Source organism: Neovison vison, chromosome 13 (assembly GCF_020171115.1).
Source record: "Neovison vison isolate M4711 chromosome 13, ASM_NN_V1, whole genome shotgun sequence".
NCBI lineage: Eukaryota > Metazoa > Chordata > Mammalia > Carnivora > Mustelidae > Neogale > Neogale vison.
In genome coordinates this window covers 115,432,224-116,008,939 of record NC_058103.1, presented here as the reverse complement: position 1 = coordinate 116,008,939, position 576,716 = coordinate 115,432,224, and the positions used below count along the sequence as shown (strand labels likewise).

Here is a 576,716-nt window from a genome sequence, read left to right as displayed (position 1 = left end):
CTACTTATGATTTCTCTCTGTCAAATAAATAAATAAAATCTTTAAAAAAAAAACAAACATTTTAAGAAATGAAAAGCACTGCCAGGTAGGTAGATATTTTGTGTTCTTTCTATTGGTTGAAAAGTAGTTGACTATTGTAGAGGCAATGAAGAGACAATGAGGCACACTTAAATAATTGTATTATCCATTGAGGAGGTTTTCTGTTTATGGCTTTGTTTCTCCTGTCTCTTATGTATTTTTTTAGATCTCTAAACCTTTCCATTATAGTTGAACAAGGCAATCTAAGTATTACCAGAATTAAATCTGAGGAAGTTCCTGGGTTTATTGTCCTTAGAAATAGTGTGTTCAAGTCTCAGTTTATAAGTTTGTTTCTTATACGTCTTTGTATTTATTTTTTAAGTAGACCCGTTTCCTTGTTTTCTTTTTTACATTTTTGTTAGAATTTCAAACATATAAAAAGTAGACTCAATAATGTAATAAACTCCCATATACTCATCATCTAGTTTCAAGAGTTATAAATACATCCTTGCTGCTTATTAATTTAAAAATAACATGAAAAGTAAACATTACAAACTAAAATTTTCTAGATACTGAAATGCATTTAGTAGGGATTAGCTCATTAATAAAATAGTAATAATTTCATTCACAATTATGTTGAAATTATTCTAAAAATATAAAAGCTGTTTAGAAAAAGGCTTTCACACTTTTGTTTGTGATCCAGAAGTACAGATTTTGTGACAAAGTATATGCATAAGTATGTAACATTTTGTACAATATCTGCATTCTTATGCATATGAAGAAAACTATTGTGACCTACCTCGATTTCATAATTCATTAATGGATAGTGAGACTCAACAGCATTTTCTCATATAGAGTAGTTTTGGGTTGTTGTTTTATTTTTTTATGTGCTGTGGTTGTCTGGAATAATATGATTATAAACACAATAAGGATTTTCATGGGGCATTTGCCTATAATGTTGACTTTTTTCCCCTATCTGAACTTGGGACATAGGGGAAGCTATAGTACTTTGAATATTATAATCAAAGCATAAGTTTTCTAGTATGTTTAATTGTCCTTTTATTTACTTTTTTTTTTTTTTTTTTAAGACTTATTTTAGAGAGATAGAGTGCATGGTGGGGCAGGGTGGAGAGACAGATGGGGAGAGAGAATAGAATCTCAAGCAGACTCCCTGCTGAAGCCAGGGCCCAACACAGGGCTTGGTCTCAGGACTCTGAGATCATGACCTGAGCCACTCAGGTGCCCCTTTAGTTGTCCTTTTAAATGAGAACTTCTGTTGCTTATTATGGCCTCTGCCTTTGAGTTATGGTTTGAGTACAGGACTGGGAGCACTGCCTGTTTATTCAGAACTGAATGCTTCCTCTGATGCCATTGTCAGAGGCACTTTGCTGGTGAATACAGAATGACTTGAGTACTGGCCACAGGGAAGGAGGGAAAAATAAAACAGAAGCATCACTGAAGCATTAGGCTTTCATGTTTAAGATCCTAGAGTAGCAGGTTTACTCATTTTTAGACACTGTGTGGAGTTTTGGACATTGTGGAACAACTGGAAAAGTAATATAGCCGCTCCAGCATTGAAATTATATTAGTTAATGCTGAATATCAAATCATTCACCAAGGAAGATGAAATAAATGGCCTTAATGCAAACCAAGAAACTGCTACCTAGAAAAGAGCAACTATAACGAGGTTTCAAATAACTTCCAGGGAACTGTCACTGAATTACCCCTAGACAAATAACCTAGTGATCTGGTACTGCTAAGTGTTACTGTTTTATTAGTAGGCTAAAAATCCAAATAATTATGAACAATTTTCAACCACATTTAAGATAACATGCAGATAATTCTACATTGATGGTAGCGTAAGCCTTAGGAGAAAAGCCTGAAGGAGCTAAATTAAGGAAAAGGGAGCACTAGGGAGATATGATTATCTATTAATATCTTCAAGCTAGCAGTGTAAATGAAGTAAGGGAATTAGGCAGTCTCCAGAGATGGATGGGCTGTATCATAGAGCAGTGGCCTAGAGCACGAGGAGGAAAAGTATAGATTTAGTATGAAGATGATGATATTAATGAAACTAGCAGAGGAATAGTTATTTGCACTCTGTCATTGTCAGAGCTGTTTATAAGTAGGGCAAGAGGTTGAGAGGAGAGAGGGGTCTCATAAAACAAAAGGGAGGCTCTCTGTTATATCTAGTACTTGCTTAAGAGCTCAGTAATAGAAAAAAAACCTTTTATGGAAATGAGTATGAAGTGAAGTGGGACTTCCAGAAGTTTCTAAAGGGTCAGAAATTAGTTTCCAACACCAAAGTTCTGTGATTGTGAATTTTAAAAAAAAATGGCAGATGAACTTTGGAATCCATTAAAGTAGCTTTTAGTATCTGCTTGTAATGCTGAAAATAGGATTCTGCTTATTATAGTCTTTATGAACAACTTTTTTTAGTTACAAAAAACCTACATTACGAATCTTTTCAGATTTGGGTTTTACACATAGAAATATTAAACAACTTAAGAGTTCATATTGCATGGAACCTAGTAAAAGTCTAAACTTTGGCTCTTAGGAAACAGGCATTGTTTTTTATATGGTAAATGTCAGCTCTTAAAGAAAGCCTTATCAACTGCCAGACTAACTCTTTAAGACTTCATTGGTCAAAATTCTTTTGTGATAGAAGCCTAGCTTGTTCTTTGAGTGGGAGCTGATGCTGTAATACTTTGAGAGAGGTAAGAGCTCACTTTATTCAGTTCAGAGTATAGGGTTGCCAGATAAAATGTTGGATGCTCAGTTATATTTGCACTTCAGATAAACAACAAAGTTTTTTTTTTTTTTTTTTTTTTTTTTTGCTAAATTTGACAACATTAATGTCTTTTTTTTTTTTTTTCTATTTTTCTATTTTGGTTTTCCATTTAGAACTTAAGTGACAAAGCATCTTGTAATTTGGTGAGTTTTGTGTGTTAAAAGAAATCTTTTAAAAGTAGATTTAATATGACCAAAATTGTCATATTAAAATTTGCATATTGTCATATTGCAAATTTTGTGTGAGAAAATATAGTTTAGGGGAGTTTTTTTATTTTGGTTATATCATGTTTCTATATATCTTTTCTTCAATTCTGTTACATTTGACAGATTAGGTTTTTTATTCTTTAAAAATTGAAGCTATTTTTGGGAAGGATGTCTGCACAAGCTCTTAGGTGGTTATTTTATCAACTCCCCTCTTTTCTACTTTCCTGAAATATTTTAAAATTTAGGTCACTATTGCCTGAGCATATATGATAAAGATAACTCTGTGGCCCTTCGTTCAAGGATTGTTATTTTTCAGATTTTTACTCTGGGGCTTGGAATATATTTGCATTCTTAGCATGGAAGAAGAGAAATGTATGAATGGGGGCGCCTGGGTGGCTCAGTGGGTTAAGCCGCTGCCTTCGGCTCAGGTCATGATCTCAGAGTCCTGGGATCGAGCCCCGCATCGGGCTCTCTGCTCAGCAGGGAGCCTGCTTCCCTCTCTCTCTCTGCCTGCCTCTCTGCCTACTTGTGATTTCTCTCTGTCAAATAAATAAATAAAATCTTTAAAAAAAAAAAAAAAAAAGAAATGTATGAATGAAGATGTGACTGGCCATACACCCTCACTTGCTGAATTATAACCCCCTGATTTAGCGAGTCAGAAAGTAGATGTTAGCTCTGTAGTTGAGGGATGTGATTTTTTTATAGGTAAGTTTTAATACTAAGAAAAATCATGGTTCCATGAGCTTTAGTTTTAAGGTCTTTGACCAGAGTTGTGTCACTTTGTATTAGTAATTCCGTGTAAGAGATTTTACCTTCTGTCCTTGTGGTGTGGGCCAGGGTGAGACAGCTAAAAGAATAACAAGAATTGAACAATGTGCAGGTTTCAGGGTGGGGACACCTGGGTAGCACAGGTAGCACAATCAGTTAAGCATCTGACTCTTGGTTTTCAGCTCAGGTCATGATCTTGGGGTCTGGGATCTAGATCTGGGATCTAGCCCCCACTGAGCTCCATGCTCAGCAGAGAGTCGCCTGAGATTCTATTCTCCTCCTTCCTCTGCCCCTCCTGCTTGTGATCTCTCTCTCTCTTTCTCTCAGATAAAGAAATTTTTTAAAAAGTAGATTCCAGGATGAATGATATTAAGTAGCATAAAGCGTGATCATACTTATACTTACACATATTTATTTGAAATATATTTAAGGCAGTTTTAAGAGGTGTTCAAAATAATTCATGGTTTTTATGAAACTAGAAAATTAGTGTAGTTTAAATTTGATGTCTAAACTCCGTTGGAGACCATATTACAGATAAACTGATACTCTTTTCCCACTGTGAATGTAAAATGTAAATAAAAACTGTGTTAAAGATGTTATTTTGTGGGGCAGTGTAGTTGAATAGAAAAAGCACTGGATTTGGGAGTAGTCTTGAATTCCTATTTCCATTTTAGTTGCTATACTTTCCACTTTTAAAATTAGGTTAGTACTTAATCCATAGGGTTCTCATTAAATTAAATGATAATGTGTGGGAAAGTGCTTTATAAACTATATTGTAAAGTGGCATGTATGCATAGCTTTGAGTTATAGGGTTTTGTACTTTATAAAGTATTTACGCTTACTGCAGCTCTGGTGATTCATAGGAAATTGAAGAGGAAAATGAAATGCTAATGAGAAGGGCAATTATTTCAAGGTTGTTTTTTCTGACAAACGTTGAGTGTATCTTAGAATGTGCATTTTATTTAATTTATTTTATTTTATTCTTTTTAGAGGGCGGGGCATAGAGAGAGGGAGAGAGAGAGAATCTGAAGCGGGGCTCCACACCAAGAATGGAGCCTGATGTGGGATTTATCTCACAACCCTGAGATCATGATCTGAGCTGAAATTAAGAGTTGGACACTTAACTGACTGAGCCACCCAGGTGCTATTATGATGAAGATGAAGATGATGATGATGATGATGTGTTTCACTGAATTATCCTCCCTCTCCTGGGGGAGGCTGATACTGAATTTCTGTAATCTTTGAAATGTGCTTCCCAGTCCTGCTGTCATTTCAAGTTAAATCTGGTTGTAGGGACAACCTGTTACCTCCCTATCCCCATTCCCTCCTTGCCCTAGATAGATGACAAAGAGTAAAGTCAAGTGTATTTTGTGTCCTCTTTCTTAACACATTTTTGTAACTCTCCTGGATGAGGTTCCTAGATGTTTTATCCTCCCTACACATTAAGAAAAAAAAAATGTAGTGCCCTAAATGTAATATAAAGGAGAACATAACTAATAATAAAATAGTTTGGTCCAAATGTTCAGGCATGGCTGCACAGGAAGGCAATGAGGTAGCCTACTCTTTATATTCATATGTAGAAAACCCAAGAATGTGACAGTTACAAAGGCAGACTGACGTAGTCTTGCTGTAAAGGTGACTCAAATACCACAGGTGGCACTGCTGTTGACAATGTCATTTTCTGAGAAGTTGAGCAACTTTTGGTAAAGTTCCAAATGAAACCAAGTCCAGTCTGTTCTCACTGTACATGGTAATTACATTCCTGGAAAATTGAGTGATGATTAAAATCATGTAAGAATGCTTTATGTATATATTTATATATATATATTTAAAAAAGAGTTAGGTTCTAGGCCCAGAACAAGTTTTTCATATTGAATGCCATTTGAAAGTTGTGTAGGAAGAGGGACAATTCTTTGTTGTTTAAGATGTTTCCTGTTTTGTGGGATGTTGAGAATCCCTGGACCTGGCTCACTAGAGGCCTGTTTTGCATGCTCTTTACCAATAGAGACTATATTATGAATTTTGAAACCTAAGACATTTGGAGTCCTGATTTTTGGCAATTCTCTTTCTTTTTAAGATGTATTTATTAGAGAGAGAGAGAGTGTGCAGGAGCAGGGAGAGAGGCAGAGGGAGAAAAAAAGGGAGAAGCAGACTCTCTTCTGAGCAGGGAGCCCAATGTGGGACTTGATCCTATGCCCTTGGGATCATGACTTCCCATGTGCCCCTTGGCAGTTCTCTTAACCCCTGTTTCCTTATCTGTGAATTAGGTGAATATACACCTCATAGAGTAGTGTTAGAATGGGATTGCAAATGTAAATCACCTAGCGTTGTACCAGACACACGTGTGTGTTTGGTAACAGTTTCTTTCACTATTATTCTTTCAGTTATCTTGGTTTACTTTTTAATCTGAAAGGAAGCTGTGTGTTTGTATCGTGAAATTATTATGAAATTTGAAATCCAATATGGGAGATATTGGTCCCTTTCTATTTTTAATAGAAGCAAGGAGGTAATTAAAATGAATTTTTTTGGTTAACGCACAATCCATCAATCATTTAAGGTCTTTGGAGTGTGATGCTAACACTAAACATGCTAATTCCAAATGATCAACCTCCTTAGTCTTTCAAGTTGTTTTTCAACTTTAGCATAGCAAGGATGTTTTTAGCAATGCTGTCTTATCTATCTATCTATCTATTTATTTATTTGCAAGAGTGCATGGGATGGGGAGGAGCAGAAGGAGAGGGAGAAAGAAACCCAAGCACACACCTCACTGAGCACAGACCCCAGTTTCAGTCCCCCAATTTCGGTCCTGATTCCACAACTCTGAAATCATGACTATGTGAAAACCAAGAGTTGGATACTTAACTGACTTTGCCACCCCGATGTCCTGCAGTGCTATTTATTTTTGAAGTAATGGTAGAGTGGGTAATATTGGTAGTACTACAGTACTTTATTGCACCTTCAAAATTAGATTATGCCATAGTAGTGACATATTTTTAGAGTTGTTGCTTGAGCTAGAAATTTAGCAACATGATTGTTACCAGGAAACTCACGTGTGTGCTTTTCTTCCAGTTCAGTGAAGGTTTTAAAAGTTCCACGTTTTCTTGGTTCTTGTAAAAGGCATATATGTCTTGCTGTACATCTTGTCTTCATACGTTAGCAGTAGAAAATTCTTTTCTTTTTAACTTTAGGCATTAAGACAGGGACCTAAATGATTAAGGCAATACAAGAAAGCATGTGCTTTATTCCTTTATTCCTGTCCTCAGAATTCTGTTGTTTGTCTCTTTTCCTCCACAGTATGATTTTGAGTCCTTTTTAACAGCTTTATGGTTTAATTGTGTAGTACCATGTATATATGGTGTATATTTAATTTTTTTAAGTCCTTTTTTCCCCCCTATTTTTTTTGTCTTAATTTTGGTCTTATCTGTACCTACTTGGCCTGTCCTTTCTGGTATCTTCCATTGTTTCTAGATAAACTTTTGATACTTCTAAATTCTTTGTCCTGTTTTACTTGGATCTTTTTGAGGCAGAGGGGTAGCAAATTCTATTTTGCCTGTCATATGCAAAGTTTAGTTGACTCATGTTCTTGAGCTGGAGTGTTTGCATATTGTGTCTTCTGGGTGTTTTTGCTTTTCCTAATAGCTGTTTAATGATTTTTGTTGTATGATGGAGGTTTTCCTAACATGTTCTTAAAATGTTTTAAGGTCATAATGTCCATATTTTTCAGAAACAGCGCAGATAGTCTTTGAGGTCTAGTCACAAAGAAAATTAATTCCTTATAGAACTGAGGACATCAAGGCAGAAAGAATTCTAGGCAGGTGGCTAGTAATGAATATTGATTATGAACTATAAGGTACTTGCTGTGGACTGGTAAATTTCAGTGCATCCCTGCAAAGCTACCACTTACTGTGGAGTGCACATGAAACATTCTGAAATGTCTGCCTATGGAGCATATAATTTGCTACCCAGGGGCAGGTAGACATTAAAATTCAATTATGGGGTGGGGGTGGTGCTAGCGGTAATCAGATTTTACAGCTGTAGGATGAAAGGGTAAATTTTGATGTGTATTAAAGAAAAAAAATAACACTAGAGTATACAGAGTAATAGTTTTTACTTTAGGAACAACATTAAACTATAGTGAAAATTGCTGAGAAATTAAAAATTGCCGAAAAATTACCATTAGAAGTATGAGATGGCTAGCACTTGTATCTCAGTAACAGGTATGTGTGTTTTAGCAGCTTTAAAGTCAGAATGGGAAAGAATTTGAGTGGAATGTGTTTAAGACACATGGAGTGTCTTAGTGTCACCTTACTGTTATGAAACACTATCATTTCTGATGTAGGAAAGACGATGTTAGGGTTCGAAGCTGACAGGCAAGAAAGAATTCTTTTTCTTTTTTTAAAAAAATTTTTTTTAAAGATTTTATTTATTTATTTGACAGACGAAGATCACAAGTAGGCAGAGAAGCAGGCAGAGAGAGAGGAAGGGAAGCAGGCTCCCCGCTGAGCAGAGAGCCCTATGTGGGGGCGATGCGGGGCTTGATCCCAAGAGCCTGGGATCATAACCTGAGCTGAAGGCAGAGGCTTTAACCCACTGAGCCACCCAGGCTCCCCAAGAAAGAATTCTTGAGACGTCTTTGGTGCAAAAAGGTGATTTTATTAAAGCACGGGGACAGGACCCATGGGCAGAAAGAGCTTCACCGAGGTCATGAGGAATCCATTATATACTTTCAAGTTGGGGGTGGTGGTGGTTAGAGATAGCATAGGTCTCTAAGGAATTTTGGAAGCAAGGTTTCCAGGACCTTGAGACAGCTAGCTGTTTTTGGGAAAAGGTAATTTATTACCGTCCAGTAAAACCTTAGTCATGAGACCCTTCAGATGTATATCGGTGGGCCACATGCTTGGGGGATGATTGCCAAAACCTATCTTGGGGGGTTTAGAGATAAAGGACGTTTCCAAAGGAATTTTTATACATTGAAGTAGACTTACAGGATCCTGGTGGGGGTGGGGGTTGGGCTAGGATTGCCTTTTGCCTTTAGCAAAGTATTAACATTGAGGCAGTTGAGTCTCTAGAGGGATGTCACTCTGCCTGTTTCAAGGACTTGTCAATGGGCTATAGGTAGTAAGGAAATTGGTAATTTTTCTTCTGCCTTTGCTTCCCACATCACTTTTGTCACTGAAACAGCTCAAGAATTGTATCAAGTCTTAAATTCTCAAAATACACCATTGGAACAACTTTGGCAGGCCCAGTAGTACCAGGTGAGCCTGAAGTAACTGGATACATAAACTTGTCAGCCATATAATGAAGCCATAAAATGAAGTTTTCATCAGGTTGAATTTTCAAAGGATAGATATAACTTACTATAGGAGGGAATATTAGCAGACAGGATAAATCTTCCTGCCTGGGATAGTTTGTTAACCATTTTGACATGGAATTATTTAAGTTTTTGGAAAAAGGGGAAGTTACTGGATTAAAAAAATTATGAAAGGACTTGCTTACATGGTAGTTTCGAATAATACCTGGGTGTAAAAGGTAAAATGTTAAAGTTCCTCCTTTTATGCCATGATTCCCACTCCCCAGAAACAAGCACCGTTAGTAGTCTGTTGTGTACCCTTTCAAAGCTTGTTTTATGTAGACGTAATTTATAGACTGTAAAGCTCTAGTAGTATTAATTATGATGTAATTTATCTTGGTATTTATAGCTTTCCTTTTTTGAATATGGCAATTGGAGTGACACATATTCTCATTTATTCAAGTATATATGGAGTCTCTAGAATACATCTGTTGTTACTCAGTGTCACTGAAGGGAATTATTTTGATGATGACTGAATTCTTTATATTGAACCTGGTCTGCTGAGAGAGCCTTTCTCATTCTAAACAGGGAAAAAAGCTTTGTTAAATGAAGAGGAATGATATATTACTCTGTTTTTATCCTGAGACATATTTTTTGTCAGAAACCTTGAATGTTCACACATGTAATATTGTAGCCATGTGGATAATTCCTGAGACAACGCTGCTAATTTGTAGTGGAAGCATTCTGGATTTAATTTTGCTGTCCTTTGAAGAGAAGCAGCAATATTTTGCTGGTGTTTGGGAGACTAGGTAAGTAAATAACCTGATCTTTCACCTCATTATGGAGGTGGGGGTACTGTGTAATCATGGACTTAGGAGGTACTGAAGACCTGAAACAAGATGGTCAGAGTACAAATAAGTAATTGTGAAAGGAGGAAAAAAAACCAGATTTGGATTGTCAGCTGGATTTTGGGATTTCCTGAGCAATCAAATAGAGAGCAGATTTTAGTGGATAGAATTTTAGTGAACAGGATTCAGAATATTTGGATTGTAGTAAGGGCACTGCAACTGAAGTAGAACCTCTTTGGACCATGGTATATGTTAAGTGTCAGTCTGGGGCAAGAATTAGATTTTTCAACTCTTAGCAGCTGAAAAATTTTTTTCTTTTTATTTAAAAATTAAGTAGAATCTAAATTTGTTAATGAGATAAAAGTAGAGCTGTTTAGGAGGGGAGGGAATCTCCTCTAATTATTTCAAAAACTCCTTAGGGTTGGAAGAGTACAATTTTAAAATTGATTGATATGGGTGACCTGTTTTGTGGACCCACTACTGAAACAAAAAAAATTTTTTTTTTTTTCCCACAAGGTATCTTACCTTTGGTCCACGATCTTCTTGCTTAGTCTTGATAGTTGCCTGGGAGCAGTCCTGTGGATACTTTGCAGTCCGTGATTACTAATAGATATTTGTCCGTAGTTGACAGAAGACCAGAAGAAATGATCTCTTTAAGGTAGAATCTATAAAATAGGGCAAAGATAATCATCCTATCACTTGGTAAAATAATTTTTATTGCAAGATTTGTCAGACTCTTCATGAGAAAGACCTGCTTGTCACTTGCTTTGAGTTTTGAAATCTGAGAATATGCACAAGAATAGGAGTGCAGAGGTATGCTGTTAAGTCCCTGCCTGGTAAAGGATTGAAAGTGCTGTTAGTTTTCATCCTTCTGTGGGAGGAAGATCTTCAGGATATGTGGTTTTAGCAACCACCTTGGGGATCTGCCAGTAGGAACTAGAAATCTACTAAGTTCCAGTTTACTCGTTAGGAACATCAACTTAAAACAATAGGCTACAGTTAGTAATGCCGAATACTTCTTAAATTTATAGACCCATATAGAATTTCCATATAGTTAACTTAGATAATTGGAGATGATTGTAAATTGATAAAGGCCTGAACTGGGAACATTGACAAGGGAGAAGTAGAATACACTGTGTGGTAGTCATTCTAAGGTAAAATGTTTTTGGATTATGTAATGTATATAGAAAAATATATGTAGAAAAATAGTGTAGTGTTTTGAACTCTGGAATCTTAACTGACAAGGTATGCATCCTGCCTCTGCATATCTGTAGAATGGCAACAAGGACCTTAAGCAGTAGACTGTATTTTAATGAAGTGAGTTAGATTCTATAATATACTTTGCACCATGCTTGACACATATAAATCATCAGTAAAGGTTAGGTGCTGTTATAATGAATTTGTTTTCAGAGACATTCAGTTATCTGTTAGTAATCTTCTCAGATTTTTTTTATTTTTATTTTTTTAAAGAATAGTTAGAAAATGTCCTACTTTCTGCCCTTCCCCCCACAAAGGATTTTCTTAAAGATTATCTTTTCAAAGAAGAAATTTCTAGTCTGTTTGTTTTTGATTCAGGGAAGTTTACAGGGAAATCTGAATTTCCTTCTCTTTTGGAATGGATGAAGGGCGGCCTCATTACCTAATTTGGAAAAGAATGGGAAAGTTGCATTCCCATTGTAAAGTAAAATCTTAAATCAAAATCTGTTTTTTATTTTTTCAAATCAAAAATCTATTTAAATTCAATTTTTATTCCTTGTTTGTTAGTATTAATGAATACAGTGGCAAGAAAACAGACTGACATTAGGGATTTGATTTTTTTAAATAAAAGTAGGTTCTAGGGCATCTACCATAAATTCAAATATACCATAGTCTAGTTTTCTAGAATTTATGATTCTGTTGATATTCAGAAAGATAACACTGGTATTCTGAAAAACCACTCATCTAAGAGATATGGTCTCTTTTGTTATGCTGTTCATTATCAGACTAATTACTAGCACATTTTAAGTTGTTAATAGGTTGGATTTGATCCTTAATCCTCAGTTAATGAGAATTGTATTTCTCAACATTCTTTTAACAAATATTACTATTATATATGCAGCAAGGCATTATGGGAATACAAAATTAGAGGCCTGTTCTGGTTTCCAAACAGGTCACAATCTATGGGTGCCTGGGTGGCTCAGTTGGTAAAGCATCTGCCTTCGGCTCAGGTCATGATCCCAGGGTCCTGGGATTGAGCCCCTCATCAGCTCCCTGTGCAGCAGAGTCTGCCCTTCCCCCTGCTTGAGTTCCCTTTTTTGCTGCCTCTCTTCCTGTCAAATAAAATCTTTAAAAAAAATCGCAATCTATTAAAATATACTGTATATCACAAGCACAGTACTGCCTTATGCATCTTCATGGATTCATAGAATACTGCATTTCAGCTTATTATATGTAAATTTATGGAATATTAGCTGTTATATCACAAAAGGCCATAGAAATCCTCTATTCCAGTTATGATTGTACACACAAGGAAACTGAGGTTTCAGATTAAACCTATATATTATTAAATGGAAAAATTTCTGTACATTATTATACTTTCCTTAAAAATTACAATTTAAATTGGTATGTCTAGTGGTTTATTACCATGAAGTTTGGTATTCATTTCTGAAACACCATCAGAAATTACCTGATAATACATTTTAGAGAATTAATGCTAGCCTATATAATCTTGGCCTGTTTTGTACCAGAGTTGATAATTTTACTAGATATGATAATGCTTTCAGACTACCAAGTAGGGAATTACCTTTTGCAAATATTAGGGTTCACCGATCTTTGTATACTGTCATTTGAAACCAAGGCAGTAGGGCTTGAATATGGATGCATGCATACTTTATAGTAAGGCAAGAGATTCTGGTTAGTAGGAAATTTATCTTAGCCAAGGGTAGTATAGATACCAAATAATATTGAATATAGGAGAATAGGTTTGAGGACTTATCAGTTTTGATAGAAGAGAAAAAAAAAACACCTAGAAATTTGGAGGTGCTTTGTAGGACTGGACATATTTGAATCTGAGACAGTGTTTTAACAGTGTTTGGAAAATTATTGCTCAAGGTTCTTGGGAAAAGTTTGTAAATCACAAATATACTGTATATAGGATTGAAAGTGAATTGACCTGGAGTTTTATTCTGGGATAGCTCCATTATAAGTGCTTGATTTTACACTGTGCAACTTCGAGGTTCTCCATTAGTGGTGCCTGTTGTCCTCTCATGATTATTCACAGTATCCCTTTCACTCTTAAAAGTGTTCTGGTTTACTTGATGTTTTTTTCTCTTCTTTCTTTCTTTCTTTCTTTTTTTTTTTTTGAGTAGACTCCACACCCAGCACTGAGTCCAACGCAGGGCTTGAACTCAACGACCCTGAGATCAAGACCTGAGCTGAGATCAAGAGTCAGATGCTCTACTGACTGAGCCACCGGTCACCCCCAAAGTGTCCTGATTTTCATAATAAATTATGTGGTTGTGTTACCCATAAATGTAGTATCTGCCTTTGGGTACTTAATATGATGAAGGTATATGAAATGTCTTCCTATGTTGGATAATGTGTTTTTTCCTTCAGCTGAGAGATTTATGTTTAGTGGAGTTATGAGAGCATTGGTAAAAAGAGTCTCGTGGGAAGTGTGGGTGATCTCCAGGTTTAAGATGATTTGTAGGCTAGAAAAGAGCTCTGTGTTTTCTGTTCCTGCATCATAAACACAAGATGGGTGGATATGACTTTGCTTGTCTGGGTTAACCTAAATTCTCATTGCTGAAGGAGTTTTGCATTAATGTGTCATTTAAAAAAATATCTGCAGTCGGGCATGTGGGTGGCTCAGTAAGTTGAACATCCGACTCTTGGTTTCGACTCAGGTCATGATCTCATCATGGGTTGTGGGATTGATCTCCGCATCAGGCTCCACACTCAGTGGGGAGTCTGCTTGAAGAGTCTCTCTGCTCCTTCCCCTATTTGAGCATTTGTGTGTGTGTGTGTGTGTGTGTTCACATGTGCTTGCTCTCTCTCTCAAATCTTTAAAAAAACTATGTCTGCAGTCAGGTACTAAATGGAAAGGGCAAGTAAATCTTAGTACATGATTGTTAAGTATTTTTCAGTTGGTATATTTAATTATTTTTAATGGACTTCTTTTTTAGGGCAGTTTGGGTTCATAGCATAGCTAAGAAAAAGTACTGAGAATTAACTGTATATCCCCTGTCCCCACCCACACATACAGTCTTCTCTAGAACACCATTCCTATTGGAGTGGTACATTTGTTACAATTAGTGAACTCACAGTGACCACATTGTCACCCAAAGTCTATAGTTTGCATTAGAGTTCCTTCTCAGTGTTGTACATTCTAAGAGTCTGGGCACATGTAATGATCTGTATCCACCATTATAGTGTCATAGAGAATAGTTTCACAGCCCTAAAATCCTGTTTTCCACCTATTCATTCTTTCTTTCCCTTCCCCTTAGCTCCTGGCAGCTACTTTTTACTATCTCCATAGCTTAGCCTTTGCTAGAATGTCATGTAGTTGGATCACATAATACGTAAGCTTTTCAGATTGGCTTTTTTATTTAGTAATATGCATTTAAGTTTCCTCTGTGTCTTTTTATGGCTTGATTGCTTATTTCTTTTTAACACTGAATAATATTTCATTGTCTGGAGTCTATTTAATTTTAAGAAAGTATTCTTGATAGTCTCTTTCTGAGTAGGCTTAGTAAGTTCCACAGGTAGGATCTTCATTCTTCTAACAGCAGATTGAATGTATGTTAAATTCCCATTTAATGGAGGTGAAATTGTGTGTTGCTTTCAGAATCATTTGCCCTCTGGCTCCCCCTTTACCATTTAAACATAATATCATATTGCCTCTTTTGGAGATGCAACTGAAATTCCAGGAATGAATAGTAACTGTGTAAATTGTTGAGAATTTGGAGAGAAATACAGATCTCCATGAAGTATGTAATACCAAATATTCCTTAGATCCTGTTGTTTAATCCCACCATATAAACAATTATGCCATCATTATGACTTAAGTAGTGGGGAAGCTTGCAATTCCAGTACATGGTCAATATGGTTAATAGGTGGAGTCAAATTTATCTCCTTTCATAACTCATTTTAAGAATTCAGAATAAGGCTCATAGTTTTATTGAACATTCTCAGTTTTTAAATTGAGAGACTGTTGAAGCCTAGGTGGAGGAAGGAAATTCCCCATTCCATGCAGTTGTCAAAGTGGAGACTCTCTTAGTCATTTGCTTAAGTATTACTGTCCTTATTTTCCAAATTCATATCTGGTTAATCTTAATAGAAAGATTGAAGAGATCCGTAAGGTGAGAAAAAGAACATAACGTTTGCAGTACGTCATGGAAACAGGAGCTGCATTCCTGTTGATTTTCTACCCCCCCGCCCCCACATTTACTTCTTCTGTGGCGTACTGGTTTTATTTGTTTCCAGTACTTTGCTGCAGAATTGCAGGGTGAGAGTTGGTTTAGTCTTGGGCATTAGGCTGAGATTCCATAGTTTTTCCTTTTCAAAAATTGAGAAAATTTGGTTGGGATTAAGTATAAGCTTCTTCGCAAGAAAAAAATGTTTCCCAAAATAATCTTTGGAACCAAATGGGTGCTGTTTTTATGAAAGGTTAAGGATTTGTTGTAAAGATGAATAGTATTAGGCACTGTACTCAAAGTCTGATGCTGCTTTGGGAGCTTCTAGTATGGATTCTGGGCCTTGTATCTCAGTCATTAACAGCAAGAACATGAGAAGACCTTTCTTTTAAATCTTCTAAAGCAGAATAATAAATTATTTACCTGACCTTATTGGAAGTGTTGTCCAGATAAAGGAAGGGAATTAATTCCTGTTTTGGTGTATTTTATCCTACCAAAAGTGCATTGCATTCAGTGGTGAATCATTTGGAAAGAAGTGTAATTATGTAGAAAGTTCCATTCTCAGTTCCTTTTTCATCCTCCCTGAGTGATCTCATCTCCTCCCTTGGCTTCAACTTCCATCTAAGCTGATAATTCCCAAGTGCATATTTCCAGCCTCCACCTCTCCTGAATAACAGATCCATATTTTTAACTACCTCTGAACATATTACCAGCATAGCTTATCCTGTATGTGCCTTCAAAGAACTCTCAGTTCATCTTCCTTTATTCCATTTACAGTATCCCTCTTCACTTGTGGTCAACAATTTAAGTTGATTAATTCCCCTAAACATTTCTCAAATCCATCACCTTTTCATCATTTCTGCATCTACAGTTACTTAGTTCAGACTCATTTTTAATTTGGACTATCAGAGGAGTTTTTTAGCTCCTTTCTTCTGATCTGTCCTTCGTACTGCCACCAGTCAGATCGGTCACACTGCTTGTTCTATAGAAATAAGCCCAGGCTGCTTAGCCTGCAGGATGCTTGTCATTCTCCTTAAATTGTGAGGTCTTGAGTTTATAAAGTGTCTCTTTTTTCTGAGTAACATGAGTACTTAGCAAGTGTTTGGTATATAAAAGCACTAAAAAAATGTGGATTTTTTTTTTTTTTTTCTAGCTGTATCTAGAATCATTCTGCCACTTCTCAACCCTGTGCTCATAACTGTTTACTCTGGCCTAGAGCAAGACCGTCTCCTCTCTCCCCACCACTGACAAGGCTAAACTTAGAATTCATGCATAAGTTTTTTATGCATCTGTCAGCCACAGCGAAGTTAGCTATTTCTTACATGTTCCTGTTGTCTTTTGTATACATCTGTTGTGGAAGTAGCCATTGTCACTCGTATTGTATTTTGATTATTTTTCTGTGTCGTCTTCAAGGTTGAGCTCTCTTTTGGAGCAAAGTTATTTTAATTATCCCTGTGTACGGTTTTTAGTAAATAGGCCCTCAAAAAATGGTAAATTGAATTAAAAGCATGCTTACAACTTATAGATTGAGAACTAGAACAAAGACCAGATAAAAGCCATTACGAAGTCATAGTTTATGTGCTGCTGAAGGGAGCATAGATCCTAGTGAGTGATACAGTTTTTTAGCAACCATTTTTGCCACATTTGCTCTTTTGATTATGAATCCGACTCAACTTGTAGAGAGTATTACTTGGTTTCAGAAACATCTGTGTGGCTCTTATGCCCATATTTCCCTTCTATTTGAAAAAGCCAAAAAATTGATCAGTTTCACACTGACATTGTCAAAGTGTTGTCTGTGATCCAACAATACCAGTATCACCTGAGAACTTGTTAGAAATGCACATTCCCAGGCCCTGCTTCAGACCTATTGAATCAGAATCTTGGGATGGGGCCTAGCAGTCTGTGTTTTAACAGATGATTCTGATGCATAATAAGATTTAAGAATAGCTGCTCTAGGATTCTGCCATCTAAGAAAAGTTTTGCTTTTGACATATAATAACAAAGTTTCTAGTGTGGTTTCCACTATAAGCTATTTATGCTTTGGAAATAATTCCTCAGAAGAGAAGACTGGGACTATATTACCTAACATTCTGGGATGTGATTCAAAGATTGAATATCCCTATGTGCAGACTATTTGACTCTGGTTTCTGGGAATGGCTGTTTAAAAGGAGGCGGGTTTCCTACCTCTTTCAGTTAAAATCTCTTCTAGATTATATTCAGACTGTCAGCTTGTACTGCTTATGTTAATGGTCATTCTTATGGGGGATATATGATGATGAAGGAAAGAGATGAGGTCAACCCTCTTGGGTCCCCTCCCTCTTTGGGAGCTTTGTACTGTAGCTCAATAAACTTTGCTTTGCTGCCCACCACCAAAAGAGAGAGAGAGAGATGAATTGTATCATCTTCTAAAGAATGAGCTGAAATATGTTATGTTTAATGTTTAAATCCTGATTGGATTATTGTCAGGGACAGAAAGTGAGTTTGTTATCAAAAGTTATACTGAATCTAGGGGTGCCTAGATTCACGTGGCTCAGTCATTGAGTGTCTCTGACTCTTGGTTTCAGCTCAGGTCATGATCTTAGGGCCCTGAGATCCAGCCCTATGTTGGGCTATGTACTTGATGGGGCGTCTCCTTGAGATTCTGTCTCACCTTCCTCCTGCTTGTGTGCTCGTTCTCTCTCTCTCTCTCGAATAAATAAGTTTTTTTTAAATGTTATATTGAATCTATAGGCAAATGAATTTCACAGAAAAAGTAATTAGTGAAGGTCAGCTTTTCATTAGTAATTATCCATGGCTGTGAGATTGGTTTCTTTAATTGGAGTATTCAGCCTTTCTAGCATATTGATTTCATTTTGCCTTTTGTTGTTGTCATTGTTTTTGAAGATTTTATTTATTTATTTGACAGAAAGAGACACAGTGAGAGAGGGAACACAAGCAAAGCAGGGGGAGTGGAGAAGGGAGAAGGGAGAAGGCAGGAAGCAGCATGCAGGGCATGATCCCAGGACTCTGGGATTATGACCTGAGCCAAAGGCAGACGCTTAACAACTGAGCACCCAGGTGCCCCTATTTTGCTTTTAATAAATCCTAACTGGAGGGTCAGCTGAGGCATGCTCTGTAACTGTTTCCCTCCCAACACACACAAAAAAGTTGGTTTTGGCCTCACAGTTCCATTTGGGTGTAGTTCTAGACTGGCCCATAGCTACTTTGACCATCTACTGGAATGGCAGAATTTGTTTTAAATTTTATTTATTTATTTGACAGAGATAACAGGTAGGCAGAGAAGAGGAAGAAGGCTCCCTGCTGAGCAGAGAGCCCAATTCGGAGCTCTATCCCAGGATCCTGGGATCATGACCTGAGCTGAAGGCAGAAGCTTTAACCCACTGAGCCACCCAGGTGCCCCAGAATAGCAGAGTTTTTATGAGCATTAAATGTATAAGGGTTTTACTCTTTGAAACCAGACCTTTTATTAAGAACACCATTTGAGATATAGCTGATTTTGTATGCGTTTGTCTATTTCCTTTGGATGAGACATCCTTGGTTTTTAATGGCTAGCAAAACTAGCTCTTTTCCTTTGTGTACTAGCAGCTTGAGTACTATTTGTGGAGTTATGTAGATTTCCTAAAGCTTCCTAAAAAACTAGCTTGATAGCTGTTTGTGGCTATTTCGTTTTTTCCCCTTGGTCACATCTTAGTTTTTAAACACTAAGGTTATAGTCATTTTGATATCACAGTCAAAATGAGACCTGATCAGTTATATTCAGCCTCACTTTCTTTGTTCAAGATTAAATTAAAATGCCTCTTTCCTTCTTGGAGTGAGGAGGAAATGTTGTTTGTCTCAAGGAGTGTCTTTAATAATGAAGCTATTTATTTGATGTCTGTAAAAGACTTAAGTGGCCAGGATTTTCTAATAAATAACATGTAAGCAGAGCCTTCAATCTGTTAGAACCCTTTTGAGGACATTCAGGGTCCTAGGCTGGTGTTACTGAGCCCCCTGGAGCATGTTACATATACATGAAATGTAAGAGGGGACCAGAATTCTAAATTTTATTATTAATTGCTGGCAACTCTACCAGATTTAAGGTCACTTTCTATTTGAAACATTCTTAAATTCTTTGAGGCAGTGGTTTTCAGTGCTTTTATTCCTTTGGAATATTGAAAATTTTCCTTTGGAAAATTGAAAAATGAAGAAAAAGTGCAGTAGACAACCCCTCCCCCCATGGGTGAGTCTTAGAACACCCAGAGCTGGTTTAAGTCATCCTTTGTTACAGACTAGAATGCGCGCACAAAATGACCACCTATATTATTACGTTTATAGCTGTATAAGTTGCAAAGTAATTTTCTATACCATTGTTTATGTGAATTTCACCATGACCTTATGAAGGAGTTAGGGATTATTATCCCCAGTTTTCAGATGAGAAGATTGAGGTTGAAGAAGTTGAAGAATTCAACCTAGATGTAAACCGTGCCTCATTTCCCTGAAAGCTGGTCAGTTCTCAGCTTACAAGAAAGATCCTTATTTGTCCACTCATTCAGTAGCAATACAATTGAGACACAGATGTCTAACTTGGAGGCCTGGGACACCCCTGTATTGTAGGCAAAATTTTGTTTGTATTTTCTGGGATGAAAGAAGCCCATGGTTTCTTTTTATCATACTTCTACTTTCTTTCTTTTTTTTTTTTTGTCACTGACTTTTAGACCCATGGATCTAGATAGATGATTATTTAGCCTGTCAATGGTAATTGATAACAGGACTGAATGAAAATCCTTGTTGAAAATTAGTCACATCTGATGCATCCCTTCTTTGTCCTAAAATAATATGTGCATAGAGCTTTATAGTTTATAGAGCTTTCCCACATAAACCACGTGACCTACAACTATCCCATAAAGAAGATAGCATCTTTCCTGTTTGAAGAAACTGCTCAGTGTTAAAAGAATTTAAGGTGTGGAGGTACTGACTCAAAATCTAACACTGTTAGGAAATTAAGCTTAATCTGACATGGTCCAAAATCCTGTAACTACCATTTTATCTTACATTTTGTGAATTTATAGTTTGGCCTGGCCAGTGTTGATTATCTTCCCATATTTCATTGGTAAATAGCTTGATTTGTAATCTGTGGGGTTATTTTTATTTATTTATTTATTTTTTTTTAAGGAGAATCTTATACTGCCTCTTTTGTATTCTCATTACTCTTGGGCTTTCCACAGTGTTCATAATTATCTGATTTGATGGTTTATAACTCTAGTAACATTTCAAATTCCTTGAGTCCACACTGCTACTATCATTCTCCCCATTCTAGTTTCCCTTCTTTTTCTTTGTGTTCTACAGTCTACTTCCATTCTGGTTCTAAATTTATTTTAGAGGTTAATTTTTTGTTGTTTCTTGAAGTTGGATTCTAATTTGGAACTCATTTTGATGTAACATTTCTGCTTCCCAGCCTGTTGTGGGGCAGTGCTGAAAGCTACTGCATGTGGCCTGTTCAGCATTCCTTCTATGGAGACATGTAATAATAGGTAACATTATTGAGTGCTTACTATGTGCCAGGCACTGTTCTAAACTGTGTTATTTCATTTAATCCTTGCAATAACACTATGAGGTTGCTACTACTATTAGCCTCTTTGTACAGATTAGGAGAAGCTCAGAGAGGTTAGGTCACTTGCCTGAGGTCACATAGTTAGTGATTGCACCTCCAGACAATCTGATTTTAGAGTTTGCTGCTTTTAATCACTAAACTACATAGTTTCCTTCAAACTGAATTGTCCTATTTCTCCAAAATAGAAGACGGGCTAAAATGCTGAACAGATACCTTTAGCCATTTGAATGGTACACTTTCTAAATAAAGGGTGGGCCTTGGCATAGAAACTAGTGATGGGGACAGTCCTAAACCTTTGTCATGTCTACCTGATTGAGGTAACTGTGGAAGGAAGGGGTTTAATTTGGGTTTGTAATTGCTGCCATTTCTACCTACAGATCAGACTAATCTGTGAGTGAGATCAGACCCAGATACTTCCTGCTGCAGAAAATGAGGTTATCCCATTTTCATCCACTCCCGGGGCCTCAGGCCTGCCTTACCCTTGATGGTTACACACAGAATAAGTGCATATGGATTTATGACCTAGCTTTGTTGCTAAGGAATAGCGATAATAATTCTTAAGTTAACAGTAAGGATAGGCAAGATGTGGGGCGACTGGGTGGCTCCATCAGCTTAAGCATCGGCCTTCAGCTCAGGTCATGATTCCAGGGGTCTGGGATTGAATCCTGAGTTGGGCTCCCTGCTCAGCAGAGAATCTGCTTCTCCTTTTCTCTTTCCCTCTGTCTCTCCCCAGCTCGTGCTCACTCTCTGTCAAATAAATAAACAAAAATCTTTTTAAAAAAAGGAAAGAAAAAAGGGTAGGCAAGATGTGTACATACAACCTGTATATACAGCCTTATAGCAGTTCATAGTTGTTTAAACAGATTTGAAATACTGTGCCTATCACCACAGTTAGAGATCAGCTTGTCTTGCTCAGTCTTTCTTCTTTTTGATGTATATGATATGAGAGTGTGTTTGAGGGTAAGATGGGGGAGAGAAATGCTCTTTTCTCCTTGGCTGTCATTTTCTCTTTATTATGTGGCATGAAGGAGTCAGCGGCATGAGCTACTCACAGGGAATTAGTAGTAAACAAGGGCTTGAAGGAACAGCTGTTTAAAAAAATACATAAAAGTTGACAAAAGCAGGTTAGATTTAAAAGCCTGGCCTTGGCAGTAGTCAGCTGAGAGAGAGAGAGAGAGAGGGAGAGAAGTTAGTCTTATTACCTGTTCAGAGATTGCCCTGGAGGTAAGTGAGAATTTTAGCTGTAAAAATCAGTGGTGGTCTCAGGTCCTATGTGGGACTAGGTTAGCTTTTTTGCTTCCTTAGGGCATACGTAAAAGCAGTTTTCTTGGGATTGGGCTCAACTTGCTCTTCTGTGTTCCCTTTTTCTTCTCACCCGCTGCTACATATCTACACATCCAGTTTTTCTGCCAGAGAGCTCCTCCTTTTCTCCGGCTGCTAGCCCCAGCTGTCATCTTCGCTTCCCATCCCCCATCCCCAGTTATGCAATTTTACATTACTGCTTTCCTGGTTTTACTGTCTTCATTTTTTTATACTGTGCTTGCTGTCCTCCTCCAACCCCAGCTTCTATTCTCTCCCTTCCCCCAAACCTGTGACCACCTCTCAGCTTCCTTTATCAGTGTTGAACTGAATCCGCTTTGTTAGTCCTTCCTCAAACTTGTTTGAGATCTGAGCCCCATTATATGTTACAGTGTGAAGAGATGATGGTGGGTAAGGGGTTTTTCAGAAATTTTGGCTTTTTCCAAAATACTGGATGGGCTTTGACTTGGAGATCAAACGGATGGTTCTGCTGCCCTCCTAACTTCAGGCAGTTGTGTCCTTTAATGTTGAGCGCACATACTAGATTGAAAGCCCTTGGTGGTGAAAGGCAGGGCAGAGTGAGTCAGGCTCTGAGCTGTCTGCCTCCTCCTGCTGCTGCTGCTGCAAGCTGGTTCTTCTCTTCTCCTGAATTGGAGCTAATTTGGGATGGATAATGAGGTAGATGGTTGCTAATAACTTTCCTTTGCTAATTGTGATTTCATGATACTGTGTAGAGGTTTTTGTTTTTTTCTTTTCCCTGCTGCTAGGAGGGGAAATAGGTCTGTTTTCATGGATTTTTGATGCATGTTCAGCTATCAAGGAATCCTGTGCTTGGTTTCGTTAGAGGCAGTACAGCTTAATGGAAAGAACAGCAGACTAAGTGCTGAAGACCTATGTCTGGTCCCATCTCTGCTCAGGATTAGCTACCTAAGCAGTCATGAAATTCTCCCTGCGCCTGCCCTGTAGACCTTGTGAAACTATGTGAATGAAATGGCGATATGATGCATGTGGAAGCACTTTGTAAACTTTCAGTTCTTATAAAAACTTTAGGTACTGCCCTTTATTAATTTTCCCACTGACCACAGTATCAGAGAAATGCATCTAATGTCTTTAAACTCTTCCCTCCTATGAAGCCAGCCTTCTCAAGAGCAGGTGATGAAATCATCAGAACTAGGGGGCAGTCTTACTTCTGAACCATCTTTTCTTTTTTTTTCTCACTTTCCCCCTCTGTACCCCACTCCCCATGCCCCACACTTGCTTGGGGAACTCTGATCCTGTGCTTCTCTGTCTCCATTCTTTACTAGAATTACAATTTTAAGCAGTTAGTGATCACACTGTGCCGCACATTCCAATGGACAGGTCCTTGCTTTTTGTAGTCTGCAATTATTATTGTAATTATGTAAATTATGTAAAATTAATTATTAATTACATTTAAGTGGTGACAAAAAATATCTTTAACTTTTAAATAACTACAAAAACCTTTTTCTATTTTAGTAAGGGATATTGACCACACTTGTGGGAAGTATTAGGAGACCATGCTTTGGCTTTGGACACACCTGGATTTCAGGCCAGAGTCTTTCACTGTTAGCTTGTGACTCTGGGCAAATTACTTAACTTTTTAGGGCCTTAGTTTCCATCTTTAAGGGTGTTATGTTGGCACCTATCTTATAGGACTGTTGTGAGGATTAAATGAGGTAATATAAAGTGCTTATCACATTGTCTAACACATAACTTGTACTTAGAAAATGTTACCTGTTGGTGCACATGGCTAATAATAAATAATAACAGCTTTCAAAGAGCACATGGATAGACGTCTGTTGTTAGTGTTTTAAGGGATTTAAAATCTTGTTTTCATATAAGTTTGTTTAAATATACATCATATAGTTTACTAATTCAGAAAGTATTTTTTTTTACTTAGTCCCATTTTCCTATATGCAGGTAGAAAATTAAACTAAATCAGATTAGCATTCTTTCCTCCTTAGTAGTGAGTCTTGCCCAGCGGTGCAGTGTCAGGTTGGGTGACTTGCTTGGTTCCATGCAGTGGGAATTGTGTTCAGGCTGTTTCTCAGCTACCTTTGAATTGTGTAGTGTTGGGATTAGAGATTATACTGGAATTGGATGGGTTTTTGGGGTTCTGGACATACTTGCAGGCATTCCTTTTATATTAGCATAATCAGTAGATTGATAAAGAGGCTTAAATGTCACCCTGTGGGTTCAGAAGGGGAAAAGTACAAACCCACCAACAGATTTCTAGAGCATGATTAAGTAGATGGTCTCTGACTCACTGTGGTTCAACTTAAAACTTTTCAACTTTTTGATGGTGCAAAAGTGATACCTATTCAGTAGACACCATATTTTGAATTTTGATCTTTTCCCAGGCTAGCAGTCTGCAGTCCCTGCCTCCCTCATGGTGGTGGACAGCAGCGGCGAGCTGCAGCTCCCAGTCAGCCATGTTGTCACGAGGGTAAACAATTGATACACTTCAAACCATTCTGGACTCATACAGCCATTCTGTTTTTCATTCTCCATGCAGCATTCAATAAATTATGAGATATTCAACACTTACAAAGTGTAGATGTTTTGTTATATAATTTGCCCAACTGTAGGCCTGTGTTGTGTAAGTGTTCTGAGCACAGTTAAGGTAGGATAGACTAAGCTGTGATGTTCTGTAGGTTAGGTGTATTAAATGCATTTTCGACTTTAGAAAATTTCAACATACAATGGCTTTATCAAGATGTAACCCTATAAGTCAAGGACAGTCTGTGCATAATCAGTGTTTGAGAAGACATAAACTCCCCCAGCTCACAGAAAATGTGAGAATAAGAGCACTTGTAATTTACACTTAATGGTTGAGAGTGTGATTAAAACAGAGTACTACTCTTTACTGCTTCCTAGGGATTTATTGATAACCAGTTTTCCATGATGATTAAACCAGTGGTAAAATGAATGACCAGCTTCCTTTACCTGTCCTTCTGTGTTAGTTGGCTTTGACTTTAATGAGTGGGTGGGTGGCAGTTTGTGAAATTAAGACATGGTTCCTTTAGTACCACTTTACTTGGTATTGAGATCGCCTTTTCATTGCTGGGGATTGGTGTCTCCTTTCTAAAATTCTGGAACTTAGGGTGCCTCCTTAGCGCAGTAGGCAGCGCGTCAGTCTCACAAAATTCTGGAACTTCCCCTGCATCTGAGAGTGACATCTTGTTGCCTTCTTGGGGTCTCTGATAGGTGGTTCCTTACAAGGAACTGACCCGATCTGAAGAAGTAGTTTAGAATAGCATTTTCAAGGCAAAACTTTAATCTAAGGCTGTTAATTATAGTATTCCTATCCTCCCCAGATACTCAGTGTTTTATGAATTGAAAGATTAGTATGAATTTGGAGGTCTTGGCCTCTACTTAAGTAAGTATAGTACCTCTCTTAGAGTTCTTAGGTTTGTGGGATGGAGTTTATTTCCAAAGGCAATTACTTCTGTGGATATAAACAGAAAATTTTCCACTTAGTAACCTCCCATTTTCAGCCAGCTCCTTTACATCCTTGGCTTCTGGACTGTAGGAAAACTGTTCCATTTAATTTATACATTTCCTTTGGAATATTTTTAATCTGATGTTGATAGATCCTGGCCCCACTCTGCTCACTACAGAGGGGCCAGCTAGGTCCCCAGGGAAACTGACCAGCTCCTCTTGCCTTGTACCTTGGGATACTGCCCGAATTGGTAGAGATGCTGATGAACCCTAGGTGGAATAAATGGGTGAGAGAGAGTATGCTTGCACTGTCATTTAGTTTATTATGGACCCTACTCCCAAGTTCTTCAATTAAATCTGGATTTTCTACTCTCTTTCTGCCATTGCCACTTTGTCTTATGGGAGAGTATGCTAAAGGTTACATAAACTTTAATTCCTGAATAGTGCCTGGCAACGTTGTTGAGGCCTAGCCTTCACCATAGAATTTAATTCATCATTACATATTTCTTATTCTTTATGAGCTGGCCTCTGGGAACTAGGCAAGTAAACTATGTAGACAGAGCCTGTCAAGTACCATGGTTATTTTTAAGACTGACTTTTCAGGAGAGTTCTTCAGTTGTATGAACTTCAGGATTGTGGAAGACATAGTCCCTCTGTTGGCAATTAGTTGGATTGCTGTTACTGTTGGTTCCACCGCCGAGCTGACACCCTTAGTAATTCGCACTCTGAAGTACAGACTGTCTTGTTTTCCTGGGCCTGAAGGTCTGCATTCAGGTAGAGGTTACCTAGTCACAGCTAGCTGGGCCCTTTGTTTGCCAGAGACCCAGGGAAGAATAGGATGTGGGGGGAAGGCCATCCTGAACTCAGCATGGAGTCCTGCACAAGAGAGAAATATGCTACCTTTTCAGTTGAAATTTGGACTTTGATTCCCAGGAGAAGGTGTCATTAGGTCAGTTGGTATTTCTTGTTGAGGCCCACTAAAGACATTCCATCTCTAACAAAGTGTTCCCCCATCCAAAAGAGAGATCCTGACTTGGCATATTGAATTACTGCTGCTTGTGATTATCTTTCATCACTTGCCTGAATTTGGAAAGGTAATGGTTTGTGCTCTAAGGAAAAAGACTCTTCCCTGAGACCCGAGGCTTTCTCATTCCTACCAACTGGGCCCATTGCTAAAACGCTTTCCAGTGGGCTTGCTTCTGCCTGGCTAGCACCTGGGCCGCCCCAGCTTGTAATTAGCCTGCCTTTGCTTCATAAGCTTCCCAGGGTGGTTCTTCTTCTAAAAGCTTGTATGAAATGCTATTTACTGTCTCTTTATAGTTTAAAAATGAATCCTTTTTGTTCTTTGCAACTCATTTGCTTTTTTCTTTTCTTTTCTTTAAATTACTATTAACACCTGTTGATTCTTTTTTTTTTCTGATTGGCCTGTCACTGCATTCCTGCTCCCCCTCCCTCTAGCTGGGTTTGTCAAGTCGCCCATGTCAGAAACTAAGCTCACTGGGGACGCCTTTGAGCTGTACTGTGACGTGGTCGGGAGCCCCACGCCAGAGATCCAGTGGTGGTACGCAGAAGTCAACCGGGCAGAGTCTTTCAGACAGCTGTGGGACGGTGCTCGGAAGCGCCGTGTCACCGTAAACACCGCCTACGGGTCAAACGGCGTAAGTGTGCTGAGAATAACCCGGCTCACCTTGGAGGACTCTGGGACTTACGAGTGCAGGGCCAGCAACGACCCCAAGAGGAATGACTTGAGGCAAAACCCCTCCATAACATGGATTCGAGCCCAGGCCACCATAAGCGTCCTTCAGAGTGAGTCCAGCACCCTACAGTAGTAGTACTGTAGTCATTAGAGGTGGCCCGATGACCCTTCCCTTCTGCTTCCCTTCCCTCTTCCCCAGTATGATCGCTCACCCCACCCCTTGTCTTCGTTTTTTCAAACCCATGACCCTTCTGGTTGTAGTGTATGAAAATATCTGTGGCAACATTTTTTTTTTTTTCCCTTTGCCATTCTCTCTACCTCCCTCATCCCCCATCCCTTCTCTGTGTCTTTCTCCTCAGGAACAAAGAACTTGGGGAAATCCGTGCCTGTCCAAAATCATCTGCAATGGGAAGAGGTGGGGAGGGAGAACTGGGGGGCTCAAAAACCACTTAAACTCACAAAACCAGGCAGTTAAACCAGGGTAGTATTGAACTGTTTCTTTCCCTCCCCTTTAATTTTGTAGTAGGTTTCCTGCTATCCTTTTGCTGATTTGTTCTCTGGTGCCTTTTTATTTTTGTTTCTCTCCCCAATCTAACTACTTTTTATTTTTTCTGTTCATCTGTTTGAAGCTCTCTGAGTAGCTGCCTTCACCTCTATGGTTTTAAGTTTGTGTCTGCCCAGCTTCTTCCCTCACTGTGACTTGGTGTCATCCTGTTCTGTGATGGGAATGTCGCCATGGGTGCGGTGTGGTGGTGTGTTTTGGTTGTTGGGTGGCATGTAAGCTTGAGTATTTCCATAGTTCCAGCTCTTTCTTTTCTAAAACAGTGGCACGTGCTTCTCTGATAACAGCCCTCCACTACAGCAGTACACTCCTTTACTGGTCCTGCCCATCCAGTCTCCTGCTCTCTTAAAAGCAGCAGCCTGATATTTTTTCCATATGTCTTGCTGGTAGGCACCAGGTGACACTAAACTGCAAAGTATTTTTTTTTAAACCCCATCTTGCTTGTTTCAAAGTCAGATTTGCATCTGCTTCCTGTTCACAGATAGTTTGACTCTGATGACTGACTGTGGGCATGGTGCTCCTATCCCAGAGATTGGCAACCCCAGAACTAGCTTGGAAGCCATTCACACTGGCCTTCTCTTGTGTTTTGAAAAAAGAAGAAACTAAATTGCAACTAAGTGAGGAGGGGGAGCTAAGTGGCTGGCTCAGAGTTCTCTTCCTCTGTTGTAGCAGGTGCAAGTGAGACATTAGACACAGGAGCTCTTGTGGCCACCTCTCTTTCGGAAAAGTGTCTTGCTACTTGTACAGTGGGAAGAAGAGGGGGGAGAAGTCTCCAGTGAGCTAGTGCTCCTGGCTGGGAAGAGTTAGTTCTAGCCCCACATCTGACCTGATTATAACTGAGGGAGCATACTTTACTTAATGGAAAGATCCTTTGGGTTTTCGCCTTCTCTTCAAGAACTCAGACTTACAGCCAGTACTGGCTTAAGGAACTGATTGATTTAGAAGGAGTAAGTAAAAATAGTAAAAACACATTTATGAGGAATTTAGCAATAACACAGGAAATAATAGGACATGGGCCCTGAATCTATATACTTTATGGAAGACAGCAGGTTAGTTGTTTGTTTTTTATAGTATCTTAGAAGATGCTTATGAAGAGGAGAGAGGAGAGGCTGCTGCAGCTGGCACTGTTTAATCAGAGAACCTGCTTCTGGAAAGGGGAAAAGAAAACCTGTCTATGTGAAAATGGGGAATATTAACCCAGCAATTTTCCTTTTTATTTAACAGTTTTTCCCTTGCACGCTTCCTTCTCCTGCCCCCCTGCTCCTTTCCTTATAAAAGCAGAAATACCCAATGGCCACAAAGATCTACAGAAGTTTGTAGGCGTGGACTGGGCTGGGCATATGGTACTTGTACTTCCAGGAGCTTGACTCAAATAGACTCAGAGGTCAACGGTCATGCCTTGGGGCCAGAAGAGGATGAGTCTTTGGGGGTACTTACCTACCAATCCTGAGAATACATAACATTTCCCCAGTTTACTTGGAAATAAACTTCCTAACTTAGAAGTGTCTCATGTGGTTAAACCAAACCCTGGCCAGTTCACTCTCATCCCAGACTTCCCCATCAATTAGTTAACCCTCGTTAACTTTTGGAGAGCCAAGCTGCTGCTGCTACCTCTAAAAAACACCTGGAATTCACTCTAATTGGATTGTTTTGTGGTTTTAACATCCCAAGGACATCTGCCTCCAGGAGGAGGTTGAAGTCTTCTAAGGATGACATTTAAAAAAATTTGAGACAGACCAGGGTTGGGGGGTGGGGAGGGCCCACAAGTGGGGAGGCAGGTTGGAGAGAGAGGGAGAAGCAGACTCCCTGCTGAGCAGGGAGCCCAAGGTGGGGCTCGATTCCAGGACCCTGAGATCATGACCTGAGCTGAAGGCAGACACTAATCGACTGAGCCATCCAGGTGCCCCTAACGATGACTTCTTGACAGTACTTCCCCCAAAGCTCCTTGAGTAAGGTAAGGCAGGCAGAGAAATATGCCCAGTTTTTAGGGAATCTCCCTGGCCATAGTATGTTGTTTTATACATGAGTGATGGTGAGGGTAAGGGTCTCCCACCCACTGTTTCTAAATAGGAGTCAGTGGCAGGTAAATGTTTTTGGGCTTCTCCTAAATGTACTTCTCTCCTGGACTTTCATGTGCAATGCTAAGCCACAGGAAGAAAAGCTTCACCTTCATCCTGGTGCTGAATGCAGATGTGGCACCCTGGCCAAGGAGCTTGGTTTAGTACTGGTTTCCATATGCCGCAGTTATCAGAGGGAGGCTACCCTACTCCACAGCCCTCCTGTGATGCAGAATCCTGTGTAAACCTATTTAAATTATCCACTTGCTCCCAGCTGACTCTCTCCTGGATCTTTAACACATAATGGGAAAAGTGCTTTCCTTTGCCTTCCAAGAATTCTTGGCAGAAAGTCTGCAGGTTGCTTTCATCACCTTCTTGATCTCCCTGAGCTGCAGTGGGCATTTGCATCATCACAGGTAAGAGTAGCACTTACTTTGGCCTCCTTGTGTTGAAACATCTAGAAGCTCTTGGCCTCATCCTCCGAGTTTACCCTTTCTCAGTGCAGTCTGAGAAGAACCAGAAGGAGAATCCCGTATGGGTCAGAAAAGAAAATTGGATAATAAAAATTTAGTAAAAACCTATAAGTATGTTTGGGTTTTAATGTTGCCTTTATATTTTTAATTTCTGTGGAGTACTGGTTCTCTCTTTTGTTTTTGCTTGGTTTTGATTTTTCTTGGAATTGTGGTGCTTTCTGCTGATGGTGTGTGTGCGCCTTCCATTGCAGGGTTCGCAGCCGTTCCACTCGACTTAAGGCCCAGGGATTTGGCTTCTGTCCAGTGTGTTTTGGAAACCTTGGGACACCACTGCTCTAACGTGTTTACATGCATCTGCTTCTGTCTTAGTGGCTGCTATGCCTCCATTATCTGTACATAGAGACCCTGTTTGATGTTACCAGTAAGGACCAGTGCTGAATGGAAGATAACCACTATCCCTTTGCCAGAGTTGGAAAATAGTGAGAACCCATTTAATTAACAGACTTAAGGATTTGCTTTATTTGTCAGTTTCCTTTGATATGAGCTCTATAGTCAGAAATGTTGCATTGATTAGGAGGTCCTTGGGCATTCTATTTTTCAAGTGTCCCATGACTTCTCCATTCTGTCTGCCTCCCTGCACAGGGAACAAAGCTTAGCTCCAGTGGAGGGAGAGACCTCTGTCCTCAAGAGTTGAGTCAGAACTATATTGTATGGTGTCAGATTGATGCTACAGAGTTGCCAGGTACAGGGAAATGGGAAGTTAGTTAAGAATTTCTGAAAAACAATTGGAAAAAGAGTAAGAGAGGAAATACCTCGAATTGTGGTTGGGAAAAGTTTAGACTTGATCCGAAAATGTCCGACCAAAAGTAGAGTAACAGCTAAGCTTGGGAAAAGGTTAGAGAGAAGTAACAATAACAAAAAGACAACAAACATCTTAACTTTAATATAATGGTGGAATTCAAAGGGCTTTAAGGATGAACCTTCCAGGAATGATAGTGTGTTTCTGCTCAGTGTGTTCTAATATTTGATTCAAGTAGGTTTTAGAATAATGACCCCAGGTTATCAGCCCAGGAGATGAAGTATGTAACTTGCCATAGGGCATAAAGTGTGTTTGGGGTGGGTTGGGGTTTGGAAGTGGGGGAGGAAACAGAGATAGAGAATTCAGTCAGATGTGTGTTCTAGGCCCAGCATTGCTACTAATAATAATTATGGCCTTGCACAAGTCATTTTCCATTTCTGGCTCTTAAAGAGTGGGGATTCAGTGAACTCTAAGGGCCTTTTAGCTCTAAAATGCTAGGAAGCCATGATACCAACACATATCGCATTCTAGTTACATTATCTGCACAGTGGAATGTGTTTTACTTAGCAATTCTGAAAAAGTTTTATTTTGGGAATAAATATGGGCTGGAGAGAAGAAATATGATGGTTCCTTAAGAATTTTCCCTTGGCAAATTTTTGGAAAAATGCAACAGACTTCTGGCAGGAAATTTGCTGTTAGGATTGACACTGTCTTTTTCTGCATAATTAATGACCATGGCTGGTTTGCCATAGGTTTATAAGAATTTAATGTGGGAAAAGCCATACATGTATTATCTAATTATAGCTGTTACTGTTCCAAGGCCTAGTAACTCCATAGGGAGTTTATTAGTTACATAAATGATACTGCCTTTGTCTTCAGAACTGCAAGGTGGAGCCTGGTTTTCTAATTGAAGCTGAATTGGTTGGCGGTTCTTAAATCATAAAATGGTGGTGTTAAAAGTGTAAGTGGATTGTTCCCAGGACAAGTACCCATAATACTCCCATTCTTTTCACGTCTAGGCCAACTGGTCTTCAGGCTGTTGTCTGCGCTAGTGGTCATTTGCTTATAATCATTGTTTTTCCTTTTTTGACTTCCTCCAAAGTGGTAAAGTGAAACTCCTCATGTGGTCCTGTCTGCCCTCCCTCTTCTTCTAGTCTCCCCATCCTACCCCATCTGATTCTCAGGCCAGGGCTACAGAGAATGGAAGGCTATGGCGTCCTATCACTGTGCACTCTTATTACAGAGCCAAGGATTGTCACCAGTGAAGAGGTCATTCTTCGAGACAGCCCTGTTCTCCCCGTCACCCTGCAGTGTAACCTCACCTCCAACTCTCACACCCTTACATACAGCTACTGGACAAAGAATGGGGTTGAACTGACTGCCACTCGCAAGAATGCCAGCAACATGGAATACAGGTGAGAGGGACTACCAGCTCCTCGGAAGATGGGAGGGAGCACTGCTGAGCTTACTATGGACATGCATAATCCACAATTATGTTATGTGGGAGACATGTAAGATATAGATGGCCCTTCTCCGAGAGTCTAACCCAGTATATCTGGGGTGAGACCCAGGGATCTATTAAAGATTTCCAGAGGATTCTGATGAATAGCTAGGTTTGAGAGTCATAGATGTTCCCCTCACTGTGATAATAGAGAAACAGAGAGCGTAGGGAGCGCTTTGCCTCAGAGGAATGGTGCTAGTCAGTAAGAAAGTCATAATTAGAATGCAGATCTCTTGACTTAATCCCGTGGTTTGAGGAATCAGATTGAAATCTACTTTAGGACTCTTAAAGCAAGAGCACCCTAAGTGATTTTTCCACTGAGTAGATTTCCTAGTGAGTTACCTTTTAGGAGTAGTTAAATAGGACCAGAACCTAATCAAGACCAGTAGATACAGGGCTCTTTAATGATCTGGAATAAGGTAATTCCAGTAACCAGGAAATATCATTTAATGAAAGGGATATATTTGCTGGCTGAAGCTACCCTGGCACCCAAAGATTTGGTGCTTTTTTGGAATAGCTAGAGCACATGGCACCTCACCTTTCAGAATAGTTTGTGGTTGAAAACTAATCTGGAAAAGGATCAGCTCATCCTGTTTGTCAGCTTGATGTAGTGCAAAGAAAGAGTGCAGTGGAATGAAACCAGGAAAACCTGCGTGCCCAGGAGTAGCAAGGACATTCTGCAGTATTTTGCAAGATTGAGATCTTTTCATACTTATTTGATTGACTCACGTTAAGGATCCTCCTCCTTTTTTCAAGTAAAGAAACTGAAACTCAAAGAGTAATGACTCTTAACTGTTTTCAAGGCCAAATATTACAGCTAGTAAATTTCAGAAGCAAGGCTAGGTTTGGGCTCTTCTGACTTTTATAGAACCTAGGTCCCCCCCCCCCCGTTTTAACATACCATTTTTAGTGTCAAGTTAATCTGTCTCTACTGTAGTTTCTTCTGATATTAAGTTGGAAATACAGCCTCAGCTATATTCTCATAGTTCAGAAAAGGTTAATCACATAGAACTATTGGGTGGAATGAAAGGCATATATTCTTGATCAGTTTGTTAGTTTTACAAGTTTGTATTTTTATATTAACTCTTTGAAGGTACCAGACATCCAGTTGTGTTTCTCCTAGGTCCTGTACTATGTCACCTATAGGGCTTTGAACTGTCACTTTATAAATTTGAGCTTGACTTTATCTTCTTCCTTCTTTCTTCCTTTTTTCTGGTCAGCTTATTTGCAGCTCTCCAGGGTGTTCTGCGTTATCAGAGTTTTTCAGTGTTCTCCCACATTTTGTGAAGTAACAGCTGAGTCCCTTGAACCACCTATTAAGTCAGCTATGGAGCCGGTCTTAGACCCTGCACCTGCTCACTCGAGGGGATGTTTTCCATTTGATTCAGTTGCTTCCCAATAGCTAGTTGAAGGGAATGTTATGTAGGCAATTTTGAGCCCTAGGCATGGGCTCAAGCCTTGGAGTCATCTTTCTAAGTCTTTTCAAGGAACTTTTAAAGTTAGTCTGAGCCCTAAGGGTACAGCTGCCTTTCCTCCTTGAAACTCTGGAACATTTGTTAAAAGCAGCTGACTTGTCTGTTTTCCCTATTGGGAGCATATTGATTTAAGAAGAGCTACTTGTATCAAATTTAGAAGACTCTTGGCTGTTCCTCTTAGAATATTATGCTGCAGTGGGTATGCTGAGACAGTCCTAGGGAGAGGCTGTGTCTCTCCTCATCCATATTCTGTTAACCCCGTTTCTTTTTTGGGATTAACAGTAACATGGATACATATATTAGGCTAGTCAGTGGTCAAGGTTAGGGGTTTTTCTCAGACGTTAATTAGTGCGGTAGAGATTTGACCATCACAAGTGTCATGTTTCAACCACTGAGTCAAAAGAGGAGAAGCTATATAATGGCTATCCTCTGATGTGGATTTCTCTCTCTTTGGTAATTACGCACTAGCCTGTCTGCATATGTTTTGGGGTGTGTGTCTAGGCTATAGTGTACTGAGCTGGTGTGAAGCTGGTTGTTAGGGGCAAGAAAGCTTGTTTAGGATCACCCTGTGGAATTCAGAGGAGTGCTGTTCTAGCCATACACTCTTCCTACAGTTCTTCTTGTCACTCTGATGTACTTGATCAGGATCTCTGCATAGCTGTTTACTCTCCGTTTATATTCATTCAGTCATTTACTCCTTTATTCCTTCCCTCTGCTGTATTCCGAGTCAGATCATATGCCGCGTATAGAATTGTACACTAAATAAACAGTGCCTGTCCACATAGCACTTGGTCTTTTGGGAAACGGGACATTCATCAAGCAATCACATAAATATATAATATATATTATATATTTATATAATATATATTTATAAAATACAAAAATATGTAATATATATTATATATTTATGATACATATATAATAAGTATATAATCACATATGATGAATGCTTATGAAGAATCTGAGTGTATAATGAGCATGTCAGGGAGAGGGATGTCACTTAGATTGAGGGTAGGAGGAAGTGATGTGAGCCAAGACTGATGCAGAAAGACTTAGGTTAGGGTAAGGGTAACGGGAAGAGCATTCTCTAAAGGAATATCTCGCGTTGAGGCTTTGAGGAAGGAACAAGTGGGGCATGTTGAAAAACTGGAAAGAGCCCAGTATGGCTAAAAAGTGGCTGAGACGATGGTAGGGAGCAGATCTGTGCCAGTCCTTAGAGTTCTAGCTGTGCTTAAAAGTCTTTTCTTTTCTTTCTTTCTTTCTTTTTTTAAAGATTTTATTATTTGTCAGAGAGAGTGAGCATGCACACAAGTGCGGGGAGTGGCAGGCAGAGGGGGAAGCAGACTCCTCACTGAGCAAGGAGCCCGATGCCCGGCTGCATCCCAGGATCCTGGGATCATGACCTGAGCCAAAGGCAGACACCCCACCGACTGAGCCATCAAGGCATCCCTGTACTTAAAAGTCTTAAAAGTTTCATTGCATCTTTGTGGCTGGTGCTCTGTCAGAGATTTTTTTTCCTCCCTAATGTCCCCTGGGTCCTGTTAGTGAGTAGACTTATTGAAGGGCATGCTACTGAAATACAGTGTGGGAAGAACAAGCCCACAACAGGGTCTTTAGGGAAGCACAGAAGAAGATTTGCTTTTTTTCCTGCTCTTACTTATTTGACTAGAACCACCAGGTGAGCAAGAAGTTTTTATTGATGGCTCCATCCTCTGTATCTAAATAGAGTCTGTTTTGTACAGCCCTCTTATTTTGATTGCTTGTTTAAGGTTAGAGAGCATATATCATTCTATATTTGTATTCCAGGCACCCAGTAAGGAGTGAAGCATTAATGTTTTGTAATACATGGAGGGAGGTTTTGCTTTTAGTTAGGAGGAGGTGAGTTGCATTCAGGGACACAGTTTGGAGAGCAGGGGTCCTGGTTGCCCTTTTGATTCTTTTGTTGTGTATTTTGTTGTATATTTATTCCCAGCTTCCTCACTTGATTTTTTTTTTTCTCATCTCTGCAGGATCAATAAGCCGAGAGCTGAGGATTCAGGCGAATACCACTGTGTATATCACTTTGTCAGTGCTCCTAAAGCAAATGCCACCATTGAAGTGAAAGGTACAACCCAACAGAGGCTGCAGTGTGAGCCTCTCGCTCTCTTTCTGAGACACTACCTTGGTCTGGACTTCCAGTCTTCAAGCTGTTCTTGTTCCCATTATGGGAGGCAGTATAACATTATGGTAGGACCACAAGCTCAGAGCTCAGGCGCCCAGGTTTAACTCCAAGACCTATCATCTCTTAGCTATGTATATGACTGGCAAGTTATTAACTTCTGTGTGCTCCTGTGTCCTCATTTGTAAAACCTACCTCATGGGGATTGTAAGGAGGAATAAATAAGCTGATACAGTAGTTTGAAGCATAGGAGATTGCTGTTTCTGTGTGGTAAAAATGAATGTTGGCAGCTTCGTTATGGTTCAACCTATGTAAATCCCTTAGAACAAAGTACCTTACAAATATTATTACATAGGTCTCTCCAACAGGCCAGGAGGATTTGGAAAAATAAGCTGTGCATGGTGAACATAAACTATTTGTGGGTAATTCATTGGAATTTTATTTTATTTTTTATTTTTTATTTTTTTTAAGATTTTATTTTATTTATTTGACAGAGAGAGATCACAAGTAGGCAGAGAGGCAGGCAGAGAGAGAGAGAGGAGGAAGCAGGCTCCCCGCCGAGCAGAGAGCCCGATGCGGGACTCGATCCCAGGACCCTGAGATCATGACCTGAGCCGAAGGCAGTGGCTTAACCCACTGAGCCACCCAGGCGCCCCTTCATTGGAATTTTAATAGGAACTGGGTGCATGGCAACTTCAACATGCAGCTGTGTCTTGAACATGTAGCTGAAAGTTCGAAAAAGGAAAGGAACTCTAAGAGAAGGGACAAGTGAATTTTACAAGATTGGAGCTACCCTAACATTGTGAATCCAGCTTTCCTGTGTTATTTCAAAGAAGCAGCTGAGACCCAGAAAAGTGCAGCCATGAGCTCTGGGTCACAGAGTGGTTTGTGGCAGAGCTAGGGTTAGAACCCAGGTCTTGACTCTCAGTCCCCTGTTTTTCCATTTTATGAAATGTCCAGGGGGAAGGTGGGGCTACTGTTTGAGGTTAGACTAAAGAGATGAGGGGTTGTTTGTTTGTTTTTCCAGTCTTCTTCATTTTGCTTAGGAAAGAGACAGACTTGTTCTTTAAATCCATAGGTGATCTTTAGTGGCTGAAAGGACAAATTTAGGAAATAGAAGATCCCATAATAGCAGATACTCAGATCTTTCTTTAAACAATTAGAAGACTAGAAGTTCAGATTAAAGAAAGGCTGAGACAGATTCCAAGTTTCAGTTATATGTTGTTATTAAATTGAAACCATTGTCTTGCTGACACAGCCCTGACTTATAAGTGGACATAAGGACAGCCAGTGTCTCTTCTAGCTGCCAGATTGAATTCAGAATGCCTGAAGGGGTTGAGTCACAGTGGCATGGTTACAGTCCACGCAGGACAGAGAACCTGGGATTTGATACCTTCAGGGCTTTTCTTGGAGAGGTCTGGGCTTATCTCTGTTTCTGAAGGATGACACATTTGTTCAGCATGGGGAGGGAGGCATGAGAAGGCCTTTTCTCTAAGCCAGCCGAGTGTCTTTCCTTGGCTGGGTGAGCAGGACTACCTGGAGAGATGTTTTACTCTCCCAGGAGAGACTGGAGGCCCTGTAGTCTTCCAGGCTGAGCCTTTGGCACAGGATGTAACAGGATGGGTGAGGAGGGAGAGTGGTGTATGTAGTTAGCTGTCCTCCGCAAGCCTGAAACATAATTCCAAGCAACTGGAAGTCCTGGCTTCACTGTGATCCTGCTGACTTGGCTCTCCTGATTACTAGCAGCGCTTTCAGGAGTGGAGATGGAGGTTTCCCAGTGGGTTGGCTGCTCATGAGCTGTGCTTTTGTGACCGCCCCCCAAGACGTCTTTTCCTCACATTCCCTTTAGCAGATAGGAGGTAGTGGTCTGGAGCGGCAGAGAATAGGAGGCTGCAGGCAGGAGCATTTTCAGAGGAGGTTAAAACTTCCATGATAGCTTGTCGCTGTGACTGTGTGTGTTGTGCACTGCTGCATTTTGCTGCCCAGGAGCTCTGTGAGGAAGATTGGGCAGGTGGTGAATTCTGCTTTTAAAGGAGTAGACCTTAAGGGAATTCTCTTTCATAGAATTCTAAAGCATATTCTGTAATTAGCTTGGACTGATAGGTTAGTCTCTCAAGAAAATTTACAGGGAATTCCAGTCTCTCTCTTCCCTAACACCTGGATAGAAAACAGTTGAACATTTAATGTCTTTTAGGGGATAATTAGTTTAGTCTGATAAAGACTGAACATTTGACTTTTTTTTGTTTAACTTCAAAAAGATTTGCCATAAGCCCAGGATCATATTCTAAGCTAGGTGGTTGGGGTTGCAAACTGCCTTGCACTGAGGGGGGGTGTGCTGATTCCCAGAAATTCATATAATTCCCAGAAATTATATGAATTTCATATAAATTCTGGTTTTGTTTTCTCAGAGTCCAATATGGCAAGATAAAAGACAGTTATCCTCGTATAGTTATAAAGATTTGAAAAATATGCGGAGTACTTGAGAGAGATTCAAGAAACATTAAGTGCCCTCTGCTGAAAGGGGTCTCTGAGAATCTTCCTTTGTGTTTCAAGTATAAATTGGCATTTCAGGGCTGGCTCATTTACAGCACACAGATAGATCGCCTTAGCACCAATTCCGCAGGCTGCAGCCCTTTTCTCCCCTATTTGGCTTGTACTGCATGCATTTGGCTCCTCCTCACTGAGGTGTTGCTGGGACTTAGCACTGTGGGGAGCAAAGGGCCTAGACTAGATAAGAACTAGGCACTGGAAGAGCAGATCATCACGTCTTGCCCTGCTTACCGTGTGCAAGGGAAAAGAAGACTGAGGGAGTCAGAGGGACACGTGGCCAGGAGCAGGCCTGAGGTGGCAGTGTTTTTCCAGTCTAGCCTGTAGAGCCCCTGTCAAGAAAGGAATTTTGAGGATGGCAATGTCCACATGTAGTAGGGAAGGCCTTGCATCTGAAGTAGGGGTTTCTTCTTGTACTTTTTTTAAAGGACAAAAATGTGGCACAGTGTAAACAGGAAGATACTATTACTGTGTAAGGATTACATTTCTTAGGTGTCTGCCAGGTGACCTGAGCAGATGCTGGGGGTGAAAGATGGAGCAGGGCTGGCCAGGGGAGAGGAAATCGCCATGACTAGATCTTAGTGGGATCTTGGCCGCAAAGCCCAGCCTGTCTTGGGATCCACTTAGGTAACTGTGGGGAGGCATCTCTTTCCCCAGCATTTTGACTCTTCAGAGGTTATGTCTTCTAGACACTCCATAGCTTGCTATAGAGCATTCGTGAATAGATAGGTACTGAATTTTTTGTTTCTGTAATTCTTCAACCTTTCTAACTCTTACTGTCTTCCTCTTTCCCTTTCTTCCTTTTCTGAAATTAGAAAACAAAATGTGCTTATAACAAAGCACATTAAAAATGTCTGTAATTTACAAATAAAAGAAAATCCCTCTCCTGACTTCCAAACCCTATCCTCATCACTCCGTTATTTTGATTAGTCCAAGAAATAAGGAATTTGAATTTTATTCTGTTTTTAGAAAAGGATTCTGGTGGTCATCAAATCCTCTGCAACAAACATGCTATCGCCTCTTAGGAAAGGTACATCCCAGACCCAGGAAGGTCTGCATTGAGGGTCTAACTCATTTTATTAAGCTCACCATTATCTCTCTCTGCTCACTGGGGCATTTCAAGTGACTTTCAGTCTTGTGGGGGCTACCAGAGATGAGACCAATCTTGTTTTTCCCTCCATATTTCTCAGCTTTCTTTGTATTTTAATTTTATGGCTAAATGTTAGGATTTCTAAATGTTATAGCCTTATCCTGAATCCTCGTTTCCTACTCTGTAATATGGCCTTACAGTCGATACATTAAAGTTCAGACTGGCTGAGATGGAGTGATGACAGTATCATTAAGAGTAATAATACACATCACTTCATTTGTCTGGCACTTACAGCATACAGAGCATTTTCATGGTTATTTATTTGATAGGTAGCTACTTTGATAGGCAAGGATGCTTAGAGGTTCTGACATCCTTTAGGTCAGAACTTCTGTCAAAGCTGAATTGCCCATACTTGAGAAGTCTTTGAAAGCAAAATAATGCCTTGAAGTTGCTAGAACATTGTGAGCATCAACCTCAGCCCAAATAACCATACCTGTTCTTTCTTTTCCTCTCTTCAGGGTGCTACCCTGACCTTCCTTAATAAGAAAGGCTAACATTGCACACTAACTGTGCCAGGCTCCGTGCTAGGTGCATTACTATTCTGTCCTCCCTTAGAGTCTTCACAGCTCTTGGGTGGAAATGCCATTATTATTTCCACTTTCCAGGGGAGAACGTGGAGGATCCAGGGAATCAGATGACTGGCCCAGTGTGACAGGTAACCCATGGAACAAGGGTTCTCATCCAGGCACTCCCATGCCAGAACCTGTGCTCCTAGGCCCTAAGCCATGTTGCTGTGTTCATCATATAATAGCTAGAATGTCTTGGTCTGAGAGTCAGAAGAAGTGGGTTCTAATCCTGCCTTGCCATTAAACTTTCAATGGCCCTAACCATTCACTGTCGTTCGCTCTCTTTCCTCGGGCCTCAGCTTCCACAAGTGTGTGATGAAGCAGGGTGAGATAGATGCTCTTAAGAGTTCCTGTAAAGCTCCAGTAGGCTGTGGTTCCCTTAAATGGAAGGGGGAGAACCCAAAGGTGAGGTTGGGTTATTGAAGAAAAGGATCTCTAAGCTTCTTTTCTTCATGGTAGTTGGCTGTGTCAGCTTCTCAGCTTTGGGAGTGTCCCCTCAGTGCTCCACATACCTCCACTCACTCATCTCCCTGTCTTAAGGGACAGTTCCTCCTTCTACTGCCCGGATCTCAAACTAGTGCCAGGAAAGATATGAGAACAATGGTTCTCAAATTTGACTGAATGTGTGGGCACTGTGGCTGGATATCAGGCTTACGAAGAGCACGTTGGGTGATAAGAGTAGCCCAGGCTAGAATCACTGTCTTCGAGGAGACGTCAGATGCCACCCACTCAGTGCTCTCACACACAGAAGGGGAAGAGTCTCATCTGCAGAAGGCAGCACAAGTCCTGGGCTGCTCTAGTCATCAGATCAGTGATGCATCTACCGTGTGTGGAGGCGGCTTATTGAGCCACAAAGCCAGCATCCCTTTTGTTTCCATTGTGACCAGTCTCATATTGCTTCTTGGGCTAGCTCTTGGCTTAATAGTAAATCTTAACTCTCTCTCTCTCTCTGCCTTCAGCCAAGCCTTTAAGTTTGCTTGCAGCAAAGACGAAAAATGAGTTGTGAGGTTATGAATTTGCCTTGAAAAGTATGAAACCCCACATCATGACCCCATTCTTAGCTCTGTTGTGTTTAACTTTATTTAATGTCAGCTTCAGCTGAACATGACTCCATTGCCCAAGTGGACACTTTCTGCAGCCGCCAGTGTGACAGAGAAGCTGGATGCTTTGCTCTTAAGTGTAGGCTGGACAGACAACAGAGGGTGCTGAGAAACATGTGTTCGTCCTCAGCTGTGGGCCCAGATAATGAAATTGGGTCAGATGTTTTTGGGTAACTAAGACTCTTTTGGAACCCCTGTTGCCATTCATCAGGATACTGGAAGGATATCCATTAACTGATGTCTAATATTAGAGTATGTGGCTAACAAGGCCAGAGAGCAAGTTAATTCCTAAGTAGATCTCTGATCTCTTTTAAAGGTCCCTCTGTTACTCTCTGCCTCCCTGAGAGGGTAGGGTAAGTAAGGAGTATTTGGCTCTGTCAGATGCCTCAGACCTACCTTTAGACTGGCTGACCCTGGTTAAGTAGTTCCTTATTAATTGGCAAGCCCATAGAAGGTGAGACACCTTAATCAATATAAATAGGCCATTAATCAAAATTTGTGAGTATCTGACCTGATTAAACCTTATTAGAGTTACAAACAAAAGTCCTGTTTATATCAGTAGGGAGAGAACACATTAATCAGCATCTCTTTGACTTCTTAGAACTTCTAATGCCAGAGTCTGAGTCTAGCCTTTCCTTTCCCTGATTAATAACTAAATTTAAATGTTTTTGACCCTGAGCTCCAATCATGTGCTAGATTGGTACAGAGATGTAAGTTAATCCTCATAAGACCGCTATGAATTATTTGAGTATTACTCCCGTTTTACAAAAGTGAGTAGTGAAACTCAAAGGATTTTAAATGACCCACCTTAGGTTACTCAGTTGGTGAGTCATAGTCTCAGTGGAGCCTAAATTTCTTTGACTTAAAGTCCAAAGCTCCTTTTATTTATGTTATGGTATATACAGAGTAAAGTCCGACAGCTAAATTAGTCCACCTCAGGTCTAGAGTGTTCTGGTATCTCTACAAGCAAAGATAACCTTTAGGCAATTTTCTATGCAGTTGTAATGCATATTGCATATTTTTATTTTTTATGGACTCCATTCTAGTTTGGTTTATTTTCTCTTCTATGTGATAAAGTACAAAAAGCATGACCTCTGGAATCAGTCCTGAATTTGGTCTCTAGCTTTACCATTTATTGGCAATGTACTTTTAGAAGTTCAATAACTTCCAAACTTGAGTTTTCCAGTCTATGTAAATGGGGTAATGTTTTCTTCATTGGGTGGTTAAATTAGCACCAAACTTAGAGACTTAAAAGCAAAACAAAACAAACCCCCCTTATTACCTTGTAGGTTCTGTGGGTCAGGAATTAGGGAGCTGGTTAGTGGGGTGGCTCAGGGTCTCTCAGGCTGCATGCAGTCTTCTGAAAGCTTCATGGAGGCTAGAGGATCTGTTTGCTAGGTGGCTGTCTCACATGGCTGCTGTTGACAGAAGGCCTTAGTTCCGCACTACGTGGGCCTTTTCCATAGGCTGTTTCAGTGTCCTCCAGGTATGACAGCTAAGCTTCCCCAGAACATGTGATCTGAAAGAGAGCAAGGAGAAAGACACATGGTCATTTGTGAACTATCCCAAGTCACATACCTTTACTATTGCTTTATTTCACTCATTCATTCATTCATTGGAATATTGTCACTAGGCCACACTTGGGGAGGGAGCAGTTATGCTTCACTTCTTGAAGGGAAGAATATCAAAGACTGATAATGACTATTTAAAAACCACCATGAGGGCGCCTGGGTGGCTCAGTGGGTTAAGCCGCTGCCTTCGGCTCAGATCATGATCTCAGGGTCCTGGGATTGAGTCCCGCATCGGGCTCTTTGCTCAGCAGGGAGCCTGCGTCCCTCTACCCCTCTCTCTGCTTGCCTCTCTGTCTACTTGTGATCTCTCTCTGTCAAATAAATAAGTAAAATCTTTAAAAATAAATAAATAAATAAAATAAAAACCACTATGAGAGGACTCTGAGCCCTAAGGAACCCCCCTTGCTCTCTTCCCAGTGCTTACATGTGCTCTGAGAGTCTAGTGATCTTTCTTGCTGTGGGTCCACTGTCCTTAGTTTTTCTTTCTCCACCTCCCCCACTTTTCTCCCCCCCCCCCACTATTTGTGTATGGTTGACTCACAGTGTTACGTTAGTTTCAGGTATATAGCTCTGTCATTTGGTAAGTATGCATTACGCGATGTTCACACAGATGTGGCTGCCATCCGAAGTGCAGGCTTTCTGATTGAGCAGCTACCATAAAGAATAGAGAGAAGTGAAAAGATTTTTCTTTGACTCAAAGGCTAAGGTAGTAGTTGTTATAATCCTTCCCTTAGGGATAGAGTGATGTGGCTTGGGTTTAATTTTCTCTCTGCCCACAACACTAGTGACACTTCCACCATACCAAGGGTGACTAATCAGAGCGTCACTTGGTATTCTTTGCTAAGCTGAGGAGAAAGCAGTAACAGATCTAACCATTGAAGACTCTTTCCTATAGGTTTACACTATGTAAATATGGCCAACAAAGTGTGATGAGGGTGGCTAAGTTCCTAGATAGTCTTTGTGTATAGTAGGCTTTAAGGCCATGTTCACATGGGTAAATAGACACCTCTGTAGAATACCAAAATCAGTGAAAAAGGGAAGTGGTGGTTCCCTAAACACCACGGTAGGAGTGAAGATCATCCCTATCCTTCTCCTCAGGTCTTGGCCTTCTGGTCTGCCTCCTTCAGAATAGCAACTTCTTAGAGGCCATGGCATCATAAGCCAACTCAACTTTTAGCCTTCTTGGTGGTTCTGTTGTGCAATATTGGGATGAGTCCCCAAGGTAAAAGCTGATGGTATTAGTTAGATAACTGGGCCAGAGTGGGTATTCTCTGTGGGGCAGAGGAGAATGAAAATGGAAAAATCTGCCAAACATACGCTGATTTCTGAAGTTTCCATCTCCATCCTAGACTACTGTCCTGAGCTTCAGACTGGACATCTCAGCTGTCTACCTGACAACTTCACTCGGATATTAAAGAAGTATCTTAAGCTTAACATGTCCTAAACTTTGAACTCCTGGTTTTTACTACCAACCTTGCTCTATCCCTAAACAAAACAAAATAAAAACAACCCAACAACAACAACAACAAAACACAGCCTGAGTCTTCTATAGTTTTCCTTATCTTAGTAACTGGCAACTCCCTTTTAAAATTATTCAAGCCAGAAACTTTGGAGTCATCCCTGGCTCTTTTCTCTCGCATCCCACATCCATCTAGTCCATTGATAAACACATTAACTCAGCCTAAAAAATATATCAGAATCTCCCCAACTTTTACTGCTACTACTCTCATCCAGATCACCTTCCCCCTTGCCTGGATTACTCTTAACAGCTTCCTAAATGGTCTTGCTTCCACTGATGTCGCTCAACACAGTTGTCTACATAGGAGCCAGAGGGAGCCTGTTAAATGGGCAGATCTTTCCCTGCTTGGTATTTACCAGTGGCTTCCTAGGTGACTCCAAATAAATGCCAAAGTCACTGCAGTGGCCTGCAAAGTCCTCTTTGATCTGGGCTCCATGCACTCTGATGTCCTCTTCTACCATTGGCCTTGCTTACTGAGCTCCAACCAAACTCCTCCATGCTGTTCCTTGTCCATAACAAGTGCACCTCTGCCTTAAGGCTTTTTTGTCTTTTATTTGGAGTGTTCTTCCCATGGATATATAGAAGTGCTCTACTCCCTTATTTCATGACTTATTTCATGACTGTGCTAAAATTCACCTCAACAGAAAGGCCTTCCCCCCACCACTCTGATGGATTTGGCATATGGTAGATGCTCAGCCAATGTTGATCAAACACATGAAACACAGCTAGAAGCAAAATGGTAGCTCCTCTGTTTGTTGTGTTTTCTCCGATGGTGTTTTCGTTAGTGTATTGCCGTGGAGCTTGCTTCTTGTAGTACTTAAGATCGTCTTTACTATTTATTGACTGAAGAAAGCTCTGAGGAGGGGTGAGCAGGTGGAACAGTAGGTCTGAGCAATGATCAAGTGGCTTTGGGGGAAATCTGGTATGGTGGCAACAAGATTGACCCCGCTGGCCCACTCCCTTCTGCAGTGAGGAAGTTTGCTTGGGGGGAGAAACGATGTTTCCTTTTATAACATCCTTTTTAGAAAAGACCTCACACTGACTAGTACCTCACACTCAGTTGGGCAGGCAGTGGCTGTAGAGACATATTGGGACCTTGTTCATTCCCTTTCTGTCCAGGTGCCTCTAGAAGTGGGCTGGGAAGCACAGTCTGAGAAGTAGCAGGACTTTGGATCCTTTTTTAAGCTAAGAAAAACCAAGCTATTTAGAAGGGGAACATGGGACGAGCCCATGACATAATATAATGGTACAGGCTTTTATAGTCTCAGGGTGAATGTTTTTAATCTTACTTATCCAAGGACACTGGATGTAGATGGGGGCTAGAATTACCTCCATTTGATAGTGGATGTAGAACTGAAGCACAGAATAATTAAAGAACAAGCAAAACTGGAATTTGGACCAGGCTTATTGATTCTCTTTCCTATCTTGGCCAACAGAGTGACATCTGGCCTACTTTGAGTTTTATTGCTTTCACATTACTGTAACCGATGAGGAGGAGGTATGGTGGAAAATTTAGTTAAGATCAAAGGAGACTAAATTCAAAGAATTAGCCCCCATCTCTGACTTCTTAGATCCTTGAAACTTATCTAATTTTTAAAAAGATATTATTTATTTTTTTGACAGAGATCACAAGTAGGCAGAGAAGCAGGCAGAGAGAGAGGAGAAAGCAGTCTCCCTGCAGAGCAGAGAGTCTGATGTGGGGCTTGATCCCAGGACCCTGGGATCATGACCTGAGAGCTGAAGGCAGAGACTTTAACCCACTGAGCCACCCAGGTGCCCCGAAACTTATCTGATTTTTAAACGACAAGTTCTATTTCTTTGTAAGTGATCCCTTAAAACAGAGAATACTAGCAATGTCTAATGTATCTAGAAATTCCAAGTTGGGGTTTATTGAGATTACTGCAAATCAAGTGTACAGGTCAGATTCTGAAACTGTTAAAGTCTCTTGGGACATTGGTTGAATTTCATGTTTATTCCTTTCTTACCCTTTGTGAAGACCAGTTTGCTGGATTCCTTCTTTCCTGGGAGAACCTTGCCCATTGATGTTCATCAGATTGCTTCTCTGGGCATTCATTGTTTTTACGTATCTTTCAGTAGGACTTGATTTTAAGTGTTTGATCTTAGGGATCTCTCATTTCCTTAAAGGAGTATATGACATTTGATGTAATCTGTAATTGTTATTAGTGCAGACATTTTAAGAAAAAAACCATAACCAGAAGAGGAGATGATAATAGTTCCTGTGTGCATTTTTTTTAAGGATGTTTCATTTAGGGTAGTTGAGCCTGTGTCCCCTCTTCTAGGAGGTTAGAGAACCACCTGCATTGTTAGCAGAACTTCATGTATAGTAATCCTGGTATCTGCATGATTGCTTCAGTGGGTGAGAGGTAGGGGATGGATTGGTTCCATTGCTTTGTTCTGACCTGAAATGCGTGTTATCAAAGATGACTATGAGGACAGGCCTAGAGACTGGCTGTATTAGAAGCAGAGCTCCGAGTCCATAGGTAAGGCCTTTGTATCCTGTAGGCTCCGGTGGTAACTGTTGAACACTCTCTCACAGCTGCTCCTGACATCACTGGCCATAAACGGAGTGAGAATAAGAATGAAGGGCAAGATGCCATGATGTATTGCAAGTCAGTTGGCTACCCGCATCCTGACTGGATATGGCGCAAGAAGAAGAATGGTATGCCAATGGTGAGTAGGAGGCAGCCTTGATTCTCTCTGCCTGGGTTTCTGTGCTAGAGTTTCTCCTGGAAGGTCCAGACATCTGGAGTAGTTGCTGTAACCTGCCATACTGGCATGGCTTAGATCACCCGTTCTAGTCACAGACGGTTACATTTTGAATTTGGAGGTCACTGACAGTCTCTGTCCAGCATAGAATCCCTACAAGATTCGTTAAAGGTGGCTGTCTACGAAGGGATTTGACTGGTTTGCCTTCAAGATGGGAAATTGAAATAGCTAACCCCGATTGTTGTTTGTTTTTTTTTTTTTTAAAGATTTTGTTAATTTTGTTTATTTGACAAGGAGACAGCAAGAGAGGGAACACAAGCAGGGTGAGTGGAAGAGGGAGAAGCAGGCTTCCCACTGAGCAGAGAGCAGGGACTCCAACATGGGGCTCAGTTCCAGGACCCAGGGATCGTGACCTGGGCCAAAGGCAAACACTTAACAACTGAGCCACCCAGGCACTCAAGATAACCCCAATCTTGAACTTTTATTATTTTTCTAGTCCATTTGTCCAAAAGAAAACCCTGCTCTTGAAGTAGTCTCAGTATACCTTTCTGGTTTTGGGGGAAGACATGGCGGCCAGGGCAATTACTAGTATATTCCAGAACACAGGGAGTATTGATTAGGGATTGAAGCAACATGGTGAGGTACAAGGGCAGCACTGGACATTGGAAATATGACCGTATCTGCTCCCAAAAAGGTCAAAGAAAACATCTTTTCCAGTCGGTGGGATGATTCTTGGTAGTGCTGCGGAGGGAGTCCCAAGTTTTAGACGCTTACTCACTCTCTGATTCATGATGTTTGGCCAGTCTCTCTTTCTGTCAGAGAGGGTGTCATCCATTCCTCCTATCCCCAGGCCTTGCATGCCCAGCACTGTACTTCTCAGTCATCCTCTCTGATTATCAATAGTCAGAATCAGAAGGGACTAAGGAGATAATCTAGTTTGCTTCTTCAGAAAGATTACATATTAACCAAAGTGAATTAGTGACGGAACCAAGGAAGGGTCAAGTCCAGTTTTTTATTTCAAGTCCATGGTTCTTCCCACTCCATGACCTCTCAATAATGATATGTCAAGTGGTGAAAAGGACTCTAACATTAACTGCAATGGCTAGATTTCAGAAACCCATTAATAAGGGGGATGATGAGGAAGGGAGAGGTTGAGTATTTTTGGAGCAGGCCCTGAAAGGTCAATAAAATACTTAGTTGTGATGGCAAACAAATGCCCATTTCTCTCTCCTGGTGTCTGGGTAGAAGAGCCCTTGATTCTTCAATGGCCCTTTCCTTTTCCAGTTCCCTTCCTTTCCTGGTACCTGGGTAGCTTAGTTGTTAAGCGTCTGCCTTTGGCTCGGGTTATGTTCTTGGGGTCCTTGTGTTTTCTCTCTCGCTATCTCTCTTTTTGTCAAATAAAGTCTTTAAAAAAAAAAAAAGATTTTGTTTATTTGACAGAGCCAGAGAGCACAAGCAGGGGGAGCAGCAGAGGGAGAAGAAGCAGGCTCCCCACTGGGCAGGGAGCCCCATGCACGGCTGGAGCCCAGGACTGAAGCCACCCAGGCTCCCCATCAGTGGATATTTTGATCTCCTATTCTCATGCTCATGAACTCTTAATTATCTGTTATATTGTGAAAAACCTTTAAAATCAAGTAGTATTTCCTCTTGCTTTCAAGCTGTGAATCAATTGGGAAACAAAAGTTTAATGAAAGAAGGATAGGGAAAAGAAAAGAAATTTCTAGGTTGATGCCTTTGAAAACCAGTTTGCTGAACAGCCTAAACTTGGTTAAGGGTGAAGATAAAATGCTTTCAGTTTTTTTCTAGACATTAATTTTACAGATCCCTTTTCTAGGCAGATCCCATAGGTTTCTTAGACCTCTTTTTTGTTAAAAAGTGGAGTCCAGTCCAATCCAAAATTCCCAGTTTTACCTCCTGTCCCCTCTCCCTAGCCTGAGGGGAGTAGGGGATTGTCCTCACTCTGTCTTCTTCTTTCTTCTGTATGAGGCAGGAAGGGAGACAAATACCACTCATCTGACTTTTGCTATAGTCAAGAGTCTACTGTTGGTTTTTGCTGCTTCTGGGGCCTCTGCGTGGCAGGTATCCAGATCCTGGATCTTGAAAGAATTTGTGTTCTTTACAGTTCCAGTTCTTTATAGGACCAGTTCTCAGATATGAGAGATCTCCTCTTACTGAACCTTTCTGTTTCCTATTTAGCTCCAGCCACAGATGCTGGGGTCTGCCCACTCAGAAGGCAAACCTCTTAGGTACAGAAAACTTGAACTTCATGGCTCTTCAAATGGTGGGAGTATAGGCTCTTCTGCCTTCTCATCTCCAAATAGCCTTTATCCAAGGTTGAGAGGTATATAGCTTACCAGCCAGTCTCCTGCCTAAATGGATAACCACTGGAAAAAGATATTTTCTTCTTGCCACCCCCAATCTTTGAGTGATTTTCTTGGTGCCTGTTCCACTTAGCTGCAGGGTGGAAGGCTGTGTGCAATGCCAAGTCTCAACCTGTCTTCTCTTCTGTAGACTGGCAAGGGGTAATCTGGTAATGACTTGGGCTTAAGAGAGCTTGATGGGGCTCCCTTTTAATAAGCCCTGGAAGGACTGTCTGCCCCTGATTTGTATGAACTTTATTTTTTTAAAAGAATTCTGGGGTACTTTTTAAGTAAGCCATAATCTATGACAATAAACATAAAAATTATAGTAGTAGTAAATGCAAAGTTTTAAATATCCTCACTGAAAGGCAGAGATCTAAGAAACAATGTAACAATATGTTGCTTAAAGATGATCTGCATACAACAAAATAGTTCAGAAGTGTTGAAACAAAAATGAATAAAGATATATATGGTGAAGGTATATAAATAGAACAGTGGAAATATTAACATTATAGAAGGTTCAAATAGAAAACATGAAACCAAAAGAGTTCCTTTTTATCATGGTAAGAGGTATAATCCACATTAAAGACAAAGCTGTCATGGTCTATTATGCTACATAGTAGTTTCAAAATGAATGAAGCAAAAACTGGAAAAATAAGGAAATCTAGCAAGACACACAGTTATATGGTGGCAGACTTACATATATTATTTTTAGCCTTTGACAGATGAGATGGAGGGAAAATCAACAACAATGTGGAAGATTTGAATATATAACACAGTGTTAATACTGAAACCTAAATATCAATCACTGTTAGTTATAAATGTATGTGAACACTTCCTCAGTACAAGTTAGATTAATGGTGTTTGAAAAGCTGTCCTTCAAAAAAATGTATGTATATATTTAAAAATTTTACTGACGTATAGTTGACATGTAACGTATTCGTTTCCGGTGGATAGCACAGTGATTGGACAGTTCTGCGCATAGTGCAGTGCTTACCGTGATCAAGCGTAGTCCCGTCTGTTACTGTACAACGCTATTACAATATTATCGACCCTGTTCCCTGTGCTGTACTTCCATCCACGGGTATGGGGTACTTTTGATGCTTCTCCCTAGTCATCAATTCTGTAGCAGTAGGACAAGTCCCACTCAGTATCTTCTTATGCATTGATTGAAAAGGTTAAAGTTTCTTGCATATCATGGTATTAAAAAAAAAAAAAAACCCGTGTTGAATGTTTGTGGATCAAAGAAGACCTCACTTCTGATCATAAGTGGAAAACATGGACTGAGTGAACCAGGAGAGTAGGGGTTAGAGAAGTTGGCAGCTTTCCAAGTCCTCAAGGTGAAGCTTCATAACTTACTCTGAAGGCTGTGTTTGCCATTTTAACCTTACCCACACTCAGTTGCATGTGCCACTCTGTGCAGATATACCTCAGTCCAGGGCTATCTTCCCCTTTCTTTACTATTTCTGATTATGCTTTAGTTGCTGCCGTCTGCTGACACAAGTCCATTTTTGCCCTGCCATCACCCCAGTGCTGTAAGCCTGTCCCAGCTCCACCTTGACCCCTGCTTGTGGACTCTTGCCTCTGCCTTCCCACATGGACCCGGAGCGCTCCTATCTGCTCCATCACCTCTCCTCCCCCCGCCATCGAGTGCAAACGCTGGCTCTTCTCGGAGGCTTTACCCGACTCTTCCTGGCACTGGCCACCCACACTGTCTCCCCCCAGTACTCAGCACGTGCCGTGTGTTGGGACTTCTTGCCACATTCCTGTAACCATCCTTTTGGAGGTCTGTTCCCTCTAAAGGCCAGCCTCCTTGTTCGCTTGTGACTCGCCTTCCCCTTGGTAGGTTGTGAGACATATAACATACATTAATAAACAGATGTTGATTGACTGATTAACCTTTCCTTTAACTGTCTAATTCTTAAAGGAAAGGGAAGTTAATGAACTTCTCCATTCTGACTAGGAGCAAGTTCTTAGCATGGTTTCTAGAGGAAGTTTAAGGAGACTTCAGAACTCACCAAGTGTGAAGTAGATGTGCAGATTCTGAAGTCCTCAGACAGGCCTGAAGTTAGCATATTTGCCTGACCATGGAGGGCACACCCCTCTTTCTTCATCTTCTTCCTGTGTTACAGTTTCTTATCTGTATTTAAAGTAGCATTCTCTAGATTGAGTTGGTCTTTTCTGAGCTTACAGGGTAGGACTTCTTCCATTCACTTCAGAGAAGTTGGAGAAGTCTAGAGGACCATTGGGCAGGGGAAGCCTTAACCTGGCTCTGCCAGAAGCTTGCTGATCTGTTACTGATATTGAAAGGAAGCAAGTAATGAGCTGCTCATGAGTTACCTGGACAAAGAGGGTCCGAGACACTGCTCCCTCATCCTAGCCAGGAGTCCTACTAAGAAGGGAGAACTTTGCTGCCTTGTCTTGGACACGAATTCACCTCCACTGACCTCTGTGTGTTCTTACTTTCTCTGTCTCTGAGCAGGACATTGTCAATACCTCCGGCCGCTTCTTCATTATCAACAAGGAGAATTACACTGAGCTGAGCATCGTGGGTCTCCAGATCACAGAAGACCCTGGCGAGTATGAATGTAATGCTACCAACTCCATCGGTTCCGCCTCCGTTGTCACCATCCTCAGGGTACGGAGCCACCTGGCCCCGCTCTGGCCTTTTTTGGGAATTCTGGCTGAAATCATCATCCTTGTGGTGATCATTGTTGTGTATGAGAAGAGGAAGAGGCCAGATGAAGTTCCTGACGGTAAGAGCATCCCTACAAAATAGCTGTAATGTTGGGGTTGGATCCTTGAGATGGTTTCCAAGCACCCAAAAAGGACTATAAGGATGTTGGGGTTCAGTCCCAAAAGGAGAGAAAGAGAATTCCCATACTGGTTCCTCACACCCTGCTCTTAAGATTAGCCACCTTTGAGCTATAATTAGCTCCATCCCTGCATTTGGCTGTTCTCCAAGCCCGTCCCATCTGCCCTTCAGGCCCCATGTGGGGAACAGGCAGCTGTCAGTCTCTTTGTTCAGCTCTGTCCTCCTCCAATACAGATCATCAGGCAGATTGAGCTTGAGGGGAATCCAGGTCAAGCCTAGAAGCCACCCAAGATCGCTGGCCACCTGGCCTTTCAGGCAGATTTAAGGTATTTCATTGGTTGTCATGTGGTTGCCAGGTATAGCCCTGCAGGCGCTGCCCCAGCCCAGTCAGACTGATCTTGAGAATAAGATCAGCCTTTGGCTCCCTTGCTTGGTTCCTTTGGCAGGTTTCAAGGTTCTTGGTGAGGCAGCCACCAAGCATTTGGCTTTTCTGCTGTCTCACAGACAAGGATGGTATAGTCTGATGTATCCATCGCCCCTGGTTTTAAGACTGAGCTACTAAGCAGTAACACCTGGAGCCCAGGCCCTGAGGTGACACCCTTAGGCTGGCTTAGGCCAGAGGTGGGACTGGATAGTGGCATCAGGACAACAGTGAATTAGTAAGCATTGGAAAGAACAAGGAACTTAGATTTTTGGACATGCTTACAGTGAGGAAAGTCCTAGGGGATCTTTGGGGTTTTTTCCTTTTGTTTTGTTTTGTTTCGGTCGTGGATATTCCATTTCTAACCCCATGATTATAGTCAAGGGGCAGCTGCTGCTGGAGATGTGTATCGGTAGTACTTTTGGCTTCCTGACTAGCTCCCACCCTTCTGCCCTGTAACATCACCATCAAAGTCATTGGCCAGCCAGCGATTACCCCCACTTGCCTGTCACTGACTAGACAAGAAGGGTGTGGGCCTGAGTTCAGTGGAGACCAGCCTCGGGTGACGGTGAGGATGCCAGCTCTGCTGCGACAGTCCTGGGCCTGTGCTCATGCACCGCAGTTCTGCGCCCATCCCGCAGAGTCGTCTGTGTCCCTGTGGCTGCTGCTCCCTCAGAAGGTGTGCAGCCCTGAAGGTAGGCCCGGGGGCTTTGGATTCTCTGGAAGGCCATGTTTGAGAGGCCTTCCCCTTCTTTTCCTTCTCAGCACCTCCAAAATTTCTCTGGCTGCCCTAAGCAGAAGAGAGTATTACGGTGAGGCTGCCGGAAAGGCTCATTGTTGAATCTAACTACGCCTGTGGGAGGCGGGAAGCCGCTGGGCCTGTGGGAATAAATGAGCCAGTTCCTGCAGGGGGAACGCGCCCCAGGATTTTTACATTCCTTCTCCTAAGTCTACAGAACTGCTGTTCTATGATGTGAGCTGCCTTCTTGGGATTTTCACACATGCATACTATCTTTCCTATAATTTTTTCTCTTTCCTGCTACAAATTAGGATTCCCAAGGCAGAGTACTTACATTTAGGCCTGAGAGTCCAGGGACGCTGTCTGTATTTCCAGCGTTGGCTCCCTAGGAACACTTACGCCTCGGTTCTGCAAAGGCTTTTCATCCCCTCAGAATGCTCTTTGTTTTACAGAATAGCACCTTGCTCAGCCTTCTGTTCAGAAAGGTAGAGAAGCAAAGAGGTAGGAGAAGGCAAAGATGGGCTTCAGATCCTGAATTTTTATTTTAAGACAAGGCTGGCTGCCACTCTCTTGGCAGAGTGACGCACTGGCTCAGCACGTCCCCATCTGAGTCTTCCTCTTAGGAAGCCACTTGGTTTATTACCAGGTTGCCCCCCATCCCCCCCGCATGTGTGGAAGACATTTGGGTTAGATTTGAGAAATGGTTAGTATTGGTTTTGACAAGCACAGACACCTACATGGGGAGCAGCTGTTGTAAACACCGCCACCACCACCTAGAGCTCCATGGCTCTTGAATGCTAGTGGTGGCCAGTTGGGTGGAGGAGCCGTGTGTGGTCAGCAGATCTGAGTGGCTTCCGAAGGGAAGGTCCCTCTTTTAAGCGAAATTATTATAGACAGTGGATGAATCCTACATGAAAGACATGGGTAAGTGCAAATTAAAATCTTGCTCTGGTCTCTTAGAGGAACTATAATGCAAGCAGCATTTACTTTTCTCTTGTTGAATTGGGGTGACAGACCTGGGGTGCTGGGATTATCGCAGTGTTTGCCTCCTCTCCGCTCCCTTCCCGACAGCCAGCGCGCTCCAAGCTCCATTCTCCACATCCCTGCCTTGCTCCAGCATTTCCGCACCAGAGTTTTCTCCTTTGTCTGCTGCCTCCTCTCCAACTCCTCCCTGCTCCTATGCCCCTTCATTTCTTGTCCCCCTGGAATTAATCATTAAAGAAAAAAAAAGTCGATTGTTCTTCAATGAGTTTTCCTTATATGCTGTAGCTTTTTTCCAGCTAGTTTCCCCTCAACTCCTGTGCAGTCCCATGTACAGGCCGCCCCCTCATATGCTTTCTCCCCACACAGCCCTCCCCAAGCCTACACGTAGACAGATGCATGCACCCCTGTGTGAAATGAAGGAAGAGGGACTGCCTATCTGATACAAACTGGAGTTGTAGAGGTGACGAGTTTGTGTCAGATAACCGTCTGTGGAGCTGTTGACTTATTTATGCCATAGTGAAAATGGATTTTTTTTTAATATGCCTGACATGCTTTCTCTGCCAAAATAGGGTACTTTACTATCAGAGTAGATGTATGATTTCTGAGTCACTGAACTTTTTTTTTGTATGAGACAATTTCATGTAAAACTCACAATATTCCTATTTGGGCAGTCTGCGCTCTTAGACACTCAGCCCCTTAGCAGAAAAGCACTAAGGGAACAATTTAAACAATTTAAAACTGTACACATGCACAGATTCGAACTTAGAGAGTTTTGTCTGAGTATATTTCCCCAGAAAAGTAAATACTATTTCAGATTTCTCACATAGGAAATGCTTAGAGTTAAGGTTTAGTGGCTTTCAGCAGAAAAAAACCAAAAGATCTCTGTCTTTGTCTCTAGTAGACTCTGTCTACTAGAGTCTACCCAGGACACTTTATTTTTAAAGATTTTATCTATTTGTCAGAGAGTGTGTACAAGCAGGGGGAGCGGCAGGCAGAGAGAGAAGCAAAACTCCCCACTGGCAGGAGCCCAATGCAGGGACTTGATCCCAGGACCCTAGGTTCATGACCTGAGCCAAAGGCAGGTGCTTACCTGACTGAGCCACCCAGGTGCCTCTACTCAGGGCATTTTACAAGCAAAATGCACGCTAAGTCCCTTTAAGCCCCTGCTGTGGTGTGTTTGAGGATCGATGCCCAATAGGTTTTCTTACAGGTAGATTATCTGCATATCGCCTTTTACCTTCAGTGTTTTCAGTAACAGATGAATCATGGGGTCAAATCAGAGTCTTCGTTTTTTCACTTTACTCATTTCTTGACTACATTCTCTGAAAATGTTAAATGGTAATTATCTAAAAAGACTAGGTCGAGCCGGCATCCTCTTAGCCTTCTATCCGTCCTACAGCTCACATGCTTGGAGCACACCTTCCGTGTCGGTTCTCTGCTGACGGAACCCAGGGAGGGATTAGTGTGCGCGCGAGTATGCTTCAAGTCTGTCTTCCCCAGTCACCTGGGGAGATGTGGTGCGAGCCTGCCTCATTGTTGGGGCCTTCAGTTCTACTGGACATTTAGTGACCTCGCATGAAAACAAGAAGAGCTGATTTAAGAGAAGTGGCAGCATCAGAGAGTTTTCTGTTTTCACATTCAGGGGACAATTTTTATTAGCAGTTCAAAGGGACTCCTCCTTAAGTTACTGGTGGAGAAGATAGTTGGGGGTTTAGGGGGACCATTTTTAGTGGCTATGATACATTCAAACTCTTTTAGACACTTTACAGATAAGAGCTTTTCTTAGGTTTTGAAAAATCTGTTAGTTGGGAACATGTGAAGCTTTCCAGCCGGCTGGGAATGCTGGAAAAGAAATGTGACTTTTTAAAATCGTCTCCTAGGCTAGGGTCATCTGAGTCAGTAACACGTTACCTTGTGGAGAGCATACAGTAGGACTAAATATGAATGGCAACTAGATGTGACCGTTAATCTCTCTGGTTTAATGCTGCTCTGTGGAGATGAGGCAAGATTGAAGCAGGTTGAGAAACTAGAAAAACCCATCCTCAGTGAGAGGAAGGCAGTGAAAAAGCTTTGACTAGATATCAACTCTTGGTCACTTTGACTGAAAAGCCATCTTTTTCGAGGTGGTGCCCTATCAGGTAACGCGTTGTGTTCTGGGCATCGCAGAGCGCCTTCCAGACGGTGAGGTGATGGGATCTGGCGGAGTGAGCGCCATAGCACAGCTAGTTGGGAAGATGGCAGTTCCACCAGGAACTTCACTCTCCTCAGACGGATTCCAGAAGCATCTTGTTCCCTTTCTCCCCAATCCTCTTCCTCCCATCTAGCCAGTGGCTGTGAGTAATCCCAGGCGAAGAGGAGAGCCAGTTTAAGCCGCTATCTTTTGGCCTGAGGGTTTGGGGGTATGTTGATATTTGTCGGTTACTATGACTTCTTTTTTTTCCCCCCTCAATTGCATCAAACCCTTAAAACATGGTGGTAAGTGAGCGATATGCATGCTTTTGGAGTTTGTTTAATCTCCGCTTCAGTCTATACGATGCACAGTTCATAATGTTAACACTTTTCTTCAAGTTTACTTCATTCACTTTCACAACTAATTTGGATTTCAGTTTGCTGTTTAATCCTCATTTACTTTTTGATTTTCGTACCTTTTCTTCTGTAGTTCTGTGCTTTCTTCTCTCCTGACTTCCCTGTTAGGGTCAGGTTGTTTTTTTTTTGTTTTGTTTTGTTTTGTTTTTTGTTTTGTTTTGTTTTGTTTTGTTTTGTGTGACCCGTGAAGGGAGAGTGGTGCTGCAGACAGTGATTCAGTCCAGGACAGTAGGAGACAGGAGACCGTTTTCTGGGTTCCTTGTAAATGTGCACTGGGGGGAGAGACCATGCGAGATCCAGACACTAGTGTGAGCAGCACCTGCTCCCACCTGCAGGCATGGCAGCTGCACCAGAGCCGCTGTTGCTAAAACCCCTACATGCAGCCCTTTGCACGGTACCAGCTTGTTGGGCTGGAAGATGACGTCACTGGGCAGACAGCAGGGCCTCCCCTTCTGCCACCAAAGGAAAGCAAAGCTTGCGTGTAAAGTGCCTGGGTCAGTGCGGACAGTGTCATGCTTTGAGGAGATTAGCTTGGCTATCGCGAGTCTCCCTTCCCTGCTTTTTCTTTTCATGCTGGGTGTAGATTGGTGATATTCTAGCCAGTTATCTTGCTCTAGAATTTTCTGTTTTCCGGTGCACAGCCAAAGCACTGAAACTATTCTAAGTTTGCTCCTGGGTCTTTTCCTTTAAGTCCCTGAAGTGCTTAGTTCCTGGCATGTAGCTGAGCTGGCTTGGCCTGGATGCTGAGAGCGTAGGGCATTGTGGTGCCAGTGGACATAGGCTGGGCTTGTCTCAGTCTTGGTTTGTCCCGTATATCTCCACTGCGTACACGGCACACAGCTGTCTTGGGTGTCATTGAGTCTTAGTTTGTTCTCTGTACCTGGTCGAGAGTGTACTGTTGTTTGTAGTAGAGCCTTGTGGACACTGGTGTGTCGCTAGCCTGTTGTTCTGGCTGACAAGTCACTGGTTTGTGGTTAGTTTGTTTTCGTTTTTGTTTTTGTTTTTCAATCTTTTTTTGCTCCAGTCACTGTGTGTGCTGGCAGTGGCTTTGCCTCTCCGTTGCCTCAAAGGAACAGGTGGAGCAATGTCTCCCTGTGACAGACATTACTCCTGACGTGTGCTCCTGCAGATGCCTACACGGAGACTGTGACCTCCATAACTGCTTCATGTGCACCAAGCCCCCTTGTGGAATCCTGCTGAGAGTTTTTCTGGAAGCCTTCAGTGAAATCAAACTGTTCTGAATCATTTAGTCTACCTGACTTACATAAAACAGAAAGAAACTGAGAGCACTTACTGTTCCCTCCCGTTTGTGGGCCTCTTTAAAACAAACATTCCATGTATGTACATCCCTGCCCAAAGAGGACCAAGTTGCCCTCCGTCCACAAACAGGAAAGAAAAACTTAAAAATCACAATCGTGAAATACCAATTTAAGAAGGCTTCTAAACTCAGAGAATCTAAGTTTTTTGGTTAAAAAAAGAAAAAGAAAAAGAAAAATCTCATGGCTCATCTGGATTTCGGTTCTGGTTTTGGCCAGGGCTCAAGAGTTGAGCCTGTCTTTCTGTCTGAAGTCTTTTCTAGAGGGATGTCACCACTATTCAGCTCTCCCTGGTGTGTCACGGAACATCTGGTACCCATACACTGGTTGCGGGCATAGCCCAGCCGGGCTAACCCAGTATTAGGTTGAACTATTGTGGCTTCCTCTTCCTCAGTCTTTTCTCCAGATGAAAGACTCTCCTAAAGATTACACAAGAGCAAGAGCAGTGTCCTTTGGGGAAGTGAGGATGTGTGGCTAATGTATAGAACATACACATCCATCTACCTTGCAGGATTGAGCCAAAACTGTGCACGCATTCACCCCAAGAAAACAAACAGCAGGATTTTACAACTGAAATGTTGGTTTGTCTTCTCATCTATTTAAGAGTGAACCACTGGAACTTGGGGACAAGATGAGTATAATAATATTGCAGCCTATCTGTCCGCTACAGTTGCAGTTTTTCATGACAAGCATTCAAAGTGTTAACTAAAACCATTGAAACAACATACCTGCCATTAAAAACTTGAATCTAGAAGTAATAACTCCATGAGTGTTTTTGCACCTCCAGATGGAATGGCCTTGAATAAATGCTATGAATAGCCATGTTTGCCACTTGCCATTTGCTGTTCTGTTAGTTCTTATGTAGAGTCTCACGATTTTCTCCTTTCTTCTCCTGTCTCTCAATGGATTATTAAAAATCTGAATACCTCACAGATGATGAACCAGCTGGACCAATGTAAGTAATTTATTGGACATTGATTCAGTAGTTTATTTTGTATTTGCAGTGTGATCCAATGGAGTAGCAAAGGTTGTGGACAACCAGTGAGTGAAAGTGAGTGTCGTAGTGTAGACCTTGCTAGCCGCACGGTTGGGGCTGACCGACCATTTGATTCCCAGGACAGGCAGTATAATTTTGTTTTTTTCTAACAACATAAAGTGGAATGCCATGCAGGAATAAAGGTTTGCGCATCCTGTATGCTCAAATTGAGAATGCGGGGGGCAATCACCAGTATGTATCAGAGACTTCCAGTCTTGTTCATCTCAAGTGGAACTGTAGCACAGGAAAGCTGCCGGGCTCCCTCAACAGTTGCGTGTGTCCGAGGGAGACGGTACTGCGGGCTCTGATGTCCGAGATAAGCAGAACCTCCTAGAGTTGCGGACTAAGGAGTGACAGGCAAACTGCCCAAGCTGGTTAAGTGCCAGAGAGCACAGCACTGCCCATATGTGATCATCTTTTATTTGAGAAGAGACTGTGGTGTTCAGTAGAGAAGAAACTACAGTTTTTACCTTTATAGTAATTATAGTCCATAAATCAGAGGGAAAGGTACCTGAAAATTGTATCGTGGGAGTCAAAAGGATTACTCGAAGATCTGCAGGCACTTTATGGAGAGAGTGTTCTTATGCATTAGTGTGCAGTAAAATTTCTTCTTACACCAGGGATGGTAGTAAGTGAAAGAATCCCTGTATTTCCATGTGTTATAATTTCAAGAGTTGCTACTTTGAGTTTAACTTTTATAATGCAATTTTTCCTCCAAAGGAAAACCAACTCTACCAACAATCACAAAGATAAAAACTTGCGCCAGAGAAACACAAATTAAATACTGCTTATAATGTAAGTATGGCCTTTAGAAGTTTTAAAAATTATATTCCAATAAGTGTGCCTCTGTTGACCTTGCTACAGATTCTTCAGTAGTTGGCACCACGTTGTGGGATCTTGGTAGTTCATTTCCGAGCAGCCAATACTGATGGAACAAGTTCTTTCTCTGTCCTCCGTCCAGTGCAGCCACTGGAAAGGAACATTTTCAGCTGTGTTGTTCCACATATCTCTATAAGTGCCATTTCAGAGTATGTGTGGTGTTTTAAAAAGACTCTGCACCACTGTTTAACCATATCTTTAAAAAGGGGTAAAACTTGTCCCCTTGTGTGGATTATTCCCAGAGGCCAGTTAATTCCACTTTGCTTGTGAGGGCCAGGCAGGAGCGGTGCCGGCACAGCTGGGCTGGAGTGCCTTCCACGTAGGCACATGGAGATCAGAATTTCACACCACATCCCTGAGCATGTGTCTGAACCAAAGCTTTGTTTGATGTGGCACTTGGTATAGTCTTCAGTGGTGGTGCATATTTCCTTTTAATTTCCACATACTGTCTCTTTACAGATCTTTAGGTTCCTGAAACTGGTGGCAACATGACCTGCTAAATTTTCTGCTTGGACCTCTTTGGTTCTCTCCCCTTTCAAGTGAGCAACACCACGACGACTGTCTAAAGCATGCCTTATTTAGCCTTTCCTGTAAGGGTGAACTAGTCAGGTTCATTTTAAACAATGCTTCAGTGTAGAAGGTGTAAACTATTTTGGGCTTGATGTGCTGTGAATGTTGCTTTTTCCCCCCTTTGTTAAAATATTTAAGTAGAAGTGAAAAGGTCCTCAGGATTGGATCGTGCATGCGCCATTTTTTACTTAATGCAGCTGTTAAATTGGCAAAGCTCTAAATTGCACTGCTGCCATCTAGTGAAAACATTTTTGTAAAGTACAGCAAAACCTACAGATATATACAGTATATAAATATATATATATATATATTTATATTTTTGGGGGTGGGAGAAATCCAAAATAAAATAAATGCTTGTTTCATTTTTTAGCTGCTGATATTCATTCCTTATTGTATGTTGTCAGATGAGGAAATTGTGCAGTTCTGGTACATAAAGATGAGTAATATAAACTGAAATCTGTAGTTCTAAGGGCTTAACCTCTGACTTTGGTAAGAAGCTGGAACGCTCCACTGAATGGATATATTGAATTGCAGTATATATGTATGATTGCTTTTTAAGTGATTCTTTTTTGTTAAACCATGTAAATTCTTAAATCCTTTTGCACTGATGTGTTGAACCTTATTGTACATTCAATTAAGGCAAACTTTTATAATTTACCTTTTGTTTTCAATGACCTTGAAATGTTCTCGCATGGTATTCTATGCAACTCGTTCTCCTCCGGGGTTGACACTGTATTTTTCACATTGCTTTAACGGTTGAGTGTAGATTTTCTCGCCCGGCAGGGTTCTCATGCGGTGTGTAACCATAGATGCATGTACTTGTGTTTTGTGTTGAAGTGCAATGATGTATAAAAAAGTGGATTCACCTGTTTTTAAAAATAAAACATTGATAAAAGGTGTTCGGAATAATATTCTTTATTCTTGTATCTAATCTTAGGAGGAAGCACTTTATCAGTGCTTTCAGCTTCCTTTGTTGGAGTGTTAATTTCTCAACCCTGTCAGCTTTTTGAGTTCCTTTTCCACCTCTTCCACAAACGCGGGAAAATTCTGATCCATGAGGCACAAGCGTAGAAAGGGGCCTAACTCTTCCGCGTCCCACGCAGATTGTTCGCAGACCTGGAGCCGCTCCCCTGACATCAGGAGAGACTGTGGGGATTTCAGAAGAGTAGTTTATTAGAGAGTATAGCCAAAAGAAACAGCCTGAATAGAACACAGAAAAACTTTGCTTTAAGGAAGTATTGGGGAAACATACACCAAAAATTAGTGTTTTCTAGCTTTATAGGGTTCCTTTATATGACGTTTCTAAATATACATAGGAAGTGATATCAACTTGTATCCCTATTTCGAATGTATTAATGAAATGATTTACAAAGTTAAGATCCTGTTTCAATGAAGAATACTGTGCTGACATTTTGTGGACTGATAAAGTTGTCAATGAATGAAATGCATGAGCTTTGTTCAAAATCTTTCCCGGACCTCATAGATGAGTGGGTGTGAGCAGTTCCCCGTGTGGGAAGTGGGTTTTGAATGTAAGTCACAAACTGACCATCCAAAGGACATAATTAACTCTCATGTCTCTTTCCAGTCTTACTCATGAAGTTGGACAGGGAGAGGAACATGTAACTGTCACCACAGTCAAGAAACAAGACCTTTCCATACCACTCCCCAGCCCAGAAAATGTCTTCATACCACCTCCACTCTAGTAGTCAAACATTAACCCCTGGCAAACCACTCTTCTCTTTTCCATACCTTGTAGCTTTGCCTTTTCCAAAATGTCACAGATAAGGTTATACAGTGTCAAGCAAGTTTGTCACTTGATGGGTTACCATCTGTGTGTCTTTGGTAACTTGGACTGTTTTAAAACCAGGTGAGTAAGTTGCCACTATTTAGATAGGAGAGTTCAAATTAAAGTCTACTGGACCTGGCAGTCTGGATGGTGCGGTGACACTGGAGCCCACAGCATCATGTGAGACTGTGGGCTCCAGCTCTGCGGCGTTCCCTCTGCGCTTGCTGCTTTGACTCCTAACACTCCTCCCAGGTGAGTGGTTTTCTCACTACTAACTCAGTCATAGAACTATGATGACTTATTTATCCCTTTCTATGGGTGGCGTGGTTTGGTGTATGTGGATACAACTGATGTTTCCCTAGACACGATCTGTAATAGACATTTACTTTTCTAAATTCAAACCCAACTTCTCAGACTCTGCTTCAGGAGAGAACGTGAAAGTAACATGGAGCCCTGCTCTCCAGTGAGAGCCACTGTGAAGAGGTTAGTGTATTTCCTTCCAACTTTTGTTTGTATTCATGACAAGAAAATCAACCATGCTGCTTTGTAGCCTTTTAAAGACTTACTGTACTGCTAATATTGTTCCATGGCAATAGACAGGGATATGTGTCACTTTTATCAGCTGCATTTTTATCCCATTTATGGTTATGCCACACTTAAAACCACTTAGTGTCTTATTAGTCAACATTTATGTTGTTTCTGATCTTGTATCTGTGCTCAACACTGTGAAGGGCATCCTTGTATGCATGTTTATGTAGTTGAAATGGAATTACAGGTAACAAGACAGAACATAAAATTTGATCTATATGGCTACAACGATTTCTAAAAGTGTTACCCACTTAGACCTTCATGGAATGACTTGTCTAGAAGTTTAGAGCAAACGAATAACCTGAGTGACCAGCCTGGTGCTCTCTCTTGTTTGTACCTGCTTCCGTAGTATGTAAATATGCAAATACTTATATATATATAGTTACTATGTAAATAAATTGGGCTAAGATACACCTTTTATAGCAACTGACATTTCCTGAATTAGGGTATCACACCATGCCGTTTCCATGGTTTTTTTGGTGTGGCTCTCCTGTCCTCAGCCTCTCATTCAGTTACCCTCTAGCCACAATGCAAATAGGAGGCTATATACTGGGGCACTATGTAGCCTGATCTGCCGCTGGACAGAGGCGTTAGGTTTGTGTTTGGTTTTGATTTTGGTTTTGGTTTTGTGTCCAGGTTAGTTCTATGACTGAGTTAGTAGTGATAAGCCAGACGGAGAAAACACCAGTGTTTTCTGTTTCATACCACTGTTAGCACAGTTCAATAAATACATTTAAAAAGAAAAAGGGGCGCCTGGGTGGCTCAGTCAGGAAATGTCCGACTCTTGGTTTTGGCTCAGGTCATGATGTCAGGGTCCTGGGATCCAGCCTGACACTGCTCTGCGCTTAGCACGGAGTCTGCTTGAGATTCATTCTCTCCCTCTCCCCATCCCCTACCTCATACATGCTCTAAATTTAGAAAAAAATTATCCTTGCATACTGATGATTTCCATGCAGAATTGTATGAAAGGCAGAAGCTGTTAGCCTGACCGCATGCTGTCCAGCACAGCAGGGAAACACAGTGAGGGGACAGGTCTCCAGGAGCTTCCAGCAGAGTAGGCATCAAGTGACCCCGAATTTGAATGAACAGAGTTTGTGGGATTCTTTGGTAATAGCAAACTGCAAGGGGAGGGAGGAATGTCTGAAAGCTAGTTTGTGCGAACAAGGTTGAATCCTCCTGGGTTTCCACACATCCTTAGCTGAGATCGCAGCACCGGAAGTTTGTCCCTACAGAAACCTCCATCTGGGCGCTTGGGTGGCTCAGTGGTTTAAAGCCTCTGCCTTCGGCTCAGGTCATGATCTCAGGGTCCTGGGATCGAGGCCCGCATCGGGCTCTCTGCTCAGTAGGGAGCCTGCTTCCCCCTCTCTCTCTATCTGCCTCTCTGTCTACTTGTGATTTCTGTCTGTCAAATAAATAAATAAAATCTTGAAAAATTTAAAAAAAGAAACCTTCATCTGATTCCAAATTCATATTGATATTTGTCTTAGACTAGTTCTCAAATTTCATGTCCAAAATTAAGTGGAAGTACTTTCCTCTACTCTTCCTTTTGGGGAGGTGGTAATTAAATCTGTTATCTCCCACACTGAACCGCTAAGGCCACAGGCACAGCCCACCCTGCGGGCCTTCCCCAGAGACAGCTCTTCCATCGGCCCAAGCGCTCCCGCTCAGCACCAGCTTCCACACTAGCATCTTAGCTTGCTCTTCCACAAGGAGTGATCACTGGGAAGCAGATTCCTCAGGTTCACTGTTTTCATGACCAAGGAAAACAACAGGAAAATAGGCTCTACCTGAGCTAACCGACTCACTGAGATCCTTCCTCCGGAAACACTCGTGCTGGCCGGTCCACATGGCTGCGGCTTCTCCGGCTTCTGGGGTGGCTGCAAGGACACGGCTGCAGTTAGGGGACGAGCTGAATGTAATCACAAATGCCACCGGCCATCACAGGAGTGGCAGCACGTCTGCTTGTGTAAAAAAGTGTCAGTAAAGGGCGTAAAGTCATGACGCATGGAGTCTGCCTGCTTTAAGCTGGGCGAGGGAGTACAGAGTACAGTTTCAGTCTGAGGCTCCCTGCTCTGTGCCTGGTATGTGTTCCTCAGTGTCTACTCCTAAGCTTTTAGGACTTCCCAATGTCCAGCACCACCGTGCGCTCCAGGCTTTGGAGGCCTAGCTCGTGCCCACAAGCTCGTCCCACAGTGCAGGCGACCTGCCCAGCTTCTGGTAATGATTTGTTCCTTTCTGAGAGTTATGACTCAAGCAATACATCATCACAGCAGAAGAGCAAACTGGGCAGGGGGAGGGGGAGCAGCGCGTGCGGGGAGGGGACACCGTGTAATTCAAGATAACCATATGCTTTTAATAAGACTTAAAATCTTTTTAGATATTCTAAGAGAATGCGTTCTTCTGAGTAAAATAACAAGGTATCTTCATTCAACAATGTCTGTGCCTACTAGACACTGGGGTGAGAAAGGGAAAGGGCCACAGAGAACAGGGCAGAGGTCCAGCCCTCAAGAACCTACAGCCCAGTGAGAACCCAACAAGTGAAAACAGTGATTACAGTGCAACCCAAGCAGTGCTGGAATGGAAGCCGGTCTAAGACTTCAGGCTCTTGGTGGGGGGTGAGCTAAAGGGAGGCTCTATGCTAGGTAGGAAGTAGGAGATGCTCCAGAATCTGTGCATTTCACAAGAATCTACAATGTGAGGAGACTTGGGGTAGAACACAGGGGATGTGTTCCAGGCAAATAAAATCCACACAGGGTAGGAGACGGCCCAAGGCCCGAAAGGCCTGGAAGGCTGCTTCTACCTAAAAGCACTGTTTCCAACGCCCTGCCCCCTCCTTCCTACTCCCACACCTGCAGGTCCACCTAGGCTCAGACCACCTGTGGCTGTTGCACACAGGCGTGCCCACCTGAGGTGTGAGCTGGTGGAGCCTCTGTCATGCTATATCAGCAGTATGTTCTGGCCGCCAGAAGTCGGGGGTGCCAGATTTTGTCTCCTCCTATGTGGTAGCTGACCACCACTGGTCAGTATGTATTCAGAAAAAAGTACATCCGGAAGCATCAAAATGGAAGGTAGGGTGACAGGACGTAAGGAACAAAGAGAAAACTAGTCAAGAATACTAAAAATGACAAAAAGGTTAAGGGACTCAAATGAATCAGAAGTCCACAGGTAAAGCCCCTTTCTCTATTCAGTTTCCTCATGTGTGAAAATTAAAAAGTCAGACTCTCATGCCTGGCATGGCACGCCTGGCTCTGGTATGTGATGCTTTCTTAGGATATGTACCAGCTCAGCTCACATCATGTTCCTCAGACAACTGGGACAAACATCAACCAAATGTGTCGCATAAACACTGAACAGTAGCCAAGTGTGAGTGTAGCACCTGAGGCAAGTAGGGCGGCTCGGGTTTAGACTGTCCTCCACTCAAGTGTATAGACTTAGAAGGTTCTGCGCACACAGTACCTTGCTGTTTGCTTCTTCCAGACTTGTATTGACAAAGGAGAGTTCACCAAGCAACTACCATGCTCTCCTGTGCCCCTCTCTTCAGGGTGGACTGGGTTGGCTTAGAAACTCTCAGGTTGAGAAACAGTTAAGCCACAGTTAGCAAAATTACAAGGCTGAGGTAAAGTAAAAACAAAATCCTCTGGGAAATGGACTCAAGAGCTTGAAGTAGAAAGATATGGAATTAATCTCTATCTGCAAAGAAGATAACTATTTCAGACCCCCCAAATATATATATATGTATATGCATGTGCATATATATATACATATATACACATACACATACATATACATGTGTGTATGTAGTTCCTAGGAAGATGACACACCTGAATACAAGAGAGCAGCATGATGACTAGAACTTGGCCACAGCTTGCAACTCTTCAAGATAGATTCTGAGAAAGGGAACATGGTACCACATTTGCACAGCAGCAGCTATGGGCAAACGTGGGAATGTTTTGCTATTAGGAAGACTAGAATGTTCTAGGCAGTGCTTCATGATGTCTACACTGTGGCAAATTAACCCAGTGGTTTTATCTTGTCTTCTGCTCTGCAGCTTCAGACACTGCATTTTATTATGGCCCCTTTGGAGTTGTGATCCTGGCTAACTAACGGGCACCTGAACTTGTCCATCTGCAAGGGAACGATCTGGGTGGGTAACAGTACTGACAGTGAAGGTCATGAGTAACATTGTTTAGATGTTTGCCAGGTGTTGTACTACATCTGTGTGTGTATATATATATATACATACATAAACATAGAACATTTCCATCTTGCCGTGTTACAGATGAGGTTCAGGGACTCCTACGAGATCACACAGCAACTAATAGGGTCAAGATTCAAACCCAGTTCCATTTTGATGCCACAGCCTGTGGTCTTTGCACAACATCACATATAACACCAAACTACAGTTTGGAAAAGTCCCTGAAGACAGAATCAAGAAAATAGATGAAAAATTTCTAGCCACTTTGCGGATACTTCTACCTAGATACTCGGGACCAGCCTTCAAAATCGGAGAGGTAGAGCCTCCATCTGTTTCTGTAGTTCACAACCCTCAGCCTGTGTTTGCTACTCCATGCTATAGCCTCAGTTTATCTTCTTCTATTCAGATAATTGTGTAGCCTGGTTAGTTTCTAGCCTGATGCATCTTCAGTGCCCTTTATAAGGCATTCCAGACTACCCAAATTCTAGAAGCCTATTTGCTTCCTGTCCCATCCCACGCACTGGGTACCATAATCTGAACTGCATAATGGATCAATGAAATTTACAAGAGAAGATATTCTATTTAGGGGGCAAAGGATCATGAGCAATAAAGTACTAAGTAATAGACCACTCCATCCCATTTGGAGGGAAGGGATTCTTAATACAGCGGGATCTGATGTGGCAAAATGCCTGAAACTAGATCCAGGGTTTGCAAGAAATGGAGCTTTAGCATGAAGACATCTTCTCAAAGAAGGTCAGACAGAAACAAATGAAGGGAAAGAATTCTAATACAAAATCTTACTTGGCAAGCTAAGCGCATTCAAGAGGAAGTCAGCACTTGTTCAAAGAAAAAGACCTTATGAAAAATAATGTAAATTTATGTTCACCTCACGTAAATTCTGAACCAGAAACTTGGTGGCAAAACAGCAACAACGAACCGTCGCGGTCCAGTGGTTTAAGGGCTCTTACAGGATGAAAGAAAGTCAGTCAGGTTTGGAAAATAATTTCTCAAAGCAGAAAATTAAAAGCTCAGCTTGAAACCGGAATTTCATCTCAAGAGCACAGGTAGATGCTTATGCTAACAACATTTGGGATCAGGCCAATGAAATGCTATAAAATGTCTTTCCAGGAGAAATTCTGAAACAGTGATCCTCCAACTTATGATCCCAAGACCCCTTTACACACAGATAAATTATTGAGGCCCTCAGACAGCCTCTGTTTTGGTTATATATTTCTGATCTGTTAAAAATGGAAACAATAGGTCCAGCTTGAAAATGGCGGCGGCGGCATCTCCTCTGTTGCGGTCGTCTGGGCTGCTAGGTCGGTCCGGGGCACAGCTGGGGCGGCCCATGTCCAGTGGCGCCCACGGCGAGGAGGGCTCAGCTCGCATGTGGAAGGCTCTCACCTACTTCGTAGCGCTCCCCGGCGTGGCTATGAGCATGCTGAATGTCTTCCTGAAGTCGCAACATGGAGAGCATGAGAGACCCGAGTTCGTCGCCTACCCCCATCTCCGCATCAGGTCCAAGCCCTTTCCCTGGGGAGATGGTAATCATACTCTATTCCATAACTCTCACGTGAATCCACTTCCAACCGGCTATGAAGATGAATAGAACCTGGACCACCACCCACTGGGGACCACAGCACTGTTTTGGACCATGGCTCTGCACACGGACCAGAAAAGTCTATGGGACCATAAGCTCACCTTCCTTACTTGTATCAAATGATGACCAGTATACTAATCTTCCATCCCTTTGCTTGTGGCAGGAGATGGCTTAAATAAATAACTTAGTTTGGTCAATGAAAAAAAAAAAATGGAAACAATAATTAAAAATACTGAGTCATTTTAAAAAATGAACCCATTATATGTTCTTAGAAATATCTTTATGAAAAAAAAAAACTATTTCCTTAAACAAAAATGTCATGATTTTGCAAATCTCTGGAATGTCTTGCTTAATGGAAGACAGCTGGACTCTCCTATCTCCTTCTACATTCAATCTGTCGCTCTGGAGAGGTACATGAGGAAACTCTGGCTTCACACAGCTGTTTAGGTGGAAAAGGCAGAAGTATCCTAAAACACGCTTTTCAGATAATGGTGGATATTCTTTGATAGAACATTAAAACTCAACAAAAGATAGGTTCTTCAAAGTCAGCTGTAACAGAGAGTCTGAAATCATAGCAATGAACTTGTACACTTTCTGTTCTTAAAACCACGGGACTATTGTGTACACGTTGACCAGATCTCTATCCATGCATGATTTTGTAGTATCGTGGCTTGGTCACTTGGAAAATACTGGTTCACCAGACTATACAGGTCTTCCAAAATGTTGAAACTTTTTGTCATATAATTATAGCTAAAAAAAGAAACACACCCATGTTTACAAGTAGCACTATCAGAGAAGTCGGCTGGGTCGGGAACTGTGACAGTCCAGCAGCAGATACAAGTTTTTCCAAGATTCCAGTCTTCACTTGAGAAGCTTATTTCATCACTGTCAATAAATACTATTAGTCTTTTCCCGATAATGACAGACTCACTTCATTTGAGAAAATGCCCACCGAATACCAGGTTCACCTGGGTGGTGAACCTGGGCTGTGGCTGTCTGTCCGCCGTTTCCGGCGCTAACAGTGCTCCAGAGGCGCTCTGGAAGCGGGGCTGGTTCAGGGCGCAGAGGGGCAGCTCAGGCGCCTCCCCACCTCGCTTTCCAGTGCAAGGTGGGTGTGTGAGTTCTCACTGCCAGTGACTGCGGAGGACTGTGCTGACTCCCTGCATGGTCTGATGTCACTGCTTTGATCTGTGCTAAGGTGACAGTAGCTTTGCTCAATTCTTTTGTCAGGTAACACAAATACAACAATGAAAAGGGCAAATGATGTCATATTATAAAAACAAGGTTGACTTTATGGGCCCCTGCAAAGGGTCTCAGGGAAGAGTCCAGGGACCATATGTTGAGGACCACGGTCTACAGTGACACCTAGAACACAGCCGGGACTCCTGGCTGCTCTAATTTCTAGGATGCGAGGTAGCTACAGTGACGATCAACCTTCAATTTAAGTAAGTCACTTAACATTAGGTACCTTTTAACCTACAAACCAGACAGACTCAACAAATTCCACTGTGATTTTGCCCCCACCCCTCAAAGGAATACCTTGTCAGGTTTCTCCCAAAGCCAACACACTCGCCTACTTACCCCCTGCTGCAGGGGGACGTGCCGCACAAAGCCCCCCCGGCTTTCACCCGCCGTCAGTGGGCCAGGACTTGGCAGGAGCTCCTGGCCCACTGGGTCGGGCACCTGCACCGGCACGTACTGGGCCAGCTTCTGCACACAGCTGCAGCAGTGTTCCAGCGCCTGCTCCTTGGACCCTCCACTAAACTGCACCCGGAACATCCGGCTCTTGTTCTGTGGGACAAATCCAAAGTTAGCCTTAGTCACCCTTGTCATACACTTCCTTACTGTGCCGTCTTCTAGGGAGTGCTGCCCTTTGCTTGCAGGGGACAGGTGTGGACAAAGGATTAATTACTCTAGATTGTTCTTGTGGGTAGAGAAAAGCCAGTAATTTCCTTTCTTCCCCCTTTGGGGAGCCACTCCTACTAAATTCATCTCCTTCAGGGAACTGACATCAGCAGGAATGGAAACGCCCATATCATGAAGACCAGGAGTGTCACAACTGACTGCAGTAAAAGATCAGTGTTTTGTCTTACTTTGGAATAAAGATTTCATAGCTTCTAATTTCTTAGGTGGAAAATCAGTGATGGCTCAACAAAATTTTTCTAAACCTAAGTATATAAAAGAGCAAACCAGGGAGATGGCACATTCAACCAGTGAAGCTGACCAACAAGACAGGGGAACAGGAGACAGGCAGATGCGAAGAGTGAGTGAATTGCACAGTCGTAATCTGCAGGGCTTTAGATCCAGAACGAAGCTAGACTACACACAGATCCCATGTTGCCTTTCACTGGCTGTATGAGTTCTTCCATTCCTTGGCAGATCAGCTAATGTGGGAGAGATGCAGTTAATGTTGTAAAAGTTTGACAACTACATCAAACTTATTTGATTGTAAGTTTAAAAATAGAACTGTATTGTAATAGTAACAACAAAAAGAAACCCATTATTTTAGTAGAAGTAGCTTCCTGTTTTGGTAGTCTAGTATTCTGCCTAGTTTAGAGGGGCTGATATGTACCAGGCAGGGGTATGTATGGTGTGCCTTTGTTCAGGTCCTTCTTTAAAGTTATCCAGATGCTAACTTAGCAGAGTGACAGTACTTTCTATTAATTAAATACATGAATCACTGCTAATGGGAGAATGTTTCCAACCACAGCTAACAAAATCCTTTTGAGTTCCCACAGGCAAAAATCCCTTGGTTTGTCTGTTCCCAATTGGTACTATTTAAATTTTTTAGATAAAGCCATTAGGCAAAACCACATGATTACATTACAGAAAAGTCTGGGCATGTCTAAGTGATGAGGAGGTATCATGTTTAGAAGAATTGATATTGCTTGGGACGCCTGGGTGGCTCAGTTGGTTAAGCGGCTACCTTCGGTTCAGGTCATGATCCTGGCGACCTGGGATCGAATCCCACATCGTGCTCCTTGCTTGGCAGGGAGCCTGCTTTGCCCTCTGCCTCTGCCTGCCACTCTGTCTGCCTGTGCTTGTTCTCTCTCTGATTAATAAAAAAATAAAATCTTAAAAAAAAAAAAGAATGGACACTGCTTCCACTTGACTGCCACTGTTGGGTTCTCTTCATTTTGTAATTCATTTAATCTTTTTCCTAAGTGCAAAATAACCCATTATCACTACCCTTACAACAATGAAAAAATACAAAAAGGGAATACTCTAATATATACTTATCTTAGAACATATACACGCACTTATCCATCATGGGCTATGTATTACAGGGATATGTTGGACTATACTACTGTATAGTAATAAAGAACATAAATCTAGAAGTTTAGGGGCACCTGGGTGGCTCAGTGGGTTAAGCCTCTGCCTTCAGCTCAGGTCATGATCCCAGACTCCTGGGATGGAGCCCCACATCCCGCTCTCTGCTCAGCAGGGAACCTGCACCCCCCTACCCCCGCCTGCCTCTCTGCCTGCTTGTGACTTCTAATAAATAAATAAAATCTTAAAAAAAAAAAAAAAAGAAGTTCATTGTTCTTAATGACTGAAGAGTAGTCCTTTATTTATCTGGCCCCCTAATGACAAACATTTAAGTTATTTACAACCTTTTGTCCTATTATAAACAACAGAGCTGTGGTAGGCATTCTTCTACAACTTTGCCTGGTCAAAAGGTCTTGGTATTTTGGTACCATGCCTAACTGCTCCGGACAAGATACTATCAGTTTATGCCCACTGTGCCCTCCACACTGGAGATTCTTACTCTTTTAAACTTTTTTTACTCTACCAGGTTAAGACAGACTTTTTATTGTAGAATTTCATTTCTTTGATTACAAATAAGGTCAAATACTTCTACTTATTAGTCCCCTGTATTTTTCTTTTCTGGATTGCGTATTCATTTCCTTAGATATTTTTCTCTCGGATGAATAATCCCCAAATTGTCAAGAGAAAATAAAAGCTGATTTTCCCTGAGGAAGGAGAAAGAACTGATAAGAGACCTATACATTCCATTTTCGGTAATTCTAGGAGTCTTTTTTGTGAAATTGAGCTGCTTTCCTGTTTACAATTAATAAGCCGTTTCCAGCTTACCCTAGTTTAAACTCTATACGAAGACCTCTGTATTAGCTGTTCCCATTCCGACTCTGTAATTATCAAATCTTTGACAAGCAATCACATTAAAAATTGTACCTCGGGGCTGGACAAAAGGCTGTGTACAGAAACAGACAATTATTAAGTGCATCAGCAGGGCAACGATCTCATACCAATCACATAGGTTTAGAGCTATCTGTATGTGAGTGTGCATAAGGAGGAGTCTGGACAGTTAGGGTTTCTTTAGAATGCAGTTCCAAGAATGATGGGGTAAGCTGTACGGGTGACAGCCTAACTGAAGCCTTGCTCCAAGTTTGCTTCTGTAAAATTCTCAGAGAGAATTTGAGCTTATCATCTGAAGCCAGAAATATCACCTCAGTGCATGCAGACCCAAGATAAAACTGAGGTGCATCAGGAAAAAATGTGAGCTACAAATGAGCTACATCGTCATCCCAGTCCTCAATGCCATGGGGTGCCACGAAGGAAAAGCTGCCACCAGGTTAACAAAAAGGACTCCTGGGTTGAAAATCTTGATAAGACTTATTCTTATGCCATAATTAAAAGTGAGAAAGGGCTCCTTGTGGTGAAATGAAAAGTTTTCAAGTATATGCCAAGAGCCATGAGCTGGCCTAAATATACAGTCTATCATCTAAGAAGATTAGCGCAAAATGACTATGTTTTAAGTGATGGTTTACATGTTGGGTTGTTCTCCCCTACTTCAGAATGCTTAATTTCAAGTTACTACAATAAGCAGAAAACTCCCTTCACACAGATGCCTTAAGGAAAGAAAAGTAAAGGCTAAGGGCTTGTCTCTGGACACTGATCATGTACTCACAAGAAAATCAGGCTCTACCTTCTGGGAGGCATCGTGCCTCAGTAAATTCTGACTCACAGGTATGAAGAGCATCTGCGTTTGGCGACTGTCATACAGGCTCTCTGGCTGATGTCATACGGTACCAGCACACATGTAAGACGTGGGTCTGGTTAGCGCTACGCGGGAGGAGAGCCAAGGAGACACAAGGCCTCATCAACCTGCTGGGTTTTCCTGCTGGTTTTAGATTCCTTGCCCAGACCTGTTTGTATAAAGTTTCTCATCACCACTAGGACCTCCACCCAAAGCAGTTTTCCCCACCACTGGTAGAGAATTCCTCTGCCAGAGAAAAGGAAGGAGAGGGGAGTACACAAAAAGGACTGAATGAGTGAAGGGGCTTCAACACATTCTTTGATTTTTTACTTTGCAACCAAGATGCAATCCTCCAAAATCATGAAAACAGGATTCAGTGAGTTCCTGGGGGTAAAGAGGAGAGTGGTTTGTTCACTCCTTTAAACCAAACTCCCTGCAGATAGGTAACTAAATGTTGACTGTTAGCCGATTAACCTGGAGCATTTATATCAGAATTACTGAAAAAAAAAAAAGAAAAAAAAAAAAAAGAAGCCCAATTTGCAAATAAGCAGAACTTAATCTGCTTATTTCATCCAGAGAGAAAAGAAACACAATCTTTTATTTACCCACAGGATTTAAGCTATATTTAATTGCTGTTAACAGAATGAAAACTTTATTTTCAAAACACTTCTTCCATTTGCTAACTTAATGGTGTTCGTTACACAACACTTGGTTAACTAAAAGTTATCCAAGGCAAGAAACACCAGAGATACCCTTTTCTAGATAAGGCCAAAAAAAAGAATCTGTTGGTTCAGTATTATTATACCAAGCCAAGAGATCACAAAAAGGGGGGCGGGGGGAAAGACATGATCTTGATAAGGTATCAAAAATATTTTGATAATCAATTTAATGTGTAATCCTGATAAAAGTATTAGTAAATAAAATTTAACTGAAAGACTATCTCCCTTACATGGTAAAGAATATCTGATCAACAGCTAGAAATGTTCTTAACGTCTAAACACAACTGTCCAATCATGTCAACAAGAGGTCAAGGATGATGGTATAACCACAGAATTTGTGTTCTGAAAGGTCTAGGTAATTCAGTAAGATGAGAAAAGTAGTAAGTATAAACTATTGGGAAAAATAAAATTGTCATTGCAGATTATAAAATCACTTTCCTAGAAATTAAAAAATTAACAAATCAGAGTTAATAAAAGTTTGGTTGGAAGCCAAATTTCAACTAATTCAGAAAAAGTCTAATAAGCAGCTAGAAATATCTTTGGGATAAAGAATACCATTCACAGTAACAGTGGGCAAAAGGATCTTAACCTTAAATATTTCTAAAATCTACATCTATATGACTTATATACATATATATATAAATCACATATATGTGTGTGTGTGTGTATATATATATATACATATATACATATATATATATATATAGAGAGAGAGAGAGAGGGAGGTGATTCACAGAACAAATACAGATGGCTAACAAATTCACAAAAAAGGTTCATTCCCATTAGTTACTGAAGAAATGCAAATTAAAGGAAGATGTTCCTTTCTGCCAATCAGACTGGAAGCTAGCTTTAAAATTTAAATTATATCCCCCTATTGGAAAGAATTTGGATAAATGAGCATTCTTAAATTCACTAGTGCTATAGAAATGGGGTGACTTATAGAGAGGGCACTTTGACAAAATAAATACACATACTTCCAGGACTCCTATCTCAAGAACCCTGTAAATAAATCCTTATGAAAATCAAAACATTTTTATAATAGTGAAAACTTGGGAATTAGCTGAATCATGTTGAATGGAAACAATAAAATGCTATGTAGCCCTGAAGAATCACATTTTCAAAGACTAAGAAGGTCGTGACTCAGGATCATGTTCCTGCTGTCTTGTCATGTTCCATGACAAGACAGCAGGAACAAAGCACTCCATGTAATACAAACCCAAAGGTATAAATTATCTGTGCGGTAGACACTGTTCGCTGCCATGAGCGAGAAAGCTAAATGTCAGCAAATTGAGACTGGCCACATTACACTGTTCTGGTCCATGAGACGTAAGAAGACCTATTCTTTTGTGGAAAGTGGAAAGAAGCTGTAAAGTGGGAAAGAGAAAGAAAAAGAAAAAAGAAAAAGAAAAGAAAAAGAAGCTGTAAGTGGAAAGTTTTTGCTTTCCTTATGAAAGGGACAGAAGAAGCTGGTTTTCTTGAATAGAAATTCGGTCGAGCTACAGCAGCCATTTTGTAAATGCAAGGGAGAGGCCAGGGGAATTGCAAAGATGTTGACCTTGGAACTGTGAAATTGCTGAGCCGATGCTAGCAACTGCCTGTTTCTGGATTTGTCATCTAGTAAAAAAAAAAAATAAAATAAACCCTTCATTTTGGGGGCCATTATGCCTGGATTTTCTGTCACATGCATTTGAATGCTATCCTAACTGAAAGAATATATCATGTAAGAACTTCAAAATGTTAGTAATAATTATTTTGGAATGGCCAAGTTGCTTGGTTTTTATGTTGTTCTTCACAGTTCAAATTTTTAACAGTAAAAAACAGGAAAAAACTTAAAAACTTGGTGTAACATTTTTTTTTCAGATTTTATTTATTTATTTGACAGAGAGAGATCACAAGTAGGCAGAGAGAGAGAGAGAGGAGGAAGCAGGCTCCCTGCCGAGCAGAGAGCCCGATGCGGTACTCGATCCCAGGACCCTGAGATCATGACCCGAGCCGAAGGCAGCGGCTTAACCCACTGAGCCACCCAGGCACCATTGGTGTAACTTTTAAAAGACATATATAGTTGACTGCAGAGTGAGAGGTGAGGGGTGCTGACCCCTGCGCAGTTGAAAGCCCAAGTAAGACTTAATGACTCCCCCAAAACTTAGCTACTAGTAGCCTACTGTTAACAGGAAGCCTTATTGGTAACACGAACAGTTGATCAACCCACTTTGTATGTTACATCTATTATATACTGTATTCTTTTTTTTTTTTAAGATTTAGTTTATTTATTTGACAGAGAGATCACAAATAGGCAGAGAGGCAGGCAGAGAGAGGAGGAAGCAGGCTCCCTACCGAGCAGAGAGCCTGATGGTGGGGCTCAATCCCAGGCCCCTGGGATCATGACCTGAGCCGAAGGCAGAGGCTTTAACCCACTGAGCCACCCAGGCACACCTATATACTGTATTCTTAAAATGAAGTAAACTAGAGAAAAGAGAATGTTAAGAAAATCATTAGGAAGAGCAAATACATTTACAGTGTTGTACAGTATTTATCGGAAAAAAAAAAAAACTCTGTGTATCTGCAGACCTGTGAGTTCCCTTTGGCAGTCTGGTGAAACCAATGGACCACTTCTCAAAACATTTGCAATCACATAAAATAATTAGATTATAAAGGAAACCAATTATCCTGAAGTAGGCTACTACAATATTAAAACACTTATTTGTGAACTAACAGTATATATGCTCATTAACATAGGCAATAAAAAGATCTAACAGCAGGCCTAATTACCACCATAATTCTGCGGCAGTGCTGAGCACGGCTGACATTGAAGCTCCCAGAAACAACCACAATGTGGTGAAATTAGCTGATTTCTATTGATGCAAAGATCTAATACGACTGTGTCTGACGCCAACATTCATAATGGAAGGAAATGATAAATTCCAATTAGAGGTCAGTGAAAATCCATGGTCTCCTGAATTCTTGAGGGACCCTTTGGAGGGTCTGTGGATCCCAGGGTAAGCCCTTTCCCTTAGATGCTCTGTTAGGTGCTCTTCCAACTCTCAGTCTATGAGCCCATGAAAAATTAGGATCTTTCACCTAAATTCCAATATTAACTACTTGGTGAATGTTAACAGATTGGTTTTTTTATAGTTATTTCTAAAAGAAAATAATCCAGGTGATTGGACTGTATGTGTCTTTGATGAGAATCATTCTTGATGTTTAATGCAGTCAGGAAGCAAATAAAAGGGATTTTTTTTTACTATTAAAGAGGGAAAATGAAAAGACATTCTCAGTAAAGCATTCGAAAATAGTGAGACAAACAATGACATGTCCCGCGTCCCCCCAGCGTGTGCCTGGGGAATGGGGCCCGGCTGGGCCACCGCTGTGTCAGATGGGCACTGACAGATCAGTCAAAGCCCTGGGTCCTCAGCAACATCCTCTGACTGATGGGCTGCTGCCTTTCTGCAGCCCGGGGTTCACATTCTGCTCAGAGGGCAAGTCTTTCAACATACGTGATCTTCCCGGTTCCATTTCACCTGCAAAGAGAAGCTCCCACACTCACCCTCCCTGTGCACACTTAGATGAGAAGGGTATGATCATTCGCTTAAAACAGTTGGCCACGGGGCCTCTTGCCTTTATTGTTGTTCCAAATAACAGACAATCCATGCGTCTCACAATCTTCAACCAGTTCTTGCTACCAATGAGTGAAAACCCTTCCTGAAACAAAACAATTAAGTACAATTAGCTATAGAAGCAAAAAGGGACAGGAAGAACAGCTCTGGAGCAGCTGCCTCCTATTAGAAAGTTGTACATTCATTCCGAAAGTAAGCACAATATAGAAACGGCTCAATTTTACCCGCTGCCAAGGATGACCCTTCCAGTAAGTCCCTGAGCCCAGTGAGCTGCCTGCCTGACCCACAGTGAGAGTCTCCGCTTTCACTGCTTCACCTTTTCATATTGAAAATCAATGAAATACTAAAGCAAATGTCCACAGTCATAGCTGTTGTAAAATACATCTCTGGATTTGCCAAAATACGAGCTTATGTTCCTGAAAGCTAAGGGTTTCCAATATACTATAAGCTTGTCTGACAGATCTCAAACTACACAGTGAGAGTTCTCTTCGTGAGAATCTTATTTTCAGATTCCTATGAATGGAAAAATTGAAGCAACTTGTTTTTGGATGCTGAATGTTTCGTTCTTCACTTCAGTCTGGGGGGGAAAAAAAAGGGAGAGGGCAGTAGAGGGCACACTAGCCTCAAAAGAGAGACAGCAGTTAGAGCCTAATGGTAGAAAGATGAACTGTCTGCAGCTTATTAATAATCAAGTAAACAGAATTGGCTGTTTAACCACTGTGTACACTCATAAGCTCCAATTATGTTGTCAGTGGATTTCCTGGTTTAGGAAGCCCGTGAAGTGAGAATGTGTTCAGCACTCAGTAAAACTGATCCTGGGAACCAAACCAAACTAAAGAGATGGTAAGGCTGTATGTACGTGAATCCTGCTTGCCTCCTGCCCACCTCCCTGGTCTCCCTTATACTGTGCGCGCACTGCAGCCAGGGGAGGCTGCTGAAGGGATCTGAGGAGGAACTGGAAAAAAAACTCCAAAAATTAGAAAACAGAAGAAAATGTCATCCCTTACAAATACAAACCCTCCTGGCCTCTCTCTTCCTAAGTCTGTATACAGAGAAACCACAACTTCCAGAGAAATTTAGAGCCTGGGAAAACTGGATGTTAATTCCTCCGCATTTTCATTAAAAAAAGAAAAAGATTCACTTCTAAAATGTTGATTTTTAAGAGTTTTGTCATTGATACTGTTTTTTTTTTAAATGAAAAATGAAGTTAGGCAAACCATCTGTGATTTCTTTTTAAAACACTCAGAACTGGCAAAAAAGAAATGCATTCACTATTAGATCTCCCAAACATGTGTGTAGCGTAAAATGTCAGTATGCAAGGACCCTGGCACTTCACCCACATTACTGGCAGAAGCATAACTGCTACAACTCTTTTTTTTTTTTTAACTTTTCAAACTATTTATTGTTTTATTTTTACCTTTAACCTTAAGGCAAAGACTGATGGGATATTTCAGTTTTCATATAATGCCAGGTAAGGTTTTTCCCATTTTTTAAATTTCAAAATACATTTTTCAAAATACATTTAAGTTATTTAAAAATAATTTTCAAAATGACGGAATGTGCTGGAAAGAAGAAAATAAGGATTACAGCATGGAAAATATGGCCACCAAGACATGGAAGTCCCCAAGAAGATGACCGGATAAGAGCAACTGATTTTCACATACATCAAAAGATACAAAGTCCTGATGTTGATGTTTAAGCCATTTTGGTGGTAAACCTGTCTTCACAACAAAGCTATTTAAAAGGGTACAACTCTTTTTTTAAAGTAGGCTCCCTGTTGGGCATGAACTCACACCCAATGCAGGGCTTGAACCCACAATCCTGAGATCAAGACGTGAGTAGAGTCAGATGCTTAACCAATTGAGCCACCCAGGTGTCCCCAAACTGGTGCAATTCCTATGGAGGGTAATTTGTCAGGATCAACATTACAAATTTAATACTCTTTAACCCGGCAACTCCCATCCTGGGAATTCATTTCACAGATCCACCTGCATGTGTGTGAAGTGATGCAAGGACAAGGCTATGGATTTCCGCAGTTTTAACAGTAAAAGACTAGAAACAAGTCAAGTATACATCAACAGTGGACTGGTTAAATAAAGTATGGTACTCTTTACAGCAGTATCCAACTGTAAGAAATAATAAATGCTCTGTATCAGTGCTGTTTAGTAGAAATATAATATGAGCCACATATAATTTTTAATTAATAGCCATATTTTAAAAATAAAAGTTGGTAAAATTTAAATATTTTGTTTAACTTCTATGTCAGAAATGTTATTTCTACATGTAACTGTTATTTCAAATTTAACACTGTAAAACATTAAGGTAGTATCAAAACAGAGAATGTAAACTAAGTCTGTGACCCCCATGGTATTGTACGCATATACTGCATCTCAATTTGAAACTATTTTTGATGGTTAAAGTGGAATGTCATTCCACCAAAATAACATTTAATGGGAACATAAGTTACACTGCTTCCATTTTAAAATCCAACTTTAAACTAAATTTAAACTTCTGGCTTTCATCCCCCAGCCACATTTTGAGCGCCCAGTAGCCCTGCATGGCCAGCCTGTTGCTACCTTCTCGGGGCAGTTCTGTATTGATCTCCATAGTATTCTGTTCAGCAAAAAGCAAGCCACACAGCAATGCCCATAAGATGCCACCTTCTGTATAAGAAAGGGAGGACACATGCAATGTATATTCTTATTATTTGCTTGCATTTACATTAAAAGAAACTGGAATGATTAGTACACATGAGACTAATAAAAATAGCTATCTATAGGGAGTGGGAGGAACAGTGCAAATGAGGGCAGGGGTTAGAGGAAGATTTTTTATTTTGTCTTTATGTTGCTTTGAGTTCTGAACCACATAAGCCTGTCCCGCATATATATGGGAATCTCTGTGAAAACAAGATACCCATTCCACCATGGCAAAAACTCAAGGGAGAGGTGGAAGTGTGACCTAAAGAGATGGTAAGTCCATGGGAACTCTGTACTATCTTTACAACCCTTCTGCAAATCAAAAACTATTCTAGAATAAACAGCTGATTAAAAAAGAAAAGAAATGAGGGGCGCCTGGGTGGCTCAGGGGTTAAGTCTCTGCCTTTGGCTCAGGTCATGATCTCAGGGTCCTGGGATCGAGCCCTGCATCAGGCTCTCTGCTCAGTGGGGAGCCTCCTTCTCCCCCTTCTCTCTCTCTCTGCCTGCTTCTCTGCCTATTTGTGATCTCTATCTCTGCCAAATAAATAAATAAAATCTTCAATAAATAAATAAATAAAAATAAAAAAGAAAAGAAATGAATGGCTTTTGGCCCTGGTCAGATCTCACGTCTTCCTGTCTCTGGTCCAGTTAGAGCTCTCTAGGACATCTCCACTGGACAGCGCCACAGATCTCTCCATGTGAGCATGCCCGGCTGCATCCAGACAGCTGTCCTCCAAACACTGTCACTCCTGCATGGTGCTGCCTTGGTGAATGGTGTCACACATCCTCCCCTGACACTCAGCCTATCACCAGGCATCATGCTCACCTCCTCCTTTCCTCACTCCTCCCTCAACACCATGAAATCTTCAAGTCTCAGAGATACCATCCCCAAAGAGCTTCTCCACCTGACCATTCTCCCCATATTCACAGCCACTGCTCCAACAGACCCCCGCCAGTTGTCCCCAGAATCCCCGCACTATCCTTAGAACTAGTGCCCCTTCCTCCAGGCCTAATTTCTCCATCCATCTGTGCTACCACCAGAGCAGCCTTTATAAAACAAAAATCGGATGAAGTCACTCCCTTTCGATGCCACCATCTCATCTCTCCCTCACCCCTTGCAAGAAACACCTGCAGGATAGAGTTCAAATTCCTTGATGCGTATAAATATCTAACATTTGGCTTCTATGCCTTTTATGCCTGATTATTTCCTTCGACACTCATATAAACGCTGTATTAGAGCCATGTGAAACTCCCCGCAGTTCTGCAAATGTGCCATGCTCCTCACACCTGCATTTTGTTGTGCAGCTCATTCCTGAAATGGCTTCCTTTTTGACTGATTTTTGAAAACCCAGGTTTATCCCAAACATCCCCCGCAAGACAAAGTTGGCTGACCTCTCAGAATCTAGCTCTCACAGGATCTTGTACTTACCTCCTAACTGACTACATTTCACAGAGTGAGGAAGAACCCCTGGGCAGGCAAGGCAGGTTCTTGAATGTGTCTTATTACTCACCCAGCAACTAGCACAATGTTTAGCAAATGCTACTGGCTCTGCCCCAGCAGCCATTCCATTTAGGACTCTGTGCAGTGGCTACCTGGATAAAGGTGTGGTCTCCTTCTTGGCAACATTTTTTTTTTAAGATTTTATTTATTTATTTGACAGAAAGCAAGAGAGCACAAGCAGGGGGAGCAGCAGGGGGAGAAGTAGGCTCCCAGGGAGCCCAGTGAAGGAACTCCAGACAGGCTCCATCCCAGGCCCCTGCGATCACGACCCCAGCCAAAGGCAAATGCTTCACCAACTGAACCCCCCAGGCACACCTGACAGCATCTTATTTGAGACATGTTAGGGCTCTCTTCATCAATTTGTCCAAACCATTTTGCCTTCAAACTCTATATATCTTTTCTCTCTGTTTGCCTAATTAACCTCTAATCACTGTTCATTTCATCCCTCATCTCACTTAGGTGAGCCTATTAGACCTCCCCACCGGCATCCTTCACAGTCGTCGTGCATCCGCAGGGCTTGTTTGCTTTAAGTCTGTTTTCTCCTTGACTGGAAGCCCCATCCAGGCAGGGGCTCTGATCGTTTTGCTCACTACTGAACATATACCACCTATTACAGCGTTTGACCCTAGCAGCTGCTTCAGTAAGTTGTCAGTGAATGCAAGAATGAAGCTCTTTATTAAAATTAACAGAGTATTCAAGGCAGTACTTCTTGGGAACAATGAGGCCCATGCATTTATTACCTGTCCAATGATACAGAACATCTAACTTTTATTTGACTTATTTCAATCTTGTTGAAGATTCAAGAAGAGCTTTTTCATCCTAATACTTTGGGATTTAGTAAAGAAGTCTCTGTACCTAACCACTTGCCATTAATATATTCTGAGATTTTAATAATTCATCGCCCGGTCTCTGAAAATCCACCTCTTTGAATCTCCTCTAAGGCTTATCCATCTGGCAGATTCAGTTTAGCTCAGCTGATGGCTCCTCTCAGCAGCCTCTCCTGACTTGCTCAGAGAGACAAGCAGCCCTGTTCTGTGCACCTTCATCAACTGTACCAGCTGCTACTGAAGACTCACTCACCATCCCTAGGCTCCTACTATGGATGAGTACTGTGCTATGGGTTAAAAAAAGACACAGAAGCCACCCAAGGGCAGGTAGAATTTATTAGAGTCACCCAAGGGCTCTCCCCACCTCGTGCTCAGGACACTGTTCCCTCACCTGGTCAAAGTCACTGCTGCTGCTGAGAGTCTGCCGTATCTCTTCAAAGTGATGGGATGGAAAATGGCTGGGAATTAACAGTACAAGGTAGGAAGAGAAAGAGAGTGGAATACTCTGGAAAATACCAAATTTACCATCAACTAAAAGGACAGAAGCCAAAAAGTTATGTCTGAGAGAGAGGCATGTGGAAGCTAAGGGGAATGAGACTTTCAAGTAGTGAACAGTTGAGGGTCTTAGGTGATGGACAGGGATGGAGTGAAAATAAGACCTATAAGATGACCAGAATTCAGCAAGTGGGAGGTGCTACATGCTACCACGTCTGTGTACACGTCTGTCATTCTAACTCACTCTCCCTTCTAGATCCCACTTCACTGCAAACTCCATGAGAGCAAGAACTGTGGTGTATCCATCTTTGTATTTTGCATGTCTCTTGAATAAGAAAAGGAATGCCATGGCTAAAGACAAGGGCAACAACAGCAAAAAGGAACTTCTTGGACCTCATCAAGATAAAACGCTTTTGCACAGCAAAGGAAATAGTCAACAAAACCAAGAGGCAATCCACAGAATGGGACAAGATACATATCCAAGATCTATAAAGAACTTATCCAACTCAACACCCAAAAAACAAATAATCCAGTCAAGAAATGGGCAGATGACATGAACAGACACTTCTCCAAAGAAGAAGGCTAAAAGACACATGAAAAAATGTCACTAGCCATTAGGGAAAATCAAATCAAGACCACACTGATATACCACTTTACACCAGTAAGAATGGCCAAAATTAACAAGACAGGAAACAATAAGTATTTGCAAGGATGGGGAGAAAGGGGACCCCTCTTACACTGTTGGTGGGAATGCAAGCTGGTACAGTCACTCTGGAAAACAGTATGGACGTTCCTCAAGACATTAAAAACAGAGCTACCCTAGACCCAGCACTATTAAGTATTCACTGTAAAGATATAGACGTGAAAAGAAGGGGCAAGGGCACCCCAATATTCAGAGCAGCAATGTCTATACAGACAAACTGTGGAAGGAGCTAAGATGCCCTTCAACAGATGAATGGATAAAGATGTGGTTCATATATACACAGAATATTACTCAGCCATCAGAAAGGATGAATACCCACCATTTGCCTCGACATGGGTGGAACTGGAAGTGATTATGCTAAGTGAAATAAGTCAAGCAGAGAAAGACAATTATCATATGGTTTCACTCATATGTGGAACATAAGGAGTAGTGCAGAGGCCCACAGGGGAAGGGAGGGAAAACTGCATGGGAAGAAATCAGAGAGGGAGAAAAATCATGAGACACTCTGGACTCTGGGAAACAAACTGAGGGTTACAGAAGGAAGGGGGATAAGGGAAGGGGGTAACTGGGTGATCGGTATTTAGGAGGGCACATGTTGTGATAAGTGCTGGATGTTATAAGCAACTAATGAATCACTGAACACTACATCAAAACTAATGATGTACTATATGCTGGTTAACTGAAATAGAGTGCCAATTTCTGACCACCCCCACCCCCCGCCATGTCCTCTGATCACCCTGTGGCTCATCCCTTCCTGCTGTCCAGCTCCAGTCTCCCTGAGGTGCAGTGGCACAAATGCCATACACACAAACACACAGCCACAAGCTTTGGTTTTCAAGTAATATAAATTACAAAGTTCATTTCTAGATTTTAGTTATCCACATTCTCCATGTCCTTTGTTATTATAAATAACTAACAGTTACCAGAAAGAAAGCCATCAAAAGAAGGGGGAAAAGGACCTAAATAAATGGATGCAGAGATCAGAGGTAGACAATTTGGTATCTAAGAGTGGTGGGGGGGAGAATGTGTTATGCCCTTCTCCAAACCAAGCCATTTCCCTTGCTGTTGATTTGATCACTGAACTAGTTTCTTTAGTGCTTCAGACACCTCTCAGGTGTGAGCAGGCAAGCTAGGAGGCCATCACAGGGGTTGTTGGCGTTTAGCTAGGTAAATTAGCTTTCAAACCATGCCAGATATGATCATAAGTGAAGAAAACACAGCATTTTGCTTTTATGGAAATAACAATTAAAAAATTCTCACACCTGCTACAAACACCCTGATTCAGAGAAAAACAGCAGAGGGGAATACAAAAATAACTCAGTGACTTACCTTTAGACAACCTACCCAGTCCCCAAGCCCAGATCATTCAAAGGGCTTCTTGATGAACGTGAGGTATTCAGGTGCCAGTAATTTATTTAAAAAACTAGATCCTACCTTAAGTTTCGGGGGGGGGGGGGTGGGGTGGGGTGGTGTGGTGTGGTGTGGTGTGGTGTGGTGTGGTGTGTGTGTGTGTGTGTGTGTGTGTGTGTGTGTGTTTGTTTTTGTTTTTTTTTTTTTTTTTTTTTAAAGATCTTATTTATTTGGCAGGGAGAGAGATCACAAGTAGGCAGAGAGTGGGAAGCAGGCTCTCTGCTCAGCAGGGACCTGAGATCATGACCTGAGCTGAAGGCAGAGGCTTAACTCACTGAGTCACCCAGGCGCCCCAGCATTGTGTTTTTGACTCACTTTCCCTGGTGCTCAGGGTTCATGAGGTTCAAATTATACTGAAAATAAGGAAAAAATATCCATGATAAAAGGGTTGCTACAGACTATGAAGATAACAATGTGCACAGAAAAGAAAGCAAGCAAAAAAACTGGAATTTTTAAAAATTAACTTTTTAATCATAATCAATTGTTATTTATCAAGCTAATAAAAGGGAACAAAAAGATAAAAAACATAGCTGGTTTGAGGTGCCTGGGTGACTCAGTTGGTTAAGCAGATGACTTCAGCTCAGGTCATGATCTCCTGGGACTGAACCTCGAGTCAAGCCCCAGGGCAAACCACCCCTTCATTTGGGCTCCCTGCTCAGTAGCTTGTCTGCTTTTCTCTCTCCCTCAGCCATTCCCCGTGCTTGTGCTCTTGCTCTCTCTCTTTCATATAAATAATTAACAATCTTTTTTTTTTAAAGAGCTGGTTTGAGGATTACATTTTTTTAAGAGACTTTTTTTTTAAAGAGTTTATATATTAATTTGACACAGAAAGAGAGCTCAAGCAGGCAGAGGGGCAGACAGAGGGAGAGAGAGAGAGAGAGGCAGGCTCTCAGCTGAGCAAGGAGCCCGATGTGGGGCTTGATCACAGGACCCTGAGATCATAACCTGAGCTGAAGGCAGAGGCTTAACTGACTGAGCCACCCAGGTGCCCCAAGGATTACATTTTAAAAATTATTTTTAAATTCAAATATAATTAACACAACAGTGTTACATTAGTTTCAGGTATGCAATAAGATTCAACATTTCTAGACATTACTCAGTGCTCATCAAGATAAAGCATACTCTTAATCCCCTTAACCTATTTCACCCATCTTCCACCCACCTCTGCTCTGGTGACCTTCAGTTTCTGCTCCATACTTAAGAGTATTTTTGTCTTTTCTTTGTTTTGTTTCTTAGTTTCCACATATGAATGAAAGCATATGGTATTTGTCTTTCTCTGACTTACTTATTTCACTTAGCATTATACCCTGCAGGTCCATCCATGTTGCAAATGGCAATATCTCACTCATTCTTTTTTATGGCTGAGTAATACTCCATTGCATATACACACCCATCTTTTTATCCACTCATTATTCAACGGGCATTTGGGCTTTCGTAATTTGACTATTGTAAATCATGTTGCAATAAGCATAACATGCATTTATCTTTTCAAATTACTGTTTTCATTTCTTTGAGTAAATACCCAGTAGAGGACTTAGTGGGTTTTATATTAATTCTATTTTTAATTTTTGATAAATTTCCATACTGTTTTCCACAATGGCTGCACTAGTTTGCATTCCCACCAACAGTGCACAAGGGCTCCTTTTTCTCCACATCTTCACCAACATTCGCTGTTTCTTGTGTTTTTTATTTTAGCCATTCTGTTAAGTGTAAGGTGATATCTCATTGTGGTTTTCATTTGCCTTTCCCTCATGATGAATGATGTTGGGCATCTTTTCATGTGCCCCTTGGCCATCTGTATGTCTTCTTTGGAGAAATGTTTGTTCATGTCTCCTACCCATTTTTAATTGGCTTGGTTTTTTTGGTGTTATGTAAGTGCCCTCAATATTTTGCATACTAACCCCTTATCGTGTTATCATTGCAAATATCTTCTCCCATTCTGTAGGTTGTCTTTTAGTTTTGTTGATTGTTTCCTTCACTATGCAGAAGCTTTTTATTTTGATGTAGTCCCAATAGTTTAATTTTGTTCTGTTTCTATGGCCAAAGGAGACATATGCAGAAAAACATTGTTATGGCCAATGTCCGAGAAATTACTGCCTTTGTTATCTTTTAGGATTTTTATGGTTTTAGGTCTCACATTCAGGCCTTTAATCCATTTCGAGTTTATTGCCATGTATTGGTTCAGTTTCATACTTTTGCACATAGCTCTCCAGTTTTCCTAACACCGTTTGTTAGACAGATGGTCTTTTTCCCAACGCATATTCTTGCCTTTGTCCTAGATTAATTGACTATAAAAGCATGAGTTTATTTCTGGGCTCTCTATTCTATTCCATTGATCTATATGTCTATTTCTGTGCCAGTATCACACTGTTTTGATTACTATAGCTTTTGTAGTGTATCTTGAAATCTGAAATTGTGATACCTCCAGCTTTGTTCTTTTTCAAGACTGCTTTGGCCCTCTGGGGCCTTTTGTGGTTCCATACAAATTAGGATCATTTGTTCTAGCTCTGTGAAAAATGCTGTTGGTATTTTGATAGGGATTACATTAAATGTGTATATTGTTTGCGGTAGTATAGACATTTTAACAATATTTTTTTTCTCCCAATCCAAGCACATGAAATATCTTCCCATTTGTCTGTGTCATCTTCAATACCTTTCATCGATGTTCTATAGTTTTCAGAGTACAGGTCTCTCACCTCGTTGGTTAATTTTATTTCTAGGGAGTTTTTTATTTTTGGTGCGATTGTAAATGGAATTGTTTTCTTAGTTTTTTTTCTTTCTCCTTTCTGCTGATTCATTATTAGTGTATATAAATGCAATGGATTTCTGTATATTGATTTTTGTATCCTGCAACCTCACTGAGTTCACTCATCAGTTCTAGTAGTTTTTTGGTGGCGTCCTTAGGGTTATCTATAGTGTCATGTCATCTGTAAATAGTGATAGTTTTACTTCATACTTAGCACTGTGGATGCTTTTTATTCCTTCTTCTTGTCTAACTATTGTGGCCAGGACTTCCAGTACTATGTTGAATAAAAATGGTTGAGAGTGGACATCCCTGACTTGTTCCTGACCTTGTGGGAACAGCTGTTTTTCACCACTGAGTATGATGTTACCTGTGGGTTTTTCATAGTTGGCCTTTATATGTTGAGGTATGTTCCCTCTAAAACTACTTTGTTGAGAACTTTTGTCGTAATGGAGGTTGTACTTTGTCAAATGCCTTTATCTTGTCTTCAGAAATGATCATATGGTTTTTCTCCTTTCTCTTGCTGATATTTCCCTTGCATTCTAGGAATAAATCCCACTTTCACTTTCAATATGGAGTTATCTTTAAAGATTTCAGCCTTAAGGCTGAAATAAATCTTTTTTTTTAAGATTTTATTTATTTATTTGACACAGAGAGAGAGATATCACAAGTAGGCAGAGAGGCAGGCAGAGAGAGAGGAAGAATCAGGCTCCCTGCTGAGCAGAGAGCCTGATGCGGGGCCTGATCCCAGGACCCTGAGATCATGACCTGGGCTGAAGGCAGAGGCTTAACCCACTGAGCCACCCAGACACCCTGAAATAATTTTACAGATAGCATATAGATGGGTCGTGCTTTTTCATTTGTTCTGTTACCCTATATCTTTTGATTGGAGCATTGAATTCATTTACATTCAAAGTAATTCTTGATAGGTATATATTTATTGCAATTCTGTTACTTGTTTTGTATTTGTTTTTGTAATTTTTCTCTGTTCCTTTCTTCTTTTGCTCTCTTCTCTCACAGGTCACTGCTTTTCTTTAGTGATATATTTATATTCCTTTCTCTGTATTTTTTGCCCATTACCGGTTTTTGATTTTTGGTTACCATTAGATTTAGACATAACCTCTTATGCATACAGCAGTCTATATTAAATTGGTGGTTAAGTTTGAACCCATTCTAAAAGCACTAAATTTTCATTCCTCTCCCTCCAACCCCAACATTATAAGTATATGGTGTCACACTTTATGTCTTTTTATTTTGTGAATTCCCTAATTTTTATTGACATACTTAATTTTACTGCTTTTGTGCATCCTACTTTTCTTACTCCTGCTTATGGTCTTTCCTTTCCACTCAAAGAATCCCTGTACCATATGTTATAAGGCTATTTTAGTGGTGATGAAGTCCTCTAACTTTTATTTATCTGGGAAACTCCTGATATCTCCTATTCTAAATGACAGCATTGCTGGATAGAGATTCTTGGTTGCATTTTTTTTTTCTTTTAGCACTTTGAATCAATCATGCCACTCCCTTCTGGCCTGCAAATTTGCTGCTGAAAAATCAGCTGGTAGCTTTATGGAGTTAGCCCCTGTATGTAACTATCTTCTTTTCTCTTGCTGCTTTTAAAATTCTCTATCACTGGGCACCTGGGTGGCTCAGTGGGTCAAAGCCTCTGCCTTCGGCTCAGGTCATGATCCCAGGGTCAAGCTCTCTGCTCAGCGGGGAGCCTGCTTCCCCCCTCTCTCTCTGCCTGCCTCTCTGCCTACTTGTGATCTCTGTCAAATAAATAAAAAAATAAAAATCTTAAAAAATAATACCTCTTTAAAAAAATAGATAAAATTCTCTATCACTACTTGTTGCCATTTTAATTATCGTATGTCTTTTTTTTTTTTTAAGATTTTTTTTTTATTTTATTTATTTGAGAGAGAGAGACAGTGAGAGAGAGAATGAGCGAGGAGAAGGTCAGAGAGCAAAGCAGACTCCCCATGGAGCTGGGAGCCTGATGTGGGACTCGATCCCAGGACTCCAGGATCACGCCCTGAGCCGGAGGCAGTTGTTTAACCAACTGCGCCACCCAGGCGTCCCCTAATTATCGTATGTCTTAGTGCAGACCTCCTTCCATTGATTTTGTGCTTTCTATGTCTCCTGGATCTGGAGTTCTGTTTCCTTCTCCAGATTTGAGATGTTTTCAGCTTCTATTTCTTCAAATAAATTTTCTGCCCCATTTTCTCTCTCTTCTCCTTATGGGATCCCTATAATGTAAATGTTCTTATGCTTGATGGTGTCACTGAGTTCTCTTAATCTCTTCTTTTTTTTTTTTTTAAAGATTCTATTTATTTATTTGACAGGAAGAGATCACAAGTAGGCAGAGAGGCAGGCAGAGAGAGAGGGGAATCAGGCTCCCTGCTGAGCAGAGAGCCCAATGCAGGGCTCAATCCCAGGACCCTGAGATCATGACCTGAGCCGAAGACAGCAGCTTAACCCACTGAGCCACCCAGGTACCCATCTCTTCTTATTTTTAAATTATTTTACTTATTATATTTTTAATATATATAAATGTATATTATATAAAAATAACAATTATATTATTTTTTCTTTCTCTTGTTCAACTTCACTGCTTTCCATTACTCTATCCTGACCCATTCTGTTTCCCCTATTTATTTCCACTTGTGTAGTTTTAATTTCAGTTATTGAGTTCTTCATCTCTGATTGGTTCTTTTTTATGTTTTCTATCTCTTTGTTGTGGATCTCTCTGAGGTCCTCCACTCTTCTCTCAAGTCCAGTGAGTATGGCCATTAAATTCTCTATCAGGCATATTACTCATCTCCATTTTGTTTAGCTCTCTTGCTGTGATTTTGTCCTATTCTTTCACTTGGGACATATTCCTTTGTCTCCTCATTTTGCATAATTCTGTTTCTACGTGTTAGGAAAGTCAACTATGTTTTCTGCTCTTGAAAGTAGTGGCCCTGGGGACCTGGCTGTCTCAGCCAGTGTAGTGTGCATCCCTTAATCTTGGAGTTTGAGCCCCATGCTGGATGTGGATATTACTTAAAAATAAAAAAAAAATAATAAAGAAAAAAGTAGTGGCCTTAGGAAGAAGAGATCCTATAGTGCCCTGCAGTGCCATGTTCCCTGTTTACCAGAACCTGGCACTTCAGGGGTTTCTCCTACATGTACTGCATGTGCCCTACTGTAATGGCTGAGCTGCCGCTTTTGACTTCATTCCAATCATCTGCAATGGCCCTCTTTGCCTGTGTGGGCAGGGTTTGGTCTCTGTGTTGTTAGTGGGCCAGTCTGGAGATGTCTTGGGCTTGAGTTAGGTCAGACATTTTTCAGAGCTGTGGTTACTCCAGACTGCAGGGTGCTCTCCGTATGTTGTCCCCTAGAAGCCTTCATTGTGGGCAGACCCTGTAGTCAGACTGCATGTCTGCCCCCAGCACATTGCTTGAGCCAGAGTTAAACTGGTGTGTGTGGTTATCTCCCTCTATCCCCAAGGCAGGAGTCACTTTGGAGTGGTGTTAGCCTCTGTCAGGGCTGCTTGCACACTGCCCTGTTTATGGTACCGCTCTGGCTGGACTTCTGCCAAGGACGGGTTGGAGGAGGCAGGCCTGCAAAAGAGCAAGGTAGCAAACTACATGGACAGCGTTCATGCTGCACTGGTTCCCACATATTTCCAGGTATTTAGACTGAGGGACACAGGAGAGAAATAGCACCACCAGCTCTTTTGTTCTTAGAGAAGTCTCCTAAAGATCCTGTCCCTCCAGCACAGTTCTGAGATAAGTAAATAAATCACTCTTCCCTACACCCCAGGTGTTTTTCAAACTGCTGCTTCTATGCTATATCTCAGCAGAGCTGTTTGTTGTGCTTTCCTTTTAATGGTGGTGATTCAGTTTCTTTTTGCCCTTGGGCTCTCCAAGAGCCAATCCCGCTGATTTTTAAAGTTCCAGGTGTTAAGCCCCACCTATAGTCAGAACTCACAAATTTAAGCCCCTCTGGATTTCAAAGCCAAATGTTATGGGAATTCATCTTCCCAGTTAAGGTCCTTGTGCCTAGGGTGCCTGATCTGGGGTCCTCCTCTCCTCTCTCTGTGCCAGTGGCATTTCTTCCTCCTACAGACAGTCTTACAGGTCAGTTTTGTTCCCAACTGCATCTCCACCCTTCCTACCCTTTCCAATGTGGCCTCTTTCTCTACATTTAGTTGTGGAGAGTCTATTCTACCAATCTTTGGGTTGCTTTCTGGATTATTTACATGATATGGGTGTTATGTAAGTACAGCCATGGAATGAGGTAAGGTCAGGATCCTCCTACTCTGCCCTACACATCCTACTCCTGGAAATCCCTCTATCTTCAGTTGTTTGAGGAACCTCATACTCGTTTTCATAGTGGCTGCACCGATTCATATTCCATTATGATTAGCATTTTTATCTTAGATTTTGGGGATATTTCCCCTACATTCAGAAATACACAATATTGTGCCTGCAGAAGAAACAACTGTCTTATTTGGAAGGAACTACTCCACATTTAGCATGAAGATAAACAAACCATGTGAAGATAAACAAACAACTCAAACATGCCCATTCTATAATTTACTTTAGAGTTATATTTTTCCTGATTTATAAGAGATATAAACAGTTTCCTCTCATGCTGAAACACAGGCTGTTTGGAAGGCATACGGTAAAAATTAATGAATAATGTCAATAAAATAGGGATTACTATTGTTTGAAATCCTTAATGTCTACAAATCAGATATGCTATGAGAGTCACAATTTGTTCCAAACAAATTTATGAAAGAGCTATTACGTACCAGGTTATGTGCCAGGTCCTATGATTATTAGTATTAGGGACCAAAGTCAAATAATACATGGTCTTAGCCCTCAGGGACTCACAGTTGAGGGGAAATCAAACAATCATTTAGCAGTAACAACCAATGTAGTAAATCCCATGTTTCTGCACAAGCACAGAAAAGAGGCATTAAGATTATAAGGCTCAGAGGACATGGCCCTTGAATCAATTTTTAAAAAACTGAACACTGCATCAAAAGTTATGATATACTATATGTTGGCTAGCTAAACATAATAAAAATAAATAATTTTAAAAATAAATACTTTTATTTTTAAATATCTGATTTAAGTCTATAAATGTAGATTTTCAGACATTCACAAAAGAGGAAGAAACAGTAAAATAGTATGATGAATCATATGTACCCATCTTCCAGTTACAATTTTCATAACGTGGCCAATCTTATTATTTTTTATACCCACACCCAATAGCCCCCACTCCTCAGATTATTGAGACAACTCTGGACATTATAAATATTTCAGAATGTATCTCTAAAAGCTAAGGACTCTTCTGAAAACATAACCACAAAACCATTATCATGCCTTTTAAAATGAAAATTCTTTAATACCAAGTATCTTTGTCAATGTTCACATTTCTCTATTTTTTACATTTTTCATTTTTTAAAAGATGTTATTTTTAAGTAATCTCTATATCCAACATGGGGCTGAAACTCACAATTCCGAGATAAAGAGTTGCATGCTCTGCCAACTGAGCGAGCCAGGTGCTCCCCATTTTTTTTTGAACAGGGATTCCAATAAGATTCATGTTTACTGTGATAACTGGTATGTTTAAGTCACTTTCAAACTATTGGTTCTTCCTTTCATCTCTTTTCCCTTACATTTTTTTGTTGAGGAAACTAGGTCATTAGTCTTTTAGGTCAGGGATCAGCAGATTTTTTTCTCTGAAGGGCCACTGAGTAAATATTTTAGGCTTTGCAGATTTTATAGTCTCTGTTACAACTATTCTAGTCTGCTACTGTAGCATGAAAGCGGCCGCAGACAACATATAAAGAACATAGCCAGGTGGTGGGTATTATAGAGGGCACGGCTTGCATGGAGCACTGGGTGTGGTGAAAAAATAATGAATACTGTTTTTCTGAAAATAAATAAATTGGGAAAAAAAAGAACATAGCTGTTTTCCAACAAAACTTCAATTGTGGACACTTAAATTTGTTTACTTATTTTTTATTTTTAAAAAGGATTTTAATTTATTTATTTGTTAGAGACAGAGAAAAAGAGCACAAACAGAGAGCAGCAAGCAGAAGCAGCAGCCTCCCTGCTGAGCAAGGAGCCTGTTGGGGGACTCCTGGGATCATGACCAGAGCTGAAAGCAAAGGTTTATTAACTGACTGAGGCACACAGATGTCCCTGAAATTTGAATTTTATGTAATTTTCACATTTCATGATTTTTTTCAACCATTTAAAAATGTAAAACCTGCTCATACTTCGTAAGCCATGGAAAAACAGGCAATGGGCCAAATCTGTCCCATGGGCCAAATCTGTCCCATGGGCCAGTTTGCCAATCCCTATTCTAGAGTAAACCTCACTAAATTTTGTTATTATATCCCCATGGTGTCTTTTATTATGTACTCTCATAATTGGTAGAATGATAGATTAATATGCTTGATGAGATTCATGTTGTCACATTTTGTGAGGCTACTTCCTAAATGGGAGTATGTGATTTTATATGAGTATCTTTTCCAAAGTGAAGTTAGCAGCCACTGACCATCACTGCCCAGACCCATTATTTCATCAGTAGCTGCAAAGCGATGTGTTAGTGTTTCATTCATTCTTTATTCATTTATTTTTTTTCCCAATTTATTTATTTTCAGAAAAACAGTATTCATTATTTTTTCACCACACCCAGTGCTCCATGCAAGCCGTGCCCTCTATGAGCTGGAACCCTCAGAGAAACTTTGCCTCATCAACTACTTTGTTACTCTAGATTAAAAACAGAAAAGGAAGGATAAATGCTTGCTTCTTTTATTTGCCAGCTTTCAAAATAATGACTGTTTCCTTCATTTAATCCAATAGTAACAATGAGAGGGTTTTTTAAAGTATTATTTGAAACTTACAAATTTAAATATATTTTCTATTGAAATTAATTGTAGTTCTTAATTCCCAAACTATCTCTCTTTGGCTAGTGAGAACCTTTTCAAGTTGATTCCTGAATCCTGAATCCTCCCTGTTTCCTCCTGCCTAGATGATGGTATCACACAGACCTTCATCTCTAAGTGATTTAGCCTCCCCAACCCTCTGGAGGGTCACAGAAACATCTAGTCACCTAGATTTGTTGTAGCTGCTTAACCATGGGTCTTTGGCTTTGGAGTCCTAGTCAATCTATTTTTATGGGGTGATTTGAGGAGATTCAAAAGCTAAGATGCCATTTCTGACCAAGAAGGTATAAGAGGATCAAGACTTCTACTCCTATCATAAACAACTAGAAAACTGGACAAACTATTAGCAACAGCTATTTTTAGACAATGGGAAGAAGATAGTATAAGTACTGTGATACCTAGGTAAAAGGGTAACAATGAACTGAACCCTAAATAAATGGCAGGACATACATGTTCATAGATTGTATTATGATATTGTTAAGATTCAATTATCACCAAGCTGATCTATAGATATAATGAAAACCCAATTAAAATTTTGCAGAAATTTTTAGAAATGAGCAAGCTGATTCTACAATTCATACAGAAATGCAAAGGACCTAGCTTAGCTAAAATAAGCTTGTAAACAGACACAGTTTGAAGATTTGTATCACCAGTTTCAATAAAAGTGCCACAATAACTCAATGAAGAACATACTGGGCCAACAAAATTATCTATTTGGGGGAAAAAAATATAAACCCTGACCCTTACCCTCATTCAACACACAAAAATTAATTGAAAATAAATCAGAAGGGGCACCTGGGTGGTTCAGTGGGTTAAGCCTCTGCTTTCGGCCAGGCCACGATCCCAGGATCCTGGGATAGAGCCCCACATCGGGCTCTCTGCTCAGCAGGGAGCCTGCTTCCCTCTCTCTGCCTACTTGTGATATCTGTCAAATAAATAAATAAAATCTTTTATTAAAAAAAAAGAAAATAAAACAGAAGCCTAAATAGACTAGCTGAAACTACAAAACTTCCAAAATAAAACACAGTAGAGAATCTTTTGCAAGCTTGGGGTAAGCAAAGATTTCTTAGAAAGGACACAGAAAGTATAAATCATAGAAGAATCAACAGTTCATAAATCAGACTTTTGAAAATTTTAAATCTTTAGCTCTTTGAAAGACAATGTTAAGAAGGTGAAAAAGGAAGACCCATACTGGGAGAAAATATTCACAACACACACATCTGACAAAAAAGTTAAATCCAGAATATATATACATTATATATATATTTACATATAAACATATATGGCAGCTTTCACATATAAATATAAATATATATATATATATATCTCAACCTCTTACAGACAACTCAATAAGCAAAAGATTTGAACACATAGATTTTTTTTTTAAAGATTTTATTTATTTATTTGACAGAGAGAGATCACAAGTAGGCAGAGAGGCAGGCAGAGAGAGAGAGGAGGAAGCAGGCTCCCTGCTGAGCAGAGAGCCCGATGCGGGACTCGATCCCAGGACCCTGAGATCATGACCTGAGCCGAAGGCAGCTTAACCCACTGAGCCACCCAGGCGCCCCTGAACACATAGATTTGAACAGACACTTAGCAAAGGAAGATATAGTAATGACCAACAAATACATTAAAAGATACTCGACATCATTATCAGAGAAATGTAAATTAAAATCACAAGATACCAGTACATACCCATTAGTTTGGCTAAAGTTAAAAAGGCTGGCAAATACCGAGTGTTGCCAAGGATACGGAGCAACTGTAATACTCATGCTCTGCTGATCAACGTAAGTAGTACAACTCCGCTGGCAATAGTTTGGCAGTGTCTTATCAAGTTTTTGTATACCACTTAGCACACTATCTGGCAATTTCACTCTCAGGAATTTACCCAAGGGAAATGAAAATATATCTCTACAAAAACTCATACACTAATGTTCATAACAGCTTTAATCACAATAACCTCAAACTACAAACAACTCCCACGTCCATGAACATGCAATTGGATGAACAATTCATGGAATTTTTATGCACTGGAATACAACTCAGAAACAAGAGAGAATGAGCTACAGGTGTAAGCAATAACATGGGTGAATCTCAAAAGCATACTGAGTGAAAAAACTAAACATGTAAGACTTCATACTGTATGATTCTGATTATATGAAAATCTGGAAAATACAAATGTAATCTATACTAACAGAAAGCAGATAGCTGGAGCTCTCTAGGGTTAGACATGGGGGGATATTTATAGGGAAGCAGCATCATTTTGAGAGTAATAAATAGAGTTTACATATTGACTGTAGTGGGGGAAGTTATCCAAATGCCTTTTACTGTACATGAGGGGTGGGGAGACTGTGCTGACAAAACCTTCCCAGAATCCTAGACAGACTTCTAAGGAACAAGTTTAAGTTATTGGGGAAAGAACCAGGTGGTACAACACATGTGAAGGCAGAGAAGCAAGAAATAACAGGACATGATCCAGGAAGTACAAACTATTCCATACATGGTAGAAGAAATTTGTGCATATATGGCAGTGCAAGAGAAAATACTGGATAGAGAGGGAGATTCTTTGAAAAGGTCCTCTTCTGCTAAGCTAAAAAGTCTGTATCTATCAATACAGTCATATAATTTTTCAATATTCTGTCAACATGGTGAAATATGCTGATTTTTAAATATTAAGCTACCTTTCCATACTTGAAATAAATCTAATTTATTGTAACATACTGCTTTTTTTATGCATATAATTTGCTAATATTGTGTTAAGGACTTTTGTCCATAAATATGATCATTAAGAGAGAATAGCCTGCAATTTCTTTTCTTGCAAATTATTCTATAACTCCTTTCTTGTAAGAAGAGGTAGGGACTCTAACCCTCTTTCTCTGTTGTCTGGAGAAGTTTATTCAAGATTGGTGTTTTTCTTCCTTAAACATCTGCAAGAATTCACCAGATGAGTTCTAAAACTTGAGGTTTTCTTTGTGGGAAGGTTTTAAATAATGGACTCCATTTCCTTAATAGACAATGTATTATGTAAATTTTCTATTCCTTCTTCTGTTAGCTTTGTTAAGTTGTATTTTCTCAAGGAATTTGTGCATTTTATCCAAACAATCAAATGGCATGAAATAAAGATATTTAAAAATATCCTCGGGGTGCCTGGGTGGCTCAGTGTGTTAAGCCTCTGCCTTCGGCTCAGGTCATGATCTCAGGGTCCTGGGATCGAGCCCCGCATCGGCTCTTTTGCTTGGCGGGGAGCCTGCTTCCCCCTTCTCTCTCTGCCTGTCTCTCTGTCTACTTGTGATCTCTCTCTGTCAAATAAATAAATAAAATCTAAAAATAAAATAAAATATCCTCTTTTATCTCTTTAATGTCTGTAGGCTCTACAGTAATATCTCTCTTTTCATTCATAATATTATGTTTGTTCTATTTTTAAAAATCTGAATATAGTCGACATAAAATGTCACATTAATTTTAGGTGTTCAACATAGTGATTCAACATCTCTCTGTTATGCTTTCCTCACTAAGAGTATAGCTACTATCTGTCACCATACAACACTATTACAATATCATTCACTACATTCCTTATGCTGTGCCTTTTATTCCTGTGTCTTATTTATTCCATAACTAGTAGCCTGTATCTCAAACTCCCCTCCACCCATTTTACCCAACCCCCCACCACCTCCCCTCTGGCAACAATCAGTTTACACTCTTTATTTATAGGTCTAATACTACTTTTTCTTTGTTTACTCATTTATTCTACATTTTTAAATTCCACATATAAGTGAAATCATGGTATTTGTCTTTCTCTTTCTGAATTATTTCACTTAGCATAATAAGCTCTGGGTAAATATGTGTTGTTGCAAAGGCAGCTTTTCATCCTTTTTTATGGCTGAATAAAAAAGGTGACAAACAAATGGAAAGATATCCCATGCTCATGGATTGGAAGAATAATGTTAAAATGTTCATAATATTCAAAGCAATCTATAGATTCAATGCAATCCCTATAAAAAACTAATAGCATTTTTCACAAAACTATAAAAAATAATACTTATATTTGTATGAAACCACAGAAGACTGAATGGCCAAAGAAATCTTGAGAATGAAGAATACAGCTGGTGGTATCACAATCTCAGATTTCAAGATATACTACAAAGCTATAATAAATCAAAACAGTGTGGTACTAGCACAAAAATAGATATATAGATCAATGGAACAGAACAGAGAGCCCCAAAATAAACTCATGCTTATATGGTCAATGAATCCAATAAAAAGTAGGGAAGAATAAAAATGGGGAAAAGACAGTCTCTTCAATAAATGCTGTTGGGAAAACTGGACATCCGCATACAAAAGAATTCAACTAGAGGTTTTGGTCTAGGATGAGAACATAGGAAAACCCTAAACTCACCTCCTCCACATACACACCAAATCTATACCTATTTATAGAGCAATTCCTCCTAAGGAACTGAGAGCTGACTGAACAGCTTCTGAGATAGATCACAAGGAAAAGAGCAAGAGAGATGGAGATGTGGTAACAAAGGGGAACATACATCCACCCCGCCCGCCTCCTCCAGTGCTAAAAACTACAGTGGGAATGGACAGTATTGAGGAGCCATAAGCAGATATGTTTGCCCTGGGGCAGAGAAAAAGAGCCACAGTTTAAAAGAACAAATACATATAAAAGATCCATCCCTAGGACTCTGCCAAACAGCAGAAGAGCTGCTGGATCACTCTCTGAGTCAGAGGGGCTGGTGAGCACCATGGTTTATGCTCCCTCGTCCACCCTGAGAGCATGGACAAGAGCAAGGTCCAGGCCTAATACCTGGGTGAGATCCAGGCTCCTAGCCCACACCAGCCCCAGCTGTTCCACAAAGGTGGCCCCAGTGTAGCACATACCAGGACACACCCCTGGTCAGCACTCACTACATTTCCAGCTGATATGCCAAGGCGACACAGGCACAAACTCCAAAACACACCAGTCCACACCATGCCAGCTCCAGACAGCTTGCTAGGGCATCCTTGGAGCAGAGCACTCTGTGTCCTCCATCCACCCTGGAAGGGTGCCCTAAGAACATTCAGCCTGTGCCTGCATTGGTTTTGGCTACTCCACCAGGGCAGACCCTGTGCAGAGGGCTCTGGGACCCCTGGCCAACTTCCCCATCAGGGCACCCCCTGCACTGAGAACCCCAGGATACCTCAACTTGTCCTGTGAGGATACTCCTTGTGTGGAACACCCTGGGATCCCCTGAACCATCCTGCCCTGTCTCTAGCTGTCTTTTCAAGAAACCGTCTTATGTGGAGAACCCCAGGACACTCTAGCTTATCTACTTCAGCTGTGCTGCCAGGGTGACCTCTGCTCAAAGAACCCTAAGACCACCCCAGCCCACACCCACTTCACTTCTGGCCATCTCACCAGGGTGGCCCAACATGGAGAGCCTTAGAAGCCCAGCCCACACCAGACACAGTCCTAGCCAACCAGCCAAAGTTACCAGGCACACACAGTCTACCTGGGGGTTGACCATGCAGAAGACTGTTTCTTCAAGTTTAGAAGAAATAGCTATTTTACCTCCTTCAAAGAGAAACAAACATAGAAAGCTAAACAAAATGGGGAGACAGAGGAATATGCCCCATGTGAAAGAATGAGACAAAACCACAGAAAAATAACTAAATGAAAGAGAGCTAATATGCCTGATTAAGAGTTTAATGATCATAAAGATGCTCATAACACTGGAGAGAAGATTGGAAGAACTTGGTGAGAACTTCAACAAAGAGAAAATATCTAAAAGAACCAATCAGTTGTAGAACACAAAAACAGAAATGAAAAATATACTAGAGGGAATCAACAGATTAAAGGATACCGAAGAATGGATCAGCAATCCAGAAGGGCAACAGAAAGAATCTAAGCTAAACAGAAAATAAAAACAAAAAAAAGATAATTTTTTAAAATGAGGATAGGCTAAGGGATCTCTTGTATAACATCAAGTGAATAAACATTTGCATTATAGGGGTCCCAGAAGGAGAAGAAAGAGAGAAAAGGGGGCAAAAAACTTATTTGAAGAAATGATAGTGAAAATGTCCCTAACTAAAGGAAGAAACCAGATCTAGGTTCAGGACACACAGAGAGTTCCAAGCAAGATGAACTCAAGGAGGTCCCCACCATGACACATAAAAATCAAGACTGTTAAAGTTTAAAGATAGAGAATTTTAAGCAAGAAACAAAAAATTAAGTAGAAGGGAAACACTATAAGGTTATCAATTGATTTTTCAACAGAAATATACCAGGCCAGAAGGTAGCTGGTGTATTTATTTTTTTTAATTTTTGAAAATTACCATATAATGTATTATTTGTTTTAGGAGTACAGACCTGTGATTTATCAGTCTTATATAACACCGAGTGCGACCCTCCCCATCCTCCCCATGTCCATACCCTCCCCAATGTCCACCACCAAGTTACCCTATCCTCCCAACCCCTCCCCTCCAGCAACCCTCAGTTTGTTTCCTAATATTAAGAGTATCTTATGGTTTATCTCCCTCCCTGGTTTCATCTTGTTTCATTTTTTCCTCTCTTCTCCTATGATCCTTTACCTTGTTTCTTAAATTCTACATTTCAGTGAGCTGATATGATAATTGTCTTTCTCTGATTTATATTGCTTAGCATAGTATTTAAAGAGTTGAAAGGAAAAAACCCTACAACCAAGAATAGTCTACTTGATGAGGTTATCATTCAGAATGAAAGGAGAAATATAGAGTTTCCCAGACAAGAGTAAGAGGAATTTGTTACTATTAAACTGGCCTTACCAGGGGCGCCTGGGTGGCTCAGTGGGTTAAGCCGCTGCCTTCAGCTCAGGTCATGATCTCAGGGTCCTGGGATCGAGTCCCGCATCGGGCTCTCTGCTCAGCAGGGAGCCTGCTTCCTCCTCTCTCTCTCTCTGCCTGCCTCTCTGCCTACTTGTGATCTCTCTCTGTCAAATAAATAAATAAAATCTTTAAAAAAAAAAAAACTGGCCTTACCAGAAATGCTAAAGGGACTTCACTTAAATGGAAAAGAAAAGGCCATAATTAGAAGTAAGAAAATTATGAATTAAAAGATTAAAATATGGGCGCCTGGGTGGCTCAGTGGGTTAAGCCGCTGCCTTCGGCTCAGGTCATGATCTCGGGGTCCTGGGATCGAGTCTCTGCTGAGCAGAGAGCCTGCTTCCCTCTCTCTCTGCCTGCCTCTCTGTCTGCTTGTGAGCTCTGTCAAATAAATAAATAAAATCTTTAAAAAAATCTTTAAAATCTTTAAAAAAAAAAAAGAAAGGCTTTGGTGAATCTAAACTAGAGCTTTAAAAAAAAGATTAAAATATGACAACACAAATATAAAATGTGAAGGAGAGAGTAAAGAAGTTCTTTCAGAATATGTTCAAACTTAAATGACTGTCAACTTAATATAAATTGCTATATACTTAGGATCCTATACCTGAAACTCATGGTAACCACAAACTCAAACCTAATAGATACACAAAAGAATAAAAAGCTAAGCAGAACACTACAGAAAGCCATCAATTACAAGGCAAGAGAACAACAGAAGAAAGGAATGGAGAAGAACTACAAAAACAACCAGAAAACAATAAAATAGCAATAAGTACATACTTAGCAGTAAGTACTTTTTTCTTCTAAGATTTTATTTATTTGAGAGAGAGAAAGCAAGAAAGATCAGAGGAAGAGGATGAAGCAGACTCCCTGTTGACTGAATGGAGAGCCCAGGGCTAGATCCCAGGACCCTGAGATCATGACCTGAGCTGAAGGTAGCCCCTTACCTGACTAAGCCACCCAGGCACCCCACTAGCAGTAATTAATTTAAATGTAAATGGTCTAAATACTCTAATCAAAAGGGTAACTAAATGGCTTAAAACAAAACAAAACAAAACAAGACATCTATATGCTGCACGTAAGAGACTCACTTCAGACCTAAAGACATAGAAGAGGGGCTCCAGACTGGCTCAGTTTGTAGAGAATGCAACTTTAAAAAAACTTTTTTTTAAAGATTTTTATTTATTTGACACAGAGAGAAAGAGAGAGAGAGAGAAACACACACATAAGCAAGGGGAGAGGGAGGCAAGGAGAGGGAGAAGCAGGATCCCTGCTGAGCAAGGAGCCCAATGTGTGGTTCAATCCGAGGACCCCAAGATCATGACCTGAGCTGAAGGCATTTAACTGAATAAGCCACCTACACGTCCCAAGAATGCAAATCTTGATCTCAGGGTTGTGAGTTCAAGTCTCATGTTGGGCATGGAGCCAAAAATTTTAAAATAAATAAATAAAGACATAAACTCCAAGTGAAAGGATGGAAAAAAGATACACCATCCAAACAATAGAAGCAAAACAAAACCCAAAAACCCCAAAACACTACTGGCCAACATCCTCAATGAACAGAGATGCAAAAATCCTTAACAAAATATTAGCAAACTACACTAAAAGGATTATTCACCACAATCAAGTGGGAATAATTCTGGGGATGCAAGGATGGTTCAACATTTGCCAATCAGTCAAGATGACACACCACATCAAAATAAAAAATATTATGATCATCTCAACAGATGTGGAAAAACCATTTCACAAAATTCAACAACCATTCATGACAAAAACTCTCAGTAACATGGTTTAATGGGAACACACCTCAACATGACAAAGGCTGTATATGACAAACCCATGGCTAACTAATATAACACTCAATGGTGAAAACTGAAAATTTTTCCTCTAAGATCAGAAATAAGACAAGGAGGCCCACTCTTGCCACTTTTATTCAACACAGTACTGGAAGTCCTAGCCACATCAATCAGACAAGAAAAAAAAAAAGTCATCCAAATTGGTAAGAAAGAAGTAAACTGCTACTATTTACAGATAATATGATACTGTATGTAGAAAACCCTAAAGACTCTACCAAAAAACTACTGGAAGTAATAAAGGAATTCAGTAAAATTGCAGTATATAAAATTAGTACAAAGAAATCAGTTGCACTTCTATACACTAAAAATGAAGTAGCAGAAAGAGAAATTAAGAAAACAATCCCCTCTATAATTGTACCAAAGCCAATAAAATACCTAGCAATAAACTTAACCAAGGAGGTGAAAGACCTATATGCTGAAAACTACAGAACACCAATGAAAAAAACTGAAGATGATACAAACAATTAGAATGATATCCCATGTTCATGGACTGGAAAAAAATATTGTTAAAATGTTTATGCTACCTAGAGCAATCTACACATTCAATGCAACCCGTATCAAAATAACACAGCATTTTTCACAGAACTAGAGCAAATAACCATAAAATTTGTATGTAATGACAAAAGACCTTCAAGAGGCAAAGCAATCTTCAGAAAGAAGAACAAAAGCTGGAGGTAATACAATCCCAGATTTCAAGATATACTACAAAGCTGTGGTAATCTAAACAGTATGAAATGGGCACAAAAACAGACACACAGATAAATGGAATAGGAAAGCCCAAAAATAAACTCACGTTTTTATAGTCAATTAATCTATGATCAAAGGAGGCAAGAATATGCAATGGGAAAGGAGAGTCTCTTCAATAAATGGTGCTGGAAAAACTGGACAGCAACATGAACAAGAATGAAGCTGGACTACCTTCTTATGCCATATACAAAAATAAATTCAAAATAGATTAAAGACCTAAAAGTGAGCCCAGAATCCACAAAACTCCTAAAAGAAAACATAGGTAGTAATCTTCTGGACAACAGACTTAGAAATATTTTTCTGACTGTATCTCTGCAAGCAAGGGAAACACAAGCAAAAATAAATAATTGAGACTACATCAAACTAAAATGGTTTTGTCATTAAAAAAAATTAAATGTCAACATACCGAATAAAAGAAGATACTTGCAAATGGTATATCCAATAAGGGACTAATATCCGAAATATATAAAGAACTTATATAACTTAACACCAAAAAAACAAATAACCCAATTAAAAAATGGGCAGAGGAACTGCGTAGACATTTTTCTGAAGAAGATGGCCAATGGACAAATGAAAAGATGTTCAACATCATTCGCTATTAGGAATGCAAATCAAAACCACAATGAGATATCACCTCACATCTGTTAGAATGGCTAGAACACAAAATACAAGAAATAACAAGTGTTGGTAAGGATATGGAGAAAAAGGAACCCTTGTACAGGGTTGGTGGGATTGTAAACTGATGCAGCAACTGTGGATAACAGTAGGGAGGTTTCTTAAAAAATTAAACATAGACATGCCATATGACCCAGTAATTTTTCTACTGGTTATTTACCTAAAGAATACAAAAATAGTAATTCAAAAAGATATATTCACTTCAATGTTTAGTGCAGTATTATTTACAATAGCCAAGATGGGGAAGTAACCTAAGTATCCATCAATAGATGAATAGAGAAAGATGTGGTACATACACACGATGGAATATTACTCAGCCATAAAAAAGAATGAGATCTTGCCATTTGTGACAACATGGATAGACCTAGAGGGTATTATGTCAAGTGAAATTAGTCAATACAGAAAGATGCATACTATATGATTTTGCTTATATGGGGACTCTAAACCAACAAAACACAGAAACAACCCTATAGGTACAGAGAACAAATTGGCTGCCACAGGAGAGGAGTTTTGGGGGGTATAAACAAAATAGGTAAAGAGGATTAAAAGGTACAAACTTCCAGTTATAAAATAAATAAGTCATAGGGATGGTAAATACAACACAGGAAACATAGTCAATAACACTGTAATCACTTTGTATGGTGACAGATGGTAACTGCACTTACTGTGGTGAGCATTTCATAATGTTGAATCACTATGTTGTATATCTGATATTAACATAAGATTGTGTGCCAACTTTAATTTTAAAAAATTATATTCAATGGAGTATGTGTTTGTTGAGTGAATGAATGAAAAAAGATCCACTGGCATAAAAAAGTGTGGGTTTGTTTCTCATAAACAAATATAATGATGAATTACAAATTTCTAGAAACTAGATTAAAAGTACTTTTTTTTTTTTAACATTTCATTTATTCATGAGAGAGAGTGCGCGTGCCAGCAAGCATGCGTGCACAAGCAGGGAGGAGAGGCAGAGGGAGAAGCAGGCTCCCTGATGAGCAGGGAGCCTGGTGGGGGACTTGATTCCAGGACCCTGGGATCATGACCTGAGCCAGAGGCAGATGCTTAACCGACTGAGCCACCCAGGTGCCCCTAAAAGTACTCTTTAAAGAGTTAGGTACTGATAACACAAAACACAGGTGGATTATTTGAAAGGAGACCAGGGAAAAGAACATTAATGGATCATACAAATCTATTAATGCCACTGCCAGTAACACAGATTTCAGAGGCATATCCAGGCAGAATAAAGCAGGAGTGGTGGTAATGGTGGTGCTAGGGACAGTTTTTGTAAATTCAACCCCTAAAATCCCTTTGCCTTTGGTCAGGTGCATCAGTCTTTATTACAAAATGTAATACAAGTTACTCCTTAAGGAACATTTATAATTTGTTCATTAGTCAATGTGTCTTTTAAGAATTTTTGAAATTATAATAAAAATACTAACATAAATTTATCATCTTAGCCATTTCTAAATGTACAGTTCAGTGGTTTGAATACATTCACGTTGTTGTGCAACAGATCTCCCAGAACTTTAACATCTTGCAAAACTGAAACTCTGCAGGCATTAAACAACAATTCCTCATTCCCTGCATCCCCACCCAGCCCCTGGCAACCACCATTCTCCTTTCTGTCTCTTATCATTTTGACTATTCTACATACCTTGTAACTGGAATCATGCAGTATTGATCTTTTTCTGACTGGCTTATCTTGTTTAACATAATATCCTCAAGGTTCATCCATGCTGTCATTTACATGAGAATTTCTTCCTTTATAGGGATGGATAATATTCTATTGTATGCGTATACCATATTTTATTTATCCATCCATCAGTGATACATGAGTTCTTCCACCTTCTGCCCATTGGGAAAAATGGTGGTATGAACATGACATATAAATATCTCTTTGAGATCTTGCTTTCAAGTCCTTTGGATATATAGCCAGAAGTGGGATTGCTCGATCATATGATAGTTCTACACTTTAATTTTTTGAGGAGTCATATTGTTTTCCATAGCAGTTAACACCATTTTATAAATCAGTGCACCAATAAGACACATGGGTTCCAATTTCTCCACATCCTCATTAAAATCTGTTATTTTCTGTTTGTGGTGGTGGTATTTTATAGTAGCCATCCTGATGAGGTAATAGCTCATTGTGGTTTGATCTGCATTTCTCTAGTAATTAGTGATGTTGAGCATCTTTTCATGTGTTTGTTGGTCCCAGTGTGTCTTCAAGATTAGTTATTCAAGCTCCCCAAACCAACAGTAGCACATACAGCAAGAATAATTCCAACCTTCCTCTAGCCATAAAAATCAGGCCCAGGGGCTCCTTCTAGAAGTTACAGTAACATATAGACTCAATCATCCTTTAAGTCAAAAGATTACCTACAAAGTATATGACAAAAGCAGGTGTTCAAATATATTGGACCAAAGGCTTCTTTCACAGTTGAAATAGATGTCTGCTCTTTCTGCCTGCCTAGCATACATTTGTCCTTATTCTGGGAACATATCTTGATTTTCCTTTGGGAAATCACTCCTCCCTTATTCACAGCCCATGTGATTCAGATTAGACTACTTCTTTACCTGGCACAGATCCAGGGCTGAGCAGGTGACTCAAGCCTGGCTTGGCAGCATTTCTAATTGCTTTGACCAAAGTGATTTGTTTACGCACAAGCATGTGATACAAACTGGTAAAATCCAAGTAAGTCCTGAGATTTTTGCTAAAAATGGGAAGGAAGAACACTCTTTCCATTAGGATTGTAAGGATAAGAAAAGCCTAGGGACCAGGAGAGATCCTGTTGGGTCCCCAGTATTGGGTCCCCCAGTAATGGGTCTGTGATTAAAGGAGCAAGACTGATACAAAGCAAAAGTCAAGCAAAGCTTTATCTCGCACCAAGCATCAAGAATCAAACTGACCGTCAAACAGACCGGTCAGGGCGCCCCTTACAGAGAGGATGACCCCTCTCTGTTTCACAGACTTACTTTTATAGAGCAAAGGCCATGTGGTTGGGCCTGGCCACGCACAGGTGTGGCCAATGAAATTGTAACACACAGAGAAAGCTGCACAGCCATGCTAGGTGACCAACTGAATTATAATTTACCCTAGTGACATCTGAACCAGCCTATCACCTTGGTCAGAATTGGCGCCCAAAATGTGCCCAAAGGGCGGGATCCATACTCCTTGGTAGCTAGGAGACAGTTTGCGCCCCTTAGTGATTGAATGTCTTCACCTGACCTGACCCACCCTTGTATTTGGGCTTTTTTACCTGCGACTGGTTTCTGGGACTTGTTTTTAAGTAAGTTCCCCTGGGGGGCGGGCAGAGTCCATTTAAGTTTTACAACAAAATGGCCATTCAACCAGGGTGGGGCCGCTCTGGCTGAATAGGCCCTTACAATCCTTCCTCAAAGGAAAGCAGATCTGAGAGAGATGATAAAGACATAGCTAATGATATTGTTAGAGTGCCTGATTCACTTGTGCCAGAGGCCACTCCCATCTGGACATTTTATGAGACTGACACGCTACCTACTGTGCTAACGAGGCACCTTTTCTGGACATTTTAATTCTCTATGGCAATAAGTTATTTATTTTGTTTAAAGGAAATTGAGTTGGGGTGCTGTTATTTCCAATCCAAAGAATTTTTTTTTAAGATTTTATCTATTTATTTGACAGAGAGAGAGAGATCACAAGTAGGCAGAGAAGCAGGCAGAGACAGGGGGAAGCAGGCTCCCTCAATCCAAAAAATTTAATTAACATACAACTTAACGCAAACATAACTCACTTTTTAGCACTTCAATTATATATCCAAATTTCCCTGTCCAACTGCCATACCATTTTCAAAACCCCACATCTTCTCATTTAACAATATACTAATTAACATTAATTCTATCTTCCTCTTGCTCAGTGTCTTATCAGTATCCACCACAGCCTACCACTTTTTCCTTCATGAAACATGTCTGCCCTGGCTGCTATGACCCCAACACTCCTACCATTTTCTTCCTACCCGACAGGTCCTTCTCTGCCTCCTTTGCTAGTTTATTCTCCTCAACGTTCTCTTCTCTTGTTCATTTTGCTACCCTCCTCCCAGGCAATCTTCACCACATTCACAGTCTCAATTACTGTTTAAATACCTATGACTCCTGAATCATATCACGAGTGCAGGCCTCTATCCCACCTTCAAAGAACAAGGAGGTTAATTGTTAAACAGTAAACAACGATATGTGGAACTGTCGTTTCTGCTGGAGTATCTCAAAGACACCTCAAATTCAAACTGTCCAAAACCAAGGCCACAGCCATCTCACTCACTCTCTCTTTCTCTTTCTGTTTCTCTCTCTCTCTCTCTCTCTCTCTCACACACACACACACACACACACACCCCTCTTCTCTGAGTTCCCTAACCACAATGAGTGAGGATACCTTCAGTTGAGCTACATAAGCTAGAAACAGGGAAGTTTTCTTTCACATGTCTCTCTCCCCTACTGCCATTTCCAAATCACCACTAGTCATTGATTTTTTCACTTTCAAGTTCTCTTCTATCAATCCATTCCTGTCCGTCCTAGTTTAATCTGCCCTCTTCCTTCTTGATTTACTAAACAGCTTCCTAAAGTAGGCTTCCCGTAACCTCTAGCCCACCCTCTTCTCTGCACCACTGTGAGAGATGTCATTTTTATCTAAAAACACCACTGGTTCTGTGACTCCGCTATTTAGAATCCTTCAATAGCATCCTATTTCTCTAAGGATAAAAAACCAAATCTTTTATATGGCCTGCAAAGGAGTAAATGGGAAGGGTGTTGTATGTAAACGTCTGCATATCTACTTTGTACATAGAAGTCTATCTAAAAACTACAGAAATTGGTCTTTATATTCAGTTCCTTGTGAATAAAACAGATTGTAAGCAAAATTAAAAGGTAGCTATTATATGCCTTCGACAGTTACCATATTCACAAAGTGTTAGCCCATGTCTTAGTTCAGTTTGCTACAACAAAATACCACAGACTGAGTGGCTTAAACAAGACATTTATTTCTCCTAGCTCTGGAGACTAGGAAGCTTGAGATCAAGATACTGGCAGGTTCAGTGTCTGGTGAGAAACTGCTTCCTGGACTGTAGATAGCCACCTTCTTGCAGTGTGCTCACATCGCCTCTTCTCATCCAGAGAGAAGGTAAGAGTGTATGCTCTCTTTTTCTTGTAAGGATACTAATCCCATCATGAGCCGCCCATCCTCAGGAGCTAACCTAAATCTAATTACATCCCCAAGGCCCCACTCCAAATACCATTATACTGGGTTATAATGACTTTAACAAATGAATTTAGAAGGGAAAGAACTGAGTCAGTAACAGCCCATGTAAGTCATGGCAAAATACCCTCAGAATTCATAAACAACATCACTATGACAGTATTAATAACTACAGGAACAGGGTAAAAACACAGATCTAAGGGGCACCTGAGTGGCTCAGTTAGGCCATCTGACTTGGTTTCTGCTCCAGTCTTGATCTCTGAATGAAGCCCTAAGACCGGCTCAGTGCTCAGCACAGACTCTCTGAGATTCTCCTTGAGATTCTCTATCTCCCTCTCTCTTTGCCCCTCCCCCACCCGTGTGCAAGCACTCTCTCTCTAAAATAAGTAAAATCTGTGGGGCGCCTGGGTGGCTCAGTGGGTTGAGCCGCTGCCTTCGGCTCAGGTCATGATCTCAGGGTCCTGGGATCGAGTCCCGCATCGGGCTCTCTGCTCAGCAGGGAGCCTGCTTCCTCCTCTCTCTCTCTGGCTGCCTCTCTGCCTACTTGTGATCTCTCTCTGTCAAATAAATAAATAAAATCTTTAAAAAAAAAAACCTTTAAAAATCACATAATCATACTATAGATCTGTTGCAAAAGAAATCTCCCAGACTCACTGACTTATTATACCAAATCTCATAACTCCTAGACTTATTATACCAAAAATAATAGAATATAATACAATAAGTTGTTTGAATATATTAATGTATCTAAAGGATATAGAGTGTCAGAGGCAAATATTTATAGTTCCCATCCAACATTTTCAAGAAAGGGAGTTTTAGCCACAGTACTTAAAATTATTCTAATTACAACAAAGGTTTTCTCATTGTAAAGTATCTCCTTCTAATCTTCATATTTGGCATTATTAAGATATACTCTGAATTCTGCCTTCGTCACTTAACATTGTTATATCACAAGCATTTTTCATGCTGTTATATTTTTGTAAGGATAATTTTTACTGCCTACCATATAGATTCAACAATTTTTCTAAAATCGCTACTCAGTGTTGGCTATTATGGATACTTCCATTGTATCCCTATTATGAATAACACCATGATGAACATCTTTGGGTGCATATTTTTAAGATATATTAGATTATTAGCCTAGTACAGATTCTGAAAATGGAACTGGATAACAATTGTGCCCTATAAGGGGTGTGTTGTGGGAGGGCGGTGTCTTGATAATATTGGCAAATGATGAAAATATTTTAGAAAAACAATGTGCTATGTCACCAGGAGTATAAGGAGCATAATAGTTTCATCTTCTTTTTTTTTTTTTTAAAGATTTTTTATTTATTTATTTGTCATAGAGAGAGAAGCGAGAGCAAGCACAGGCAGACAGAGTGGCAGGCAGAGGCAGAGGAAGAAGCAGGCTCCCCGCCAAGCAAGGAGCCCAATGCGGGACTCGATCCCAGGACGCTGGGATCATGACCCGAGCTGAAGGCAGCCGCTTAACCAACTGAGCCACCCAGGCGTCCCTCATCTTCTTTTTTGTTTGTTTGTTTTTTTAAAAGATTTTATTTATTTATTTGACAGACAGAGATTCGCAAGTAGCCAGAGAGGCAGGCAGAGACAGAGGAGGAAGCAGGCTCCCTGCTGAGCAGAGCGCCCAATGTGGGGCTCCATCCCAGGACCCTGGGATCATGACCTGAGCCGAAGGCAGAGGCTTTAACCTACTGAGCCACCCAGGCGTCCCTAGTTTCATCTTCTTAATAACACACTGTATATTAAAATTTAATTTTTCCTTATTAAAGAAACGTAAACATTGTTTCAGTATCTTTATCTCTGATTACTAGCTATTTACTCAGTTCATTAATTCATTCAAGAAATAGTCCTCTGTGCCAGACACTGGCATACTCAAGGGAAAATGACAAAAAACACAATCTCTAACCTCAAAGAGCTTGCAGAAGTAGAGACAGAAAACATCATCAACACATCCATCACCTAGTAATTTCATGGATAAGAACCATGAGGCCAAGTGCCAGAAACACACAGAAATGGTGCTTACCTTAATTTTAGGGGCTTGGGAATGACTTACTGAGAGGTTATAACTAAGTTCCATTCTGACTATTACTGAGGTTGAACATATTTCTACATGTTTATTTATTCATTCTGTTTTCCTTTTTTGTGAACTGTTTGCTAATGTATGTTTGCTTACTTAATTTGATAACAGTCTTGTTTTTGTTAACATGTGTGAGCTCTTTGTTACAATAAAAATATTGTCATTTTGTGCTTTAAATATTCTTTTTAGGCTTTTAACAAAAAAATTACATGTGTGTGTTTATCCATATATGGTATCTATTTAATACGTAATAGAAAAATACTAAAAGATAAAGATTTGAAGGTAAGGAGTAATTCCTCTTCCCATCGCTGTCCTTCAGCCATCCAGTTTCCCTCCCTGTCGCAAACACTGAAACCAAGTTCTTATAAAGCCTCTTGATATACTCGATGCACATACAAGCAGATATATATATGATCATTTTTGTCCAAGTTATATACATAAACCATTTCTATTCTGCAGATATAGATACTCTGTGGATACTTCTCTTTATGTTCTTTGCCTATTTTTAATTGAGTTACAGTTTTATTAATTATAGATATTCTTCATATACCCCAGAAATGAACACTTTGTCTTGAAATGAAATTTCATCATTTTTTTAAACTTTATGGTATTTTCTCCATGTAGAAGCATTGATTTCTTTTTTATTAGCAAACTTTATCAACTTTGCTTTTTTTTTTTTTAAGATTTTATTTATTTGACAGACAAAGAACACAAGTAGGCAGAGACGCAGGCAGAGACAGGCAGGCTCCCTGCTAAGCAGAGAGCTTAATGTGGGGCTTGATCGCAGGACTCTGGGATCATGACCTGAGCCGAAGGCAGAGGCTTTAACCCACTGAGCCACCCAGGTGCCCCACTTTATCAACTTTTATAGATTCTGGGTTTTCACATCTTTAAGATGGCCTTCCTCACTCCACTTTAACATTTTTCTAGTTTGGTTATGGATTTTATTGGACATAGCAAAGTTTTCCAGTTTTATGTAGTTAGTATCTTTTGATCTTTTCCTTGGTGATTTAGAAAATCCTTTCTAAGGTCACAGAGTAATGGAATTAGTACACAAATTATTGTAATCACCTTCTTTCAGACCTATATTTCTTTTGATCTTTCAGGGGCACTCTAAGTTTGATGTGGTCTTTGGCTTCTCAGGCATGTAAGATAGGATTTATAAAACCCTTTCATTCGTTTACATTTATCCCCCCCAAATTTATAATTGTAACAATGATTCTACATTGGTTGAATTTAGTTTTGATAAAGAAATATGTATAGCTGAATTAAACTGTAATCTTTATCAAACCAAGCATATATACATCGTTCACAGTTATCACTTTCTGATCTAATTCCTGAGATACTAAATACAGCACTTCTGCTTGCATTCATTTCTAGTGGCACTTCAGCCATATTGTATCAGCACCACAGGCATTTTTTTAAACTTTTAATTTTTAGATTTCACAAGTAGTAGTAATTATAACAGTGCAGTGAACCAGCTGAGCCTAGGTATAATGCCACCTCTTGCTATTTCAGTACAACTCAAACAATACTAAGTGACATTAAAAGTACAACCAAGACAACCTGGCAAAGCTTTTTTAAAATGAGAAGGATCATAATTCAGAGTCCTATTTCTCAGCTCTCATTACCTTCCATTATTAGAAAATATGTGTGACAAAAGACCAAATGCAAAAAGCGAAGCTTTTAGCTTCTAAGAAATACCAAAGCTTTCCTTACCTTTAATTTGTGGAGCCTACTATAAGTTTTCTGCATAAGATGACCAAATCAATATGAAAACATGCATTTACAAAAAGAAAAAAGAAAGTAATGGAATGTTAATTCTCTGTCAATTCAGAAAGGATGAGCTCCAAATCACTTTTCTCAGCCATACTCTCTCTCCTCAAATGTTCCATCCATAGGAATTAAAAAAAAAAAAAAAAAAACAATCTGAGGGTTTTGAAGGGGTCGGGGATGGGAGGTTGGGGGAACCAGGTGGTGGGTATTAGAGAGGGCACGGATGGCATGGAGCACTGGGTATGGTGCAAAAAACAATGAATACTGTTACACTGAAAATTTTAAAAAAAAGCCGTTTAAAATTAAAATGGATAATGGGTATTAGGAGGGCACTTGTGATGAGCACTAGATGTAAGTGATGAATCACTAAATTCTACTCCTGAAATCAGTATTACCCTGCATGGTAATTAACTAGAATTGAAATAAAGACTTGAAACAACAAACAAAAAGTACAATGTTACCGAACAACAACAAGCAGATTTTCTATGAACAATAACCAGGTTAAGAAGGACTGGAGCTGAATGTTGGATAAGAATAGGTCCTATTTAGTACAAAGGGTGTTGTTTTTAAAAAAGTACTACTAATAAAAGGCGTCTAATTTGCTTGCACCAAACAGATGGTCAGAAAATTTAATACATAGCAATGAACAAAAAACTATTTTCATAAGCATCTTTGCGGATCTAGCAAATTTGAGACAAACAGGTTGAGTACACATGACCAATAGCAACACATATATTTAACTGATAAACTTACAACTTACCCTGACCAAATATTCAACCAAATTATAGAGAAGTTTACACACTTTGACACATGAAGAATACCACAAACATGCTGAATGGAAGCTCATGAACATTTATAGGGCTCCTACTACACTGTAGAAGCTTTGCAAGGTACAAGGGTTTAAAAGATAAATAGGGGCACCTGGGTGGCTCAGTGGGTTAAAGCCTCTCCCTTTGGCTCAAGTCATGATCTCAGGGTCCTGGGATCGAGCCCCGCATCAGGCTTTCTGCTCAGCAGGGAGTCTGCTTCCCTTCATCTCTCTCTGCCTGCCTCTCTGCTTACCTGATCTGTGTCTGTCAAATAAATAAATAAAAATTAAAAAAAAAGATAAATAGAACATAGTGACAGTCACAGGTTAGTGAGGAATATAAACATGTAGAAGTGTTCTAGGCACAAAAAGAAAAAAAAAGTAATTCTAGGAAGTGAGGAGAGCAAATACAAACAGAGGAGTAGAGGAAAATGATATGAGCAAGGAACAGAATGTAATGTGGTTTGGTTACAGAACAGGATGCAATTTTATTGTTGTAGAAATGTAGGCAACCCAAGTCCAGGGTTTTGTAATCCAAATTAAAATGGAATCCATTAGAGTCTATACTCTCTAATCCATTAAAACAAAACTCAAGAGTTCCCATGCAGCATATAATATGTATGTAACCAATGTTTTAATAAATAACAAAAAATGCTTTAATAAATAAACAAAATTAGAAAGCTCAGCCAAACTTATAAAATCATTTGATTGTTCCTCCCTGTTCTCCTCCCCCAAGTATATTCCTGAGGAAAAAATTAAAGATGATTCATATCTAAACCTGGAGGGGAGGCAAAGCCCAAGAGCATAAATCTCAAGTATCTGAAGAAACTCAAGAGGAGGGGAAACAAATGCTGGTTGTGGGCAGGAAGGAAGGGCTAGGATTCTTCTTGCCAAACAGGACCAGAGCCCAGGATGGGCAGGCAGCCCAGCGACAAACTAACTGCAGGTTCCATTCCAAATCAGTAGAAAAAGGACAGTGTTAGAATAATTGGGTATCCACATGGGAAAAAAATAATATTGATCACACTAAACACAAAGATAAATTCTAGAAGGATTGCAGACATAAATGCAAAAAAACATGAAAATATTTCTATGGAAGAATTTTTTTAAAGATTTCTTTGCTTGAGAGAGAGTGAGAGCATGCGAGGGCATGTGAATAGGGGGAAAGGTAGAGAGGGAGAGAGAGAATCCCAAGCAGGCTCTTCACTGGGCATGGAGCCTGATGTGGGCTTGACCTCATGACCCTATGATCATGACCTGGACTGAAGCCAAGAGTTGGACACTCTGACTGAGCCACTCAGGCCCCTCTATAGAAGAATTTATTAAACAAGATATAAATAAGGCACAAAACACACAAAAAAATAGATAGACCCATCTACGTAAAAATTAGAAACCTATGTACTGTAAAAGTCACTACAAATTCACCAGAAAAAGCCAATGACAGACTGGGAAAAAATATCTGCAACTTAGATACTAGTCCATGGCAAAGGACTAGCATCCAGAATATATAAAGTTCTAAAGTTGATAAGTAAGAGATAGACAAACTAATAGGAAAATAGGCATGGGGGGAAAAAAACAATTCATGCATAAGGAAACCCGAGTAACCAATAGGAAATGATGCAAAGGTTCATTAAAATCAGGAAAAACAAAATTTAAAAACATGAAATCCTATTTCATATCCACCAGATTAATATTAGAAAATTTTTATTATAATAGGCCATTTCAAGCATATATGAAAATAGATAACAGTAAAATGACATCCATGTACCCACCTCCCAATCCAACAACCATTCATTCATAGTCAATCTATACCTCAACTGCAAGATAATTTCGAAGCAAATTCTAGGTATCATAGCATTTTTTTTCTGTAAACATTTTAGCTATAGCCTTAAAAGAACAAGGAAAATTTTTAGTCAGGTTTATTGAGGTATAATTTACACACGGTAAAATCCACCCTTCTGGGTATAGAGTTCTATGGATTTAATAACCACTGTTGTGTACCCACCATGATCCAGATAAATAATATTTTCATCAACCCAAAAAACAGTCTCCTGTCTGTAGTCAAACCCAATTCCTATACCCAGCCCTTGGCAATCATTGATTTTTTTTCTGTATTTTCCAGAATATCAGGTAAATGGAATGATAAGACATATACTCTTCTGAGTAAACTTCTTTCACTTAGAAAATGCATTTAAGATTCATCCATGTTGCTGTGTGCCAGCAGTCAGGAATTTGTATTGCTGAGGCATATTACACTGATACACCATAGTTCTGTTTATACATTCACCAACTGAAAGACACTGGGCTGTTTCCAGTTTGGAGTGATAATGAATAAAGTTGCTATAAGCATTTGTGAACCAATTTTTATGTGAAAATAGGTTTTCATTTCATCGTTATTACTGGATCATATGATAAGCTTGTATTTATACAAGAAACTGCCAAACTCTTTCTCCATGTGATTGTATCATTTTGCATTTCCAACAGCAAAGTGTGAGAGCTCCATTTACTCTGCATCCTTGCAAAAAGCATTGTAGTTCTTGTTAAGTCTTGGCCATTCTAATAGTATGTAGTGGTATCTCCTTGGGGTTTTAATTTGCATTTCTTTAATCAATGCAATCAACTCAGTAAGAGTTGATACAAAGATATAAAAGACTGGCTAAAGCTGAGTGGTAGAAGCAATGGTGATTTAAAAAAAATTTTTTAATATATTTTTTAAAATTTTTTATTTTTTTAATAAACATATATTTTATCCCCAGGGATACAGGTCTGTGAATCGCCAGGTTTACACACTTCACAGCACTCACCATAGCACATACCCTCCCCAATGTCCATAACCCTACCCCCCTTCTCCCAACCCCCCCTTCCCCCAGCAACCCTCACTTTGTTTTGTGAGATTAAGAGTCATTTATGGTTTGTCTCCCTCCCAATCCCATCTTGTTTCATTTATTCTTCTCCTACCCCCTTAACCCCCCAAGTTGCATCTCCACTTCCTCATATCAGGGAGATCATATGATAGTTGTCTTTCTCCAATTGACTTATTTCGCTAAACATGATACCCTCTAGTTCCAACCATGTTGTCGCAAATGGCAAGATTTCATTTCTTTTGATGGCTGCATAGTATTCCATTGTGTATATATACCACATCTTCTTTATCCATTTATCTGTTGATGGACATCTAGGTTCTTTCCATAGTTTGGCTATTGTAGACATTGCTGCTATAAATATTCGGGTGCACGTGCCCCTTTGGATCACTACATTTGTATCTTTAGGGTAAATACCCAGTAGTGCAATTGCTGGGTCATAGGGTAGTTCTATTTTCAACATTTTGAGGAAACTCCGTGCTGTCTTCCAGAGTGGTTGCACCAGCTTGCCTTCCCACCAACAGTATAGGAGGGTTCCTCTTTCTCCACATCCTCACCAGCATCTGTCATTTCCTGACTTGTTAATTATAACCATTCTGACTGGTGTGAGGTGATATCTCATTATGGTTTTGATTTGTATTTCCCTGATGCCGAGTGACATGGAGCACTTTTTCATGTGTCTGTTGGCCATCTGGATGTCTTCTTTGCAGAAATGTCCGTTCATGTCTTCTGCCCATTTCTTGATTGGATTATTTGTTCTTTGGGTGTTGAGTTTGCTAAATTCTTTATAGATTTTGGACACTAGCCCTTTATCTGATATGTCATTTGCAAATATCTCCTCCCATTCTGTCAGTTGTCTTTTGGTTAACTGTTTCCTTTGTTGTGCAAAAGCTTTTGATCTTGATAAAATCCCAATAGTTCATTTTTGCCCTTGCTTCCCTTGCCTTTGGCGATGTTCCTAGGAAGATGTTGCTGCGGCTGAGGTCGAAGAGGTTGCTGCCTGTGTTCTCCTCAAGGATTTTGATGGATTCCTTTCTCACATTGAGGTCCTTCATCCATTTGGAGTCTATTTTTGTGTGTGGTGTAAGGAAATGGTCCAATTTCATTTTTCTGCATGTGGCTGTCCAATTTTCCCAACACCATTTATTGAAGAGGCTGTCTTTTTTCCATTGGCCATTCTTTCCTGCTTTGTCGAAGATTAGTTGACCATAGAGTTGAGGGTCTGTTTATGGGCTCTCTATTCTGTTCCATTGATCTATGTGTCTGTTTTTGTGCCAGTATCATGTTGTCTTGATGATGACAGCTTTGTAATAGAGCTTGAAGTCCTGAATTGTGATGCCACCAACTTTGGCTTTCTTTTCCAATATTCCTTTGGCTATTCGAGGTCTTTTCTGTTTCCATATAAATTTTAGAATTATTTGTTCCATTTCTTTGAAAAAGATGGATGGTACTTTGATAGGAATTGCATTAAATGTGTAGATTGTTTTAGGTAGCATAGATATTTTCACAATATTTATTCTTCCAATCCAGGAGCAGGGAACATTTTTCCATTTCTTTGTGTCTTCCTCAATTTCTTTCATGAGTACTTTATAGTTTCCTGAGTATAGATTCTTTGCCTCTTTGGCTAGGTTTATTCCTAGGTATCTTATGGTTTTGGGTGCAATTGAAAATGGGAATGACTCCTTAATTTCTCTTTCTTCTGTCTCGTTGTGGGTGTAGAGAAAAGCAACTGATTTCTGTGCACTGATTTTATATCCTGACACTTTACTGAATTCCTGTACAAGTTCGAGCAGTTTTGGAGTGGAATCTTTTGGGTTTTCCACATATAGTGCAATGGTGATTTTTAAATTCTGTTTGAAATATTTTATAAGAAAGTATCTTTAAATATCCTACACATCTTCATGATTTCTTATAAATGGCCCAAACAAAATTATTTAACTTTAGTATCACTACATACCTTGAAGAGATCATCCTTTTTGCAAATAATAGCCTACTAGCTTTTGGGGGGAGGTAATCTAAAGAATGGGCTAGAATTTCATTTTAAAAATCAACACAAGGGGCGCCTGGGTGACTCAGTTGGTTAAGCATCTGCCTTTGGCTCAGGTCAAGATCTCAGGGTCCTTGGATGGAGCCTGCATGAGGATTCCTGCTCTCCACTCTCTCTGCCCTCCCCCCATCGACACTCATGCCCTCTCACTCTCTCATTCACTAACTCAAATAAATAAAATCTTTAAAATAAAAACACAAAAGTTAATCTTTTATACCCTGACAAATGTTTAGTACCAAAATGTCCTTAAATGCAATCTAATCTTTCTCACTTAGTGTGATAGATAATGTTACCATGGAAGTTTCAGTCTTCAGCTTGATATTTTATTTTCATTATTTTTTTCCTAAGATTTATTATTTAATAGATATGGAGAACATAAATTATAAAAGTGTCACATTCTGTAGAAACCAAAATTACTTTCTCTCCTTACTAAGACCGTTTTTGGAATTGTACATTTCACAACAGAACTCTCTTAAATCATGAACATAAAGAATATGATCTTAATAAAATTCATTTCACAAGAAAATGACTTCTATTCCTGAGCTGTATATATTTAAGTATTTACTGCAATGATGATTGCACTGCATCCCTTGCACCTGCTGATGATCTGATAAACATTTATTCTGAAAAATAAAACATAAAATCATCATGCTTTAAAAGTGAATCAATTCTGGGGGCACCTGGGTGGCTCAGTGGGTTAAAGCCTCTGCCTTCAGCTCAGGTCATAATCCCAGGGTCCTGGGATCAAGCCCTGCATTGGGCTCTCTGCTCAGTGGGGAGCCTGCTTCCTCCTCTCTGCCTACTTGTGATCACTGTGTGTCAAATAAATAAATAAAATCTTTTAAAAAAATGAATCAATTCTGTCCTTCCTCAAGAATAACTGGCAAAAACCCACAGAATAAAAACTCTTCATCATTTATTCTGAACCCTCTTACAGATTTTTACTTTTTAAAAAAAAATATTTTATTTATTTGACAGAGAGAGAGAGATACAGTGAGAGAAGGAACACAAGCAGGGGGAATGGGAGAGGGAGAAGCATGCTCCCCGCTGAGTAGGGAGCCCAATGCAGGGTTCAATCCCAGGACCTAGAGATCATGACCTGAGCCCGAAGGCAGATGCTTAATGACTGAGCAACCCAGGAGCATCCAGATTTTTACTTTTACTACCCTTCCATTAACAAAGAAAAATGATAAGCAATACTTGCATAAAATGCATCTTTCCTTAAAATCTCCAACAAACTACATGTAATAAGATGTTGTTTCTTTCAATCATTACTTAACATTTATTCAACTAGACTGAATGTTATACTCTCATGGATGTGCAATAAGAAATATTCTTAGTAAAAGCAGTGTTTTGGCATCTCTTTTTTACTCCAAATATCATACCCAAATATCATACCTAGGTACTGCAAATGGCTTCATGAACATGCCTTAAATTCTCATGTAATCTGTGTTGGTGAGTGAATCACTGCCTCCCCAAACTACAACTCTGGTTAAATGCATAGTTAAGTCCAATGACTCCATCCCTCAACCCAAAGGCTTGGAAGGGGAACCTGACATAGACTGGGCCCATCTACAGCCTGGTCTGCATTCTATGAACAGAGGTGCTGAGGCTGAACAGGAGGGAAGGAGTCAAGAATTATTATTCAGAAGAAGAAGGAGGTAGTCTAGAGAAACTCCCAGATTTCCAATCAGAGTAATCAAGAAAATGGTGGTAGCAGCAAGGAAAAAATAATGAAAGAAAGCAAGTTTTTCTTTTTTCTTTTTTTTTTAAATTGGTGTAGGATTTTACATTCAACAAAATGCACAAATAATTTTAGATTGATATATTTTATACATATATATATCTAAGCATCATCTAGATCAGAAGAGAACATACCCAGGACCAAGAAGACTCCCTCATATATGATCTCTCCTGGTTAGCAATGTCCACATATCACCTGCTGCCAAAGACCACCATTATTCTGGCTTCTATTACCAAAGCCCACTTTTATCTTTCCCTTAATATACGATACTCTTTTGTATCTGGCCTCTTGGGGGGTTTGTTTGTTTTTTTAATGTACTTATTTGTGGGAAACAGGGGAGAATGGGGTAATAGCCAAATGGAAGGAAAGATATGAGGCTGATTATTACTTTCCATATTTATTAAATAACTATCATGTGTCAATCTCTACATTAGGCACAGAAAACACCAAGTAAAAAGAACTTGGTTCCTTCTCTAAAAGGACTTACAATCTAGAAGTAGAGACAAATAAATGAGTAATTACATCAACTTATAATCATTCTAAGAGAAGAATGGCCATGGTGCTAAGGACAAGAGAGGGAAGAAGCAACTCGCTTTGCCTAAAGAGGTCACAGAAAACAACAATAAAGATTGAGTTGGGGAAAAAAAACAAGTTGAAAGATCTGCTGTTAATAATCTGCATTTGGGTGATAGATGCATAGCATTCATTACATTGTTTTCTCTAGTGTATGTTTGACAATATCTGTAATAAAAAGTTTAAATTGTCCTGAAGCATGAATAGGAGCTAATTAGCAAGATGAGACAAGAGCATGCTAGCTAGAGAAATATTAAAAGCAAAAGTGGAGGGATGCCTAGGTGACTCAGTCAGTTCAGGTCTTCATTTCAGCATCATGAGTTCAAGCCCTGCATTGGGCTCCAAATTGGACATGGAGTTTACTTTAAAAAAAAAAGCAAAGATGAGAAGGTTCTCAGAGAACTTGCGGTTCTCTGTTTTCAGAGAACCACAAGTTCTTTAGGGAAGTGAGGTGATAAGGCAGTAGAGCCAGGCAAAGTCCAGATCATTAAGGTCCTTGCACCTTATGCTTTATCCTAAGGCAATGTGAGCCACTGAAGCAACCATAAGCAAGAGAATGATCTGATTAGACTTGTATTTTAAAATAACTATTCATGCATCAGTATAGACACTAAATAAGAGACAAAAAGAAAAGTGATCAGTGGGAGGTTACTGAAGTAACCCTGATAAGAGAGAAGGAGGACCCAAATCTATAATTCCTTCAGAATAAATTTTTAATTAAAAAGAAAGAAAGAAAGAAAGAAAGAAATGCAGTGTTGCCTGGGTGGCTCAGTTGGTTAAATGGCTGCTTTTGGCTCGGGTCATGATCTTAGGGTCCTAGGATCGAGCCTAGCTTCTGGCTTCCTGCTCATCAGGGAGTCTGCTTTTCCCTCTGCCTCCTGCCCCCCGCTCATGTTTCTCTCTCATGAATAAATAAAATCATGAAGAAGAAGAAGAAGAAGAAGGTCTTCTTCTTTTTCTTGGAGAGGAGGAGGAGGAGTCAAATAAATGAATAAAATCTTAAAAAAAAAGATAAAAAGTAGAACAATAATGAAGGCCTAAACTGAGGTAATGGTAATAAAGACGAAGAGAACATGACTGTTAAGGATATTTTGTTTTTAATCTGATCAATTAAAAATTAGTATATTGTAGTAAAAAGGAAAAATAAAAAATGAGAATAGAGAATAGCTTAATGGAACTTGAGCAACATCAAGTATAACATTCACATTATAGGAATCCCTAATGGGGAAGAGAGAGGGAAAGGGACAGAAGTCTTATCTGAAGAATAGCTGAAAACTTCCTTAATCTCGGGAAGGAAACAGATATCAAGGTCCAGGAAGCACAGACGGCTCCCAGCAAAATTAATTCAAGGAGGTCCATACCAAGACACATAATTAAAATGGCATGAATAAAGAGAGAATTCTAAAAGCAGCAAAAGAAAACAGTTACATACAAGGGAAACCCCAAAAGGCTATCAGCTGATTTTTCAGCAAAAACTTTGCAGAGTGACACGATATATTCCAAAATGTTGAAAGGAAAACACCTATAGCCAAAAATATTCTACCTGGCAATCATTCAGAACTGAAGGAGAGATAGTTTCCCAAAAAAAAAGTTAAAGGAATTCATCACCATTAAGCCAATACTCTACAAGAAATGTTAAAGAGACTTTTTAAAAAAGATTTTATTTATTTATTTGAGAGAACAATAGAGAGAGAGAGCATGAGTAGGCAAAACAGCAGGCGGAGGGAGAGGGAGAAGCAGGCTCTCTGCTGAGCCGGGGGCCTGACATGGGGTTCAATCCCAGGTCCTCAGGATCACAACCTGAGCCAAATGCAGCCACTTAACTGACTGAGCCACACAGTAGGCACCCCAAAGAGACTTTTTAAATGGGAAAGAAAATGCCATAACTAAAATTATAAAAAGACAGAATTTCACAGATAAAAGCAAATAGTAAAGGAAGTAGATTATTAAATAAAAATTAAAAATTAAATTTAATTTTTAAAATTAAAAATTTAAATTTAAAAAATTTTTAAATTAATTAATTTAATTAAAAATTAAGTTAATTCATTAAAAAATCCAGTAGTAAGGTGGTTAAACATAGACATAGTAAAATCCACTAAATCTACAAAAATTAGTCAAGGATACACAAAATAAAAAGAACACAAGGATACACAAAATAAAAAGACACAAAGTATGACATCATATATATCAAATGTGGAGAGGAGAGTAAAAATTTGGTGCTTTTAGAATGTGTTTAAACTTAAGTGACAATCAACTGAATATAAACTGCTATACATATAAGGTGTTATATATGAACCCAATGGTAACCACAAAACAAAAACCTATAATAGATGCACAAAAAATAAAAAGAAAGGAATCCAATAATGACACTAAAGAAAGCCAACAAAGCACAAGGGAAGAGAGGAAGAGAGAAATAAAAGAACAAAGAAAAACTAAAAAAACAACCAGAAAACAATTACCAAATGGCAACAAGTACATACATATTAATAATAACTTTAAATGGCCTAAACACTCAAACACTCAAAATACACAGGGTGACTGAATGAATAAAGAAATAGGACTCATCTATATGCTGCCCGTAAGAGGTTCACTTCAGACCTAAAGATGCTTATAGACTGAAAGTAAAGGGATGGAAAAACATACCATGCAAATAGAAGGACAGACAAAGTAGACTTTAACACAAAGAATGTAGCAAGAGACAAGAGGACTACATAACGATAATGATCAATCCAACAAGAGGACATGACAATTGTAAATATCTATGCACCCAACACAAAAGCACCTATATATCTAAAGCAAACATTAGCAGAAAAAAGGGAGAAACTGGACAGTAATACAATAATAGTAAGGGATTTTAACACTTCACTTACATCAATGGATAGCATCCAGAGAGAAAATTGCTAAGCAAATGGTGGCTTTGAACAACACATGAGACCAGATGTACCTAACAAATATATACAGAATTGTCCACCCCAAAACAGCAAAAGACACATTCTTTACAAGTACATATGGTAGGTTCTCCAGGACAGATCACATGTTAGGCCACTGACAGATGAATGGAGAAAGATGTGGTAATATATATGATGGAATATTACTCAGCTATAAAAAATACGTCAGTGATGGGAGGATGGGAGAAATAGATAAAGGGGATGAAGAGGTTATCAACTTCCAGTTATAAATAAGTCATAAAGATGAAAACTACAGCACAAGGAATAGTCAAAGGTATTACAATAACATTGTGTGATGACAGGCAGTGGCTACATTTATTGTGGTGAACATACCGTAATATATGGGTGTCTGCTTGGCTCAGTTGGAGGAGTGTGCAACCCTTGATCTCAGGTTCATGGATTTTGGTTCCACACTGCATGTGGAGATTAAATAAATAAATAGTAATAATAAAAAAAGAATTGTAGAATCTATACCTACAACTAACATAACATTGTATGTTAATTGCACTTCCATAAAAAATTTTTTTTCATTAGCCTTTTGTTCTTTCTGTACCAATCTGAAATATTTAAGCACAAAAGGCTGCATTAGATAGCAAATGGTCAAAATGAGTTCTGGTGAATACTTAATTTTTCTTTAAAAATTCTCCACACACACAAAAAAATTCTCCACACAGCCTTGCAGCAATTAAACATTCTTCCCTAATACTTTCCCCCTTCAAAATGGGTTTCACTTCAACTAAATAAAAGGAATCATATTGAGTTATAAGTACTAATACCTGGCAGGCGTTCCTTGGGAGTGCCCAATGTCTTCCCTTTGTCAGTTGGAAAATTTTAATTACTTGGTAGACCAAGCCAGAGCAGCAGTGACAAAGGGGAAAGTTCAGCTAAGTGTCGTTGTGCACGCAAGTCAAGAGCCAAAAACCAACAAAGGGTGAAATTCTAAGTTGAAATCAAATGCTAAGTTAAACCCAAAGTTTGAGGTTCAATGCATTTACTGTTGATTTTGAGGTCTCTGAATTTTATAAAACATCCATCTCCAAAATAACTGGCACAAAACATCAACCTTTGATAGCTTCAATGCCTCATGTGAGCTTTTATAAACATATACAACAATGAGGCAAGTCTATTTCTAATCTTTCACTGTATAAGAGAACACAGAAGATGCCCACTGAAATACCCCACATCCATTAATACAATCACTTACTCTGATCTCTTCTTTATTTCATTCTGATTTCATGCCTTTATTTGGCCATATCCTTTAACATGAAATAGAAAAAAATGTGCTGTAGTGTGAAGTCTTCTGTTTCCTCAGTTACAAATGTTGAACAAAGTGGAAACTCATTTATTCTTCTTTGACTATTTGCAGTTCAAGTATTGCTATTTCCCCTTGCTGTTCCCAGCACTAGTAACTGCTGAAGTCAGGAAGTCTCATTAGAATTCGCCACCTCACCATGCTCAGGCAGGTCGACCTACTTAGCAGTTTAGTCTACTATTTTTTGCCTGATTGTGATGACATGAAGAAATAAAACCTTCATCCCCAAAGACCAAAAAAAAAAAAAAAAAAAAAGGAAAAAGACAAATCTTAAGTCATAAATTGAACATTCAATGTATCTTCCAAATATCCAGAGCAAACAGGATGAAGATACAGATCCTAGGCAGGATATATACGTATTGATTCAGAAATGTAATAAGAGGAAGTCATATCAAGGACTTCCATGCACAGTTTTATCATAGGTACCAAAAAAGACTCACAAAGCAAACTGGAAAGAAAGCCAAGAGCAGTAACATCCACAACACCTTATGGTTTTGTGTGTTTCACACACCCTTAATAAAGTACAACAGAGATAATGTTTCTAAACCAAACAACAGAAAAAATTAATGTTGTTTTTATAAGCCACATTTAATTTGGCAACATATTTTTGCTACATGAAACAAGGTAGTTTTCAGAACTAACAGTCAAATACATTTACTACTGCATAATACTCTAGGGAATTCAGAAAGTATTTAATGTACACAGCAGAATGTGAGAATGTGTACTGCTCTGTATTTATATGATTTACTTTTGTCTTTCTTTTGCCTCTAATCTCATCAGCCATTTCTCTCCACATTCATTCTTGGTCCTCCCTACTGAAATAAGTGAACAGTCTAAAAGAATTAACTCTCAAGTCTACCCCTGAAAATAGCTTTTGTTCTCTGAACAGTCACAGACATTTAAAACAAAATAACGACAACGTTATAATTTGTATCACATTTTAGAGTTTGCAAATCTCTTTTATATATAGCAGAGCAGATATTCTTTCCATTTTACACTGAGCACATTGAAGGTGAAAATAGCTAAATATTCTGCCCAACATCAAATTTCATGGCACACCAGAAAGTTTAAGAATCATGATATTCAGGGGTGCCTGGGAGGCTCAATGGGTTAAAGCCTCTGCCTTCAGCTCAGGTCATGATCCCAGGGTCCTGGGATCGAGCCCCACATTGGGCTCTCTGCTCAGCATGGAGCCTGCTTCCTCCTCTCTCTGCCTGCCTCTGCCTACTTGTGATCTCTGTTTGTCAAATAAATAAATAAAATCTTAAAAAAAAGAATCATGATATTCTAACATAAAAATGGTGCTAGTACCAAAATAAATAATAATAGTTGTGGATAGTGATCTATGGAATAAAGTAAATATCCATGAGTCTCTACCTATGTAATCAAATAATTGAATAAATAAATAAACATGGGGAAAGAGACAACCCTTCCAATTAATAAATGTGCAAAGAATCATTGAAATAGAAAATCACCATTTGGCAAACACTAGAGCAATAATTGTTGCTGGCAAGAATCATCGATGGATGCTAAAATTAGTGTACAAGAGTATAATGAGAAACAGAAACTTGCATACGTCAGAATATCTCCCCAATTATAAAAAGAAAAACTAACTTTACAATGGAGAAAGCTGGCAGATACCACCTTAGGCGAGTGATCAAGATAATCATAACCAATAATGAGACATAGCAGCACAGCGTACCTCCTGAGACGACGAACTGAGAAAGGCCGAACATCTTTCTCTTCTAGGACATTCTACAAAATAACTGGCCAATACTCTTAATGCATCAAAGATGCACATAAAAAACAAAGACTGAGGAGGTGTCCCAGATTGAAGAAGCTCAAGGAGACACGACAACTAAATGCAATGTGGGATCCTAAATTAGATTCTGGCCAGCAAAAGGACAGTGAACAACTGGTAAAATAAGAATAAAATGTGCAGGGCGCCTGGGTGGCTCAGTGGGTTAAGCCGCTGCCTTCGGCTCAGGTCATGATCTCAGGGTCCTGGGATCGAGTCCCGCATCGGGCTCTCTGCTCAGCGGGGAGCCTGCTTCCCTCTCTCTCTCTGACTGCCTCTCTCTCTGTCTACTTGTGCTCTCTCTCTGTCAAATAAATAAATAAAATCTTTAAAAAAAAAAAAAAAAAAGAATAAAATGTGCAGATAAGTCGATGGTATTGTGTCAGACCAGAATTCCCGGTTTTGATCATTGCAGAAGGTGAGTGAGTGAAATGTATGTGGTAAAATGTATTCCTGTGTTATTTTTGCAAACTTTTTGGTTAAGTCTGAAATTATTTCCAAATAACAAGTTTAAAAGAAATAATGGTGTTAGTGCTTATAATCTAAACCACATCGCTTGGAATTGCACTTTCTTTGTTACAAGTATATAAATTTTGTCTCCTCAGTAAGCTCCATTGAAGAACTAAATATTCAAAAGAATTAAATTACTTTAAAGGTTTAAAAAGAAGAGTTTAGGGCGCCTGGGTGGCTCAGTGGGTTAAGCCGCTGCCTTCGGCTCAGGTCATGATCTCAGGGTCCTGGGATCGAGTCCCGCATCAGGCTCTCTGCTCAGCAGGGAGCCTGCTTCCTCCTCTCTCTCTGCCTGCCTCTCTGCCTACTTGTGATCTGTCTCTGTCAAATAAATAAATAAAATCTTTAAAAAAAAAAAAAAAGAAGAGTTTAAGGGCGCCTGGGTGGCTCAGTGGGTTAAGCTGCTGCCTTCGGCTCAGGTCATGATCTCAGGGTCCTGGGATCGAGTCCCACATCGGGCTCTCTGCTCAGTGGGGAGCCTGCTTCCTCCTCTCTGCCTGCCTCTCTGCCTGCTTGTGATCTCTCTCTGTCAAATAAATAAATAAAATCTTAAAAAAAAGAAGAGTTTAAGTAGTAAAAATAAAGCAAAATTGCTCATTTCCTCTTTGCTAATGATTAGTGATACAAAAAAGGGCTTTTCTCTAATAATAATACAAGATTTACTATTTTAAAACAACCCAAGTAAAGCTGATCCAATCAAAATTCATGCAGGCTTGAATACTGCAGGGGAAAAAAATCTTACACCAACAATGTGTTTTTAGAAAGACTCTAAATTCTGTAATCTTGTAACCAGAGAAGGAATCTAGAAGCCTGGTTGAATGCCATGTGACTGAACTCATGCCATATCATTTGATAAGACAGTAGAGAGGAATGTAAATTAAATCAAAAATTAATTTGTTGCAGTCAAAAATAGGAAGAGATGAAAATTTTTTTTATATTTGCTCTCTTTTTTTTTAAGATTTTATTTATCTATTTGACAGAGAGAGAGAGCACAAGTAGGCACAGAGGCAGGCAGAGAGAGCAGGGGAAGCAGGCTCCCCACCGGGCAGAGAGCCAATGCAGAGCTCTATCCCAGGACCCTGAGACCATAAGCCGAGCTGAAGGCAGAGGCTTCAACCCACTCAGCCACCCAGGTGCCCCTATTTGCTCTTTAGAAACATTTTAAGACTAGGGTATTAACAATGTTTTTGAGTCATGACATTGATGATAAAACATATCATCATGACATTGTGATAAGACATATCACAGATAACTGGTGAGATAACTTTCACTATACGAAATAAGAATATAAGAATCAGAATTCAGCCCCAAAGAGGCACTTTGTCTTCCAAACTACAAGTCTGATAAATTAAATGGGAACTTTAAGAATAAAGACACAATCTATAAAATCTGGCAAATATATTTGACTCTGAGATGTTTAGAAATGAAGTGGGGGGAGGCATTTGGGTTTCCAATGTCAAGTTACTCTTTGTGAGTAGCTACTATCTCTTTGCAAAATCATTATTCCAAAGTTACGACTCACTTTAAAGGGAAAAAAAGGATAAAAGAAAAAAAGGAAATGATCAGTATTATTGGCTTCATATGCCTAAGATTTTTTCAGACTAAACACAAAATAGAAGCTTTCTTACAAATTATTGTCAAGAACTGGTCCCTAAAGAAAGGACAAGAAATACATACAAAGACCCCACTGAAGTCCAACAGAACAAAAGTATAATTATAGTCTTAAAAGCAAAGCAGGCTAAATAAGCCCTTACATTCCCTATCAGAGCCATTACCTTATCATAAAGCTAGATATATACACTCACTCATCACAAAACACTTACCATAACAAAGTAGCACAGCCCTAGGTCAACAATCACCCATTTAGAGGGCCTCATTTGTCTGATCCACTATAGTCAGTAAAGTATTTTTGGATACAAAAATGTTCTTGACTTATACTTGGATATTCCAGTCCACTGATAGACTATCACCCAATTAATTGCTAACATAACTTCATCTGAGATACAATGAACAACCAAACCCGACAGAAAGCAGCAAGACTTTAACTCTATGTTTGTTACTCTAAGGTGAAAAAATGTACATCTTGGTGGAACAAGGTATTTTAGTGGGAAAAAAATTTAAAATTATCTAAAAGGTTTTTATACTTATAGATGATAACATCTTGAATAGAGACATTAAACGCAACACCTTCATGCCATCACAATTAAAATTCCAAAACAAATCTAAAATAAGACACAACTACACCAATCCTAGAAACTAGGAATGGATGCCATTCCTATGTCAAAACTGTTGAAGACTTTCTGAAAGACATGGAAAGATAAATCTGGGATGGAAGAAAGATGTCAAGAGCCAACTAGTGACTTATCTTCCTGAGAACAAGGAGTGCTGTGAGCTGGAGAGAACGCAGAGGAGATACTGGCAAAAATAGCCATTAATAAGAAGGGCAAACCTCCAACTACAGGGATGGAACTAGCAGGTGTTATGCTAAGCAAAATAAGTCAATCATTAGCATACGATCTCTCTGATATGAGGAATCTGGGGGGTTGGGAGGGGAGGGAGGGGAAAATGAAACAAGATGGGACTGGGGAGAGAGACAGACCAGAAGAGACTTTTAATCTCAAGAAACAAACTGAGGACTGCAGGAGGGGATTGGGGTGGGAGGGATAGGGTGGCTGGGTGATGGACACCAGGGAGGGTATGTGTGATGGTGAGTGCTGTTATAAGACTGATGATTCACAGACCTGTACCCCTGAAACAAATAATAAATTATATGTTAATTAAAAAAAAAGAAGAAGAAGGGCAAGAGCCAGGGGAAGAGTGCACCATAGGAAAAAAATAAGAAATCTTTCATGTGAAATACGTTTTACCACTACGAATCAAGAGCACTGGAAACAGCTGTACCGCAGGATATGCACTGAAATGTACTAAATGATGGTCTAGGAAATCTAGCAATTTCACCCAGAAACAGTGGACAGAGGTACTAGGAAGGTGGATGAATAACTATAGTTTATAACTGGCCTTGTGGCTACCAAAAGCTAGCCTCATAGCTCTGAAAGAGTCTCATTCCTCATAGAAGAAATTAGACAGAGACATCACTCCCTGCTGGAACACGCTCCGAAGCCACTCCTCTCAGGCTTCCAGGTATATGAACAGAAATGTAAATTTCTATCAACCAGGTCACTTCTGTAGTATTTGAAAGGAAAATCTATTAGTGTCCAAGGACAGTAAGGTTATTGCAAATGAATCCACACACAGGCCCCGGATGAGACTTCTCCCAGCATAAGGATGAATAAAATAGAAAAAAGGAGGAGAAAGAGGTAGAGAAGGAGGAAGAGGAAGAAGAAGAAGAGAAAAAGAATGGGAAGAGGGGAAGAGATAGAGGGAGGAGGAGGAAAAAAACATGTACGGGGCCTATGAAACCATTCTGCAGCAAAAAAGGAAAAGGAAAAAAACAACGCTCAAGATACAGAAAAGAGCATACAGTTTTGAAAAAACCCTGGAAACAGAAGTAAATTTTAATTAAAATTGCTTTGTATGAAATTTAATAAAATTTTTAAAAAAACACGTTCTTTGAAACTGAGATGACAGATTAGATATTGTGTAGCAGACTGAAGTTTGGCTAAGAGTAAAGTAGAAATAAAGCAATCTGAGGGGTTTGAAGTGGGGGGGGTGGGAGGTTGGGGGAACCAGGTGGTAGGTATTAGAGAGGGCACAGATTGCATGGAGCACTGGGTGTGGTGCAAAAACAATGAATACTGTTATGCTGAAAACAAAAAAAAACAAAAACAAAAAACAAAAAAAAGAGTAAGATAGAAATAAGTAGGGAGCTCAATGAAAAAAAATTAAGAATAAGGAGATGAACAGATGTAATAGAATAAGAACTGTAATAGCGGGGCGCCTGGGTGGCTCAATGGGTTAAGCCGCTGCCTTCGGCTCAGGTCATGATCCCAGGGTCCTGGGATCGAGTCCCACATCGGGCTCTCTGCTCAGCAGGGAGCCTGCTTCCCTCTCTCTCTGCCTGCCTCTCCGACTACTTGTGATTTCTCTCTGTCAAATAAATAAATAAAATCTTAAAAAAAAAAACTGTAATAGCATAAGGAAAAACAACATCAATGAAAACCCAGTAAAAAAACGAGATTTCAACATACAATTCACAAAAGAGGATATCCAGACCACCAATAAATATAAAGAAAAGTACATAATTTCATTACTAAGTAGAAAAATAGAAATTAAAACCACAATAAGACATTACTACGCACCTACCGAAATTGCCAAAATAAAGAGAAGATTCCAAGTATTGTCAAGAATGTGGAGCACTCTCAATACATTATTAACAAGAATATAAAATGGGCATAATCACTCTGGAAAACTCTTCGGCAGTATCTACCAAAGCTGAACACAGGCATGTCTCTCAGAGTGTGTCCAGGGATCAGTAACAACAACATCATTAGTTGCAACAGCAAACCTAAGAGTTTGTTAGAAACTTAAAATCTCAGACCACATCCAAAATCTGCTGATTCACAATCAGCAATTTACTAAGAGCCAAGGTTATAGGTACATTGGTACATATATGGTACATATAATGTAGCATAGGTACACTAATGTTTGAGAAGTGCTATCTTATAATTCACATATTCCACTCCTACCTATATGCTCAACAAAATATATACAAATGTTCACCCAAAAATATGTACTAGAATGTTCACAGCAGCACTATTTGTAATAGCTAAAATTTGGAAATTACCCAAGTATCCAACAATACAGTAAATTAAGTAAATTGTCATATATTCACAAAACAAGAATGGATAATCTGTAATTGCACACAACATGGTCAAGCCTCATAAATATAATTATGAGTGAAAGAAGCCAGGCACAGAAGAATCTTGTATTTATTCATTTTATATAAAGTGTAAAAACAAGCCAAATTAATCTATACTTTTAGGAGTCAGGATGGTGGCTAACTTTCAGGAGGGAGGTGATACATAATAGTGACTGGAGGGGAACATGAGAGGTTTTGGGGGCTTCAAAATGTTCTATTTCTTAGGCACAAATTTTCAGTTATAAGTTAATCTCAGGGATGAAAGGTACAGCATGGGAACTACAGTTAATAATACGGTATTGCATATTTGAAAGTTGCTTAAAGAGTAGATCTTACGTCCTTATAACAAGAGAAAAAAAATCTTTGTAATTCTGCATAGCAATGAATGTCAACCAGACTAATTTGGGGATTATATATTGTACAATACATACAAATATTGAATCATTTTATTCTATACCTGAAACTAATAAAGAATATAAGACAGCATGGTACTGGCATAAAAACAGACACATAGGCCAGTGGAACAGAGTAGAGAGCCCAGATATGAACCCTCAACTCTATGGTCAATTAATCTTCGACAAAACAGGAAAAAATATACAGTGGAAAAAAGACCGTCTCTTCAATAAATGGTGCTGGGAAAACTGGACAGCTATATGTAGAAGAATGAAACTCAACTATTCTCTTACACCATACACAAAGATAAACTCAAAATGGATAAAAGACCTCAACGTGAGACAGGAATCCATCAGAATCCTAGAGGAGAACATAGGCAGTAATCTCTTTGATATCAGCCACAGTAACTTCTTTCAAAATATGTCTCCAAAGGCAAAGGAAACAAAAGCGAAAATAAACTTTTGGGACTTCATCAAAATCAAAAGCTTCTGCACAGCAAAGGAAACAGTCAAAAAAACAAAGAGGCAACCCACGGAATGGGAGAAGATATTTGCAAATGACAGTACAGACAAAAGGTTGATATCCAGGATCTATAATGAACTCCTCAAACTCAACACACACGAAACAGGCAAACATATCAAAAAATGGGAAGAAGATATGAACAGACACTTCTCCAATGAAGACATACAAATGGCTATCAGACACATGAAAAAATGTTCATCATCACTAGCCCTCATGGATATTCAAATTAAAACCACATTGAGATATCACCTTACACCAGTTAGAATGGCCAAAATTAACAAAACAGGAAACAAAATGTGTTGGAGAGGATGTGGAGAAAGGGGAACCCTCTTACACTGTTGGTGGGAATGCAAGTTGGTGCAGCCTCTTTGGAGAACAGTGTGGAGATACCTCAAGAAATTAAAAATAGAACTTCCCTATGACCCTGCAATTGCACTCGTGGGTATTTACCCCAAAGATACAGATGTCGTGAAAAGAAGGGCCATCTGTACCCCAATGTTTATAGCAGCAATGGCCACGGTCGCCAAACTATGGAAAGAACCAAGATGCCCTTCAACGAACGAATGGATAAGGAAGATGTGGTCCATATACACTATGGAGTATTATGCCTCCATCAGAAAGGATGAATACCCAACTTTTGTAGCAACATGGATGGGACTGGAAGAGATTATGCTGAGTGAAATAAGTCAAGCAGAGAGAGTCAATTATCATATGGTTTCACTTATTTGTGGAGCATAACAAATAGCATGGAGGACAAGGGGTGTTAGAGAGGAGAAGGGAGTTGGGGTAAATTGGAAGGGGAAGTGAATCATGAGAGACTATGGACTCTGAAAAACAATCTGAGGGGTTTGAAGTGGCGGGGGGGTGGGAGGCTGGGGTACCAGGTTGTGGGTATTATAGAGGGCATGGATTGCATGGAGCACTGGGTGTGGTGAAAAAATAATGAATACTGTTTTTCTGAAAATAAATTAATTAATTTAAAAAATGTTTTCCTTCTTAAAAAAATATTTATTATTTTTATTTTATATATATTTTATATTTATTATATTGTATATAATTTATATATTTATATATAAATTAAAATATATTTTACATAAATTTAAATATATAAATTTAAATATATTTAATTTTTATTTTTATTTTTAAAGATTTTGTTTATTTATTTGACAGAGAGAGAGAGAGAATGAGCAGGCAGGAGGGAGAGGCAGAGGGAGAAGTAGACTCCTTGCCGAGCAGGGAGCCGGATGTGAGACCTAATCCCAGACCCCAGGATCACAACCTGAGCTGAAGGCAGACACTTAATGACTGAGCCACCCAGGTGCCTCTTCTTCTACCTACCTATCTATCTATCTATCTATCTACTTACTTATTTTAATCTCTACACCCAACATGAGACTCAAACTCACAACCCCAAGATTAAGAGTCCTGTGCTCTTCTGACTAAGCCATCCTGGTGCTCCAAAATGTTCTGTTTCTTAACCTGGACAACAAGCATATGTGCTTTATCAGTAATTTAGGAATGAGAAGTGAACTACAATGACATACCATTACACAGACACTAAAATGCCTAAAATTATTAAAAAGGCACAATACCAACGTTAGCAAGAATGTAGAGCAACATGGACTATCAAATAGAGCTGGCAGGAAAGCAAAATCATATGACTACTTTGAAAAACAGTGTAATTAATAGTTTCTTATAATCCTAAGTATTCATTTACCATGCAACCCAGCAATTCTACTCCTAGGTATTACCCAAGAGATATTAAAACATAAACAAGTATTTACATTACATTCACATAAACACCTGTATACAAATGTTCACAGCAGCTTCAGTTATAATGGACCTAGAGTAGAAATAATCCAAGTATCCATCAACAGATGAATGGGTAAGCAAATTGAGGCACATTCATAAAATGAAATTCTAATAATCAATAAAAGAGAACATGACACACACAACAACAGGGACAAGTCTTAAAAACATTAAGCTGTGTAAAAGAAATCAGACAGGAAAGAGTGCAAACTATAGAATTCCATTTATATCAGTGGTTAACAAAGGCAAAACTAATCTGCAGTGACAGAAAGCAGAGAGGAAGAGTGGTTGCCTGCGGATGGGTGGGCATGGGGGAATTTGGAGGGGTAAAAGTTCCATATCATGATTGTGATGGTGCTTTATACAGTTGTATATATTTATCAAAGATTCAATATTCTTACTCTAGAAAGATAATGCCATTACTACCAAATACAAAACACCAGTCTCCCAACAGAAAATGTGAAAGACACTGTTCTAGAATTCTGAAAAGCCTGCAGAATTAGAAACTGATACATTTTTCTGGAATGGTAAGGTTAAGTCTCACATATAAAAGGCTGTGGCTTAGCAAAAAGTGACCTTTTTTTAGAGCCTGGAAAAAACCAGTGTCATCAGACAAGAGAGAGAGGGAGGCACTACTGAGACTCACTGTATCCACTGCAGTCACGTGTGGCCACCTCACTTCTAATAAGATTCTATTCCCATTGCTAATTAAGCCAGAACTGTAACTCCACTGTGTGTGAGTATGCGTTCTCCTTCCACCCACCTGAAATGCATCCGTTGGCATAAGAAGTGAGATTGGCACAGACTCACCACTACCCTTGTTAAACGAGTTTGGAACTGGAAGGAGTGTTGGGAAGGCAAGTGAGGGAATGCTGCCTGAGGAAGTCTGGGAGGAGATGACACTGCAGCTGCTGTGTGAGTTGTTTTTTCTGGAGTAGTCATAAGAATGGAGTCCACAGACTGTTCTCTTACCTACTGACAAGTTGAGTCCGATGGATAATTTAAGAGAAGAAAGGCAAGCAAGTCCAATGCGTAAGTCATGGATGTCTTACTAATGAAGGTGGGGATGGTCATAGGTTCCTCAAGGCAGCACAGGGAGAGAGGGAAGGTATGGTGGAGGATGGCCTTCACATGCCTCTTAGATGGGTAGTCAGCATCTTTTCAAGCCAGTACTGCATAGGTGCTGAAGTTTACTTAGATATGGGAGAGTATAAAAATAGAGCAGGGAAATGCTTTAACTCTTGCTAACCCAATTCTCTTGGAGGGGAGATACAAGATCAAAAAAGTGATAGAATTGATCATAAGGTTTTTAATGTGGGAAGGGGGTGATAATATACTTACGAAGAATTCTGTCTTCTTTGCCTCTTCGTGAAAAGGTGGCCAAAGAAAAAGTCTGGTTCTAATTTAAAGAATTTAACTGGGTGAATAACTTGATTTTAAAACTCTGTGCTAAGACTTTCCTCTCAGAAGATTCTTAAGCTGAGACTGTGATTTGAACAAATATTTCTTAAACTAACAAAGTTAAAGTTAGTGTTTGCAGTTTCCAGAGTTCACTTAAATAGGAATATATTTCCACTGGTAAATCGTAAGACAATTTCTTTTTGAAGAATATTTGGGCTGGGCATGAAAAGTTAAAAGGAAAACAAAACAAAATGAACTCCATTATTTCCAGGATGTTTCCCAAGAAGACAGAATTAAAATGGTCTCAAGACCATTTAGCTCCTATGTTTCAGATATAGTTCTATTTATTTAGGTGAAGACCCTCATGCTGGATCAGAACTAAGTGAGATAAAAAGGAGAGGCTAAAGTCTTAGGAAATAATTTCCCCCATTTGGATATCTTTAGCATTTTGGTTTCTGCAACTTCTAGCTTGAGAAGGGAGATGCTGATAAAAAGTGGATTTTTATACATTTATAATTACATATAGAATTTTTTTAACTTCAGAGATAATATCTCAAAAGGAGTTATGAACTCTACATTTTAAAATGGGTTTGAGAAAGAGAAAGCAGACAATGTCTCAGTGAAGGATAAATGCACTCTGATCAGGAGCTCCAGCACCAGGAGGAGAGGAGACAAGTAGGGCTGAGCAGAGGCAGGAGCAATCTTACACTTAATGGTGATTGGGTGAGGGTACAGCAAGGTGTAGAATGCTGTCCCCCACAGAAGCCATTCTTCCATGTTCCCACTCTAAAAAGGGCTGACAGTGCTCAGTCTGTATCAGCCTATACCTACTCATGCTGAAAGAAACAAGAGAGAAAAAGGAAATCACATGAGACTTAATATAAAAGAAGCTGAATTCATCAGCTGCTGTGTGTGTGTTACATGTTTGGAGAAATGTTATACTTCAGTAACAACAACAAGCTCTCAATCCTACAGCTCAACAACAAGAAAATCTAATCAGAAAATATGCAAAGACTTGAGTAGATATTTCTCTAAGATAAATTGTCAAAAAGCACATGAAAAAATGTTCAACATCCCTAATAATTAGTGAATGCAAATTAACCCACACTGAGATATAACCTCAAAACCATTGTGATGGCTACTATGAAAAAAAAAAAAAAAAAAAAGAGGGGCGCCTGGGTGGCTCAGTGGGTTAAGCCGCTGCCTTCGGCTCAGGTCATGATCTCAGGGTCCTGGGATCGAGCCCCACATCGGGCTCTCTGCTCAGCGGGGAGCCTGCTTCCCCTGTCTCTCTGCCTGCCTCTGCCTACTTGTGATCTCTCTCTCTCTCTGTCAAATAAATAAATAAAATCTTTAAAAAAAAAAAAAAAGAAACAGAGGGTAAAATAACAGAAAAGATCAATGAAACTAAGCGTTGGTTCTTTGAAAAGTTGTACAAAATTGACAAACATTTAGCTAGATTCACCAAGAAAAAATAGAGGACTCAAATAAATAAAATCAGAAATAAAAGAGGAGACTTTATGACTGAAGCCAGAGAAATACAAAATCACAAGCCTGCTATGAACAATTATGTCACCAAATTTGACAACCTAGAAGAAATGGATAAATTTTTAGAAACATGCAACCTACTAAGACTGAATCATGAAGAAAGAGAAAACCTGAACAGATCAACTACTAGTAAAGAAACTGAATCAATACACAAGACCACCCCAAAGAGGAAAGTCCAGGAGCAGTCACCTTCCCTGGTGAATTCTACCAAACATTCAAAGAATAATTACTACCAATCCTTCTCAAGTTCTTCCAAAAAACAAAACCAAAGAACAGAAGAAGAGGGAATGCTTCTAAACTCATTTTATGAGGCCAGCATTACCCTGATACCAAAATCAGACAAGGATGCCACAAGAAAAGAAAATTATCAGCCAATAACACATCTATGATAAAAACACATGCAAAAATCTTCAACAAAATATTAGCAAACCAAATTCAACAACACATTAAAAAGATCCTATACCATGCAAATGAAAACCACAGTGAAATATCACCTTATACCTGTTAAAATGGCAATTAACAAAAAGACAAGAGATTATCAGTGTTGGCAATCATATGAAGAAAAAGGAACCTTTGTGCACTACTGGTGGGAATGTAAACTGACATAGTCTCTATGGAAAACACTGTGGAGGATCCTCAAAAAATTAAAACTAGACCTACCATGTGATCCAGCAACTCTACTTCTGGCTATTTGATCTGAGGAAAATGAAAAGATACATGCACTCATATTTACTGCATCATTATTTATAATAGCCAACATATGGAAACACCTTTAAGTGTCTATTCAGTAGATGAATGGAATCTAAAAACCAAAACCAAAAAACAAGCTCATTTGACACAGAGTGGCCAGGGTGAGGGAGGAGGAGATATGAAGACCGTAAAAGGTACAAAATTCTAGTTGCAAAATAAATAAGTCCTGGAGGGGCACCTGGGTAGCTCAGTGGGTTAAGACTCTGCCTTTGGCTCAGGTCATGATCTCAGAATCCTGGGATCAAGGCCAGCATCAGGCTCTCTGCTCAGCAGGGAGCCTGCTTCCCCCTCTCTCTGCCTACCTCTCCGCCTACTTGTGATAGCGCACTCATGCTCGCGCGCTCTCTCTCTCTCTCTCTCTCTCTGTGTCAAATAAATAAATAAATAAATATTTTAAAAATAAATACACAAATAAGTCAGAGATGTATACCATGGTAACTACAGTTAATAATACTGTATTGCATATCTGATAGTTGCTAAGAGAGTAAATCTTGTTTCTCATCACAAGAAAAAGGGTTTTTTGCAACATATATATAAGGTGACATATTTTTTTTAAAGATTTTATTTATTTATTTGACAGTGAGAGATTACAAGTAGGCAGAGAGGCAGGCAGAGAGAGAGAGAGAGAGAGAGGAGGAAGCAGGCTCCCTGCAGAGCAGAGAGCCCGATGCGGGACTCGATCCCAGGACCCTGAGATCATGACCTGAGCCGAAGGCAGCGGCTTAACCCACTGAGCCACCCAGGCACCCATAAGGTGACATATTAAGTAGATGGTTGTGATGATCATTTAGCGATGTATACAAATATCAAATGATTATGTTCTACATCTAAAACTAATATAATGTTATGTCCGTGATACCTTAACTAAAGAAACAACAACAAACTAACAAGCATTAGCGGAGAAATTGTAACCCTTGCAATGTTAGTAGTGGGAGTATAAAATAGTGCATCCACTGTGGAGAAAAGTGTACAGCAGTTCCTCAAAAAATTGAGATAGAATTATAGGATCCAATAATCCCACTTCTGGGTATATACCCCCAAAAATTGAAAGCAGGGTCATGTTCATAAGCACTATTACTCACAGTGAGCAAAAATGGGAAAAAATCCTTGTCTAGTGACAGATAAATGAATAAACAAAATGTGGTAAATACAAACAATGGACTATTATTCAGTTTAAAAAGGAAGGAAATTCTGATACCTGTTTCAATGGATAAACCTTAGGACAAATACTGTATGATTCTGCTTGAATGCAGTGCCTACAGTAGTTACATTCACAGAGACAGAAGGTAGAATTGTTGCCAGGTGCTGGGCTGGAAGTGGGGATCTACTGTTTAATGGGTATAATGGGTATAATGGGTATAGAGTTTCAGTTTTGCAAGTGAAAAGACTTTGGAGATGGATAGTAGCGTAGGCTGCACAATAAGATGAATGTACTTAATATCAGTAGACTATACACTTAAAAAGAGATAAAACGGTAAGTCTTATGGCATTTATGGCAATTAAAAACAAATTTTAAAAGCCCAGAACAAAATAAAAAAAAGTAAAAACTAAAACTAAAAATAAAAAAATAAAATAAAAAACCAAATAGACAAGGGAGACTCTGCTTAAAATGTCAAGTCCAGAAAGGGGAAACCAGCTGCCCTCAAGTACAAGGTAGACTGAGGATGGAGCAAAAGTCTCCCCACCTTCTTGCCATACTAACCTTCCACAGGAAATAGCAAGAGAATGGCCCAGTGGTGGGTACGTGTGGAGCCCTCTAGCAGTGATATCATCTCATGAGTGCACTTGCTAACTGAACAAGCAAAATGGAAACCCATGGTATTACTGGACACCAAGCTAAATTTAATCTGAAACATTAAGTTCCCATGGGCCTAAACAGGAGAAGACAATCAGAGAAATATGAAGTTTAAGAGGAATTATGTTGAAATAGCTGCGAGGTTCAAGCAAAAAGCCCAAAGCCTTGTTGACCTGTTTGGATTTCTACAAAAACATATCACAGAGGGAACTGTTACTAGGCCCTAGCCATCAATTTCTCTTAAATAAATGACTTTTTTAGGGGTTTGTGTAGCTTCCACAAAGATAGTACAAATATAGCACATTTTAATCCATGCCAACAATTGGATTCTCTTACAAAAACGGAAGTGGCTAAAACTTTCCATAGCTGTCCTTTCCCTACCTTTTATGGGAAAAATTCTAAAAATATATCACAACCCAGATTAACATGAGAGGGGAGAGTATGTAAATGTAATATCAACATAAAATTGTAATTAAAATGTGTTATGATTCCAAATGCATTTTGCTCTTCTGTATGTTGGTTCTTGTGGAACCTAGAAAATACTGTGAAAAAACTGTATGAACTGAAAAAAATTATTCTTTAATTTAGGGGGTACATTTTTTAATATGCATTCTTATTTTTAATATTTTTAATCACATGTACATCATTTTAAAAATCAAATACTCCTGCAATAAAGGTAGATTCAGTAAGAACTGAATATCTTAAAATATGTATTACATCAACATAACTGGAAATAAAAAAGGAAATTCATCTCAGTAGATGCAGAAAAAGCATTCAACAAAATTCAACTCCTATTCATAATTAAAATTCTCAGCAAACTAGAATAGAAGGGAACTTCCTCAGTCTTGTAAGGTATCTACAAAAACCTCAGTGTTAACATTATACTTTTTGGTGAAGAGACTGCTTTTCCCTAAGATCAGGATCAGGCAATGATATCAACTTTCACCATTCTTATTCAACATTGTAAAGGATGTCCTAGCCAGTGTCATCTGGGGGAAAAGAAGGAAGGGAGGCAGGGGAGAATAGATAGATTGAAAAGAATGTAAAACTGTATTCACAGACAACAGATCATCTATATGTAAAATTCTATAAAAACATCTATAAAAACTATAGAACTAATGAGTGCAGCAACATCACAGGATATAAAGTGAATGTGAAAAAAAGTCAGTTGTGTTTCTACACACTAGCAACAAACTATTAGACATTGAGATTTATAAAATTCTTTTTACAATAACATAAGAATTATGAAGTATTTGTGAATAAATTTAGTTAAATATGTGCCAGGTCTACTGTGGAAACCGCAAAACATTGCTGAGGAAAAGTATATAAGCAAATGGAATGATGAATATAATTATAACATGGTCACAGGTCAGAAGACTCAATATTAAAATGTCAATTTTTACCCAAATGATTTACAGATTTGAAGAAATCATAGTCAAAACCCCAGCAGGGTTTTTTTGGGTAGGAAAACTGATTCTAACATATATATGGAAATGCAAATAACCTAAAACAGCCAGAACATCGTTGAGAAAACAAATTTGGAGGAATTATATTACCTGCTTCAAAAATTACAACATAGCTGAAGTAATCATGACAGTCTCTTCCTGGAGTAAGGACAAATGTATAAGTCAACAGAACAGAAGAGAGAGTCCAGAAATACACCCACACATACATATCAAATTGATTTTCCCAAAGGTACCAAGGTAAATCAATGAAAAAAGGCTAGAGTTTTTAACAAATGGTGCTGGATCATTCTATCTGAAAAAAATTAACCCTGACCCTTAACTCTCACCATACATTAAAAACTAACTCAGTGGTTCCAGAAGTAGATACCTTAAGATCCATGATATTTCATAATATAGTCATTTTTCTCAATACCACATTGCCTGAATCAAAGGGAAGAAGGGGCTCTATGCAAAATAATAAATATTAGTGTTATTAAATAATACTAAAAATTCATAATGGACCATAGGCCTACATATAAGAGCTAAAACTTCAGAATTTCCAGAAGAAAACAGAAAAAATATTTTTGCAATCTTGGAGTTGACAATAATTTCTAAAACAGCATAAAAAAGCATGAATCATAAAGGAAAAAAAAGGTACTTCATCAAAATTTTAGGCTTCTGGGGGCACCTGGGTGGCTCAGTGGGTTAAGCCTCTGCCTTTGGCCCAGGTCATGATCTCAGATTCCTGGGATCCAGCCCCGCATTGGGCTCTCTGCTCAGCAGGGAGCCTGCTTCCCTCTCTCTCTCTGCTTGCCTGTCTGCCTGCTTGCGAACTCTCTCTCTGTGTGTCAAATAAATAAATAAAATCTTTAAAAAAAAAATTTTAGGCTTCTGCTCTTCAAAAGACTGATAAGAAACAAAAAGTTAAGCCACAGACTGAGAGATAAATTTGCAGAACATACTACTTATAAGAGAGTTGTAATCAGAAGAACTCTTAAAATTCAAATATAAAAAGACAACTCCAATTAAAAACATTAAAAAACATAAACAGGCACTACACTAGTAAGACATATGAAGAGTTGGGGTGCCTGGGTGGCTCAGTGGGTTAAAGCCTCTGCATTCGGCTCAGGTCATGATCTCAGGGTCCTGGGATGGAGCCCTGCATCGGGCTCTCTGCTCAGCGGGGAGCCTGCTTCCTCCTCTCTCTCTCTGCCTGCCTCTCTACCTACTTGTGATCTCTATCAAATAAATAAATAAAATCTTTAAAAAAAAAGACATATGAAGAGCAAATACAGGAAAACACAAGAATATGTCATTTTATCACACTTTGTTTTGTGTAATACTTAGCTTTTATGCTTCTCATATGCTGTTGTTTTTACAAATAGAAGTTTTGTGACAATCCTATACAAAGAAAATCTACTGGTGCCACTTTTCCAATAGCATTTGCTCACTTCATGTCTTCGTGTCATGTTTTGGTAATTCTCACAATATTTCAAATTATTTCATTATTACTGTATTTGTTAGGGCGATCTGTGATCAGTCATCTTTGATACTACTACTCTAATTGCTCCAGGGAGTCAGGAGCCACACCCATCTGAGACAGCAAACTAGTAAGTGTTGTGTAGTCTGACTACTCCGCCGACCAGCAGTTCCCCCAGCTCTCTCCCTCTCCTTGCGTCTCCCTATTCCCTGACACATAACAATATCAAAATTAGGCCAAGTAATAACCCCACAGTGAAATGGCCTCTAAGGACACCTGGGTGGCTCAGTCAGTTAAGCATCTGCCTTTGGCTCAGGTCATGAACCCAGGGTCATGGATTGAGTTCCACACCGGGCTCCTTGCTCAGCGGGGAGCCTGCTTCTCCCTCTGCCTGCTGCTCCCCCCCTGCTTGTGTGTGTTGCCAGTGCTCACTCTGTTTCTCTCTCTCTCTGACAAATAAATAAAATCTTAAAGAAAGAAAGAAAGAAATTGCCTGCAAGTGTTCAACGTGAAAGAGTCATGTCTCTCACTCTGAATCAAAAGCTAGAACTGATTAAGATTAGTGAGGAAGGCACCTTGAAAGCTGGGAGAGGCTGAAAGCTAGGTCTCTTGCACCAAACAAGTCAGCCAGGTGGTGAATGCAAAGGAAAAGTTCTTGAAAGAAATTAACAGTGTTATTCCTACTCCAGTGAACATATGAATGATTCAAAGCAAACCAGTCTTCTTGTTGATACAGAGAAAGTTTTAGCACTCTGAATAGAAGATCAAACCAACCATGACATTCCCTTTAGCCAAAGCCTAATCCAGAGCAAGGCCCTAACTCTTCAATTCTGTGAAGGCTGTGAGGTGAGGAAGCTGCTGAAGAAAAGTCTGAAGCCAGCACAGCATAGCTCAGGAGGGGTAAGAGAAGAAGCCATCTCCATAACATGAAAATGCAAAATGAAGCAGCAGGTTATAACAGACAATAATGAAGCAGATCATAATGAAGGTGGCTACATTAAACAACAGATTTTCAGGGTAGATGAAACAGCCTTATATTGATGCCATGTCAGACTTCCACAGGTAGAGAGGAGAAGTCCACACCTGGCCTCAAAGCTTCGAAGGACAGGCTGGCCTGTTAGAGGCTAATGCACCTGATGAGTTGAAGCTGAAGTCAATGCTCATTTACCATTCCAAAAATCCTAGGGCCCTTTAGAATTCTGGTAAAGCTACTTTGCCTGGTTCTATAAATGGAACAACAAAGTCTGGATGAGAGCACATCTTTTTACAACATGGTTTGCTAAATATTTTAAGCTCATTATTGAGACCTACTGCTCTGAGAGATTCCTTTCAAAATATTACTGCTCACTGACAATGCACCTGGTCACTCAAGAGCTCTGATGGAAACGTATAATGAGATGAACGTTGCTTTCATGCCTGCAAACACAACAGCCATTCTGTAGCCCATGGATCAGGAAGTCATTCTGAGTTTCAAGTTTTGTTTAAGAAATACACTGCATAAGGCCATAGCTCCCTTAGCTGGAGATTCTTCTGATGGATCTGGGCAAAGTAAATTAAAAACCTTCTGGAAAGAATTAACCATTCTAGGTACCATTCCAATGTTTCTGATTCAGGGGAAGAGATAAAACATCAGCATTAACAGGAGTTTGGAAGAAGTGGATTCCAGTCAACATGGAGGACTTTGAGGGGTTCCAGACTTGAGTGGAGGAAGTAACTGTAGCTGTGGTGGAAACAGCAAGAAAACTAGAATTAGAAGTGGAGCCTGAAGATGGGACTGAATTGCAACAATCTTGACAGCATTACCTGCTGCAGAGAAGTTGTTGGTAAAAGGAAGAGTCCATCAATGCAGCTAAGTTCACTGCTGTCTTTTTTTTTTTTAGACTTTATTTATGTATTTGACAGAGAGAGAAAGAGCACAAGTAGGCAGAGTGGCAGGCAGGGGGAGAGGGAGAAGCAGGCTCTCCACTGAGCAGGGAGCCTGATGTGGGACTCGAACCCAGGATCCTGGGATCATGACCTGAGCTGAAGGCAACCACTTAACCGACTGAACCACCCAGGTGCCCCTCACTGCTGTCTTATTTAAAGAAACTGCCACAGCCATCCCAAGCTTCAGCAATTACCACCCGGATGTGTCAGCAGGCAGCATCGTCGAGGCAAGGACCAATCCCCGCCCCCGCCCCCAACTAGCAAAAAGATGATGACTCACTGAAGACTCAGATGGTGGTAAACATTTTTTAAGCATAGAGTACTACTTAATTAAGGTATGTACACTGTTTTGTTTTGTTTTTTAAAAAAACATAATGCTATGGCACACTTGATAGACTACAATGTAGGGTAAACTTAACTTATACATACACTGGGAACCAAAACATGCATTTGATTCACCATACTGTGATATTCATTTTATTATATGGCCTAATAACATATTGCAGGTTTTAACCTGCAATACCTCTAAGGTATACCTGTCAACACACAGAAAGTTGTTCAATGTCACTAATCACTATGGGGATGCAAGTTACCATGAGATATCACTAGACATCCATTAGGAGAGTTAAACTTAAGAAGAAGGACAATACCAAGTGTTGGTAAGGACATGGAACAACTGGATCCCTCACTCCCACTGTTGGAATGCCACTTTGAAAACCAGCTGTGTAGTTTCTTATAACACCGATGTACCACGCGAATCAGTGACAGTTCCTCTCTGGGAATTTATCAAAGAAAAATGAAAACATACATTCATACAAAGGCTTTATACAAATGGTTATCCCAGCATCACTCATAGTAACAACAACAAAAAAGGAAAAACCCAAATGTCTATCAAAAGGTGAATGGATAAGCTAATGTGGTTTACACAGATAAGTGAGTACTATTCAGTAATGAAAAGGAACAAATATGGATGAATTCAAAAGCATTTTGCTAAGTGGAAAAGCCAGATACAAAAGACTACATATCCTAGGATTTCATTTACATGAAATTTTAGATAAGGAAAACAATAGCAAGAAAAAGCAGATCTCCAAGAGTAGACAGAGGAGACTGCCTACAGAGTGGTACAAGGAAACTATCAGGGTTAATTGGAACGTTCTACATCATGATTTTAGCAATGGTTACACAACTATATTCATTTATCAAAACACACCAGGGGTGCCTGGGTAGCTAGCTCAGTTGGTTAAGCATCAAACTCTTGATTCTAGCTCAGGTCATGACCTCAGGATTGTGAGACTGAGCCCTGCATCAGACTCCGTCCGTGCTGATCGTGGAGACTGCTTAAGATTCTCTCTCTCTCCCTCTGCCCCTCCCCTCCCTGCTTGAGTGCATGTGGGCACTCTCTCTCTCAAAAACAAAACACATCAAATTGAACACTAAAAATTACTGAGTTTATGTAAATTACACCTCAATAAAACTGAGTTTTAAAAAGCGCTTAAAAGTATTATCCAGTAGGGGCGCCTTGCTGGTTCAGTCAGTACAACACAGGACTCCTGATCTCCGGGTCATGAGTTTAAGCCCCATACTGGGTATGAACCCTACTTAGAATTTTTTTTAATGTATTATCCAATATATAAGGTATATATGTATATGCAACAGGCAACAAATTGTAGAGTTACCGTTGTATTTCTCAGTAGTGGGTATGGAATTTGATAAACTTAGTTTTGTAACTGCACTGCAAAAATCATTTCATGTATGATACAAAGAAACCTCTATCAGTTTGTAACAACATTTACCACTGGTAAAACAGATGAAACAGACAAAGCACAAGGTGGCTCCCTGTGTAAGGAAGCCAAATTGCCTTAATGTCATCATTCAGCAAAGACTCACAATACTGACAGAGGAGAACTAGCTTGGGCTAGGCATCCCCAGTCCACCGTCTGGAATATTCTTCATTTGAAGCTGAAGAAGATATCTTATCCTCTGCAACTAATACAAGCCCTAACTGGGCAAATAAAGCAAAAATGATACAACCATTGCTGCAGTTTTAAAAATCACAAGGAAAACAAAGAGGACCTTGCAAGTCACCCCGTGGAGAGATGAATCATCGCAATGTACAACTATGGGATGCTGCCATCCTAACAGAAAGTGTAAGGGATTCACCAAAAACTCATATCTTTTAAATATATTTGACCTATTTGTTCATGATGTCTTTCCCCACAAGAATGACATTCCACAATGATAGATTTAGATCTCTGCTGTTTACTGCTATATCCCTAGCATCTAGGATGCCTAGCACATAATAATTGTTCAATAAATATCTGTTATGTGAATAAATTATGCTTTTGTTGATATTCAGTAAATATTTGTATGAATTTGTATACAGATATCACTCACAGGCAAAGGATATAATACTCTTCCCTTCTATTTCTTTCTTTTACAATTCTTTGACTATAAGTTGCGTTGTTTTTTCATTTTGTTTCTAAATACCAATTCAAACCCAAACTTTCAAGCAAAATGACTGTTATTTTCTCCTTTATTTACTTCTTCATTTCAAAAATTTCCTACAATATGTGTGTGTATATGCTCAGATTAAAGGACAAATGGAGCTTTATAAAATTAGTTTTATAGAGGGCTATGGAAGTTAATAATAGCACGCTTCAAGTTTTCTTCTAGCTACTTCTTCAGATCTATCCCTCTGCTTATGTTCTTTACCTTCTCTGAAAAACCCTCCACACATTTCTCCATAAATTTAGCCTGTCTCAACCCAATTTCCCCAGTTAAGAATCCTTTCTAATACTGGTTAATCTCAATCCTTTGATCCACTTTGGCTCCCAAAACAGAACCATAAACCCCTTTCGGCCAGGCAATATTCAGTATATTTTTGTATTTCCCTCTGCTACAGAACATTGATAAATGCTTAATTTGTTGAACATGATGAATTTCTGCAGCCCTGAAGAAGCTTGAGGGTACAAAAATTAATGTAAAGCTACAAAGATAAATAAATATATTTCCATATAAAACTGTATGCATAAAACCTACCAGCAGTGTCTGTCCTTGGGAAATGAAGAAATGACCTGATATAACGATGGTGAGAACAAGATACCCAGATTCTTCACTGGAGTCAAAAACCTTGGAAAAGAAGAGAGTGAGAGAAATGTGGGTAAAACAATACATTTCTGTAATACTAGTAAATGTTTATCTTTTCACACTGATTTTCCTACTCAGAATGTTCCCTTTCCTTCCATTTAATCTGTAACCATCTACTTATACTTTCAAGTTTCTCCTTTATAGGGGCTAACAGCCAGCTTTTAAAAAGTATTACTAAATTAAGTATTTTGAAATGAAAAGGATACTAATTTAAAAATAAAGAATTGTGGGCCTTGAGCTAACCACTTTTCAGTAACATATTAATAAGTTATTAGTTATCTTTGAGCCTGTTTCCTTTCTTAAAATAGGGATAATGCCTTACAGGGTTGCTGTGAGACTTCAGAGTACTAGTTTCTTCAGTCATATAAATCCATTTTTACAACATCTCAAAACCTGGTGCTTTCCTTTGGATGAGCTTTAATTTGTCAATGTCACTTTTTTTTTTAAAGATTTTATTTATTTATTTGACAGAGATCACAACCAGGCAGAGAGGCAGGCAGAGAGGGAAAGAGGAGGAAGCAGGCTCGCCGCTGAGCAGAGAGCCCGATACGGGACTCGATCCCAGGACTCTGAGATCATGACATGAGCTGAAGGCAGAGGCTTTAACCCACTGAGCCACCCAGGTGTCTCTCAATGTCACTCTTAAAATATGGTGCCCCAAACTGACCGAAATGTGCTGGGTGTGGTCTATCTCCAATTACGCAGTACAGCCTACAATGACATTAACCTTTTGAGGGGGTAGTCCCATTTGAAGAATGATCTGGTATCAGAAAAACCTCTTGAAACTTTATCACTTATGTTGGTAAATCATTCCTTCACATTCTTAATCCAAACCTAAGTGTAAGATCTTGCATTTATTCTCATTATATTTTTCTTGCTAGATTTGGCCTATAGTTTCAGAGGAGAGTTGAGGCAATGAAATCAAAATATCAAAGAGGACATGATTCATAGGTATAGAAGACTGGGATTTGGGTCTTAAGTGACTACCTTGTATATATAGGTAGCTTTAATATACTGAAAGATAAACATCCTTGTATAAATAGTAAAATGAAATTATGGATTTACCTCAATGCTCAAAGCTCAAAACAATGAATACATACCTAACTGAAGTCTATCTTTATAAGGTTACTACATTCTTTTGAGAAATAATGTTTTCATAGTTTCATCTGTGGGGAATACAGCTTTAATGCTATATTTAAACTTAAGGAGTTCCTACTGAGATTTCTCTAATTCACTTTAAATTCCAACCTTTAAAAAAAATGGTATTTAAAAAAATTTTTTTTTAAAGATTCTATTAACCTATTTGACAGAGATCACAAGTAGGCAGAGAGGCAGGAGGAAAGAAAGGAGGAAGCAGACTCCCCGCTGAGCAGAGAGCCTGACCCTGGGATCATGACATGAGCCGAAGGCAGAGGCTTTAACCCACTGAGCCACCCAGGCCCCCCCCAAATGGTATTTTAGATGTCAAGGAAGGTATGCTAAACTCTGCACTTTGGTGGTTATTGCTCCGTCTCTTTTCCAGGATTAGGAACTCAGTTATTTGTATGATACTCTTCCAGCTACAGTTTAAATGGTTTATCTTGAATGCCTCATGACCACTTAAAATCACAAAGACAGCTAGGAGTCAAGTACAGCTTTCAAAACTAGAGCTTGGTCAACAAATTCTTTGAGAGGCAATTTTTCAACATGACAGCTTATTTTTTACAAATGTACTATATATGCCAAAAATATCCCCCAAAGTATCCAACAGTTAAATGTATAAATTAATGAATGATGATAAAACAAACGTATAATAATCACCACACAGGTGAAGAAACAGAAAACACTGCCAGCCTTCCAGAAGGTACCCTAGTGCTGTCTCCCAACCACTACCTGCTCCCTCCTCCCCCTAAGGTAGCCATATTTCTAACACCATAGTTTAGCCCTATTTGTATGAATGGAATCATATAGAAAGAATTATTTTCAGTCAGTCTTCATCAGTGTTGTTGCACATACCTAAGTTCATTTGTTTTCAGTACTACAGAATACCATTCTACAATAATACCACAATTTATTATTTCATTCTTTTGTTGATGAATATCGTTTTCCAGTTTAGGTTGAGCACAAATAATGCTGTTATGAACATTTTTGTCTATGTCTTTTGTTGGCTAGAAACACTCATTATGGAGACACCAATTCTTTCCAAATTATTTTGTAATTTTTTCAAGTGGTAACTAATGACTTCCATGAGAATCCCAGGAGACTTCTCCCCTGCTCGCCAAACTGCTACTTCTAATTGCCTACTTGTGATCTTCACTTAAAGGCCCAATAGTCATTTCAAAATCAACAGCCCCTAACTTGAAGTCCAAACCTTCCCATTCATACATTAATTCATTCAATATTTACAAAGTCTTGAGCAAGTGACATCTGTTGCCTATCACCAGGAGTAGAAATCCAAGCATTCCTGCCCACTGCATTTTGGTACTGGAGTCACTGTGGAAAACACAACAGTCAAGCACTGAATGGAACAGCACTCTACTCACATAGGGAAGAAACAGAGCAAGATTAATATCTGAGCCGAAGGCAGAGGCTTTAACCCACTGAGCCACTGAGGCTCCCCAAGAAATGCATTTTATTTATTTATTTTTTTAAAAGATTTTATTTATTTATTCGACAGTTAGAGATCACAGGCAGGCAGAGAGGCAGGCAGAGAGAGAGAGAGAGAGGAGGAAGCAGGCTCCCTGCTGAGAGAGAGCCTGATGTGGGGCTCGATCCCAGGACCCTGGGATCATGACCTGAGCTGAAGACAGAGGCTTTAACCCACTGAGCCACCCAGGCACCCCAAGAAATGCATTTTAAATATAAAAATATAAACAGGTTAAAAACAAAAGAGTGGGAAAAACATATACCATGAGAATACTAATCAAAGAATGTTGGAGTATGCATATTAACATTAGGCAAAAATATCAAAAAGATAAAAAGATGGTCATTTCATAGTGATAAAGGGGTAGGTTAATCAAGAGACATAACTATCCTAAACATTTATGTCCCCAAAAACAGAGCTTAAAAATACATGGCAGGGGGGTGGGAGGGTGGGGTACCAGGTGGTGGGTATTATAGAGGGCACGGCTTGCATGGAGCACTGGGTGTGGTGAAAAAATAATGAATAATATTTTTCTGAAAATAAATAAATTGAAAAAAAAAATAAAATAGAAATTATTTTAAAAAAATAATTACTAATTATAATTATACTAATTATATAAATATAATTATCAGTTACTGAAGCAGTAACTGATAGAACAGCAGGAGGAAATATATAAATCCACAATTATAGTCAGAGCTTTCAATACCCCTCTCTCAATAACTGATAGAACAAGTACATGGAAAATCAGTAAATAATAGTAGATTTGAAGAACAGTATCAACCAACATAATCTCATGGACGTTTATAAAACACTTTAACCAATACCAGCAAAATACACATTCTCCTCTAGTATATACAGAGCATTTACCAAGACACACAAAATTCTGGGCCATAAAACAAGTCTTAGTACATGTTAAGTATGTTCTATCAAAACTAACATTAAATTAGAAATCAGTAACAGACAGATCTCTGAAAAAAAAACTCTTCAAATATTTTGAAACTAAGTAACACACTTCGAAATAACCTATGGGTAAATAAGATAAAAGAGAAATTAGAAGTATTTTGAAACGAATATAATTCACTATCTTAATAAACTAAAAAGAAAAACCATATAATCACCTCAATAGTGAGAAATATATAGAAAAAGCCTTTGACACAAACCAACATCTACTCCTTATTTACAAACTCAGCAAACCAGGAATAGAAGGAAATTCCTTGAGCTGATGAAGGGCATCTATGAAAAACCTACAGTTCACAGGAAAGATGGAAAGCTTTCTAAGATAAAAAAATAAGACAATAATGTTAGCTCTCTTACCATTCCTATCAACATTATCCTGGAGGTTCTAACTTTTGTAATCAGGCAAGAAAAAGAAATAAAAGAATGAATTAAAACAGTCTTAAATTCAGACAACATGATCATTTATGTAGAAAATTTAATTGATTTTCTTAGAATAAAACTAAATTTATACAAACTAGAAAAAAACAATTAGAGTTTGAAATTTTAAAAATATCAACATTTATAACAGCATCAAAAATATGAAATATTTAGGGATATGACAAAAAAGTGAAAAAGATCTGCACACTGAAAATTGACAGAAATTTAAAAACACATAAATATATGGAGAAAGATATTTTGTTCATGGATAGGAACATTTAGTATTGGCAAGATACTGAGGCAGGCAGAATAATGGTCCCTCAAAGATTTCCATGTCCTAATCCCTGGAACACGTGGATATATCTTACATGGCAAAGGAAACTTTGCAGAGGTAATTCAGGTTAAAGATCTTGAGATGGGAGAGTAGCCTGGATTATCCAGGTAAGCCCAGTATAATCACAAGGTTCTTACAAGGGAAAGAGGGAAGCAAAAGAATCAGAAAAGGAAATCTGACTGCTTTGAAGATGATGGTATTAGTACAAGGCTAGGAATTCAAGCAGCCTCTAGAGGTTGGAACAGGCAGAAACATACTCCCCTAGAGCCTCCAGAAGGAAAGTATCCCTACTGACACCTTGATTTTAGCCTTACTAAGATGTATTTCAGGCTTCTGACTGCAGAACTATAAGCTAGTAAGTCTGAGTTGTTTTAAGCCACTAAGTTTGTAGCAATTTGTTAACAGCAGCAACAATCAAAATTCTAAATTCTACTGTAGAGATTAAAGACACCACAATCAAGCATTTCAGTCAGCTAACATTAATAAAGAACCCACTATATAGTGATTTATTTTATAAATATTTGGGAAAGGAGAAAAAAAAAAAAACATAGAAAGGAATGTCCCTGACCTTGAGCTTCATTCATTCAACAAATATTTATTAAGCACCTACTAGACTCCAAGCATTTTTTAGATGGGAAACATAACTGAACAAAATTGTTAGCTGCCCTCATGGAACTAATGGTGGATGGGATGCAGGGTAAGCATACAGTAAAGACTACAGTAAACAAATAAAATTAGTGGCATTCTAAGGGTGGGATGTTGAGAGCAGTGAACCCTGGTTCAGGCAATAAGGGAATGCTGTGTCAAGAATTTATATACAATAGTCAAACAGACTAAAAAGAAATCTGATTTTTACTACCACCATGTGCCCACAATTTTAACCAATGTCACTGATGAACTACCCCTCCCTGAAAAAGTCTTTTTTTGGTCTTAGTTCTAAACAACCACTATAGTTACTGCTAAGTTTGACTAAAACATATGTAAGCTTCAAATTATCGGACTTTTAGTATTTATTCTTTAATAAACTTTGCTTTTCACACATTCATTTGGGAAATTCCTAATTATAATGTTGGCCCACATATATTGCACACTTAACCACATACATCTTTTTCAAGAATAGCTCACAAAGATTTGACATACTTCAAGTTTGCTCAATGCAAAATTCTTGTCTCCAACCCCTTCTTAGGACGAAGTTCACTTCAACCCTGCAGTACTACATTCTACATTTCAACTAGATTCAAAACAAACAATGATAGCATAGGGATTATAAACGCAAACAGATTGGAGTTACTCCAATGCTGTCATTTGTCCAATGCTGGGACCTGTTGGTATTTATATTTGCGTTTAAAATTTTATTTATTTTTTAAAAGATTTTATTTATTTATTTGAGAGAGAGACAGAGAAAGCATAAGAGGGGAGGTCAGAGGGCAAAGCAGACTCCCCTTGGAGCTGCGATCCCAATTTGAGACTTGACTCTGGGACTCCGGGATCATGACCTAAGCCGAAGGCAGTTGCTTAACCAACTAAGCCACCCAGGTGGCCTGTGTATAAAATTTAAAATTTTAATTTTAATTTTAAAATTTAAACTTAAATGAGACAAGAATGCAAGCACAAGATGGAACATTTTTGTTTAAGTGCAAATTTTAGTTCACACTCAAAATATTTTGCTAAACTTGAACAGTATCCTTAACATTATTTTAAAATTATTTAATGTTTCAAACTAAAGAACAAAAAAAAGGAAATAAAACAGTAATTTTATCATTAGTTGCCTAAACTGTACCGTTGAGAGATTCAGGTTTTTTAATCACTTGTTAGTTTGTGGGTGATTAATTACATAAAATATCAGCCTCTAAGCAAAGAATCAAGGTTCAGAAGTTAACAAGATGTAAAAACAATTAGCTAAAGAGTTGTGCTTTTTTCCTGTCTTGTACTGTAGTGTGTATTTCCCTTTTCTTATTTATTTTACTGCCATGCTTATAATAATGAAGCTCAATAAAAGAGTTTACTATCTATATAATAAATGAACAATTTCATTTGTGGAAATTTTATGAAAATAATGTCATCATTTAGGCAGTAGAGTGCTAAAAAGTTATCCATTCTGGGTGTCAAATGCTCTAGGCACATCATTTAACATAATAATAAGTAAATAAGTAATAAGTAAACACAATTAGTAAATTATCTAGTATATAGGAAAGTACAGAAGGTAGGGAAACAATAAAGCAGGGTAAGGGGAACAGGAGTATAAAGACAAGGCATGAAAATTACAATATAAATAGGGTGGTCAGGGTAGACATACTGAGAAGGTGAGGCTTGAGCAAAGACTTGAAGGCATTAGAGAGTTAACCAGATATCTGGGAATTCAATACTTTCTATTTTTCGGGTATTTGTTGCAATCCTTCACCTAAAAGATTTTTATAGTATATTCATACACTCTGAAAATATCTAATTAGAGATTTCCAAGGAGGTTAGGGAAAATGGTAGTTTGCATCCTTGCAGTCTTCCCTTCCCAAATCCAAACAAAATACCAACTACCTCTCCTTGAGAAGTTACTAAAAATCAGCATCCAAATGGGCCAGAAGGAGGGGTTGAGGTCTTAGAATTCAGATATAAAGAGGTGGCATACTTTCTCCACCCCCAAGAGAAAGGAGGCCCTCCTGTGAGCAAAGAACCCTAGGACAAAGATAGGAATGTCCCAGTTCTTGGGAAAGAACCTTACCAGTAGAAACTGTAGACAACCCCCCCCACCCCCAGCCAACCAAGAAAAAGAGCAGTACCAGCCTGTATTCTGAAATTCCTACTGGTCTCCCAGCCTCTAAGAAGTCACAATGGAGATGGACAACTTACTGAGCTGAGTCCTTCCTACCCCTTTAGGAAGGCCCAGAAGCTAAGACTCATATACCTCCCAACATTTACCAGTTAAGATATATATTCACTGTTGAACTTGAGCCACAAGGGTAAAAAGAAGTGTAAGTTAGACAAAGGAAAATAACAATATACCTAGTAGGCTGAAGTAATGAAGAACAAACAGAAAACCCAGAATAGGTGGCTCCTAGTGGAACAAAACTGTCAAAAGAGATGGACAACAACCTCAACTACAACACATACACATATAAATATCACACATACATACATATATATACACATACATACATAATTACAATAATATATATAATTAAGAACATTTAAGCAGAGTCTTAGAGCTAAATTATGCTTCATAGAAACTAAGGACAAAACTCAATATCTTAACTGAAGAATTGGATGGACATTGTTGAAACCAAATTAATGGTCTGAAAAAGCAAGTAGAAGAAATATTAGAAACACAGAGCAAAACTACATAGAGGAAGAACTCATGTGTGTAAGATAAGGTAATGTGGAACAAAGAATCAAACGCAGAACAAGTGTTAATGATAACAGCTAAAGTGGAGGGGTAGAAAGAGACTGAGGAGACACATGATTCAACAAACAGGAATTATCCCATGATTGCAGAAAGGCATGAGATACAAGGGATTCAAGTTCCAGGCACTGATGGTGGGGGTAGGGAAACACACTAGATACAACCCAATAAAAATTTTGAATTGAAAGGATAGAAGACCTTAAAAGCTACCAGTCTTAAAAATAAAAAAGTCACTCTCCAGCACAAGAGGATTCTAAAAAAAAAACTTTTTCAGTGGTAAATGAAGGAAAATAATTAAACATATATCTTACCTCTCCTATACAAACCAACGACCATGTAAACACTAGCCGACATGAAGAACTTTTTATTCTATAAAGAATATGAAAGGGGCGCCTGGGTGGCTCAGTGGGTTAGGCCACTGCCTTCAGCTTGGGTCATGATCTCAGGGTCCTGGGACCGAGCCCCGCATCGGGCTCTCTGCTCAGCAGGGAGCCTGCTTTCTCCTCTCTCTCTGCCTGCTTGTCATCTCTCTCTGTCAAATAAATAAATAAAATCTTAAAAAAAAAGAATATGAAATATTTTTATGTTCCAAATAATAAATGAAGAAAAAAATGATAAAATTAGGATATCACCTTTTGCAACTCCTAATTAATGGCTCTAGAGTTCTAGGCTCTAGCTGCAACATCACGAAGAGAAATAAACAGGTACTACGTACTTCCAACAGGAAGAAAAACAACCCCCTTTAAGTACCCTTGCCATAAAAAACAAAATTTAAAAAACCCAACCTGAACATGACCCCACTTCTAGCTTCAACTAGCAATTCACAAGAATTAGGGAGGCACAAGGATCAGATCAACTGTACCACAAAGAAGCAGTCAGCAAAATCCACACTGTCAGAAACTCTGTAGAACCTGTTTGTTTGTTTGTTTGTTTGTTTCAACAAATTGCAAGGAAGGGAGAAAGGTGGGTCAGGGAAACAGATCAAAGAAAACGTAAAGATTAAGAGATATACCAATCATAATGGATGAAAGAGAATGATTGAAAGGGAATTATGACACTTAAGAAGTGAACACTGAATACTTGATAATATTAAGGAACTTTTTAGGACAAAAGTGGTATTATGATTTCTTTTAAAGTCCCTACCTTTTAGAGATAACTGAAATCATTGATAAAATGATATGACATCAGAGACTTCCTTCAAATTAACACAGTGGAGTGGATAGGATACAGATGAAACCAGACTAGTCATGAGCTGAGACTGTTGAAGCTGATGACACATACATGTGGACTTACTGCATTATTTTATGCATCTTTGATTATGTTTTAATTTCTTTAAAACAAAAAGTTTTACAAGAGGCTTCCATTTTCTTTGTTGACTAGGTCTAAGCTTGATTAAGTGAAAGTATTCAGCTTACTGCAAAGGACAAGGATACTACACGAAGTGCCCTAACTCTACAAATTCCAAATGTCATAATGCCTAATATAATCTAGGCATTTGAGGAAAAAAAATCACGGACTTCCGGTTCTTGGGAAATTTTTTTTTTAAGATTTTATTTATTTATTTGACAGAGAGAGATCACAAGTAGGCAGAGAGGCAGGTAGAGAGAGAGGAAGGGAAGCAGGCCCCCTGCTGAGCAGAGAGCCCCATGTGGGACTCGATCCCAGGACCCCGAGATCACGACCCGAGCCGAAGGCAGCGGCTCAACCCACTGAGCCACCCAATGAGTGATGATTTAGCATTTTACTGGAATGTTCACATTGGCACAATATGGAAAGCTCAAAGAAAAATGTTATCTCTAATGACCAAGTCATCACAGAAAAAGATATTAATTTTAAGGTGTCAGAGAAAACATTTATCATATTTGTATCTTCTCTTCTTTCCAGTTCCTAACCTAAATGTGGCTTAAGATTTAGGTCATAAAATAAAGTATGTATGGTATTGGCATAAAAACAGACACACAGACCAATGGAACAGAATAGAGAACCCAGAAATAAACCCATGCATATCTAGTCAACTAATTGACAAGGGAGCCAAGAATACTCAATGGAAAAAAGTCTCTTCAATAAACAGTGTTGGGGAGACGCCTGGGTGGCTCAGTTGGTTAAGCAGCTGCCTTCGGCTCAGGTCATGATCCCAGCGTCCTGGGATCGAGTCCCACATCAGGCTCCTTGCTTGGCAGGGAGCCTGCTTCTCCCTCTGCCTCTGCCTGCCATTCTGTCTGCCTGTGCTCACTCTCTCTCCCTCTCTCTCTCTGACAAATAAATAAAATCTTAAAAAAAAAATTTTTTTTAAATAAATAAACAGTGTTGGGAAAACTGGATATTCACATGCAAAAAAATGAAACTAGTCCCCCATCTTATATTACTCACAAGAATTAACTCAAAGGGGATTGAAGAAAAATGCAGGACCTGAAACTATAAAACTTCTAGAGGAAAACACAGGGGAAAAGCTCTTTGATACTAGTCTAGGTAATGATTTTTTTGGATATGACACTTAAGGTACAAGCAACAAAAGCAAAAATAAATAAGTGGACTCTATCAAACTAACAAGTTCCTGCACAGCAAAAGAAAGGATTAATAAAATGACAGGACAGCAACAGAATGGGAGAAAATATTTGCAAACCACATATCTAACAAGGGATTAACAACCAAAATATATAAGCAACTCATATAACTCAATAGCAAAAAAAGCAAATAATCCAATTTTTTAATGGGCAAAGGACCTGAAAAGACATTTTCCCAAAGATGCTCAAAAGGTACATATTATGGTACTCAATATCACTAATCCTCAAGGAAATATAAATGAAAATCATGAGCTTTTACCTCACATATGCTAGAATGGCTGTTATCAAAAAGACAAGAGATAACACATTCTGGCAAGGATATGAAGAAAAGGGAACACTTGTATGCTGTTGGTGAGAACATAAATTGGTACAACCACAAAGAAAAACATCATAGGCATTCCTCGAAAAACAAAAATTAAATAAATACCACATGATCCAGCAAATCCACTTCTAGGGATAGAGCTGAAGGAAATGAAATCGCTATCTTGAAGAGATACATGAACCTCCTTGATCACTGCCACACTGTTTGTAATAGCCAAGACTTGGAAATGAAAGACTAAAGATAATTTGAGATATACATACACATGATAGAGTATTATTTATCCATAAAAAGAAGGAAATCCTGCCATTTGTGACAATGTAGATGGATCTTGAGGGCATTATACTAAGTGAAATAAGCCAGACACAGAAAGACAAATACTGGATGATCTTACCTACACGTGAAACCTAAAAAAAAACCCAAAGTCACAGAAACAGAGAACGGATTGGTGGAGAACAGAGGTGGGCGGGCAAAATACCTGAACTTGATCAAAAGGTACAAGCTTCCACTTAAAAGTTCTGGGGATGTTAATATACAATATAATGACCATAGCTAACGATACTGTACTGAATATTTGGAAATTGCTGAGGATAGTTCTTTAAAGTTCTTATCACTAGAGCACCTGGGTGGTTCAGTCCACTCAGGTCTTGATCTCAGGGTCCTGGGATCCAACCTCCCCTTGCCTCTATGAAGAGCTCCATTTTCAGAGGGTGGTCTGCTTGTCCCTCTCCCTCTGCCCCCCCCCCGCTCATTCTCTCTCTCTCAAATAAATACATAAAATGTTTTTTAAAAAAAGTTCTCACCACAAGGAAAAAAATTTGTGACTATGTAAGGTTATGGATATTAACTAAACTTTCTGTGGTAATCATTTCACAAATATACATATTTGAAATCATTATGTCATACAACTAAAACTTAATCTTGTAGGTCAATTATATCACAATAAAATGGGGTGAAAAAGATTTAAATCAACCTGACCTCTATTGTGGTATTTCAACATCAATATGATAGGACACACTGAAATACAGAACTTGCCTATATTACAAGTTGGCTTTTCAGGCACAGCTTATACATGATTAAATCAGAGTCTCCTAATATTTTACTTGCATATATTTGGGCAAGACTGTACTATAACAATCTAAAGTTTAAAAAAAAAAAAAGAAAAGGGGGTGACTGTGTGGCTCAGTCAGTTAAGTGACTGATTCTTGATTTCAGCTCAGGTTATGATCTCATGGGCTGCTGTACAGAGCCCCATATTGGGGCTGGGGATGGAGACTGCTTAAGATTCTCTCTCTCCCCATCTCCCTCTGTCCCATCCTCCTGTCTCCCTTTGTCCCACCCTCCCATCTCCCTCTCTAAAAAAACTAAAATAAAAAATAAAGTTAAACAGAAAAAAGTTAAATATATGAAAATACAGAAAAGTATTTCTATTTTTTTTTTAAGATTTTATTTATTTATTTGACAGAGAGAGACCACAAGTAGACGGAGAAGCAGGCAGAGAGAAAGGGAGAGAGGGAAGCAGGCTCCCTGCTCGGCAGGGAGCCCGATGTGGGACTCGATCCCAGGACCCTGAGATCATGACCTGAGCCGAAGGCAGCGGCTTAACCCACTGAGCCACCCAGGCACCCCCAGAAAAGTATTTCAAATGTATTTCTATCTTAGATGAAAGGTTAAAATAGTGTTACTCTTCAGATGTGACAGATTATGTACTCAATTAAGGGTCCCCCCCCCCGCTTTTAAGACCCCTCAGAAAGTATCACAGCTCTATATATATTGGCCCTAAGGGATTTATGTATCACAAAATATGAAAAACATGGAAGACTGTTAATTAGGCTATCATCTGTTTCCCTCTTGGTAACTAAAGTGACTCATAAATTATTTCAACAAACTAGTAGAAGATATATACTAATGAAAGTGATTCTGCTATATACCCATTACTAAACTGTAAAATTCAGTATTTTGTTTCTGTTGTTTCATAGAAAGGCTAAATGTTAACAGCAACAATAATAAACACAATTACAAGTGCATAATACTCAGACCAAAAAAAAAGCAAAAATAAAAACCCCACAAGTAATGTATACATCTATGGTCATATTGTAGTTATGCACTAAATAACAGGATATTTTGGTTATTGGCATTGTAATTAGAAAATGCCCTTGAGAGTGCCTGGGTCTATACTTTCAGGGATCATTTCTATAGTTTGTTACTAGAGAAGTTTCTCTGAATATGTAGAGAGTGCCTGGGTGGCTCAGTTGGTTAAGCATCTGCTTTCAGCTCAGGTCATGATCCCAAGGCCCTGGGATGGACCCCTGCCTGCATCGGGCTCCCTGCTCAGAAGGGAGTCTGCTTCTCCCTCTCCCCATTCCCCTCCCCCTGCTTATGTTCTCTCACTCACTCACTCTCTCTCAAATAAATAAATGAAATCTAAAAAAAGAAAAGAAAAGAAAAGAAAGTGCCCTTGAGTTCTAGCCAGGGACCCCAGGAATAAGCCTTCATTTCTTGGCAGTCTCCAGAGTCAGAAGAAAAAAGTATGTGGCAGACTTCTAGCTGTTCTCCAATGCTAAAGCTGGACACATGATCTTGAGGAATACAGACTACATATGCCAGCTGTTTATGAAGTTAGGATGGGGCCACAGCTCTAAGTTCTGGCCACTGTGCTGTAAGGGGTAGTATCATGTGGCAGCTTATGGGAAATCTTCCGTAAGAGACAGCAGGTATATATCCTTTTGTTACTTCTTGATCCCTTCCTCCACCAGGCTGTCTAGGTATCATTTCTATCTTGGACTATTAGACCATGGCCAGGCATGGCAGAGAAAAAAACGGAAAGCTCCTCAATTCCTGACACTGTGGAGTGTCATACCAGCCCTGCACTTTTATATGGAGAATAATAAACTTTCACCTTATATAATCCGCTGTTATTTTATATTTTCTGTTACTCAGAGTCAATATCAATTGTAATTAATGCAAAATATAACCTGCTAACTCTTCAGAAAAAATAAGCTGCATGAAAAATAACTCTCAAGGAGACTCCTACATCTACAAAAGAGAAAATACCACTGTAGGAAGCGTACAGCACAGTGAGGACTGGCTTGAGGAAAACAGGGTTTTAGAATTAGTTCTACTTCCTATGTAAACCTTTGGCAAGCCAGTTAGCCTAGGCAGGCCTCAGCTTCTATAAAATGGTAGCAAGACAGATCTAAAGAGTAGTGACAATTAAATTGGAAGAGGCTGACAAAAATACAAATTGTAAGAGTATCAGTATTACTTTGTCAATTATTCCCTCTTCCCCACCTTCCCTTCAGAATTGGGGCGTGAGGATGGCCCACAGTACGTAAATATAACTAGAGTATCACCCCCAGAGATTCTAATTCAATAGGTCCAGTGCAGGAGCCATGAAACTGCATTTTCAACAAGCACCCCAGGAGACTGTTGAAAGCAGTCAGCCCATTACACCTTAAGAAACACTGCTCTGGGGCACCTGGGTGGCTCAGTGGGTTAAGCCACTGCCTTCGGCTCAGGTCATGATCTCAGGGTCCTGGGATCGAGTCCCGCATCGGGCTCTCTGCTCAGCGGGGAGCCTGCTTCCTTCTCTCTCTGCCTGCCTCTCTTCCTACTTGTGATCTCTGTCAAATAAATAAATAAAATATTAAAAAAAAAAAAAAAAGAAACACTGCTCTATGATCAGGGCCTCTACATGTTCTTACAGGGTCCTTGTGAAAGCACAAGAACAGTTCCATAGCCTCTCCAGTGCCTAACTATATGCTAAGTAGCCAGTAGACAATTTAATAACATTTTGTTGAACTGATGAACTGACATGGAAAATGACAAAGTAGAACTCAATCAAATGACCCACTATGGACTTCCATTTCTGGCCAACAAAGTAATAGGGACCAAATATACCCTCCTGCTTCAAACAACTAAAAAACAGAACAAATTAGAAGAAACAACAGTTTTCAAGACACTGGATACCAGGTAATGAAAACCATGATTCCTGAGCTATAATGGAAAACAAAGGAGGTGAGTCTTACAACTGCCCTAGATTACTTCTTGGAGAAAGTCTCCAGGCCAAAGCACTGAGAGGAGGAGCCCAGGCAGAACAAGGTGAGGCTTCCCTGAGTTAAGGGGCTAGAAATGTGAGTCCAGGGAGGACAGTGTGGCTATAGTTCACAGGACAGAATACCAGAGAGAAAACTCCCAAGCCTACAGAGATTCCTCAGCTCTTCTACATATACATATGTGAGGCAGGGCAAAGAACCACTTGGAAAGATTTAAGGGAACAATCCCAAGACCTCACATAGGGCAGGGAATAGTGCCTATTCTCATCAGCTAGGGTGAAAACCCTCATAATTTACAGAGCATTGTGTAGAACACCCTGAAGAGTTTTGCCTCAGGAGTGAGAAAAAAATTAGCCCTAGGTCAAATGCTGCTCTGGTCCCACCTGACAAAGCTTAAAAGCAAGACTTGAAAAGATCAAACTGTTTCCAGATAACTTATCCCAGAAAATTCAAGAATATTTATAGGAATACAAAAATACCCTGCATCCAACAGGGCAAAATTCACATCAGTCACCAATTAAAAATTACCAGACATGTAAAGAAGAACTACTATTTCACTATTTAAAAAAAATCATTTTCTTGGGGTTTTACTGAATCTTAAATTTTCCTTAAAAACAAACAAACAAACAAACAACCTGTCATTTTTATCATTTGCACTCTGTGTTAATCTCAAAATCCCTCATCTACATAACTAAAATGCTATTCTGTATATGAAATGTTAACACTTCAGAGGCAAACAGCATAGTGGTTAAAAGCACACCATTTAGAGGCAGTTAAACCAGACTCTGGGGGCACCTGGGTGGCTCAGTGGGTTAAGCCGCTGCCTTCGGCTCAGGTCATGATCTCAGGGTCCTGGGATCGAGTCCCGCATCGGGCTCCCTGCTCAGCAGGGAGCCTGCTTCTCTCTCTCTCTCTCTCTCTCTCTCTGCCTGCCTCTCTGTCTACTGTGATATCTCTCTGTCAAATAAATAAATAAAATCTTAAAAAAAAAAAAAAAAAAACAGACTCTGAATAAATTCTTTATTCTTAACTTATCCCAGTATTCCTGGGCAAGCCACTACACCTGAGTGTTAGTTTACCTATCTATAAAATGGTATATTTGCTCCATAGGACTTCTGTCAGAAATAAATCAAAGTGGGGCACCTGGGTGGCTCAGTGGTTTAAAGCCTCTGCCTTTGGCTCAGGTCATGATCCCAGAGTCCTGGGATAGAGCCCCGCATCAGGCTCTCTGCTCTGAGGGGAACCTGCTTCCTCCGGTGTGTCTCTCTCTCTCTCTTTCTGCCTGCCTCTCTGCCTATCTGTGATCTCTGTCTGTTGAATAAATAAATAAAATCTTAAAAAAAAAAAAGAAAGAAATCAAAGTAAACACCTTAATAAATAGTAACTATCATGCCATAATTATCACATTATCATGAGGAAAGTTTAGAAACGTTAGTACACACTCAAACATTCACTGAGGAACAAGCAATCATATGCTACATATTAAGTATTAATATGCAGGCACTAAGAATACAAGGAAGAAAAGGACACTGTTGAGAGGACCTGAAGTATATCTTATGTTGAATCTGCATTTAGAAGTTCACCTCCTTCATATTCTATTTCTTAATTTCTAAGTAGGGCAATTATTTTAAGTTCCTCCTATAAAAATTAAAGGTTGATTTTTTTCCCTTTGAAAGGAAAAAATAAGAAATTGTCAGGTTCAACCGATTAGGGCATGTCTAAGAAATCCTGGAATCTGAAAAACATGGTAAAACTTTAACTTAAGAGCAACCTACAATTTAACATCACCTTTCAAAATTATTCTCAAATTAGTAAGCTAAATTGTATTCAGATATAAGATACACAAAATGGACCAATCTGTTATTATGATAATCTTTTCAGAAAGGCTTGGGCGAAGAACAGATGTAAGGAATTAAAACCAAGTTCAAGTTTGTATTTCATTTGCTCATTCCACTTAAATGACAGATGGCTTAAATATTAACCCTATTAACAAGACATTTGCATATTCATTATGAATCTGATTGCCTTACTTCATAACTCCATGAATTCATTTTAATTTTACTGTATGGCTGCCCATTTCATGCGAGGTCTTCTAAACTCTTGCCTCTCCAAGTGTGGTCCTAGAACCAGCAGCATCAGCATCACCTGGGAACTTGCTGGAACTACAGAATTTTATTCCTCATCCTTGACCTACTGAGTCAGACTTTGCATTAAAAAAGAAACCCCATGTGATTTCTGTGCACAATGAAGTCTGAGTAGCATAGTTCTAAATGTTGATTTTTTTTCACACTTTTTTTACAGTATTATAAAAAGCTTATTTGCTTCCAAACTGTTGATTAACTTATCTCCAGAGAGTTACTTTTCATAATAATTCAATTCAGACAAATAAATCAAATAGATACACATATATTAGATGTTCTGTATATAATATTTGTCTCAGATTGGACCTCCCCTCTCAACCAGGATTTCAAGTCTTAGAAGACTTGTTGTACTATCCATATTTTCTCTTGAGTCAACATTTTTGTGGCCCCTAGCATGCGACCATTGTGACAAAGTCTCTGTAATTAAATAACTATACAGAAAAATACCAGATCAGTTCTTGCTATACCTTCAGAAAAAAATAAAAATAAAAAAACTCAAAGTAGTTTAAACCAAGGTTCAACTTGAAAGTTCCCTAGCTAAAAAACGACCAGAATGACTCAATCCTCCACAATAATATATTTTTATGCTTTACCTAACACATTTTTTTACTGCAGGTATCACATATTTTTAAAATCAGAAATTCACATGGGACTTAGTACAGTTCTTTAGATGGCTCATCTTTTATTATTACTATTGCACAATAGTCACAGTGCACATAAAATAGAACAAATCTTGTTTTCTCTTTCGTTTTTCCAAAAAGAAAAATGACAGACCTAGGCTGAAACTGATCACAGCAGGTAGGATGCTTCAGCACAGATTCAAAGGAAGGTACAAATGTTCCGTTTTCAAAAGCACTGCAAAAGCCAACTTCATCTCTTGTCACTGTAGCTGTGGCTTTATGCCAAACATTTGAAAACTGTTGAAAAGTGCCATTCCTCATAAGCAATTATGAAAAGCTTTGCAAAAAGAAGGGAAAAATAACTGTAATAACAATGAACTCCTTACAATAGCCAAATGTCCACGGCCTCTGGTTGCAGGATAAGAATCCAAGAGTTACCCATAGGCATATGAGCCAATGCACCCAATACAGAAGCCTTAGGAGAAAGGGTTTGAAGGGGTGTTAAGAGAAGGTGTGAAGGAAAGTGTTGGGCAGTCTCCGAATTTACATATTCTTCAAACTTCCCTGGTATTTTTTTTTTTGGTTTTTTTTTTTTTTATAAAACACAATAATAGATCAGTCATCCTTCAATTTAACTTTATTCATCCTTTTTTGTGTTTGCAGCCTATATAATTTCTCTGGATATACCATTCTATAAGAACATAAGGAGGCACTGAATGCTTTTTTTTATGATTCTAGATATATTGATTTCAAGCTTTAAGTGGTGCCCTACATCTAATATTTGAGGATTTGGTGAACAGTTCATTATGCCCCATATCTACTCTCATCCACAGCCAAGCCTCTCAGAAGAATTGTCTAGGCATGGTGACTCTGCTCACTCACCTACCAGTCACCCAACAGCCCATCTCATCTGGCTTCCACCATTTCACTCCACTGAAAATTCCCTTGGTAAATATTGTAAGGATCTTCATGATGCCAAATCCAATGGACACCCCTTAGCCATCATTTCTTCTCCACTCTGCAGCATCATTCAACAAAGTTCACTGTTCTCTCCCTCTTAAAATAACTTTCTGTAGCTTTGATACTTTCTCCTGGACACCCCCCCCCAAATCCCTGTCCCCTGTTAATCTTCTTTAGGGACTCTGTCCCCTCTACCTAACCTACAAATGTTGGGCCATCTTGGGACTCGGTCCTGAAATCTCATGTAATCTCACAACTATAAATTCCATCTTCATGCTGATGACACATTCATCTCCAGCCCACATCTTTCTTCTACACCAGTATACCCAACTACCTCAACATCTCTACTTGAATGCTTCAAACACATTTAAACTCAATACATCCAAAACTGAAGCCTTGGATCTTTCTTTCACTGTTCCTCCTCCAGTGCTTTCCATTCCTCAACCATCTACCCAGTTGCTCCTGCTAGAAGCTCAGAAGTCCTTTACTCCCACCACCTATATCCTATCAACCTCCATGTGCTGTCATTTTGGCCTCCAAAATATAGTTTTAATATGTCCCATTTCCTTATCCCTACTGCTATCCTCTCCAAAGCAGCCCCACTCTAGTCAAAGTCATTATCATCATTTGCCTGCAACAACAGCATTCTAAGGGATCTTCCTGAATCTTCTCATATTCCCCTTCAACTCTGTCTTCAGACTTCAGCCAGAGTGATCTTTCCAATACGAAAATTCTTCTACTTAAAACCTTCAGTGGCTTCCAACTAGCTTTAGGATAATGTTCACGAGGCACCTGTCTCTCTACCTTATGCTCTCACTCTATTTGTTCTCTAAGTACCAGCCTTATTCTTTTCCTCTATACATTACACGTGCTGAGGTTTTCCAGGTGTAAGACCTTTGCTTATGCTGCAAAGGCTATCTGAAGTATTTGTTCTAATTTACTCTTCCACCCAAATCACACTAACATATGCATGCACAGGCATAATCCAAAACTTCAGGGTCCACAACCAGCAGTGAAAGCTGACCAAAAGGAACTGAATGACTAGCAACTCCTGGCATTAAAACATACCACCACTATTATTTCAAAAAAAAAAAAAAAATACCACCACTACAACAACAACAAAAAAATAGTAACAGCAAACGCTTCTATAATTTTACGAGGACTGTTTGAAGTAACTTACATGTATTAACTTATTCACGGCTCACGAGGATGCTATGAAGGGGATACTATTATTATCTTCATTTTGAGGTAAGTTAAATAAGGTAAAAAGAGGATCGACAACTCAACCAAGGTCAGAGAAGCTCAGCGGCAAAGCAAGGATTCAAATTTAGTAGTTCTTCTGTGGGAGTGCTTGACCGCCCCTGGCATAACTTGGTCAGGGCTACTCAACCCTTCCTTCCACATAAGGGTATGGAACTGGTTTAAATAATTAGGAAGTTATTTGGCTAATATTGTGTCCCCCTAGGCTGAAAACATAATCGAGGGTAGGGACAATTACTATCTTGTTCACTGACATATCCCCAGCCCCTGAATCAAGTCTCTCACATACAACTACCGCTCGTTAATCTGTTGAACATAGGACTACTGCCTTGCATAATTATCTTGAGAATGTACTGGTTCCAATTATGAGATTACATACAGACGTTTCCCGTTAGCTCCTGGCTAGCCAGTCATGTCAGTCCCGCGGTGTCCCCTCCTCCTGCCTGGGCGGCAGACTAGGCCCAGTGTGGCTGCTGGCCCCGGTCTTCCCTCTCTTCCCAGGAGTGGAGCACGCGCGGCCTTTCCAGCCCACAGGCCTCACCTTCCATGTGGGGGAAGACGCTGCCCCAATGTCCTGACCAAGCCCAGACGGCTCTCCGGTACCCGAGGGCATGAAGCGGCCATAGCGCTGCAGAGGCCACTGGGTCGCACCTCCTCCCGGGAACGCTAGGCCTGCGGACTCTTTTCCCGCCTCCGCCATGTCTGGCTTCTGGACGTGCGCAGCGAGCGGGCCATGCCAATCCGCACAGCCAACCAATCAGGAAGCGAGATGGCCCAAGGCCCACCTTCCCCGCAAGTGGAAGCCAATGGGCAGGCCCCAAAGACACGTGCAGGGGGCTGCTGGGATTGTGGACGTCACTTGGGACCTCGTGCGCCTTCTCCTGTTGGTGGGCAAGTGGAGATAGTAACTTCCACCTGGAAGTGGGGCTGTGACGCTTGTAGATAGATGGTGGTGGGCCTCGCCTCTGCTATCCTGAGGCCCTCGGGAGCTCAAGTCACGGTCCAGCCGGTCCAAACGCTCTGACTGGGACATTTCTGAAAACTAACTTCTGCGCGCTGGGACTAGGCCGGCTCTCTGAGGCTGCATGGACAAATGTGTTTGCCTTAACAGCAGCCTTTCAAATGGCCCACCCCAAACCCATCACAACACTGTGTCAATTCCACACGCCATTCAGGAAGTAAGACTATTTTCTCCTCATCCTGTGGCCCTCCGGACATACTCCAGACTGTCAAGTTCTTGCCAAAGAGAAGAGCAGTTGGGTGGGATGCTGACGGCTATAAAAGGTGTGCCCCAGTCAAGCAGCAGGTGCAACTAAATGACAGGTCTGGGTGATTTATAGTCGACAAAGCACTTCTACATCTGTTATTTCATTTGTCCTCCCAACAACCTTGTGAATTAAAGAAGCAAAACAGATATTACTGCCCCCATTGAATAAATGGGAGGCAAAATAAGGTCCTGGGGATTGAAGTGGTTTGTCCAAGGTTACACAGCCAGAGCAAAAGTGTGGCCTCCACAGTCTCTCCAAGCGTCTGCCCCACTCACGAAGAATTTAGGTATTCATTGGGTATGTGTCAAACCAGATGCAGAGTATACGGAGGATGGAGACTATGTTAACCAAACACATAAAATAGAGTTATAATGCAAATAATTTTTAAAACTAAATGCCAAAGGGTAGTAAATGCATAGACAATGTTTAGAGAGGTGGTAGTTTATTCATTCTACAAAGCACTGATTAAATATCCATAGTGTGTAATTACACTGGTCAGTACAGGGGTTACAGAAATGGGTAAGTCATATATCTAGCCTTCTAGGAGCTCATGTGTCTAGCCTCCTAGGATCTTATAAGGATCTCCTAGGATCTTATAAGGAAGACAATGAGAGGTACCCATGATATAGTTACTGCCACGGAAAGGGCACAAACCATGTGCTCTGAGAATTCAGATGAAGAGTGGTGGTGGCATTTTAGTGCGAACTTGAAGGGTGAGAAAAAGTTCTCCAAGGGAACATAGAAGAAACCGATATTCCATATGGAGGACACGTTGCGGAACAAAGTTTCAGAGATGGAGATAGTGACACAACCAGGCAGAGTGGAAGGTGTTTCAAGGAAGACGAGGCCCCAGGGGCAAAAGAGCAAAGAACAGCAGCTAAGGAGAGTGAATTATACTTGGTAGGTGATAAGGAGCATGGAAAATGTGTGTAGGGGAGTGGTACTGTTATAATGGTGGTCTAGGCAGGTTAATCTTTCAGGGGCACACAGAACAAACTGCATTCAAGGCAGAGAATTAATGTTACTCATCGTTCCATTTCAGATTTCAGAAACTGCTTCTGAAGGTCCTTAAATGACACAGCACTAGGACATTTAATATAGTAGTAAATAGTTAGAAACTTGATGTGAGTCCCAGTTCCACCACTTGCCAGCCGTGTGACCTTGGGGAAGTCACTTAACCTCTCTGTAAAATAGGGTTAGCAAATACCCATCTTAAAGGGGCAGGGGAAAGATAAAATAAGACCATATGAGGGAAATACTTGGTCAGTTACAAAGCGGTACACATGTTGGTGCTTTCTAATCACAGGGTTAAAGAGACTTTCTGTGGGCTCCCTGTAGGCAGGAGGATGGAACGGGAGCCTGACATTCGGTCTCAGAGGCGCTCACCTTCCAGGTTCAGGACTGTGGATGCTGTCAGACACCCTTCACAGGAACAGATGGTGCTCACAGTTGGGACCCTGTCAGTGCCCAAGGACACCCAGGGCCCTGCTGGGTTCCCACCTGCAAGCTCCCTTCCTAGACAATGCACCTGTGCTTGAGCTTCTGGGGCCACCAGCGTCTGCCAAGAACAAATCATGTTTGCAAAGGGAGATATGAGAAAGCCACAGCACAATGCACAGAGGCTCTTAAAAACTTACGATATTAACAAATGTGACTTGAGCATTCAAAAGATCCTGGATGCTATACTTGGTGCTGGGGATACAGTAGAGATCAAACCAGGTACATCTTCTACCCTCCTGAAGCTTACTGTCTAGCAAGAAGGTGGAGGGAGTGGGGAAGAGGGTACAGAACACTGAGCAAATTACTCCATATTTTTAATGGTCATTGTATTTTCTTTTATCTTTTTAAGATTTTATTTATTAATGATAAAAATATCAAGACAGGAAACACAAGCACAGGGGAGCCGGAGAGAGGCAGAAGCAGGCTCCCCGCTGAGCAGGGAGCCCGATATGGGGGCTCAATCTTAGGACACTGGGATCATGACCTGAGCCAAAGGCAGACGCTTAAGGACTAAACCACCCAGGCGCCCTGTATTTTCTTTTTTAAAGATAAATCTATAATATGTATCAAGGTACAATTTTACACAATAAAAGCACAGATATTACAAGCAAGTTTTGACACCTCTAAACACTCATATAATCACCATCCAAGACAAGATATAAAACATTTCCGAAAGCCCCAGGTTCTCTTAGGAATGTCTTGTTCCTGTCACTCTCCAACTCCCAAGGGCCAGCATTGGTCAGATTTTTATCACTATAGGTTGGCTTTTCCTGCTTCTGAACTTAATATATATGAAACCATACAGAATGTACCCTTTCATATGTGCTTCCTTTGGTTGGTACAATTTTGTCTTTATGTTCATCCCATGTTGTGATGTGCATCAGTGGTTCAAACTTTTTTAGTGTTCAATAGCATTCTATTGTATGATTGTATTATAATTTGTTCTCTACCTGTCGATGGCCATTCGGGTTGTTTTCTGTATTTTGTTAAAAGCTGTCATGAACATTTTTGTACCAGTCTTTTTTGTTGATATGTGCTGTCGATTATCTTCAATCTATACCTAGGAGTGAAATTGCTATATTCTGGAGAGATAGGTTTTATCCTATAAAAACCTGCAAAGGAGCGTGTGGCAGTAATCCTTGTATCATCTGGCACTCCTACCAGCAACACCTGAGAGGTACAGTTGTGCTTGCTGACATTTGCTTCGTCAAATCCTTTCAGTTTAGCAACTGTAGTAGACTTACTGTGATGTCTCATTGTGGTTTTAATTTGCATTTCTCTGATGATGAATAATATTGAACCCCATTTCCAATGGCTTTCTGGCCATTTGTATATCCTATTTTATGAAGCGTCTGTTCAAATCTTTTGCCACTATTCATTTGCAAGAATTTTTTTTTTTACCTATTCTGGATATAAGTCTTTTGTCAGATTCATGCATTAAAAACATTCTGTGACTTGCCTTTTCATTTCCTTAATAATGTTTTGCAAAGAGCAGAATTATTTAATTCTGACTGGAGTCCAATTTATTAATCGTTCAGATTTTTTTTCAGTGTTTTTTGTGTCCTAAGTAATGTTGGCCTACCCTAAGGCTGTACACATATTTTCCTATGTTTTCTTCTAGATAAATTATGGTTCCAATTTTTACATCTGGGTACATGACCCTTCTTTCATTAAATTGTTTATAGTAAATGAAGTCCGACTTAAGTTTCATTTTTCCCCCATACAATTAATGTTACATAGGAACAGCTGTCTACCAATGACTGTTGAAAATTGGCATATAAATACCCCAATTTCCTCACTCCTTAGGTGGGATAACTCTGAGATTTGTGTAATACCCTATTTCCCAGACTTCACCCATGGGATTAGGCTCCACTTACCCATGATGTAACTTGCTTCGTAATCCTTCTGTTTTTGGCTAACTTCCCTTTTCTGACTCCCTTCCCAACCACCGTTTCCTGGAATCACTTCTCAGATAAATTACTTGCATGAATCTTTGGCCCAGGGTCTGCTTCTGAGGGAAGGAGCTGGAGCAAAGACAGTGGCAAACAAGACGGACAGTTCCCCTGCCTTCTTGTATTTGGCTACAATGTAGTTGCATACAAAAAGAGAGTGAAAAGGCAGTAAGATGAGGAAGAAGTCACTCTCATATTCGAAGCAGTCCCTCCAATGCCATGCTGATTGACAGGAGCAGAACAATAGCATTTGTGATTGGGATTAAGGAATGACAGGTGACTATGAGAGAGCACATCTCCCTCCCTCTTTGGAGGCTATTACCTGTTTTATTTTTATTTTTTTAAAGATTTTATTTATTTATTTATTTGACAGAAAGAAACACAGAGAGAGAGGAAACTCAAGCAGGGGGAGTGGGAGAGGGAGAAGCAGGTTTCCCACCCAGCAGGAAGCCCGATATGGGGCTCGATTCCAGGACCCCAAGATCATGACCTGAGCTGAAGGCAGTCACTTAACCGACTGAGCCTCCCAAGCGCCCCAACTGTTACCTGTTTTATACAAAACAAAAAGAAAACAAAACAAAAAATGCAACAACAATAACACCAAAAACCTTGCCTAGAAGTGAAAAAAAGTTTCTTTCTTTCATTGAACATTTTTGATCCCAAATTCTTTTACTGTGCAACTCTGTGTTGCAGGTGGCACGAATGACAGATATTGGCTGCATGAGTAGTCAGCATCGTTGCTGGCAGGCTGCAGGGCTGGCTCTGAAATCCTAGCACATCCCTTTCAAAGCAGACCAGGGACCCCATACATTCAGTCAGCAGAGGAAATGAAGCCTTCAGTCTCCTTGGGTCTGGCTCCTAGATGGCAGAGACTTATGCACCTTTACTCTGCCTGCCATGTCCCTCAGCAACATTCTGGGGACTACACGGAGTGACTGGGAACTGCAGGGCACTGTGGACTGCTATGGGGTTTCCCAGAAAAGCCATTCGCGTCAGTCGGGCCAGATCAGTCTTCATGATGTCAGAACCTAGGGATGCTGTGTGAGAAGGGCATGTTTCCACGGAACTCTAGGCTCCCTGCTAGAAAGCAATTATTTTCGAGTGCCTACTCTGTATCTTTCACAGGCAAAACCAAACTGTTCCATTCCAGATAATTCAAGGGATTTCAGTGTGATTGGGCACAGACAATCCCAACCTGTCCACAGGCTGCTGATCGTTAGGACAACACGAGGAGAGATTAAGAGTGACTTGTTCCATTTATTATAAGCACAGAGAATCATAAGGTGGTAAAAAATGTTTACCAGCTGGTAAATTAGGGGGTACTTTTTACAAAGCTGGGTTAGAATCAGAAATAGGAACTTGGAGCAAATCCTAAAGAAAGCCTATGAACTCATACCTGGGAGAGAGGGATTACGTTTTACTTATGTTGAGGAGTCCAGAATTCCTGGCACATCGTAGGTTCTCAATATCTGTTAATGAAAAGATTGCAAATTTATGAGAGAGTGAAAGTGATCTTTTAAAAGTCATTTTGAGAGTATAAACAGCTAACATGAGGGAAATGGTTAAGGACTCCTTTCCTGCCCTTATCTCCTCGTGAGTTGGAACAAGAAGAAACATCTTTGGCCGTGTCCTAAAGAATTGTAGCATAAGCCAAGGAAGACATTTTTACATCTCAAACTCCTAATCTCATAGCTGGTATATTGGGGAAATGTATTTCCCTAAAGCCTGCAAATACATAGTCAAATATAGGAACCCCTGGAATCTCTCCCAATTTGATACGTTGTTTATTCCACTGTTTATTGCCTAACCCAGGGGTTGTCATTTAAACCCTCTCTACAGAGTGAGGCTGCCATATTTGCAATTCACACCCCAGAGGACAGATGGGAGCATCGTTTAAAAAAAAAAATGCTTTGTGCTGGAGGGTGACTCAGCAGAAGCATCTCTGAGTTTAGTTATTAGGAATATGTTGATTAATTGAGCCTGCAGTCATTGTGACTGCCCCTCCAGCAGATGCTAGGTGCGGATTGGCAGAGGCTGGGAAGGCAAAGCTGTAGGGGCCCCCAGGGATACGGTCAGGGGTCAGGGCCGGGTCATGGCTGCTGGTCCTGTTTCCTCACACAAAAGGCTTCGGCTCTGTGTGCACCACAGTATGCTCCAGAATGAAAACCCTTTCCCCAGGGGGTAATTCTAACAATAAATTGTGAGACTTAGAGGAAGAGTGACTTGTTTTTTTTTTATCTTTTTCTTGGTGGTCATGTGAGTTTAACTAATTTGTTCATTCATTTATTCAGCAAATATTTGTTGGGCTTACTCTGTTCTGGACACTAAGCCGGATGACAGAGAAACAAAGGTGAATAGGACACACTCCCCACATTTTTTTTTTTTAGATTTTTCTTTAAAGATTTTATTTATTTATTTGGCAGACAGAGATCACAAGTAGGCAGAGAGGCAGACAGAGAGAGAGGAGGAAGCAGGCTCCCTGCTGAGCATGCAGGCCTGGATCCTGAGCTGAAGGCAGAGGTTTACCCCACTGAGCCACCCAGGTGCCCCTCACACTCCCCTTCCTGAAAGCACCTTTTGGTCTGATAGTGGTGATGGAGGGAAGACGACGTTAGTGTTCGAAGCCGATGGTCAAGAAAGAATTCTTGAGACGTCTTTGGTGCAAAAAGGTGATTTTATTAAAGCACGGGGATAGGATCCATGGGCAGAAAGAGCTGCACCGGGGTCATGAGGAGTAGCTCATTATATACTTTCATGTTGGGAGGGGGTTAGGGATAGTGTAAGTCTCTAAGGAGTTTTGAAAACAAGATTTCCAGGACCTTGGGGGCGGGGGCTAGCTATTGTGGGGAAAAGGTAACTTATTACCATCTAATAAAACCTTAGTCATGAGACCCTTCAGATGTGTATTGGTGGGCCACATGCTCGGGGGATGATTGCCAACATGTCTCTTGAGGGGTTTAGAGATGAAGGAAGTTTCCAAAGGAATTTTAATACATTAAAGTAGACTTACAGGATCCTGGGGCGGGGGGGGGGGGGGGTCAGGCTAGAATAGCCTTTTGCCCTTAGCAAAGTATTAACATTGAGGCAGTTGAGTCCCTAGAGAAATGTCACTCTGCATGTTCAAGGACTTGTCAACGGACTGTAGGTAGTAAGGAGATTTAACAATTTTTCTTCTCCCTTTGTTTCCCACATCAGAAGGACAGATACAAAGACAAATAATATGCAATATAATATAAAATATGCTCACTGAACATACTGACCCAGTATTGTGTTGGTGCAAAGAAAGAGTATACATTCCAACAGGGGCAGTTATGAGGGTTTGCAGAGAGGTGTCTTGCGGTAAAATTCACATAACATAAAATTCACAATTTTAACCTTTTTAGAGTATACAATTCAGTGGCATTTAGTACATTTACAATGTTATGCAACAATCACTACTATCTAGTTCTGGACCATCTTCATTACCCCAGATGGAAATCCCATATCCATTAGTAGTCACTCCCCACTTCCCCCTCCCCCAGCTCCTAGAAACATCAATCTGTTTTCTGTCTCAATGGATTTGCCTATCATGGATATTTCATATAAATGGAATAATGCAATGTACGGTCTCTCTTCTTTGGCTTCTTTTACTTAGCATAATGTTCTCAAGGTTCATCCGTGTAAAAGCACGTAGCAGTAATTCATTCTTTTTCATGGCTGGCTAATATTACATTATATAGATATACCACATTTTGTTTACCATTCACCGGTTGATAGATGTTTGGGTTGTTTCCACCTGGATGGCGACTCTTGAATGGTGCTTTCTTTATTTCAGAATAAAAATGCTTTGCTGATAAAACAAAGCACTAGAGACTTCCAGACAGCATAGTAAAGTTCAGTCCTCAATGACTTCTCCCATCTCCAGACACAGCAATGACAGGTCAAATAGAAGAGATAATCAAAAAGAGATACTGGGATGAAAGACAAGGCAAGCATCCCTGGGACCAGAAATCCACAAAAGTAAGCAAGGATGAAGCCAACCAAGGGCAGGCCAGGCTCCAGGTCTGGACCCAGACAACAGCAATAGGAGACTGACTCCAACAGAGAAACAGAAACAAAACAGCTCCACTCGAGGCATGGAATAGAATCAGGCTCCCTGCATGCTGCTAGGAACTGGAGTGGGGTGCGCCTCCTGTGAAGGGGGTTCAGGAAGCTGACCCTCTGCTGCTTGGTGTAAATGTTTCCAGGAAAATCGGGACCTTCCAAGGCAGATGGATGGAGACAGCCTCACAAGCAGGACCTGAGCCAAGTCTCCTGCAGATTCTGAGACTGGATATCCTCAATGTTGCTGCAGGGGAGGTACGCTGAAACACCGCCGTGAGACACTGGGGCCTTCAGAGGTCAGGGGAAAGCACCAGTACACCCACTATACTACGAGAAAGTAAGAGTAAGATGAAGAAGCAGAAAGCTTCCTACTTAAAGTGAACTTGAAAGTCAAAAAGCCAAAATTCATGAGGAAATATAATCCTAGGAAAGCCAACGAAAGCAACAATAAGAACACAAATTCACTTCTGACAAAACTAATTGTACAGAATGGACTAGTAAAAATGCTTTAAAATGAGTGATACGGTTACAACCCACAACAACATGGATAAATAATGTAATATTTACCCAAAAAAAGCCAGAACAAGAGTACAAAATACATGCTTACACTGATATGAAAAAATAGGACAGTGGTTAGAAGTCAGGACAGTGGTTCCTATTGGAAGAGAACCCAAGGAAGATGCTGGAAATGTTAACGTTTCTTGACTTTACTTGCAACATGAATGCCTTCACTTTGTAAAAAGTCATTATGTTATGGATACACTTAATCTTCCTTGGCAGATTTTGTACTTGTGGATTTGCCTATTCACAAAAATGTATTTGTAACCCCAAAATCAGTACCTGTGCCTTTTGTGGGTCATTTGCCGACATGGGCAGTAAAGGGGGAAATTTTGAGTCATCAGACACTTAGTCTCATCTGAGGTCAAACACGGCAACACTCCACCTTCTTGTTTCAGTTCTCCTATTGTAAACAAGTATCCTTTTTGTAGTCTACCTAGTGCTACTTTTTTTGTTTTGTTTTTTGTTTTTTTGTTTGTTTTTTGGTTGCACCTTTTGTGCTTTTTTGTTAGTAAGTTAGCCATCTGAAATGGACCCCGAGCATAATTCCGAAGTGATGGCTAAGCTCAGAAAGTTGTGATGTGCCTTATGGAGAAAATAGGTGTGTTAGACACGAGTTATAGTGCTGTTGGCTGAGAATTTTGTGTTAATGGATCAACTATATATATTAAGCAATGTTTCATTAAGCAGAAACTCACACTAAACAAAGTTACGTGTTGATTGGTTTTTGAAATATCTCCGCAGACTCTCAGGAGCCCAACCCTGTATTTTCCCTAGGGGCAATAGTTTGGTATTCACTAATTTTATGTTCCATTTAAGCAATAAATACATTTTTCTTTTTTTTTTTTAAAGATTTTATTTATTTATTTGACAGAGAGAAATCACAAGTAGATGGAGAGGCAGGCAGAGAGAGAGAGAGAGAGAGAGAGAGAGGGAAGCAGGCTCCCTGCTGAGCAGAGAGCCCGATGCGGGACTCGATCCCAGGACCCTGAGATCATGACCTGAGCTGAAGGCAGTGGCTTAACCCACTGAGCCACCCAGGCGCCCCAATAAATACATTTTTAAAAAATTATTTATTCATCTATTTATTTGAGAGAGAGAGAACTGGGGGAGGGGGAGAGGCAGAGGGAGAAGCAGACTCCCCGCTGAGTCAGGAGCCTGCCCTGGGGGCTCTATCCCAGCACCTGGAAATCATGACCCAAGCCGAAGGCAGACACTTAAACAACTGAGCCTCCCAGGAGCCCTGCAACAAATGCATTTTTGATATAAAAACAACTAAGAGAGTTTATACTTTCAGATGCTCACCAAAATAATTATTAGAGGATGCATTTAATGCCAGCATAGAAACTTGTTTAAAACGTAGAGAAATTTAAGTATTGACTGAGAAACAATACTTTCTGTGTAAAAATGTAAAATGGAAATTCTAAAGAACTATAATAAAATGAAGGATTATAATTATTCAAAGAGTTAGGTGGGACTGAAATATTTAATAGCATTAGTTGTTAGAAAAGTGAGAAATTGTGTATATGTTATAAAATTAGAGAAACTACTAAAAAACGGAAGTACAATCTATAGCTTTTAAGAAGCAGACTAAAACATGAAAATAGGGATGCAGAAAAATCTATCAACAGAAAGAATAAAGAAAAAATGGTAAACAGAAATTCTCATAAGCTGGTACTGAAAATTCATATAGGCACATATTCACGAAAATGTAAATAAATTATACACACTTATTAAAAACAAGCATTATCTGGGGCAGTTAATGGGTGGCTCGTCAGTTAAATATCCAGCTCTTGATTTCTGCTCAGGTCATGATCTCAGGATCATGAGATCAAGGCCCACATTGGGCTCTACACTTAGTGGGGAATCTGCTTGAGATTCTCTCCCTTTCCCTCTGCCCCTCCCCCACTCTCTCGCTCCCCAAAATAAATAAATAAATCTTTTAAAAATGCATTATCAAAAAAAAAATAAAAATGCATTATCAGATTGGATTTTTTAAAAATCTAGCTATATGCTAGAATTAATTATATAAAGTTAGATTATAAAATTATCAATTAGAAGAACAGTAGACTGTAAAACATTCAAATTATCAGATGGAAACGCCACACCAGCAGGTATACACATGTATCCCAGAAAAATAACCACAGATTATGAAGTGAAACATCAATACAGTAAAATAATCAAAAGAAGCATTAAAAACAAATGGTGTTGGGAAAATTACACAGCCACATGCAGAAGAATGAAACTGGACCATTTCCTTACACCACACATGAAAATAGACTCAGAATGGAAGAAGGACCTCAATGTGAGACAGGAATCCATCAAAACCCTTGAGGAGGGGTGCCTGGGTGGCTCAGTGGGTTAAGCCTCTGCCTTCGGCTCAGGTCATGATCCCGGGGTCCTGGGATGGAGCCCTACATCAGGCTCCCTGCTTAGCAGGGAGCCTGCTTCCCTTCCTCTCTCTCTGCCTGCCTCTCTGCCTACTTGTGATCTCTCTCTGTAAAATAAATAAATAAAAATCTTTAAAATAAAAAAAATAAAAAAATTTTGAAAAACCCTTGAGGAGAACACAGGCAGCAACCCCTCGACCTCAGCTACAGCAACTTCTTCCTAGAAACATCGCCAAAGGCAATGGAAGCAAAGGAAAAAATGAACTATTGGGACTTCATCAAGATCAAAAGCTTTTGCACAGCAAAGGAAACAGTCAGCAAAACCAAAAGACAACCTACAGAATGGGAGAAGATATTTGCAAATGACATATCAGATAAAGGACTAGTATCCAAAATCTGTAAAGAACTTATCAAACTCCACACCCAAAGAACAAATAATCCAATCAAAAATGGGCAGAGGACATGAACAGACATTTCTACAAAGAACACATCCATATGGCCAACAGACACATGAAAAAGTGCTCCACATCACTCAGTATCAGGGAAATATAAATCAAAACCACAGTGAGATATCACCTCAATCCAGTCAGAATGGCTAAAATTAACAAGTCATGACATGACAGATGTTGGCGAGGATGCAGAGAAAGTGGAAGCCTCCTACACTGTTGGTGGAAATGCAAGCTGGTGCAGTCACTCTGGAAAACAGCATGGATGTTCCTCAGAAAGTTGAAAATAGAGCTACCCTACGACCCGGCAATCACACTACTGGGTATTTACCCTAAAGATACAAAGGTAGTGATCCGAAGGGGCATGTGCACCCGAATGTTTATAGCAGCAATGTCCACAATATCCAAACTATGGAAAGAACCTAGATGTCCATCAACAGGTGAATGGATAAAGAAGATGTGGTATATATGTATATACAATGGAACACTGTGCAGCCATCAAAAGAAATTAAATCTTGCCATTTGCAATGGCATGGATAGAACTAGAGGGTATTATCCTGAGCAAAAGAAGTCAATCCGAGAAAGACAATTATCGTACGATCTCCCTGATATGAAGAATTTGAGAGGAAGAGTTGGGGGCTTGGGGGGTAGGGAAAGAAAAAATGAAACAAGATGGGATTGGGAGGGAGACAAACAATAAGAGACTCTTAATCTTATGAAACAAACTGAGGGTTGCTGGGGAGTGGGGAGGTAGGGATAGGGTAGTTAGGTTAGGGACACTGGGGAGGGTATGTGCTATGGTGAGTGCTGTGAAGTGTGTAAGCCTGACGATTCACAGACCTGTACCCCTGGGGCAAATAATACATTATATGTTAATAAAAATAATTTTTACCCATGAAACAAGATGGGATAGGGAGGGAGACAAACCATAAGTGACTCTTAATCTCATGAAACAAACTGTGGGTTGCTGGGGGGAGGGGGGTTGGGAGAAGGGGGATAGGGTTATGGACATTGGGGAGGGTATGTGCTGTTGGGTAAATTGGAAGGGGAGGTGAACCATGAGAGACTATGGACTCTGAAAAACAATCTGAGGGGTTTGAAGTGGCGGGGGGGTGGGAGGTTGGGGTACCAGGTGGTGGGTATTATAGGGGGCACGGCTTGCATGGAGCACTGGGTGTGGTGAAAAAAATAATGAATACTGTTTTTCTGAAAATAAATAAATTGGGGAAAAAAAGAGCACAAAAAAATATTTTTTAAAAAAGGAATAACTTAAAAGACCAAATGTATCGTCATTCTAGTCGATATAGATTATTAACTCACCTGGAAAGAAAAAAAGATTCTTATCTCAAAAGCAAAGTGGAGGAGAGATTTCAACAAATTTCTGAAGAGAGAAAATGACATAAAGAAGGGTAATTGATAGAGTAGGACAAGGGAATTTGCAGTCTGGAGCATACCAAGAGTCACAATATAGCCTAAAAGAAACCCAACATGCCCACAAAGATAGCATGTTTCTCTTTTTATAGGAGTAAAATGTAGAGCAGGCAACAGGTGGATTAATGGGGTATCTATGAATGGAACACCTCCTCACAACTTTAATGTAAAGCATCTAACCACAGGACATCTCTCCATTGGTAGAGGGTTCTTTCCTGGACAACTGAATAATTTCTATTTATCTGGCATTTGGGGGACAGTCATAGTAAAGGCAAACTTCCTATCTGATAACATAAGACAAAGTTCTCCAATTCTAAAGTCTAACCCATTATACAACTCCAAACAGCTTTTTAATGCCTCAGTCTTAAATAAAAATCAATGATATTATCAGACAGCTGAGGAAAATTTCCACCATAAAAAAGAGACTATAAGAAAGGATGTGACCCCAGAGAAAAAAGAGAATGTGGGGAGGAGACGAAAATAATAATTAAAATCTGCAGAGAGATTTTAAAGCTAATCCGTCGATAAGACAAGAAAAGCTAGTGCTAGAAGCAATTAGAGAAAAGAGAGTGCTCTCAGAAAATAAAACACAACATGGATAAATATAAAAGAATGTAGAAGAGTTGGAAAATAAATTTGAAGAACTCTCAGAAAGTGGGACCAAAAGGCAAAGAGATAGAGCATATGAAAGAAAAGATAAGGACAATCTGGGAATTCCAATGGGATCCTACTCAGTCATTCTAAGATGTATACAACCTAGAAATATGAGAGAATTAACACCTCATAGGGCAATCCTTGACCAATGATAGTTGGAAGCTCATTAATAAATGTGCTCATCTTTTATCTCTGGGGCAAACAATTCTGTGGTGTTGTAAAAGAAATCTATTTTCTATAGGGTTCCAAAAGAAATCTCTAGTAGGATAGAGCCCCACTAGAGTTGTCTACAGTGGTGACTGGTTAGATACACATTTTTGGATTGGTTTTACCTTCTTCCCTCTTTCCCTCTTCCTGTCTCCCTACATATGTTTCCCTGGGATCACTTCCCAAAATAAGTGACTTTCATGCAAAATCTTGTGTTTCTTCTGTCTTTGGAAGGCTATGACATAAAAGGTTCCTAAATTTCTTCTGATTATGAAAGAATCCTTCTTTATTCTTTTATACGTTTCCATGTGACCATGTGTAAGTTTTTCTCTAGGGTGTAAACCTAAAAGTGGAATCGCTCAGTCACATAATGTGTCCATTTCCAACTTCATTAGAAATTGCCAAGTTACTTGCAAAAAAAATTTTTTTCCTTTATATTTTATAATTTTTTTTAAAGATTTTATGTATTTATTTGACAGAGAGAAATCACAAGTAGATGGAGAGGCAGGCAGAGAGAGAGAGGGAAGCAGGCTCCCAGCTGAGAGAGCCCGAGAGCCCGATGCGGGACTCGATCTCAGGACCCTGAGATCATGACCTGAGCCGAAGGCAGCGGCTTAACCCACTGAGCCACCCAGGCGCCCCTATATTTTATAATTCTTTTATTTCTTAAGAGATCCTTCTTTTCATGGAAGTTCATGATACTTATTTATTATCCCTTTTCATAGTTTTAAAATTTGGTTTCACATTTAGATCTTTAATACATCTTCAATTTATATTTATGCATGGTGTGAGGAATCGGTGTTTTTGAGCTAACACGCATTGAAAAGAAGATTTTCTTTGCTTTAAAAAATGCTTCTTGCCCAGATGTCTTGGCATTTTGCATAATGCACATTTGTCAGACCTAGAAATGGCAGAAAGGTAGCAAAGGTCGGGGGGAAATATGAGAAAGCAGGGATAGCAGAGAAGTTTCACATTTCCTTCAAATATGTGTACCAAGACCTTCTTTGGGTAAAGCAATCATACAAAACCACTTTGAAAATGTTTGTAGCCTCAGTTGTTTATAGTGGCACTCTAGTGAGTATTTTTGTCCCCATTAGTCAGTTGAAATATACTCAGGGAAATTGTGAGAACTGTGAGAAAAGAAGTGGCTTTAGTCTGAATGAAACATGATGAAAAAACGGGAGGTCTGCAGCAAGAAAATCACATTTCAAAGACAAAGCTAAGGGTTTGGGGATTTTGTGCTATTTTGGAATAACTATGTTCCCTATATTCATTTGTTCATTTATTCATTCATTCATTCATTCAACAAACATGTATTTGGTACCTCCTGCATTCTAATGACTGTCTTAGATGTATGGGAGCTATAAAAAGGAATAGGTTCTTCTTCTTGCCTTCAATGAGTTCCTTTATAAGCAAAAACCAAAAAATATATAAGGAAATAAAGCTCCATTCTATGGGATCAACATAAAAACAGCTATAGGTTACCATACAAACTTGGTACTGAGCAAGGAGGAATGAAGTGTCAATGTTGGGGAAGAGGAGGAGGTCAAGGGGATGTTCTTAGAGAATCTAACATGTGTGGGATTATTCAAACGTGAATAGTATCCACCAGGTAGGCAAGGGGTGAGAAGGAAGAGCCTTTGAAGGACATTCCAATTGGAGGGAGTAGAGAAATCAGGCATGAGAGGCAATTGTGCCTCTTGGTAGCAGGGAAAGGTTTGAAAATGTCACAGAAACAACATCTGTTTCTCCTTTTCAAGATGAACTTGTCTTAGTCCTGAAGGAAAGACACAATTTCAACAAAGAAAGCACACATGGGCTGAAATTTACCTTCTTTTGCATGTATATCCAGATTCTTTTCATCCATTTAATAAAATTCTTTCCCAGATGTCTTGGCATTTTGCATAATGCACATTTGTGTGCCAGGTGCTAGAGATATGTGAGGAATTCTTGCAAAAAGATAGGCATATATGTTGTGCACCTAAAACTAACGCAATGTTATATATTAACTATACTTCAAAGTTTTTAAAAAATGTTAAAATTTTTTTATTTTTTATTATGTTATGTTAGTCACCATACATTACATCATTAGTTTTTGATGTAGTGTTCCATGATTCATTGTTTGCGTCTAACACCCAGTGCTATCTATATACACAATGGAATATTACTGAAAATTTTTTTAAAAGATGGGCAGACAGAAATACAGATGCTGATAAGATAGGCCCTCTAGGGCACCGGGGTGACTCAGTGGGTTAAAGCCTCTGCCTTCCACTCGGGTCATGATCTCAGGGTCCTGGGATCGAGCCCCAAGTTGGGCTCTCTGCTCAGCGGGGAGCCTGCTTCCTCCTCTCTCTCTGACTGCCTCTCTGCCTCCTTGTGATCTCTGTCTGTCAAATAAATAAATAAAATCTTTAAAAAAAAAAAAAGATAGGCCCTCCAAAGACAGTGTACAGATGCTGATTCTCAGGTCCTACCTGGGTAAAGTGAGCACCCATTCTGCCTGGGAGAATCAGGGAAGAGAGACCAAGGAAATAGTCCTTGGTAAATAAAGAATTTGCCAGACAGGGAAGTAGGAAGGAAGCCATTCCAGTGGAAGGTGCAGGATGTTATGTTAAAGGCCTGCTCATAATGCCCCTTCCAGAGGCACAGCCTCATCCCCAGCCCCTAGCTCAGAGAAGAGAAGTAAATTCATCCTCTGAAGTACAGTGGTCACTGGTTGGACCAGAGATGACCTCATGACAAGAAGGTGATGTCCTGGGGTGCCTGGGTGGCTCAGATGGTTAAGGTTCTGTCTTTGACTCAGGTCATGATCCCAGGGCCCTGGGATCGAGCCCCGCATCAGGTTCCCTGCTCAGTGGGGAGCCTGCTTCTTCATCTCCCACTGCCATTCCCTCTGCCTGTGCTCTCTGGCTCTTGCTATCTCTCTGTCAAAAAAAAAAAAAAAAAAACCTGAAGAAAAAAAGAAAGAAAAAAAAAAAAGAAGCTGTTGTCCTATGAAGCAGGTGGGCACAAAGGGCTTTTACCCAATTAGGAAGCAATGGAAACTGAACTTAGCCAATCTGATTGGATCCCTCAAGAAATTAGAGACCAGTCAGTGTAGAAGGACGGTGGACCGTCCAGTTGGTGTAGAAGGATGATGAAGGATGATGAAGCAGGTGCTCAGGGAAAACAGGAAACCTGGTTAGAGCACCTGGTGCCTAGAGTCCCCTTAAGTCCTGTATAGCTTTTTTGATGCCAGATGCAGTCCACATGTGTTCTTATAATAAAGTTCCTTCCGTTCTTAAGCAGCCTCATGACTCCAGGTCTTGCAGCTGAGACCTGCACTCCTGCCCACACATGTATACAGAGTGCAAAATATTGGAGGATGGGGTAGCATAACATTTCAGGGAACTTGTAGAGGTTTAGAGCAACTTAGGGTGAGATACAAGAAAGGTCATAAGAGGGGCACCTGGGTGGCTCAGTGGGTTAAGCCTCTGCCTTCAGCTCAGGTCATGATCTCGAGGTCCTGGGATCGAGCCCCACATCGGGCTCTCTGCTCAGCGGGGAGCCTGCTTCCCCCTCTCTCTCTGCCTGCCTCTCTGCCTACTTGTGATCTCTCTTTCTCCCTGTCAAATAAATAAATAAAAATCTTTTAAAAAATTTTAAGAAAGGTCATAAGAGCTGAAATTTACTGTGTGCTTACTATGTGCCAGGAACTGTTTTATGTACTTCAGAAATATTAACTAATCTAATCCTTAAAAGGGCCCTGTGATGTACTATTAGCCCCACTTTATGAATAAGGAAACCCAGGCACAGAGAGGCAAAACAATGTGCCCAAGTTTGTACAGCAAAGGATTTGAATGCCGGAAGCTTGTCTCCAGAGTCCTCCAACTTGGCCGCCGAGCCACAGTGATTCTATGGAGTTAAGAGATGTTGCAGGAGAGGTAGGCGGGGGACAGATCAGGAAAGACCTTGTATGCCTCACTTAGGAGTCTACATAATTCAACAGAGCAGTCCTGCATTTATTTGCTTTACATACTGCCCTTCTGTGTGGAGATTTCATTTAGATACAGGGTCTGCTTCTAAAACTGCTCTAGGCAATAGCAATGACGGGAGTTTTGAGCTGGAGAGTGATGTGGTCTGATTTGCCATTTAGAAAGATCATGCTGGCAGTGGTGTGGAGAACAAGTGGTGGTAGCTGCTGCTAGGGGCAGGGTCGTTGCAATGGCCCAGATGAGAGGTGAGGAGGTTTGATGTAGACCAGTGTAGTGGGAAGGGTTGTGAGATATATTTAGGTGTGGGACTTACCAGGACAGAAGAAGCAGACTGAATGTGGAGGAAGTGAGGAGGAGGGGACCTGGGGGACTGGGACCTGAGCGTTCCGACGTGTGCTTGAGGGTACACCTCATATACCTGTGTCATCATTTGCATGCACACGCCATGCATAAAGAAGCGTTACTTCAGGTGGAAATGCACATACTCAGAGTCACAAATGTACTTCCAGACTAGTCGAGAGCCTCACAGCCATATCTGCAAAGCTCCCTTTCTCCTCATACCCTCTGTCAGAATCCTGTTCTCAAACAGGATGTTGTTTGATTACAGATAGTTCTGTTCTACATTATCTATCTATCTAAATCCTCCTCAGCCTGCGGCATCCCGCCCTCCACAAGGGAAGGTTTGAAAATGTGCAGAGGCCATTCCCATTTCAGGTGCTGCAATGACCCAGGTATGCTATCAGCTTTTAATGCCAAGGGACCAGAGTTGCTAAACATCATGTAATGAAAGACGATCTTACCCCAAATACCACAGCACCACCACCTCTGAGAAATCCTGTAAGGAACTTTGTAGTCAAAGAGCCCTAGGTTTGAAACTCAGCTTCCCCGCTCACCAGATGGACAAGGTAGAATTTTTGAGCCTCAGTTTCTTTCTCCTGTAGGATGGGAATCTCCTCCCTGCGTCCTAGGATTGTTAGGAGGATGCTGCCTGATATATATGGAGTTCTTGGTAGGAACAGTTCCCTTTCCTTGTTTGGCATCACAGTCCTCTTCTCGACTTCCCCTCAGGGGTCATGAACTAGTGTGCTGAATCCCAAGAAACAAATGTTGCTCCCACTCCCTCATGATTCTGGGTGCAGAGCAGGCCTGTGCAGTCCACTTCAAGGGTGAGTGATTGACAGCAAAATGTCCCTTGAAATAACTCATGAACAGCTTGTGGAGGTTGAGCTGTTAGAGATTCTAGCTCAGGAAGAGCAGTTTCCAGCCCTAGTGGCTGACAGCCCAATATATTTATAGAGACAGGGGCAGCATGGATGAATGGATGGTTCAAGCCCAAAATGGGGGTGAAATGATGCAGAGGCCGGTGGCTGAGCTTCCTTACGTCAGAAATCAGAGAGCTAATCTTCCTCCAAGAACGCCTATAAGCCCCTGGGTTGTCTGAGGTTTTCCAACCACTCTCTTTGAGACGCTAATAAGTGATGCTTATCATTGATTAGCTAAATGACTAACTCAAGTGTCTAGCACTGAGCCAGACACCTTATTCACACTACTTGTAAATGTTCATAGGCAATTTTCAAGACAATTCTTGTATTTCTTTATAGATGTGAACACTGACCCTTGGCAAGGGGGTGTAGCTTGCCCAAAATGACACAGTTGCAATGAAATGTTGGAGCTCATTGTGCCATTGGTTGGTCTTGACTCCTGGGCTGTCTCTCCTCACTAAATGCAGAGGGCCAGGGAGGTTTTGGCCCTTAATTTTGTTCTCTAGAGTGCATGCTTCCTTTACTGCTTCACAAATGACAGTCCTGCTCTCCCTTGAAACTGTGATCTCTCTGTCCAGGCACAGTGTTGGGTTGGGTGTCAGTGAGAATCCCCTGGCTAAGGGCTGCTCAATACTGGTAACTAAAGGTAGACTAGACAGTCATAGGAGATGCTGTGAGTTGATGGTGACCATTCTGCAGTAAAAACTCTAATAGTGGCTGAGGTCACTGATGCAGTGTGATGGCCAGTGGCCCCTCCTTGGTCGGATGGCTACTCAGGTTCATCGATAATTGTGCCACATTACTCATTAAATATTTTGATTATCACCCCTAATTGAATTATCAAGGTAATTATGAAGGCTGATTTCAGAATGCTGGGCTTATTCTATATATTTTTATGGAAAAAACTAGTGAAAGGGGTTTGCTAATTTTTGCAGCATAGAGAATGCTATTATTATGAGTATAAAAGAGCATTTTTACATTTATAGTTTCTGAAGTTCCCAAAGAAATACAAGCTCATTGTAAAAATTTGGAATACACTTAAATACATTCATTTCTTAGATACCTAGCCAGCATTCTAGCAATACAGAGACTTTTTTTCCCCCAGGTATCTACCCCTCCCCATTAGAGCCCATCTGCTTTGGGTTGGCCCTGTCTCTTCTGCGATAATCAGGATAATGATTCAGAGATGGAAATGTGACACAATCTGTTCGAGGAGACTCAGGTGTTAGTTGTCTGAGTCATGAAAACAAGATTTCCTCTTCTTCTGAAAGAGCTACCAGGAGAGGGATCATCTCCCTGGAATAGCATGGTAAGTGAATACAAAGCCTGGAACCTCTGTAGCCATTTTGGCACCATGAAGGGAGCTAAACTTGGGGTAAAGCTGGAGCCTATGGAATGGGAATATATGGGAATATAAATTGACACAGCCACCATGGAAAAGAGCAGAAAGAGAGAGGGAAATGGGTCCCTGAAGGGGAGTGGCATTGTTCAACCTCTGAACCAAATCAGCCCTGTTTTAGCTCACCCCAGCACTGGTCTTTTCAGTTATGTGAGCCCATAAATCCTCCCTATTTTTCAAGCCAGTTTGAATTGGGTTTTTCATTTCTTGCAACTGAAGGCAGATTTGGTTGACTATTTGCTAACTGCCATAGAAACCTAGAAGGAAAAAAAATAGCACATTCGTGTCTGCCTACTATCAAATCAAGATACATTATGAAGGCCATAGGGCTGCATGGCAATGTTTCAAGTGACCCTCATCTCCTCCAGATAGAGGAGACAGATTGTGCTAAAAACTCAGGCCAAGATTTGATTGCAAAGGAAGATGAGCTCACAGCCCTACCAAGTCTATGCTGAAATCAGGGCCCTGGTGAGGATCAGGACTCTGATACATGGGATAAGAATACTTGGGTAGATGCCTTTGAGAAACTAGAATCTTCTGGACCAGCAGAGGTGTCACGCATTTGCTAGGAGAGCACCTAGCCTCCTATTGCCATTCCCAGATTGATAAGTGTGGTTAGGTCTGAGCTTGTCTTCCATTGGGATGTATTGTCCTTGCTATGGAACAAAAGGAATTGTTTCCCCAAAGAGCTGCAGGACATGGCAAATATGGGGAAAAAACTGTAGGAATGCAAGATTGCTCGACAAAAAAGCTTGGGATCTAAATCTGGTATGCAAGATTTAATGATATGGAGACACTTCCATGGTTAACATTCCTGTCAAAGAACTGGTCAGCAACAGCCTGGAGCTAGTCCTCATATGTTACCATAATGATTCCTTGAAGCTTGGAACCAATGATAGTCTATGGAAAATAAGGTGGAGATGCCTTAGCAGAGTATTAAAGAGGAGGTCACAACAACTCAAGTCCAAAAATAACAGTCTGATTAAAAAATGGGCAGAGGATAAGAATAAACACATCTCCAAAGAGGATATACAGTTGGCCCACAGTCATGTGAAAAGATGCTCAGCATCGTTCATCATCAGGGAAATGCAAATCAAGGCCACAATGAAACATTACCTTATGCATGTCAGAATGACTATTATAAGAAAGACAAAAAATAATAAGTGTTGGGGAGGATGTGGAGAAAAGGGAACCCTCATATTCTGTTGGTGTGAATATAAACTGGTGCAGCCACCATGGAAAACAGTATGGAGGTTCCATCCAAAGTAAAAACAGACCTACCATATGATCCAGCAATTCCACTTCTGGGTGTTTATCTATGGAAACACCACTTTGAAAAGATGTATGTGCCCCTATGTTTATTGCAGTATTATTTACGATAGCCAAGATAGGGAAGCAAACTTCATCTATTGATGAGAAAGATGTGACATACATACATACACAATGGGATACCACTCAGCTATAAAAGAACATGAGATCTTCCCATTGGAAGCAACATGGATGGACCTAGAGGGTATTATACTAAGTGAAATGAGGCAGACACAGAAAAATACCGTATGATTTCAATTATATGTGGAATCTAAAAAGACAAAGCAAACAAACAAACACAACAAAATAGAGATGCTTTACAAAAACACAACAAAACAGAAATGTCTTACAACTACAGAGAACAATCTGGTGGTTGCCAGAGGGGATGGGGTGGAGGGGTGGGCAAAATAAATGAAGGGGGTTAAGAGGTACAAATTTCCAGTTATGAAATACATAAGTCATGGGAATGAAAAGTACTGCATAAGGAATAAAATCCATAATACTGTAATAACTTTCTATGGTGACAGAGGGTAATGAGACATTTGGTGACATTTGGTGTCACTAGCGAAATGATCATCATTTTGTACTGTATATACATGTCAAATCGCTGTGTTGTATACTTAAAACTAATATTGTATGTCAACTACTTCAATTTAAAAAAAAAAACATCTCAGAGGGATAAGCATGTTTGAATGGCTTTGTTATGCAATACCAGAGAGCTCTCTAGCTGACTATATTCTCTGACTATATTCCGGGGTCCTGAAGACACTTTGTTCATTAAGGAAATAAGCAATTTGCTAGGCCAGGGTTGCTAGTAAGAGATGCTGCCGTGGATTTGGGGTCCCTATGTCAACGAGATGATAGAATTCTAGAATGTAGGGAGGCCAGGAAGTAGCACTTAAATGTCAGAGACAATGTGAGTGTAATGACCATCATGAACACCAAGAACAGATGGCAATCAAGGGCCCTGACCTCTGGGGATAGGACAATGGCTAATCGACAATGTTTCTAGGAGTGAGGTAAAAGGACAGCCAGTGAGGATGTTGCTTAAATACTATAAAAAAAATCAAGAAAGAGTGAACAAAAGGTTGGTTGCAATGAAAAAATATCATGATTCCTCACCTGTTTTCCAAAAGAGCCAGTTTTTAGAGCTCTGGATTGAAAGGGGCTGGACCCCTTGAAGAAGAGCCCTGCAATGTCATGTCAAGTTTATGCAGCAGAGGCTCTTCCAGTTCTTCCTTCAAAGGGACCTACAGTCACATATCTGAGTAATTGTCCAGTAAGTGTAAGGAATATCCAGACGTTTGAAGGCTGTTTTATATAGGATCTGAGCTGACACGCTATGGGGACCCAAAAAGGCCATCATAGTCCCCATGTGCAGGGATAGCATATATGGAGTCTTGGTCCAAATCCACTTTATCTATCCCTAATTGCATCATTGAGATGAATATACTTAGCAGCTGGTTCCCTCGCCTGTGAGGTAAGAGTCACTATGGTATGAAAGGCAAAATGGAAGCCTCTTATACTACTTCCTTCCAACCAAGATAGTAAATTAGAAGTAATACTGCATCCTGTGGGAGACCAGAGATTAATGCCACGCCAAAGGACCTAAGAATCAAATGAGCCAAGGCAAATGATGGTAATTACATAAATTTTTTTCTTCAATTTTTTATTTAAATTCCAGTCAGCTAACATAGAGTGTAATATTGGTTTCAAGACGAGAATTTAGTGGTTCATCACTTACATATAACACACAGCGTTCATCGTAACAAATGCTCTCCTTAATGCCCATCACCCATTTAGCTCATTCCTCACTCCTCTCTCTCCATCAACCCTCAGTTTGTTCTCTATTGTTAAGAGTCTCATAGTTTGCTTCCCTTTCTCTTTTTTGTCCTTCCCATGTGTTCATCTGTTTTGTTTCTTAAATTCCACATATGAGTGAAATCATATGGTATTTGTCTTTCGCTGACCGACTTATTTCACTTAGCATAATACTCTCTAGCTCCATCCACACCATTGCAAAGAGCAAAATTTCATTCTTTTTGGTGACTAGTATATATATATATATATATATATATATATATATGCCACATCTTCTTTATCCATTCATAAGTCAGTGGACATTTGGGCTCTTTCCAAGTTGGACTATTGTTGATAATGCTGCTGTAAACATTGAGGATCATGTACCCTTTTGAATTTACTTTTGTATGCTGTGGGTAAATACCTAAGAATGCAACTGCCGGGTCAGAGGGTAGCTCTATTTTTTAACTTTTTGAGGAACCTCCGTTCTGTTTTCCAGAGTAACTGCACCAGTTTGCATTCCCACCAACAGTACAAGAGGGTTCCCCTTTCTCTGCATCCTCGCCAACATCTGTTGTTTCCTGTGTTGTTAATTTTAGCCATTCTGACAAGTGGTAATCCCAAACCCAGATACAGCATCTTTACTGATATCAACACAGCCTGTGGTACTTGGTATGCATCTATAGAGCTGGTGAATGTGTTATTTTAAATCTCTACCAGGAAAATGGATCGACATCAGTTTGCATTTTCCTAGGACAGAGAGCAGTACGCATCCGTGGTCTTGTCCCAGAACTAGATTAAGTCTCTTACTCTATGTCACAGTGTAGTTCAAAGGGACCTTGACCATCTTGATGTTCCAAAGAACTTCATGCTGGTCTACTATATTGATGAAATCACATTAATCAAAGCTGGTAAGTGGGAATGATAAGAATCCTGGGATCCCTGGTGAAACACCTGAGTGCCAGAGGGTGGGGGATAAATTCTACAAAAATTTAGGGGGCCTAACACACTTGTGAAGCATTCAGGAGTCCAACAGTCTGGGGCATGTTGGAATATCCCCTATAAAGTAAAGCAAAAACTATGGTGCCTTGTACCCCCCAGCATAAAAAGGGGGCCACAGTGCTTGACAGGTTTCTCTGGATTTTTAGAGATAACACACACCATGGGACTTACTGTCCAATTCCATTTACCAGCTGAATCAGAAAGCTGCTGGGTTTGGGTGGGGACCAGAGTAAGACAGAGCTCTTTAGCAGATCCAGGCTTCAGCAAAAGTCATCTAACCTAGAGTCATATAACCCAGCGGGGAAAATGGGGCTAGATGTCTCTGTGGCCTCTGTGGCTAGAGGCTGCTATGCAGAATCTCCAGCAAGTTTTGTTAGGAGAGTAACAGCACAAACAACTGAGGTTCTGGAGTAAGGCTGTGCTGTCTGCAGAGGAGAGATATCCATCATTCAAGCAGCAGCTCCCAGCATGCCACTGACCTTGGGCAGCGACTGCGCATACAATCACAGGGCAGCAGGTGACTATGTAACTGGATGTGACCCTCATAAGTTGGATCTTGTCACATCCACCAAGTCATAAGCTTGAGAGGCATTCAGGGGTCATTCAGCAACAATCATATGATGGAATCGTGCTCCAACAAACTGAGAGTTCAAATAAATTACACTATCCCGTGTTCCAGATCTCCACGTCACATCCCTATGCTGCACTAATACCTCCTTCAGCTCAGACCTGAGACCTCAAGGGAAGTTCTGTATGACCAGGAGGCAGGAAAAAACTGGGTCTGGTTCATAAATGGAATGTCTCGATTTGTTTCTGTGAGCTGTAAATGGATGGCTGACCCACTACCACTCCACTCAACACCAGAAAGCTTCTAGTAGTCAGAGCTCTATGCAGCAGACCTGGCCATGGGCTTTTGTGCTGGGAAAAGTGGTCTGAGATAAGTGTACTGAGGTTTCATTGTTTAAGACTCTCCCCCTTTTGTATGCATTCATGAGCTGATGAACATTTAGGTTGTTTCCACTTTTTGACTCTAATGAATAACCCTCTCTACGAACATTTGTATACAAGTTTTCACTTGAGTGTGTTTTTCCAATTCTCTTGAGTGGAACTGCTGGGTCATATAATAATATATTTAATTTGGGGGGAACTGACAAAATTTTCCACAATGGCTACACCATTTTACATTCTCACCAGTTATGTATAACGGCCCCAGTTTTTCTGCATCCTCACCAGATCTTATTTCTGTTTTTTTTTTTTTAAATTATTATAGTCATCCAAGTGTGTGTGGAATAGTATCTCATGGTGGTTTTGATTTGGGTTCCCCTGATGGTTAATGAAAGATTCACTTCTCTGTCTTTTAAGCTTGATCATACATTTTTTTTTTTTAAAAAAATGGTATTTGTTGTACTTTATGTGTAAGTGTTCGCAGTGGACAGAATACTTTTCCCACCACAATGCAGAGCCTTTCTCTGCAGTCAAGGACTATTATTAGTGGTAAGGAAAAAAAGACTAAAGTTAAACACAGAGATGGACATCAAGAGGGAGCAGCCTGTTTTCGATCTCCTAGGACTGGTACTAGGAGGGGACTTCATATCAAAGTTTTTGGCTTATGGAATGACTAGCATAGAAATGAGATGACTGTTAGCAAGGTAAGTGTTTGGGGAGGAGATAGCCCACCTGGTCTCAACAGAATGCTCATTGTGAGAGTGTACATTTGGAGAGATAGGGGCTCTTAAGCTTGGCTTCTCTATGTCTGGAACCTTCTCTTGCTCTAGTTTCAATCTATCATCATCCCATATTTTGAAATATGGGATTGAAACTGTACTCACGTGACCATCCAGACTACCCCAGCAGGTTGTCAATATGACAACATAGCTGCAACTCACTGGCTCAGAACTAGTTATCAAGCATCAAGGGCCAGCACTGAGAACATCGTTCTAGGCATAGGATATGTGATGGCCAACAAGATAGGCCTGGTCCCTGCTCTCCTAAGTCTTATGTTACAGCAAGACACAGAACTAGATAGCCTCCAAATGTTCTTGGACTGGGTCCTCTCCCTCTTGTACAGAACTTTTACCCTCATATAAGACAGTCACTTTTTCAAAGCAGCCCCCATGGCACCCTCAGAATGCAATTAGAATGATCGAGATAGAGACTACCAAGTGTGCACGTTCACAAAGAAACAATCTGGATTTAATTATAGAGAGGATGCCATTAACCCATTATCCAATCAACTGAAAGGCTCTCTCACCTGAAAATTTGAAAATGCAAATGAAGGTAGGCGCAGTCAGACAGATTTTTAATATTTAAGTGTCCAAGGGCCAGGTTACAGCTTACTCCACACACACAGTTCATACCCTCCAAGCCTTTTCCATTAATTACTGCAAAAAGTTTTTGAGATACCTTGAGCATAATCACAGTTCCAGGAAAACAAATTAGGCAGTAAATTAATTACATTGATTGCTGAAAATATGGGGGCCAGAGGGACCAGATGCAGAAGGATTAGAGGCTATGGGACAGCCAGGATGGAACAGTGTACTTCAACTTGTAAAATATGCAAACCAGGGTGTCTGGGAGAACTGTCGTCTGACACCAGAGACAGTCAGGAGGAAGAACACTGTTGACCAAGACCTTGAGGATCAAAGATGGAGGCAGCCAGGCTACTGAGGGCAGCACTCTGGGCTGTGCCCCATACAGGAGGCATGTTCTTGCCCTGTAAGAACCTCTGCTGTGATCAGGGCAGCACTGGGGCAAAGCCCTGCAGAATACCATATCAGAGAGGGCAGAGAGACACACTGAACTCCAACTGATTCACTCCAGCATCAACAATTTGTAGAGGTCACACTGATCACTGTCCCCAGACTGGTTGGAGTTCCCCCACATCACTGCTGTTGTCCATGTTGTACTCCCGTCCATTCTTTTTCCACTTACAAATTCCCATTTCTTATTCAAGACTCAGTTCAAATGTGATTTCTTGGACCAGATAGCCTACCTTGATCTTTTCCTTCCTCAAGCATTGTTGGCTTACAAATCCCAGAGACTGGCCATGGACTGCCTTGGGTAAGGAATGGGACCTTTATTCGGCTCCATCCTTCCCCACCTTAGTCCCCTATCAGGCCTCCTAAGTTACTCATTCAACAAATCACCAACCACTATTGCTTGAGCTCTTTCTTTGCACCAGGCTCTATGCTAGACCCTGGGAATTTAGTGCCTGGTGAGCAAGACTGATACGGCTCCTGCCTTCTCAGAGCTTATATACACTATAGCTTTTAAGCAGTTTTCTTCTTGATAGAGAGGTAATAAAACCCATATCAAGAGCTGGTCACACCAGCCAGGGCATTTAAGCACAGAGAGACCATCCAGAGAATGTGGAGCAGAACAGGGTAGTAATGGGAACTCAGTCCTCAAGAGCATCAGGGTCAACTCTCCAGCCCCAGCTCATACACTGTCTGGACCATCAGCATGAAGCTAGGACCCAAGGGAAAGGATGAGGCTTTTTCATCTGCCCTAGTGATGACCAATGCCACCCACAAAAGCTCTTCCCGCAGCTGTGTTGCTTCAAGCTTTCTGAACTAAACTACTGATGTTTGGGCTGAGAGAATAGGGCCTTTATCTGGGAGATGGGTCTGTGTTCTTCTGGTTCTGGGAACTATCAACGAATGGCCTTGGATGAGTCATTTAAAGCTCTCAGATTCAGTTGTCTCATCTGAACGTGAGCATGAAAGACACCTGATCTGCTTGATGGAGTGGGTCTAAACCAGAGGGTCTCTTGAAGCTAATATGTATTTTTCACCTTTTTATTCTGAAGTATAATAACCAAGAAAGCACATAAAACATGGAATGTAGAATTTAATGTTACACACTGACCACCCAGGTAATCAACACAGGTCAGGAAAGAATATTTCTAGCCACCACTGAAGCCCCTTTATGTGCCCATTCCTAACACCAACCCCCTCCTCCCACACTATCCTGACACTTGCAGTAATCACATCCTACCTACGTATGCAAGCCTAGATGACGTATTTTAGTTTTGTTAGTTTTTAAATGCCATATGGGTGAAATCATGTAATGTTTATTCCTTTGTATCTGGCTTTTTACAAAGTAAGTTCTTGGGGCACCTGGGTGGCTCAGTGGGTTAAAGCTTTTTGCCTTTGGCTCAGGTCATAATCCCAGGGTCCTGGGATTGAGCCCCACATCAGGCTCTCTGCTTGCCAAGCAGAGAGCCTGCTTCCTCCTCTCTCTCTCTGCCTGCCTGTCTGCCTACTTGTGATCTCTGTCTGTCAAATCAATCAACCAATCTTTAAAAAAAAAAAAAAGTAAGTTCTGTGCCCAATGTGGGGCTTGAACTCACAACCCCAAGTTCAAGAGTCACTTGCTCTACTGACTGAGCCACCCAGGCACTCTATATCTGAATTTTTCAGATCAAAATTGTGTTTGTGAGATTCATCTATGTGGTTGAGGGTAGTTGGGCTCATTTTTATTGCCATATAATATTTTCTTATATGAATGGAACCCCAGTTTATTTATCCATTCTACTGTTGATGATATATGGGCTTTTTCCAATTTGAGGCTTTTGCAGGCAGTGTTGCTATGAACATTCTTGCCCAGGTACATTCTTGTACAGGAATTTCTGAGTCATAGGGTATGCCTATCTTCAACTATAATAGAAAATGCTAGTTTTCCAAAGTGATTGGGCCAATTTTTATTCCTGTCAACAACTTAAGAGAGTTCCCCTTGCACTATACCCTAGTCAATGCCTAGTGCTTCCAGACTTCTATAAACATTTTCCCATCTGGTCGGTGTGTAATAGAATCTCCTTGTGACTTTAATTTGTAATTAATGTGGCTTTGATTAGTAATTAGATTGAGTCCCGTTCCTTATGTATATTCACCATTTAGACTTCCTTTTCTGTGTTGTACCTGTTCAAGTACTTTTCTATTTTAAAAATTCTGTTGTGTTTTCCTTATCGATTTTTAGGTTTTTTTTATGTGAAAAATGGCTCCCCCTTCCCCATTCTATGGCTTGCCTTTTCACTCTTGTAATAGTGCCTTTGATGAGGACTTTCTCTTTTATGGTTGGTACTTTGAGCAATCTTCTCTTTTATGTAGAACAATGTAGAACAATCTTCTCTTTTATGGTTGGTACTTTTGTGTGTCTTATGAAACTTTTTTACTACGCTAAGGTCATGAAGATATTCTCCTCTATTATCTTTTAAAGATCTTTATTATTCTAACTTTAATTTTTAGAACTCCAGTCTTTGTAGAACTTTCCAATCCCTCTGAAATTCATTTTTTGCAAATGTTGTGAGGATTAGGGTCTGATTTTTTTTTTCCCACATAAATACCGGATTGTATGACTACCTCTTATTGGAAAGGCTATCTTTTCCTTAGTGCTTTGCAAAGTTATTTTTGTCACACATCAAGTGTTTTTCTGTTTCTGAGTTCCTTTCTGAGGCCGCCATTCGCTCCAGTCTCCTTGCACTCTCCCCTCAAGCCTAACCCAATCCAACAGGGGCAAAGACTCTTCCTCCACCTCCATCTTCTCAAGCCAGTTATGGGTTCACCATTTCTCTTTCAAGCTGTCCCACCTCTACACCAACCAACAATGACTGCAACTCTGTGAGACCTCATGCTCCTTGCTGGTACCACCCAAGGTTGCAGGCAAGTGGCCTTGGTGTGTTGGTAGTACTTGATATGGTTACTTCCCTGAATTCCTTCTCACAGTGGTCTGTGCATCCCCATGGTAATGCTCCACCACCAGAAAATTAGTTTCACAATCTCTACATTCAGTGGCCTCCAGAATTCTCTAAGTCTACACTTCTTGCCCAAGGTCTAGGGATACCTAAGGAAGGTGGTGAGGCCAAGGAGGCTGAGATGAATACTGAAGAGATGTATACCTTCACCTCTCTCAATGCGATGCATAGATTCTCCACAAGGACAGACTGACATCTCTTCTGTGGTCCGCATTCCCTTGGTTAACTCGGGCATATCATGTCACTTTTTTCAGCTGTAGATTCTTCACCTGCAAAATTAGAATAGCACCTGTCCTGGGAGTTCTTGTAGAATGGCTGACTCAGCATCTCAGTCAACCACATTATCTCCTGTCTTACTCTACTGCAGAGGCTGGCAAATGAAATACTTATATCCTGGACTCTTTTTCAGGTAGAGGCAGCCATGATGTGACACAGCCCTAGCTAATGAGATGCAGACAGAAGACCCCAGGGAGGCCTTCCCTTCCAGAATGCCTTCCAGGCCATGCCTGACAAGGAGGAGGTTGTCGCTTTTTACCATTTAGGGTTTGCCTCCCTCTTTCTGCCTGGAAGTCAGACAGGATGTTGGCAGGTACAGCATCTGTTCTATTTGAGGAAGGAAAACACATTAATGGTGGTAGAACTGGTAAGGAGAAGAAACCTAGTAATTCATGATGACCTTGATCATCAATACAGTCCGGAGTTTTCTAACCTGAACACCTATTTATATGGGGAAAAAATAAACTCATTGCTGTCTGAGTATGTGGTAAGGTTTTCTAATGCTCCTTGCACTTACATCACAGGGATGCGATGGGAAATAAAGACAATGTATGCAAAGCCCTAACAGTACTTCCTGCTCAGCGGTTGCTCAATAAATGGCAGCCATTATTACAGACCGCTGTGTGTGAGTCTGCACCTGTTCAGGACAGATGAGGAACTTTCTTGAAGACGAGGACAGGAAAATGAACTGGGCACATGGTGGAGGTCAGTACAGACTGAGCCAAACTAGACAAAATGTTATATACAAAGGGGATCTAGCAGAGAACGGATGCATTCAACCATTCCATGCAATAAACAGAGATTGCTCTAAGTATTTAATGTAGAAAGAGGTAAGGTAGAAGGAATTAGGCATGTTTTTAGAAGAGATTTATGGTGTGGAAGTCAGGGATCTGGCTTCAGTTTATTGAATAAGCAAACCCACTGTCAAAGCTGCTAGAACCCACGGCTGCTGCCACCTCTGCAGCAGGACTCATGCCCCAGACTGGATGCTAGACCCTGGAACTGAGTCCAGCTGCCACCATGGCCCAGAAACACGCCCAGCCTTGCTTACCACCAGCAGCATTTGATGGCCTCCCCCTACTTCTTTCATCCAAATACAATTTGAGTGCATTTACTGATGAAAAGAGCTTGGAATCCAGGAGCCTAGCTGCAAAGGAATCTGAGAAATGCAGTTTTTACCTTTTCAACCTCTCTCACTGGAAAAAGGTAGCATGGAGGTTGAGAGGCCAATCTCCCCTGCAGGGACACGGGAGAAGAGGAGATGGGTAATAGGAAGGGAGGGAGGGAAAGATGTGATCTGGGATTTTCCTGTAGTTCTGTTGGAGGCAGCAAGGAACAAGGTACCAACAACAGTATCATCTTATCACTGATGGTTTTGCAAGAATAAATTCTGACAGGCAAGCTGACAGCACCTAGAGGAGTAAAGCAGACCACATGCTCAAATGGGTCTTATTCAGCAAATAAGGCTGAGCTAGGGGAAGCCATACCATGGGAGCGGCCCTGTCACTTTTCCTTTGTCTGTCTCCGTGTACATGAGACAGGGTGCATAGAGAAGCCAGGGGAGGGGAGGCAGGCAGGAGCTACCCTTTCACTCTGCTCCCTCATCCTGGACTTGATCAGGGAGATGCTCTCTGTCTGACACTTGGCTGGAACATCTGTGAGGGCCTCTGCTCACCCAGTATGTCATCAGCCAGCCCCCAGAGCTGCGGTTAAGGCCTCCTGCATTTCTGTGTGCCAGGCCTTGTGCTAATTGCTTTGTGTGTGGGTTTCATCCGACAGTCAACAAACACTCATTTAACAAATATTGGAGGGCTGCCTGCGTGGCTCAGTCAGTTAAGCGTCTGACTCTTGATTTTGGCTCAGGTCATGATCTCAGGGTCTGAGATCAAGCTGGGCTCCAAGCCTGCTTAAGATTCTCTCCCTCTGCCCCTCTCTCCTCCCCGCCACCACCCACCTCGCATGCACTCACGCACTCTCTCTCTCAAAATAAACGAATACTGGAAGCATAGACTCTCTTGTGCAGTAGGCTCTGGTGTAGGTGAACAAAGAAAACAAAAATATTTGCTTGTATAATAAATATAAATGAGAGCCATGACCCTCAGATGCAGGGATTTTCAGATTTATTTATTCTTGTGGACCAAAGTAAATAAGTCTCTGAGCACCCAACCCTTTAATGTACAAAGAAGTGCTCACTACATCTACCCCAGTGGTTTGGCTCCTTTGCTAACACCACAGGGCCATACTTGGCCCCCAGGGGTTACCTGGGTCCTGGTCCTTAGCCTCAAGTGGTTAACATGGTCCTTCTGGCACCTTCTCCTGTCCCCATCGACTCACCTGTCATAGGGTTTATCTGCTGACCACCACTCCTGTGCCATTCCAGCCTTCCTCCAACTTAGCTCACCCTAATGTCTCAAAGGTGCAGGCTTCCCATGACACAGTGAGGCCATCCACTTGTGGGGAAAGCTCCCAGCTGAGGGTCTTCTGCTTGTGTGAGTGTTTCTTTCTTTCTTTTTTTTCCCTAAAGATTTTATTTATTTGACAGAGATCACAAGTAGGCAGAGAGGCAGGCAGAGAGAGGAAGGGAAGCAAGCTCCCCACTGAGCAGAGCGCCCGATGCGGGGTATAATCCCAGGACCTTGGGATCATGACCTGAGCCAAAGGCAGAGGCTTTAACCCACTGAGCCACCCAGGCACCCCTGTGTGAGTGTTTCTCAGAGAAATTTTCCTGTTCTCTCAGTGACAGGGAAAATGGCTCATTAGAGAAGCAGCCAGAAAGCCTGAGGACACTGCCTCATTGAGACCTGATCCCTATTATCAATTATGTATCTATAGATCAGCTGTGGCTGGATAGGGAGGAAATATGTCCTGCTCTAATAGTGGTGGTAGCCACCCTCCTGCATCCTTTCTGGATCAATCTAGCCCACATGCCAGCCCATGCTGAGACTCTGAAACACCAACACATTAAAAGAGAAAATCCATGTGATCTTAAGAGAGGCAGAGAAAGCAGTTGATCCAACGCCCACTCATATTTAAGGGAAAAAAAAGTAACTGAGCACAATAAGAATAGGGGGAAGGAGCATCCTCAACCTAATACAGGATACTGATCAGAAACCTACAGCAAGTGTGGTAGAAGCATTCCTTTTAAAGTCAGAAATCAGACAAGGATGCCCATTCATGCCACTTCTTTTCTATGAGGTAATGGAGGTTGTAGCCAGCACCAAAGGAAAGAAAAGATGCTGGAAAAAAAAACTCTCTAATGAAACATAAAGCAATTAGCACTGAGCTGTAAAAAATGTATTGAGAATAAAGAAGAAAAACCATCATTATTTGCAGAATATTATTTGCACAAAAAATCTAAGACCATCTACAGTAAAATTATTAGGACTGAGAGTAGGAGAAGGTAAAAATATTCAAATATCAATTTTATTCATATATAATAGCATTAATAATGCTACTATTATATGATATTATAATGTTATATTATATATTTGCATATATAATATAATTATATATTATATTATGTATAATTATATATAATAATAATAGCATTAAAAACTTATAAAATATAATTTAAAAACAAAAGCAAAACAATAAAACAAAAATATTAATTAACTGAGAATAAACCTAACTACAACATTCAGGGCCTTTAATGAAGAAAATAAAAAAAAAAATTGAAGGATTTCAAAAAAGACCTGTATATAAATAAATAGAGATATATTTCATATTTATATTTGGGAAAACCTAAAGTTATAAATATGGAGTTATCCCTAAATTAATATCTACCATCAGTATAGTCTCAGACAAAATATCAATAGGGTTTCCTGTGGAACTGAACAACCCGATCCTAACATATATGTATGGAATCGTGAAAGATGAAAAATAGCCAAGGGAATTTTGAAGAGGATACTCTCCCAACCAGCTATCAAGAGTTAGTATAAAGCTCTGATAGCAAGAGAGTGTGTCCTTGAAATAAGCTTTGACAAACTGAAAACCCTATGTAACAGAGAGCCCAACATGTCTGTACCTATATGGATATTTGGTATATGACAGAGGTATAATTTTGAACCCAAAGTAAGTGGTACTGAGGGATGCCTTGGTAGCACAGTCAGTTGGGTGTCTGACTCCTGGTTTCAGCTCAGGTTGTGATCTCCAGGTCGTGAAGTCAAGCCCTGTGTCAGGCTCTACACTCAGCGTGGAGTCAGCTTTCGACTCTCTCTTCCTCTCCTTCTACCCCTCTCCTGCAATGTTCTCTCTCTCTCAAATAAATAAATAAATCTTTAAAAAAAAAAAAAAAGTGGTGCTGAAACATTGGTTATCCACATGTAAAAAATCAGACTATAGCTCATAGCACACACACAAAAATAAATTCCAGATGGACTAAAGGCCCTGTTATGAAAGGCAAAACTTAAAAACTTTTATAGGAAAATATTTTAAAAATCTATATGACCTTGGAGTAGGAAAGGATGTCTTAAGGGGAAAAAATAACCATCAACAATATTAGAAATAATGGATAAATTCAACTGCATTAAGAATTAAAACTTTTGTATGAAAGAGATACCACAATTGAGAAGTCAGGTTAGTGACTGGGAAGATCTGTATAATACATAAAACCATACAGAGTCAGTATAGAGAATATACAAAGAACTTCTACAAAGCAATAACAAAAGGACCCATGGTGTCAAGGAAAAAAACTGGTCAAACAGAATTCGTAGAAAGCAAATCTACGGAAATAGAGTGGGGAAAAAGATTCACAGCCTCACAAATAATCAGATATACACAAAATTAAAACAATTGGACACACCATTTTATACTCAACAGACTGGCAACAGTTAGGAAGTCTGATGCAACGGGAACTCTCATTCAACCACTCTCGAGAGAAGCTACAAAATGGGAGAGGTATAGGGTGCTTGGGTGGCTCATTCGGTGAAGTACCTGCTTCAGCTCAGGTCATGGTCTCAGGATCCTAGGATCAAGACCCACAATGGACTTTCTGCTCAGTGGGAAGCCTTCTTCTCCACCACCCTCTCTCTCCGTCCCTCCCCCTGCTCGTGCTCTCTCTGTCTCTCTCAAATAAATAAAATCCTTCTTAAAAATAGGGAGAGTGCATACCCTAGAAATAAACAATTATTTGGGGTAAAGTCTCATACATGTGCATAAGAAAATATAGTAGAGAAATATTGCATCGATCCAAACATCAACAGGAAAGTGAATAAAGAAATAAACAGTGATGTGATCAGAATCAACATAGGTCTCGCAGAACATAAGTGAAAAAGCAAATTGTTGAAGGATATGTTGGTGAGGTGCAATTTAAGTTTAGAAATACGTCATACAATGCTAAATACTGTTTCCAGGTGCGTACATATGTAGTTTAGGTATAAAACATTCATGGGAATGATGAACACCAAATTCAAGCTCATGGTTACCTCTGAGGAGAAAGGGAGAAGGGAAGAATTGCAGACTGTTTCATCAAAGCTTCAACTGTATCTCTAATATTTTATTTCAAGCCATTAAAAAAATGTCTGAAGCAAAAATGGCAAAATGTTAAAGATTTCACAAGCTGAATGGTAGGTGCCTGGATGTCTGCTCAACCATTTTCTATGCTTTTTGGGGGGGGGGTATTTGAACTCTCTCTTAATTTTAAAAGTCATGTGGAACACAGCTACCATGGGGGTTCAGCCCATGGGTTCTCGGGGACTCCTCTGTCATCCCAGGCACGTCTAGGCTTTTCCTCACCCCCAGTCTTCCTGGTGTAACCTAACCCCAAATACATAGACCCCTCTTTTGTGGCATAGGATTAGAATGGCCTGTATCAAAGTAGCCAGGCTGTCAGCTGGTTATGTGCACAGCTGGAATCCTGGAAATGTTTAATTAGTCCTTTTCCTTCAGATCCAAGTACTTTCATACCATTTTTATGGAGCTCGTTCGTAGGAAAGGTCCTTTCCTCTGGCCTGCAGCTCCCTTGATGGGTGTCCTCTGTGCTCTCTCACCAGCTGCCCTCTGAGGAGGTGGGAACACCTTCTCTTTGACAATCTTCCTGTCCTTTTACATTTCATTTTACTATTTTTAACTCTGTATTATGAAAAATTTCAAACATACAAAAGTAGAGAGAATGGTACCATGAAGTCATATCATCACCCAGTTTCAACAACTATTAATATTAACACTTTGTCAATCTTATTTCATCTATCTCCCTGATTTTTTTTTTTTTTGCTGCAGTATTATAAAGCAAATCCTAGACATCTTTTCATTTCATCCACAAATACTTCAGTGTCGGCAGATGACTTTTAAAAATTACCATAATACCATTATCACACCTAACAAAATTAATAATAATCCGTCCATATCTTCTAATACAGGAATACAATATTACTTTTAGACCTGTGCAAGACCCTGTGTCCTAAAGGAGTTCCCACATATTTCAAATACAGAGAAAATAAATTTATTAAAGAACTCAGGGGTACCTCAGTCACGGAGGATGCAACACTGGAGTCTGCCACAAGTGACCCACAGCCCTGACCTTGGCTCTAATGACTAACACAACTCAGGCCCCAGGGAATCATTTCTCCACCCTTCTTGCCCTAGGGCCTCTAGGTGAAAGGTGTCTGCATTCAACTACCTACTCAGTAGGCATCTGACCTGTGTTGCTCCTGAGGTTGGAGCCAGGTCCACTGCAGAAAGCCTGCAGGATTTGAGCAGCAGAAGCATGCTGTAGAGAAAAGACTAATGAACTTGTCCCATCCTTCCTCTTAGAGAGCATGGATGTGGTAGATTCTTGCATAACGAATTGTCTGCTCCAGTAGAGCCAAGGCACTGCTTCTTGCTTCTCTCCATATTCTAGTTTATGGCTCATGAATTAGCACAGCATTTGCTGTAGTTGTACCTGGAGACTGAGGAATGAATGCTTTGCAAAGTTAAACAATTCATGGTCCTCTTAAATTTGTCTCTGTTAGATCTAGAAGTAATATCCCTGATATACTTCTGATTCTCAACTTAGGCAACTAGAAAGCCAATGAATGCTAGCTTGGGAATGTTTTTAATAAAAATACTTAATATAGCTGCTTTTTAAAAATATGAACTTCAGTCAAATAATTTGATTGTGAGGCACCTGGGTGGCTCAGTGGGTTAAGCCTCTGCCTTGGGCTCAGTTCATGATCTCAGGGTCCTGGGATGGAGCCCCACATTGGGCTCTCTACTCAGTGGGGAGCCTGCTTTCCCCTCTCTCTCTGCCTGCCTCTCTGTCTACTTGTGATCTGTGTCTGTCAAATAAATAAATAAAATCTTTTTTAATAAAATAAAATAATTTGATTGCAACTTTTGATATTCATTAATTATTATTTGTATTTTGCCTTTTAATTCAATGGATTATTTAGAATATTTCAGACCAAGAGTTCTAAACTTTTCCTATAAATATCCAGATATGAAAAATTGAAGGTTTTGTAGGCTACGTACAGTAGACAGTCTTTGATCCATATTCTTCTTGGTTTTTGTTTCTTCTTACAATTCTTTTTTTATAAAAAGCCAAAAAAAAAGTAAAAAGTAAAAAAAAGTAAAAAGCCAACTGCAATGAGATACCATGTCACAGGCTATAGGATAGCTAAAATAAGAAAGACAGACAATAATAAGTGTTAATGAGGAGGTGGAGAAATTGCAACTACCACACACTGATGGGGGGGATGTAAAAGGTACAAACTCTTTGGAAAACAATTTGGCATTTCCTCAAAGAGTGAAACATGATGCCAGGGTACGTACCTAAGGAAATCAAAAACATGTATTCACACAAAAACTTGTATGTGAATATTCACAGCTCCATTATCCATAATAACCCAAAGTGAATACCATCCCATGTCCATCAGCTGATGAGTAGATAAACAAAATGTGGTATATTGGTGGCAAAATAAAACATTCACTTGGTCTTTGTCCACAGTTCCTGGTGCAGAACTCCCTAAAACTCTTGGAATGTCCTGAGTGATAAGAGTAGGAGTGTCTTTGGTTGATCATTAGAACCCTTCCGGACCACAGCTGAGTTTATGCTAATGGGATGGCTGAAAGTGGGGCCCTTAGAGCATTTCAGGATGGGAGCTGGTCACCAAAAAGACGAAATACATGGTTAGAGGGTAGAAACTTTCCACCCCATCCCTGACCTCCCAGTGCTTCTGTATTGGTGAATACATCAATGAGCCAGAAAGATGGTACACCTGGAGGGCAGAGGAGCGCCATGCCTCACCCCCTATACACTGCTCTGTACCTCTTTTCCATTTGGCTGTTTATTTATATCCTTTATAATACACCAGCAATTGCAGGGAAAGCATATTCCTGAATTCTGTGAATTGTTCTAGAGAATTCTGGAAACGAAAAGGATTGTGGAAGCTCTTAGATTGTAGTCAGACAGGCAGAAATGTTAGGAGCTTGAGCACCCCATTTGTAGATGACATCTGAATGGAGGTAGTCTTGTGGGACCGAGCCCTTAACCTGTGGGGTCGATGCTAACCCTGGACTATGTCAGAACTGAACTGAGTTGTTGGACACCCAGTTGGTGTCTGAGAATGGGTTGCTGGTGGTGTGGAAGAATGGCTTGTATTTGCTGCGAAAGAAAAAACTCAGACATTTGGTGTCAGAGGTGTTATCAGAAAGCACCACACATATATCACACAATGGAATATTGCTCATATATACTACATATGTGATACATACTACAACATAGATGAACCTTGAACATATTATGCTAAGTAAAAGGATTCAGATAGAACAGGCCACATATGATTCCATTTATATTAAATGTCCAGAACACTGTCCAGATAAATTCATAGAGGCAGAAAGTAGATTATTCGTTGCCAGGGACTGTGGGGGTAGGGGAATGGGGAATGATTGCTAATGGATACAGATTTCTTTGGAGGGTGAAGAAATATTCTGGAATTAAATAGCAGGGATGGTTATACAATTCTGTGAATACACTGAAAACCACTGAATTGTACACTCCAAAAAGGTGACCTTTATGGTGTGTGAATTATATCTCAACAAAGCTGCTATTTTAAAAATGTAAAAATCATTTTTTAGCTCAAGGGCCATATAAAAATGGGCTGAGGGCTGGATTTGGGCTGCAGACCAGAGACTGTGGACTCCTGTTTTAGATGACAAAACATTTTTTGAAACTTATGGGAAAAATCATTTTAATTTCTACCCTTGTCCCAAGCTCTGTAAATGTAAGGGATGGTCCTGCTCTACCGTCTAATCTAGCTTTAAATATTCTTTATTTTCTCAAAATGTCTTTAACCCATTCATTGTCTCCCCCAAGACCTGTCCTCTCTTGTGTCTCCCTCCAGAGCCATTAGCTGGTCCTTCTCCATCCGCCATTCCATCTGGTTCCGTGGCAATGAGGGAAGAAGAGAAGCAGGGAGAGGTTCTGGGTCAAAAATATCTGAAGCACAAGCAAAACTTGCACACCATGAGGACTCAAGAGTGCAAAACCTCCACGTGTTATGTAAGGATGGGATTGAAGTGATGATGGTGAACCTGGCCATGGTGCTCAGGGGTGATGATGGCGGGCGGGATGTGTTGGTAGTGGTAGTTGTAGTGGTGGAGCACAGAGTCTTGATGCAGATCATAAAGGTCCATAATGGGATGATTTCCAGAAGGGAGATGTTTGAGAAGAGCTCCTTTTATGCTAGCAATTTTGCTATTTTCTCTCATTCTTGAGTTAGCCTGGAAAATGAGACTCTGCCAGGGTCTGGGCAAGTAGGAGTGTGCAGTAATATTTAGCGTTCTATTTTGTGATTTTATGGAACTGCTGAAAAGGTCAAGAACATTTCTTTAAATGTCAGTGGCCTGAGGGTCCAATTACCCAGGGGAGGACGTTCTTGGAAGAGGAGTTTTGTAAATCTGGCAGAATGGTGTGGGAGGGGCTCAGCAAGTAGGGAGCCAAGGGGTGGGTCCAGGCTTCCCAAGGAGAGGGTCCTGGGCGGAGCAGCAGAGGGAGGGGGGGTTCTCGTAGGAGCTGTTGAAGCATTTCCCTGCAGCAGATGGGAAAGCCTTGGTAGAGTCATCTCTGAGCAGAACTTACTGCCCCCTCTGCCCTCTTTATGAAGCTGCGTCCACAATGCCTAGGGGAGCCTGAGGAGCTGGGTGTGAGCTGGAGGGGGTGCACCTGACTCCCAAACTCCAGGTTGTGGAGGCCCTGCAATCCTCTGTGCAGATCCCTGGGACTGACCCGAGGAAGGGCATGTGCTCAAACCCCTGAGAAAATGTTATTAAACTTTAGCAAACATAGGTCTCTCCTGGAGAATGTACTTAAAAGGCAGAATCCTGAGCCCCACATGGATTCAAATATCTTACAATGAACAGTGTTGTTATTTTATAATGGAGAAGGAAGCTATTTTCAAGGGGGATTAGACTGGTTGTGAAAATGCCTATTCCTAGGCTGCTGCACCCCATGAAATCAATACCCAAAGGTATTGATTTGGGTAGGGAGGAAGGGATGGGACCCAAGAACTTGCACTTCCAGCAACCTCCCCAGATGATTTTGAGGTTGTTCCTCTCCAGGCCCCCCTCCCCTCCAAGAACCAGCGCATCTGGCTGCAGAAACATCTGTCCCCTCTGAATCTCTCCTTTGGAAAACCATGTCTGTGATAGTCAGACACATCTGGGATTGAATGCTGGCTCTGTCACATTCAATATGATCTCGGGCGAGTTACTTAACTCCTGGGCTTCCATTCCCTCATCTGTAAAACAGGGAGACTAACACCCATTTCTGGGATCGTGGAAAAGAGTCAATGATATAACGAAGGTGAAGACGTTACCCTGGCACCTGGCACGTGCTGAGTGCTCTGTTCCTGCAGGCTCCATGACTATTATTAGGCATCTGGGAGGCTTAGCCATCAGGTAGGGCTTCTGGTCTCAGCCATCTGCTTCCCTCTGCTCACAGGGCCAGCATGTGCGAGGGTGCGCATGTGTCTGCGAGTGTGCTTGCGTGTGCGTGCCCACGTCTTTGATCCTCCTTGCAACCCCCACCCCCACGCACACTACTATGCCTACCAGCCAGGAACTCAGGGATGACGGCCCAAACAAGGGGGAAGGATGAAGCTGGGATGTGTTTGCCAGTATCTCATCCCCAGTCGCGGCCAACTCCTCAGAGGGGACAGCTTGCACTGATACATAAGGCTGATTTGAACACAATGCAGATCGTGGTCACATGGGAGCCTGTCTTCAGGGTTTTCCCTGTGGCCTGGGACATTTGGAAGCTGGAGCTTCCTCAGGACAGATGTGGCCAGGATCCCATGCAGGATCCTCCTCTCCTGATCCACCTTGCTTTCAGGACAGACTCTAGAGGGTCAATCCTTTTCCCTGAGGACAATGCAGGCTTGAAAGTTTTATCAGGACCTTTGCATTCACTCAAGAGAGAGCTCCCCAGAGCTGAAGGGAGGTGTGTGGCTTAGCTGGGGAAATGAATGGAGGTTCTCGCCTGCATCTGGGAGACCAGACTTGAAGGAAATCCCCACCACCCATTCCCCCAGCTACCACGGCCGGCTCCTGCTCAGAAGCAGCGATCTTGCTCTTCGAATAAACAGCTGGGAAGGCTCTATACCTCTGCATGGCTTCTTTGAGGCCACCACTTATAGTTACCTACTGTGTGTCATGAGCTTACATTCACCATCTCTTTTAATCTGCACCATAACTCTGTTGGCTGGGTACTATTATCTTCTTCATTTTACATGGGAGGAAATCAGAGGGAACTAGACACGAGGAGCTGTTGGTAAATGGTGGCACTTAACCCAAACTCAGTTAACCCAAACTCAGGTAGATTGAACTCCTATCTAAATCCCAAGCTCCTATCTTTGGGCTCTATTTCAATGGCTAAGTAAAGCTGACCAAGATGAGACAGTGCCAGAGCTAGATGTCACCCCACCTCTGAGATGGCATGTGAGAGCTGTCCATGAGTCAGGATGATAGGTCGGAAGCTGTGGATGAGGGAAGGAAATCCATCCAGCCATCTGTGGTCCTAGCGAACCAGGGGTGGTGAAAGTAATGTTCACAAAGTCTCTGTAATGGGACCCGCAAAAAAAATTCCACCATCCTCAAGGTCAGCGAGCAGATAAAGTAGATAGCTACTGATTTGTCTCTCCAGCCCTCCTCTGAGTTTCTGGGGTGAGTACTCCCCAATTAAAGTAAATGGCTCCTTCCCCCTTCCCCCTTTTTCTGTTCCCATGGGAGCAGCTAGTTTTTGCTATTTTGCTACTCCACATCCACTAGCCAGAGTTGAGTGCCATAGGGGCGGGACCACCACCCAGCTGAGCCAATCAGGCATCTTTGCTGGGATCTTTGAACTGGTACTAAGCTAAAGGGCTCATCTCTTTCCTGGAGCTGAGGTTGTGAGGGGTATAGCTCAGGAGATAGAAGGAGCCAATCTAGTGTCAGAGAGAAGCAGGCACCCAGATGGAGATGTAAAGAGGATGATGGATTCCTGGCAGCATTCAAGACAGAGTTCAAATGTTCCTGAAGCTTAGTGGTATCCCTGCTCTCCCCAGGTTGGCTGTTCAACACTTCTTTTGGTTGGGATATGTTTGCCAATATCCCATACTTGACCTTGGCACTCTTCTCAAAACGCACAACTTGTACCACATCTATGAACAAAGTCAAGTCCCTTTTTGTGCCCTTGGTAGTATGAACGGTTGTGCCACCAAGTGACCTATGAATCTGTCTCATCCATCACCACTGCATGAGGAGATCATGGTCAGCATGTTCCAGAAAGCTGGGACAGTGAAGCAGATCAGAGGGGCCCAGGTGCCTGATGGTGACATGGGGACAAGTACAGGGGAATCTCAGGCCTGGAACAGCTGGCCCCACTCTGGATTCCAGAGCCTTGGTTGGAAGCCAATCTTCTGGGCCAGGCTGGCTCCTGGTACCCAAAACAGAAGCCAAAAAGATTGGGCTTAGAGGTGGCTGCTCTAAATTTGTCATCACTCAGATGCCTGAGCCAGAAGTGATGCCTTTCCTCTGACCTGCACAGCAGGGCTGACTTTCAGGGAATCACTATGAAACCCATTGGGCTTTCCCTGGGAGGCCAGGGCCTCTCAGAACCTTCTGGAACCCCTCAGCCAGATGTCCCTCAGAGCCAACTGGGACTGGGGAGGGAAGGGAGGATGGGAGGAAGAGGAATGGGGCGGAGAGGAAGAGGAGATAGAGGTACTCTGGGAGGAGACAAGAGAAGGGAGGTGGTAAAGAGGAACATGAAGAAAAATCCGTCTTTATTTCTTTTGTCAGCAGTTCCCAAGAGGAGCTTCCCCCCTCCTTTCCTTCTTCTAGCAGACACCATGAAATTTATTCTTTCACGAAGGAGCTTTTCTGCTCAGCTCAAAGGAGTAGTGAGGAAAGTGGGGCTGCACAACAACGCTTTACCAAGCTTCTGAGCTGCACCTCTGAGTCTCAGCTACTCCCCAGGGGCTTCTAGATCCCAGGAGAGGTCCTAGAGGATGCCCATGTCAGGGCAGAGAGAGCTGGACCCTGAGGCTCTACAGCTGGCCCTCCTGTCCATGCTGGAGACAGAGCTGAGTTTTGGCCTCAGTTTTCTGCCTGTGGAATGGGGATGGTATGCAACTGATTAGGGTCCCATTGTCATTGTGCTGTGTTCTCCTGGCGAGGGTTCGGGACAGTGAAGAAGACAATGCTCTGCCTCCTCTTCAACATTCACTGCCCAACCCCCAGTCTCTTTCTGGCTTACAATAGACTTTCCCTCATGATAACTCACGGGAGGGACACAAAAGTCCCCAGAGACAGGCCACACAATGGCTAGCATCTCTACATTCCTAGAAGGACAAAAGCACCCAACATACCCCTGCAGAACTGAGTTCTGCCCATGCACCATTTTGCCTTTTTCTATAGACTTGTTGCCACCTCTGTGACCCCTGCAACTTGGCACTGTTCCCAGCCCCTTGTCCTTCACCGAGCACATCTACCTTTTGTCATAGGTGAACGTGGAACACGTTATGCTCAGCCTCTTTGGCCACAGTGAGCTTGTGATTCACCATCTCTTTGTCCCACTGTGGTCTCACCCTTTCCCCTCAAACAGCAGCCCTGTCTTAGGACACGGTGGAACTCTAAAATATCAGGGGAGATGCAGGCTGACTGGCAGGACTTGCTGTGCTTGGACCCCAACTTAGCTCCTTTCCTTTTCCTCTCTCGTCTTCCCAGACACCCCTGCAGCCTCTTCAAGGCATAGTAAGAGCTGGTTAACCCCTGAGTGCTTGGGAGATGGGGAGGGGAGAGGAGGCTGTTCATTAAAATTCATATCAAGAGAAATAACTAATCAGAAGCCGTTTGTTGCTTAATTGGTTTTAAACTTCAGGAAGATTCCTCATTAGCCTAGGGGTGACCTCCGCATAGCAGCCCAATTGGGAAAAGGAGAAGGGGGGGATGGGAGCAGAAGCCCCCTCCCCTGCTAGCCTGGCCCCTACCCTCCTGCTGGGCATTCAGAGAAGGTTCTGCACTTCCTACACCAAGCACCCTGAGCCAGGCTCCAGCTTTGCAATCCTCTTCTTCCTTCAAGATCCCCTCTTCCAGGAAGCTTTCCAGGACTGGCCAAGGGAATGGCTCCCAGCCTCCAGCTCCTGCATGTATAGTCAGTGCCACCCAAGCTGGGTACCTTTTAAAGTATTTGTTGGTGCTTCCTAGCTCTGGGAGCGCCTCGAGAACTGAAGCTTCCTCCCCCTTCTCCTCCTTGACTCCTTGTCTCCTTTCCTTCTACTTCCTCTGCCTCCTTCTTCTTCTTTCCATTCTTGCATCTTCTCTCCCTCCTCCTCTTCACCCTCCTCCCCTTCCCCTCATTCTCCTCCTTTGTGTTTCCTCCCCAGTCAACTCCCCTTGCTTGGCTAGAGGAAACACCAGGTTAGTGACCGGTTCCAAGGGATACTAACTGCCCCTCCCCATTGCCCCCATAATTTTCAACAGCATTCTGTAGATACTTCTCAAGTCTGGCTCCCTTCCAGTTTCCACCAGATTGCTGCCTTCTGCCCAGGAGTAGAGGAGGAAGAGTGTTGGAAACCTACTGAACTCAGAGAGATGGAAGAACTGGAACAACTTCACTTGCAGAAAAAATGGCTCTTCATATTTCTAAGGGGGCTGGCTCAGCTGAGTAAACAGCCTCGTCCTGTGTGGCCCAAGACAAAGCTAGGACCAGTGCTGGCCGGAAGGCTGTCAGAGGGACAGAGAATAGATCCAACCTAAGTAGGAAGAGTAGTGAATGCCCACTGGTTTTCCATAGGCTTCTAGAAACAGCATTCTTCCTGTTGGGGATTCTACCCTCCCACACTTCATATGGTTCCAATATGGCTACCATTTAGCATCTTCTATCCTTGGGTCATGTGACAAGGCCTGGTCTGTCATAACTGCCCATGGCCCTGCCCATGGTGACTGGCTTAGGATGGGCATGTGACCCAAGGCTGGCCAGGCTCAATCCTTGTCTGGAAATTCGTATATTTTCGCTGGACAGAGGAAGCTGTCTCTTCTGATTCACTGAGACGTGATAATATATGTTGAGAGCTGTGGGCTGTCTTCTCCCCAATCACATGGAGAACAAAATCAAGAGTTGCAGAAAGAGACAAGGAAAGTCCTGATAACATCTGAGTCTCAAAAGCCCTCAGGGTCACCTCAACTCCTGCCCTTTCCAATTTCTTAGGCCAATAAATTCTCTCTCTCTCTCTCTCTCTCTCTCTCTTTTTTTGGGTGAACTGTTTGAGTTGAATTTCTGTCACTTCAACTCAAAGTGTTCCTGACTGAGGCAAGAACTTTCTCACAGCCAGAGCTGTCCAAATGGGGGCTGGGCCACCACGGGAAGCCCTAGTTGCCGGGAGCAGAGCTGCACAGTATCCTGCCAGAACACTGCTGAGAAAACTTCTGGATCCAGTTGTGCCAGATAACAGTTAATATTTATGGAGTTCCTGGCACGTTATGACTATTACCTCATTTAATCTTCACAGCATCCCTGTAGGGAGGCAGTCTTGCCCCCAGTTTATAGATGAGGAAACAGAGTCTCAGGGAGCTTCAATAACTCATCAAGGAGGCACAGCTCCAGGACTCCCGCTCCTCCTGGCCAGCCCAGAGACTCAGAGGGCAAGTGCCTGTACCCCACCTCAAAGCCCCGCCACCTCGGGAGGCCACAGAGGCAGACCTGGCCTCTGCAGTCAGCTCAACAGCTCTTAACTAGGACAGTCGATAGAGATGCCTCGCGGTGTCTAGGTGAGCAGAGAGGCACACAGCTGCAGCTGGCTCTGGGGACAGTCGGTCCCCTCAGAACCGCAGAGTGGAAGAAACCCAGAGGAGGGGCAGATTTGGGGGGAGGGCACAGGCAAGCGGGAGGCACTTCTTCCTCCAAAGACCTGGATCAGGGGCTCTGCCGTTTTTTGTGTGTCACAGATGCCTTTGGGAATCTGACGGCATCCGTGGACCTTCTCCTCGAAACAAAGACATATGTGTGATCTTTTGCACACGGCATCGGGGGCTCCTGAGACACCCCTGCCCCAGAGCAATCCATGGAACCCCAGTGGCCCGGTGAAGAATCCTGATCAAGAAGCATGAAAAGTGCTCAGGGGCCTGCCCCAGGCCAAGTAGCAGGAGCAGTAAAATTCAGAAATGCAGACCTATCACAGTCAATTATTTTAACCAGCATGTCTAGATGTCTAGCTGGGGAAGGTGACCAAGTGTCTCTGTCCCCTTTCCCTGAGCAGCCTCCCCCCACATCTTGTTGACCCATGATTCTACCTCTAGGGCTATTCCTGCCCAGGTGAGAGTGGAGGGGAGTATCTGATGAGCTTCTTCAGCCTGAGATGGGGGAGGATACCCACCCCCACATCTTTGCTCAGGCCACGGCTGCCCCAGCCTGCACCCACATGACATTGTCAATCAGTCCACCCTCCCCAAAATTCATCTTTCTGGGGTCCAACAACCCAAGACCTGCAGAGTAAAGTCTTAGACCTGTGTTGTCTCATAGATTACCCTATGTAGTCATTCAAGTGAAAATGAATTGAAGTAAAATAAAATTTAAAACTGAGTTCCTCAGTCAGTCGCCCTAGCCACGTTTTGTGGGCTTGATAGCCACATGTGGCCAGTGGCTACTGCATGGAGCAGTGCAAATATAGAACATTCCCATCACTACAGAAAGTTCTGTTGGACAGCTTTGGTCTAGATTAAACGGATTCTGAACAAAGTCATAGCCCTGAGGAAGGTTCTCTTGCTTCAGATCTGTAACCAACCATTTGCTCTAGAGGTTTTGGGTAAATTTCTTAGCTTCTCTGGGCTTCAGGTTTCTTCTCTCTAAAATGGGGGTAATAGGGGAACCTGGGTGGTGCATTCAGTTGAGTGTCTGACTCTTGGTTTTGGCTCAGGTCATGATCTCAGGGTCTTGAGATTGAGGCCCACATTGGACTCCATGATCTATGCAGAGTCTGCTTAAGACTCTCTTTCCCTCTCCCCCTCTCCACTGTGAGCATTCTCTCTCTCTCTCAAAAAAATAAATACATCTTTAAAATATAAAATAAAATGGGGATAAAAATAATGTCTGCCTCATGAGAGTCTCATGGTCCCTAAATGAGTTGAGCTGTACAACATTTCAGCCCGGTGCCCTGCACATAGACAGATGAGAAGGAGGCCTTCTGTTTGCCCCTCTAGACCCACCATCCAATCTTACCCAGCCAACTCTGTACCTGAGAACCTGACCCTGAAGGATGGCATCAAAGGGTTTTCTTGCCCTCGGTCTTCCAGTTGGATTTGGCCATTGAAAGACACCACAGAACATCAGAGGGCAGGAAGAGAGAGATGTTGGGGTGTTTGTTTTGTGGTCTTTTCCCTGCCAGGCCACTGTGCGTGGGCGCTCTCCCTCAATAAAAGGGCACAGCACTATCAGGTGGCCCTCTCTGGAGAGCTCCTTCCTCCAGATTTCTGTAACTCCTCCCTACGTAGGCCCCTTTAGGCCCCAAAGTAGAAGCTGCTTCCTGCTGTTTCTTGATGGGGTGCTGTCCTATCCCTTGTTGCTTTCTCCTTTACTAAGCTCTCCCCCCTGACCTCATGAAAACACACCTCTTCTGTTCTGATACACAGACCCCCCACCTAGGCTCCCCACCAGGCAGCAGGGGATCATGGATGCTCCTCTCTCACCACCTGTTTCTGCCTCCAAACTTCTTCAGAAGAAACTGAATTCTAGGAGCTCTCCAAATGAGGAAGGATGAAAAAAATGGCTGAGTGGGCTGGTGACGCAGGAGGGATGAGTTGTTGGCCAGGTGGATAGTCAGAGAATGGGAGGAAGGAGGTGGAAAACAAGACAGAGTTCAGGAGTCCTCTAGGACCTCCTAAAGAAGCTTTGCCTCCGGACAACACAGACCTGAGGCTGAACAGCAGAACCCAGTTTGACTGTCTGGGGGGTTGAAGGGGCTGCTGAAAGGGTCCTGGAGCTCGAGCCTCTGCCATGGGGTCCAAGTCTTCCCCCGCCCCACATCCCCCTCAAACAAGATGTCAGTTCTCTTCCTTCCCAGGGCCTCCGTCTGGAGCCTGATACCCCTCTTTCATTTGAGCAGCCTGGCCTGCTTATCCTCCCCTCAGCCTCTGAGGTGTGACATTTATCTCGGGCTCTCATTCAAGCAGGAGACAGAGTGGCGCAGGAATGTGGGGGTGGGGGGAGGGGAGCCTGGAGAGGCTCTAAGAGGAATGTGTGGGGTTTCTGCTTCCCATCCCAAGCTCCTCCTACCAGACCCTTCACCCCAAGTCTGGGCTAGGTGTCCTTCCTCCAGGTTCCCAAAGCCACGTGCATTTCCTTACCATAATTGCTCATCTCCTCTCTTGTTAAAGCACCATCTAGTCCATCATTGTATCACCTGCCCCTAGCAACTTGCCTGGCACACAGTAGGCTTGCAGCATCTACGTGGTGCCCAACCAATATCTATTTATAACGGGAACTGCTCCCCACTGCCCCAGAGCAGCAGGCCTCCAGTAACACTGGCATAGACGGTGGGAAGAGCCCTACAGGGCCAGGGCCCAAGAGGACTAAACTCTGCTTTCCTTTCACCAGGCTACTGGCTTTGGACTTTCCCTTCTTGTTCTGGACCCTGGTTTTTCTTTTTCTTCCTTTTTGAAAGATTTTATTTATATATTTGACAGAGAGAGACACAGTAAGAGAAGGAGCATAGGCAGGGGAAGTGGGGGAGGGAGAAGCAGGCTTCCTGCCAAGCTGGGAGCCTGATGTGGGGCTCCATCCCAGGGCCCTGTGATCATGACCTGAGCCGAAGGCAGATGCTTAATGACTGAGCCATCCAAGTGCCCCTGGACCTTGGTTTTTCTTATCTTAAACTGGGATTTGGTTGGACTTGATAATCTGTGGTTCCAGTGCCAAACAGAGACTTTTTTAAGTATCATGATTAATACATTCAAATGATTAATATGTACAAATTTTGAATCACAGTCACAAACCTTGGCATCTTAGCATTTCTTTTTTACTCATGGCTCTGCACTGTAGGTATTTTTATCGACATGTTCCTAGTCTAAAAAGAGTCGGTCTCCTTGTCCAGCCACATAAGGCCTCTGTGCCCACAAAATTAGGTAATGGATTAATTCACTCCCTTACTCATTTGTTCATTTAACAAGGATTTATGGAATGTCTATCACGAGTCAGAGATGAATTGTATGTTTCCTTCCCTGTCTTTGTGAGAAGCTCAGAGAAAGCTAGTAGATACCAGAGATGGCATGGACTCTGTGTGCCGGCACAGAGGCAGGCCCATCCCTCCTCACCTGCCCCGCTTCACTCCTGCTGTTCCAGCAAAGCATCCTGGGAGGCGGCCCTGCTGCCCAGAGCAGAGAGGTCTGGTTGCTTCTCCGGCTTCCCATGGGGCCTTGATGACATCTGATGTAGGGATCAAAAGCTCAGGGGTCAGGAAAGAGTAGAGGGCCAGGGAGAGGCCCAGACTTTTCCAATGGCCCAATGGAGACCCCCTCATATCCACCAACTATGCCCCTATACACACCAGCCAAATATAGGTAAGAAGCATCACTAAGCTCCTCTCTAGTAGGGCTGAACTGGAGCAAAGCCTCTGGGCCCAGGAATTGCCCCAAGGGCTTTCCTTGCATCAGATTCACTGAGCACGGAGGATGGACTGACAAACTAGGCCAGGGTAAGTGTGCTCACCCTCCTACTGAAATGTGAATGCAGTATGGGGTTCATCAAGGATTCTGGCCAGAAATGAAAGGGCCATCCTTCTGAGTGCTGGATTCTGGTCCAGCAGTGTGCTTTTCCCCTTTGGTCTGGGTAGAAGTGGTCTGGGTAGACGCCGTGTCCCATGTCAGGGATGGATGTGGACTGAAGATGCCGGCTCAAGGAGGGTGGGCTGTTTGGGGAGCCCCAGGTGGGGAATGTAGGGCAGCTCTTCTCGGATGTGTCCCACGGGTGACCTGTGAGTGGCTCTAGGCTACGTACAATGCTAAATTCGGCCAGGTTGCTTCCCCTTTGGAAAGGGAAGCTGCTGAGTGCAGCTGGAGGGACTACACTCAACCTCATCCATGGGCCCCTTGACAGATTTCTCTTTCAGGATTAGGTGGGGTCCCACTGCTGCTCGGCAATCCTTTTAAAAAATAACTGTGTTATTTAACTTACTAAAAAAAGCAATACAAACACATTGTTGAATGTTTTAAAAATAAATGTAAGTGAAAAAGAAAAATCACCCTTAATTCCACTTCCACCACTCAGAAACAGCGACTGTTAACTAGTATATATTCTTACAGTTTTACATCTGTCTATACATATTATATATTCTTTTAAAAAAATCAGATTGCTGAGCCACCGGGGTGGTTCCGTCAGTTAAGCATCCAACTCTTTTTTTTTTTCTTTTTTTTTTTAACAGAGACACAGCGAGAGAGGGAACACAAGCAGGGGGAGTGGGAGAGGGAGAAGCAATGTGGGGCTCCATCCCAGAACCCTGGGATCATGACCTGAGCCAAAGGCAGATGCTTAACCGACTGAGCCACACAGGCACCCAAGCATCCAACTCTTGATCTCAATTTAGGTCTTGACATCAGAGTTGTGAGTTCAAGCCCAGTGTTGGGCTCTGCCCTGGGCATGGAGTCTACTTAAAAATAAGTAAATAAATAAAATGAGAAATAACAAATCAGACTGCCATGTTCATACTAGTGTTTTTCAATTAATATGTCCTAGATATTTTTTCATGTCCTCAAATTTACTTGTTCTATTTTCCAATATCATTTCAAATGGTTCCGTAACATTTTATTATATGAACCTGTTTCATCAAGTTGGGGCATAAATAAGAGAAATATTTCATAAATATTCAAGTCCATCTGAAGTAACAAGAAATACAGTGTCTCTCTCTCTCAGGTTCGTCCTTCTCCTGGAATTGTCAAAGAATACAAGGACTTCCTCAAAAGGGCTGGTTTATCCAAGCTAGGTGACAGATGAGAGCACGGGTCTGTTGTCACATTATATATATCCCTGTGAACCTGGTCCTGGACAATCTTAACATCCTTGCCTACCACGGCAGTGACGTGATTTCCTCAATGGTCCAGACTCACAAGGGATCTCTAAGGTAGTTCTCCAGTGGAGAAAAACCCCAACTTTCCAAAGTGCCTAAAATGGGAGAAGCTTCTAGTCCCAGATACATACCAGCCAGAACCCTGACAGCTTAGGACCTGGTACTGAGCTTAGATGGTCTGTCAAGCCTCCCACCCCCAGTGGACCTCACTCAGAACCATCTCAATCCATCAGGGGCTGGGGATAACCATGTTAGGATAACCTTTCCTTTTGGACGCTCTTTGCCCCATGTGGATTTGCCCACTTCCTTCTTGGCAACCATTCTTGAGAAGTTTAATGAGTTCTCTCAAATTCCTTCTCTGCACCTCAACTTCTCCCGGCCTGTCATGCGTTCTTTCACTTACCTCTCATATCAGAAACTATCCTTCCTTCTCCTCCAGACTAACCTCATGTCTTCAGTAAGTTGTTGGGGCTGCTTCCTTCCCTCCTAAATCTCCTGTCTTTATTTATTAATTTTTCCTTCTATATCCTGAATCTTCAACCTCTCCCTCTTTGCTAAGTTCTTTTCCTCCCCAGAAAGACAAATCTCTCAAGTATAGAAAAATAACAAGCAAGTAAACCCTCCTCCAACTTTAATTTCCTCCAGCTATGACCCAGCTGGCCAAACTTCTGAGAAAAACAACCTACTCTCATTGTCTTGACTCCTCAACCCATACAATATGGTACCATGGACATCATTTGCTGAGACCACTTTCTCAGAAGTCACTGTCATCAGGGTCACCCTGTGTCTCAAGTTGCCAGAAATAATCCTGGTTTGCCCTTGCTGTCCCAGCATCTTCTTAAGCGTGCCGGTTTAAACCTTGTATTATGTGGTCAGCTTACTGCTCACCAGCCACAACCAACACAACCCACATCTTCATCACAGCCATTGCCCCCCGAACTCCAAGCAACACCAACCTCTGTTGACTATGCCCTTCTTGAAATGTCTTCCTCTGGCTTACTTGACACCCCACCCCCAGCTAGTTTTCCCCTCTCCCTTCTGTGTGCCCTCTCTCATCCATATCCACCATATTCACTTTCCCTCCAGATGCTGGAGTTTTGTAAGGTTCTGTTTCTTTCACTTAGCATCTAATCTTCTGAATTTCACCCACAACCACAGTCTCAGCTCATCATCTCCGCCTTCGCCCCTGATTCAGTGCAAATCTAAAGACTTCTGGGAATCATGGTGGCTTAAATGCAGGTTTACAAAACTACCCTCTCCCAACTTGACAGAAACGAACAAAAAGAAACAAAAATGAGAGAAAAGGCTGCACCAGGGCTGAAAGCATGGCATGATTTCCCTCAGAAACAAAAGAAGATTTAAATAGAGACAGACCTTCCTCTTGGAAGGAAAGACACGGTGATATAAAGATATCTATTCCCTCTGGGTTCACTTGTAAATCCAGTACAATCCTAATCAAAATACCAACATGATTTCTAACACAATCAAATAATTATATAGTTAATCGTTCAAGAAAGAGCTAGGAGAATTCTAAAAGAGATGAGCAGTAGAGGAAAAAGATTCTTTTATCTTTTTTTTAAAAGATAATAGTACGTTACAGTAATTTGGGGGGGTTGTGGTATAGGAACAGGAATAGGAAGCAAAATCATGGAATAGATACAAATTCTAGAATATCTATGTCGGTATATAGAGAAATATACTGTATGAGAAAAGGGGCATTGTTAATTAATAGGGGGAGATGGATTATATATGTATATGAAGTGTATTTGATAAGAAAATGTAAATGAGTATTTTTTGAGTTGGGAAAGAGCTCTTGAAGTGTGTTATCTAGGTCAGAGATCATAAAAGGAAAGGTTGACATGCTTCACTATATAAGAAATGAAAATTTCTAGGTGGTGCAGATGGTTAAGCAGCTGACTCTTGATTTTGGCTCAGGTCATGATCGCAGGGTTGTGAGAGTGAGCCCCCACGTCACCCCCCCCCATTGGGCTCCAAACTCAGTGGGCAGTCTGAGGATTCTCTCTCTCCCTCTCTCTCTCTCTGCCCCTCCTACCCCCCCAATACACTCTCTTGCACTCTCTCTCTTAAGTAAGTAAATACATCTTTTAAAAAAAGAGAAAATTTCTGGCATGGCAAACACTCCATACAAATGCAGGGATGAGTATTTGTAGCAATAAATGATAGAAAAGGGAATGCTCTTCCCTGTATAGGAAGTGCTCCTTCAACTCCATAAGACAAAGATCAAAACTGAATTGAAATGGGAAAGGGGGATAAAAAGAGTTTGGGAATCATTTGTTGCTTAATCAGCCACCTTGCATAAAGGCAGGGAGGGAGTTGTGAGCTAGAAGAACAATGTAACACCAGTGTTATCAGACCCTCCCAGTCTGGGACTATAAATAAAGTTCCATTAACGTACATCACCCAAGTTCCTGCTGTTTCTCTTCTGGCTCCTACAAGACCTCTGCCCTCTTCCTCCTCTGCCACAAGTATTTCTGGGTGTTCCAAAAAGGGAGCCCACATATGCTGAAGCATCACCCCGTCAGCCACAATCCCCATATGGCTTCTCGGAAGTTCTTCTCTCCCAGTTCAGTGACTGCTGCCAGCAAAGCCACTCTACCAGTGACCCACGTGGGACTACAGCTCTGAAGAGGTGCCCCTTTTCCAGTGTTCCCAAAGCCTCCCTTCCCTGGAACCAGAGGGCACTGGGCCCCAGGTAGGGGTGAGGAGCCCAGTTTTCTCCTTTGCTCAGTGTCTGGCCTCCCTGCTAACATCAAGGGGATTGACCCAACTCAAGAGGAAGACAGAAGGAGGACAAAAAGGGACTGCTTTGTTTCCTAATGGCCACAAACCTGTTGGCTTAAAGCAATACACCTTGTTCTCTCACAGTTCTGGAGGCCAGAAGTCCTGGAATCAAAGTGTTGGCAGGGCTGTCCCCCCTCCAGAGGCTCTCAGGGAGGCTCTTTCCCTTGCCTCTTCCAGCTTCTAGAGCTACGTTCTTTGTGTTCCTTGGCTCATGGCCCCTTCATCCATCTTCAAAGCCAGCAGCATAGCATCATGCTTCAGTGGTCACACCGCCCTCTCATTCTGTGTCAAATCTCCCTCTGCTTTCCTCCTACAAGACACTAATGATTGCTTTCAGGACCTCCCCAGCAGCACCAAAATAATCTGCCCATTTTCAAGATCAGCACTCACATCTGTGAAGTCTCTTTTGTCCTATACAGTAACATTCACAGGTTCCAGGATTACAACTTGATTATCTTTGGGTACAACCCCTCAGGTTGCCACTCGGCCAGACGCCTTCTTATCATCCTCCAGCCTGCTCATCTCCTTTCTTCTTAGCCCCCAATCTCCTTCCCCAGCTTAGGAGGCTAGCCCCCATGAATATTTATAGATGCAGATAAATACCAGTACTGGAATGCTGTCTACACCAAGAGTGTTCAGAGGCCCAGCCTGGCAACCCACTGCCCCATGATGGGGGGGTCAGGTCACCAGTCTTGGGCATACATGGAAACTGGGTGGCAGATCAGGGCTACAGAGCTAAGCTTCTGAGAAGGTCAAAGCACCATGTTAACTGGTCCCCAAAAGAGTCACCAACAAAGGGAAGGCTTGGGCCCCAAGTGGCTGGAGCTGCTCTTCTCTGGCTCTGTGGTGAACCTTGCCTGTGTCCCCATGCAGCATCTTCATAATTACTACTTTGTCCCTCTGTCATCATCACCATTTCCACTACTTCCCCAAGGTCTCAACTCAAGGCTGGAAAGAGCTGAATACTGGACATAGGTTCAGGCTGGCATCCAACAGTCAACACAGGAAGACAGGGTCCCCTGAGTAGGGGCAAACCTGACACTGAGATGGGCAAACATGACCAACCTTCCAGGAGGCTGGAGCAAGGGAGCATTGGGGGATCATTTCTGCATCCAAGGATTGCCTTTAAAATGTGGTAGGCAGTGTTTTAAATGTACCACCCCACCATAATCATCGACAGCTAATGTCACCATAATTACCAGGCAGCTATTAATAAGAGTGTAACCGTCACCCCAGGCAGAAAGCTTAGCAAAGTACCCGAGGATAGAGTGCCAGGGGAAGGAGGACACTGTTGAGAGGGAAGGCTGAAGAAATAATGGTGACCAGGCCAGTAAAAAGCCTATTTGCCTTTATCCTAGCCCAGTGGAAGTCATTAAAGAGTTTTAAGCAGACATGCCCCAGTTACATTTTGGAAAACCACTCTGGGTGCTTCATGCACAGTGGATTATAAGGCAAGGCTGGAGGGGGGAGGGGCAAGACAGCGGCAGTGGTGGAGACCTAATATGATCGGATCCCAGGAGTTCAGCTAGATAGTTATCAAACCATTTCAAACACCTACAAACTCAATAGGAAATCAAAGAGAAGAAGAGCAGCAATTCGAAGAACAGAAAAGCAACCACTTTATGGAAGGTAGGACAGGTGGAGAAGTGACCCCGAAGCAATGGGAAGCTAGACTGTGGGGGAGGGGCCAGCTCCAGCAAGTGGCGGAGCAACAGGGCACAAAATCGAAACTTTTACAAGTCTGCTCCACCGAGGGATGTTGCCCCAGAGGCTAAGCGAGGGGTGGAGCCCTCGCGGGGACAGTGTGGTCTCAGAAACCTCAGGGTCACAGAAAGACCAGGGATGCGTGAGTGCAGCACAGCTCCCAGGTATAGGAGCACGGAAGCCGGCTACAGAGATGGAGCAGAGGCGGGCTCTCAGCTCAGTTACCTTAAACCGTGATCTGAGGCCAAGTCCAGCCACTATTCCTCCAACAGGGACCCAACAAGCAGCAGATCTATGGAGACTCAACTTCCTCACTTCCTGAGTGCAGGTACAGGAGCTCGTGGTAGGAATCTGCTGGGTTTGGAGACTCCAAATGGGGCCCTGCGCCAGAGACAGAAATGTTCAGTCACAGGCCGGATGAGCGCAGAGTGTGGCTGGAGACCAGGGAGACGGGAGGGATTGACTGCTTTCCTCCAAGGCGCACTGAGGAGCAGGGCCCGAGCTCTCGCTTCCTCCAGGCGGAGATTAGGAGGCCGCCATTTTCATTCCCATTCTCCAGAGCTCTACGGAAAGCATTCAGGGAACAAAAGCTCCCAAGCCAGTGCCAACACAAGGAGATTACTTAGCCTGGCCCCTGGCAAGGGCAGCACAATTCCGCCTTGGGCAAAAACGTTTGTGAATCACTGCAACAAGCCCCTATGCCGGAAGGTCAGCAAGAACATCCAGCCAAGACTAAGTTCATCTATCTATGAGAAGTGCAAAACTTCAGAGCTACGGAATATGGAGAATTCATGGCTTTTCCCCCCATGATTCTTTATAGTCTTTCAGAGTTAAATTTTTAAAATTTTCTTTTTTTCTTATTCTATTTTTTATAGTTTTCCCTCTTACCTGTTTTATCCTTTTTAAAACTATTTTATCTTATCACTACCTTTTTTAAAAAAAGATTTTGTTTATTTATTTGACAGAGATCACAAGTAGGCAGAGAGAGGCAGGCAGTCAGAGAGAGGCAGAAGCAGGCTCCCTATGGAGCAGAGAGATTGATGTGGGGCTCAATCCCAGGACCCTGAGATCATGACCTTAGCCAAAAGCAGAGGCTTAACCCACTGAGCCACCCAGGCGCCCCCTTATCACTACCTTTTAAAAAAATCTTTAAAAATTTTCATTGTTATAGTCATATTCTGTCCCTTCATTGTATTTAACCTTATTTTTTGTATACATATAGGTTTTTCTTTCTTTAAAATTTTAGGATACAGTTTCTTCTAACAGATCAAAATATACCCTAAATCTAGTGCATGGCTTTGTTCTAGTCACCAGCCTGATAAAATTCTTTCATCTTTTTTTTTCTTTTTTCAACCAACTTCCTATTTTATCAACTTCTTTTTTAGAACCTTTTTTAATTTTCATCTTTACAGTCATATGCTGTCCTTTCATTGTGTTTACCCTTATTTTTCTATATATCTAAGTTTTTCTTTCTTTAAAATTTTGGGAGGCAGTTTCTTCTAACAGACCAAATACACCCAAAATCAATCAAGTTTGTGGCTCTGCTCTATTTACCAGTCTAATATCTATCTATCTATCTATATGGCTTTATATATGGTTTTTCCCCCCTCCTTTCTTTTTTCCCACCCCAGTTTTGGGTCTCTTCTGATTTGGTTAGTGTATAGTTTTCTGGGGTTGTTGCTACCCTTTCTGTGTTTTGTTCACTTATTCATCTATTCTTCTCTGAATAAAGTGACAAGGCAGAAAAACTCACCTCAAAAAAAAAAAAAAAAGAACAAGAGGCAGTATGGATGTCTAGGGGCCTAATCAATATGGACATTAGTAAGATGTCAGAACTAGAGTTCAGGATGACGACTATCAAGGTGCTAGCTGGGCTCAAAAAAAGCATGGAAGATACTAGAGAATCTCTTTTTCTGGAGAAATAAAATCATTTTCTGGAGAAATAAATGAACCAAAATCTAAACAAGTTGAAATCAAAAAAGTTATTAATAGGTGTAATAAAAAATGGAGCCTCTTACTGCCAGGATAGACGAGGCAGTAGAGAAATTAGTGATAGAAGACCAAATGATGGAGAATAAAGAAGCTGAGAAAAAGAGAGATAAACAACTACTGGACCACAAGGGGAGAATTCAAGAGATAAGTGATGCCATAAGATGAAACAATATTAGAATAATTAGAATCCCAGAAGAAGAATAAGAGACAGGGGTGCATAAGGTATATTAGAGCAAATTATAGCAGACAATTTTCCTGATTTGTCAAAGGGAACAAGCATAATAATCTAGAAGGCACAGAGAACCCCCCCTCAAAAATCAATAAAAATAGGTCAACACCCTGTCATCTAATAGTAAAACTTACAAGTTTTTCTCAAAGAGAAATCCTGAAAGCAGCTCAGGACAAGAGATCTGTAACACACAATGGTAGAAATATTAGCAGACCTATCCACAGAGAGCTGGCAGGCCAGAAAGGACTGGCATGATATATTCAGAGCACTAAATGAGAAAATATGCAATCAAGAATACTTGCTAGATTGTCATTGAAAATAGATGGAGAGATAAAAAGCTTCCAGGACAAACAAAAACTAAAAGAATTTGCAAACATCAAACCAGCCCTACAGGAAATATTGAAAGGGGTCCTCTAAGCAAAGAGAGAGCCTAAAAGTAACAGACCAGAAAGGAACAGAGACAATATACAGTAACAGGCACCTTACAAGCAATACAATGTCACTAAATTCATCTCTTTCAATAGTTACTCTGAATGTAAATGGGCTAAATTGCCCCATTCAAAAGACAGGGTATCAGAATGGATAATAAAACAAGACCCATCAATGTGCTGTCTGCAAGAAACTCGTTTTAGACCCAAAGACACCTCCAGATTTAAAGTGAGGGGGTGGAAAACAATTTACCATGCTAATGGACATCAAAAGAAAACTGGGGGGCAACCAATTATATAAACCAATTAATAACAAAATCAAAGAAACACATCAACAATAATACAATGATAGTAGGGGACTTTAACACCCACCTCACTGAAATTGGACAGATAATCTAAGCAAAAGATCAACAAGGAAATAAAGGCTTTAAATTCAGGGAAACAAATGACAATGAAAACATAACTGTTCAAAATCTTTGGAATACAGCAAAGGTGGTCCTGAGAGGAAAGTATATAGCAGTACAAGCCTTTCTGAAGAAACAAGAAAGATCTCAAGTACACAACCTAACCCTACACCTAAAGGAGCTGGAGAAAGAACAGCAAAGAAAGCCTAAACCCAGCAGGAGAAGAAAAATATTAAAGATCAGAGCAGAAATCAATGAAATAGAAACAAACAAACAACAACAACAACAACAAAAACAGAATAAATCAAAGAAACTAGGAGCTAGGTCTTTGAAAGAATTAATAAGATTGATAAACCTCTGGCCAGACTTATCAAAAAGAAAAGAGAAAGGACCCAAACTAGTAAAATTATAAATGAAAGAGGAGAGATCACAACCAACACCAAAGAAATACAATTTAAAAAACCTATTATGAGCAACTATACATAAGTAAATTTGACAATCTGGAAGAAATGGATGCATTCCTAGAGACATATAAACTACCAAAACTGAACCAGGAAAAGATAGAAAACCTAAACAGACCCATAACTAGTAAGGAGATTGAAGCAGTAATCAAAAATCTCCCAACAAACAAGAGCCCAGTACCAGACAGCTTCCCAGGGGAATTCTACCAAACATTTAAAGAAGGATTAATACCTATTCTCCTGAAATCGTTCCAAAAAATAGAAATGGAAGGAAAACTTCCAAACTCATTTTATGAAGCCAGCATTATCTTGATCCCCAAAACAAAGATCCCATCAAAAAGGAGAATTACAGACCAATATCCTTGATGAATACGGATGCAAAAATTCTCACCAAAATACTAGCCAATAGGATCCAACAGTACATTAAAAGGATTATTCACCACAACCAAGTGGGATTTATTCCTGGGCCACAAGATTGGTTCTACATCCACAAATCAATCAATGTGATACAATACATTAATAAAAGAAAGAACAAGAACCATATGATACTCTCAATAGATGCAGAAAAAGCATGTGACAAAGTACGGCATCCTTTCTTGATCAAAACTTCACAGTGTAGGGATAGAGGGTACATACCTCAATATTATAAAAGCCACCTATGAAAAACCCACAGAGAATATTATTCTCAATGGGGAAAAACTGAGAGTTTCCCCCTAAGGTCAGGAACATAGCAGGGCTGTCCATTATCACCACTGCTATTCAACATAGTGTTAGAAGTCCTAGCCTCAGCAATCAAACGACAAAAAGAAATAAATGCATCTGAATTGGCAAAGAAGTCAAAGTCTCACTCTTTGCACATGATATGATACTTTATTTGGAAAACCCAAAAGACTCCACTCCAAAACTGCTAGAACTCATACAGGAACTCAGTATAAGTGTCAGGATATAAAATCAATGCATAGAAATCAATTGCATTTCTATAAACCAACAGCAAGACAGAAGAAAGAGAAATTAAGGAGCCAATCCCAATTACAATTGCACCCAAAACCATAAGATACCTGGGAATAAACCTAACCAAAGAGGCAAAGAATCTGTACTCAGGAAACTATAAAGTTGTCATGAAAAAACTGAGGAAGACACAAAGAAATGGAAAAATGTTCCATGCTCATGGATTGGAAAACAAATATTGTGAAAATATCTATGCTATCTAAAGTAATCTACACATTTAATGCAATTCCTATCAAAATACCATCAATTTTTTTAAAGAAATGGAACAAACAATCCTAAAATTTATATGGAACCAGAAAAGACCCCAAATAGCCAGAGGAATATTGGAAAAGAAAACCAAAGTTGGTGGCATCACAATTCTAGACTTCAAGCTCTATTACAAAGCTGTAGTCATCAAGACGGTATGGTACTGGCACAAAAACAGACACATAGATCAATGGAACAGAATAGAGAGCCCAGAAATAGACCCTCAACTCTATAGTCAACTAATCTTCGACAAAGCAGGAAAGAGTGTACAATGGAAAAAAGTCGGTCTCTTCAACAAATGGTGTTGGGAAAATTGGACAGCCGCACGCAGAAGAATAAAACTGACGTTTCCTTACACCACACACAAAAATAGACTCAAAATGGATGGAAGACCTCAATGTGAGACAGGAATCCACAAAAATCCTTGAGAAGAACACAGGCAGCAACCTTCGACCTCAGCTACAGCAACTTCTTCCTAGAAACATCGTCAAAGGCAAGGGAAGCATGGGAAAAAATGAACTATTGGGACTTCATCAAGATCAAAAGCTTTTGCACAGCAAAGGAAACAGTCAACAAAACCAAAAGAAAACCAACAGAATGGGAGAAGATATTTGCAAATGACATACCAGATAAAGGGCTAGTATCCAAAATCTATAAAGGACTTATCAAACCCCACACCCAGAGAACAAATAATCCAATCAAAAATGGGCAGAGGACATGAACAGACATTTCTGCAAAGAAGACATCCAAATGGCTAACAGACACATGAAAAAGTGCTCTACATCACTTGGCAATATCAAAACCACAGTGAGGGGCGCCTGGGTGGCTCAGTGGGTTAAGCCGCTGCCTTCGGCTCAGGTCATGATCTCAGGGTCCTGGGATCAAGTCCCACATCGGGCTCTCTGCTCAGCAGGGAGCCTGCTTCCCTTCCTCTCTCTCTGCCTGCCTCTCTGCCTACTTGTGATCTCTCTGTCAAATAAATAAATAAAAATCTTTAAAAAAAGAAAACACCACAATGAGCTATACCACCTCACACCAGTCAGAATGGCTAAAATTAACAAGTCAGGACATGACAGATGTTGGCAAGGATGCAGGGAAAGGAGAACCCTCCTACACTGTTGGTGGGAATGCAAGCTGGTGCAGCCACTCTGGAAAACAACATGGAGGTTCCTCAAAAAGTTGAAAATAGAGCACCCTATGACCCAGAAATCAGCTATGGGGTATTTACCCTAAAGATACAAATGTAGTGATCGAAGGGGCACATGCACCTGAATGTTTATAGCAGCAATGTGCACAATAGTCAAACTACGGAAAGAACTAGATCCCAGATGTCCATCAACAGATGAATGGATAAAGAAGAGGTGATATATATCTATATCTATATCTATATCTATATCTATATCTATATCTATATATACACACACAATGGAATAGTTTGCAGCCATCAAGAGAAAGGAAATCTTGCCACTTGCTGTGACATGCGTAGAACTGGAGGGTATTAATCTGAGTAAAATGAGTCAATCAGAGAAAGACAGTTATCATGTGATCTCTCTGACAGGAAGAATTTGAGAGGCAGGGCAGGGGGTCGTGGGGGGAAGGGAGGGGAAAAAGTGAAACAGGGTGGGATTGGGAGGGAGACAAACCATAGGAGACTCTTGACCTTGGGAAGCAAGCTGAGTTGTTGGGGAGTGGCGGGGAGGGATAGTGTGGTTGGGTATGGACTTTGGGGAGGGTATGAGCTATGGTGAGCGCTGTGAATTGTGTAAGACTGAAGATTCCTAGACCTGTACCCCTGAAGCAAATATTACATGATATGTTAAAAAAATAAAAAATAAAAAATAATGCAAGGCTGGTAGGGAGGCCAGTCAAGGAGACTGCTGCCATAACCTGGGCAAGAAATAACCTGGAGTTATGTCAGTAGACATGGTAAGGAGTAGATGTATTTGAGAGAGATTTATGGAGGAGAAATAGCAGGACTTAGGGATTAATTGGATATGGGGGCTGGTGGCAGGGCTGGTGGTAGAAGGAGGAGTCAGGAATGATGCCCATGTTTCTGGCTTCAGCCACTGGAAGGTTAGTGGTGACATTCATTGAGTGGGGGAAAGGAGTCTTTGGAGAAGAGTGTGTAGAGTTCATGAGGTGCTTGTGAGCAATCCAAGAGGCCTTTGAACAAACAGGTCTGGGGCCCAGGGGAGAGGTCTGGGCTGAGGACATGGATGGAAACCAAACCCAAGGGCCTCGGTGAGAGTGTCTGAGCAGAGAGATCACATGAGAAGAGAAAGCACCTGTAATAGACTCAGGAATGACACCAAGAGGTGAGGTGTGGGCAAAGAAGGGAAACTGAGGACTGCCAGAGACGTAAAGGAAATCAGGAGAGTATGTGTTCCTGGCTAAGGGAAGAGGATGCTTCCAGAACAGGGAAGTGGTCAGCTGCCTTACATGATGCTCAGATGACAAGAAAGGGAAGGGGGGAAAGGTGGATCTGGGTAAGGGACTGAAGACACAGGGGTAACAGAGCCTGATCACTGCGCGCTAAGGCATGAGGGCAAGGGAAGCCCTTCCTCTCAAGAAAATTAGATGTGGGGGGAAGGAGAGAAGAAGAGAGTGGGATTCAAAGAGGAACTTTTGGAATTGAAGGGATCTGATCAGGCTTAAATGCTGATGGGAAGGATCCTGTAGGAAGAGGTTGAATGCTTGGGAGAGTGGTCACTGTTGCAACGGCATGAGGACAAGGCAGGTAGGGAAACCCAGTGGGATCGCCAGGCAGCACTGAGGCACATCAAAGACCATGAACTTGAGGAAGCGCCAGTCAGGGCAACCATGTGATTTTCTCTGGCTGCCTTCGCAAGGCTGCTGTAGGCTGTACATGGTAGGTCCCAGCCAATTTGTGTACAAGGACCTCCTTTTCACTGAGGAAGTCTCTGGCTTTGAAACTTCGGAATACATCAGACATGATGGCAGGTTGTGATTGAGAAAGCCGTCAACGGTGAGCGAGGGTAAGACACTGAGTCAGACGTACCTGCCTGCAGACCCAGGCTCTTCCTCCGCCTTTTGGAGCTTCGGTAAGTTAGGGAGCCTCATTAGCCTCAGTTTAATCATCTGTAAAATGGAGATAAGACCACTTACCTGACCAGGACTCTAGCCAGGGTTACACGAGCAGATCAGTGCTAAGCACTGGGCGGGGTGCCTGGGACAAAACTAGCTCTCCATAAATGTCTGTCCTCACGGTCACGGATTGTTTTACTTGAAAACAAATCGTTTTATTCGTCCCGCTGGCACCCACACACGGAGGGAGCGGCTGATCGTGTGTGAGGAAGGTGTGTTCCTTATTCAGTCAGCGGGCTGTGCTTGGGGGCGCTGGGGGGGCTCCAAGACCACTGGCCATAGCTCGGAGTCTCACAGGGATTCTCGGTCCATCCACACCCGCTCCTGACTCTTCTGTGATCCGGCCTCTCCCCGAGGCGCCATTACCAAGGAAAGCGAGGCCCGGAAGCTTACCCACGGACACACAGGAACTCTTGGCAGGGCTGCTGGGAACCGGCCTCACTCAGCCCCTCTCGCTCTCCTCCTGTGGCAGCTTCAGCCTGTTGGCGTTTCCACAAGTGCCTGGGCCTGGCTGGGCCCATGTGTTTGCTGTGTTGCTGCTGTCACCGCCAACTGCTCTGTCAACCGTGGGAGTGTGGGCCTGGGCTCCAGGAGCTGTTGTCCCAACTCTGATTGTGGTTCCAGGCTTAGTCACATTGCTGTCCCAGGCTCTCTCATAGTCCCTGTCTCAGCCTCTGTCACAGCCCCTGTCATAGCCCCTGTCACAGCCTCTATCACGGCCTCTGTCACAGACTCTGTCAACAGCACTGTGGCAGCATCTGTCACAGTACCTGTCACAGCCTTTGTCACAATACCTCTCACAGCCCCTGTCACAGCCTCTGTCACAGCCCCTGTCACAGCCTCTGTCACAGCCTCTGTCACTGACTCTATCACAGCCCCTGTCACAGCCCCTGTCACAGCAACTATCGCAGCCCCTGTTACAGCCTCTATCACAGCCCATCATAATCTCTGTCACAGTCTCTGTTGCAGACTCTGTCACAGCCTCTATCACAGCCTCTATCACAGACCCTATTATAATCTTTGTCACAGCCCCTATCATAGACTCTGTCATAGCCCCTTTCATAGTCTCTGTCACAGTGTCTGTCACAGCCCCTGTCATAGTCTCTATCACCCTCTCCCTGACACAGTCTCCACTCTGGACCCTGCAGTGTGGCCTGTGGGGCACAGCTCTCATTACCCAGCGGAACTGTCTTTCTCTGGAAGGCGTCCAGTGAAAGGCTCATGTAATAGCAGGTTATCCTGATGTGCAGGGCTCGTGGGAGGGAGGCTGGGCCATGGGGCCCGCACAAAAGATGTGCTTTGCAGGGAGCTGGAGAGCAGAGCTCCTGGACTAGCTGCCAGCCAGGGCTGTGGCTCCCGCTATGGGCCCACAGGCATCGGGTCCAAGCCCTTCCCTCTGGCAGGGGACTAAATGGTTTTGTGTCACTGCTTTAATCTCCTCGACCCCACTGTGAGCTTCCAAGAGTAGGGACTGTGTCATTCTTTTCTTGTCCACTTACTGCAGAACTGAGTATAGGCCTGGGCTCCCAGGGTTGGTTGGTTGTTGTTTGGTTGTTCCCAAAGTCCTAGCTCATCAGGTCTAGTCACGTCTGATTGCCACCAGAACCAACCTACCTTTGGGTCCTGGTGCTCACCGCCAACCGCCAGGGCTGCCATCCTCCAGACTGCTGAGCCATCCCAGGGATGGGCTCCCCTTTCCCTCTTCAGCTCACACTGTGCCCTTCACCTGGCATGGCCCACCTCTCTGCTTCCACTTTCCCAAATCACACATGCCTTCTGCAAAAGCCAGTTCAAGCGGGACTATCTCTCCCCGTTCCCCTCCTCCGTGTCCTTCCTCCTCCTCCCTCTGTTCTCCAGCCACTTGGCCACATCACATGACCCTTGTCCCTGGCTTCTTTACAAGAGTCTCTGTCTCTGTCTCATTCTTGTCACAGACGGTGGTGGCTGAGGATTAGGGGTTGGATCTTTCATGTGATATAGTAGGTCCTCCACCAGCCAGCTAGATCAATAAACGGGTGCATGGTTGAACACAACCAGGAATGATGTGAACTTGGGTAAGAAGAATGAGTAGAGGAGTGAGGGAGAGGACAGTGGCCATGGCAGGGGGAACCGCAGGAGCAAGGCTTGGCCAAAGTGGGGAGCCTGGCATTAGTGGGGGTTGCAGGCTGAGCCTACTGTCCAAGGCCCCCAGTGCTCCTCACTACCCACCCCCCACCTCACCCCGTTTGCCAATTCTCTGCCACCTCTTCCCCTTCTCCCTGGCGACCCTGTGTCTTCCTTTCCCTCCCTGACTCCTCCAGCCCAGGCTGCTGAAACCATCCCACGGCCCCTGTCTGAACTCACTTCAGCTCTAATATACAGTGAATTCCAGACTTGGGACAGAGTTGTCTCTGGCACTTAGCTGCTTGGCAGCTAGGCTCAGCCAGCACCTTGGGGGCCTCCCCCCACCCAAGTGCCTCACTCTCCAGCCTGGCTCTGAGTCCAGGTGGCCCAGACGTCCTGGAGCCCTAGTGGGACACAGAGACACTGTCCAGACCTGCTTGGGCTGTCAGCACATCTTTCTTCTTCCTCCCTGGGAGGAGAGGGGCATGATGTCCTGGCCTGTGCCCTGGCCAAGTCCCAAGGGAGCAGCTGGGAGTACAGGATGGGGAGAATGGAGAGATCAAGGGCTGGCCTGGAAATGAAAGGGCTTTGGGCTCTGCCAGGCTCTGGCACTCACAGGTTGGGTCCTGCACAGGGGCAGGGACTAGAGAAAGGGACAAAGCCATGGCTCACACTCCCAGATCCTAAAGAAACCAGGCAGAGCTGAGAAGAAAGCAGATGGCAAACCCAACAGGAAACCAAGCCTGTAGGGACTTTCTTTCACTAGAGCCTTAATGTCCTTGGGGGAGGGTGGGCATGTGGGTTCCCAGTAGTTTCTGCAGCCAGACTCTAGGGGTGAGGGTATTGGGAGGAGGGGGGTCAGAAGGACCCAATACCCTCCTTCTATTGGGACAATAGCTTTTCTCATAAGGTCAGCTTAGAGCAACCCCTTAGTGGTAGACTCTTTCCCTAGGCCAATCCTTGGGCAATTTCTCATTTACCCCACAGAGAATGCAGCAGGCCTCACCCCCGTCAGGCTATTCCATTCACTGCTTCCCCCATGAGAAACACACACCACTGTATAGAAAACCCAATTCACTTTACACCTTCTCCAGGAAGTCTGCCTTGACCACACTCAGGAGCACCATTACTCTGAGCTTCTGAACCACTTACCACTTACTCTGATCCTCGATTACAAACCTCTGGAATGGTCTTTCACCACTGAGAACTGCCCATCTAGAACATCTCCCTGTCTTTTCGGCCTCCATCCATTTGTGGCTGTGCTTAGGCGTGGGTACCAAGGCTTGGTCAAGACCAGGTGACTGATCTGTTCTCGCCACACATCTACATGCAATTGGCCTTGTTCTCTACATTCCTTCCCCCTTCCAGTTTCTTCATCGGGAAGCCCTGAGATAGGAAACCTGAGGGAATGTAGCAGAGTCCAGTATTCCTTCTTGGGGCCTTGTCCCCAAGTCAGGCCTGAATCCAGCCCCTAGAGCAGACCTGCCTCAGAGCAGAGCAGAAGGTGTCCTGGGAGGACCATATCTACCCTAAACAGAAAGAGGAATTTGCACCGGTGTATGGTGGGGAAACTGACAGTCAGTTTCCTCTGATCCCACTTAAACAAGTACTCTTCCCAGAGAGAAGAAAGTATGCCGCTGGACGCTCAGCCAAGACTTAGCAGGGGCAGAGAATTTGAAGAAAATCCTGCAGAGCAAGACATCACTTTTGTCCCAACAGCAATTTTTAAGACAAATATATGATCTAAATTGGATTTGAAAGGCCAAGTGTTTCCTCCTTGGGCAACGGCCTCCATTGGCTATTACAAGTTTTATTCACTATTCCATTATTCAGTGTTTATTGAGCACCTACTACAAATGAGATGTCATACTCCATGCATTCATTCTCTCAGTCTTCACAATAACTTAGAAGGCAGACATCATTAAACCCATTTTACACATGAGGAAGACTAAGGCACACACAGGCAGTAAAGGACAGAGAAATACTTAATCGTGTTTCCCAGTCCCATGCTCTATTGTTTATAGTGGGGAGTCCCCAGACTTCTGGAATTTGCAGACCAATAACATTCAAAAATGATTTTTGGGAACAAACACAGGATCCCATGCCAACTTTTTATTTAGCCAAGGACATAAAAAATACCATCTCCGAGCACTATTTCATAAAAGGGCATTTCAACACAGAAAATGTGGCAAGGATATAATGTTAGAATAAAGACAGACTTCTAAGAAGGACAGTTGGCAACCTTACCCTAAAATATCCTACATTGTTCTCTCTCTCTCTTTTTGTTAAATTTCAAGCAGAATTGGCCAAAACCTTGGCATTACACAGTGTGGGAGCCACACCCCTACCTCCACCGAGCTGCCTCTTTAAACAAGAACAATGCCCTCAGCCAGCAATCAAGTAAACTTTCAGAATTTCTCAACCCCCTCTGCCCATCCAGGTTCCCACCAAATAAGTTCTGAGACTGACCTATAATAATCAGCTACATCTCCACCCCACTCCCAGCTGGTCTTCTGAATTTAGTATCCCTTCCAGGGAAGGAAAGCCCATCTTCCCCAGTCCCTTCTCTCTTAGACCCAGATTTTTTTCTTGGTTTGCATTCCAGGAACACCCAGGCCCCCTGCAGCCCTGCAGGAAGCACATCTGTTTCCCAGAGACACTCAGTTCCCCATGGAAGCTGAGAGCCATAGGTCTGTCTATGTCAGTCCAGAGGCAGGGCTTTTTCCCCTTGCCGGAATCTCCAGGTCCAGTCTACCGTGTTACCAGATGAGCCCGAATAGACCCCAGGCTTTCTAGGCAGCACAGGAAATGAGAAGGCATGAGACCCGCCTGGAACAATGGTGAGAATACAGAATGTGGGAGCTCCATTTTTCAGGGTTTCTCTGCTTCAACCAAACCAGACTCAGAACCACCTATCCTCCCTCCTACACCTGTGCCTGCCCTCCACCCCACCTGTGTGAGTCAGCTGGGTAGCCGAGAAGAGCCTGACCTGTGGGGCCCTTGGCCGGAGGTCCAGGCTCCACAGCTTTTCTTACTGTGAGACATTTGGCAAACACCTCCCTGGGCTTTAGTTTTCTTGCTTGCAGGTGGGAGGAAGAATGTCAGGTACAGCCTCTGAAACCATCAAATGGTCTGCAAAAATTTCACGTGGTTTAACAGATGAAGTGTAAACTGTAAGGTGCTAGATATGTATCTCTCGTCAAATCTGACCCCTTCCTCCAGGGAGCCCTCCCTAACTACCCCAAGCTCAGCAAGGTCTCCCTCCTCAAATCTCTCATGGGTTGAAGCATGTTTTAGTACACATTTCTTTCCTATCTTGAGTTTTGTCCTCTTTCCTAAGGACGAGTCTAAGATTCCCCACAATAGGGGCTGGGCAAAGGCTCAGTTTCTTCCTCCTCTACCTGCCACAGCTATCTCCAATAGGGTTTTCACATAGGGGAGACAGGAGAGGCCAGTATCATCACATGCCTACTTTACCTAATTGTCATTTTGCACCCAAGAGCAGTCCTATGCATGGTGCTAACGAAATTGAGGGTAGGTGAGGGGCTAGAGGGAGCGGATTCCAAGGACTCTGGCCCCTGGCCAGCCTACAGCAGCGGTATCCCAGCAAGCAGAACCTCAGTCATATCCTCCGTCTATTTCAAGGATCCCCTTCTGTGGCATTAGCTAACTTCCAGAGTTGCTCATGCATAGTTTACGTTTATTGATCTGCTCTCTGTCTCTCCTAGTTTTGGTGCTGAGGACCCTGAGATGAGTCAAATCTGTCCTGCCCTCGGGGAGCTCAGTCTTGTTGCGGACACTGACTGCTCTGTGTAATCAGTTCCCAGACTGATGGGAGCTCATGGGCCATCGGGACTAAAAGGTGGGACATGGCCAAGATTTGGGCGGCTGCAAGGGTGCCTAGAAGAGAGGATGCCCTTACCATGGGTCACTGGGAAGCCTGTTGGGGCTGACTTCCTGAAGCTGGTGTAGGGCAGACTAGCTTCTGACTGTGTCTAGAAGCCCAAAGAAGTGAGTTAAACAGAGGTCTCCTCCGATGGCTGGCACATCAGGGCAGGCGGGGCTCCCAGCCCGTTAAGAACACTCCTTCTCAAGGAGACCCAAGGACATTCAAGGATTAGGCCTCCAAGCATCTGTGCAGTAACTGTCAGCTCAGAGCTGCTCAAAAGTAGAAATGCCAGCTAGCGGTGATGTCATCGCCCTAGTCATTCCCTCCCTCCCCATGGGAGGTCCTGTGGTCCAGTGGGTAGAGCAGAAAAGCCCCTGCCAGACTCCCTCCTCCCATCTTGCTTCCAAAATTTCTGCTCTGAATGGGGTGGGGGAGGTGGTCCCAAGTGAGCTCAGAATGAGAGTAAAAATCCTCTGAAGAAAAACTTCATGCAATTCTTCAGAGATGGCAGGGCTAATGGACCTTTTTGTTCCCCTCCTGTCACACTTTGCTGAGGGTCTACTTCCAACCTTCCCTGGTTAACACTTTCCCTCTAATGCCTCATCCCCTTTTTTGAGCTAATCTGGGATACTGGCTCTGACAAGATCTGAGGAACCCCTGGGCCATCTTGGTGGCCCGCAGGCCAAGGAGAGGGGATCTGGCAGTCCCACTGTGCGGGTGGGAGGTGTCAGGCTGTCCTGGGGTGTGGAGGGGAAGAGAGAGGTATCTCTGGCTGCACTGGTGGGGTTTGTCCATAAACCCGGAGACCATACACAGAGAGAGAGCACACACAGCTGGATGGCCTGCTGGCCCCCGGGGTGGGGGTGGGGAGCGGAATCGAAGGGGGAGGGATTGTACAGCTGCCTGGGGGGGCGGGTAGGGGGCCTGGGTGGAGCGCAGCGGGAACTCCTTTAGCGTTTGTCCACAAAGGAGTGTCACAATTTGGATGGGAACCCAGATAGCTAGCCCCAGAGTGCCAGGCTGCCCGAACAGCTTGCCTATTGGCTCGTCGCTGCAGCCCCGCTGGTCTCAGGAACCCCCACTTGAACCACCCGCGGAGAGGTGCGCTCGGGGATCCGACCCCGCGTCAGCTGTGGGCGCATTTCCTCGAAGTCTTACCTCGAAGGGCTGGGTCTCACCCGCGCGCCTGGTGCCTCCCGGAGTTTTCCCCATGCCCTCCTTGCCCGGCTGCTGCGAGGCTCCGCAAGGGAAAGACCGGCGGGGGCTTTATCCCCCGCCGGTGTCACAGGAAAACCCCGGGAGCAGCCCAGAGGCAGGGCATTTCCTGGAAAGCCCCCTCCAGGCGCCTGGCGGAGAGGCCTGGGGCTCCGCATGGGGACGACCTGCCCGCCTCCCCAGAGGCGGGCCGGAGTCTCAGCCGAGAAGCTGAGGAAAGGCGAGCCTAGAGCTCGGAGGAGAGATCGGGAAACCCCGTCCCCCGCCTCTTCCCCCCTCCCAGTCTTGGGTGGAAATTCGCAGCCCAAGCTGGAATCATAGACTTGGGGCGCGCTCCCAGCCTCGGCCAAGGAAAGGTATTTGAGGGTGTAGGATTAAGGACGCCTCTCCCCCCAGCCTCTAAGGTCTGGCGAGGGTCCACCCTGCGCTCCCGCGGGGCCGGCCCCCCGCCCCCCGCCCTTGCCTCCCCGCCCCCCCGCCCCGCCCGCTCCGGGCCCCCGGCCCGCGCGCGGCTGCTCCTTTAAGAAGCCCAGGTAGGCAGGCCCGGCTGCGGGAGCCGCTCCTATGGCAACCCGCGAGCTGCGGCGGCTTCATGAATATTCCGGGGCGCGGGAGCCGAGCGCTGCCGGAGGGCGCTCCGGGGGAGGCGGCCGCTGATGTAAGCCTGGCGGGCCGCTGGGCTCCGCTCGGCTGCGGCTGGAGCCCCGGGACTGGCCGGCCGGGCTCGGCCAGAGGAGGCGAGGCGAGCTTGCAAGCGGCTGGCTGCAAAGCCGAGGCGGCGGGACAGACTGACATCCCTCCTGCCCGCGGGACGCACGCCCGGGAGGCGCGCGGGTCGTGCGCTCTGCGCTCCAGAGCGGTTCTCCTAGCGCCGCGGCCGCAGCGCCGCTTCTACCCGCGCCCATTGTTCCCCGCGGGGGCGGGGCGCCTGGAGCCGGGCCGCGCGCCGCGCCCCCGAACGCGGGAGGGAGAGAAGGAGGGAGCGCGGGGTCCCCGCGCCCAGCCCGGCCCGGGAGGAGGCGCAGCGCGGCGAGCCCGGGGACCCGGAGCGGGACTGGGAGCCTCCCCGCGGCACCCAGCCTGCCCAAGCATGGGCGCCTGAGGCGGCGCGGAGCCGGCGGCGAAGGACGCGTCCCCGCGGGCAGACTGACCGGCGGGCGGACCTGGAGCAGGTCGGCGGCGCCGCACCCGCGCCCCTGCCCCGGCCGGGCCCCGGCCCCCGGCGCCATGGACAAGCTGCCGCCGTCCATGCGCAAGCGGCTCTACAGCCTCCCGCAGCAGGTGGGGGCCAAGGCGTGGATCATGGACGAGGAAGAGGACACCGAGGAGGAGGGGACTGGGGGCCGCCAGGACCCCAGCCGCAGGAGCATCCGGCTGCGGCCGCTGCCCTCGCCCTCACCCTCGGCGGCCGCGGGCGGCACGGAGCCCCGGGGCGCGGCCCTCGGGGCGGCGGACGGCGAGGGGCCGGCCCGCGGCGCGGGCAAGTCCAGCACCAACGGCGACTGCAGGCGCTTCCGCGGGAGCCTGGCCTCACTGGGCAGCCGGGGCGGCGGCGGCGGTGGCGGCGGCGGCGCCGGAGCGGGGGGCGGTAGCAGCCACGGGCACCTGCATGACTCCGCGGAGGAGCGGCGGCTCATCGCCGAGGGCGACGCGTCCCCCGGCGAGGACAGGACGCCCCCGGGCCTGGCGACCGAGCCAGAGCGCCCCGGCACCTCGGCTCAGCCCGCAGCCTCGCCGCCGCCGCCCCAGCAGCCGCCGCAGCCGGCCTCCGCCTCCTGCGAGCAGCCCTCGGTGGACACCGCTATCAAAGTGGAGGGAGGCGCGGCCGCCGGCGACCAGATCCTCCCAGAGGCCGAGGTGCGCCTGGGCCAGGCCGGCTTCATGCAGCGCCAGTTTGGGGCCATGCTCCAGCCCGGGGTCAACAAATTCTCCCTGAGGATGTTTGGCAGCCAGAAAGCCGTGGAGCGCGAGCAGGAGAGGGTGAAATCGGCCGGATTTTGGATTATCCACCCCTACAGCGACTTCAGGTAAGGAGGCCGACGGGATCCTGTGGGTTCCCTGAGCGGTCGCAGGCATGCTTCCTCTCTCAGCCCTGCCTCTCAGCCGGAGTTAACTTTCCTTCCTCGCGCGCGGGGAGCTCCGAGAGATGTGGGGCGCCTCTAGGCACCAAGACACCCCCAGACCTCCGCCTGCACCGCGCTGGGAACTTTTTCTGTGTTTCAGGCTCCAGTCCTCGCCCTCTTGGGTTCTGGGCCACTTTAGAGGCCGGCTGAAAAGGGGTTCTGAGCCTGGCCTAGCCCTGCAGGCAGCCGCGAATGGGCTCTGCCACTTTAAACCACACTTCCCACCTCCCCGCGCTGGGCTGCAGTCAGGGTAGCTATCCTATAGGCAGTTCCAGGCCATTCCGCCTGCTGAGCAGGGCCAAGAAGGGAGACAGACCTCTTGGCAGAGGTGCCAGCTCCTTGGGCACTGACCCCAAGTGTTCTCATCTCCTTCTGGGAAGTAGCAGCTGGGGAGGGAGAGCTGCCCCCCCCCCCAGGACTGAGGTGCACAATAAAAGCCCTCCATGCCCACCTTAACCCTGGGCCCAGACCCTCATGGCAAGTGGTGGGCCAGGAGCAGGCATTCCTGGCGCCTGGCATCGGGACCAGCAGGACAGGATGACCTTGCTCATAGTGGTCAGGGAAGATGCCTGGTGTCCTGACTTGGTCTGTGACCCCAAGTTCATCCAATGCCCCATCCTCACCCCGGAGGCCCAAACTCCAGTAGCTACTAGGACTTCATGGCTCAGTCATGGGTCCCCAGACAAATGGTGTGACTGTCAGGCAGGGAGAGGGGCCCTGCCCCCTCCCCCAGCCCTTGAGTCAGATGCCACTGAGGAACAGGCAGCACTCAGGGCCTGTGGGGGTATCTGCAAAACATGAGGTTGGTGATTGCCTCTGAGGTTGAATAAGGATGCCCCCCTATCTCAGTCAAGGTCTTGGGGTCCCCCAGCACCCCCCTGAGTTTTCCTGATACATCAGACTTAAGTGACGGTCTAAAAAACGTTACCCTTTAAAGCTGGGGTCTAATTCATTCTCCGCATCCCCCCCAGCCCTGCCCCCTATTTCGCTCCTTTCCCTGCCTACCCTGCTTGCCTGCCAATATAAATGAGCATTTTGCCAACCCAGAGCCCTTTTTGCAAACTCCAGGGAAGCTAGGTTTGTAATGAGAGCAAAGCCATTTTCCATCCAATGGGAGAGATTTCTCATGCTGGGAGTGACCAGTCAGGCAGCACCCGATGGCTTAAAATAGTGGTGACCAGAGCCCCCACCCCACCTTTTTTTTTTTTTTTTTGAGGGATGGCTCTTCGTAACCCTAATATCGAGTGTTCCCTTTCCAGGAGTGTGGGAGGCCACAGGATAAACAGACAAGCATAGTCTTCAAGTTGCGTGAGCCAGTGTGGGACCCTCCCACCAGGAACTGTGGCTGTTCCCCAGGACCAGGTTCCCAAAGTGTGGGCTCCCCTCTGGTCAGTGCTATGACTTAAGGCTCCCAGCCTGAGCTAGGAAGGAGTGGACAGGAGTTGTATATCCTGCACCATCGGGGGTCGGGGGTGGAGTGTGAGGGGGGTGACGGCTGGGCTTCCCTTCCCCCCTCAGAACTCCCTGGAGGTGGTGGCAGGCCGGCTGTGCCCATCTCTACCACTTGAGGGCCTTCAGGGGCCCTCCCTCCCCTTGCTCATCTTCCCACTGTCTTGGTTGTCGGAGAGCCTCTGGTCAGGGTTCTCCTAGCCAACCCCATCGCGTGGGATGGTGGGGGGTGTAAGGGGCCAACCCCAAGCTCCCCAGCCTCTACAGACAACAGGCTTTGATTGAGCACCTTCTGGGAACTGGGCCTTGTCTTCCCAGTTCTCCCTTATCCTGGATGGTGAAGGGTTAGGACTGGGTTGATTGCCTCATGGGAATCTCCCCGCCTTCCCCATCTTCCTCTGCCCATTTTGGCTGTCTGTCCACAGTCCCCCTGCTGCAGACTCTCTCACTAACTGCAGGCTGCCCGGGACATGGCAGGGGCGGCTGGGGGCTGTGCGGTGGGGGGGGTCGGGAGGGGTGCACGCAGCAGGATTGATAAATGGGTGACAGGACAAGGGGTCAGACTGGGCTTTGAATCTGCTTGTACCACAAAAGGCAGAGACAGGTAGCTGGAAGCCCACATCTCTGGGGCTGGGTGGAGTTTAAGAAAAGAAATCCAAGAAAGACCATCTATGTGTCTCTGGAAGGGCAGGGGTCAGACCTCTAGGTCAAAACAGCTGCCCCAGGTTAAAGAGGCAAGGGCCTGGCTGAGTCTTCTAAGCTTAGGAAACCCACCACTCAAATTGGCATCACCCCCACCAACACCCCAAGTAGAGTTTTAGCCCCCGGCCAATGGGCCTCTGCGTGGAGCCCATTCCCACGGCCCAGCTCAGCCTCCCAAGAGCTTCTGCAAGCCCTGCTCAGGCCAGTTGAGGATTTATTCATCATGTTGATGGGCAGGAAGCATTGATCCTGCAGAATTGGTTTAATAAAGAATCGCCAGCAAACCATGATAGATTGAGTTTGCGGTTTGGAGTTCAAGGCTCACTGTCATGGGCTGCTTCTGGCATCTCCCATTCCTGGGGGAGGAAGGTTGGATGCCTTTTCTAAGGGCCCAAATGGACTGTGCTCTGAGGGATCTGCAGAACCTGGGCCATGGCTAATATGAGGATTTTCTGGGCTCTACAGGCTAGCTGCCCCCTGCCTCCCACTCCCCACCCCCTCACTTCCCAGTTGCCTTTTAAAATTTATATTTAAGGTTTGGTGAGGGAAAAGGCCAGGACGCATAGCCCCTCAGGATGGTGCTCCCTGGGCTCCTGCCCAAGGCTGGTTGGGCTCTTGGGTCCCAGATGGTTCTTTCCTTCCGCATGAGCCATGTCCTGGGAGCCCAGTGTGGCAGTGGGAACCCCGAATAAATAAAACATAGTGTTTTTCCAAAGAGAGAGGAAAGGAGCAAGGGACCCGAGTGAAATGTACCTGGTTTTGTTCCCAGAAGCCTGTCAGGCTTTCAAGTGTTAGGCTCAGGGGGTATGCTTGGGTGTGTATATGGCTAGGTGTCTGTCTGAGCAGGTGTCTTGGAGCTGTGTGGGCGGACTGGGGGCTGGCAGGGAAGTCCCCATGTGGGATGTTCGTGATGGAGTACTCCTGAGCACCAGACTCTAGCTTGGCCTTGAGAGGGGAGGCAGACAGAAGCTTGGCCCTTCTCTTCCCTCTGCTCCTATCTCTCCTAGCCTGAGCCTTCTGAAGCTGTGAAGAAGGGAAGGGAAGAAGTGTGCTAAAGGGTCCTTTCCTTGGGACAGAAAGCGCTGGACCCTGAAATCATGGAACCTGGGCCAGTGGCCTGATAAGTCCCTAACCCTGACTTCTGGGGCTGGCCCCCAGCCCCAGGCACTGCCACTGTCCCACTTCACATCACGTGCCCAGCCCTCTCTGCTGTGGGGCTCTGCTTGGGTTATGAGCCTTCTCTGAGCCTCAGTTTTCCCACCTAGCAAAATGGGAATCCTTTTGTCCACTTCAGACCTGTACACCCGTGGTCACCCTGTGGAGGCAAGCAGCTCCAGGGCACTGTCTGAGCCCAGTGACTCTGCTGGGAGCCACACCGCCCCCACTCTCACTGCCTCCTGGATGTCCTGGATGGACCACATGGGCCTCCATCCTTGGCTCAGGCCAGTGCTTCTGAACCAGTGTCAGGGACCTAAGTGAGAACGTGCAGGAAACTCTAGAGTGCCTATGGAGAAAGATACATGTAAATCCAGAAACAATAGGACGCTGAGTTTCTGGGGTCTGTGGACTCCCTAAGCTGAAGACCATGTAGCTCATGAACCCCACTCTAGCTAGACCATCCCAGAAAAGAGTGTCTGGTCTGGCAGGGGCAGGTGCTGACCTCTTAGAGCCCATGCTCCCTGGGGCTGTCTGTAACCTGAGACCCCAGCCTCCCACAGCTGACAGGATGGGCATGAAAATGGAGCAGAGTTAGATGCTGAAGGAGGTAGTCTGGGGACTAGTTAGTTACTTTTCTCTCTCCTCAGTCCCACACCCAGTGGTCTCCCCTTCAAACCGGGCCGGACTGTTTGCATAGGAGGTGGTGAGGAGGAAGGAAGGAGCAGCCCAGCTCTGGGTTGGTGGCTAGGGGGTGGGGGGTCTATCCTGGGAGCCATTGCCCAAAAACGGGCTTCTGCTCTCAGGAATGTGGGTGCTCACACTGTCTGTTGTGTGGAAAGCCAGGCCCAGAGAGAAGCTGCAGGCTTTGCGGTGATGGGGGCGGGGGAAGGGCGCCTTGGTGCAGAGGGGAATTCCAAGGTGAGCTGCCTGGGCGGTGCTGGCAGCGGGCACAGTGGGCAGCAGGATTCTCCAGTGATGAGGACGGGCTCCCCTGATAAGCCTGGGCTGGTGGCAAAGGCCAGCAGCCAGCTTGGGGCAGAGGTGCTCCCGGGATGCGGGGTGTGCAGAAGCCCCATGGGGCCCGGCCCCCTTGTGTCGCCTGGGTGGGGAGGCCAGGGCTCCAGCTTCTCTCCCTCGAGAGGCTTCAGTCCACGGTCTGACCGCGGCCTGATGAGCCTGGGGGCTGCTCCCCTGCCCGGCCCTGCCCCCCTTTGTTCCCTTAGCAGCTGTGAGCTGTGAGGCTTATGTCAGGTGGCCAGCCTCACACAGTGCTGAGCTGTCTGCCTGTCTGTCTGCCTGTCCACCTGCCTTCCTTTCCCCTGCTTTTGGGCCCCTGGGTCTTCTGGGGTGTACTCTCGGGCCACGCGGCCACTGTCATCCATCTGTCCCCTGCCTAACCACCTCAGGGCATTGGGATGGAGCTCTGTGTTTGTTCGAATGCGGCACTTGTCACATTGTCATGTCATCCGACTTGCCTGGGGATCTGGTGAAACTACAGGTTCTGACTCACCAGGTCAGAATTAGGCGCGGGGTCTGAGAATCTACATTTCTGCCACCGGCCCAGGTGATACTGATGCTGTGCTGCGCAGCCCAGAGCTGAGCTCTGAGGAGTGGGCCGCAGGTCATTTGTACGTTCTCTGCTTAGCCTGGGTTCCCTGACGGAGTTCCCTGGGGGCCGAGATCGTCTACTGGTGGCCTCAAGCACTGAGCGCCGCTGGGCGAATTCTGTGAACCGGGTAGAGAAACTGTTAGCCTCGGAAGTCAGCCACATGCTTGGGGGTGTTGGACTCACAGCCCTCCTTCACCTCCTGCCCTGCTGTGTGGACCCTGCTGGCCCTGGAGGCTGGCCGATGGGGGTGGGCAGGGGGAGGCCACCTAGCCAGAGGGCCCTTACCAATGCATCCCGTCCTGTCTGTCACTTGGGTGGCTTCTCTCCCAACGGCAGTGCACCCGGCCAGAGGAGCAGGGGCCGGGAGTGCAGTGACCACTGTGCGGCGCGGAGGCTTCTGGGAAGGAGCAGATGTCAGCAGAGAGACCAGAGGTGACCGGGCAGGAGAGTGGGTGTGAGGTGGCCCTGACAGTGGCTGCCTGGGAAGAGGAAGAGACGTCCAGTCAAAGCAGCTGGTTTGACACCTTGAGGTTGTGGGTGGGGGGTGGGGCTTGTCTGAACCTCAGTGCCCCCTCCCCTGGCCCACACCATGCCTAGCAGCCTCCCCCGTGGGCTGGACTTGCCCATCACTTCTCTCTGCCCCCTCCCACCCTGGGAAGCAGCAGGCTCCATACAGATGATGGAGATGACCGTGTCACAGCAGCCTGAGTGGCCCCTTGTCACAACACTGGCCATCCTGGGGGAGTTTGCCCTGAGTAAGAAGGTGCGGTCCCAGTGGAGAGGCGGGGCTCGTCACAGATCCAAGGAGGCCACTAGCTGCCGCACATACACCCCTTGGCTCAAGAACTCTTACAAAGCTGCGACTGCCAGTGGCTAATTAATAGAAGGGCTACTAAGGCCGGCCAGGCCGGCCTGCTGGGGCCCAGGGGATATTGAAGAATCCACGATTCCCAGCCAGAGCGGGCCGTGGGGAGGGCAGGGGCATTGCCTTGGCTTGGGAGAGGATGTTCCCTGCCAGCCAGGCTTTACTGAGAAAGCATTGCCAGGGCCCTGGAAATCTGCGATTCCCAAGCCTAGAAGGCGACTTGAAGACACTCTTCATCATCAGCCCCCGCCCAGGATCAGGGTGGCAGCCGCACAAAGTGAGGGTGCGCTCCCCACCACCACGGCTGCTCAACATGAGACAGCAGTGCTTAGATCGGAAGTTGCTAAGCAGCATCCTATGGACCAAATACAGCACCCAGATGTGTTCTGTTTGGGCAGCAGAGTGTGTCATAACAAATCCAAGACGGTGTTTTAAAATGGAAAGATGTGACATAAAAATTTGGCTTTCGGGCTTCCTCTGAAAACTTGGAAGCTCTGGCGGCTCTGGCCCTACGTTCCCACACCAAAGCGGGCTGCTGGAGCAGACTAGCGGCCGCCCCGTTTAGTTTGGCGTGTGCCCTCCCATCACCCACTGTCCCTAACGTCCCATGCCCAGCCGTGTAGTCATGCACCCTGAGCTGATGACCTCCCCCCACCACCCGTAGGCTTCTGAGTTTACAACCCTCGATTCACCCCAACAGAGACTGAAGCCAGGGGTTGCCGGGTCAGTAACCGCCATTTATGGGCCGTCCATCTATACAGGTAGCAGACTGCTGGAAACTTTGTCTCCTGTGTTATTTACATGGTGGCCTGAACCTTGTGTTCTGCTATCCCCGGTTTAAAGATAAAGAAACGGAGTCTCTGGCGGGAGAAAGAGAAAGATTTGCCCCAAATCATGCCACCAGGAATCTAAACACATCCTTGTCCCTCTTTGTCTCCTTCCTCTTCTTTTTTGTTCGCTTTTGAAAGCTAAATTACAAACAGAGTTCAAGAAAACATTCTCCTGAGAATGAAAACATGGCAGATAATGTTTGAGCACACATCGTCGGCGGGGAGGGGTGGGGTGTGCTGTGGGAGCCGCCTTGGGAGAGGCAACAGGCCCCAGCACACCGGGTCTGGACAGGCCTTAGCGAGCCGCTGGCCTAAAGCCTTCATTTCATCAAAGGGGAGCAAAGGGGGAGCCACTGACCCAAAGTCACAGAATAAGTCCATGTCAGAGATGAAATCAGAACCCGGTGGGTTATGTAACGTCTGGCAGCAAAGATCTTAAAATTGCACAGTCTATCCCTAGATCCCAACCAGAGGTCCTGAATGGTTTTGTCACTGGAGCGTTTTTCTGTTTTAAAGATTTTTAATTTACTTTTTTGAGAGAGAGCATGGGAGAGAGAACATGAGGAGGGGCACAAGGGGAGGGAGAAGCAGACTCCTCACTGACCTGAGAGCCTGACGCAGGGTTTGGTCACCGACTGAGCCCCCTAGGCGCCCTGACCCTGACGTTTACACGGTTGCCCCAGCTCCATGCCCGAATTTTACGGTGATGGGTATTTTCTGAGTCCCTTCTTAACTTAAGCCAATCCAGTGAGAAGGGAGTCTTTCCCTCCCTGAAGAGGCAGCGTCTGGAGGCTTGGATGTGCTTGGCCTAACCTCTCACTCTGGGGATGCCGGATCAGGACCCTGACTGGTGCGGGGGACTTAGGGATTTTGGAACCATATCCAGATGCCATGGATACACCTGTTCTTCAAGGGGACAGGTAGCCCGTGGAATCTGTGTTCTTTCCACCAGAGAAATTGGTGGTCATGTGGTCTATCCATTGCATCCTTCAGAGAAGCGAGGATGTGGAGTCCTGGTTCAGAACTGTGTGTCCAGGGGTGGGGCTCAGGGTGTGATCAAGGTCAGGTGTCTCTCGGAGGCCACAGTTTAGCCCCACGCTGACCAGGATCCAGGTTGAACCTGAGACCGAGAAAAGGCCTTGTCTGGGCTCAGGGACTGGAGTCCTCGAACAAAGCCTTGGAACCAACCCCAGGGCCTCCCTGAGGCCTCAGGACTCCGGGCAAGGTGCGTGTGGGGACCACCTCCACCTGGTGCCCTCCCCTTTAAGAAGCCCTCCCTTTCTCTAAGCTCCCTGAGCTCCTACACCTCTTAGCGTCTGAGCCAGCTGCCTCTGGTCCTCTCTGGGAGGGAAAGTACAAATTATAAATAAACAGCAGTGCCACTGCTGCCGACACCAGAGCCTCCGAACCTGACACGTGACGCCTCCCCGCCCCGCGCTGCTCTCTCATTGTTTGGGGCTGGTGTCTGTCTGCCTAACCAGGCGGCCAGCTCGGGGCTCCCGCACAGCGGGGCTCGGGCTGGGCAGTGCGGGAGCGCAGAGCTGGCTGGGATGTGTGCTGGCTTGATAGAGGGACTCCCTACACCCCACCACACTCTGAGCCCCACAAACTTCTGAGACCGGCCGTGGGGCCTCCGGGTCTGCTCGAGGCAGCTGCGGGGGCCTGATAATTGGCTGCTGATGATTTTGTGTCTGTCTAAGCATTTATCCATGTGGGTGGACGTGTTATGTCTGCGTGAACGAGGCTTTCAGAAATTAATATGTAACATTGAGCTGGCTCATGTACCGTCTTCTGGGCCTGGGGAGGGGCAAACTTAAGGGGTGGGGATGGGTTGTACCCCTTCAGAGATCAGATGCTCCATTCCAAGACTGTTGTCACCCATTTTGGAGGATGGGGGTCACTACCCACCTGGCAAAGAAAATAGGATTTCAGGTGGATCAGTATGGGATTGATGGTCCGGGAAGGCTTCCTGGAGGAAGCAGATCAGAGCTGGATTTGAAGGAAAGAGAGAACCATTCTGCACGCTTTCTTGGAAGTAGGTTTCTGGGAGATGGAGCTAAGGGACTGGGGGTGGTGGGAGGGTGTTGGTAGCCCCTAAGAGCCGGTTACTCAAAATCTGCCTTTTTGGACTTGTACTTATTAAGCTCAGTGCTTCTCCCTTAAGGACCGTGAGCCCCCCGCCCTGGGTCTTGACCCTGCTGCTGCCTGGGTATGTGTGCATATATTTGCGGGTGTGCGGGTATGTGTGTGTGTGTGTGTGTGTGTGTGTGTCTGGCTGGATGGCCTCTCCTCCTGGGTCCTTGTGGCCCAGGGAGCTCTCCTGGCCCCAGCCCCGGGCCCAGCTGCCCAACCTCCGAGACAGCCCCCTTCTCTTGCTGTACTATACCCGGAAGGCAGGTGTTGCCGCCGCATTAATGTCACTGAGCGTGTGGCCTGGAGCCCAGAAGTAATTACCCTGCAGTTCCCTGTTGTAGGCTGGAGCAGCCCCTGTCAATGATTAACGCAAGTCCCCAGCCGGTTGTCGCCAAAGCCAGCTTCTCCCACCTATCGTCGGTCACAGCATACACAGCGGTTTTCCCTCCTGCAGGGACAGGAGAGACCCTCGAGCCCACAGGCCCCATCAGGGCCATCAGCGCCTCATAGAAGAAACATGGTCCAGTGGGGGAGACGCTGCAGCTGGGGCCCGTCTGTGCAGCATCGGGGCTGGCCCACCCTGGAGCCCTGTGTTCTTTCCTCCTGAGCTTTCCTAGCTTAGAACACACCCCCCCCCCATGCTGAGCTGGCCCTCCTGACCCTCCTCCTGTTCCACTGTATGACCTCAGCAAAGTCCTTTCCTGTCTCAGTGTCCAGGGTCAGGGCTCAGTCTGAGGCTGAGAAGAGAGCAAAGCTAATTGCCCAAATAGGTATTGAACCCGCGATCCTGACCCCATTAGTACAAATTGAGCCAGCAGGGCAGGGACAGCGCAGCTGATGAGTGGAGCTGATGAGAACCTCCCTCCCTCCCTCTTTCCCAAGATCTGCAGAGGCCAATCCAGTCTTGAACCTGGAGTAGTGCAGCCCCAGTGCTCCTGGGGCAGCGGGAATTCCTGCCTCAGGGGCCTCTCTCCACGGAGGCTCTGCCAGCCCTTTGTGCCTGGGGGGCGGGAGACAGAGGGGAACAAGGTGGAGGCTCCCCAGCAGTGTCTGTCTGGTCCGCTGAGCACCACCCCACCCCCCACAAGATCATGGCCTCCGTGGGAGTGGACATCAGGCTTTCCTTTTTTTTGTTTTTTTGTTCTCTGGGCAAAGGACAGCAGCTCCCTTCTCCTCCCAGCCATCTCTCCTGGGGGACAGTTGTCCCCTCCTGGAAGCTCAGACCTGGCCCTGGAAGAGTTCAGAGGTGAGGCTCCATGGGGAGTGTGGGTCATCCTAGACAGCTGCACCCGGAGGAGTCCTGGGGGGCAGGCCTGCAGCACCACGGGCTTTGGAATTGGCAGGGGAAGGAAATGCGGCAAGCTGTTCATCCTGTCCCAGAGGCTCTGAGGAGTCATCCTCCCGCTGTGTCACTCCCCAGCTTCTGGGGACAGAGCCGAGGGGGCCCCTGCAGTGAATAAGAGGCCAGTGAATGCTCTGCCCCATCCAGCTGTGAGGACCGGGCTGAGGCCTCTCCTCCGGGTGCCTTGCTTTCCTCCAAATGTGGACAGTGCTTCTGGAGAGGGCTGGCTTTTAGCAAGACCCCAGGCCCCTGAAGCTGAAATCGGCGGGCCACACCTGGGAGCTTCGTGTGACTTCAGACACCTGGTGTGGCACCGGGCGGGTATGATTTTGGGGAGATTGCTTCTGCTTCAGTCACTTGAGGAGCCGGCGGGCTGGGACCCTCCCTACACTAATAGTCCGCAGTTCTCCGGCCAAAGGGCATCTGCCTCAGTCCCTCAGGGCTCCCCGGAGCCTGGGGGTGACATGGTTGTTCCCCAGCCTGCCGTCCAAGCCCATGTGTGACAGTCCCCTCTGCAGGGACTCGTTACCTTTTCTTCTGTCAGCAACCAGAATCCTAACCCTCTGGGGCTGGCGGGACCCCAAGGACCATGGCCCTTGCTCCATGTCCTTGTCAGACTGTGTTTTCCTAGACGGAAGGCAGCGGAGTCCCATCTGGTTCCTGTTGTCAAGAGCCCAGGCACCTCCAGGGGAACCCCCGTCCCAGCAAGAAGGGGGCCACGTCGACCTTCCCAGAGCCAGTATTTAGCTCCCTGCTCCGGGGCGGCCCTCCCACTGCGTCCATCCTCACCAGCGAACCACTTCTGCCCTGAGCCGGTCCCCCTGGCGCCCCCTCCTTCGGGAGCAGGTGAGCTCTCTCCTACCCAAGTTCCCCTGAGGTTACGCTCACGTGCTACTCCTCAGCCGTTTGCTATTTTTGTTCCAGTCTCCTGTGTGGGGACAGCTGTGCTTGAGCCTTTGTTTCCTGGAAGCTGGGCGGGCAAGTGCTCCAGCTGCTCACCGCCTCCACGTTTTTCCCCCAGATAGTCTTGTCAGACTAAGCTCAGAGAGGTTAGGCCACTAGCCTGAGGGAACACAGCATCCTGGCATCTCGGGGCACTGTAGAGCAGATGACTTGCAGAACGCGTTGGGATATGTGTGTGCACGCGTGCGTGCGTGTGCGTGTGCGTGTGTGTGTGTGTGCACTCTTACGTTAGTATATCTGTGCGTGCACAGACTGAAAGTCTCAGCCCTTCAGAGAAGTAGTGGGTTGGTATCTTGGTGTTCCTTACAGCCCGGCTGTGCTCAGTTGTACCTTTGAGAAGGTGCCATCACAATCCCTTCCTCGAGGAACTGTCTTCCTCTGCAGACTTCATGGCTTCCCACGGTCCCCCGGAAGAGTCCGGACAACTCCGTCTGCCATTCAGTATGCCCCCGACTCTCTTCAGACCAGTACTGGGTCGGGGGGCTGGGGGTGGGGGAAGCAGGGGGCCAGGGTTCTCTAAGGCTTGCACTCTTCTCTCTGTGAGTTTCCATCTGGCCGGCTGCCCTCGGCTGGCCCCTCTAGCCTCCGCACTGCAGGGATTCCTGGAACTGGCGTGTCTTTAGAGATCGGCCAGCTCCCTCCTCCTGGGGAAACTGAGAAAAGGATTATGAGAGGGCAGGGACTTGTTCAGGGCGCACAGTAGGTTAGAGAAGGAGAGGGAACTAGAACCCAAGACTCGCGGGCCTCTGGGCTGGACACCTGCTGTGTAGCATAATCCTCCTTCCCTTAACTGCGACACGGACCTTCCTGCCCAGGGCACAGGCTCTGGCCACCTCCTCTCTGGGGCTTTCGTATGCAGCAGGCCATGCCGCCTCCTGCTCCTTTCTGCCCCCGTGCTCAAGCTTGGCTGAATTTGCCCTCCTGCTCTTCCTGGTCCACACTGCAGAGCAGACAGTCTCCTTACTACCCGCCCCCTCCAGCTTATGGGTCATCTGCCCATGGAACTGGTCTGGATCATCAGCTCCCCTGTGGGGGTGGGTCTGTCCGTCCCTAAGACTGAGGGCTCTTTGTGATGAGACTGGTCCACATGCGCCAGTATCCCCAGAGCCCTCAGGCCAGGACCTGCCTCTTAGTTGTCACAAGAATAATGATGATGGGGGGCACCTGGGTGGCTCAGTGGGTTAAAGCCTCTACCTTCAGCTCAGTTCATGATCTCAGGCTCCTGGGAGCGAGCCCCGCATCCAGCTCTCTGCTCAGCGGGGAGCCTGCTTCTCCCTTTCTCTCTGCCTGCCTCTCTGCCTACTTGTGATCTCTGTCTGTCAAATAAATAAAATCTTAAAAAAAAAAAAGAATAATGATGATGATAACAGCCAGCATATCCTGAGGATTTACACTGTGTAGTGTATTATAAGTATCTCGCTGAATTCTCCCAGAATCCTTTGAGGTGGGATTCATGTTCTCCTTTTGCATATGAGAAAAGAGGCTCAGAGAGGTTAAGTGATCTGTCTGAGGCCACACAGCCAGGTATGTAGATACTTAAAGAAGGCCTGAATTCCTGTCTGCTACAGTTTGGCTATTCCGGTGTGGTTCTGGGACCAGCAGCTTCACTGTCACTGGGAGCCTATTAGCCAGGCAGATGTCAGCCCCCAGTCCCCCGCCTAGTGCAGCCCTATCTGTGTCTAGATACAATCCCTAGGTGTCAGTGTGCAGAGCACTGTGCTGTACAACGGAAAGATCACACAAGGGGGAAGATTCTATCAGGGACAGCCCTCAGCTCACCTCGGAATAGCTGAGACTGGCCCTCACTGTGTGAGAAAGGCTAGGGCCGCAGCCCAGGACCGGGAAGGGCTGCACGAAGTGTCAGGGGTTTCACGGGTCTTCTTGGGTCTTCAAAACCAAAACCAAATTTTCTTCCTTAAGTCACATAGACAATTTGAAAAATAAAAATGCACCCAGATCCCAGCTACCTACCCATAAACAAAGCACTAGACGCCCTTGGCTCTGAAACTTCTGGAGGCGGCCCCAGGCAGCCCAGGGAGCAGCTACCTGGGAGCCCTGTGATTCTGAGTCAGAGAGTTTGAGGTGGGTTAAAAATAGAGCCTAGTGGCCAGAGGCGAGTGGGAGGAAGAGAGCAATTTGTCTGTTATGGGGAGGGGTGCCCCAAGTCAGGGAGGTTGGGCCAGAAGAGGGGGCGGCGAGGATAGGGGGGTTATGCCCTCAGAGGCAAGAGGTGCGGGGCCCAGCCTGGCTCTGGAGGTTGTGGGGTGTGGAGTTCCAGCCTGAGGGGAAGGGAGAGTCTAAAATGCCAGCCCTGGGGCATAGGAAGGGAAGACCCCATCCAGCGCCCAGGCAGCCGGCAGCTTCTCTGGGAGGGCATAGTGCTGGGCAGTAGCTCTGCCTCAGAGAGTGCTGAGCAGGAGCCGGGACAGGGAGAGGACAGAGAGGGACTGGTTGAAGATCCAGGTTTCACAGGAGGGAGGGAGACAAGGAAGGAGGCTCTTCTCTGTGGCTGCTCACGTGTGTGTTGTGGGCAGGCACGTGGTCTCCTTTGCCTGTCAGGCCTGCCCTTCAGATGGCCTCCCTCCCTCCTTCATCACTGCCCTCCTCCAAAAACTCTGCTCATCCTGACCTCCGTGCCATGCTAACACGCTTTCTGCACTTTGATGCTGGCTCCCCAGGCGTTTGCCGGAGGACCCCATGTGTCTCTCTCCTGACTCCAGTGAGGGGACTCTCCCCAGCACAGGCCACTGGGCACCGGCTAAAGGCAAATTTCGTTTTTTTGATTATAAAAGAAATAAGAATTTGCACACTTTTAAGAAAATAAAGAACTTAGAAATAGAAGGAGTATAGGGAATCTAGAAACGTGTGACAGAGCAAACAAAATCACTCCTAATCCCACCACGTAGCCGTGATCAGTATTGACCTTTTAGGGTAGTTTCTTTTTTTTTTTTTTAAAGATTTTATTTATTTATTTGTCAGAGACAGAGGGAGAGAGAGCGAGTGAGCACAGGCAGACAGAGAGGCAGGCAGAGTCAGAGGGAGAAGCAGGCTCCCTGCCGAGCAAGGAGACTGATGTGGGACTCAATCCCAGGACCCTGGGATCATGACCTGAGCCGAAGGCAGCTGCTTAACCAACTGAGCCACCCAGGCGTCCCTAGGGTAGTTTCTTAATTTTTGTTTCTGGCAGTCTTTTTACCCCTGGCAACAGCCTTTAGTCCACCCAGCCATTTAGCAATAAGACAATTTTGCCAAGAGCTCCTGTGCTTCTCACTCCCCAGTCCCAGGCCCAGTTTTGTGCTCCTAGGAAAAGGAAGAGCAATGGTTTCTGCTCTCTGGGGTCGGGGTTGGGGGGCAGGGCAGGGCTGAGGGAGGACATGACTCATCCTGGGTCTGCAAAGTGGCAGATTCTAGGATAAGGTGGGACTCTCTCCTTCCTACCGACCCCCACCTCCTGGAACTCTGGGCTCCATTTCACCTATTTTGCCTATTTTGGGAGGAGGGAGAATCCTTAAAATCCCCACTGAGAGGGCACGCCCCTAATGAGGAGGTGTTCTGCCACCACGGGCCTGTGCCGCTAAGCCTAGGTTGAGGCCAGTGTCCCCCTACCAGCCCCTTCTGTCATTCCACTCTGTGGTAAACCCCAATCCCCATGCTTCTCCTGGTCTGTCTCTTATTCATCTCCTCCCCTCCCCCCTTCCCCCCACCAGCTCTGCCCCTTCCTTCTCTATGACTTTTCCACCACCAGGTTCGGGGGTGGGGTGGGGGAACATTCTCTAATGGATGTTCCTGGGAGTCTTGGCATCCTAGGGACTGGGACAGTACATGTTCCACCCTGATCATCGGAAGCCTGTGAAAGCCTCGTGGGTCTCAGTGAGCTACCATTTCCTGTGGCTTCTGCTGGGCCACCTGTCACTCCGCTCTGTGGCCTAAAGCACGCCTCCATTCATTCGCCCACCGTTCACGCATGTATTAGGCCGCACCGCATAAAAGGCCCCGTGCCAAGTTCAGGGAGTTGTGTAGGCCACCAGATATAAACACACAAATCAAACACACAATTCCGTCATAGCGTGATAAATACTATGCTAGAGCAATGCGTACAAGGGGCACCTAACCAGATTTCTGAGGATTCAAAGAAACAACACCTCCTCTGAACCAGGGGCCTTGGGGTGGGCCGGGGTGGAGAGGAGAGTCCGAGGCAGACACCAGCCGGTCGGCAGGCCTGGAGGACAGGAAGCGTCGTGCGTTTGGGGGCATGGAAAGCTGCTGGTTTGTCTGGAGCAGAGCGATGAGGGGAGGAAGGGTGGCAAGACATGGGAAGGAAGCAGAACCCAGATCCAGAAGGGCCTGGGGGACGACAGTGGGACTCGGTTTAGCTGGGAGCCCAGGACTTGGCTTGGCAAAGTGTGGAGAGTGGGAGCACATGGAGCCCACCTGGAACCCTGAAGTATGCAGCGTCCTGGAAAGGCCAGGGGCCCAGTTAGGAAGCCACGGGGTGGACCGGGGGGTGGGGCTGATGAGACTCCGCATCCCACTGGCTGGCTGTTGGTAGGCGAGGGAGATAGAGGTGAACTCTCCACTTTCTCGATGGACATTTGGATGGCGGAGGAGCCTGTGCTGGGAGCACAAGGGTTTGGGAGGAAGCTGTGTAGTTATCTGGACATGGCAAGAATGACGGGGGCATCCAGGGGTCAGATGTAGTCAGCAAGTGAACACACCGGTGTGGAGCTTAAGAGAGAGGTCTGAGGGGCGCCTGGGTGGCTCAGTGGGTTAAGCCGCTGCCTTCGGCTCAGGTCATGATCTCAGGGTCCTGGGATCGAGTTCCGCATTGGGCTCTCTGCTCAGCAGGGAGCCTGCTTCCCTCTCTCTCTCTCTCTGTCTGTCTACTTGTGATTTCTCTCTGTCAAATAAATAAATAAAATCTTAAAAAAAATAAAAAAAAAGAGAGAGAGAGGTCTGATGTGAAAGCCAGCAGAATCATGGAGGCCTTGGCGACTGGCGAGGTCACTCAGGGAGAGTGTGCAGTGTGAGAAGAGGCCAGGGCCCAAAGGAGCAAACACACTTGAAGGTCATGCAGGGGAAGAGGACCCCACCAGGGGAAGGAAAGGGAGAGACAGAAAGAAGGGAGGAAACCAGTGTCTCGGCAGAGTGGCCCGCAGGGTCAGGTGATGCTGGGGGTCAGCCAGGAACGCACGCGGTTGCTGAGGGGTCGGCAGGAGTGCAGGGAGTGGGAATGGAGGCAAGAGGGCCTCTCCCAGGAAGCTTCTTTCCAATGGGCAAAGAGCTAAGGCAGAGGGTTTGGAGATTCGGGAGTGGTTTCATTTTATTTCTTAAATGTAGGGAGCTTAAAACAATGAGCTGGTGGGAAAGGACGCTCGGGGAGAGAGGCTGAAGAATAAGACAAGAGGGGATCACCTATGGGTCCAGGGTCCCTGGGAAGGCAGAGGGGACGCCTGTCAAGAGACGGGTGGAGGGGTTGCCAATGCTTTTGTGACTGGAAGAGGAGTGGGGAGGTGAGGGGGAGGCAAGCGGGGCAGGAGTCTGGTGGCAGAAAGAGGAAGGGGGAGTTTGGGTGGCTTCTCTTCTCTCTGTGAAGTAGAGGGTGGTGGTATCTGCTGAGAGAGGGTAGAAGAGTGGCTTTAGAGCTTTGAGGAGAGAGAAGATACTTTGAAGTGGCTGCTAGAGGAGAATGGTGGGGAAAATTTCCCAGGGTCTCCTGGAAAGGGGGGGCGGGTGGGGGAGAGGGCCAGCGGAGTATGGAAACCCTGATGAGGAAATTGAGGCACGGGAGCTAAGGTGCTTACATATTTAGCAGGACAGGTCTGAGGCTGTGGGATTTTTTGCACAGTCCCCATGGAACATGCAAAGGGTGAATGGTGACCCTGATCCAAGGCATGATCTTGTGAAGTGGGTGCCAGAAGGACGGGGTAAACAAGGTAGAAGGGCAGGACCCTTGTGTCCCGGGGGAAGGGAGGAGGCAGGAGGATCCTGTGACTCACGGTTCCTGGGGCAGATGCTACAGAACAGACAGAGAGCTGGAGGGAAAGGAGGTGGGAGTGAGAGATGGAACCACTGGGTGGGGGGTGACATGGTCCGTCCCCTGCCGCGGGAGTGGGTGACTGACATGCGCGCCAGGAGAGTCAGGACACCGAGCCACTGAGGGGCTGGGTGTTTGGGCTTGATGTATGGAGTGCAAGTCACGCAGGACAATGGCAGGGTTTGAAATGGAATGGAAGGCTGTGAACCAAGGGTCAGTATGCCCAGGGTCCCCAGTATGGCAGATGGATGCTGGCAGGATGGCCAGAAAATGACAGGGTGCTCAAAGAATCCTGAAAACCTTCCTAGCACAGGCAGGGAGTGGCCCCAGTGTGGGAGAGGAGGGGGAGGAGGTTGGCCCCACTCCTGACTCGCAGGTGCATGGGCTTTAGGAAAGTGACATCTTCAGGATTCAGCTAAAGCTTGCTTAAGGGAAAAGTGGGACTCTGGGGGCAGGCTGTTTGGGCTTAGTTCTTGATCCACCATATATATAGCAAATTTCTCAACTTCTTGTGCCTTAGTCTCCTCATCTGTAAGACAGGCACCATCATAGTATCTCCCTCATGGGGATTTTAAGAGGGTTAAATGAGATAATCCACATAAGGAACTCTGGTTAGTGTCCAGCATGTAGTAAGTGTCCAAAAAACATTGGCCGCCATCCTGCTCTCGCCTCATTGTCACCCAGGGCAGTCGTCTGTGCTGGGCCTGGAAAACCAAGGGCCGGGTCGGGAACCCAGGGGGAGCTCCCCGCTCCCATCGCTTCTCAGACACGAGGATTCCTGGATTCCTAGTTTCCATGATTTGTTGGAAGGTTGAGAGGAGGTCTAGGTGGTGCCTGACGAAGGGGACAGCTACTCCCAGACAGCGTGATTCGTTAGGCCGGCTTCCTGGAGGAGGAGGCAGTCAAACCGGGTCTTTGATGAGGGAAGGGAATTCACGAGATGGGGGGTCCAGGAGGCAGGGGCAGTTCTCAGAAGGAAGAGCCAGAATGTGGATGGAGAAAGAGCCAGGGGGTGGGTATCCGGTGGCTTCTGTGAAGGGAGCAGGAGGGAGAACAGGAAGTGGGGCTCAGGGGATGCCAGACCTTGGAGCTTGAACTTTCTTCTGTCGTCATGGGGGAGTTTGCCAAGAGGGCTCAAGCAAGGGGTGATGTAATCATAAAATTTGGAAAGATAACCTAGAGATCATGTGAGTTGGAAGGAAAGAGCGTGGAGGCTAGAGACAGGTAGGCGGCAGGGGCAAGGATCCAGGCGAGGAGCGTGACAGAGCAGTCAGGGACAGATTCAGAAGCCGCCGTAGCAGATGCTAGACAAGGGGTGTCTGGATGGCTCAGTCGGTTGAGTGTCCCAAGTCTTGATCTCAGCTCAGGTCTAGATTTCAGGGTCACGAATTTGGGCCCTGCCTTGGACTTCACTCTGGGTGTGCTTTAAAAAAAAAAAAGATGCTCGACCAGATGTGTCACTGCACAGAGGGTCTGCAAGAAAAAGAAAGCAGCTGAGGCTAGCTTTGAGGTATTGAAATGCTGAGTGCGCCATTCAGCTCTAAGGAGGAAGATGCTGAGTTCAGCCTTGGGCTCCGGTGTAGGAGCCAGCAGGCCCTCCAGGTGGCAGATGGGAATGCAGGTCTGGTGTAGGAGAGGTGTCTACCAAGAGGGAAGGGGTAAACGATGGGGCCCTGGGTGTGCCACTCACTGGGAGAAAGCGTGGAGACCCTGGCCTGGAGTCAGTATGGCAGGATCACAAGCCATGCCTGGAACCAGGGCCCTGCCTTCAGGGAGCCACAGTGTTCTGGGATGTCCAAAGCCGGGGCTTGGTCCAGGCCGAGGCCCATCAGTGAGGGGCAGGAGAAGCCTGGAAGATGTAGCATGAATCCTGAAGGATGGGAAAAAATGTAATGGGCCAACAACTGACACTCTCTTCCAGCTGGCAGGATACCTAGTGGATGTCATTTGGGTCAAAATGTATGCAAGCAGGTGTGCAAGAAAGTATGCGTGTGTGTACAGGGGGAAAACTAGCAGAAGTGCATAGATGAGAGTGTTATAAAACTGTATTGTGTGTGTGTGTGTGAGAGAGAGAGAGAGAGAGAGAGAGAGCGAGCATATGCACTCAAAGGCAAGCATGGGTGTGTGTGAACAAGACAAGGCTGGAGGAGAACATCCCTCTTCTGACTTCCCCTGTCCCTGTTTTATTACTCTTCACTCCTCTTTAGCCTCTGGGGAAGGAGAGGTCTGGTCTGGTCTTTGTCCTGGTCCTTGGTCTGGTCCTTGAGTCTCTGAGTTCAGGGTCAGGGTCTTCTCTTGCTTCAGCTCCCTTGAGGGATAACTTACCTCAGAGACGGATCCGTGAAATGTTCCAGATGTCCGTGTAAAAGGGCTGCTTGGCTTTTTGCCATTTCCCGTTTCTTCTGCACGAGACCTGCTCCTGGCCTGCAGGCCACCCCCACCTGCCAAGAGGCCACCTGCCAACTTGGGTCCCAGGAAGGAAGTAAGGTCCAGGATTAAGGGAGGACAAGCCTCGGTTTCTGGGGCTGCAACTGGGATGAGGCGTCTTCCTTTTAGCTTAGAGAACACTGGGATGGGGCAGGTCATCTGGCTTTGGAGAGAGCAAGGCCTCTAACTCGGGCATGCGCCATCTCCAACGTTTCTGAGTCTGGCTGTCCCTCACTTCCCTGCCAGGTCGTGCCACCTGCCACCACGGACACATACCCTGGATTGTGGGAACTAATCATGACTGATTCGAGGGGCAGTGAGGTGCTGGGGGAAATATGGCACATGCAGCTTGAGGTTTTGGAAAGTTACTGTTCCCTCCTCCACAGACCTTAGGTTTTCCGCTCCTTCTACAGGATGGCACAGCTGTGTCCAGTTAACCAGGATGCTTTTAATATTTGAGAGGTGTGCTACTTCCTCCACCCAGGAAGTACCTCGGAAGTCTGTGACATCAGGAGCATAGGTCCCCTCCAAAACTCTTCACAACTCTCTCTTCTCTTTTTCTCTCTCTTTAAAATTTTATTATTGAAGCAGAAGTGACATACAATGTTACATCTTTCAGGTGGAGAACATAGTGATTCAACAATTTTATGCATTATTCAGGGCTCACCACTATAAGTGTAGTCACCATCTGGCCCCGTCTCTCTCTCCTCTCTAGTCTACAAGAGAGGACTACAGCCACTGTGACAGGTCACCTCCCTGTGTGATGCAGAGGTTACAGTAAGGCTGGTCTCCCTCCCTGCATCCCACTGAGGTGCCTGAAATCCTAAGCAGTCAGGCTCTCAAGTCCCCCCAGACCTCTCAGGATCTCGTTCTGTCCCTCACTCGCTGTGTGATCTTGGGTAGATACCTCTCTCTGAGTCGCAGTGTCATCATCAGCAGAACAGATGTCAGCGGCCACCTGAGTGTTGGGGTGAGGATTACATGAAGTAACACATGGGAAGCACGACCTAAGTGCTTGATACATGTGAAATGGGGTCTTTATGAATTCAGTCACCAAGGAACCCCTAAAAAAAGCCCAGGAAAAACAAAACAAAACAAAACAAAAAAAGCCCAGGTCCTTAAGGAATCACTTGAGATGTTTCTTATCCCTGGGCTTGGTGAGAATTGGGGTCTGGGAGCTGAAGATACAGCGGGGAGCCTGCGGCCAAGTCTGCCTGGCTAGAGCCACAGAATGGGGTTGGCAGGCGTGTCGGGAGCTGTCCGTGGTGCTGCCTCTCTCTCTCTCTCTCTCTCTCTCTCTCTCTCTCTCTCTCTCCCCGCCTCTTACCTGGCCCTGCTTTTGGAAATCTGTGCCATCATCTTGTAAGAGTAAGGAGAGGTAGTCCCCAAGGCCAATAGAAGCTCCTAAAGCCCAGCTCCTCCAGGAGCACTTTCTGGTCTCACCCTTCTGGGCCACTGTGAGCCATACCTGGGCTGCTGCTTAGGATGGTTTCTTTCATCATTGCCCAACTTGTCTTCTGTCTAAGCCTTGTATTCTGACTAGACCACGAGCTCCCTGAACTCAGGGCATCTGTCTGCCAAGGTAGACTAGTTCTGTTGTCTGTTCACAGAATGTTGTGGTCCTTGACTTCAGCACTGGATGAGCTCTCTTCCACCCCCACCCCCAGTAGATGCTTTGCTTTGACTCTTCTATGGAAGATTTCATCTTCCTCCCTCATCTCTTTCCTGTGAATTTGTTGAGTTGAGCTCCTTATTGACTCATTTAATAATATAGATAGGTGTAGTCCAGAGGGTTTTACATCTATCAATTCAAGTCATTTTTATAACTCTAAGTTAGATACCGTTATTATTCTCAGTGAGCAGACAAAGAAACCGAGGCATGGAGACGTTAAGTGACTTGCTAGTAAATGATGGAACCAGGAATTGAACCCAGGTTGGCCGGCTCTGAAAGCCTCTCTGTGATGCTACAGGATAGTGGCTTCTGGGAAGGAATGCTCCAGCATTCCGACCCCAGCCCAGATCAGGCACCAGCAATATCTCTTAGCATCTGGAAACTCACGATTGAAATAATTAGTCAGAATGCAAGGAAATGGTTGTTTTTGCCTCATGTAATTTGGTTTTATGAAGACCACTAAATGCAAACATTCTCCTGTTAATTACTGTCTCAAATTTGGTCTGTAATTGAGAGAACTAGAGCTGGGGAAAGTGTAGAAACCCGCTGGAGTGGCAGGCCTGCCCGAGTCAGCATTCCCCGCCGCCTTGCTGCCGCTCTGTTAATTTTAGAAACTCCTCTAGCCTGTGTGTATTATTAGCTTTATGTACAGAGGACCACGGGGCCCTCAGTAGCCTCTCGATGCCAGTTTTGTTTTGTTTTTCCCAAGAGATGAAATGAAAGGGAATGGTGGCCATGTGTATATAGGGGTGTTTGCAGACTCTGTGTGTGAATGGGGATACCTGTTTGTAGCTCCTAATGAGTGTCTGCAGCTGTCTTTGAATGACGTGCATGAGGCTGCGTAGAGAGTGTACACAGCTCAGGAACATCGCATAGAAGCTGAAACCATCCTCCTGCAGCCCACGTGTCATTAGCAGGACGTGCTGTCTTCCATGTGGTGGGTGTGATGGCTGGGGTGGGCTCCTGAGTCTTGGGTTGGGCTGTCCCAGATGGCATAGGGGGACTGGGGCTAGAGAAATGGTGGTGGGGTGGGGGGCAGAGAAGCATCTGAAGTGGACCTTAGCATCAGCTTTAGAATGAGAGGCTTTAAGCCTGAGAGGCCCTGACTTGGGGTCCTGTCTTGAGGCTGTGAATGGCTTGGCTTTCAAAGGAACTGCTCTTCCCTGAGCCGTGTGGTATGGGATGGCTCTCTTGCCCTCCTCCAGTGAGGCAGAGCCTGCTCTCTCTTTGACTCGTATCACCATTTTGAATCTGGCAAAGAAAGCAGTTTGCTCTGAAGTAATATTTTTTTTTCAAAACTAGAACTCTTGGGGCACCTGGGTGGCTCAGTGGCTTAAAGCCTCTGCCTTCAGCTCAGGTCATGATCTCAGGGTCCTGGGATGGAGCCCCACATCGGGCTCTCTGCTCAGCAGGGAGCCTGCTTCCCCATCTCTGCCTGCCTCTCTGCCTGCTTGTGATCTTTTTCTCTCTGTCAAATAAGTAAATAAAATAAACAAAAAACTTAAAAAAAATTAAAACAAACAAACAAAAAACCCTGGAACTCTTCTGGCAGGAACACTTTAGTTTTGGAGTAGGACCCTCTGAAGGCTCAAGGGAGGCTTGTCTTTTTGTCTCCTCTCTCCTGGCTTTCTCGCAGTCGAGAATTAAAGATGGTTGAAAGGTTATTTCTCTTGGGAGAGGACATGCTCATTTCTGCCTGACTTAATACCTTTATCTGTCATTGTGTAACTGTTCTAAACTAATAGCAGAGGGAATAGCTATGCAGTACAGGTTTCAGATCTTGGGGCCAGCCCCAGGGTGGCTGGTACTCGGGCAGGGTCCCTGGGATTGATCGGTCATACCTTCCTAGACACGGGATTTGTGCCTGTCTGTGCTGTCTGCACACTCCAGAGGGGCCCTTGCTAGGCCAGGTGGTTTCGCCCTGAGGGGCCCTTCCCACCTCCCTCAGGAAGACCTTGCAGTTGCTTTGACACCTTAGGAGAAATGGTACTGTAAGCCCCCACTGATCTCACTCCATTGCATTGAGTGGCAACACACAGGTGCCTGAAATCCCCTCATTAACACTTCCTGCCCTTGAAGATTTCACTGTCCTTCCCCAACCCTTTGTTAGAACACAAACCTCTTGGGGAGAGAGATGGCCAGGCATTTTCTGACTATAGGGGATAGACTAAAGGGGGACCCCAGAGAGCCAGGGTGGGTAAAGGCCAGATCAGAATTATGGGATGCAGTGTTTAGACTGCACCCTTATTGCACAGTGAGGAAACGAAGGGCCAGAGAAGGCAGGGCACCTTCTTGACATCACACAACCTGTCAGTGACCAAGCTGGAACTGGATCCCTGGCCTCCTGCCACCCAGGTACCTGCCATGTGTCTGGTCCTCACCTGCTCTCTGGTCACGGTCTGTAGCTTGTCTGCCTGCCAACCTGTCTCAGGCCATAGCTGACCCTCAGGGAGGATGGAGCAGCCTGGCTGGAGCCTGGAGAATTATAGGTCGAACTGGTCCTACTAAAACTAAAACAGCTTCACTCTTCTTTCTGGATCTCATTGTTTGGTTTGCATTTCAGCCTGACTCCCACTGGGGAGCGGGGATGGGAGAGGGAGGCTTGTCACTGGGGACCAGATGGGGACAGGCAGAAGGTATCCTTAGGGAAAAGAGAGCTTTTCTGTGCCACTCTCCATATTTTGCCCATGGTACCCTTGTGCCTACCTCACGCAGTGACTCAGAACATCCGAAGACTTCCCTCTTCCATAGGTGTGGTCCCTTGGAGTTTTCTCCTATAGTCTGTAACTTATTCTCTCTGTCCTCCTGGCGACTGACCCCTGTGTCTCCGGGCAGATTTTATTGGGACCTGACCATGCTGCTGCTGATGGTCGGAAACCTCATCATCATTCCTGTGGGCATCACCTTCTTCAAGGATGAGAACACCACGCCCTGGATCGTCTTCAACGTGGTGTCGGACACGTTCTTCCTCATCGACTTGGTCCTCAACTTCCGCACAGGGATCGTGGTGGAGGACAACACTGAGATCATCCTGGACCCCCAGCGGATTAAGATGAAGTACCTCAAAAGTTGGTTCGTGGTAGATTTCATCTCCTCTATCCCTGTGGACTACATTTTCCTCATCGTAGAGACACGCATTGACTCTGAGGTCTACAAGACAGCCCGGGCCTTGCGTATCGTCCGCTTCACCAAGATCCTCAGCCTCCTGCGTCTCTTGCGTCTCTCCCGCCTCATTCGATACATTCACCAGTGGGAAGAGGTGAGTGGCTAGACCTAAACCTCTTCGGGGTAGGGGATATTTTCCCCACAGGGTGGGTGAGGGCCCAGCAGGCAGTCTCAGATAGCTGGATTTGGGCTGGCAGATGGTAGCAGGCACATCTTCTCCAAGAGGACAAATGATAGTAATTTCTTGACTTCTTATTCTGGGCTAGATATTATGAAAATTACTTTGCAGATGGTATCCCTTGTAAGTCTCTAACAACTGTAGCGGTGCTCATCTTTTACAAAAGGAAACCAAGAGGCAGAAAGGGATTTATATGAGGTCGCAGAATCAGTAATTGGTGAACCTGTACTCTAGAGCTTGCACAGTTAATCACTGGGCTATACTGTAGGGAACGCAAACTCAGGAGCCTTTGAGGGGCCCGGCAGGGAGTGTGATGGGTGAAAAGGGCCAGTGGGAGGCAGTAGGGAGTATGGCAGACTGGGGAAAACTGAAGAATACATCTTCCGTCTGCCTCTACTCCACCATAGCCACTTGTTGCCAAGTAAGAATTGGCCCAGGGTTGTGAGATCTACAGATTGATCATGAGAAGCAGAAATCTGGGGTTTTGTGCCAATTTAGTTTTCAGGTATCTTAGGTGTACTGGGGGTTCTTCTGGAGCAGACCCTGAGGTGAGGATTTGCATGAAAGTGGCTTTTTTTCCCAGCGAGGCTGAGGCAGGAGTGTTTCCAGGAATTATCTGCTGAGGGACTAGGGAAGAGGGACAGGGAATGGAAGGAAGGAAGCCAAGCAAAGTGCTGCAGGGAGCTCTGGGGACAATGTACCTCACACCTCGGGTAAAGAGTTGGAGTTTTTCTATCCCCTTGCATGGCAGCCCATGGTTCAGGGCACTCCCCGCCTGCCCTCGGTGCTAGCAGGCAAAGCAGCTTCCAGCAGCCTGGGGCGGGTCTCTGATAAAAAGCCACAGGGGCTAACTGCAGGGAGTGAGAAGCATCCAAGGAGCCTGGAGTTGTGTGCATGCGAACTGTAAAGAGATCGTAGGGGCTGTGGGCAGAGCACCGGCTCCAGAAATGAAATAAAAATTTGTGAAAGAACTGGGTGGGCCAACACCATTCTGAACAAACCTAGCTGAGCCATGGGCTGAATGCAATCATCTGTGGGAGGAACTGGGGAGACTGTGGGCTGCAGTTCGGAAAAAGGCAGGTGACCATCTGACCGTGCGAGCGCTTCTGTCTCAGTCTGCCACCACCCAACTATGCCTTGGGGCCGCAGCGGCAGGCAGGCTGACCTGCAGGAGCCTACGTGGGGGTAGTTGTGCTCTGTGAGGCCACCCACCTTGGGGTCCAGAGCGGGCTGGAGTCTGGGGGAGCTTCATGCAGAGGTGCGTTTCTTGCCACGACTCACTGCCAGTCTTCTGGTCCCCAGGATTCCTCTACTTGGTTGGTTGGACAGAAGTTCCTGTGCTCGGGGCATGAAGCCCCCACCCCACCCCAGGGGCAGCCTGGGCCCCCCCAGTAGCACACACGGCCGATGGTCGGGGTGCTGGCAGATTGAGGTCAGGGGTATCACGAAGGCCTGTGCTGCAGAAGTGCCCACACCAGCCTGGCAGCATCACGCCGTGGTGGAAATTCTCTTTGTCTAGGAGAACTGGTGGTATTCCTACTGACGGAAGAGGGGCCGTGACTTGCCCAAGGTCACACGGGCAGCCAGGCCTCTTGAGGGGCTGGAGCAGAGCCCAGTTAGCTCTCTGGACTCGCAGCAATGAGGGGTCCCTGCCTGGGGCAGTGGAAGGTCCGGGGGCTTGAGCTAGGATTATGCATGTGAGACCCGAATTAAAATCCTGGCTCCACACTGCCTGGCTCCATGACCTTGGGGTCACCTTGCTTCCCGGAGCCTTAGTCTCTTATCCCCAGAGTGGGTTTCATCCTCACTCGATTGTTGTGAGACGATGTTAAACTGATTAGCAGGAAGCCTGGTGGATGGTTCGGGAAAGGTCCCTCCCCGCCCATTTGTTTGCGTAACCCTCTATGTCTCTGTGGGTGGGTGAGGGGTGTTACTTTTCTCAAATAGTTTTTTTTTCCTTAAAGATTTATTTATTTATTTATTTGGGGGAGAGAGAGAGAGAGAGAGAGAGAGCGAGCGCACAAGCGGGAGGGGCAGAGGGAGAGGGAAGGAGAATCTCCAGCAGCAGATCCCACCCTGAGCGCAGAGCCTGATGCCGGGATCAATCTAACGACCCTGAGATCACAACCTGAGCGAAACCAAGAGTAGGATGCTTAACCGGCTGTGCCACCCAGGAGCCCCTCGAATATTTTTTACCCTTTATTTTGCTGGCTCCTCCCACCTGGCCAGCAAGGTAAAGCAGGCGGGACTGATTCTTCCTGTTTGTCCTGAGGAACAGGGTCAGAAGCTCCAGGTGGCCCAGGGGTAGGATGTTGGAACTGGGCCTCCTGACTCTGGGTTCCTGCATTCTTAGGTGGCCTGAAAGCAGGATGACTTTGATTCTGTTGTCTGTTCCTCTGTTAGCAACGCCTCCCAGCTGAGGTTGGGAAGACAGGCAGCCAAGCAGGTGGAGGGGTAGGGTGGGGTGTTCTGTGTGAGGGGTTGGGTCTGAGCTACCTACAGGACATCTAGACACAGAGAGCTGTTGGCCTGGGGATCTGAGCTCAGACCTGAGTGGGGAGAGGGTTAGGGTGGGGGCAGGAAGGATGGAGGCCGATTTCCTGGAACTCCCTGACAGGCTTGTCTTTTGGTTTCTGTCCCAAGTAGAAATACCACAGTCTCTAGAGACCTCCAGGCAGACTTCTGGACCATGATGGCTCCCTCAGTCCCCAAGACCCCCTCCAGCCTTCTGTGTGTCTTGAACTTGCAGCTAAACTATCATTAAAAGCAGAAAAGTAGCCTCTCTTTCCATTCTCTGGCACTGGTTCAAGTCTCCAGGCCCCGGCCCCCTGGGAACCATCCTTGCTGCTTCCTGACGCCTGGGCCCTGGAGGCCATACTATTTGGGGGAGAGCTGACAGAATTGCCCATGGCTGGGCAGAGTGAGTCCTGGAAGAGAAACTAAGTGCTTCTTTCACTTCCCTGCACCAGACATCTGGGAGCTTGGTCCAGGGCTTTGGTCCCCACTGCCTCTCTGGCCTGGCCGCCCTCTGGGCTATCCAGAACTGCCCAGACAGGCTCTTGCCCCAGACCGTTCCCTGGGATAGACAGAGATCCCAGGAGGCCTCAGTCTGGGCTCTGAACTGGACATGGGTACTGAGCGTCCTGGGCAGGGAGGGAGATCCCAGGAGGCCAAACAGATGACTCCCCACCCCCTCTATACACACCCTTCTCCAGCCTACCAGCTGGGGAGGAAATTGCTTTAAGCTGGCTTCTGTGGGCACACCGCCCAGCCAAGGGCTTCCGCTGCACCTCTGGGATGGGATTGGGCTCCCCCAGCTGGCCCCAGGAACCCCGTCTGCACATCCTCTACAGCCTGCCCTGGCCCTGGCCCTTCTCACCTCAGCTTGGCCTGGAGGCAATAGCAGGGACACCCAGAGGTCCCAGGTCTGCATGAGACCTGGGAAAGGAGATATTCAGTAGAGAAAACCCTGCTCTCTCTCCTCCTATAACTCCCTATGTGAGTCCCTTTCCTTTGGGGGGCCTCAGTTTCCCCAAATGTCAGGTGTGCCCTGATGTTCTAGGGGGTTGGGAATTGGTCCCCACTCCAGCCTCCCCTGGCAAGGATGACATGAGCTGACCCTGAGGACACTGTTGTGGCCTAGGTGGGGGCTAGAATGTCAGCCCCCCTGTGAAGAGGAAACAGCTTGACCGAGGCCCCTGGCTTCAGCTGCCTCACCCAGCCCAGCCCAAACCAGCCCAGCCCAGCCCAGCGCCCTGTCAGAGAGTCCTCAAGTGCTATTAGCAGGTCTTGGGAGTCAGGGGAGGTGGAGGGTCTCGGCAGGCAAAGGCCACCCTCTCAGAGGACGCCAGCCTCTGCCTCCAACCCGGGCGATCTAGGTCAATGTTCTCCTCCCCAGCCAAGCCTCTTCCCTCCCTCTGAGGTGTGAGCTTGTTACAGGAACGGAGGCTATTGTTAGAAACCATGGTCCATCCATCCCCCCCCAACCCCGGATGTTCCCCTGCAGGCCCAGCACCCCAGTGACCCATCCCAGCATCCTCTTTCCCTCAGCGGACAGGAGCCATGGGAGGAAGGCTGGAGGCAGGAGGCTGGGCCGCGGCCGAGCCTCCTGATGAGTCTCCTCCCCCACGGACCTTGATTTTTCTTTGTCTCTCTCAGAATCCAGGAGTGGTCCTAGGGGTAGGGGTCGGCGCTCTCTACAGGCCCCAGGAAGGGACCCAGTATGGCCCTCCATTTGGCTACCTCCAGGAAGTCTCCAGGACACACAGGCACCAGCCATCCTCTCAGGCCTCGGATTGCTGAGCCCAGTGTGGTCACTGGGTCCTGAGATGCAGGGAGAAATTGTTCCTTTTCCCTGAGGAGAAAACGAGTCACCCTGGGAGGGAATTCAACCCGGCCCCAAGATGAGGCCTTGGCAGAAACTCCAATTTCTGGTCTTGCCCCAGGACTGAGAAACTAACTCTTTGTTTGAAGGCTGGGGAAGAGAGGGAAGGAAAGGAACAAACATGCATTGAGTACCTACTGTATACCAGCTGTGGACATCATCTCTCCTGATCCCCAAGACAGCCCTGGGAGCTGGCAGTTATTGACCCATTACACAGATAAGGACCCATTACTCAGAGCAGAGAAGGCGCTTGGCCCAGGTGGAAGACATGTCGCTCTGTCTCCACATTGTGGTGGGAACATTATGGTGCCTCCCCCGAGGGCCACATGGGGCGCAGAGAGTGAGCCGTCCAGGCTATCCGCCCAGCGAGTCTTGCAGGGCCTGGAAATGAAGGTACTCAACCCCCACAGGCACAGTCAGAACCAACATCATAAAAGGGGGTTTTAATGAAGTATAAAGAGCAAGATAAATATTGGTGCAATGCAGCTGACTTGTGGGTGGCCTGCGGCCCCAGCCCACAGCGGGGACACACAAGGATTTAGCCGCCTCTCCCGGCAACGGCCAGCCTCACTCTCAGCAACCACACCTGGGTGCCGTTGTGTTGGGCCTGGGGCGCGTGTGCTCACCGCCCGGGGTACCCTCCTCACCTAAATGGGTGTCTCTGCCCCTGCCACCAACTCTTGGCAGGAAGTTCAGGTTTTGCCATGTTGGGCCTTTGAGAGCCAGCCATAGTACCCGTCCCGAGCACCCAAAACTCCCGCCCTCCCAACCCTCCCCACCTCCACCGGGTCCCCTTCCAGCAACCGCCTGCTTCGTTAGCCCAGCGCCCAGCTCCCCCTGACTACCCCGAAGCTCTGCAGGACATGTGAGTCTGTGCCCACCTCCAGGGAAAGGCACCTTTTCCTTCCCACGCAGGCAGAGACAGAGCTCCCGTTGGCTGCACCTGCCCAGAGTGGGGGCTTTTCCAAATGCCACCCCGTACACTCGTGGTGGCTCTGACCCCCCCTCTTCCCCATCCCGGTCACCGTCACCTTGCCCTTTACCTCTGTCAGGAAGCACTTCTCAGTTCCTGAGAGCACACCATGTGCTCTGCCCTAGTCGTTGCTGAGGTCATGATAAAGGCAAAACTAGGCAAGGACGATCCTGCAGGAAGATGAGCTACGAAGGAACCAGAAACATAGGTCATACCCAAAGAAAAGCAGGTATTGCATAAAAATATACCAATCCAGATAGCTCTGTCTCGAACGCCCAGAGGGATTCATGCCCGGGGCGGATTCTGTGAGCTGCCCCGGGCGGGGGCACTTTCTCAAAGGGGTCCCAGGCTACCTGCAGCTCCGGTCCTGTAAGATGCACTGCATTCTACAGATGCCGAGTAGGACTCTCTCCCACAGACCCCGCAAGTACGGCCCCGCTTGGGCTGTTGGAATAGAATACCATGTACCTGGGGGCTTCGACGAACATTTATTTCTCACAGTTCTGGAGGCTGAAAGGACAAATCAGGGTGCCAGCATGGTCACCTTCTGTCTGAGGCCCTCGTCCGCATTTGTGGATTGCCACCTGCCTGCTGGGGCCTCTCACAGCCGAGAGCTCCTCCTTCTCGTGTCTCTTCTCTAAGGGCCTAGACCCCATTCATGGGGCTCCACCCCCCATGACCTCATCACCTCCTGAGGGCCCAACTCCTAATGCCATTACAGTGGGGGTTCGGGCTTCAACATATGAATTTTGGGGGACACAAACATCCAGTCTAGGAAACCAAGGAGCTTTGTAGTAAAGACCCTACCCATGCTGTGTTCGGGGCCCAGAGGACTTTCTTAGCCAGTTTAATTCTCCAGAAACCTCGAGAAATGGGGGGCAGATATCTAGCTCGTCTTAGCTGATGGGAGGCAGAGATGTGGCGGGGCATGAGGGCAGGTGCCGGCCATCTCTGAGACTGGATGGTTCCGCGTCACTTGCCTTCCCCATCCTCTTGAGTCTGGGGAGCTGGTGGCATCCTGGTCATCTTGGACTCTGAAAGGCTAGTGATTTGCCCAAGGTCATAGAGCTATTGCGTTCACCTAAGCAGTGAAGAGCCCAGCGTGAGATCTCCCCTCAGAGCCGCAGCTGGGGTGCTGGTGCTCGGGAGCTGCCTGGGGTGGTGGGGAGAGGCCGAGGAGCTTCCCAGGCTCGGGGTCCAGGCCCCACGACAAGGCCAGCAGTGGACGGGTGGCCAGAGTCACCACTGCACACTCAGGCATGCCTTGGCTCCTAGACGCGGGTCCCAGACCCATCCTGCCCTGGCTAGTGTCTCGTGCCCCACGCCCCTGACATTGACATTGACGCAGCAGCTCGGTGGGGAGTGATGTGCTGACATCCTGGGGCTTACTGAGGTGAGATGCTGGCGAGTTCCGGCCGCACCTGTGTCCCTTTGCCATGTGAATTCAGCCACACTGGGTTTGAGTTGTTCCATGTGCAGAATTACTCCTGGAAACCATCATTCCCACACTGGGCCAGTCTGATAATCTGCTGGCAGCCCTGAGCTCAGACGTGCCTCTCCCACTGCCACCATGACGGTGGCCAGTCCCTTTCCTTCTCCAAGCCTTGGTATAAAATGGATTAATAATATTTTCAGCAAAGGGTTGTTGTGAGGTTAAATGAGATGATGGCTGTGGGCCCACATGCCCCCACTCAGATGTGGTGTTATTGTCCCTCTGACACCAGGGCCACGGGGGTGATGGACCGCCACCCTCCCTGAACCTTTCCAGGGTCCACTTCATCCTGAAAAGTCTCCATCGTCTTTTGGCTGGAACATCCAGAGTTGTGCTAAGGCGGGTGCAGGTGGGCACAACCCTGGACGCACCCGACAAGGAGTATTCATGTTGGGCTTTTCCAAACCTTGCCCCAAACTATGCCCACACTTCAGAAGGGGAAGCTGAAGTCACTACTATCACAATGACCTGCCCCCGGCCACCAAGCTCTACCCCATCCTGCCCCCAGAGTCTCCTAGGCCGGGGCAAGACCAGAGTCCAGAAACCTCTCTCTGACCTCCTTCCAGATCTCTGTCCCCTCACTGCCCCGTCAGTATGGGGATCCCCGTTAATACCAGACCAAACAGCAGCTCTGGGGGGGTCAGGGCAGGGATACTGGGATGTGCCCCCCCGGGCCCTGCCCCACCAGGCTTCATTCAGCCTCTCCTAGGAGCCACAGGAGTGGAGGTGCAAGCTGGTGCTGGGCTGCGGTTGCAGGCTCTGGGCTTTATTAAGCGATACGGGAGAGCATGACTACTAGTACAAATGACCAAATCATAAAGATTAATTATTAACAACAACCCATCAATGAGTAATGGTTCGCAATTTGTGGAATACTTCTATAGTACCGAGCGCTTTATATGTATAATTTAATACCCCTGACAGTCCACTCGGGTAAGAATTTTCATTGCCATTTTCCAGATGAGGAAATCAGAGAGGTTAAGGGGCTTGCTCAAGGTTGCACAGCTGGGAATTGCTTAGAAGTGGGTCTGGGATCAAGGTCTGTGTGATCGGGGAGCCTGTGTCCATGCTGCTTTCCCTTCAGTTCTGTGGCTGCCCTGAGCAGAACCCCTCTCCCCACCCCCCCAACACCCCTGCCGCTGCCCAGCCACTAGTAGGTCCTCCGCCTAAAGCAGTAGGTCTGGGGAAACACAATGGCCCTGGTGTGACAACAGACTGTGGTCCCCTGAGGAGCCTCCTGCTGGCCGGCTCTTCTCCCTGTGGTCTTCATGGCCTAGAGACAGCTTCTCCGCCCACTCTGGGGCTGCCGGGGCTCCCAGGCCCTCCCTTCAGATATCCGGCCTGCAGGGCTAGACTTCCTGGGGGAGGCTCCCCCATCTGCCCAAATCCCAGGAGCCGTCCCCCTGGGTCCCCCAGCCTTCTTCTTCCAGGCCACCTTTCTGCCACCTGCCACCCTTGACCCCGCACGCACCTGCACCTGCACCAGGCCAGCTGCTCCGCCAAGTCCACATATGGCGGTGCCCGGCAGCAGCGGCAGGGGCTGGCAGAGTGGGGCCACCCCTTCCCGGCCGGCCACCCATCTTAACGTTTCTTTGCATCTGCCTCCAGATCTTCCACATGACCTACGACCTGGCGAGCGCCGTGGTGCGCATAGTGAACCTCATTGGCATGATGCTTCTGCTCTGCCACTGGGACGGCTGCCTGCAGTTCCTGGTGCCCATGCTGCAGGACTTCCCCGACGACTGCTGGGTGTCCATCAACAACATGGTGGTGAGTGCCTGGCAAGAGTGGGGCGGGTGCTGCCTGGGCAGGCAGAGTCGCTCCACAGCCCGGGACTCCCAAGCCCCAGCATGTGGGGTCCTGGGCTGCCCCCTTGGTGCCCACGGGCACATGACTTCAGCTGATATAGGTCCGGCCCAGGGCCCTCAGCTGCGCCCTGCTCTCTCCCCCGCCTTCTTCTGGCCTCCCGCGACGTCAGGAGCCGTTGTGTTTGGCCCTGACTTCACCCAAGGAGACGGAGACCTGGCCATTCTCAGACTGTATCAAGTGTGGCCAAGCTGGGCTGTGGGCTCCTGCCCTTCTCCCTCGGTTCCCCAGAGGCAGACCAACCCGAAAAGCTGAGCCCGAGGAAAGAGAAACCTGTGAGGAGCACTGTGGACGGCGCCTAGGCCCGGGCTCGCCCCCTTCTGCTGAGCTGGGCTGTCCTCTACCTGCTCCTTTCCCTGCCCCCAGCCCTACCTCTCAGACACACACTGCTCTGCACGGGTGAGGACCACCTCCCTACCACCAGCCCTGGGAGGGGGAGAGGGAGATGGAATGGGGGCTGAGAAGCCATAACGCAGACCCCACCCCCCATCGCCTCCCAAAGATAGAGTGGGCACTGGGCCGGGTGAGGACCCCCTAGACCCGTGAACATTTCTCTGGGTCTGGTGAGCCTTGCCTCCCTCCTTCTCCCGCCCAGTCTATATGGTTGGGTTTGGGTCTGCACGGTTGGGTCTGGCGGCGAATCCCCAGAGACCCAGGGGAGGAGAAACCAGCTTTGAAAGAGGTGAAAGAGACCCTGAGGCATCTTTCAGCATCAAATAGGCCTTTACAAAACAGCCTTTTGATGAGCTAAGGGTAAATGAATCGGCCATATGGATTGAATTTCCTGGTCCCCAGAGTCTCAGCGGTAAGGCCGGAAGCCCTGACTGGAGGCAGCTGGGGGCCACCCCAGGTCCCCAGGCCTGGATCCAAGGCCAGCACCCCGGGATCAGCCCCGCTGACCTCCCAACCTGGTCTGCACCGAGAGCCACCAGACCCGCTCAGCTTTGTCTGGGACCATCTGAGTGACCTTGAACGTGGCTGGCAGCTGCTGAGCCTTTCTCCAGGTGCCAGGAACGGCCTGCTGACCATGGAAGGGTCTGGGCCTCTGGGCACCGATTCTGCTGGCCCTGCGTGTCATTGCTTAACATGTCCCCTGTTTGAACAGGGAGACAGTGGGGAGGTGGCAGATGCTGGGGTTCATCTGGCAGCTTCCTCTTCAGGGACAGTTTCCTCTGTGTGAGGGTGACAGGCCCACACACGCACTAAATTCAGGAGATGGCCCTTCTGCGCCCAGCGTTCCCACACAGAGACTTCCTTGAGACACTGACTGGCTTTGGAGACAAAAATAGTCAGGAGCCTCACTCACTCCCTTCCTCCCTCCTCCTGCCCCCAAGCAGTGTCTGTTCCAGACAGCCCAGTTCCTGGTGGGGGTGGCCTAGGGGGCCCTCAGCCCTGGACCCATTCCGGCAGGGCTCACCCAGGAGGCGAGTTAGCTCTGCAGCGCTTAGACTTTGCTCACCCAAAATGAGGACAGTGTTTTTGGCTCGGTCTGCCGGAGCCTGTCCCCCCCAGGGGAAGCATATCTGGTTTTATAATTGAGGTCAGTGGGGAAATGGGCTTCACTTGGCAGTAGTTTGCAGGGGTGGGGCGGGGGGGATAGAGCTATTTCAGCAAGTGGAGGACAGCAGGGTGGCTCAGCCTGGAGACTTTGGCTGCCTAGGGGGGCTCTAGGCAGCCCTATGGGGACTGAGAAGTCAGAGGGGGTGAGGCTGACTCCCCTCCTTTTGCTGGGGACTGATCCCTGACCCCCCAGAGCAAGAGAAAGGCCCAAGTCAGGGATTCACTGTCACCGCAGGTCACCAGCGTGGGCCTCCTCCCCCTCACCCAAGGCCTTCAGCCAGCAGCAAGGTTGGAAGGCCTCCCTGGGCTCAGCCACTGGGGAAGGGTTAGGCTGAGGGTGAGGGGTGGGAGGCGGCAGGGGCCTTTCTAGCAGCTAGTGAGAGTGGCAGCCATTCACAGCACCCCCTCTCACCTGTCCGCAGAACAACTCCTGGGGAAAGCAGTACTCGTACGCACTCTTCAAGGCCATGAGCCACATGCTGTGCATTGGGTACGGACGGCAGGCGCCCGTGGGCATGTCGGACGTCTGGCTCACCATGCTCAGTATGATTGTGGGCGCCACCTGCTATGCCATGTTCATCGGCCACGCCACGGCCCTCATCCAGTCCCTGGACTCCTCCCGGCGCCAGTACCAGGAAAAGGTAGGGCAGAAAGCTGGGGTCCCTCTTGGGTCGGCTCAGGGGACCCTGACCCGCGGTCCCCAGGGAGCACGGGTTGGCAGCCGGGGTGGGTCCCCACCAGACCCCTGACGTGCTCTGCCTTCTACATCCTCTGGCCTCGGCAGCTCGCCTCTTTCTCGTGGGCAAGTTCCTGAAACAAACAAAACTGCACGTTGTTTATGACGGCTGAATCCGTGGCTCGGCCCATGGAATTGAAGTTACCAGTGCCCTCTGCATTACTAAAGCCAATGGTTCCCTTTGGGTCCCCCCCCCCACCCGCCGGGCATCTCAGTGGTATTTGACAGTTCTCACTCCCTTCTTGGCTTGGCACTTGGTTTCTGTAACAGCACACTCTCGGCTTTCCATCCTCCCCCTCTGGCTGGTCCTTCTAGCTCTCCCTGTGCAGTGGGGCCCAAGTGATCTACCCAGCTGTCCGTGGAGTGTGGGCATGTTAATTCCCACCTCTGTGGCCCATTTGCTTATCTGTAAGATGGAGACAGCAAGGAGAAGGGGTCATATCATGGGGTTTATGAGGAGGGATTGCTGTGTGCCAACCGCTAAGACTGTGTGAGCATGGAGTAGGCTATTCAATATTTATTGGCTAAATGGGCTCCATCTGGCACCTTCCACTCCATACTCTGCATGGCAGATAGATCAGGCACCTAAAAAATGTAAAGTTGATCATATCATCCTGCTTAAAACTCGTCAGAGTCTTCTTGTTACTTGTAGATGCAGAGGAACTCTACAGTGGGGTTCCTCAGCCTGGCATTTAAGGGGCATAATCTGGCCCCTGCCCTTCTCATGCCCAGATCATGCCATGGCCCTACAGCCCTCTATTCGAGCCTCGCCAGGCTGCTCCTTGCATGTGCCCTCCTGCCACAGGGCCTTGGCATGGACACTAGCCTGGAACGCTCCTCGCTCCTTTTCACCCGACCACTTCACCACCTCTCAGCCTGCACTTCACCTTGGTGAGCTTTCTGTGACCCCGTCAGCCCCACCCATCATGTGAACCCCTGGTGCCCTCTAATTCCCCTTCACCACACTTGGGACTCCTGCCATATTTGATTCCTCTGTGCAGTCTGTTGTTCAGTGTCTATGTCCTGCCTGTCCAGGTGGTGGCTCCGTGAGGGCAGGACCCAGGTCTGTCCCTCCCTATTGAATTGCCGGTGTCATGTCCGGCACTTAGCAGGGCTTAGTGTGTATTGATTAACTGGCTGCCTGCCTGCCCCATGTGCTGTCCCTTGCTGGGGTGACCGAGACATGGAGGCCCAGGTCCCATCCTTCCAGAAGGAAAGTTCAGGAGTCTGCAGAGCCAGCCCAGGGTGGGAGGGGCAGTTTGGGGAGGCAGAGAAAGAAGGTAGACGAGAATTCTAGGCTAGCCACCATGATGAGCATGATGGGTGGGAAAGAAATCAGCCTGATTTGAACAAAGGGTTCTGGGTTAGGAATGAGGGGGCTGGAAAGGGGAAGGAGAGGAGGAGTCAGGTTATAAAAACCAGGGTTTAGTCCAGGGCCAGGGGAGGGATCAATGTGGGCCTGCGTCAGGGCCCAGCCTGTGACCAGGTCAGGACTCCATGTGAAACCAGGATCAGGGCTCGGTGTGGGACCGGGATGGGGGCTCATTCGGGACTCCAGTCAGGGATAGTTTAGAAAAAGCACCAAGGTTCATTCGAGGGCAGAGTCAAGCTGCTTGTGACTTTCCATTTGAGAGTTGTCTTTATTTGGTTCTTTAGCTAATGGCTCTCCAATATGATTCACTCATAAATCTCTCTGAAATGTATTACCTCTCTTTGGTCCCCACTTCTCGCTCTCACCTAGATCACTTTAGCCAGCTTCCAACTCCCGCCCTGTCTCCAGACCCTGCCTCCCCACCACTATGGATGTTCCAGGCATGGGGAATTCTCTAAAACACAGCTTTAGCTGTTCTGCCCCTGTTCCCATAGCCAGCAGGGAAGTCCCTGTCTCCTGGGGCTGGGCACAACCTCGAGCAGACAGAGCCAGCTTGGCTGGAAGAATACATGGAAACTTCATCTCCCAGGCCTCGGTTGCCTGCTGGCATCTGTCTGCAGCCATACTGTGTCCTCGCCTCTTGGGAGTACCGGTGTGTGAAAACATGCTCCCCTCTTCTGCTTGTTCCTGGGGTATAGGAATTTCCCTTCCATCTCAGTGTGGGAAAACTCTGCTCTTGCCTACTATTTCTGCCTAACATACCCCTGTGGACCCCCCTCTCTGCACCCGCAGTCCCAGGATGCTGGAGTAGACCCCACAACTTCACCCTGGGTAGATGGGAGCATTTCTATTTGCTTGAGCCCTGGGCATTTCAGGTCTCAAATCTCTTATCCCCAACTTCTCCTTAAGGAACTTGTTCTACCCTGGCCATCCCCGTGGGCTAGAGTCACTCTTCCACAAAATGCCTTGGAGCCAGCCAGGGGCCGTGTTTGGATACACAGCGTATAACCGTCAGGCATCCTGACTTCAGCCTCTGGGTCCCACTAACCCACTGTGGCTCAACCCTGCTGCCCAGCCAGTGTGATCACTGGTAGCAAAGAGTTCCTCCAGGACCCGTGAGCCTTCTCTCGTCCACAGTGTGACACAGGAAAGAGCCAGGGGCAGAGGAAACTTGAGGGACTCTGGTCGGTTGGCCTGGAATGGGGCTTTGGATAGCCCCTATTGTTCCTAGCCACTTCCAGAGCCCTGGGCACGCTGATGGAGCCCCTCCCCCACCCCAGGCAGCTGGGAGTCAGGACCATGGTTCGGGGCACACCCCCACCCACCGAGGATCTCAGCATCCAGGAGCCAGGCTGGGCCAAGGAGGCCCACAGGGTCCGTGCCAGCTCTGGTCAGCAGTGGGGCCGAGGCCCTCAGGAGGTGACGCCCTCTCCTTCTCTCCCGACTCAGTACAAGCAGGTGGAGCAGTACATGTCCTTCCATAAGCTCCCACCCGACACGCGGCAGCGCATCCACGACTACTATGAGCACCGCTACCAGGGCAAGATGTTCGATGAGGAGAGCATCCTGGGCGAGCTGAGCGAGCCGCTGAGGGAGGTACGCGGTGGGGGGCGGGGGTGCGGGGGCTGGTGACCAGGAGGGGAGCTTCCCTCCTGCAGGGCGGCTCCCTCATCTTCTCCACCCTGTCTGGGGATTAGGAGATCATCAACTTCAACTGCCGGAAGCTGGTGGCCTCCATGCCGCTGTTCGCCAACGCAGACCCCAACTTCGTGACCTCCATGCTGACCAAGCTGCGCTTCGAGGTTTTCCAGCCTGGGGACTACATCATCCGTGAGGGCACCATCGGCAAGAAGATGTACTTCATCCAGCATGGCGTGGTCAGTGTGCTCACCAAGGGCAACAAGGAGACCAAGCTGGCAGATGGCTCCTACTTTGGAGGTGAGGTGGCCGGCGGAGCCCTAGGGGGACAGGGGAATGGGCTGGAGAGATACTGAGGGCGATGTTTGGGGCTCTTCTGGCCCCTGCCTGGAGGTGAGGGCCTGTGGCCCTGTGGGGGGCGGGGAGCTGTGGCCCGGGAAGAGCCTGGCACCCACTTGGGGGCATCTAGTGTGGTCACCCCTGGGGATGGGGCCTTGTGACCGTCAGGCGTCCCTACCAGACAGTGGGAACCCAGGTCAGGGGCGAGCAGGAGGCCCCTTCGAGCACCCCCTCCCCACTCCCGCTGTCCTGGCAGAGATCTGCTTGTTGACTCGGGGTCGGCGCACGGCCAGCGTGAGGGCCGACACTTACTGCCGCCTCTACTCGCTGAGTGTGGACAACTTCAATGAGGTGCTGGAGGAGTACCCCATGATGCGGCGGGCCTTCGAGACGGTGGCGCTGGACCGCCTGGACCGCATCGGTGAGGGGACGGGCGGGGGGGCGGCTGGGAGGGGAACCCCCTCGCCCACCCCCTGGCCTCCCGCTCTGGCCTGAGCCCCTGCTCTCGTTCCGTGGCCCAGGCAAGAAGAACTCCATCCTCCTCCACAAAGTCCAGCACGACCTCAACTCAGGCGTCTTCAACTACCAGGAGAACGAGATCATCCAGCAGATCGTGCAGCATGACCGCGAGATGGCTCACTGCGCTCACCGCGTCCAGGCCGCCGCCTCGGCCACCCCGACCCCCACGCCGGTCATCTGGACGCCGCTGATCCAGGCGCCGCTGCAGGCCGCCGCGGCCACCACCTCGGTGGCCATCGCGCTCACCCACCACCCCCGCCTGCCGGCCGCCATCTTCCGCCCCCCTCCCGGCCCCGGGCTAGGCGGCCTCGGCGCGGGGCAGACGCCCCGGCACCTGAAGCGGCTGCAGTCCCTGATCCCGTCGGCGCTGGGCTCCGCCTCGCCCGCCAGCAGCCCGTCGCAGGTGGACACGCCGTCTTCCTCCTCCTTCCACATCCAGCAGCTGGCCGGCTTCTCCGCGCCCGCGGGCCTGAGCCCGCTCCTGCCCTCGTCCGGCTCCTCCCCGCCCCCCGGGCTCGGCGGCTCCTCCCCGGCTCCCACGCCCTCGGCCTCCGCAGCCGCCACCGCGGCCACCGGCTTCGGCCACTTCCACAAGGCGCTGGGCGGCTCCCTGTCCTCGTCCGACTCTCCGCTGCTCACGCCGCTGCAGTCCGGAGCCCGATCGCCGCAGGCCAGCCAGCCGCCGCCCCCGCTGCCGGGGGCCCGCGGGGGCCTGGGACTCCTGGAGCACTTCCTGCCGCCCCCGCCCTCCTCCCGGTCCCCGTCGGCCAGCCCCGGGCAGCTGGGCCAGCCGCCTGGGGAGCTGTCCCCCGGCCTGGCCGCCGGCCCGCCAAGTACGCCAGAGACGCCCCCGCGGCAACCCGAGCGGCCGTCCTTCGTGGCGGGGGCCTCCGGGGGGGCTTCTCCCGTAGCCTTCCCCCCCCGCGGAGGCCTCAGCCCCCCAGGCCACAGCCCCGGCCCCCCAAGAACTTTCCCAAGTGCCCCACCTCGGGCCTCCGGCTCCCATGGTTCCTTGCTCCTGCCGCCCGCCTCCAGCCCCCCAGCTCCCCAGGTACCCCAGCGCCGCGGCACACCACCCCTCACCCCGGGCCGCCTCACCCAGGACCTCAAGCTCATCTCAGCCTCCCAGCCGGCCCTGCCCCAGGACGGGGCGCAGACTCTCCGCAGAGCCTCTCCGCACTCCTCGGGGGAGTCCGTGGCGGCCTTCCCGCTCGTCCCCAGGGCCGGTGGCGCTAGCGGGGGCAGCGGGGGCCTCGTTCTCCCGGGGAGGCCCTATGGTGCCGTCCCCGGCCAGCATGTCACTCTGCCTCGGAAGACATCCTCAGGTTCTTTGCCACCCCCTCTCTCTTTGTTTGGGGCAAGAGCCGCCTCTTCTGGGGGCCCCCCTCTGACTGCTGCCCCCCAGAGGGAACCTGGGGCCAGGTCTGAGCCAGTGCGCTCCAAACTGCCGTCCAATCTATGAGCGGGGCCCTTCCTTCCTTCTTCTCTCTTCTTTTTTTCTCCCTTCTTTCTTCCTTCAGGTTTAACTGTGATTAGGAGATATACCAATAACAATAATAATTATCATTAAAAAAAAAAAAACCCACACCAGAAAAACAAAAGACAGCAGAAAATAACCAGGTATTCTTAGAGCTATAGATTTTTGGTCACTTGCTTTTATAGACTATTTTAATACTCAGCACTAGAGGGAGGGAGGGAGGGAGGGAGGGGGGAGGGAAGCAGGCAGGGCCCAAAGGCAAAAGCCAGAAGAAGGCAGGTGGGGGTTTCTGGGGCTTGACAGGGGTGACCCGCCTTTGGGGTTTCTTAGAGCAGATCTGTTATTGTATCCGTTTTACGGCAACAGTCACCACGAGCCCCGTAGCTGTGAACTTGGAGCCCCATTCTGTGGGGGTCATCTTTTTCCCCCACAGGAAGGGGTTGCCCCTGGATATGTTCCTGGGGAGCCTCAGTCACCTGGGTTTTTGAGACAAAATGGGGCCAGGGCCCTGAGAGTCTTGCATTTTTTTTCTACTGCAAACTTAGCAAGATATGTATATGAACATGAACATGTATATGTATATGTATGTAAGATGTGTATATGTATAGCTATGTAGCGCTCTGCAGAGCTGTGTAGATAGCCACTCACATGTGTGCACATTGTAACCCCATGTTGCCAGGACACCCAGGTCACCTTACATCCAGCAACCCGTCCTGGCCCTCAGGCTGGGCACCACAGGGTCTGGGGAAGTGTTCTTTCCAGTCCTCAGGGAAGAGGACCCCAAGACCTCTCAGCAGGCTCCCTTCCTCACCATCTCTGGTCTCAAGTCCAGTCCTAGCTCGATATCTCACCACCTGGAAGCGGAAGACCCCCTCCTTCCCTGTGGGGCTCAAGCACATCCTATCACCTCCATGGCCCTCCGTTTTCCTATCTGTATGGTGGGAGGTGAGGGGAACTTCTATTTATTGAGCCTGCTCTGTGCCAAGCACTGGTTTAGCACTTTACACACATTAACTCCTTCAATTTCACAAAGACCATGAGGTGGGTACTTTGATTCTCCCCATTTCACAGGTGAGGAAACTTGAGTTTGAGGCCATTTTTCCAGAATTGCGTAACTAGGAGTGGCAGAGCCAGGAGTGAAAGGAGATTTAAATCCATGACTGCCTGAGGCCAAATTCTAGTTCCCTTCCGGAAGCAACTGCTGAGAGGGACTGAGTGACCCCCGAGGCGTGGTGGTGTGGAAAGACACCAGATTTTGGAAGCAATGAGACCTGGGTTCAAATCCCAGTCCTGCCACTTCTTAGCTGTATGACCTTGGGCTAGCTATCAGACCTGAGTCTGTTCCCTCGCTAGTAAAATGGGAATGATTATGGTACCACTTCACAAGAACCTATGAGGACCAGATGAGAAAAGTAGCAGATGTGAAATGCCCAGCCTCGCGCCTGGCACACACCATAGTAGGTGCTCAATAAATCACATCTCTTCTGTTCCCTCCTCATGTGCCCAGCCCACTGCTCCAACAAGCTATGGTGAGAGCCCAGAGAACCCTGGCTGAGGGCTCCAGGACCTTATGATCTCAGGACACAGGAGGTGGCTGGGCCTCCTGAAGGGCCTCCTGTGGCCAGCCGCGGGCTTGAGCCAGGCCTTGAGAGGTGGGAAGAGTTAGGAGGAAGGAAGGAAGGAAGAGGAAGGAAAGGTAAGAAAAGGGGGGAAGCAAGAAAGGGGAGTGGGGTGGGATGGAGGACACAGGATGGGCCCGAGGTGGATGTGCAGGTGTGGAGAGGGCTTTGGGTGGGGATCCAGAGGTACTGGAGGGCAGCCGGAGGGGACTGGCCTTGATTCTGAAGGCACCTGGGAGCCAGAAGCAGGTTCAGAATGGGGGTCTATGTGAAAGAAGCTCATATGCCTCCTGAGGGACACTCCTCTTCTCCAACCAGACCCTGCCAGAGCCATGGTTAGTGGTCTGCCTCCACCTGCCTATCAGGTTGGAGCAGGTTTGGCTGCCAAGACCTGCACAGTGGGGAGGGCTGGTCCCGCCATGACCATCCAGAACCCCTCTCCATGCTCCAGCCAGAATGAAGTCAAGATCAGATTTGGTCCTGAGTTGTCCTGGAATGTGGGGCTGGTCCATATCTCCATGGATGGGCCACATGAGAGGGAGGCAGTCATCCAGGACAGAAGGTAGTGAGAGATCCTGGGAACCTGGGGAGAGACAAAGCACCCAGCTGTGGTCTCTGCTGGGCAGGAGAATGCCCCTTGGGCCCAGGCAGTTTTCAGAGCTGGAAGGATTTAGTGGCACCCTACTAAGGAAGGCCATAGGACTTGATCCAAAGCCAGTCTAGTCCTGGAGGGGGTGGGGGAAGGGAGAGGAGCAGGGGTGGAGGGTGCAGGGGCATGAGGCGTGAGGACCATCCCCCTTGCCATCAGCGCCTGGCCTCACCACCCTCTTCTCTGCACACGTGCGTGCGCACGCGCACACACATGCATTTTATAAAAGCTCTGATCCAGCCCAGCCACTCCTCAGAGACTGGGGAAACCAGGTCCAGTGAGTGGGCCGACCCATCTCCAAACCCCCACAAGCAATTTTCAAATCTCCCACTTTTAAAACAAAACGGTAAATGCACCGTGTTGTATATTTTATTTAAATAAAAAAATGCCAGCAGGTGCTGTCTTCTTCAGGGGTCAGGGATTGGGAGAAGCGAGTAAGGTCAGTAGGGTAGGCTGGAGGGCTCAAGAGCCAGGCTGTGGTGAGTGGGGAGGGCACAGCCCCTAGAGCACATGTGGGCACTTGAGGGGCACAAACCTGTGACCCCAAGAGCAGGGGAGCAAAGATGTGAAGGAGTGTGAGAGGGCTGGCTGTGGGTACAGGTGTGCTTTGTTTAGGGGCTGGTGATTCATTAAGGAGGAGTGTGAGTGAGTGTGTGTGTCCTTTGTCAGCTGGTGGACATGTGAGACCCTGACTCAGACCCTGCCCTCACCGGCTGCCAGGAATGGGACTCCTTGGTGCTCCCTGAAGGGGAAAGAGGACAGTCACTGTGCATGTGGACTCCAGTGGGATACTGAAGTGGGAAATGCCACCTTAGCCTGATCAGATGGGCCCTCAGAGGGTGGCTGGGGGACCAAAGGTGATGGCTGGGGTAGGGTGTCATGGCCAGGATGGAGGGTTTCAGGCCAAGAATGGGGCACAGCTGCTGGGCCCCTGTGCAGGTTGGGGAATCTGAGGGCACACTGGGGATGGGCGGCTTTGCTGTTGGGGGGTGGGGTACCCACTCCCTGCTGACAGGCAGGGTCCCTGGGTTTGGCCCCCAGGCCCTCCGTGAAGCCTTCAGGCAGGTGCCCTTACCCCCTCCCCCACCTCCCCGGGCTGTGGAGGGTGCCCACCCGTCCTGCGCGCCTTGCTGGATAAGGGAGAGGCAGCCATCTGTGGCTGGAATGGTGAAGTCCCCAGGGCTCCCGGCTCGGAGCGGGGACTGCCTGCCATGTGGCTGCCTGCGGGAGGAGGGGAAGTCCTCAGAAAAGGGCAGGGAACCCGGTCCCCATCACTGATTGCCAAGTGGATGTTGTTTCCATGGGAACCGGCCTCGGAGTCCCGTTGCTAGGAAGGTAGCTCCACAGGCCCAGTGTCCCCATGACAACTGCCCCCTGCGGCCCAGGCAGTGTGGTTCCTCAGGGACCGGTGGTGGGGAGGGCAGAGGTGGCCGGCGGGGCTGGCCTTTGAGGCTAAGGGGAAGCCTTTTCCAACAGTGATGGAGTGCAGCCAAACCTCGAGGACAGAAGTGCACCTGGGTGGTCCCAATGAGAGTCACCCACACCCACCACCCCCGCCCACCCAGGACAAATCCCCCAGGTACCTGCACCGGGCCTTTCTCCTCCACTGTGGGCTATGGAAGGGCAGGTGGGCAGGCAACACCGGCAATGTCTTCTCTGCTCCCTGATTCCAAAAGGACACTAAGTAAATACCCACCTTGTGCCAGTCGCTGGGTGCTTCCGCCTTCTCTCCCTCTACCCACACCACCCCGACTAGTCAGAATTCACCTCTGTTACAGTGAGCCAAAGGGCAGGACGCTCAGCAGGGCAAGGAACTGGCCCCCAGCCAGCAGCTAGAATGTGAGGGGGTCAGGATGCACACCGAGTCCTGGGGACTTACCTGCCTCTTTCCGCCGGTGCCACACTAAGGGGCTAAAAGGAGCAGTCTGTCTGGGTGCAAGCAAGAAAGCTTGTGTTGTCTTGAAAATTTTAAAAGCAAGAATAAAAATGACGGAAGTCAGTTGCTTTCTCTTATCTGTCATCATCACCACCTACCAGCAATTCTGAACAACATTGGGGATCCAATACTCCCTCCCCACTGTGACGGGTAGCCCCCCACCAGACGTGCCCCTTGTTTGGATGCCTTGCCAAGGGCTGCCAGCCTGGGGGTGGGGGGGTGCGGGCCCGAAAGCCCCCTTTCCACCTTCACAGCAATAAGCCAGAATGGCCTTTGTGAAAAAACGCTGAAAAAGTTTGACAAACCCTCCCTCAACTCTGTTTCTTCCCAGCTGCTGGTGTTCGGCTTCTCAGCCAGACTTGGAGAGCTCTCTCTCAGCTGTCTCAGCTTCCCACCCTCCTGTCCCTTCCTTCCAGTCACTTCTTCCTCCACTGCAATCTGGCTCCTGCCTCCTTGCCCCTGGTGGCCCCAGACCAGGTCATGGGCGGCCCTCCCTGTACCCCGAGGGGCAGCTTTGCTGCCTGCATGGCGGGACCCCGCTGACCCGGCTCGCCGGGGCTGCTGAGACCCCGCTCCTGCCTTTCTGTTCTACCTCTGTGGTCAGCCTCAGCATGAGAGGGCTACTTCTCTGTCCTCAAGGGTCGGTACTTTCAGACCACCTCTGGGCCCTCCTCTTCTCACTGTGCACATGCTTCCTGGAGACCTCACCCATGCCCTTGGCCCCCCTGGTTGCCCCCTCTGTTCGGGCCCCCAGGCCCCTGAGCTTCAGCCTGGACCGCTGCTGCTGGGGTCCCCTGGCTCCTCCTCCTTCTCTGACCCTTCTCTGAACCACCTCTTACTCTTTCTTGAGTTTGCAGTTTCCAGGGACCCACAGAGCCACCGGCTCTAGTCCTGCCCTGGGCTCTGCAGATTCTGCTTCTCCAGTTTTCTCTCTCCTGAGGGTAGAAATTTCATACACACAGAAGAAGATATAAATAAACACATAATACATACATAAAATAAGTACATAAATAAGACATTAAAAATAAGCAGCCATGTACCAGTCACTCAGTTTAAAAAACAGAGCACAAGGAATTCCTTTGAAGGCCTTGGTGCTGGTCCCCAACTGTATCTCTCTCCCTCTCTCCAAGGAAAACCACTCATCTGAACTTTCTCTCCTTCCCTTACTTTTCCTGGTACTTTTATTGCCGAAATAAAATGTCTCTCAACCATATACTCAGTTGCTTACCAAGGTTGGGGGAGGGGTGGGGAAGTAGCTGTCATTGCAAGGAGGAGAATTTCATCAATAACACTCAGAATCATTGATGTATGGGGATAATTCAAAGCAGACCGAGTTTTAGTTCATTTTCTTGTTTTCCATTTCTTTACAAATGATCTGCCTTTTCATTGCCTGCCCGCTCCACTTTCCTATACCACTAAGTACATTTGTAAAAATCTGAGCTTTGCGTAAGTGGTATCTGCCATATATGGTCTCCAGTAATTTGCTGGTTTTGTTCAATATTGTGATTTTGAGATCCTGTTGATGCACGGAGCATAGTTAACTCATTTTCACTACTGCATTACATTCCAATGTATGATATGCCCCCCATTTTCATAGGCATTCTTCTGGAGCTAGCTCTCTTGGCCAGTTCCAGTTCCTGTTATTATAAACACTGCTACTAGAAATGTTCTTGGAGCGCCTGAGTGGTTCAGGTGGTTAAGCGTCTGCCTTCAGCTCAGGTCATGATCCCAGGGTCCTGGGACGGAGCCCCACATCGGGCTCCCAGTTGAGTGGGAAGCCTGCTTCTTCCTCTCCCACTCTCCCTGCTTGTATTCTCTCTCTCTCTCTCTCTCTCTCTGTCAAATAAATAAATAAAATCTTGAAAAAAGAAAGAAAAGAAACGTTCTGTCTGTGGCTCCAGAGAAAGATGCATAAAAAGATCTCTAGGCTCTGTATCCAGTTGCGGAATAATGGAGTCATAGGGTGAATTAATCTTGGCTTTACAAGATCAGGCCAAACTGTTTTAAGTAGTTCCAACAATTTATACTCCCAGCTGCAGTGTATGAGCTACTCTTGCTCCACATTCTTGCCAGTAAGTGGAATCATCAGACTCTGTTATTTTCCCCAAACTAGTGATATCTGAGTAGGTTTTAATGTGCAAATCCCTAATTACTAGTAGGGTTGAATGTTTTCTCACATATTCATTTGCCATTCCTATTTCCTCTTCTGAGAAATATTTTTTCATGTGTTTTGCCTGACTTCCCATGATCTTGTTATTGATTTGTAGCAGTTTAACTCACACACACACACGTACACGCACACACACATGCACACACGCACACATGTCTATTTGGGAAACACATTCTTTGTTCATGAGATGTTACAAATGTCTTCTTCCTATTTATGGCTTTGATTTTCACTTTTTTGGTTTTGATAAGCAGAGGTTTTACATTTTAGCGAGGCCCAGTTTAGCAATGTGTTTTCTAAAATGTCTAGTATTTATTTAGTGTCTTTTTTGCTGGCTTAAGAAACCCATCTGCCTCTGCTGTTTTAAAGATATCCTTCTATATTAATTTGTAAAAATGTGAAGTGTTGCTTAACCTACCTGACCTAACTTTGGTCTGTTGTCAGGCTAGAATTCAACTTCATATTTGCCCCATACGGACAACCAGTTGTTCCTAGTAATTTGCACTGTCACTTACAGGTCCATATGGAGGCTCTGTGTTCAGTACCACTAGTTTGCCTATCCTTGTCTGAATGGTGCCCTGCTTAGTCACTATAGCTTTATAAAGTATGTTGAGCGAGTCCCCACCTTCTTTCTCTTAAGGAATGTCTTGGCTACTCTGGGTTCTGTATTATCATATATACATTGTAAAATCACTTTGGTAAGATGCATGAAAAATTCAATGGACTCATTTGAAATTACGTAAATATTAATACTTATATTCCTATGGATGAACAGAACACAAATCCCCTCCTTCACTTGGGTCTTCTTTAATTTTTTTTTTTTTTGACTATTCAGGCTAATTAGCCCTCGCTGCCCCAACAGAAAAAGCTCCAAATTTCAATGGTTTCACACAATAAGGGTTTATTCCAGCTCAAGTAAATTCCTGTGCAGGCCAGGCAACCCCTGTCTTCACAGATGTGAGCTGGAACCCCCCAGTCCTCTGATCACTGCGGGAGGAGCAGAGACAACTGGAAGAGATGAGTGATTATGAACCCTTCTCTCCAGCAGTGACACACTTCACTTCCTTTCATAGTCTGTTATCACTTGGCCACCATGGAACTGCCAAGGAGGCTGTGAAACGTGAGGGAGCGTATGGGATATTTGCTGGGCATTAACTGTCTCTGCCAAATCTTTCACACGGCTTTATCGTTTTCTTCATGACGATTTGTACATGTTGTTAGATTTATTCCTTGTACCTTGATCATTATGTTGTGATTGCTGATTGTATCTATTTGCTTCACAGAGGCTGAGTTTTGACAAATGTACACAGTCCTACAACTCCCCCTAACTGTTAAGATCGAGAACATTTCCATCGCTTGTCCAAACCCTTATGTTCCTTTGCAGTCAATCCCTGTCCTCCCACTCCTGGCCCCTGGCAGTCTGCCTCTGTCACTAAAGTTTTGTTTTTTTCTAGAATTTCATATAAATGGAATTATAAAATATGTGTCTCTTGTGTCTGATTTCTTTCATTTAGTCTTAAACTTTTAAGATCTGTCCGTGTTATGTGTACTGCACAGCCATACTCCCTTTATGGATAAGCCGCAATTTGCTTACTCATTCCCTAACTGCAGAACACTTGGGTTATTTCCAGTCTTTAATTATTCAGAATAAAGCTCTTATGAACATCCATGTTCAAGTCTTCATGTGGACATGGATTTTCATTTACCTTGAATAAAGAACCAGGGCACCTGGATATCTCAGTTAAACAACTGACTCAGTTTCAGCAGGGGTCATGATCTCAGGGTTGTGACATCAAGCCCTGAGCCCCAAGGTGGAATCTGCTTGTCCTTCTTCCTCTCCCTCTGCCCTTCCCCCTGCTCACTGCCGCCTCAAATACATAAGTAAATACATAAGTAAAATCTTTTAAAAAATAAATATCAGAGTGGCATTGCTGGGTCATATGGTAAGTATATGTTTAACTTTATAAGAAACTGCTAGATTATTATTTTTTTTTGACCTTGGAACTTTTTATTGGCCTCCTGCTCCCCAAAGTGTACCCTGCTTCTGCTCCCTCAACGCCTCAGAACTTTGGTGTCATTGGTCTCAGACACGACCTTGCCATCCACAATCCTGCGGGTAGTGGTTTTCTGGATGGTCTGCATGGAGCTGCTGCTGTCCAGGGCGTCACTGAGATTGAAGTCCTCTCCATCTTCCAGCAGGCGACGGTAGGTGGCCATCTCAGCCTCCAGCTTGACCTTGACATTCAACAGGGCTTCCTACTCCTGGGCCTGGCGCTGCCCCTCTGCCCGGGTCTGGGACAGTTCAGACTCCAGGTGCAGCAGGACCCCGTGAGCTGCTCCATCTGCATGGCGTAGCGGGTTTCGACCTCCCTGAGGCTGTTCTCTAAGCTGGCCTTCAGGTTTCTCATCGAATCCAGGTTGATCTCCAAGGACTGGGCGGTATGTCTCAGCTCCGTGAGGGTCATCTCAGCCTCTCCTATCTCTGAGGTCTGTGTGGTGATCACTGTGGTGCTTTCCTCAGTCTGCTGGGACCAGTATTTGTCCAGCTCCTCTCGGTTCTTCCGAGCCAGCTCATCATACTGGGCCTGGATGTCTGCCATGATCTTGCTGAGGTCCTGAGACTTGGGGGCATCCAGCTCCACGGTCAACCCGGAGTTGGCAATTTGGTTCTGTAGACCCTTTACTTCCTCCTTATGGTTCTTCTTCATAAAGAGAAACTCCTCCTTGAGAGCCTCAATCTCTGCCGCCAGCTGCAGCTTAGTGACATTGGTGTCATCGATGACCTTGCGGAGCCCGTGGATGTCACTCTCCACGGACTGGCGCATGGCCAGTTCTGTCTCATACTTGACTCTGAAGTCATCAGCAGCAAGATAGGCATTGTCAATCTGCAGAACGATGTGGGCATTGTCCACAGAACTTGCAAAAATCTGAGACCTCAGCTCCTCTATGGTCTTGAAGTAATGCCCCCAGTCTCTGACCTGGGGTCCCTTCTTCTCCAGGTGTTCCCGGATTCTCACCTCCAGTCTCTGATTATCTGCCTCCAGGCTCCTCACCCTCTCCAGGTAGGAGGCCAGGCGGTCATTCAGGTCTTGCATGGTCTCCTTCTCGCCCTGCATGCCCCCTATGCCGGCCAGACCCCTGGCCATCCCGGCAGCCAACCCCGTGGCCAGGCCCCCGGACCCCCAGCCGCCCCGGAAGCTGGTGGAGCGGGATATGGAGATCCGGGAGCCTGAGCCTCCCGCGCCTGCATAGACGCTGGCCGCGCTGCTGACAGGCCGGACCCGGTGGCTGGGCGACTGCATGGAGCCCAGGGACCGATAGTTGGAAGAGAAGGTGGAGTGGGTGGTGAAGCTCATGCTGTTCGGAGAGTAAGATGAGAGGCCAGGTGCTAGATTATTTTTTTGAGCTGGAATGTTTTGCATTCCCATCCACCAGCAGCTGTATAAGACTTCTGGTTATTGCACATCCTTGCACCAATCGATATGGTCGGTCTTTAATTTTTACCATCAAGAGATTGTGTTATATTAACTCCTTGTTTTTTTTTTTTTTTTTTATATTAACTCCTTGTTTTAACCTGCATTTCCATAATAACTGAAGTGCTGAGCATCTTTTCAGGTGTTTATTTGCTATCAATATTTATTTTTCTTTGGTAATGTGACCATTCCAATCTTTACCCATTGGTTTTTGCTTGTATTCTGAATACACTATTTAGTTATAAATAATATATTCAGAATATAAGCCCTTTTTAGCATGTATGTTTTGTAAATATTTTCTCCTAGCTTATGGCTTGCCTTTTCATTTTCTTAACCATGCCTTTCAACACTTTTTTAAAAAAGATTTTATTTATTTGACAGACAGAGATCACAAGTAGGCAGAGAGGAAGGCAGAGAGAGAGAGGAAGAAGCAGGCTCCCCGCTGAACAGGGACCCTGATGTGGGACTTGATCCCAGGACCCTGGGATCATGACCTGAGCTGAAGGCAGATGCTTTAACCCACTGAGCCACCCAGGCGCCCCCCTTTCAACATTTTTTAAAAGCTTTATTTATTTATTTTAGAGAGGGAAAGAGAGGGAGAGCATGAGCAGGAGGGGCAGAGGGGGAGGGAGAGAGAGAATCTCAAGCAGACTCCATGGCCAGCATAAGGCTGAAGTGGGGTTCAATCTCACCACCCTGAAATTATGACCTGAACCAAAAGGAAGAATCAGATATTTAACCAAGTCACCCAAGTTCCCCAAGAGGTAAACATTTTCAGTTTTGATCATGTTCAACTTACTGAATTTTTCTTTTATGATTTGTGACTTTGAACAAGGGAATTAAGAGGGTACACTAGAAAATATTTAACACAAAGGAAGGCAGTAACAGAGTAATAGAAGGACCAAAAAAAAAAAAAAAGACATAGAAAACAAATAGCAAAATGCCATGTGTAAATCCTACCTTATCAGCAATTATATAAAATGCAAGTAGTAAATATTCAAATTAAAAAGCAGAAATTGGCAGAATGAATAATACAACTCTATAATTTTGATAGATATGTATTAATTTAGAATATAATAAAAATATATTATAAATACATTAATATGCATTAATATATTTATATGTTAAATAATACTCCTTGTTGATGTATTATTTAATATATTAAACATATACTATACATATAAAATTTCAACTCTATGCTGTCTATGAGAGACACATATCTCATATTCAAAGACACTAGTTGAAAGGATGTGAAAAGATACATCATACAAATTTTAGCCAAAAGGGAGCTGGAATGGCTATATTAATAACAAAGTGTATTTTAAGACAAAATAGGTACTAAAGACAAAGAATATTTTAAAATGATAAAAGGGTCAATCTATGAAAAAGATTTCACAATTAAAAACACATATACACCTAACAACAGAGCTCCAAAATCCATGAAGCAAATCTGACATAATGGAAGGGAGAAATAGATAACAGTGACAGTTGTAGACGTTAATACCACTTTTAATAATGGGTAAAATGACTGGATAAACAATCAGGAAGGAAACAGAAAATTTGAACAACACAAACCAACTAGATTTTATTTTTTTTAAAGATTTTATTTATTTATTTGACAGACAGAGATCACAAGTAGACAGAGAGGCAGGCAGAGAGAGAAGGAAAGCAGGCTCCCTGCTGAGCAGAGAGCCCCATGTGGGGCTCGATCCCAGGACCCTGAGATCATGACCTGAGCCGAAGGCAGTGGCTTAACCCACTGAGCCACCCAGGTGCTCCAAACCAACTAGATTTAACAGACATCTAGTACACCCCACCTAACAACAGCAAAATACGTTACCTTTCTCAAGTACCCATGGAACATTCTCCAGGATAGACAGGTGTTAGCCACAAAACAAGTCACAAAAGAGTTAAAATCATACAAAGAATATTCTCTGATGACCATATAGTGAAATTAGAAGTTCATAACAGAAGGAAATCTGCAGGGGCACCTGGGTGGCTCAGTGGGTTAAAGCTTCTGCCTTTGGCTCAGGTCATGATCTCAGGGTCCTGGGATTGAGCCCTGCATCGGGCTCTCTGCTCAGCAGGGGGCCTGCTTCCCTTCCTTGCTCTCTCTGCCTGCCTCTCTGCCTACCTGTGATCTCTATCTGTCAAATAAATAAATAAATTTCTTAAAAAAGCAAAAAAGAAGGAAATCGGCAAAATTTGCAACTGTATGAAAATTAAACAACAGACTTCTAAATAACAATAGGCTCAAAGAAGAAATCACAATGAATATTAGAAAGTAAAATGAGATGAATGGAAACAAAATGCAGCATACCAAAACTTATGGGGTGCAGCAAAAGCAGTGTTCAGAGAGAAATTTATAGCAAATAAGCTACCATAGTTTAAAAAAGACCTTAAATCAATAACCTCAACATTCACCTTAGAAAACTTGGAAAAGAAAAACAAACTAAACAAATCAGGTAGAAGGAAGGAAATAATAAAGATTAGAGCAGAAATACAAAAATATGATACAGGAATCCGCAAAACCAAAAGTTGCTCCTTTGAAAAGATCAATAAAATTGACAAATTTTGACAGTTAGACAGCTGACCCTGTTGGAGACTGTAAGGCAATCAAGTCCAGTTCCAAAAATGAGGTAATAGGTACCTACGTACTCTTCGCAAAATGCACATCATTTTGTATAAAGTAGATTTAGAGAGAGTATTAACGTGCTGTTGACACTCTCCGTAGAGAGAGTATTTTTCCCCCTGGTAATTTTGACAAAATTGCCAATTTGGAACCTCCCAAGTAGCAAATTTTTTTTTAAAAAATTTTTGTGAACAAACTTGAATTGTAGTTTCTTTGATCTGACAATCGATAACTTTAACAAAGATCTGAGTTTTTCAAGGAAGTTTTCATATGCAAATGTTACAGTTTTACCTCATTTGTGACATCAAATTAACCCTGTTAATGCTATATAGAGAAAATGGACTCATAATTTGGCATTAAAAAAAAATATCTAGTGGCGTCTGGGTGGCTCAGTTGGTTAAGTGGCTGCTTCGGCTTAGGTCATGATTTAGGGGTCCTGGAATTGAGCCCCACATCAAGGTTCTCACTCAGCAGGGAGCCTGCTTCTTCCTCTGTTTTTGCCCATGTTCCTCCTCTCTCTCTCAAATAAATAAATAAAATCTTTTAAAAAATAATTTAAAAAATCTAGGCTGCCAACCAACCACAACAACGAAAAACCAGAGAAGAGAATGAGTGAGAAAACTCGAAATACTAACAGGAAGAAGAGAGGGGATATTACTACTTACCTAAAAGAAAAAGGAACAGAGGGGTAAGTGTGGACAGCTGTATGCCAACAAATTAGATAACGCCAAGAAATGGGGCAAATTCTTAGAAACATACAAACTACCAAAACTGAATCAAGAAGAAATAAAGAATCTGAATAGATCTAGAACAAGCAGAGAGATTAAGTTAGTAATAAAACTTCCCTTAAAAAAAATAGTCCAGGACCAGATGGCCTCACTGGAGAATTCTACCAAATGTTTACAGAACAATTAACTCCAATCCTTCAAAACAGAAGAGGAGGGAACATTTCCCTTACTCTACGAGGCCAGTATTACACGGCCTTGTAATGCTGATAAGCAAAATCAGTTTAAAAAATATATATATATAAGAAACCCTACATACCAAAATCCCTTATGAATATGGACACAAAAATCTTCAACGAATTCTCAGGGAAGATGACAATTTTTACTTACTTTTTAAATACGTCAGTGCCAGTCAGTTTTCCTGACAGCCTGGAAGCTTCCCTGTCAGCGCTCTGGCTGTGGGCAGTGTTAGCCGGCTCCCTCCAGCATCTCCTGCCTTCCAGGTTCCCGGTGTTAGGATCCTGCTTAGGGGAGGAAGCACCAGCTTCCATTTTCATTTGCCACTTGGGGTCAGGTTTTTGGTCCTTTGTGAGGGAAATCCCTTACTTTCTTTTTGAGCCAATCATTTCTAAGTAACCTGGTTGTAATTTAGCCGGTATCTGAACTTCCCCTGCTCTATGAATCTAGTGGAAGCAGGAATTCTTAGTGGAATTCTCGTGAATTCCTCACCGTCCTCAGTGTTGACTTACTCCGTGACCCCTGCATGCTGCAGTCAGGGCTGGACATTCCTTCCTTTACCAGATCATCACTCTGCTGGGTCTCAGCACTTGTGCTGGGTGGTCATTTCTGTCTGTGAAATGTCTGTGTTCCCCTCTAGACTGTGAACACATTAACAGAGATAGTCTTAATCATTTTGTATCCTTGGTGCCTGGCGCAAGGTGGAGCCTTGGGGTTATTTGTGAAGCCACGAATGATTCCCAGCTTCTTGGGTAAAGAAGACCCTTTTCTGACTGGTCCCAAATATCCCTCTTCTCACATCAGCTGCCCATGGGCAAGATCTCTTTGGCTCCAATTCCAGCCAGTTTCCCTTCTCTGTGTTAGTCTAGAATGTTCATCAGCTGGTTCTCCTGCCATGTCCTGGGCAACTTTGTCCATGGGAGTTTGATCCATCATTTTGTCTTCAAGAGTAGGTCTGCCTTCCTGGCCTCTTTCAAAAAGCTGCCCAGAATTCTCAGGAAGACCTGGCTTTTGGGTTTATGAAAGGAACCCAGCTTATTCTTACCTCTCTAGGATGGACCCTCCCCCGGTGGTACCTGGCCAACCAAACCCAGCATGATGGGGCCTAGAACCACTGCTGCACTGTTCCAGGGATTCTGGGGAGGATAGCACCAGCTCTGTACACCCTCTGTGTCCTCTGATCTGGCCCACTGGGATGCCAGGGCTTAATCCAATGACAGCAGGCTGAGCACAGTCCTAGAGGCCCCGGTCTTAGGAGGAACAGAGGTGGCTGAGACTTGTTCGTCAAGCGATGCTGATGGCCACATGAAGTGAGCAGCCTCCCAGCTCTGCAGAGGCTCCTCCCCACTCCAGAGAGTAATTCCTACATTCATAGTAATTCCTACACTCAGCTCAGCCTTACCTCCTCCGAGAAGCCTGTCGGAGTGTGTGCTCCTGGGATGTGTTAGGATGTTGTCCAATTCTCCCTGCACTGGGCCATGGTATCTTCAAGTCCATCTTCCTCAGCTAAGTTCATTCAGTGAACACCTATAGTGTACTAGGCACTGGGATGGAGAATCCAAAACCACCGGTTATGTTGGGTCCTTTAAAGATGGATAGGAATTTACTGGGCATAGAAAGCCAGTCATGAAGGTCATGGGTAGGGTGACAATGTGAGGCAAAGGGAAGGGTCTAGAGGTCAGACATCACGGCTTAGGCTGTAAGTGCAAATTGCAAATAAATGTCAAGAGGTAAAAGGGGCTGTGTTGATCTCTTTTCCGCAGGGCAGGTGATGGAGAAGTGATTGCTAAGCACGGGACAGAGGCCAGATCTGAGTTAGAAAAGTCACCCTTGTATTTGTGTGGAGGCTGGAGAGACAGAAGTAGGGGGTCAGCAAGGAGTCTGCCCCACACACGATTAAGAGAGAGCTGCAGGATTTGCTGAGAGGTGTGCTGTGCTGTTGAGGGGAGAGTTTAGAACGGCTCTCAGATCTCTCCTTCGGGAGGCCAGGTCCAGAGAAGAAGGCAGACCCATTAATGAGAGACAGGCATGTAGCATATGTACCTGTCAGGTGGCGGGCCGCTGTTCCGGGGCACTGCGATGGAGAAGCTGATCTACGACTGCGACCGAGACACTCGCTGAAGTCAGCCGGCCTCTTAAAATCAGAATAAAGCTGACTGGTTTTCACATTCCTTGACCTGTGAAAGGTCTCACACCCTTCCCCCTGCCCCCTGGATTTCTGTGAATTCTCCGGTTTAGGTTTGTTTGTTTGTTTGTTTTGGTCGTTTCCAGCTCGGGGGTCCTGTTTCTGGTGATCCAATCCCATTTATGGTCGCCCTCACGCCAGATTTGTAGTCTGCCCATCCCCACATTGGTCCACCTGCCCCTTTTTTTATTGGGGAGAAGGCCAGTAACTCATGCCAGGCCTTGTGGACATGGCAGGCTTCGTGCAAGATCTGGGGAGTCAGAGGGGGTTTGTTTCTACTTGTGCAAGAAGCAGACAGCCTTAAATTACTCTCCGACCATCCCATTTGAAAACACACTTTGGGCACCTTAAGGGCAGCCATTTCCTGCTGGGGCTACCTTCCCACCTTGCCCCTCACTCTCTCACCGTCTTGCGTATACCTGCTGCCAGCACACCCTCACCCCTGACATCATTTCAGGAAATTCTGAATTCATCTTACTCCATAGTGCAGCAAGAGCTCCTTCTAACCTTTCTCAGCTCAGCTCCAGACCCATCTTTTCACTTCCAAAACCCATCAAGTTCCTCCTTGTTGAGTAAAAGAGTGTTTTGGGGGGCACCTGGGTGGCTCAGTGAGTTAAAGCCTCTGCCTTCTGCTCCGGTTGTGATCCCAGGGTCTGGGATCGAGCCCCACAATGGGCTCTCTGTTCAGCAGGGAGCCTGCTTCCCTACCCCTCACCCTGCCCGCCTGCCTCTCTGCCTGCTTGTGATCTCTGTCAAATAAATAAATAAAACATTAAAAAAATAGTGTTTTGGGATGAACACCATCCATTCTGCTTAGAAAATATTTGCAGTTTTAAATAGCACTTTTTCAACATTACGTACTTTTCAAAGATTACGAAAAATGTAAAGTATTCTTTTCCTTCAATTAGTCTCTCCCACCTCTTTTCATAGCTCTCCTGGCGAACCTCCTCCTTTGGTAGCTGGAAACCCAAGGTGAAGAGTTGCACCTGCTCTCTGGGGGCCCTTGTGGCTCCCTGCTTCTCTCTCCCTGCCCATGTCCCCTTCCCCATCAACTTGATGGCGTGTTCAGCGATGTTCTCCAGTCTCTCCTGGTGATACCACACCCCTGGTATGGGAAAATGGCTGAGATCAGGAGGGACGGAGGGACTGGGGAAAGAGCCTCGTTCATAATGTTCATCTTAGAACCAATCTGGAGGACATCCTTGCCCTAGTTCCCAGCACTAAGTCGGTCACTGTGGCATCAGCATCATTTCTTAGGACTGCCAGGCAACAGGTCTTTGTTATCTTTCAAGTTCACCCCAGGACACCAAACGGCCATGGCTGCTGGAATGGGAGGGTCCTGGCACAACAAGAGAGACCTATTAAGATCCCTCCAAATGAGGGGTGGGGTGGTATTTGTGTGGGAAACCTTCCAACATGCTCTTGGTCCTGAGTCCTCATGACTGTCCAACCATCCAGGAGACACGCATCTGCTGTTGTCAGAAACTTCCCTAGCATCAGGTGTTTGGAGAGGAGGAATTAACACATCCCCACAGTCCACAGTCTGGTGGAAAAAGACTCAGATCAACAAATCACTATAAAACATGCCAAGAGCTCCATCTAGGGATACAGAGGAGGATGAGCACTGGCAGGTTGTCCGGCTGTTAGAGCAGGCACGGCGTTACCCCAATGTTTATAGCAGCAATGGCCATGGTTGCCAAACTGTGGAAAGAACCAAGATGCCCTTCAACGGATGAATGGATAAGGAAGACGTGGTCCATATACACTATGGAGTATTATGCCTCCATCAGAAAGGATGAATACCCAACTTTTGTAGCAACATGGACGGGACTGGAAGAGATTATGCTGAGTGAAATAAGTCAAGCAGAGAGAGTCAATTATCATATGGTTTCACTTATTTGTGGAGCATAACAAATAACATGGAGGACATGGGGAGATGGAGAGGAGATGGGAGTTGGGGGAAATTGGAAGGGGAGGTGAACCATGAGAGACTATGGACTCTGAAAAACAATCTGAGGGCTTCGAAGGGGCGGGGGGTGGGAGGTTGGGGGAGCCAGGTCGTGGGTATTAAGGGGGGGGCACGTATTGCATGGAGCACTGGGTGTGGTGCAAAAACAATGAATACTGTTATGCTGAAATTTAAAAAAAAAGGGGGGGGGTCCATGTGCAATACTCTGATGTCTGTTTCACCATCACTTTCTGCGGCTAGAATGCTGGGTGCATCCAGCCCTGGGAGGCTAGGCCTGGAGAACTCGGCAGACCAGCACAGATGTTAGCACTGAAAGCTCTGACGCCATCCGAGGTCACTAATGGGAATGAAGAGATTTGGGTTTAAGGAGGTACATTCAGCAGCAAAGCAGATGAAGTGCTGGGGCTGAGGGAGCCACTGGTAAGGACATGGGGCTCCTTGTCCCCTACTCGATTGCCAGTTGTGGAGGGGAGGGCCTACGGCTGCTGTGCTCACCATTATTCCAAGTCTAGACCCTCAGATACTGTAAGAAATCTCACAGCGTTATGGACTGAATATCTGTATCCCCTAATTCACATACTGAAATCCTAATTCCCAATGGAATGGTATTGGAAGGTGGGACCTTTGGGAAGTGATTAGGTCACAAGGGCAGAGCCCCCATGAATGGAATCGGTGCTCTTCGAAAAAGCCCCCAGAGATCTCTCTTGCCACATGAGGCCGCAGCAAGAAGACGGCATCTCAGAACCAGGAAGCAGGTCCTCACCAGACTCCAGATCTGCTGCTACTTTGAGCTTGGACTTCCCAGCTTCCAGAATTTTGAGAAATCACTGTTTGCTGTCTGAGGTCCCTAGGCTATCGTATTTTTGTTAGAGCAGCCCAAGCTAAGACAGTGCAGGTGGACAGGAAGTGAGGCAGCCTGGCAAAGGCGGGGCCCAGAGCAGACCTGCTCCACATGTCACCCCAGAGAGGTGGGCTGGGAGCGGAAGGCCTGGATCTGCACGGCTGCCGGAAGATCGAGCTGAGGCCAGGATGCTGCCACACCAGGGACTTGGCCTCTACACCTTCCAGGAGCACCTGCACTTCTCTGCGAGGGTCCCTTGGTTCTTTCCACCTTCCGTTCCTTGGGGTGGTTCCGTCCATACAGGGCAGCGACCGTGGCATGGGGGGTGGGGACAGAATTCATCTTCAGGGCTGGCAGACGACCTGACCGTGGCCTACCTGACTGCAGGCTACCTGACTGCGGCTTGCCGTCTCCCAGCTCACCCGCCACACCTCCCTCAGGGCCCCTCAGAAGTCCTGCCTTTAAGATTGTGAGGGCAACAGTGAAGTCATGTCAAGGCCGGGAACCAGGGACGCCAAAGCTCTTCTTTTCTTAAGGAAAAAGTAAACAAACTCTTTGACCACACCGGAGTTTGATTGGATTAAAAAAGTGTATTGGATTTCCAATACTAAATAAAAACATGAAATTGTTTTTTAAAAAGCCATAGAGTTTACAGCATCAACTACAGAAAAGGCCAAACAAGTGTGTACAGAAACCAGGCCCCAGCAGCCCTCCAGGCCCCCCTCCAGCAGGCAACAAGGCAACAGACACGTTTGTTCCAAATCCTCCTGAAGGAAGCTGCCGAGCAGCAGCGCAACTAGGACATTACAAGACACACGATGGTTTGATTTCAAAAACCACAGGAATATGTTAAGAAAATGTATTAAACTGTGAAAAGGTGCAATACAGAATAGCTTTCCTTTTTCTTAATTTTAAAAAAATCCCCCAACTTTGAACAGTTATTTTATTTAAAAATAGGCCCCTCCCCCCGCCCCCGTCCTGCGGCAGTATCCAGGCGCCGTCCTGAGGTAACACGAGTGTCAGGGTTCGCGGGAGGGAACGCCCCGAATACCGAGCACGTTTCTTTGGGCGAAAGGTAAGACAGCTTCTGGGGAATCTAGCCCTCCTGGTGTCCAGAGTGCTCTCCTCAGGACCAGTTTAAGTGCACTGGTTTTCCAGAATCCCACCTGGCAGTCCTCTGTGACCGGCTGGCACGGCGGCGGGACTCCCGGCATTGCACTTCTCATTGCCCCCAAAATAATAAATACAGAGTTCATCTACAAAACCAGTACGTGTGAAGACCTCAAAAGGAGAAATAACGACTGTACAAAGGCAAATGGGGTGTCTGTGGGGCCAGGGAAGAGCCCAGGGCCCTTGGGGCTGGTGGCTGGGTACCCGCCCGTGGTCTCAGCGGCTGACCTCTTCCGGGCTACAGAAACAAAGTCTGATGCGCCTTCCACACTGCCTTCTGGGGAGTTGGGGGGAGGAGGGGAAGATGCCTGATGGTCAGTCCTGGATTTTGTTAATATTCTCAATATAAAAAAAAAAAAACCCACCTCAGCTCCTTACCTTTTTAAGACAAAGAACGTAAGGGCTGTTTGCAAAGGCAAAGGGCCTCCCAGCATGTCCCAGGAGCTTCCTGCTACCCCATGCTGCTCAGGAGCTTCGCTGAGCTGCTGGGATGGAAGAGGTGGTGGTCACCTCTGCTGTCCCTGTCCCCTGCTACCTCCAGAACAATGTTCAGAAAGGAGTGGAGAGCCTTGGGGGTGCGGCAGCCCCTGCCGGCCTCGTTCTTGTGAGTGCTTTCCCTAAGGTGCTCTGAAACATGGCAGCGAGAGCTGGACCAGCCAAGGACAGGAACTAGAGAGAAGCAAGGAGTCCTGTGAGGAAACCAAGTGCCCTTCTTTACCTCCCGCGACCCCCAGGGAACACATGGAGACAGCAGGAAAGGACTCCGTCTTGCCCCCTGATTTTCCGGGAACGGCTGGGGCTCGGCCTGCTCCGCGTCACTCCAGAGATCGGAAGTGCAACACTGGCTCCTCAGCATGGACATTCTCACCAGAATGTGACCCACTCATCAGGGCAGCTAAGTCCTCGAACTCACCTATTGCACAGAAGAATTTTTTAACAAGACCCAAATGAAAGTCCAGTTGCAACTTAGTGACAATAGAGATGGACATGCCAGGACAGGACGAAAAAGAAGATGCTTCCGTTCTCTGCAGGCTTCTGGAAGAAAGCACGACGACTGAAACATTCACAGACCTCAGCAGCCCCTCCACTTCCTATTCCCAACCCCCCGGCCCACCCCCACCCCAATACTTTGAAACTGCACAGAAAGCAACAAACAAGTCTTTTCAATGTTACATTTCATTCAAATAGATCTGTGATCTCACAGTGATGAGAGGAGAAAAGTCAGGCCTTTAATAATTATAATAAAAAATAATAAAAAAGCTTACAAACAGCAATGCAACATTTCCTCCCCCCTCAAAGTGATGGATTAACAGCTGGTAGAGGATGCAATGACTCGGAATTCAAAAATAAAAACAAAAAACAAGCCAACCCCTGGAACAACCCACACTGTCAATGACTTTCCATACGTAATTCAGACAAGTAGTCAAATGCTAACCACTTGTGGAGAACACCATGGACTCCCTTGGTTTTTGATAGTGTTTTTCTTTCGAAGGTAAATTAAAATAGGACACAAATAAAACTGTACGTGAATGCCGATGTCTACACTCCATGAAGGCGATGCGGCCGCAGTACGAAGACACAGCCTGACCACAAAATGAAATGTATGGTGCACTTCTTGCCTCTTCCCCGGACACAAAATTTTGGCCCATGGTGCCCAGTCCTGCAGGGTATCAGCAGGCAAAGGGAAGCCGCCTTGACACGGGCTTCTTCCAGGCCGACCAGGAGAAGGCAGGTGGCCGTGCCTGGAGCCGGCCCCACGCAGGGGCGCCGGCTGGTCTGCTCGCTCGCTCTGTGTTCTTAAGTGCTGTCCTCACGTGCTCTGTACAATCCTTGCTTTCCAGGCTCTGTCCCAAGACTTCTCGACCCAGGTCTGCAGTCAGGTCCTGGGGAAGGTCTCATGCTGTCGTGATGGCGTTTAGGTCCTTCATTAGTCCTTCCAGGTGGGCCATCTCTTTGGTCAGCTCATCTGGTTCATAGCTCTGGGGAAAGAGAAGGCACATAAGCCATCAGCTCCGCTCCTGGCGCAGAGGAGATGCTCAGGGATGTCTGCTCAAAGTATGAGTGCATCTGTTTCACACCTCTGGGCCCGCACACAACATAGTGTGACCGGCACACTTGCAGGCCACGGGACACACACCCGACATCCTGGCTGGGCTGGTGGCCCAGGAACTTACACTCTCGGAGTCTTCCAGCATCCTTGTGGTCTCCTGCACGTCAGGGGCACTGGGCACCACCACTGGCATCGGAGGCCGGCTCCTTCCTAAAGTCCCAATGGAGGCCGTCTTCACTGAGTGAATGTGATGGTTCAGAGCTGAGGGGAAAGGGTACTATTAGGGGTGTGGCTGAGCTGCTCCCCCAGATCTCATGAAGGCAACTAAGGTCCAGATGCTGCTTCAGGGTGAGGGATGCACCCAGACCCAGTGTGCAGCTCTTGCTCTGAAAAGGCACTGCACTCAAGGGAAGGAGGGAGAAAGTGGCCAGAGAAACAGTTCCATCTGGCTTTAGAAAATTAGAAGTAAGGTCAAAATTCCTTTCATAATAATAAATTTTTGCCTCTGCGCTGATGGTATGAAAGCAACAGTGGGTAAAACCGCTGTAGCCTTAGCATAAATTAGGGCAGTGGCACTAAACTGCAAAGTCATTCACGGACATGCCTAACATTAAAAAAAAAAAAAAAAAAGCTGGTTTAACTTAAGATCATCCTTAATGAAGTAACAAAAATTACTTTACTAAATCTTCACCTTGATTATACAACCTTTATCCTATGTGACAAAATGGAAAGTATGTATAAAGTACTTCCGTCTACTACACGACGGTGTCTGACTGGAGCTCAGGACCTTTGTGACAGCTTGAGTTACCAGAGGAACTGTGGCTTCTGTCATGAAACACCAATGTCAGTCCAAAGAAAGAATGACAGACATACCAGTTATTCAGACTTGAGCACTGGGCAGACATTTTCTAGATGGTAAATAAAATAAGCCAGTCACTTCAAGAAAAACAATGGACAGTTTTTATCTCCAATGATAAAATACAAGTTTCAAGTGAAACTTAGAATCTTAAAACACTTGTATGTGCCACCAAGAGCTTGAGAGCCTCCCAAAACTTACAGACTTTGGTGATACTAATAAATGTATTTTTACATTTTGTATAACGAACTGTGTTAAGTTTTGGAGGATCTGTATAACTTAGTGGATCAATATTTTCCAAATGATGTCCGATATCATGCATTCAAAGTACAAGATGGATGGATTTTCATGAAACAGAGTACAAACAGTTCATGGGTATGGCTATATTACATTACAAACAAACCTATAAGAAAATACAACTTCTTGTGTTTTGCTATAGTATTAAAAAAAGAATATCCAGTCTGAAAAGATTACAAAAGCACTCTTCCCTTTCCAACTTCCTGTCTGTGAGACCAGGTTTTCTTCTTACACTTCAACCAAAATAACGTTTTGCAACAGACCGAGTGCAGAAGCAGGTTTGAGAATCCAGCTCCCTCCTATGAAGCCGGACGTTACAGGGATTTGTGAAAATACAAGACAATGTCACTTTTCTCTCTGTATTTTTGTTTTGGCAAGTTATTTTTCATAAAAATATGCTATTTATTTTACATGATAGATTTGCTATTTTTAAATGAGTTAATAAAAGAGCTTAAACTTTTCTGTTTTAATTTCTAATACACTAAATATTGGTAGACCTAGCCCATGTAAAGAAAAGCTCTTTCATGGTCTCAATAGGTTTTAAGACTATAAAGAGGTCCTGAGACCAAAAAGCTTGAAAACCACTAACTTACTCTAAAACAGACCATCATAACAGATGTGGAGAAGTAGGGATAAGCATGCTTTTCAGGTTAGGTGCTTCGTGGGGACCAGGTGAACTTGAGGAATTGACTTCCGTCCCATCTGAAGGGTCCCTTACTTCCATGTCTTGTCCTCCCCAATCCTTCCCTACCTTGTAGGAACCCTACAGAGGGAGGCATTTTGGGGAGGCTAAGTGGATTACATCTGTTGTCCACACCTATAGCCACTGGATTTTACCACCAAGAATTCTGCACCCAAAACACGATTCAGAAAGTCAGCCCTCACTCCCACAATATTATTCTCTAGTTCATATGCATTGCCCAGGGAGGGGAGCCCATATACTTCTTGAAAGGGGCAATGACTTCCAGCTACTCTGAACTACTAGGATAAGCCTGGAAGGTATTTGCTATTGTCAAAGAGGTGACTTGTGCCACAAGCCAGAGCCAAAGGGTCCCGCCAGTGGTGCTGCTGTCCTCACTCACCTTGCTGGGATAGTAACGGTGTGCTTGGCAGTGCGGGATCATAGGTGGGAGGGCCTGGGGGTGGGATTGCCGGCACAGCAAAGCTCTTCAATGGGTGGGAAGGGCGCACGTGGGCTGTAGGAAGACTCTGGCCTGAATCGTCCTCTTGGGAGCTTGCCAAGTAAGAGGAACCGGTAGCACCTTCAGGGTCCTGGTGATCAGTACAGCATGTTTGAGACGAGGAGGCTGGCATGGTGTCAGTGCTGGGGGTATTTCGAACGGACTCTACAGCAGGAAAGTCTAAATGTTAGCATTTCCTCTACCATTAAACACACGCACATACCAGGGTTCTGGCTACTTCTAAGGGCCTCTGAAATCAGCTCAATAAGCACTCAGGACCAGTGTTAGTCCAAGGGAACATGGATTAGCACCACTGCCAAGGCCAGGTAAGAATGGACTAATTCCACAAATAAGTGAAACCATATGATAATTGACTCTCTCTGCTTGACTTAATGAATAATGTTTTTCTGAAAATAAATAAATTGAAAAAAAAAAAAGAAATAAATCTGAGGAAATGCGGTTACTACATCAACTGTGAAAGGGTATTTAAATTCGCAGGAAATAAAATTGAAAGGGAACTAAAATTAAAAAAAAAAAAAAAAAAAGAATGGACTAATTCAAAAGCGTCCCAAACAACTTTGCCAACCAGATGCTCTGCTGAAATGTTCTCGCCCACACAGCTAAGTGGTCAAAATTTTACAGCATTCTCCTGAGTACTTAGTAGGGAGTAGACAAAAAGGTTCCCGGGGCTACTGTCTATTAAGATGTGAATATGAAAGGAGATTGACTGACCGATGGTCTTAGAAACTGGCCTGTCATAGATAACATGTCTGCCTGACAAGCACCAGATGTGCCCAGAAGGCCTGCCAGTTACTACAGAAGAGGCAATGCCACAGGACCTGCATGCCCTCGGGGGACTGTGCACGGCCTCACTAGAGCAAGAGCCCCACGGCTCAAGGGAGACCTGGACAACCAAATAGTCCAGAGGTCTGAAAATAGCTTTAAGAACATGCCACATAAAGGTGTTTGGGTCCAGAGGGAAAAAAATAGGGGAAGATCAGCCTGGAGAGGGGGACGACTAAGGAAGAACGTGACAGTCTCCAAATACATGAAGAGGGGTCAGAGTTGTTCCAGAAGCAGCGTGGTGAGATAGAAAACCACTGGCTTTGGAGTCAGATAAACCTGGGCTATAAATCTGGCATATGATCTGGGTTAACTTGGCAGTCACTGAATCTGGGTCTCTTTCTTCACCTACAAAACAGGGAGGACAACATAATTCAGTGAGGATTGAGAAGATGTATGAAATGTGCTGAACACGGGACCTGAATAATTGATAAGGTTCTTTTCTTTGTAAATTACTCAGCACTTACTCTGAGCCAGCCACTATGCTGTGTGCTCTACATTCATGAGCTCATTCTATGCTCACAGTAACTCAGAAGGCACCGGGATGTTAGATGCTGCTCATGGACTCAGAATGGCGAGGGCAGGAATCCGAATCCCTGCGCCCCGAGTCCTAAGCCCATGCTCGGAACTCCCACATCACACTGCCCTTCCATTTCCAATACTACTGGTCCCCTTTAAAAGGAAGCCCTTGTAAACAGTGTAAGCTGGTGCGGACCCACATCGCTAACCTGAGGATGGGTCTGGAGACACCAGCTCAGGGCAAAAGAGCCTGTAGAAATCCAACCTCTCCCTGCCCTTGTTACTGAGGTAACACTGAATCTATTCCCTTGGGCTCCCAGGAGACAGGATGCCCCAGTCATGAGTGTTAACTTACCCTCAGATTAAAGATCTTGGGCCCCAGGGGTAAGGGACTCACACACCTTCCCCCAGTGTGGAAAGCCTGGCTGTGATAACCCTACTAGGCCTATGTTACTTCTCATCCTCTCAAGAGGTGCACTGAGGACCTCATTTCTTTGCTTTCTGGAGTCAGCGATAACCACAGCTAGGGAGCTGCTGGTCTTACTCTGTGCAATCCTGGGCTGGGGAGAAGCCGGTTAGAGAGGGGAGTAGGGGGTAGGAGAGAAGCAGCAGACTCCAGCCTGGACCATGTCAGCCTGTGTTGGGAGACACAGGGTCAGGTCAGCTCTGGGCACACAGGTCACCTCAAATGCCTGACTTTGATGTATAAGCTTCTCAGGGTCCAAGAGGCGGTGGGAAATGTAAAAAAGGAGAATAGTGTTGCCTACCTGAGTCAGAACCCTGGCCTGCTGCCACACACCAGAGCCACCTTGCTGTGTAACTGGAGAGGGTACCGGGCATGTTATATTCCCAGTAAAGGGTGTGATGCGGCTGCCCCACAAGGAAAACTATCTGGTCGTTAAGATTTCTCCCTTGCCTAAGGGCCTGCTTCCTGAATGACTTCCCTCTCAGGGTTTAAGACACAAAGTTTACACTGGCCAAGGTCTTGGACAAGTGGAAAGTGCTCTTCCTGTGTCAAGTGGTGGCTCTCTAGGGCAGCCTACTCTGGCCAAGCCCTAGCCAAGCTTAGCCCACATGCATAGCGCTGGTGGCAGCACCAAGCTCCAGGGACCCAGGAAAATATAACGGTGAAAGAATGTGGATCATTTCTAGACACTTGCTCTGTGTTCCTGAGCTGTCTTCAGTGACTTTCCCTGTAATTAGTTTACCTTCTTTATGTCCCTCTGGTCATTAAAGTGATGAACCCTATAGTGATACAAATCACTACTTTTCCCTCTCTTCACTGTCTGCCCAAGTTTACTGAGAAAGGAAATTTTAGCAGCACTAGACCACCTGGATCAGGGCGGTGAGGGATGCTCTGCTCCTTGCCAACTTTCAACCTCCTCCTAGTCATAGAGGAAGGAAGAGGGGGCTAATCTGATTGAGAAGAGCCTGACATGCCCTCAGGCAGGCCCACATCCTAGTGGGTGGGATTCTTCTGCCTTAAAAACAGAGAAAGATAGTCAGGACACAAAAACTGCTTTCCAAGAGCAGATCTGGAAGGCTGCTTTCCAGTTTCTGTTCTGTCTGAGACTAGCTCTATGAGGCAGAATTTGGTTCTCCAGACAATGGCCAGTGGACTGTCTTTCCCTAAGGCAAGGGCCCCAAACCTGGACCCGGAAGGAGAGAGCAGGAAGGCCCATTCTGGACACGAGTTTAAGTGGCATTCTCCACTTGGAGAGTGCAAACCAAGTAAAGGTTTGGGAGAGGCAACTCTGGGGGTTGGTAGGCATCCCCTTAATAAAGCTGTGATCTTCATTTGATGTTTTGGGTATGTTTCAAATTGATCAAAACTTAGAGAGGGGGAATGTTATTGGTAACCCAAACTTCTAGCATGGGGTTTTGAGGTACTTTTGAAGTGGAATTCACTTGAAATCCCCTTATTTTCCAGAATGAGCAAAATTTAATTCTACTCATAACGTCGTAACTATTAACAGACACATTTCAAATGATGGAGAAAGAACATACCGTACATACGAAAAATTACTAGAAAAAAAAAATTACTAGATTTGCACCTAACAGGATGGAAGTTAATTTTCATTTAATGAGGACCAACAGTATTTGTTCCACTTCTCCTTGAAACTGTTCAATAATGCTATTTCCTAAGATTTCCAAACTGGGGACATGTTTATCTGGCAATGTATTTCTTTAAATGCACTGCAGTTTTTAGGCTCATTTCCTGTTTTTTTAGAGATGATGCATGCCTGTGCAGCCTCTTCTAACGTCAGTAATCCTCTGGGCAACTTGAGGTTACAATGTACACAAAATTCACAGGGCTGTGAACGGCCCCAGCTGGCCGCACTGGCCCTGGATGCATTTCTTACTTTGGGCCACAATAGGAGTATGTATAAGATTTAACATGAGAATTATCTTATGGCTGCCCTACAGACCCTCCTAACCACAGAGTAACTGCAAGGGGAAGGCCACATCTCGTGTCTGAAAATCATCCCAAATGAGTTTTCCATTCAGATTAGAAGATTACAAAATAAACAAAATATGACTGAATCAAGATGCAACTTGATGAAACAAGACATGGTTATGTGATTCGAGTTACTATGTTTTTACTAAGAGGACACCTTGCACCGGCCACTTATCAACTTAGGGGGAAAAAAATGGGGGGTGGTGAATTTTACAGAAATCAATTTGAGTAACAATTTCAGTAACAGAAACGTTATGATACATAAACAACACAGAAAAATTCCAAATCCTTCTAGGCAGGGCAAGTCCTTCCCATTTCAGCTTGCCAACTCTGGGAATGCTTTCCATCTGGGGCTCGAGCCTCATCTCTCACCTGTGGAATTGGCCCTGTCTGAAAGGGACAGGGATGTGCCAACGGGCCACGGGCCGCCCGGGTGGTAGAGATGACTGCGAGCTGGAGAAGCGAGGCTGCTGGAGTGGAAATGATGGTGAGGGTTATCGAGGGGATGGATGGGATGGGCACTAACCACAGCTGTGGATGAACACAAGACAGAGAAGTGCTTAACATGCTTGCACAGACACACACAAGTCACAGTTCCAGAGCAAAGCCACCCCTGCCCCTCCCACGAAGTACAACCATTCCCTTGGCTTCTGGGGGGCAGCTGGCTGGTGTGAACAATTAGCCATGGATTTCACTTTTTTTTTTTAAATCAACATGCTCCTATGCATGTATCTATCTATCTACACACACACACACACACACACACACACAAACCTCTGAGGAATACACACTAAAATGTTAATGTGATTATCTTGGGGGATAGCATGGTTAGGAGTTAAAAAAAAACAAAACTTCTCTTGGTTTATTTGTATTTCCAATTCCTCTACAATAAACATGGATTACATGAGTTATTAAAAATATCTATTTGAATATGTTACAAAATATAAATCCATATGCAAACAAATGATGATTTAGGTTTCTATCATTTTTTTCTCCTGCTAAAAAAATAGAAGTTTCTTCTCCTTCGAGTATATTCCTAATATGTTCTGTTTTTTTCTTATTGTTGAATGAGGCATGCAATAGGTATTTAGGCTGAATGGACGAGTTTAAGCAGTTTAATCAGTTAATCAGTTTTTCCTATCTTAAAAGGAACGTAAATAGAACTGAACTCCTTTAGCATGAAAAGCATGAAACACAGCTCTATGGCACTGTCTCTTAACTGCTTCTAGTCTGGGAGCTTGGCCACATCCATTCACATTTTAAAATATAAACAGTTCTTTCCTAATTGCATCCTTCCTTCTATATTGGCTAAGGAATTAAATTTGCTGCATTTTGCTAACAAATCCAAATTTCCACACAGATATTCCATATATAACTTACTATGAAGACAAAACACTCCTTTAATGAGGCTTCATTATCGATCCTAGAGATGCAAACAAAATCAGAAGCCCAGTTGGGGCTTCTCTTAGGTACTCCTAAGCTTAGAGTAGTTTTAGAAACAGAACGTTTAAGAACAGCACGGAGAGCTCTAAACCCCTCAAACAGGAAAAGCGGTGGGGCTGACTAGGAACACAGGGGACCTTTTTTTTCCTCTAAGCAAGGGCTTCACGAACTGTGATAAAACTTAATTAACCTTTGGAGTCTATTAAATGTCTCTGTCACCAAGGATCTCCGTAGATCTTTGTAGGGCCACTCAACATTACTCTAGTGATGAAAAATTCTAGACACTTTTATTCTCCAGCTATTTTCTGCCCTGGCCACTTGCCAGACAGGCAGATGGCACAAGCAACCATGGGCCCTGGAGTGTCACTGCTCCTTCCCTCCTTAAGGCCTGGGGGAAAAAACAGGGGTGTTCCCTGCACTCAGAGGCCAGAAGGCTCAGATGGTCCTTAGGAACAAAACACAACTTGGAAAAGCCAGCAGAGGAGATTCAGGGTAATCTGGGAGGCAGTACCTCCTTTAGGGGAAGAGAGGTGGTTTTCCGAAGCAGGAAGCTTCAGCATCAGTATTTTCTAGAATTAAGGCCAGGGGGAACAGAAGAAACCTCCTGGCTTTTACCTAGGAAGTACAATCTGAGAAGCATTCTCAGTATGCAGGACTCTAGCACAGAAAAACAGAAGTGACTTTCTCTTTTTAAAGGCATTTCCAGTCTTTCCAAATTGGGTATATAAAAAAGAAGATGATGTGAAAGGACCTCCCTAGAACACAGCCAGCAGTCACTAGCTGTCAGTTGCCTTGGGTCCTGGCGCTTCTGAGCAAGGCCTTGTACAAGGCTGACTGAACCTCCGTCCAGTGTAGCCAAGTGCTTCCCAGCAGTGCTCAGCTGTTGAAGGCCAGGTGGGTGGCTAGTGGGACAGGCTCCAGGGGAACGCAGCCTGAGAAAAAGGACTGGAGCCAGGTGGGCCAAAGGAGATCTCACAAGCATACTGAAATACCTGTTTTCAGAATCTTGAATTAAAGAATCCACTCACTCACCCACCTACCGAGGTACAAATTAAATAATACTGTATATTTATGGGTACTCCTTGCCCATCCCCCAGAAAAGAAAAAGAAAAAAAAAAAACCCCCTGATACCAACTGGTACAACATATCTTTTCTCCTTAACATTTAAAAAGAAGCCAGTTCGGGTAAAACTAAAATCTTGTACAAAACAAACAAGCAGTCCTGCTTATCATCCTGCTATACATCAAACACAACTGCAATGGGTTTATCCTTTTCAGACACTTACGTTTTTAGACCTGGGACCCCAGCCAGGGCACCTCTCATAAGAGGGAGACAATGATTTTCCCTGCATGCTTCCAAGTTCAGGCCCTTCTTTTTTCATCATGGTCCCTACTTTGTGCAGAAATGACCTGCTAATCAATCACACCTTTCTCTTCCAAAGCTGACTTTTAGAATCTAGCATCTACATGTCTGTGCACAGTGAGTGTGACAGTGTGTGTGCATTTACACACCTGGATGTTTCACCAGTTTCCAAGTATAGGGAGCCATGGTTTACTTCTTTGGTGTGTAGGGGATCTGTGACTATTCAGATCTCTGTCACTTGTTGACAGAGAGGTGGCTGAGAGTTCTGACATGGGACATCTTAAGAAACCAATAAAAAACTCAAAAGCTCATTTAGGTTAAACTGAAAAGTGATCGAGTGGATGCTTTCAGGATTTGAATCTAGGTGTCTGACAGTGCTACGGCTTACCGTTATCTGTTCAGCTTACAACAAATACTTCTGGTACAGAACTGGGAAAACTTGTTATCAGTAGGTAGGTGGCTTTTTCACTGTATGATGGCACAGGGGACCCTCACCTGAAAGCCTCACTGTGCTAGTCGGTCGGAACGGCCTCCCTACCTTGAAAACAGTGACAAGGGAGAAGACACAGTAGTTTGAACAAAAGCATTGGTTTGTTCCACTGTTTTTTGGTTTTCAAACTTACTGTGAATTTCAAATATTATTAAAGGAGGCCAAGTAACTTTTATGTTTATCAAAGTGAGGCATGGTCAATTAAGGTTGAAAAATTTTGTTTCAAAAACTGTTCTGTAAACTTAAAAATCCTCTAAAATATAAAGTCAATTAATTAAAAAAATGACAGGTGTCCATCAACACTGAATGTGTGTCAGGAAGTCTAAGGAATACTGTGACATCCGGCTATCCTTAGCTCCAGCCTGGAATGACGCTTCTCCATCCTCCTGTACAGATGCCATACTTACTGTTAGGGAGACTGGTTACTTCTCTGTTCCTGGGAGACTGGGGTAGTTGGCTTTTTAGCGTATTTATCTCAAGAAAGATATAAATTGCGAAATACAAAAGTGTCTGGTATTTCTTGCCAAGATGCCAAAGCCTCAGTGGGTCATCTTTTGTGTCAGGATCACATGAAGTCAAAGACATCATTCGTAGTGGCTCCCCAGGACAACCGGGTAGACTGGCAGCACAGGGGAAATGAGAGGTTTTCACTTACGCTGGGGTGGCTGGGAGTCAAAGGGCATCATCATTTTTGGTCTCATTCCCCGCCTTCCAGCCAGTGTAGACATGCTGTCCTCTGATTCATGCCCTAGACAGCAAATATGGAGGTTAGTTATAAGCGTGTGCCCCAGGCCACTAAGCACCCTCAGCGGTAAAACACTCCCAGTGGAGGGGTCAGAACTCACAAACAATATAATGGGGACAAGATGCTTCTGCAGGAAGTGAAAAACAAGGAAAATGATCAGAAGCCCATTAGAGGAGTCTCTGCTGAGAGTCAGTGCAGTTGACACAATGTCGCCTACCATGCTTCATCTGGAGTTTGAGTGTCCAGACCAAAAACATTCTGACCACCACAAAGAGAGGCAGACTCTAAAGGAAAGGAGAGGATGAAACGTACAGACATAGGCGAGGTTGTCTCAAATGCTTCGGTATCAAGTCACTGACACCTGAGAAGAGACCTAACGGATCTAGAAGGCTGTCTCATCTGGGCACGGAACCTCTCCCCAGTAACAAGCTATGTTTTTCCAAACTATCTATTCTTTATCAGATGTTGACCAAATCTCACAATACACATTTCTTTAAACCTAACCTCCCATAGGAATCGCCAAATTCAGGCAACTGCAGGAAATGGAAAATGATTTAAATGGAAATAGTTCTCCCACATTTGGGGACAACCTGCACCTCTGTAAGAATTCCGCCTTTGATGGATGTTGCTGTCCATGGAATTGTCAACTGGTGTGATATCTTGAGAGTTACGAGGAATTGGAGTATCAGTCATGATGGGGTTTGGGTCTGGAGACTTATCGATGGGTTTCAGCTCCAGTCTCTCATGATGGATCCAGAGGTCCGGGGGTTTGACATCTTTGGAGTTCCCTTTGTACTTGTGGGAGCCGTTCACGGATTTGCAAGCAGCTCGCTTCCTAGGCAAAAATTTAAGAGGGTTTTTTTTTTTTAAGATTTTATTTATTTGACACAGAGAGAGATCACAAGTAGGCAGAGGGGCAGGCAGAGAGAGAGGAGGAAGCTGACTCTCCACTGAGCAGAGAGCCCAATGCAGTGCTCAATCCCAGGACCCTGAGATCATGACCTGAGCCGAAGGCAGAGGCTTTAATCCACTGAGCCATCCAGGTGCCCCACGTGGGTTTTTATTTCTTTACTTATTTATTTGACAAGTAGGCAGAGAGGCAGGCAGAGAGTGAGGAGGAAGCAGGCTCCCTGCTGATCAGAGAGGCCGATGCGGGGCTTGATCCCAGGACGCTGGGATCATGACCTGAGCCGAAGGTAGAGGCTTTAACCCACTGAGCCACCCAGGTGCCCTGAGGGTTTCTTTTTTTTTTAAGTAGCTCTTTTGAACTTATTTGTGAAAAGGCTTCAATGATTAAAACCGCCCTTCTGAGAGATGCCTTAAGCAAAGGCAGAAACTAAAAACACACACACAAAACAACAGAAGACGGGAAAGAAGTTTACTTTTGTGAACAATAAATATATCTCTGCTTTGTCCACACATATTTCAAGATAAATACAAGGGCATATTTGACTACTGCCCTTTGTGACTTTTTTTAAATTATCAACAGACTAGACAAAATTTTAAAATTAAGTTGTCTCTAAAGCAGAAGGTTTCTCAACTTCCAATTAATATAGAGAGAACACTAATTAGAAATATAACATTGGAGTAGAAGTGGAGTCTGTGGCTCATAAAAGAAGAAGGGAACATTTCAGGGAACCCAAATCTAGGACTACCAAATGGATAAAAATGAAAAATGGATGACAGCGCCTACTTCTCTTTGCCTTAATTTCTCTATTCACTCACTTATCCACTCAATAAGCATTTATTAGGTACCCACTGTATGTCAGTCAATCCTTGTACTGGACTGCTGTGCCCTCAGCATTTCTGGTCAAGTGAGGAAGACAGATGTTGATTTCATTATTTTAAAATATTCTGAGCTTAATGAAATGCCAAGTGTTATAGTTATTTTTTAATAGTTGGCAAAAGGTGGCTAGGACAAAGCTGGACAAAGAAGTGACACTGAAGTTAAGACTTAAAGGAGGAAGGGAAGAAGATGCTTTGCAGGTGATTAAATCAGCTTATGTCAAAGCCTTGAAGCAGAACACAACAGCCTGGTATATCAGAGGGCCCGTAAGAAGTCCTGAGTGGCAGAAGCACAGTGAACAATGTGGAGAATGATGAAATGATGAAGAGCTTTTGGAGACCTGCCAAGAGTCTGACCTCCATCTATGATATGAGAAACCACTATGTGGTTTTAAGCAGAAGAGTAAGGAGACCAATTTTGAGTTAAACAATTATTCCAACTGTGGTATGAAGAATGGATTTACGGGGTGGGGGAAAGAATAGGAGACTAGTTAGTATACTACTGCACCAGTCTTAGCCATGAATGACAGTGGTCTAGGACAGTGGAATGGAGAGAAGAGGCAGATGTGACATCTATTTAGGAGGCAGAAATGACAAGACTTGGTGAATAGATGATGTGGGGTAGGGTGGGAGTAAAGATGCAAGAGTTTGAAGCTAAGTCATTTACTCATATTGGAATTAATGGAGGTAGAAGCAGGCTTGACAGAAAAGATTATAAATTCTGTCTTGCACATGGTGAGTGCCCCTGAGACATTCAAGAGAAAACGTAGAAGAGGCAACAGAGTGTGCAAGTCTGAGACTCAGAGAGAGGCTTTGGCCAGAGATAGAAACACAAAAGTAACTGGAATGCAGGCAGTAAATGAAGCCATGGGAGTAGACAGCACTGGGGGGTGCATAGGAGAAGTAAGTCTAGGATCAGGTCCTGAGGAAGCTCTGATGGCTGGGTAGATAATGAGGAGATGTGAAAAAGAACATACAATCATGACATACAGGAGAAGAGAGTATTTCATGAAGGAAGGAGTAGCTGAGTTAAAAATACTGCTGAGAGATTAAGATAAGGACGAAAAAAATGTCTCCTGGCTTTAACAATATGGAGGTCATAGGTCCTCAGCAAAAGTAATTGGGTGAAGTGGTAGGAGCAGAATCCAGATCGTCAAGAAATGAAGCATCAGCAGGCAATGAAAGAATGCACGAGTATATACAGTAATCAAGAGATTCTGTGGTGATGGGAAGGATGGCTTTGTAAACAGCTAGTGGGGAGTAGAATATGGGTTGTAATTATAACGATTTAAGATAAAAGAGGTATAAGCACACTTACCTGCTGAAGAGACAAAGCCAAGAGAGTGAAAGGTTAGCAGTGTGGAGGGGAGAACAGCAAGTATAAGTTCTTAGAAAGATGAGAGCCACTGAGATCCAGAGGGTTAATGGAGAACTGGCTTCCGGTAGGAGGAAGTACACTGAAGGAGGTTTTGGATCATATGGTGGTACCTGGAGGTAGTTCTCATCTGCTAAGGGTGAGGTAGCTAATGAGGAATGTGTTGAGAAGCAATAGGGGCTAGGCCATAAATACTCGGTCAGCTTTGAGTTTTAAGTGTCCATAAGCAGCTATAATTGAAATGGGAGATACTTCCTCAGAGGGTAAAACAAGTATGAAGAAAAGCTCATACATATTTTTCAGTGGTTCATGGAATGGCTGGAAAGATGGTCATTGGGAGAGGGAGAGGAGAAGCCCCATGAAGATTCGACACAATTCTTTTAAGCAAAAGGACCCAAATCTGTAGGATTTGCAGATTCAAAGTACAGAGCCTATTACTAACTCACTTTTCTGCCTCTCAATTTAAAGAATAAGTGCTTCTTTAAATTTACTTTTAATTTTAAATCCCCAAAGCACTAAGGAATTCCATCACTTTGTTTTTTTAGATTCTTTTAAATAAAGATATCAAGATTTCTGAAACTAGATATAAAACCAAGTTCATAAAAGTAGATACATTTGAAATGCTGAACAAAGAAGCCTGCAGACAAGTTCTAGAGTAGAAATAACATCATTGCTGATGTGTTTAAGGGAAACAGTTTTCCATATCAAAAGGAGACAGGGAGAGGTTTAAGAGGCAGTGACCAGAAAGTTTATAAAAGGAGCCCCCTGCTCCCTTGGAAAACAGATGCAATGCAATCTATGGTAAGCTATTTTGTTTGGGCAAAAGAAAAATTAAAAACCTCACAAAAACATACACAAAGTGACATAAAGCCATATCCAGTGGCAATGACAAGGCAATCTGTACTTGTCCTCTATACTGAAAACAAACATATTTATTGTCATTAAACACATGCATTGCCTTGCCTTGGGCAGACCAAGTCTGAGGGATAATCATAAACACTGACATGAACTTGCCTTTCTCTTATGGAGCAATATCTCCATCTTATCATCTTTTAGGACCCACCAATTAAAGTCATTTTATTGCCCACACGTGTTTTTTGCTCTTAGGGGTAACTCAGGAATCTTTTTATTTTTGGTATTCTGTCTCGCTGGCCAGATGCTGTATGTGAGGTGAAAGTTGTCTAGGGTCAGGGATCCTCTTAAGTTTAGGAGCATAGGCTGTTATCAAACAGTCTTATAACTGAGTCACCTTGCTATCTGCTCTAGACAATTACCACAACTCTCAACATCCCAGAGGAGTTCAGGGCTCACAGTCATTTGACCCCTCTGTTAATGTGATATGCCAATTATAAATGAGACTATCTTAGTCACAAAATCAGTATTCTACCCCCCACTGTCCCTGCCAGTCCTAAGCTTCCACACTTGGTAGCACTTCTTGAAAAAAAATTTTTTAAGGATTTTAAAATTTATTTTAGAGAGAAACTCAAGCAGACTCTGCACTGATTGTGGAGCCTGACGTGGGGCTCGGTGTCACAACCCTGAGATCATGACCTGAATTGAAATTAAGAGTCGGAGGCTCAACCATCTGAGACACCCAGTCACCCCTTGAAAAATATTCTTAAACTTAGATGTAGAATAAGAGGTCTACAGTCCTCTTCCATTTCAGGTGGCATCTGTGCCGTGAAAAAGCCTGTAAGAATGCCCCTAAACTCCTGGGTGTCTGGCTCACCGTGTGCTTACACAAACAGTACTCCAAAGTAGCTACCGGCAAGGCTGAACACGGTCCACTTCCCTCTCCAGACCTCTTCTCTCCTTGGCTCTGTGACTCAAGAGGTTGAGTTAAATGACCTCTACCTGCCTTACTTGGCAACCTGCTCCTGGTTTCTGATGGGTCTGGCTGAGTGAAGAGTGAAGACACAGGCAAGAGACTGGAGAGTAGCAGGTGTTTTTATCCTGTCCCCTCCCTGCAGCACGAGAGGCTGGCAGAGGACACCTTCCTCCCACCACACCCAGCTCCTGTCAAGAAGCCCTTTCCTACTGCTTCAGACGTCTGAACATGGCTCTCTGTTCTTCAGAAAGACCTCTTGCCCTCTCAGGCCTAAGGGTGACAGTGGCCTATCGTGGCTGCTGGTCCTTGAACATCTCTGCCTCGTCTCCTAGCCCCACCTGTGACTCTGTAAACAGTCCCCTCATTAAACTTCCTTCCCCCGTTTTGAGTGTGCACCTTTTTCCTGCCAGAACACCAATACACATTTATAAGAAGAACCATTCTGCATTTCACTTACAAATATTTAAAACATCACTTTTCGTGCACAGGTAACCCTTCAACTATATGGGACTGAACACACATAAAGTCCGTTTACACGCAGACTTTTAAAAAAGTTTTTACTTAAATTCCAGTTAATATACAGTGTAATATTAGTTTTGGGTGTACCATATAGTAATTCAACACATCCATACATCACCGGCTCCTCACAAGTGCCCTCCTTAATCCCCTTCACCTCTTTCACCCATCCCCTGCCCACCTCCCTTCTGGTAGCCTCAGTGTGTTCTCTGTAGTTAACAGTCTCTTTCTTGGTTTGCCTCTTTTTTTTTCCCCCTTTGCCCATTTGTTTTGCTTAATTTCTACAAGACTGAAAAATCACATGGTATTTGTCTTTCTCTGAATGACTTACTTCACTTAGCGTAATACTCTCTAGCTCCATCCAGGTAGTTGCAAATGGCAAGATCTCCCTCTATTTTATGGCTGTGTATTTCAGTGTGTGTGTACACACACACACACTCACTACATCTTCCTTTTTTCCTCCTCATATCCAGGGTTAGAGTTGGGGCCAGCACGAGGGTATGTGCCTAATATCCTGCAACTGAGAGACCTCTCTAGAGGGTTACGGTTAGAGGTTAGGGTTTGGGCTAGTGTATGTACCTGATACTCTATAGTTCAGAGATCTTGCCAGAGAATAAAACCCCAGACTTCTGCTTGGGCAGTAAGAGACATGCAGCCATCTACTGGGCTGAGGCAAAGAAAGGATTTGGGGCTCTAAATATGCTTTAACAGGTATTCAATTTTTCTTTCTGTTTTTATTAACTGGGCTGCTTCTCAGCTTTTTTTATCATGTGTTCAGGAACCCACTTTCCAGATGTAGGATTAGGGTTAATGCTTGGTATCCATGTGTGGACTCTTTTTGATAAATACAGTATAGCACTGTAAATGTATTTTCTCTTCTTATGATTTTCTTAATCACTCTCTTTTTTCTAGCTTTCTTTTTTGTAAAAATAAAAAAATATTTTGTCTATAATATATATTATATATGTGATATATAATATATATTACATATAATATATAACATACAAAATAGGTGTTCATAGTTTATCAGTAAGGCTTTCAGTCAATAGTAGGCTACTCGTAGTTTGCAGAAGTCAAAACTTAAAATTTATATGTGGATTTTTGACTGCATGGGGGGGTGTCAACTCCCCTAATCCCTACATTGTTCAAGGGTCAACTATACTGAATGTTTAATCTCTTTGTACAACTCCAAATACAGAAGTCACAGAGGAACGAAAGAATAGATAACAAAAACCATGGGCCACATTTGGGGCTCCTTACTTCTTCTGGTGAGAGGTGGTGCGCCTGGTGCAAAAGACAGCAATGACCACAACCACCACAATGGTGACAACACCAACAGAAACAATGATGACCAGCAGCATGCTACTGTCCAAGGGAGAGGTGGGACTTCCATGCGGGCTGTTACTACCTGTAGAGGGAAAACCGGTACATCTGTTAGAGTTCGAGAATTCAAAAAATGCATACACTCAGAGTATGGAAACTTCATGTGAGAGTCTCTGTAATACACTCATTGCCTTGGATACAAGTGTCTCATGCAATCTACAGAGCCAAGTTTATGTGCTATGTACAGTTCTTAACACAGTGCCTTGCACAAAGCTGGTGTTCAGTGATGGCTTCCTGAATTAAAGTAAACATTATACTTGGACAAATGAAGGGCCTGCCCCCCACAAGGTATCTTATGTCATATTATGCATAAATTTGTCTTATAAAGCATCATTTGTAAATCATTTAGATCATGATTTTCAAAAGCATTTAAAAAATGTACATTCAGAGAAAGCTAAGTTCTTCTCCACATTCAGATGTCTGAGATCACAAAAATTACTTGAAAAATACAGTCTGGGAAAAGAAAAATAGAGTCTGCTTTTATAAATATAGTCTTTGCAAAGTTAATTCTCTTAATCAGTTTCAGGAAAGAGTAGATCTGTACATATGCATTAGTCTGACAAATATTAACTGAGTAGTTACTATGTGCCAGGCATTGTTCTAGGTACTAAGGATGCAAGAGTGTATAACAAAGATACGACTGCTGGGGTACAGGCAGAAAATAAACAAGAAATTATTAGTAATAACTGCTAAGAAAAAAATAAAATGAGGGGATATGATACAGAGTGGGTGGCCATTTTAGACCGAATGGTTGGAAAAAACTTCTCTGAGGAAATGGCATTTGAGCTGAGATTTGAGACATGCAGCCATCTATTGGGCTGAGGCAAAGAAGGGGTTTGGGGCTCTAAATATGCTTTAACAGGTATTCCCTGCATTTGCACGAGCTGTTGGTGCTTCCTGAAATGCTCAACACCCCTCGCCCCATGACATTTAGCCATCTTCCACGCATCCTTTCATATCTGGGTCAGACTTCCCCTCTTCTATGAAGCTTTCCCTTTCCAGTTGCTTTGTTACTCACTGCTTTTGCTCCCATACATAGCCTGTTACATTGAACCTGAACCTTCATAAACATGGATGAATGAATGAATGTATAAATGAAAAACAAGGAAACAGCTGCTTTCCTCACAGCCTTGAATGTTATACCATGGACTGCACATAAATATAACACACGCATCCTAGGAGGAAAAGCGCAGAGTCCTAGAATTCAGCCTAGGACTCAGATTCCCATATCTGGTACAGAACCCCAGGCCTTCTAGGCTGTGTGTGACAGTGGAAACGTCAAAATCAGGTGTCGGAAGCCCTGGATTTTGGTTCTAGGACTTCCATAATTAGTGGGTGGATTCAGGCACATTACTTCTCCACTGAGTCTCTCTTTTTTTTTAATTAAAGATTTTTATTTTTATTTATTTATTAGGCAGAGAGAGAGACCATAAGTAGGCAGAGAGGCAGGCAGAGAGAGAGGGAGAAACAGGCTCCCCACTGGGCAGAGAGCCCGATGCGGGGCTTGATCCCAGGACCCTGGGATCATGACTGGAGCCAAAGGCAGAGGCTTAACCCACTAAGCCACCCAGGCGCCCCTCCACTGAGTCTCTTAATGTGTAAAATGGGAATATCTATTCTCTGTGCTTTACAGTGTTATGAGGATCAAATATAATTTCAGGTGTGAAAGTAACTTATAAATAGTGAAGTTCTGTAGAGAAGTAGGTGCCATCATTTAAGGAGTTAGAAGGCACCAGCTCTTAAGCTGGCTAGGAGAGTGGGAAGAATTTTTTAGAATTCCCAGATTAAAACACTGTGGTAAGCAGTGTGGAGGAGAAAGTCATGAAGCATTTCTTTGGCTTATTCTAGGTGATAGATAATCCCATTAGAGGGCTTATTTTTGAGAACAAGATTCTAATTCTTTTCTAGAGGCAGGCAGTGGGCACAAAGGAAGACTCATTTGTTTAGAACTAATCTTACTTTAAGTTGGGTATGTGGGGGAAACGATCTTATTTATGGATCTTATTTATGGATCCTTATTTATGGATAATGAATGGGTTTACAGTAGTTTAGCAGACTTTTGCCAAAAAATGCCTAAAGTTAATTCTACTAAATAAAAGAAAATAGGTTAACATGGTATAACCCACCACAGAGAAAACTACAAAAGACATTTCGAAATTCAAGCAAAACCATGTCATGCCCACAGGGGGGCAAAAAAGCTTTACCGCTCATTGGAGGTTTGTAGTCGGATCCTAGGTCTGGCAGCCGGCTTCCTTTTCCTGCAGACCCTGAGGCTGAAGGAGAAGAAATCATGTCAGTACTGACCCAAGCCATTGGTGGGAGGAGTCCACTTCATAGCTAGTCAATGTTTTCTACAAAAAAAAATATTTTCAGTCTACTCTGTCCATGAGGAAATGAAGTAGCACATAAACAACAGGGCACAAAATGGGCTGTGCAAAGCAAACTAAGGTATAGCTTTCTATGCAATGAGGCATCTGAAAGGCTGTATCCCTTGGGCCATGGCTGTATCTAGTGTGGAAACAGACTGCCACTTGCTATTCACATGGTGGGAGCACACACATTTCTCTCGCCCAGGAAACAGTTCCTGCTAGACCACTCAGAGCACTTATGGCAAAAGTTGCTTCTCTCAGAAAAGGAATCAAGGGACCAGTTAGGCTGACTTCTGCATTATGGAAGTGGACTTTTCCAAAGGACCTGGCTATGTTGATCTCCTAGTAGGTGTCAGTAGTGTTTGGATTTTCCCCCCAAATTATAAAGCTGCCTTTTCCAATATAAGGATACCCTAAGCAGGAGCAGGAAGGTATGTGGAAGTTCAAATCGGTTCTTGGTTCCTGCTCAGTTACCCAAATACCCAAGGATGGAAAAACAAAGTCTTCCCTCTTGTTGCTCACCAAGATACCATCTCCTAATTCACTGTCATAAAATACAATGAGTGAGGCTGCTGATCTTGGGCTTGGGACCACCTCACAAACAGACTTCATAAAACACAAAGATCGGTTTTTTTTTGTTTTGTTTTGTTTTTTTTTTAGTAATTTGTATTCTTGGTCCTGAACTTTATTCTTCACATTTATAGGAAAAGTTGCTTGGGAAAAGCAAATAGAAGGAATCCTTTCCCAATACAGCAAAGGCATTCGTCAATCCAACGTTCGGATTCCTCCTGAAGAAGGTGTGAAAGAACTGTGAAGTCCAAGCTGCTCACGGTTACCAGAGCACACTGCCTGCATTGAATACTGGTCTACCACGTACTGGATTTCTGGCAAGTTATTCACTATTCTTGAGTCTCAGTTTCTTCATCGCAGAGCAGCAATAATAATGGTATCTACTTCACAAAACTGTTGAAGATTAAATGGAAATTTACTCCTATAAAATATTCTGAATATTGCCTGACACACAGCAAATGTTCAACAAATGTTAGCTACTATTATCACATATATAGTAAAGTTTTAGGGAAGAGCATCACCTTTCCCTTTGCAGAGGCACAGAGCATGAAGCTTCAGAAAACACTTATAAATAATTATTTCTACAAATAAAGCTTTACTAGAAATACACAAACTAGATGCGTTTCTATAAAACATTACAGCTAATGTCATATCAGAGTTGACTAAATGTAAAATTAAAATCTGAACATTTCTGTATATAGTTCACTTAACAGAATAAATACAGAGATGAAAACAATGTTTTCTGTTTCCAGAAGTTCAAAACTCCCAAAGGAACAGAAGTTGTTGCATACCCAAAAGGGCATATTAAACTCAGTCCCTGATTCTTCTTCTGTTGTCCATACTTGTTCCTTCATCCCCTGACTTCCATGGCCATGACTGCTCCCAAATGGTACACACCGTATTTTAGGGGCCCAGCTGCTCTTTTCACTGGGATGAAGTCTAGCTGGAGGAGATGGCTTAGCCCCCGTGAGGTTCTTCAGATTTAAGTGTGCTTACTTTTCAGGGAGCCCACACATGAGCCCAACTATCCAGAGTATCATGTTATGTAAATTATTGCCAAAGAATATATTTTGCCAATAAAATGGTTGGTTTAATTCCCCTATTTCCCAGTATTTTTTCTTTTAAATATAACCTATGAATAGAAATTCCAAGGATTAACCAAACACCAAAAAGAACTACGGGTAAAGAATTTTAAAGGCCAGAGGAGTGGCACAAGCAAGACTCTGGCTTAACCAGTGGGGATAAGAGTGGGGGAGAACAATGAGCACATTTGTACTCCATGTGCACACAGTATAGTTACTTTCCTGTTCTCACACTTGAGTCAAATGTCCACCATCACTAGGGTGCCTTACGCACACACACATCCAACATACAACAAAAGACTCATTGAGTGCAAATATATTTCCAAAGCCCTGAAACAGGCAGCCTCAAGTCTGACTCTTCCTTGCCATTAACAAGATCCAAAGACAACTTCTTTCTTCTTTTTCTTTTTAAAAATCTTTTAATAAAAGATTTTATTAAGTAATCTCTACATTTAATGTAGGACTCAAATTCACAACCCCAAGATCAAGAATCACATGGTCCACCAACTGAGCCAGCCAGACACCCCAAGACTTTTTATTTCTAAAAACTACTCTTAAACCTTGAAAGCAACCATCAACTTTACTTCCATTGCTCTCAGTATAGAGAACAGATACCAACTTTAGCTGACTCCTCAGAGATGAAAACCACAGTCCAGTTACCTCTTCACCATCTCAATTACAGTGGAAAAACTATGCTGACAGACAATTTTGAGAATGGTGACCCTCAGGCCTATACTTTCTAACTTTCCATTTTAAATTGTTCTTATCTCTTTTAAAATGAGCAGATGTATTTAAGGGAAGAAACAGAAAAAGAGCTCTGAGTTAAGCTTATTTAACAGAATAAATAGTACTAATTCTGTCACAGATTATCACACAATTCAGTAGGGTAAATGCATAGATTCTTGGTCGGGGTGGGGGAGGAAAATAGGGTATTTGCGGAATTTGATTACCACTTTTCATCTAGAGATACTAATGCAATCCTAGATGCTACAAGTATGACAAACTGGTATGCTTGCTGTCATACTGGTCCAAATGCCTATCATGGTTACAGAATTTCAATATCATAGCACAGAGGACAAAGGGACCCACACTTAAGGCCAATCTCCTACAGCTGCAGAACTCCATTTACTCTCCTCAGTTTCCCCCTATTTAGCTCCTAAGTCAATTCCCAGCTTTTCAGATACCCCAAGTGCCACAAACATGGACTCAACTCCACTTTGGCCAATGAATAATGTGGATTTTAACACACAGTACTGATTTTCAGGGGGAAAAAAAAAGGAACAAAAACAACAAAATGCTAGTAAGAGTAGGTCACAAAAGAGAGGAAAGGAGAGAGAGGCCATCTACTGATTTACCTTGATCATTAGGCATTTTATCAGAGGAGTCCGCTAACAGGCCAAGCACAGGGGGAGAAAAAACAAGAGCAAGGATCACAAGCTTTGAAGGTGGGATAAGCAGAATTTTTAAAGGAAAAAAAATAAAACCCCACAAACTTCCAAACGAATTGAGTCTTAGTTTAAGTACTAACAGAAAAGAAATCCATACATGATTTCCACATTTCCACAGACTCAGTGCCCAACTAACTTTACTCCTAGGCTCACTTGGTTCAGTACTTTAGCTTCACTGTCTCATCTAGAGTTTTCTTCAAAGCTCTCGTTAGTGTCTTTCTCTCCACAAGTAAGACTTTCAGGTTAAGAGCCTGCATGTGTTGAAAGGGAAATGTCCATCACAATAATATGCTATTACCCTACCTGAGAACCAAGAGCATCACATCTGATCTCCCTGGTTAAAAACTCTGAGATCGCTGCCATTCACCTGCCTTGAACAGCCTTGTATGTGACACGGTTAGCCCAGTAACCTAGGGAGCACTGACTTGTGGTCAATGGGTGGGTGAGGGATCATTTTGAGGTAAATGTTCACACTTCGGTTCATAAGCTCACCATCAGGGCTTCTTATATTCTCCATAGTCTCTATATGCTAAAGTGATAGGTGCAAGCATGGCCCCACTAACGAGACACAGAATAAAACACTATTTAGTGGAGCTTTACCTTTAGGTGTTCTGAACTGGACAGCTTCAGACATGGGCCCCATGCCCTTTGAGTTTCGAGCTTGGATTTTGAAGTAATATGGTGTGTCAAGTGTTAACTCTTGTATCTGGTGAGTCAGCCTGTTTCCCACAACAGGCTCAATAACCCAGTCGTGTATCTCTGCATTCACATCCGTACTATAATATATGATGTAACCTGTCCAAAGGAGGAAATGAGAAAAGATATCTTATTCCTGCCTTTTCTTTTGGAATCAGTAAGTCAATAAAGACATATCTTATAGCATATACAAATACAGAACCAGTTACTGATTAAAGGCCAATAGTAAAATGCATTCAAAATGCTATTCTAAACATCATATAGAGAAAAACCATAATTTCAACACTGCCAGGCTGTAAGTTAACATCTGTATTAGCAGTTAAAGCAATAAAAGTAGTTACAATAATAAAAGAGGGTTAAGAACTCTCAGAAACTAAGAAAACAACCCAATCACTTCAACGTCTTAATGTTTGAAAAATGTACCCACCAAGGGTCTATGATTAAAATAATGCACTTTTGAAAACCAACACTGGCCCAGCGTGCTGCTTTAGCTCTCACCAGTATGATTTCCCCCGAGAAAAACTCTGGCAGACCTGGGAGGTGTGGGCGGTACCTTTTACTAAAGCTCTCCCACACTTGGAAGTGAGTGAAGCCACAGGGAAATATGACCCGAGACTCCCACCAGGGGGCAGTCACTCTCTATGGTAGAGGCAAGAAGAGACAACCACATGCCTACCTGACCTACACAGTGCAAAAATGCACTGGTTTTTATAAAGACAAAATAAAATGTAATCCAGGTCGAGTCATGCTTCATTCTTTTATGGAAGAGGTAAGATCAAAAACCTAAAAAATGGTACAGATACCTTATGGGAAGGAATTCTAACTGAAAGTCTAAGCAGAACAATATTAAGAAATGCTTTCAGTTTCCTTATTAATCCTTATTCATTCCTTATTCATGCTTTCAGCCCCCTTATTCATACAAAGGAACTTCAGAAAGCAAATGCGTGCTCCTTAGGATGTATCCTAAGAAGCTGTAGCAACATAAAGCAGAGGTTCCAAGGGGAATAATTGACAGCTAAATCCAGTCAGGCTTTCCTCCCTGATGAAGCTGAGGAAAGCATAGTGTCCTCTACTGTGGAAAGTTCTCTAGAAGACCAGGGAAAATCCCAGGTCCCTTCAAAGACCTAGGCTGATTCAAATTTCTAACTCTAGTGTTGATCACAGGAAGCTGAAGTAGCAGGCCTGGGGGAAAAATGGAATTAAAAGTCTAATGGGCTTTTGGGGGCTTCAGGTTAAAAGAGCTGGATCTGTATTTACTGGGTATTACCCTGTAGAATCAGGCAGGGTCTTTAACTCTAAAAATCATCTAGTCAGAGGCAGAGAAGAACAGCTTTTCTGAAGAAAATAAATATGTCCGTAAGGCTCCACTGTAGCCAAAGATTGTCTAATGTCACTTTCACACAGTGAGTTGGAACAATCAAGTGGCAATTCATTTTTACATTACTATGAGCAAACACCCCCTTGGTCCACTTTCAAGGACCACCCTGACTTCCTGAGTCTCATAAAATGATCAAGCCAACGTTTGGACTCCCACTTCTTCCAACCACACAGTCCTGGGCTGGAGTGCTTCTGCCCAGCAGAGAACAGATACACACTCAAAGGCATCTTACCTGTAATTTTGCCATTGGCTTCTGAGGGAGGTTGCCAATTTACAATTATGGTCCTGGGTTTTCCCTCTTTACTCACAACTGTCACATCCTTGGGTGGAGAAGTAGGAGCTACAAAATAACAAGACTGTCAGTAATTCTTGTCCATTCCAGTTTCATTCACCATTTCTGCAACACTTTCCTTTTAAAAGGTGCAATAAGAGGTGTAAGGCAAAAAAGCTAAAGCCTCCTGGCTCAAAGAACTCATAGTCTGCCTATAAAATAGATCCAATAAAAAGAAGAATATGCAAAGTATCAAAGAAAAAAACACCATACTATGAGGCTGTAGAAATGTCACCTTGGGCTGGAGGTCAAGAATTTATAGGACTCTTATGTAGGGATATCAAAAGACCTTTGTAGTTAATTACCAAGTATCCACATCATATCAGGCATTTTATAAATAGCATTTCATTTAATATTTGTGGCAACTTGAAAGGCAATTTACCACTATCCCTGCTTGACAGATCAGGGCATTGACAATGAAAAAAGTTACGTAATTTGCTCAAGATGACATTCTGTCCCACCTCCCCATATTTAGATTATTTCATTAGAATATTTTCAAGTGTAAAATAATTTTCTCTTTCACTTACAGTTGTCTCTCCAAACAAAATATAATGTGTGAAACCCCCCATTCCCTCAAAGACTTACCTTAGATGTGGAGTGAAAAAATGCTGTTTTTAAGTTTTCACTCTCAATCTCAACTATTGAGATTATTGCTCTGAAATGTAAAGCTACTTAAGAAACACCACCAATAGAATAAAAACAACACTGCATTTCTTGTATTTCCATGTTATGGATAGGATATGTATAGGATAACTTTTAATGTACTAGTAGAGAAATGAGTAAATTAAGTACATCCTCAAATTTACTCTTCCTAAAATACTGGAATTTTCCTAGCATAAAATGGAAGGAAGCCTGGTGAAATGCAGACATCCTGAGAGAATACATACCATTATTTATTATCTAACGGATTGGATGAAGCAAAAAGATATTCTTAAAACTAGCAAAGAAGGCAAACTCAAAACCCAAGGTCTACTTAAACTTTTTTTGTTATTTCTAAGCTCTCCAGATGCAATCCTTTTCTCTGTAGGAAGTCCATCAACTGTGCAGGAGACACAAAGACATTAGGGCCAGGCCCAGTCCAGAAGTCTTGGCAGCTCCACTTTTTCATTATTTATATAAAGGCGGAAAAAAAAAAGGCCATATGAGGCTGGAAGGGACAGAGACTCCTGATGGTTACACATAAGCCCATGCTAGAAAAAGTACAAGAGGGAGAAGGGCAGGCCTACGAATGAGCAAAAGGCAAAGAGAACTGCAAACTTGGATGGCCTGCTTTCCCCTTAATTTGCTTCAGTGTCTTTTATCTTTCATGTTTACTTACAGACAAAATCCCTTAGGCTGCCCCAATGGGATTTTAGCAGATACTACTTATAAGAAAGCTGCTAGGGCAGCTTTGGGGTTCTCTGGTAAGGTTCTGAGCCTCTAGCCAGCCTGGCGTTGGCAGCTGGTCAAGAGCAGGTCACTTCACGTTTCTTCTACCTCAATTTAGCAATAAAGCAGGATTAATGACATTAGTCCTTTACATCTGCACAGTGCTTTCTTACTGCCAGCTGCTTTCTCATCTGCTCATTTTACCTTACAAGAAGCCTATAGGGTAGGAAAAGCAGATGTTATTGTCGCCCCTCTTTTACAGGTGGAAGAAACAACAGGCTGGATGACTTACGCAGTCAGTACTTGGTTGACCTAGGACTGAACTCAAGACCCCTGATTTCTAAAATCTAGCATCCTTTGCATTCGATCATCCCATTATTTGGTAATGTTCTTGTTCAGTCATGAAGAAAACATAATTCATCAGCTGGAAAAGCAAACACGGAACTCCAGCTGTGCTGCTCACTATGTTCTGTAAGTGGTTTAATTCACACCCTCGATTCTTTCCTCAGGTAGTAGAAGCAGGTGATGAGAAGTCTCATGACTAGGAATGTGGCTCAGCACTAGTCTTTCTTCCACTGGCTTTCACGTCTTACAAAGAAAAGAAATGCCATGTATTAAGATTCAGATAACACATACCATACTCAAAGGTGGTCCCATGGGCTGTCATACTCCATGTGCTTGATCTTCGACCTTTGGTCACCATCACAGAGAATTCATACAGTGTATTTGCTTTTAAACCAGTCACCAAGTAACTTAAAGTGGTTGCATTTGCATTCTGGAAGTAGAGATATCAAGAACTTTAGAATTAGGAAATATCAAGAGTTAGCTTTTTTCCACCCAGAGCAAATGTGCCGGTACCTTGTACTTGGTGTTCGCTGGGATGTTGGTTTTCCATCGGACTGTGTAGTACCGGGAATCTGTGATCTTCTGGTGTTTGGGCAGTGAGTTGTCCGCCCATGTGATCCTTATGGTGTCATGACTCAGAATGGAAGCCTGAACTCCCACAGGGGGCATCATGGGAGTGGGATCTGGCACTGGAGTGTATGGAGCATTAATAACAAATAAATCAACTTCAGAAGTGTCTGGGTAAAAAGTAATTAAAAAAGGGAAGTGGCATTTTTAACATAAACAAAAATAAAAGAAAAGGAAAATGCAGGGTAATATAATGGAATGAAAGGTGAGATGGAGAAAGAGAAAGAGAATCTGGAGTTAATAGATAACCACCATTCGATAAAAAGAGTATTTCCACGTGTGTTCTTTCAGGAAAAATTAAAAAAAATGTCTAGGGAAATAATTAACAATATTCTCTACTGTATTCTGTAGGTATATTAGCATTTGATAATCCAGTGATTATATTAACATATTCATACTTGAATTTTCCTTACACTATTTGAAAATTCTCTCTTTTCAAAAAAGGATTGTGAGAAGATACAAACTATTTTTAAAATCAAGGGTGTAATTTCAGAACAAGCAACTCAAAGCTCATGATCTATTTTGATAATTCAGTGAATGTGATTGAATTCTGGGGACACGGCTAACCAATGCAGGTCAATGGACATGTAAGCCTGAGTCCTGAATGTCAGCCAATGGCAACTTAGCCTGGCCCTGGTTTTAGGGTTATCTGATACCCACAAAGGGTCCAGTTCAGATTTGCTAATGTCCTGGGTCTAGAAGCAGTACAACAAAATGGCTCACATCCAAATAAAGCAAAAGGAACTCAAGGGCATTGCACTTCCTGAGGAAAAGGTAGGCTGACGCCATGAAGGAATATCTGTTATACTTTCTCCAGTAGAATCAGAGAATAACCCACCTAATGAATCCCAATCAGTTATAGGAAATGACATAATATGGGTCCAAGTGACAGCCCTTATGAATGCTATAAATCAGAGTACTTATTTGATAGAAAGGAAGTCTACACTCATGTATGTCCCGTGCCATATGCAGGTGACACCTTCTCTAAGCTCACTGTCAAAGCGGAGGCTAGAATGTGCACACAAGGACCATGAGCCCAGGGCAGCACAGCAGGATCCCCTGGGCTTTACCAGCTCTTGGTTAGGTTTTCTACGTACACACACACATACTGATTTATTTGAAGTTAAAGTTTAAAAATGGGTTTCCCACATGATTATGCAGAGTAGCGCTTCCTGTAACTCAAAACCTGAAATGGCATGGACCTTGTTTATGAGTAAGTGCCAAAATAACACAATAGTCTCCATTTGTGTATTTCCTGCACAGTGAGCACTAAAGTAACCGAGGAACAGCCAACATTATAGTCAAGGGCTTTGTTCAAAGATCAAGAAACAAACCAATTAGTTATAGAAAATGCACCTTTGGGTGCAAAAGTCATTAGACTTCTTTGAGAATTCTTTTTTATTGGTAATAACTCCTGAAAAAGATAACAAGGTGACATGACTTAGGAACAGTTCCTTGTATATTTCTAGCCAGAAGGCTATATTTTTAAGTCACATAAGAAAATAATTTCAAAAATTTTTTTTCTATTATAGGTAATTTAAGAAAGTAGCAAACCACTTACTTAAATACTCTCTTTTTCACCTTAAACCCCCCCCCCCACCTTTCTGGAATATCAAAGCTCTTTGCAAAAGAACTTGTAAATTGTAAGCACACAGGAGAAGAGAAGACAGAACTACCAAACATGAGTGATGATGCTGGTCTTGTTAAGTAAAAGCATTAAAGAAAAAAAAGGGGGCAGAGGTGATCTTTTTAAAAAGAATAATGTAAAATTTGCATCATTATACAAAGTATCCAGAAAATATAGTAGGCAATAGAGATACACAGCTCTGGAAAACAGATGGAAAAAGCATTTCTGAAAATGATAATTTCTTGGGTTTTGGGGACCCTTTAGAAAAATTTACAAGTCTAACATATTTATTTCAATAAACCTTATCACTCAGCTCTATATTCGATGTTTTATCTACAGAAATTTTACATTATATGAATATTCCTTTATTACTAAAAATAACATTTTGGTCTCATAATAATAATTAATAATAATAATAAATGTACAGTTGATCAAATGGATAGTACAACTGACTTTATACTTTTTAAAAAATTAACATATAATGTATTATTTGTTTCAGGGGTACAGGTCTGTGATTCATCAGTCTTACACAATTCACAGCACTCACCATAGCACATACCCTCCCCAGGGTCCATCACCCAGCCACCCTATCCCTCCCACTCCCAAACCCCCAGCAACCCTCAGCTTATTTCCTGAGATTAAGAGTCTCTTATGGTGTGTCTCCCTCTCTGGTTTCATCTTGTTTCCTTTTCCCCCCTTTTCCCCCATGATCCATTGTCTTGTTTCTCAAATTCCTAGAATCAGTGAAATAGTATGATAATTGTCTTTCTCTGACTTATTTCACTTAGCATAATACCCTCTAATTCCATCCATGTCATTGCAAATGGCAAGATTTCGTTTTTTTTTTTTTAAAGATTTTATTTGTTTATTTGACAGACAGAGATCACATCACAAGTAGACAGAGAGGCAGGCAGAGAGAGAGAGAAGCAGGCTCCCTGCTGAGCATAGAGCCCGATGCGGGACTCGATCCCAGGACCCTGAGATCATGACCTGAGCCGAAGGCAGCGGCTTAACCCACTGAGCCACCCAGGCGCCCAAGATTTCGTTTTTTGATGGCCGCACAGTATTCCATTGCTGACTTTATAAACTCTCTATATAAATAAAACTCCCAATCAACTCAGGTGACTAGTGAAGAAAATGCTGGATTCACTAATCATACACATTTATTGAGACCATCAGTAACCTATATAATTCCTCTAGAGATACGGAGAAGTGGGTTTTTTTTTTTTTCCACTCATTTTAGTTATAACCCACATGACCAAAAGACAAAAATCACTTTTTTAGGGATGGGGAGGGACAGAGGGAGAGTAATAGTGAAAATCTTAAGTAGGCTCCATGCCCAGAATGGAGCCCAATGCAGGGCTCAATCTCACAACCTTAAGATCATGACCCGAGACAAAATCATGAATCAGATACTTAACCAACTAAGCTACCCAGGTGCCCCCCAAATCACTAATAATTCTTTCACAACTATAGTTCTAGATCCCAACATATTAAAAACACATGCTACATATCTACATGGAATTATTTATATGAATGACTGGACTGTTAATATTTTCTAAAAAACAAAACAGAAATTAATGGAAATTTCTTGTTTCGAAAGCCTGCTTTCCTATATGAAGCCTGCAGCTTATGCTGGCATATGATCTTCCTTCCACCGATACCTGTGGGACAGACCTCAGGCCAACATTCCACATGAGCTTCTGGAAAAAGTGCTTGAAGACCAGAGATGGACAGGATGGCTTACCTGTGTGAGGTCTGGTCACAGCACTCTCGTACAGGGGGATGCCCTCACCCACATTGTTAAAGGCTTTCAGGGTTATCACGTAGTGAGAGCTGGGATCTGAAGGAAGGAAACAAGTGAAAACACTTAGGAAAAAATTCTCCAGAACTTAAAAAATTCAAGGGTGACAGTGCATGAACTTAAGTGCGGAGGAAGTCAAGGAGGATTTTAAGAGGACTTTAAAATGTGTATGTGGGATTCCTCCAGGCTGTGGGGAAACACAGCGATGGCAGCAGACACAGCACAGAGAAACTTCTGGGATCAATGTCTCGGAGTCAGTCCCAGGAGTGAGACTGGCTGTGCCCGAATCCTCTCTTGGCCTCAACTAACCAGTGGTTTAGTGATGTTACCGTACAGCTTGGACAAGAAGAAGTAAAGGGATTTTCATGTGGTGTAAGCCCACAGGTGGAACTTGGTGATTCACTGTGGTTTTACTGGCATTTCTCTGATGATTAATGACATAGAGAATCTTCTTATGTGCTGATGGTCCTCTTGTATATCTTCTCTGGTATACTGCCCATCCCAATCTTCTGCCTAGTCTTTTACTGGAATTACCATCTTCCTGTTAAGGTGGAAGAGTTTCGTATTTTCTGGACTCAAAATTCTTTGTCAGATATTTGAATGATGAGTATTTTGTCCTAGTCTGTAGCTCATCTTTTCACTTTATTGGTGTCTTTCCCAAAGTTGGAAGTTTTAAATTTTAATGAAGTGCTATAGATTTTTTAGTTTTATAACTTATGCTTTATGCATCCTGAGAGAATCTTGTCTACCTCAAAGCCATGAAGGTTTTTTCCTGTCTTTTTCTAGAGGCTTTATGGTTTTAGCTCTTGCCTTTAGGTCTGTTTTTGTGTATGATGTGAAATAAAGGTCAGGAAAAGTTCCCTTTCTTTCTCATACAGATATCCAGTTCTTCCCACACTGTTTGTTGAAAAGACTACTCTCTCCCCACTAAATTATCTTACTGTGTTTGTCAAAAATCAATTGATCATATATATATGTATGTATATATATATATATATATATATATGCACACACACACATACACGGGTCTTTTTCTGGACTCCATTCTGTTCTATTGATCTATAATACCTACCTTTGCACCCATACCACCTCCTCGGTTTCTTGATTACTACAGTTTTATGTAAGTCCTGAAATCAGATAATGTGGCTCTTTAGAAGATATCTGAAGAAATGTTGAAAGACCACACTACTTCTATAAAAAAGCCTGCCAGGATTTTATTTGGAATTGCACTGGGGGAAATGTCATTTTAATAATATGATCCGATCCATAAACATGGTACCTCTACTTAAAAATTTAAGTCATTAATTTATTACCCTCAGCAATAATTTTCTAATTTCCAGTGAACAGACCTTGTACATATTTTTAAAAAGTATATCCCTAAGTATTTCATATTTTTTGATGCTATATAAGTAGTACTATTATTTCAATTTCGACTTCCAACTGCTTATTGTTAGTACATGGGACTATAACTATTTTTGTATATCAACTTTGTATTCCGTGACTTTGCTCAACTCACTTTTAAGTCTAAATAGCCTTTTTTTGTAGATGCCTCAGGATGGGTTTCTAAATGCCATTTTCCATAAGAGAAACCAGCATTCCTTGGAGAAATGACTAATTCAAGGGCTAAGGGTAGGAAAATATCAGATGAGACCACTATATCTTGCTGCATCAAAAGGAAGAAAGCGCTCAAAGAAAGATAGAAGATGTCAAATAGAGGAATCAATCATAAAGAGACTCCCATTCACCATTCTTTCAGTAAGGAAGAGAAGGAAAGCTCTTCTTTATAAAAAAAATGCTGATAAATGTAAAAGAAATTAGAGAATTAGAAACTCACTGGGGAAACACCACAGTAATAACTATTACTAAAGATGCTAAAACGTCTTTTAGTGAACGAAAGTTCGATGAGAAACAAGATGTTTACAAAGACTCAAGGTATCCCACCTCACAAGGTATTTATTAATTTTGAAGGAGAAAACAATAACTTTAGGGAATGTGGAAGATTCCCTCTGAACCAAGTGATTAAAGTTAATTAACATCACTAGCATCAGACTTTCATGTGCCTCCTGATAAGATGCACTGGCAAGAACACAGTGTATATCTGCTATTCCTTCCAAAAAGGCATAAGCTGAGAGCAGTGAGGAAATACTAGACATGTCTGAACTGAGAGACATTCTGTAAAATATAAACGGTCTGTTCTTATCAAAAATGTCACAGTCATAAAATTCAAGAAAAAAAACTACGGAAATGTTCTGTATCAGAGAGAACTAATGAGACATAATAACTAAATACAACACAGTGGTCCTGGACCAGAAAACAATGTTTTTCTTTTGTTATAAAGGATGTTAATGAAGAAACTATTAAAATATAAATAAAGTCTACAGATACTGTCTGAATGTTAATTTAATGACTCTGTAACACTGTACTGTAGTTATATTAGAAAACACCCTCATTTTTAGGAAATGCACATTAAAGTATCAGAGGGTGGAGGGGCATCACATCTGTAACTTACTCTCAAATGGTTCAGAGACAAAAATATGTATGTACAGGAAGACAGAATGAGAAAGCACATGTGGTAAAATGTTAACTTATGAGGACTTTTAGTGAAGAATATATAGAAATTCTTTATATATATATAATATTATATATATATTTTTTTTTGAGAGGGAGAGAGTTAAGCAGGGTGGGGAAGGGGCAGAGAGAGAAGCAGAGAAAGAATCTTAAGAAAGCTCTACGCCCAGTGCAGAGCTGGACCTGAGAGCATGACCTGAGCCAAAATCAAAAGTCAGATACTTAACCGACTGAGCCACCCAGGCACCCCTGTTTGTTCTATTTTTTTAAAGTTTTCTGTAAAATTTATTATACAATTTTATCATACAATAAAAAATTATCATACAATAAAAAGTCAAAAGAAAGAAATCCCCCATGCAATTCCTTCTTCTACTCAGCATACGTACCCAGATTTTCGATGGTGTAGTAGCGCTGTTTATAGTCCACTTTGATGGTCTGGGCATGAGGGCTGCCAATGCCATAGCCGATGGCGTAACCTCTGACCACAATGTTCTGATTCTCTGGCGGAGTCCAGCTTACTACAATACTAGTGACCAGCGGCCGGACGTGAAGAGAACTAGGCACTTCAGGAACACGAGTTTCTGGGAAGGAGAGTAGAAAAGCAAGACTTGAGAATATTTACCATCCTTGGGCCATGGTGTTTAGCCTCCTACCAAATTATCTGGGGCTAAGATTTTTTCATTATGCCCAAGAAGTCACAGAGAATCTGTACGTATAGTAGGTATGGCTCATGATTTTACTACATTCTAAGAAGAGAGCAAAACCTAAACAAATTAAATATAAGACAATGCAGTATTAATTTGGAAGGGAAGACAGAGAGATTGAAGAACCTCTGCGCAAGGGAGAGAAACAAATAAACTGCCTTTCAGTAGTTATTCATCCCACGTGGTCCCACATCTGAGTCCCAGACTCACCTAGGTGGAATAAGAAAGGCCTAACACCATCTAATTAGAAGCCTGTTGTCAACGGATGATTGAGTATCACATTGTAGCAATTGTATCAATTATTCACTCCCCAGAGTAATATGTCAGAAAATAGGAAACTTAAGAACCACACACTGATTTAAATAGTGGGAAACCGAGAGGCTTAAAAAAGGTAGCAATTTATAGTATCTTTCAATTCTGTTACTTCAAGACATTACTTGCTGTCTCAATTTAAAAATTAGTAAACCAAGAGTGGGAATAAGGACCCAGGTGTTTGGTCTCCCAAGTGCAGCACCTGTGTCTCATAAAGGCATATACACACCTATATAAAAGTACCCACTGAATCAGGAGGCAGAAAAAGGGCAAAGTGTCCAGGACTAAGGGAAAAGGCAAACTGTGGCTGAAGAAGGAGGGATGATGTGGCTCAGTGTTAAACCTCAGATCATCTGTTCAAGGGCCTTGCTAAAAAAAAACTAGACAAACACCTATACATTTTTATTTGTTCTGGTTCTGCTGAAAGGGACAGGTCTCTAAAAGCTACTGGGCTGGGGTGGGGGTGGGGAAGCACTCCTGGAGACCTCCTGCCCTACAGTGATGACAGCAGTGTAATGCACTGAAGTTAAAGCTCACAGATTTAAGCCAGACGCACCCCCACATCTGTGGTCTTCCAGTTAAACTAATCTGACTACAGTTAGTACCTAGCTCCTCCCAGTCTTGTGGATTGTTGTTCTTACCATCTAAGTCACTTTCAAAAGTTTCAGCAGACAGCCAGTCAGTAGCCGGGCCGGTACCGTTGACTGTGAGAGCAGCCACTCGGAAATTGTACTCAGTCCCCCGATCAAGACCTGAGACCCAAATGACAAAAACAAACAAACAAACAAAAAACAAAAAACAAAAAAGAGAAAGAAAAAAAGACAAGCTGAAATAAGAGTTCAGAAAACAAAAGATTAACACCTCATTAAGTATCTCATCTGCCAAGTCAGCACACAGCCACCATCTTGATAAAATTTCAGTTAGTTAACAGAGCACAAACAACCCATCAGCACAGCACAGAGGAGCTCTCAGGTCCCCAGTAGAGGCTGAAGCCCACATCAACAGGAAAACCGAGGAGCAGAGTTCCCAGGAGATTACAGAGCCCACCCCCCCATCCCCCCGGCCTTTTTTTTAAGAGCTTGAAGTCCACTCAGAAATCATTTAATGTAATCTCTTCATTTTGTTACTAAGGAAGCTAATGTCAAAAAGAGGTCGAGGATAATGAAAGAGTCATAACAAAGGAACAAAGTCAGTTGGTCTCAGAAGACTGGAAAAGACTGGAAAGAATTAAAAGCTGTAAATCCTGCTGGGTTACCTTACCTCTGTTCTCTGAGCCAACCCGTAACAAGAATAGAACAATTTTAAACACCAAATATGGTCTACAAATATATTTCAAAACAGCCTACCTGCCCATAAGTATATATAATAAGTAAAGGAGGAATAAAACCTTTCTTCTATGCAGTTTTTCATAGTATTATCAGAAATAAATTTACCAGTGTATGGAAGGCAACAAAATCCACATGTAAAAGTCTACCCTATGAAGTAGGGCAACAGCCAATAATACAGTCAGCTATTCAGATATTCATGCATCCAGTTTTTCTTTTTTTTATGTTAAAACACATAACAAAATCTATCATCTTAACTATTTTTCAGTGTACAGTTCACATGTATACATCTTAGAGCACTTAAATACTAGACATCGCATTACATCTTATGAGGATATGAGAAATGATCCTACCTCTCTATACTGAAATATTGGGATCTTTGGCCAGTAGCAATGCACAGAAGCTCTAAAGAGAGAACCACAGGGGCAGAGAGGACGTGGCCAGGATGCAGGACGGCTCAGTTACTGAATCCTGTCACGTGGTGAGAGAAGAGATGGATGGTTCTGTTCTTAGCAGGCCCATCGTGAGGCTGTCTGCCCATGAGAAAGCAACAAGCAAGGCAGAAGCAGAAGCAAAATGGCTGGACCCAAGTCCGTTTACCTGTCACCTTCCTGCATACACTGACCAGAAAGTGCCAGAGAGGGTTATGCATGTGTTTGTCATTGTTAACAGACAAATAATATAGGCCACTGGCAAACATGGTTCCACTGAGGTCCTAAAAGAATTCAACCAATCAAATTATCATTCCCTCCCCTCTGGAGAGTTACAGTGTAAGAGAGCAAGTGAGAGTGAGCGTGCGTGCACACACGTGTGAGCTAGAGATGCGTGTGTAGAGAGGCTAAGAGTTCCTCTCCCCCCAGGTAACCGACAGAGTTCATAGACTCAAACGAAGGCCCACAATTCGTATTATAAAGATACGGCAGAATGTGTTAAGTGCTGTAAGTGGTGCAAAATGAAGAAACAACAATTACTTCTGGCTAGCACAGGGTCATGTAGTTTGTGGTTCAGGAAAGGATCCTTGTAATCCACACTGCTCTCTGATACTGATCAAGCTTCAGGTTAATGCTTCAAGAGAGCAAAGATGTCCATTTTTGCTCACCATCATATACCTCGTGCAAGCACATGCTAATACGAGTTCAATAAAGTCTGTTAAGCAAATGAACCTAAATATGATTTTAAAATGCTAAGATTTTCTCCATAAAGAAAAAGCTATTTTTACATTAAAGGTGATTATTTTGCTTACACATCAAACATTTCATTGAGAAAATGAACAGTCCTCTGTGGGGGGAAAGTAACGTGTAAAATATTTCTACGCAATTACAGTGAAGTTATCAGCTCAAACCAGACTTTATAATTGTTATAAGATGTATATGAAAATAGTATATGTAACACGTATAAGAAACATTATGTAACATATCTATAACATGTATATGAAACAGTCTCCTTATGGCCCAGAACTATATTGTTTTCACATTATTAGCAACAAAGACAGTGCCTGGTATACAGTAAATATCTACTACTAAATATTCAAAATAAAAGACTTGCGGATGGGAAATGTTATCCATATTTGGAGTCAAATCAGCAACTGCTTTTTTAAATTTTCAATTAGCCAACACACAGTACACCTCATTAGTTTTGGATGTAGTGTTCAACGATTCATTAGCGGTGTACAACACCCAATGCTCGTCTCGACACGTGCCCCCCTTGATACCCATCACCTGGCTACCCCCTCCCCCTAGGCCTCTCCCTTCTGTAACCCTCAGTTTGTTTCCCGGAGTTGAGTCTCTCATGGTAGCTGATTTTTAAGAACAGCTGACTGTACTGTAACACTCCTTTAGTGAGATATCTCAGCAACACCACCGCAACCATGCCTGCCTGTCATGGCGTAGAGCTGTGGGGTTCATGTGAAGAAACTCAAGGACTGAAAGCTACCCCTGGAGACAAACATTCACCTATTTTGAAAGAAGCCAATCCCATCTTCGAGGTGAGGAGTAAGGAGAAAAGCTTGTGGGACTACTGGAGTACATGTTTTCACTGTCAAGAGACTCACTCAAGTCTTAGACACTCATCCCATTACACTTTTGACCCTAGATGTTGGTCCTCTCAAGAACTTGGCCGCTGGAGGCATAAGAAAGTGGTTGATGTCAAGCTTCTCTACCAAGAAGGGGGCAACGTAAGGGAAGCTGAGAGGTCCCCAAGGGTGATGAAATTCATTCTCAGGGCTTAGATAATGATGTCAATATCTCCAATTCTTGCAGTTTTCTTCTACTAGTTCTGTTAGAAACCCCCAAAATAATTTCTTAGGGGCATTTATCTTTATTCTTTACAAGCACAGTCCCAATATCCAAAGAGCAAAAAGCATTTCTTCTTCCCATGCTCCTCCTGCAAAGCCAACTGGCCCTTGCAGAGCCAAGTCTACTCCCCCTACTGAGGGAAGAAGATGCGGCTCTTCTGTCTTCTATAGAGAAAGCCGGTGATGGACATGCACTGTTACCAAGTACACCACTTGCTCTGCTGCACACAAAGGGAAAACGACACAAAAGTAGCTATCCTGGACAGAATTCTCTAACCCTTTATCATGTAGCAAGTAGTAGCAAGTCTAAGAAAGATTACTGCATTGCTACAGCTATTCACAAATGTTTCAGGCCACATACACATACAGGAGTGGTATCAGTGTTATAAAAATCATTTTGTAGACCTCTGCTACCAGCTACATTGAGGAGATTTTTGGCTTTTGTTTTACCTTGTTTTGAGATGGCAAAAAACCAATAGAGACTTCGGGTGGTTCAACTTACTATTTCTTGACTTTACAATGGTAAAAAAGCAATCGGCATGCAGGAAAAATTGTACTTCAAATTCTGAGTTGTGACTTTCTCCTACCCAGGCTAGCGATAGGAGGCATAATCCTCTCTTGTGATGCCTGGCAGGGGCAGTGACAGCTCCCAGTTGGCCTTGAGATCACGAGGGTAAACGCCTTATACACTTAAAACACTGTGTTTCATTCTCAGTACAGTATTCAATAAAATACATGAGATATCCAATAAGTTGTTATAAAATGGGCTTTGTGTTAGATGGTTTTGCCCAACTGCAGGCTGATGTAAGTATTCTGAGCATGTTTAAGGTATGCTAGACTAAGCTATGATTTTGGTAGGTTAGGTGTGTTAAATGTATTTTTGAGTTAGGATATTTTCAAATTTTGATGGGTTTATTGGGACATAACCCCAGTGTAAGTTGAGGAACACGTGTGTGTGTGTATATATATATATATATATACACACAATATATATAAAAGAAAATATGGGAAATACAGAAAACCACAAGAAAAGAAATAAAACTCAAACACAATCTCAATAGAGATGACAGAACCTATAAGATTGTGTTCCATTAATTTTTATTAAGTCAGAAGTAGACTGAACCATTACAAATTATTTTGAACTGTTTTCACTTCAAGTCAGCTGCTCAGAGCAGTCATTAGACTAGCATAACTCAATGCCTAAGAAAGATGCCGTCTCCTATCTTCAGCCATACGCAAGGCAGCTTACCTTCAATCAGTTGAGACGACTGTGTCCCAGGTACCAAGGTCTCAGTGACATCACTCTTTCGGGAGGCCTTCCGGTAGCGAATCTTGTAGCCAGTAATCTGACCATTTTGTGTGGCTGGAGGAGGAGGCTGCCAGTGAATCACAACACTCTGGGAAAGACAAGATTACAGGGAAAACACTGAATATGTCAAAAGCTTGGTCCTGTTTTATATATCATTATCCTGAATTCACTGATATAGAGGTAGCAGGGTACTCAGACAGAGTTTTAATTAGGGATCACTCAAAATTCTTTTTAATTTTAAAATCCTCAATGATCAAATGGGAAGATTACATTTGCAGGCAGTATGCTCTGGGCCCTTATTCTCCTGGGTATTTAGACACTAGGCAAAAGACTCAGTAAAGCTTTCAGAAGGAGAGTATGAGGTCAGAGGCACATAGATTAGAAGTAAACTATGATTAGGTGTAAGGTTCTCTTCCATCTCTATTGTGAAATGGCTTAAATTAGATAATTTCTGCCTAAAACTCTTCTTCAAGAAAGGAATCATTAATTAATAGCTGGTTTTTAATTAAAGGACAAGGATTCCCACGGTAATTTTGAAAGGACTGAGTGTCTCAGTTGTCAATGTAGTCCAGAAGTGTCTCTGGGCCTGTGAGAGGTACACGTGGTCTTCAGTGTACAATGGACTTGGCTAGGGGGGAGTCTGAGCCTATGCACCATTCTGACGGATGTCTACCTTCACTTCACAGTGGGCTCATCTCACAGAGCTAAGGGGCTATGGTATCATAAACAACTTACTTCTTCCCATCTTATCACCAGTGTTCTGAACTGCTAAGATCTATAATGTCAGAATCTGCAAAACCACAATGTATCTGAAGAAAGACTAAAGTAATCTTGGCATCAGAGAAAGGCAGTAAAGTTAAACAGAAAACACAGAGTCGGTTTCTAAGTCCAGCTTTACTGGCAGGGATAATATCTATGACACCTTACTTCTCTGCTTGATCATGATTCTGCTGATGTCAAATTTCCCTCTCCATAAGCCTTTCTGAGACTTAACAATATGCCAGTAAAAATGAATAGCAATACAAAGTTTACCTTTGAATTTCTTACTTCTAAGGACAGATTCTGAGGAGCAGCACTGGGAACTGGACAGGAAAAAAAAAAAAGAAAAAAAATTTTTTTTTCAGTCACCCACAAATCACCCCAACATGTGATATTCCTGGCTAGACTTTACACAAATGCGCATCTCAAACACTAATTTGCAACCTGAAGGCCGAAGGCTAGCTGCCAATGCCTCTCATGTTGATTGCAGTCTGTGGATAAGGTGTGGCCACATTTGATTCACTTAAAAAAAGAGAGACATTCTTATAAAGGCACCCATATCCAGGTCAGGTACTTATTTCAAAGTCAGAAACTTTCGGAAGTCAGATACTTATTTCAAAGATATGACAGTAACTCTAGACTTTTCTAGAACCCAGACATATTCTGAACCTTCAACATATTCTTTTGAATATCCTTGTTGATGGCATATCTTTATCTTGGGGAAGAACTACAAATTTTCTAAAAACAGCTCTAATGAAAAACGGCAAGTCAACATACTGGGTAACGCTGTTACGAGTCCACAATACGAGGCACATAAATCAGTGAGCACTGCATTCTTGTGGGGTTCCTAACCTGGTTTTGAAGGCAATTCCCATTAGAATAAAGAGGTATTTACAATGACAGCTTCAGTAAAGAAACGATTTGACTTCCCAAGGCCACTTTTCTAGCAGGGAACACTCATTTCAATATGAGAAGTTTGGGAGTACTGATTAAACAAACAGCTGCATTACTTTAGTTTCTCACATATGAGAACACAAGACAGGGCTATCTCAAATTTTATGATCCACACACCTTCCAGCATCCCTCTTTGTAGTAACTATAGCAAGCAAAAAGAATGTAAGTAAACCCCCTGATTAATTTCCCCTCCACTCACAGAAGTTGACTTTAACTCCTTTTTCCTAGTACATCCATGGAAACTTCTCTCTCCTTTTCTCTGACATCTGGTGACCAGATATTGACTAAGTGCCCACTGCGCTATCTGCTTCTGGAGGACAGAGACTGTGTCTTGCTCATTGTTGTATCTTGTGCTATCACAGAGCATCAGGCCTCAACCCAGAGATTCATGAACAGAGGATCTGGAGTAGGACTTATGCAGCTGCGTTTTGAAAAAAGTCTATGAATGGTTCCAGTTCAGAACCTCTGACTTAGCTGCAGAGGCAGCCGACACAGGCTGTTGCTGGTGTCTTCATCATCACCATCATCATCATCATCATCATCATCATCATCATCACCATCATCCTAGCTAAGATATGCTGCATGCTCCTAAATGGCAGGTACTTAATCCTTACAACAATTCCATGAAGGAGTTTCTATAATTATTCCCATTTTATAGATGAGAAAACTATAAAGGAGGTTCAAGGCAGTGAAGGTGACTGAGCTATTTGTTTCAGCTAATGGAGGAACCAAGATGTGTCATACTCTGCAGAACCGCCGTAACCACATGCTCACATGGACTCAGATCCCGGCAATGCAGTCAGCATGCCAACCCACTTTGTAAAGCTAGAACTGGTTCAGGTACAGATTTTACAACTTACATGTTTTCCCTCAACTTTTCTCAAAAGTCTTGGCCAAATGGCTTATGCAGCTAGCTAACCAAACTATAGTTTGTATTTATTTTTCCCAATGCTTAATCCTGCAAAATGTCAAGGACACAGAAAAGAGTGGCAAGAATAAGACAATGACTTCTACGTATTCTTTCCCTGGATTCACGAATTTTTTATGTCCTGGCACATCTGCTTTATTTCCTTCACATTATTTAGACACACATATTTATGTGTCTACATACTATTTCTCAATCATCTGAGAGATAGCTACAGTCATCATCATTCTTCACTCCTTAATACTATACTATATATTCCTAAGAACAAGGTCATTCTCCAACAAAACTATAACAAAACAATCACATTCAGAAAATTTAATCTTAGTACAAAATATTATTTAGAAATCAGCTGCATTTCTATACGCTAGCAGGAAGATTAATTAAGAAAACAATCTCATTCACAGTTGTTGCAAAAACAATAAAATACCTAGGAATAAACTTAGCCAAGGAGGTGAAAGACCTGTACTCTACAAACTATAAAACACTGATGAGAGATACTGAAGATGACACAAACAACTGGAAATACATTCCATGCTCATGGACTGGAAGAACAAATATTATTAAAATGTCCATACGACCCTAAGCAAGTTAAAGATTTACTACAATCCCTAACAAAATGCATCATTTTTCACAGAACTAGAAGAACAAATCATCCTAAAATTTGACCCCGAAGAGCCAAAGCAATCCTGAAAGAGAAGAACAAAACTGCAGGTATCACAATCCTAGATTTCAAAATATACTAGAAAGCTGTAGTAATCAAGACAGTATGGTACTGGCACAGAAACAGACACATAGATCAATAGACCAGAACAGAGAGCCCAAAACTAAACCCATAATTATATGGTCAATTAATCTTCAACAAAGGAGGTGAGACTATGCAATGGGAAAAAAACTCAACATCTTCAACTCCCCAAATGATTTTGGGAGAACTGGACAGCTACATGCAGAAGAATGAAACCGGAGCACTTTCTTACACCATACACAAAAATAAAACCAAACTGGATTAAAGACCTAAATGTGAGACCTGGAGCCATAAAAATCTTAGAGGAGAGCATAGGCAGTAATTTCTGACATTGGCCATAGCAACATTTTTCTAGATATGTCTCCTGAGGCAAGGGAAACAAAAGCGAAAATAAACTACTGGGACTACATCAAAATAAAAACTCCTGCAGCACAGCAAACAATCAACAATACTAAAAGGCAACCTACTGAATGGGAAAAGATATTTGCAAATGACATATCCGATGAAGGCTTAGTATCCAAAATATATAAAGAATTTCTACAACTCAACACCAAAACAACTCAACACCAAAACCCAATGAAAAACAGCAGAAAACACGAACAGACATTTCTCTAAAGCAGACACACAGATGACCAGGAAACACATGAAAAGATGCTCAACATCACTAATCAGGAGGGAAATACAAATCAAAACCACAATGTGATACCACCTCACACCAGTCAGAATGGCTAAAATGAAAACCAGAAGAAACAACTGTTGACAAGGATGTGGAGAAAAGCAACACCCGTGTACACTTGATGGGAATGCAAACTGGTGTAGCCACTGGGAAAAACAGCATGGAGGTTCCTCAAAAAATTAAAAATAGAATTACCATATGATCTAGTAATTCTACTACTGGACATTCACCCAAAGAATAAAAAAACATTAATTCAAATAGATACATGCACCCCTATGTTTACACAGCATTATTTATAATAGCCAGACCATAGAAGCAGCCTAAATGTCCACAGATAGATTAATGGATAAAGATGTGGTATGTGTACACACACCCCCTACACACACAATAGACTACTACTCAGCCATAAAAAAAGAATGAAATCTTGCTATTCCAACAACATGGATTGATCTGGAGCATACAATGCTAATAAGTGAAATAAATCAGAGAAAAGGACAAATACCACATGATTTCACTCATGTTAAACTTTAAAAATGAACAAAGAAAGAGACAAACAAAAAACCCCCCGGGTCTTAAATATGAAGAACTGGTGGTTACCAGAAGGGAGACAAGCGGGGGATGGGTGAAGCAGGTGAAGGGGATTAAAAGCACACTTATCACCGTGAGCAGTGAGCAATGTATGGAAGTGCTGAATCACTATATTGCATACACCTGAAACTAATATAACACTGTGGCAACTATACTAGAATTACAATTTTTTTAAATGTCAAAATTTTAAAAAGTTAGGTAACGTAACTAATAACATACCTAATACTTAAAATTGCCTAACAGGGGCACCTGGGTGGCTCAGTAGGTTAAAGCCTCTGCCTTCGGCTCAGGTCAGGATCCCGGGGTGCTGGGATCAAGCCCCGCATCGGGCTCTCTGTTCGGCCGGGAGCCTGCTTCCCTTCCTCTCTCTCTGCCTAACTGTGATCTCTGTCTGTCAAATAAAACCTTAAACAACAACAACAACAACAACAACAACAACAAAACCCTCCGTTTAAAAAAAAAAAAATTGCCTAACGGTACATCTACCCAACATTAATACTGCCCTTGATAGCTAATTTTACCCCCAGATCCAGAAGCCAGTCAAAGATAATACATGTTTTATTTTATTTCATGTGTCTTTATTTTTCTTTAACCTAGATTCTAGAATGATAATGTCCCATTTTTTCTCTGAATTGTTCTTTTACTTTTTTATTGCCCCCCCCAACTGGTTTTCTTTCATGAGACTAATATTTTTTAAGAAGCCAGGCCAGTTTATTTATATATTTTTTTAATAGAATTTCCCTGTTAGACATATCCAAACTGAGGAAAATTCTACAAATAACACAAACAGGCCTGAATTCTTGAAAAATATTACAACTTTCAGGAAACTATATATATTTATTAACTGCAATAAACACTGTTATTTTCTGTTCTACTACAGATAATTTTTTTTTTTTAATGCTGGTCTTAAAGATACCAATGTAGGGCTCTCTGCCCACCATATGAGGACTCAGGTGGAGAAGGTCACAGACATGGCGGCTGTTAGGATGGGAAAGCTGACGATAGTACCTGCAGGTCTGATATGTGCATCTGTAACTGCGCTTGCGGCTACAGAAGAATACAAAAAGCAGCTAGTACAGCCAGCGCAGCTCCCCACACAGACTGCACCACCTCTGCAGTTTAAACATGTCGAAGAGCAGCCTGGTCATTTACAAATGGGCTTAGCATCCATCTGCACTACAACTGGTCATTATATTGGCTGGTGCAATAGTGTTTATGTGTTTGTGAAAAATGGAATAATGGGTACAGTTCAATTTGGAAAAGATGCATATATCTATCTGAAGGATCCACCTCAAGATCTTCTTCCAAAAGTTGGAGAGATTACAGTTTCAGGATTGGCAGGTGTGGTTTCAGCAAGAAAAGGCTCTAGGTTTAAGAAAATTGCTTACCCACTGGGACTGGCCTCTTTAGGAGCAACTGTTTGCTACCCAGTTCAGTCAGTAATAATTGCAAAGGTAACTGGGAAAAAGGCATATCCTACAAGCCAGCAAATTTATGAAGCAATTAAATCATTGTGGACAAAAATCAACAAAGAGTCATTTCCTAAACCTAAAGAAAAATCTAAGTTGGGAAATTGTGCTGCAACAGAACTACCTGCCAAAACAACAGCTGAAATACTCAGTACCCTTGCCCACGGAACTCAGCTCTGAAACAAAGTCACAATCAGAATCCACCTCTGGGGCTACACAGTTTCTGCCTGACCCCAGCTCATGGATCCAGGCAATTCCATCTAGAAGATGCCTGCAGCACTAGAAGCTGAAATGCTCTGCGTAGAGAACTACAACATGTATGAAGTTGAAAACAATGATGGAAAAATCATGTAAAGGGTAACTGACACGGAGTATAACTTTTTTTTTTCCAGGGTATAACTTCTAAACAAAGTTTTTCTCTCATATCTTCTAATATAATGTACAGTTTGACCAATCACACATAAGGGATTAAAACACAAACTGCGAATTTAATCCAAACAATATTAAATGATTGATGAAGAGGCCGAAGTATTGGGATGCATTTAATGAATTTTAAGGGTGTTTATGAAAAATAGAGTAAATATATAAACACTGGTGAAATATGTATGTGTATATATAAATATTTATACAGATACATACACATATTTGCTTTAGCTTTTTCAAATTAATGTCAGCTAAATTAGAATGGTGTGTAGAAGGATGTGTTTCCACTCCCCCTTCTTTCATTCCCCAGAGCTGGAATAAAATATCCATTATTTTATGACCAAAAAAAAAAAAAAGATAAACATGTAGTGATCCAAAGGGCCACCTGTACCCTAATATTTACAGCAGCAATGTCCACGACAGCCAAACTGTGGAAAGAAGTCCATTGACAGGTGAATGGACAAAGAAGATATGGTATATATACAATAGAATACTACTCAGCCATCAAAAAAAGGAATTTTGCCATTTGCAACACGTGGATGGAACTAGAGGGTATTATGCTAAGTGAAATAAGTCAATCAGAGAAAGACAACTATCATATGATCTCACTTGTATGTGGAATTTAAGAAACAAAACAGAGGAGCATAGGGGAAGGGTGGGTAAAGTAAAACAAGATGAAATCAGAGAGGGAGACGAACCATAGGAGACTCTTTAGGAGACTTTAATCAGAGGAAACAAACTGAGGGTTACTGGAGGGGAAAGGGGTTGGAGGGGTGAAGGCAACTGGATGATGAGGACATTAAGGAGGGCACATGATGTAATTAGCACTGGGTGTTATAGAAGACTGATGAATCACTGACCTCTATTTCTAAAATGAATAATACACTATATGTTAATTAATTGAATTTAAATTAAAAATAGTAAAAAATAAAAACAGAAAATCCCAGTCTTGACATACTCAATCCCCTTGGCAAGCTATAGTTTGAAAAATACTGCTCTAGGTCATAGTTACATGAATACAACTTAGCTTAGAAATTCAGCCACAGGTAAGAAATGAAACTGTCACAAAATAGCGAGGAATTAAGAAGAGCTATTCAGTATAAAAATATGATTGATAAGGGTTCGTGTTATGAACAAGCAGTAAGACTTACTTATACAAAAGCTCCTACTAAAAATGAAAACATGAGAAACTATTCAGTACCAGGCACTGCATGTCCCACCCGCTCTCAGTAAATCTTTTAAACCCAATGAAGTTGGTATTATCTACATTTTACGCATAAAGAAGCATGTTCAGACATGATAAGTGACTAAAGTCCAAAAAAGGGGTAGAACTGGGATTTAATGGAATCTTCTTGCTATCAAAGCCCATGATCTGACCAGGGCCCCCAAGCATGGTATGTGATCCAAAGAAGAAAGACTCACCGTCTGATAGCGTCCGAACGGCCACGTCCTCTGTGGACACTCCCGGACCATGTCTGTTGTAAGCCACCACTCGGAAACTATACTCCGTGTATTTTTTCAACCCATTAATTGTATGGGAGTGACTTGAAACGTCAACATCCTTGGATAAAATAAAACAATTTACTTGCATGCAACTCCAGCCAAAAGAAATGCTGCAAAATAAAGAATTAACTACACAAATTCTTCATTTGATATGATGCAGATTTTTATCCCTTTTAAGAAATTCTACTTAATCAAAGCAGATTAATGAGAAACACTCACAATTTACTGAGAAATATTGCTTGATGTTTAGTGACCTTTCCTGATAAAAACTAGAGAATATAAACTGTGGGTTGCTGGGGGGAGGGGGGTTGGGAGAAGGCGGGTAGGGTTATGGACATTGGGGAGGGTATGTGCTTTTGGGTAAATTGGAAGGGGAGGTGAACCACGAGAGACTATGGACTCTGAAAAACAATCTGAGGGGTTTGAAGTGGCAGGGGGGTGGGAGGTTGGGGTACCAGGTGGTGGGTATTACAGAGGGCATGGCTTGCATGGAGCACTAGGTGTGGTGAAAAAATAATGAATACTGTTTTTCTGCAAATAAATAAATTGGAAAAAAAAAACTAGAGAATATAACCTGGTACAAAGAAATAGAGTCTGCTGACTTTCCATTTCCTGTATACAACTTTTTTTTTTTTCTGAGATTTCTAGACAAGCAAGTATTGATTTTGGGCAATAAATTTCAATTCTACTATTCCAGTCAATGGACTGAAAAATGGCTTTGGGGTGCCTAGGTGGCGCATTCAGTTAAGCATCCCACTCTTCATTTCAGCTCAGATCATGATCTCAGGGTGCTGGGTTGGAGCTCTGCGTCACGCTCCACGCTGGGTGTGGAGCCTGCTTAAGATTCTCTCTCTCCCTCCTCCTCTGCTCCTCCCACTGTGCTCTCTCTTTCTCTAAAACAAATAAATAAATCTTACCAAAAAAGGCTTCATCTTTTACCTGTTCTTTATCAGTCCCTTTTTCCATGTAGTACAATTTGTAATTCTGAATTTCCCCATTGCCAGACAATGGTGTTTCCCAGGAGACAGTGATAGAAGTCGGTGAAGCTGCGTATGCCCGGATGTTAGGTGCTGGGCCAGGGAGCTGAACTAGAAAGAAAAGTTAGAGACAGCAAGATAGGAATGAAATTTACTGAACTCTTCAATCACCAGTCTCAGCAATAACGTCATATTGGCCATGTTTTTAAAAACAATAAAAACTGAGAAAACAACTGATTTGATTGAAGTGGTTTTAGGATAATATATAAATGCATTTCCCTTTCTATGACTCAAATTATAACCAAAACTATCTGTGAAGTATCTTAAATGTATTCAAAGGAATAAATGAACATTGCAAAATTTTTCCTGTGGTTTATAAAATCCCTAGTTTTAGAGGAGGACTGCAGCATGTAAAAGTAGCCATCACAAAAAGAGGGTCTTCAGGGGATTCAAGAGTACACTTACCATGATGAGCACTGAGTAATGTGTAGAACTGTTGAATTGCTCTATACAGCTGAACCTAATATAACACTGTATGCTACTTATTCTGCAATTAAAGGAAAAAACTTAAAAAAAAAAAAAAAGAGAGAGCCTTCTTTTGCCAGACAGTGTGGATACGGTGATAGACAGAGCCCCTGCCCACAAAGAATTCCCAGTCTAGAGGGAAGTCAGACATATAAATAGTTGTGAGAGTCACAAGTGCCAACAGATTTCATAATGACTGTAACGAAAACAGAAAGAGAATACACGACTCAGCTTTGAGAGGGGAGTGTGTAGGCAAGAGAAGGACTGGGGAAGACTTCTGGGGAGCCAGAAGGAACAGTGTCCTCAGATACCAAGGGAAAAATTATTCCAGTCAATGGGTGGGATATGTGAGGAGACAGTGTAATGTGGTTCAGGGCAAATACTGAATGAAGAAGGGAGGGAGAATGCGGAGAAGCAGGACACAGCCGGGTAACAAAGAGCTTCTAACGTGCTGCTGTGGAGCCTGCCTCATCCCTTGTAGGTGTTAGTAATCACTGAACAGGTACGAGCAGGAGCATGTCAGATCGGGTTTAGAAAGGACATGTCAACGTATGCATGGAAGAAAACAGTAAGGGAGTAAGACTATAGAATAATGATTTTTAAAATAGCTACCGTTTATTGAATGCTTACAATCAGCCCAGCTGAAAGTGCTTTACATGTATTTAAATTACGTCTTACGTAGTCTTTGCACTAACCCACACGAGAGCGATACTATGATCATCCCAGTCTGCAGATGAGGTTGGCTAAGAACTGTTCTGTGTGATGGGCAAGTTAGTGGTGGAGCCCGGAGCTGCACACCTTCTGACTCTAACACGTGGACTCAAGCCGATCAGGCAGGAGACACGACGCCCTGCATGGCGTGTTTGTGACGGGAAGACTTGATGGCTTGTTCACTGACTGTCCGTCTCGCTCTAACTCCTACAACAGCTCCCGGTCCTTTTTACTGTATTCTTTTCATCTGACTGATGGACTGACAAGTTCCAGCCCCAATTTATACACAAATTCCAGAGGTTACCCATGTCTACACTTTGGTAGACATTCTATATTTGAAAACCGTTTTTCTGGTGCCGGTGTTTCTACAGAATCCATTACATTTGATGAGCAGGAAAAAAACCTGGCAAAAGGTAGAACAAACCAGCTTTCTTAAGGAACAGCACCACAGCTTGATGGTTTTGCTACCGAAGCAGAGAAACCTGAATGTGGTTATTCTGACAGCTGTTTGCTTTATTTAGTCATGAATCATGTTATTCACTCAATGTTGAGAGCATGATTTTGTGCAGCCTGACAGGTGGGATTTGTCACACTTCTGCTGCTACAGAAAACTTTCCTCTAAGTTATTAAAGAGGAAGGAAAACAAAATAATCCTCCAATTCCCTTGAAAATACTTTCAATATATTCATTGGATACACATAAGGAAACATGATCCTAAAAAGGCACTAAGAAATTCTTTCATTTCACCTGCACAGTGGCATAATAAATGGAAAAAATTTTAAGTTGGTTTGTTCAGCTAAGTGTGTAAAATATTTTTGGAGGGCTGCCTCCAACATTTACACCTCCCGGCCCAGGCTGAATACCTCCAGATGGAGTACACATCTCTTTCCTTTACCTCATCTTTTGCCAAGACATGTTATAGCCATTTTCCATCCCTAAAATATTCTCAAGAGAATCAGGTACCCCCTTCCATCTACATTCTTATTTAGTCTCTTTCTTCTCATCAAGCTCCTTGAAAAAAAGTGACTGTGTTGCCTACTTTCCTTAGAATTACAGAGGTATAATATTAGGTAGATAGGATCAGAGGAAAAAGTCTACAAGGCATCTGAGCCAGGTCTTAAAGAATCAATAAAATTTGAGTGTGTATCAGCAAAGTCCTATTGCCTTACATGATTTGCCACAATTTGATGTGAATTAATTTGCTCTCCCTTAACCAATTTATAAGGTCCTTGACGGCAAGGAGCTGTACCTTCCGCACTGCCATGGTACACAAGCCTACCAAGAAGGTAGACCTTCTTATCATCTGCCTACATGTAGGGCTGATGGACAGGTGAAAGACTTACCCTCGGGCTGTGTTTCTACTCGGAGTGGAGCTGAACTCTCTCCGGAGCCATGCTTATTTTGAGCCATAACTCTAAAGATGTACACAGTCGCTGGCATTAGGTTTTGAATGGTTACCTGCATTTCTCCTGGGCGACTGGTATTCTCAACACGTTCCCTTTGGACAAAGAAGGGTGTGGAAAGAAACAGCATTGATTAGGAATACTTCTAGAATGTGCAGTTTCATTTTCATTGCAATTCCTATAGATACAATACCATATAAAAATCTTAACTCTTGACTCTGGGAAACAGAAACAGTTGAGTTAAAGGAGGTGGGTAGGGGGATGAGGGAGGTGAGTGGGGGGACAAGGTAACTGGGTGATGGGCATTAAGGAGGGCATGTGATGTGATGGGCACTGGGTGTTATATGCAACTAATGAATCACTGAACATTGTATCAAAAACTACTGATGTACCGTACATTGGCTAATTGAATTTAAATTTAAAAAATCTTAATTTAAGTCAAATGAACTCTTCAGAAAGCAAGCCTTTGGGGGTGGAACAGTGCACAGAATATGGAGAGTAGCAAAGAGCAATATCACACATGTCTGATACCTTGCTGATGTCCTTGCTTAAACATCACTGACTTTCTGGTCATAACCACGCCTTCCTTTCAGAGAAGGAACAAACAAGGGTCTTCTCATTGCCATTTCAAATGGGGAAGCTGGCCATCAATTCTGTAGGCTTTAGGAATCACTGAGTTTTAAGGAGTGATTTTTCAGGGAGACAGAGGTAACTGCAAGCATGACCCAGTTTTCAAGGATAATATCAAAGAATTCTGTGTACATTTTGGACAAAAGACTCAACAAAAACAAAGCTAGAGATTATTACTTTAAAAGTTGGGAACATTAGAAATTTAAATGATCCTAAAATAACCCAATCTATAAAAAATAAAACCTGATACTGATTTTTATAATTTATTTGTTAAGGAAAATACTCTTAGAATGATATCTAAATTGATTTGAAATGTTTAACAAATTTTATGACAACAGGACAAAAGAATCTAGCAGTCTAGCGTTATGAACTGAGAAGATAATGCAGTTATCTGGCTTCTTTTAAAAGCTTCCAGACTAACCTGGGACCTGAGAGACCCACAGCTGGGCCCATAATTACAGTCAGTCTATTGTACATACTAGAATAAAAACCAGTTAATACTACACAAGAATTTCAACAAATATTGTGGAAGAATTCATTTGTTTTAGACAAATTGCTGGCCTTTAAGAATTGTCGATCATGTAAGGAGAGATTTGTATCTATCCTGACAGAGTAATAAAAAGGCCCCAAACTACTCTGTGGACAAAATTACTTGGAACTACATAATCTGCCGAATTAAAATTTTTTAAGATATTGGTTATTTTCCCTGAAATCACTGATAAAATTTGTTTAGTTCTACATGAACTTATGCCAATTTGCCTGATTATATGTGAATATTTACATTTCAGAGATTTAAGTGTTTTTCAGTAGTGTCCTAGTTTTTTAAACTACCTTATTTTTATTTAAAACAAACCAAACCAACAGTACCCATACCATCTTCATAGAGATTGCTTGTTCCACCAGAGAAGAATACTATTGCAACAGAAGTTATTACTCAAAGATCCTTGAGGTATTGACAGGTATTTTCTCTTCAGCTAGCCCTCTAAGTCACAAGATTTAAAAGGGGATATCAGTGGATTTCTTACACTCTGAAATTTCTGACAGTTGCTCTGATGGCAACTGATTGCTGCCTAAAAGGAAGTATGGTATTTGACACTTCACCAAACTACAAGGTCCGTGTAGGAGCACAGAATAGGTCTGTTTTGCTCACTGTACATAACAGTTTAAACAAAAAGTTGAGACCATCTTGAGAAAGGTAGTTGGGGGGTACTATTTTACGTTAAACTGAAGGGTCTCAATCCCGTTCCCATATTACAGCAGAACTTAGCAGAAAGCTCAGACACGGAAAGCAGCGTCACAGATATGTGAAGAATGCATGAATGGAAATTTGGCTTCTCTACATAAACCTTGTATAGTAATAATATCATGTACATCTTTTGTTCATTCCTATGTGAAAGAAAAAAAAACAGGAGAAATGAGCGAAGGGAATGAAAAACTTAGAACAGATTTCTACAAAAATCCTACAGTTAAAAAGAATCAGTAATGTGTATGATTCCTTAAGATGGAAGAACAAATAGCCAGTACCTGTAAACACTTTAACTCTAGATTGGACTGAGGTTCCAGAACCAAGAGCCTGTCTAGAAAAAACTTTGACTTCAGGACAAGACCCAGGGTGAGTTATAAAAGTACAATTCTCACAGTTGTGTGAGGTTATGATGGAACTTGGGTTAGAATGTATAAACTAAGAGTCAAAGCAGAAAGGAAAAGCTACGTTTTCTATTAAGACAGTGCTGGGCCAGGTGCTAAGAGCTCCATTTAAGTTTTGACAAGCTAATTCCTTCTGAGCCAGATAGTAAATATTTACAGGTTAAGAGACAAAATGAAAAATATTATGTAGCTACTTATATAATCTATTAAAATGTGATGATTTGAAAACACAAAAAAATATTCTTAGCTCCTGGGTCATAAAAATAACAAGTCTGATGTGGCCCACAGTCTGTAGCTTGCCAATTCCTGGGCTTAACTAAGATAGCTAAGGGGCTTCATCCATCTCTAAAATGTTATTAACTTCTAGAAGAACTTACTCTGAATTTTCCATTTAGTGGCTAATATCAGAAAAGTATTAAATTTATACTAAAAAAGGGTGAACATTTCCTAGTTGAAAAGGCAAAGGACCCTTTGAAATCTCAAGGAACTCAGGCACCTGGAAGAATTACACCTCATGACCAAGACACACAGTGCCACCTTGTGGCTGATTTTTCAAGTGCAGGAAGTAGTAGGATTTGTAAATCCAGGCAGTGGCTCCATGCCCACACTGATTTCTCATTTTAAATCTTTGACAAAATTTACTACTCTCATTTCTTTTAGACAAGAAAACTTAAGCTTATGAAGGTTAAATTCTGTTTACAAAACAAGCAGGGTCTAGTCTTCTGACTTAGTGTTCTTTCTACTCCTTCAAGGCTTGTATTCAGAAATCATAAACTTCATTCACAAGTGAAAGGACAAAAACATGACAGTCTCCAAGAATCTTCCTTTGACTGTTCCCTAGATTTATTCCGTCCACTCCAAGTCACTGCTCTCACCTTTGTCTAGGCCATACCTACCACGTGCCTAGATTAACTAGATTTGTCTCCCTGACTTCATTTTTCTTGTCTTTATGTAGTGCTCATAAACTACTAAGAAAAGCCATTTAATAAAATCATAGGTAGTCTAGAATGCTCCTTTCTTAACTGATTATGTCCAAATTCTTACTGGCATTATGACATTTGGCTCCAAGCTTCCACTTTATTATAATCTCTTACTAATTCCTACCAGCTCTATGGGCCAGTTAAGTTTTCCTACTTTTCCCACCCATCAAACACCAGACACGCAAATTAAATTGGATCCTCCTTGTACCGCCTCTTCCCTTATACATCCATGCCTTGTCTTCCTGCCTGACAATTTAATTTTAAATCGAAGTGACAGATTCTCATTAAAAACAAAATTACATATAGTTTTAAAAAATCCAAACGTTCCAATTTTGTCTCTCCTCAAAACCTGTCCTTCCCTGACACCTAACTGACCAGTATCTTACCAGATCTCTTCATGTCAGGTTTTCTCAACCACAACTGCGCTTTCAGTGGGATAATTCTTTGTTGTAAGGGGCTGCAGGACGTGTATCAGCATCTATGGCTTCTACTCACTGGATGCCAGTAGGCACCCTCTCTCATCTGAGCTTTAATACCCCAAAATGTCAGCAGACATGGCGAAGTGTCCACTGAGGGATGGGGGCAAACCGTCCCTGGCTGAGAATCACTGTTTTAGGCATTTACATGCACACCAAAATACAGATATGTCATTTAAAAATTCCTTCATATGGATATACATATATTAATTCCGTGCCCATTCCTCTATCAGTGGGCACTGACTTTCCTTCCTTTTTCATTCTTACAAATAATGTTAGAATAAACATTTTTATGAGTGCCCTATGTATATGTAGATCTGTTTTCTTTCTTTTTTAATGTTTTATTTATTTATTTGAGAGAGAGAGAGAATGAGAGGGAGTGCATGTGAGGAGAGAGGTCAGCACGAGAAGCAGACTCCCTGCTGAGCAGGGAGCCGGATGTGGGACTCCGGATGTGGGACTCCATCCCGGGACTCCAGGATCATGACCTGAGCCGAAGGCAGTTGCTTAACAAACTGAGCCACCCAGGTGCCCTGTAGATCTGTTTTCTATAGAACATCTAGAAGTGTTATTGTTGGGTTATTGTTATTGATGGATGTGTGCATTAAGAAGGTAAAAAAAAAAATATGCCAAATCACTTTCTCCAAGGGCTACTCTTATATTGCCACCAAAAGCCTAGAGCGGATTTCTTCCCATTATTTTAACTTGCTTAACACTAGATATTATCAACTTAAAATTTCTGCAGCCTTAAAAGTAAAGAAGTTTCACTTTTTGTATTATTTTGTATCTCCAAGACCATGAGCAACAGAAAAAACCTTTTTTAACTTTAATGGGTTTTCCATTAACCTCTGCTAATCAATCTATTTGTACCACTCACCTCTTGGGACACTGTCTTTTTCTTATGATTTGTAGGTGCTCTTTATATAGACTAGATAGCAGCACAATGTTTTATAAATGTTACAAACTTTTTCCCAGCTCATCACTTGATAGCTTTTGTTTATGATATTTTATCACGTGAAACTTTACACTGTTATGTAATAAACTTTGTCGATCTCTCCTGTTGTGGCTTCTGGATTTCCTGTCTTCTGTTAAAAGGCCTTTCACACTCAAGTGATAAAACAGTTTCTGCATTTTCTTCTAATACCTTTATGAGCCTTACAATCTCTTAATCTGCCTATAATTTATTGTTATACATAAGACAGAGATATAACTTCCATTCTTTCCACAAAATGGAGTTAATTATCTCAACATGATTTCTTGAATAAGCTATTATTTTTCCATTGATTGAAATGAATTTATTATTTAACAAGTAATTATTTAGTCCTACTATATGCTAGGCCCTGTTCCAGGTGCCGGTGATACTCTGTTGAGTAAGACAGACATAAGAAATAGGTTAATTAAAAGAGAAGACTGCAGAGTGTTAAAGCATTGTGAAAACAAAATAAAAGCCAAACAAAACAAAACAGAAAACCACCCAGAACAGGGTGATGTGACAGCAGTGGTCTTCTGGTAAATGTTTAATAACCAGCCCTGGTTTGTAATACTTGTCCCAGTAAATACTCATGCCATGCCCTGTTTTGAGCTACCATGTTGTCATCGGGTCTGTAAAATTTCCTGAAACTTTAAAAACTGGCTTGGGAACAAACTGGCTCCAGAACACCACTGTGTGATAGGCCTGAAGGGGGCTAAATTGGGGGGGGGTCTTCAAGGAAGGCCTATGGAGGTATGATCTGAAGATGACAGATGCAAAGCTAAAAACAGTTGTTTGTGAGGGAAATACATTTCTGATAGAAGGAACAGCAAAGGCAAAGGAACCGGAGTGGAAAGAAGTTTGTTAATCTGAGGAATTACTAGGTGTTCTTTCCTTCTGTGAAATACTACAGAATTAGCAGTGAGATGTGAAAGATTACTGGAGACATTTTAACACAGATGCCATTTGGGAGTAATGTCTTGCCTTTCTGTGTCTAGAACTATGTTTCTTTTTTTTTTTTTTTAAAGATTTTATTTTATTTATTTGAGAGAGAGAGACAGTGAGAGAGAGAATGAGCGAGGAGAAGGTCAGAGAGCGAAGCAGACTCCCCATGGAGCTGGGAGCCTGATGTGGGACTCGATCCCGGGACTCCAGGATCACGCCCTGAGCCGGAGGCAGTCGTCCAACCAACTGCGCCACCCAGGCGTCCCTAGAACTATGTTTCTTTATCTTTATAATTCCCAAGACATCTGGTACAATGTTCAGAAAAAACACTATTCTGTGAGTAGCTCCATCTATCTGGCTCAAATGAGGTCACACAGACTTCTCAAGAGGGTTAAATCAAGTGGTTTTGATGGAGGTTCCGATCCTTGTGGAACTCGACAGTCTAGTTATTAAATACAAACCTTATCAGATGTAAGCACCCTGGGAGAGACACAAGCTTTATTGCATGCTCAAGGGCCCTAACCCAAACAGGTATTTTTGCTTTCTTATTTTGGTCTGAAGAAATCTACTTGGCAATGCTAAGAATACATAGCGTGTGGCAAGTTTCTCCCGAAGGTTTTATAATTGGGTTGGGAAAACAACACAGATAAAAATAAAATAGCAGAAGAGTAACAACTTATGGCAGTAAGAGATCACGTGTTATCATAATTAAGTGCCAATATTAGTGGCATGAACACATAAAGAGAAAGGCTGTATCTGCTGAGAAAGGTAGAGAAAAATGTGTGCGGGTGTCCTGGGGCTTAATCTGGGCCATAAACTGACTTCAGCTGGGAAGGGGTGAAGTGACTGAGGAGAACACACTGGGAGAAAGACAGCACACAGGACAGGAATCAGACAAGCTTCATCAGAAAGGGAAGTAAAGTGGGAGGAGAGAGGCGGAAGGCTGGACAGACGCCACAAAGCTGGGTGATGAGTAAAGTGACCTGGGGATTCTGGACAATGTCCGGTAAGTGATGAAGAAGCAATGTGAGCTCCTGAAAGAGGTGGAGATGGAGAGGAACTTAATGAAAATGCAGTTAAAGAAATAAGCTACTATCACTCTTGTGTCATCCAGGAGACTCCCCCGCGAGCTAGCAGCCCACATCCACATATGGGCACAGGCAAGTATGCATTTACGATTTCTGCTCTCAGTTAAGTCCACCTCAATTTCCAGAATCTGAATGTTCTAAGTAAACCATGTCCTAGTGGCTGTGCTGACCGAACCGTATGAAAAGAGAGGAGCCTAGCTATATACCAATACTTCCACCTAAACATCTCTATCTATACCACACCCATGCCCCAAGTTGTTCCAGAGATGCAGGAAAGAATGAATACCAGGACTTCGGTCTGATTGGGATAAATTTTAATGACCTAAAATTGGGAAATATGCATCTTTGTGATCATTTTTTCTGGACCAAAAACTGGTACAGATTCTGCACAAAAGGAGCCAGGGTGAGCATGACTGGCCTGGGATTGACCAAGACGCAACCAACCGACTCCGGACATGGACACTTACCTAGCAATCCCCTCCTTGGTGTAGAAGACAGAGTAGGTAAGGTTGTCTCCATGAGGATCTGATGCAGGTGTGCGCCACGTCAATTTGATGAAGCGGGTAGAGACCAGGGAGGCCACGACATCCCGAGGAGCTGAAGGCAGTGGTCCCGTTGTGGCTGGTGCTAGATGGTCAGTAGTGGCACTGGTCAGTGAAGTGGGAGGTAATGTTGGGATGGCAACATCTTGTCATGTGCAAACATTGGGGAATATGAAGGGCAAACCACGACGGTTTTAAAAAAGAGAACAGAAAAAACAAAAACAAAAAAGAAATAAACAAAACCACGATGGGAAATAAAATAAAATGAATGAACATAAAAAAGGCCATTAAACTGAAGGCTAACATGCAGGCCGGGGGTTAATTACTGAAAACTAATGGGCACTATTCAGACACATCATTGTAGAGCAAGTGGACTTTCTGGTCACTATCATGGTTGTGAGCAGGGGACAGGGAGGGTGACGGCTGAGAATAAAACATCTCACAGAAGGACACAGCAGTGACCAAGTAATTTTCTTTAATTCCAAAAGCAGCACGCAACATCTATTAAGCTTTGCACATAGAAGTCTCCCCTGTGAGAACACCCCAGTACTTTCAGCTACTTTATCAAATACAGAATAACATGTGCAGTCTGGATGAGACTCGTTGCTTTGGACACGGGCCCAGGCTGACATGACCTCCCTGCAGAGCCGGTGTCTTCAGCTCCGCGGGAGACTCAGGAGCCACATCTTGAACTTTATCTCATATTAAACCCTGTTCTCTGTAATTCGGCAAGACCCAGGCAAGTCTGACAACCTTGCTCAAGTCACTAATATTTCATTTGCTACCTTTTTCAATTCATTTAACCACCAAAACATAAAAACATGAATCAAGAATTCCAAAACCACAGTACTTCTAGGAAGCTGATCTGTTCGATACAGTGCTCCCTGCAGTATATACTAGCACGGCCTGCAGACTCAGGAAGTAGACGGAGATGAAGCGGCGGGAGGTCAGAGCCCCGCTCATCAGAAGTCTCCATTTGTACACTTGCAGTCATGGGTAACTGTGTTACTCCGTAAGGAAGTTCACTCTGCTGCTGGACATTTCGGATTTTCTCAGTACTGAACCCAGAATCTCCTGCATCTTGGGGCCAGAGAGTAGAAGTGTAATCTCACAATTTTTAACTAAAGGAGTTCGAATGAGTTGTGTGATAACCTTAATGGGAAAATTAGTAGAAGAGAGGCAGAGAGGAAAACATGAAAATTCTGGACCTAATTTTCAGTGAAACTGTAGGTCAATAACCTCCGGGAAAGGCCTGTGAACTGAGGGGATCTAAAGTGAGGCAGTCCACTAACTCTGCCAGACCAAGTAAGTTCTCTAAGGGAGTACAGAGAGGACCAAGCTGAAGTCGTTACTTCAGTGGGGGAGGGGCAAGAGTCATCCAACAGCTACCATTTCTACATCGCACTCTGGCTCTTCATGTGGATGCCCCGAATCCTAACAACAATTCTATGAAAAAAGCAGTCATTTTATTTCTGTCCTCTATGTAGAGACTGACATTTAAAAGAGCTAAATCGCTCATCCTAGGTCACAGACAGTAAATGACGGATTGTTAAAATCAACACTGGTTTTCAGTTCCAGAGGCTTCCATGTTTAGCCAACACGAGTTCTACTCAGGCGGTGCCACAGTGGGCAACTCACTCACTCTCTATTTTCCTCTCCTCATGAGAAAGTACACTAAAAAATACAGAGTGCCATCAGAATATAAGATTATGAAGTCCTGGAAGACACAAGTCCACACTCCACTGACCCAAGTGTCCATGTTGTAAGAAAGTTACATGTGAATGGCCAGTAAGGTCTCATGCTTATTCCTGATGCTTCGACAGATATGTTGCTTCAGAGAAAATACCTCCTTCACAGCTTTCAGAGTTCTTTTTCATCAATGATGTCGGTCATTCACACAGCAGCCCCATGATGTAGGGTGGGAACGACAGGATTGGAGGTGGGGGGTGAAGGTTAGAAAGGAATCAAAGACTCCCAGGTTTCTGGCTTGGGAGAACGTGTGGTTGGTTGGTGGTGTCACTCATGGAGAACCGCAACATTAAAAGAGACTAGAGACTGACGGAGAGATGGCAAATTTGGTTCTGAACATGCTGGATCCAGAGTAATGGTCCAATATCTGCCAGAAAAATGTGTAAGAAGCCACTGGAAATATGAATCTCTGATTATAAAATTAAGTCACTAAAAACCCTTAGAGGGAAACAGTTCAAACTGTTTCAACACAGTCCTGCTTTGTTGCCTCATTTGTGTGCCTATCCAGAAACACACTAAGGAAAATCCACTTCCAAGTCTGACCTGACTTACTAAGCTAGGTGTTTCCCACCTATCTGCTGGCTGGAGTAGAGAGGAAATTCGTTAACGTGAGAGGCAGTATAGCATACTGGGAAAAGCCCAGGATTTCAAGCACAAAGACCCTGTGTTCAAAACTTGACTCTGCCACTTCCTAATAACGTGAAGCTGGGCAAGTCACTTAGTTTCTCTGATCTCAGTTACCTTGTGTATGAACTGGAAATACTCCCTAACCACATCCCGGGCTGATGAGAACCACATGAACATCAGTAAGAAAAGGCATGTGGGAAGCACTAGGTACACATTATCACCACAATTCACTTGAATGGATGAAAAAGAGAAGAAGGTAAGTATAAAGGCAACCAGAGGGGAATGTAAGCAGGAAGGACCAGGGGACAGATGTAATGGGTGATAATCGTCAGACAGGGAAACTTTAGTTAGCCTACGGACCTAGAGCACACATCTCTAAGTCCTCAAAGGCATCAGCACTCCCATGTGTATTTTTCATGTTCATGATGAATCATGCTAACCTCTAAGCTCCTTGAGGACAAAATCTGTACCTGCCTCCTCTTGGCATCACTTATTGTGCCTATGTATACCCTACATAATCAACAAATGTGTATTTATTGAATTAATAAGTGGAAGAAAATTCAGAGAGAATGTTGGTGCAATGGAGACCAGTGTTGCTAGAATATCATCATACACGATATTTTAATCTTTCTAGTTGATTCAAAGCACATATAAATAACTATATAATTATGTTATATAATCATTAGCTTTGCAAGTGTATTTTATCAGTTATACCTAGAATAAAAGTATTAATAATGCCAGGTCATCGTAAATGATTCCTAATTAACTATGGGAAAAATGCATGTCCATTCTGGTCCTAGTGTTTTACACCCACTTTCCCCAAGCTGGTTCTTTTTCTGCTGTTCCAGGTTCTAGTTGGGCGGGTAAGGGAAGTCTCATGTGACCCCAGAGAATCCAACACACAGTCACCAGGATCAACAGCAAATGATACAGATTGGGACTTCAGACTTCTAGCATGACCATTTGAGGATGTCAACAGATGTTCTTCCCAAAAACCACTACAAGGCTGGACAAAACTGTCAAAGACTGGAAACTGGCCAAAGGCATACAACAAACCAAGAAGTATTTATTTGTGAAAATTACTGCAGTTCAGGTAAAAGCAGCAAGTGGGCACCATTCCCGCCTGCAGCTGCTCCAAGCTCCCCAGCTCTGCGGGAGCAGTTGTCAACAGAGCAGAGCAGGCCCTTGGAAGCTGGTGGTCTTGCCGTGGCTGTCAGACGGCTCACTGATGTGAGTATGGTGAGTTGGAGTGTAATCTCAGTGGCAAGGGAATAGGAAGGGCCAGGGTCTCTGCCAGCTGGAGGCTGTGATCTTCTGGAGCAAACAGTGGACGACAGATTGGCAGGATTTAAGAGGGAGTCTGGGAAAGTGAAGAACACTAAGAGGGCTCAAAGGCCATAAGGACGTGCAGCAGAGCCAGCAGTGGGTCCTAGGGACCCACATATCTCTGGCTAGCAGAACCTATGTGTGTATTCAGAGGACCAGTGAGGGAGCCCCGCAGAAAACAAAAGCTGAGGCAGACTAAAAAATGACCTCCAGTTTGAATGCATGCCCTGAACCACACCAGATCCATCAGCTCAGAGTAGAAGGCTACTGGCTTGAGGGGTCTGAGCACAACTTCTGATCTTTGGCTACACACTAATCCATACAGACACAAGGGTTACCCCTAAAAGCCAGGCTTAAGGATAAAAACAAATTAAAAAAAAAAAAAAAAAAGCTAAGGAGAAACATCAGTGTTGCAGTGTGGGGAAGATGGATGTCAAGGATTTAGTCCAAGAAAGCTTAGTCCACAACAAGACAAGAACAGCTCTGGGGGAGGGGAGGAGGAGTCAGAACCCACAGCTGCTACAATACGCTATCCCAAATACCCAATATTCAACAAAAAATGAAGACACATACAAAGAAACGAAGTGTGGCCTATACTCAGAGGCTAGTGTAAAAAACAGAGTCAATACAAAAGGTCTCAGGGGGTCTCTGGATATTAGATTTAACAAAGTCTTCAAAGCAACTGTTAAAAATATGTTCCAGGAACTAAAGAAAACTGTCAGGAAACACACAGGTCTGCGATTACCTTACTGATGAGCTAAAGAGACAGGCTATTATGCGTCACGGGCGCTGGCAGAAACACAAGTCTTGCATCAGAGACAAACTTTATTACTCAAGGCAACGGCAATAGCTAGAGTTTCTTGTTTGTTTTCATCAGCTCCCAAGCTGCACAAAGGCAAAGCAAAGGCCCTGGACGGATGTATACCCATGCAGCAGGTTGCTACAGGAGAAGACCCCTGAGCTTGAAGAATCCACCACTTCCACAGCAAGCCCCAAAGAACAGGCCTGCGGCGGATATCTGATTTCGTTCTGTTGTGATCAGGCACACACATTGTATGGCTGCAGTCTTTTAAAATTTCCTGAGACTTGTTTTACATCCCAGCATATGGTCTATGCTGGAGATTGTTTTGTATGTGCTTGAAAAAAACCTGTATGTGTGGTTGATGGGTGGGGATTCTAGAGAATCAGTCAGGGCAAAGTGGTTGTTAGAGTTAAGTCTTCTATTCTCTTAACTTTTTCTAATTGTTTTAATTCATTTTTGAGAGAATATTACAATTTCCAATTATTATCACTAAATTGTGTATCTTTTCTTTGAACATATCAATTATAAATTACATATACATCTAATAACATATACACATACATCTAATAAGAGCCCCAAAATACACGACTTCAAAGAAATATGGGGAGACCCCCAGTTTTTGGAAATCAAACAATTCACTTCTTTATTAACCCAAGGATCAAAGAAGAAATCACAAGAAAATTAAAAAAAAAAATCTTTAGGGGCACCTGGATGGCTCAGCGGGTTTAGCCTCTGCCTTCGGCTCAGGTCATGATCCCAGGGTCCTGGGATAGAGCCCCACATGGGGCTCTCTGCTCAGCAGGGAGGCTGCTTCCCCCTCTCTCTCTGCCTGCCTTTCTACCTACTTGTGATCTCTGTCAAATAAATAAACAAAATATTAAAAAAAAAACTTTAACTGAATGAAAATAAAAACACAACAAATTCAAAATTATGGGATGCAGCTGAAGCCATGCCTAAAGGGAAATTTAATACCTTTATTAAAAAAGAAGCTTCACATGAATTACCCAATCTTTTACTTAGTGAAGAGTGTAGATCTTAAGCATTCTTTTTTTTTTTTTAAGATTTATTTATTTATTTGACAGAGAGAGAGAGAGAGAGAGAGAGATCACAATCATGATCAGAGCTGAAGGCAGAGGCTTAACCCACTGAGCCACCCAGGTGCCCCGATCTTAAGCATTCTCATAAACACACAAAAAGTAACCCTGTAATGTGATGGGTGTTTTAATTAACCTGTTAACCTGATTGTGGGAATCCTTTCACCATATATACATATATCAAATCATCATGTTGTACACTTTAAATATATTACCATTTATCAATCATACCTCAATAAAGCTAGGAAAAATTAAATTGAATAATATTTTAGCCAGTTAAAAAAAAAAGACACAAGAAATTAATAGAACACATAAGTTACCTAAATCAAGAATCAGAGAACAAACAATATGACCAACAATACAGATTGGTAAGTTACAAAGTAAAATTATAAACAAATTTAAGCCAATAAATCAGGTCACTCAGAGGAAATAGAAAAACTCCCAGAAAGACAAAAATTACCAAACCTACTTACAAAAAAACATGAAATCTGGGTAGATCTATACAAAAATAGAGACATTTGACTAGTAATTAAAAATACTCCTGCACAGGGACACCTGGGTGGCTCAGTTGGTTAAGCAGCTGCCTTCGGCTTGGGTCATGTTCCTGGTGTCCTTGGATTGAGTCCTGCATCGGGCTCCTTGCTCAGCAGGGAGCCTACTTCTCCCTCTGCCTCTGCCTGCCACTCTGTCTGCCTGTGCTCATTCTCTCTGACAAATAAATAAATAAAATCTTAAAAAAAATATTCCCACACAGACAAGTCCAAGTCCAGACAGCTTCACTGGTAAATGGTATCAAATATTTAAAATAAGAAATAATACTAATCCTTTACAAGTCTTTCAGAAAACAGAAGAGAAACACTTCCAGCTCACTCTGTGAGGCCAATACTACTCTAATATCAAAGTCAAAGAAACTATAGATAAATATCCCTCATGATTGCAGATACAATAACTCTTAATGAAATACTAGCAAACCATATTTGGTAACACATTAGAAGGGTTATACAACATGACCAAGCAGGATTTATCACAGGAGTCCAAGACTAGTTTGATATCCAAAAATCAATATAATACGGTTTCACTCATTTGTGGAGCATAACCAATAGCATGGAGGACAAGGGGCGTTAGAGAGGAGTAGGGAATTTGGGTAAATTGGAAGGGGAGGTGAACCATGAGAGACTATGGATTCTGAAAAACAGTCTGAGGGGTTTGAAGTGGCGGGGGGGTGGGAGGTTGGGCTACCAGGTGGTGGGTATTATAGAGGGCACGGCTTGCATGGAGCACTGGGTGTGGTGAAAAAATAATGAATACTGTTTTTTTGAAAATAAAATGGAAAAAAAAATAGGTAGAAAAATTGAGGATTAGCATGTAGAAACATTTTTTCCTATATTGTCTTTTTTTGAATTATATTCATTGATAAGTAATTTTATGTCTTCAGAATATAATAATAAATATTGGGGCCTACAAAAAAAAAAAAGATCAATGGAAGAAAACCAAGAGCCCATAAATAAACCCGTAAGTTTGTGGTCATGTCAAGAAATTTTAATGTGGGAAGAACAGTCTTTTCAACAATTGGTGCAACTACGACTATATATCCATATGCAAAGTAATGAACTTAGATCTTCACTTAGCACCACAAGCAAAAATTAACTCCAAATGCCTCACAGACTTAATGGAAGAATTAAAACTTCCAGAAGAAAATATAGGAGGAAGTCTTCATGTCTTGGGTTAGAAAAACATTCTTAGAGATGACAACAGAAGCATAAGACATAAAAGAAAAGAACTGATAAACTGCATTCTATTAAAAATAAAAACTTCTGCACTTTAAGAAAAACACAATTAAGTAAATGACAAGACAAGCCACAGACTGGCAGAAAATATTTCTGAATCATACATCTGATAAAGGACTTGAACATGTAATTCAGGACCAGAAGATAAAATGAACTCTTATAAATCAATCAGAACACCACCACAATTTAAAAGTGGGCAAAAAACTCAGTCATTTTATCAAAGAAAACATAAGAACAGCTAATAAACTCATGATGAGTGCAACATCATTAGTCATTAAGGATATGTAAATTAAGACCACAATGACATACTACCACACACTCACTAGAATGTATATAATCAAAAAGGGTTCTGAGTTTTGTACCAACACAGTACTGATAAGTGTTAGTGAGGGCAGTGAGGAACTGGAATCCTCATACGTTTTTGGTGGGAACGTATTAAGTCTTCTAACTGATGAACACAAATTGTCTTTTATTATTTAGATCTTTAATTTCTTTCAAAAATGTTAAGTTTTACACTTCTTTGGTTATTTTACTCCAAAGTGTTTTATTCTTATTGACAGTATCATAAATGAAATTACTTTCATTTTAATCTCAGATCACTCACTGTTAAGTGTACAGAAATACAAATGATTTTTGTATATGGATGCTGACTCTTGCTGAACTCATTTATTAGTTCTAATAGTTTGTGAATTCCTTATGATTTTCTATACATATAAGGTTATGTCATCTGTGAAAAGAGAGTTTTACTAGTAGTTTCTTAAAAAGTTAAACATGGACTTTGCATACAACCCAGGAATTTTACTCCTAGGAATCTACCCAAGAGAAATGAAAAATGTCCATACAAAGATTTTTACACAAATGTTCACAGTATCAGTATTCAGAATACTTTAAAGCTAGAAACAATCCAAGTGTCCACCCACTGGTAAACAGGCAAACACTATCAGGTATACATCTTTTTTTATTATGTTCAGTTAGCCAACATATAGTACACCATTCGTTTTTGATGTAGTGTTCAACGATTCATTGAGGTATATCTCTATAAAAGATATTACTCAGCAATAAAAATATAGAAGATACTGATAGATGCCACAATGTGGATGATTTCAAAAATATTACCCTAAATGAAAGAACCAGTTGCAAAAGACTACATATTACATGATTTCATTTTTATGTAAAAGAACTACAAAAGGCACGTTTATAAGCGACAGAAAGCAAATCATTTTTGATTCTCTGTGGTTGGAGGCAAAAGGAGGTACTGACTGCAAGCAGATATAAATGATTTTGGAGGGGATGGAAATGTTTTGTACCTATTTTTTGATGATGACTACATAGCTCTAAATATCCACTAAAAATTACTGACATGTACACTTACAATGCATGAATTTCATGGTATGTAAATCATACTTAAATAAAATAATTAAGAAGAATGAAATGGCTTAACTTGGCTAGTTGGAACTACTAAACATACTTTCTCCAGTGTATAGTTAAGACAGTTAGAGTTACAATAGCAAGTTACAGAACCCTAGGACATTCCTGTGGCTCAAAACACCTGAATTTACAACTAATCTAATCTGAAGTCTTCACAAAAATGAAGTATCCAGAAATTACTCAATGTTTTTACAAATACCAATTAGTCATCAAGGGTCCCAAAGCATAAGTGAAACCTTGGTGTTTTTTCTTAAGTCTTATTATATTAAGAGTTATGACATATTATGATCAGCACTGGGTGTTATACACAACTAATGAATTGTTGAACATGTATCAAAAACTAATGATGTGCTGTAATGATGTCCTATATGTTGGCTAACTGAAATAATAATAATAAAAAAGAATTATGCTGCTCCCTTTCTCTTTTGCCTCCTGAAAATAAAAGATCTGAACACATCACTCCCCAAAACTACCTACAGAATGAAGTCCAAACACCCCAGTGCAGAGGTCAGGGTCCTGCATGCTGTGCTCGAGGTCTGCTTGGCTACTAACAGGAATGGACGGTTCAGCTTTGGTACCTATAGGCACACTGCTACTGTATTTGGAGCAACCAGGACCACATAAATCTGAATCAAGCCAAACATAACTGGGAAATATGTCTGAGAAAAGTTATTAAACTTTCAAAATCCAAACATCAAAAATGCTATGAGCTCTGACCTGCTGCCCAAACCCTTGGCAGCAGCTTCATACAGCACTTTCGCCAAAACCTAAAGACCTTGATAGGCTTTGAAGTAGAACCAACTGAAAGGATCTGTGTGAGACCCTAAAGAAGGACTGTATTCTTCCTGGTGCTCCTTGAGGAAATCATCAGAACTATTTTCATTTTTCTAATAAATCACTTTCCAACTCTAGCTACATTGTGGTTGATAGATCTGGTTTTAATCATACATTAGATTCATGATTGATGAAGTGTCACTTTTAGTAGTTTATAATTATGAGTTTAACCAATCCATCTATGCATGTGAAACAGTTTCTAGGTAGAGATCATTAAGTTCTGTGCTGGGCATGTTGCCCTCAGTTAAGTGGATCCAATTATCCTAATTTGACACCCACTCATACCAGCCAAGTGAGCTGTGAGTAGGCACATTAAAGTTTTCTTTTGAAATCCAAATTTTGTTCCTTTTTCATAATCTTCCTTTGAAAACACAGTATTTTAAAACTTCTTTCTCACCTTTTGAAGGAGTTCAGAAGATTTTGAAGGTATCTTGGGAAAAATTTCTATCTTTCTATCCTTTCATTTCTTTGCATAAAAGAATATACTAAAGTGATTGTTTCCTAGGAATGTTCATGCAGAATTATTCAAAATCATTGTTCAAAACTGGTTAAATTAACATGGACCTTTATTGCTCTAAACATAATAGCAATGTCAACAAAAATATAGTTCCACAGAGCATTTCTTTTGGAAGATGTTAACAAGTATGCCATAAAAAAAGAGACAGAGAGAGAACAATTACATTTGTGAGACTGTGCAGATCCGCCATACATTTTAGCATGTTAAAGACTCCCAGCAATTCTACAGGAGAAAAACTTGTTCAGTTTGTTAACCTAGAATTTCCCATTCCTATATGATCGTGAAATCTCTTTTCCCAAACAGTAGCCCAGTTTGGGCGATCCTCAATGATACCTGAGATAGTGTCTGGCAGAGTTCTTTAAAGAGACTCTGGGGGCACCTGGGTGCCTCAGCCATTAAGCATCTCCCTTCAGCTCAGGTCATGATCTCAGGGTCCTAGGACTGAGCCCTGCACTGGGCTCCCTGCTCATCAGGAAGCACGCTCCTCCCTCTCCCTCTGCCCCGACTGTGTTCCTTCTCTCACTGTGTCTCTCTCTGTCGAATAAATAAATAAAATCTTTAATTAAAGAAAAGAGAGAGGCTGTCTGAAAACCAGTCATTGTTCAGCTACTTTTGTAGGCAGTCTATTTCATATTTTTGTTTAAAAACCAAAATGTAATAAGCCTGTTACAGAAGTAATTAATTTTTTTAAGTCCTCACCTTTTTATCATGTTCAGAAGTAATGTATACAATAAAGAAGTAGAAAAAGCAAGAGGATTAAAGTTCTACTTTTCATCATTCCCAAAATACCACTGTTAAAACGTCTGGCTTATACTCTTCCAAATATTTTTCTTTTCAATTATGTACTTATATATATACACAAAAAAATATGAGAATAAAATGATACCAAAAATGCTGCTCTGAGAATTGCTCTATGGTGGAATATGTCTTTAAGAGTTTCCCACATCAGTATACATAAACAAACCTCACTAGTCCCGACTGATGCATACTAGTCTATAATACAAAAATATCACACTTTAATCGTCCCCTTATTAGGACTTACATTTAGGCTGATTCCATTATTTATTTATTTTGGCTGCTATAGACAATGTTTCTGTAAATTTTCCTATACATGTTATCTTTGTGCACATGTGTAAATAATTCTGTAAGATGAGTTCCTAGAAGTGAAATGCTGACCCAAAGACTTGTGCATCTGAACGCTTCAGAGATGTTGCCAAATAGTCTTCTGAAAACCTATCTTGGCTTTGGTTTTAGGACAGATGGCTAAATACATTTCTGGGTACACCACTTTATAATACCCCCAAACAACAAGAAATACGAACACAAACTCCATTTGGACAAAACTAAGAGGTATCTGTAATCCCAACCCAAAATACAAGCAAAAAAAAAAAAAGTGGACAATTAATGGAGCAGAGTTGTTTCAGGTACACCAAGAGGGACAGAGTGAGGAGACTCCAACCAACTGACCGTGAGGAACTGTGAGCACTTCAGGAGACAGGAATGATGTGGAGGACAGGAATTAGGAGCTCTTAAACCTCCGCCTCACCCCTAGAGACAAGAGATTTATACTCAGGAGAAACTAAATCAGAGAGGCTCTGGGCTCAGAGGTGACCAATCTCAGAGGAGATTAAGACCACATACTGAAATGTGAAACTCCCTATCACTCTCCCCAGCAAGTTCCAGAAGGCTGGCAACCAAGCTTCCTATCACCAAGTAGGAGAGTGAAGCATTCCTCTCAGGATAAGCTGAGCAGCTGAGAAGACTGACAAATACTGCTGTCTGGTAGTAACAATAACAGAAAAGAATGACTACCCAATTATTCCATAATAAAGCCCAGCAACTTAAAAGCTTCACCCCTAAAAGTTTAAGGGAAAATAGGATATTTGTACAGCCTCACAGTGTATCTCCGAAAGTATCTATTAATTACAAAAAGAAAAACAACTTCACAAGGGAGAAATCCGACCGACACCACCTTAACCACATGATCAAGCTGACATTATCAAATAACAAGATATATATCCCTGATATGGAAGTGTTGAAAAGGGCACATCAATTCTGTAATATTTGTCCAAAAAAATCCATAACCTTAATGTAATCCATTAACCTAATGTAATCATGAAAAAATTCCAAACAAAATGAAAATTGAGATTATACAAAATACTTGACCAATACTCTTCCTAAGTGTCAAGGGAATTAAAGACAAAAGAACAGCCACAGACTGAAGAGACTAAGGACACGTGACAACTAAATGCAATGTGGGTTCCAAAACTGGATACTTTCAGATCCTGGAACCGAAAAAAGACATTAATGGAAACACTGGTAAAATCAGAATGAAGTTTGTGGTTTTATTAGTTTTGTTTATTATATCATAATTATTTAAGATGGTAACATTAGATGAAGTTGGGTGACGAGTATACTACAAGGCTTTCTCTGCTCGTTGTGACACTTTTGCAATTCTAAAATTATTTGAGAAGTTTTTTAAAAGTCTCCATATAAACAGAGCTTTCAATATTGTTTTTAAAGATTTTATTTATTTGTTTGTCAGGGAGAGACACAGCTAGAGAAGGAACACAAGCAGGCGGAGTGGAGGAGGGAGAAACAGGCCCCCCACAGAGCAGGGAGCCCGCTGAGGAACTCGCTCTCAGGACCTGGGATCATGACCTAAGCCAAAGGCAGACACTTAACAACTGAGTCACCCAGGGGCCCCGAAAAGAAAGACTTTCAAAAATACAAAAACAAGCAGCTCTCCCTAAATTCTAAGACAAAGTAAAAGTAATACCCTTATTGGCCAAAAAAAGACCAGAATGATGTCTGTTTATATGTAAGTACACATATGCTACTTAACACATATGCTATTAAACTATTTTTCTCTATTTTGTAAAAGTTTCACCCAACTTATTTTCCTAATAAAAGTCAGATGCATTCAATACTCAATGTCACAAGATAAGCTTTCAAATTTTCTTATCAGTATTGAATTCTTACCCTACTACACTATTAACAAATGTAGCCGGCTTCTGGTTAGAGCTAATGAAGCACTCAGTGGTTAGTGCCAAAGAAGCCTGACCTGAAATTCTGGATTTCTGAACAAAAGGAAAATTGCTCTGTGGTTACACAGAAGTGTTTGCTACACTTCTGCTCCCAGCCAGGCTCCTGAGAGTGGATGTAGGAATGACCAGGCTGAAGGCTATCACCACTTCAAGGGAAAGAACAATGAATCACTGTCTATTGATGAGTGGAGCACCAGATTCTTGTAAGAACTAGATGCATAATTTCTCAACTTTTCAATAGTTCCTTTCTACTTTGTCTTACCTTATACTTTAATTTGCAAAAATAAAAAAAATTTAAAAATCAACCTCCCCAAAACAACAATGACAAAACAAAGAACTTGGTGAAAGCACACTGACATTTCGGAAAGCATCTATAATGTAGTATCATCAGAATACCAGTAGTCCAAAGAGACAAGGTATTTTCATAATTGCCACTGGAAAATCAATCAGAATTGCACTAGATGCTTGTCCCATTCTAAAATTATCATAAAAATATATTTATGAATGTTCAAGCATGTCAGTATTCATCCTTAACATTTCTCTACTGGGCCCTACTCCACAATTCTGATAGAGAAGTTCATTTTCTCCTCCCACTATAAATAGCCCAAAGAAAGCAATCAAAAAACCTTGAGAAGCACAGAAAAACAACAAGAGTCCAATAAAACAACTGTTCCTTCAGATTAAAGACATTCAAATGAAGTATTTACACTCAACGGGGAAACAACAATTACATTAGGCTATTAATCATAGCACTTTATTAAAAATAAAAACTAACAGAATGTGAGAAGAGCTGCAAATTGTTTGCTCCTGAGAGTAATCTATCACATAAAGGAGCCACTGAAAAATATGTGGCAGTTACAATGAGCTCAAAGCTGCGCCTGGTTGTTCCCAATGGTGTCTCTCAACAGATTAGGCATATTTCATGGAAGCTTTTAAGTGAGAAGCATAAGAAAAAGACAGATTTCTTCCCCTTTCTCAAACTAATACAATTTCATGACTATTTTGAAATTTCAAATATAATGATATTGAATTAAGAAAACCAAAGCAGAGGAATAATGCTACACAATGATGATTTAGGCTTAAGCATCCTCTTAGACTGTCACAATCTGCTTTATAAACATCTGCTTTCAGGAGACTCCTATAAAGAAATAGCTATAGCCCTACAGCCTACGCTCTCATTCTGCTGGATGCTCCACATGAGAATTACAGTGTTAAAAATCTTAAGGTTTTTATAGATTCTAAAGGTTCAAAGTACAGGTAAGAAAGAAGCTCTAAAAAGTAGAGATTTTAAAAAAATTACAGTTTAAAGTAGGGAATAACTTTTAAAACATAAAACTCTATCCAACAGTAAAATGGGATGTCTTATGAGAAAAAATGTCCTACCACTGGAAAATGATAAGGGTTATTCTTAAGATAATCGTTGTATAGGTAAAACTTAGAATTCTCAAATTCTATTATTTTCTGAAACAGAAAAAATGATCTTGCTAATAAATCTTAGCTATTCTATGCTTAATATATCACTTGTTTGAAGTGGCACAAGTCTGGGGCGCCTGGGTGGCTCAGTGGGTGAAGCCTCTGCCTTTGGCTTAGGTCATGATCTCAGGGTCCTGGGATCGAGCCCTGCATTAGGCTCCCTATTCAGTTGGGCGCCTGCTTCTCTCCCTCCAATCCCATACTCTCTTTCACTATCTCTCTCAAATAAATAAAACCTTTAAAAAAGAAAAAAGGTGGCACAACTCTCATTGCTATGTACTATTAAAAATAAAGATAGTTTACAACCAAATTGGTTTGTGAAATTGTGACATGAATTTTAAAACCTTGGCAGATACATGGTTTATGTGACAGAAACAATGATCTGTTGCCTACTTTTGATTTGGGAATCATCTTCCATATTACAAGTCACATTATTTAACTTCTAAAAGAAGAAATCAAATGTTTATTTAGCATGCAAATGACTCCCAAATATCTTGAATTTCCTTGAAATTTTCATGCAAATTTAGATATTTTTATTGATGCCAGTCTCCATCTAATTAGCTCTAAAACTACTTTCCATTTCTTAGATATTCATAAATATTAATCCCATCAGCAGGATTAAAACAGATATGCTCCAGATCCCTATTCATATTTAAATAAAATCCACACAAATATTTATAAGTCAACAACCTTGATGCAGAAACTTATTTAAAAGGATGCAGTTATAAAGACAAAAATTAAACTGACTAAATATACATTATTTATTAATAATACTTACTGAAATGCTACATGTTAGGCAATGCTAGGAATCATACAGCTACAGGACACAAATAATAAAAGGCACGAATCCTTTTCCCAGTGACCTTACAGTTTATCAGGGAAGAACTGTACGCATCTAATGGCTATATTAAAGGAAAAGTAGGCAGTCCTAGAAAGGAGATCAAATAAATGTAAAATGAGGTAAAAAGTAAGAGATTTATTCCAGGTGGAAGACTGCCAACAGTGCTACAGCTGTGGTAGCATTTAAAACTGGGCCTTGAAAGATGTACAAGATTTGGTCCTAGTAGGAGGGAACTGATTTTTTTTTTTAAAGATTTTATTTATTTATTTGAGAGAGAGATAGTGAGAGAGAGCATGAGCGAGGAGAAGGTCGGAGGGAGAAGCAGACTCCCCGTGGAGCTGGGAGCCTGATGCGGGACTCGATCCCAGGACTTCAGGATCATGACCTGAGCTGAAGGCAGTCGTCCAACCAACAGAGCCACCCAGGCGTCCCAGGAGGGAACTGATTTTAAGAGTGCAACAACTTAAGTGATAAAAGCATAAGGTGGGTGAGGAACTGAAGTTAATGGGTTGGTGGGGTAGAAGTGACATATCCACAGGATTACCCTATAAACGATCTGTTTGTCCGTCAGTTGGACAGGCTAGGTTTATATCCTGGCTCAGACACATATTTAGCTGCGGGATCCTGGGCAGGTTAATGTTTTTAAACTTCATTTTTCCTTAGCAGACATACAAATAACAGCATCCATTTTATTGTGGTGATGTAAAGTTGAAAAGAGAGAGTATACTAGAGGCATTTAGCAAGTTCCCTGGCACATACTGGGATATATTTTAAGAACTCTGTCTGGTCTTCAAAGTTTCTGAAAACGCTTCAGAGCCATAAAGGTAAAATGGGTATCTTGTTAGTAATGAAGGTGACTTCTGGACCCCATCAAAAGGTGGGGGCTGGTTGCCAGGAGGACCAACCATATGATAAAAGGTCTGGAACTTTCAGTCCACCTCTCAACTCCCACCACTTCTAGGGAGGGAAGAGGGGTGAAGGTTGAATTAGCCAGTGGCCAATGACTTAGCCAATCATGACTATATCATGAAGCCTCCACAAAAACCCAAGAGGACAGGGGCACCTGGGTGGCTCAGTGGGTTGAGCATGCAACTCTTGGTTTCAGCTCACGTCATGATCTTACAGTCATGGGATCAAGCCCTGCATCAGGCTCTACACTCAGTGGGGAGTCTGCCTGGGATTCTTTCTCTCCCTCTCCCTGAGTCCTTCCCCCCACTTGCATGCTCTCTCTCAGAATAAATAAATCTTTTTTCAAAAAAGATTTTATTTATTTATTTGACACAGAGAGAGAGAGATCACAAGTAGGCAGAGAGACAGGCAGAGAGAGAGGGGGGAAAGCTGGCTCCCCACTGAGCAGAGAGCCCGATGTGGAGCTCAATTCCAGGAGGCTGATATCATGACCTGAGCTGAAGGCAGAGGCTTAAACCACTGAGCCACCCAGGGGCCCCCAGAATAAATAAATCTTTAAAAAAAAATGAAGACAGCTTTTTTACCTTTTTGGGGGAGCTTCTACACTTGGGGAACCAAAAAACTCTCACACATCAACAAGCCAGGCCCCAAGCTCCATGAGGATAGAAGCTCCTTTGGCACCCTGACCTATGTATGTTTTCATTGGTTGTTGATTCATATACTGTATCATATCCTCTAGTAAACTGGTAAATGTGTTTCCCTAGGTTCCGTGAGCCACTCTAGCAAATTAACTAAACCTAACAAGGAGGTCACTGGAACTGTAATCTGTAGCCAGATGGTCAGAAGCACAAGTGACAGCGTGGGGCTTGGGACTGATGTCTGAAGGTGGTGGTGGTATCAGGAGAGGTGGGGGAGGACTACTGTAGGACTGAGCCCTTAACCTGTGGAATCTGATACTGTCTCTGAGCAGTGTCAGAGTTCAGCTGAACTCTTGAACACCCTTGCTGGTGTCCAAGAATGACTTTGGTGTTTGTGGGGAGGGACACCTCTCCTCATGTTGGAATTCAGTTCAGGAATCCTGTAAGAGTAACTGTTTAATTAATATTAATCTATTATTAACAATGGTAACAGTTAAATCTAGTTAAGTTGCCTTCTCCTCCAATCAAAAAATCTTGAGGGGTGCCTGGGTGGCTCAGTGGGTTAAAGCCTCTGCCTTCGGCTCAGGTTATGATCCCAGGGTCCTGGGATGGAGCCCCACATCGGGCTCTCTGCTCAGCAGGGAGCCTGCTTCCTTCTCTCTCTCTCTGCCTGCCTTTCTGCCTACTTGTGATTGCTCTGTCAAATAAATAAATATAATCTTAAAAAAAAAAATCTTGAAATTGCAGGAAAAAACACTTGGATAATAAAAGATGCCATCATTAAAATTAAAATGTTGAGGACTTCTTAAAAAATAGGAAGTGGTTTGGTGAAAACAAAAAAATACAGTAAATCTACAGCCCCATCTGACAAAAGAAGAAAACATTTTTCAAAAGAGCAGATAAGAGCAAGCCCAGACATGTTTCACAGACTAAAGACATGAGAAAACACATGGGCAATTAAGTAAAAAACAATCTTCGAGATACCTGGGTCAAATGTTTCACACCTTCTGCTTATACTGAGTCATACATGCCCAGGTGTTACCCTGCACCTAAAACCCTTTTCCCAAAAGAGTACTTAGGGCAAACTTTCATGAATAGACTACATAGGTAAATAACAAGCAAGCAAGGATAAAGATAAATATGTCTAGAAAGCTAAGGCATTTGGAATTTACAAATGAAAAAGAGGCACAAAATTCAATAAAGGAAATAATAACCAAGAGAACAGAAAAAGCAAATGTCAGAAAACTTTAAAAGATGTTAAAGATCGGGGTGGGTGGGTGGCTCAGTCATTAATCATCTGCCTTCAGCTCAGGTCATGATCCCAGGGTCCTGGGATCAAGCCCTGCATGGGCTCTGTGCTCGGAGAGGAGTCTGCTTTTCCCTCTCCCTGTGACCCCCACCCCAAGCTTGTGCACTTTCTCTCTCTCAAGGAAATACATAGAATCTTTAAAAAAAAAAAAAAAAGATGTTAAATGTGTTTTTGAGAGTTTTTTTTCTTTTTATCAGGGGTGGGGAAGTGGGTAGGGGATGGATGAAATACGTGATGAGGATTAAGGAGTGTACTTGTTATGATGAGCACTGAGTGTTGGATGAAAAAATTGAATCCCCATATTGTACACCTGAAACTAATACTACACTGTATGTTAACTGGAATTTAAATAAAAACTTAGGAAAAAAGAAAATGTTAGAGGCCTGAATGCCATAAAACAAGAAGAGCCCATTATTTATAAAACATTTAGAGATCTTAGAAATTAAAAATATAGACAGGAGAGATATCTGTTTTCAGTCCTGGCATGTAAAGAGCTTGAAAGTCACCATTTTTGTCCAGGAAAAAGCTAGACAAAATTAAAAAAGAAATAAACTTAAAATGAACAACTTCTCTTGGATTCTTCAGAGAACTAAGATTACAAGTCAGAGTGCCACCCTCAAATCCGGAGAGACAGTGCAGCCACAGAGATATAGCAACCAAGATCTGTTTATGTGAAGTCAAAGTCACTGGAGATATAAACTGACAGGAACACTTAAATGGTAATTTTGATGAATTGCTGGAGGTGGACTACTGTAAGAATAAGAAATTCCTGGAGGCCACAGTCTTACTGATGATGCTATATTTTTTGTGGGTTTTCTTTCTAGAAACTCCACCAGGTTCTCACCATGAGGATCCAAAAAAGATCTCCTGTACAAGGGGGTGGGGGGAGTAACAGTTGTGAAAAATGCCCAGAGCATTTTCTATAACAAAGGCCTACTTTCCAGAAGAAAAGAATTTGCTAGAGCACCATTTTGAAACCTTATTCCAGCTAGAGAATGGGAAGTTCTACCCTCCAAATTACAGGTTTCCTGTTTCACCTAAGAGGTGCTGGGTGGGCTGGGGGGTGGGGTGGATGGGCAAAGAGAGGTCAGAATATAACAACCTACAGTCAGCACAGGAAGGGCTTTAAGGAACAGAGTGGAAACACTATCAGCAAGGAAGGGAACAGGAAGTAGGGGGGAAAGCTCTACCACTTGTGATGGTCACAGTCATGAGCCATAAGGCCATTTAAAATCTGAGACTTAATCATAAAATAGTCCTCCTTGTCCATATCTTAATACCACACAATGAGGCTCAAGGAAAGTAACAATGGGTTACAGGTAAAAGAACTATGAGAAACACTCTGAGGAACAGAATATAGGAAAGTTCCAAAGTCAAGAGGAAAGGCCAACAAATCAAGTACAACAAGGAAATATGAAACCTCTGGTATCTACGGCTATAATAAACATTAAACACAAACCAGTTCCTCCCTGGATTAATGTAAATCCTCACACTAGAGCTCTATTTACCTCAGTTTCCATTACCTGAAGCAAGATGCCTAACTTTCAACAACAAATTAATTATAAGGTATGCCAAAAGGGAAAAACACACCACAAACAGTCTGAAGAAATGAACAACCATCAGAGCAATACCTTATGACACAGATATTGGAATTATGGGATAGGAAATGTGAATTAACTATGATTAATAGGCTTAGGGCTCTAATGAAAAAGGTAGATAACATATATGAACAGATGAATAAGCAAAGAGACAGAACTCCAAAGAATCAAATCAAAACACTTCAAATAAAAAACACAGTTAACAGAAAAGAAGAATGTCTTCAATGGGCTCATCAGTAGAGCCCATTGGCTGAGAAAGAATCAGTTAGTCTGAAGATAGGTCCCAAACTGAAATGAAAAGAAGAAGAATGGGGAAAAAAAAACACGAACAAACAAAAACACCACCACCAAAAACCAGAACATCCAAAACTTTTGGGACACTCAAAAAGTAGAACATATGTCTAAATGAAATACCAGAGGGAGAACAAAGAGACAATGGAGCAGAAAAAAAATATCTGAAGTGATAATGGCTGAGAACTTCCCCAAATTAAGAGTCTCATGCTCTACCGACTGAGCTAGCCGGGCGCCCTAACTTCCCCAAATTAATGACAGATACCAAACCACCTATCTGGGAGACTCAGAGAACACCAAATAAGATAAATGTTAAAAAAAGAAAATTATACCTAAATACCATATTCAAACCGCTAAAAACCAAAGACAAAGAGAAATTCTTGAAAGAATTCAGCAGGGAAAAGAAAATCACTTTGTTTGTAGAGGAACAGTTAAGATTATATAATAAACTTCTTGTCAAAAATATACATAAGGAGAGACTGAAAAGAAATCTTTAGTGTTCAAAGAAAAAATTAACCACCAACCTTGAATTCTGTATCTATATTCTATATCTATCTAATTCTCTATCCTAAAACTATCCCTCAAGAGTGAAGAACTTTTTGAGTGTCCCAAAAGTTTTGTTGCTCGGTTGGTTGTTACGTGTCTGACTTTGGCTCAGGTCTTGATCCCAGTGTCCTGGGAGCAAGCACCCTGTTGACCCCCTTGTCGAGCTCCTTGCTCAACGAGGAGCTGCTTCTCCCCTTCCCTCTGTTCCTACCCCTGCTCTGACAAATAAATACTCTTAAAAAAAAAAAAAAAGAGTGAAGGAGAAATAAACTTTCTCAGACAAACAAAAACTGACTAAATTTGCCACTAATTGATCTATCCTGAAAAAAAGGTTAAAAGTTCTTCAAGTGAAGAAAAATTAAATAGGTCAAAAACTTGGATCTACATTTAAAAAAAAGAGTGTCACAGAAGGAATAAATGAAAAATAAATTTTTTGTAAGAAAACATCTTCTGATTTTCATATTCTTAATAAATCTACAAGGTAACTGCTTAAAGCAGTAATATGGATAAATGAACCAGATGACTGCAATCAGAGGAATGGGATGGAGGAATCGGAAATATTCTGCTACAAAGTACTTATACTAAAGGAAGGAAGCATAGTGTTATCTGAAGATGGACTTAGTTAAAAATGTATTTGTAAAACCTAGGGAAATCACCAAAAACTTTTGAAAAGAAGTATAATTGACATTAAGAGAGAAAATGAAATAGAATCATGTAAAATACTCAAAACCATAAAAAGCAGAAAAAGAGCAGAAAGAAAAAACAAATTCAATGAATAGAAAAGTTACAAACACAGTTGCTGTTAAATCTGACTACATCAATAATCAGTTTAAATGTAGTCTAAATACGTCTATAAATGGCAGATGGTCAGAATGGATTTAAAAAGAACTATATGTTCTCTATAAGAAACCCACTTTATTATTTTATTTTATTTTTAAAACTAATGATGAACTGTATGGTGACTAACGTAACCAAAAAAAAAAAATTTATTTTTATTTGTCAGAGAGAGAGGATAAGCAGGGGAAGCAGCAGATAAAGGGAGAAGCAGGCTCCACACTGAGCAGGGAGCCTGATTGTGGGACACAATCCCAGGACCCTGGGATCAAGACCAGAACCAACCCATTTTAAACCCATTTAAAAGTAAAGAGATGACCACCTTACTTCCATTAGTATGGTTACTATCCAACAACAACAACAGAAACAACAGAAAATGACAAGTGTTAGCAAGAATGTAGAGGAAATGGGACCCTTGTGCATTGCTGGTGGGAATGTAAAATGGTACAGTCACAATGAAAAACAGCATGACAGTTCCTCAAAATAATTAAAAATAGAATCCATACAATCCAGCAATCCCACTAGATCCCAAAGAATTATACACCCATGTTCATAGCAGCATTATTCACAATCACTAAAATGTGAAAGTGACCCAAGCATCCACCGATGGATGAAAAGATAAGCAAAATGTGATACATACATACATTGGAAGATCGTTTAGCTTTAGAAAAGTAGGGAATTCTGACATATGATGTAACATGGAAGAACGTTGAGGACTTTATGCCAAGTAAAATAAGCTAGTCACAAATAGACAGTCTAGGAGAGTTACAGTTCCGCAAGATGAATGTACTTAATGCCAATAACTGTACACTTAAAAATGGTCAAGAAAGTGGGGCACCTGGGTGGCTCAGTGGGTTACAGCCTCTGCCTTTGGCTCAGGTCATGATCTCAGGGTCCTGGGATCGAGCCCCACATCGGGCTCTCTGCTCAGCAGGGAGTCTGCTTCCCCCTCTCTCTCTGCCTGCCCCTCTGCCTACTTGTGATCTCTCTCTCTCTCTGTCAAATAAATAAATAAAATCTTTAAAAAAAATGGTCAGGAAAGTAAATGTTACGTGTATTTTACCACAATCAAAAAAACTGGGAAAGGAATACTGGCAGGAGAAGATAAGATAGAGAAGTAGTAGTAAAAGACAATGATAGCTGGAACAAAAACCATGCACTAGGGCAATTCTGGTACATGATATTATTCAAGGAATGAAGGGGATGTGAACAGGAATTACAAATTCTCTTCTTAGGCCCTGTTCAAGGAGGCTCAGATGAATAAGAAACATCATTTTGTTAGAGATTAGAACAATAACTCTGAAATCTGAGAAGGAGGATCCCAAGATCTTCATGTGTTAGTGGTTGTAGTTTAAATACCTCTTGATTAGAAAACTACATGACTAAAAATTATAATGAATTCAGTAAAAAAGAAAAAGTAGAGGGATGATAAAGGATATACAATGCTAACACTAATCAAAAGAAAAATGGAATAGTTAGCTATATTAATTTTAGACAAAGCAAACTTCAGAATAAGGAAGATTATCAGGGATAAAGAATGCATTACATAACAAAAGTTGAATTCTCTAAGACAATATAACAATCCTACACACATATGTACCCCCCAAATGTACCAAAGTACATAAAGCAGAAATTGATAGAATTGCAAACAGAAAAAGATAAACTCGCTACTATACCTGGAGAGTTTCAACAGCTTTCTGTCAGTAAACTGTAGACCAAGCAGGAAGAAAATTAGTAAGACTATGGATGACCTGAACAGCATTATCAATCACCTTGATCTAACTGACATTTAAAAAATATTTCAGGCAACAAAAGCACCATGCATGTTGTTCATAAACTTACATGGGAATTCCCTAAGACAACATCTGGGCCATGAAACACATTTTAACAAATTTAATAGGATAAAAATCATTTAAAAAATATGTTCTTTGACCACAATGGAGTTAATCTAGAAATAAGTAACAGAGATATAGATGGAAAACCCCAAATATTTAAAAATAAATACACATCTAAATAATCCATCGGTCAAAGGGGGAGCCACACAGAAAACTAGAAAATATTTTGAACTGAATGAAAAAGAAAACACAAGCTTATTAAACTTTGTGGGATACAACAAAGGCAGTGTTTAGAGAAAAATTTATAGCATTAGTGCATATATTAAAAAAGAAAATCTAAATCTGTAACCTAAGTTTCTACCTTAGGAGACTACAGAAAGAAGAGCAAGTTAAGTCTAAGTCAAAAATAAAAAATGAAATAATAAAACTCAGAACAGCAATCAATGAAAATGCAAACAGGAAAACTATAGAAAAAATAAGACTAAAAGCTGTTTATTTGAAAATATCACTAAACTGATAAATCCTAGCCAGGCACCAAGAAAAAAATAAAGAGCCACAAATTACTAATATCAGGTATGAAAGCAGAGTCATCAGTCTTGTTCTCACAGGTATTAAAAGGATAATAAGGGGATACTATAAACAACTCTATGCCACATTTCATACTTTGATAAAACAGACCAAGTCCTTAAAAAAACAATGAGAGCTCACACTAGAAGAAACAGGTAACTTCAACAGCCCTATGACTATTAAAGAAATGAAGTCAATAATTAAAAACTTTAAAAAAAAAGATTTATTTACTTTTGAGAGAGACAGCGGTGGGGAGAGACAGTAGGATAGACAGAGAATGTCTCAAGTGGACTCCAAGCTCAGCTCAATGCAGGGCTTGATCTCACAACCCTGAGATCATGACCTGAGCTGAAATCAAGAGTCCTTTGCTTAACCGAATGTGCCACTCAGGCACCTCAATTTAAAACTTTCTATAAAGAAAGCACCAGGCCCAGATGGTTTCATTGGTGAATTCACTGGTGAATTTCACAAAGGACAAATAATACTAATTCCCCATAATTTCTTTGGGAAAATAGAAACAGAAAGAACACTAAGTCACATTCTATAAAGCATCATCGTAATATCAAAAGCAGATAGACATTACCAAAAAGCTATAAACCAATACATCTGATAAACACAGATGGAAAAATCCTTAAGAAAATATTAGCAAATGACCAAATAAATATATGCGGGAGAACAGACAAATCTCCTGTACAGAAGAATTTAAAATACTTCATGTAGATACTCTATCCTAAAGGAAGTGGTGTGTGACTCCCCACTCTGTTAAGTGTGGGCTGTGTACAGTGACTTCTTCCAAAGTGTATGATACAGAAAAGTAAAAAAGAAGTCACTTCGCAGTGGTGACACCTGTGAAGTACCACTCTCAGCCAAGTGATTGGAGTCAACATCCACACTGTCAGTCATGCTGAAGTGTTAGCAAGAATGTGTGATCTCATCACATGTGATGACAATGGAAATTGTCATCATTACCTCTTTGGGCCTTCTCCCTCAAAACAACATTCCCAGTATAATCATGAGAAAAATATCAGATAATTCTTAATAAAAGGACATTCTACAGATTATCTGACCAATGCTGCTTCAAACTGTTAAGGTCATCAAAAACAAGGGAAGTATGAGAAACTATCATAGCCAATAGGAGGTAATGAGATATGATGACTAAATATAATGTGATATTCTGGATAGGACTGTGGGATACAAAAAGGACATTAGATAAAAATTAAGAAATATGAATAAAGTATGAACTTCAATTAACAAAAAAGTATGCTTACATTATATTGTTTAATTAACTGCAAAAAATATCATACTAATATAAGATGTTAATAATAGGGGAAATGGTGTGGAATATGTAAGAACCCTTTGTACTAGCTTTGTACTTTTCTATAAATCTAAAGCTATTCTAAAATTAGGGGTGCCTGGGTGGCTTGAGGCCTCTGCCTTTGGCCTGGATCGTGATCTCAGGGTCCTGGGATAGAGCCCCGCATTGGGCTCTCTGCTCAGCAGGGAGCCTGCCTACCCCTCTCTCTCTGCCTGCCTCTCTGCCTACTTGTGATTTCTGTCTGTCAAATAAATAATTTTTTTAAAAAGCTATTCTAAAATTAAAAGTTTATTAAAAACATAGACAGAAAAGAAAATTGGACCCAAATAAAGATCAAATTAGTAGACTGTGAAGTTAGTTTCAGGGATTTTGCCAGAGCCTCAAGTATAGGTGACACATAAAGGACAAGTTTAAAAGGACAGAAAAGAACAAGCAGCAAGAGCAATAAATGGTCAAATATTTAACATTATAAATTTTTTTCTGGAACTAAACACATAAATGCTTTATTGTGTGTATTTATTTTTATTTTTTTTTAAATAGGCTCCACACTGAGTGTAACATGGGGCTTTAACTCACAACCCTGAGATCAAGAACTGAGCTCAGCTCAAGAGTAGGATGCTTAATCGACTGAGCCACTCAGGCACCCCAAGATGGAAGTCTGTTTCTAAAGGACCATTCAGTGCCGGACAGTATGAACTGGAGGTGGAGGAAGAAAATAATCTGTATTATGAAAATGCAGAATTCAAAGGATGAAAGATAGAAATCCCAAAGCATAAAGAGAATAAAAGAGATGATTTTTAAGAAGATTCCAAAGAGTATACTAAAAAGATAATGAAGCTTTATATGAGAGCTAATAATATATTTTCAGATATGGGGTCTTAAATTTACTTTTTACACATCCTTTCTGAGAAATTTACTACCATGTACACTCTAGCAAAGTATATTAAAATAAACCCAAGAAAGTGGAAATTGTAGTCCAAAGAATGTATCTGGGGAAAGGCACAGTGTTTGAAGAAGAAGGCAGTGAAAGCATGATGAAGTATTTAATTATCTGGTAAGGGTATAGAGATCATGGTTAACCCTAAGTGCTGCTAATAAAAAATGTGGCTAAATAGGTACATAAAATTTTTAAAGTAACCATTTGATAAATAGAAACCAATTAAGATGGGTTGGCAGGACTCATTAGGACATAAAAACAGTTAAGTGTCAAGTGTCCACAGTCAATAAAACAAAAGGATACCAAAAGTTTGAAAATAAAAGAAATATTTATCAGGCAATGCCATTAAAAAGAAAGTAGGTATAGTAATGTCAGTATCAAACAAAACATAACTGAAGATAACAAGAATTAATCAGGGAAAAGTGAATGTTTCCTGCTGATAAAATAAATACCATGTTTTCTAGATTCTACGATACACTTTTTCACATTTTAAAATCTCTAAAATCAGGATGCATCTTAACTTCTTAGATTCGAGGACACATGGTAATCCACAAGGAAAGTGAGGCATAATTACTAACAGCTTCTGAATATACAGTGCAAAAGTAGTTAGAAATACAAGAATTGAATAAATTTGTAATCATACCTTTCATAGAAATTGATTTTCTTTTTTTTAAAAGATTTTATTTATTTATTTGACAGACAAAGATCACAAGTAGGCAGAGAGGCAGGCAGAGAAAGAGGGGGAGGCAGGCTCCCCACCAAGAAGGGAGCCTGATGCAGGGCTCGATCCCAGAACCCTGGGATCATGACCTGAGCCGAAGGCAGAGGCTTTAACCTACTGAGCCACCCAGGTGCCCCCAGAAATCGATTTTCTTAAAAATTGGCAGATTAAGCAGACAAAAATTAGGTAAGGCTCTAAAGGAGTTTATAAACACAACTAACAAGTTTGATCTAATAGACTTTCACAAACTGTACTATCTAGCAAACATAACACCAAAAAACAGACCATGCATTACAGCACAAAAAGAATCTCAAATTCCAATGGACTGAGAAAGGTGGTCAAGTGCTGGCAGTAAAATAGTGGGCCTGAAGAGTGTAAAGATTTATAATAACTGATATGCAAGAAAGGGGCAAGAAATAGACTAGAAAAACCTAATGGGACCTTGCAGTTGTCTGAGACCCAACTGAAGTTGGTGCTTATGAATTCAGTAAGTCTTTCAGGGTCATGAGAGAGCAGAACACTCCAAAATGAAGTAAGTCCAAACTATGTAAATACCTGAAAAGTCCGCCAGCACGGCTGCCACACAGCTAGGAGACTGGTTAGAGGCACAATGTAATGTGAACATAAACTCATAAAAATACTTTACCAAGGCCTTTTTTTGTTTGTTTTAAACCAATTTACCAATACCTATTTTGAGTATCAAAATAGTTTCAAAACAATGGAATAAAAGTTGCATGTGGTCATGCCACAGACCTTAGAGCTCTTCCTCTGAGGAACTAAACCCCAAGGGAAAGAAGAACTCATCTGCTCTCAGAGGAGCACACTCTAGTGGAGAGTTTGGGTGGGTGTGTGCTCTGATACGCAGCCCTTGCAGTCAACTGCTGGTTTAAATAAATGACATATAAACAATTGAAGGAAGTTCTAAAATAAAATGAACACAAAATACTCCTCCCATTCTTATGTGCAGGAGAGATGTTTCAATTTTAAGGAAGTCATCTGACATTTTCCTGACATCAAAAGCACTCATTAAAATAGGTGTGCCAGATGCTAGTGACGCACCTACCACAGCAGTGAGCCCAGAAAAAGGACAGCCCTCTCTCCTTTCATCCTCAATAAAAAGGTGTCTCCTCATTACAAGATCATAACACCCCAGAAAAAAGGAAAGACAAATATGGAAAGATATTTTTGCTCATTACCCAGTTAGACCAATAAAAAGAGAAAACTGACTTTGTTCCAATGTATTTAATGATTTACATTAACTCTAATCATAACTAGTTTTCCAAGACATAGTTGAGAGATAAAGAGCATTAGCATTTTTTAAGATTCAGATTCAGAAGCCCAAATTCTAGCAGTTTTTATTTCCTCAGATTATAAAAAAAGTGATAAAATTCAAGTAGTACTTAATCCAGATCTTTTTTAAGTTTGACAAGAAACATCAACTACTTGAATTTGTAAAGGAATCTAAACTGCAAAGGAATCCTAAAAATTAGAAGAAATTTGTCATTATACTAGAATCCAGCTAAAAAGTCTTTCACATTTTTTTCATCATATGAGGTCTACAATGCTCAGGTACGCACTGTGGACGAGGAAACTCAGAGAGTGATTCTGGTGGTAAACAAACGTGGTTTTTTAAAAATATGCATACATATGAGGACAACATTATAGTAGTTATGATGCAGTAATAGCATTTAAAATGTGAACACTATAGGAAAACATAACTCAAAATACGTATCAAATTATACTATACTTTTTAATTTCTGGTGATCTTTTAAGCATGCATCAAATGGGAGATATTCTCAACATTAATAGCACTATAATCCAAAATGAAAAACACACTGATCCAGCATTGAAACTACATGATATAAAGTCTATAAGCAGCCAGATTGTCAGTGATGTGTTCTAGACTCGAATGATATTCTGCCAACTATGACATTATTGTATAATTTAATCATCTCTTAAAATATAGTAACCAATTAAAAGATGTTCAGACATACTATCTTCCTTCTGGTGTTTTAGCACTGCATAATAGAGTCTTTCTTTATAGCAAAATAACAGTACCAAATTAAAATTCAAGCTTGCTCTCTGATAATGTCTAAATCCATCTTTGTGTCCAGAAAGGTCATTGACTGAACCTTTATTTAATTGCTTAAAACCAAAATTCATAATTGGGGCACGAAGTTATTACCTGGGCCTCACAAGCTCTGGCCTCAAAATTTATGACTTTTGTCAAAGAAGAAATGTTAAACATTAAACAAACAAATCATATTTTATACTTCTACCTCTCAAAGCTCTCTAAAAACAGATTAGTCATTACAGAATAACTCAACAGTAATGGGGACAAACTTTCTTAACCTAAGTAGACTAAGATCATAACCTTCAGCTTATACAGAGAATCTCTCTGCTTGTATTTAGTGTGAGACTTAAATCTCCTTTTCTCCCTTAAGTATCCAAAAAAATTATGACTTGTCCTCTCTTCCTTTTAGAACATCTAACCATGTATGAGCTACTGAAGGATAAAGAGTTTCTCTTTCCACTGTCAATACTCAGCTGAGGGTCTTAAACATCCTACCTGATGTGGCACACAATTCTTCTAATCAGTATTACAGATTTTAGATTTTCCTCTCTCAAGTCACTCAACACATCTCCAATAGACTAATCTTTGTGTACTACTTGTACACAAAGTGCTACTTGTTTCTTCATGTACCTAAAATTTGCTGGGGTACTCTAGCTAGCAAATCCCACCCAGCCTTTTGCCCTGGTATTAAATAATCTGGTCTACATACACCTTCCAGGACGTGTATTCTTGTATTCCTACTTTCTGAACACTGATAAACTCAGCTCCTTGCTATTCTTCAAATGCACTTTGAGCCTTCTTATTCATCAGAAATGCCATCCTTTTTCATCTCTGTGTAACCTGACCAATCTACAATCCTACTCATCCTTCCATGCTCAGCTCAAATGCCATATTCTTTGAGAAGCCACCCTTATCTGTCAAACCTAACAGCAATCACTTCTTCCCACTCAGAATTACAGCAGCGCTCAGCCATTTACCACAGCTTACACGGCAACTCTTTAGATTCATAATCCAAATCTTTACCCTGGTACTTTTCACATCCAATAAATTGGCAATAATTGGAACAACTATAGAATATACTGTCCACTGCCAGATAACTATGAAAATGACAAGAAAGCACTTTTGGTAATTATGCTGGGACAACAGACATGAACTAGGACCGTCTCAGGCACACAAAATGCACGGTCACCCTTGCAAAATGGTACACGTGACCAAACCTGTCAAATGAGGGTAGCCATAGTAGACTCAAAGGACTGCACTTGAAATTAAGAGACTGTAAATGATCTTTGTCTTGAAAACATTAAACTTGCTAAAGTGGTGCAGTGAATTCTGAAATTGAAAATACAGCAATCTTTTGATGCTAACTAGTGATGTGATACAAGGCAAGTCACTTAACTGAGTGTTCAGTTCAGCTAGACACTTGGATCTCTAAGATCCATTCTAACCAGATGCTAAGATTTTACTTCCTCTCTCCATCTAGCGTATGTACTATGGGGTCTCTGCTAGGCAACTAGGAATCTTTATTTACACGGTACACACACTCAATAAAATACTTGTTGGTTAAAACAAATTTGCTTTAATATATTAATAAACTATACATAACTGCCCTAGCACTTATATGACATGATTCAACTTCCAGGAAAAAAGTGCTATAATAGAAGATACTACATTTGAAGACAAGAAAATATTTGGAGATAGTTGCCCAATACTCTAAACAACTATTTATTTTTTTCTCCCATACCATTTTGTTTTCAAGAAATAAAAACTCAAAAAGTTTTAAACTATCCTGAACAAAGGAAATATCACTGTGTGTACAGACCTGACTGCAATATTTCAAATTTAATTTCTTAATTTTAAATAAAAATTTAATTTTATTTGGCTTTTCAAATATTTATAATACATTGTCCTTCCCTCTTCATCCTCAGGCATTTCCAATCTCACTTCTCAGATATAAGCACGAATAACAGATTGTTGTGTAGATTTATAAAACTTTGTTAAACATACAAGCATATATACACCAACAACAGATTCTTGAACAACAAACACAGGTTGGAAATGCATGGTTCTCTTAATATGTGGATTTTTTTTCAATAAATATATTAGAGATTTTTTTGAGATTTGCAACGAATTGAAAAAATTTGAAATAATTCACAGATGAACTTCCCAGCCTACAAATAACAAAAAAATTAAGAAAAAGCTAGGTATATGTCATGAATACATAGCATATATGTAAATACTAGCCTATTTTGTCATTAACTACCATAAATATACACAAATTTAAAATACACAAAGTTAAAATTTATCAAAACTTATGCACATACAGACTATTCATGGTGCCATTTACAGTTGAGAGAAATCTAAGCAAATGTATAGAGTATTAAATCTTAACTGCATAAAATTAACTATAGTGCATACAGTACTATTATAATAATTTTGTAGCCACCTCTGTTGCCACTGTGGTGAGCTAAGGTGTTGCAAGTATCCACTTAAAACCTGGTGTGAGGTGCACCTAGCTCCTGTTCACAGGTATTGTTCAAGGATCAACTATTTATCCTTCTGTCTTATCTGTGAAATCAGACTATATATACTTTTCTGCAACTTGCTTTAGTAATGTAACTCAGATATTTTTCCACATCTACTGTATTTACCTTACATCGACCTACTTTATTTTTTAACAGCTACCTAGTGTTCCACTCTATTCGTGTTATTTAATCAGCCCCCTTATTAACTGCATGGACCACACTGTCTCCAGATTTATTCTAGTCTAACATAAGTATCTTCAAATATTTGGTAGCTATACATGCAAGGTAAATTATTATAAATAGGGTTCTTTGATGAAAGGGTATATGAATTCTAAATTATTAAGCTACATTTCAAAAAAATTTACACCACCATCAAGAACACAAAAACATAAGTCTCCTCATACTCCACTGGAGTGCTCTGATGGTAACAGAGCAGGTAAAAAAAGAAAAAAAGGTAAACCAGTGAGTACCAGCATGTTCATAAAACACTGTTCAGTAAAGCCACAGAAAAATATGATTTCATGTCTGCAAATAAAAAGGTTATACATGATGTGTGTCTACGCATGTGTGAGTATATAAAATACACACACAGAGGCTTCTCCTAAGGTTCAGGTCTCAACCGACATATTCTATCAGAAAGGCCTTCTCTAAAATGAAACAAGATGGGATTGGGAGGGAGACGATCCATAAGAGACTCTTAATCTCACGAAACAAACTGAGGGTTGCCAGGGGGAGGGGGTATGGAGAAGGGAGGTTGGGTTATAGACATTGGGGAGGGTATGTGCTATGGTGAGTGCTGTGAAGTGTGTGAACCTGACGACTCACAGACCTGTACCCCTGGGGCAAATAATACATTATATGTTAATAAAAATAATTAATTATAAAAAATAAAAAATAAAACAAGACCCCAGGGTGCCTGGGTGGCACAGTCAAAAAAAAAAAAAAAAAGAAAAAAAAGGAAAGGTCTTCTCTGCCTATCCTGTTTAACTCAATAATTCTTTGTCAGCCCATTCTTTTCATTTAAGTAGACATAAAATCTACAATTACTTTATTTATTTACTTGCTCAATGTCTGCCTATGCATAAGCACTACGAGGGCCGAGACTCAGGCCCATTTCATCCCCACCACTTAGCACAATGAATATATAATCTCATAGCATATGGAATTTTGTTCAACAAATACTCAATGAATGCGTGGATAATGTTTGTTAACAAGGGTAATCTCTAGAAAGTTAGATTAAGGGAAGGGTTAAAAGGTACATTTACTTTTATTTCAGTCAATTACACAATCTTATTTTTGACAATGAACATGTGTTATGTTTATTTAAAACTATTTTGTGCAAGTTTAGTTTTAAGCAAGCCACTTCAGATGTCTTACAATCTGGTCACATAATATTTTTTTGTTTTGCAATCCCAAATGATCTAAATGAATATTAAATGGATTACGGTTGTCTACTTGAAAAAGTTCTCAAACCTTGCTTTGTGAAGTAAACTTTTTATCTTCATTTTAATTTAATGTTGACTACTAAAATTCCAGTCATTACCTTTGCAGTCGTACATTGTTTCAAATTACTATTACCTTAGAGTTACAGAGTACCTACAATTTACAAAATGTTTTACATATATAGTTGGCTCTTGAACAACACGGATTTGAACTGTGCAGGTCCACTTCCACACAAACTGTTTTTTGATAAATACAGTATAGTACTACAAGTGTATTTTCTCTCATTATTTTCTTAACAGTTTCTGTGCTCTAGCTTACTTTATTGAGAATATAGTCTAAAATACATATATGTATAAAATATGTGTTAGTTGATTATTTACCTTACTGGTAAAGGCTTCCAGCCAACAGTAGGTTATTACTAGTTAAGTTTTGGGGGAATCAAATTATATACAGATTTTTGATTGTGAAGGGAGGTCAGCGCTCTTAACCCCCCCAGGTCATTCAAAGGTCAACATTATTATTCTATTTGCCTCTCAGAGGTGTGCTGTGCAGAGATTACTGTTTATACTTAGAGATAAGGGAAATGATACTCAGAGAGATTAACTACCTCATCCAGAGTGGGATTGGGACATGAAGCCAATAATTCAGATCTTTAGTGTAAGGTTTGTTTCATTACACACATTGTGGCAGATAAGGAAATGCCTTTATCTTTCTGCAAACAATGTATCTATTTCAATACCTAGACAGGAAAAACATTCTGAAATTCATCTTATATTTAATGCATATATTTCTTTTTTTTAAATTTTTAAAAAATATTTTATTTATTTGACAGAGAGAAAGCACTAGAGAGAGCAAGCATGAGTGGGGGGCAGAGGGTAAGGGAGAAACAGGCTTCCCACTGAGCAAGGAAACTATTCATGTGGGGCTTGATCCCTGGATGGATCATGACCCGAGCCGAAGGCAGATGCTTAACCAACTGTGCCCCCAGGTTCCCCTAACGCATATATTTCTGAAACAGCTGCATTTAATAGAATATCTGAGTGATAAGGAAATCATATAATCTAAATCCTTCATTTTACAGAAAATAAAAATCAGAGCATTTCAATACTGGAACCAATCTCTCAGCAAGTTAAGGGCAGATGAGAATTAGAACACAGGCATTGGCATTAGATGCATTTTCAATCACAGAAAGTTCCTAGCCATGGAATTCATGATTAAGAAGTCAAATTTCATCATAGCTGTCTTGAGTTAAAACTTTTCTTAAAGTTATAATTACTGCTACAAAAAAGCAAAATAACTGATTAGAATTTATCCTTTGATTAAAATCAACACCAAAAACTAAAATAAAACCAACACCAACTATCACACATTCTAGTATTTCAGACTTAAAATATTCCACTAAGGTCTAATGATTTCCTGCTACCTAGCCAACTTTTAATCATGCCAGGCCATTAGTCACTTATTCCAGAACTTCTATTATTCAATATTTACCTTAGCTATTATATGGAATTTTGGGGACATATTTCTGTCAAAAAAAAAAAAAAAGTAAACCTCAATATGTACCCTTATCTACCACTGCCATAATATCCTAGAAGTCATTTAATGTGTTGGTAAAATATGAACTTCCTTTACTAAAAACAAGTTCATGTTACTCCCTTTTCACCAGCCCATCTTCCCTTACTGGAAATAAAAAACTGCCAAATATCAGACTTGATATGAATGAATGTACAAGGAAAAAAACTCTAGTATTTTTAAATTTAAATCTTACAAGATAATTCTGGAATCTATTTTTGAATTCAAAGTGATAGGAGGAAAGACTAAAAAAAGGTTAATGGCCAAAACACATTTTACTTAATTCTTACTACTCTTAACTGCAGTAATTTAGAATGCCAATACTTAAAAAAATCATTCCATAGACAATTATAAGGGAAAGTATTTTAGCACAAAGTGACATACTATTAATTAAACTGGCAGCAAATAAAAAGTTATTGTTAAATATTTTTAAAACTACAAGATCTTTAAAATCAAGAGCTGCTGTTCCTAGAAATGCATAAAAGTAAATATTATAAATAGCATTTTTAATATTTTAAAGAAGTTGTGTTTGACACTGAAATCCTAGAAACAGTACAATAACAATTACAAGGGACTGAAGGGTGAGGGAAATCGGGAGATGCTGGTCAAAGGGTATAAACTTCCACTTACAAACGACTAAGGTCTGAGGATAGAATGTGACTCTAGCAAACAATACTGTACTGTGTAACTAAAAGCTGTAGGAGAGTTGAACTCGCCATGTTAACATAACAATAACAAATTGCTGATTATGTGAGGTAACGAATGTGTTAACCAACCTTACTATGCTAAACATTTTATAATATGTACACCTTAAACGTACACAATGATAAATGTTGGTTGTATCTCAATAAAGCTGGAGGAATAAAGAAGAAAGTACATTTGAAACATACTCATACTCAAATTCTACTTTCCAATTAGAAATTTTGCTTCCTAGTGTTGTTGCTTATATAAAACACTAAAAACAGTGTTTTATTTAACTATAATTATAAAACTTCATTTTATATTCAAAGGTAATAATTAACTTAAAAACTATGCCATCCAAATTATATCACAGGCCAACTGTGGGTGCTCCAAAGTACCTTTTTACAACCAAGTACTAGTCAGCAGGCTGATGCCCAGTTTTATAGCCAATATTCACTAGAAATCAGAAAATTCCCTCTAAAAATAAGACTTGGTCTCAAAGATGCTAAAATACTTTCGATATTATTTTTAAACCAGATGCATGAAGGTAAACACCATCACAAGAGACTGCTTTCCACTTTTTAAGATTTTATTTATTTGAGAAAGAGAGAGACACACCCATGAGCAGGGGCAGGAATAAAGGGGGAGGGAGAAGTACAATTAGTCTCCACACTGAGCACAGAACCCAACCGTGGGGAGGCACACCTGGGTGGCTCAGTCAGTTAAGTGTCTGCCTTCATCTCAGGGTCCTGGAATCAAGCCCCATATCAGGTCTCTGCTCAGTTCAGTGGGGAGCCTGCTTCTCCTTCTCCCTCTGTTTACCGCTCTGCCTATTTGTGCTCTCTCTGTGTCAAATAAATAAATAAAATCTTAAAAAAAAAAAAAAAAAAGGACTCAACTCGGGGCTCAATCTCACAACCCTGAGATCATGATCTGAGCTGAAACCAAGAGTTGGAGGCTTAATTGACTGAGCCACCCAGGTGCCCCTCTTTCCACTTTCAATAATTTACTGCATGGTGTTTCTAGGACTTAAGTGTCTCTCAGATGTCAGCCACAAAGATGAGCTAGCAAACTCTCTGCGGTCTGTAGTTCTGGTAACAACTCCTCCTTGGAGTCAGTCACCACTGCACATTTCCTAGTTATTCACACACCAAGTCTCACTTTCTCCTGTTATCCTTGTATTTGTCATTCTCCTGGCCCCTCTTTCCACCCCCCACTTTTTTTCCATTTAAAAACTTTTACTTGGAAAAGACTTCCGATGACCAGACATAACTTAGGATCACAAATTATCAGGGCTGAAAGATTCCTATCACTTATGCCAGTGTCTGGCAAGCTCGTTCTGTAAAGGGCCGGAGCAAATACTTCAGGCTTGGTGGGCCATATGATCTCTGTCTAAATACTCATCTCTGCCATTGTAGTGTGAAAACAACTACAGATCAGACATAGACAATCAGTAAACAAGTGTGGCTGTGTCTCAATAAAACTTTACCATTAGTAAAGGTAAATAAATAAATATATAGCATATAATATATATAAATATATATAGTATATATTTAATATAAATATACTATTTATATGTATTACATATATTACATGTGTTATATTACATGTAATATATTACATATAAATTATATATTATATACATTATTTAATGCATCTAATATATACATATTAATATATGTATTACATATAATATATGTGTATGTGTGTATATATACATACAGAGAGAGAGGCCACTATTTGCCAACCTTTATTTTATCCATCCTCCTTTGAATATCTCTACATCAGTGTTTCCCAAATTGTGCTCTTTAAGATTTTAATGGGTCTACTTAACAAAAGACAAGTTCCATGGTCAAACAGATCTGGGGAAGCTATACACAAACATTCTGTTTTACTCTTGGAGATTCACAATGGTAGTGAATGCAAAGGGAAAGGGGCTCAAAGTAGACCAGGTTTCCATCCTTCCTCCCTCAGGCTGCTCATGCCTCACGAACTTGTCCCACCAAATCAGGGGTAGCAGTGAGTTCTGGAAACTGCTCTGTTTACTTCCTGTAATACAACCTAACTCTTACAAAGGGAAGCATTTGTAATTCTTCCAGCTGTGATGCTTTTGGGAGGAAGTCCTCAAAATTATGTTTGGTGTATTTTCTAAATTAAGGCACTGAAAGGTAGTTTTAGTATTAAGTTATGAAAAAACTTTTACCGATTATAAAAGGAATATATGATTATTTTAGAAAATTGAAAAAAACAAAAAAAACAAAAAAAAAGAAAATTGAAAAAAACATTAGTATGCAAAGAGAACCACTGTTAGCATTTTGGTATGGGAATGTCTTAATGTGCGTATATAATTTTTTAAACTAAATTCAGATCATCTGTATATATAGCTTTGTATTTTACTTCTCTACTTGACATTATACCCTGAAAATCTGATACCATTAAAGGGTGTTCAAAGAAGTGACTTTTTAATGGCCAAATTTTAATGGCCAAATAATTTTTCCATCACAATGTTATACTATAATTATTTAACTATTTCCTCCATTTGGGGACAAGTAAGTCCCTTCCTATTATTTCTCTATTTATTCCTTTTCTTTTTAAATTAAAAATACTAATATCAACAGTCTGTCCAAATTTTGACTTTTTTCCTTAGAAAAAAATCCCAAAAGATTAATAGATTGAGGGACGCCTGGGTGGCTCAGTGGGTTAAGCCGCTGCCTTTGGCTCAGGTCATGATCCTGGGGTCATGGGATCGAGTCCCGCATTGGGCTCCTTGCTCAGCAGGGAACCTGCTTCTCTTGTTGCCTCTGCCTGCCTCTCTGCCTGCTTGTATGTACACACACACTCTCTCTCTCTGGCAAATAAATAAAATCTTAAAAAAAAAAATTAATAGATTAATTTTTAACATATAAATGTCAAAATGGTTTTTAGTAAATGATGTAATAATTCATATTTTCACTGAGTGAAAGAAAGGCACAGCCCCACACCCTAACCACCCATTACAAAGTAGTGTTCATAAAAAGATAAAATCTTCATTAGGCAAAAATGACATCTCACTGCCTTAATCTTGTATCTCTGATTGTGAAATGGAACATTTAGAAATTATTTGCTTGTTGGGAACTGTATTCTTATGTTATTTTATCATATCCATTTGTGTGCACACTTATATATTCAGAATATTAAATTTTTTCCCTACCTTATCTCCTCTTTAATTTAGTTAAGGTATTTATCATACTCCATTTACAGAAGAATTAAATTTTTTATACCCTAAAATACTTATTTTCCATGTGTATTCTCTCTTCCTTCTTTCATATGTAAAAGTGGCAATACTCTTCTACCATCTTTCAACATTTTTATGGATTCAATTAAAAATTTAACTCTTTGACACCTTGGTAATACATAATTTCTTTTTTTTTTTTAAAGATTTTATTTTTATTTATTTGACAGACAGAGATCACAAGTAGGCAGACCAGGCAGAGAGAGAAGAGGAAGCAGGCTCCATTCTGAGCAGAGAGCCCAAGGACCCTGTGATCATGACCTGAGCTGAAGGCAGAGGCTTTAACCCACTGAGCCACCCGGGTGCCTCCATAATTTAATTCTTTACAAATTATCAATTTTCCACATATCATGTAATGTAGGAATCTTTCAGTCCACATGGATTTGTGATTCTACTTTTTCACACATTCAAATATTATAAAGTGCTATTTCTGCTATATAAGTTTCTTTTCCCAGATTCTTACAAGCCACCATATTTTTTGGATATGCACAAGAATGGGATTAAACAGAAGATTTATTTTAATCAGCAGGACAGAGGAGATTCTATTAGAAATAATTTAAATACCTGGAAATGGTATGAAGGAAAAAACAATAAGGGAATAAACACTATCTTTAAGTAGATATAAAATAAGAGGTTGAGATGGAAGTCCATAGAAAACTATGGCGATTGAAGGCAGAAACAAGAATGAATTTTTTGACCATTAAGGAAAATAATACATGGCAAAAAATTTATCCAAAGATTATAGCAATGGTATCCATGCAGATCTTCCAAGACAGTATGCAGGGATGAATTCTAGCTAAGACAATCGTATGAGGCAGAGAAATAAGACTAGATAATATATGATCCCTTTTAACTCCATTTACAAAAGAAAGGTTAAGGAGTTTTAATTTACAATTGTGTAAAAGACTACCACATAAAAACTGGGGACACGATATTTTCTACATACAAGAAAATAAAATATTTAGCTGCCTTAATTTGTAGCAAGAGTTTGGTTAAAACTCTTAAAATCTATCAAAATCAAAGTCTGTTGTTTTCTTCTTCAACCTCTTTCCTGACCTTCTGACACGAACTGCCCTCTGATTCTAGATGTTTTAATCTAGCTTTCTATTATAACCTCAACCGAGCACATCTTAAACTGATGCTTTATGTCCTGAGCAAACCAGCTCTATTATCTTCTTTTTAAAACTTATGGGCATATGGGGGGCCTGGGTGGCTCAGTGGGTTAAGCCTCTGCCTTTGGCTCAGGTCATGAATTCAGAGTTCTGGGTTCAAGTCCCGCATCGGGCTCTTTGCTTGGCGGGGAGCCTGCTTCCTCCTCTCTCTCTCTCTCTCTCTTTCTCTCCTCTCTCTCTTTCTGTGCCTACTTGTGATCTCTGTCAAATAAATAAAATCTTTAAAAAAAATTAAAAAAATAAAACTTATGGGCATTAAAAAAAACCAAACTTATGGGCATAAAGTTGTTCTAATATTCACTTGTATTAAAGTCTACAGGATCTGTAATGATATCCTCCCTTCCATTCTTGATTTTGGTAGTTTTCTGTTTTTCTTTATCAGTGTGGTTAAACATATTCCAATTAAATTGATCTTTTCAAAAGACCAACTCTTGGTTTCATTTACTGTTTTCCATTTCATTTATTTCTCGTCATTTTCTTCTTCTGAATGCTTTGGATTTAATTTGCTCTTTTTATCTAGCTTTTATAAGCTTCCTTCAAGGGAAGGAACCTGGGGAGGGGTGCAGTTGGTTAAGCACCCGACTGTTTGTTTTGGTTAAGGTCATGATCTCAGGGTCCATGCTCAGCACAGAGTCTGCTTGGGATTCTTGCTCCCTCTCACTCTGTCCTTGCCACTCGTGTGCACTCTCTCTCCCTGCCTCGGATAAATAAATCTATAAATAAATAAATAAATAAATAAATAAATAAATAAATAAATAAATGTTTCCTTCAAAACACTACTTTTAACTGCATTCTACAAATTTTAGTAAGTTGTATTTCCATTTTTATTCAATTCAAAATAGCTTCTAATTTCCTGTGACTTGTTTCTTTGACTTATGCATTATTCAGAAGGCTGTTTAATTCCCAAATATTTGAGGATTTTCCAATATCTTTTACAGAGTTTTAGTTTAATGTCACTGAAGTCAAAGAATATACTTTGGATGATTTAAGTGCTATTAAATGTCTGAGACTTAAGGCCTAAATGATTTACATTTAATGCAAAAAAAGATATAGATTCAAATCTACTATCTTGTTAGTTGTTTTTTATTTGTTCCATTTATTCTTTGTCCTTTTTTCTCTTTTCCTTACTTCTTTTATAATTCTTAAGATTCCACTGTATTTCCACTATTCACTTATTAGCTAAATCTTTCTGTGCTTTTTAGTAGGTCTCCTAAGTTTTATGATATGCATTTTTAAATGATCACAGTCTACTTCATATAATATTATGATCTGTGATATAAGGATCTTACAAGTTTTATTTTCAACTCAACTATAATTTTTTTGTTATTAAAAAAATTTTTGTTAAAATAATGATGTACTATATGCTGGCAAACTGAACATAATAAAAAAAGTTTTTGTTAAAAACTTCAGTTTTGTCATATATTTTAATTTTGTATGTTATAAACTAACTTTCTAATTATATATTTTTTTCTATATTTATACTGAGAAACTATTATACTGATAGTTAATATTTTTATATTATATTTGTTATAAACTATTTTCATTTCTACAGTAATTTTTTGTTAAAAAGTTTTCATTAAAAACTTCACTGTTTTATCATATATTTTAATTTTCATATGCTATAAGCTATTTTTCCTTAGATCAGAGATCAGCAAATAAGGACATGCCCCCTCTTTTCTGCAAATAAAGTTTTCCAGGAACAAGATATTTTGATTTATATGGCTGATCTGACAGTACAAGGGCAGAGTCGAGTAGCTAAAATATATACTGTCTAGCCCTTTGCTGAAAAGGTTGGTGCTCTCCTGTTTAGATAGTAAATTATCTCTTAAAGTGATGAAAATAAGAAAAACTTTTACGTTTACTTTTTTGTTTTTAAACCATTCTGGCCTGTTTGTTTCTTTGTGAAGACCTGCAAGTTTCTGTCAGGTATCACACTACTTCTGCCTAAAGAAATTTATATTTGTTGCAGCACAGGTCTGCTGACAATGAATTTTCTCAGCTCTTGTTCTGAAAAGTTCTCTATTTCACGTTCATTTCTGAAAGATATTTTTGTTGGTTATATTATTTGGGTTGACTTTTTTTTTCTTCCTTTTAGGACTTTAGAAGTACTGCTCCATTGTCTTCTGGCTTACACCATTTCTGATAAAATAACAGCCATAATTTTATTTTTGCTTTTCTCAATTTATCTGTTTTCCTCTCAGCTTTCAACCATTTCTGGATACCTCTACCACATAGGGATCTATATTCTTGACCTCTCCCCAGCCATAAAAGCTTTTGTCTGTTACTTGGTGATAAGGCAAGTAGGATCTTCAGTTGTCCCTGTCCAGCCTCAATATTAGATAGGCCCTATGTACCAGAGGATTCTTCCCTCTAGACAGAAAGGTCTGCTTCTAATCCGCTCCCAGAAACTTATGAAGTAAGGCTTTCTGTCCTCCCTCACTGGTTTGAGGCTTAAAGGAGTCTGAATAAATGAGAGGGGCTTTGCACCTATCTCCCAGGTGCCATAAATTACCTCCTTCACCTCTTCACCACCAAAATGACTTCTCAAGTTTCTGCCTTGCCACCAGTTTTCACAGTGAGTATTGTGTGGAATTCCTGGGAAATGCATTTGCAAGCATGTATGAATTTCCCTTTCATCTGGGGCCTGCCGGTACTCCAAACTAGTTCATACAGAGTCTTTAACAATCAGTTAAAACGTTAGTTGATTTCTTCTTACCCACTTTTATGTCAGCCATTTCTTTCTCTCATGATCTGCCAAAGGTCAAATTAATGACCCATTCTCTGGGGCAATGAGGTCTGCAAGTCTTTCAAATTTATGTTACTTGGCTGCTTTGCAATCGGAGCTCTCTGATGGGCTCAGAGAAATTAGGGTTTTGCAGATCATTTAGCTTGTCATTGTAGGTAAGAGTGGGATGTTCTGTGCCCACTCTTTACATGAGTAGAAGGCCCCTCCCCTTCAATTCACCTCTCTTTTCTGTTTTGGAAAGGCATTACCACTCTTCCAGTCAACCAGAGAAAACCTGCCAAGTTTCCCTGACTTCTCTATAACAGTGTTTAATATTTAATCAGTCCATAAAGTCTGGATTAGATAAATCACTAATATCTTATTAGAATCCTTTCTATTTTTCTAGTATAATTAATTACCTCACAATGGTTCTTGTAACAATATTCCTTCAACTAGCTGCCTCCTCCAGTCTGCCTTCTTTTGTTTGTTTGTGTGTGTGTGTGTGTGTGTGTGTGTGTGTAATAATTGTATTTTTATTTTTTTGACTTTTTATTTTAATTCCAGTTAGTGTTAGACTGGTTTCAGATGGACTTTTTTTTTTTTTTTTTAAGATCTTATATTTATTTGAGAGTGAGGGTTAGCACAAGCAGGGTGGGCGGGCAGAGGGAGAGAGGGAATCTCAAGCAGACTCCCGAGGAACCTGACTTGGGGGTTGCTCTCACAACCCTGAGATCATGACCTGAGTTGAAACTAAGAGTTGGACACTTAACTAACTGAGCCACCCACATGCCTGTCAAATGAACTTCTTCTAATTAAACCTGCCTTTATCATCAGACTGCCTTACTACAGTATTGTATTTGACTCTTTACAATCAAGGCCATGAACAATTTGATCCCATTCAGCCTTCACAGGCTAACTTCCTAAATAGTGTTCTATTTCCATACGGACCCTAACCCTTTTTTTAACACCTGGAAATCTTACCCTTCAAGGTCTGTTGCAAAAGGGATTACACTTTCTATGAAAAAACTGCCCTGATCACACAAAGAGAATTCCTCTCTCCCAAACTGTATGCTGCCTTATTTGTATTATAAGAATAAAACTTATTATGGACTGGGTATTAGATTGTACACATCTCTTACATCCTTTACAATATTATAAACTCCAGAAAGACAGAGATCAGAGCTTATAAACTGTTATATTCCCTTTTAGCGTTCCCACATAAATATTTATCTTGCAAATTAAAACAGCAACATTAGTAAAATGACTGTTACAATCTACACATTCTTAATTCATCCCTGACAAAGTTACTAAAAACTTCTGCCAACCCCAAAATGTCTATTTTTGAAATGTTGTCTCAAAAAGGAAAAAAAAAAAACACATACTGCAACTATAATTATGTGATCCAAACATTTTCAGACAAAAATCCAATTAGGATTAGTTTAGAGATCTCCTTGCATAGCCTACCATTTATAATATTAGAGTTAAATCTATAATGGTAATCCCAAACACACATACACTGAAATTCCTTTATTTATCCATGTAAATCATCTTTATCTCTTTATTTATTCATGTAAATCATCCCAAACGCACATATACTGAAATTCCTTTATTTATCCATGTAAATCACCCCAAGAGATCTACAAATTTTACCAAGAAAAATCCTAAATCCTAGTCCTAAAAATCCTAAAAAAAAAAAAAAAAAAAAAAAAAAGGAGGAATCCTATCTACTGTAGTGCCTGATTTGGCAATCATATTCAGGCATTTGCCAAGAAGAAAAAGTGACAAGTTTCTATAAATATTTTTCAATAAATAGGGAAAGATATAATCATAAACATAAGAAAAAAGAACAGTTCTAGTATTTTATTCCTTTTTATATACATTTTCAAGAAAGAACTTATAAACCAAAAATGTTATTTTAGTGGAAAGCCAGAGTAGGCACTATCTGCACCAATGAGCTTCTGCAGCTAGGCTATATATAGCCGGGGCCGAACTGGAACCTGAACTTTATTTGACTCAGACACCAGACTTCATGTCTAAAGAATGATTTTTTCATGTACTCTTGAGAACTGCACAAAATGAAAAGTACTCTTCTTGTTAAAAAAATAAAAAATACATCCAACAGGTATCCTTATCAATGGGACACAGACTATCTACCAACTCAACTTCTAGTAATTAAATATGAGAAAATAATGATAAAAAGAAGTTCAGCATAACACCGTTCATAACAGTAAAACATAGGAAACAATTTAAATGTTAAGCAACAGGGAATCACATAAAACGAAGTGCAAATATACTGTTCAGTGATGGAAAAGCTGATACAGATCTATGTATTTACTGACATGACAAGATGTTCACAGCACACTGTTCCAAGAAAATGCATCATCAAACCACACACACATCAGTGCATGTTCATATGTAGTACTCTTAGGAACCAGAGTTTGGAGCATGTGCCATTATCAATTTACTGCCCCTCAATTCCAAATCCATCCCTTATTGTCTGCTCTGCAGAAATAAAGATGGGCCCTTTATCTATCTTTTCTTTGCAGAGGACGTATGTTTTAAATTTTATCAGCTGGAGAGAAGCTTCTCCCAACACCCAACCCTCTGGTGGTTTTGTAGCCAAATGCCTTCAAGGAGACACCTCCTTGTGACTGGTTGTTCATACCAGACCCTGGATTTTGAGCAGGTTTCCAACAGCATAGCAACTTCTCTGTTGTCCAGTAAAACATGGCCACACCCTCTCCAACACAGTCTGGATTTCAGTCCTGAGGAACTTAATGCTCTCTCTCTCAGACCTACAGCTTGTGACTTCTCTTTACATTTGCCATTCTTTTTTTTTTTTTTTTTTTTAAGATTTTATTTATCTATTAGACACAGAGAGAGATCACAAGTAGGCAGAGAGGCAGGCAGAGAGAGAGAGGGAAGCAGGACCCCCGCTAAGCAGAGAGCCTGATGCAGGGCTCGATCCCAGGACCTGAGATCATGACCCAAGCTGAAGGCAGAGGCCTAACCCACTTAGCCACCCAGGCGCCCCTATATCTGCCATTCTTATGTTCACTAGAGTTGTCTCTACTTCTTGCCAGCCAACCCCTTGTTACTCTAATCCTGTTACAGTTAATAGTTCTTTATATTCAAGATTATCTGTTCAAATTATTGTGTGATTTCCCCAGAGTGGACTCTGGCTGATAAAGGCTATGGCTTTCCCCTGCTTTTTTATTTTTCAATGTTATCTGAATTCATAATAAGCATTTTAAAATATGTGATAATTAGAAAAGGCATGTTATTTTTATTTTGGAAAAATTCAATGCAAAACAAAAAGTACTTTAAGTTTTTCGTTTTTAATAGAGCAGAAATATATTTGTGGGATTAAAATGACTGAAATATGAAGAACATTCATTTCTGTAAGACTGTAACAGTTCAGTTCTTCTTTTCAATATTATCCAAAATTGTGTTTCTAGGCAATTTTAAGCAACAGTAAATACTTAGATGGCTTTCTTTTCCTCTTAGCTATGCCATATCCTGGTCTTTAGAAACAGGTTATTAATCATGAGGTATCCTAGAGTACTGTGATAGATACGAGTTCCTCAAACACAGTCAGCCTCTTTCATTTCACTATTTCAGCCCCTCTTACCATGTTCAAGGATTATCAGTTGGGCTCCAGCTTGTGCATTTCCAACATCATTCTCAGCAATGCATTGATAGAACCCTTCATCTGATTTCACCAGCCCCAAAACTTGAAGATTATGTTCCTTCTGAGAAAGAAAAACATAAATAAAATTTTATGATTCGACTGATGAACATTAGTCCAAAATCTCAAGGATATGCTCTTTCTAGGGAGAAAAAGTAAGTAAAATTGTATTCAGCTACTGAGTATTATCTATCTACGTACCTGTTAAACTCAATTTTATTGAAAAGGTACTGATTTAACTGACTAGAACAGGAAACACAACCAATTAAGAACTTAATCCTTATGGAAAGTACTACCCACAGTGTTGTAGACTTACACGTTTAGTTGGAAATGTATCTGACATAAAATACCACACATGACCATAGTAAAAGTCTGAATTTGTGAATTGAAGGCATTTTCTTAAAATTATCTTTAATATCATTAGTTCTAACAGACTAGTCTACAAGAAGTTAAATGAGGATGCATATATACAAGCTTCCCTTATATTATAAATTACTATATAAATGTCAAATATTGTTATTAATAGTTTTAAAACTTTTAAGAATATAAAACTGGTAAGAGTAAAAATGCTCATTTAGCTGTAACACATTGCTTTTCAATTAGTTAAATATACTTGCGAATTACTTTTTGTAACATGAAATTTTGCATTTTATAATTGAAAATATATTCCTACTAAGAATGAATTACTTATATGAAAAATTTATAAGACATTACATCAGTAACAACCATAATTACTTCTGATTATTTCTATGAATGCCATGTATACACCTTAAAACATTAATCCTTATTACCAAAACTTAGATAATTTTATTACTAGCATTTAGATAATGATAATAATAAGGATTACTAAGGATTTAACCATATCTCAAATAAGAAAACAATAATGGCTGAATATTCTTAAACATTTAATATTATTTACTTCTTCAGAATCTTTTTATCTACTGTCACAACAATCGTCCAACCCTAGGTCATACTTCTTTTGAAAGGCCTGAGCATCAGTGTATGAAGGACAGATTTCTGTTCTTTGAATGGAGAGCTATGAAGACAACTGGTGCACACATAGAATAATCATTACCAAGAAAATAGTGACAACGGTGTTTAATAAGAGTATTAGCATGTTTGAGTTGGAATACCAGACTGTTGGTCAGGAGCTCTGGACATCAGGCTTAGTTCAACTACTAACTAGCTATGTGATCTTATATAAGCTACCAAAATATGTCTAGGCTCAGCTTTCTCATCAGCTAATGAAGAGATTACATTCTATGTGTATTTTCCTGTCTTCATCTGTAGTGCATAATCTAGTATATATAAGACAACAGATCTCTTAGTGATTATATTTAAAGACATTTAAAGGTTTCAGAGATAAGTGTCCTTTGAAAAATACTTACTACAATCTTAAAGTAATCACTTGGGATAACCATATCCCCATTCTTCACCCACTTCACAGTTGGAGTTGGTTTCCCAGTCACTTCACATTCAAATACAATATCCATTGATTCATGAGCATATATATTAGTAGGCTGTTTCAGGAATTCGGGTTGGGCTTTAAAACAGAAAGGAAATTAGGATATTAATAAAAATAAAAATAGCTATTCAGATTTCAAGCATTTTTTAAATCCTAGAATTTAAAAGGTTTTTACTTATTATTTAAGTCTTTCAGATATTTTTACCAAAGCATATAACAAATATATATTTAAAATATGTATCAGGGGGTGCCTGGCTGGCTCTATTGGTAGAGCATGCAACTCTTCATCTCAGTCATGAGTTCAAGCCCCACACTGGGTGTGGAGCCTATTTAAAATAAAATTTTTTTTAAAAAATTTAAAATATATGATAGGAACATAGTATCTTTAAGAATTGATATTCTGGTACAATTAGCTGGAAGGATAATTCTAATTTCTGAGTTTCCTTGTTGGTAAATATTTGCTAGATTGACTATGTTGAAGAAATTGACAAAATGAATATTCTAAGCTATCTAAAAATGAATATTAAAAGACTACTTCCCTAAGACTTATATCATTTTGGAAGAACCATAAGCAAAATTTTTAAAAAATGAGTAAGCTGACATTATTTTTCTTTTCAATCAGCTTGATAAATAACAACAACAACTTTTTAAAAAAGGCATACAAAGGTCACATTAGAGGCCTTACAGAATTCAGTCATATAACACCCTCCATTTGTAACATCCCTCATCGCATGTAATAGTGTTTAAGGGTGAAAGACTGACAGGATCTTTGGGGAAAAGCGAAGTATGCTTGAAAAGACTAAATATTCCAGTATTTCTCTTTCTTCTTGCTCCAAAGTTGTAAAACACTGACTTATAAATCACAGAGTAAGACTTTGAGTTGGAAGAGTAAGAGCAGATCATCTAGTCTAAACTCCCACTAAATGTTGTAATTTCCTATAGGACTTCCTTGACAAGTGGTCTCACTGATCCCTCTTTCAAAGTTTCAAATGATAAGCCTCCCTGTATCACAAGGCAGCAATAGTTGAGCTAAAACGTGCTTAGCCTGCTGGGATTTTGATTGGGATTATGTTGTACTTGTTACAACTTGACATTTTAACAATACTGTCAGTCTTATCCTGAACATGGGTTAACTCTCCATTTATTTTTTCCGTAGTTTCTCCTATCATTGTTTCATAGTTTCCAATATACAAATTTTGTTCATACTTTATTGGGTGTTTCTGTATTTCACATTTTTGGATGCCACTGTTAAGTGGTACTTAATTTTTTTTTTAAAGTTTCCAGTTGTCCACTGCTAATACGTAGAGGTGAAATGATTTACATATATTAACTTTTTACCCTATGCTCATGCTAAACTGACTCATCAGTTCTAGCAGCTTTTTACAGACAATTGTGGGATTACCTCCATAAACAATCATGGTGTCTGTGAATAGAGACAGTTTCATTTCTTCCTTTCCAATCTGCTTTCCTCTTTTTTTCATTTTCTTGCCTACGACACTGGCTAGAGTGGGGCAGGTCCTGGGAAGAGGTCCAGATAAGCTTTATAATTTGGGCTAATGAAGAGCTAGAGTATAGCAAGTGTGTAGAACCCCAGGAAGTGGGAGGAACCAAAGGAGTGAAAGAATGTTTAATCTTAAGAAGTTAACTTCCTGCTCATCATCAGTCAGTCTGTGGCATCCCAGTGGGTAACTTTCCACACATGCGCTCAGGTCTGTGGAATCCAGAAGGAAATCTGTGGACCAGCCTGGCCCATGGCTGTGTCCTCTGGTAGGAACTATGTCCTCTCCAAGGTCTGAACTGCAACCTCAAACAGGGAGGCCCTTGTCCAAGTCTGTTCACTTTTTTGATTCCCTCCTTTGGCTCTCAAGGTAGTATCTGACCCTTATATTTACTATTTCTGTATTCTTTAGAGTCCTATTTTGTTCTTTTTAGTAGTTAAAACACTTTTACTAGTTAATAATTCTTGATATTAAACTGTTCTTGTTCAAATTCCTGGTGTGATTTCTGGCTCCTGCCCGGCCCTGGACTAATAGAGTAGGTCTCATAATGCTGCCAGTATTTCTTCTGTTTTTTCTTTTGTCTTTTACTTAAGGTACCCATTCTACCAAGGTTTTCAATTTGTATGTGATAAAATTTATCAGTCCTCCCATTTTTCTTAGCACCTATATTTTATTATTCTTACTCCAAAGGTCTTCCCTGCTTCCATACTATAAATTCACTTGCATTTTCTTGTAGCATGTCAATGAGATAATCTGGACATTACTAAATATCCAGCTTTACATTTTTCTAAATGGCAACAACCTCAGTAGTGCCAATAAGAGTACCTGATTTGAAGTAGGTTTTGTTTTTTTTAGATCGTATTTATTTATCTGAAGGAGACAGAGAGCACAAGTAGACAGAGGGAGAGGGAGAAGCAGGCCTCCCACTGAGCAGAGAGCCCAACACGGGGCTTAATGTGGGGCTCAATCCCCAGACCCAGAATTAAGACCTGAGCTGAAGGCAGCCGCCCAACTGACTGAGCCACCCAGGCACCCCTTGAGGTAGTTTTAATATTAAAATCCTAGTACTCATGAACGTGAGTTGTTTCTGGAAACTAAGTGGTTTCACTGATCTGTCTATTCCTGCACCAGAACCACAAACTTAATGACTATAACTATATATTTTTATATATTTGGTAGAACAAGTACTCTCCTTTTATTCCTTTATTTCCTCAAAATTTCCCTAAACATTGTTCATTAAGTTTTCTTTAATACCAGAAGAATTTAGACTCATCTTTGTTCACATATATCTGTTCCTTCTCAAAGAAAACAGACAAACAAGAACAAACTTGAGTTTTCATTTGAAGTGCAATAAATTTTAGAAGCAGGAAAAAACTAATACATCTATATTTTTAATTTTTTTTTATAAACATATAATGTATTATTAGCCCCAGGGGTACGGGTCTGTGAATTGCCAGGTTTACACACTTCACAGCCCTCACCATAGCATATACCCTCCCCAATGTCCATAACCCTACCACCCTCTTCCTCCCCCCTCCCCTCGGCCACCCTCAGTTTGTTTTGTGACATTAAGAGTCTCTTATGGTTTGTCTCCCTCCTGAGCCCATCTTGTTTCATTTATTCTTTTCCTACCCCTCAAACCGCCCACATTGCAGCTCCACTTCCTCATATCAGGGAGATCATATGATAGCTGTCTTTTTCCAACTGACTTACTTCGCTAAGCATAATACCCTCTATAAACTAATATGTTTTTGATCCTAAATGTTAAGATCAGATACTTAAGTTTATTTGAATATTATTCAATAATGATTTACTGTGAAGCCACTGCAATGACTGAAGTCAAGAGACTTCTAGCTGAGTTCTGGTTCTAGTTCTACCAGTAGACATTTGCTGGCCACGGGTTTCAGTCTGCTCCTACACTAAACAAGAAACTCAACTGAACTATTCCTAAACATACCAAGATCTCTAGCCAACAGCAACTTTAAAATTTTAGTTTACATATTTAGTGTACCATAATGGGTAACATTCACAAATATTTTCAACTTATTATCATTATTTCCCACAACAACCCTATTATCTAGGTATTATTATATTATTTCCATTTTATAGACAAGGACACTAACATACAGAGAGAGTCTAAGTAGCTCCATAGGGTCACAAAACTTAGCAACAGATCTGGATTTTGAACCTAGGCAGTTTGGCTTTAAACCCTATGTTCTCTAACTTTTTACTACAGAGAAAATATCAATAAACCCTATGCACCTGTCATATAGCTTCGACAATTACCAACTCATGGCTGGTGCTGCTCCATCCACATCCTAACCCAACCCATGTCTATCTCCAATTACTCTGAAAGAAAATTCTCAGTATTACTTTATTTTATACATAAATTTTTAAGGAAGTTCCACTATAAAAGAAAAAATCCCCATTTCTAAACAAATCATCAGGTTGGTATCTACAATAATTTCTCAATATCTCAATCTACATTTTAAAGGAATGATTTATTTGAATTGGGTAAACCAAGTACATTCATTAATATTAATTTACTTCTTATGTTTCTTTTAATCCACAGGTTCTTCCTTTATCTCCTGTCTTTGTTTGCAATTTGTTTGCTGTAGAAGTTAGTTGTAGAATACAACTAACTATAAAGTTTCCTGTGCTGACTGCATGCCATGGTGGATTTAACATATTAGTCCTGCACTTAACAGTTAAATGTAGAAGCTTGATTGGAGTTAGGCTCTTCCTTTTTATTTTTTCAAGACTACTTCATAAGTAGTGTCATGGTCCTTCAGGAGAGTTCATAATGTGTGACTATCTTTTTGTGAAGTTAACAGTCTTAAATATTGCCAAATAGTAATATTCTTACTCCATCATCCCTTCTATAAAGAGAAATATCCCCTCATCAATTATTTGGTTATCTTTAAATATACCTCTCATAGAAAGTGCAGGCTAAATGCCTGATTTTTTTCCCCTTTACTTACCAATTTTCAAAACAATGGTCTGGTTCTCTAATACCATTCTGACTGAAGGAAATCACTGAAAGGTTTTTTAAAAAAGTATTCTTATGAATTTATGGATTAAAATGTATTTGAGTTGTTTCAATCCATGCAAATTATTATTCTTTTGATTCTCAAACTATCCCATCTCTGACTAATGGAAGCTTGAATCCTTTTTAACAGGACCTTACTCATCTTTAGTATCTTCTGGTCACTGTTTTTAGGCCTTACTTATGGACAAAACCAGGAATTATGTACTTTTTAAATAAAAAATTCATCATGATTTCATTGTGTTATCCAATTAAATTCAGGGCTATAGGTTTTAACTGGATCTTAATAATCTTACGTCTGTATCTCTTTTCTCTCATGCTAAAAATCCGTTCTCAATGACGCCAACTTAATTACCTCCAGGTTTTACCTTCTATTCAGTAGTCTAAGAATAACTACACTAATATCTCCACACCAAAAATAACAGAAAACAGTTGAAGATTTTTGCAGTTTTGTCTTTAGAGTATATCTCATTAGGTATATATGGTTCAATTACTATTTTAAATTTATTTGTAATAATAACTTCCACTTGGAATTGTAGCTTTCTGTGTAGCTATACTACAAACTAGATACACATTTATAGTCATTTGTTCCCATTTTACTTTCCCCTTTCTAGAATTACTTTGTAAAATTTCAAATCCACAAAAACAAGGTATATTCAAACAAATCTTGCTTCTAACCCTGTTTTCCCCAGCCTGTTCTGTCCCATAGGTAGCCATATAAAAATTTTAAGGGTTAGCTTTTCATTCTAAAAATTGTAAACAAACACACACACAATTCATCCCTGTCCCTCTTCTTTAGATTAAATGGTAACATACTGAAAAAACAACTCCAAAGCCTGTGATCTTAACCCTCAGGTACCAGGTTTCTGAGGAAGTGCTTGCTATATCCTTGAGTATAAAGGACTGAGATGCCCCCTTAGGCAGAGTAAGTGATTCTGGAAAATACAGCAAAACCCTTCTCAAAAAAATCCAATTAATATAACATTAGTATGCATTTTTAGTAAACAGATTTTCAAAGACTATTAGAAATAAATGCTAACAATGTTCAATTCATCATTTACTTTTCCCTTTCATGAATTATAAAATATTGCCTTTAAAATGTTCTTGGGATTTTAGCTTCTCTGTAGCTAGTATTCACACCAATTAAACACAATGTAAGAGCAGATGTTTGTGTTGGGGAAGTTAAATTGATAACCAGAGAGTAAATGAGTCAATTACCATAAGAAAATAAGCGTTGTAATGGAAGATTATGCATTTTGTTACCAAAGAGATAATTAAGCTTCAAATTCTCTTCGACAGCTCCCTATTCCCTCTAATGCCATCATCATTACAAGAATAATTTTAATTGCTAAATGTACAAGTAAGAATTTAATACTAAAACATATTATACTTGCAAAATTCTTTTACTGGAAACATCACTTAATTCCATCACTGTTTTGCAACGTTGGAAATTGCCACTCAATTCAAACAGAAAACAATGTAGGGCCAACACCAATGTTTCAAGGTTACTTTATTATGCTGTTATTTGGAAGATTATAACAGTTTTCATTTACATTAGCTCTGCATTGTTGAAATTTCTATTGTTTGATTTTAAAGGTTTAAGCACTGGAATTCTTAAAAAGCTCATTAAGTAGAGAAATAAATCAGTTCTACCCATTTTATGTTAAACTGCACACTTGCTGTTCTTAAGCTTCTTTTCAACAATTTACAAAATTACATGTAAGTCCTTAAAAACAACAACAACAACAACAACAAAAAAACCCAAGCATTTTAACAATCTTAAATCTCTTCACCATGTTGTTTGACAATCTAATCACAAGTCTGTTGTAAGTACTGGCTCAAATAAAAAAGCAAAAATACATTAGCATCCTCCAACATTTCTTAAGAAAGCTTTTCATTCCAATGAAGGTGAATCCATTTTCCTTAATCTCCAGAAGGAAATAGGAGAAATTATAACTATGAAGCAACATTCTGAACACAGTTGCCAAATGACTGAAATTATATATTTTTTCAGATTTAAATGCTTTATTTCCAGTGACAGAATCATTCAAAATAGGAAAATAAACATTATATTTTAAGTAATATTCATGTATAGACAAGATTATAGATAGAATAAGAAATATGATAAAGATTTAATAACATTCATAGAAGAATTTCTATAACCAGGGCACCTGGGTGGCTCAGTGGGTTAAGCCTCTGCCTTCGGCTCAGATCATAATCTCAGGACCCTGGGATGGAGCCCCATATGGGCTCTCTGCTCAGCAGGGAGTCTGCTTCCTCTTCTCTCTCTGCCTGCCTCTCTACCTACCTGCGATCTCTCTCTCTCTGTCAAATAAATAAGTGAAATATTTTTTTAAAAAATTCTATAACCTGTTTTCTAAAATTTGCTAACCTTCATTGTCAGGAATATTTTACTCATCTTTTTTTAAAATTTAATTTTATTTAATTTTCAGTGTTCCAAAATTCACTGTTCATGCACCACATCCAGTGCTCCATGCAGTACGTGCCCTCCATAATACCCACCAGCAGGCTCACCCAATCCCCCTCTCCCCTCCCCTCCAGAACCCTGTTTGTTTCTCAGAGTCCACAGTCTCTCATGGTTTGTCTCCCCCTCTGATTTTCCCCAACTCACTTCTCCTCTCCATCTCCCAGTGTCCTCCGTATTATTCTTTATGCTCCACAAATAAGCGAAACAGTATGATAATTGACTCTCTCTGCTTGACTTATTTCACTCAGCATAATCTCCTCCAGTCCTGTCGTGTTGATACAAAAGTTGGATGTTCATGGAGGCATGGAGGCATAATACTCCATTGTATTTATGGACCATATCTTCTTTATCCATTCATCCGTTGAAGGGCATCTTGGTTCTTTCCACAGTGTGGCAACTGTGGCCATTGCTGCAATGAACATTGGGGTACAGATGGCCCTTCTTTTCACTACATCTATATCTTTGGGGGTAAATGCCCAGGAGTGCAATTGCAGGGTCATAGGGTAGCTCTATTTTTAATTTCTTAAGGAACCTCCACACTATTCTCCAAAGTGACTGCACCAACTTGCATTCCCACCAACACTGTAAGAGGGTTCCCCCCTTTCTCCACATCCTCTCCAACACTTGTTATTTACTGTCTTATTAATTTTGGTCATTCTGACTGGTGTAAGGTTGTATCTCATTGTGGTTTTGATTTGAATCTCCCTAATGGCTAATGACAATGAACACTTTTTCATGTGTCTGTTAGCCATTTCTATGTCTTCCTTGGAGAAATGTCTGTTCATGTCTTCTGCCCGTTTTTTGATGTGATTATCTGTTTTGTGTGTGTTGTTTGAGTTCTTTATAGATCTTGGATATCAGCCCGTTGTCTACAGTGTCATTTGCAAATATCTTCTCCCATTCCGTGGGTTGCCCCTTTGTTTTGCTGACTGTTTCCTTTGCTGTGCAGAAGCTTTTGATTTGATGGAGTCCCAAAAGTTCATTTTCATTTTTGTTTCCTTTGCCTTTGGAGACATATCTTTTTTTTATTATCATTTTTATTAACATATAATGTATTATTTGCCCAGGGGTAGAGGTCTGTGAATCGTCAGGCTTACATACTTCACAACACTCACCATAGCACATACCCTCCCCAAAGTCCATAAACCCAACCACCCTCTCCTCACTCCCCCTCCCCCCAGCAACCCTCAGTTTGTTTTGTGAGATTAAGAGTCTCTTATGGTTTGTCTCGATCCTGAAAATGGAGACATATCTTGAAAGAAGTTGCTGGGTGCCTGGGTGGCTCAGTGGGTTAAGCCGCTGCCTTCGGCTCAGGTCATGATCTCAGGGTCCTGGGATTGAGTCCCACATCGGGGTCTCTGCTCAGCAGGGAGCCTCCTTCCCTCTCTCACTCTCTCTCTGCCTGCCTCTCTGCCTACTTGTGGTCTCTGTCTGTCAAATAAATAAATAAAATCTTAAAAAAAAAAGAAAAAGAAAAAGAAAGAAGTTGCTATGACCGATGTCGAACAGGTTACTGCCTACGTTCTCCTCTAGGATTTTGATAGATTCCTGCCTCATGTTGAGGTCTTTTATCCATTTCAAGTTTATCTTTGTGTATGATGTAAGAGAATGTCAAGTTTCATTCTTCTACAAATAGCTGTCCAATTTTCCCAGCACTGTTTATTGAAGAGACTGTCTTTCTTCCACTGGTTATTTTTTCCTGCTTTGTCAAAAATTATTTGACCAGAGTTGAGGGTCCATATCTGGGCTCTCTACTCTGTTCCACTGGTCTGTGTCTGATTTTGTGCCAGTACCATGCTATCTTGGTGATCACAGCTTTGTAGTAAAGCTTGAAATCAGGAAACGTGATGCCCCCAGTTTTGTGTTTCCTTTTCAACATTTCCTTAGCAATTTAGGGTCTCTTCTGGTTCCATACAAATTTTAGGATTATTTGTTCCAGCTCTTTGAAAAATGCCAGTGGAATTTTGATGAGGACAGCACTGAAAGTACAGATGGCTCTAGGCAGTATAGACATTTTAACAAGGTTTATTCTTCCGATCCATGAGCATGGAATGGTCTTTCATCTTTTTGTGTCTTCTTCAATTTCTTTCATGAGTGTTCTGTAGACCTTCTGCGATGAAGCTGGAGAAGTAGGGAAGTCCAGTTCATCGCATTTCCTTAACTCTATCCCTCAATTTGGCTAAAACTTAACTCATCCTTCAGATCTTAACCAAAAAACACTTCCTGACCCACTTCTCCTCCCATTCTTGGCCATCACTGCCCTATTTACCACTGAAACCCTAGTGGCCTAAACCATAATAGATGCTAAATGTGTATTTGTTGTAATAGATGATTACTTGAATTCTAAAACTTCCATTAATCAGCACTATAACAGTAAAGATGTTCAGGATAAGAATTTTTTCAAGGATTCTGAAGTTTTTCACAGATTCAAGGTTTTGTACCATTGTTTCTCCAACAGTTCATAAATTCATTCTTTATTATATGTAAATTTTCTGCATGAGTTTTAAAATTTGCTTTTAAATGTTTATGACAACATGAAGTTTTAATAGCATGTAATTTTAGCATTCATATTCATGTTCATGTTTACCAGTTGCCTCTGTAATCACAGAACTCAATCCCAAAGCAATGTTTCTCAAACTTGGGGTCTTATAATCCTTAAAGACCTTAAAATTTAAGAAACTGTGCTCTACATGTAATTTTTTTTTATTTTGAAGAATTCACAAAAATCTTTACTAAATATAGGCTCTCCTTCCTTAACAAGGTTGAACATACTTAGTCTTTGCATGGTGTCCCAATATTACTATGATGAACACTGTACCACACCTCAACAGAGAAAGTACGAAGGCTTCAAGGACAACTACTTTTACTTGATACCATAAGTACATTAGAAATGCTCCCTAAATAGGTGAATTCAATTCGTAAAGCCTTGTAGGAGCATACAAATGACTAGGAATGAGGCTTCTTTGAGTGAGATCCACAGACTATTTGAAGGGATACACAAAGTTGAGTAGTGGGCCTTAGAAAAATGTTGAATAGTTGGGCTCTCACCACATGCTTGAACTGCAAAAGATGAGGCCACAACTCTGCACTTGAACAAGTTGTCTCAAGAGTATTCTCAGCCACACTGAAGTGGGAGAAGACTGCACTGGGCGACTGAAAGAGAGAACTATATACATCTCAGTCCATATACACAGAGAGCTCCCCGATTCTTGTGCCTTCTGGGACCACTCAATTCATTCACAGGCTCAATCACTAAACAAATATTCAGTAAGCAGCTACTAACACAAAGACACTTTAGTGGATGCTATGAGGGAGACCGATAATAAAGATATGCTTAATAAGTGTTATAGATGGGAATTCAAAAGAAAGAGCTGTAACTAACTACTGATGCATTGAGGAATATACAGAAAACACTTTCCAGTGGTTACCTCACAAGAGTGTAACTGGGAAACTGGCAAATAAAGAGAGCTGGACTCTTCCCCTCAAATTTTAAAACTGTGGTAAAATCAACAGTATAGAAAATGTACAATCTTAACCATTTTTAAGTGTACAGTTTAGTGATATTAAGTAAATTCTCATTTTTTGGGCAACCATCACCACCATCCATCTCCAGAACTCTTTTCATCTTGTAACACGGAAACTCTATACCCATTAAACAGTAACACCCCTTTCCTCTTTCCCCTCCTAGTCGCCAGAAACCACCCTTCTGCTTTCTGTCTCTACGATTCTGACTACTCCAGGCACATCATATGAAATGGATCATATAGCATTTTGTCTTTTGGGGACTGGTTTATTTCACTAAGCATAAAGTCAGGGGCATCTATGTTAAGAAGTGTGTGTGAGAACTTCCTTCCTTCCAAGGCTGAGTAACATTACCCTGTATGTATGTACCATGTTTTGCTTGTCCACCCATCCACAGATGAACACCTGGGTTCTTCTAGTGTTTTAACTACTGTGAATAACGCTGTAGTGAACATGAATGTACAGTTAACTCCTAGAGACTGTGCTTTTAATTCTTTCTGAGTGTATATCCAGCAGCGGAGCTACTGAATCATATGGCAATTCTATTTTCAACTTATTGAGAAATCAGCATTCTGTTTTTCAAGGCAGCAACACATTCCCACTAATAGTACAGAAGGGTTCCAATCAATTTCTGCACATCATCATCTATAACTTGTTATTTTCTGTTTTATTTTTGAGAGTAGCTATCCTAAATGGTGTGAGATGGTATTTTATTGCACCATATACACCTTTGTACCATCTGATTTTTTCCAGGTTCACAGACTGCCTATTTAAGAAAATTTTACTGACCACTGGATGATTTGGATTTGTCTGCTCCCTGCTTCTCCCTGGTATTCTTTCAGCTAATTCTTTCTGTTGACTGGGAGTGTCTTTTGCTTTTTTCTCCTCCTCTCTACTTTCATTATTTTCAAATTTTAAAAGCTAAGTATTTAGTACAGAAGGTGTAAACAATACATAAAAGAAACTGAAAACAGGAAACAGAAAAGCCTCCCCTATACTTAGCCCCAAAATACCTGTCAATACCACTACCCTCACCAGAGATATACACTATTAATATGTTTGGTGTGTAAGCTTCCCAAACTTTTTTCTGTGTACTTCAAACACACCTCTCTCACACACACACACATGAACTTTAAAATACAGAATGCATCAGCCAATAAATGCTCTTCTACAACTTGTGTTTCTCTCTTAATAACATGACATAGCAATATTATGACCATCTCTTTTTTGACAGTAGCACAGTGGCCCATAGTCTGACTATACCACAATTTATTCATTCTTCTACTAATGGCCATTTAGGTCACTTATAATTTTTCCATTACAAGCAAGCAGTGTTTTAATACGCATTTTTATACATCTCTGTACATAAATCTTTGTACACATGTCTAAGAGTTTCAGAAGACTAGATTTCTAAAAGGAATAATTACTTCAAGGTGTTTTCATATTTAAAAATTTTGTAAATAATACCAATGGATGTATCAGTTTTACATTCCTGTCAGAGAATCACTATCAATGAGACTATTCAACATGCTGCTAGAAGTTCTAATAATGCAATGAAATAAGAAAAAAAAAGAAATATAAATACAGGGGGGGGTTGGAGAAATTGTCCCCTGCTACTCTTCCCACCCCACCCCCAGTATACAAAGGCAATGACTATCTACATAGAACATTCAAGAAAATTTCTCTCATGAGGAAATTTCAGTGTTCACTGCTATACTCTCAGGGGGTGATTTACATGAACATTAAAAGTTTGATAAGTGGGGGCCTGGGTGGTTCAGTGGGTTAAAGCCTCTGCTTTGGCTCCGGTCATGATCCCAGGGTCCTGAGATCGTGCTCTCTGCTCAGCAGGAAGCCTGCTTCCTCATCTCTCTCTCTGTCTGCCTCTCTGCCTACTCTGTCTGTCAAATAAATAAAATCTTAAAAAAAAATTTGATAAGCAATGCTTTCAGGCATTAAGATACTGATATAGCCTTATACATACAAACATGCTAAAACCTAAAGATTAAAAAGTCAAAAAGCATATGCAGAGCAACACAGATGGTATGATTCTATTTGTTAACAAAAACAATATATTTCTAGGTGTATATGTATGTAAATGCTTTTAAAGTACATCTAGAAGTATACACTCTAGTGACAAAGGTTGAGAAAGACAAATACCATATGATTTCCCTCATGGGTGGAATTTAAGAAATAAAATAGATGAACATAGGGAAAGGGAAGGAAATGAAATATTTGATATAAATAAAATATAAATATAATATATAATATAAATAAAATAAGATAAAAACAGAGAGGGAGACAAAATGTAAGAGACTCTTAACTATATGGAACAAACTAAGGGTTGCTGGAGGGAAAAGGGGTATGGGGATGGCCATGAAAGAGGACACTTGATGTAATGAGCACTGGGTGTTACAAGCAACTGATGAATCACTAAACTCTACACCTGAAACTAATAATACATTCTATGTTGACTATACCAAATTTAAATAAAAAATTAAAATTAAATAGTAAATAAACTAATGATAAAGGTTACCTCTGAGACCGGGGGTAGGAATGGGAAAGGGGAAATGAGAGAGGAGATTTACTTCGTTGATATGGTTTGATGCTTTTTTTTAATATGGTTTGATGCTTTAATAATGTTATTACTTATATAATTTTAAAAAGAAAAATAAAAACCAAACTAATAAACTGAAAAGGTATTAGAAATATAAATTTTTATAAACAGAAAAATTATTAATGTATTTTTCACTGTCACTCATATTCTTATACAACTAAAAAAAATGTAATTTAAAAAAATCTCATTCATACTAACAAAAACAAACAGCTGAGACACAAAGGGGAAGAGTCATATCACGGGACCACATTCTAAACATTGGAGGAAAAAGACCAAATTAACTTTCTATTCTTACGGAGAATGACTTTTTTTTTTTTTTTTAAAGATTTTGTTTATTTAATTGACAGACAGAGATCACATAGTAGGCAGAGAGAGGGGGAAAAGCAGGCTCCCTGCTGAGCAGAGAGCCCGATGCAGGGCTTGATCCCAGGACCCTGGGATCATGACCCGACAGAAGGCAGGAGCTTAACCCACTGAGCCACACAGGTGCCACAGAGAATGACTTTTTTTTTTTTTTCCAATTTATTTATTTTCAGAAAAACAGTATTCATTATTTTTTCACCACACCCAGTGCTCCATGCAAGCCGTGCCCTCTATAATACCCACCACCTGGTACCCCAACCTCCCACCCCCCCGCCACTTCAACCATGAGAGACTATGGACTCTGAAAAACAATCAGAGAATGACTTTTAAAAATCATTGTCACATGAGGAGACAACCCAATAAAATACAGCTAAAACAAATATAAGTATATATACGACACTCAAAAAGAAGTGTTATTTTTCTGGGTTGTTTGTACTTTCGTCAGTTCTCTTAGAAACTTATTTGTTGTGGTTTCTTTTCTCATTTCAAATAACTATTCATTCTGTATCTAACTAGACATTCATTTTTTTATACAAGGCCTCAGTTTTGACTTCAGGCCCCACAGAAGCTAGATTCACTTGTTACAATTAATGCGATTTTTGTACACGTATTTGCTTCAAGAGGCACAGAATATCGCTGTAAGGATATAAAGGAAATTAATACTGTTGCTTCTGTAAAGGGAGACCAGGCCACTGGGTGATACTTCATCATTTATCACTTTTTATCTTCTACATATATTACCTATTAAAAATCTTTAGCTAAAAATAATAGAAGTGGAGACATACATACACCTGGCTAGGCAGACCTGATGGTGCAAAAAGTTCAGTACTAACTCTTTTAAAGTCAATCTATAAATTCATTCAAATGCCATCTAATATCCTAAGAGAATTTTAAGAAAACTTGACAACCTGATTCCACAGTAAATCGAGATGAAACAAAATGCTGAGAAAAATTATTTTGCGTAAAGAAAAAAACAGAGGATCATCTAACAAAGTAACAAAACAGTAAGTGAAACAGTAGATTACTGATGTGGTGGTAATAGACAAATTGATCAGTAAAACAGTTTAGAAATAAGACCTATACAATTTTGGAAATTTGCATTATAAACTGGTGGTATTTCAAATAACTGGGGGGTAAGAAGAATGCTGGGCCAAAGGATACTCCATTTGGGGAAATAGTACCATTAAAAAAAAAAAACCCTCCAGGTGGGTCAAAGTCCAAAAAGTAAAAAACCACAGAGTAAGAGATGAAAATGGGAAAGGATTTTTTTGAGTAAGGGGGAGCAAAAGACAGGAATGTTCATGGCAGCTTTAAGTTGCCAAAATTTGGAAAGAACTTCTATGTCCTTCAAAATGAATGAACAGTTATGGTATATTTGTGTAGCAGAATACTACTCAGCAAAAAAGGGAATGAAATACTGATACATGGAATAGCATGGCTGATCTCAAAATGAGTATGCTGAATGAAATAAGCAAGACAAAAACCGAGTGTATACCATGAAATTCCATATACATAAAATTCCAGAAAATGCAAACTAATCTGTAACAAAAGAGAGCAGATTAGTGGTTACTTGGGGATAAGGGAGTGTGAAGGGCCAGGTGGAAAGGAATACCAAGAGGCATCAGAAAACTTCAGGGGTGAAAAATAAATTAATTCTTTAGATGGCAGTGATAGTTTCATGCTTGTGTAAACATAAACTTTATCACCTGTACATTATAAATACATGTAGTACATTTATGTCAGTTATACTTCAACAGAGCTGTTAAAAAAGGTGAAATATTTGAATAAATTATTTGTAATTCATATGTCAAAGAACTGATATTCAGAATATATTTAAAAATTCTACAAGTCAATTAAAGATAATTCAAACAATGTCCAATCAGAAGGGACAATTAAAGAAAATAAGAACAGTCAATAAAAATCTGAAAGATGACAAACTTCCAATGAATTAAAAAAGGCAAAATATTCTCTCCCATCGTTATTTGCAGACTATAAAACTTGATGGCTCCAATACAAGGTAAGGTGTAGGGAAACCAGTATTCCCATACTACTGGTGAGTAGATAAAGTGATGCCACCTTTCTGCATGGCAACCTAGCGAGATATCAATATTTAAAACATGAATACCTTTTATTTTAGCAATTATCATAAAAAGATAAAGTGTACAAATGTGTATGTACAAAGATGATCACAGCAGTGTTATTTAGGATAGTAAAGCTAGACACCATCTAGATATTTTAGTAGGGGCCTGGATAAACAAATGCAAACCCTGGAATACTATACAGCAGGGGTCAGCAAATTGTGTTCCATTTTTACAAATAAAGTTTTACTGGAACACAGTTACACTTATTAGTTTAGGTAGAGTCTGCAGCTGTTTTCTGCTACAATGGCAAAAATAAGTAGTTGTGACAGAGACCAAAAGGCCCACAAGACTAAAACAGTTATTATCTACTCCTTTAAGAAAAAGTTTGCTGATGGCTAAAGGCTACTATGTATAATATACATCGGTATATCCTGACACAGAAATATGTGATCATTATACCCAATTAAAAAAATGCAAAAGTCAGAGTGAATAGTATCACTTCATGAAGTAGTCTGAAATACATACATAAACTAAAATGTTAACCACAATGGTAATTGTGGATGAAATTATAGGTAACTTTTTATTTTTCTTCTTTATACTTTCCAGATTTCTTTAGCTTTTGCAGAGGGAATATAAATATCAATTATTCCTTATAACCTAAAAAAGTGACAAAATTATTTTTGTAGTATCAATTTACATTCTGAAGAAATAATTTTGTAATCTCATTATGGAAACCTTGAATGAATGAAAACAGCTCCCCGAAGAATAACCCAATCAAACCCAGTAAATGATCATTAAGCTTATTCTGAACTAATTCCTCATCTCCAAAGATGAAAAGCTTGTTCTTAAACTTGTTCTCGATCTATCAAACTACTACTGGCATATTTATTTTTCACTCCTTACTAGTCATGAAAATGCTCCAAATTGGCCTAGCTTAGAAAAATCTTTGTACACTTTGTCCATATGCAAATTAAAGCATGTTTATTTGAAAATTCCACACAGCAGTTGAAAATAAGCATTTTAGTTCTTAGTAGATGTTCAGTAAATCACAAGCTTCAGCAGTTCAGTACAAAGCAGAATATTCGTTTTTCAAACTGTTGACCCACTGGTGTACCAAGGGCAGTCCAGTGGGCACAGTCAACTCTGGTGCAAGCAATAAAAAGGACACTGCCTCTAGAGGTTAAAAACAATAAGCAAACGGACTTAAAGCTAAAATTGGTCTGCTTTTTATTCCCCCATATGCCAGGAATTCTCAACAATGTCAGTGACAAAGACTCCTCCCCAACAGAGCAGACTATTCCTCCTTTGTCAGTTGACCTAGTGATGTTTCATGAAATCAATTTTTAAAAATACAGAACAGGAAGAGATAGGGTGGGGTGAAAAGAAAATAGTGCATCTCACATAGTGTGTGAAACACTTGCTTTGGAGATAATAATCTCTATACAGAGATTATAGATACAGATAAATAGAAAGATGTAAGATCCAATTTTATATATATATAATTATATTCAATATATGCATATATTGAATTATGGCATAAGATCTATTTCTTACTATCTGTAGTAGTTAAAAATGTCTAAAATCCACTGGGAGAGAATAATGACCCTCATGAAGTGACATACGCTGCTTGAAGAATACTCAACTAGGAAGAGAGGTTCTGAGTTTTTAATTTTAGTTTTGCCTTCAAGTATGTTTTGTGCTTTTAGGGAAATTACTTTTCCTTCAAAGGATATAAGACATATGCATGTGAAAAATCTGTTAATACAAAAGATAGTTAAAGAATTTGCCAGTATACCCATACAATGGAAATGTAATAAAGTACAGATCATATTTTGTGAATAAAATAAAAGGTGCTTGATGATGTTTCTACTATAATAAAATTTCTGGGCAAATAAAATATCTCATAATTCTACCATCCTGTGCCAATATTTAAAAATTCACCAGCAAGCTATTTTCAGTATCCCAAGAAAAAGGCAGAAGAGGAAAATATCATTTGGGGACTTTCAGAAGTTTTACCAATCAGCAGATTAGTAACCATCTCCTGTAGAGTTTTATAAGAGAAAAGGGAACTACACTTTGTGAAGTATTAGCTATGAGTCAGGTATTAGAACATGTACTTTATCTATAAAGTCTTTTTAGAGTCTCAAAATATAAAGTGTATTTATATGTTAGTATAATTCTGTTATACAATCACTACATATCAGTCATGCTCCCCTGAAAAGGGCTGACAGTAACAATTCTGGCCAATGTAACAACTTGCTCATATACTATCTTCTCACTGTAACACACTAGTGTAATTTGGTGTAAATCGTACAGTTCTCTTTGGTCTGGAGCTCAGGGCCAATGCTCCACAAACAATTTACCACCCAAATATGAAAAAAAAAATTCTCAAGGGTTTTGAAGAAATGGTATTTTATTTCTGCTAATATAGTGACTAGATTTTATAATTAGGTTAAAAAACCTACTTATAAATTACTTTTATATTACTTATATATTTATAAGTATATATATTTATATATTACTTACAAATTACTTATAAAAATACTTATAATTAGATGAAGACTAATATACTAAGGCCAAATTAATTATTTACACTAGGTAACAGATACCATGAAGTAGTTATAGAGGAAAACATATTTGGGATTGAATTATAAATTACTGATATTTCTTTTTTTTAATATTTTATTTATTCATTTGACAGAGAGAAAGAGATCACAAGTAGGCAGAGAGGCAGGCAGAGAGAGAGGGGAAAGCAGGCTCCCCACAGAGCAGAGAGCCTGATGTGGGACTCGATCCCAGGACCCCAAGATCATGACCTGGGCTGAAGGCAGAGGCTTTAACCCACTGAGCCACCCAGGTGCCCCAATTACTGATATTTCATAGCACATTTGTTCTCTTGCTCCTTCAAGAGAAATTCATATACCTATATTGAGAAAAATTTCAAATCCAAAAATAACGGAAGTAGTAATGATAGCCAAAATTTAACTATTCCTAAAGACCTGTAAAAGCAAAGGCTGGAAATTATATTAAAATTTAAAACTTTCTTTTTAAAATTTTTATTATATATATATATTTTAAAAATTTTAGTTATTTATTTGACACAGAGAGAGAGAGATCACAAGTAGGCAGAGAGGCAGACAGAGAGAGAGAGGAAGCAGGCTCCCACTGAGCAGAGAGAAGGATGCGGGGCTTGGTCCCAGGACCCCGAAACCATGACCTGAGTCGAAGGCAGAGGCTTAACCCACTGAGCCACCCAGGTACCCCTGTTATAAATATTTTAAAGATTTACTGAACAGGAGGGGGCAGAGGGAGAGGGAGAGGAGTCTCAAGCAGACTCCACACTGAGCACAGAGCCTGATGTAAGGCTCAACTTCATGACGCTGAGACCATGACCTGAGCCAAGCCAGATGCTTAACCAACTGGTCCACCCAGGCGCTCTGGTATTCTAATTTTTCTATTTCCCATGTCTTTCTGGTACCAATAAATGGACAATTCCTTAACACAATAAAGAATTCTCTAATATGACTGACAAGCAGATGCATCATCTATGTATAAAATCAACACTGTGATTTTATATACTTGTATGAAGATTTTATATACTTCCTAATGCAAGATACAAAAATGACCAATAAGCAGACAGTACAATATTCAACATCATTAATCATCAGGGAAATGCAAATTAAAACAACAGAGAAATACCATTACAAACCCACAGGATGATCGCAATTAAAGACTGACAACCCTCAGTGCTGGCCAGGATGTAGAGCAAAAAGAACTCACATATACTCTTGGCAAAATAAATAAATAAATAAATAAATAAAAATAAACTGGTACAATTGCTTTGGGGAAAGATCAGGCAAAACAGGAATACTCCTTACCAAAAAAAAGACAAAGACTCCTAATACACACAACAATATGCTCTATAAAAGAAGCCTTATATAAACAAACCAACCAATGACAGGATTACATTTATATGAAGCTTTGGAACAGGCAAAACTAATATGCCCTGTGGGAAAAAAAGGGCGATGACTTTGGGGTGGTAAGGAGAGGATCTGCTGGGCAGGGACATAAGAGAATTTTCTGCAGTGATGGTAATATTCTGTATCTTGATAGGGATTTTGGTTATACCGGAATATGTATCTGTCAGAACACATTAATAGCACACTAAGACTTGTACATTTCACAGTATATACATCTTACCTCAAAAAGAACTGCAAACAAATATTGTGCTCTAGTAATGATACGAACACTGAAGTATCTGGGTACATCTGCCACTTATTCTAAAACATATCAAAATTAAGATGGAAGGATAGAGTGACAGACATGTGATGTAGCAATTACAGTAAAATGTCAATTGAATACTCCAAGTGGTGGGTGTTTGCTGTAAAATTTGTTCAACTTTTTTAATAAAAATTTCCCAACACATAGAAATGTTGCAAAACTTGGAAAAGATTTTTTCCTTGGGAAAAATATATTCTTTAACACCCCATCACTCATACAACAAGGAAATTACTATGATTAAGAGTACTGAAAGAAAAAAAAGTACTATCATTTTAAGACAGAAGTAGAAATGGGTGGTAAAGATCAGCATCTTGGAGCACCCGGGTGGCTCAGCTGGTTAAGTGTCTGACTTGTGATTTCATCTCAGATCATGATTTCATGGTAGGGGGATGGAATCCCACTCTGGGCTCCACACCCAGCAAGGAGTCAGCTTGAGAATCTCTCCCTCTACCCCTCCCCCAACTCAGGTGCTTACTCTTTCTCTCTAATAAATTCATCTTTAAAAAAAAGATCAGCATCTTGACAAATGATTTTGACAATGACACAGAACACCTAGCTGACTGTAGTCATTTCTCAGTATTTCAAAGTTTATAAGACAAATTCTGTCCAAGAAAATTCTGCTTCAAAACTATAAAAGAAAACAATTTAGGCCTGTTATCATTACTGAATTTTATTTTTTTACATATATATGCCATTGTTAAACAATATTTTTATTGAGGTAAAACTGACATATAACCTTGTATTATTTTCGGGTATACAAGATAGTGATTTGATATATGTATTATTGAGAAATGATCACCACAATAATTCTAGTTAACATCCAACCCCACATATAGTTACAAATCTTTTTCTTGTGGTGACAACTTTTAAGATCTGCTCTTAGGAACTTTCAAATACGTAATATAGCATTATTAACTATGTCACCATGCTATCCATTATATCTCTAGGATTTATTTATAACTAGAAGTTTGTGACTTTTCACCACCTCCACCCATTTCACACACACAACCTCTCTGACAACCACCAATCTCTTCTCTGTATCTATGAATTCAGGTTTTCTGTTTTTGATGTGTTTTTTCTTTAGATTCCATGTATCAGTAAGATCATATGGTATTTGTCTTTCTTTGACTTATTTCACTTAGCAAAATCCCATCAGGGTTCATATATGTTGAAAATGGCAAAAAAAAAATGTTTAAATAAAATCTGCTGATTATCTATTTCTGATGTCAAGAATTCAAGGAATACATTTATCTGTTAAAAACTACTAGTATCATTTTTCTTCTTCTACTTTCTGACCAAGAATCACTGAAATCAACTAGACAAGAATGAGTCTTGGAGACAAAGTGGACACATAATAGTGGAGCTTTTATCATCCTGGGCTAAAAATGCCTAATTACTTCACTGTGTCACCTCCTGTACCCTTGGGGATGAAGACTGCACCCTATTTGCCATTCTGTCTCCAGCAATACTAGATTTTGCCTTCTGCTTAACTTGCACTATGTACTGAATAATATTTATAAATATTTACTGAAAACTATCTCTGGTATCACTTTTAAGATAGCCACTGAAATGCTGTATTTGTAATCACAGGTAAGAAAAATATTAACCCAAGGAATGGAGGAGAAGGGGAAATGGGAGACTGTCCCCATCCTACTCAGCTTCCATCGGACTAGTTCCACGTTTATCTATTTTACATTTCTTGCTTACAAAGTAAGCTCCTGAGTTCCCTGCCTCCCCCCACCCCACCATCTACACACAAAAAAGTCTAAAGGTGACATGATCTCACCTTTAGAAATTTCTCTGGACAAAAAGACCAATAAATTGTTCATTATCATTACAATGGGGACTGGAAAAAAGCAGAAGAGATTTAGTTTCATTTAGCTTTTTGTCAGTGATGCTCAGAATTTAGATCAATGCAGGGCAGTCAGCTTTCAGCTACATTGAGGGTAACAGCTGTATTGACAAGATAGTCTTGTTGGGGCAAGATCCCATTCCTGTGTGTATACGGAGTTTACCTGAAAGTGTTACATCAATAAACACTTCATGGGAAGGGGCGGGAGTGGGAAGAAATCTATACTAAAGAAGAAACTTATCTTGGCTGCTCTTCCCACTAGGAAATTATCTTTCCATTGACCATTCTGGAGCTTCTGATTTCAATTTTTAGTGAAAAGGTGACATTTTTTAATTCATAAAATTGCTCCCCTTTTCCTGCCATTCCTAATTCTGGCTATCATCTCTTTAATGAAGAAAGAGGAAGATAACTAAAATTAAGAGAATGGGAAGTTTAAATGATTCAATATATTAATTATGAGACTTACAGACAATATGACTAAAATTACTAAAATACTTTTTGGCATGAATCTCTTTACTGAATCTGGAAAATTCCATAACATCCCTTGAGGTAAAAGAAATATAGTTAGTAGAAGTAAAACAGTAAATATTATATGGAACACATTTCCTCGATGACTGAATATATAATAGAGTCAAAAAAAAAGACAGCTAAAATTAATGAATAAGAGACACCGAGTAAGCAAAGCTTGATATTCTGAGGTCACGACAGGTAACTTTACTAGGAAGGAGACTACTGCCGAGGATGACTTCCTAACCTTCTTGCTGTTTCTGAGCTGGAAAAAGCATGACTTTGCCCATACTGCTATCCTCTTATTTCTCAAATAAATACTGAGAAGTGTTTACTAATATTTTGCCCAATCTGCCAGAGCAGACAAGCAGGAGCACAGCATGCATGGATTTAGGTGAGAGCCGAAGAAGCTGGATTGGGCATAAGAGTAGAGTATGGCTGGCCTGCCTCACAGATAACGAAACATGGAGCCAAGGATATTTGCTGGTTATGGCATGCGACAAACCAAAACAGAAGGTCATCTGAGATGTCCATTTGAAGGATCCAAGGAGGAAGCAGAATCGGGGTAAATAGGCAAAAAAGAAATCAAAGAAAGAATCAAGTGAAGAGGGTTTAGATAGAAAGAATAGATTCTTTGAACCCCAGGGACTTTAGCTGAGGCACATTTACTAAATGCCCACAGAGCACAGGCACTGTGTTAGGCATCTTGTATCATCATCACAAATAAAACATTCTCCTTTCCATTTTAGAAATAAGAAAAATGAACCTCAAATAAATGGATTAACTTGCCAGATACTAGGAAACCGGGACACATCTCCAAAAACAGAGCTCTCTTCATCATACCATATTCCTACATGGTGCAATGCTGATCTCTTACTGGTCTTAGAGAAACCAGGGATCCGTTTCTACTCCATGATTCCTGCTTATTTGTCCCACAGAGCTTCCTCCTGATTAGGGTCTTCTGACTTTTTCTCATGCTCTACTTTGACTAATGCACGAACAACAAACAGGCAGGATCTTCAGGCATATGAATGGCTCTTATATTTTGCAGCATTTTCATGGTCAGAAACTATGTATCTGTAGTCCACATAAATCTAGGTTCTAACCTTACATCATATTTCATTTTATTTCATGCAGATACTCTTCATGTTTTCTAGAATACCTGCAGGTTATCTCCTGAAGGAGGCTAGTTACCATGGAAATGAGGTTATTGTATGTCAGAATAAATTTACATAACTATTAGAAAATTATTTCAAGCTCATAAAATATGGGATTTACCTGAAAGCTAACATGACCACTGATGTGATAAAAAAATGTAAGAAGATGGAGCACTGGGTGTGGTGAAAAAATAATGAATACTGTTTTTCTGAAAATAAATAAATTGAAAAAAAAAAAAGTAAGAAGAACTGCAAGCCAATTTAAAATGATTCAGGTCCCCATACAGGATTATAAAACAACTGTAAAGCAATTTCTAATTTACAGCAATGACTTAAAAAATGAAACATCTATGAAGTCAAATTGCAAAATACCCTGATATAGACAGCGAACGATAAAAATGTCCAAATATCTTATCCATTTGTTGTCAAAAATGTAGTGTCAGGCCCTGTATTAGGTGCTATGGATCAAAAAGCTGACATGATGCAGGCCTGTCCTAAAGGAACTCAGTCTGGTAGGAAGGAAAGATAAACAAATTGAAAAAACAAAAACAAAAACACCTTAAGGATGACAAGTCAAGCAAGAAAGATATATGAAGTGTATCAGCAAAATCAAAGAAGGTGTGGAGAAGATCGGTATAAGCAACAGGAGTAAACGGGAGCAAGAGCTTCAGAGATTTCTCAGGAAAGCCAGACAAGCAGGTCAAAAGAGACTCCAGGCAGAAGGGACAGCACAAACAAAAGAACTAAATGAGGTTTCTAAGAAGCCAGCAGAAATTAAACTAAAATACCTTAAGAAGCAATGAAAAGGGCCGCCTGGGTGGCGTGTTGTTTAAGTTCTTGGTTTCGGCTCAGGATAGTGAGATAGAGCCCCACACGAGGCTCTGCGTGGAGTCTACTTGGGATTCTCTCTCCTTCTTCCTCTACCCCTACTCGTGCTCTCTCTTCCTCTCTCTAATACATAAATAAATTTGTATTTTAAAAAAAGATGCCATGGCTATATTGGACTGATCAGACTCAGACTCTAATTCTCTCTCTGCTTGACATTTTGAAGAAAAATGACCCCATCAAGACAAGTAAACATCCAGTATTCTGAGAATTTTAGATAAGACTTCAAAAGGAAGACATAGAAGGCTTCTTGCTAATTAGTTTGTGGTAATTTGTAAAAGAAAGTCAAAGGACATGGCCCAATTTGTACCATAACTTTGTGACACAAATAATGTTATTTAATATACTCAAAGCACTTAATCTTGCTATTTAATAGTCTTCTAAAATGTGACTTTTGTTAGATGCATAGTATTCTGATATATGGATAGGACAGAATTTATTTTACCAATCACCTATTGCTGGCCATTTAGATGGTTCATAATTTTTCTCATTAAAAATATGTACCATTCCAACAAATATGTATCATTGCAATTTCTATGCATAAATCTTTGCACATATTCTGGATAATTCATTAAAAGAAATTACTAGAAGCAGAATTGTGGGCCAAAGGATGTGCAAATTTTAAGACTTCTGATTATGTTAACAAACTGCCCTAATAAAAAGGTTACGTTAATTTGTACTACCAGCAAACAATGTAATAATCCTCATTTTACCGTAATTTTGCCAAGAGTAGTTTATTATTTTAAAACTCTACCTATGAGCCAAAAAAAGGGGCTACTTTAATCTGCATTTCTTCTACTACTCATGAAGTTGAACTTTTTCAGGTCAATTTTCCATTTTTACCTTGTTTATGTGAACAGACTATTCTCTCTTTCTCCCTTTTTCAACTTAGGCACTCATTTGATCTTTTAAATTTATAAACTCTCCTTTAATCTGTGCCATTATTTTTTCAAGTTTTTTTTTTAAAGATTTTATTTATTTATTTGACGGAGATCACAAGTCTGCAGAGAGTCAGGCAGAGAGAGAGGAGGAAGCAGGCTCCCTGCTGAGCAGAGAGCCTGATGCGGGGCTCAATCCCAGGACCCCATGACCTGAGCCAAAGGCAGAGGCTCAACCCATTGAGCCACCCAGGTGCCCCTTTTTCAATTTTTTAACAGAAGTATTTTGTTCATTTCTGCCATTCTGAAGAATGGGTTTGAAGAAAAACCAGGTTAGAACAAGAAACACCAATTAGGACACTAATGAAGTAGCCTAGGAAGGAGATTAACTAAACTGTTGAACCAGGGGAGTAAAGACAAGGAGAAAGAGAACCTGAATTGGAAGTGGGAAGAATTAAAAAAGACTGAAATGATAAAAAATGATTCTTGTGTTTCGAGCACAAGGGAAGAAGTAGACAGTAACACCACTAAGATACAGAAAACCAGAAAAAGATTTTGAAGGAAGAAAGTTAAGTTCAACTTTGGACATGTGACGTTTGAGGGACCTATGGGACACCCAGCTGGAAATGCCTAATGCTCAGCAATGGGTCTGCTTGAGGAATCTGGGAGTTATCATTATGTAAGTTATACCAGAAACCTTGAGCACGAAGAGCTTTCCGTTGAAGACAGAATATTTTAATGAGCATGTTGAAGAAAAGATCCTCATAAAAGAAAAGCAGAGGAATGGACAGAAATAAAAGGAGAAACAGGATAATATAGTAGAGCATCAAGACAAAATAGGGGAGCATCTCGTGGGGTTGGAGGTAAAAATGAAGGAATTCAATGCACAAAGTCTTGAACTACGATAGCAAACAAGGAACATAAGGGTTTTCAAGCAGCCATTTGGAAGAAAGCTCATCTTTCATGGCTTCGGTACTTTTGTTTAAGCTTTATGTTGGTTATGGGAGGCATAAAAGATCAAGAATGGCAATTAATAAAGATGATAAAGCACTGTTTATAAACATATGTATATATGAATGTAGCAATTATGGCCTCAGTTATATGTTAGGGTAATTGACTCATCTTCCTCCAAAATAACATTTTAGAAGATTTTTTTTATCCCAATTTCTTTTACATAAAAATCTATGAAAAACAAGGTGCAAAGGAAAACATGAGTAATAAAGTAATCATAAACATTAAATCATTCCTATTGTCACAGTTCACAATTTCACTACAAAGTTTCATTCACTCACTTAACTACTTACTAATAATCTATTATGATAAATCATAGTTAATACCAGTCCCTGGTTTAAGTTTATTTATTTTTAGTAATCTCTACACCCAACATGGGGCTTGAACTAATGACCCTGAGATCAAGAGTTATCTGTTCTACTGACTGAACAAAGCAGGTGCCCTGGTACCAGCCCCTATTGGTAAGAATCTCAGTTCAGTAGTAGTGGGAAAAGACATATAAACAAATCAATGAGAAACACTACTGGTAAAAAAAAAGAAGACCTATTTTGAGAGACATCATAATAATCTGAGGGTGAGAGGATGGTTACAAAAAGCCTCATAGCAAGATTAAGATTAGAACTAATCTTTGACTATCAGAAAATATTCACTGAGGGTGTGAGGATATTAGTGGAACAGAGCCATCAAATAGCACAGTATCTTCAGGAAGGTATATATAATTTGGTAAAGATCCCTTTCATTTCTATCCCAGATTCAGGTGGAACAGTGCCAGTTTATTTTATTAATCCCTATAACAACTTACTAAACTGATTAAAAAAAAAAAAACTAAGACAAAGGTAAGTTATATAACTTGCTCATGTTCATATAAAGACAGACCCAAGCATGCTGGGTCCAAAGACTGCTCTGAACTACTCTGGTTCTCAGTTAACAATGAAGAAGGTGGGGCGCCTGGGTGGCTCAGTTGTTCAGTGTCTGTCTTTGGCTCAGGTCATGATCCTGGGGCCCTGGGATCTAGTCCAGCATCGGGCTCCCTGCTCAGCAGGAAGCCTGCTTCTCCCTCTTCCACTCCCCCTGCTTGTGTTCCCCTCTCTTGCTGTGTCTCTCTGTCAAATAAATAAATAAAATCTTTAAAACAATGAAAAAGTTGCCTTTATCTGAAGGGTCTGGTTATGTTTTATACATAAGCCATAGAAGTTTCTTTTATCCTAAGCCAAAAGAACAGAGAGTTCTTTTTATTTAAGATGGTAAATCTTATGTATATTTTACCCCCCACACACCCACAAATAGCCATAATAAGAATTTAAACAGAATTACATGGTCCCAGGAACTTTATTAACTGAATGCTACTTTTTCCAGTTAACTTCTTACAAAGACCTTATAACTGGTGGTAAAAGTCCCAGTGTTACAGATGTTTACAGATCTCCCAGCATGCAGAAAAGGGCATAGTTCTTCCCTAGTAGGAAGGGCAACTATTCGGTGTCTATGGAGGCCTTGTTTCTTCCTGTTTCCACGAGCCAGCATCCCTATACCCCTGTGACGAGATGCTTTGAGACCTGCAGAAGCTCATACAGAGAACTCTTCCTATGTCTATGGAGAACTGAGAGTTCTAACAAATAAGAGAAGACTATTGTAATTCATCATGAATGAAAAGGAAGTGAAATCAAGCAGAAGACTGGCAGAAAAGGCAAGATCAATGTCTTAATGTAAGTAGAGATCAGACAGAGTAGAAGGGTTAATGTGGAATGACATTAGACTCTGACTTCAGAGGAATATTGTAGAATCAGTTACAAATCTGACATCAGTTACAAATACTGACAAAGTCAAGGAGGTGGCCAATTCAAATTTACCAATTTATCCCACAAGAATACAAATGGAAAATTTTCTTCCTTTTTGTGTGTGGGGAGGGAGTGGAGATGTGTCTCACAGACTGTTATGAATGCTGTAAGAGAAAAGGAAAAATTCCTCTTAAAAAAAAAAAAAACTCATGACCAGTGGGTGTTATCGTCAATCTGAGATGACAGGAAATACACAGTGGGCTAATTCACGTCACAGCATGTGTAGAAATCCCAGGAGTTAATGATAAAACAATAAATTTGAAATATTTAACAGATGAAGAATGAACTTATAACCTTTTTCTGCATTAACACTCATTATGGCATTTCCTGTGGCTATAACTTCTTAAAAAAATAACAGAAGTCAGATAGGTATGACCACATATACAGAAATAACTATATAAACACTTTGTGTGTGTGTGTGTGTGTGTGTGTTTGTGTGTATAATCTCCATCTATTTCTCATAAATTGCTTTCCCCATTTTAAAAAGAAAATACATTCAGTTATGGGACAAAGTTCAGAGTGAAATTTTCCAAACTTTCATTGTACATAGTAACTTCTTATCTGTAAACAATAAAAAAGAAAAGACCTCATGTGACACATTAACAGTACAGGTTCAATTATTTTAGCTACCACCCAGATTAAGAAACAGAATACACCAGAAGTCCTGTTGTTCCACATTCAGTCACTACCCTGCCTTGGTCCAAAAGTAATCGCTATCCTGATTTCTCAAACCATAGATTAATTTTGCCTATTTCTGAACTTTATAAAAATGGAATCATACAGTACGTATTCTTTTGTAACTGGCTTCCTTCCTTCAATGATGTTTGTTTGATCTCTGTGGTTGAATGTAGCAAAGGTCTGTCAGTTTTCACTGTTGATAATATGCCACTGTAGGAATAGAGCACTACTTATCAGTTCTACTGCTGATGGATGTTTTAACTGTTTTACTGTGAATAAAGCTGGTGAGAACATTACTGTATAATTTTTGATGCATATATTTATACACTTCTGGTACACATACTCCTATGAATACAACCATTATATCATAAGATATGCTTGTATGTAGTTTCAGTAGGTTCTGCCCAACACTATTCTGAAGTGATTTTATCAATGTATAGTCCTAACAGCAGTACTTCACTGCGTTCCTAACCAACTTCTGTGATTAGCCTCTTTAATTTTAGCCACTCTGGTGGAGTGGCTTTTATTTGCATATCTCAGAAAACTGATGATGATAACCACTTATTCAATAGCTATCTGGAGATCTGTGAGTTAGCAGCTCAAGTCTTTTGATGATATTTTACTGGTTTATCTGTCTTTGTTTACCTTGTTGATCTGTAAGAGTCTTTACAAGGTATACATCAAGAGTAGAAACTTTTTCTGAAAAGGACCAGAGAGTAAGTATTTTAAAGATTTTTTTTTTAATTCATTTGAGAGAGAGATAGAGACAGAGAGAACACAAGCAGGGGGAGAGGTAGAGGCAGTGGGAGAGGGAGAAGCAGTCTCCCAACTGAGCTGGAAGCCCAACATGGGGCTTGATCCCAGGACCTGGAGATCATGACCTGAGCTGAAGACAGACGCTTAACCTTATCTGAGCCACCCAGATACCCTGAAAGGGTAAATATTTTAGAATTTGTTGGTCATGAGGTCTCTCACAACTACTCAACTCCACAGAAGTAGCCAATATATAAATGAAGCAGTCAATACCTAAATGAATATGACTGTGTGCCAATAAAACTTCATTTATGGACAATAAAACTGAATTTCATTAAATTTTCATATATCACTAAATATTATTCTCCTGTTTCAACCATTTAAAACTGTATAAGCTATTTTTAGCTCACAGGCTATATAAATACAAGCAGTCAGACAGATCTAGTCTACGATCTGTAGTTCGCACACCCTTTATCTAAATATGGACCTTCGTCAAGACTTACATATAAGTCTTGTCAGGTGTTTAACAATGCTGTTGTGCTTTACAAGGACACCCAACCCTTAGCTTTGCTGAAACTCTGTATTTTGAATGGTTTTTCCTATTTTATTAATTTTGCTCTTGTCTTTACTTCCTTTCTTCTATTTCCTTCGGGGTAAGTTCACTATTCTTTTTTCTTTTTTTTCCTCTCTCTCTTTTTCTCTCTTTTTTTAATCTTTTTGAGATAGATGTTTTAAGTCACTGATTTTTTTCAGTCTTCTTCTCTACTAATACCTGTACTTAAGGTTATAAATTTTTTCTAAGTTTCCCATAAGATTTGATAGGTCATATCTCTATTAGTTCAAACTATTTCCTAACTTTCATCATTAGTTCTTTTCTGATTCATGGATTATTTCAAAGTGATTCACTTAATGCCCAAGCACCAGGAGATCTTCAAATGACCAATTTTTAAAGTTACTTTTTCGTAATTAGTTCCAAACTTTCACAGTAGTCAAATCTGTAGAATTTCAATTCTCTAAAATCTGCTAAGAATTGTACTGTGGTCAGTATATGTGGCATATTTTAGTAACTGTTTCACAGGCCCTATTAAAAAAAAACAGTTTATTCATTTGTTTGGTGCAGTAATCCTAGAAATATCAATTATATTGCTTATATCTTACTAATCTCTTGAAATATATTTATCATACTTATTTTTAATTCTTGGTTATTTTTTCGACTAATTCTCCATCAAATGGAATATATTATTCTATCCCCACACTTGTTATGGCCAAAGTTTTTAGTTCTGGGTTATCACTGATATATTTTTACTTTGATTCTAGCCTTTTTAAAAAAACTTTTTGCACTTTCCCAAAGTACTACTGCTGCACAGCAAACCAGCTCAAAACTTAGTGGCATAAAACCATCACCATTTTCTTATGCTCATAGATCCTTGGATGAGGAATTAAGACAGCCCAGCAGGAATGGCTTATCTCTGCTCCCCAATGTCTATAAAAACTTGAATGTGTAGGTTTGACTTAGAAAGCTAGGGACTCAAATCAACTGGAGAGTTCTTCATTCACATATCTGGCCCCTTGATTAGATGACCAGGTGGGCAGTCTTTCTTTGTGGCTTGGGCTTTGCACAGCATGGCAGCTGGGTTCTGAGAGGTAGAGCCCAAGAAGTGACTGGTGAGTGGTAATTCCAAAAGAACCAGGAGGAATCTCCATGGCCTTTTAATAAGCCTCAGAAGTCATATGACACCACTTCTGCCATACTCTTTTTATGTAAATAGTTCTAGGTCCACTGAGATTCAAGGGCAAGGGACATAAAGCTCACTACTCATTAGGAGGACTGCCAAAGAATTTGAGGGCTACATCTTAAAATTCCTCTATCTCCTGCAGCATTTCCTGAAAGTGTCTCTTCTAATTTAAGTATTCCACAAGTGTTTTCAGTGTGTATCTTTGTACAGCAAACCCTCTGAGGTCTTATGTGATAAGGATTTTTATTATAACTCACATTTTGAATGGATATAAATTCCATGTGGAATCAATGTTCTTTTAACACTCTAAGAAACATTACTCCATTTTCCTCTTAAAATCAGATTTCTCAAAATTGATATTAGGTGCAATATCATTCTTTTCCTTTATAGGTGATCTGCTCCTTATCACTGGAAGCTTTAAGAATTCTGTCCTTGTCTTTGATACTATCTGTAACTATATGGGTCCAAGGTTGGGGTTTCCTTCCCACTTACACACAGAAGTCTTTAAGCCCTTTTAGACTAAGGTCTTCCATTATTTTTTAATTCTGAGAAACTGATCTTAATCATTTCTTCAAATATTTTCTCCTCCCTTTCTGTTCTCTCTTTAAGGATTCCTATTTACCAGGAAAGAAACTCTTCTACATCTAACTTTCATGCCTCTTGATTTTTATTCCATGTGTTCTCTTTGTGATTTAATATTGTCTTCTCAAGAGTTTTTCAAAAGCATCATCTTCCAACACATGAGTTTATCAACTGTTCACCTTCGACCACCATCCAGTCTATTCTATTCTTTACTTTTACATTTTTCATAACTACTATTTCTACTTGGTTCTACATTATGTTTTCTTGTTTTTGCATAGTACTGCTGCATTTTTCTAATCTCCTGAAATACATTTGTTAAGTTTATTTTTAATTCCTGATCAATCTTTTTCAAAAAATCCTCCATCAATGGTATATGTTATTCACTTAGTTGTCTTTGAGAGTAACTGTACTGTACCTGTGTCCATATGACTAGTCTGGTTATAAACTAATGTTTTCCTGGGGAACCAGTCACTCTGTCTAGTAACATATGGTTATAGACCTCACTGTAGCCAACCTGGTGAAATTAACAAGAGAGGAGCATGATCCCCAGAGCAAAGAGCCCCAGGGACCTTAGAATTACTGCTGTTTACTCCAGTTTGCTGGGCATTCCACATATGTTTCCTCTCATAAACTCGGAGAAACAACACTGGGCACAGTCTTGCTAGGCTGAAACACACCAATGGGAGTTTGAGAGGGGAGAAAAAAGGTAGTTATCCCTAGTGGGCAATTAGTCAGGCCACCCTCATTTATATTAATGCCATCAGAGCCCTAGCAGATCTTTTGAATAATCATGGAGGCCTGAGCCACTGCTGCTCACTTCTGTGGGGAAAGAACAGGGAAAGACAGTTTCAGGCAACACCAGAGAGGAATAACAATAGAACTTAATAGCCCTCCAATCTATTTTCTCACTGCTTCCTCATGCAGTCCTTAGTCCCAGGCTATAGCCACCACCCCCACACATACTCCACCGAGACACATACAGATTCATGAGAGCCTTAGTCTCCCCACACTTCCCTCTTACTCCTCTAGTTTCTTCAGAGCTGATCTTGTGTGAAGGAGTCAAGACTGGGACTAGTTTGAAAGAAAATGCAAACCGGCCTAGAAACTCTTTTCTTTATCAGTGGTGCAGAACTTCTGTTCAATTTCAACCACTCATAATCCAGTTCAGAAATGTGATGCAGGGAGCACCAGTGTGGCTCAGTGGGTTGTGTGTCTGCCTTCAGCTCAGGTCATGATCCTGGAGTCCGGGATTGAGTCCTGCAACAGGCTCCCTGCTCAGTAGGGAGTCTGCTTCTCCCTCTGACTCTCCCCTGTCTCGTGCTTGCTCTCCCTCTCTCTCTCAAATTAATAAATAAAATCTTTTAAAAAATGTGATGCAAAATGGAAAATTAAAATTTGTTAGTACAATATTGTATAACCATAAAATTTACCCTGGGACATCTAGTTTAGACAGTAATGATAAGTGCTTCCTAATTCTTTCATGGACTCGCTTAACAACCCTACCTTCATACATTTTATTTATTTTTCTAACTTTTCATTAACCATGGATTTATAAAGCACTGTGTAAACTTTTGAGTAAATTTAAAAAAAAAAAAAAAACCTCTATAGTTCTTCTGCTCAACATTTTTGACCTCTAAGCATCTTCAAGCACCACAACTCCCCAGTCTTCTACTGCAGATCAAAGACCATGGCAGGCACCCTCAAACACATGTGCACAACTATTAGCCTCAAGCTGATGTGAAACTATGTCAGAAATAGAGAAGTTAGCAGATAGGATGTGTTTTCACCAGGAGGCAAGAAATGAAAGGACCTAACAAGTGAGGTTGGGGAGGAAGAGAAAGAATCAGTGGACAGCTGGTCAGACTTGGTTAAGAAATGGACATTGGGGAGGGTATGTGCTTTTGGGTAAATTGGAAGGGGAGGTGAACCATGAGAGACTATGGACTCTGAAAAACAATCTGAGGGGTTTGAAGTGGCGGGGGGGTGGGAGGTTGGGGTACCAGGTGGTGGGTATTATAGAGGGCACGGCTTGCATGGAGCACTGGGTGTGGTGAAAAAATAATGAATACTGTTTTTCTGAAAATAAATAAATTGGAAAAAAAAAAGAAATGAATTTGGTTGTTCCCTATAAGGAGGATATCAAAAAAGCTAATTCAACTAAAAACTAAATTTCACTGAGGAATACAATATCTAGTACCAACGAGGCAATGTTTTCGACTGGTGATATGTTAACAACAATAATTCTCAGTTCTCAATACCCCGCCACATGCTCTGGAGGTCAAAATCTTTTCAATTTTTGCCAATATAATGGTTGAGAAGCAGGTCACCTTTTAAATTTGTATTTTTCTCACTAGTAGTATGGTTGGCTGTCAATAAAGAAATGCAAACATTAATAAACCCTTGTTTGTGAACTTCCTGTTCATATTCTTTGTAAATTTTCCTCAGATTTTTTTTTATAATCAGTTTCTAGAAACTCTATTTTGATGATTCTCACCCTTTCTCAGTTATGTGTTACAACTATTCCTAGTCTATCATTTGCATTTAGCCTTTATTTACAGGGGCTCTTCTGTGTAACTTTAAAAAAAAATGTATGTTGTCAACATTTGTTGGTTTTTGCTTGACATGTTCTTTCCTGTTCTCAGACTGTCTCTTCCAGCACAGATAATACAAACATTAAAACATGTTCTTCATTTTTTCATATTTTGACCAACTTTATTTTCTCCTGCTTGAAAATCTATTCTACCAATACCCTTTAGTAAATAAAAGTTTTTTCCCCTCTAAACTGAACTGCTGCTTTGATAATAGTTTTAAGTTCTAGAATTACTTATAACAGCTGGATTTTATTCCTTTTGGTTGCCTACTCTTGGGCCAATACCATGCTGTTTAATTAGAGAAGGCTGTAGTAATTTTTAATATGTAGGTTTCTTTACTCTTAATCTTTCCTCAGTTTTCTAGAATGTACTCATTTAAAGGGCACTTTCTCGAAAATTAGAGGCCATAGATTAAGATGGAACTAGGTAAAAACTGTAAATATGTATGCATTATCTTATAACTAAAAAAAAATACAGTAAGTTACTAAAAGAGTCTTAATTCAATTCCAAACAATAAATTAAAGTTAAAAAGCAGAAAATCACCAGATGGACAAATGCAACCAACATATACAGCAAACACTATGCCTCACATCTGAGGTTAGTAACAAGGTACTTTACAGTGGAGGACACTGAGGCACAGGTAAGAAACGGAAGAGAGTGTTAGACCAAGAATCTGACTAATGGTAAAAACAAAAAGAGAAAACATCTAGTAAGGGAGGCACCGGGACCAAATAAGATGGATGGAGTTCACTAATATTTTACTTGTATGATCCCACCCACACACAGAGGAAAAGAAATAAAATGGATAAACAGATAAATAAAATAGAAATAGAAACTGGTCATTCTACAATTGGTCATAGCCAACCTTCGACCAAGCCAAGAATGATGGTTGAGCTCAAGTGAGGCAATAGTTATGTAATTAACTGTAATAATTACAGTCTAAGGCTTGCTCTTTTGATTTTCAGAGATGATGAATCCATTCACAAATAGCAACAGAGAACATAAACATTCTGTGCTTTTGCCAGCATAGGAGAACCCCAAGCAGTCCCCAATTCCTATCAGAAACAAATTTGAACCCTTCAAATTGGCTCAGTCAGTGGAGTATGCAATTCTTGATCTCGGGGTCGTGAGTTTAAGCTGCACGCTGGGTGTAGAGATTAGCAAAAATGAACAAATATATATGTTATATATAAAACAAAACAAATTTGATTCCTCTGGTGACTATTGGAAGTATAAGTGTGGCTATCATACTTCCTACTCTGAAACCCACCAGTGAGCCAAGAGAAACAAACTTTCATAAAAATATGGAATAACCCTAAACCACAGATTAGGAAGTATTATATCAAATACAATACAATTTGAGACAAGGTTATAATGAATATTATGAGCCAAAATACATCTCTACATATCCAACCAAAGTTGGATTTCCTGAAAGTAATAGGAAAGGTCTTAAAATTTTTTAGTTGAAACAAAGGTAAAATGAGGGTGTAGATAAATTATAGGCAAGATAGCAAATATTCCTCTCATGGTACATTTCAATATGGAGGAAGAATAAGGGACACAGAGATAAAGGAGAGATAATGCCATGTTCATTTTCTCAGACTTCTAAATCAGAGAACCTATAAGGGAAGATGCTATGAGGACCAACATTAGTTGAACAGGAAGAGATACATCATCAAGTAATCAAAGAGATGACCATGTTACATTGAGAGACATAGTGCATTCCATCCTGGGTGATCTATTCTCCTGAAAGGAAGAACACCAATGCTTAGGAGATAAACGGTTCTAGGTCAGAGTGTAAGAAGTCTCTCTGAGTGAACTAAGAAAAGTGAACTGAACCTTCCAGATGCCCCAGAACACAGCCTTCCCCATACTACTACTATAGATAATAGCAATAATTAACTGGGTTCTTATCATATTCTAGTGACATATTCTAGGAATTTACAAGTATTAACTCTTTTAGTCCTTAAACAACCCCAATGAGGTAAGTACTCTTATTATCTCCATTTTACAGATGAGGTAAATGAGCATCAGAGAGGTTAAGTAAGTTTCCTATAGTTATATAGCTAGGACATATAAGACCAAGAATTTAACCTAAGCAATCTGGTGTAAAGCTCAGGGTTTTAACTATTACGCTGTATTATCTCTTCTACTTTAATGTTAAACAATTAGCAAACCCACAGAATTTATTTATACAGGAAATAATGACATACCTTGTACTGTAAGCTCTGCTTGAGCTTCAATTGTTTCATTTCCATTATCAGCGATACAAAAATAAGTCCCCGCATCATCTTCAGTAACATCACTGATCTCCAGACTACCACCTGCCAGCAGCACCAGTTTTTCAGAGCTGCATAAAAAAATATTGGCACATTTCAGAACTAGGAAAACAATAACTGGGAAACTCTTCACATAAAACAGAGAAAACACTTAAAATGCATTATTATTTACATGGCTACAGAGAGACTAACAAAATTAGCAGAACTTAATTTGGTCCAATTTACTCTGCTCATATTTAACATGCATAAATAATGACAAATACAAATCAAAATGTTACAATGAATTATATCTACCACATATTTTTTCTGAGAGAGAGAGGAAGAGCATGCAAACGTGGGGTGGAGAGGGGTAGGGGAGAGGGAGAGAGAGAGTCTTAAGCAGGTTCCATACCAAGTGTAGAGCCCAAAGCGGGCCTGGATCTCACATCTCTGAGATTGTGACCTGAGCCAAAATCAAAAGTCAGATGCTGAACCGACTGAGCCACCTGGCACCCTATCTCTAAACACATCTATTATTCTCAAAGGTATACAAGTTTTGTAGCCAATTCCACTCCCCACAATCCATCCCTGCCTCCCAGATCTCCCCATTTTTTCCTGCAAATGATTTAATTTTGAAGTCTGGAATCAATCTGTCACTCCACTACAGCGATGCCACACTAAGGGGACTACTGGAGAAGGTAAAATGTCAGATCAGAAACACAAAGTCGTGAGGCCACCCTGCCTACTGAAAGTTTCCTATGGTGGCTTGGCTAAGAAAGGGAGGAAAAGGGACAGGGAAGGGAGAGAACAGAGTTGGCAGAGAGCAGCAACCTGGGTGTGGTTACCAGGGAAGAACATGCTATCATGCCATTATCAACAAGGACACTGACCACGATAACCTAAATCTGTATAGTGATTTAAATCTTTTAAAGAGACTATTTAAAGAAAAAAAAAAGTGATCCTATAACACTAAGGGGAAAAAATCAGAAATCAATATTCTCATCAAGTTTTTATAAAGTAAACAAGTTTAGTTGATTTGGATCCAAGTTTGTGGAGTTATAATTTTATTTTTATTTGGAGGTTCTATGTCTAAACTGGTTTTCATAGGCAGATATTTCTCTCAAATCTTAATATTGTCACATTTCGTACCTGTATCTACGCTTAACAAAAAACATGGCTTTTCATATAGAATTCCTGATGGGGAAAAAAGAGAGGAAATGACTATTTGGTCTGTGCCACATTTATAATTCTCATCCTAAGTAAAGAGCTATTCTGGCTTAAATTTCAGTATGCTCTGAACCTGAGTAATTAAGCTTCCCAAAACTGATACACAAGATTAAGTTTCTGGACAATGAAAGAGGAAAACCAGAATCAGGTTTGGTGGCTTCTCTATGAAATACCCTGCAAGAGATCCTGACTCAACTTTATCAAGTGGCCTTCTTATTACCTCAAATCCCAACTGAACATGATGAGATAGAGAAGCAATGAACATATCACAGAACAGAGCAAGAACTACTAGGATAAAACGGAGAGATAAGACACGATTTCCATGCCTCACAAAATAAGAAAAATTTACAAAATTTAAAATCCTCTATTTCACGAGAAAAAATTAGTACTAGTCTTCAGAAATGGAAAACAATGCCCACGAGTGGAAAATCAGCAATATACACACATGATACCCAGCTGAGGGGAATGTAATTTGAAATACTATTTGGTAGGGTACTTTTGAACTGAGATACAGTAATTTCTATTTAATAATTATACTAAAAAATACTCCTGATACTTGTTTTGTTTCAAATTTGCCATAACTGAGTGCCAGTACAGAAGTCAATCTTTCTTTTTTTTTTTTTTAAAAGATTTTTATTTATTTATTTGTCAGAGAGAGAGGGAGAGAGAGCGAGCACAGGCAGAGAGGCAGGCAGAGGCAGAGGGAGAAGCAGGCTCCCTGCCGAGCAAGGAGCCCGATGTGGGACTCGATCCCAGGACGCTGAGATCATGACCTGAGCCGAAGGCAGCTGCTTAACCAACTGAGCCACCCAGGCGTCCCCAGAAGTCAATCTTTCTTAATGGAATTGATTTTACTCCCTTGAAAGAAGCCGGGGAGGAGGAATGGCTGTTAGTTTGACAGAACTCATTAAACCTGTTCACATGATGATGTGATAGCTTCCAGTAAGATGGCAACCAAGTCTTTAAAACTCCAAAATTCAAAGATATAGCAAAAGGAACAGTATGTTAAAAAGTAAACATGGTCACTGGACCCAAGTTAGGTTGAGTGCTGCTGGACAAAGGAAGGGTGTGTGTCCCTGGGCAGTCAGAGGTCAGTCTAGGAGACCTTGGTGTGCTATGGAGACTTTATGTTTGCTTGTTTTGCCAAAGGAAAGGCCTTGAAGGAGATAAATCACACGATTTAGTGAAGGACAAGAGGAATGGGAAAAAGACTCGAAGCAGAAACTTTGATTGTGAAATTATTTTAATGGTCCAGAATTAAAGAGAAAAAGATGAACTCTGGCAGTAACAACAGAGGTAAAAAGATGGCAAAAACTATTGACAACTCTTAAAAACAATGGACAATGAAGGTAACGAGAGGGATTCATCCACTCAGCAAATATTTACTGCTGTGCCTCTGTGTGTCAGATAGCAGCTGGGGATGCAACAGTGAGCAAAAACACAACCAGTGCTTCTGTGCAACTCAGGGGCAAAGACACACATGAAAGATGATAATTTCAAAAAATACTATACTAGAAGAACCTACCAGGAAATTAGGAATGAAATTTTTCTGACCAAAGTAACCCTTGAACTAAAGAATGAGAAGAAGAAAAAGATTTCAGAAAGAAAGAGTAGCATATTCAAGAGAATGGTGGCAGAAAGTACCACAGTGTTTCAGGATCTGAAAATAACCAGTGTGACCAAGTTTAAGAGAGAAAAAAGAAAGAGAAAGATGAGATGGAGCCAGACTATACAAGGTTTTGAAAGTCATTTTAAAAATTTGAGTCCTTAACTTAAAAACAATGAAAGTTCATTAAATATTTTTAGAAGTGGGGAGAGGGTTGACAACGATGTCATGAGATCTGAGCTTTGGAAAGATCACTCTGGCAGGAACGTGAAGATGTATCTGGAATGAAGCCGGAGTAAGTATGGGAAGAACTGGAGTATTCTGTGGTAACTGGTGGTTTTCGGAGATGGTTAGGAGGTTCCATGAAAGATCTTATAGATGAATTAGAGAAGCTGAGGAAGAAATTCATGTCCAGGAAGATTTTTTTTTTATTTTATTTATTTGACAGACAGAGATCACAAGTAGGCAGAGAGGCAGGCAGAGAGAGAAGGGGAAGCAGGCTCCCCACTGAGCAGAGATCCCGATGCTGGGGCTCCATCCCAGGACCCTGGGATCATGACCCAAGCTGAAGGCAGAGACTTTAACCCACTAAGCCACCCAGGTGCCCCTCTCCAGGAAGATTCTTAAGGTTAGGGTAGTATGTGTGAAAGGGAAAAACAAACAAAAAAATTGCTTAATTTAGTTTCTTATGTGTTGTTATTTGAGTGAGAGAAAGGTAGGCCTTTTTATAGGAAAAAGAGAAGGAGCCAATGGAGAGAAAAAATTTTGAAAAGAAGATTCATAAAAGTGCTGAAGAAAGTGGAAAGTAGTAAAATCCAGAGCACAAAAGGCCATCTCTTCTTTTAAAACAGCAGGAAAGGAAGGGAACAATACTTATTCTCTTTTGTTGTTGTTGTTGTTTTCATTAAACTTATTATGAGGTAACTGCAGTTTTGAGAAATAATACAGAGGGGGAACACCTGTGTGAATCAGTCATTTAAGCATCTGCCTTGGGCTCAGGTCATGATCCCAGGGTCCTGGGATCTGCTTCTTCCACTGCCTGTTGTGCTAACCCTCCATGTGTGCTCTCTCTGACAAATAAAAATCTTAAAAAAAAAAAGAAAACAAAAACTAATACAGGGACCTACTGTACGTATGTCTTTACCCAGTTTCTCCCAACGGTAATCTTGTAGAGTACAACATCACAACCAGACACTCACATTTCCATCACCACGAGGACCCCTCCCATGGCTCTTTTATAGCCACACCCCCTTTCCTTTTCCTCCCACCTCCTCACAACCCCTTGCAACTGAACCCCTGGCAATCTGTTCTCCATTTCAGTAATTTCGTCATTTCAAGGAGAATATTATATAAATAAAACCATACAGTATATAGCCTTTGGGGATTGGCTTTTTTCACTCAGCATAATTCTCCAAAGATCCATCCAGGTTGTTGCATATTAACAAGGGATCCTTCCTTTTATTGCTTGGCAGGAACTCCACAGTGTGGCTATACCTTAGTTTGTTTAACCATTCACTCAATGAAGGACATCTGGGCTGTTTCTAGTTTGGGGCTATTACAAATGAAGCTGCTGTGAATACAGATAGGCAAACTTGTGTGGAACATGAAGTTCATTTCTACAGGATAAATGCCCCAAAGTGTTAATGTTGGGTCATATGGGTAGTTCCAACATGGTAAGCTTTTAAAGAAAAGGCCAATGACAGAGTGGCTGTACCATTTCCACATTCCAGCCAGCAATGTCAGACTGATCCCATTTAACAGTATTTGATGCTGTCAATTTTTACAAAGTATGGCTATTCTGATAGGTACGTAGCAGTATCTTACTGTGATTTTAATTTGCATTTCCCTATGGCTAATGAAGTTAAACAACTTTTCTTGTGCTTCTCTGCCATCTCCACATATTTCCCAGTAAAACATTTATTCATGTCTTTTGCCTGTTTCTAATTGGATTATGTGCTTTTGTACTGTTGAGTTTTGAAAGATTATTATACATTTTAGATACTAGTCCTTTGTCAAAGGTGTGGTTTGCAAATATATTCTTCCACTCTGTAGTTATCTTTTCATCCTCTTAGTGGGGTCTTTCATAGAGCAAAAGTTTTTAATTTTGATGAAATCCAATTTCCAACTTTTCCTCTCATAAACTGTGCTTTCAAGGATCAAGTCCCACATCCAGCTCCCAGCTCCACGGGGAGTCTGCTTCTCCCTCTGACCTTCTCCTCGCTCATGCTCTCTCTCACTGCCTCTCTCTCAAATAAATAAATAAAATCTTTAAAAAAAAAAAAAAAAGAGTCAGATGCTCAGCTGACCAAGCACTCAGTCATAAACTATGCTTTCAGTGTCAGATCCAGTAACTCTTTGCCCAGTCCTAGATCCTGGTATTCTCCTGTATTTCTTCTCTCAAATTTCATTTTGTGTTTTACATTTAGGTCCATGAGTTAATTTTTTATATGAGCTGTGAGACACAGGTTGAGACAGGTGACCAACTGCTCCAGTAGCGTTTGTTAAAAATGCTGTCTTTCCTCCACTGACCTGCTTTCACAACTTTGTCAAAAATTAGGGATTTTTGTTTGGTCTAAATCTGAATTCTCTATTCTGCCCCAGTGATATATATGTGACTATCCCCCCATCAAGGGGGGGGATACAGTCTTGATCACTGTAGCTAGATACAAAGTCCTGGTATCAGGTTGACTGATTCTTCTCACTTTTCAAAAAAACTGTTAATTATTCCAGTTCTTTTCCGCTTTTCCATCTCAATTTTAGAATAACCTTGTCTATATCTGCAGAAGATCCTGCTGGGATATTGACAGGAATTGAGTTAACCTGTGTATCAGTTTGAAGAACTGGTATCTTTACTACTGAGTCTTCTAGTCCAAAGACACAGAAGGTCTATCTATTTAGATCATCTTGATGTCTTTCATTAGCATTTTGTTCCTTTTAGCATGCAAATCTAACAAGTTTTGTTAGATTTTTAACTTAAGCATTTCAATTTTTGTGAGTGATAGTAAATACTATTATATCTGTAACTTCGGTGTTCACAGGTTCATTGCTAGTATACAGAAATACAAATGATTTTCTCTTTATGGTCCATTCATCTGTATGATGTGGAAGATACACACTTATATGCTCAGAATTGCTTCATAAACAAGAATTCCAAAAATGCAAAGTCCTTTGCATAAAGTTATTTCTGAGCATTTGTTCATTATAAACAGCCAAGATCATCTTGGGCAGTTTTCCTCCATTTCTGAAGGATGGCCATCCAGTTTGTTCCCAGTGGCCAGGAATGTTCTCCATTCCTCCTCCTTATTCTCAAGGATTAAAACTGTCTTAATTCTTCTTCAATGAAACTTGAGGTTAGAGCAGCCTTCACGAAGAGAAAATAAGAGCAGTAACAGGTTATGTCTTTTCTTCAATGACTATGAATTGCCCTTCTCAAAAACACTTGTTTGCCTGGCTTGGCTTTGTCCTCTGCTGCCTTGGTCTGAATTAACCCAATCTTGATTCCTGGTGCCTAATTTCTGCTTTATAACCTAGATTCTTTTTTTTTTCCCCCATGATGGCAATTGTGCTTTTTAATCCCCATCACGTGTTTCACCCATTCCCCCACCCATCTCCCCTGTGGTAACCATCACCTTGTTCTCTATAGTTAAGAGTGTGTTTCTTTTTTTTTTTTTTTAAACCTTATTTGTTTTTTTAAATTCCACATATGAGTGAGACTATACAGCAGTTGTCTTTCTTTATTTTTTTATTATCTAAGTTCAAAATTGTCTATTTGGTTCTTGAAACCTGCTATTTATTCGAGAATACTTTTTGACATTTTTGGTGAAATATTCTATTTTTTTTTCATTTGTTTCAAGTATGTTTGTAATTGTTTGTTGAAGCATTTTTACGGTGACTGCTTTAAAATGTATCAGATAATTCTAAAACCTGCCATCTCAATGTTGGCATCTGTTGTCTTTTCTTATTTGAGATGTTCCTCGCTCTTGGTATGATGAGTGATTTTAAATTGAAATATGGATATCTGGGGTATATTATGAGACTCTGGACCTCACCAAACAAAAATCCCTAACTAATTTTTGACAAAGATGTGAAAGCAGGTCAATGGAGGAAAGACAGCATTTTTAACAAACCTTTCATTTTAGGTGGCTTCTTCTAATACTGCTCTAGAGGAAGGGGGAGGAACCACCTCATTACTGTCAGAGGGAGGTGGAAGTCCAGGTTCCCTATTCAGTCTTCATTTTAATACCCAAGGGGAGGTGTGGATTTCTTATTATTCCTTAACAGGGTTGTGAGTTCTGAGTCCCCACTAGGCCTTCACTGATACTGTCCTCTGGCTGGTGCAGTAGGAATACCTCACTATCATTCCCTACATGGTGTCCACTGACACCATGGAGGGGGGCCCTCAATACTACATGATGATGAAAGTTCTGACTCTCCACAGGGCCTCTTTAATACTATCCCCAGGGGGAAGGGAAGGAATGTCTCTACTGCCAGGTGGGATTAAAGTCCATGGTCCTTATATGGTTTCTACTAACACAGCAAAAGAGAGGGTTCCTTATTTAGCCTCTGATCCCATACAGGCTGCGGGATTTCATTACAAGCTGGTAAGGGTGGCAGGTTAGCCTTCCCACTTGGCTTATGCTCACGTAGGTGAAGGTGGGGCTGCAGTTTCTTCTGTAGTGTTTGGTTCAAGTAGGAGTGATTTTAGTATTACACTTCTTGTCTTGCTATGCTTTCCCTTTCTGGGTCCTCTGGCTAAAGAGAGCACGTTTGTTAAGAACTTCACAGACATATCTAGTAAGTTGTTACGGTCAAGGTCAAAGAAGTTGCTGCTTGTGTTCTCCTCTAGGATTTTGATGGTTTCCCATCTCACATTTAGGTCTTCCAACTATTTCGAATTTATTTTTGTGTACAGTATAAAAAAGTGATCCAGTTTCATTCTTTTGTATATTGCTGTCCAGTTTTTCCAAAACCATTTGTTGAAGAGACTGTCTTTTTTCCATTGGATATTCTTTCCTGCTTTGTTGAAGGTTAGTTGACCATACAGTTGTGGGTTCACTTCTCGGGTTTTTTATTCTGTTCAAATGATCTATGTGTCTGTTTCTGTGTCAGTACCATAATATCTTGATGACTATAGCTTTGTAATATAGCTTAAAATTAAGAATTATGATGCCTCCAGCTTTGCTTTTCTTTTTTCAGGGCTGCTTTGGCTTCTCAGGGTCTTTTGTGGTGCCACACAAATTTTAGGCTCTGTGAAAAATGTTTGTGAAAGAGTTTGTTCTAGCTCTGTGAAAAATGCTGATGGCAGTTTGACAGGGATTGCATTAAATGTGTAGAGTGCTTTGAGCAGTATAAACATTTTAACAATATTTGGGCATAGAATTTTTTCCATTTTTTTGTGTCCTCTTCAATTTCTTCCTAAGTGTTCTATAGTTTTCAGAGTATAGATGTTTTACCCCGTTAGTTTTATTCCTAGATATCTTATGGTTTTTGGTGCAACTGTAATTGCAATCGATTCTCTGATAGCTATTTCTGCTACTTCATTATTGGTGTATAGAAATGCAAAAGATTTCTGTACATTGATTTTTGTATCCTGTGACTTTACTGAATTCATGTATCAGTTCTAACCATTTTTTGTTAGGAGTCTTCTGAGTTTTCTACATGAATTATCATGTCATCTACAAATAGTGACAGTTTGATTTCTTCCTTGCCACTTTGGGTGCCTTTTATTTCTTTTTGTTGTCTGACATCTGAAGACTAGGGCTTCCAGTACTAGGTTAAAAAACAATGGTGAGCGTGGATATCCTTGTCATGTTCCTGACATTAGGGGAAACGCTCCTCAGTGTATCCCCACTGAGAATGATATTACCTGTGCATCTTTCATACATGGCCTTTATGATGTTGAGGTACATCCCCTCTATCCCAACTTTGTTGAGAGTTTTTATCAAGAATGAATGGTGTACTTCATTAAATGCTTTTTCTGTATCTGCTGAGAGCATCATATGGTTCTTACCTCTTCTTTATTGATGTATCACACTGACTGATTTGCAAATACTGAACCACCTTCACAGCCTAGGAGTAACTCCCATTTGATCATGGAATGAGTCTTTTAGTGTACTGTTGGATTTGATTTGCTAGAATTTCATTAGGAATTCTTACACCCATGTTCATTAGGGATAGGGCCCTGTAGTTCTCCCTTTTAGTGGGATCTTCATCTTGTTTTGGGATCAAGGTAATGCTGGCCTTGTAGAATGAGTTTGGAGGTTTTCCTTCCATTTCTATTTTTGGAACAGTTTGAGAATAGGTATTAATTCTTCTTTAAATGTTTGGTAGAATTCCCTGGGAAGCCATCTGGCCCTGGACTTTATGTTTTTGAGACATTTTTGATTACTGATTCAATTTCTTTGCTGGTTTATCAGTCTGCTCAAGTTTTCTATTTCTTCCTGTTTCAGTTTTGGTAGTTTATACATTTGCAGGAATTTATCCATTTCTTCCAGATTGCCCAATCTGTTGGCATATAATTTTTCATAATATTCTCCTACAATTGTTTCTATTTCTGTGGTGTTGACTGTGATCTCTCCTCTCTCATTTGTGATTTTATTTATTTGGGTCCTTTCTCTTTTCTTTTGTTAAATCTGGCTAGGGGTCCGTCACTTTTACTCTTTTCATAGAACCAGCTCCTGGGTTCATTCATCTGTTCTACTATCATGTGTATGTTTCTGTATCATTTATTTTTGCTCTAATCTTTATTATTTCCCTTCTTCTGCTGGCTTTAGGCTTCATGTGTTGTTCTTTCTCTAGATCATTTAGGTGTGACGTTAAGTTGCATATTTGAGATTTTTCTTGCTTCTTGAGATAGGCCTGTATTCTTATATACTTCCCTCTTATGACAGCTTTTGTTGTATCCCAAAAGTTCTGGACCATCACGTTTTCATTATTACTTGTTTCCACGTATTTTTTTAAATTTTTTAAATTTCCTGGTTGGCCATTCATTGTTTTGTTCTTTAACTTCCATGTATTTCTGGTCTTTGCAAATATTTTCTTGTGGTTGACTTCATGTTCCATAGCGTTATGGTCAGAAAATACGCATGGTATGATCTCAATCATTTTGTACTTGCTGAGGTCTGATTTGTGACTTAGTATATGATCTGTACTGGAGAATGTCCCCTGTGCACTCGATAAGAATGTGTATTCTGCTGCTTTAGGATGAAATGTTCTGAACATATCTTTAAGTCCATCTGGTCCAGTGTGTCATTCAAAACCACTGTTTCCTTGTTGATTTTGCCTAGATCATCTGTCTGTTGATGTAAGTAGGGTGTTAAAGTCCTCTACTATTATTGTATTATCAATGAATTCCTTTATGTTTGTTACTCATATTTAGGTGCTCCCAAATTGGAAGCATAAATATTTATAATTGTTAGGTCTTCTTGCTAGAAGACTAGGGCTTTTTTATTATGATATAGTACCCTTCTTCATCTCCTGTTACAGTCTTCAGCTTAAAATCTAGTTTGTATGACATAAGTACTGCTACTCTGGCTTTCTTTTGAAGTCCCTTAGCACGATAAATAGTTCTCTATCCCCTCACTTTCAATCTGCTCCTGTCTTTAGGTCTAAAATAAGTCTCTTGTAGGCAGCATATAGCAATTTTTCCCATTTCTGACACCCTATGTCTTTTGATTGGTGCATTTTGTCCATTTACATTTGGAGTGATTTTTTTATTAATTATTTTTATTAACATATAATATGTTATTTACCCCAGGGGTACAGGTCTATGAATCATCAGGCTTACACACTTCACAGCACTCACCATATCACATACCCTCCCCAATGTCCATAATCCAACTACCCTCTCCATACCCCCATTCAGAGTGATTATTGACAGATATGAATTTAGTGCTTGTTCTGTCATTTCTGGAGATTTTCTGTTTCTTTCTAGTCTTTGAAGACTAGAGGCCCCTTTAATATTTCTTGCAGTGCTGGTTTAATGGTCATGAATTCCCTTAGTTTTTGTTTGTCTGGGAAACTTTTTATCTCTCCTATTCTCAATGACAGCTTTGCTGGATAGAGTATTCTTATCTGCATATTTTTCCCATTCAGCATGTTGAATATATCATGCCACTCTCTTCCGGCCTGCTAAGTTTCTGTGGAGAAATCTGCTCTTAACCTTATTTGTCTTCCACTGTAAGTTAGGGACTTCTCTTATCTTGTGGCTCTTGGGATTTTTTTCTTTATCTCTATATTTTGCAAATTTAACTACAATACATCTGGGTGTTGGCCTGCTTTTGTTGATTTTGATTTTGATGGGAGGTCTCTGTGCCTCCTGGATTCGGATGTCTGTTTTCTTTCCCATGTTAGCTAAGTTTTCAGCTATAATTTCCCCCAAAATAAACCCTCCACTCCTTTTTTCCTCTTCCTCTAAGACTCCTATAATATAAATGTTATTATGCTTTTTTTAAAATTATGCTTTATGGAGTCACCATGTCCCCTAAGTCTACATTTGTGATCCCAAATTTTTTTCCCTCTTCTTTTAAGCTTCATTATTTTCCATAATTTTCTCTTTTGTACCACTCATTAATTCCTTTGCTTCTTCCATCTTTGTCATTATATCCAGATGGTTTTGCAACTTGGTTATACCATTTTTTTATTATGGCCTGACTAGTTTTAATGTCTAATGTGAAAGGGACTCCCTGGTATCTTCTATGCTTTTCTCAAGCCCAACTAGTAGCCTTATGACTGATGCTTTAAATTCTGGATCAGGCATATTATTTCTATCTGTTTTGATTAGATCCCTGGCCATGACCTCTTTTTCTTTTGGCATGAATTCTTCCATCTTGGCATTATGTCTAGGTGTCTGTCTTCTGTGTGTTAGGAAAGCCAGAATGTTCTGTTTCCTGCTGCTGAGATTAATGGCTTTATGAGGAAGAGGTCATATACTGTCCAGGGCCTGGTGTTTCAAGAAGTGTTTCTGGTGTATGCTGTATACACTCTGCTGCTATGTTTTGGCTGCTTTTTCCCTCAGGTCAGCCCTCTGCAGAATTTCTTCTTGCCTGCAGTGGGAAGTGTTTGGACCTTGGCCAGAGTGTGGTGGTTTTTAACTAGGTGCGCTCTGATTTGTCTGCTTATTAAGAGAGACCTAATGCTATTTCCACTAGAGCTAAAGCTTTGCAGAGCTCTATAGTCAGTAAACCTGGTGCACGCAGGGGTTTTATGCTGGTATTCTAGGGGAGAGTGCTGCTGCTCTGGTTCTCAGACACACTTGCCTATGAAAAGCAGCACTTGCAGAGTGCAGTGGGGTGGGACTTGGTGTAGGCCGCTTGGATTAGGCTGCCACTGCTGGCACTATGCTACTTATTGAAGTTAGTTTATGCTGAGGAGTAGGGGAGAGAAATGGTACCAGTGCCCACCCTTGTCCCTGGAGAGGGGAGTTCTCAAACAATGCTGCCTGGGAAGCCCTCCCAGAAGAATGAACAATCTTCCCTCATGTGTCCCAGGTGTCTTTCAGTTCACTGCCTTCACCCTATCTGTGTCTGGGCCATGTGCCTGCCTGGTAGCTCAGTGAACCCATGTTCTATCTCAGGCAGGCTGAGTTTTAAAACTCCAAATATTTGGGACCTGACATGGTAGAAGCCCCCACTGGTCCTCTAAAGGAGGGTCTCACTGCATTGGGACTGATTCAGGTTTGTCCCAGAAGGGCAGTTGTACAAAAGCACAGGGGTGTGGGTTTGAAGAGAAGCACAGTGAAGAGTCAGTATCCAAATTAGCCACCCTCTGCAGGTAGCTCCGCACCTATGCTGAGTGGCATGGGAAGTGGCTCTTTTGTTCCCAGAGAGTCAATGCCATCTCTTCCAGATGCACTCCAAGAAGGGGGAATCGTCTCTCCCAGTGCACTCTCAGATTTCACCATCTGCCCCTGGCTATCTGTCCTCCTTCTCTACAGAAGCACTGCAATGCCCTCAGGGTTCCACACCAACCATGCCACGGACCTCTAAAACTCCAATCTTTGAGCCTCATTCGTTGTTAAAAACTCACAAAAATAAGCCCCTCTAGTTTTCCCACTTGGGGTAAGAATTTTCCTTGTGCGATCTCCTGTGTACTCCTCTCTCTCTCTCACCTCTCTCCATGATCAGGGCTCCCTACCCTCTACAGCACCTGTGATCTCCTTATTTTCACAATTTCCTTCTATGATGATAAAATACAAAAACTTTAAAAAGAACCTATTTCAGCTTTCCTACTCCTTTTTTTTTTTTTAAGATTTATTTATTTCTGGGGCATCTGGGTGGCTCAGGTGGCTAGGTAACCTACTCTTGGTTTAGGCTCAGGTCATAAACTCAGACCCTGAGATCAAGCCCCATTACTTTGGATTACACTCAGTGCAGAATCTAGTTGTTCCTCTGCCTTCCCTTCTGCTCCTCTCGCCACTTGCATTCTCACAAATAAATAAAATTTAATTAAAAAGTAATTTAAAGTCCATAACAATCTGAGGGGTTTGAAGTGGCGGGGGGGTGGGAGGTTGGGGTACCAGTTGGTGGGTATTATAGAGGGCACGGCTTGCATGGAGCACTGGGTGTGGTGAAAAAATAATGAATACTGTTTTTCTGAAAATAAATAAATTGAAAAAAAAAGTAATTTAAAGATGTATTTATTTGAGAGAGAGAGAGAGAGAACACATGTGTACAAGCAGGGAAAGGGGCAGGGCAGGAGGGGGGAAGGGGGAGAGAGAGAAAATCCCAAACAGACTCCCTACTGGGTGTGGAGCTCAGTGCAGGGCTGGATCTCATCACCCTGAGATCATGCCCTTAAGAGAAGTCAAGGGTTAGACCTTTAATGGACTGAGCCCCGCAGGAGCCTGAGCTTTCCTACTCTTGATAAAGATTTTGTTCTAACATGTAGCCAATTTAAATTTCTACCCTAGGGATGCCTGTGTGGCTCAGTGGGTTAAGCCTCTGCCTTCGTCTCAGGTCATATCCCAGGGTCCTGGGATCGAGCCCTGCATCAGGCTCTCTACTCAGCAGGGAGCCTTCTTCCCTTTCTCTCTCTGTCTGTCTCTCAGCCTACTTGTGATCTCTGTCAAAAAAATAAAATCTTTTAAAAAAATAAAAAAATAAATTTCTACCCTAAGAGAGCTTCAAATTTTTATCCCCCTTTTAAAGGTCCCCTATGTTTCAGTTAGCACAAGTTTTAAATATTCCTTAGAAGTCTTATAAATTCTTTGCATAATAATTAGCTGGGGAAAGGAATGGGAAGAAAGAAAGTAAAATATGGGCAGAAGTAGTTGGTGACTGGGTGGGTGCTGAGAAAGAAAAAGAGATACTAGAAATGATACCGTCAGTTTTGCTAATGAAACACCTTAGTGCATTCTATCATTCCCACCTATCACTGAAGGTTGATCACCAAGCTAACTAGAGAGTTAACCCTTTCCCAGGTCTTGGTTACTTCAGTACACAAATTAAGACAGTCTGCTTACTTTGGATTACTCAGTTGGGAATCTTTAGACCTGCTCAGTCCACATCAAAAGCCACTAGCCACGGGTGGTCTCTGACAATTGAAATGTGACTAGAAAGACTTAAGACTGAACTTTGAATTTTATTTAGTTTTATTTAAATGTAAAAGCTGAAGCAACACTAACCACAACTTTATTGTTTTGGTATAACTACATTTCACTTTAACTGGTGCATCATATAAATTATTACTATTGTATTTAGTACTGGGGGGTTACATCTTGTTTTTTTTTTTTTTTAATCTAGCTACGAAAAATTTTAAGTTTCATACATGGTTACATCAGATTTCTATTTCTATTTCTTAACTGGGGACCATTCTGTCCTCTAAGGGGACACCTGTCAACATCTAGAAACATTTTCGGTTATCACAACTTAGGGGAGCTACTTGCATATAGTGGATAAAGGCCACGGAAGATACTGAACATCCTGCAACACACAAAATGACTTTGCTTTGGAAACAAAATATACCTAAATACCACCACCACCACCACGGTTCTTTTATCAGAATACAACAGAGAAAAGCACCCATTACATATGCCAAGTATCCATTACACACGAAGTAATGAGGAATGGATGACAGGATGGCTGACATTAAGAGAAATGGCTTTTGTGGAAGAGGAAGGATTTATGATCATCGAAGAAGCTGGTATGATTTTAAAAGGCAAAAACAGAAGGATGAGGAATGCATTCTCTTTTATTCTTAGAATAAAGGAAAAAACTATTGTGAACAAAAAAGCACATGAAAAGGAATGAGAAGTCAGGCTAGTCAGGACCAGAAACTCCTGCAACAATTTAGGGAAGGAGGTCTTGAGGCCTTAAGCTAAGTATACTGTAGCTTAGAAAGAACAAACAGAATAATTACTTCTTATTTTGAAATTTTGGAAGCAATTTTTTCTTTAAACATCCTAATCATATACACCATATAAAATATTTCAAGAATGATAAATGAGCATTATAATGTGCTTAAATAAAAATAGGTAATTTTTTTTTCATTATTAATCAGTAGTCCCCAATTAGATTAGACCAAGTCTCAAACAAAGGCTAAAAAGGCTTTTAGGCAGACATTACCTTTCTGTGTCCAGTGCCTCCTCATTTTTCATCCATCTAATGGTTGGAGTAGGAAGTCCCGAAGCAACACATGGCAACACCACACTCTGACCAATGACTCTGACTAAGGAAGAAGGTTGTTTCAAAAATACCAAGTTTGAAGTGAACTCAGGATCTAAAAAATTTAAAAAATGAAAGACCATAATTAAGAAAGCACTTTACTACTTTAATGATGAGGGATGGCAAATTCCTGTTCAGTCTGTGTGGCTTTATTATTTTATTTTACGTAGACTCTATCCCCAATGTGGGGCTTGAACTCATGACCCCAAGATCAAGGGTTGCATACTTTACCAGCTAAGCCACCCAGGCACCCTATGTGGTTTTGCATAACAAAATATTTTAAGTGAAAGTGACACAAAAAAGTCCATTTAAGGGGCGCCTGGGTGGCTCAGTGGGTTAAGCCTCTGTCTTCAGCGAGGGTCATGATCCCAAGGTCCTGGGATCAAGACCCGCATCAGGCTCTCTGCTCAGCAGGGAGCCTGCTTCCCTTCCTCTGTCTGCCTGTCTCTCTGCCTACTATGATCTCTGTCAAATAAACAAATAAAATCTTAAAAAAAAAAAAAGTCCATTTAAATTGGCAAACATTTCAGGGTGTCTGAGTGGTTCAGTTGGGTAAGCATCTGACTCTCTTGATTTTGGCTCAGATCATGATCTCAGGGTCGTGAGATTGGGCCCTGCTTTAGGCTCCGAGCTCAGCAGTGAATCTCCTCGAGATTCTCTCTCTCCTCCTCCCTCTACCTCCCCAATTAAATAAATAAATCTTAAAAAATAAATTAGCAAACATTTCCTTAGTCACTTAAAGCACTGTGCTAGGCTCTCTGGAGACCTCGAGGATATAGAAGTTGTAGCTCCTAACTTCAGGGTGCTCACTGGTCAACTGAGGAATATTTAACAAGAATCCCCTTCACATTAAAAACATTGAATGAAGTAAATGTTTCATGAGTGGTACAAAGACAGAAAAGACTGTGCAAGCTCAGGATCCTTAACAGCACCCTCTCCATTCACAGGGATTTCATAAGAGGTTTCCTTTCCATCCCTACATCTGTGTGTTACTTCTGAAAATCTTTCTTGAGTTTCATCTCTTTAACTCGCTCACTTAGTCTGTCAATCCCTTGATTTTTATAATGGTACGACTATTAGGCTGCCGCTGTGTGTGTTCACTTTATACAGCTACTCCTCTAATGAACATCTGAGAAGGCCACACTCCAATGGCTAGAAGACAGGGCTCTCTATTTGATGGAGTGGTATTTCCAGGGTTCAGTTTTGAGGGAAAAAGTCAAAGAGATAGGACTCTTGTCCCCATATTCTCAGAAAAAGGTGTTCTACAGCCATGGTAACCACCACCAGATCTGGCTTTAAACATGTGTAACTAACGAATGACAGTTCTGTAGCCACGGTAACAAGAAAACATTGTCTAATGGATGAGTGACAACTCGCTTCAGCAAACAAGCCTTTGAAAGCCAGCCAATGAGTGACAGCTTCAGGCTTTAAAAGTCCGTCATTCAGCAGTGGAATCACTTGCTTCTAAAGTGGACATTAACTTGCTCTCACATCTGTAACCAACCACAAAACATGCCTCTATGGCTGACAATCAACCCACTCTTGCTCCTTAACCAACACACCAAATATGTCTTCCCCCAAATTCTTTATGCGATCAGCAGTTTGCATTAAGAAAGCGATGCTGAGTAACTATGGTTTTCCCTCACTGAAGTAAATAAAACATTCAGTAATTTGGTTGTTTCAGATATGGAAACAACCATATTATGGTTGTTTCATCAGATATAATGATTCATCCTCTGACACTGAAAATCTTGTTTCCCTGGATCTGGTTTTGAGGATTTCCTTGAATGGTACCCCAGGTCCTATTTCTATAGGACCTCTGCCATATATATGCAAGTTGGGAAGTGGGTTGGGGGACACTGCAATATGGCAATAGTTTCCTTTTTTTCCATTGGGATTTAGCTAAATTTAATCATATTTTGATAGAAACAAATAAATTTGAACAAATATTTACTGGCTTCTATGTGCCAGTTACCACTCGTGACAGTAGACAAAATTCCCTACCCTTGCTGACCTTATATACCACTGGGGGAGAGAGACAAGAAATAAAAGACATTGTGTATCAGACAATGGATATGTTCTGAAATAAAATTAAGAGGAAAAGAAGTACCAGGAGAGATATGGAAGACTATTGTTTTAAACAATGGCCAAGGAAGGTTTAACAATGAAGTAACATTTGAGCAGAGAAATAAGACAGTTGTGTCAGGCAGGTATCTGAGGAAGAGGATTCCAGTCAGAGCAAAAGGCGAGTAGAAGATACTGTCTTCTACTAATGTTTGGAGTGTTCTAGAAACATAAGGTGGCCACAATCACAGAGTGAGGGAGAGCAGAGTACCAGATGGAAGGAGAAAGATAGGGAGGGAGGTGGCATTAAGATTATACAAAGCCTGGGCACCTGGGTGGCTCAGTGCATTAAAGCCTCTGCCTTCAGCTCAGGTCATGATCCCAGAGTCCTGGGATTGAGCCCCACATCAGGCTCTCTGCTCAGCAGGGAGCCTGCTTCCTCCTCTCTCTACCTGCCTCTCTGCCTACTTGTGATCTCTGTCAAATAAATAAATAAAATATTTTAAAAAATGATTATACAAAGCCTGACAGGCCAAGGACTTTAATGTTTACTCTAAGATGAGAAACCATCAGGTTTTGAGCAAAGATGTAACATGATCTAATATACACTTTATTTTACAATCTAATAAACATTGAAAAAAATAATTGTGGCTGCCAAGCTGAAAACACACAGGGACAGGAATGACAAAGGCATGGACGATGATGACAAAGAAAGAAACTACATTTAAAAAAAAAAGAAATCAGTTCAAAGCCCATCAAGAACACCTTTAGGCATCACTGCTCACAACACTGGGCTCACCTTGCAAGCCAAGCCAGAGACTAAAAATTAGCCTATGAAGTAAATGTTTATAAAAAAGTTTGCCCTTGGGGTGCCTGGGTGGCTCAGTAGGTTAAAGCCTCTGCCTTCGGCTCAGGTCATAATCCCAGAGTCCTGGGATAGAGTCCAGCATCAGACTCCCTGCTCAGTGGGGAGCCTGCTTCCTCCTCTCTCTCTGCCTGCCTCTCTGCCTACTTGTGATCTCCGTCTGTTGAATAAATAAATAAAATATAAAAAAAAAAAAGTTTGTCCAAACAATGTAAAGATAGCCCCATTATATTCATAAACTCAGGTTTGAAGGAAGAAATATGGACTCTGGCACCCAACAGTGGGAACGGAAGCTGAAAGGCCAGGAGACAGCAATAGGCTGTCATGTGAGCAACACGTGAGAGGCAGTTGTGAGTAAGCAGAAGGGTACACAGCTGAGAAAAGACACACGAAACAGAGAAGGAGAGTCAGCAGGGGCAGAAAGAGTGAGAACCCACAAACAGAGGGAGGAAGGGGCTGAGTTTACATTAAAATGGGGAGCGCTATAAAGATCTGAGAACCCTGCTTACCAGTGTCTTCCAGAGCTGCTGTTATCACTTACTACTCTGTCTATCCCCTCCATGAACTAGCCCGAGTGAGTCTGGATTCTGACAAGAGATCGAACTATATGAAGTACCCCATTACAGGAAAGGAACAGATAGAGACTAGACAAAACACGGACTTAGTGTGTCTTTGGCCAAGAAGAATGCCACAGATATTAAACACATTTTACCGCTTGATAAATTTCTACTGATGTATTCACCCAAGAGTGAATCTTTCTGGCACTTTTTCTTTTCTCTGCCTGTGAGAAACTGAGACTTCTTATGCTGACATTAATTTGTCACACTACATATTTAACAGTGCTTATTAAAAGAGATAATTCTAACAGTACAATTTTTACCCATTAATAACCATAAAACCACAAGTCCTGATAATAAATACCTGGAAGAACTTTCAATTCAGCTTCATCACTATACTTTGGAGGCCCACCACTTTCAACTATACAGCGATAAAGTCCCCCATCTCCTTCAGTAGCGTTGCTGATAACCAGTGTTCCACTTGGAAGTTTGATAACTCTATCATCCAGAAGAAGAGGCTGTCTGTTCTGTTCCCACCTCACAAATGGGACCAAATCTACATTAACTTCACAATTCAGAATTGCACTGTTCCCAGCATAAACTGAAGAAGGTTCTGGTTGGCTGGCAAATCTTGGAAGACCTGGACAATAAAGGAAAAGAAGAAATAAAATGTAGTTAAATGTTACTTTAAAATGTAGTCACAGGAAACAGAAGCAAGTCAGCCCACGTGATCATATGTATGGTCAAGCAGAAGGTCCATGGGTCAGGAAACTGGCTACAACAGGGATACAGGTCAAATAAGTAAATGTACTAGGATAACTGGAGTCACACTGCTCACAGTTGGAGAAGCAAGGTACGAATGTGGAAACGTAGAAGGGTAGAATAAAGCCCACAGTACTGGTAGGATTGAGGCATCAGTATAAACTTAGTTTTATATAATTACACAAATACAGCTAAACACATATACAGATATAAATGTATATGTAAAATATATATACATTTCATACACAGCCATTATATACATATATATACATGTATAAATCTCCTGGCTCTGTCCAGAGAGAGTCCAAAAGCAATGCCATTTGCAATATGGGCATATCAAAAGGACACAAAGTCATTTGAAGGGAGTTTCCTCTGGCTAAAACTGGGATAATAATAACTGATGCAGAAAAGTATGAACGGATGCTAAACTCACTGGTGAAAGTTGGATGAGGAATAGGATAGAGAGAGAGTCTCAAATTTGCTCTTCCCAAAATACTTATTACTAATTAATAAAAGTACAAAATATTTAACTTTACAGTGAAGAAACACAGCATAGACCATATTAACAAAGTAATAAAAGTTAACATCACCAGGAAACAAAACATCAGACACTTCCTGATATTACGCACTAAGAAGAACACAGCATCTCTTACTTCTGTGATATTCCTTCCCAAAATGCAAAACCAGAGTCTATTCATAGGGGAAACTCAGAAAACACAAAATGAGACAAGAATAAACTAAAGAATGGTTTGAGACCAAAACAGCCTAAACTACTCAACACAACATGTAATCCTGGACCAGAAAGGAGTGGCAGAGCGGCAAATTCCTGCTTTTGTTTTTTGCTTATATTAAGAACTTTACTAATGGGGTGCCTGGGTGGCTCAGTGGGTTAAAGCCTCTGCCTTCGGCTCAGGTCATGATCCCAGGGTCCTGGGACCGAGCCCCGCATCAGGTTCTCTGCTCAGCAGGGAGCCTGCTTCCTCCTCTCTCTCTGCCTGCCTCTCTGCCTACTTGTGATCTCTGTCAAATAAATAAATAAAATCTTTTTTAAAAAAAAAAAAGAACTTTACTGAGACATCCAGTAAAATCAGAATGGTCTCTATGGTAGTAGTGTATTAAGGCTAATTTCCTAAAATTGATGGATCCTTATTTTATTTTATTTTATTTTTTTTACAGATTTTGTTTATTTGACAGACAGAGATGGATCCTTATTTTAGCAGAGTATTTTTGTTTTTAGGAAATATATATGGAAGTATTTAGGTGGGGGTAATTCCTCCAACTTAGCCATAATAATTCAGAAAAAAAAAACAGATTTGGGTATGTTTGTGGGGGTTATAAGGCAGACAGTAAAATGTTAACAACTACCTTTAACATAATACAATTTTTATTCATGTAACTGTTAATCTAAAAGGGAATCTCTGGATAAATCACAGTATATCTATACAATGGATATTATGCAACTATTAAAAGAAATTTTATACTTCTCTTAGCTCATATCTTCTTTCCTCCTGATACTCAGGCCATGAGAGAGTTAAATAACTCTCCTACAGAATCTTGTCTGCAGCCAAAGAACTGACTATATTGTATTAAAATTGGCTGTTTACTAGGACATTAGACCAAAATATGCTTCCTGAATGATATGAGAGTTAAAAAGAAGGATGGACAAACCCAGCAGAGTAGAAAGAGAGGAAAAAGCAGACAACAGGTGTAACAGGCAGTGGTGAAGCCACGAGGAAAGGCCAGAGACAGAGAATAAAGGGATTTGAAAATATTCGGTACTGACTGAGCTTAAAATGTGATGAAAGTGGTCCTGCTGCTGTTGATAGAAGAGGGCAGGGACAGAGGCAGGGCAGAGTGCTAAGAAATGAAGCTGGAGAGGGGTGCCTGGGTGGCTAAGTCGGTTAAACATGTGACTCCTGATTTCGGCTCAAGTGATGATCTCAGGGTCTTGGGATATAGGCCCACATCAAGCTCCGTGCTCAGCAGGGAATCTGCTTGAGATTGTCTCCCTCTCCCCCTGCCCTTCTCCACTCCTCTCCCTCTCTCTCTCTCTTTCAAATAAATAAATAAATAAATAAATATTTTTAAAGGGAGGGGGAAGAGAAAAAGAGGGAGGAAGGGAAGGAGGGAAGGAGGAAGGGAGGGAGAGAGGAAGTCAGTTAGTCAGGAAGCTGTAGAAGTAAAGGCCAGCTCATGAAAAGACCTAGAGGCCTGTTCAAGAGTTTAGTCATCTACTTGATGTTGTCACTGAGGAGCTACTGAAGAGTGAGGAGAGAGCCTGACCACTGGACTGGAAAAGGGAAAGAATGAGGCAGCGGACAGTGACAGGCTGTGTGTGGTGAGGGATGGTGAGGACAAGCCTCAGGACTACATACACGGCAACCAGGAAGCAGAATTCACTGGATTTGGTGAATGGCTGTGGAAGACTGCTGAAAGGAAGGAGCCACGATTAAAGCCAAGCTTAAGAACATAAATGATAAACAGCTTACCTAAGTGACACTGTAGGGGCAGCCACAATGCTAACTTATTTGTCAGCATGTTGGGAGAAAGTCTGGAGAGCAGATTAGAGGAAGAAAGGGAGGGAGGGAGAGGAAGGGGAAAAGGAAGGAAAGAAAGAAAAGATGAAAAGGGGTGGGGGGGGGAAGACTAATAATCAAAAGAAGTGACTTTTTTCCCCTTTTCTTTTTCCATCCTCAGTCTGTGATTAGGGAATAATTATAGTAGCTTTATATCACACTCAAATCCAGCTTCAAGTATCTGGTGATCATTCTCTGAATGAATCATATTCTGAATGAATGAGCAGATACAGTCTGGAGTGAGTGGGAAATGGGGAACCATCACCCTACAGTGGCAATGAGATGGGAAACTACTCTTTTCCTCATGTTCTTTTTTTATTTTTTATTTTTTTAATGATTTTATTTATTTGACAGAGAGAGATCACAAGTAGACAGAGAGGCAGAAAGAGAGAGAGAGAGAAGCAGGCTCCCTGCTGAGCAAAGAGCCCCCTGCGGGGCTCCATCCCAGGACCCTGAGATCATGACCTGAGCCGAAGGCAGCAGCTTAACCCACTGAGCCACCCAGGTGCCCCCCTCATGTTCTTTTTTTACATGTCAGCATTTTACCAAGATGAATATAAATATAAGACTTAAACATAAGACCATTTTTGTACAGTGTGACCCTTAACACTAACTACTTCCTCTAGTACTCAAGTGAAGAAACACTGACCCGAAGAAAACCAGTGTCTACTACAAGGCAGTTATGACTTATTCAGCTTACACTTCCATTATTCTTCAAATAAGAATGCTCTAAAAGGGAGTGAATGTTTGTCTCTTTACAACTTCCTGCTCTTCACCTTAATACCCACATCCCACAGGTTTTTAAATAATTAATCGAATTAAACGTCATTTCCTTGGCTGGGACATAAGGGAACCAAGATTCTGGTGACACTGCAAGCTTTACAAAGCCATACTAAGTGGTTATACTGGGGAGGATAAAAGTTAGCAATCAAAGGGAATCAATTTTCCTATATGACTTCCTCCATCATTTCCAAGTTAAAAAGAAGAAAAGAATGGACTTAATACTTCTGACTGCAACTATAAGCCATCTAAATGACGGAAAAAGTTCATTCCCTATGGCTCTAAGCAAGTCTTAGCATAATGCCGTGCGCCTAGCAGATGCTCAACTGGTACTTGTTAAATGAGTACATTTCTTGTCACCAGTTAAATGAAAACTCTAGGATAATACTGCTTTTCATGAAGATATACCTTTTACAAAAATTTAAAAATACAAATAAATTATTTTTTAAAAACGTACCTGCTACTGTGAGCTTGGCTGTTCTGCTGACAATAGTTCCAAGACTCTCAACAGTGGCCACACACTGATAATAACCTTCATCAGGTTTATTGTGTTTGGAATGCACCACATTGCTGATAAATAAAGACCCATCTGAGAGAAGCTGGCGTCGGTCATCTGATACTAAGTTTAAAAAAGTTCCATCTTTCTTCCATTCAATTTTTGGAGAAGGTTCAGAATATGCTGAACAGTTCAATATAACAGATGAGCCTCTAACTGAGAGTGTATCCACTGGTTCCACCAGAAAATAAAATGGAGTGAATGTTCGAATGCTGGATCCTACAAAAATAATAAAAAGAACAAAGTTAAGCAAAGCTTTCTTCTTCTATTTCTGTAAGAAAATATAATTTGTATAAAAGTTATTGTTAAATAATTATGCTGTTTGGATATGATACTTGAAAGTCATTTCACTGTAAGTATCCAATAAATAAAATTTCTTTTACTAGGAAATCAAAATACAACCCCTTTATAAAAGATGAAAAAAAGACCCTGCCAGATGAGAAAACCCAAATTTGTTAGATTACAAGAATATCTAATGAAAGATTTCAAACCCTACAATGGGATTTATAAATATTTAAAATTATTTTATTCAAAGTGAAATTTTCTATGAAACATAAAAGCACAAAATTGAAATGATTCTTTGTTATTAATAAGGTATGTATTTGTTTCATAAATTCATCATAAATACACTATGTCCATTTTTCTAGTGGATTACTCATTCTATTGACCTAGCTACCATGTTTTGCAAATATTCCTTTTTCCACTTTGACTTCATTTTTATTATAAGAAAGCAAATTTTAACTCATAAAATTACATGTTATACTAAAAAAAATTTTTATCCCAAGATTATAAAAAAATTTCAGCTTTGTTTTGTGCTAGTACTTCTGTGATTTCATTTTCTACATTTAATCTTCATCTGTAACCCATTTTTTAAGTAAGGAGCTCACATCCCTGAGATCAAGACCTGAGCTGAGATCAAGAGTCAGATGCTTAACCAACTGAGCCACCCAGGTGCCCCTAGAATTCATTTTGCTGTAAAGAGCACAAAAGGGATCAGTTTAATTTTTCTAAGTCTTTGGCCAGTTCCTTGAACATGAGAAGAACATAATTTTTTTTAGAATTTGCTATAGGAACCTTCCTACTGTTGTCCAGAGTGGCTGTACCAGCTTGCATTCCCACCAACAGTGTAAATACGTTCTCCACATCCTCACCAACATTTATTGTTTCCTGTCTTGTTCATTTTTGCCATTCTAACTGGCATAAGGTGGTATCTCATTGTTGTTTTGATTTGTATTTCCAATGGCTAAAAATAGAATTGCTGTGACCCAGCAATTGCACTACTAGATATTCACAACAAAGATACAGACGTAGTGAAAAGAAAGGGCACATGCACCCCAATGTTCATAGTAGCAATGCCCACAATAGCCAAACTGTGGAAGGAGACGAGATGCCCTTCAACAGAAGAATGGATAAAGATGTGGTTCATATACAGAATGGACTATTACTCAGCCATCAGAAAGGATGAATATCCGCCATTTGCAATGACAGGGATGAAACTGGAAGGGATTATGCTAAGTGAAATAAGTCAACCAGAGAAAGACAATTATCATATGGTTTCACTCATATGCAGAGCATAAGGAATAGCACAAAGGACCATAGGGGAAGGGTGGGAAAACTGCATGGGAAGAAATCAGAGAGGGAGACAAACCATGAGAGACTCTGGACTCCGGGAACCAAACTGAGAGTTACAGAAGGGAGGGGGATGTGGGATGGGGTAGCCAGGTGATGGGTATTAAGGAGGGCAGGTGCTGTGATGGGAACTGAGTGTTATATGCAATGAATGAATCATTGAACACTACATCAAAAACTAATGATGTACTATTTGTTGTCTAACTGAACATAATAAAAAAAATTTCTATAAATCTTATATTCTCAGCCAGATAAAACTTTCCAACTGAAAGCTTTACCTCTTTTCAGAAGAGTACCGACCAACTCCCTTGTAATCACACTGTAATCAGTTCTAATGCGATTTCTTCATGTGAACAATTAGGGAGGCTTAATCCAATAGATGAAACCAAGACTGTTTTTAAAATATATCTACACACCCCCTACCTATAATTTATTTACACTATGAATTTAAGAATGACACTAGTTCTTTACTACATAATGAAAGAGTGGTTCTAAATAAATATGAAATACATTGGCAGAGGGAGGAGAGTAATAATCAGTTGTTTTAAATGTTTCTAAAAATGAGAATCAAATTCCAAACAGACTAATCTTCCTTTTCCAAACACCACGAAGTGGGTTCCATCCCTATTTGATGCTTATGAAATGGATTCTTTGAGTCTTAAAACGCAAATGAGCTTAGGAATTTTTCAGAAGTAACCTGACGTGATTTGCTTATTACTGTAAAAAATGTTACATTGATACTATAGTAAAATAAATAAAAATATCAACTCCAGGGCAATACAAAATAATAGCTAAACTAAGAGAAATTACTTATACCATTCCTGTATAATGCTATATCTTTATTATACCACCCAAATTAAACAATTCTGGAACTTAAGAAATAAATGTATTAGACTGGCAATCAAAAATGCAAATTATCAACTTAAAATAATTATTAATAAAAAATTCATTTTAAAATTTGACAGCTTTTGTCATTTAAAAAATATTAAGTACATGAATGTAAATGTTTCACAACTTAGTATTATTTTATCCTGCTTTTGATTTTTTTTTAAGATTTTATATTTATTTGAGAGCAAGAGAGAAAACAAGCCAGGGGAAGAGCAGAGGGAAAGGGAGAAGCAGACTCCCCGCGGAGCAGGGAGCCCCATGTGGGGCCCCATTCCAGGACCCTGGGATCATGACCCAAGCCTAATGCAGATGCTTAACCAACCAACCAAGCCACCCTGACTTTCTTGCATTTTAAAAGTCCATATCAAGCAAGTTGAACAAGAGTATATGCCATCAAAAAAAATTTTTTTTAATTACAGGGAAGTATACAAATGCCTCTGAAAAATCAAGGCCCTTCAAAATTTTACCACAAATATACACTCTATATTACTTAGAATACAGCATTACTTAAATATTTATGTATAGCATCTTTGTACTTTATTCCCTCAGTAAATACACAGTGACCTAAGGTACTGTTCCTTCGCTTAAAATCCCTCAAAGGCTTGCCACCGTCATTTACTAACTAAATAAACTCCCTAAGAGAACTTCCAGGTCACTGTGTGATTTGGCCTCTGCCTACTCTTCAGCCTCCCCTGAGCATCACTCTCCCCTCACCCTCTAAGGCTTGCTGCATCTGTCACCCCCCTCCACAGCTCCTGCCCTCTTTGCACAAGCTATTCCCACCATCCCTCCCCCATTAACTCCCGAGTCTTCCTTCAAGCTCAGCTTAAATACTACTTTCTCAGAAATGCTGTCTGTCTCTGTGCCCAGACAAGATTAGTTCCACCTTGTTACAAGCCAGCATGGCACACAGTACCTACACAGCACTTCAAATGTTCTTAATCTTTAAATATTTGTATTAACTTGTTTGTTAGGGCACAGAAATTCTCAAAGTTTCTTGGCTCCAGGAGGCCTTATTTTTTAAAAATTGTCACGAATTCCCTAAGCTAAAAGAAATGCCTAACAGTTTTATGTTATAGTTAGGACATAAATATTGACTCATTTGTTTGAACCTAACAAGTTAGTATCTTATTGAAAAAAATAATGCAGACAAGTTGAAAAATATTTAACTTTTAAACAATTAGTTATTATGGGATGTGTGCACTAACTGGACACTGCATCAGTTCTCAAAACCTTGAAATCAAATCGGATACTGCCATGCTCATTTCCTGATTTTTGCATAGTATTTGGTTTTTATCCAAGCAACCACCAAAACCCAATTTCATAAACATCACAGCACTCAAATGAAGGTAGTACAATCAAATGTTGAAACTGTAAACTACCTTCACCTCAAAGTTTGCACAGTGTCCAGCAGGTGTCACTTCATTTCCTTAGAAAGCTTAACATATCCCTGGGAGTTGTGTGGAGGTGCCTTGGGGTATCTTGAGATAGAGTTTAGGAAAGGATGGTATTAATCTTTAGATGATACAACCAGACAACCTCTAAGAACTTCCACTGCTTGAAGTATATCAATGAGACCACAGGTTCCATTCAAATACTAGCCAATTGGTATCACTTTCTTCTATGACAAAACTAATAAACAGGTGTTTGTAAGTTTTGATGAGTCCTTAAAAAATTATATAGAAGACCAAAGAAAGCCAAGAAGAGCTAAAATAATTTAGAAGAACAAAGTAAAGGGACTGCACTCATCAGTTTTCAGTATTTATTAAGTCACTATGGCTCTGGAGCAGGGATAAACAGAGCTCCATAAGCTAGAGAGCCACGAAATAGAGCCATAGATAGATAGACAGATATAGAATATATATTCAAATATATATATATTTCAATGTATAAATATAAATCCAAATATAAATTTATATGTATTATAAACATATATAAGTTATAAATACATATGAATTGGAAGCTTAAGATTCAAAAATATATGTATATCTATAGATATACATATATTTGGAAACTTAATATGCAACACAGAATGCATTTTACATCAACTGGGGAAAAGGATGAACTACTCTGTTTCTAGGACAAGTGATTATCCACATGAGGGAAAAAACAGAAGCCTACTTACAACAGGTAATAACAGTAAACACTTAACATGTTTCTATGTATCAGAGACTGCTCTAAACATTCTCTACATACTGACTACTCATTTAATCTCCACTACAATCTAATGAAAGGTACTATTATGATCCTCATTTTAGAGGAGAAAACTAAAGCACAGAAATGTTAAATACCTTGTCCCAGGTCACACAGGTAGTAAGTAACAGAACCAGGCTGTGATCTTAACCACACTACACTATAAAGCCATTCATATACATATAGAAAAATACATTTGAGACCTACAGAAAAAAAAAACTAGGTAAAAGACTTTTAGGGGGCTCCAGGTGGCTCAGCTGGTTAAGCATCTGTGTTCAGCTCAGATCATGATCTCAGGGTCCTGGAAGGGAGCCCTGAATCAGGCTCCCTGATTGGCAAGAAGTCGGCTTCTCCCTTCCCCTTTGCCCCTCCACCCTCCCCACCCCAGCTTGTACTCTCTCTCTGTCTCTCAGATAAATAATAAATAAATAACTAAATAAATCTTTAAAAAAAGATTTTAGGAAAATACAAGGATAACCCTGGAGTCAGGTAACCTTTCAAATCAAAATAGGGAACTTCAAAGTTAGAAAAGGTATTTTTCACTTCATTCTATTTAAATTTTAAAAACTTTAAGGCAAAAATATCGAAACAAAGCAAAATATGACAAGACTGAGAGGAAATATATCACACACAACAAAGAATTTTAAAAGTCACATCACGAAAAATGGATACGGCCATATTCCAATAAACCTCTATTTATAAAAACAAGCAGCATGAAGAATTTGATCCATTGACTATGGTTTACTGACTCCTCCTGCCTTAGAATATTTAGCCAGGAAAAAATAAACGAGCCACATATCAGCTGATCTGGAATGAACTCCAAGAAAAATGAACAATGCAGACAAGTATAAATAATAAAATGTCATGTGCATATGATTGAGCACTGAGAAAGTAGAAGTATACCAGGTTGTTACCACTGATTTAGTGGGAGGAGATGGAGGAGGTGGGTAGATAAAAATCTTCAAGCACATAGAATATAATTTCATAACAAAAATCAATTTGTGTGTATAATCCCCTTTATAAATATTACACGTGTTTATGGTAGGTGCGGGTATATGTTCACACTTGTGCAAATACCTAACAGGGTAAATTTTTAAAATACTAGTCATTAAAATGTAGATTATCTCAGGGTGGTGAGATTTCGGCTGACGTTTAATTTTTTCTTTCACCTTGCTATTGTGTGAATATTTTACATGAAACACAGTATTGTTCAGCAGAAATAAAGCTATTTTCATATACAGTCTGCATAGGAGAGGGACAATATGAAAAGTCTGGGGCATATTCATATGCCAATATTCAAAAATTATTAAATTAAAATAGATGTCCTGTTAAATAAAAAATACCCAAGTTCAAAAAGCATATAGTATGACCCCACTTACATAAAACCATAGATACATGTACATATATGTGTGTATGCATATATTTAAATGTAAATAATGTAGGGAAGGGGTGCCTGGGTGGCTCAGTACGTTAAGTCTGACCTTTGATTTCATCTTAGGTTATGATCTTGGGATGATGGTGGGACCGAGCCCCGTATCAGGCTCTGAGCTCAGCAAGGAGTATGTTTGAGATTCTCTCCCTCTCCCTCCCCTCCCCACTCATACACATGCTCTCTTAAAATAATCATTGAACGTATATCAAAAACTAATGATGTACTATATTCTGGTTAGCTGCACATAAAAAATAAATGAATTAAAAGATCATGATGAAAGTCTTAAAATTTTTAAAAATTAAATAAAATATTTTAAAACATAATAATATAGGGAAAGGGCTAAAAGAATAAACACTGAATAGTTTAACAATGTTTTCTGGGGTACTAGTGGGATTCAGCTACTGATGGAGAGCATACAGGGGCGGCGTGGAGGCTTTTTGTTCCATGGATTTCTGCACTGCTTACTTCTTAAAATATGAACAACTGCTATGCATTCTTCTGGTCATCTATGTCTGTTTAATAACAAAGTAACTTTTTGTTATTGGTAGTAAATAATCCTTTCTTGGGACAGAAGACTTTTTTAAAAAAAAATCTATCACCATTTCTTTGTTAATTTTTATTTAAATTTTAGTTGGTTAACTTACAGTGCAATATTGGTTTCAGGAGTAGAATTCAGTGATTTATCACTTACAACACCCAGTACTCAGATCTATCTCCGCTTCTTTAACCGTTTTCCCTTTGTCACAGTAGAAAAGTTATCAGACACTCACTCCTTGGCTGACTTTGTATAAAAACTGGCCTATACTTCCCACCAGGTTCCTAATTCCCTATCCACTTAAATTTGCTTAATTTTAGTTTACTATGACCACAGTCATGATACCCACTATCCTGAAACAGGCTTAACGATCCTGTCTGATCTCTTCTACATTCTCCAGTCTCCACAAATTTCTCACTTTTTAATGGAATAGCTCTCACTTCTTGATAGACTATTCCTCACTTTTTTTTTTTATTCCTCACTTTTTGATAAAACACTTCACACTTCTTGATAGAATTCCATCTTATGAAAGGAAAATATCCACAGGGAACTTACCTCAGTTGTAATTCCCCCACCCCCAAATATCAACAAATTGTATCACTCACTGCACACCAACATGGCCAATAATTCTAAATTTTATCATGCCCAGAATTTAAAAATAACATACAGTATTTGAATACTGGCAGAAATAAAATGAAATCTGTCTTATTGCCCACAGAGGTTCAAAGTTTGACAGCATCAGAAATGCAGGACAGAAAGATAAGCCAGCCTTTTTACATACTTATGAACGTAAGCATTCTATATATAATGTTACTCATCCTTTAACAATCGTGTCTTCAATATAAGCTAAGAAACTAATGCCAGAGGACTTCATACTTCTTTTACTCCTTAATAACTTTACTTTTGACTACCCTAGCCTATCCACTCAGTCTGTAAATTCTATGTTTTATCCTTCCTGAGCCTTTGGTGTCCACTCCTGCCATATAGCTTACTGCCCTGGTTTCAAGTTCTCAATTTAAAATCATAAAGTCTAAAAATTAGAAAGTTAAAATAATAATCAATTCAAAGTACTCAAAAAAATAATATATTCACATTCCTGATTAAGAACAAGCAATACTTGAAAAACTTAAATGTTTTCCACTTTGCATAACAGTTAGGGCCCCCAGCTCCAGAGCTCAGCCCCCCTCTGCCCTGCACAGCCGGTTTCTCCAAAGACTGAATCTAGAGAGACGCAGAACTCCTTTCCTGGAACTGCAAGTAAGGCATGTGGTTAGCTGTTAATATTACATGGATGGTTTTATTTGCGTGATATACATATACCATGAAAAACTGTCATGGTACGGGTATAAAACAGAGATGTCAACTTCTAACCAAAGCTGGAGCTGAAATTGTTTTTCAGGCTACTAATACCCTACTAGGGAAATTCAATTTGATTATTCTAATTTATAGCATCTACTTTCCCAACCATTTCCCCCAAGTGAAAAATATCTGAAATTGTTTATTCAAGAAACATTTGTTATAATAAGAATGCTTTCCTTTTCTTCAATTTTCAGCCTCCCACCTCTCCCCTCTCCCACAAAAAAAAAAAACAAAAAACAAAAAACAGCCACAGTGGAAAACTCTTTTGTAAAATGAAGTCAAGCAAACATAATTTTGAATTCTAGCTCTGCTATTCTAGCTAATTTCTCTGTGTCTAAAATTCTCTCCCTTGTGAAACAGGAAAAATAATGCCCTCCTTTCAAAGAAATCTCTGTGAAGACAGGTATAAAGCCCCTATCCTACTGCTTGGCAGATAACAAGTCCATAAGAAAAACTTCAAAAGCCTACAATGTTTTCTCCCACACTGCTAATACCTAGCACCTTAGTTTTCACCAATCCCATTTTAGAAACTGCTATGCAAAATATGGACCATATTTTTTTTTTACTTCAAATCACATTTTGACAATTACATATAATATTAAGTGATCTTAAAACTCAAGTCTAAACATCTTTCTCCTCTGCCTAATTTTGCAACAGCTCCCCCATTACTGTAAATGTAAAATCCAATCCCTTACCATGACATTCAAAAGGGGCTGAAGGATCTGGTCCCTGCCTCTCTACAACCTAATCTCACATCATGCTCCCTCCAACTCAACAAGCTCTGGTCACATTCTTCAAGTTCTTGAACAAGCCATGTTCTTTCCCATCTTACAGCTTTTGCCTCTGCTATCCCCTCTGCCTGAACACTGGCTCTGCACTCACCCTTCCACCACACAGCTAGCTAGCTTCCTCTCACCTTCCATGTTTCTACCAACTGTCACTTGTACAGAGGCCGTCCCTGACAACTAGCTCTGTGAAGGTCCTAGTCTCCTAATCCTACCTTTTATATGCTCTTCCCAGCAATTCACTGTCTCTCTGTTTTTAAGTCCTGCTTTCCCTGGCAGAAGGCTAGAAAACTGGATAAAATAAAACCAAGAATAGGGAAAAAGACTCATTAGAAAAGGCAGAGGAGAGAGAGACTGGTAAATAAAGAAAACCTGAGCTTGGTCTTCTTTTATATTCTTTGTAATGGAAGAGAAACTGGATCATGTTGAAAGATGGAAAGAACCAGTACAGAGGGTGAAATCAAATATTCAGGCCAAAAGATGGTTAAGACTGTGATCGAGGCTTTTAGCCATTAAGGAGTAACAGAAACTAGACTTACCATCCTGCCTTAGAAAATTAGAAAACTGGACAAAAATCTATGAAACTGTTTTTTTTCAACACTGGACAACATAAAATGCAGGACTGTGACCCCTGATAGGAAACAAATAAGATGAGCCATAAAATCACCCCATTTACCCTGCAGATATCCCTTCCAGTCCTCAGCATGAGAAAGGGAAAGCACAGAGACCTCTGAAATCTCACAGTTAAAGAAACAGATCAGAGTTGAGGAGGCCAACGTTACTACAATCTGCAGAGTAGAAAAAAGGAGGAGCTGCTGAGAGAGATGCACACGACCTCTGGAGTTTGGCAATAAGAGTCCCCTTGAATCTGTGGATGACCACTAATGTACATATGAGAGGCTGAAGTTGTACAAAGTATATCTCCTAACCACAATGGAACTATACTAGAAATCAGTAACCAATAGCTGGAAAATTCTAAAATATTTGGACATTAGGGAACCTATACTAAATAACTCACAGATCAAAGAAGAAATCACATGAGAAATTACAAATTATTTTCAACTTAATGAAAATGAAAATACAGCATGTCAAATTTGTGCAATGTGACTAAATCAATGCTTTGAGGGAAATTTCAAGTGTTAAATGTCCATATTTAAAAAAGCATATCATGATGATTCACAGACCTGTACCCCTGGGGCAAATAATACATTATATATTAATAAAAATAATTAAATAAAAACAAACAAACAAACAAAAATGTCAGACAATTAATTCTGGATCAGAGAAAAGACACTTCTTTTGTTGTAACAAGAAGGAAAGATGAGGATATGAGTAAGCCTGGTGTTAGCTATGGGAGTCATAGTTAATTGCTTGTACAGTCACTGAAGTAGGAGGTGAGCACAACTGTTGCTGGTGTGGGCAGGCTGGGCTGTCAGGAAGGGTCAGAGTTTTGCACGTGGTGGTAAACATCTGAAGGAGCTGTAGTGAGAATGGACAGGAACACCAAAAAGGAGAACAGAATTATTGTTCTGCCCACACTGACAGCACAGTGAGGTTGCTAACTGTATTTAAAAAGAAGGGCAGGGGCACCTGGGTGGCTCAGTGGGTTAAAGCCTCTGCCTTCAGCTCAGGTCATGATCCCAGGGTACTGGGATAGAGCCCCGTATCAGGCTCTCTGCTCAGCGGGGAGCCTGCTTCCCTTCCTCTCTGCCTGCTTCTCTGCCTACTTGTGATCTGTCTGTCAAGTAAATAAATAAAATCTTAAAAAAAAAAACAAAGGGCAAATATGAGAACGTAGATCTGCAGACTATAAAGTGAAGAGAACATAGATATTTAAAACTGAAACTTCCTAAGTAGTGAGTGGCAAGTCAAAATGAAGAGGGTTGAAGATGAAGACACCAGCACCTGGTTGTCAATAGAATCTAAGACAGACAGGGAAGGAAATACACAAGAGTGAACAGAACACAACTATGAGTGGTGCCGGCACAATGTGAGAAACGTGGAAGGACAGGAGACTGTGGCGAGACCGTGATACTATTTTAATGATATTTCAGCACTATCGAGTGATTACAAGGGCTGGGGTGCAATTCTAGAAGCTAGTATTTGGCATGAAAGAGAAGCCACTGGAGATAAAGAAAGTGAAGAATTGAAGATGGTACTAGAAAGTAAGTCAAGCAGATTTTCACATTTCCAGAACAATGGCAGACTTGCAATAGAGAAGACTGTAAAACAAGACCTAAAGTTTTTGATGGATGAAAGTGAACATTAAGTACACAAAGAACAAGCAAAACATAAAATTTAGTGGTCTATATCTTGAGAGTGCAGCAATTTTTTGAGTAATTATTTCACATTTTTTAAAGCGATTTTTCCTTTTTTTTCAGTAATCAGCTATGTTTTAGAGAGCTGATATTGCTCTAAATATTGCTAATAGAGTACTTTTCTCATATGGAAAACAAGCATTACAGATTTTATGTGACTATACCACCATATGTTTACAAATTGCTACTGAGTTCAGCTAAAAAAAATTCTGAGTAAAGATGCTAATTCTTGAACACAGAAAACAAATGGCACATGAATAATTTATTGAAAGCTTTTGCTATCAGCAGCTTTACTAACAGAAGTAATATTTATGAAATCCCACAGGACAATCTAACAACTTAAATATATGCAAAAGAGAAGAACACAAGACTAAGAATCTGTAATAATGAATCTTTCAATACCAGAGCTATTTTCTGCAAAGAAAGCTGTGTGTGCATAAGCTCTCAATGCAAAGTAAACAGATGTTTCAGAAAGATCGTGTCATTGTTTCACAAGGTCTGTAGACCAGGTTCTGGAATTCTTCTGTTCAACTGTGTATTTAATGATGGAAATAAACTGAATTCAAAAACTTGGTAAAGCCTGATTAGCCTAAAGCTAATTCAAGCCTACATTAGTAAGCTGTCATATTAAGTCACAAATTGACATTTCATTCACTGAGTTCTTACTGTCTTGATAACATATTTCTGACAGGAAATAATCCTTGGGAGAGGAGAAAAGGAGACCTAAAAATCCATGAAGGTTGTTAACAGTATCAGAAGGATAAGACATAAACCCCAGAATACTCACAATGAAACCATGTATGTATTAACCAGGCAGTTGTAAATACATCTGTGAGAGTAAAATAAGACTTTTCCATGCTATAGCTGCATACCATTTTCACGCAGATGTAGAATTCATTACTAAAATGAAATGCAAATGGTCCTTAATCATTTTAAAAGATACTCAACCTCACTCATAATAAGAGAAACGCAAATTAAAACTACACTGAGATACAACTGCTCACCTAACATGTTGGCCAAAATACAAATTTTTCACAACATACTCTGTAGGCAAAGTACAGGGGAATAGGCTAAGGGGAATGTAAAATGGCATATCCACTAGAGAGGAAAGTTTGCAATATCTAGCACAATTATAACTGCATTTTCCCTTTGACTTAGTAATCCCATGTCCGTGAATCTATCCCGAAAATACACTGACCAAAACATGAAAATAGGTACAAGCAAGAGAAACCACTGTAGCACTATGCAAAGCAGCAGCAGGGAGAGAGCCCTGAACACATGGTGGTTCACGGATATAGTGAGGTGCTGTGCAGCTACAAACCCCGCAACAGAGTAACTTTATCTTCTAGCAGGGACTGATCCCTAGAATAAATTAAGTGGAAAAGCAACACTGGAGAGAGTGGGTATATTTATCTAAGAGAGATGGGATAGTAATAGATGATACACATGTAATTTTTAACCTATACAGGCGAATGAAATACAGTTAGAGGAGACAGGAATTGAAGCTAGATGTCTCTGAACAGAACTTGTACATAGAAGTTTGGGGTCGGATGTTGTATAAATTTAAAATACAAAACTAAATCTTAGAAATCCCTAAATATTGAAAATGGTGATGAAACAAGCCTAAATCTCTAGTTGTCATTATGACCATCCAGACAGGAACTATCATATGACAATTTAAGAACACAATAACCAAACTATACTTAGTGGAATATGCCCTAAGGACCAAAGGAACTGCAAAAAATTTTAACTATTTTAATAGCCATTTTGTTGTAGTTACTATTGGTAATGTTATTCTAAGAGTGGTGGGTGTACGAGCGTGTTGTAGGATTAAAGCAAATGAGTAATTTCATTAACATCATGAAGAACAGGATTCTTAAAAAACAAGCAAACCAACCAATCAGGATTCTCAGTGTGGAAGAAAAGCCATATAGATGTAAAATCAATGAGGTGATCTGTTGGAATGATTAAAATCAACAACACAAGAAACAACAGGTGTTGGCAAGGATGTGGAGAAAAAGGAACCCTTGTGCAGTGTTGCAGAGAATGAGATGTGGTGCAGTCACTCAGAAAAACAGTATGCAAGGTTGGTTCAACATCCGCAAATCAATCAATGTGATGTAACACATCAATAAAAGAAAGAACAAGAACCATATGATACTCTCAATAGATGCTGAAAAAGCATTTGACAAAGTACAGCATCCCTTCCTGATCAAAACTCTTCAAAGTGTAGGGATGGAGGGCACATACCTCAATATTATCAAAGCCATTTATGAAAAACCCACCGCAAATATCATTCTCAATGGAGAAAAACTGAAAGCTTTTCCGCTAAGGTCAGGAACATGGCAGGGATGTCCATTATCACCACTGCTATTCAACATAGTACTAGAAGTCCTAGCCTCAGCAATCAGACAACAAAAGGAAATTAAAGGCATCCAAATCGGCAAAGAAGAAGTCAAACTATCACTCTTCGCAGATGATATGATACTCTATGTGGAAAACCCAAAAGACTTCACTCCAAAACTGCTAGAACTTGTCCAGGAATTCAGTAAAGTGTAAGGACATAAAATCAGTGCACAGAAATCATTTGCATTTCTCTACACCAACAACAAGACAGAAGAAAGAGAAATTAAGAAGTCAATCCCATTTACAATTGCACCCCAAACCATAAGATACCTAGGAATAAACCTAACCAAAGAGGCACAGAATCTATACTCAGAAAACTATAAAGTACTCATGAAAGAAATTGAGGAAGACACAAAGAAATGGAAAAATGTTCCCTGCTCCTGGATTGGAAGAAAAACAAATGCTTTTTCAGGATCTATTGAGAGTATCATATGGTTCTTGTTCTTTCTTTTATTGATGTGTTACATCACATTGATTGATTTGCGGATGTTGAACCAACCTTGCAGCCCTGGAATAAATCCCAATTGGTCGTGGTGAATAATCCTTTTAATGTACTGTTGAATCCCATTGGCTAATATTTTGGTGAGAATTTTCGCATCTGTGTTCATCAAGGATATTGGTCTGTAATTCTCTTTTTTGATGGGATCCTTGTCTGGCTTTGGGATCAAGGTGATGCTAGCCTCATAAAATGAGTTTGGAAGTTTTCCTTCCATTTCTATTTTTTGGAACAGTTTCAGGAGAATAGGAATTAGTGCTTCCTTAAATGTTTGGCAGAATTCCCCTGGGAAGGCATCTGGACCTGGGCTTTTGTTTGTTTGAAGATTTTTGATGACTGTTTCAATCTCCTTACTGGTTATGGGTCTGTTCAGGTTTTCTATTTCTTCCTGGTTCAGTTGTGGTAGTTTATATGTCTCTAGGAATGCATCCATTTCTTCCATATTGTCAAATTTGTTGGCGTAGAGTTGCTCATAGTATGTTCTTATAACTGTATTTCTTTGTTATTAGTTGTGATCTCTCCTCTTTCATTCATGATTTTATTTATTTAGGTCCTTTCTCTTTTCTTTTTGATAAGTCTGGCCAGGGGTTTATCGATCTTATTAATTCTTTCAAAGAACCAGTTCCTACTTTCATTGATTTGCTCTATTGTTTTTCTTGTTTCTATTTCATTGATTTCTGCTCTGATCTTTATGATTTCTCTTCTCCTGCTGGGTTTAGGGTTTCTTTCTTGTTCTTTCTCAGCTCCTTTAGCTGTAGGGTTAGGTTGTATACTTGAGAGCTTTCTTGTTTCTTGAGAAAGGCTTGTACCGCTATGTATTTTCCTCTCAGGACTGCCTTTGTTGTGTCCCACAGATTCTGAACCATTGTGTTTTCATTATTATTTGCTTCCATGAATTTTTTTAAATTCTTCTTTAATTTCCTGGTTGACCCATTCATTCTTTAGAAGGATGCTATTTAGTCTTCATGTATTTGGGTTCTTCCCGAATTTCCTCTTGTGACAGAGTTCTAGCTTCTGAGCATTGTGGTCTGAACATATGCAGGGAATGATCCCAATCTTTTGATGCCGGTTGAGACCAGATTTAGGACCGAGGATGTGATCTATTCTGGAGAATGTTCCATGTGCACTAGAGAAGAATGCGTATTCTGTTGCTTTGGGATGAAATGTTCTGAATAGATCTGTGATGTCCATCTGGTCCAGTGTGTCATTTAAGGCCTTTATTTCCTTGTTGATTTTTTGCTTGGATGATCTGTCCATTTCAGTGAGGGGAGTGTTAAAGTCCCCTACTATTATTGTATTGTTGTTGACGTGTTTCTTTTATTTTGTTATTAATTGGTTTACATAGTTGGCTGCTCCCACGTTAGGGGGATAGATATTTAAAATTGTTAGATCTTCTTGTTGGACAGATCCTTTGAGTATGATATAGTGTCCTTCCTCATCTCTTATTATAGTCTTTGGCTTAAAATCTAATTGATCTGATATAAAGATTGCCACTCCTACTTTCTTCTGATGTCCATTAGCATGGTAAATTGCTTCCCACCCCCTCACTTTAAATCTGAAGGTGTCTTCGGGTTAGGTCTTTTCTCTTTTCTTTTTTGATAAGTCAATCTTATTAATTCTTTCAAAATGAGTTTCAGGTTTAAAATGAGTTTCTTGTAGGCAAAATATATATGGGTTTTGTTTTTTTATCCATTCTGATACCCTGTGTCTTTTGATTGGGGCATTTAGCCCATTAACATTCAGGGTAACTATTGAGAGATATGAATTTAGCGCCATTGTATTGCCTGTAAGGTGACTGTTACTGTATATTGTCTCTGTTCTTTCTGATCTACTACTTTTAGGCTCTGTCTTTGCTTAGAGGACCCCTTTCAATATTTCCTGTAGAGCTGGCTTGGTGTTTGCAAATTCTTTTTTTTGTTTTGAACAAAAACTGTTTTGTTTTGAACAATTTGTTTTGTTTTGTTTTGAACAAAAATTGTTTTGTTTTGCACAAAAATTTTGTTCAAATTTTTGTTTGTCCTGGAAGCTTTTTATCTCTCCTTCTATTTTCAATGATAGCCTAGCTGGATATACTATTCTTGGCTGCATGCTTTCCTCATTTAGTGCTCTAAATATATCATGCCAGCTCTTTCTGGCCTGCCAGGTCTCTGTGGATAAGTCTGCTGCCAATCTAATATTTTTACCATTGTATGTTACAGACTTCTTTTCCCAGGCTACTTTCAGGATTTTCTCTTTGTCACTAAGACTTGAAATTTTACTATTAGGTGACGGGGTGTAGACCTATTCTTAATTGGTTTTGAGGGGGTTTCTTTGCATCTCCTGGATTTTGATGCTTGTTCCCTTTGCCATATTAGGGAAATTTTCTCCAATAATTCTCTCTAATATACCTTCTGCTCCCTTCTCTCTTTCTTCTTCTTCTGGAATCCCAATTATTCTAATGTTGTTTCGTCTTATGGTGTCACTTATCTCTTGAATTCTCCCCTCGTGGTCCAGTAGCTGTCTGTCCCTCTTTTGCTCAGCTTCTTTATTCTCTGTCATTTGGTCTTCTATATCGTTAACTCTTTCTTCTGATTCATTTATCCTAGCAGTGAGAGCCTCCATTTTTTATTGCATCTCATTAATAGCTTTTTAAATTTCAACTTGGTTAGATTTTAGTTCTCTTATTTCTCCAGAAAGGGCTTTTATATCTCCCGAGATGGTTTCTCTAATATCTTTCATGCCTTTTTTAAGCCCAGCTGGAACCTCGAGAATCATCACTCTGAACTCTAGATCTGACATATTACCAATGTCTGTATTGATTAGGTCCCTAGCCTTCGGTACTGCCTCTTGTTCTTTTTTCTGCGGTGAATTTTTCTGCCTTATCATTTTGTCCAGATAAGAGTATATGAAGGAGCAAGTAAAATATTAAAAGGGTGACAAAGACCCCAGGAAAATATGCATTAACCAAATCAGAAGAGATCCCAAATCATGGGTGGGAGAAAGGGGATAAAAAGAGGTTCAGGAAAAGGGACGCCTGGGTGGCGCAGTTGGTTGGACGACTGCCTTCGGCTCAGGGCGTGATCCTGGAGTCCCGGGATCGAGTTCCACATCGGGCTCCCAGCTCCATGGGGAGTCTGCTTCGCTCTCTGACCTTCTCCTCGCTCATGCTCTCTCTCACTGTCTCTCTCTCTCAAATAAATAAATAAAATCTTTAAAAAAAAATTAAAAAAAAAAAAAAAAAAAAAAAAAAGAGGTTCAGGAAAAAAAAAATTAAAAAAAAGAAAATGAATAAAGAAAAACTATAAAAGATAAAAATATATATATATTAAACTAGTTAAAAACGTTAAAAAAGAAAAGGGTAAAAGTTTAAAAAATTAGCAGAAGAAAAAAATTGAAAAATTAAAAAAAAAAAGAAATTAAATTAACTGCAAGACTAAAGAATCATGGGGAGAAAGCCATGAGTTCCCTGCTTTGCTTTCTCCTCCTCTGGAATTCCGCTGCTCTCCTTGGTATTGAACCTGCAATCCTTGGTAGGTGAACTTGGTCCTGGCTGGATTTCTTGCTGATCTTCTGGGGGAGGGGCCTGTTGTGGTGATTCTCAAGTGTCTTTGCCCCAGGTGGAATTGCACCGCCCTTACCAGGGGCCGGCTGAGTAATCTGTTCAGGTTCACTTTCAGGAGCTTTTGTTCCCTGAGCGCTTTCCATAGAGCTCCGGAGGACGGGAATACAAATGGCGGCCTCCCAGTCTCCTGCCCAGAGGAGCCGAGAGCTCGGGCCCCACTCTTCAGTGGGCCCTCAGAGAATAGCGCCCAGTTACTCCCGTCTCCCTGGCCTCTGGCCGTGCTCCGAGCTCACCGAGCCTGCGACGGTTCAAGGTACCCCCAAGCTGCGAGCTCACTGTTGGCTCTGTCTCTGTAGCCGGCTTCCCCGTTCTAATACCTGTAAGCTCTGCGACACTCAGACACCCCCGATCCTTCTGTGACCCTGCAGACCTGAGGCCACGCTGACCCCGTGTGGGCTTCACCCCAGTTTAGCCTCTGGAGCAATGTCCCTCAGTGGAACAGACTTAATTTTAAAAGTTCTGATTTTGTGCTCCGTTGCTCCCCCGCTTGCCGGGAACCGGCCCCTTCCGCCGCAGTCTATCTTCCCCTCACTTTGGATTCACTTCTCCGCCAGTCCTACCTTTCAGAGAGTGGTTGATTTTCTGTTTCTAGAATTGCTGTTCTTCTTCTATCTCCCGTTGGACTTGTAGTGTTTGCAATCTTTAGATAAGCTATCTAGCTGATCTCCTGCTACCTGAAGTAGTCTCAGCCTGTTACTTCTCTGCCATCTTGACTCCTCCCTCCTTCAGTTTTAATCTTAAGTACCAATATGAATTTGTATTTCACTTGTCTAAAAAATATGTATTTCCTAGCTCACTTGACTAAAATGGCCTAGTAACAATGACCAAGCCAGTGCGATTAAGTATTCTCCACAACAAGACTTTGGCTCTAAATTTCACTTTCCACACAAAAGAACCTTTAAAAAAAAACTGTCTAGGGGCGCCTGAGTGGGTTAAAGCCTTTGCCTTCTGCTCCAGTCATGATCCCGGGGTCCTGGGATCGAGCCCCACATTGGGATCTCTGCTCAGCGGGGAGCCTGCTCTCCCCCCTCTCTCTCTGCCTGCCTCTCTGCCTACTTGTGATCTCTGTCAAATAAATAAATAAAATCTTAAAAACAAACAAAAATAAACAGGATAAAAAAAACTGGTTAATTCCAGGCCTGCAACTGGAATAGAAGATGAAACTGCAAAAAAGCTATCAAAATGACTACTAGGTTCATCACAGACGACTCAAGAGGTTTTTACTGGCCATATATAGAACAGCTAAGCATTGACAATGACAGTAATAAATTGAAACATTCGAATATGTTGAATTCCATTACTTTATAATAACCTCAAAAACAAAACAAACAAAAAAACCACAAAACAAAACAAACTGATCACTTCTGGAGACTGTTACAAAACCAGATCATTATTTTGAAAAATGGCATATAAGAGTAAAATAAGTGTTTTTCATAATCAAATTGTTTCTATGGCAGTTAAATGGTTGATAATAGTTTCTATTTATAGAAATATTCCACCTAATAATAAGGGAGCAATACAATATCACCATTTTGCAGCCCCTAATGAACTGACAGCTCTGGGTAATAAACATCAATGGCCAGGAATCAGCAAACTTTCTCTTAAAAGGGCCAGATAGTGAATATGTTGGACTTTGCAGGCTACATACAGTTTCTGTCCCATATTCTCCTTTGTTTTAACTCTTCTCTCTTTTTTTTTTTTAACAATACTTTAAAAATGTAAAACCTATCAGTAGCTCATGGGATGTACAAAAACAGGCCACAGACCAGATACAACCTATAGGCTATAGTTTGCTGAACACTGATGACTAAGAGCAACAGCAAAACAGATCCAATTGCATATTACGTGCCTTCTTCTGTAACGGAGTATTACTCAGCCTTAAAAAGGAATAAAGTACTGATACAAGCTATAACATGGGTGAACCTTAAAAGCATTTTTTAAAAGATTTATTTATTTATTTGACAGAGATCACAAGTAGGCAGAGAGGCAGGCAGAGAGAGGGGTGGGAGAATAGTCTCCCTGAGCAGAGCCTAATCCGGGGCTCGATCCCAGGACCCTGGGATCATGACCTGAGCCTAAGGCAGAGGTTTAACCCACTGAGCCACCCAGGCACCCCTTAAAAGCATTCTTAAGTAAAAGAAACTCAGTGCCAAAGACTACATACTGTATGATTTACATGAAATGTCTGGACCAGGTAAATCCAGAGACAAAAAGTGTTCTATAGGGGAGATGGGCAGTGGCAAGGGAGAGAACACAGGGAATGGGAAGTGACTGCTAATGGGCACAGGGTTTCTTTCGGGATGATGAAAATGTTCTAAAGTTAATTGTGGTATACCTACTCAATTCTGTGAATATACTAAAATTAAATTGCACATTTTAAATAGGTGAATTATACAGTACTTAAATTGTATCTCAATAAAGATGCTATTTAAAAATAATAGTTATGAAAAGAACATGACTCCACGGAAAAATGCCTAATTCTAGGATTGGGGCATGAAATATAATAGGTAAGTCTGGAGTATATTGTGGTGCCAGAAAGTAAGGAAGAGCTTAAAAACAAAACAAAAAAATTAGATGGAGCTATGCCAAAGGGACAAATGAGCCAAAAACTTCCAATGGCCAAAGCTGGGAACAATTTGAGCAACAAAATAAAATATTATATTATAGTCCAGAGTATAAAATAAATATCCATGAGTTCATACAGAAAGAAATGGTTGAATAAGTTTAAAAACAGAGAACTCTCCCATGTAGAAGAATTTGCATAGACACCCACCCTCAAGGTGGGTGTATTAACGTGTAGGCGGTGCACAGTGACTTCCTTTCAAGAGGGAAAAGGGCATGCTAACTTTACAGTGGAGAAATGCAGCAAACACTAACTCAGCCAAGTTGATCAAGATCAACATTGATAGTGAAAAGTTATGTTAATATTAGACACACTGGAAATGAATGATTTGATAATTATAACTGGCATCTTTCCTCTGTAGTCTTTCACCTAAAGCCATAAACCCCGTCTGAGAAAAACATCAGACAAATCACAACAGAAGGACACTCTATAAAACACCCAACCAGTACTCCTCCAAACTGTCAGGGTCATCAGAAAGTAGGAATATCTCCTGGTGGTGGGTATTAAGGAGGGCATGGACTGCTGGAGCACTGGGTGAGATGCATAAACAATGAATTTTGGAACACCAAATAAATAAATAAATAAAATTAAAAACAAAAGCAAAAACAAGGAATGTCTGAGAAACCACTTTAGATCCAGAGGGCCTAAGGAGAGATGACAAATAAATGTAATAGGGTATGCTGGATAGGATTCCAAAACATGGGGAAAAAAGGGGGGGGGAGGCATTAAGTAAAAACTGGAAATCTGAATAAAGTACAGACTTTAGTTAATAATAATGTATCAATATAAGTGTACTAATTGCAACAAATGTATCACTCTAATGTAAGATGTTAATAATAAAAGAAGCAGGTGTACAGTATATGAGAAAACTGTACTATCTTCGCAATTTTTCTATAAACCTAAAACGGATCTAAAAATTAAAGTTTGGGTGTCTGGGTGGCTCAGTGGGTTAAGCCGCTGCCTTCGGCTCAGGTCATAGTCCCAGGGTCCTGGGATCCAACCCCGCATCAGGCTCTTTGCTCAGCAGGGAGCCTGCTTCCTCCTCTCTCTCTGCCTGCTTGTGATCTCTGTCTGTCAGATAAATAAATAAAATCTTTAAAAATAAATGAATAAAAATAAAAAAATAAAAATTAAAGTTTGTTAAAAAGCAGTTATGGCATCTTTAAAACAATTGGAAATATAAACACTAACTGGGTGTCTTGTGATACAGTAATTATTTTCATTTGTCATTTTTTAATGTGTGAAAATCTTTGTGACTGACATAAAATGTAAAGAAGAGCACTTTTTGTGATGAGCACTGGGTGTCTATGTAAGTGATGAGTCACTAAATTCTATACCTGAAACCATCTGTACCATATATGTTAACTAGAATTTAAAGAAAAACTTGAAACAAAAAATTAAAAAATATAAACAATAAAAAAGAACAGATACAGAATTACCCTGAGTAAACAAACACCAACTATGTTCAAGATCAATGGAATAATGAACATTTACAATGAAACTCACCAAATAAATGCTATATGTAATGCAAAATTTTGTAGAAAGATCAAAAGTACCTAAAAAAATAAATGATATTATTTAACAAGGAGCATTCTAAGTTGTTAAATAACCGTATGTTTTCCTCTTATTTTAACAGACATCAAATCCAGCAAGTGAGCTCTAAAATAAAGCTCTTAATTGCCTCCCGCAACACAACTGTAACAGCTGATCTAGTCTAGTACTTAGGTTCATCTATTAAATTGAAACTCCATCTCCCAAAGATAAAAGAGCAGTAACTAATACTGGTCCAAAAAGAAAGCAATCTAACATTTCCTAAATTACTAATGTGACTTCTCTCTATGAACCTCTGATTTTACTCTAGTTCAATACAAGCATAAATGCATATGCCAAAGGCAAACAAGGAACTTGGGGATTATCCACACACATTTCTCCATTTGAACATAAAGTTCAACTTCATGCAATTTGATTGAGTATTCACAAATCATGTTAAGTTTTCACTTAAATTGCTTTTCTTACAGAGGTCATATGAAAGAACATAGCTCACTATCAACAGAAGCAGAATTTTTGAAGGCACCAAATACAGTGCTGAATTCACTGCTGATTTTTATGAAAGACTTTCTAATAACACAAATGTTATTTGATAAATACCACCACCTACAAAAAGGCTGTGTCAATTTATATTACCTTTAGTAGAATATGATAGACTTTCCCCCTTTTCTTTGTCAAAACTGGGTAGCTTTTAAATGTTTACCAAGATAATGGGCAAAAAATGATATCAAATTGTTTTACTTTGCAGCTCCCTCAACATGGGTAAAGTCAATTATCTTTTTACCATGTTTGTCATTTTCCATGCACTGTGTATTTTTATTTGCTTATCATAGTCTTTATTCTATTTCCTAAAAGTACTTCAAAAGTTAAAAATTATAGAATTAAAAATTCTTTTAATTAAGGACAGGAAAGAACCTTAGCTACACCCTTATGGTGAGGTAGATATCTAAAAAACGAAGTGACTAGGGCACCTGGGTGGCTCAGTGGGTTAAGCCTCTGCCTTCAGCTTGGGTCAGGATCTCAGGGTCCTTGGATCGAGTCCCGCATTGGGCTCTCTGCTTAGCAGAGAGGCTGCTTCCCCTCTCTCTCTGCCTGTCTCTCTGTCTACTTGTGAGCTCTCTCTCTGTGTCAAATAAATAAATAAAATCTATGGGGAAAAAAATGAAGTGACTAGTGCACTAGTTTGACTTCTATCATATTTCAAAACACTTTCATTTATATCCAAAAAAACCTGTCTTGCCTAACAGACTTTTTTTTGTCTAAGATATCAAAAACAATGATAATATTTTATCAGGTTATTTACAAATCACTGAAAATTAATTTATTTTTTTTAAGATTTTATTTATTTATTTGACAGAGAGAGATCACAAGTAGGCAGAGAGAGAGAGGAGGAAGCAGGCTCCCTGCCGAGCAGAGAGCCCGATGTGGGACTCGATCCCAAGACCCTGAGATCATGACCTGAGCCGAAGGCAGAGGCTTAACCCACTGAGCCACGCAGGCACCCTGAAAATTAATTTTAATCTGTACTCCAACTCCTACAATTATGCTCAGTCTTTTAAAAATGCAAAATTCCCCACTTCTGAAAAGAGCATGAGGAGACAAAAGAAATTATTTTTAATCATATATAAAATCTAGTGTACACTCATAACCAAGAAACAGAGACAACAAAAGCAAAACAACTAGGACTATATCAAACTAAAAAGCTCCTGCACAGCAAAGGAAACAATCAGCAAAATGAAAAGGCAACCTACCAAACAGGAGAAAATATATGCAAAGCACATGCATAGTAAAGGGTTAATATCCAAAATATATAAAGAACTCACACAACTCAATAACAAAAAAAATGAGTAACAATCGACTAAAAGCAGAGGACCAAAAAGACATTTTTCCAAAGAGAACACAGACTGCCAACAGATACATGAAAAGGTGTTCAACATCACTAATTATCAGGCAAATGCAAATCAAACCACTATGGAGATTATCATCTCACACCTGTCAGAATGGCTATTATCAAAAAGAAAAGAAGTAAGTGTGGGAGAGAGGATGTAGAGAAAAGGGAACCCTTGTGTACAGTTGGTGGGAATGCAAACTGGTACAGCCACTATGTAAAATGGTATAAAGTTACCTCAAAAATTTAAAAACAGACTACTATTTGATGCAGCAATTCTACTTCTAGACAGTTATCCTGAGGAAATGAAAGCACGATTTCAAAAAGATATCCCAATCCCCACGTTCAGTGCAGCATTATTTACAATACCAACACATGGAAAAAAATACCTCAAAAAATAAATGATATGGGGCGCATGGGTGGCTCAGTGGGTTAAAGCCTCTGCCTTCGGCTCAGGTCATGATCCCAGGGTCCTGGGACTGAGCCCTGCATAGGGCTCTCTGCTCAGCAGGGAGCTTGCTTCCTCCTCTCTCTCTGCCTGCTTCTCTGCCTACTTGTGATCTTTATCTTAAGATAAATAAAATCTTTTTAAAAATAAATAAATAAATAAATAAAATGATATTATTTAGCAAGGAGCATTCTATTCTATACGGAACTATTTCACAAAGATCAGCCCTTAGTTTCCTCTTTTCTTTTTCTATACTCTTTTCCCATGGTAATTTGTGCACATTTTCTGGCCTCAACTACCAAAATAATTTCTGAGAAGATGCTGTAGTATCTTACTTGGTGTCCATCAATGCATGAATGAATTAAGAAAATGTGGAATCCATACAATGCAATATTACCCAGCCATAAAAAGAAGGAAATCCTGACATTTGAGACAAGATAGGTGAAACTTGAGGGCATTATGCTAAGTGAAATAAGCCAGAGAAAAACAAGTACTATACAACTTCACTTATATATGGAATCTAAAATTAAATACTGAACTGAGATACAGGAAAGAGACTGATGCAGGAGGGTGAACATGGGTACGTTAAGTTGATAGAGGTAGTCAAAGGTACAAACTTCCAGTTACAAGTAAGTCCTTGGGATGTAATGTACAACATGAGGACTACAGTATATACTATATTGTATACTTGAAAGTTGCTAAAAGAGATCTTAAAAGTTCTCATCACAAGAAAAAAATACCTAACTATATGTTGATGGACATTATTCTGGTAATCATTCTGCAAAATAAAAAATATATGGGTATATATCTCAAACCATTATGCTGAACATGTAAGAAATGTTGTATGTCAATTAAATCTCAATAAAAAAAGAAAAGCAGAGCAAGATAAGTAGTCTGAAAATATCAGGCACTGTTGATTTATTAGCCAATAAAAATACAATTACCTTTTATCTGTACTTATTTCCTCAAACCATTTACTCCTCGTCCAGACTCCCAATTATTAGCTGCAACAATGATGCACAAATCTCAATTTCTTCCTTCATATCAACTCAAGCTCAACCAATTAAAACCTAATATCTCTCTCTCTTTATTGTCTAGATCTTCTTTCAAAGCATCATTGTTTTTCTACTCCTCTAGTCTCAAAACTTCATTATTTTCTACATCACCCACTCTCAGACCCACTGAATTTACCAAATTAACTGAAGTGACCTCTTGTGAATGAGCCCATCCTATTCCTAGAGTCTCTCCACTAACCCTAGTCTTCATTAGACCTAGACCACTGCCTCTTAACTCATCTTTGTCTCTCTCTAGTTTCACATTCTCTAAAGTATACACACCAAAACTTTTCACTCTTTTTGCCCTGAGTCCATTCTATGAATATAAAATGCAATCACTTTTATATAAGTTCATAGTTCATAGTTCTCCTCTCCTGAAACCTGTCCCGAAACCCAAGAGGGCCATCTGGTCATTTCTCTACATCCTGAAACCAAAGAACAGAAAGTGAGCTCAGCACTCTCCTAACTTTCTGATATTTCCAAAACATTATTCCAAATTTGTATAAAACACTCCTTCTCCTTCAAGGCTTGTACCAGTTATTAATTTATTACTTCTAAGTTTCATTTTTTTCAAAGATTTTTACTTATTTATCTGTCAGAGAGCAACAAAGCGAGAACACAAGCAGGGGGAGCTGCAGGCAGAGAGAGAAGCAGGCTCCCTGCTGAAAAAGGAGTCCGATGTGGCACTGGCTCCCAGGACCCTGGGATCATGACCCAAGCCGAAGGTAGAAGCTTAATGGACTTAGCCACCCAGGTGCCCCTACCTCTAAAAGTTTTAAAATCTATCCTTATTTGGCCTGCTTTTTTCTACTAGAATTTAATTCTTTAGACTCTGTGCTTCCTCGCAGTTGACTTGTTATCAGGCTTAGCCAAGACAAAGGTGCTAAAGGGATGTACATACCTCTCTATGCGCCTTAGAGTTCTCTTTTACTCCTGTTAGTAGTTAATTGCCTTTAACCTGAATAACAATTCTTATTAAAATTTCCCTGTTCAAATTACTGGTATGGCTTCTGTATCCGCTTGGATCCTAACTGATACAGGGCTTATGCCCTCCTTATTGCTTCTTGCCCTTCTCCTGAACTGTTATTTTAACTTCATGAGCAAAGACTTTAAATGATATTGAGACAACTCTGGCCTCACATAAACATAAAACTATGTTCTAAGATGAAATTCTCTTCATAGATGCTGGTGAATCACAAGTCTGCTGAACTTCATGTGCTGGCTTTTCAGTTTTTGTCTTTAGTTCAGGGGCAGTCGATCCTCTTTGTGTCGCTTTTATTTGAAAGAGACTTTTGGGCAGCTTCGTCCATCTTCACTGTGATGGCAAATGTATCATGGCCCCATTCAAGCCTTCTGAAAGTGTCAGCTGTTGCAATGCTAGGTAATTTTATGACTGTTACAGGTCAAAGCTCAAACTCTACCTTTTCCATGTCACTTTCACAGATCACCATATAGCCACAAATGTTCTCTGTCTCCTCTAACTCTGAAAATCACTGCTACAGACAGTGGTGGTGTGTCGGCACTTCTTCAGCTCAACAAAAGCTTACCGCTTGTATAAGGCAATTGGCTGTTTGCAAAAAATACAAGACCATCTTTGTCCTCAAGTTTACTACGCTGTTTGACAAGTAAGTCTTACACTTGATGTGATGGAGCAAAAGGCACTTTTGATTACAAAAACAGAATTGCATGCAAATTCACTTAAGAAAAAAATATTTTTTAAATATTTAAATTCAATTAATTATTATTGGTTTCAGAGGTACAGGCCTATAACTCATCAGTCTTATATAATACCCAGTGCTCATTACATCATGTGCCCCCCTTAATGTCCACCACCCAGTTAACCCATCTCTCCCACACCCTGACCCTCCAGCAACCCTCAATTTGTTTCCTATGAATAAGTGTCTCTTACGGTTTGTATCTCTCTCTCTCTCTCTCTGGTTTCATCTTGTTTCATTTTTTTCCTCTCTTTTCCTATGATCCTCTGTTTTGTTTAAGACAAAATCTTTTAGGGACGCCTGGGTGGCTCAGTGGGTTAAGCCGCTGCCTTCGGCTCAGGTCATGATCTCAGGGTCATGGGATCGAGTCCCACATTGGGCTCTCTGCTCAGCAGGGAGCCGGTTCCCTCTCTCTCTCTGCCTGCCTACTTGTAATTTCTCTCTGTCAAATAAATAAATAATATCTTTAAAAAAAAAAAAAAGACAAAATCTTTTAAATAAAGTTACAGAGGTAGTCTCACAGTACGATATTTCTGTTCCAATCTGATGTGAAACCCAACTGCACTTCCTACGTGACAGTTCATGAGATGAAATGTAAACTGAGAGGGTACGGCCCAAAGCATTATATTCTAAAGAATGTGAGACCCTGAGGAGATACTTCAGGACAGTGCTGTCCAACAGAAATAAAATGAAAGCCACATACATACCTTTAAATGTTCTAGTTGTCACATTAAAAAACAGATGAAATTAGTTAGTATAATATTTACTCAACTGTATCTAAAAATCACTTAAACATGTGATCAATAAAGAGTATTAGTGGGGTATTTTACATTTGTTACATTAAGTCTTTGAAATCTGGTGTATACTTTACACTCACAGTAAATCACAAATTGAACTAGACTCATTTCAAGTGTTCAAAAGCTACAAGCAGATAGTGACTACTATACTAAACACAGCCTCAAGAATTCTTAAAATACTCAGTAGTCTTTAAATATAAAATGTATACTGCAACAAACTATAAGCACATTCAAATGTCACAGTAAAAAAAAAAATCTTTAAATGACAAATGCACTGCTTTGTGCATGCAGATTAACTTGCTTTTAAGTAGATCCAGAATAAAACTTCTCTGTAACTGGACTTACAACTGAACACTATAAATGTGTCATTGATAAGAAAAGTTGTTAATACCAGGATTTTGATTACATTTAAACCCATATAACAATTTACATAAAAATGCGTAAGCAAGAACAACCATAAAAATGTATCTAGCTTGATTAAATTCCAGGACTTAGGCACTTCTATTCTGTATAGCTTCTCTTAAATTATGTAAGAATGAGTGAATGTGTAACACATCACACCATGATATTAGGGTTTTAGGACTTAAGTTCTGGGTACTTAATGCCTAATTTTAGTAAAGTATATGATTAGTGTTTGGGCATTTTGAGTATCTCTTTACCATCATCGTAAATATCTACAATTTCACGACAATTATGTGTTTAGGGCCAGCACCTGAGTGGCTCAGTTGGTTAAGGGTCTCTTGATTTCACCTCAGGTCATGATCTCAGGGTCATGGGATCGAGCCCAACATCAGACCCCACACTCAGCTCTGTTTTTCTCCTCTCTCTCTCAGATAAATAAATAAATAAATAAAATCCTTTAAAAAGATTACGTGTTGACTTTTTGGCAAGATGCAGAGAAGGAGGAGGAGACCTAAATTTCATCTGGTTCCAGGAATTCAGCTAGATAGTTATCAAACCATTCTGAACACCTACAAACTCAACAGGAGATCACAATAAAGAGTAACAACAATTCTATGAAAAGCAATCACTTTCTGGAAGGTAGGACCTGCAGAGAAGCAAATCCAAGGAGATCTCTGGGAAGATATTTCAGAAGGGAGGGAGCCTCTGTCAGCCAGCTCCCGGCAGGTGGTAGAGCAGCAGAGCACAAAAATCAGAACTATTAGAAGTCTGCTCTGTAGTGGGACATCACTCCAGTGGCTAAGCTGGGGGTAAAACCCTCACTGGGACAGTGTGGTCTCAGGACCCTCAGAGTCACAGAAAGACCAGCGGTGCCTGAATGTGATGTGGCAGCGCTCCCAAGTATCAGAGGGGGGAAGCTGGCTGCAAAGACGGAGGCAAGGACTGGGCTCTCAGCTGGGGGCTGCCAAAAACTATTATCTGCTGCACAGTCAGGCCACCAGTCTTCAAGCAGGGACCCCAAAAAGCGGCAGATCTGGGGAGACTACCCTTTCTGCCCCAGGAGGATGGTGCAATAGCGCACCGCAGGAATCTGCTGAGTTTGGAGACTCCAACTGGGACCATATGCTAGAGATAGAAATGCTGGCCACAGACCGGCTAAGCACAGAACATGGGTGAATACCAGGGAGACTGAAGGGACTGACTGCTTTTCTCTGAGGGTGCACTTGGGAGTGGGGCCCCGAGCTCTCACCTACTATGGGGCCAGCGATTGAGAGGCCGCCATTTTCATTCCCACCCTCCAAAGCGGTACAGAAAGCATTCAGGGAACAAAAGCTACCAAGAGCAAACCCGAGCAGATTACTTAGCCTGGCCCCTGGCAAGGATGGTGCAATGCCACCTTGGGCAAAGACATCTGAGAATCACTGCAATAGGCCTCTCCCCCAGAAGATCAGCAAGAACATCCAGCCAAGACCAAATTTACCAATCAACAAGAACTGTAAAACTCCAAGCACTAGGGGAATGCAGCACATAAAATTCATAGCTTTAAAGGTAATTTTTAAATTTTCTTAATATTTAAAAAAATTTTTTCTTTCCTTTTTCAACCAACATCTTATCAATTCCTTTTTTAGATCTTTTTAAATTTTCATTTTTACAGTCATATTCTATCCCTTCATTGTATTTAACCTTATTTTTCATATACATATAAGTTTTTCTTTCTTTAAAATTTTGGGATACAGTTTCTTCTAAGAGACCAAAATATACCCTAAATCCAGTATGTGGCTCTGTTCTAGTCTCCTGCCTGATCACATTCTCTCCCTTTTTAAAAAAAAATTTTTTCTTTCTTTTTTCGATCAACATATCAATTCCATTTCTAAATTTTTTTTATTTTTACAGTCATATTTCATCCCTTCATCATATTTACTCTGATTTTTGTATAAAATATTTTTCTTTCTTTAAAATGGGAAGCAATTTCTTCTAACAGATCACAATATACCCAGAATCTACTGTGTGGGTTCTGTTCACCAGCCTGATCATATTCCTTTTTCTCTTTTTTCCTTTCTGCCCCCATCCCCTACCAGTTTCAAGTCTCTTCTGAATTGTTTAGTGTATATTTTTCTGGGGTGATTATTGCCCTTTCAGCATTTTGTTCTCTCATTCATCTATTCTTCTCTGGACAAAATGATAAAACAGAAAAATTCACCTCAAAAAAAAAAAAAAAAAAGAATAAGAGGCAGTACCAACTGCCAGGGACCTAATCAATACGGATACTGGTAAGATGTCGGAATTAGAGCTCAGAATGATGATTATGAAGATATTAGCTGGGCTTGAAAAAAGCACAGGAAATACTAGAGAATCCCTTTCTGGAGGAACATAAACAAGTTGAAATCAAAAAGGCTACTAATGAGTGGAATCAGAAATGGAAGCTCTAACTGCTAGGATAAATGAGGCAGAAGAGAGTATTAGTGATACAGAAGACCAAATGATGAAGAATAAAGAAACTGAGTAAAAGAGACATAAACAACTACTGGATCACAAGAAGAGAATTCGAGAGACAAATGATATCATAACAGTAAACAACATTAGAATAATTGGGACCCCAGAAGAAAGAGAGAGACAGGCAGAAGGCATCTCACAGCAAATTATAGTGGGAGAACTTCCCTAATTTGGGGAAGAAAACAACCAACAAACTCCAGGAGGCACAGAGAACCTTCCTCAAAAATCAATAAAAATGGGTCAATATCCCATCATCTAATAGTAAAATTTACAAATTTTAGTAGAGAAAATCCTGAAAGCAGCTTGGGACAAGAGGTCTATAACCTACAATGGTAGAAATATTAGATTGGCCACAAACCTATCCACTGAGACCTGGCAGGCCAGAAAAGACTGACGGATATATTCAGAGCACTAAACAGGAAAAATATGCAGCCAAGAATACTATGGCCAACTAGGCTGTCATTGAAAGTAGAAGGAGACAGGGGAGCCTGGGTGGCTCAGTGGGTTAAAGCCTCCACCTTCAGCTCAGGTCACGATCCCAGGGTTCTGGGATCGAGCCCCGCATCAGGCTCTCTGCAGAGAGCCTGCTCCCCCCTTTCTCTCTCTGCCTGTCTCTCTGCCTACTTGTAATCTCTGTCAAATAAATAAATAAAATGTTAAAAAAAATAGAAGGAGAAATAAAAGGCTTCTAGGACAACAAAAACTAAAATAATATGCAAAGACCAAAAGCCCTACAAGAAGTATTGAAGGGGGTCCTCTAAGCAAAGAGAGAGCCTAAATGTAACAAAGACCAGAAAGGAACAGAGACAATATACAGTAACAGGCACCTTACCAGAAATACAATGGCACTAACTTCGTATCTTTCAATAGTTACCCTGAATGTAAATGGGCTAAATGCCCCAATCAAAAGACAGAGGAAATCACACTGGATAAAAATACAAGATCTATCAATATGCTGTCTGCCAGAAACTCATTTTACACCCAAATACACCTCCAGATTTAAAGTGAGGGGTTAGAAAACCATCTACTATGCTAACAGACAGCAAAAGAAAGCTGGGATGGCAATCCTTTTATCAGACAAATTAGATTTTAAACCAAAGGCTAGAATAGGAGATGAGGAAGGACACTATATCATACTTAAAGGGTCTCTTCAATAAGAAGATCTAACAATTTAAAATATCTATGCCCTTAACATGGGAGCAGCAAATTATATAAATCAATTAATAAAATCAAAGAAAGAAACACAACAACAATAATACAATGACAGTAAGGGACCTTAACATCCCCTTACTGAAATGGACAGATCGTCTAAACAAAAGATCAACAAGGAAATAAAGGCTTTAAATGACACACTGGACCAGACGGACATCACAGATATATTCAGAATACTCCATCGCAAAGCAACAAAATACACATTTTTCTCAAGTGCACATGGAACATTCTCCAGCACAGATCACATCCTGGGTTACAAATCAGGTCTCAACTGGTACCAAAAAGTTGGGATCATTCCCTGCATATTTTCAGACCACAATGCTTTGAAACTAGAATTCAGTCCCAAGAGGAAAGTTGGAAAGAACTCAAATACATGGAGGTTAAAGAGCATCCCACTAAAGAATGAATGGGTCAACCAGGAAATTAAAGAAGAATTTTAAAAAATTACGGAAACAAATGAAAATGAAAACACAACTGTTCAAAATCTTTGGGATGTAGCAAAGGCAGTCCTAAGAGGAAAGTATATAGCAATACAGCCTTTTTCAAGAAACTAGAAAAGTCTCAAATGCACAACCTAACCCTACACCTAAAAGAGCTGGAGAAAGAACAGCAAATAAAGCCTAAGCCCAGCAGGAGAAGAGAAAGAATAAAGATCAGAGCAGCAATCAATGAAATAGAAACCAAAAGAACAGTAGAACAGATCAACAAAACTAGGAACTGGTTCTCTGAAAGAATTAATAAGATTGATAAACCCCTGGCCAGACTTATCAAAAAGGAAAGAGGAGAGATCACAACCAACACCAAAGAAATACAAACAATTATAAGAACATATTATGACCAACTATATGCCAGCAAATTAGACAATCTGGAAGAAATGGATGCATTCCTAGAGATGTATAAACTACCAAAACTACACCAGGAAGAAACAAAAAACCTGAACAGACCCACAACCAGTAAGTAAATTGAAGCAGTCATCAAAAATCTCCCACTAAACATGAGCCCAGGGCCGGACAGCTTCCCAGGGGAATTCTACCAAACATTTAAAGAAGAATTAATACCTATTCTCCTAAGCTGTTCCAAAAAATAGAAATGGAAAGAAAACTTCCAAACTCATTTTATGAGGCCAGCATTACCTTGATCCCAAAACCAGATAAAGACCCCATCAAAAAGGAGAATTATAGAACAATATCCCTGATGAACCTGGATGCAAAAATTCTCACCAAAATACTAGTCAATACGATCCAACAGTACATTAAAAGGATTATTCGCCACCACCAAGTGGGATTTATTCCTGCGCTTCAAGGTTGGTTCAACATCCACAGATAAATCAATGGGATACAATACATTAATAAAAGAAAGAACAAGAACTGTACGATACTCTCAATAGATGCAGAAAAAGCATGTGACAAAGTACAACATCCTTTCTTGGTCAAAACTATTCACACTGTAGGGATAGAAGGTACATACCTCAATATCATCAAAGCCATCTATGAAAAACCCACAGCAAATATCATTCTCAATGGGGAAAAATTGAGAGCTTTTTCCCCCAAGGTCAAGAATAAAACAGGGATGTCTACTAACACCACTGCTATTCAACATAGTACTAGCCTCAGTAATTAGACAACAAAAAGAAAGAAAAGGCATTCGAATCAGCAAAGAAGTCAAACTCTCACCCTCTGCAGATAATATGATACTTTATGTGGAAAACCCAAAAGACTACTCCAAAACTGCTAAAACTCATACAGGAATTCAGTGAAGTGTCATGATATAAAATTAATACACAGAAATCAGTTGTATTTCTATACAGCACCACCAAGACAGACGAAAACGAAATTAAGGAGTTCATCCCATTTACAATTGCATTCAAAACCAGAAGATACCTCAAAATAAACCTAACCAAAGAGGCAAAGAATCTGTACTCAGAAAACTATAGAATATTCATGAAGGAAACTGAGGAATACACAAAGAAATGAAAAAACGTTCCACATTTTAGATTAGAAAACAAATATTGTGAAAATGTCTATGCTACCAAGAGCAATCTACACATTTAATGCAATCCCTATCAAAACATCATCAACTTTTTTCAAAGGAATGGAACAAATAATCCTAAAATTTGCATGGAACCATAAACAACCCCAAATAGCCAGAGGAATGTTGAAAAAGAAAACCAAAGCTGGTGGCATCATGATTCCAGACTTCAAGTTCTATAACAAAGCTGTAATCATCAAGACAGTATGGTATTGGCACAAAAACAGACACATAGATCAGTGGAACAGAACAGAGAGCCCAGAAAAGGACCCTCAACTCCATGGTCAACTAATCTTTGACAAAGCAGGAAAGAAGGTCCAATGAAAAAAAGACAGTCTCTTCAAAAAATGATGTTGGGAAAATTGGACAGATACATGCAGAAGAATGAAACTGGACCATTTCCTTACACCACACACCAAAAAAATAGACTCAAAATGGATGGAAGACCTCAGCATGAGACAGGAATCCATCAAAATCCCTGAGAACACAGGCAGCAACCTCTTTGACCTCAGCCACAGAAACTTCTTCCTAGAAACATCACTAAAGGCAAGGGAAGCAACGGCAAAAATGAACTATTGGGACTTCATCAAGATCAAAAGCTTTTGCACAGCAAAGGAAATAGTCAACAAAACCAAAAGACACCTGACAGAATGAGAGAAGGCATTTGCAAAGGACATATCAGATAAAGGGCTAGTATCCAAGATCTATAAAGAACTTATCAAGCTGAATGCCCAAACAACAAATAATCCAATCAAGAAATGGGCAGAGGACATGAATAGACATTTCTACAAAGAAGACATCCAGATGGCCAACAGACACATGAAAAGGTGCTGAACATTGAACATCACTGGGCATCAGGAAAATACAAATCAAAACCTCAATGAGATACTACCTCACACTAGTCAGAATGGCTAAAATTAACAATTCAGGTAACGACAGATGTTGGCAAGGATGCAGAGAAAGGGGAACCCTCCTACACTGTTGGGAATGCAAGCTGGTGCAGCCACTCTGGAAAGCAGTATGGAGGTTCCCCCAAAAAGTTGAAAATAGAGCCATCCTATGACCCAGCAATCATACTACTGGGTATTTACCCCAAAGATACAAATGTAGTGATCCAAAGGGATATGGGCACCCCAATGTTTATAGCAGCAATGTCCACAATAGCCAAACTATGGAAATAATCTAGATGTCTATCAACAGATGAATGGATAAAGAAGATGTGAGATAGATAGATAGATAGATAGATAGATGTGATGGAATACTATGCAGCCATCAAAAAACAAAATCTTCCATTTGCAACAACATGGATGGAACTAGAGGGTATTATGCTAAGCAAAATAAGTCTATCAGATAAAGGTAATTATCATTTGATCTCATGGATATGAGGAATTTGAGAAACAAGACAGAGGATCATAGGGGAAGTGACAGAAACAAGATGAAACCAGAGAGGGAGACAAACCGTAAGAGACTCTTAATCTCAGGAAACAAACCAAGGGTTGCTGGAGAAGTGGAGTGGAGAAGGGTGGGAAGGGAATGGACACTGGGGAGGGTATGTGTTGTGGGGAGTGCTGTGAATTGTGTAAGACTAATAAATCACAGAACTGTACCCCTGAAACAAATAAAATATTGTATGTTAATAAAAAAAATTTTTATAAGATTTTATTTTTTATTTATTTGACAGAGAGAGAGAGAGAGATCACAAGTAGGCAGAGAGAGAGAGAGGAGGAAGCGGGCTCCCTGCAGAGAGCCCGATGCGGGGCTCGATCCCAGGACCCTGAGATCATGACCTGAGCTGAAGGCAGAGGCTTAACCCACTGAGCCACCCAGGTGCCCCAATAAAAAAAATTTTGTGTTCAAATGTTCAGACTTACCCACTAGATTTCATGCCCCATTAGGGAAAAGACTGTGTCTGTCTTATTCAGTGCTTATCCCAGAGCCTAGACCTAGAACATAGTATGCATAAAGTAAATTTGTTAAATGTCCCATAATTTTGTTATACAGACTATCTTTCTTTTCTTACTGTCCTGAAATAGAGCATTTTTTGTATTTGGACTCTTCTTTCATTTTGCAAATATTGGCAAAACGCCTGTCACAAATTCAGCATGGTTTAAGTTCATTTACTGAGTCCAGAAGTCTATCTGTACATATACCAAGATTGTCATGGAAATAAAATCTCTGCTCTTTGAACTACCTCGAAGACCTGAAAACACAGTCTACGGTGAGTGGGACGAAGTGGTAATTGCTGTCCTGTTACTTTGTTAAAGGGATAAAAATAGAATTGAACATACTTTGAGACAGCAAATTTTAAAATGTATACAAATACAAAACCAGATTTTTTTCAGAACTCCCGCTAAAAGTTGATAAAGTATTACCTGAAATCCAAAAATATTATTTTTCTTGAGCACACATAATTTCCTAAACACTAATTTTAAAGTCCTTGGTTAGTTAAACTTCGTTCAAGGATTCTGACAAGCTTATACTCTGGAAAGGCCCAATCGATCATTAACACAGGGTTAACATATACTTTATTATCCAAATCGGGACATTTTTGAGGGCAAGAGAGCGTGCTAAAAATAATTATACCAGGAACAACAAGCAAACCAGGACCCATGGTAGCTCTACATATATGTGACCTTAATGAAATACACCTAAAAATTCCTGGCTACTTCTATTTTGGGAATCTTGCATAGTTCTTCACCAAAAAATTCTATTTCGCTAACATTGTAAATCAAAATGTCTCTCTGACACAAATTATATAAATATTTCCTGTGAAAAACTTAAAGCACATAATTTCAAGCATGATTTCATTAAAATTATTTTGTGCAAACTATATTTGATGATAAAAAATCAACAGAGAATATATTTACAGACTGAATCACACAGGTCACATTGTTATTTTGATAAGAATAACCTCTTACCAGTATTTTTTGCACACTCATAATTCAAAAGCTTTCAACTCTATATCAAAACTGACTCTGCAAGTGTGTATAGTCATATAGTCATACTCATTTGGAAACTAAATTTTTAAGAATAATATACTCCACTCCTTAACATTTCTTAAAATAAACCATGTACATACATACATATAGATATATATTAATATATTTTACATGCCTTTATATATAAATGTACAAAATATAAATACATGCACAGTTTTTAAAGTATCCATTAGTGAGTAAAAATGTATATATCCTTCCTAGAAAGCAATTTGACAACATGTATAAAGAGACTTCAATATGTCAAATCCTTTCTAGTTCCAGAAATATATCTTAAGTAAATTTTCAGGAAAAAATCTTAAATAAAAAAGAACATAGACACTTAAATTTTTAATATTAGAGTAATGTTCATGTGAAATTATGGCACACAGTGAAATTAGGTAGCCATACTGGATGCAGGTATAAAACAGTATTTGTAATATGATCCCTCATTGTGTTTTAAACACACACACACACATACATATGCAGTTTAAAGATGTATAAGTATATACGCAGAGGAGGAAAACTAGAAAAAGAAAACACCAAAATTTTAACAAAATCATCTGAATTGTGAGATATGTGATTTTTATTCTCTTTGTTTCTATAGTTACTAACTTTTTAACAATATTTTCTAAGTTTTCTACAATAGAAATGTTACTATTCTGATAATGAATGTTTTTACATTTTAAAAACCCATTTGGTATTATGCTGAGTGAAATAAGTCAATCAGAGAAAGACAATTATCATATGATCTCCCTGATATGAGGAATCTGAGAGGCAACGTGAGGGGGCTGGAAGGTAGGGAAGGAAAAAATGAAACAAGATGGGATCAGGAGGGAGACAAACCATAAGAGACTCTTAATCTCACAAAACAGAGGGTTGCCAGGGAGAGGGAGCTAGGGAGAGGATGGTTGGGTTATGGACACTGGGGAGGGTATGTGCTATGGTGAGTGCTGTGAATTGTGTAAGCCTGATGATTCCCACACCTGTACCCCTGGGGCTAATAATACATTATATGTTATTTAAAAAAAAAAAAAAAAGACCCATTTGGGCTCCTGGGTGGCTCAGTGAGTTAAATGTCCAACTCTTGATTTTGGCTCAGATCATGATCTCAGGGTCCTGAGATGGAGCCCAGCACTGGGCTCTGTGCTTAGCAAGAAGTCTGCTTGAATGATACCAGGGAGGGAGACAAACCATAAGAGACTTTTTTTTTTAAGTCTTTAAAGATTTTATTTATTTATTTGACAGAAAGAGACAGTGAGAGAGGGAATACAAGCAGGGGAAATGGGAGAGGGAGACGCAGGCTTCCTACAGAGCAGGGAACCCAATGTGGGGCTCCATCCCAGGACGCTGGGATCATGACCTGAGCCAAAGGCAGATGCTTAACGACTGACCCACCCAAGCACCTCAGAAAGAAACTTAACTTGATAAAGGCCTTCTAAAAAACAAAAACAAAAAACAAAAAACAACCACAACCTTAAGTTTACATCATATTTCATAATGAAAAAATTAATGGCTTTCCCCCTAACATCAGGAACAAGGCAAGGATATCCACACTCACCGCCACTATTCACACCTGTACTGGAAATTCTAGCCAAAATAATAAGGCAAGGAAATTCAATAAAGGCATACAGATCAAAAAGAAAGAAAGAAAACCATTACAAATGCAGACAATATGACTGATGACTGCCTACTTTGAAAGTCACAAGTCTACAAAAAAGCTTTTAGAATTTTTTTTTTTAAGTGAGTTAGGCAAGGTCGTAGGGCAAAATGTTAACACAAAAAAAATCAGTCATATTTTCCTATGCTGGCAATCAACAATTGGAAATCAAAATTAGGGGGGAAAATTTACAAAAGCTCCAAAAACGTGAAATACTTAGGTATCTGAGAACTACAAAATTCTGATAAAGGCTATCTAAATAAATGAAAAGACATTATGTACCTGGATTTAAAGTCTCATATAGGTGAAATGCCAATTCTTCCCAAATTGTTTTATGGATTTAATACAATTCCAATCATAATGCTGACCAGAAGTTTTGTAGATAAAGACAAAAAACTAAAAGTTTTATGAAAAAGCAAATGAAGCAGAATAAAGAATTTCAAAAAAGAAAACCAGTGTTGGAGGATTCAAACTACCCTATTTAAGACTTACAAAGCTACAGGAGTTAAGATAATGTTGGATTGGAAAAAGAACAGACACAGAGATCCCTGTAACCAAACCAAGAATTCAGAGACAGACCCACACAATTATGGTAATTGATTTTTGACATAGTGCAAATAGAATTCAATGAAGAAAGGAGAGTCTTTTCAACAAATAAGGTTTGGAATAACTGGGACATTCATATGCCAAAAAAAATTTTAAAAAGAGAGAGAGACAGAGTGGGAAGGATGAAGAAAGAGAAAAAGCACCTTGACTTGATAGAGAAGTTAACTCAAAATGGATCATAAATCTAATAACAAATGTAAACTATAAAGTTCCTTACAAAAAATAAGGGAGAAAAGTTTCTGTAAATCTGGATCAGACTGAGTTCTTAGACATGACACTAAAAGCATAATTCATAAAGAGACAAAACTGATAAATGGAGCCTCAACAAACTTAAAGCTTTTGCTCTTCCTTTTGTTAGCTAAATGTGAAATCTAAACTACATTAAGAAATTAGAAAACAAAGGAGACCTAGGGTCACTAGCACAAAGAAGCATAAAAAAGTAAGGTGAGGGGCGCCTGGGTGGCTCAGTGGGTTAAAGCCTCTGCCTTCAGCTCAGGTCATGATCCCAGGGTCCTGGGACCCACATCGGGCTCTCTGCTGAGCAGGAAGCATGCTTCCCCCCTCTTTCTGCCTGTCTCTCTGCCTACTTGTGATCTCGGTCAAATAAATAAATAAAATCTTTAAAGAAAAAAAAAAAATATGGTGAAATTAAAAAAAAAAAAATCAATGGATTTAGCCACATTAAAACTAAGGATCTCTGTTCAAAGAACACAACAGGCAAAGTAGACAAATGACAGTGAAAATGATTTGCAATGACTAGAACCAACAGGAATGGTATCAGGAACACACAAAAACCTGGAAATCAACAAGGAAGACTAGAAACATGACACAAAAATGAATACAGAATATAAATAGGAAAGCCATGAGAAGCAAACAGCTAAATGGCTACAATCACTGCAAGCCTCATTAATAATCAGAAAAATGCAAATTCAACTGATAATGAAATAACTCTTTATACCCAAGTCAAAATGGCAAAGTTTAGAAGGTAAATCCTATTTGACACTGGCTAGGATGGAGAAGACAGGAACTCACATGTATTGTTGATGGTATAAATTACTGCAAACATTCTAGAAAACAGGCTGCATTTAGTGAAATTAAATTATAACATGTGTCATTTGATGTAACAATCCCACTCCTGGATTTCTCAGAAAAACATACGCAAAGGTCAGCAAGGATTCACATATAAAACCTGAGCATGGCTCTATCTGTGGCAGTGGAACCTGGGGCAAAGCTAGGAATCACAATTTGCAAAATAGGTAAATAAAATGTAATAGATACATACTATGAAAACTACATGGCAATCAGAAGCAACTAACTAGGCACACAGGTAACAGCACAGATACATCCTGAAAACACCATGTTGAATAGAAGGGAAAAAGTTCAAAATAGAACATATTACCCAAGTTCACTCCTTTAATCCTCCCAACAACCCTATAATCCAAGTAATATTATTACTCTCATTTTACAGATGAGGAAACTAAGACACAAAAATTGACCACCACATCCAATCATTCACCAAGTCTTACCTATTCTACTTCAATTGCATCCTAAATGCCTCTCACCACATCAGTAATACTCTCTGGTCCAAGCCAGAACTACCATAATGGCTTTCTAACCAATGGCCCTCCCCTCGGTCTTGCCTATCCAATTCATTCATCATTAACCTGATTCTAACACTCCTTGCCTACACACTTCAACAGCTTCTCATTACTCTGATGATGAAATCCAAAGCCCCAGGCACACCCTCAAGGCCCTGATCTACTCCATCCTACATTTCCTGTTTTCTTTCACACCACAATCCCTCTCTCTCACTACTCCAGCCGTCTTGATCTTCTTTCAACTCCTCATACTTACCAACCTCCTTCCCACTTCAGGGGGATACGTACCCACATTTGACTGGATCAGCATCTGTCAGGTCTCAGCTGAAATGTCACCTTCTTATAGAAGCTCTCCCTGACATGCTAGCTAGAGACAGGTCTCTCTGTGATGGACCTGTCCTTGACAGAACTTATCAACACTGTAATCAATTACTTCTGTAAGTACTTGCTTAAAATCTGCCTCTAGCTAGGATCATAAACTCCATAAGGACAAAATACATTCAGTGGTGCTACTTTCTCCTCTATACCTAACAGAGTGCTCAGTATATACTACTTACTTGTATTAATACTCCAATTGAGGGCTATAATACACCGTTAATCTTTCTATTCACTAAAAAATAAAGCTTTAAAATGCCTGCTGCTGGTCTTTAAAGGGAATAAACAAATGCTTTATTTCTCTCTCCAAAAAAATGCCTTTGTCCTATGTTCTTTTTCTTATAAATCAACGACCATCCCTATAAAAGATTTAGAATTGACAAAAATCTTCTCAAAAGCTTTTGAATTTAAGAAAGTACATTCTCAAAATGCTCACAGTTTATTTCAACTCAGTAATAAATGCACTTCATGAGCAAGGAAGAGTCCTATACAATAGAGTAGACAGAAATACATTAGCCAAAATTTCCCTATTCTATCAGAGTTAAGTAACATGTTCTTAATTTTAAAAACTTAGGAGAGGAAAACATTTTATGTCTAAAGAGTCTAAGCAGACTCTAATCTAAGTATGATGCCCACAAAGGTGAGAGTCTATTACTGAACTCCTCACACATCCAGTACTTGCTGTAATTTCACCACCAGGTGGCAGATCCATACAATTTTCGAGAGATGCTCTCATCAGTCCTGAGAAATCCAATTAGAAAGAAATTTAGAAAAAGGGAGATTAATTGTAAACATATTACATATTACTTCTCACAACATGACACATTTATTTACTCTGTCTCCAGGCCACATAGAGCACACAATTATCTTTAAATAATGAACACTAAAATGCAATTTTAAAATGTGGTTATCCACAGTCCAGTTATTCAAAATCCTCAGAAGTGTAAAAACGAGTTTCGAATACAAAAGTAAAAAAAAAAAAAAAACAAGAAATAAAAAGGAAGTATGGAAAAAGACACAGTGGGAAAAGAAAAAAGGACAAAGGAAAGAAGAAGCACTTCTCAAACTTAGAAGCTGTAAACCAAGTTAAGAGCAACCAAAAAGAACCAGTGACATTTTTGTGTTTCCAGCAAAGTAGTTTTCAAATCAATAAAGACCTTAATCTCAAGTCAACCAGTTAAGAAATTTACTTTTCAGATTTTTCAATAAAATTATTCTAAAATTCTAAAAATGTGTTATTAAATTTAAGATGAAATATACTATCCTGGGATAACTCTTCATTATTTTATCAGAAATGTCATTGGAAAATTAGTTGCAAACACATCCTTTCCATCTAAGGAGACCACCTGATCGTCTCACTCTCACTTCTCACTCCACCATTCCTATTCCTACTTCTGCCTCCAGAAAGACCCCTGACTACTACAAACACCAGACAATAGCTCCACTTCCTCAGTAATATTTCCTTCCTGGTATCCTTCAAATCAACCTCAGCCACAACTAGAAATCAACACTCAACCTGTTTCATGAACCAGGGCTGAAGTAAGCTCTGTGATGTTTGAAGAATATATCACTCGGGGACCCTTTTTAAGGAAAAAAAATACAAGAAAAAAATTCAATTTTACAGACTTCACAGAAATACATAAATATGGCACACACTGCTAGAGCATCTCCCAGGCCCTAGAAGGGGGTCTCTGCAAGTGAGGGGATCCAGACTCATCAACTTAAGGATAAATCCTTCCTGCCATGAACACATGTGGAGGAAAAAAACAAACCTCTAAACATGGTTTGTTAAATAAAACAAAACAAATGGCTCACCAATTCCAGTCAGTGAAAGGAAAAATACTATCTAGAGAGTTATAGTGATCCCAGTTACTTTAGCACAAAGTGGCTAAAATTAAGGACAGAGCCAAACTGTCTAATGATGACATGAGAGGAGAACATAGGGAAGAAAACTGTTAGTGGGGGGAATGTATACTCATCCACTTCCTGTATATACTCTTAAAAAGCATGCTGCCATCAGGGTCCCCCAGGAACACGGTTTCGCATTGGGTTCTTACTCATAACCCAGCTCCAGAAAGCTCTCACTTTTCTTCCCTGACAGAAACTCTCAAATACAGAAAAAACAATTCTCAAACAACTTAGCTTTGGGGAAATTTTTCTTTCAATTATGCATTATACATTCCATCATTCTATTGTCCAAAGTCCCTAACACTATTAGAAAAAAGTTGCCAAACCTCTCAGTCCTTGCTCTAATATAAACTGTTTGATATACACAAAAGGTCTCAGTAGCTTATCTGAATGAACAAGAACACAAGTTCTCATTTCCTAATAACTTCCTGAATATTTTATTATCGTTTCCTCCCAGGAAATTTATTCACTCCATGTAGCTCCAACACTAACAGTCCATTTCTGAAGGGAAATTATTCAAGGACACCAGAAGCTCATATAAAAGATTACCTCCACTACTAGGTTATTGTTTGAGAACATATCTGAGTAAAAAAGATATGGGTTGAAAATACATGCGGATTTTATTAATACACAGAAACAAAGCAAAGGAAGACAACTATTTAAACAAATAATTTAAATATTTAAACTTATTTCTATTCTCACATATCAATTAAAATATGCAAAAAATTAATAAAAGGCATAATCATCAAAATTGACTGAATAGTACACCTGAGGTCTACATCTTCATTTCAACTATATTTACATTTCAATTATACCTGAATTAAAAAAATAAAATTAAAAAGAAAGTCCAAGAATAAAATTAGGTAATTTGCCCCACTAACAAGAAAAATCATTGGTACTCTTTTCTACCTCTGGCTTCTGGGAAAGGTATTTATAGAGATTACCTTGTATGTTTTAACTTCAGGATATTTTTAATACATAATTTGTATTCCTAGAGTCACAATTATGGGCCTACTGTATGGCTGAACAACATATAATACACGCCAAATTTTCGAGTATAACTCCCGCTCTTTGGAGCAAAGGCTTTGGGGCATTAAATAACTCATAACAAGACTACAGAGCAAAATCTATTTCCTCATTCTCTTTATCATAAGTGCTTCTGAACAATTTTAAAAGAGTTTCTTATGCCAATCAAAACCACGTAGTGATACCACTTAAACCTGTCAGAATGTCTAGGCTAGTCTCAAAAAGACAAGAAAAAACAAGAACTGGTGAGGATGTGGAGTAAAAAGAATGTTCATGCACTGATGGTGGGAGCGTAAACTGATGCAGTCACTGAATGAAAACAGTACGGAGGTTCCTTAAAATGGAAATACCATACAAATCAGTAATTGCACGACTGGGTATTTACCCAAAGGAAAAAAAAAAACCCACTAATTCAAAAAGATATACACCCCTATGTTTATTGAAGCATCATTTACAATGGCCAAGATATGGAAGAAGACATGGTATATACACACAATGGAATATTACTCAACCATAAAAAAATGAGATCTTACCATGTGCAACAACATAGAAGGTTCTAGACAGCATAGAGCTAAGTGAGATAGGTCAGGCAGAGAAGGACAAATACCATATGATTTCACTCATCTGTGGAATTTAAGAAGCAAAACAAACAAAAAGCAGAAACAGACCCATAAATAGAACAGAGGCATGGAGGTAGAGGGATGGGCAAAGTGGGTGAAGGGGGAGACACAGACTTCCAGTTACTGAATGAATTAAGTCACGGAGATAAAAGACACGGAACAGAGAATGCGGTCAGTAGTACTGTAATAGTTATCTGGTGACAGATGGTAGCTACATTTGTGGTAAGCACAGCATAATAACACAGAGTTGTCTAAGCACACTATGTCATACACTGAAACTGAAGTAACATTGTGTGGGCACTACAATAAAAATTAAAGTAAAAACATCTGCATTCCTTTCTCATTGTAACAGTGGAAGTAGGTTTGACTAAACAAAGGGGAGGGGAATAATTACACATTAGAGAGGGAAAGAGCCAGCAATCCAGGAGAGAAAACCACACTGTTTAGGATCCTGTAGTAAACCCAAATAGCCTGGTTTGGGTTCAAATTCCTGCTTTTCACTTACTAGGTACAGAACCCCAGTTTAAATGACTTACAATATGTTGTGCTTTCCACATGAGAAAACGGAGACATAGACAAGTTAACTAACTTGCCTCAGGTCCCCAGAACCTTGGAAACACCGAACAATCCTAGTGAGTTGGGCATGAGGTAGAGATCTGCAGAAGACACAAGAAAAATATAGCCAACTAGATCTTAACACAGCAGGAAAACAGGGCACCTACTGTACCTGTGTAATCAACAGCTGCCTAGGGCACACCCTACATCATAGTGTCCCTAAAACCATGTAAGACCCTTTCACTATGTACCGAACTTATTTAGCAGAAAGGTAGGAAGCACTGCCACAATCTACCACAGCCCTCAGTGAGGTGAGAAGAGAAGAATGAGATTAGCCCAATCACTTACACTGCTGTTCTTCAATCATCCTTACAACAAATTTCAACTCATAAAATCCATAGAGCAATGAATGGTCCACAAAACACTAATTTTTGGTCAACAGCCCAGACTCAACCGACTCCTCCAATTTCTAATATACTCAACTGCCAGATCAAGTACCCAACTTTCCATCCCTATCTTGTGCCACTTCACATTAATATGCCACACCTCAAAGCACACTACTTTCTGCTGTCTGTATCACCAATGCTTTCCTGTTCACAGATGTTTGCTCATTTCATTTCCTCTCTTCCTTCCCATCTCCGCAGGTCCACATTCCCTACCCAGCCAGGGCAGCATTCTGCCCCAACTGCCGATGCAGGACCACGTACTCAGCCTTCAAGGCCCATCTCAAATTCCATCACCCCCACCAAGTTCTCCCTGAGTGACTGCGTCTGGAAGCACCTTCTCCATCTTCAGAACTCCCAGAGCTCTCTGTACCCCTTTCACAGAATACATGACTTTCTACATAGCATTATCATTTTTTACATGATAAGCCCTTCCTCAGACTGGTAACTCTCTTTTCTCCCATCTCCCAAGCTGCCTAGCACAGTGCCTTGCCCACGGTAGCAACTCCATAAATACATTTTGAGAGAATACATGGGTCTGAGAGTCTATTTCCCATTGGAGAATCATAATCAGTTTTCCTTAAACACAGCTAAATAGACTGGACTTCTCCCTCAGAGAACACAAATTATTTGAAGTTGCCAAGAGCTACATCTTCAATCAGAGAAAGTCACTACACTATACAGCAGAACTTCATTCACACAAGCTTCCTTGTACTTACTTGTTTATGTGTTCTTGGTGAAACAGGCCTTTATACTGCCAAAACTGGGGAGGGTGGAGAACATAACTAGTTTGTTTTTTTTAATGCAGCCAATTAAAATCTAGTTATGACAGCCTGAAAACGTGGCTCGAAGAAAATACTATGTTATTATAAGATATCAACTATCCTACAAAATTTCCCTCTTAATAATCATAGAAGATGCTCCTGAACTTTTTCTGATAACTCAGATCTTTCCCAGACAGTACGGCACTTCTTCAGGGGAGCAAGGAACTAGAACCAAAGAAAACACAATCAGACTTAGAAACCAAGACATGATCCTTCTAAACCTTAGGAGATAAGCAGACCTGAGAAGAAAAGAAAGACTTGAGGTGGTCAATGCAGTGGCAAAATAAAAGAGAGAAGTCAGCCTTGTCTCTAAAGAAAAAAATCAGCTATCAAAAAGAAGGGACTGCTTCAGGTTCTGAAGAGGTAAGAGGGAAGTGCTAAGGTCAGGAGAAGTTAGAAACACAAGATCAGACTGAATGGTGTACTACTTACCCCTGCCGCAAAGCTGCACAATATCCCAGGCCTTCTCCAACTGCCATAGCCCTCAGAAGCTCCCCTATGTTTACTGTCAGTGCCTCTGTCTATCCATCCAACCAATACATGCTGATAGTAAGTCTGGGCGCTGTTTTAGGCACTAGGAAAGTGTAATGAGCATTCATTTGGCACAAAGATACACAGAATTGTTACATAACTTCTTCAGGTGTTCTAGCCCCTCATCTGACTGCAAACCTTCTGGAAGCAGTAGCTCTCAACTGCGTTACAAATACCTTTAAAGCAGGGTAAATAATATAAACTAAGTATCATTATCTTCACAGCTTCTTTTATCTAGATCTGTCACAAGATCTATTCATACCTCCATGTTGCCACTGATAAAAAGGAAAATATTCACCAAGGCTATCTGCAGGCAAACAAACCATCACAGACCAAAAGCAGCCAAAAGGGAGGCAGGAACTGTACCAGTACTCTTGGTTCTCTGTACTTCTGCAAAACTTACTGGAAGCAACATTTCACCATTTCCCTCCCCACACTCAACTCTTCCCCAAATTTGTGCAAATACGAGATACTCATTTTATACCTGGAGAACATCTTGCTAAATACAGCAAGAAAGGAAATTCAACAGAAAAATAAGCTACAACTTAACAAGAGGACATGCCACTGGGCCATTTACAACTCAAGTTAATGTGTGACCTAATCAAGTGATGCAACCTCTCTGGACCAGAGAAGAGGGAAGAGGATCTTAAAGGTTCCCTTCCAGTTAAAAAAAAAAAAATTCTAGGATCTATGAGTTCTCACAAATGCACATACACGGGGATGAAAGAATTTTACAACTGTCAGCACTATTCAACTTACCTGAATGGGCTGAATGAATTCCTTAGCTGCCAACAAGGCATCAGATGGCACAAGAGCAGCCACCAACTGGCTCTCTCTCCTGATTGACAGTTACACTAAGAAACACCTTCCCCTCATCTCTGTCAAGTGGGCAATATTCACCAATAGGTACTTCCAGATACAGAGTTCTCCCAACTCAAATCTGTGCCCACTTCTAGAAAAGTAACTAAAGATGCCCATTAACCTGATGATAGATCATTAGCTTTTTTTTTTTCATCTTATGAAGTTGGCGTTTGTAAGTGGACGACTCATTTGATATTTAATCATATACTGCTTTGAGAAATATGGATTCTTATGTTATCTCGTATTACATTAGACAAGTTTCTTTACGGCAAAGGTATATCTTAAGCAACTCTGCACCGGGCATAACAGTATCCAGCAAATACAGGCACCAAAAACAAAACAAAACAAAACACCACAACCACCACAAACCATTCTCATGAACAAAAAAAAGAAAGAAAGAAAGAAAAAAAAAAAAAAAAAAACGCCAAAACCAAAAAACTCTGCTAAGATAAACGGCTGCTTGACTTTCTATTTAACTTGGGATTCCTAGAAGGCTGGGGCTGTGTATCACATTCACTTATCCCTATGTATGGTCTAAAGTATAATTAGCCACGTCACAGGAATGTAAATAACTGCTATTGAATCTAAGCCTCACTTTTCTCACCTATAAAAGCAGAAAGATAAATGATTCCTCCTGTGACTCTATAATTTCTAAAGTTCTTCCTTCAACAATAAATATTTCTGGAGAAATTACATGCCAAATATTGTTGTATTAGGTCATGTGGATACAGAGGTCAAACTTATGGCCATTACCTAGAGGACTATAGTCTAGTGATCCTAATTTGCATCCCTCCATCTAGCCTGGCCACCTTGCCTGATCTTGGCTGTAGCTTGCCCAGGTCATGAGATGCCAGCATTTCACATGCTTGCTAAGCAACGAGTGTAAACAGGACAAGAAAAAGGAGGCTGAGGATGCCTGGGGCCATGGAAAAGACTGACAGAAAGAGGACAGTCACAATGGGAGTGGTATGAAAGTGACATAGAGAAAGGGCTACTCCCGCCCCCAGAAAGGGCCATATGCCTGTACTGCTTCAAACATAAGAAAATAATTATATCTGCCTGGAACCGTTAACTGTCTTAAAATCTAAATAACATAAGGGTTTCCTGACACATTGAAAACCCATTTTATTACACTGAATATTACAGTCATTTCTGACAGCTTCCAATGAACCACAGAAATAAGGCACAAGGAAAACTAACAAGCCAAAGAGCACTTCATTTTAGCCATTAGTTTATCTGCATTTTCTGTTTTACCTCTCCCTATCTTACTCATGAGTTTAAAATAACAAAATGGCCAAAGAGAAGGCTAGGTTAAAAGAGAGCTAGAAGCAAAGGGATTGCCTAATCTTGAGACAAATAAAACAGCTAATTAGCCCCTGAATAACTGAGAATTGGTTATAAAAGTCCCCACTTTTAGACACAACAGGTTTTTAGAGATGGATGTCTGAAGTGAATTGCCCTGAGGTGAAATTCGGATTGCATTTACAATGTATCTTAACTATGCCTGAGCTGTTACCTTTATCTGTTTAGACAAGGATTGAGTCCTCAAATGAGCAAAATCTGTTGTGTAAATCAGGTACTTAATTAAAGAGAAAAGCTTAGTAGGCTACAGGGAGAGGTTTGTTGAAATGGTGTATTAAACACTGTTGTAGGAAGAGGCTTTTTTCACTTATTAATTCTATCATTGTCAGTCAAGAGTAGTTACTGTTTATGCATTTTTCATTTAAGATTCTAGTTTAGGATAAATATTTACTGAGAACCTACTATTGCCAAGATGCTCGTGGACCCCCAGCAGATGGGGGGGGGGGGCATAGAAAACAATGCTACCTAGGGACACCTGAGTGGCACAGTCATTAAGCATCTGCCTTTGGCTTGTGAGCTTGTGACCCTGGGGGGGTCCTGAGATTAAGCCCAGCATGGGGCTCCCTGCTGGGTGGGAAGCCTGCTTCTCTCTCTCCCACTCTCCCTGCTTGTGTTTCCCTCCCGAAGTCTCTCTCTGTCAAATAAACAAAAAATCTTAAAAAAAGAGAAGAAGAAGAAAGAAGAAAAGAAAAAACAATGCTATCCCCACAAAACTCAAGATCTTGTTAAATCTTCCTTTCTGGTGTATTCTTACATACTTTTAAAAGTATTGATAAGCCTACCTCTCAGATCAACTAACTCTCCAACTCTCCTGGAAACTATTTCTTAGTTACCAATCCTTTTTCACGCAAAGCAGAAAGCCTTGCTCTCTTATGAAGAATATTCACCTATTCTCATGCTCTTTTCCTCCAGTTAAAGAATGGCTTTATCACTCCTCCTCTCTGGATCTAATCCCAAATCTTTCTACATGTGCTCAGAACAAACCCCATGTTCCCCAGGAAACTTACATTATTACTTTTTGTCATCATTTTCCTTGTATATTCAAACTACTCTCCACAGTCTTCCATTGCCCTTTAAATATGTTCAAGAATCCTGCACATGAAACACACACCCCATTCTCATTAGACCTCAACCACTACATGTAGTTGTCCTTCACAGCTAAATTTCTAGAACTTTCCATAATCTTCATTTCTTCCCTTCCCACTTATCCCTCAAACTGCTTCCAAATTCTAAAGCTCTTAGTAATGACTTGTGCATAGCTAAATGCAAAGGTTTTCTCCTCTTCCAGCAAAATTGAGACTCCTTTCTTGACTTCTAAGATACAATGCTCCCCTGGTTTTCCTATTTCTCCACTCCTTTCACTGCCTAACAGCCCATCCCCTCAACTCAACCACACTCTAAGCAGATCTATAGCCCACATCTCCTGCTTGGTTCCAGATTGGAACCAAGAGTCCCCTGGATAACTCAAACACATATTAAATTCATTAAGTCCAAAATTAAACTCATGCTCCTTTTGCCCCCCAAAATTTTTTTTTCCCAAAATACCACCATCCATACCACTACAAAAACCCTAAAGAACCTTAGGAACCATCCTGAGTACATCTCTTACCACAATATACAACCCATCACCAAATTCTATTTTATCACCTAAATATCTTCCCACTCCATAAACTTTTCTCCACCTCCATCATCCTAACCCAAGTTATCTTTGTACACTACGTAGATTACTATAACAGCCTAAGTGTGAAACACCACCATGACCATCACCATCTCTATACACATAAACATACTTTTTTTCCTTGCATGTATTATAATGATTAGGTTATTTAATTACCTTTTACTGGAGTTTCAAATTCCTTACAGTTAAGCAAAGCACAAATCAACTGTTCATATATGGTCCTTTCCTATTGTATTCCCACTATAGTGTGAACTCTACCAGGACAGGGTTTAAGCTTTAATCATCCTCATGGCCCCAGTATAGAGCTTGGCATGCAGCATGTACTGATAAAACTTTACTGAGTTAATTAGTCTGAATTTCACTGTTTTGGAAAAAGAATGTTTTAAAGTTTATATACCTAAGACTTCCAGTTTAACTTTTCATTTGTGTTCCTGCTACCAAAAGCTGAAGCAGTCAATAAAGCAAAACTAAAACTTTAAAAAATGTATTACAATTCGGGGACGCCTGGGAGGCTCAGTCAGTTAAGCATCTAACTCTTGATTTCGACTCACGTCATGATTTCAGGGTCACCAGATCAAGCCCGCATCAGGCTCTGTGCTTAGCTAGGAGTCTGTTTAAGATTCTCACTCTCTTTTATTCCCACCCCTCTCAAAAAAAAATTGACTTTAATTCTGAATCTCCCAGATATTATGTTAATGGAACCAAATTTTAATGACATTTTGTAGTTGAAAAACCATTAAAAGTCACTGAAGATAATGTGATTACTTCCATGGAAAAACAACTAAAAGACTTCCTGAGAAATGGAATTCTTTTTCAATATTCCAAATGCTCCTATCTATAAAAAGGCATTTCTTAAATACAAATGAATAAATAGCAACTACCCCATCATATGCATTGTGTTTTTCCTTGGAGAGAAAGTTCATCTTAAGGTTCTATTACTTTTAAATTCAGAAGCAACACTCTGAGCTTTTCCTCAGTCAAATTTAGAAAATATTTCTCAAGCTTTGTGAATAAGAAACCACTCAGATGCTTCTTAAAATGCAGATTTCCCAGGTCTCAAACCACATATTTTATCTCAGTAGATAATGATGCCCTGAAAATAGGACTACACTTTAAGAATCACTCTGTCAGCCACCATTAGCTGAAGCAACAACCAGCCTCTGTGAAGATCTCAAACTAATCTTAAAAGACACTGTAACTCAATGATGTTTGGGAGGGAGGGGGATCCTCACTTCTCTTTTCTTCTACCTCTTCCATGATTCATTTTCATCATGAAATTATCCTTTGTTATGGTACACAACAAATGTTCACTAAGTGTTTCCTGAACTGAGCTACTGAGATGGACTGCATTCACATAAATCATATTTACAACTTATAAAATTATATTTCATTTGCTTAATGTAATTAAAGGTATTAATAGTTTACAACATCTCACAAAGCATTCCCCTACTTCCAGATGTTCCAACATTTGTACAGTGTGAAAGCTACTGCATTAAAAAGTGAAAATCTGACCAGCAAGTGTACTTTGTCATACCAAGTTTCTAAGATTACATAAATAAAATGTAAATAAATGTATTTAACCTAATATGAACATATAAAGAAAATTAACTCATATCATGACAAAGCATTAGTCAGGAAGACCAAACTGTACTATTCTTAGAGTACAATTAAAAGAGTAAAAAGAAGACAGCCAACTCGCCTTACAATGTATTTTATATCTACAATGGAACTAATATTATTCCTCTTGGAACAGTACAACAAAGCTAGCCATTTCCTTTTCCAGCCTACCTTTTGGCCCCAACTGCCTGCTTTTCCTAATTCCTCCTATATCCAATCTATCAAACTACTTCCAAAGCATGGTTTCCAGACTAGCAAACTCTAGATTTAAGGCTAAAGTGAATTCCTAATTTTTTCCCTAAAAAGTTGCATAATGAATATATAATGCTTCTACTTTTCTCTGTTTCATGTCCTACCTTACTGAATTCTGAATTAGATTCCTTATTTAAAGAAAAAAAAAAAGCCATGCCATCCTATTTCCCATATATGTGTAACAAATGAGTAAACTCAATCACATATATAGCATAAGGCCTTGCTTTTTGATCACCTGGTCACAGAATAAATTGAAATTTACTATATATATATATATATATATATATATATAACAGGTAACAAAGCTGGAACTATAAATAAGATTTTACCAGAACACTTCCTACATACATAAAAATTATTATCAGCATCTTTATAAATACTCATTTATATTCAACAATGTAACTAAGGGGTTAAAAAAAATCAAAATTTTAACTAAACATTGGTGCATTCATTCTCCACCCCCGCCCAAAAAAGTCTCTCCCCCTCAGAAAAAGGTATCTCTGTCTCAAGAATAGGTATGTAAGATTAAGACACCTGCCCATGTCTGTAATCCCAAAACCGGGCACAGTCCTGGGAACAAAGTCAGCATCTGCAAAAATGGGCAATATAAAAGTCTATCAAAAAAATTCCTATCAGATAAGAGTTAGTCTATTAGAGTCCTTAAGGAATTGCATAATAATAACCTATATGTACATAAAAGTAAAAATAAAATAATAAAAAACTATTCTTTTTTTTAATTGCGTCAGACACCAAACTAATCCAAGTGAAAAAGACAAAACAATACACAGCATAGATTGTCAATTCAAGATGGCAAAACTAAGCTCTTAAATGTAACCAATCCCCACCTGACATTCCACTCCAATGTCCACTGAAATAACCAAAGGAATAATTTCTTTTTTTTAAAGAACAAAACATCTGGGGGAAAAAATCTGAGGCCCACAGAAAATCACAGAAGTGTACCAACCATAAGTGGGAGTAGAAAGCCTCCAAGAAAAAAGGCTAACAAAGCATTCATGTTGCAGATAATGTGCTGGGTAAAGTTTAGGGATGAGGCAAAAAGAGGAGAGGCACTACTGCTAACTCCACAACGAACCACCAATGTTGAATTGTAAAATTTTTTATTTCTGCATTGAAACAAATGCTTGCTCAGTAAATCTCCCTGTTTCATAGCTGTCTGACTATTCTTTGCCTCTAATCTCTGAAAACCAGCAAACCATGATCTAGCAATGTAAAAATTATTGCAAATCCAAAATTTTCCATTTTTTCACCTGGATCTGAAACGTTAGAACAGAAACCCATACGAGTTCAAAAGAATCCAGCTCTACCAGCAATACTGAGCACATATAGACACCATCCCATCATCACAATAATGCTCCAATGGATACTTGAAAAGACCCAAAAGCTAAAGGATGATTGTTCTATTAACTGGAGCAAATTTTTTCCCTGGAACACTCACTGAGCGAGATATCATTAGAATTCCCAACTGAGAAATCTCAACTGTAGAAATCTGCACGCCCCTCCAAATTTAAGAGAATACTTAACAAAACAACTAAATCGTTTTTAAAAATACAATGGAGCAATAAACTGGAGACTGAACATGATAAAAAAGAAACAGACAATCTTGAATATTTCTCACAAAACACAAATAAGAGAAAAGATGAAAGGGGCATTGTGAGAGTTCAGTTCCCAGGACAGATTAGGTGGTTCGGACCAAATCTTCCACTGGAACTGATAAAAAGAACTAGACCAAATACAAAATATCTGTGTGAAGGCAACCGAAGTGATGAGGAATTAAGGAACCAATACCAGGAACATGAGAAGATCTGGTATTCGAAGGGGCTTCTTGTCTATAGCTGTCTGCGGACTCTGAAAGCCACTACTGCCGGAGAGCCTGAGAAGATGAGCTTCGCTTCTGACAAACTCGGGCCCTGAGGGGACAAAAACGAAATGAGGGCCTGCCAAGGAGGAGAGCGGGTAAACTCCTTAAGCTGTGGATCAGGACCTCAAAGGGCTACATCCACGAAGTAAAGGTAAACCTAAAACGTTTCAACTCATAGGGTCTGAAGCCCAATTTTAAATAATCTCAAATCCATCCCTGAATGGGTTAAAGTGAACAGACACTGTTATGCCTCTAGTATAACCCCATTACCAGAAGAGAAGCAATGGTAAATCTTTTCTGGAAGAAAAAGAGCATCATTCAGACTACTTCTAAAACTTTTCATACATAATTCCTGGCCCTCAATCACAAACAGGTACATAAAAAGACAAAGCAACTCCCCAATCAGGAGAAATAGGACATAAAAGCGAACCTTCATGGAAACATTTATGACAGAATGGATCAAAAGAATAAAGACGCAAGATGGAGAATTTCAGCAGGAACCTAGATACTATGTAAGAAAATGGAATGGAAATTCTATAACTAATAATATAATAAAATCAATAAAAAGAGTCCTGACTATTTAAAATGTACAAAGTCACAAGAGACTGTTGCTCTTAACCTAACAACCCAAACAGGGCAGAGAAGCTACAAAAACCCATAGGCCTTCTGATCCCTTCAGTGTGATGAGGATTCAAAGACCTAAGTGAACTTCTCCAATGGGAAAGAAGAAATATTTGAAAAGATAATGCCCAAGAACTTTTCAAAATGGACAACAGTGATCATCCCACAGATACAAGAAGCTCAACAAGCAGGATAAATACAAAGAAACACAACTAAGCACATCACAGTCACATTTCTGAAAACCACAGAGAAAGAGCAAATCTTAAAAGTGATCAAAGAGGGAAGGAGGGAGAGAAGCACATTATCTAAAAAAGAGGAAATTAAGACTATAGCTGACTTCTCATTAGAAATGATGGGAGCACAGCACACAATGGAATAGCATATTTAAAGGGCAGAATTCTATACACTAGAATTCTACACCCAGTACCTCCCCTGCCAAAAAAATTGAAGGTGAAATAAAGATGTTTTCAAACAGATAAAATATGAGTGTATTCACCTCCAACAGACCTAACTCCTAACTAAATACTAAAGGATATTCTCCAGGCCTAAGAAGTGATCCCAGAGAGAAGTTCAGAGATGCAGAAGGAAATGAAAAGCACTAAGAAAGTAAATATATGTGTAAATCTAAATGAATGACTTATAAAATAATAATATCTTATAAATCTTAAGTATAAAGAGAACTAAAATACATTAACGAGAATAACAAAAACCAGAGGAGAAGGACAAATAGAATTAAGGTATTCTAAAAGGTTCTGCATTGTCCAATAAAAAGTAAAAGAAGTCAAAGATGAATTTAGGAACCATTAAATGAATAGCAAAAGAATATACACCTGGTAAGCTAAAAGGCAGGAAAAAACTGCACAACTGAAAATAATCAAAAGAAGGCAAGAAAGGAGAGAAAGGAGAACACAGAACAGGCAAAACAAATAGTAAATAATAAAACAGAAGATTTAAAGCCATATATAACAGCTGAATATATCATTAATATATCATTAAACATAAATAGACTGAACATTCTAATTAAAGGACAAAAACTGTCAGAATAAATAAGAGAACCCAACGATATGCTACATAAGCAACATAAATATAAGATTATAAAAGGCTGAAAATAAAAGGATGGAAACAAACACAAACCAAAGGTCAGCAGATAGAGCTATATTAGTATCAGAAAAAGTAGATTTAAGGTAAATAGCATGACTAGAGATAATGATGAGTCCATTCACCAGAAAAATAAAATTCTCAATGTGTATGCAGAAAAAAAGGAGAAACAGAGTGTCATAGAGGAAAGAGACAAGAGAGCAAGTATCTCTGGAAATCCAAGAAAAGAAAACAGAGTATAGGTAATAAAGAAATAAAAGAAAATTGTCCTACCCTAATAGAGACGTGTACATTCAAAACAAAAGACTCACTAAACAGAGAAGTCACATCAAACAGACATTTTAAGTTAGTAGAATTCAACCATATATGAGGAGAAAATGTGAAACAATTTAGGTAGAAAAAGCTCTTCTCCCTGCCATTCAGTAGGAGCGCGCAATCTGAGACATGAACGTGTTCTCCGAGTTGAGCTCAGCTCTGGTGTGCCTTAGTATGACCATCTCATCAAACCACAATTCCACAGTTTAAAAAAAATATTTCTGAACAATATAAATGCAAGTGCTCCCCTTCATTCAGTGCTTATCAAAAGTTCAATGTGGGACTTTCCTAATGTATGTTGAAGGGAAATATGATAATATGTGATTTTCATATTATTTGCTGACTTTAAATCTAATCCCTAACTAAAATGCAGCTCCACTGTACCAGGATGGAAAAAAACATCAATTAATAAACTCCCACCTTGTCTCACCCTGGTGAAAATTATGTATCTCAAAGTCCACAACACTAAAAATAATAATAATAATAAAAGATTCTACAATTATACAGATTTAAAAATTAAAAAGATGTAGTAGACATTATTACTATGTACAATATTGAATGTGGGGGATACAGGGAGAACTATCCACTGAGTTCTGAAAGAAAAAGACTGTGATAGAGGAATTTTATGTCAAGGTCAAGTTAATATGCATATGCAGAGGCGAATTTTAAAACTTAAGTGTGAACAAAATGGAACTACCAAGTTAGCAGCACAATTGTTAGTAGCACAAGTCATCTGATATGTCCTCCCACAAATGTTAACGATTGATTCTGAAGCTGCAAAACCTCTACTTGACTACAGCTACTCTGAAGAAAGACATTCACTCTTCCACAAAACTGCCACAAAATTTTCTAAAAAGCAAAGATTTCTTCAAAAAGTGGCAAAAATTAACTCCTCAGAATGTCATAAGACCCATTATTCCAAAGCTTCTTTCTGTGACTTTGAATGAACTCCAGAGAAATCAATGTTTCATAAAAGATGCCCACAACATCTTGCAAAAAATAAATAAAATCTTAAGAAGGAGACATGGAATGATAAGGTTAATCTTCAGGCATTAAAAATTGCAACAAGCACCGTCTCCAGCTTCTTTTTCAGCACTGCAATCTTTAAAAGATGATCTGGCCTATGACTTCATCATCTAATAATCACCCCTCCACTTCATAACAAGTGATAAATTTCAGAATAAAAAAATGAACCTTTCAAGAAATGGGTCACTGATCAAGAACATTTCAATTGAATTTGCCTTTACTGAGCCTCAAATCTTATTGCTCTTCACTTCAACCTTCTTGTCAAAAAAACCCCGACCCATCTAAAAAGCCTCTCCGTGCCTTCAAAACCAGGTCAAAACCTACCTCCCCTAAGAAATTTAACCAACTGCTCAAAACTAAAATCTTCATCGTCCTCAACATATGCACCCTCATTTAACAACCTAACAATTTAACATTTATATACATCCATCAAGTAAAAATATAAAACAAATTATATAAGCACAAGTTAACTTTCATATATTTTTAGCGAGGCTCTTCATCGTTTATAAAATACAAAAAAACCATAACAATGGTTTACATTTAATGAGTGATTCAGATAAACCAGGCTCTAAGACAAACACGTATCTACTCATTCATCTCATACCTCAGTCCAAAAGGATGGTAAATGAATATGCGTGTGTGTGGTTTTTTTTAACTTAAAGTTGTTCAGAATTGTCCTTGTAAGCTTCCCCTTTCCTTCTCTAGCACTCTAACCCAAAGCCACACCATGCACATGGGGGTAAGGAAAAGAATCAGTATTACTTTGGCACTATCCCATTTATTCATATCGAGATTTGTGAATAAGATATCCGTAAGTGGAGTGAGTTTTATTATGTTGACTCTAGGTACTTTTCTTCTGTAGACAAGGTAATATTTCCCTTCCTTAGGACACCCTACTATGAGTGTATGCTCCAGTCTTTGCCCTCTGTTTCCTTTTTCCTTAGTGGTATGATCTACCCTCATGACGAACATCTATCTAGGTAATTCCTGAACCTACATTTCTAGCCAAGACAGCTAGTCAGACTTCTCACCTGAGCCTAATTCTGCGAGGCCTTTACAGAGATGTTCTGCTAGCATCTCAGACTCAAGGTGTCCAGAATGGAAATAATATCCTGTCCCTTGAACTTGTTTCTTCTGCTACATTCTTCATCCATTTTCCACTTGAAACCACTTCAGTACCTTGAGCCAAACTGGCATTCAAGTATTTGATTAACTGAACTTACTCTAAACCGAAGTTTCTCATCCTGTCTTAAAAGAGGTATTGGACCTGTTTCAATTCCTATTTTTCTCTCAAATCAGTGAATAAAATAGAACAGCTTGAAAGCTTATGAATCCATATCAAGTGAACACGAGCAGTGGTTAGCAGAAGTCAGATAAGCAGACTGACTTAACTACTCAGTTCGCTTCTCATTAAGTTAAAAATCGCAAACAATGAGTGTTTTGAAAATTATAAAATTTAAAATTGTTCCCATTCTTAATTATGTATTGTTTAATTTATATTTATAAATGAACCTAAGACTCAAGAATGAATATAAGAATATGAACAAAAGACCAGTTTTCAGAAACAAACCATCAATAAAAATCTGAAAAGACGCTCAACTCCATTAACAATTTTAAAATATAAAATTCAAAGAGATACGCTTTTTTTGTCTATCAAACTGTCAAGACTAAGAAGTCTGAAAGTAACTACTACTTGGCAAATGTGTGAGGAAACAGGCACTCTCTCCCTCGCTGTTGAAAGGAGTAAATCAGCCTTTTGGAGAACAATCTGGAAATAACTATCAAATATTTTAATACACCTGCTCTTTTACCCTACAATTCTGATCTACAAACTCATTCTATAGTATATTTGAACATGTACACAAAGATATTTGTAAAAATGGGTTGACTGCATATGTCTGCAATAAAAAAATTAGGAGCATCAAATTGGAACCGGTTATATTAAGTATTATATGTCTATAAAATACCATACGGCTATCAAAATAGCTGTGATAAATTTGTATGTACTTACATGGAAAGATGTCTTTAAAACAAGCTTGAAGACAGTATGCACAGTATAACCCATATATGCAACTAATGCATATATAAACTGCCAGTTTATATATGCATTAGTTGTTATATATGTATTATATGTTTAAAATATTTAACTGTACATATAAAACAGAAATTCCAAGGCACCTAGGTGACTCAGTTGGTTAAGTGTCTGCCTTCAGCTCAGGTCATGATCCCAGAGTGCTCAGATAGAGCCCTGTGTTGCCAGGCTCCCTGCTCACCTGGAGTCTGCTTGTCCCTCTCCCACTGCCCGTCCTCAACTCTCAAATAATTAAATAAAATCTTTAAAAGAAAGAAAGAAAAAAAGAAAAAGTCCATAGATATTAAAAGTAATTATCCCTGGGGAGAAGGTTGAAATGTATGATTTCACTTTTTATTTTACATAGTTTGAAGTTTTATACTGTTTTCATTTTCATTTTCATGTCCTGCCACCTCACCTCTCTTCCTATTCACATTTCCTATTCTCCACCTCAGGTGTCAACCTGGCCCATACTATTTTGAGGTGAGATGAGACTCCAGATATTTGGAAGGTTGGACAGATCTCCCAAACAGCAACTGTATCTATAGTACAACGGGCAAGGAAAGGGCAAAGGGCAGGCAAAATCCATTAGCAGTGACAGAGAGGGAAAGAAACTTTCTTCAACATGGCTGAGACAATTATTCTGTTTAAGGGAAGATCTTTGCATTCTTATGTTTATTTTAAATCTCCTTCCTTACAAAGGTCACAACTTGCTGTTGTTAGGGGGCATTCCCAAGTTAGCCTCTACCCACTTTTGATCAGCAACGGGCTTAGAAATCAGATAGTACAATCTGTTAGAAATCCACATGAATTAAAGAGAAATAGGCTCTAAACAGAACCTTTGGGACTCCGAGAAACTTACTTTGGTGCACGGACTTTGAAAACTAATTTCTCTCATTCCCTAGTCTTCAGTTGTATTCTAAACATAAGGGTGCATATGGGTGAATTCTATGTAGGTGAGGAGGCTATTAATAAGGGGGTTATTGCCATAAGAAATAACAATCCCTTAGATATTAATACTACACATAGTTTAGGAAAAGCCACCTCAAATTTCAAATGTTTTGAAGAATTAACAAAAAAACCCTTAAATTTTAGTTGCTGCATTAAAAGTTATGCTATGAATAAAACGTTATCAATAGAACATCATTTGTGATTCTATCCCTAAATTTATAATTATAATGTTATTATCTTAACTAGACCTTATATAACAAAATAAGTCTAGTTGGTTGTTGCTTTTTTTTAATTTAATTTATTTATTTATTTGAGAGAAAGAGAGAGTGTTGAAACAGCGTGCATGAGCAGGAAGAGGGGCAGAGGGAGAGGGAGAAGCAGGCTCCTGGATAAGCAGGAAGCCCAATGCAAGGCTTGATCTCGGACCCTGGAATCACAACCTGAGCAAAGGCAGATGCTTACCTGACTGAGCCACAAAGGCGCCCCTAGGTGTTTTTTTTTTTTCACTTCCTCTACAGCTGAAAAACAATATTCTGTATCCAGTTTCCATGTAGTATCATGTTAAAAATTCACTCTGCTCAGGACTCATCACCAAGTTTTACTGGCTATTACTGACCAATAATAAATTCTGAAAACCAGTATAATCAATCTCCACATTTCCCACAGACATGGAAGTAGCTGCCCCCTCAGATGGTGCCATTATTAGAATTCTCATATATTTAAACATTCCAGTAACCATTTCACTTAGAAGAAATGAAAAACAACTTCCTCTGAGACTTCTAGTCTACTGACTTGGTAAAACTAAGGTAGGAATATTCAAAAGCTACGAACCAAAATTATGAAAGAAAGCAGAACTATTACTATTAACAGGAATGCAATGATTCCAGAATCTGTTTTTCCACCTACGGCAGTAATGACAGTTTCTCCCTCCAAATCAAGTTATCTATTACCTGTGGGGATGTCTTATCTCTGCTATTAGACCAAGGCATACTAAGGATAGAAACCATGTCCAATTCATCTTAGGATCTCCACAGTTTATAGCTTTGTGCACAATTAACCATTGATAAAATGTTTGCAACTAGCCAGAATTACCTAAATTTTTAGTTTTGGCTATAGATAAACTGACTGGAAAATTAAATTTAAAAATTCTCGCTATTAAAAAAAATTCTTGCTATGAAACCATTTTAAAGAAGGTACTTTCATGGTTCTTTTTAAGAGGAAAAGCAAAAAAACCACACACATTTGACTTTCGGACTGCCCAAATGCTAACTCCTTTCAAGGAGAATTCAAGCACCAATTTCCATAAAGTTAAACATATATAACTACTACCTCTCTCTCTCTCTCTCTCTCTCCTTTCTTTACATGAGGGTATCAAAAGAAGGAATCACAACCTGCTCATTCCAGCATCTATAACCTGGGCAATTTACGTATATCACTCACAAAGCCTGAGAGTAAGCATCTACTATTTCCGGGAACCCTGCAACTTAAAATATCTCACGATTTCGCAACACTTAAATCTTTATTTCTTGAAATCGGCCACAAAGTTATTTTTATACAAAATCATACACAATCCTGTTTACAAGCAACTTAAAAGATTTCCCTAATCACGTCCAACTTCACATCAGAAAAAGAAGATGTGCCATAACTGGAGCTCCAGAGAATGACAAAAGGTTAATTCTTGCATCCAAGAACAGAAAGGAGCAGTGTTCAAACACAAGAACTGAACCGAGGTCATTTAGATAGCCACGGCTCAAGTTTATAGACTTCAGAGTTATAGAAACTTGTTGGGAGAAGGGACCTTTGAGATTACCTATTAATTAGGTAATTAACCTCTGCAGTTAACAGATGAAGCAGAGAAGCTAAGGACCTGCATTTTAAAATAATGGACTGAAGTATTCAAAGTTCACAATTAAAGGTGAATATACCTTGAAAAAGTTGTAGAAGTACTAGCAAATGGTATTACTCTTAATGTTATCATTACTCGTCTATAATAAATGGACACTTGACTCTCATATGCACACAAAAATGATCTTTCACCAATAATTCCCTATGTGGGGATCCAAAAAATAGAAGGGAAACACCATATGCAGAAAGATATTCATGATAGCATTTTTTATGATAGCAAAATACCAAAAACAACTTCAACATCCACCCATAACAGGAAAATAAATAATTAGAAGCAGCATGCAGTAAAATAAAAAGCATAAGCTTTGGAGCTGAAAAGACCTGGATTCAAATGACAATTTCTCCACAGGAGAGCTGTGGGACCTTTGGTCACTTAATAAGTGAGACTTAGTTACCTCATCTGTAGAATGGGTGGATGTTACCATCTGCCTCACAAGGTGAAAGAATTAATGCATGTAGAAGAGGTTGGCACAGTACCTGGAGTTCAGTGAATGTTCAATAAATACTACTCTAATTTGTTGCTATTAACCCCATGTTCATTCACTGCAGTATTTATACAGACATTTTCAATAATGGTTATAGAAAAGTCTATACATCCTGGAAAGATCTCCAACACACTGTTTAAAACAAAGATCAAGTTGAAAAGCAATAAATAGTATGTTCCTGTTTATATGTAAAAAATACAATTGTAGGGGCGCCTGGGTGGCTCAGTGGGTTAAGCCGCTGCCTTCGGCTCAGGTCATGATCTCAGGGTCCTGGGATCGAGTCCCGCATCGGGCTCTCTGCTCGGCAGGGAGCCTGCTTCCTCCTCTCTCTCTCTGCCTGCCTCTCTGCCTACTTGTAATCTCTCTCTGTCAAATAAATAAATAAAATCTTTAAAAAAAAAAAAAAAAAAAAAATACAATTGTACATACATCCGTAAATGCAGGAGAAAAAATACTGAAAGTGGTTATTTATGGGTAAAAAAGGTATTTGTTGGTAGAAGTGATACTTTACTTCTATGTTGTTTTACTTCAAACATATAATTACATATTTTAAAATAAATTTTAAAAATAATTTAAAGATAATATAGCAACCAAAAGCTGGCATAATGTTAAGACAGAACATCTACATTTAAAGTCGTACATACATTATGATTATAATGTAACACTGATGTGTCATATTAACAGAGATTAGAAAGAAATATGACAAAATTACACTAGTGGGTCTAAATGACTTTAGTCTCTATTTCCAAAATTTCTTAATCAAAAAACTCTTTTCATTTTAATGAATCCAAAATTGGGGTTATATTTTAATATCTTTCACTGGCTTATGTTCCATGACAAAGTCAATTTTGTAAAATCATCAACACTAGACTTTTCATTACCTCAGGTAGCTATCTGGTCAACTTGATCTTATATATGGTCATATCTTCTGTTCTCCCATTAGTCATACAATTTTACCTAGAAGCCAAAACCCCTACCAATGATATCGTAAATACCTCCCAATCACGCAGAAGTCATTAATAAAGTAAAGTGTTTGGGAAATGACTACTATTTTAAGATTTTATTTATTTACTTGAGAGAGAGAGACAGTGAGTGAGGGAACACAAGCAGGGGGAGTGGGAGAAGGAGAAGCAGGCTTCCCGCTGAGCAGGGAGCCCGATGTGGAGCTGATGTGGGGCTCGATCCCAGGACCCTGGGATCTTGACCTGAGGTGAAGGCAGATATTAATGGCTGAGCCACCCAAGCACCCCGGGGAAATGACTATTAAATAGGGCCTAGAGCACCATATATAATGAGATTAATGTTACCCCAACATTTATTAGTGTAGAGAAAAACCATAAACCAACAATGATCAATTAAACCAACAGAAAAAAAATCTACACTTCCAAAAAATTTAATAGAATTATAGTATTTTTGAAGTTTCAAAAAGAAATGATAAAACCATCCCACAAAGATACAGCACTTTACAGTTTATAAGCAGTTTATATTTCATTTTGCTGACAATCCATTTAGGTAAGCAAGGTTACCTACAGCCCTCAACAGATACAAGAGGAGCTATGGACCATGAGTGAATCCCAAATCCTCTGCCACATATCCTAGGTCTTTTTTCACTATCCCACATCACATACTAATTTTCATACAGTGTGCTAGGTAAGAATAGCCACATTTCTTATGTCCTTTGAACATTCTGCCTGGAAATCTACAAATTCTTTTATACCTCATCATGTTAGGCAAGTAGAGCAGGGTATCAGTCTCTCTCTACAGAAGACTCAGTAAAATCACTCATCTTTCCAAAGGCGACAAAACTAATAAACATTAAAACTGCAGCATATCCAGGTGAGGATGGCCAAGTTCACAAAGGGTCAGAAAAGTAAGTAATGTGAAGAGTGGCTGAAGGAACAAAGGGTAACTCACTTAGATAAGGAAGGGAAAGTGGCATACCTGCACATACACAAATGTTGTCATTAAACGTGTGAAAGGCCATCACACAAAGAAATCAGACTTGCACATATATATGGCCCTAAAGGGTAAAAACAAAGGCAATTCAACATTCAATCAGCATTTACCAGTTATCCACTCTGTTCCAGATGCTTCTGCTACACCAGGTACACAAAAGGTAAATAAGAGAAGTCCCAATCGTCAAGAGGTCCAGACAAGTTGAGGAGTCAAGAAAGTAAGTGACGTGAGACTTCAAAGTGACAAGTACTTGGAAAGCTATGAGAACACAGCTAATAACAACTCTTTTTGGGCAGGGGAATAGCAGAGAAAAACTCACTGAATGATGAACAGGAATCTCAGAAGTAGACAAGGTGAGAAGTGGCATTAACAGGAAGAAAGGACAAAGAAGAAGAAGAAAAAGGAGAGGGGGAGGGAAGGAGGGGGGAGAAGCAGCAGCAGGAGGAAGAGGAGGAGGGACAGCATGCCAAAGGCATGGGGACGTGAAGCTCTGCAATAAACTCAAAGCGGTGGAACACCAGGTAGGTATACACATTAGAGGTGCCAAGAGATGAGGCTTTAAATTCAAGGATGGGAGAGGCCAGTGGTAAAGAACACAAAAGGCCTCACGATCCTCATGCCAAGGACTCTGACACTCAAGCTGTGGAACACTAATAAGATATTTTAAGTAGAAGTATGGCATACTCAGAAAAGGACATAGGAAAACTCATTCCGGTGGGAAGACAGATGTCTGGAGGGTAAGAGCAGAGATACAGAGATGAATTACAAAGCTACTATTGTTAGTCTAGGTGGGGATGATGATGAAAAGATTCAGATTCAAGAAATATCTAGGAGGTAAAAATCAAATAGAAGTATGGGCTATAAGAATGAGAAAAAGGGGAGCGTCCAGGATGACTTCTAGATCTCAACTTGGGTGAATGGCTCACAGAGATGCCCAAAACAGGTAATGCAGAAAGACAAGTCTATGCAATCATTCAAAAATGTGAGAGCCCAGGGCCAGGAATTGGTTTGTTATTGTCTACAGAAAGGGGATGAGTGAAGGAGGAGGGAAGGGGAGCAAAAATGAGTTTACCTTTGTTCTTGTGTAACATAAGGTGCCTATTCAGAGAAGCTACTGAATGGCACATAAAGAAGAGTGGACAAGAGAGTCATTAGCTTACAGGTAGCAATAAGGACAAGACAGATCATCTTTGATGCCAACATTTAATAAGGGAGTGAAAGAAAAACCTGAATAACAAATAATGAACTGATCACAAAAGATGAATTAACAGAGAGATGCCGAAAAAGGTGAGAAAAGGGGGGGGGGGATCAAGAAGAGTGGGATGGTTGAAAATTAAAGTTAAAAGTGCAGCATAAAGCAGTGTTTACTGGAAAAAGTTATTCAAAACAGGAACAGACCACCCTGTGAGGTAACAAATCACATCATCAAGTCAATGATTCAGACAGATAGTGACATCCATGTGGGATGTTGACAAGAGGACTGTTCCCATAAAGGAGAAATGTAGCTACAGTACACCCCTGAAGACTAGAATAAGGTTAGCCTCACCGTCATTACGACATTGTCCCAACACTTTCTTGCATTGTGACCAAGGAATAGAATATTCAATTACTCTAGTATAAAGCTTTTTAAAAGGTTTCTACATATTTCATGTAACTCATAAAAAAACCAACACATGATTAAAACTTCACTAATTCTGCTCTTGGCATATAGAAAGTTGCTGAAGAAACTGGAAATAGATCATCTGGTCTACTTCATTTTTTTTTTTAAGATTTTATTTATATATTTATTTGAGAGAGAGAATGAGGGAGAGAGAGCATGAGAGGGGTAACGTTAGGGAGCCTGATGCAGGACTTGACCCTGGGACTCCACAATCATGACCTGAATAGAAGGCAGTAGCTTAACCAACTGAGCCACCCAGGTGCCATCTGGTCGACTTTAAATTCAAACTGATTTCATCTGACCTCTCAATACTGACTTCCTACTTTTCCCATTCTTGCATCTCAACTCTACTGCATCACCATTCCTTAGCCCTCACTCTGATTAGAGAAGCCTTGCACAGCACAGGCAGGCTGCTCTGTCCTGACTTCTTTCCCGATGTCCCTACTCATTTTCTCAGAAATCTTCCTCTCCTTCCTTCCTAAAACCAGCCAGTGTGCCTAATCATTTCCAACCCTCTACAGCTGACCATTTTTCATCACTAGTTCATCTCCCTCCTTTGTCCTCCTCAAAATCTACCCTAAACTGGAAAACCACTACATTTATCCCACTGTCCCACACCCTAATTTTCTCCCTTTTCTACCAAATACCTCCATCACCCTGCCACCTACTCACTGTAATCCCCCACAGAAAGGTTTGCGTCTACCCCTTCACAAAAATAAAAAATTAAAACCACTGAAAAATGACACAGGATCTACCGACCCCTTGTTTCAGATGCCACTTAACTCAGTTCTCAGTTTCCTCCATCTCCCTGCAGCTTGTAACAGAACTGACCAGCCCCTTCTTATTGCAGAAATGAGAAATAAAGCAGGATGGCATATTCAAAGTACTCTGAACCAGGAATCAGATATGTGTTCTAGTCTCTACTTATACCACTAACTAGCTGTGAGCCTCCCCACCTCCAGACCTCCTCCCCCTTCGGATCTCACTTTTCCAACACCCTGACACCCAGACTAGATTGGGTCCTGGCAGTATACCCTTTCTCAAAACCCATTCTTTTCCTTTCTAGTGCTTAATTACATAATTGGTAGTTTAACAGATCTTTTCTACCCACTCACCAGACTGGAAGCTCCATGAAGGCAGGACACACATTTAAGCAATGTCTGCACCTCACCGTCACAAAATAAAAGCCATCAATTGAATCAGTGTTGAAATACATGTTTCAACCACTTCTAAGAGACTGCTTACATGACTTTTATTAACCTAATAAAATTATTAACATTTTATTTACTTACAGAATTACTGACAAAATTCTAAAGAATCTCCACCAATTACTTAAAACAAATATAATAGGAACGACATATAAAATTAAGAGTATGAAGGAATCCGCCTTCCAAAATAGTTACATTTCTCTTGCCCATCCACAAAAATAGAAAGGGTGGATCAGTAAACCTACATTTCAGGCCCAAAATGTGTATTCTAACCCAGGTACAGGCTAAATGTGCAAGGGCAGGTTTGATACTAAAACGCTAATGTTTATATATGGCTGTTTAGATAAAGCCCACTGGTATTCAGGTTTAAAGCTTTTCTTTTGAGCTAATAACACTCTGCAAGAAAATCAAAAGAAAGTTTATCAGTCAAGTTACAATTGCAGTGTGATTTTAAGTATTATTCAGTATGAATCCGAAAAACAAGTAAAGGCTTGGGGGTTAAAAGCTGCCACTGCGCCTGAACAGATGACGTTCAAGTGCAAAAATTTCAGATCTCGTACTAGTAGGTGAGAGTTTTGTCAAGTTTTACAATACACCACCTTGGTCAAACAATTTAGTCAGATTACATGCTAATTTGCCCTTCAACTGCTGAGTGTGTCCCGCTCCTCAACTACCCTGTAAGGTCTTCTAACAGGCAGGCTTGGCGTCTGTTCATTGGCCTCCTTAAACAGGGACGCAGGTAATTTCAATAATCTATGATATTTAAAAATAACACCTGAAAAGGGCTTTTCGGGCTAAATATATACATTGCCACTCGGAAACACAAAGTACTTAAAATCTGGTGCTCAGACAATTCCCTAGGTTAAGAGCAGTTACCAGGCTGTAAATAGAGTTGTAATCCCCAGGAAAGCAGCAGCATTTCATAACGGAAACACTAACAGATATAATCAGCTGGAGCGGTTCTCCAAGGCGCCCTCATCGTTAAGTCAACACTAGCGGTTGTGAGGGGGCAATTGTGCCCCTCAGACACCCTCTCTCTTCCGCAGCCTCGGGGCTACCATCCCCGCACGAGGTGTCCCTCGAGATCTGCCAGCGCTTCCCTGGGACCTCGCAGGGAAATCCCTAGCCAGGAAATGCGGAGTTCGAGGCCCCCCCTCCCCCTTCCTTTCCTGAAAATTAATGAATTGGCCGTGCGATTGTTTATTTAATGAGGTGTGTAGTGGCCTCTACTGGTGCTTGTGTGAGCACAAGAATGTCCCACTCTTACAAGTGGGATGAGCCTGGGGGAGGGGAGGGAGGCGAGGGGTGAACCTGCCTCCGGGTACAAAGCGCAGAACTAGACCCGGGAGCCCCCGACGCGCCCCCGCGGCCGCCCCTCCCCCGGCGGCACCCTCGCCCGCCTACTTCACTCTCCACCCCGCGCTACCCCCTTTCTCTTTGGCAACCCGAGCCGAGGCAGAGAAGTTCCTGCACGTTTCCTCCAGGATCCTAAACAAAAACACCGCAGCCACCGGTGCCGTGCGGGTGCCGCGCCCCCGCCCCCACCCCGCGCCTCCGGGGCCCGCGCCCCCGCTTACCTGGGGACTGCGGCGGGGAGCCGCTCCTGGCGGCCGCGGTGGGCGCCGGACGCCCGAGCAGCAGCAAGCAGCAGAGCCAGAAGGAGGAGGTGCTGAGGAGTCGCCGGGCTCCCCGCTCCGCCGCCATCTCTGCCCCGCGAGCGGCGGCAGCGGCAGCGGCAGCGGCAGCGGCAGCGCCGCGGAGCCCTCGACTCCTTCCCTCCCGCGCGCCTCAGCCGGTCCCTCGCTGCAGGCTCGGCTCCCCCGGCCGCCGCCGCCACTGTTCCGCCCGGCCCGGCCCGCGCGGCCCCTCTCGCGGGAGGGGAGACTCGGGGGCGCCTCCCTCCTGCAGGGGGGCGGAGAGGGGAGGAGAGCAGAGAGGGGGAAGAGTCAGTACATTCCGGGCCCGGGTTGAGTCGGGGCGGGTGGGGGGCGGTCGGTCTCCAGGTTCCAGGCGCCGCCACCCGCCGCCGACTCCGGCTCCACACACCAGCGCGAGGGGGGCGGAGACCGCAGGCGGCGGGGGTGGGGGGCGGGGGCCCGGGGCGCGCACACACGCGCACGCGCAAGCGCGCGCCTCCCTCGCCCGCACCCCCTCGGCTCCGTGCGCGGCCCGCCCCCGCTCCAATCCCGGCTGCAGCCTAGCCGGCCGCAGCGGCGCTCCCCTCCCCCTCCCCCCGGAGCCGCGGACGGGAGCGGGGCGCGCGCGCCGGGCGCTGCTGCTGGCGTCAGGGAAACCCCGGAGAAGCGGATCCTCCTCCTCCTCGCCGCGGCCGCCCGCTCGCCGCAGCCCCTAGTCCATGCGCGCCCCAGCCGCGGGCTCCTCGCCCCAGGGAGAAATCGCCCCCTTTCTCACCTCCTCTGACTCCTCGGGCTGCGGAGACTGGGGGCGAGAGGCGCTCGAAGCTCTGGCTTGTCCAGGAGGCCGGAGCGGGATCGCACCTCTCCTCAGCCTGGGCCCAGGGCCTCTATATAGGGCCTCAGAGGAAACCGAATGGCCTCCGGGAGGAAACCTGGGTGCGCAGAGGGTCGGCGCGGGGATTTATGTGCTCGCCAAAAACAATAGCGATCCCGCCCGGCTCTTGCTGGGACCTGGCGCGGCTCCCGTGGGAGGGGGCCCACCGCGCCGCCTCTGACCTCGGGCTTCCAGGCCGGGCCGCCCTCGCCGCGCGCTTCCCCGGGAAGGGCCGAGGCCCGCCCGGACCGCTGGGCCCGCGCCCCCACCGGCGTCGCTCGGCCCCGGTCCAGGGGAGCAGGGCGCAGACAAAGGTGCCCGGCGTCCACCCCTCCAGCCCGAACGGGGGCCGAGCCTGAGCCCGAGGGCGTCCCGGTGCTGATCCTCTAGCTGTAGCAGACCTTTTACCTATGCCTCTGCGGGGCACTTCGCTCTGTCGAATCTGGCGATGAGCGGTTCGCCGGTAAACCGGGAGCGAGAGGAATGTGATTTTGAACCCTTGGTCATCGTGAGGCAGCACCCAGGCTTCCCAGAGTTAGGGGAAAGCAGTTTGTAGTTACACTGCTGATGGGAATACTGCTAATTTTATAAACTGCACCCATGGAAGACTTAAGAAAATCTCTTTGTGTGGTTAATGCTCGAAGACTCAAGCCTTCCTTGTTCACATGAGTTGGATTTTTGTTCACTGCTCTGCATAGTCAATAACCAAAATGTGTTGCTTCCCACGAGAAGATGGCTATTTCTCTGATTTCCACATCCCTGCGTGCCTTCTCGTAATTATTTTCTTCAAATGTTTTCTTTTATTGAGAAGTGCCAAAATAAGCAATATAAGGTTTGCGTTAACATTAGGAGGGAAGAGCTCAGACTCCTCATAAAACCTCTTAGATCATCCAAACGGTGGAATTAGGAACCCTCATCCCAGTTCTTTGAAACAATCGATTCCTAAAAGAACAAACATGCTTATTGTTTTGCACCAGAGAAACCGTTTAAATATCTTTTTGTTTTGGTTAGAGTTGTTAACCAGCAAAATATTTCCTAAATACCTCTGATTGACCTGTTAAATTAGAAATAGATTACCTCCCAATTACTTCACAAGTATTTGCTTAATTAACCTTTAATAATCACATGAATAATGTGATTATTCAGTTTTCTGAGATAATTAATGAGAAAAACCCTTTGGAAACCATAAATTGCCTCGCAAATGTTAATTTTCAGATTTTTTTTTAAGTCTGAAAATTTTTCGTTGGTAAAACTCTAAAATGTATGTGACTTCTAAAATGAAGTTTAAAGAAGAACTATGAGTTGTGGCTAATAAAAGATCAGACTGATTTTCATGTTTCATTTTTGTGAACTGTGCCACTAACTTCTCAGCCCATCATGTACATTGGAGTTAAGTCAAAAAGTTTAAAGCACTTTCTGTAAAATAGGGTGACTAAATCATGTACTTCTGACTTGTGACTAAACCACAATTTTAATTAAGCTCACTTTAATAAACCACTAATAGATGGAACCCCAAATGAAAAGTTATAGATCCTATATCAGTTCAAGAAAAGTAACCCCAGGCACACACTTGAATTCAGATTCCTCCTCTTATTGTAATGTAACTGACACTGTAGATAGTCCCTCTAAAAAATTAGCATTTGTATTCATTAACCTCTCTTCTCTCTACTAAGGCATCTCTGAGAGTTTTCCTAAGGAATCTTATTTATCATTTTCATCCTCCCAACAAGATTTTCAACTAATACTTCAATTCACATTTATACTGCTAATCAACATATTTTATGTAGTCTAAACTATTAATCTACAGAGATATATTAAGCCGTTTGTGAAATTAACACTTTTTTCATGTAAGTTAGAGCATGAGGCCCATGTTCAAGGAATAGAGCACAAAGAAAGTTTTAGAGCAAAGAAAACAGACTGGCCTTTGTATGTTGGTATAAGTTATCAAAGTGCAGGCCAAAAATAACTAGACCAAATATTCTTGTGAAATTTATTCTAAGCGTACTTTGATATAAAAATTAAATGAAAAATTAATAAAGCCAATGAATATAAAACTTGGTAAGAATCTTATTCTCTGTAGTAAAAGGATTATTTTCCAACTTTAGAGAGGCAATATATTTCAGTGTTTAATTGCTGGCAGTAATTAGATTCTGCAGCTGATTCCCTGGCCATATACCAGTATCCAAGGTAGCGAAGAAGAAAGCTAGCCCCCTGACTAGTAGGTCCGAATATAGAACACTTCCTAGACACAGAAAATTTTAACTAGGAGTTACCCATGTGGTAGGCACAAGATTTTCTCCTACCCAAGTGTTGACATTTTTACACTCACCCTTTACATTTCCCTAGGTAAGAATTTTTATTTCTCCCTTTCTCCTCCCAAAGCCACCTGTTCTAGAGAGCCGTCTCTGAATTAAGCCTAATTAAGAAGGCTATGTGCTCTTTAAGGACAAAGCCTACACAATATTAATTTTGCTCATTACATGTTGCTTAATTAATCATATATCTGTAGTTCCACAACAACCTCTTAATGCACCAAATATTATTGAAGATATTTTTTTTGCCAGATATTGTGCTGGGTGCTGAGATAAAATTATTCATTTGTTCATTTAATATTTATAAAACACCGTGTCTCATGCTCTGCCCTGTGTTCAAGGAACGCAATGGTGAGCCAGATAGACAAGGTTCCCAGTCTAGCAGGAAAGAGTTGTAACAAAGAAGTGTGAAGAATGTTATGGTAAGGAAAGATAAGGAGTGTGGGAAACAGTAAGAGCATCTAACCTGACTAGATTGTTTGTGGGGGAAGAGGGAGGGTGGGGTTGGGGAATTAGGGAAGAAGCATCAGTCTCTAAACTGAGCCAAAGATGAGTTAGCTATCCTGCAGTGAGAACTGACATCGGATTTGCATTTTAGAAGAATCATGCCGGCTGCTTCATGAAGTGTAGATTGGAAGGAGACAAGACCTACGAAACCAGTTCCGGTTTTGTTCAGAGTAGTCTGGGGAGGAGATGGTGAGGGCCTGGAGTAAAGCAGAGGGAGTTCAGAGAAGTGAGCAGATAAGAGAGAGATTTAGGAGATAGATAGAAGCGACAGAGGTGTGTGTGGGAGACCAGAGGCCAGGGTGACTCAGATTTCAGCTTAGGCATCGGAATGAAGGTGGTGACATTCACTGAGAGGGGAATTAGGAAGAGGAGCAGATGGGAGGAAATGTGAGTTTAACTTTGGACAAGTTTAATTTAAAGTGCCTAAGGGACATCTAAGTAGAAGTGTCAGTAAACTGTTTGTTATTTGGGTCTGGGGTTTAGCAGGGAGAACTGGACAGGAGGTGAGTCATCAGCATATACTATCTATGCCTAAATATAAGATGCCTTTGAGTACAGAGCGTGCCCCATTTTCCCAATTAAAATCCACCCGCAATAAAACTTTGTAGCCAGCTTAAATTTATGAACTTTTAGAGATGTAGATGAAATAATCAGAGAACTACTGATAATATTTAATGCATTAACTTAATTACACTTATATACTTTAAACTATTAATGAAATATAATTTTAAAAAATGATTTTCTAGAAACTCTTCACAGGCTTTTTATCATCACCAGAGTCACATTTTGAGTCTCTGACGCGGTTTCCCAAGACAGATTATCTTTACTTCCACCTCAATTTTTGACTTGATATGTGACATTGTCACTGAGAATTTTATTCCACGTTACAGTATCTAATGACACTACACCATCTATCCTATACCCATATTCATCTATATATTTTTTTCCATAATGACTCTTAACAGCTTGTTTTCGAGCACATCCAACACTTGAAAATTTGAAGGTATCTCCCTAGAACTTATTTCTAAATCTGTGTAAAATTTCTTTGTTTCTTACCAATTCTGTCAGGTGGCTTCTATATAAACACAAAATGGATTTATTTCATGCTGCTGCATGTTCCCCCAAAGAGCATTCTGATGTTCAAAATAATTGAGAGAACATCCAGTAATACGAAGGACTTTTTTTTAAAGGTGAGAGTATAAGATGACTCTGTCTCTTCTAATTATAGTGGGGAGAGGGCTGGGATTATACCCCAATATATACAGTAACACCAAGAAGTGGTTGAGATTGCCCCGGGAAAGTTTCAGACCAGAGAGGAAGATTTAGGACTAGGACTAAACCCGGGAACACCAACACATTTAAGGTACAGAAAAGAAAAAGAACTTGCAAAGAAACAAACAGACATATAAAAAGAAAAGCAGAAGCATGTAGTGTCACAGAACCCAAGGGAAGAAAGTGCTTCAGGAATGCAGGAGTGGTCCGTAGTGATGGAGAGGTCAAGTAAGGTAAGACCTGAAAAACATCTGTTACATTTCCTGCTAAGGTGGTCATGGACAACCTTAACAAGAGCAGTTGCAGCAGAGAGTAAGGCCACCTGATTGCTATGGCTTGTCGCTGAGTATGAACAACTTCCCCAAGGTGTTTACTTACAATAGGAAGAAAGAGTTGGGAAGTCTAGAATGGATTTTGTTAAGAGTGGAGTGAAGTTAACTGCTGATCCAAGGAGCCAATAGAGAGGGAAGTGTTGAAGATTCAAGAGAGCAAGGGGATAATTGATAGCTTTGAAACACTGTAGTAGATAATTTGACAGCTGTCATTCAGCAAGGCCCATGATTATCTGACCTCAGTAGTCTCAAGCAACCGGCAATATGCAAAAAGGACTTCACAGAATAGAGTTACACCCTGGCCCTGTGGTTTTCAGGCAGCTTTCCGCTATATTTGAGCATGTGTCATTCTTGTAACACCTTAATGAAGACTGGAAATAAGAAGCCACATCCTGACAATGGCTACCGAGTTCTCTCTTCTCAAAGGACACATGGCTGGGTCCCACTAGAAGCAGTCACCAAACGAGGCAGTCCAGCTTTCCAGCAAGAATGACAGGATCTTTCTTTTTGGTTGCCAGCAACAGAAACCCAACACAAAATACTGTCTGAAGCAGAAAGAAATTTTATGGAAAGGACCCTGGAATCTCAGGACGAGGATGCAGTCAGACCTGAGGTCTCAGGAATGGAACTGGAAACTGGAGTGCTTTATAGAACCCAGAAAATCATCTTTTGGAGAGTCTCGTGTCTGTGCCCATCTTTCTGAATCTGCCTCCATTTCACATCTGTTGCACAATGGCTCTGTGTCCTAGTCCACATGGCAGAAAGTGGCCACTGCCAGAAACTTCCCAGTTACCCTGTTACAGTCTGCTTCTGACTGTCAGTCTTAGTTATGAACTTCCCAGTGGAAGGACGGAGAGTCAGTCTTGGGTTAGCCCACTCTAACCCATTCAGGCAGTAATGTGGCAGCTCCCTCTGTAATTAAGTAAGTAAAAGAGGAATGTGGAATTCATGGGAAAAGAGGCATCAGTTGCAGCTGGATTCCATTTATCACTATATTCCCAATTGCCCCACCTGGTACCTGGTATTTAATAAATACCCGATCTAATGTATTTGATGTTGATGTGAAGATTTTTCAAATTACAGAAGGAAGTTTACATATAGGTCAAGGTATTTGCTTGGGGGAGAAGAGCCAGAAAAGAAGAAAGCAAAGATACAACTGTGCAGATATGTTCATAGACAAGAGGATACCAAATTCATTCTTGAGGGTCTTGATCTTCTCCACGAAGTAGGAGCAAGGCCTTCTGCTATACGAAGAGAAGGGGTCTGGTAAGGAGAGCAGCATATATGTGGAAGAGCCAGAGGGGATTAAGAGAGGGAAGTGGACATGGGTCCAGCTGGAATTTTTAATGACACACTTGTGATTTTTGTTGATCTAGTATTTCTAAGGCAATACATAGTTAAGAGGAGAGAATGTGGATGGTTGGACTGACCCAGAGGTGGGAATATCTAAGAGTGGGTGAAGAAGTAAAAGATAAGGGATGGAAACACTCAAGGATGCCGAGAAGTGAATTATTAAACTGGTAAACCATGTGCTCTAGTCTAGCTAGGGAAGGAAATAAATCCAGAATGGTTACAATGGCTAGGGTAAAATGAGAGTGTCAACATACTGGAACATATTTGGTGCATTATCTTTTGGTGCATTTGAGGTTGAGGATATCTCCTGCTTGGGAGTTTCTCAGGGCTAATAGAAAGGGACCAAAATATGGGTAGCTCTTATATTGGACTTAAGATAAAGGAATAAATGAGCTTCTTGAAGTTTTTTTTGAGCTTCTTGAAGTTTTTATGTTATCAAATTCAGCTCCCAGGGCGCCTGGGTGGCTCAGTGGGTTAAGCCGCTGCCTTTGGCTCAGGTCATGATCTCAGGGTCCTGGGATCGAGTCCCGCATCAGGCTCTCTGCTCAGCAGGGAGCCTGCTTCCTCCTCTTTCTCTCTCTGCCTGCCTCTCTGCCTACTTGTGATCTGTCTGTCAAATAAATAAATAAAATCTTTTAAAAAAAAAATTCAGCTCCCTAGTGTTGGAGAGCAGACTGGCTGTGTGTGATGGTGGTAGGTGGGTAGGAGGGTTGTAGCTTGGAATAGGAACCGTAGGATGATGGAGAAGGAGGAGGGCAGGATCAGTGTAGCTAAGAGATGGGTCATCCACAAAGCCAAGGAAGTCACCCAGGATGGCAGGCATGGAGATGTTGGAATGGAGAGAAAGAATATAAGCCACTTGACACTTAAGATATCTGAGAAATATCTTATAAGTCAATCATTATATGACAACAACAACAACGAAAAAGACACTGAGTTAGATGCCATGATTCCCAAAATCAGAGTTCTTGTTCTCCTTAGGTTTTTTTTTTTTTTTTTCTGCTCCAAAATGTAAGTGATCTGGTGGGAAATGATGGTGGGATTCCAGATGAATATTAACACTACCTACTGGTCACTTGAGATCTGAACAAATGAGGTCCACAGAAGTGGCCTCAGGAGAGAGTCAGATTTAAAAAACAAAACAAAAGAGGAGAGAGAAGGAATGCCTATGCAGAGAAGGGTAAATAGAGGCATTTGTTTACAACCTGGTGGGACTTCCAGGGGAATAGAGGAAATGCTCGGAACAGAGGTTAAGCTCTGAGAGCTTGCATCAATGGGGAGCAAGTGCAGAACATTATAAAAAGAGGCTGAAAGACAATGACCACTGGATGAGAGGCTCTGAATCAGTGGTGACACTAAGCCAATATATCACGGTGAAGACTGTGGCCTGTGAGGAGCCCAGCTCAGCGTGGCACAGCTTGTGGTGTTCTAGTAAGTCCGTGAAGCCTAAGGGAGGAGAGGGGCCAGTCTGTTGGGTTCTAGATTCTGAAGGTTCTAGATTCTGCGCACAAACCCTCCAGGGGACCGCCACAACCACAGCAGCTAGAGCAACACTGCGGGAACAGTAATGATCCAAGGGCAGGTAAGAGAGAGTTTTCTGAAGAAGTTCAAGGGCTCTCAAGACAGAAAGCTTCCCTGATGCTTAGTGCAGGGATTCCTAAATATAGAATCACCCAGCGAATATGCTGAACACATGAAAGATTCCTAGACTCCACCCCAAACCTCCTGAACTAGAAACTCCCAGGGGTGGCCCCAGGGATAGGTGTTTTTGAGAAATCGCTAGATGGCTTCGGAGTTTCTATCTAACTTAAGGTACTTAAGGGTGGTAATGTAGTTGGTTAACAGAAGTAAGCAGTGACTCAAAGTATAACCAGCTTTACAGATTTTCATATTCTTAAACCCAAACTTCTCTAATTACATTAAAATAAACCAAAACGTTAACTTGTAACTCACTATATTTAACACTTTGGCTTTTCCTCCTCTCTTTTTCCTTCTTGTCATTATTTGTGTTTGAAATCATACCCTCTTGTCATTGGTGATTTTGAAAACCATCCCTTTCGATGTTGCATTTATCAAATTTCCCAATATTAAAGGAACGCATGTTATGGAACCTGTGGAAAATGCCCAAAAGTAAATAGAAGAGTAAAATTACCTGTATTCTCTCTTCCCACACCATTCTTAATGTTTGGCTGTATCTCCTTCCATTTTTATTCCTCTCCGCCAAGCTTTTTTCTGTATTTGCAGTTTTATAAAGGAAAAAAAGTTGTCATTTTTTCTATATATAGTTTCTTATACTAGTTTTTAACTTTGTAACTTTGTAAGAAACTGCTTGTAAGAAAATTTGCAATCATTGTATATGTGTAAATATATATTCTACTTTCTTAAACTTATTACCTGCTTTCTTGAACTTATCATAAGTACTTCCTTATGTTATAAATTATTATTCTTAAAAATATACACACTACTTGCAATATTAGGTTGAGTAGATAAATCATAATTGCCTAAACCATTTTCTTATTTTTGGATGTTTGATGTTGTTCATTCATACTGCAATTTTTTTTTTTTTTATTTGACAGAGAGAGATCACAAGTAGGCAGAGAGGCAGGCAGAGAGAGGGAAGCGGACTCTCTACTCAGTAGAGAGCCCCATGTGGGGCTCAACCCCAGGATCCTGGGGTCATGACCTGAGCCAAAGGCAGAGGCTTTAACCCACTGAGCCACCCAGGTGCCCCCATCTGCAAATATTTATCAGTTTTCTACTATGTGGTGGACAGGGCTCTCAGGTCTAGAAATACAGTCATGAAGAAAGTAGGCAAATTCTCTCAGGACTTACATTCTAGTGAAAGGGAGACTAACAGTAAATAAATGTCAGGTGATAATAAATGCTCCCCCTCCCCCGGCCCAAAAAAAAAGGCAGGGAAGGGATAAAGGATGATGGGGCTGCTATTTTATATAGCGTGGTTAACACAAATAATACTGCAATGAGTACATTGATTCATCATCTTTTAAGTTTTTCAAATTGTTTTGCCAAGCTACTTCACTGGAGAAAGAACTACGAAATCAAGGAGTGTGAATATATTCACTGATACATATTGTTAATGACATTCCAAAGAGTTGGACCAATTTGCATTCCCACCTTTGAGATAGGATCACTGGGTATTTATACTATTTTTAAGATTTTTTACTTAAATTTAGACATATAATGTATTATCAGTTTCAGGGTTTTTGTTATTAGTTTCAGGGGTATTTACATTATTTTGTAATCTTTACTGATTTGAATTTCTTATTGATTTGAATGAGCTTTTAGTAAAGGAAAAGTTAGAGATACCTGGGTGGCTCAGTGAGTTGAGATTCTGACTCTTGGTTTTTCAGCTCACGTCATGATCTCGGGGTTGTGAAATGGAGCCCTACAAGGAGTTCCAACCTCCCATGAGCCTCTTACCTAGCCTCTCCAGGAAACCCAGGTGGGGTTCCATGCTCAGTGGGGAGTCTGCTTGTCCCTCTGCCCCTCTCCCCTCAAAGATAAATAGATAAATAAAATCTTTTTAAAAAATAAAAAATAAAAGAGGAAAAATTTAACTTTTATCCTATTTGCTACAAATCACTTTTCCAGATTCTTTTTTTTTTTTAAAGATTTTATTTATGTATCTGACAGAGAGAAATCACAAGTAGATGGAGAGGCAGGCAGAGAGAGAGAGAGGGAAGCAGTCTCCCTGCTGAGCAGAGAGCCCGATGCGGGACTCGATCCCAGGACCCTGAGATCATGACCTGAGCCGAAGGTAGTGGCCTAACCCACTGAGCCACCCAGGCGCCCCACTTTTCCAGATTCTTGATTGACTCCTATCTTTGGTGGTATGCCCCTCTCTTTGCATAACTACCAGTTGTCCCAGTACTCTTTGCTGGATGAGTTTTTCCTCACACACGGTTTGTGCAGCTACATTTATTATGTATTAACATTTTAAAGTATATCAGAATCTGTGTCAAAGTTATTTATCTGGTTCATTCATTTGTCTACTTTGCATCAATACTGCACTGTGTAATTACTTAAGTATGAGACACTCTAATACCTGTCGGGGCTAATTCTCCCTCATTATGCTTACCTTTAACATATATTCTTTTTGTTATCCTTAATGATTTATTCTTCTAAATAAATTTTATGCTAATTTCATCAAATTTTCATTCCAGTCTGCTGCCCACCGTTTTTGTATTTTTGATGCTGTTGGGAATGAGATTTCCCTTTTCATCACATTTTTAATATGTTATTGCCATTATACAGGCTAGCTATTGATTTTTGTGTATTTATCTCATTCTACCATTTTATTGAACTTTTTATCAATTCAAATAGCTTTTTAATGGCATCTCTTTGGTTTTAGAGACGTATCATGTATTTTAAAAGATGCATCATTTCTTTTCCCTCATACACGATTTCTAACAGGTTTTACTGCATGTTACATGACGGTTTAGGATTTATTACTGTTGTGTTTTTATTCTGAAATACACCTCTTATCAAAATAAAATGCTCTTTGCTAAAAGGCTTTGGTCTTAAATTTTACTTTCTTTATGTTTATTTGGTTTGTGCTTAGTCTACCTTCGTGTTGCTTTTATTTTTCAACTTCATCCTTTTTGTTTTAGCTGTTGTTGGTGGACACCTGTGGGAATGGCCGTCAGCCACCCCTTGGTTCCCACTGCAGCTAGCCTGTTCCTGCGGGGCCATCTCACCTCCTGGCCACAGTTGACTGGGCTTGGTGTGGTCACCGGACCCGAGATTGACCAATCACGCTACCCTAATCACTCCGGCCACCCTCCTTTGGGTCAGGAATGCCGGCTGCAACTGAGCCTGGAAGACTTTTCGACTTGGAGAATGCGCGGAGAGAGAGAGAGAGCCTCTTCCTTCTGGTGGTTTAAAGTCTAAACTGTTCAAACCAGAAAGTGTACAAGGTCTTGCTTTCCCACCCATAGAAAAAACTAGCAACCAATAGGAGGATGAAGCCACGCCCAGAAACCCAGCCGCAGTGAATGAGACAGTATTTGAAAGTCACCCAAGTCCTCAGTTTCTAGTGTTCCTGAGACCCCGCTGCCTCTCTGCACCCACAGCTGTTCAGCTATACCTTGGGTTTGGTGAAATGCTTCAGCCTTGATCCCATAAACCCTCCTCTTTAGCTCAGGGGAATTTGCATTGGTTTTCTGTCACGTGCAACCAAAAGATTCCCAGAATATAATATATGTTTCTGTAAACAGCTGAGATTTACTCTTCTTTTTTTTTTAAGAGTTTTATTTATTTATTTGACAGAGAGAGATCACAAGTAGGCAGAGAGGCAGGCAGAGAGAGGAAGGGAAGCAGGCTCCCTGCTGAGCAGAGAGCCCCGATGCGGGACTCGATCCCAGGACCTTGAGATTATGACCTGAGCCGAAGGCAGCGGCTTAACCCACTGAGCCACCCAGGCACCTGAGATTTACTCTTGAAGGGGGAATGCAGGCCAGATAGCATTCTAAGTTCTAGCGGTGATAAATAATTATTTTTGATGTTACATTGGCTGGATCACTTCGGCAGGGAATTAAGAGAGGGGAGAATACATTGGGTAAGGTTATCTTGGTAACCACGCCCCTCATCTCTTATCTAGATAATGCAGGCCACCATTTCTGCCACTGGGTTGAGGTCCTAAGGAGTCCCAGTCACAATGTGACCACTTCTCCAAAGCACCCATATAAGCAATAGAAGATTAGTTTCATGGCCTCTGGAATGAGGGGGAAAGAGACGAGATTGATAGACTTAGAGCATATCATGCTCCCTTTCTAAAATAGACCCTCCAGTACTATCTTCAGGGCTGTCAGCCTCCACCTTTTGCCAGCCAAAGACGGTGGAGAAGAAAAAGAATCACTTCAGGCACTAGGCTTCCAAAAGGAACACCCTTCCTGTCACCTCCTAGCAGAATCTCCAGGCATGTGACATCAAGGGGCTCTAGCCCTGGATGGAGATTGTATCAGGGACCAGCACATTTCCCTGACAGCTGTGCCACCAAGAACGTCAGGATCTGTACATCTGCTTTCAGGACGTGGAGTTAGCGTTTTGGATGGTTTTTAGTCCCTTACCAGCCGCTTAGAAATCGAATTACTCTGCTGACTGCCAGAGTAACTAGCTCACTGACTGAGCCACTAAATCAGACTAATTGAGGTAACAAATATGCCTGAACACTGCTTCCTTGAGAAAATGCAACCCTCAGAAAACCTGACATTTACTTCTGACGTGGCTGGATGTAATTGACCACGAGGCATTTCTGAGACTGCTTTTGATTTGTATTGATTAAAAGAAATACGGAATAAATTTTAAGGGTCCAAATGTACTCTGCCCTGATTCAAACACAAACAGACACACCAAAAAGAAGTTTGTAAGTAGAACGCAAATCTAGCACAAGTCAGTAACAATTGAGAGCTCTTATAGCCCGACAGCAGCTTTCAGACCCATATGCAATGATTCCAGGGGTTTGGTGCAGTTCATAACGGGGCCGAGTGTCAGTGTCACAAATGACTTCCAGAAATTATTACGGTTGTTTGGCTACTGTATTGGCAGTCTCAGCAGGACAACTAAGTATAATGTTACCAATAGCGTACACTCCTTCCTTACTCCTAGCTCATCTGTTGATTTGAAGACAAAAAAATGAGGTGAGGATGAATAACTTTTATGATTTCCGTCAACTTGACAGTTACCGTAAAGACATTACATTTGGGCGCCTGGGTGGCCCAGTGGGTTAAGTCTCTGCCTTCGGCTCAGGTCATGGTCTCAGGGTCCTGAGATCACCCTGCATCGGACTTTCAGCTCAACAGGGAGCCTGCTTCCCCTTCTCTCTCTGTCTGCCTCTCTGCTTACTTGTGATCTCTCTCTGTCAAATAAATAAAATCTTTAAAAAAACCCACAGTTTATTTAACTCTTTTAATCCCAATGAAACAAGCATTAAGGCAAGAAGTTAGAAAATTCCTTCGATAATTGGATTGTAAAGATAATGGCAAGAAGAAACTTTTATAATAAAATGCAATGGGGTATAACGCAGAAGGAATCCACCAAAAGTGTGTAACAGCACTGAGAGGGAAGACGTGTTCCTAAAGATTGCCACGTACCATGCCGCGCTGTTATGTTAAACAGGCTGATATTTTAATCAATGTTTAGGACCCCAAAAATAAGCTCACAAGATATTGAGATTTTACTTTAAATGAATTATTCATAGACCCAGTAGCAACTTAAAAATAACATTATCGCATGATCCTTTTTTTTGCCAACACAAAAATTCTAAATAAAGAGAAAGAAAGGGTAACCATGGCAAATAGGGTACTTCAGCTGTAACTTGAAAGAATTGGACATTTTTTTGTTCCTAGCTTTACTACTCAGTAGTTTAGTTTCTCATAGAGTATCCAAAATCCCTCTGTCTACATGTGCCAGTTCCCAGGGATACTTCAACTATGAACAATAGTGTAGGTCTAATCAATATAGAAAGTCATCAGGGTGCCTGGGTGGCTCAGTTGGTTAAGTGTCTGCCTCCGGCTCAGGTCATGATACCAGGGTTGTTGCTGATTCCCTCAGCCTTCCGACTGGCCGAGTGGCCACAAGCCAGCTCAGTTAGCATGCTCAACCCCAGTATGCAGTGAACATGGTTCTACATAAGTTTGTCATAAGCATCTTTGCCACAAGCATTTTGGTCACATTTTTGCTGCATAAATAATTGGCTACAAGGCAATTTTACCATAAGAGATAAAATCATAAAAAAATAAAAGAGGGGTACCTGGGTGGCTCAGTGGTTTAAAACCTCTGCCTTTGGCACAGGTCATGATCCTGGGGCCCTGGGATCGAGCCCCACGTCAGGCTCTCTGCTCAGCAGGGAGCCTGCTTCCTCCTCTCTCTCTTTGCCTGCCTCTCTGCCTCCTTGTGATCTCTGTCTGTCAAATAAATAAAATCTTTTTTTAAAAAAGGACATTCATTCAAAGGGATATAATGAATCATAAAAATGAGCAAAATTAAAAAGACTTGATTGTTGAAATACCAAATATTTGAATATATTTAAAATGTGTAGATTAAAGTCATGGCAATAGTGCACAGATAGCCGATTTTCTTTTATGGGTGGTACCCTAATCACATCTTCAAAGTCTTTCATTCTTAGTACTATTCACTTTTTCTTTTTTTTTTTTTTGCTTGTTGATTTGTCTCCTCATTCAACGTTACACTTTTTCCTTTCTCACTAAAATTTCATCCTTCTAGAATGCATATTTGTAACTGAGCCTTGCATTGTGTTGTGAAAGCCTTTTACGTTGTTGTTTGTTCTTGGCATATTGTCACAAGTCTGCTGACAGACATTCCCGAGTTCTATGGGAAATGTCGGTTCAAAACTCCGCACTGTCCTTCAGACCGTTATGAGGACTCAGATGTTTGTACTATAAAAACGGGAGTCCCATGTCAATGAAGACATGAAACCCAACTGTCAACCAGTTGATGAAACCAACAAACTGTCAAACCAAACTGTTAACCAGTTATTTTTTTTTTAATCTTTTATGGCAGAATTGCCTTATGGCCAATTAGTTATGCAGTGAAAATGTTTGCAGAGAAAACGCTTGTGGCAAAAACACCAGACATGGTAAAAATAAGACCAGCTTCTACAAGATCCATGATATTAAAAAATACTGGGTTCACTAACAGTGGCATTTCTCAGTCTAGATAGACAAGGTCTCTGGGCTTTGTTGAGTGTAATAACTGTATCACTCTGGTGTTGGTGCCAGTAAGGGGGTAGACTGTGCATGTCTGGGGCAGAGCGTATGTGGGGAACCCATGGACCTTCCCCTCAATTTCACTGCAAACTGCTCAAAAACTGCTCTAAAAAAGAAAATCTATTTTTTTTTTTAATGAACAAAGCTCTTAAAAAAGCATGGTGTGAACACAGTGACAACTTGCCTTTCTTGGGTTTCTTGTCCTGTTCTCACTCTCTTCTATTTTCCCTCTAGCCATCATAAAGTTTATTCTAAATACATGTCCTTCTGAAATCCCACTGCGAAGCCCATTGTCGGCAGGGAAATGTCTGAACATGACCTGTAGGGTTTGTCTTATTTCTAGCCTGTGTCTACTTCTCCAGGCTCATCTGTCACAGCCACACAAACCCCTGCCACCATATTACATGGCTTCTAGTTCCTTGGATACTCCAGGCTTTCACGTGCCTCCATGCCTTTGCTCAAGCTATGCTCTCTGATTAGAATATGCCTGGTAAGTTCCAATTCCTCTTTTATGTTTCAACTCTTCTGAGAAGTTTCTCTTGCCTGGAACCCCATGCCCACACAATCCTGCCCTCACATAGCCAACTGTTTCCTCCTTTTTGGTTACCTTCCACCTTGAACACACTTGTGTGATTGCACTTACTGCTGTATTATGATTTGCAGGTCTGCGCCCCAACAAGGGCAGGGACCATGCCTTATTTGTCTTGGTAACTTGGAGGGCTGGCACTGTAGGCCCCAGGGTAACGTTTGTTGGACAGATGGACACACCAACAGATGGTTGAATGGATGAATGAATTCAGGTTAATGCAGTCTTGCTCACCAAATTTCAAAAGCCTGGTACAAAAGTTTTATGAATAAAAAGAGCTATAATTTTACATAATGTACACTTATTTGGTACTTGGCATGTCACAATTGATCCTTTTATATTAATTTCCTGTTTCTCCCAGGAGATCGTAAATTGCCGACATACATCCCAGTGAGGCGTGCTGTATGTAACGTGAGACTTGAGTCTTTCAGACTTTGTGTTGTGAGTGTCTGATCTCTAAGACAAGTCCAGTCACTTACTGTCCCAAGGGTTCTCTTGGGAGAAACATTATTTACTGGTGGTCAGTTAGAACTGTGTGGAATTTAATATTTGTTGCAAAAGCTGAAGGGCTGCCCTCCTTCTAATCTCTGAAGGCATTCGTATACCCAAGAGCCCTCCCTTATCTTTATTTCTGAACCCAGAGTTGAATTGAGTAAAGGAAATAGGGGTAGAATCAAACGAGTAAATTTCTTCTCTAATTGAAAGTATCATGTCTGGGTTGAATAACAGAGTTTAATTAGGGATTTAGATTTTTTTTTTTTAAGTGATTGCAGAACAAAAGGGGAAAAAAGGTGGGGGGAGTTGCTACACCAAAGGGAAATATCAGAACAAAATAGGATCTAGGATTGAGCAAGACTTATCTTTCTACTTCCTCCTCTTCCTCCCGCCACAGGATGCTAGAACCAGGGTGATTACGGTGTTCTTGTCTACTGCTATTCTCATCGAAATCAGAGGCTGCAAATAATGGAAATCAATTGGCCAGTGAAACAGGACTTTGTGCCACTAAGTAAAGCTCCATGTGACACTCCTGTAAGAAAGCCCTCAGCTGCTTAGCCCTGATCAGCTCAGCCCTTTCCATGTTGTGTTTGGGGAAACAGTGGACTCTTCCAAGACTGCAGCATTCCTGCTTTCAGGAGGCATTTTTACTGCATAACTAGAAGTGTCTTTTTGAGTTTGGACTTCCTAACCTTGAGAAGGAGTTGACGTGCTTCTTCACTGAGTGTGAAATGAGCAGATGGTGTTGTTTCACTCCAATTTGTTTTGCATGGACTGAGGAGGAGGCTGTGGGGGAGGGGATAAATGTGTTCTGTCCTTGATGGCTGAACACAACTCATTGGCACAAACAACCCACTTCCCTAGCATTGGATCGTCTACTTCTTAACAAGGACTGGCTCTTCACTTACTGCCCTCCAGTCTGGAAGCTATTATCACCAGGTTGTTCTCTTTATCCAGAAGAGATTATATTCTCATTACAGCAGAAAGACCCCCAAACAAAACCCCAAAACAAAACAAAACAAAAGCCACAGCATATTCGGTCTGCCTAAACTAATACTTGAAGGAGCCTACTATAGACCCTTTGAGGTAAGGAAAGTCCCACATTTTAAAATACCAGTTGCCCCCTCCAGGCATGTTTATCTCATTTTCACTCATTTCTGCATTCAGCTCACCAATAACCAAAGATGTCCCCCAGTGAACTGAGATAAGGAGCCAGATGACTGTCATGGAAAATTTGCTAACTCCCCAGGGACCCTCCGCCAGCTCTCTGTCTGGACTGCTGGGGGAACATGGGCCAGAAAAGTGGTGGTGAGACCCTTGTCCTGGGGAACGTTTGGAAACACCTGTGTTTCTAGGTGGAACCCTAGTCCAACCTCATCCAAGGAAAAGGGCTCTTGGGCTAAGAGGGCTGTCTGCTCTGCCTGCTCTCAGCATGCATGTGCTCTGCTCCCCCACATAGGATTTTGGTGCAGCTACAGCAACTTCTTTGTGCTCCCAGGCCCTCCTTTTCATCCCCTGGCACAAAAACCCCAGTGAGTAATATACACTTTGCTGAAGATTTCATTAGGGAGAGAGAAGGAATCTATAAACCCCAGAAGTGCCCCCAACCAGTCATCGCTTCTCATGTTATCTGAGCATTGTGTTTCTCTCTTTACCAGTTTTCTTCCACCCTTCATCCCATGCCCCCCTAAATTCAGCTCTGCCCCCAAGTGGCACAGTCCCCCTCAGTAAAAGCTTGGCAGTTAGTGGGCCTATCACACTCTTTTTTTTTTTTTAAGATTTTATTTATTTGTCAGACAGAGATCACAAGTAGGCAGAGAGGCAGGCAGAGAGAGAGGAGGGGGAAGCAGGCTCCCCGCTGAGCAGAGAGCCTGAGGTGGGGCTCGATCCCAGGACCCTGGGACGGCAGAGGCTTTAACCCACTGAGCCACCCAGGTGTCCCCTCTCACCCCTTTTTGATAACCACCAGTTGGTATGGAAGCCCACTCTCTGGAATTCTTATTCCCAACCCAAGAGTCACCGAGCAGCATCTAATTTTGTCCCTGATAGGTAATCTTGTCAGTACGATCTTCTTCATCAGGTCTGGCCCAATCTCCAGAATTCACCGAGGCCTCTTCCTACTTCGCCCATTTAGCCTGATACTCCATACTCTTGTCTCCTGTTCCATCGACCTCCTGTTTTCTCAGCCCCTCAGCAAACGAGCCAGACTCACCTTAGCCCTTCCTAGATTTGGTGACCTGTTTTGGATACACTTCTTGAAGCCAGGCCCTGCCCATCTCCCTAGGACGGGACCCATGCTCCCATCCTTCTTAGGGGAGACCCCACTGCTTCCATCCTGCCTGGACTGCTCTCCAAGTGTGGTGGGTCCCATGTCATCAAATCACTGTCCTTAAATAGGATCCTCACACAATGCATAAGGAATTCTCAAACGTGTCCATACATCACCAATGCTTTTAGCGCCATCGTGGCCTTGGAGATTGACCATAAGAGGGAGATGGCCAATCACAGGCAGCTCAGCTCTGGAGTTCTTCCTGGTCTGCGCTCTGTCTGCTCCTTGGTGAGTTTAACACTTGCCAGTTTGACAGCGGTCCATTTGGACCTGGTTCTGCCTTTGGAATACTGACCCTCAGAATTAGGGCCTAGCTTCTGCAACTTGCTGTCAAGTTTGCCACTATTTCAGGGGTATTTTGGCTTTGGTGGCCTTGCTATTCCTCAACTCATCTCCCCCCACCTCCCCCCCCCCGGCTAAGGTGGCACAGAACAAATTCACAGTTTTCCAGGGAAAGATTTATAAGAACTGGCAAAGTTCATATAAAAGTTCTTATAATCGGTTTACCAGGTGTCCGGTATTAAACCAGACAATCTGACATTTTACCTTCCTGTCTCATTAAAACAACAACAAAAATTTTTTTTAAGGAAGCACATATTTCTGAGTAGTTATAAAGCTAAAGAACTATATCTAATATATATTTATTGAAATAGGCAGATAAATTACTTAAGTCAATTTTTATATCACCTCCACAATTCCCTGAGTCCCACCCCAAAAGCAGCTTTGATACTTTTATAGGAAAAACCTAGGAACCTAAATTATTGTTGAATGTGAAGCCTCCTCCCCTTTTATTTTATTTTATTTTAAAATTTTATTTATTTATTTGAGAGAGAGAGAGTGTGTGAGAGTGGAGAGGTCAGAGGAAGAGCAGACTGCCCGAGGAGCAGGGAGCCCGATGTGGGACTCGATCCGGGGACTTCAGGATCACGACCTGAGGCGAAGGCAGTTGCTTAACCAACTGAGCCACCCAGGCACCCCCCTCTTCCCCTTTTAATTTAAAAATCTGCAGTAACTGCTGTGTTGTTTTGCAAAACAATATATGTATGTTAAGGAGCCATATCAATGGCAGAGCTATGTATTCAACCATTTAGAACTATTTTCAAATGTTTAGTTTTTAACAGAATGCAAACTGTGGTCTTCCTAAAATTTGTCTCTTAATCTTGGGCTTCAAAGGACATTCAATCATGATGATCATCTCTTTTCACTTAATAAGGTAATTTTAAAATGCTATTTGATATCTAAGAGAGCCTCATGAATTCTTTTAGCAATTTCCTCTGTTTTGACCTAAAAATATTTTTTGCCAAAAAGAGCTGGAACCTACAAAGTTTGGGGACCGTATATCCTGGTTTTTCATTTTTTGAAAGCTTGTCAGAATATTTATCTTCTTCAGTTTATGATTCTTTTCCTTTTTTTCTTCACTTACCAATTTAATAAAAGTTAAAAGTTCGCATCTTTCTCATCCTCTCACCAAAGTAAACATCTCTCCAATTACCCATAAAGGGCAGATGTTTCCAAGGAATTACTGTTTATCAAGAAAAAAGGCAAAGACTGTGATAGAAGGCTCTGTTTCACACACATAAGTTCTTAGCAAAAGCATTTAAGTATCCCTAAGCCTAGGGGAAAAAAGGAAATCAAAGAAATTATGCCACATTAACTATATATCTAAGAATTTGTTAACTAAGTGCCTGGGAAAATGCATCTCGACCATCAATCTGAAGAAATGTTTCTTGTAAGTATCACCTTCACAATTCACCTGTTTCCTCAAATGTTTATTGCCTGGCACTGTTTTAGACACTGGACATATAGGATTAAACAGAATAGAGAAAAATCCCTGCACTTGACAGCTGTGAGAAGAAACTCTCGGTTCTTTAACAGTACCCATTTATTAAAAGGAAGTACAGAACATAAAAGATTGCCAGAATCCAAAGAAATCCAGGCTTCCCCAGCCAGACTGTAAATTTCTTTCCGGTGGTACCTCCTGGAGGAAGGACTGAGAGGCATTCATCTCCTAACTCCTCCTCTTCCCAGGCTGGTGTTTGTTAAACCCATCAGTAATATGTTGTAACCACACATGGTCCCTTCCTGGACAAAGAGCATCCGTATCCTTGGAATGATTTCTTTATAGAAATAACAATTTTTCAGGTTTGTATAATTGTCCTCATGCAACAACACTTCTTTAAACATCTCTGGCATACAAAAAGGAAGTTTCAGTAACTGAAATTAATCAAGTGAAGTAAGGAGATCTCCTCACGTTGTCGCACCTTCATGGTTCCTGGAAGTACAATGCTGGAGAATGGCACGAGTTATGGAGTAACTGGGAGAGGCCAGGGAAGTCCCATCTACCCATATTCTCCTCTCCCTACCTCCCCTAGTCTCTCTCTTCTACCCGGATGTCACGTTGCAGGAAAAAAAAAAAATCATTGGATTGGTTATTACCCCGTACCGAATTACCTTCTTTAGGTATCATTTTTATTTTTTATTTTATTTTTTTTTAAGATTTTATTTATTTATTTGACAGACAGAGATCACAAGCAGGCAGAGAGGCAGGCAGAGAGAGAGAGGAGGAAGCAGGCTCCCTGCTGAGCAGAGATCCTGATGCGGGGCTCGATCCCAGGACCCTGGGACTATGACCTGAGCCGAAGGCAGAGGCTTTAACCCACTGAGCCACCCAGGCGCCCCTAGGTATCGTTTTTAAAATATGCAGACATCTCTTGGAAGATTGTCACACTCTGCTAACAGCCAGGGCATCCGTTAGATTGCTGGAACTAACACTGAAAGGGATGAACTATAGGCTAGGCACTTTACATGCCACATTGGTTACTGCCTACACTGATCTCTAAGACTAGGCTTTCTCATGTTGCTGATGACGAATCTAGGGTCCAGAGAGGTTAAATGACAAACTCCCAGATCACAGAGCCTTCAACGCTGGAGCCAGTAGTCAAAAGTGATCTTTCTCTCCCTTAGTCTGAATTCATTTATCAAATTCCTTTCCTCTGTGGCACACAAAACCCAAGTAAGGATAGCCTTGAGAGTGATGACTGCTTGGCAAGAGGGTTGAAATGGAAGGGATAAAAACAGAGCAATGAAATGAGAGACGAAAAAGAAACATTTTGCTGACTTTCCAGTTTTCTCTGAGGTCAGATTCAGCACAGGGCTACATTGTTACTGCTTTGATAAAATTCCTGATTCTCAGAAATACTGACTTGGCAGGACCTTAGAGGTCATCTAGCCCAACCCACCATTAAAAGCTTTATTCAGTCATTAACTCACTTTATTACTGTTGGTGATCTGGGAAGGAGTGTCATTGACTTGGCAAGTGAGAACCTTTCTCTGAACCACAGTTTTCCACTATCTCATCATGGGCTTGTCTGGAGAGATTTAACTTTAAATAATAAAAATTCTTTACATCTCTAAGCTTTTCACAGTTGCCAAAATTCTCATTTCTATAAGGTAGGGAAGGGTGGCATCTTACAGTGGCAAGAGCCCGGACCTCGGCCAGGTAGATCTGCGTGCAAATTTCCATTCGGTGACGTACGAGCCATGTGAACTTGGGGAGATCACTTAACCCCTTTGACCTTCCTAAGCAAGCCGCTTTTAAGCCTCCCGAGTCCTCATCTGTAAAATGGGGATAATATCCCCTACATGAGGTTGAACTAAAGTGTGTGTAAAGTGTTTGCTCACGGCAGGTGCTCAGGATTGGTTGCCTTTCCTCTTTCCCGCTCTTGTTTTATTGCTGACGAAGCAGTGGTGACAAGAGGTAAAGCAATTTTCCTAAGATCAAAGAGCCAGTGGTTGGCGAACTGAGGCCAAGCCCTTTGACGGCAGTTCTAGGTCACTTTGTGAGATCCCATCCCGCTCAAAGTAACTTCCTCCTTCACTGCACTTTTGGTGTGTACACACCTACCGATTTCTTTGTAGTGCAAACTCCTCAGCTCCCTTTTTCTTCCCGCTGGGCGTTCTGTTTTGCTGTGTCTGCCCCCTTGCATTGCTGTGTTCCTGCTGGTTTCTGCGCATACTGCCTCTGGCTAGTTTCCGCTGTGTTTTATATGCTCTTTAGAAGTTCAGGACAAATGTCCTAAACTCAGCTGTGTCCGTGGACCGTGAAATCTGGTTCTCCTGGAGGAGACAGGGCAGCTGTGGTGACTTCCGGGCAGATGGGCTCCTAGTCCCCTGGCTTCTGGTGCTCAAGTGTGACGTGCTACTGGCTGCCTTCTGGATTTTGATTACCGCTCCCCTGGCGTTGCTGCTTCCCCAACATTCCTCTAACAAACTCTGATTTAAACAGCCCTACACTCAGCCTTTCACGTCCTTGTAACACACGGAACTGGTGCAGCCCATGGGGAGCCCCTGAAATAAACGGCTTCCAGAGGAATTGTGCTTTTAAAGAGGTCATTCTTCCACATGCTGATACAGAAATGCATGCACGTCCTCCAAACTATCTTTATTTAGGTCATTTGAAATGCATGGTCACAGTGTTCCCTCCGGAGTGAAAAGTAAATGTGTAGGCAAGCAGATTTACAATACAGTACGCCTACATAGCACATGTATTTACACAGAACACATAATAAAAAAGATAAAAAAGATACTTGTCACTCATTTCCTTTATCATAAATTCAAGCAGGATCACTGGACTATTACTCAATCCAGAGAAAAGATGGTACCATAGATCTGAGAGAATTCTCAAGAGATCCATCTTGTCAATGTACCTCTCTGAAAGCGGAGGAAATGTCTAAACTTATCAGAATTAAGAGTTGATGTTTCCTTTTTGAAGATCTCTATTCTGCCATGAAGCTTATTTACATATCTAAAGTTGTTTTTTCAACCACCAAACAAATAGCTCCTTGGGAATTCCCACAAATAAGGAGGATCATATTTGTTTTCCTTCCCAGAGTAGGCGCTAGGCATATGATCTTAGCAGACTTGTCAAGATGGGGCGCCTGGGTGGCTCAGTCGGTTAAGCATCTGAATTTAGCTCAGGTCATGATCCCAAGGCCCTGGGATAGAGCCTTGCATCCAGCCCAGCATCCACACCGGCATCAGGCCTCCTATTCAGTGGGGAGTCTTCTCCCTCTTCCCCTGGTCATGCTCGCTCTCTCGCTCTCTCGCTCTCTGTCACTTCCTCACCCTCTCTCTCAAATAAATAAAATCTTAAAAGAAAAGAAAAGAAAAGAAAACTTGACCAGAAACTCTGTCAAACCCTCCTCGGAGTCCATGGGGCCAACTCTGTTTCCTCCAGGCCCATTTCCACCTGCCCTCAAGGATCCTCAGGTGCTTGCCGACCACAGCCCAGCTGTGCAAGGTGCAAGGCTGATTATCTACCTGATGCCTCTTGTCCATGGGACCATTGGCCATTTCCAGAGATCTTAGTTTTCTGGGAGGGCAGAACAAAAATAAATTCAGCTGTTGGCAAGAGTTGTATGCTCTTCTGGGCCCCCAATTGGAACTGAGACACTCATAGTCTATTGCAAACCAGATGAACTCTTACACTTTATTCATTCCCCGCCCATCCTCCCACCCCAGATATAGGGCCCCCAGAGCACTGGCCCAGGGCACTGGCCCATTCCTCAAGGAATGAGAGAGGAGAAGGGGAAGGACAAACTGCACACGGAGTGATGGAGCCGGTCCTCTTGACCCTGCACGGTCAGCCCAGCAGGCCCCTCCCCGCACCCTCTTCCAGTCCTCTTGCTGGTCCCTCCTCTCGTTGAGCAAACGGAGAAAAGCCAAAGCAAAGCAGACAAAGCAAAACTGCCGACCGCATGTGGAAGCCTGGAGAACGCGAGGACGCTCTTCCACACCCTGCCTGACCGTCCGCTCGCACGCTCCGCATGCTCTTAAATTCCTTTCCGCAGTAGCCAGAATTCACTGGGAAGGGTAACTGGAGTTTGTCTCCCTTTCCCTGGATCCTCCCCTGTCCAGAAGAAAACCTGTTGTGGAGCAACAAAATATCAATACTCCCCACAGAGAGTTTTAACATATAAATAACACTGTAAGAAAGAGAAAAACAAGTCTGCTTGAAGGACTGCTTCACTGTTGTGTGAACTGATTATAGAAAAAAGCAGTCTAATTTCATTCTTTCTGCAGAAGAGTGGGGAAGCAAATAAGTGCTATTCAGCCTGAAGTGTTGGAATCCACACTGCCCCTGAGCAAGCCCTGTCCTCGCCAGGACCTATTCACCCCCATCTGATGCAGAAATTCTACCTCCAGGGACCAGCCCAGAGCCTCAGCAACCCCAAGGCTCAAATGTCCACACTCTGTGGACCTTGGCCCCTGGCTCGGGGCTGATTCGGGACACACTCGCTTGCTCCTAAGTCTGGAAGTCTAGCAAAAGCCCCATTAACATCCTAGTGGTTCTTATAAATAGAAGGATACATTTTCAGTCTTTTATCTTCTCTCGTTTCTCTTTCTGAGAGTGCCACCTCTTCCTGGCCAGGGCCTGGGATTTGGTCAGCTTCTGCCTGTCCAGCCTGGCCTAGTCTGGTCGACCACATGGAGCCCATTACCTGCATTCTTGGTCTTCCCCGTCAAGAGCTCCCTGTGTATTAACCCATCTCCATCATGTTTCAAGCAGAAGACCAGCACAGCTGATCTTTGGTGATGAGGACTGGTGGGCCGCAGAGTTAAGAATGCAAGGTCATAAGGGACATGTCTTCTCAGCAGGGCCCTGTCTAGACTCCAGTACTTACAAATGGACCATGAGGATCCTAACCCTGCACTTAGTTTCCACCAAAGGGAGAACTGACTATTAGTGTGTGAGAAATGTATTTCCTCACAATTCTCTCTCTTTGTGTGTCCAAATACCTCTTCTTGTAAGAATACCAGTCAGTCGGCTTAGGGCCACCTCAGACGAACTCATTTTAGCGTAATCACCTCGTTATAGGCTCTCTCTCCAAATACAATCACATTCTGAGGTAGCAGGGGTTAAGGCTTCCACCCAGGAATCCGGGGAAGACGTGGTTCAGAGCAACTTGAAGTGCTCTGCCTGGCCGGATTTCATGCCATGCTGCCTCCGAGGCAGTTGCTGTGGCCAGCTCACGGGGGACGGGCTGCCTTTAGCTTGGCATCGGTGTCTGGTAAAGCCAGTTATGGTGAGGGCACTGAGTCGGTTTCACTCAAAACACGTCATAAGCAATAGCCATGGACACAGGAAAGAACCGGTTTGGGCCGCTTTCCTTAAAAGGTAACTTCAGGCGTGGCAGGTGTTCTTTGACTCTGGTAGCCCAGGCTGAGAAGCCCTGCAGCCGCCCCACTGCTGGCAGTCTGTCAGGTGCCCCCTCCCCACCCCCACACCTGCCCAGGGCTCAGCCTCTGGGAGCTGAAACCCGTGCTCCGTCCTCCCCACCCAGCCTCACCTCAGCCCTCTCCAGCCTTGAACCAGTTCTACATCTCGTCTCACCTGGTCTGACTCCACCAAACACACATGCTAACCTCATCCGGAAATACTCTCTCAGACAACACTCAGAAATGTTTAAGCTGGGCACCCCATGGCCAGCCAGGTTGTCACATATTAACCATCCCAGTGGTCTTCCTGGGTTTCCTCATCCTCGCGAGCACCTAGACATGTAGGCACAGATCATTTATTTGGCAACCTGCTCCCTTAGGCATGGCAAGAGGTCACCAGGTTCAAGCTGGGCAGGGGGAGATAGAGAGACAAGTGAGACTCTTTCCAGAAGCAACCCCAGCCACTGGTCAGGCGGCAAGGTGGAGAAGCTGGAGCCAGAAAGACCTGACATGTGGCTATCGTAGCCTGCACCTGGGGCAGCTGCCTTCTCCCTTGGGGGACACTGAGCCTGCGCCCTTCCTGGTGCTCAAAGGATCCAGCAGCACACAGACTGTCTCCCTGGGAGCAGAAAGCTGGGGAGCTGCCCTCTTCCTCCTTTTTCAGTTAGAGCCTTGCCCCAGGCTCAGCACTGGGGGGCCTTCTGGCCTGGACTCAGCTGCTCCCCTGAAGGTCCTGGACTGTTTGAAAAGGAAAAAACAAGTAAGCCGAGGTCCCACCTGCTAACTAGGCCCAAGGGCAGCATTTGCTGAGAGCTGTATCTGTTCCTACTCACCCATCTGGCCAAGGTGCCCACGGCTCCCAAAGCTGAATCTGTAAGGGGAGCAACCAGGCGCATGTAGGGCCATGTCCATTCAGGGAAGAAGGAGGAGAAGGCAGCCCTCAGAGAAACTTGGATCTATGGGTTCCACTGCTCAGCAGAAGGCATTAAGTTTGCCCTTTGGAGCCCAGGGGTAGGGAGGGCATCTTGGTGTTTGGGCTGGTTGTGAAACAACCCGGGGAACCTGATGGCTGGTTCCTGGCTCTCCTCCCAGGAGATGTAGCCAATACTGTTGGGGTGACCCAAATCCTAGAGCGGTTTCTTTGAAATTGCAAAGCTGCCCCACCATATTACGTCCTTCTGAGGAAGTACAGTCATGCCTGGTCTTCAGTCTAAGATGTCCGAAAATTCCTTTTAACTTGTTTTGTTTGAATTACACTTTTGTCGGCCAGGCATCTTCCTTTGGGAAAATGCCCCTTTCTCACGCTATGTGATTCTGTAGAAAGCTACAAACCACGAGGCCCTGCCCTGTGCACCACCCCACTCAGACCCTTTCCCGTCGGTGTTTGAGTCTAAAGCCAGAACAGAGTCAGGAGAGAGATGGAACTGAGCTTTCCCAAAATACTGTCACATAGGAGGGGGGCAGCAGCTCCCTTGTGTTCCCGATGAGAAAACAGACTCAGAAAATTAAACATCTTTTCTGAGGTCCCACACTAATAAATGGCAGAGGCGGGATCTGAACCCAGGTCTGTGTGGTCCCAAAGCCCATGACTGTTCCGCTCATCAAAAGAGTCTCCATTTACGAAGCACTTCTCTCCACTTTATACAATGGAGAAATTAGGGGGAAATGGCTCCAGCGCCTGCCCACTTCATTCAGGGTGTTAGACGCAGACGCACAGACGAGATTCAGTGCTTTCTCATTTATATGCATAGAATCATGACATGCATCTCCCCACCTTGCTGGAATTCCCCGCAGTAGATCCTCATCATGCTTCTCACACATCCTACAATTAGCCGACGAAGGGTCTTCGGTCTTTCTAGATACACGCTATTCTCAGATTTCAGGGCTGCCCTCATCTTCACCCCCATTAAACAGGCACTGCCTGGTGCATGTCCTCGATTTTCCTGAGTCTCTCTTTCCTCAGCCAATTACTGTGGCCCCTGGAAGTCCCCCACCCCCTCCCACCCCCAACTGCCTATAAAAGCAGGCTGGAAGCCAGAGCGTCTCGGGAAATACTGAAATCGCTGTTGCATTTTGTCATTAGACATTACGCTTTAACCAAATAAAGCGTGTCTGCTGAGGGCACTGGAACGTCTTCAGAGATGGTTTATTTTCATACGCCGGCGAGCTTCTTTCTTCCTGATGAATCAGCACTGCCTCTTTGCTCTCAATGCTCCAGCAGTAACAAGGCACAAAGACTGTCAAGCTTCAGCCCATAAATGACTCTAAATGCACCTATTATTCCACTGTTTTTCCAGCTGATTCTCCTGAGCTCAATACTCTGTTCTCGGAGGCTGTGCGCATCAGTATATCTTGCTGAAGGCTCCCGGGCTTTGAAAAAGCATTTGATTTCTTGGGTGTGCTGCGTGCACACCAAACAATTCTTATTTGAAAACCATCATCTGTTCAGAATCCTCAAAGGTAAGACTTAGCGGCAGGGCCCACCTCATCTAATTAGTCCAGAAGCGCACTGTCAGGCCCTTTCTGGGAAGATAAACTCCAGAAGAAAAGACCTGCTTGACCCACCTCTCGTGGACTCGAAAACCATTTCCAGTGGCCTACGGCCGCCTACCTTGATGCTCGTGGAAGCCGCGAAAGGTGCGCCGCAATGGCGCATGGCTTGAACACAATCTTTTCCTCTTTAGGGTGTAAGGGTCGTGATCAGATGTGCTTGGGTTAATTCTTGCTGTCACTTCTCAGGTTCTGCTGTGGACTCCACCAACTCCCACCCTATCACCCCACCCCCCCACCCCCCCTTTTTAAGTGCCTGTCTTTCTAGGCACTGTGGGAGGGAGGAGACCCGAGAAATGGCCAGAGAGATCTCTTTCAAGAGCTTCTCAATACCAGTAATAAAAGCAGATTGTATCACTGGTGGCTGGACCCTGAAGAGAATTTCAATTCTCCCAGAAGCAGACGGAAATAGGCTTTTAAAATCCTTCCTCGCCGGATTCTAACCTGCTTGGGAGATGGCTGCCCACTTTGGCAGGTCTCCTAGCAACCGAGCCCCTTCCTCCGCAGGCTCCGCTGCTGGGCTGCTGCCCACCAGGCCGGGCTGGGGAGAGCCCGGTCTCTCCCTACTCTTGCGAGCACAGGGCAAGGATGTCACCGGGGGAACGGGTGTGAGCTCTTGGAGAAATTGCTAAATGGTCTGTAAATTCACAGTGAGGGCAACAATCTAAATGGGGCCACCTTTCACACATTTTTCAGGGGAATCTTGGGATTTAAATTCATCCTTCTGCTTCCTTCCAATAATAGATTGCATGGGTGGAATTCTTTGTATTTTACAAAACGCTTTTGCATCCATTATCTCATGCGATTCCCCAGCAGAGCCTTGGGAGACCTCTTTAGTGGGAAAAAGATAGGGAAATTCTATGAGTTCTTTTTGAGATGCTTTTAAAGATCCCAAGAAGAAACTCCAAGTCATTGACTTAGTATGATTAAAAAAAATAAAAAATTTTAAAAAGTGGGAAAATTCCAAACGCCAGTCTTTCATATTATTATTATTACTATCAATAAGTCAGGAGTGAGGGTTCTGGCCAGCTGACCTCTATCTTTGTGCCTGAGAGTTTGAGTGGAGCCCAGAAAAGGTGATGGGTTCTCTTTCTCCCTCCTGCTCTCTTATCATTCTTGTCCCTTCCCTAATGGCCCCTATTGGGATTAAAATTGATGTAATTCTCTTTGTTTCTAACAACTTCATTCTGAGTTTTGCCTATAACATTTTCCCCTTCTGGTCAAGAGAGAAATTATTTATAGTATACTATGTCAGTCTGCTCAGGCTTCCAAAAGAAAATGTCGCAGACTTGGTAATTTAACCAATGGAATTTATTGCTCCCAGTTCTGAAGGCCAGGAAGTCCCAGATCCAGATCTGGCTGACACAGGTTCTGGTGAGGGCTTTCTTCTGCCTTGCAGCCACCTTCGGACTGTGTCCTCACATGGGGGAGAGAAAGTTCTAGTGTCTCTTCATCTTACAAGGGCAGGAGTTCTACCCAATCAGAGCTCCATTCTCTTGGCCTCACTTAACAACAATCCCATCCCACAGAGGGTTAGGGCTTCAACCTATGAATTGGGAGGCCATATGAACATAAGAACATATGAGCATTCATATGTTCAATTCAACATATGAATGGGGGGCAAAATTGGGTCCATCACAACTTCCTTCATTCTCCTGCAGGATGGAGGGAAGAGAAGCAAAATCTTCTCCCTTAGAAACCCTGCACGGGGGGCACCTGGGTGGCTCAGTGGGTTAAGCCTCTGCCTTCGGCTCAGGTCATGATCTCAGGGTCCTGGGATTGAGCCCCACATGGGGCTCTCTGCTCAGCAGGGAGCCTGCTTCCCCCCTCTCTCTCTGCCTGCCTCTCTGCTTACTTGTGATATCTCTCTCTCTCTCTCTCTGTCTGTCAAATAAATAAATAAAATATTAAAAAAAAAAAAAAAGAAAGAAACCCTGCACGGTTCCCCTTAGCTGCAGAGGGAGGTCAGTCTTGAAGCTGTGGGGCTGGAAATGTGGCCCAGTGATAAAAATCTGTTTGTGTTTCCCTCTCTCATTTGTGGATTGGAATCCTTTGAAAGAAGTCACTGATACTCTGTGGTTTATAGCATCTTTGTCATTTTAATGGTCTTCAAACAAGGAGGATGATTATTCTGAAAGACAGTAAAGATGAGCCTAAAAATGCCCTTGAGGAAGTTGCTTCTGCCTTCGTGTGGCAACAAGGCAAAAGCTGGAGACTTGGAAGTGAACCCCCTTTATTAGCAGACACTCCAACACCACAGAGGGCAGAAGCTGCTGCTGAGGTGGTACCCAAGCACCCCAGCGTCCAGGAAGCCCAGACACAGGGTCTTCCAGAACACACACACTCCCTCACTCTTGCCCTGGCCTTAATGGCATTTTCTGGCTATGTCCTTGTCATCAGGCTGAGGGGAGAGACGAGGTTTCGGTTTTGTAGCTGTTAATAGCTTTCCATGCTACAGTGCAAGGCTACGGATAAACATTGGCAGCTACACAAAGTCCGAGCTTCACAGGCTTGTGATCTTGAAAAGAGAAAACACAAGATACCCAGCAATAAATCGAACTGAGGAGGTAAAAGACCTGTACCCTGAAAACTAGAAAACACCAATGTAAGAAATTGAAGATGACACAAACAAATGGAAAGACATTCCATACTCTTAGATTGGGAGAACAAATACTGTTAAAAAGTCTGTACTTCTGGGGGTGCCTGGGTGGCTCAGTTGGTTAAGTATCTGCTATCAGTTCAGGTCACCATCCTGGTGTCCTGGGATCGAGGCCTCATGTTGGGCTCCCCCTCCCTCCACTCCTCCCCCTCCTCCGTTCGTGCATATGCACCCGAGTGCACCTCCCTTTCTCTCTCAAATAAGCAAGTAAAATCTCTTTAAAAAGTCCATAATTAAAAAGCAATATACCGATTTCATGCAATCCCTATTAAAATACCAAGGGCATTCTTCACAGAGCTAGAACAAACAATCCTGACGTTTATATGGAACCACGAAAGACCCCGAATAGCCAAAGGGATCTTGAAAAAGAAGAGCAAAGCGGGAGGCGTCACAGTTCTAGACTTTAGGTTATTTTATAAAGTTGTGGTGATCAAAACAATATGGTACTTTTGTGGTGACGTGGACAGAGCTAGAGGGTATCAGGCTATGCAAAATAAGTCAGTCACAGAAAGACAAATACCATATGATTTCACTCATATGTGGAATTTAAGGAACAAAACAAATGAGAAAGGGAAAAAAGACACGGAGGGGAGGGAGTGAAGCAAACCAAGAAACAGACTCCTAATTCTAGAGAACAAACTGAGGGTCAGCAGAGGGGAGGGGTGGGGGATGGGTGACACAGGTGATGGGTGTGAGCACGGGGCGACATATGGAACTGTTGAATTGCTATATCGTACACCTATAATACCCTAATACAACACCATATGTTAACTATACTAGAATTAAAAAAAAATTTTTTTTTAATTTGACAGAGAGATCACAAGTAGGCAGAGAGGCAGAGAGAGAGAGGAGGAAGCAGGCTCCCCGCTGAGCAGAGAGCCCGATGCGGGGCTCAATCCCAGGACCCTGAGATCATGACCTGAGCCGAAGGTAGTGGCTTAACCCACTGAGCCACCCAGGCGCCCAAGAATTAAAAAATTTTTAAAGAAAAAAAGGGAAAATATAAACATTTTTATTTTAAAGATTTTATTTATTTGACACAGAGAGAGCACAAGCAGGGAGAGCAGCAGGCAGAGGGAGAGGGGGAAATCAAACATAAAGATTTTTAAATAAACTTTTAATCTTGGAATAATTTTAGATGTATAGAAAAATTGAAAAGATAGCGCAGGGAATTCTGTGTACCCCTCGGCTGGTTACAATGTTCCCTAGTGTTACCTCATGTTACTAAGGTATGCTTGTCAAATTAACACACTGGTACTTTATTATTAGCCAAACTCTCACTTTATTCAGATTTTGCCAGGTTTTCTGTTAATATCCTTTTTCCATCCCAGGATCCAAAACACTTAACTGTCATCTCCTTAGGGTCTTCTAATCTGTTGCAATTTCTTAGCTTTTCCCTGTCTTTCATATCCTTGATATTTTTTGAAAAATAGTGGTTAGGTATCCTGTAGAATGTCTCTCCATCTGGGTTTGTCTGTTGTATTTTCTTATGAAAAAACTGGGGTTATGGAGGCTTTCTGTTTTGTTTTGTGTTTTTTTGTTTTGTTTTGTTTTGTTTTGTTTTTTCTTTTTGGAGAGAATACTGCTGACGTCATGTGCCCTTCTCATCATCCCATAGCCACATGACATCACTGGTGATGGGAGCCTTGGTCAAGTGGTTAAGGTGATGCCTGCCAGGTTTCTTCACTGGAAGGTTACTATGTTTCCTTTCTCATACTTCTTTCTTTGGAAATGGGTCACTAAGCCCAGCTCATCCTGAGTGGTGGGGGCTGAGAGGGGAGAGTATCTACATATATTATTTGGAAAGACTTGTGTCTTCTCCCCTATTTATTTATGAGACATGCACTTAAAAAATCATGATTACACAGTCTGTAAATTCAATGTTTCTGGTCTGAAACAAAGTCAAGTACTCTCAGACAAGAGTACCAAAAGAGAGGGAAAGATGCTGAGTACTCATCTAAAGAAAAAATTCTGAAAATCACAGCATTTTGAAATTTATAATGGAGACATTTTTAAAAAATGCATCAAAATGCACTGCACCAACAGAACAGATTCTTGAACTGCTTTTTAATATGTCCTCATTATTAGAAAGGATATTGAACCTGAGATGTCCATCGCAGCGAACCTTGCTAAGGACTGGGGATTACTTCTGAATTAAGGTTGCAGAGGGTCACTTTCAGGGCAAAAACGATACTGTTTCTTATGTAGTATGAACACTAATTCTCAGGGTTAAACAGAAAAG

At 41.5% G+C, this 576,716-nt stretch overlaps 5 protein-coding genes and 2 pseudogenes across 13 annotated transcripts in view; 4 read left to right on the top strand and 3 right to left on the bottom strand.

Moving 5' to 3' along the window:
* Nucleotides 1-62,167, top strand: part of NPTN (neuroplastin) — a 69,326-nt gene extending 7,159 nt beyond the window's left edge. Inside the window, exons 2-9 of one of the 2 annotated variants that reach the window (XM_044231797.1) lie at nucleotides 27,121-27,468; nucleotides 32,493-32,664; nucleotides 36,235-36,329; nucleotides 47,394-47,527; nucleotides 52,406-52,679; nucleotides 59,730-59,739; nucleotides 60,541-60,615; nucleotides 61,159-62,167. In XM_044231797.1, the coding sequence (XP_044087732.1) occupies nucleotides 27,121-27,468; nucleotides 32,493-32,664; nucleotides 36,235-36,329; nucleotides 47,394-47,527; nucleotides 52,406-52,679; nucleotides 59,730-59,739; nucleotides 60,541-60,601 (1,094 nt within the window). In that variant the 3' untranslated portion in view covers nucleotides 60,602-60,615; nucleotides 61,159-62,167. Of the gene's footprint in view, nucleotides 1-27,120; nucleotides 27,469-32,492; nucleotides 32,665-36,234; nucleotides 36,330-47,393; nucleotides 47,528-52,405; nucleotides 52,680-59,717; nucleotides 59,740-60,540; nucleotides 60,616-61,158 lie in introns of both variants that reach the window. The other variant, XM_044231796.1, reaches the window with a different exon arrangement.
* Nucleotides 62,168-62,250: 83 nt separating this feature from the next.
* Nucleotides 62,251-171,290, bottom strand: REC114 (REC114 meiotic recombination protein). The gene is made up of 6 exons (XM_044231798.1): nucleotides 171,132-171,290; nucleotides 150,839-150,928; nucleotides 78,772-78,855; nucleotides 71,020-71,229; nucleotides 65,431-65,520; nucleotides 62,251-62,415 (listed from the first exon to the last, which is right to left on the bottom strand). Exons 1-6 carry the CDS (start codon nucleotides 171,288-171,290, stop codon nucleotides 62,251-62,253), a joined length of 798 nt encoding a protein of 265 aa, XP_044087733.1.
* On the top strand, nucleotides 69,112-69,649 carry LOC122894239 (cytochrome c oxidase subunit 6A1, mitochondrial-like). Its single transcript, XM_044231799.1, has one exon. It carries the CDS (start codon nucleotides 69,112-69,114, stop codon nucleotides 69,445-69,447), a length of 336 nt encoding a protein of 111 aa, XP_044087734.1. The 3' UTR covers nucleotides 69,448-69,649.
* On the top strand, nucleotides 163,723-163,834 carry LOC122894793 (annotated as a pseudogene).
* A 72,884-nt stretch (nucleotides 171,291-244,174) lies between the features above and the next one.
* Nucleotides 244,175-286,067, top strand: HCN4 (hyperpolarization activated cyclic nucleotide gated potassium channel 4). The gene is made up of 8 exons (XM_044229904.1): nucleotides 244,175-244,974; nucleotides 269,090-269,513; nucleotides 278,055-278,216; nucleotides 280,295-280,513; nucleotides 283,430-283,576; nucleotides 283,678-283,918; nucleotides 284,214-284,378; nucleotides 284,479-286,067. The coding sequence occupies exons 1-8, from the start codon at nucleotides 244,175-244,177 to the stop codon at nucleotides 285,936-285,938; spliced, it is 3,618 nt and encodes a 1,205-aa protein (XP_044085839.1). The 3' UTR covers nucleotides 285,939-286,067.
* An 8,242-nt stretch (nucleotides 286,068-294,309) lies between these two features.
* LOC122893125 lies at nucleotides 294,310-295,710 on the bottom strand (annotated as a pseudogene).
* Nucleotides 295,711-305,231: 9,521 nt separating this feature from the next.
* On the bottom strand, nucleotides 305,232-543,611 carry NEO1 (neogenin 1). 8 transcript variants are annotated; one of them, XM_044231480.1, is made up of 29 exons: nucleotides 543,181-543,611; nucleotides 473,588-473,905; nucleotides 469,377-469,652; nucleotides 465,428-465,581; nucleotides 449,987-450,123; nucleotides 413,338-413,492; nucleotides 411,893-412,013; nucleotides 365,702-365,921; nucleotides 358,439-358,593; nucleotides 355,822-355,970; nucleotides 354,802-354,940; nucleotides 347,876-347,925; nucleotides 346,784-346,931; nucleotides 342,558-342,668; nucleotides 341,287-341,481; nucleotides 338,276-338,371; nucleotides 334,788-335,011; nucleotides 334,566-334,704; nucleotides 332,463-332,570; nucleotides 330,757-330,951; nucleotides 330,064-330,096; nucleotides 326,892-326,960; nucleotides 324,565-324,712; nucleotides 318,397-318,635; nucleotides 317,711-317,803; nucleotides 314,133-314,291; nucleotides 309,842-310,105; nucleotides 307,731-307,867; nucleotides 305,232-307,535 (listed from the first exon to the last, which is right to left on the bottom strand). In XM_044231480.1, the coding sequence occupies exons 1-29, from the start codon at nucleotides 543,305-543,307 to the stop codon at nucleotides 307,452-307,454; spliced, it is 4,443 nt and encodes a 1,480-aa protein (XP_044087415.1). In that variant the 5' UTR covers nucleotides 543,308-543,611; the 3' UTR covers nucleotides 305,232-307,451. The 8 variants fall into 8 exon arrangements, with proteins under 8 accessions (XP_044087415.1, XP_044087418.1, XP_044087419.1 ...); XM_044231483.1 differs by having other exon boundaries at nucleotides 334,788-334,963; XM_044231484.1 differs by having other exon boundaries at nucleotides 365,702-365,861.
* Between the last annotated feature and the right edge of the window lie 33,105 nt (nucleotides 543,612-576,716).

Coding starts and splice junctions, on each gene's coding strand:
- LOC122894239 (XM_044231799.1), top strand. CDS start 69,112: ATGGCGGCGGCGGCATCTCCTCTGTTGCGGTCGTCTGGGCTGCTAGGT.
- NEO1 (XM_044231480.1), bottom strand. CDS start 543,307: ATGGCGGCGGAGCGGGGAGCCCGGCGACTCCTCAGCACCTCCTCCTTC. Junction 355,971..358,438: donor AGTAGAAACACAGCCCGAGG/GTAAGTCTTTCA, acceptor TTTTCTTTCTAG/TTCAGCTCCCTGGCCCAGCA. Junction 334,705..334,787: donor CAGCGAACACCAAGTACAAG/GTACCGGCACAT, acceptor CTCTACTTCCAG/AATGCAAATGCAACCACTTT.
- HCN4 (XM_044229904.1), top strand. CDS start 244,175: ATGGACAAGCTGCCGCCGTCCATGCGCAAGCGGCTCTACAGCCTCCCG. Junction 244,975..269,089: donor CACCCCTACAGCGACTTCAG/GTAAGGAGGCCG, acceptor GTCTCCGGGCAG/ATTTTATTGGGACCTGACCA. Junction 280,514..283,429: donor GGCGCCAGTACCAGGAAAAG/GTAGGGCAGAAA, acceptor CTCCCGACTCAG/TACAAGCAGGTGGAGCAGTA.
- REC114 (XM_044231798.1), bottom strand. CDS start 171,290: ATGGCGGAGGCGGGAAAAGAGTCCGCAGGCCTAGCGTTCCCGGGAGGA. Junction 71,230..78,771: donor TATTTGGAACAACAATAAAG/GCAAGAGGCCCC, acceptor TTTGTCCCACAG/AACAAGAGCCGGATGTTCCG. Junction 65,521..71,019: donor ACGTCCCCCTGCAGCAGGGG/GTAAGTAGGCGA, acceptor GTGTCCTTGCAG/CCACCCCAGAAGCCGGAGAA.